The sequence below is a fragment of the Scyliorhinus torazame genome, chromosome 27 (genome assembly GCF_047496885.1).
Source record: "Scyliorhinus torazame isolate Kashiwa2021f chromosome 27, sScyTor2.1, whole genome shotgun sequence".
Taxonomy (NCBI): Eukaryota; Metazoa; Chordata; class Chondrichthyes; order Carcharhiniformes; family Scyliorhinidae; genus Scyliorhinus; species Scyliorhinus torazame.
The window spans coordinates 29,752,211-30,292,887 of NC_092733.1; the positions used below are offsets into that span (position 1 = coordinate 29,752,211).

The 540,677-nt window shown below is 49.7% G+C and overlaps 3 protein-coding genes across 12 annotated transcripts; all 3 read left to right on the forward strand.

Annotated features, from left to right (window-relative positions):
- Positions 1 to 49,004: 49,004 nt before the first annotated feature.
- Positions 49,005 to 77,706, forward strand: LOC140403325 (histone chaperone asf1b). The gene is made up of 4 exons (XM_072491189.1): positions 49,005 to 49,227; positions 49,523 to 49,638; positions 57,335 to 57,511; positions 76,564 to 77,706. The coding sequence occupies exons 1-4, from the start codon at positions 49,119 to 49,121 to the stop codon at positions 76,765 to 76,767; spliced, it is 606 nt and encodes a 201-aa protein (XP_072347290.1). The 5' UTR covers positions 49,005 to 49,118; the 3' UTR covers positions 76,768 to 77,706.
- An 11,557-nt stretch (positions 77,707 to 89,263) lies between these two features.
- LOC140403326 (cAMP-dependent protein kinase catalytic subunit alpha-like) lies at positions 89,264 to 354,802 on the forward strand. Of its 9 annotated transcripts, none has more exons than XM_072491191.1 (10): positions 89,264 to 89,477; positions 274,790 to 274,851; positions 309,927 to 310,055; positions 313,820 to 313,918; positions 331,841 to 331,923; positions 334,217 to 334,343; positions 336,038 to 336,133; positions 337,954 to 338,076; positions 352,138 to 352,302; positions 354,293 to 354,802. In XM_072491191.1, the coding sequence occupies exons 1-10, from the start codon at positions 89,297 to 89,299 to the stop codon at positions 354,416 to 354,418; spliced, it is 1,191 nt and encodes a 396-aa protein (XP_072347292.1). In that variant the 5' UTR covers positions 89,264 to 89,296; the 3' UTR covers positions 354,419 to 354,802. The 9 variants fall into 9 exon arrangements, with proteins under 9 accessions (XP_072347292.1, XP_072347299.1, XP_072347294.1 ...); XM_072491198.1 differs by lacking the exon at positions 89,264 to 89,477 and adding an exon at positions 95,177 to 95,252; XM_072491193.1 differs by lacking the exon at positions 89,264 to 89,477 and adding an exon at positions 95,535 to 95,716.
- A 74,066-nt stretch (positions 354,803 to 428,868) lies between these two features.
- On the forward strand, positions 428,869 to 532,358 carry LOC140403328 (sterile alpha motif domain-containing protein 1-like). Of its 2 annotated transcripts, XM_072491199.1 has the most exons (8): positions 428,869 to 429,315; positions 447,275 to 447,725; positions 472,041 to 472,126; positions 472,657 to 472,696; positions 502,431 to 502,580; positions 520,904 to 520,997; positions 523,425 to 523,536; positions 528,802 to 532,358. In XM_072491199.1, the coding sequence occupies exons 1-8, from the start codon at positions 428,905 to 428,907 to the stop codon at positions 528,949 to 528,951; spliced, it is 1,494 nt and encodes a 497-aa protein (XP_072347300.1). In that variant the 5' UTR covers positions 428,869 to 428,904; the 3' UTR covers positions 528,952 to 532,358. The 2 variants fall into 2 exon arrangements, with proteins under 2 accessions (XP_072347300.1, XP_072347301.1); XM_072491200.1 differs by lacking the exons at positions 472,041 to 472,126; positions 472,657 to 472,696.
- Positions 532,359 to 540,677: the final 8,319 nt, after the last annotated feature.

Sequence of the window (540,677 nt, forward strand, 5' to 3'; positions counted from 1 at the left end):
CTTTAACTTTCTGTCTAGCTCTCTGAGCTCCTGCTGCATGACCTCATGCCCCTTCTTGCCTATGTCGTTAGTACCAATATGTACAACGACCTCTGCCTGTTTGCCTTCCCCCTTCAGGATGCCTGCTACCCGTTCAGAGACATCCTGGACCCTGGCACCAGGGAGGCAACATACCATCCTGGAGTCTCTTTCACGTCCACAGAAGCGCCTATCTGTGCCCCTGACTATAGAGTCCCCTATGACTATTGCTCTTCTGTGCTTTGACCCTCCCTTCTGAGCATCAGAGCCAGCCGTGGTGCCACTGCTCTGGCTGCTGCTGTTTTCCCCTGGTAGGCTATCCCCCCCGACAGTATCCAAAGGGTTAAACCTGTTCGAGAGGGGGACAACCACAGGGGATTCCTGCACTGACTGCCTTCCCTTTCTGGTGGTCACCCATTTCTCTGCCTGCACCTTGGGTGTGACCACATTTATATAACTGCTATCTATGACGTTTCCGCCACCTGCATGCTCCTAAGTGCATCTAACTGCTGCTCCAACCGAACCATGCGGTCTGTGAGGAGCTCCAGTTGGGTGCACTTTCTGCAGATGAAGCCATCCGGGACGCTGGAAGCCTCCCGGACCTGCCACATCTCACAGTCAGAGCACTGCATCCCTCTAATTGACATTGTGTCAATTAATTAGTAAATTAAATTTAAAAGTTTTTTTAAAAGTTACTGTTAACTCTGTTTCCTAGCACTGGATTTCTATTATAAATGTGAAAGCTAAATACAGTACTCTCCGACCTCTGGCTGAGATACCCCTCTAAATTATAATTAAGTAATTATGTTTAATTAGTTTACCAATGCTTAATTTTTTAAATTTAGTGTAGATTCCCAACCAGCCAATCAGGTCACAGCTTTTCTGTGATGTCACTTCACACGAATAGGGGTCACACGGGGCGTTGCCAAACAGTTCAGCTGCATCTCAGTCTCAACTTCGGCCTCTTCTGGATCATCCAGGTGCAAGGCCCGGCCCCAGGGTTGACGTCGACCGGAGTGCCTGAAGCGCTGGCCTTCCTGCTCTCTGCGAGTATGCCGAGGCCAGCATCCACATGTCGCACACGAGCTGGAATCACCTTCAGCCGAGTCCGGTTACATCGCACGTCTCGGCGGCCAGCTCTTCGCCCAGAGGCCCGACGGTGGGGATACCACGTTGGGGATTAGGCACCAAAACACTCACCTCCACCCCTTGTATCTTTGGACGCTGCGTTTCGTGCTCTCCCGGGTCAAGGAGATCTGCAGCGCCCGCTGGAAGGTCAGGAAGAGTTTGCCCCAAAGCTTTTTCTATGTTTCCACATTATTTATACCGCAGACCAAACGATCATGGAGCATATCTGATTAAGCTGTTCCATACTCACAAAACGTGGCTATCTTCCATAGCCGCGATACAAACTTGGTGACGGTCTTACCAGGGAGACCTCTCTGCCGTATTAAACCGATAGCTTTCCATGATCACTGACAGGATCAGGTTCAAGCATTGCGCCACAAGTGCCGCGAGCTGATCATACGATTGTGCATGTGGCGCCGTCGGGCACGTGAGACTCCAGGTCACCTCAAACATGTGCGCTCCACAGTCCGTCAACAGTTACGGCCGTCTGTCGCTCGTTCTCCGTAATGTTATTGGCCTGGAACAAGTAATGTACCCTTTCTGCGTATTGCTTCCAGTCTTCAATACGGGCATCGAACCGCACAAACAGAGGCGCATTAAGTAAATCCAAACCTGGGTCCAGATAATCGGGGAGGTGACTCAGCCGAGTAGGCCGCAACGTCGACAGCAAACCAGTTTACTCCTCATCGCCAGTTTAATAAGGAAACGGGGAGTCCACATTGAGTAAAATAAAGAAACATGGTTTTATTTACAACACGATATATACACAGCCCGGTAGACCCATATCGGGTTCTCTTCTGGTCGGTGTCTTACAGGCCAACCGTTTATACAAAGATTAATAGAGATCCCCCGCCCCTAGCGAGAGAGTTTGTACTCCACAAGGATCAATTGGATCACTGGCGAGTGGGCTGCCAGATATCTATGGAGTAACCCTTTGCTGGGCTAATGTTGGCGAGGCAGTGTTATGGTGGCAGCAAAGGACGCAGGGGATGGTGAATAGATTTCCCCATGGGCTTGATGAAATATGAATTCCCCTACTGGTAACTCGCCCAATAGGAAATGGATAGCGGGAACTTAAAACGCACTGCTCCAACTCAGCGGAACCTTCAGAGTCGAAAATCAGCAGCTTTTCCGGTAAGGAAAAAAACAAAATTCCTCTCTTCAGTAGACTTGAGCTTCATTACATTAATGGAGAAGATGGGAGCTAGTATGCAGAGCGCATGTGTTACATTCCTCCAGGCTAATAATATTAAGGGAGACAAGAAGCAGAAAGTAATCCCGCTGACAGCATGCGGGTCCCCGACATTCAGCGTGATTAAAAAGCCTGACCTAGCCAAATGCTCGACTCCAAAACCTTTTACGAGCCAGTAGACTTAATGTGAAGTCACTATTACCCAAAGCCCTCTATAATCCTCAATAGATATCGCTTTAATATGGCGGGGAGAACCCAAGGGGAACCTGTCACTCATCTTTTGACCAAATTGCGGACACTGGCAGAACATTGCGAATTCGGCCCAACCCTGACCGAAACATTGCGAGACAGATTGGTACGCGGAATAAAAAATGTGATAACTCGAAAAAGGTTTGCTAGCAGAACCAGATTGGGATTTTTAAAAAGCCTCTGAAACATCTCCATCGCTGGAAAACGCAAAGACAGCGGCTCGGGGGTTACAAGGGGCATCAGACAGCAATGTCCTCTGGTTAGAGTGAGGGACCTCATTCAAAAGTCGCCATTATTCAACGGAAGGCGCCTGTGTAAAAGGTCCATTACCAAATCAGAGCTCAGCTCGTGTACCCGAGGCAGCCGAGGAAATATTATGACAGCCCTAAGGATAATCAGAGCCCCACTCCGGGTGGTTGCAGATGTCAGTCGATGGATTATTATAAGCATTGTAAAAGGGCACAGCTAAGGCAATGTTATAGAAAGGCAATAAGTCTGCTATTCAGGGAAGAAGCCAAGGCAATACAGGCCCATACCTTGCAGGTATACCCACTCCCAGAAGCAGAGACGATGCATAAAACGCATTGCTCCAACCCGGACTGGGGTCTCTTGTCCCCGAGCTTGGACGTGTGCACTGTGAGCCATGGCAGTGGTCTTTTCATTACTACAATAAAGGGATTCGGCATTGGAAGACTGATCTTCACAATATCACAGAATACTACAATGCAGAAGAGGCCCTTCGGCCCATCGAGTCTGCACCAACACATGAAAGACCCTGACCCGCCTACCTAATCCACATTTGCCAGCACTTGGCCCATAGCCTTGAATGTTGTGACGCGCCAGGTGCTCATCCAGGTACTTTTTAAAGGATGTGAGGCAACCCGCCTCTACCCCCCTCCCAGGCCGTGCGTTCCAGACCCGCCTCTACCCCCCTCCCAGGCAGCGCGTTCCAGACCCTCACCACCCTCTGGGTAAAAATGTTTTTCCTCAAATCCCCTCTAAACCTCCTGCCCCTCACCTTGAACTTGTGTTCCTCTCGTGACCGACCCTTCAACTCAGGGGAACAGCTGCTCCCTCGCCACCCTGTCCACGCCCCTCAGAATCTTGTCCACCTCGATCAGGCCGCCCCTCAGTCTTCTCTGCTCCAGCGAAAACAGCCCAAGCCTATCCAACCTCTCTTCATAACTTAAATATTCCGTCCCAGGCACCACCCTGGTGAATCTCCTCTGCACCCCCTCCAGTGCAATGACATCCTTCCTATAATGTGGCCACCAGAATTGTACACAGTGCTCCAGCTGTGGCCTCACCAAGGTTCGATACAATTCCAACATGACCTCCCTGCTTGTGTAATCTGTGCCCCGATTGTAAAGGCAAGTGTCCCATCTGTCTTTTTCACCACCCTATTAACCAGCCCTTCTGCCTTCAGAGATCTATGGACAAACACGCCAAGGTCCCTTTGTTCTTCAGAACTTCCCAGTATCAGACCTTTCATATTGTACTTCCTGGTCTCATTACTCCTTCCAAAGTTATCACCTCACACTTCTCAGGGTTGAACTGTCAAAGTTATCACGGGCAGAAACAGGCAACGATGGGAGGCCAAGGCGGACCCGGAGGAAGAGTTGCACTCTGTAGGACCACCAGTGCAGGTAAACTTAGAGGTGTTTCGAACAGGTTGTACAAGGTGAGCAGCAGCAATGGGCCGTTGCTACCAGAGGGCAGCTCCAGTTGATGGTCACCCGGCCGGACATGCTGATGTTCCAGGGTCATAAGTCGGGTGCTGGGGGCAGCGGAGGGGTGAGGTGGCAGCTGTTGGGTTACTTCTGTGCTCCCCGTTGTGGGGTTGCGCCCAGATGTCAGCAGGCAGCTCTTCAAAGGGTGTCCTTTGTCAACAAGGAGCCACCCGCAGAAGCTGTGTGGTGGCAGGACTGGCAACTGCATCTGGGACCGTCTGAGGATGAATGAATCAACACAGCCAAAAAAAAACCTGGCGTGCCCTTGTTGGAATCACTTGCAATGGTCGCACACCAACTGCATGTTGAATGCGCAGAACTCCTTTCTGTTGATATAAATACTGGGGTCCAGTTGATCACATGGGTGCAGTCAAATGCACCCTGCACCAAAAAGAGTCCTACCATGGAGGCAAACTACACAACCATCTGTGCTTGACTGGATTCAGCCGTGCCAAAAATAATGAAGTCCAATGATCTCTCATGTGCGACGTCCATTTTCTGAGTGTTGCTGCTGTAGGTAGCAGCCTACAATCGTTCCTTTATCGGTACACTAGCACCTTCTTGCCATCACCCACCCCTTCCATTCCCCGCCACCACCTCTCTTGACCAGTAGCTCTGCATCCCTATGCACCAGAGACCTTTGTAACTGGGGGGGGGGGGGGGGGGGGGGGGGGCTGCTCCTGCCCAATGCACTTGCCGACCTGTGGTTAGGTGGTTTCCAAGTCCTCAGACAGCCTCAATTACTGGGCAATTAGCTGCCAAATTTCCCTTCCACGTTACGGTGGCCCACAATGGACCCGACTCGAAAACCAACCCTTATCAGCACTGCCAATCCGAGAGCTCGGCTTCCACCATGGGACTGTTGCGAATTTAAGACTCTGTAAGGTGGTTATGTTTTGAACTATCTCCTTGTGGTAGTATGCATTAGGGGTCATGTGGGACTGTGAAGCCGTGATGCTATTGGCTGACAGATCCCGGGTCCTGGTTGGCTGTTGATCCCTAGCTCCGCCCTGAAGGCGGAGTATAAGAACCCGGGCTTCTCCCCGCAGCTCCAGTCTGTTGCTGAACTGCGGGGAACAAGTCACGCTTAATAAAGCCTCATCGACTTCATCTCTATTCGTCTCTCTCGTAAGTCATTGTGCGCTACAATTTATTAAGCGTGCTTAAAGGACTATGGAGCTCAGGATCGCCCCGGAATGCCTGCGGATCAGCCCCCACGCAGTGAACTCAGCAGCAGTTTTTAAACACTGGCAGGCTTGTTTCGAAGGCTACCTCCGAACGGCCCCCGGCCGGATCACAGAAGACCAGAAACTACAGGTCCTGCACTCAAGGGTAAGCCCGGAAATGTACCCTCTCATAGAAGACGCAGAGGATTTCCCGACGGCGCTCACAGCACTAAAGAGCGTCTACATTCGCCCAGTGAACCAGGTCTACGCACGCTACCAACTCGCAACGAGACGGCAAAGTCCCGGAGAATCGCTAGAGGAGTTCTACGCCGCGCTGCTAATTTTGGGACGGGGCTGCAGCTGCCCGCCGGTAAACGCGACTGAACACACGGACATGTTAATTCGCGATGCGTTTGTGGCAGGTATGAACTCTCCCCAAATCCGCCAAAGACTTTTAGAAAAAGAGTCGCTAGGACTCTCAGAGGCACGGGCCATCGCAGCTTCCCTAGATATGGCCTCGCAAAACGCCCGCGCCTACGGCCCCGACCGCGCGGCAGCCCCTTGGGCTCCATAGACCCCCGTCGCGACAAACCCCCCCCTCACAGGCTTGCGCGGTTAAGACGCCAGATCATCCCGGGGGGGCCCGCTGCTATTTCTGCGGGCAGGCGAAACACCCCCGGCAGCGCTGCCCGGCCCGCGCAGCGATTTGCAAGAGCTGCGGCAAAAAGGGCCATTTCGCGGCTGTGTGTCGGTCCCGGGGGGTCGCCGCTGTCCCCGGAGAAGAAAGAGTCCAGCGCATCCCAAACGCTCCCCAACCCCCCCAGCGCCCCAGGTGCGACCCGCGGGCGCTGCCATTTTGGGTCCCGGCCACCACGAGGGGAGGATGGGCGCCGCCATCTTGTGACCCCCCAGCCATGTGCGATGCATGGGGGCGGCCATTTTGTCCACCCCCGACCACGTGCGATCCGTGGGGGCGGCCATTTTGTCCACCCCCGGCCGCGTGCGATTCATAGACGCCGCCATCTTGGATGACAACAATGGACCCCAGCATCGACGGCTCCACGGGGTCCGAAGAAGACGCTGAGACACTACGACCACATCTGGCCTCGGTGACGCTGGATCAAGCACGGCCCCGGACGCTCCAGACGACGACAACAACGGTGCTGATCAACGGACACGAGACACCATGCCTGATCGACTCCGGGAGCACAGAAAGCTTCATCCATATACCCCGACACGGTAAGACGCTGTTTTTTGACCATCCGTCCCAGTACGCAAAAGATTTCCCTAGCTGCAGGATCCCACTCCGTAGAGATCAAAGGGTTCTGCATAGTGACCCTAACGGTGCAAGGAAGGGAGTTTAAAAACTACAGGCTCTACGTCCTTCCCCAACTCTGCGCGCCCACATTACTGGGATTAGATTTCCAGTGCAACCTGCAGAGCCTAACGTTTCAATTCGGCGGCCCAATACCCCCACTCACTATCTGCGGCCTCGCAACCCTCAAAGTTGAACCGCCATCCTTGTTTGCAAACCTCACCCCGGATTGCAAACCCGTCGCCACTAGGAGCAGACGGTACAGCGCCCAGGACCGGACATTTATCCGGTCCGAAGTCCAGCGGTTGCTGAAGGAAGGCATAATCCAGGCCAGCAATAGTCCCTGGAGAGCACAGGTGGTAGTAGTAAAGACAGGGGAGAAGCAAAGGATGGTCATAGACAATAGCCAGACCATCAACAGGTACACACAGCTAGATGCGTACCCTCTCCCCCGCATATCCGACATGGTAAATCGGATTGCCCAATATAAGGTCTTCTCCACCGTGGACCTCAGGTCCGCCTATCACCAGCTCCCCATCCGCCCAAGTGACCGCAAGTACACAGCCTTCGAGGCAGATGGGCGACTATACCACTTCCTAAGGGTCCCATTTGGCGTCACAAACGGGGTCTCGGTCTTCCAACGGGAGATGGACCGAATGGTTGATCAACACGGGTTTCAGGCCACGTTCCCGTATCTCGACAACGTAACCATCTGCGGCCACGATCAGCAGGACCACGACGCCAACCTCCAAACAAAGAACAAAGAACAAAGAAATGTACAGCACAGGAACAGGCCCTTCGGCCCTCCAAGCCCGTGCCGACCATACTGCCCGACTAAACTACAATCTTCTACACTTCCTGGGTCCATATCCTTCTATTCCCATCCTATTCATATATTTGTCAAGATGCCCCTTAAATGTCCCTATCGTCCCTGCCTCCACTACCTCCTCCGGTAGTGAGTTCCAGGCACCCACTACCCTCTGCGTAAAAAACTTGCCTCGTACATCTACTCTAAACTTTGCCCCTCTCACCTTAAACCTATGCCCCCTAGTAATTGACCCCTTTACCCTGGGGAAAAGCCTCTGACTATCCACTCTGTCTATGCCCCTCATAATTTTGTATACCTCTATCAGGTCGCCCCTCAACCTCCTTCGTTCCAGTGAGAACAAACCGAGTTTATTCAATCGCTCCTCATAGCTTATGCCCTCCATACCAGGCAACATTCTGGTAAATCTCTTCTGCACCCTCTCTAAAGCCTCCACATCCTTCTGGTAGTGTGGCGACCAGAATTGAACACTATACTCCAAGTGTGGCCTAACTAAGGTTCTATACAGCTGCAACATGACTTGCCAATTCTTATACTCAATGCCCCGGCCAATGAAGGCAAGCATGCCGTATGCCTTCTTGACTACCTTCTCCACCTGTGCAGCCCCTTTCAGTGATCTGTGGACCTGTACTCCTAGATCTCTTTGACTTTCAATACTCTTGAGGGTTCTACCATTCACTGTATATTCCCTACCTGCATTAGACCTTCCAAAATGCATTACCTCACATTTGTCCAGGTTAAACTCCATCTGCCATCTCTCCGCCCAAGTCTCCAGACAATCTAAATCCTGCTGTATCCTCAGACAGTCCTCATCGCTATCCGCAATTCCACCAACCTTTGTGTCGTCTGCAAACTTACTAATCAGACCAGTTACATTTTCCTCCAAATCATTTATATATACTACAAAGAGCAAAGGTCCCAGCACTGATCCCTGTGGAACACCACTGGTCACAGCCCTCCAATTAGAAAAGCATCCCTCCATTGCTACCCTCTGCCTTCTATGGCCTAGCCAGTTCTGTATCCACCTTGCCAGTTCACCCCTGATCCCGTGTGACTTCACCTTTTGTACTAGTCTACCATGAGGGACCTTGTCAAAGGCCTTACTGAAGTCCATATAGACAACATCTACTGCCCTACCTGCATCAATCATCTTAGTGACCTCCTCGAAAAACTCTATCAAATTAGTGAGACACGACCTCCCCTTCACAAAACCGTGCTGCCTCTCACTAATACGTCCATTTGCTTCCAAATGGGAGTAGATCCTGTCTCGAAGAATTCTCTCCAGTAATTTCCCTACCACTGAAGTAAGGCTCACCGGCCTGTAGTTCCCGGGATTATCCCTGCCACCCTTCTTAAACAGAGGAACAACATTCCTCCAGACCGCAAACGCCTTGAACCTCACATACAACGAGGACAAGTGCATGTTTAGCACAAACCGGCTGGCCATCCTGGGATACGTAGTGCGCAATGGGATAATAGGCCCCGACCCCGAACGCATGCGCCCCCTTATGGAATTTCCCCTCCCCCACTGCTCCAAAGCCCTGAAACGCTGCCTGGGGTTTTTTTCATATTACGCCCAGTGGGTCCCCCAGTATGCAGACAAGGCCCGCCCACTAATACAGACTACTACCTTCCCCCTGTCGACAGAGGCTCGCCAGGCCTTCAGCCGTATCAAAGCGGATATCGCAAAGGCCACGATGCGCGCCATCGACGAGTCCCTCCCCTTCCAGGTCAAGAGCGACGCCTCCGATGTAGCTCTAGCGGCCACCCTCAACCAAGCGGGCAGACCCGTGGCCTTTTTCTCCCGAACCCTCCGCGCCTTAGAAATCCGCCACTCCTCAGTGGAAAAGGAAGCCCAAGCCATAGTGGAAGCTGTGCGACATTGGAGGCATTACCTGGCCGGCAGGAGATTCACTCTCCTCACTGACCAACGGTCGGTAGCTTTCATGTTCGATAATGCACAGTGGGGCAAAATAAAAAATGACAAGATCTTAAGGTGGAGGATCGAGCTCTCCACCTTCAACTACGAGATCTTGTACCGTCCCGGAAAGCTGAACAAGCCATCCGATGCCCTATCCCGCGGCACATGTGCCAACGCACAAATAGACCGTCTCCAAACAATCCACGAGGACCTCTGCCACCCAGGGGTCTTTTCCTCTTACGAATATTGTAAATAGTTCACAAACCCTGTACATAGCCCAGTGTAGGGCAAAGTGTAGGGCATTGAAAGGACATGCCAAAACATTTTTTCCTCCCAGGACCAGCCTTGTAAACCCCTACCACCATGCGAAGCACCACCCCGCCGGGTTCATTTTTAACAAGGGGTGAATGTGGTAGTATGCATTAGGGGTCATGTGGGACTGTGAAGCCGTGATGCTATTGGCTGACAGATCCCGGGTCCTGGTTGGCTGTTGATCCCTAGCTCCGCCCTGAAGGCGGAGTATAAGAACCCGGGCTTCTCCCCGCAGCTCCAGTCTGTTGCTGAACTGCGGGGAACAAGTCACGCTTAATAAAGCCTCATCGACTTCATCTCTATTCGTCTCTCTCGTAAGTCATTGTGCGCTACACTCCTTTAATTCAAGCGTCCTGGAATGGGGGACGGTGAAAGCATGCCGAACACTGCCTGGACACAAGCCCATGTGACAGGGGCCCCAGGTTGAAATCCATGGTAACACTGACTCCAGTTTCCGCATCTTGAAACAAAAATCTTGCTACAGACTCTGAGACTCAAGCAGACAGAGAACATGGACATTGGGGCGGCCCAGCGCTGGAGTGGTTCACGCCACTCCATCCCGCCGGAACCCCCCGCCCCGCCGGGTAGGGGAGAATCCCGGCCACTGGGTGTGTGGTCATTCGGTCAATATAAGAAACAGCTTGTGGTTCACATAGAAATAAAGAAGTCAACACCACCTACCCTGCCCATATTTGGATTATGGGGGTGAAACTCACGCAGACATGGGGAGAATGTGCAAACTCTATACGGACAGTGACCCAGGGCTGATATCAAACCCGGGTCCTCAAAGGCGTAGGCAGCAGTGCTAACCACTGGGCCTCCATGCCAACCTCCAAAATCCCTGTTTGAAGAGATGGGACTTGAAGAGATTTGAAGACCAAGGAGTTGCCCGAGGCGTCTTGGTTTGGCGATACTCAAGGTGATTAAGGGCAGGATATTGGAAAACCTGCCTTGGTGTGACAGGGAAAAGAGAGCCGGTTGGATAGCTGGGAGAAGTTTGGGTCTTTGCTGAGAGTGTGGCATAATGTGGGGTTTTTGGTTGGATTAATTAGTTAATGGGTAATACCTTCTCTGTAGTTTTGTGTATTAGTTGGCGACTTAAGTAATATTTAGTCAATCTTGATTTGAGTTTGTTTGTTAAAGTAAAAGTTTTAAAACATGAAATCTTGTGCTATTCCTTCCGTCAGTTGCGATAAATTTCATGTCTCTTTTGAAAGGGATAGCGATCTCCTCAGGAATCATAACAGAAGCCAACGGCAGTGCAATGGATTTAATGGCTACTGCTTTAGTCAATGCTTCCACTATAAGTCAGCTCACCTGCTCAGACGACATGGCTCCGTGCACCTCTGACAAAATTGCAACGTGTGACAGAAGTCCTCTCGCTCGCTTGCTTATTGGCCCAATTGTTTGCCCGCCTCCATCGGATGAATGGCCGTCATTCCAGAGAAGCAACAGCATGTCAGGCAACAAGCACGCTGCCCTCGTGTCCAAATTTTCCGGCACGCGTCCGAATTTAGCCTCATCTCCCAGCAACCCCAACAATAGCTGGTTCCTCATGACACATTATTGCTTCCAGTTCTCCTGAAGAGCAGTGGAATTCTCCTCAGCTCTCTCGGCAATATTTATCCCACAGCACGAAAGCAGATGATCGGCTCATTCTCACCTTGCCATTTGTTGGTGCTTGCTGTGCGCAATTTGGCTCGTGTTTCACTACAATAGTGACTACATTTCATGGTTACTTTACTGGCCTCAAATTGTTCTGGGCCGTCCTGAGGTTGTGAAAGGCGCTAGGGAAATGCAAGTCTTTCTTTTCAAAGACTTGTCCAGCCCATTCTAAATGATGTCACAATCCCTGCTTCAAGACGGGCTGCACGGTAGCACAGCGGTTAGCACTGTTGCTTCACAGCTCCATTCAAAGCTACCGAATCCAGGCACGATGGACAAGACACAGGCTCCTCGTCACCTCAGGCCCACCGGTAATCTTAGTGCTAACTGGCATTCGTTTAAACAAAAATTCCAACTATATGTAGAAACAGCCGACTTGAACAGCGCGACCGATGTTCGGAAGATAGCTCTCCTACTGATCACTGTGGGTGACCAAGCGATAGAGATCGTCAACTCGTTTCAATACACAGAAGGGCAGGACAAAACAAAATACAAAACTATACTGGAAAAATTGATAGCCACTGCGAGGTTGACACAAACGGAATATTTGAGCGCTACATCTTTAAACAAAGGATGCAAGGTAAAGATGAATCCTTCAATAGTTATCTCATTAACCTTAGATTGCTAGCGCAATCCTGCAACTTCGGTGACATAACTGACTCCATGATCAGAGACCAAATCGTTTTTGGAATCCACTCTGATCCTCTGAGATAGCAATTGCTAAAACTTAAACATATGACTTTAAAGATCGCTATCGAAACGTGCACTGTCAATGAACATTCAAAAAATCGCTACTTACAATATAGAAACGCTGAGAGTGAAAACAAACCTCCCACGAGGTGGAGAGCGTTCAGGCCATCTCCCAGATGCAGCGCCTCCACATCTCCCATGGCAGCCATCTTGCACGCTCCTCCTTGGGCCCGGCGCATGCGCAGTACAACCGGAAACACGAATCGGCCGTGAACCGCACTGCGCATGCGCATTACGACCAAAGGAATGAAACGGCAGTGAACTGTGCCGCGCATGCGCAACGACGCACGGAGCGTCATGACACCGACATGTACAAACTGTGGAACCGCCCACTTTAGAAAAAAATGCCCTGTAAAAGGCGAACAAGAGACAATGTGGGAAACTCAACCACTAAGCAGCCCTGTGCAGATCTGCACCACAATTCAGGAGTCAGCGACCACAGTTCAAACAGAACCGCATCAGGAGTGTGCAACACCAAACGCATGACTCTGATCAAGGTAGTGCAACAGATCCAGACGATGACTACCAGGATAAAACATTACGAGTAGGCATCATCCCGAAGTGCAAAAACACCACACCGGACACCTCGCAAGTCCCATCAATCCTTGCCGTTGATTCCGAGGACGAATGGAACGCAGTGATGGATGTCAACCGATGCCCCATCCAGTTCAAACTGGACACAGGTGCCTCCGACAACCTGATCTCGAAGTTTGACTTCACGAAAATCAAGAAGGCTACCAAAATCCTTCCAGCTGCCTGCAAACTCCAGGACTACAATGGCAACGCAATCACAGCACTGGGGTCATGCTATCTGACAGTGTCCAATCCACACATAGAGACAAGCCTGAGATTCGAGATTGTCCAACCAGACAGGGCGTCCCTGCTAGGTGCGCAAGCCTGCAAACAACTGAACCTCATCCAAAGGGTCAACACCATGACGCAGTCTTATCAGGATCTTCAGGCCACATCGACTGACCCAATAACCAGATGTCTTCAGCGGAATGGGCACACTTCCATACAGGTACAAAATTCTACTGCGGCCTGATGCAAAACCAGTGGCCCACCCACCAAGGAGAGCTCCTGCTCCACTGAGGGATCGACTGAAAGCAGAATTCGCAAGCCTACAGAAGAAAGGCATCATCTCTAAGGTCACTGAACCAACCGACTGGGTCAGCTCGATGGTGTGTGTCAAGAAGCCTTCGGGGGACCTGTCATAATATACACACAGGTATATGATGGTGCACAGACAGGCAATGATTGACACACAGGATGACCAGTGAACACACAGAACACAGCAGCCAATCACCAGACAGGACATGACCACTATGAAGCCAGAGGGCACTAGTTTTCCCACTCTCTTGGGGTGCAGCCTCTGAGACAGTCAGAGCCTGTGAGCAGCAACTAGAACATGCACCATGTGGTAGTAAGATAGTCTGGTCAGGTTAGCTTCAGGTCTCCAGTCAAGTCAGCATAGTGTCAACCCACAGTTAAAGTATGTATGATAGTTAAGAGTTCAATAAAATCAAGTTGCATTTCTTCCAGTGTTGGAAGCCTGGCTCTCTCACTGCTGCAGTAAACGCAGTCCTCGCAGACCCGGCCTACCCAACACATCATGGTACCAGTGAGTTATGTTCGGGTTTGATGGAACTACCTTGAGCTAGTCTGCCTTTGACCAGCGATCAGCCATCCGGTAACATGGACAGCATCCGTCCTCCCCTCAGCTCCGCATCGCCGGCAACCTCGGTGCTAACTGGAAGATTTTCAAGCAGTATCTTGACGCCACCGACCTGGAAACCACATCGGATGCCAGGAAGATCGCTCTCTTCCTCTCTACAGCCGGGGACCACGCTATCCACATCTTCAACTCCCTCACCTTTGCTGAAGGCGAGGACAAGAAAAAGCTTAAAACAGTCCTGCTAAAGTTCGACAACCACTGTGACATCGAAGTCAACGAGAGTTTTGAACGCGATGTGTTCCAGCAGAGGCTGCAGGGTAAGGATGAACCTTTCCAGTCCTTCTTAACCCACCTCCGTATCCTCGCGCAATCCTGCAACTACGGCTCCACTTCCGACTCCATGATCCGCGACCAGATCGTTTTCAGGGTCCACTCCAATCCCCTTCACCAGCAGCTCCTTAAAGTTAAGCAGCTCACCCTTACCATCGCCATCGAAACCTGCATCCTATATAAGCACGCTAACAACCGGTACACCCATATCAAGGCAGCAGAGATGGCGCAGCAAGGCCCCCACGATGCGGTGCGGGTGCAGGCCCTAAAACAGCTCCAGGGCCTGAGTCTGGATGAGGGCAGCCATTTCGCGCGCTTTTCCCGGGCTCCTGCGCATGCGCGCCACGACCAAGGGGACGGCGAGGTCGACGACCGAACTGCACAGGTGCGCACATCGTTCGACCGCACCGCGCATGCACGGTGGCGCACGGAACGTCCTGACGCCGGCACCATGACGTGCAACAACTGTGGCTCCGCCCATTTAAAGCGGCAATGTCCCGCAAAATCTCGAAACGGTCTCCAGTGTGGCAAGCTTGGCCACTACGCAGCCCTGTGCAGATCTGCTCAACTGTTCAATACACAGCGATCCCAGCCGCAGCGCAGGAACGTCCAGTCAGTACAGCAACCCGTTGCAGACTCCGACTCTGACATGGTTCCAGATTCCGACACCGAGGGCCTCACATCCCCATTCCGGGTGGGCATCATCACCAAGCATATGATGCCTTCAGCGAAGAAGGTGAAACAACTCCCAGTGATGAGCATTGATCCGGACGACGAGTGGTGTGCCACCCTTACGGTCAACGAGGCTCGCATACGCTTCAGGCTGGACACCGGCGCTTCAGCGAACCTCATTTCAAAGTCTGACCTTGACACCATCCGCGTCAAGCCAAGCATTCTTCAACCGGCCTGCCAGCTCATCGACTACAATGGCAATGCCATTGCTGCCAGTGGCTCATGCCAGCTTGCGGTATCCCATCGTTCTTCAAAAGCAACCCTGCGTTTTGAAATTGTCGGAACCAACAGAGCTTCCCTGCTCGGTACTCGGGCCTGCAAAATCCTGAATCTTGTGCAACGGGTTCACACCATGTCGGCCGCAGAGGCAACGGCCTCGCCAGATGCAACTTTCAAGCCCAATTAGATGACATCATAGCACAATACCACGGCGTGTTCGAAGGTATGGGTACACTACCTTACCGATACAAGATACTGCTGAAGCAATGCCACACCTGTGGTTCATGCACCGCATCGGGTGCCGGCACCCTTCAAGGACCGCCTCAAGCAGCAGCTGCAAGACCTCCAGGACCAGGGCCTCATTTCTAAGGTCACTGAACCCACGGACTGGGTTAGTTCCATGGTCTGTGTCAAAAAACCATCAGGAGAACTTCACATTTGCATCGACCCCAAAGATTTGAACAGTAACATCATGAGGGAACGCTACCCTATACCTAAACGAGAAGAGCTCACCAGCGAAATGGCTCACGCCAAGCTTTTAACCTCGCGCTGTTAGCCTATCGGGCGACTCCTTTGTCCGCCGGCCTGTCCCCTGCACAGCTGCTGATGAACCGCACACTACAGACGACGGTGCCGGCTATCCACATCCCGGACCTTGACAATTTTCCGGTCCTGCAGAGGATGCAACAGTCTCGGAATCAATGCAAGTCGGCGTACGACGCCCACGCCACAGATCTCCCTGCTCTGGCTCCTGCTGACCGAGTTCGTGTTCAGCTACCTGACGGTGGCTGGTCTGCCACGGCTGTGGTGGTTAAGCAAGTGGCCCCGAGATCGTCCCTCGTTCGCATGCATGATGGCTCCTTTCTTCGGCGTAATAGGCGGGCACTGCGGCTACTTCCACGCCCGCTAGCTGAACGTGATGTCCCGCCTCGCATGCTGGTTCCTCAGGACGCGCCCTTCCACGAGGCCACCAATCTGCCAGTTCTTTTACCGACCTCTACATTGGGGCAGTTCCGCCCGTTCAAGTGCAGGCGGCCCCTGACCCACCTTTGAGGCGGTCAGCCAGAATTCATCGCCGCCACAGAGACTGAATTTATAGACTGAACGTTGCATTACCTTGTGATCCGTTTACACATCTGGACATATTGTTTCTTCCTAATTTGTTATCTGCCCTCTATCTGCACTAGATACCTTCCCATGTGAATACGTTAACATACTTTGTATATAGTCAGGCTCCTGTACACACACACACACAATTTATTGACCCACACACATTTTTATTCAGAAAAGAAAAGGGGGAGATGTCATAATATACACACAGGTATATGATGGTGCACAGACAGGCAGTGATTGACACACAGGATGACCAGTGAACAAAGAACACAGCAGCCAATCACCAGACAGGACACGACCACGATAAAGCCAGAGGGAACTAGTTTTCCCGCTCTCTTGGGATGCAGCCTCTGAGACAGTCAGAGCCTGTGAGCAGCAACTAGAACATACACCATATGGTAGTAAGATAGTCTGGTCAGGTTAGCCTCAGGTCTCCAGTCAAGTCAGCACAGTGTCAACCCACAGTTAAAGTATGTATAATAGTTAAGAGTTCAATAAAATCAAGTTGTATTTCTTCAAGTGTTGGAAGCCTGTCTCTCTCACTGCTGCAGCAGACGCAGTCCTCGCAGACCCGGCCTACCCAACACATCAGGACCTACGAATCTGCATCGACCCCAAGGATCTAAACAAAAACATTCTGCGGGAACATTACCCAATCCCAAAAAGGGAAGAAATCACAAGCGAAATGGCACACGCGTGCTTCTTCACAAAACTGGACGCTTCCCAAGGATTCTGGCAAATCCAACTCAAAGAATCCAGCAGAAAGCTCCGCACCTTCAACACGCCTTTTGTCAGATTCTGCTACAACCCTTTGGCATCATCTCGGCATCTGAAATATTCCACCACATCCATGGAACAGATGATGGAAGGAATAGACTGAGCTTGTGTCTACATTAACAATGTCATCATCTGGTCTTCAACTCCGGAGGAACATGTGTCGCGACTGAAGAGATTATTCTGACGCAGACATGAGCCTGGCCTCAATCTAAACAAATCGAAGTGCTGCTTTGGGACGTCCATGCTGAAGTTCCTGGGTGGTCAGATATCGAAACACGGTGTCCGCCCGGACACGGACAAAATAAAAGCCTTTGAGGCAATGAAAGTCCCCGAGGACAAGAAAGCAGTACTGCGCTTCCTTGGAGTGGTAAACATCCGAGGAAAATTCATCCCGAATTTGGTCACACACACAACGTCCCTCAGAAAACTGATAAAGAAATCAACCACCTTCGAGTGGACGGAACACCAGACAGAGTGGTTGGAGCTGAAGGCCAAACTCACCACTGCACCCGTCCTCGCGTTCTTTGACCCAGATCGCGAAACAAAAATCTCAACCGATACAAGTCAGGATGGCATTGGAGCGGCTGCTACAGAAAAACGACACATCATCCTGGGTCCCAGTAGCGTACGCGTCACGGGCGATGACACCGACTGAGGCCAGGTACGCGCAGATTCAAAAGGAGTGTTTAGGTCTTTTCACCGGCATCCTCAAATTCCATGACTACATCTACGGACTGCCAACATTTACCTTTGAGACGGATCACAGACCTCTGGTCCACATCATCCAAAAGAACCTGAACGACATGATGCCCCGATTGCAGAGAATTCTGCTCAAACTCTGGAGGTACGACTTCAATCTTGTGTACACACCTGGCAAGGAGCTCATCATTGCCGATGCATTGTCCCACTCCGTCACCTCACCGAGTGAGCCACTGGAGATCATCCAGCACATTGAATCGCAGGTACAAATGTGTACAAGCAACCTCCCTGCAACAGAGGAAAAACTCGTTCTCATCAGAGAAGAGACGGACAAGGACCCCCTGCTGCAGCGAATCGTCTACAACCTCAACAATGGGTGGCCGAAAGGGCAATGCCCTCAATTCTACAACGTCAAAGACGACCTAACGATGATCAACAGAATTCTGCTAAAAATGGACAGAATAGTGATCCCGCTGCGTCTCAAGCACATGGTACTGCATCAAATTCACGAGGGACACCTGGGCATAGAAAAATGCAGATGCAGGGCCCGACAAGCCGTCTACTGGCCCGGCATCACCCAGGACATCAACCAGGACATGGTCCTGGACTGCGGGACCTGTCAGAAGTTCCAACCAGCACAGGGCAAGGAGACGCTCCAACAACACGACTTGGAAACCTCTCCATGGTCCAAGGTCGGCAATGACCTATTCCACGCGAATGGTCGCGACTACATCCTACCCATTGATTACTTCTCAAACTATCCTGAGATGCTGAAGCTGTCCGACCTCACCTCAAATACCGTCATCAAAGAGACGTTCTGGCGGCATGGCATCCCAAATACTGTCATGAGCGACAATGACCCGTGTTTCCACAGTCGAGAATGGATCACGTTTGCTAAAGGCTACAACTTCAAGCACGTTACCTCCAGTCCACACTACCCGGCGTCCAATGGCAAAGTCGAAAACGGGGTGCACATCATCAAACAACTTATCCACAAAGCCTCGGACTCCGCGTCCGACATACACCTTACACTACTATCCTACCGGGCGACTCCCTTATCAACTGGCATGTCACCAGCTCAACTGCTGATGAACAGGGACCTCAGAACAACACTTCCAGCCCTACACCTGCCCAACCCAGATCACCTACCGGTACTAAAAAAGATGCAACAGCTTTGTGACAGTCAGAATCATCACTATGCCCCACACGCCACCGATCTGGATGCCCTATCCCCAGCAGACACCGCCAGGATCAAAACACCTGATGGCGGGCGGTCTACCCCAGCTGTCATCATTCGGCAGGCCGCGCCCAGATCCTACGTGACAAAAACGGCTGACGGCACTAGCATTCGACGAAATCGAAGGGCACTTCGGAAAATCATCCGCCCACGACCAACTCCCCCTCCACTGCCGTCTGTTGAAGCGTCACCTCAAGACACCACGAACCACGATTGCACCAGTCGTGACTCCCACACGGCTATCAAGACACCGGCATCCCCTCCGCCACCTCTCAGAAGGTTATCAAGGATGAGGCGGAGACCCCAAAGACTGGATTTATGAACATTTCCCTTCTCATGTTTACTGTATATCCAAGTCATGCATATCATGTTCTTATCTTTAGTACTGTCAACCATAGCTACCATCACCACATTAGGCAGGCACACAACAAAAAAAAAGGGGAGATGTAATGATATGCAGACATGTAACCATGGGTAATCAGAACAAGACACAACCAATGGGTAATCAGAATGCCCAGCAGTGGCATCACCACAAGAGGGCACCACACGACCACTATAAAAGGACAAGGCACACAGGCCCTGCCCCTTCCACCGACAGAAACCTAGAGAGCAAGACGTGTGTAGTAAGCAGCACCGTCACACCATAGCATGTGGTCTAGAGTAAGTTCATATAGTTAGCAGAGTGTACTGTGTTACTAGAGTCAGATTAGTAGAGTGTAGAACTCATTTAGGACCTTTGTTAATCGCTCAATAAATACGTTCAACTTACCTCGAGGTCTGGAGTATCCTTCAGCAACGCCTACACCAAGTAGCGGCTTCTGTTACTCAAAGTAACGTAACAACACAGTAAGTATAGGGCGCGAGCATAGGAGCAATGTAGGATGGTTGTAGGCCGATAGTGCAGATTGTATATCAGATAACAGTAAATGGTTTGTGTCGGGTGATAATAAAAGCCGAGTATATGGTAAGAGTGTAGGGTGGGGACAGTAGAGCACACGTGTAGGGTGACAGCGTAGGCTTGTAACGAACGACTTGGTTTTTTTTCACCTACATTAATGGGTATCGGGCATTGCTGGCAAGGCCGGCAGCATTTATTTCCCATCTCTAATTGCCCTTAGAAGGTGTAGGTGAGCCAGCTCTTGACAAATGAGGGCTCACTGGGCTATTTCCTCGTGTGGCTAAGAGCCAACCATGTTGCTGAGAGTCTGGAGTTGCAGACAGGCAAGACAGGGTAAAGGGCATCAGATTGCCTTCCCTGAAGTATGTTGGTGAACTAGTTTGATTTCAATTCTATCGACGGAATGAAATTCCGCCAGCTGCCGTGGTGGGATTTGAACCGGTGGCCCCAGTGCATTGACCTTGGCTTCTGGGTTACTAGTCCAGTGGTGTCATCACTAAGTCCTTGTCTCCCCATATAAAATATATTAAAATTAATAGAAATTAAATTATGGTGGTGGCACTTTGAACTCATGTCTCTGGAGCATTAATCCAGGCCTGTAGATTACTCATCGATGACCGTAACCACTCCGCGTACCCTATTATATGGGGTAGCAGAGGGTTTATGGAGGGTGTTAGTGTAAAGTGAGTGTAGGGTGTGTGTAAGGCGATTATGCAGAGAGATAGGCAGTGTATGTGCCAAGTGGCATGGCAGGTTGAACAGTATAACATTTGGCTGTGGAGGCCAAGTCACTGAGTGTCTTCAATACAGAGATAGATAGTGTTATAACCTGCCTGCTTACCATTGGCTGGGGACTAATGACAATCCCACAATCCTGTGGGAGTATGAGCTTCCCCAATGAGGGGGGGGCCGGAGAAACCATTAGTAAACTCCAAGTATAAATAAAGCTGGCCAGTTTGGAACCACAGGAAGGAGTGTGCAGCAGGGAAGTTGGTATGGCCTAATTCTGCTCCCACCTCTTTTGGCCTTAACATGGAAAAGGGTGAAAATGTAGGTGGTGTGTCGGACAGGAATTCCAAAAATGTGGAATGAATACGCCTGTCAGCACATGGGATAAACCATTTACAGGCGGACAATTTTGATTTATTGTTCATTATTTCATTTATTTACTACATTTTTATAACAGTCTACACAGGCAAAGCTTTAAAACTCTATGGGAATTTGGTATATAATTTACTTCAGGATGCACCAAGAGCAACAGGGATACACTGAGTCAATGCTGTATAGAGCCCTCACCCCCAATGTAAAGATTTAAACACCTGCTCATGGTCGCATTCCAAGCATTGTCTGGCATCTTTGAATTTGTCTATATATATGTTTCTGGAACATACCTCTGCATTCACCTGAGGAAGGAGCAGCGCTCCGAAAGCTAGTGACATCGAAACAAACCTGTTGGACTTTAACCTGGTGTTGTAAGACTTCTTACTGCGCTCACCCCAGTCCAACGCCGGCATCTCCACATCATGACTACTCACTAGAGCAGTGTTTTTCAAAAAAATTTTCCGGGGTCCTATTTTTACCAACCGGCTGACCTTAGGGACCGATGGCCGGCCGACCTTCAGGACCCATGCAGGCCGACCTTCGCGACCCACCATTTTCGCTTACCTTTAATGCGACAGGTGAACCGGCTTGGACCTCACGGTCTCACTTGCTTTGTCATTCAATGTCAGACTTCTGTATGGGTTGTTCATCAGAGGTCCTGGAGCTCACACCACCACTGCTTTGTCCTGCGGTGGACTCTCCTGGGAAGCTCTCTCCAGCAGATTCAGTTGTGAGATCCTGGCCTGTTTGTGTCTCTGGCCCTCTCTTCCCCAGTCCAAAAAGATCCATCTTCAGTTCTTCACAGTCTTGTTGCTTGCTTGCTGGCAGCTACAAAATGGAGGAAGCTCCCCTCAGAGTACGTGGGCTCTGCTGCCACTTCTGGCGGGAAGACTAATCGATTTTTTTTTAACCTGTTCTTGGAACAGCGCACTGACGTACGGCCTACCTCGCTGGGCTCCAGGCCTGCGCACTGCTACATCCGGCTGAGGGGGCACACATGGTTGGGACGGCCGGCATTTTTTTTAAAGCCGATCGCGACCGTTGGGCACTTCTTCCCGCGATTGGGAACGCCGCGACCCTCCGCACTAGAGCTCGGTTTTACTTGCCTAGCAAGTAAAAGCTTGTCAGGTACTGTTATAAAGAGCACCCAAAGTAACAGACTTGAGAAGGGAAGTAGTGAAATTTGTCTTGCCTGTACTAGCTCACCTGCTGAGCTGGCTGATGACTAAACGACCACTGGCTCAACATGTCAATCTCAGCATCTTCTGGCCCACATTGACGCCAGGCAGAGAAAGGAACTGTGTCCAAAGAGACGCAAACGTGACAAAAAGGGTTCAGAGAAAGGGGCCTCAGCTATACTGGAGCTGAGCGAGTGCAATGTGGCGACGGGCTGCCGAGTAACAGGCAGGCACTCAGAAATAAAACAAGAACACAAAGACAAACCACCGACATCAAGCAGACACGGGCATAGCTAATGGAGGTCGAGACAGTTTTGTGCACTCCTGCTGCTAACCACAGCAGTAAGGTCCTCATCCTTAGGAAAACCTCACACCATGGCAAAGGAAAGCTGCAGAGACTGCACTTAGCGAGGAGGCCCCAAAAAGCTGCAGAGACTGCACTTAGCGAGGAGGCCCAAGAATGAACTTGCCGCTAAGTTCATTCACTTAGCGGCAATATCAAGCAACGCAGTATCAATGGCATGGCCAGCGAAGTCCAAACTTGATTGTATGTGGTGAGCAGCCAGCATTGTGCCCTGCAGCTGGGCGAATTCTCAGACATGGCCATCTTGGCTCACCTGCTGGTGTACCAGAGGTATGTTTACAAAGTTGCAATACAGGAGGGCATTCTGCTTTACCAGCTACTGCATACCGGAACACCGGGGTGATTTTTCTGGTTGCTTGACCGTTGGCGTAAATCAATGTGGTCAAAACGTGTTGGCGGCATCTGCGTTGATAGAACAAGGTCAAAACCTGGCAGGACCAGCGACACGTGTATCGGAGCAGTGACTTCCAATGTGATGTTGCTGCATTTGCTGCCCACACAGGGAAGCACCGTCTGCCATAAGCGCGCCTACCAACTTGAAAGAGGTGCTGGACAAAGCTGTGAAGGTGGAATCCGCTCCGTGGAACAGGAGGAAATGTCCTTCTTCCAAAAGGTGCGCTCAGAGAGCACTGCGGTCATGTGATGAATGATATCTGTACACACATGTACTTTTAATGCGTAGGCCCCTTTAAGACCGGGTTTGGAACCCTGGGGGACTCCACCTCTGGCTCCGCCCCCAGGGAACTGTACGTAAGGTTACGTTCAGTGGGCAGTGTGCAGTGAGCACACTTCTCGGCAGCTGTCTGGTTCTCTGGTAATTAAAGCCTTTGAATTATCAATCTTCTCTCCTGAGTCGTAATTGTGGGTTTCTCAGGTCAGTAGCCTGAAGGAAGAAGATGGCTCAGTGAAGCCATCGCAGTCCGACATTTTGAGGATCAGCAAATTCTTTCATGCCGGGCTTGAAGCCCACTGACAGCAAGCCCTCCCAATCCTTCCTGTCTCAATCATGGAGGTCAGAGGGCAGTGGGCAGGCGAGGCTAGACATGCCGCTAGCCCTGGGTGAGTTGGCTAAGGGCCTACAGGCCTTCGAGGAGAGTTAAACTCCTGGAAACGGTCTCTGGGACTGGATTGGCCCAGACCTGCTGGAAGTATGCGAGAGTATGCTTCTATCCGGAAGCATGTCAGAATCCATGAGCAAATTCATCATTACCCTCGTCTACAAGCGGAACGGGGAAATGGAAGAAATTAGAAACTGGCAATCCAATTCACTCTTGAAAGTGTCCAAGGCCATAGCCAATCGGGTGAGGTCTTCTCTGGATTTGGTTATCCATCCTGACCAGACCTGCTCTGTACCCTGCAGGAAGATCTCCGATAGCCTCATGAGACTCAGCAATAGGTGTGGGGCAGGGGTGTGGATACCTGCCTCACCAGCCGAGACCAGGGGAAGGCCTTTGACAGAATATCGCACTTCTACATGATGCGTGATGTTGAGACTGAACATGAGTTGGGCGATGAAAATATGTCAGCCCTCGTCATGTTTAGTGCAACTTTGAGTTATGCTCTCTCATGCACTCCAAAATGCGGTTTGGGGAGGGAATCCGCAATTCTGTCCAACTGCTCTCCGCACAAACATCAGCAGAGCAGTTTCAATAAATGGGTGGAAATCGGAAAGCTTTCCGATTAAATCTGGAGTCAGACAGGGCTGCCCTCTCTCTCTCTCCTGTCCTGTTCATTGTTGTAATGAACCCTTTGCTGAGTCCATCAGGAAGGATTCAGACATCAGTGGCGATCCCAGGCAGTGAAGGCACTGAAGTGATAGATCCGTGTGTATGGACGATGTCACCATTTTCTGCTCAGGTCCACTGTCGGCGCACAGACTGATCAACATCCGTTACCGGTTCGAACTGGCCCCCCTGAACAGGCGCCGGAATGTGGCGACTAGGGGCTTTTCCCAGTAACTTCATTTGAAGCCTACTTGTGACAATAAGCGATTTTCATTCATTTCATTTTGGATGTCAAGTTGAATCATGGTGAATCATGGGAACTGGGCTGACTAATCCCTTGTCCTCTTCACCATCAGGCCTGGCGTGCTGGGGATATGGTTCGGAGGGACCTGCCCCGGTGTTGTGAAGGTTGGGTCGGTGTCATGCAAGAGTGCCTTTAAGAAATGGTTGTTTATAAATGGGTGTGTACATAGGTATCTGTAGTGAGAGCACCTTTAGGAAATGGGTGTTTATTACTGCAGTGATGTTAGAGAGTGGGTGGAGCTGGGCTGTCTGTCAGCTTTTTACTTTCGTTTTAGGCTGTTTGCTGCAGGGTGTGTTGTAGTTTCATTTTCAGAGCTGGATAGCTGCAGTCACAGCCAGAAGGTGTATGAATCTCTCCCTGTAATCTAAAGACTGTAAATCGATTCTGGTGATTTAAAACTAATAACAGTAGTGACTTTAACCTGATGTGCTTCTGGTAAAAGTTGTTTCTTCTGTTTTCTGGATGTTGTTTGGAAGTTAATAAGGATTACTTAGTGTTGTATTCTTTGAGGGTTGTATTTGATATGATGGTTGCCAAGATGTTCACTGTATGTTAAAAAGGTTAACTCGTAGAATAAACATTGTTTAGCTTTTTAAAAATACTTTTCCATTTCTGCTGTACCACACCTGTAGAGTGGGCCGTGTGCTCCCCATACCACAATCTAGTAAACGTTGTGGGTCAGGTGAACTTCATGATACACTTCGTGGTTCTCTAAACCGTGGCCCATAACAAATTGGGGGCTCGAGGGGGAAAGAAGTCTATCTATTGGATTGGCTTAGTGAACTTAAAGACAGTGAGGGGTGAGCATATTGTGGTTGCTTTTCAGGTGTGGTATTATAGTTTAAGTAGGGAGTGTGTTGTGGACAATGGCTCTTTCAGAGGCTCTGATGTTTTTGGGGGTGGAGACGGTCACACGCAGTACCTTATGGACAGAGACTAAAAGCAGACTGTTAGATTTGGCAAAAAAACATTGCAGTTAACATTACCTGACAAAATGCGAAAAGATGAGGTAATTATGGCGGTGGCTAAGCATTCAAAGTTGCCTGAGATACAGTTTGACCCTTTGGAAATGGGAAAAATTCAGTTACAACTTAAACAAATGGAACATGAGAAAGAATTAAAGCAGCTATGAAGAAAGGCTGAGTAGATTAGGATTGTTTTCGTTGGAAAGAAGGAGGTTGAGGGGGGGCCTGATTGAGGTCTACAAATTATGAGAGGTATGGACAGGGTGGATAGCAACAAACCTTTTCCAAGAGTGGGGGTGTCAATTACAAGGGGTCACGATTTCAAGGTGAGAGGGAGAAAGTTTAAGGGAGATGTGCGTGGAAAGTTTTTTACGCAGAGGATGGTGGGTGCCTGGAACGCTTTGCCAGCGGAGGTGGTAGAGGCGGGCACGATAGCATCATTCAATATGCATATAGACAGATATATGAACGGGCGGGGAACAGAGGGAAGTAGATCCTTGGAAAATAGGCGACAGCTTTAGATAAAGGATCTGGATTGGCGCAGGCTGGGAGGGACGAAGGCCTGTTATGTGCTGTAATTTTCTTTGATGTGGAGATGCCGGCGTTGGACTGGGGTGAGCACAGTACGAAGTCTTACAACACCAGGTTAAAGTCCAACAGGTTTGTTTCGATGTCACTAGCTTTCGGAGCGCTGCTCCTTCCTCAGGTGAATTTCACCTGAGGAAGGAGCAGCGCTCCAAAAGCTAGTGACATCGAAACAAACCTGTTGGACTTTAACCTGGTGTTATAAGACTTCATACTGTAATTTTCTTTGTTCTTGTTCTTCGTTCTTAAACAACGTCACAAAGTCACAGGTTAAGACAAGGGGAGAAATCAAGGAGTGAAGATGAAGTTGAAGTGCAATTATCAGATACGATTTTTGATCAGATGGTTGAAAAAGAACAAGAACAGATGGAGGATGAGATGGATATTTTTAGTTCAGGAAAATTGGCGGAGTCACAACAGAAAGATGTAGAAATAAAATGGATGTATCAGAAAGCATACACGGAAGAGGAATCTGAGTGTATACCAGAGTGTTAGTACCGCAAAAGTAATGGCTTGATGAGAAAATGGAGACCTTTACATATGCAGGCAGATGCAAAGTGGCCAGAAGTTCATTAAGTAGTATTGCCGGGAGGGTATAGAAAGGAGGTGTTGCAAGTTGCACATGAGGTACCAGTGGGAGGTCATTCTAACCCCACTTTACCTGGAGTCGCAACACAATTGAAATGAATAAATAACTGAGAAAACACCCAACGTCTTTGGATGCCCAATAACTACAGTCACCAGGTTTGTAAAGTTAAACATAATTAATTTTATTAATAACAATAACTATAATTAAATATGCAGCAAATACAACAAATTCCTAACCCACCCCTTAAACGCTCTCTCGCCCTCTATATACACACACACACACATACACAAGATGGACAAACAAACACAGAAGGGAAAAGAGGAGAGTAAAAATAATACGTAAACAGGATAAGAGTCTCCGTTTCAGATGGTTATCTTTTAGCATATCTTCCTTCAGTTTAGGCTTTCAGTTTGAAGTTTCTGCCTTTAGCCTGTAATGATTTTCATTGTAGATTCATTCAGGTCTCTGCAGTTTCGGAATTACAGCAGCTATACAGCTGTTCAGGAGAATATAAGACAGAGAGAGAGCAGCGCCTTTCCTTGAATGTCCAGGACCCGACTGTTGTCTGAAAAATCATCCCACTCAGGTTGGATCCAATCACCACCTGTTACCGGGCAGAATATGGCCTCTTGGCCAATTCATTGGCCACCAGTCAACCAATCGAACCGTGTCCCACCAATCTCTCGGGTGCCACAAAGTCTGAATTCTGCTGTCCGAAGGCTAGCACCATGTACTCTTTTGTAACTCCTGAGTTTCCCACTTCCTCTGTTAGGCGTAAAGACACATGTCCATTAAGCATCCATGGATCAAAATGATAACGTCAAAAATGAAGAAAGAGGAAATAAAGGAATCAACAGGAAGGTCCCTTACATGTTTCCATCCCCTAAAACATCTGGCACAGACATTTCATTATGAAGTAATAATAATAATATTTATCACGAATAGGCTTACATTAACACTGCAATGAAGTTACTGTGACAATCCCCTAGTCGCCACACTCCGGCGCCTGTTTGGGTACACTGAGGGAGAATTCACAATGTCCAGTTCACCTAACAAGCACGTCTTTCGGGACTTGTGGGAGGAAACCGGAGCACCCGGAGGAAATCCACGCAGACACGGGGAGAACGTGCAGACCCCGCACAGACAGTGACCCAAGATGGGAATCGAACCTGGGACCCTGGAGCTGTGAAGCAACAGTGCTAACCACTGTGCTACTGTGCATTCAAGACATAAATCATAAACATCTATGCTTTCATCCATCCGCATTATGTAAGTTCCCGTCCCAACCTCTACATTGCTAACTAGTCAGCTCTTAAACCCGTGACAAAGCATCCACTATCACAGTATCCTTTCCAGAGATGTGTACAATTTTAATATTAAACTGGTGCAATAATTAACACCAACAGAATAATCATGCGTTCAGAGTTTTAAACTTTTCTATAAATGCAAGCGGATTATGGTCCGTATAAACTAAGCTTTGTTTATTGTCATGTCAGGCACATACTTCAAAGTGCTGAAGGGCTAGTAGCAAGGCGAAGGCTTCCTTTTCAATGGTGGAATACTTTCTTTGACACGGACCTGGTTTACTTGAAAAATATCACACTGGCCTCTCCATTCCTACATCGTCGTCTGTTAGTAATACTGCCCCTACCCCCATTTTAAATGGCCTGGAAAGGCCTGAGCGGCCTGCACCGATTCGCCCACTAACATGACCCTCAATCTCCCAAACTCTATTCAGCCTTCTGTGGACCACATTGTTTTTTGCTTGTTTCCGCAACATTTCCAACCTGCACTGTATTTCAGTCTCTAACTGAGCCAGTCTCTGTGGTTTTTGTCAAGGCAGATATGGCTCTCTTGGTTCAGAGTTTCCTATGCCTACATCAGGACGGGTTAACGTAGTGCACCCTGTTTCCCTCCAAATCCTTTCAGCATCTTTATTAGATCTTCTTTCTGTTCTTCTTCTGCTGATAGTTTGTACATTTGGTTTTAGAACTCCTTCTAATATCTTCAAACAGTGCCTTGTTTTCACTATCTTCTTCAAAATCAAAGACCATATGCTTCCCTGTGTTCGGTTTCTGACTGTCCAAATTGGAGAGGCACTCCTGAATGAGTTTCTTCTACATTTCTGTCTCTTTCGGTCTCTCATGTAATGCAGCCAGTGTTTTCTGATTGTCCAATAAATATTGACCCAAATTTTGAGGATCTTCTACAGCCAAACTACAAGCAGTTTTGTCAATGCTGTGGGAGATATTGGGTTCATTTTTAATCAATAAACACTTTTCAACCCCTCCAGCTTTACATTCTCTCTTTTCCTTCACATGATTACTTTCAGTGACAAGCAAAACGGTGGGTTCAATCTTTGCAGTGTTGGGTGGCTTTATCTTCACCATTCTTTGCTTTTCAGCTTTTACCTCTTCATCGGAGTCTTCGTCATCACAGCTTTTATCTGCATTTAGTAATACGGACTTATACAATTTGTGCTTTCCAGATTTCAACTTTTCTTTACTTTCAGATATACCAAGATGAAGCCCATGGACGAGGAGAGTGCATGGTGGATGTGTTGAATTGAAGAGACATTGGGCACTCCGTTCCTGAGACTAAGTGTTGAAGCCAACGCATAATTCATGGACTTTCACGACAGCAAAACAGGCGCCGCACCTGGACTGATTCAGCAACCGTTGAGGGGCTAGCACCGGCGCCACGTGGAACGCACTCGATTCCAATGAGAAATGGTGCGGGATTCGCCGGGTCCATGGTTGACACTCGGGAGGCTGAAAAGCTGCAGGCCCACATACACATTACACTCCCCGCACACGCTCATCCCAGCCAACAAGGTGCCACTGATTGTGCTGAAGTGAGTCCATACAGCTGGTCGGCTGGGACCAGCGGATACCTATGGGGGGTGGCCTTGGGCGGGGAGGGGGGGGGGGGGGGGGATGTCTATACGACCCATGGCCCTAAATTTACATTGGGCTGTCAGCGGTGTGCGCAGCTGCACGGTTGGCTTTTCGGCTGCGGCAATGTTGTTCCGTGCCCATCCACCCCAACCCCACTGCCCACCTCCTGGCCACCCCCGCTACTCCCCGCGGCCCTGGCAGAAGCCCACCCCCCCCGGCCAGCAGCTCAACTGTCAGCAAACTATGGCGATGTTGGATAGCTTCCTACCCCCTCAGCAGCCACTACGCCGGTTTCATGATTTTAAAAGCACAAGGGAACCGCGCCGTCAGGAACTCGGCCCATCAGATGCGGAGTAATGCAGAGGCCCCGGAGAATACCGGGTCAGACCCGCTAATGATATGCAAACGGTGTTTACTATACCTGCGTTCTGGAATGCATTGACGCTGCAGTCGAGGTGATGGAGAACCGCGATTGGGCGTCAAATCGGCGCCCACCGCAGTTTTGGCATAGGAACCTATTCTCCGCTCAATCGCGTTTTGTGGTTTCGCCGTCAGCCGATGCAGAATCCCACCCATTGTTCCTTTCAGTGGTGGTGGGCTGTAACTACTTTTCGCATCATTATCAGAATTAGAGGATAGCACATTGTTGGTTCCATGAACTTTCTGTTTTTTGTTAACAGAATGAAGAACTGTGCAGTGGTTCTTCATCCACCTTGCTCTTCATTTTCAAAAGAATTTGATCACTAATTATTTCATCTGCTTTGCTGTTTGCCTCCTTTACCTCGAGGAGGCACTATGTGCCTTTAAAGGGAGATGTATTAATAAGCTGTTCACTTTTGTGTCATTTCAGTCATTGGTACCACATCCTGACTAGAATCACAGAGTAATACAGTAAAGAGGCCCTTCGGCCCATCGAGTCTGCAGCAATGCATGTGAAACACCTGCCCTGCCTTCCTAATCCCATTTACCAGCACTTGGCCCAAAGCCTTGAATGTTGTGACGTGCCAAGTACTCATCCAGGTACTTTTTAAAGGATGTGAGGCAACCCGCCTCTACCCCCCTCCCAGGCCGCGCGTTCCAGACCCGCCTCTACCCCCCTCCCAGGCCGCGCGTTCCAGACCCGCCTCTACCCCCCTCCCAGGTAGCGCGTTCCAGACCCTCACCACCCTCTGGGTAAGATCGTTTTCCTCAAATCCCCCCTAAACCTCCTGCCCCTCACCTTGAACTTGTGTTCCCCTCGTGACTGACCCTTCAACTCAGGGGAACAGCTGCTCCCTCGCCACCCTGTCCACGCCCCTCATAATCTTGTCCACTTCGATCAGGCCGCCCCTCAGTCTTCTCTGCTCCAGCAAAAACAGCCCAAGCCTATCCAACCTCTCTTCATAACTTAAATATTCCATCCCAGGCACCACCCTGGAGAATCTCCTCTGCACCCCCTCCAGTGCAATCACATCCTTCCTATAATGTGGCCACCAGAACTTATTTTTTTTTAAATATATTTTATTAAAATTTTTCAAACAAAATTTTTTCAGTTTTTACAACTCAACAAGGGATTATACATTAACTGGTAAATAACATTATTTAAATAATATAGTGAACTAACAACAACTAAAAATTTTTTTTAAAATAGCAAGAACACAAAATAGTGCTCCCCCCCCTCCCTCCCCCCTGGGTTGCTGCTGCTGTCATTTCTATCTTTTCATTATCGTTCCGCGAGATAGTCAAGGAACGGTTGCCACCGCCTGGAGAACCCCTGAGCCGATCCTCTCAACGCAAATTGTATTCGTTCCAATCTTATGAACCCTGCCATGTTGTTTATCCAGGCCTCCACGCCTGGGGGTTTCGCTTCCTTCCACATGAGTAGGATCCTACGCCGGGCTACTAGGGACGCAAAGGCCAAAATATCGGCCTCCTTCGCCTCCTGCACTCCCGGCTCTTCCGCAACCCCAAATATCGCTAACCCCCAGCCTGGCTTGACCCGGACCTTCACCACCTTTGAAATTACCCTTGCCACGCCCCCCCAGAACTCATGCAGTGCCGGACACAACCTGAACATGTGTGTGTGGTTCGCCGAGCTTCCCGAGCACCTCCCACACCTGTCCTCCACCCCGAAAAACCTGCTCAGTCTTGCTCCCGTCATATGTGCTCTATGTAGAACCTTAAATTGAATCAGGCTAAGCCTGGCACACGAGGACGAGGAATTTACCCTACTTAGGGCATCAGCCCATAGCCCCTACTCAATCTCTTCCACCAGCTCTTCTTCCCATTTTCCCTTCAGCTCCTCTATCATCGCCTCCTCCTCGTCCCTCATCTCCCAGTATATTTCGGACACTTTGCCCTCTCCGACCCATACCCCAGAGATCACTCTATCTTGGATCCCCTGCGTCGGGAGCTGCGGAAATTCCCTGTTGCCTCGCAAATGCCCTCACTTGCATAAACCGGAAGGCATTCCCCGGGGGCAACTTATATTTTTCTTCTAGCGCTCCCAGACTTGCAAATGTCCCGTCTATAAACAGGTCCCTCAGCTTCCTAATTCCTGCTCGTTGCCAACACTGGAACCCCCCATCCATCCTCCCTGGGACAAACCTGTGGTTATTCCTTATCGGGGACCACACCGAAGCACCCGTCACTCCCCTGTGTCGCCTCCACTGCCCCCAGATCCTCAAGGTTGCCACCACCACTGGGTTTGTGGTGTACATTTTCGGGGAGAACGGCAGCGGCACCGTCGTGGCCACCAGAATTGCACACAGTACTCCAGCTGTGGCCTCACCAAAGTTCTATACAACTCCAACATGACCTCCCTGCTTTTGTAGCCTATGCCTCTATTAATGCCCTATATGCCTTTTTTACCACACTTCTTCCTTCAGAGATCTATGGACAATAAATGCCGAAACATTTTGCCTATATGCCTCGGGAACCAATTCACATGCACCCAAAATAGCCATTTTTACCTCATCATAATCCTTAGACACCCCTCTCTGACAGGAAAGCATAAACTTCCTGTGCCCACCCAATCAATTTACCTCGCCTGGGTAATGTCCGGTTTACTTTCGGCCACTCCATTTTGTTGTACTTTCTTTTCCTCTGTCTTTTTCTATGTCTCTGTTCCAATTATGGCAATCCGTGGGTTTGCCCTTCTTTCTTTTGATGTCTATGTTCTAATGCTCAGAGTCGGCAGGTATCGAATGATACCACCACAAGGTTCAACGGCTGTCGATCAAAGAGCCAAACACCAGTTAGTTAGTTCAAGATTAAGGGTACTTTATTTACACACAATTAGTCATGCAACATAAACACTACTAGTTAACTACATCTATCGACTAAGACAACCTGTACGTAACTTCGGGCACCCGGCTTAGGTCAAAGGAACAGTGGCGGGTGTCAGATTCTGGATCTACCGAGTCCGAAGGAGTAACTGCTGCTCAGCTGGGCTCATCCGTCTGGTAGCGAGCGTTGAACTTGGACTTTATTCTGGGGGTGCTGCACTTGGAAATGGTCGTGGCCGGGGCGCCAGGTCCAAGAGAGGACGAACATATGGCGAACCCTTCTTCTTATACTTGGGGGTTTTCGCGCTCTTTTGGGCGGTCCTTCAGATTGGACCCCACTAATTGGGTGATCCCTGATCACTCTGTTCGATTCCTAACCAATAAATGGGCAGGGATCTGGATGGCTGGGCGTGTCCCAAGGGGTCACTGACCCCGTTGTTTACGCTTACCCTGAACAGGGAGTGGCGCCGAAATGTCTAGACTGTACTGGTCACTCGAGTACCAGCCCTTTGTTTTGGTGAAGATGCTAATCGGCCCCATCAAAATGCTAATTGGTCGGAGTTTCGACACCGTCTGGACTTCTTGCTTGCAAGTGTGCATTTCAGGCTCTGAGCCTGCCTGAGTCTTGCCTTGTCCATTTTACCCGCTAGGCTTTGCGAGTTTCTGTGTTCCTAGTTGTAAGTGGCCATTCCAGATGGCTACAATTTGGGGTGCTATTTTCTCAAATGCCCTAACGAATTCTTTTTCTTCAAATTTTGGGAGGGTCTGCATAAACTTCAGCACATCGCCACTGGGTTCCATTCTAGGACTAAGCTCCCCTCCAGCTCCCTTTTCATTTCCAGTGCCTTAAGCTGGAACTCTCTCTCTTACTTTTTCCTCTCTCTCTCTAATTCCAACCTCCTCGTTTCAATTTCCGTTTGAAAAGCTCTATAGAATAGAATTTACAGGGCAGAAGGAGGCCATTCGGCCCATCGAGTCTGCACCGGCTCTTGGAAAGAGCACCCTACCCGAGGTCAACACCTCCACCCTATCCCCATAACCCAGTAACCCCACACAACACTAAGGGCAATTTTGGACACTAAGGGCAATTGAGCGTGGCCAATCCACCTAACCTGCACATCTTTGGACTGTGGGAGGAAACCGGAGCACCCGGAGGAAACCCACGCACACACGGGGAGGATGTGCAGACTCCGCACAGACAGTGACCCAAGCCGGAATCGAACCTGGGACCCTGGAGCTGTGAAGCAATTGTGCTAACCACCGTGCTACCGTGCTGCCCTATTTTTTTCTCTTTTTTTGCCGCATTTCCAATTGTTTCATTTCTAACTGGATTTAGGGTTTATAACTTAGTTCTGCACAATACGTTACGATTAGTTTGTCCTCATAAACAAACCAAAGGCAAGTCGTCCACCTGAAGAAATCCCTCAGCAGCTTCCATGACCATCCTGTTACACCCTGTTTAGCACAGGGCTAAATCGCTGGCTTTCAAAGCAGACCAAGGCAGGCCAGCAGCACGGTTCAATTCCCGTAACAACCTCCCCGAACAGGCGCCGGAATGTGGCGACTAGGGGCTTTTCACGGTAACTTCATTTGAAGCCTACTGGTGACAATAAGCGACTTTCATTTCTTTTCATTATTACAAACCTGGTGTCTTTTTAACAGTCATACTGTAACCCAAATGTCGGCGTCTACCATTCCAAAGATTACGGACCCAAGCCCCCAAATTATGTTACGACCCCCTGGGCTAGTGCGTGGTCAATTCCAGCCCTACTTGACCCGGAGTTGCAACACACCTTAAGTCTTTGGCCCTTGGTTACCCAATAATTACAGTCACCAGGTTTGTAAATTTAAACACAATTAAGTTTATGAATAACAATAACTATAATTAAATAGTGAGGGACGCATGGTAGCACAAGTGGATTGCACTGTGGCTTACCCGCGCCAGGGTCCCAGGTTTGATTCCCTGCTGGGTCACTGTCTGTGCGGAGTTTGCACGTTCTCCTCGTGTCTGCGTGGGTTTCCTCCGGGTGCTCCGGTTTCCTCCCACAGTCCAAAGACGTGCAGGTTAGGTGGATTGGCCAGGATAAATTGCCCTTAGTGACCAAAGAGGGTTAGGAGGGGTTATTGGGTTACGGTAATAGGGTGGAAGTGAGGGCTTAAATGGGTCGGTGCGAACTCGATGGGCCGAATGGCCTCCTTCTGCACTGTATGTTCTATGTGATCTATATGAATATGCAGCAAATACAACAGGTTAACTATTATCTAATTCCTAAACCCCCCCCCCTTAACTCACCCCCATCCTCTACACACAGACACATACGCAAGACGGACAAACAAACACGGAAGGGAAAAGAGAGTGAAAATAATAAGTAAAAAGGATAAAAGTCTTTGTTTCAGATGGTTATCTTCGAGCACATTATCCTCCAATTTAGGCTTTTAGTTTGAAGTTTCCACCTTCAGTCTGTAATGATGTTCATTGTAGATTCATTCAGGTCTCTGCAGTTTCATAAATACAGCTATAAAGCTTTTATGGAGAAAACAGTAGAGACAGAGCAGCTCCTTTCCTTGAGTGTCCAGGACCTGACTGTTATTTCATTAGTTCTCTGTAAAATCATCCCACTGGGGTAGGATCCAATCATCGCCTGTTTGCACTGAGTGCTGAATTTGGTGCATTTGAGTGCGATAGTGAGAGTTTGGTGACCGAGGGAGTATAAGGCTTCATTTTTATCTAAAGTTTAGTCTTTCTTTTATTTAGTTAATTAAGATAAAAGTTGCTGTTTGGTTTAGAAGAAGGTGAATTTTCAATAAGCTTTAAACAGGCTTCTACTTCTAGGCACTTGCAGCTGGAGCTTGTTAATTAGTTAATTGGATTAGGCCAGTTTTCAGAGGCTAGATTCACAGTATAAAAGTGATCCCCTACAGTGCAGACTTTGTTTGCACTGAGTGCTGAATTTGGTGCATTTGAGTGCGATAGTGAGAGTTTGGTGACCGAGGGAGTATAAGGCTTCATTTTTATCTAAAGTTTAGTCTTTCTTTTATTTAGTTAATTAACTTAAAAGTTGCTGTTTGGTTTAGAAGAAGGTGAATTTTCAATAAGCTTTAAACAGGCTTCTACTTGTAGGCACTTGCAGCTGGAGCTTGTTAATTAGTTAATTGGATTAGGCCAGTTTTCAGAGGCTAGATTCACAGTATAAAAGTGATCCCCTACAGTGCAGACTTTGTTTGCACTGAGTGCTGAATTTGGTGCATTTGAGTGCGATAGTGAGAGTTTGGTGACCGAGGGAGTGCTGAATTTGGTGCATTTGAGTGCGATAGTGAGAGTTTGGTGACCGAGGAAGTGCTGAATTTGGTGCATTTGAGTGCGATAGTGAGAGTTTGGTGACCGAGGGAGTGCTGAATTTGGTGCATTTGAGTGCGATAGTGAGAGTTTGGTGACCGAGGGAGTTAGGTGAGGAGGGAGTAAGGTGCTCCTTTCATTTTGTTTCCGACAATTCCGCAAAGAGTGCGAAGAGAGCCAGGAGTTTACAGAAAGTGTAGCTGACTGGGAGCAGGGTCGGAGGGCGGAGATCTAGTTAGTCCACAGGGCAGCTATATTCTGTCAGGTAAGAGGGGATGGAGGCTAGGCCAGTTACATGCTCCTCCTGTAGGATGTGGGTGGTGAGGGATACCACCGGTGTCCCCACTGACTATACCTGCGGGAAGTGCACCCAACTTCAGCTCCTCAAAGACCGTGTTAGGGAACTGGAGCTGAAGCTGGATGAACTTCGGATCATCCGGGAGGCAGAGGGGGTGATTGAGAAGAGTTACAAGGAGGTAACCACACCCAAGGTACAGGACAAGAATAGCTGGGTTACAGTCAGGGGGAAAAAAACAAACAGGCAGACAGTGCAGGGATCCCTCGTGGCCGTTCCCCTTCAAAACAAGTATACCGTTTTGGATGCTGTTGGGGGGGATGACCTACTGGGGGAAGGCCCTAGCGGCCAGGTCTCTGGCACTGAGTCTGGCTCTGGGGCTCAGAAGGGATGGGGGGAGAATAGAAAAGCAATAGTTGTAGGCGATTCAATGGTTAGGGGAATAGATAGGAGATTCTGTGGTCGCGAGCGAGACTCCCGGAAGGTATGTTGCCTCCCGGGTGCCAGGGCCAGGGATGTCTCGGATCGTGTCTTCAGGATCCTTAAGGGGGAGGGTGAGCAGCCAGAAGTCGTGGTGCACATTGGTACCAACGACATAGGTAGGAAAAGGGGTGTGGAGGTAATAAACAAGTTTAGGGAGTTAGGCTGGAAGTTAAAAGCCAGGACAGACAAGAGTTGTCATCTCTGGTTTGTTGCCGGTGCCACGTGACAGCGAGGCTCGGAATAGGGAGAGAGTGCAGTTGAACACGTGGCTGCAGGAATGGTGTAGGAGGGAGGGCTTCAGGTATTTGGGTAATTGGAGCGCATTCTGGGGAAGGTGGGACCTGTACAAGCAGGACGGGTTGCATCTGAACCAGAGGGGCACCAATATCCTGGGAGGGAGGTTTTCTAGTACTCTTCGGGAGGGTTTAAACTAATTTGGCAGGGGAATGGGAACCGGATTTGTAGTCCAGCAACTAAGGTAGCCGATATTCAGGACGCCAAAGCGTGTAATGAGGCAGTGGGGAAGGGAACACTGACAAAGGAGAGTACTTGCAGGCACGGAAATGGGTTGAAGTGTGTATACTTCAACGCAAGAAGCATCAGGAATAAGGTGGGTGAACTTAAGGCATGGATCGGTACTTGGGACTACGATGTGGTGGCCATCACGGAAACTTGGATAGAAGAGGGGCAGAAATGGTTGTTGGAGGTCCCTGGTTATAGATGTTTCAATAAGATTAGGGAGGGTGGTAAAAGAGGTGGGGGGGTGGCATTATTAATTAGAGATAGTATAACAGCTGCAGAAAGGCAGTTCGAGGAGTATCACCCTATTGAGGTAGTATGGGTTGAAGTCAGAAATAGGAAAGGAGCAGTCACCTTGTTAGGAGTTTTCTATAGGCCCCCCAATAGTAGCAGAGATGTGGAGGAACAGATTGGGAAACAGATTTTGGAAAGGTGCAGAAGTCATAGGGTAGTAGGCATGGGCGACTTTAACTTCCCAAATATTGAGTGGAAACTCTTTAGATCAAATAGTTTGGATGGGGTGGTGTTTGCGCAGTGTGTCCAGGAAGCTTTTCTAACACAGTATGTAGATTGTCCGACCAGAGGAGGGGCAATATTGGATTTAGTACTGGGTAATGAACCAGGGCAAGTGATAGATTTGTTAGTGGGGGAGATAGTGACCACAATTCTGTGACTTTCACTTTAGTAATGGAGAGGGATAGGTACGTGCAACAGGGCAAGGTTTACAATTGGGGGAAGGATAAATACGATGTTGTCAGACAAGAATTGAAGTGCATAAGTTGGGAACATAGGCTGGCAGGGAAGGACACAAGTGAAATGTGGAACTTGTTCAAGGAACAGGTGCTACGTGTCCTTGATATGTATGTCCCTGTCAGGCAGGGAAGAGATGGTCGAGTGAGGGAACCATGGTTGACAAGAGAGGTTGAATGTCTTGTTAAGAGGAAAAAGGTGACTTATGTAAGGCTGAGGAAACAAGGTTCAGACAGGGCATTGGAGGGATACAAGATAGCCAGGAGGGAACTGAAGAAAGGGATTAGGAGAGCTAAGAGAGGGCATGAACAATCTTTGGCGGGTAGGATCAAGGAAAACCCCAAGGCCTTTTACACATATGTGAGAAATATGAGAATGACTAGAGCGAGGGTAGGTCCGATCAAGGACAGTAGCGGGAGATTGTGTATTGAGTCTGAAGAGATAGGAGAGGTCTTGAACGAGTACTTTTCTTCTGTATTTACAAATGAGAGGGGCGATATTGTTGGAGAGGACAGTGTGAAACAGATTGGTAAGCTCGAGGAAATACTTGTTAGGAAGGAAGATGTGTTGGGCATTTTGAAAAACTTGAGGATAGACAAGTCCCCGGGCCTGACGGGATATATCCAAGGATTCTATGGGAAGCAAGAGATGAAATTGCAGAGCCGTTGGCAATGATCTTTTCGTCCTCACTGTCAACAGGGGTGGTACCAGGGGATTGGAGAGTGGCGAATGTCGTGCCCCTGTTCAAAAAAGGGACTAGGGATAACCCTGGGAATTACAGGCCAGTTAGTCTTACTTCTGTGGTAGGCAAAGTAATGGAAAGGGTACTGAAGGATAGGATTTCTGAGCATCTGGAAAGACACTGCTTGATTAGGGATAGTCAGCACGGATTTGTGAGGGGTAGGTCTTGCCTTACAAGTCTTATTGAATTCTTTGAGGAGGTGACCAAGCATGTGGATGAAGGTAAAGCAGTGGATGTAGTGTACATGGATTTTAGTAAGGCATTTGATAAAGTTCCCCATGGTAGGCTTATGCAGAAAGTAAGGAGGCATGGGATAGTGGGAAATTTGGCCAGTTGGATAACGAACTGGCTAACCGATAGAAGTCAGAGAGTGGTGGTGGATGGCAAATATTCAGCCTGGATCCCAGTTACCAGTGGCGTACCGCAGGGATCAGTTCTGGGTCCTCTGCTGTTTGTGATTTTCATTAATGACTTGGATGAGGGAGTTGAAGGGTGGGTCAGTAAATTTGCAGACGATACGAAGATTGGTGGAGTTGTGGATAGTAAGGAGGGCTGTTGTCGGCTGCAAAGAGACATAGATAGGATGCAGAGCTGGGCTGAGAAGTGGCAGATGGAGTTGAACCCTGAAAAGTGTGAGGTTGTCCATTTTGGAAGGACAAATATGAATGCGGAATACAGGGTTAACGGTAGAGTTCTTGGCAATGTGGAGGAGCAGAGAGATCTTGGGGTCTATGTTCATACATCTTTGAAAGTTGCCACTCAAGTGGATAGAGCTGTGAAGAAGGCCTATGGTGTGCTCGCGTTCATTAACAGAGGGATTGAATTTAAGAGCCGTGAGGTGATGATGCAGCTGTACAAAACTTTGGTAAGGCCACATTTGGAGTACTGTGTACAGTTTTGGTCGCCTCATTTTAGGAAGGATGTGGAAGCTTTGGAAAAGGTGCAAAGAAGATTTACCAGGATGTTGCCTGGAATGGAGAGTAGGTCTTACGAGGAAAGGTTGAGGGTGCTAGGCCTTTTCTCATTAGAACGGAGAAGGATGAGGGGCGACTTGATAGAGGTTTATAAGATGATCAGGGGAATAGATAGAGTAGACAGTCAGAGACTTTTTCCCCGGGTGGAACAAACCATTACAAGGGGACATAAATTTAAGGTGAATGGTGGAAGATATAGGGGGGATGTCAGAGGTAGGTTATTTACCCAGAGAGTAGTGGGGGCATGGAATGCACTGCCTGTGGAAGTAGTTGAGTCGGAAACATTAGGGACCTTCAAGCAGCTATTGGATAGGTACATGGATTACGGTAAAATGATATAGTGTAGATTTATTTGTTCTCAAGGGCAGCACGGTAGCATTGTGGATAGCACAATTGCTTCACAGCTCCAGGGTCCCAGGTTCGATTCCGGCTTGGGTCACTGTCTGTGCGGAGTCTGCACGTCCTCCCCGTGTCTGCGTGGGTTTCCTCCGGGTGCTCCGGTTTCTTCCCACAGTCCAAAGATGTGCGGGTTGGATGAATTGGCCAATGATAAATTGCCCTTAATGTCCAAATTGCCCTTGGTGTTGGGTGGAGGTGTTGAGTTTGGGTGGGGTGCTCTTTCCAGGAGCCGGTGCAGACTCAAGGGGCCGAATGGCCTCCTTCTGCACTGTAAATTCAATGATAATCTATGATTAATCTAGGACAAAGGTTCGGCACAACATCGTGGGCCGAAGGGCCTGTTCTGTGCTGTATTTTCTATGTTCTATGTTACCGGGCAGAACACGGACTTTTGGTCAATTCATTGGCCACCAGCAAACCAATCGAACCGTGTCCCACCAATCTCTCAGGTGCCACAAAGTCTGAATTCTGCTGTCCGATGGCTAGCACAGTGTACTCTTTTGAGTTTCCCACTTTCACTGCGAGACTTAAAGATACGTGTCCATTAAGGATCCAAGGCTCAAAATGATAGCAGCAAAAATAAAGGGGAAATAAGGGAATCTACAGGAAGGGCCCTTACAGTAGACAACTCAAGTACCTGTGTACCATTTTGTAATGACCATTTTGAAACATCTGTAATGTTGCTTTGACTGTATTGAAACATCTCAGAGTGCGCCCTGCTGTATGTGGAGAAGCTAAATATTATTGCACGTTGTGTGATGGTCACTTTGACATGTTTGTAATGTACTTCCTGAAATTTTACAAATAAAGTATATTGTTGTAAAAAAAAGATGCTGTGAAGAAAGTAAACCTTGTAAAAAGTCATGATTGAGTCTTGAATTCTGTTATACAGATGAACGTCCATTTACCGAATTAGGCAGCAAAGACATTGTGACGATTTACCTGTGTTTTATTATGTTACGAGAGTTCAGCGTACACAAACTGGCTCCCACGCTACTCTTCTGGATCCTCACCCTGTCTGGAAACAACCTCTCCACTAGGGCAAAGCCCAGCTCTTAAAATACAAGCTTCAATGAGCTTGTATCGCTCCGAAGCCAGCCCTGGTTTACTCTTAAAGGGACCTAGGTTTCTAACCCAGGTGGGAATTGAATTGAATCCAATCAAATCGGTAAGGCAACTCCTTTTAAATTTCAGGAGTTTATTTCAGGAATGTAAATTAATCTAGAATTGTGCAGCGTAGGTTAACAAGTGCTGCCCCACCCACTCACATAACTGGTTGGCAGTTAAGTGTCAGTCAGAGTGAGGCACAGCCGGAGTGAGACAGCAAAGAATGAGTTTGGGAATTTGAATCTAGGTGGGAATTCAAAGCTTGGGGGGGGCGGGGAGGTGCCTTTTGTCCCTGGTAAGTAGTGTTTCTGTTTTCTTTTCATTGGTACATTTATTTATTTTTTCTTGGTTTTCTTTTTTTGGAAATTGTAGTTGTTGAAGTTAACCGAAGGTTTAAGACATGGCAGGAGATCTCAGACCCGTGTCATGCTCCTCGTGTGCGATGTGGGAGCTCAAGGACACGTCCACTGTCCCTGGCTCCTTCACGTGCAAGACGTGTGTCCAGTTGGAGCTCCTGTTAGACCGCTTGACGGCTCTGGAGTTGCGGATGGACTCACTTTGGAGCATCCGCGATGCTGAGGACGTCGTGGATATCACGTTTAGCGAGTTGGTCATACCGCAGGTGAAAGGTACTGAGGGAGATAGAAAATGGGTGACCAAAAGACAGAGCAAGAGTAGGAAGGCAGTGCAGGTGTCCCCTGCGGTCATCTCCCTGCAAAACAGATATACCGCTTTGGATACTGTTGAGGGAGATGGCTCACCAGGGGAAGGCAGCAGCAGCCAGGTTCATGGCACCGTGGCTGGCTCTGCTGCGCAGCTGGACAGGAAGAAGAATGGCAGGGCTATAGTGATAGAGGACTCGATCGTAAGGGGAATAGACAGGCGGTTCTGCAGGCGCAATCGAGACTCCAGGATGGTATGTTGCTTCCCTGGTGCAAGGGTCAAGGATGTCTCGGAGCGGCTGCAGGACATTCTGGGGGTGGAGGGGGAACAGCCAGCTGTCGTGGTGCACATAGGCACCAACGATATAGGTAAAAAAATGGGACGAGGTTCTACAAGCTGAATTCAGGGAGTTAGGAGTTAAACTAAAAATAGGACCTCAAAGGTAGTAATCTCAGGATTGCTACCAGTGCCACGAGCTAGTCAGAGTAGGAATGTCAGGATAGATAGGATGAATGCGTGGCTCGAGAGATGGTGCAAGAGGGAGGGAATCAAATTCCTGGGGCATTGGAACCGGTTCTGGGGGAGGTGGGACCAGTGCAAACCGGACGGTCTGCACCTGGGCAGGACTGGAACCGATGACCTAGGGAGGGTGTTTGCTAGAGCTGTTGGGGAGAGTTTAAACTAATGTGGCAGGGGTCTGGGAACCGATGCAGGAAGTTGGAAGGTAGTAAAACAGGGACAGAAACAAAAGGCAGTAAGGGGGAAAGTGTAAGGCAGAGAAGCCATAGTCAAAAATCAAAACGGGCAACAGTACAAGGTACAGTGACTGAGGGGAGCTCAGTGAATAGGACCAGGAATACGAAAAGGAATAAAATGGGAAGTAAAAACATTAATGGTAAGCAACGCGGCAGGTTGTTACATGAAGATATGGGTTCAACGACAAGGAAATTTAGGAGAAAAGTTAAGAGGAAATATAACTTAGGAGAGGTTACTGATCGAGGTGTTAAGATTCAGAACAGAGGTAAAAAAAAAAGCCAACATAAGTGTACTTTACCTGAATGCTCGTAGTATTCGGAATAAGGTAAATGAGTTGATGGCACAAATCATCGTGAATGACTATGATTTAGTGGCCATTACTGAAACATGGTTAAAGGATGGTCGCGACTGGGAGTTAAATATCCAAGGGTATCAAACTATTCGGAAGGACAGAGTGGATGGTAAGGGAGGTGGTGTAGTTCTGTTATTTAAGGATGACATCCGGGCAATAGTAAGGGATGACATTGGTGCTATGGAGGATAAGGTTTAATCCATTTGGATGGAAATCAGGAATAGTAAGGTGAAAAAGTCATTGATAGTAGTCTATAGGTCACCAAATAGTAACATTATGGTGGGGCAGGCAATAAACAAAGAAATAACGGATGCATGTCGAAATGGTACAGCAGTTATCATGGGGGATTTTAATCTACATGTCGATTGGTTTAACCAGGTCGGTCAAGGCAGCCTTGAGGAGGAGTTTTTAGAATGTATCCGCGATAGTTTCCGAGAACAGTATGTAATGGAACCTACGAGGGAACAAACGGTCCTCGATCTGGTCCTGTGTAATAAGACAGGATTGATTCAGGATCACGTAGTTAGGGATCCTCTCAGAAGGAGCGATCACAATATGGTGGAATTTAAAATACAGATGGAGGGTGAGAAGGTAAAATCAAACACTAGTGTTTTGTGCTTAAACAAAGGAGATTACAATGGGATGAGAGAAGAAGTAGCTAAGGTAGACTGGGAGCAAAGACTTTATGGTGAAACAGTTGAGGAACAGTGGAGAACCTTCCAAGCGATTTTTCACAGTGCTCAGCAAAGGTTTATACCAACAAAAAGGAAGGACGGTAGAAAGAGGGAAAATCGACCGTGGATATCTAAGGAAATAAGGGAGAGTATCAAATTGAAGGAAAAAGCATACAAAGTAGCAAAGATTAGTGGGAGACTAGAGGACTGGGAAATCTTTAGGGGGCAACAGAAAACTACTAAAAAAGCTATAAAGAAGAGTAAGATAGATTATGAGAGTAAACTTGCTCAGAATATAAAAACAGATAATAAAAGTTTATACAAATATATAAAACAAAAAAGAGTGGCTATGGTAAATATTGGTCCTTTAGAGATTGAGAAGGGAGATTTAATAATGGGAGATGAGGAAATGGCTGAGGAACTGAACAGGTTTTTTGGAAGGTCTTCACAGTGGTAGACACAAATAACATGCTAGTGACTGATGGAAATGAGGCTATGACAGGTGAGGACCTTGAGAGGGTTGTTATCACTAAGGAGGTAGTGGTGGGCAAGCTAATGGGGTTAAAGGTAGACAAGTCTCCTGGCTCTGATGGAATGCATCCCAGAGTGCTAAAATAGATGGCTAGGGAAATTGCAAATGCAGTAGTGATAATTTACCAAAATTAACTAGACTCTGGGGTGGTCCCGGCGGATTGGAAATTAGCAAACGTGACACCACTGTTTAAAAAAGGAGGTAGGCAGAAAGTGGGTAATTATAGGCCAGTGAGCTTAACTTCGGTAGTAGGGAAGATGCTGGAATCTATCATCAAGGAAGAAATAGCGGGCATCTGGATGGAAATTGTCCCATTGGGCAGACGCAGCATTGGTTCATAAAGGGCAGGTCGTGCCTAACTAATTTAGTGGAATTTTTTGAGGACATTACCAGTGCTGTAGTTAATGGGGAGCCAATGGATGTGGTATATCTGGATTTCCAGAAAGCCTTTGACAAGGTGCCACACAAAAGGTTGCTGCATAAGATAAAGATGTATGGCATTAAGGGGAAAGTAGTAGCATGGATAGAGGATTGGTTAATTAATAGAAAGCAAAGAATAGGGATTAATGGGTGTTTCTCTGGTTGGCAATCAGTAGCTAGTGGTGTCCCTCAGGGATCAGTGTTGGGCCCACAATTGTTCACAATTTACAGAGATGTTTTGGAGTTGGGGACCAAGGGCAATGTGTCCAAGTTTGCAGACGACATTAAGATGAGTGGTAAAGCAAAAAGTGCAGAGGATACTGGAAGTCTGCAGAGGGATATGGATAGGCTAAGTGAATGGGCTAGGGTCTGGCAGATGGACTACAATGTTGACAAATGTGAGGTTATCCATTTTGGTAGGAATAACAGCAAAAGGGATTATTATTTAAATGATAAAATATTAAAACATGCTGCTGTGCAGAGAGACCTGGGTGTGCTAGTGCATGAGTCGCAAAAAGTTGGTTTACAGGTGCAACAGGTGATTAAGAAGGCAAATGGAATTTTGTCCTTCATTGCTAGAGGGATGGAGTTTAAGACTAGGGAGGTTCTGCTGCAATTGGATGCGGTGTTAGTGAGGCCACACCTGGAGTATTGTGTTCAGTTTTGGTCTCCTTACTTGAGAAAGGACGTACTGGCACTGGAGGGTGTGCAGAGGAGATTCACTAGGTTAATCCCAGAGCTGAAGGGGTTGGATTACGAGGAGAGGTTGAGTAGACTGGGACTGTACTCGTTGGAATTTAGGGGCTGTTTAGCACAGGGCTAAATTGCTGGCTTTGAAAGCAGACCAAGGCAGGCCAGCAGCACGGTTCAATTCCCGTAACAGCCTCCCCGAACAGGCGCCGGACTGTGGCAACTAGGGGCTTTTCACAGTAACTTCATTTGAAGCCTACTTGTGACAATAAGCGATAAAAAAAAAAGAAGAAAAAATATTTTAGAAGGATGAGGGGGGATCTTACAGAAACATATAAAATTATGAAGGGAATAGATAGGATAGATGCGGGCAGGTTGTTTCCACTGGTGGGTGAAAGCAGAACTAGGGGGCATAGCCTCAAAATAAGGGGAAGTAGATTTAGGACTGAGTTTAGGAGGAACTTCTTCACCCAAAGTTGTTGTGAATCTATGGACTTCCTTGCCCAGTGAAGCAGTAGAGGCTCCTTCTTTAAACGTTTTTAAGGTAAAGATAGATAGTTTTTTGAAGAATAAAGGGATTAAGGGTTATGGTGTTCGGGCTGGAAAGCGGAGCTGAGTCCACAAAAGATCAGCCATGAACTCATTGAATGGCGGAGCAGGCTCGAGGGGCCAGGTGGCCTACTCCTGCTCCTAGTTCTTATGTTCTTAACCGTGACAAATTCCAGCGTGTTTTCTGCTCTCCCTCATGGAAAGAGAAGCGAGCAAGTCAACCTACGGTTCCGCTTGGAGGCTCGATATATGTCACGTGGCAAAGTCTTGCCATGTATCCTTGAACGACATTCTGAGGTAAACTCACTCTTGTCCAGACCGCCCATTCCCAATCTCTGACTGTGAGCACAACGTGACCTGCCTCTCAAGGCTACTTCTAGGCCTTTGTGGGTTGAATGCAACCAGTTTTTAATGTCCAGGACACAACTGAGTCAATAATAAAATTAGATGGGATTTTGGGTTCACTTTGAGAAGGAAAACAACACGTCAATTTTCTTAAACACACACCAGTTCCTGACAATCAATGAACTGCAGTTCCAGGACAGCGTTAAGATGGCTTTAAGCGACATCTCTGCAACAAAGCAATTGTTTTCCCCAAAAAGGAAACACAGAGACCTGAATAAACGGGGATGTCGACTGGAGGGTGAGGGTAGCTGCCGATTCTTTGGAGGGGGGGGGGGGATTTGGCTGACTAACGCAGTTGAATTTCAAAAGCTGTACGGCCACGTGGCTTGTCCATGCACCTTCCAGTGTCAATTTAGCCTCCCTCTTTACATTACACAGCAAACCTCCTGGAGTCTGGACTGATTTGGTGGATATTCCTTTCACGCAAGTGCAAGCCATGGCTCAGTAGGTAGAACTCTGGCCTTTGAGTCATGATAATGAAAATAATCTTTCATACTGTCACAAGTAGGCTTACATTAACACTGCAATGAATTTACTGTGAAAATCCCTTAGTCGCCACATTCCGGCGCCTGATCGGGTACACAGAGCGAGAATTCAGAATGTCCACTTCACTGAACAAGTATGTCTTTCGGGACTTGTGGGAGGAAACCGGAGCGCCCGGAGGAAACCGACGCAGACAAGGGGAGAACGTGCAGACTCTGCACAGACAGTGACCCAAGCGGGAATCGAACCCGGGACCCTGGTGGGTAACATTTTGGGTTCAAACCCCACTCCACAGAATTGAGCACTAAATCTGGCCAACTCTCCAGTACAGGCTGAACTGTCGGGAAGAGCTTAATCAGGGCCACGCCAGCCCTATCAAGAAAATGAAGGGAGCATCTCCCCTGCGTCCTGGGCAATAGCTAATCCAAAATCCAAAATCACGCAGCAGATTATGTGGACATTGTCATGCTGCAGTAAATGAGATATTGCTGTGTGGTTGACAGGTTTGCTACATTAGAGCAATTACTGCGCCTCAAAAGTACTTTGTTGGCTGTGATCAAAGTGTCCGCAACAGTGAGCAGAAGGAGATTATTGTTTCCTTGCAAAAGCGTTCGGAACACCCTGAAGTGGTGAAGGGCATTAATAATTGTACAGTCTTGCAACCAGGTAATAATTTTATAATTGGAATAACCAATTTGCTGTGTCTGCAAAATTTCCACCTGATTTATCTATGAAATCTCTGTATTATTCCACTTCCTAATGGTTATCGACAATCGATTTGACTTCCTCACTCATTGTCCTTTCGCCTCCGCCCATCATTACCCTCGCCATCCCTCCACTCCCTTTTCCCCTCTTATCCCCCGTCTTCCTCCCGTTCCTGCCAGTCCATCCCCTTTACACTTTCCTCTCCACTTTACCCTTCTCATCCCATACCCTTTACCCCTCCCCTTATCACATCACTGGTACCCCTTAGCCTTTGGTTTGGCCCCTTAACCAATCCCTCTTTGCCCCATCCCCTTTACCCCTCACATTATACGCCATCCCCTTTACTCCTTCCCTCCCTTGCCCAATCCCCTTTATCCTCCCTTTTGCCCCATCCTCTGTACTCCTTTACCCTCTTGTCTTCACCTCCTCCTTACCCCATTTCCTTTACTTCATCCCCCCTCACCCCGTCACTGTTACCCTGTCACCATCTTTACCCCTTTACTCCAACACCTTCACCCCCTCCTCCTTAACCCATCCCCTTTACCCCTCCCATTACCGATACATTTTACACCTCCCCGCACTACCTCTAAACCCACCTCCTTTACCTAATGCCCTCTAAACCACCACCACCCCCCCCCCAATCGCCTTTACCACCTCCCACTATATAATAATCTTTATTGTAACAACACTGCAAAGAAGTTGTTAGCCCCCAGCCCCCACACTCCGGCGCCTGTTTGGGTATACGGAGGGAGAATTCAGAATGACCAATTGACCTGACCGCACAAATTTCGGGACTTGGGGGAGGAAACCGGAGCGCCCGGAGGAAACCCACACAGACATGGGGGGGAACGTGCAGACTCCGCAGACAGTGGCCCAAGCCGGGAATCGAACCTGGGACCATGGAGTTGTGAAGCAACAGTGCTAACCACTGTGCTACCGTGCCGCCCATCCCCGTTACCCCGCCCCCCCAATTATGACATCACTGTTGCCCCTCCCCCCCCCCCCCCCCCAGTGTGTGAGGCGGTTTTGGCGCCGCCCGCCACCCGGCGCGCTGATTGGTGGGACGGCGAGTGCGCGGCCCATTGTTTATAAATAAAGTTGATCGAAGGGGGCGGGAAGCTCTCGCGAGAGCGGGGCGGCTATAAAGAGCGGGGGAGGGGCGGACGGCGCGTAGTGTGGGAGAGTGGCCGCCGAGCCGGATTCCACAGGGGCAGGGGGGGGTTCGGGAGGGAAAAAAAAAAAAAGAGGGGGGAGGAAGGACAAAAAAAAAAACCAGGCGCAGGGCGGCGGGAGTGAGCGAGTGGGCCGGTCCCCCTCCCCACACACACACACACTCACCTCCCCCTCTCCGGGCCACCATGGCTAAAGTGCAGGTGCTGAACGTGGTGGTGCTGGACAACCCGTCTCCCTTCAACAACCCCTTCCAGTTCGAGATCACCTTCGAGTGCATCGAGGATCTGCCGGACGGTGAGTGTGTGGTGGCGGTGGTGGTGGTGGGGGATGGGGGAGAGCGCGCGCGTGCGCAGGGAGAGGGGGGCCGCGAGCCCGGCCGTTTGGGACTCCTAACTGGCGGCGCGCGCGCTCTGATGGCGGGGTTTTTTTTTTTATCAATGGAGCTGTCAATCACCGGCCGTGGCGCGCGCTCCCCGGGAGGGCGGGCTGGCGCCTCTTTTTTTTAAACATGCGTAGAAAACATCTGCAATTTTCGCCGCTGTTTTTTTTTTTAATTATTATTAATTATTTTTTTTGTTGCTCTTTTCAGACCTGGAATGGAAAATAATCTACGTGGGATCGGCGGAGAGCGAGGAGCACGACCAGGTGCTGGACTCGGTGCTGGTGGGCCCCGTACCCGCTGGCCGCCACATGTTTGTATTCCAGGTAAAGGTGATGGGGGTCTGACCCACTCTGGGTGAAGTGAGCCGCCGTTTCCTTGGCACGGCACCCGAGAGCGGCAAACGCGGGAGGGCCCCACCTCCCGGGTGCGGGTTATTTTAGGCGCGCATTTGGGCAGCCCGGCTGGTTGCTCGGTCCTGCCTGTGGGCACTGAAGCCAGGGTTGACCAAAAGGGAGGGGGACTGCCACCCAGTGCTGCTGTCCATATTCCCAGATTGGACTCTTAAGATTTCCCCCCCCACACCACACACACACACACAGCTTGCCTGCCGTTCAGCCCATCCAGAATGAGCCCACGTCCCTTTTCTCCCCTCCCCGCCGGGGCGCGATTCGACACGGCCGGGCGGTCCGCCTAACCACTGCGTCTTTGGACTGTGGGAGGAAACCCAGGCGGACGCGGGGGGAGAACGTGCAGACTCCGCACGAGGCGGTCACCCGAGGCTGGAATCGAACCTGGGTCCCTGGTGCCGTGAGGCAGCGGCGCTCGTCACCGCCGCCGTGCCAGCTTGCGTCCCAGAACCTAGCGTTCAAGGAAGGATCTTCCACTGTATGCATCTAGCAGGTTGCCCAGCAGGGGCAACCTGCTAGATGCATACAGTGGAAGATCTTTCCTTGAACGCTAGGTTCTGGGACGCACTCTTTAATCTCTTCAGCACTGTGGATTTCTAAAACTGCCAACCTTTTGCAACCCCATTTCAATCATTGAAAGCTCAATGCATTTTTCAGCATTTGAACGTTTTGCTTTGAAGAGTGCCATGTTGTTCGGCACTGCTGCCTCAGCTCCAGAGACCCGGGTTCAACGCCGAACTTGGGTGACTGGAGTTTGCACTTTCTCCCTGTGTCTGTGTGGGTTTGCTCCGGTTTCCTCCCACTGTCCAAAGATTTGCAAGTTAGGTGGATGATTCTTAAAGAGGTATTTCATGAGTCCCAGGTGATTACTCTGCTGCAAATCCTGCTTTAGTTTTTCTTTGGATGCTTGTAGGTTTAATTCCCAATGTTTTGCGCTTGCCTCTATCCATTGGAGTTGGTGCTTTTGTATTTTTTTCGCAATAGCTTATGCACCACAAAGTGACGTGCAGTCGGGACTGGCAAAACTGCAGTTAATGGCCACATGGCTTTAGGTGGCTGCAACCGATGGATTGAAAGATGGCATAGCTACCTCCCAGGGAGGTTGACAGAACATGGTAGCACTGTTGCTTCAAAATTCCAGGGTCCCAGGTTTGATTCTCGGTTTGGGTCACTGTCTGCGGAGTCTCCCAGTGTCTGGGTTTCCTCCGCGTGCTCTGGTTTCCTCCCACAGTCCAAAGATGTGCAGGGCTTTAGTGGGGTGGCCTTCACTAAGTTTTCTGAAAGGCAGGGATGAGTCTCACCAGATTTAACGTGAACTCCTTCCACAGATGCTGCCAGACATGTTGAGTTTTTTCCATCATTTGCTGTTTTATTGCCTGTCATTCTCCATTAATTGCTTGAGACTGGCCTCCATCTTGCCTTCCTGTATCCATTAATCAAGCATAAGATCAGCTACACTAGCTTCTAATGTTTTTGTGTGGAATATTAAGTTAAATGGCGGAGTGGATTCACTGGTAATTCTACAGTTAAATGTATTATGTAGGTGGTTGTGCAATGATCTAAGATTTTGATGATTTTCATGCCTGTCTGGTTGATTATCTACATACTTGCGTTGCCTCAGTGACGCAATTGTCATTTACAGCACTTCCATAATCTGCAGTGAGCATGGTATGATGTACTTTGGAGGTAGGATAAATCAATCAAGAGAATAATGGAGTATTGTTCTCAAGACTGGTCACAGATCAGGGCTGGATTATAGGGCAATTGTAAGATGTGTGGCTAATATCTTGCCAGCTAGTGGCCCTTGTTCGTTGCATTTTCATTTCATATTTGTGTACCAGCTTGGTGTAGGCTAAGACAATATCTAATCTGGTGCTTCATGACCAAATTTCAACCTTGCTGTGCTGGCTGCTTTGAAATATCCAGTGGGGTGGACAGGGACTCAGGCAGTCCTTAATTTTTTTTTGTGATTTTTAAATAGAGTCTTGCCCCCTACATTTTTTTTGCAGATGATGCACAAGTTGATCATGAAGAAGAAAGTTGTAGGCTGCCGGAAGATGTCGACTGACACTGCGTTACAGGAAGGATTTGATCATATTAGTGAAGTTACGGGGGGGAATTTGAGGAAGTTACTTGAGTGGCAGCTTGGCTGTGAGGAAGATCGAATAGTCTGGGGTTGTTTATCTTTTGGTATTTTGAGGGACCCAGAGAGTGGGAAGGAAGGTCCTTTTTTATTTTCTGTTAGCAGAGCGGTCAATAGCCAGGTGTGATGTAGGTTTTAAAGTAACTGACCAAAATAGAAGGGAGCTCAGTGGTGGGATCTGAAACTCCCTCTCTGGGGGAGGGGAACCCTCATCTGTATCGAAGTCTAACATTCTGACTTGAGGCTCAAAGTAATTTGAGCCCTTGGGTTCCGATCTTGTATAAACATCTACCTATAGAATTTTCTCCAATGTGTCAAGAAAGGTGATGGCCCCAATAAAATAGAATTGTCAAAACTCCAGAATTGAATTTTCCCGGTCTAGCATTATGTGGATTGTTTCAGCAATTCTGCAAACCCTATTTAAAAACTGCTCTGGTTTGACCTTCATTTGGGCAGAAATTTTGTAGGAGGTATTTGTGCCGTGATGTATGCTGCTGTCCAGTAGTGCCATTAATATTCTCAAATTGAAATGCATGCTGCAGCTGCTGTGTAACTTGCTGCACAAACTAGATAGATGCAGAGACTGCAGCTGAAATGTGCCTTTTACACCAGGTTCTGAAGTACACCCAAGAACACTTGCAAGAGTGGATTTAAAAAAAAAAAACTAAACTTGGAAACTTATCGAAGGCTTGATGCATTTTGAGCGTTGCTCTCATGAGGGATGTATTTTTCTATGGTGTCGGACTGTAGCTCTGCTATATGTTTCATTGCAATAGTCTGTTCTGAAACAGATCTAATATCTTGCCCAGGGACTTCCTGGCACTTTCTGTTTTATGGAGGGAAAATCCCATATTTTCTAAAGTAGCTGTGGAAGACCTGGAACACTTATTGTACTCTTCCATCCAATGGCCCTGTACAGATTTAATTCCCTGCAAAGACTCCCATTCAAAGTATCATCTTGCATCGTTGGCTTTATCCACATATGCTGTGTTTGAGTAACTGACCCCTTCACTCACCTGATGGAAGGAGCTATGCTTTGAAAGCTCGTGATTCCAAATAAACCTGTTGGACTTTAACCTGGTGTTAGACCATAAGACTTAATAATCGCTTGTCACAAGTAGGCTTCAATGAAGTTGCTGTGAAAAGCACCTAGTCGCCACATTCCGGCGCCTGTTCGGGGAGGTAGGTAGGGGAATTGAACCCGCGCTGCTGCCTTGTTCTGCATTACGAACCAGCTATTTAGCCCAGTGTGCTAAACCAGCCCCTCGGAGCAGAATTGGGTCACTCGGCCCATCGAGTCTGCTCCACCATTCAATATTTTTCTCATGTCCATTACCCCTGATCCCCTTATAAATCAAGAACCTATCTCTCTGTCTTAAAGGCACTCAATGATTTGGCCTCCACAGCCTTCTGCGGCAAAGAGTTCCACAGATTCACCACCCTCTGGCTGAAGAAATTCCTCCTCATCCCTGTTTTAAAGGGATTTAGTCTGAGATTGTATCCTCTTGAGTCCCCAACCGTTCCTCATATGACAAGCTCTTCATTCCAGGGTTCATTCTTGTGAACCTCCTCTGGACCCTTTCCAAGGTCAGCACAACCTTGGATACGGGGCCCCAAAAAACTGCTCACAATACTCCAAATGGGGTCTGACCAGAGCTTTGTACAGCCTCAGAAGTACATCCCTTATCTTGTATTCTAGACCTCGCGACATGAATACGACCCTCATTATTCCTTTCCTCAAATTTATAATGAAACTGCCTTTTGTAAAATTGTCATCAATTCCTGTCTCCATGTCAGTGGTGCTTTTTTTTTCGCATCACCCAGATTCTCCCTGCACTGTCGTTCGTCTGCGGTTTCTCCCATATTACAATATATCTGTTTATCAAGTTTCTCCTGAAAGCTTTTGTTAAATTAATTCCAAGGCTTCTGAGGCCGTGCTACTTCTAAATACTTTTTTCATGTTGGCTCTGATTGTTTTGTCAATCGCCTTTAAATCTGCTTCCTCTGTTACCTTTACGCGTTGGTAGATGCAGCTTCTTGGATGTTAAAAGGCAGGCAGTTCAAATGTGAGTTGACTCTTCAATCTTCATTACTTACCACGGAGGCCTTTGAACACAGCAACTTCCTAGTATCAGAATCTTTACAGTGCAGGAGGGGGCCATTTGGCCCTTTGAGTCTGCACTGACTCTCTGAAAGAACAATATACCTAGTCCCACACCCCTGCCTTATCCCTTTTACCTCGCACATTCTCTCAGATAACAACCCTTTTGAATACCTCTATCAGACCTGCCTCCACATCCCTCTCTCAATGCTCATTCCAGGCACCAACCACCCTCTGGGTGAAATATTTTCCGCACAAAACTTCTAGTCCTTCAGTCTAGTATTTTGAATTTATATGCTATCTTGGGATAGAGCAGTTGCTCAGCCCCTCTAATCTGTCCTCATAGCTACAGTTCCTATCACTGAAATTATTCTTATGTACTCATACACCAAGATCTCTGTTCCTGGACTTCCTTTAGAGTTTTCCCTTTATTTTATATTGTCTTCCCATATTATTCTTGCCAAAATGAATCATCTCATTTCTCTGCATTGAACATCTTCTGCCACTTGTCTGTCCTTGTTAGATCGTCCTCTTAATTGACCAGCCTCTTAATTATGTCATTTAATATATATCGAGAAGAGCAAAAGTCCCAGTACTTGCCCCTGGGGAACTCCACTACATATCTGCTTTTATCGTTTACTGTCATTCAGCCAGTTTCTCATCAAGGGCCTATTTTCCCTTTGAGCTAGTTTTCCTCTAGTCTGTTCTGTGGCACCGAACATCCATATACACCACTTCAACAGTATTGCCCTTATCAAAATTCTCTAGCACTTCGTTGAACATAATTTTCCCTTGAATCCATGCTAACTTTCCTTGATTATTCTGCACTAAGGGTGGCATGGTAGTGCAGTGGTTCGCACTGTTGCCTCACAGCAGAGGACCCCTGTTCAATCCTGGTCCTGGATCACTGTCCGTGCGGAGTTTGGACATTCAACCCCGTGCTGCGTGGGTCTCACCCCAACAACCCAAAGATGTGCTGGTTAGGTGGATTGGCCACGCTAAATTGCCGCTTAATTGGGAGAAAAAAATCCTGCACTTAGAACTGACTATTGAATTTTGTCAAACTGACTGGTCTGTAGATGCTGGCTTTATCCTTGTCTCCCCTTTTTGAGCACAGGTGTAACGTTTGCAATCCTCTGGCAGACCCCCCTCCCCCGTGTCCAAACAAATAAAGATTATCACTGGTGTCTCTGCGACTTCCACTCTCCTCACTCATTACCCTTTGATGCATCTCGTCCTGGTACTTTATCTAGAAAAAATAGCCTTTCCACCACCACCTTCTCAATTGTAAATACTTCTAGTGTACCAATTGCTTTCGCCCTCATCTCAGCCTGGGTAGCATCCTCTTCTTTTGTACAGATGGGTGCAAAGTGCTTGTTTAATACCTCTTGTTATTTCTCCTCATCAGCCCTACTCTTTCTTTTACCATCCTGCTACGGTGTTGCAGGTCCCACCTGTCCCAGTGACTCAGAAATCTAAACTCCTCCCCCTTTCATTTCTCCAGCCACATGTTGAACTGCTGAATTTTCCTATTGTGCTCACTAACTTGTGACACTGGGAGTAATCTTAAGATTACTGCTTTTGAGGACCTACTGTTTAATTCCTTTCCTAATTCATGAAATACACTTCAGGCCCTGTCCCACCCATCCTGGAGTCGCGTCCTGTATTGGCCTATTTCCTTCCTGAATTGGGAGTCTGGGGCAGTGGTGGAATTGGAAACAAACTTCTAGAAGTGGATGTTGAAGCTTCAGCTGGAGATGTCTGTTTCATATCCTTAGTCTTCGATGTAGCTTATAACTAGCTACCATGGACATTTCTATTTGAGCATCAAATTGTTTTCAGGGTAGGCTAATGGTAGGCCATAAACCTGAAAAAGGTAAGAATTTGGACAACTGTGATTCTTGTGGAGGCTAGAGACGTCAAGAATTGAGATAATTCACTACTTGATTATTTGACAAGACGGTGAAGTATTGTGGCCTTCTGCCAAGGGGTTTGGGTTGTTTTTTAAATATATATTTTTATTCTCCTTTTTCACACTTTCTCCCAAATCTACACCCAAAAATAAACACCAATCGGTAACGAATGCAGTGTCAATCCCCATATCAATAACAACAATCCCATCCTCCTACCAACCCCCCAAACATTAGCCTGCATGTTTACATAAACAAATGGCAAAAAAGAAATCTGGAATCACCCATAGTCACTAAGACGTACAGTCCCCCTTCCCCAATTCTCCCAACCCCACCACCTCCCTAATGTTCGATGTAATCCAATTCTCAAAAGTGCATAATGAATAAAGCCCATGTTGTAGAACTCCACCATCTGTCCCCTCAGTTCAAATTTGACCTTCTCAAGAGTCAAGAATTCCAGCAGGTCCCCCCACCAGACCCGGGCACAGGGTGGAGAGGTTGATCTCCACCCTAACAGGATCTGCCTTTCAGTGATCAATGAAGTGAAGGCTATAACATCTGCCTCTGCACCCGTTTCCCGGGTCCAGTTTCATGTGCACCACTTTAGAGGTTACCACAAAAACCTCCTTCCAGTAATCCTCCAGCTTTGGACGCACACATCTTCTACCCCCTCAAAAGAGCTGACTCGTCTTTGTACGGTGTGCTCTATATACCACCTTCAGCTGTATCAACCTCTCACACGAGGTGGAGGCGTTCACCCTCCAGAGCACCTCACACCATAACCCGTGGGGCAGCACGGTAGCATAGTGGTTCGCACAATTGCTTCACAGCTCCAGGGTCCCAGTTCGATTCCCTGCTGCATCACTGTCTCGCGGAGTCTGTACGTTCTCCCCGTGTGTGCGTGGGTTTGCTCCGGTTTCCTCCCACAGTCCAAAGATGTGCAAGTTAGATGGATTGGCCATGCTAAATTGCCCTTGGTGTCCAAAATTGCCCTTAGTGTTGGTTGAGTGGGGTTACTGGGTTATGGGGATAGGGTGGAGGTGTGGACCTTGGGTCGGGTGCTCTTCCCAAGAGCTGGTGCAGACTTGATGGGCCGAATGGCCTCCTTCTGCAATGTAAATTCTATGATCCATATCTTCTCCCAACTCTTCCTCCCACTTTGCCTTGATCCCTTTCAGTGGTGCCCTCTCCTCTTCCAAAAAAAACCCGTAAACCGCCGATACTACCCCCCCTTCTCCAGTCCCCCTGTCGTCAGCACCTCCACCAGCAATGTGGAAGCCGGCTTTATTGGGAAGCTCTGTATCTCAGGGATTTGGGTTGTTGAAGACTGATCTTGGATGTATCGTGCGGGTTGTATTTGCATTATTTGCTTTTCTAATGGTGTTTGTGCTTGTGAGTTGTCTCGTATTTACATTGATTTCTGAACTAAATTGATGTGGTCCTATTTTAATATTCCAGGCTGATGCCCCAAATGCAAGTCTCATCCCAGATGCAGATGCAGTTGGTGTGACTGTGGTGCTGATCACCTGCACATACAGAGACCAGGAGTTCATTCGTGTGGGATATTATGTGAATAATGAATACACAGACCCTGAATTAAAAGAGAACCCACCAATGAAACCTGACTATGCCAAGGTAAGCTTTACACTAGGCTCGGGTGTCTTTTCTTGAAATAGGGAGGAAATTGGTATAGTAAAACACTCACCCCACGTATTGCAGTGGTTTAACTGCCTTGCAGAGCAGTCTCAACTATCCTGGTCATATTTGGTGTATTACAGCTAACTCTTGTCCCTTTATAATGCCAACATTGGAGGACTCCATGCTATACTTACATCTCTGATCAGTGCCCTGTGGTTCTTGACCCTTCTGGCAATGGGAACGATTGTCTCTTGTGTCTAATGACCCCAGATAGGAACTTGGGAACAGAAGTATGCAATTATAATCTTTATTGTGACAAGTAGGCATACATTAACACGGCAATGAAGTTACCGTGAAAATCCCCTAGTCGCCACATTCCGCCGCCTGTTTGGGTACACAGAGGGAGAATTCAATATCCAAATTACCTAACAGCACGTCTTTCGGGTCTTGTGGGAGGAGGAAACCCACGCAGACACTGAAGGTGCAGACTCTGCACAGACAGTAACCCAAGCCAGGAATGGAACCTGGGACCCTGGAGCTGTGAAGCAACAGTGCTACCGTGCCGTCCAATTCAACCCTTCGACTCTGTCCGCCATTCAATTAGATCCTGGCTGATCTCTTCCTGGTCTTAAATCCACCTGTTCCCCATATCTCTCTTAACCCATTTTTTAAAATCAGAAATACATCTATCTCCCTCTTAACCATTTAATGATTCTGATTCCACCCCACTATGGGGCAGTGAGTTCCACAAATTCACCACCTCTGCGAGAAGTAGTTACTCCTCTGTTCTAAATCTATCCCCTCAACCTATATCTGTGACCTCTCGTTCTAGATTGCCCCACAAGGGGGAACATTTGGTCTACTTTTACTTTTATCAATCATTTTATACCTCGCTGAGATCCCCCTCATCCTTCTAAACTCCAGCGAGTATAAGCCCAAACTGTTTCATCTCTTGTATGTCAACCCTTTCGTCCCTGGAATCAATCTGGTGAACCTCCCCTGAACTCCTTCCAATGCCACCACATCCTTCCTCAAATAAGGGGACCAAAACTGGACACACTACTCCAGATGTGGTCTCACCAACACCCTATACAATTGCAACAACACTTCTCTACTTTTCGACTCCAGTCCTTTTGCAATAAACGGTAACATTCCATTTGCTTTTTTAATGGTATGCTGTACCTGCATACTGACTCTGCGATTCATGAACAAATATTCCCAGATCCCTCTGCCCAGAATCTACTTTCCATTCAGATAATTTGCCTTTGGTTTTTTGGCCGAAATGGATCACCTCACACCTACAACAGTTGAGGTCCAAGGACTGACCCCTGTGGCACCCTGCTAGTTACAGTTCGCCAGCCAGAGAAGGATCCATTTATCCCGACCCTCTGCTTTGTCAGCAAGCCGATCCTCAATCCAATCTAGTACTCTATCCCCAATCCCTTGCAATCTCACCTTCTGGATCAATCTTTTATGCGACACCTTCTGGAAGTCTAGATATACCACATCCGCAGGTTCCCCATGATCTACCTTGCTGGTTACGTCCTCTAAGAACTCCTAAGTTTGCTAAGCATGACTTGCCCTTCATAAAACCATGCTGGCAATGGTGGATTGAGCTTTGTCTTTCCAACTGTTCAGTCATCTGACTTCCTCCTTTAGCCATGGAATGTTTTTCTCCTTTTTACAACTCTTTCTCTCAGCAATGTACTTAATATCTCCCTGAACATCTGCCACTGTTCATCAACTGTCCTACCCTCCATTATCTGTGCCCAGTCTACTTGGGCCAACTCTTTGTTCAGGCCTTTATAATTACCTCTGCCCAACGCTAAAACTCTAGTCTGGCACGGTTCTCTCAATCTGAATTTGAAATGCTGTGATCACTCCTTCGAAGAGGATTCTTAACGACGAGACTATTTATCAAACCTTCTTCGTTACATAATACAAAATCTAAAATAGTCTTCTCCTTGGTTGGTTCCATAACATATTGCTCTAAGAAACAATCCCTCATACACTATGAAATGTCCCTCAAGGCTACCCTTGCCAATTTGATCCAGTCGATATGAATATTTAAATCACCCATTATTACTGTTGTGCCCTTTCCAAACCCTCAATATTTGCTTGGGGGGCCTAAGTTAATCCTACCAAGGAGTTTTTCCTTGTTTTAAAAAAAATAAATTTAGAGTACCCAGTTCATCTTTTCCAATTAAGGGGCAATTTAGCGTGGCCAATCTATCTAGCCTGCACATCTTTGCGTTGTGGGGGCGAAACCCACGCAAACACAGGGAGAATGTGCAAACGCCACACGGACAGTGACCCAGAGCCGGAATTGAACTTGGGACCTCTGCGCCGTGAGGCAACATTCCCTTGTTTTTTCTTTATCCACCCAGATCGATTAACATTTTGGCCCTTACTGCCAATATCATTTCTTAATACAATCTTGATGTCATTTTTAACCAATAAAGCAACGCCACCTCCTGCTCCATCCTTTCGGAAACAGAGTACCCTTGGACATTCAACTCCCAGTCGTCCTGTGACCATGTTTCAGTAACCCCCACCAAATCATACCCATGTTGTCTCTATTTGTGCTGTCAGCCCATTGACCTTATTCCCAATACAGCATGCATTTAAGGTCAAGGTTTTTAAATGTCCTACTGATTTGTCTTTCCCTTGCAGGATTTTCTTGTGCACTGCTTTTCACAGATTCTGACCTCCTTTTATTAATCTCTGATGACACTCCACCTCATCCCCAACTTTCACTCCCGTCACTTTGCATTGATTTTCCCCTCTATAGTCATTACATTGGCCCTGCCTGCTCATCCTTTATACCTTCTCGCATACTGCATGCTGATCAACTGCTTGGTTTCTATTAACCATTATACTTGTAGCCTTTTGCTTTCTCTTTTTTTTTTCTCTCTCTCTTCTCCCCCCCCCCCCCCCCCCCCCCCCCCCAAAACCAAATTTGCTGGTTTAAAGTCCTTGTGACCAGCCTATGTATCCTTTCTGCTAGGACACTGTCCCAACGGTACAGATCCCTCCTGTCCCAATACAAAATGGCAATAAGCAGTATGATACCATTCAGTATATAAATTAGCTTTTATACTAACGTATGTCCCTCCCGCTCCTTTATTGCCATGACATTCCCAAGTAAATATCTGCATTATCAGCTCACCCAACTTGTTTGCCAAATTTTTAGTTTTACAGTGCATGCACTTAATGCAAAGGTGAGACCTTTGCATTCCCTTTTCTGATCCCATCTAATTTCTGCTACAGGCTAGGTATGTTCCAACATGAGGGAAAGACTAGGGAACCCAACCAGGTCTCCTTGGAGATGGGAGAATATGATGATGAAGCCGCGGGTGTATTGTGCATGTCGGGTGAATTCTTAGTGAGAGCCCGAGCAAACTGAATAAGTTCGAGGTGAAGGGAAAAGAGAATAGAATGATGGTCAATGCAAATCAAATCTAGCAGCATGTAAATATTAAAAGCCCCCCCACATACATACATACACACTAAATTCCACTGAGAAAGACTTCCAAAAACTCAACCTGGGATAAAAATATTATTTTCAGTCCTAAATGGGTGACCCTTAAACTAGCCCCTAATACTGTATTCTCCCACAAGAGGAAACATTCCCTCCACATGTCAAGACCCCTCAGGGTCATGTATGTTTCAATTTGCAATATTATAGGTAATGGATGGGGTGAAATGTGCAGTGGATAGGTGGATAACCAGCCCTAAATCTTCCAGATATGGAAGTGGTGCAAGGATTGGAAAGTGGCAAAGCAAATGTGCTAGCTTAAAGTGCAGGGAGATTCCTTGTAATTGTAGGTTGCTCTGTTTTATGTTGAGTGAGTGGGGCGAAACTATCTTTGGGGGAGGGAAAAAAAATCAGGCTTGTGCGCAGATTAATTTTTAAAAGTGGATAATGGCAAAAGGTTAATGACAATGCAGTGAGTTTTTTTTAATTGGTGTCCAATGTTTTTCCAGTTAAGAGGCAAATTAGCATGGCCAATCCACCTAGCCTGCACATCTTTGGGTTGTGGGGGTGAGACCCACACAAACGCGGCGAGACTGTGCAAACTCCACACTGACAGTGACCCGGGGCCAGGATCGAACCGGGGACCCCGGCGCCGTGAGGCAGCCGCGCCATGCTTTTTTAAAAAAAAAAAAAAAAATGTTTATTCAAAGTTTTTCCAACAACATTTTTTTCGCCCAATTAAACCCCCCCCCCCCCGTAACAGAAAAGAACAAAGCAAAACATAAACATATCAATCAAACACAATACCGAACTTATACAATGGGTTTCCCCCGCACATATTAACCCTCCCATATGCTTTTTACAAGTACCCCTGGGGAACCCCCCCCCGGGTTGCTGCTGCTGACCGACCTCATTCTAGCGCTCAGCGAGATAGTCTAGGAACGGTTGCCACCGCCTGAAGAACCCCTGTGCAGACCCTCTCAAGGCAAACTTCATCCTCCAGCTTAATGAACCCTGCCATGTCATTTATCCAGGCCTCCACACTGGGGGGCTTCACGTCTTTCCACATGAGCAAGATCCTCCGCCGGGCTACCAGGGACGCAAAGGCCAGAATCAGAATACCGGCCTCTTTCGCCTCCTGCACTCCCGGCTCGTCCGCCACCCCAAATAATGCCAGCCCCCTACTTTGGTTTGACCTGGGATTTCACCACCTTGGACATAGTCCTCGTGAAACCCAGTGCCGGGCACGACCAAAACATGTGGATGTGATTCGCTGGGCTTCCCGAGCACCTCCCACACCTGTCCTCCACCACACCTGTCCTCCACCCCAAAGAACCTACTCAGCCTCGCCCCTGTCATATGCGCTCTGTGAATAACCTTAAACTGTATCATGCTGAGCCTGGCACATGAGGAGGAATTAACCCTACTCAGGGCATCCGCCCACAGACCCTCTTCCAATCTCCTCCTCCCACTTGCCCTTCAGTTCCTCTACCAAAGCCTCCCCCTCTTTCATCTCCTGGTATATCGTCGAAACCTTGCCTTCTCCGACCCATACACCCAAAATCACCCTGTCCTGAATCCTCTGTGCCGGGAGCAACGGGAATTCCCTCACCTGCCGCCTCACAAACACCCTCACTTGCATATACCTGAACGCATTTCCTGGGGGTAACCTGAACCTCTCCTCCAGCGCCCCTAGGCTCGCAAACGTCCTGTCTATAAACAAGTCCCCCATTCTTTTGATCCCTGCCCGATGCCAGCTCCGAAATCCCCCATCCATCCTCCCTGGGACGAACCTATGGTTCTCCCGGATTGGGGACCACACCGAGGCTCCCATCTCGCCCCTATGTCGTCCCCTCTGCCCCCAGATCTTTAGCGTCGCCGCCACCACCGGACTCGTGGTGTACCTTGTCGGAGAGAGCGGCAGCGGTGCCGTCACCAGAGCCCTCAGGCTTGTTCCTTTGCAGGATGCCATCTCCAACCTCTTCCATGCCGCCCTCTCTCCCTCTATTACCCTTACCCACTTACGGATCATCGCTACGTTGGCTGCCCAATAATAGCCACCCAGATTCGGCAACGCCAGCCCTCCTCTGTCCCTACTACGCTCCAGAAACCCCCTCCTTACCCTCGGGGTCTTGTTTGCCCACACAAAACCCATGATGCTCCTACCTACCCGCTTAAAAAAGGCCTTGGTAATCATAATAGGAAGGCACTGGAACACAAAAAGAAACCTCGGGAGGACCATCATTTTAATCGACTGTACCCTGCCCGCTAGCGAGAGCGGCAACACATCCCATCTTTTGAAGTCCTGCTCCACCAGCCGCGTCAAATTAAGTTTGTGCAGGGCCCCCCAGCTCCAAGCTACCTGGATCCCCAAGTACCGAAAGCTCCTTTCCGCCCTCCTCCACGGTAGGTCGTCTATCCCTCTTCCCTGGTCCCCTGGATGCACCACAAAGAGCTCACTTTTCCCTACATTGAGCTTATAGCCTGAGAAGTCCCCAAACTCCCTTAGGATCCGCATGACCTCCACCATCCCCTCCACTGGATCTGCCACATACAGCAACAGGTCGTCCGCATACAGCGACACCTGATGCTCCTCGCCCCCTCTGACCACCCCCTCCAGTTCCTGGACTCCCTTAATGCCATGGCCAAAGGCTCAATTGCTAATGCAAACAGTGGGCACCCCTGCCTCGTCCCTCGATACAGCCGAAAATACTCCGACCTCTGCCGATTCGTAGCCACACTTGCCACCGGGGCTCTATATAGGAGCTTAACCCAACTAATAAACGCCTCCCCAACCTCCGCAGCACTTCAGGTCAAAGGCCTTCTCCGTGTCCATAGCTGCCACTATCTCTGCCTCTCCCTCCACCAATGGCATAATCATGTTTAGGAGCCTCCGTACATTGGTGTTTAGCTGCCTGCCCTTTACAAATCCCGTCTGGTCCTCATTAATCACCCCCGGGACACACTCCTCAATTCTCGTAGCCAGCACCTTTGCCAGCAACTTAGCAGGGTCCCCCCCTCCCTTGCCTCATTGAAAGTCCTCACTAGCAACGGGGCTAACAGGTCTGGATACTTCCTGTAAAACTCAACTGGGAACCCATCTGGCCCCGGGGCCTTCCCCACCTGCATGCTCCCCAGTCCTTTAACCAGCTCCTCCAGCCCAATTGGTGCCCCCAAACCAGCCACCTCCTGCTCCTCCACCCTCGGGAACCTCAGTTGATCTAGAAATCGTCGCATCCCCTCTTCCCCCGCTGGGGGCTGAGATCTATACAGCTCCTCATAAAAGTCCTTAAATGCCTCATTTACTTTCACCGCACTCCGCACTGTAGTTCCCCTGCTATCCTTGACTCCACCTATCTCCCTTGCTGCCATCCTCTTACGGAGCTGATGTGCCAGCATCCGGCTCGCCTTCTCCCCATACTCGTACGTCGCCCCCTGTGCTTTCCTCCATTGTGCCTCTGCCTTCCCTGTGGTCAACAGGTCGAATTCCGTCTGGAGACTTCGCCGCTCCCCAAGTAGTCCCTCCTCGGGGGCCTCTGCATATCTCCTGTCTACCCTTAGGATCTCCCCCACTAACCTCTCCCTTTCCCTGCCCTCTCTCTTCTCCCTGTGAGCCCTGATGGAGATCAACTCTCCCCTGACCACCGCCTTCAGTGCCTCCCATACTACCCCCACCTGCATCTCCCCGTTGTCGTTGGCCTCCAAATACCTTTCAATGCACTCCTGCACACCACCTCATCCGCTAGTAATCCCACATCCAGACGCCACAGTGGTCGTTGGTCCCACTCCTCTCCTAACTCCAGCTCCACCCAGTGCGGGGCGTGGTCTGAGATGGCTATGGCCGAGTACTCCATTCCCTCCACTTTCGGGATCAGCGCCCTACTCAAAATAAAAAAATCTATCCGGGAGTAGGCTCTGTGTACGTGAGGGAAAAAAAGAAAATTCCCTGGCCATGGGCCTAGCAAATCTCCACGGATCTACCCCCCACATCTGATCCATAAACCCCCTAAGCACCTTGGCCGCAGCCGGCCTCTTCCCCGTCCTAGATTGGAGCGATCTAATGCTGGGTCCAACACCGTGTTGAAATCCCCCCCATTATCAAGCTTCCTGCCTCCAGATCCGGAATCCGCCCCAACATACGCTTCATTAATCCGGCATCATCCCAGTTCGGGGCGTATATGTTTACCAATATCACCCACGCCCCCTGCAACCTACCGCTCACCATGTATCGACCTCCATTGTCCACTACAATATTCTTGGCCTCAAACGACACCTGCTTCCCCACCAGTATTGCCACCCCTTTGTTCTTTGCATCCAGCCCCGAATGGAATACCCATCCCTTTCATAACCTGACCTGGTCTGCCACCTTCAAATGTGTTTCCTGAAGCATGACCACGTCTGCCTTCAGTCCCTTTTTTAAAAAATATATTTTATTGAAATTTTTTTCCCTGAGCAACATTTTTCCCGCTTACAAAACAAGCGAAACGATAACAGTAACAAAACAGAAATTTTTAAACTTTTTAACAATAATAATAATAATAATAGTAGTAATAATATGCAAGTAACAAAACCTCGTACTCTATTGACCTATACTCAACTGCCTCCCCCCTGCCCCCCCTCCCCCCTGGGTTGCTGCTGCTGGTCATCCGTCTTCCCTCTAACGTTCCCCTAGGTAGTCGAGAAATGGCTGCCACCGCCTGGTGAACCCTTGAGCCGATCCTCTCAGGGCAAACTTTATCTGCTCCAGTTTAATAAACCCTGCCATATCGTTTACCCAGGCCTCCAGTCCGGGGTGTTTCGCCTCCTTCCACATGAGTAGGATCCTGCGCCGGGCTACGAAGGACGCAAAGGCCACGACATTGGCCTCTTTCGCCTCCTGCACTCCCGGCTCTTCCGCAACTCCAAATAGAGCTAACCCCCAGCCTGGTTTGACCTGGGCCTTCACCACCTGCGAAGTCACTCCCTTCCAATTCCCTTCCAGTGCCGGGCACGCCCAATACATATGTGTGTGGTTTGCCGGGCTCCTGCCACACCTCCCACATTTGTCCTCCACTCCAAAGAACCTGTTCAATCTTGCCCCCGTTATGTGTGCTCTATGTAGCACCTTAAATTGAATCAGGCTAAGCCTGGCGCATGAGGAAGAGGAATTTACCCTGCTTAGGGCATCAGCCCACATACCCTCCTCTATCTCCTCCCCTAATTCTTCTTCCCACTTTCTTTTTAGTTCGCCCACCGACTCCTCCCCCTCTTCCCTCATCTCTCTATAAATCTCTGACACCTTGCCCTCTCCGACCCACACCCCTGAAAGCACCCTGTCCTGTATCCCCTGTGTCGGGAGCCGTGGAAATTCCCTCACCTGTCTAGTAAACGCCCTCACCTGCATATATCTCAAGAAATTCCCCCGGGATAACTTATACTTTTCCTCCAGTGCTCCCAAGCTCGCAAAAGTCCCCTCTATGAATAAATCTCCCACCTTCCTAATTCCCAACTGGTACCAGCTCTGAAATCCTCCATCCATTCTTCCTGGGGCGAACCTATGGTTGTTCCTGATAGGGGACCCCACCAGGGCTCCCCGCACCCCTCTCTGTCGCCTCCACTGTCCCCATATGTTCAGTGTTGCCGCCACCACCGGGTTCGTGGTGTACTTTTTCGGTGAGAACGGTAGCGGCGCTGTCACCAGCACTTCTAGACTCGTCCCTTTACAGGACCTTCTCTCCAGCCTTTTCCATGCTGCTCCCTCATCATCCATCTACGTATCATTGCCACATTGGCGGCCCAATAATAATCTCCCAAATTCGGTAGTGCCAGTCCTCCTCTGTCCCTACTGCGCTGCAGGAACCCCCTCCTTACTCTCGGAACTTTCCCTGCCCACACAAAGCTCGTGATGCTCTTATCTATTTTATTAAAAAAGATCCTGGTGATTAAAATAGGGAGACATTGAAATACAAATAAGAACCTCGGGAGGACCATCATCTTAATTGCCTGCACCCTGCCTGCCAGCGATAAAGGCTGCATGTCCCACCTCTTAAAGTCCTCCATTTGTTCTACCAGCCGAGTCAGATTAAGTCTGTGCAAGGTTCCCCAGCTCCTAGCGATCTGAATCCCCAAGTATCGGAAGTTTCTTTCCACTTTCCTTAGCGGTAAGCCTTCTATCTCTCTACTCTGGTCCCCTGGATGTATCACATAATTCACTCTTCCCCATGTTTAACCTATACCCTGAAAATTCCCCGAACCCCCTCAAGATTCGCATAACCTCTAACTCCCCCCCCCCCCCCCCCCCCCCCCCCCCCCGGCTGGGTCCGACACGTATAGCAATAGGTCATCCGCGTATAACGAGACTCTGTTCTTCTCCCCCCTCTAGTCACCCCTCTCCATTTCCTGGAGTCTCTCAGCGCCATGGCCAGAGGTTCAATTGCCAGCGCAAACAACAATGGAGACAGCGGGCATCCCCGTCTTGTTCCCCTATATAATCGGAAATACTCCGATCTATGTCGACCTGTAACTACGCTTGCCGTTGGTGCCCCATAAAGTAGTCTAACCCAGCGAATAAATCCGTTCCCAACCCTCCTTAACACTTCCCATAAATACTCCCACTCCACCCTATCAAATGCCTTCTCTGCGTCCATTGCCGCCACTATCTCTGCCTCCCCCTCCACTGAGGGCATCATTATCACCCCTAATAGCCGTCGCACGTTAACATTCAATTGTCTCCCTTTTACGAACCCTGTCTGGTCTTCGTGCACCACCCCTGGGACACAGTCCTCTATCCTCGATGCCAGCACCTTTGCTAGCAGTTTGGCGTCCACGTTCAATAGTGAAATAGGTCTATAGGACCCACACTGCATCGGATCTTTGTCCCTCTTCAAAATTAGCGATATCGTCGCCTCCGACATTGTCGGGGGTAGTGTCCCCCCTTCCCTGGCCTCATTGAACGTCCTTGCCAACAACGGGGCCAACAAGTCCACATATTTTCTGTAGAATTCCACCGGGAACCCGTCTGGCCCCGGGGCCTTCCCTGCTTGCATGCTTCCCAGTCCCTTAATAACCTCGTCCACCTCAATCGGCGCCCCCAGGCCTGCCACCGCCTGCTCCTCCACTTTCGGGAACCTCAACTGGTCCAGGAACTGCCGCATCCCCTCCTCTCCTTCTGGGGGCTGAGACCTATACAGTTCTTCATAAAAGGTCTTAAACACCTCATTTATCTTTCCTGCCCTTCGCACGGTGTCTCCCCTTTCATCCCTAATTCCTCCTATCTCCCTTGCTGCTGCCCTCTTTTGCAGTTGGTGCGCCAACAGGCGACTAGCCTTTTCCCCATATTCATACCTCCTCCCCTGTGCCTTCCTCCACAGTACCTCCGCCTTTCTGGTGGTCAGAAGGTCAAACTCCGTCTGGAGTTGTCTCCTCTCCCTGTACAGCTCCTCCTCCGGGGTCTCTGCAAATTCCCTGTCCACCCTTAAAATCTCCCCCAGTAATCTATCCCTTTCCTTGGCCTCTGTTTTCCTTTTGTGGGCCCCAATAGAAATCAGCTCTCCTCTGACCACCGCTTTTAGTGCTTCCCAGACCACTCCCACAGGGACCTCGCCGTCGTCATTGACCTCCAGGTATCTCTCGATACACCCCCTCACTCTTGCACACACTCCCTCATCCGCCATCAGTCCCACATCTAATTGCCAGAGTGTTCTCTGCTCCCTGTCCTCTCCTAATTCCAGGTCCACCCAATGTGGGGCATGATCCGAAACCGCTATGGCTGAGTATTCAGCAGCTTCCACCCTAGAGATCAACGACCTTCCTAGAACAAAAAAATCTATCCGGGAGTACACTTTATGGACGTGGGAGAAGAAGGAATACTCCCTAGCCCTGGGTCTAAGAAATCGCCATGGATCCACTCGCCCCATTTGGTCCATAAACCCCTTCAGTACCTTGGCTGCTGCTGGCCTTCTTCCAGTCCTTGAGCTGGATCTATCTAGCCCCGGGTCCAGCACCGTATTGAAGTCCCCTCCTAAAATTAAATTTCCTGCCTCCAGGTCTGGAATACGCCCCAGCATCCGTCTCATGAACCCCGCATTGTCCCAATTTGGGGCATACACATTAACCAACACGACCTCCATTCCCTCCAGCCTACCACTCACCATTACATATCTACCTCCACTATCTGCTACGATGTTCTTTGCTTCAAATGCTACCCGTTTCCCCACCAAAATGGCCACCCCTCTGTTCTTTGCGTCCAGTCCTGAGTGGAACACCTGTCCCACCCATCCTTTCCTTAGCCTAACTTGGTCCGCCACCTTTAGGTGCGTCTCTTGGAGCATAACCACGTCTGCCCTTAGTCCTTTCAAATGCGCGAGCGCTCGGGCCCTTTTTATCGGCCCATTCAGGCCCCTCGCATTCCAAGTTATCAGCCATCTCCTTTTCCAGGCCAGTCCCGTGTCCGCGCCTCCCAGTCCCCCAGACAGGGGACCACTGTCCCGACCACCTTCTGTTTCCAGTTCCCCATCGGCCAATGCAGCAGCAACCCTATACCCCCCCCCCCGCTAGATCCGTGTCTCGCTCTTTTGCTCCTCCCATAACACTCCCATAAGTCTGCTGACCCCGGCCTCCCCCGCCATCCCATTGACCCCCCCCCCCCCCCCCCAATGTGGGAATCCCTCCTCCCCAACAGTCGGTGTGCGCTCCTCCACCCCGCCCCTCCGTCCTTCCAACACGGGAAAAAGCCCGTGCTTTCCTAAGCCGGCCCCGCCCCCTCTGACGCAGCTCCTTTTGCGGCCTTATCCCAATTCCCCCATCCCCGGGCCTCCCCTCCCTCCAGCACCGGCGCCCACATTCTCTCACAGTCTCCCCATCAGATCTCTTTCCCCATCCATCACCCAACCTGTGGAACATTCCCTACGCATAGTTAAAACCCTGTATACAACCGACATCTCTCCCTCTCTTCCCCCCCCCCCCCCCCCCCCCCCCCAACAACGACCACAGACCCTCAGTTTGAGTCCAACTTTTCAGTTTGTATAAAGGTCCAAGCCTCCTCGGGTGTTTCGAAGTAGTGGTGTTGATCCTGAAATGTGACCCACAATCGCGCTGGCTGCAGCATTCCGAACCTCACCCCCTTCTGATGGAGCACCGCCTTGATCCGATTAAAACCAGCTCTCTTCTTTGCCACCTCCGCACTCCAGTCCTGGTAGATTCGGATCTCTGTATTCTCCCATCTGCTGCTCCGCTCTTTCTTAGCCCATCTCAAAACACACTGTCTATCCACGAGACGGTGAAACCTCACCACTACCACCCGAGGCAGCTCGTTGGCCTCAGGTCTTCTTGCCAGGACACGATGAGCCCCATCTAGCTCCAGGGGACTGAGAGGCCTCCGCACACATCAGCGAGTTGAACATTGTGCTCACATATGCTCCAGCATCGGCCCCCTCCACTCCTTCAGGGAGACCCAGAATCCGAAGATTCTTCCTCCTCGGCCTGTTCTCCAGGTCTTCTAATCTTTCCGCCCACCTCTTTGTAGCGCCTCCACCTTCACCGCCAGGCCCAAGATCTCGTCCTCGTTCTCCGCGTTTTTTTCCCTCGCCTCCCGGATCGCCGCCCCTTGGGCCTTCTGGGTCTCCACTAACCCCTCGATCGCCGTCAGCATTGGCGCCAGCACCTCTTTCTTCAGCTCGTCAAAGCAGCGCCTGAGAAACTCCTGCTGCTCCTGCACCCATGCCGCTTGATCTACGCCCGCCGCCATCTTGTTTTTTCTCCCTCGCACATTTCACTGCTCCAAAAACGCTTTTTTGACCGCTCCACTCCTGGTCCGATCCATACACTATGGAGGGGGGACCTTGCTCACCTTCCCACACTGGAAGTTGTCGAAAAAATTACCGTTGGGGCTCCTCAGGAGAGCCCAAAAGTCTGTTTTAGCAGGAGCTGCCGAATGTGCGGCTTAGCTCTGCATAGCCGCAACCGGAAGTCTGAGGCAGCAATGCGAACCACTACGCCACCGTGCTACCCCCAAATGCGGTGGGTGTTTGTGAATTTTAAGAAAATGTCTGAAAGTACCCACAAGGTTGCTGGACCCAATGGGAGGTAGGATAAGGAAAGAAAGATTTGTAAAGGGTTATCTGAGATGAGAATTATAGGCAGTGATGTTCCCCAGATTGCTGTTTTTGTATAGCTATCATGGGTATTGGAATACAGTGAAATGTCAATTTGTTGGCAATTCCGAACTTGCAGATGTTATACCCACCACCTGCAACAGGACCTAGCTCTGCTTAGTCAGACAAGTGGTAGAGGTGAGTACAGTGATGCATTTTGGCAGGAGGCATTGAGACCAGCATTGTCGACTAAATCTCTCCTTTCACGCAGGCAGACACACCTGGGGGTTCATGTGCATAGATCTTTCAGCAAAAAGCCCTTGTTGGGCTTCAATGCGTGTTTTGTCTAGTTCTGGATGTGAGAGGTTGCAGATCCCCAAACTTCAGAAAGATGATTTCTATCTTTTTAACATTCAAATAAAGGAACGTATGAATTGACGGGTCCGACCAAAGCATTGTTCATTCATGGGATGTGGGTGTCACTGGCTAAGCCAGCATTGCCCTTGAAAAGGTGGGTGGTGAGCTGCTGTCTTGACACCCACTGTGCTGTTGGGAGTTCCAGGATTTTGGCCCAGAGACAGTGAAGGAATTGTGATATATTTGTAAGTCTGGGGGGGTGCTTTGTCATAGTGGCATTCCCACGATTGTGCTTTGACATTCTCAACAACCCAATAGACCTTTGTCAGAGTGAGCCAACGAGCCTTCTGAAACTCTGATGAGGCTTCCTAATCTCCACATTTGATAACTCCAAGTCACCCCCACTTGGACAGCTTCAAGAATTTCCTCCCCAGAGTTTCAGTCTTGCCTTCTGCGATTCCTTCTACTGGAGATCTGACTGCACTCGGCTCCAATTTCCAAACTCGCTTTCAGATCTTCAGCCGAGTCCATCAAAACCACTCCTCCAAATGGGTACACCTCTGCCCCAGTGGCCTGAAGTAGGGAGCCACCAAACTTTGGCCTCCCGGTCCTCTGGGCATCTCTCAACTTCACTTCATGTCTGCTCCCTGCAGCTCTCTAATTCAGATTTTATTTCCGTGCTCCTTGCAACTTTATTTACAAGATCCATTTGTAATCTCTGTTCTTTTACCTGGGGCCTCTCCTTGTTCCCTGGGACACCTTTAGCACAATGGTACTCCGGGTCAAGTCCCCTGACCTGATGTTTTGCACGTATTGAACAGTGGAGCAGGCTCGGGGGCGAAGTTGCCTATTCCTGCTCCTAGTTCTTGTATTCTAAGAATGAACTATTATCAAGTTCCACCGACAGCACTGAGCACAAATCTAGTGTTCTGGATTAATATGGGGAAAAGGCAGGAGAATCGGGATGAAGAACATTTCAGCCATGAACCAATGGCAGAGCAGACCCGATGGGCCAAATGGCCTAATTCTGCTTGTTGGCCTTATGGTTTCACTTTGCTGCTTTTTCTTCTGAGCAGGCGGTTGCTGTCCATGTGGTATAGATACACCCATAGTGCTGCTGGGGAGGACGTTCCAGGATTTTGACCCAGCGACAGTGAAGGAATGGAATATAGTTCCAAGTCAGGATGGTGAATGGCTTGGAGGAAAGCTTGCCGGTTGGTGTTCCCATGCATCTGCTGTCCTTGTTCTCCTGGGTGATGGGTTTAGACGGTGCTGTCAAAGGACCCTTGGTGAGTTGCTGTAGTGCATCGTATAGAAGGTGCACACTGCTGCCGCTGAGTGCCGATCCTGGGTTGCTTTGAGCTGGTTGGTATTTGAGCTTAGTCTGATGTCGGAGCTGCTCTTATCCAAGCAGGTAGAGTATTCCATCACACTCATGACCTTTGCCTTGTGGATAGGGGAGTCGGGAGGCGAGTTACTCGCTGCAGAATTCCCAGCCTATGACCTTCTCTTGTCACTGCAGTAGTTACATGACCGGTCCTGTTCTGTGTCTGGTCAATGATGACTCCGAGCATGTTGATAGTGGGGAATTCGGTGATATAGATGTCAAGGGGATATGGTTAGATTCTCTTGTTGGAGATGGTCATGTTACTTGCCACAAGATCTTGCTGGAAATGGGCGCAGACTGCTTCAGGATCTGAAGAGCCACGAATGGTGCCAAACATTGTGCAATCATCAGTGAACATCCCAATTTCTGATCTATTGATGATGAAGTAGCTGAAGCTGGCTGGACCTTGGACATTCGCCTGAGGAACTTCTGCAGTGAGTTCCTGGGACTAAGATGTTAACCTCCAGCAACCACTGCCATCTTGTTTTGTGCTAGGCATTGCTCCGATCACTGGCAAGTTCTCTTCTCTTTTCCCCCCCCCCCCGCCCGATTCCCATTTGACTCCTGTTACGGTTGTAGCTGATTGTTACTGGACAGTCCAGTCCCAGAATGGAACCTGACCTGACAGATTGTAACTTGTTGTTTAGAGACATGGATGAACAAAGTCACAGGACTGCCACATAAAACCTTTATTAAACAAGAGACTATAATGCACTAATCCGTCACCCCAGCCATACCTTTACAGGTCTATACAGCTTTATAAGGATTACACAAATTAGAAAATATATCTTGTATTCTCGTGTTCTCAGTAATGCACCATCCATTTAAACCAATAGAGGACTGCACTCTCGTGAAATCAAATGGCAAATGCTACCCATTACAACCGAATATCACAGTCAACTGGTCTCACTGGAACTCAGACTTTCACACAAGGGTTTCCAAACTCAAAAGAACACATTTGGAATCTTCTCTAAAACAGTGCTTACACTCTGATGCCTTTACCAAGCATCCACATCCAGGATTTCAACCCCTCCTTTTGGTATTCCTCTGCCCTGGAACACTGCGCTCAAGCTTCCACACAATCTCTCGGGTACCCAGCCAAGCTAACAGAACACTGTTGCACAGGCTGTATGAGGGTGTCACCAACCTTGGGATTGCTTCTGATGTCTGGCTTCTTGATAGCCAACTTCTCCAGGTCTGCACCTTTCAGCTCTGTCTTTAACTGGAAACCTCCCTCTACCCCCTCGCTTTAACGTCAGCGAACAGTACCTTGTTCAGATCCGGTTCATTGTCCTTTTTCCTCCGTCCTCCTGGGGCTCCAGCTTCTCGAGCTTACTTTATTGCCCTGCCTGTACTGGCAGTCTCTGAACGTCTTGTTTCTTCAGTTACCTGGGTCCAACTGAAAACAACTTGTTCAGCAGCATCTTTGTTTTTATCGTAAACCTTTAATTACTATGCAGGCAAGCTTAAATTGAAATGAAAACCCATAGACATGTAGGCACCTTTGTTTAACTTAACGCTAATGGAGGTTTTAACCCTTGGCACACAAACAAATCTTAAACCTGTAGTTCAATGCCCACAATACAAATATAAATTGTTTAAATTAGCTCTATTTCCTAACACCAGTTTTTTGTTCGTACTTTAGTGTCATAAATGGTCAAATGCTGCCTTGGTGTCGAGGGCAGTCATTCCCTCTGGTGTTCAGCTCTTTTGTTCATGTTTGGAGAGCAAGGCTGTAATAAAAAAAAATTAAAAATTAAAAAAAGTCAGACTGAGTGGCCCTGGCAGAACCCAGTCAAGTGAGTGAGAGCCTTTTCCAGACAGGTGCACTTTGCCATTGATATATATTATCAATGTTGGTAATATAGTACCCCACCCAATATAGCAGCTGTACAGTTTCTCCTTGACATCTCAAACATTGGTGGCTGATTTGCCTCGGCTTATTGCTATAGTCTGTTTAGGGATCATTGCCATTTTAATAATCCGCATGCCTCATTCAATGGGGATAGACTACAGTTTTGCTTTTTAAAACAAAAAAAATTAAAATTAGCGCTTTACTTGCCATACATGATGATGAACTCCAGTTTATTTCCATGTCTCTTTTTTCCCTCTCTCCAATTGACCTAGTTTAATTATCCCTTGTTTACAATTTCTTTATTTGATCTGATGAAGTAAATGGGTTTCACAACTGAATGCTTTTAAACTAATTTAATTTAGCTCGGCCTCCCAAAACATCCCTCCAGACTACCCTCACTGCAAGGATTGTAAACATCGTGGGTGGGATTCTCCGCTCCCGTGCCGGTTGGGAGAATCGCCTGGGTCTCAAATTTCCCGCGCCCGCGATTCTCCCAAGCAGCGAGAACGGCCCCATCGAGTTCCGCGCTGCGCCGGCCGGAGAATCGCCCGAGGCGCTCAAAATGGCGATTCTCCGGCACCCCTGCTATTCTCAGGCCCGGATGGGCCGAGCGTCCAGGCCAAAACGGCGGGTCCCCCCGGTGCCTCCTGGTCGCTGCCGGTGGGAACAGCGCAGCCTGCGGTGGGGGGGTGAGGGATCCTGTGCGGGGGGGGGGGGCTCAAATGGGGTCTGGCCCGCGATCGGTGCCCACCGATCGTCGGGCTGCCCTCTCTGCAGGAGGACCTCCTTTCTTCCGCAGCCCCGCAAGATCCGTCTGACATCTTCTTGCGGAGAGGACAGCAACCACGCATGCGCGGGTTGGTGCCGGCCACCCCGCGGGTGACTCCAGTTATGCGGTGCTGCCAGTGTCATTTATGCGGCGCCGCCTTTACGTGGCGACAAGGCCTGGCGTGTGTAAATGACGCGGCCCCGCTCCTAGCCCATTTTCGGGCCCTGTATCGGTCGGGATAGGGGCCATTTCGCGCCGTTGTGAACCTTGACGGAGTGGGCACTTCAGCACGGGAGCGGAGAATCGCGCCCCTTGTCTCCAGCTTTTCATTTAAAAACTGCAAGTGGATTTAGACTACAGGTTTGCTTTAGTTGCATTTATCCCATTTTTCTACACTTTTAGTATATAAAATTTTAGGCTTAGGAATTGAAGACATGAACTAGATATTCACAACATTATAAAATAGTGACTTCAGTGACGTAGGCCAGCTCTGGCAGGAACACTTATTCACAAAGTACAGCGCCTCATCCGGGATGATATCAGATCTGTTAGTGGTGTGTTTGAAAGCAGTTAACCAGGACACTCCTTCAGATTGATATGATGGTTAGATCCTATGCCAGCTCTCTGAATCTAGATTGTTACGCAGTCATTGAAAATTAGAAGAATACTTTCTCCACTGCCCCCCCATCTCCTAACCAGGTGCCTAAAGGTTTTCTCGTGTTGCTTTTTGGTTGCTTTCCCAATCACTTTAAATTGGTGTACTTCTAAGCTTTTGCATTGTGAAAGTGCAGTGTTCACAATTGCACTCTTCTGTACTAAATTTAACATTAAATGCTGGCCACCCTTTGTGGTACATTTTGTCCATTTTTAAAAAAAATCTGTTTCAAAAAGATACTCCACATGGAGTAAAGCACATATTTGGCATAGCTGAGAAAAATGTCGGCTTTGCTGGTGAGTCTTGTGTCTCAAAAGTTGTTAGATGTGAGCATTTTTTGGTGGGGTTTGAATCCAGGCCGCTACAATTTCCCCTCATCTGTCTGACCCACCCCCCAGCATGAATGTGACCTGGGTATATGTCTCATGATCATGTTGTAAGTAACTTGCAATTAATTGTGTCTGTTTCTCTCTCCTAGCTCCAACGAAATATTTTGGCCTCTAATCCAAGAGTTACCAGATTCCACATCAACTGGGAGGGCGCCAGTGAAAAAATGGAAGATATTGAGAACGTTGATCCAAGTTCAAATGCAATGCTTCCCCCCACTTGTACACCGCTGAAGGGACTTGGAGCTGGAGGTGCTTTGACTATAGTTCCAGAGAACTCTATGGACTGCATGTGAAATCTGCTGGTGAAATGGATTTAAAGTGGATCAAATATGTTATTTTGTATCAGGGTTTGCTAGCTTTTGGAGTTGTTAATTCGATGGAGTATTTGAGTCAAACTTCAATACCCCAGAAGATAGCATTAAGTCGGCAGGGGTTGGGGAGTGACGAGGGTAGGAGGCCATGATGTTGCCATTCATGACACTGGGCCACAGCAGTTGCAGTCTTGTGTGACTGCCAGACACATTGCGATCTACATTCAGCTGGATTGCTTTTGCCCAAATGGGAGCAATAATGCTTTTTACTGGTAAACATTCTGGAATTGCAAAGCCAGTTGGTGCCTATTGTAAATCAGCCAGAAGTGAGTGTTGAACTACAGAATGTATTTGTAGGAGTTTTTTTTCTATGTAGTAAGTCCAAGAACATTTTGGAAGTGGGAGGGAGGAAATGACAGTGGGTATGGATGGACAAGGCCGGTTTGTGTTGAATGTTTTTTTTGTTCACTGCCTCTTCAAAATAACCCCCAAGACCTGGTCACTTCCAGAACTTCAGTTGGCAGCTATGGCCAATAATATAAGCCCACTAACGTTGTGGCTTCAGCAGCAACTTTTGGTTCCTCTGCAAGGTTAACGCTCCAGAGTCGCCAGTTTAACATACCATATGTCCAGCGATGCTACCATATTATCCAAGCTGGAACTTTAATTCCTCTGTGAAACTCAGCTGCCCCGTATAATTGTCTTCAGAAGTTTATTGAAAAACATTTTTGTAACTTTTAATAGTACTTTGTAAATCGTGATCCAAACCCATGTGGAAGAGGTTGATTAAAAGGGTTAAAATCTCAATGAGCTTTATAAAGCAGCATTAGTGGTTTTGAAAACTGCAGCCATTTTTATAAATGTTAGCGATGTAGAGTTGTACTGTCTGGCGTTGTCTGAATAAAAGCACTTGTAAATGCAGCTGTCTTTTTTTTGGTTACCATTGTGACTGGGTGACTACAAGATGTGAAAGCTGGATCTCTAACTGCTTTTACTTTAATAGTGCTCCTTAACTTGGCAAAGGATGTTTCTATTCGGTCAGAGCAAATCCGACCTCTTAGTCCTAGAGGAAGAAGAACCCATAACAAAATCTCAGCAAATTTGAGCATGACAAACCTGAGGGGGAGGTTGATGTGGCTATTTTGCATCCTTTTCAACATTGGTATAGATTTATTCACTGGCTGTCCAATTGTAACAGGCCTACTGTCCGAGGGTAAATAGTATTGTGACATTTGAAAGCTGGAGACAAACACTTGGTACATAGAATTCCTGGGCATTGTGACCATTGCTTATCAGAAGACATTTGCAATACCTTTTTCCTTTTAGATCCTTTAGAATATTTGGAGAAAAAGTGCTCATTATGGGGCAATTCAGTGTGGCCAATCCACCTACCCTCCACACATTTGAGTTGTGGGGGTGAGACCCCTGCAGACACGGGAGAACTCTGACAGTGACCCAGGGCCAGGATTGAACCTGGTGCCTTGAGGCAGCAGTGCTAACCACTGTCCTGCCATAAACACTCAGTTAAACCATGGTAAGAGTGGATCTTTTTCCACTCTTGATGGAGCCTCGTGTCCCTCCACATGGATGACCTGGGGCCACGATTGAACCTGGGTCCTTGGTGCTGTGAGGCAGCAGTGCTAACCCCTACACCACTGGTCTGCCAGAGTGAATTTTTACTCATGTCCCTGTCAATAGCCTGCTATGATGCCTATAATTTTGTTTATCAGCAACCTCTTACATTTGCTCCATTTTGGTTCTCCCCACTGCTCTTGCTGTCCCGATGAAGCTAGTACCTAATGCAGCATTTTTTCCCCAGGCATTTAACCTATATTCTTGATATTGTATTGTGTAAATCTAGATCATTAACCTCTGCTCTACTTTTGTGATGGCAGCTGTTGGGTGATTCTGTTATTTCTATTTATACCATTTTTTTAAAGAACCACATGGAAAGAGACCATTTAGATCACCAACACTGCAGAAGCTCTTTCAAAGGCTGATCCAGTTATTCCATTTCTCCTTCACTATTTTATCTAGTTTCCTTTTGTAGGCTAATGGTCCTGTCCAGTGAAGATATGTCTTATTCATAGCTTCAAATGTGGCCTGTTCTGGCCATAATATTATCATGGACACGGTGGCTGCCAAGAGTCAGGTGACTGTTACAACTTAAACATGTGATCTTAGGCTTCCAGAAAGGTCATCAATTGACATCATCCTGGGTGGGGGAACTTTCTTTGGAACGGGTGTGCTCCGTATCTGGAATTTGCAGCTGCTAGTGTTCAACGTTTGCTGGAGACTCCATTTGCAATCAAGCTGAAAAGACCAGTTAAGTATGAATGACTGCTATCTATCTCCTATTGTATGTAATGATGTCTTTGGACTGTCAAACCATTGTGGTTAAACAGTACCAGTATCAGTCATGTGACAAACCTGGGACAACCTAGAAGAGACAGAAGCCAGAGGAACCTCTAACGTGGAGGCTGTATTTTACCCGAGGAAGGAGCTGTGCTCCGAAAGCTAGTGATTCGAAACAAACCTGTTGGACTTTAACCTGGTGTAAGACTTTTTAGTGTATAGCATTTGAGTGAGTGTGAATAAACTACCTTTATTTGTGAAGCTATGAAAATCTGATGGTTCGGTTCATGTGGGCTTAAAACATCTATCTTTCCAAAACAACCACAATGATTGCAGACAGTTATGAAGAGTATTAAGGGTTTCAGTTTATCTCTCCTGTTAGGAACATTATGTCCACCACTCTGATCAGGCAGTGATTGCAAATGTTGACAACCTGTGGGTGGGATTTTTTTCCCCTGCATTGCCCCCTGATTCTTAAGCAGATTCTTAAGCCAATCACCTGAAATCTATGACCAATGAGGCTGAAGCCACGGGACATAATTTCTCTAGCTGAACCTTTCAGGATTTTAAAAACTCTGAAATTTCTGTTGGCCTCTCAAGCTTGAAGGAGAACAGCCTCAGCTCCTCCAGTTTAATCAGGCTACAGAAGAGAGATAGGTCACTTGGTTGCATGGTGTACCGAAAACAACCTCTAAATGTCTGCAAAATCAAGGAACTGATCTTGAAAAGTCGATGAAGCGTAGCACGTCACCCACCCCCAGTCTACATCAATGGCTCCGAAGAGGAGATGGATGAGAGCTTTAAATTCCTGGGGAATCACCATCAGTCTGCCCTGGTCCACTCGCGTTGATGCAACATTCAAGAAAGCCCAATAATGTCTCTACTTCCTACGGAAACTAAAGAAATTCGGCATGTGCATCGACTCAGAAACTTCTACAGATGTGCCATAGAGAGCATCCTACCCGGCTGCATCACAGCCTGGTATGGCAACTGCTATGACCAAGATGGCAAGAACCTACAGTGTTGTGAACTCAACCTAACGCATCACACAGGCTTGCCACCCTCCCATTGATTCTGTCGACACCTCCCACTGCCTCAGGATGGCAGTCAGCATTGTCAGAGACCCCTCACACCCAGACCCTTCCATCAGGCAGATGATAGACGTCTGAAGACCCACACATCCAGACATAGGAACATCTTCTTTCCCACAGCTACTAGACTCCTCAATGATCGCCCCAACTCTTTGCCCCGAGACTTCTCCCGTCCCGTGTTTTAGATTCTTCAACCAGCAGAAACAATCTCAGTGTCTACTACATCGAGCCCCTTCAGACTTTTATAGATATCAGTGAGATCACCTCTCATTCTTCTAAACTCCAGAAAGCCCAATTTACTTAGCCTCAATGTTTCTGGAACAGACCTCTTCATTCACCTGAGGAAGGAGCAGCGCTCCGAAAGCTAGTGACATCGAAACAAACCTGTTGGACTTTAACCTGGTGTTGTAAGACTTCTTACTGTACTTAGCCTCTTGTCATAGGACAACACCCCCTCTCATCCCAGGGACCAAACCAGTGAATCCTTACTGAACCACCTCCAACGCTAATTCTGTTTTATTTACCCATAGTTCCTTTTTTCTGAAATGTAGCATTTTGTCTTGTGTTATTTCCAATCAGAAGCTGACAATCGCATCGGTCAAACCTATTTTGATTTACTAATCAGTGATTTTAAACCCCAATTGATAGAAAAACTACTTTGCCCAATATTAAAATATAGATACATAGAAAATGGAGGAGGCTATTCGAGCCTGCTCCGCTATTCATTGTGATCATGGCTCACCCAACTCAATAGCCTAATCCCGCTTTTCCCCCATATCCTTTGATCCTCTTCGCCCCAAGTACTATATCTAACTGCTTCTTGAAAACATACAGGGCTGAATTCTCCGCCGTGGGGATTCTCCGTTTTGTAGGCAGCCCGGGGGTTTCCCGACGGCGTGGGGCTGCCCCACAATGGGAAACCCCATTGACCAGCCAGCGAAACTGAGAATCCCGGCGGCGTACCGCACCAGACTGAGAAATCCGCCGACAATGTTTTGGCCTCAACTACTTCCTGTGTTAATGAATTCCACAGGCCGAACACTCCCTGGGTGAAGACATTTCTCATCTCTGTCCTAAGTAGTCTACCCCGTATCCTCAGACTGTGACCCCTGGTGCTGGACACCCCCACCATTGGGAACATCTTTCTTGCATCTGCCCTGTCTAGTCCTGTTAGAATTGAATCGGTTAACCAACTCAATCTCTCCTCAGCGCCAGGGTCCCAGGTTCGATTCCCCGATGGGTCACTGTCTGTGCGGAGTCTGCACGTTCTCCCCATGTGTACGTCGGTTTCCTCTGGGTGCACCGGTTTCCTCCCGCAGTCCAAAGATTAGGTGGATTAGCCATGCTAAATTGCCCTTAGTGTCCCCCAAAAAAAAGGTTAGGAGGGGTTATTGGGTTACGGGGATAAGGTGGAAGTGAGGGCTTAACTGGGTCGGTGCAGACTCGATGGGCCAAATGGCCTTCTTCTGCACTCTATGTTCTATGTACATCAGTTCCGCCATCCCAAGGATCAGTCTGGTAAACCTTCGCTGCACCCCCTCTACAGCAAGAAGATCAGCGGACCAAAACTGCACACAATATTCTAGGTGTGGCCTCACCAAGGCTCTGTACAATTGCAGCAACACATCCCTGCTTCTATACTCGAAACCTCTCGCAATGAAGGCCAACATACCATTTGCCTTGTTTACGGCTTGCTGTACCTGCATGCTTACCTTCAGTGACTGGCGTACACCCAGGTCTCATTGCACATTCCCCTCCTAATATATGGCCATTCAAATAATAGTCTGTCTTTTCGTTTTTGCTACCAAAGTGGATAACCTCGCATTTATCCAAATTATACTGCATTCATTTGCCCACTCACTCAACTTGCCCAAGTCACACAGTAGGATCTCTGCATCCTTCTCACAGTTCACCCTCCCACCCAACTTGGTGTCACCTGCAGATTTGGAGGTGATTACATTTTTGATCCCTAATCTAAATCATTAGAAATAATATAAGAAAAACACAGTCACATGGCCTTTGTCCACTTTGTGTGCATTTTTAGAAAGTGTCGAAACACTCAACTAAAATTGTACAATCTGCAATGATAAAGTTGTCCTCATATTTGATCTATTCCAAGTACTCCCGTTTCCTTACCTGTAGCATTAATGCAGGCTGTACTGCATGCTGTGCGAAAAGGTGATAAGAGACACTGGTTTCTAGCAAAAGGGAGAAGGGATGGAATTGCAATGAGCTGTGACCTTCAAGTGATCTTGTTTGGATGCCTGTGTTCTAGTCAAAACTACAACAAATGGTCTAATTTGACTTTCGGGGGTGTGTACAAAAACATTATCGCTGAGTTGACAATCTCCAATGTAAATCTCTTCCAGATTATTGCACTGAAGGGGTATCAGTGACGTTTTTTGGACTGATGGGTTGAACTTTATGATCTTGCTCCACCAGTCCTTGTAATTAAACCTACTCAGCTAGTTTAATCTTTATTGGCCTTTTGGACAAGATGGGAGAACTCAGTATTTTTTTTATTCGTTCTTGGGCTGTAGCTGTCGCCGGCTGGCCCAGCATTTGTTGCCCGTCCCTAATTGCCCTTGAACTGAGTGGCTTGCGTCGAGACCATTTTTCAGAGGGGGGCAGTTAAGAGTCAACCTCATCGCTGTGTGGGTCTGGAATCACATGTAGGCCAGACCGGGTAGCGACAGCAGAGTTCCTTCCCTCAAGGACATTAGCGAACCAGGTGTGGGTGGCACGGTAGCACAGTGGTTAGCACTGTTGTTTCACAGCGCCAGGAACCCGGGTTCGATTCCCAGCTTGGGTCACTGGCTGTGCGGAGTCTGCACGTTCTCCCCGTGTCTGCGTGGGTTTCCTCCGGGTGCTCCGGTTTCCTCCCACAAGTCCCGACAGACGTGCTTGTTAGGTGAATTGGACATTCTGAATTCTCCCTCTTGTGTACCCGAATAGACGCCGGAGTGTGGCGACTAGGGGCTTTTCACAGTAACTTCATTGAGGTGTTAATGTAACCCTACTTGTGACACTAATAAAGATTATCCCATAATCATTAGTCCTGTACGATCCAACTCGCATGCATGGAGGTCCAGGACATTTTTTTTCTAGGATCTTGATCTGTCTTTCAAGATTGCCTTTTGGGATTGAGTACTAGTTAAATAACGGAGGAAGCCTGAATTATAACAATCGTCTTGCCTTAATATCTTAAACGAGGCACGAAGTTGACCCCATGAGGGCATGCATTTTGGGTGGACACCAGAAAAAGACTTGAAGTTAAGGCAGGATGTCAATGGCCAGAAATGAATGGATTCAAAATTCTTTAAAAAAAGGATTTTATAATTACAAGTCAATCTTTTTCTTGAACAAATGAAGAGTGCCGAGGTGAAAGCTGCTGTGTGAATACACGTTTATTACTGCTGCTTCAGCACCCTGTTACGCCGTTAATGACCTTTTGTATAGACTATACTGTGAAATTTCACAAGGACGATATCAAGGGTGAGCAAGATGAAATTTACTTTTACGTCGTTCTTTCCACAATCCTGATGCCCCAAGGTGCATTACAGACAATTAAGCTCTTATGAAACCTGTTGTTATATCGGAAGCGTAGCAGGTAATATGCACACAGCAAGCTCCCACAAAAAGCAGCTGTGGTTTATTGAGGGATAAGTGGTCACTAGGCCACCTGGAGAACTCCAGTGATGTTCGACCAAGGGAATTGGATCTGTCTGCATCCACCAGAGCTGATCACACCTCTGCTGTACATACTGAGAGAGGTGCCTTCGACAGCGCAGCACTCCCTAAAATTGCTCATGTCACTCTGCTTTTTAAGGAGGGCGAAAAAGGAAAACCAGGGAATTACAGACTAGTTAGCCTAATATCTGTGGTGCGGAAATTGTTGGGAGTCTATAATCAAGGATGGGGTGACTACACCTTGAAAATGTTTAGTTAATCAGGTAGGGCCAGCGTGGATTCATGATATGAAGGCCATGCCTAACAAACCTCATTGAATTTTTTGAAGAAGTGACTCAGGTATGGACAAGGAAATGTCTATGGATGTTGCTTATATGGACTTCCAGCAGGCATTTGATAAATTCCCACACAAGAGACTAAGGTAGAAGCCCATGGAATTGAGGGCAAATTACTGACATGGCTGGGAAATTGGTTGAGTGGCAGGCGACAGAAAGTAAGGATAATAGGTAGATCCTCAAATTGGCAGGATGTGACTAATGGTGTCCCACGGGGATCTGTGTTAGGGCCTCAATTGTTCACATTCATTAATGGCTTGGATACTGGCATAGAATGTCATGTATTCAAATTTGCTGATGACACAAAGTTGGGTGACATTGTGGACCATGTAGATAACAGCATAAAATTACAAAGGGATATTGACAGACTCGGTGAATGGGGCAGGTGGATTTCAATGTATGCAGTGTGAGGTTACCCATTTTGGACCGAAAAAGGATAGAGCAGAGTATTTTTTAGATGGTATGAAACTAATTTCAGTGGATGTCCAAGGGGACTTGGGGGTTCAGGTGCATAGATCTTTAAAATGCCAGGAACAAGAGCAGAAAATAATCAAAGAGGCTAATGGAATGTTGGCCTTTATATCTGGAGGATTGGAATATAAAGACACAGGGGTTATGCTGCAGCTTTACAAAACCCTGGTTAGACCCCACTTGGAGTCAGTGAGCAGTTCTGGGCACCACACCATAGGAAGGATATTTTGACCTTGGAGGAGTGCAACATAGGTTTACAAAAATGATACCTGGACTTCAGGGGTTAAGTTATGAGGAGAGATTACGCAAATTAGGTCTGCTTTCTCTAGAATTTAGAAGGTTAAGGGGTGATGTGATCAAAATATTAACAGGAGAAGAGGGTGGGTAAAGATAAAATATTTCCACTGGTTGAGTGGCGCAGTGGTTAGCACTGCTACCTCACGGCGCCGAGGACCTGGGTTCGATCCCAGCCCCGGGTCACTGTCCGTGTGGCGTTTGCGCATTCTCCCAGTGTCTGCGTGGGTCTCACCCTCCACAATGCAAAAGGATACGCAGGGTAGGTGAATAGGCCATGCTAAATTGCCCCTTAGTTGGAAAAAAAGAATTGTGAACTCTAAATTTATATTTTTTTAAAACTATTTCCATTGGTTGGAGATTCTAGAACTGAGGGGCATACTCTAAAATTAGGGCCAGACTGTTCAGGAGAGATGTTAGGAAGCACTTCTACATGCAAAGGTGATAGAGATTTGGAACTCTCTCCCACAAACAACAATTGTTGCTAGATCAGTTGTCAATCTTAAATCTGAGATAGACAAATGTTTGTCACCCCTTAACCTTCTAAATTCTAGAGACAACAGACCTAATTTGCGTAATCTCTCCTCATAAAAGGGGCTATGGGCCAAAGGCAGGTGTATGGAGTTAGGTCACAGATCAGCCATGATCTCATTGAATGGCAGGACAGGTTAGAGGGGCTGAATGGCCCACTCCTGTTCCTATTGTCGTAATTTGGCAAGATAATCTTGTTTGTTACGTCCTCGCATGGTTTAAGCATATAGTTCTTCAGGGCAGAAGGTGGCCACTTGGCTCGCTGTGTTTGCTCCAGCAATCCAAGATTGCAATCGCGTGCCCTTAATCACAAACCTGCCTCTGCCTCAACTAATTCCTGTGGCAAAACATTCCTGTAACAACTGTGGAAAGAAATTTCTCCTAATTTTAAAAGTTTTAAATTGATGATTCTCCACTCACCCTACACATTATCAGTATATTCCATCCAGAGGAAAGTCATTAATAAACCAAGCAACATGCTTCGTGGTTGTAAAAACATGCATGCATAGAAACATAGAGAAAATAAGAGGAGGCCATTCATTATGATCCTGGCTGATCATCGAGTTCAATACCCTGATCCCGCCTTCCCCCCATATCGTTTGATCCTTTTAGCCCCAAGAGCTGTATCTAATTCCTTCTTGAAATTACTCAACGTTTTTGCCTCAAGTACTTTCTGTGGGAGCGAATTCCACAGATTCACCACTCTCTGGGTGAAGAAATTTCTCCTCACCTCAGTCCTAAAAGGTTTACTCCTTATCCTCAAACTATGACCCCCTAGTTCTGGTCTCCCCCCACCATCGGGAACATTCTTTCTGAATCAACCCTGTCTAATTCTGTTAGAATTTTACAAATTTCTATCAGATCCCCTCCCACTCTTCTAAACTCCAATGAATATAACCATAACCGACTTAGTGTCTCCTCATATAACAGACCCGCCATCCCAGGAATCAGCCGGGTAAACCTTCGCTGCCCTCCCTCCATAGCAAGAACATCCTTCGTCAGATGACACCAAAACGGCCCACAATCCTCCAGGTGTGGCCTCACCAATGCCCTATTGTAGTAAAACATTCCTATTCCTACACTCAGAGCCTCTCGTTATGATGTCCAACATACCATTTGCTTTCTTTTACTGCTGTACCTGCGTGCTTACTTTCAGCGACTGATGCACGAGGACACCAAGGTCCCGCTGACGTGAGGCTAATGGGTCTGTAATGCCATCTTTTCACCCTCCCTCCTTTTTTAAAGAGTGAGATTACATTTGCCACCCTCCAGTCTGAAGTCTCGCAACACCAGGTTTATTTGGAATCACAGGAGCCGGCCTGCTCCGAAATGGCGTCGTCGGAACGGGGTTGGCACGTCACCTGAAGGTCCTCCCCCGAAGCGCCGAATTCCCGACCGCGCGGTTGACATGTGGTCTGAGCGGTCGGGAACCCGGCGTGGCGGCTGCGGACGGTGTCCAGCGCTGCCACTGTCGGCCGGGAGCCGTGCTGCTGGCCGGGGGTGGCTTCCTCGAGGACTGGGGGGGACTGGTGCAGGGTGGCCAGGGGGACACGATTTGGCAGGTTGGGTCCGCGCGCAGCCGGCGCCATGTTGTAACCATTGCGATTCTGCTTTTTAGTTAGTGCCTAGCTCCTCATACTCTCTATGCAAGTTCCTTTCCAGCCCTGAGCAGCTGTCCCGAAACCTGGCGCCAAGCAGGCAACACAGCCGTCTGGACACTTGCTCTTTGTTGCAAAGAAGCGTCAATCCCTCTCAATATAATGTCCGCAATTACTACAACATTCTTTATTTGGTCCCCAAAACTTGAATAGCTTCTTGTACCACAAAGCCATGGTCAGTTTGCTCATCTACCCTGCAGCCCCGCTCCCATCAAAACAAGCTGAGAGAACCTCAGCTGGACAACCACACAGTCTGACACACCTGCCCAGTCGGTCCCTTTACTGCCTCACTCACAGTCACACTCCCCTGTCCCTGACCACTGACCAAATCAGAACACCAAGTGGTCTGACTGCCTCCTGGTACAAAGCATCCAGGTAACTTTCCCCCCTCCCTGATGTGTAGCAGCGTCTGCAGCTCAGCCTCCAGCTCAATGAAGTTGCGCCAAAGTTCCTCGATGCTGCAAACACTTACTGCAGGCGTGTTTGCCCTGGATCGCAACGTGACCAGGAGCTCCCACATGCTGCAGCCTTGACACATCACCTGTCCTACACCCGTAATGTGTTTTAAATAACTGTTTACTTATTTATGATGCCTTTTATACATTTTATGAACAATACCAGCAAGCCACGTACCAGTTAAAATCTTAGGGATACACTAGTGGGGCCGCACGGTAGCACAATGGGTAGCACTCTTGCTTCAGAGCGCCAGGGTCCCAGGTTCGATTCCGGCTTGGGTCACTGTCTGTGCGGAGTCTGCACGTTCTCCCAGAGTCTGCGTGGGTTTCCTCCGGGTGCTCCGGTTTCCTCCCACAGTCCAAAGACGTGCAGGTTAGGTGGATTGGCCGTGATAAATTACCCTTAGTGACCAAAAAAGGTTAGGAGGGGTTATTGGGTTACGGGGATAGGGTGGAAGTGAGGGCCTAAGTGGGTCGGTGCAGACTCGATGGGCCGAATGGCCTCCTTCTGCACTCTATGTTCTATGTACCCGAACAGGTGCCGGAATGTGGTGACGAGGGGATTTTCACAGTAACTTCATTGCAGTGTTAATGTAAACCTACTTGGGGCACCAATAAAGATTATTATGATTAGAACTTACCTACTTACCAGATACTCACCAAACCGCTAGCTGCTTTCCCTGTAGGAGAGTAAGAACCAATTCTAAAAGGTGAGAAAGATAGAAAAAGCAACGGGAAACAAAAACCTCCGGCCCCCAACTCCCCCACTTGCCAAACGGCAAGCTTGCACTCAGTTTCCTTGGAGCCAGGAGTTAAGACACAAAAAATAGGAGTAGGCCATTGAGCCTGCTCCACCATTCATTACGATCACGGCTGATCATTAAGTTCAATACCCTGATCCTGCCTTCCCCCCCCCCCCATGTCACTTGATCGCTTTAGCCCCAAGAGCGATATGCAATTCTTTCTTGAAATCGCACAACGTTTTGGCCGCAACTACTTTCTGTGGTAGCGAATGCCACAGATTCACCACTCTCTGGGTGAAGACATTTCCCCTCACCTCCTGGACAACGGAATTTTTGGCAAGGACTTCACTCCTCCCAATATTTAGCTGGCGAAAACCTCTGCTCACCCAGCACTGGATGCCAGGCAAGCCAGTTTGTCGATGAGAAATAGGGTGGAGCCATGGATGAATCCTTGGGGCGGGACACACACCAAAGCTAACGGTGCGGAATGGGAAGAGAACCCAACGCAAGGGATTCTTTTCGCGATGAATAAATAGAAGTAGATCGATTTTTTTTAAAAAACCTTTCCAGCCTCGGTATTTTTCTGCCGAAACAACACTGCATCTCTCCGAGGGCAACATAGCGTTCCAAAGGTGCGACGCCCAGACTGAACAGAATGGGTTCCACCCAGAGCTCTATATAACTGTAATGTAACTTCCGCCCCTTGGTATTCTAGCCCTTTCGAGATAATGGCCAACATTCCGTTAGCCTTTGATGATGTAACAGAAAGACAGTACGGTTAGGGTCGGTCTGACATACATGGAAACCAGCGCCATTTTCAAATCTCTAAATCAAGCTATGGAGAGATCGACACCCAATTGTAGGGTTTCTGTTTGGCCAATATAGAGTATGCACTCGCGCTCCATAGAGGTCAGAGAGCTTAATTACAGGTCGAGAGGGCCGAAACCAAGGGATCCCATCGAGGTCTCAGTGGCGCTGCGCCCACCGAAGAACCACAGCTTGCCCGTGCTTCTTTCCACTGCTGTTTCAGCCAGCACCAGCCCTCTGATGGACCGGGACTACTGGCCAGGTGAGACCAGGGTGCCCTGCTCAAGGGGGTGGGTTATCTTCGGAGGGGGCTCCAGGTGAGACCAGGGTGACCCGGCTCGAGGGGGTGGGCAATCTTTGGAGGGGGCTCCAGGTGAGACCAGGGTGGCCCGGCTCGAGGGGGTGGGCAATCTTTGGAGGGGGCTCCAGGTGAGACCAGGGTGGCCCAGCTCGAGGGGGTGGGCAATCTTTGGAGGGGGCTCCAGGTGAGACCAGGGTGGCCTGGCTCGAGGGGGTGGGTTATCTTCGGAGGGGGCTGCAGGTGAGACCAGGGTGGCCCGGCTCGAGGGGGGACCAGGGTGGCCCGGCTAGAGGGGCTGGGTTATCTTCAGAAGGGGCTCCAGGTGGAGCAGGGTTGAGTGGGCAGTCAGAAGGTGTGGGGCTGTGTGTGGTTTCTTCTCCCTGGACTCCATGTGAGACAGAGTGATGTACTTCATCAGGGTGGCCCGGCTCGAGGGGTGGGGGGTGGGGGGGGGGTTCTTCCCATGGACCATTCTTTTATCTGGACCACCCAACTTAGCCAAGGGGGTTTCTGAGATGGTGGAAGAACAAAGAAAAGTACAGCACAGGAACAGGCCCTTAGGCCCTCCGACCTGCACCGACCATGCTGCCCGTCTAAACTAAAATCTTCCGGGATCCGTATCCCTCTATTCCCATCCTATTCATGTATTTGTCAAGATGCCCCTTAAACGTCACTTTCGTCACTGCTTCCACCACCTCCTCTGGCAGCGAGTTCCAGGCACCCACTACCCTCTGCGTAAAAACCTTGCCCCTCGCACCTTAAACCTATGCCCCCTAGTAATTGACCCCTCTACCCTGCGAAAAAGTCTCTGACTATCCACTCTGTCTATGCCCCTCATAATTTTGTAGACCTCTATCAGGTCGCCCCTCAACCTTCTTTGTTCCAGTGAGAACAAACTAAGTTTATTCAACCGCTCCTCATAGCTAATGCCCTCCATACCAGGCAACATCCTGGTAAATCTCTTCTGCACCCTCTCTAAAGCCTCCACATCCTTCTGGTAGTGTAGCGACCAGAATTGAACCCTATACTCCACGTGTGGCCTAAGGTTCTATACAGCTGCAACATGACTTGCCAATTTTTGTACTGAATGCCCCAACCAATGAAGGCAAGCATGCCGTATGCCTTCTTGACTACCTTCTCCACCTGTGTTGCCCCTTTCGGTGACCTGTGGACCTGTACACCAAGATCTCTCTGACTGTCAGTACTCTTGAGGGTTCTACCATTCACCGTATATTCCCTACCTGTATTAGACCTTCCAAAATGCATCACCTCACATTTGTCCGGATTAAACTCCATCTGCCATCTCTCCGCCCAAGTCACCAAACAATCTAAATCCTGCTGTATCCTCTGACAGTCCTCATCGCTATCCGCAATTCCACCAACCTTTGTGTCGTCTGCAAACTTACTAATCAGACCAGTTACATTTTCCTCCAAATCATTTATATATACTACAAACAGCAAAGATCCCAGCACTGATCCCTGTGGATCACCACTAGTCACAGCCCTCCAATCAGGAAAGCACCCTTCCATTGCTACTCTCTGCCTTCTATGACTTACAGTACGAAGTCTTACAACACCAGGTTAAAGTCCAACAGGTTTGTTTCGATGTCACTAGCTTTCGGAGCGCTGCTCCTTCCTCAGGTGAATGAAGAGGTCTGTTCCAGAAACACATATATAGACAAATTCAAAGATGCCAGACAATGCTTGGAATGCGAGCATCAGCAGGTGATTAAATCTTTACAGATCCAGAGATGGGGTAACCCCAGGTTAAAGAGGTGTGAATTGTCTCAAGCCAGGACAGTTGGTAGGATTTCGCAGGCCAGATGGTGGGGGATGAATGTAATGTGACATGAATCCCAGGTCCCGGTTGAGGCCGCACTCATGTGTGCGGAACTTGGCTATAAGTTTCTGCTCGGCGATTCTGCGTTGTCGCGGGTCCTGAAGGCCGCCTTGGAGAACGCTTACCCGGAGATCACAGGCTGAATGCCCTTGACTGCTGAAGTGTTCCCCGACTGGAAGGGAACATTCCTGCCTGGTGATTGTTGCGCGATGTCCGTTCATTCGTTGTCGCAGCGTCTGCATGGTCTCGCCAATGTACCACGCTTCGGGACATCCTTTCCTGCAGCGTATGAGGTAGACAACGTTGGCCGAGTCGCACGAGTATGTACCGCGTACCTGGTGGGTGGTGTTCTCACGTGTAATAGTGGTATCCATGTCGATGATCTGGCACGTCTTGCAGAGATTACCATGACAGGGTTGTGTGGTGTCGTGGTCACTGTTCTGAAGACTGGGTAGTTTGCTGCAAACAATGGTTCGTTTGAGGTTGCGCGGTTGTTTGAAGGCAAGTAGTGGGGGTGTGGGGATGACCTTGGCAAGATGTTCATCGTCATCAATGACGTGTTGAAGGCTGTGAAGAAGATGACGTAGTTTCTCCGCTCCGGGGAAGTACTGGACGACGAAGGGTATTCTGTCGGTTGTGTCCCATGTTTGTCTTCTGAGGAGGTCGGTCCGGTTTTTCGCTGTGGCACGTTGGAACTGTCTATCGATGAGTCGAGTGCCATATCCCGTTCGTACGAGGGCATCTTTCAACGTCTGTAGATGTCTGTTACGCTCCTCCTCGTCTGAGCAGATCCTGTGTATACGGAGCGCTTGTCCATAGGGGATGGCTTCTTTAATGTGTTTAGGGTGGAAGCTGGAGAAGTGGAGCATCATGAGGTTATCCGTGGGTTTGCGGTAAAGCGAAGTGCTGAGGTGACCGTCCTTGATGGAGACGAGTGTGTCCAAGAATGCAACTGATTTTGGAGAGTAGTCCATGGTGAGTCTGATGGTTGGATGGAACTTATTAATGTCATTGTGTAGTCGTTTCAGTGATTCTTCGCCGTGGGTCCAAAGGAAAAAAATGTCATCGATGTATCTGGTGTAATCTCTGCAAGACGTGCCAGATCATCACTATTACACGTGAGAACACCACCCACCAGGTACGCGGTACATACTCGTGCGACTCGGCCAACGTTGTCTACCTCATATGCTGCAGGAAAGGATGTCCCGAAGCGTGGTACATTGGCGAGACCATGCAGACGCTGCGACAACGAATGAACGGACATCGCGCAACAATCACCAGGCAGGAATGTTCCCTTCCAGTCGGGGAACACTTCAGCATCTTTGAATTTGTCTATATATGTGTTTCTGGAACAGACCTCTTCATTCACCTGAGGAAGGAGCAGCGCTCCGAAAGCTAGTGACATCGAAACAAACCTGTTGGACTTTAACCTGGTGTTGTAAGACTTCGTACTGTGCTCACCCCAGTCCAACGCCGGCATCTCCACTTCTATGACTTAGCCAGAGCTGTATCCATCTTGCCAGCTCACCTCTGATCCTGTGTGACTTCACCTTTTGTACCAGTATGCCATGAGGGACCTTGTCAAAGGTCTTACTGAAGTCCATATAGACAACATCCACTGCCCTACCTGCATCAATCATCTTTGTGACTTCCTCAAAAAACTCTATCCAGTTAGTGAGACACGACCTCCCCTTCACAAAACCGTGCTGCCTCTCGCTAATACGACCACTTGCTTCCAAATGGGAGTAGATCCTGTCTCGAAGAATTCTCTCCAGTAATTTCCCTACCACTGAAGTAAGGCTCACCGGCCTGTAGTTCCCGGGATTATCCTTGCTACCCTTCTTAAACAGAGGAACAACATTGGCTATTCTCCAGTCCTCCGGGACATCACCTGAAGACAGTGAGGATCCAAAGATTTCTGTCAAGGCCTCAGTAAATTCCTTTCTAGCCTCCTTCAGTATTCTGGGGTAGATCCCATCAGGCCCTGGGGACTTATCTACCTTAATATTTTTCAAGACGCCCAACACCTCGTCTTTTTGGATCTCAATGTGGCCCAGATTATCTCTTCAGACTCAACATCCACCAATTCCTTCTTTTTGGTGAATACTGTTGCAAAGTATTCATTTAGTATCTCGCCCATTTACTCTGGCTCCCCTGTCCTTTAGTGGGCCAACCCTTTCCCTGGCTATCCTCTTGCTTTTTACGTACGGAATTTTCCTTTATAAATGACTTTTCGTGACCCCTTTTAGCCCTCCTGACTCCTTGCTTAAGTTCCTTTATACTTTCCTTATATTCCACATAGGCTTCTTCTGTTCCCAGTCTTCTAGCCCTGAAAAATGCCTCCTTTTTCTTTTTGACGATCCCTCGTTATCCAAGGATCGCGAAATTTGCCATATTATTCCTTCTACCTCACAGGAACATGCCGGTCCTGAATTCCTTTCAACTGACATTTGAAAGCCTCCCACATGTCCGATGTTGATTTACCCTCAAACATCCGCCCCCAATCTAGGTTCTTCAGTTCCCGCCTGATATTGTTATAATTAGCCTTCCCCCAATTCAGCACGTTCACCCCAGGACCACTCTTATCCTCGTCCACCAGCACTTTAAAACTTACTGAATTGTGGTCACTGTTCTCGAAATGCTCCCCTACTGAAACGTCTACCACCTGGCCGGGCTCATTCCCCAATACCAGGTCCCGTATAGCCCCTTCCCTAGTTGGACTGTCCACATATTGTTTTAAGAAGCCTCCTGGATGCTCCTTACAAACTCCGCCCCGTCTAAGCCCCTGGCACTAAGTGAGTCCCAGTCAATATTGGGGAAGTTGAAGTCTCCCATCACAACAACCCTGTTGTTTTTACCCTTTTCCAAAATCTGTCTACCTATCTGCTCCTCTATCTCCCGCTGGCTGTTGGGAGGCCTGTAGTAAACCCCCAACATTGTGACTGCACCCTTCTTATTCCTGATCTCTACCCATATAGCCTCACTGCCCTCTGAGGTGTCCTCTCGCAGTATAGCTGTGATATTCTCCCGAACCAGTAGCGCAACTCCGCCTCCCCTTTTACATCCCCCTCTATCCCGCCTGAAACATCTAAATCCTGGAACGTTTAGCTGCCAATCCTGCCCTTCCCTCAACCATCCCTGTCCGCTCTTCCTCAGAGCCATACTGGCCCTATTCCTAGTTCTCCCTCAATGTTTTCACCTTCTGACCTATTGCTCTGGGCCCACCCCCCCTGCCATACCAGTTCAATCTGGGGGGGGGGGGTGAAATTAGGGGTGGGGTGGGTGAGGGGAGATGGGTGACGTCACCGTGACGGTCGAAGCCTGGGAGGGGTGGCTTGGGCGTCAATGATGCGTCAGAGGCGCAGCCCCGGCCCGTCAATCACAGGCTAACCAATCAGCGGTGGCGACAGATGTCAATCAACCAGAGGGCGTGGCCTGGGCACGTCAATCGCCCGCGGGAGGGCGGGGCCTGTTCACGTCAATCGCCGGCGGGAGGGCGTGCCCTGGGCACGTCAATCACCGGCGGGCGACGGTCACCTCGCAGCCGGCCTGGGTCCCGCATCTCAGTGGGCGGCCACCAGAAGGCGTGGCCCCCACACGTCAATCACAGGCAGGTGGGCGTGGCCGGCAGACGCCATTCAGCCACGTGACGGTGTGGCCTCAGCTCGCCAATCAATGGCGAGTGGGTGTGGCCTCCCCACGTCAATCAACGATGGAAGGGCGTGGCGACCACACGTCAATCAGCGGCGGGAGGGCGTGGCCAGTTACGTCACCGGAGGGCGGCCAGCGAGGCCTCGTTGCCCGGGGAAACGGGCCGGTCGCGGACGGCCGGAGAGCGGGAGGAAGAAGAGGAGGAGGAGGCTGGGCCCAGGTGACAGGGACGTCTCCGCCAATCAGTGAGGAGCGCTTCCCAGCCAATCAGCGCGTCGGGGCTCGTCCGTCGGTCCGCCATTTGTCGGGGCTGTCCAGGTGATGGTGGTGGCGGTGAGGAGGCTGCCGGAGCTTTACAGGCCCGGAGGGAGGAGGCGCAAATGCGGCTCGCCGTCGAGCGGCGGGCAGCTCCACCAATCGGCGGGCGGCGTCGCCCGTCGGCCCCTCAGCTATAAGCCAATCGGCGAGGCCGGGAGGCGGGTCTTCCGCCGGTGGGGGCGGGGATGGTGAGCTTTCGGCCCCGCCCCCCCTGGCCGCGGGCCTGCGCAGCCCGAGGCCAAGCTAGAGCCGGGCTGCTGCTGGTCAGGGGGAGGCGGGGCTATGAAACTCTGGCGGCTAACCAGCCGCGAATGGCGCAAGGAAACCAGCAGCATCAATACCTCCGTCTACAGCAAAGAGTCTGCGTCCAAGGAGTCCGAACCTGAAACCGGTGCGTCCTCGCTGGCGGGCGTCACTGGGGAGTCAGTGGCGAGGGGCACAGGGGGTTATGATGGGGGTGAGGGACACGGGGTAATGATGGGGGTGAGGGACACGGGGTAATGATGGGGGTGAGGGGCACAGGGTAATGATGGGGGTGAGGGGCACAGGGGGTAATGATAGGGGTGAGGGGCACAGGGGGTAATGATAGGGGTGAGGGGCACGGGGTAATGATGGGGGTGAGGGGCACAGGGGGTAATGATAGGGGTGAGGGGCATGGGGTAATGATGGGGGTGAGGGGCACGGGGTAATGATGGGGGCGAGGGGCACAGGGGGTAATGATAGGGGTGAGGGGCACGGGGTAATGATGGGGGTGAGGGGCACAGGGGGTAATGATAGGGGTGAGGGGCATGGGGTAATGATGGGGGTGAGGGGCACGGGGTAATGATGGGGGCGAGGGGCACAGGGGGTAATGATGGGGGTGAGGGACACGGGGTAATGATGGGGGTGAGGGGCACGGGGTAATGATGGGGGTGAGGGACATGGGGTAATGATGGGGGTGAGGGGCACGGGGTAATGATGGGGGTGAGGGGCACAGGGGGTAATGATAGGGGTGAGGGGCACAGGGTAATGATGGGGGGGTGGGACACCGGCAGTAATGTTCGTGAGGGGCACAAGGTAATGGGGGCACGGGGTAATGGGGTGAGAGGCACCAGGGGTAATAGGGGTGAGGGGGATGGAGTAATGATGGGAGTGAAGGGGACAGGATAACGATGAGGGTGAGAGGCACAGGAGGTAATGATGGGGATGAGGGGCACAGGAGGTAATGATGGGTTGAAGGGCACGGGGTAATGATGGGTTGAAGGGGATGGGGGTGAGGGTGACGGCGTAATGATGGGGATGAAGCGCACAGGGGATAATGATGGGGGTGAGGGGCACAGGGGGTTATGATGGTGGTGAAGGGCACGGGGTAATGATGGGGGTGAGGGGCACAGGGGTAATGATGGGGGTGAGGGGCACAGGAGGTAATGATGGGGGTGAGGGGCACAGGGGGTAATGATGGGGGTGAGGGCAATGCGATAATGATGGGGATGAAGGGCATGGGGTAATGATGGGGCGAGGGGCACAGTGGGTAATCATACGGGTGAGGGGTTCTCCCGGGTGCAAGGGTAGTGGCTGCAGGACATTCTATAGGGGGAGGGTGAACAGCCAGCTGTCGTGGTGCATATAGGCACCAACGATCTAGGTAACAAAAAGGATGAGATCCTACATGTTGAATTTAGGGAGTTAGGAGCTAAACTAAAAAGTCGGACCTCAAAGGTAGTCGCCTCGGGATTGCTACCAGTATCATATGCTAGCCAGAGTAGGAATGTCAGGATAGGTAGGATGAATATGTGGCTTGAGAAATGGTGTAGGAGGGAGGGATTCAGATTTTTGGGACATTGGAACCGGTTCTGGGAGAGGTGGGACCATTAGAAATTGGACAGTCTACACCTGGGCAGGACTGGAACCAATGTCTTAGGGGGGTTGTTTGTCAGTGCTGTTGGGGATGGTTTAAACTAATGTGGCAGGGGGATGGGAACCAATGCAGGAAGTCGGAGGGTAGCAAAGAGAGGTTAGGAACAAAAGTCAGTAAGGAGAAAAGTGGAAGGCAGAGAAACAGATTGAACTGCATTTATTTCAATGCAAGAGGCCTAATGGGCAAGGCAGATGAACTCGGGGCATGGATGGGTACTTTGGACTGGGATATTATAGGTATTTCTGAAACATGGCTAAAGAAGGGACAGGACTGGCAGCTCAATGTTCCGGGGTACAGATGCTATAGGAAAGATAGACCAGGAGATAGGAGAGGAGGGGGAGTTGCATTTTTGATTAGGGGCAGTATCACGGCAGTACAGAGAGGATATAGCTGAGGGTTCACTCATTGAGTCTATATGGGTAGAACTGAAAAATAAGAAGCGTGAGATCACTTTGATAGGACTGTACTTTCGGCCTCCGAATAGTCAGTGGGATATTGAGGAGCAAATATGTCAAGAGATTACAGATAGCTGCCGTAAAAATAGGATGGTAATAGTCTGGGACTTTAACTTTACCAACATTAACTGGCACAGCCGTAGCACAAGGGGTTTGGATGGAGAGAAATTTGACGCATGTATTCATGAAGGATTCCTCACTCAATGTGTGGATGGCCCGACCAGAGAGGTGGCAAAACCTGACCTCCCCTTGGGGAATAAGGAAGGGCAGGTGATGGAAGTGTTAGTGAGGGATCACTTTGGGACCAGTGACCATAATTCCATTAGTTTTAAGATAACTATGGAGAATGAGTTAAAATTCTAAATTGGGGCAAGGCCAATTTTGAGGGTATTAGGCGGGAACTTTCAATAGGGTGCCTATTTGCAGGCAAGGGGACAGCTGGTAAGTTAAAATTCTCTTTCAAAAAGGTGTTAACTAGGTGAGCACATTCCTCTCAGAGTGAAGGGTAAGGCTGGTTGAAGGAGGGAACCCTGGATGACTCAAGATATTGAGGCCATGGTCAAAAGGAAGAAGGAGGCATATGACATGCATAGGCAGCTGGAATCAAGTGGATCCCTTGATGGGGGTGAGGGGCACGGGTAATGATGGGAGTGAGGGGCACGGGGTAATGATGGGGGTGAGGGGCACGGGGTAATGATGGGGGCGAGGGGCACGGGGGTAATGATGGGCGAGGGGCACGGGGGTAATGATGGGGGTGAGGGGCACAGAGGGTAATGATGGGGGTGAGGGGCACATAGGGTAATGATGGGGGTGAGGGGCACAGAGGGTAATGATGGGGGTGAGGGGCACAGAGGGTAATGATGGGGGTGAGGGACACATAGGGTAATGATTGGGGTGGGTGGCACGGGGTAATGATGGGGTGGGTGGCACGGGGTAATGATGGGGGTGCACAGGGGGTAATGATGGCAGTGAGTGGCACAGAGGGTAATGATGGGGTGAGGGGCACAGAGGGTAATGATGGGGGTGAGGGGCATAGGGGGTAATGGGGTGGGAGGCATGGGGTAATGAAGGGGTGAGGGGCACAGTCAGTAATGATGGGCGTGAGGGGCACACAGGCTCGGAGGTGGAGGGGGCAGGGGGCTAATGATGGGGGTAGGGGCATGGGGTAATGATGGGGATATGGGGCACAGGGTAATGGTGGGGTTGAGGGGCATATGGGGCTAATAACGGGGGTGAGGGGCACGGGAATAATGATGGGGGTGATGGGCACGGGGGGCTAATGATGGGGTGTGAGAGGCACATGGGGCTAATATTGGGGGTCTGGGTAATGATGGGAGTAAGCGGCACAAGGTGTTAATGATGAGGGAGAGGAGCACCAGGGGTTAATGATGGGGGTGAGGGGAGCAAGGGACCACAAATGGGGTGAGAGACTCAAGGGTTTAATGGGGTGTGTTAATGATGGGGGTGAGGGGCACAGGGGCTATCGATGGGGATTTGGGGCACGGGGGGTTAATGATGGGGTGAGGGCCGCAAGGGGTTAATGATGAGGGTGAAGGGTGCAAGGGCTTAAAGACGGTGTGAGGGGCGCAAGAGGTTAATGATGGAGGTGAGGACCGCAAGGGGTTAATGATGGAGGTGAGGGCCGCAAGGGGTTAATGATGGGGTGAGGGGCGCAAGGGGTTAATAATGGGGATGATAGGTACAGCGGTTAATGATGCGAGTGAGAGGCGCAAGGGGTTTATGATGGGGGTGCGGGGTGGAAGGGGTTTATGATGGGGGTGTGGGGTGGAAGGGGTTTATGATGGGGGTGCAGGGTGGAAGGGGTTTATGATGGGGGTACGGGGTGGAAGGGGTTTCTGATGGGGGTGCGGGGTCGAAGGGGTTTATGATGGGGGTGCGGGGTGGAAGGGGTTAATGATGGGGGTGCGGGGTGGAAGGGGTTTATGATGGGGGTGCGGGGTGGAAGGGGTTTATGATGGGGGTGCGGAGTGGAAGGGGTTTATGATGGGGGTGCAGGGTGGAAGGGGTTTATGATGGGGGTACGGGGTGGAAGGGGTTTATGATGGGGGTGCGGGGTGGAAGGGGTTTATGATGGGGGTGCGGAGTGGAAGGGGTTTATGATGGGGGTGAGGGGTGGAAGGGTTTATGATGGGGGTGTGGGGTGGAAGGGGTTTATGATGGGGGTGCGGGGTGGAAGGGGTTTATGATGGGGGTGCGTGGTGGAAGGGGTTAATGATGGGGGTGAGGGTTGTAAGGGGTTAATGATGGGGTGAGGGGTGGAAGGGGTTAATGATGGGGGTGAGGGGTGGAAGGGGTTAATGATGGGGGTGAGGGGTGGAAGGGGTAAATGATGGGGGTGAGGGGTGGAAGGGGTTAATGATGGGGGTGAGGGGTGGAAGGGGTTAATGATGGGGGTGAGGGGTGGAAGGGGTTAATGATGGGGGTGAGGGGTGGAATGGGTTTATGATTTGGATGAGGGACGCAAGAGGTTAATGATAGGGTTGAGGTGTGCAAGTGATTAATCCTGGAGCTGAGGAGCACAAAGGGTTCATGAGGGGTGCAAGGGGCAATGGTGGAGAGTGAGGGGTGCAAGAGTTTCATGATGGGGCAGGGTTTATCAGTGAGGGGACACAAGGGGCTCATGGTGGAGGGACGCAGGGAGTTAAAGACGAGGGGCACAGCTGTTTGATGGTGGGGGGGGGTGACAAAAGGCACAAGGGGTTAATTCTAGGTGAAGGGTGTAACGATGGAGCTTTAGAGGGCTGCTCAATCTGAGGACGGCCTTTTGGCACCTCACGTTCTCCCAGTCAGTGAATTACCCTGGAAAGTGCAGTCACCGCTGCAGTCTTGTTGAGGTAGCCCATGTGCATACAGTGCCGACCCTCTTGAGCAAATTTGTTTGTTATGGTGTCAGTTGAAGGGGTGGGGGAGACATTTTGGACTGAATGCCCCTAAACCTGCGATAGTGCCATGGGATCGTTGGCATTTACCTTAGAGGGAAAGACAGCACCTCCGACAATGCAGCACTCCCTCAGCGCTGCATTGAGAGTGTCAGTCATGGATTGTGTGGTCAAGTCTCTGGAGTGTAATTTGAAGTTACTATCTCCTGCGCCCGAGACAGAAATGCTACACAGGCTGGGCAATTAACAGCTGGTGGTTAAAAAGATAAGGCATCAAAGGAGCGAGTGTGCCTGGTAAAAGATGCTGGTTTTGATTTGCTTGTGTATGTGTGTGTCCCACGAGCAGTGAACAATCCTGTTATTTAACTTTTGAAGCTGTCTTTACAGTGAACAATAGATCTGGAAAATGTGAGAAATAGTTTATCTTAATTAGCTGAGTGGTTCAGGATAGACATGATTACACTAGTGCCTTGTTTTCTGCAGAGTTAGGAAGTTGGTGCCTGTCTGAGACTGCTGTGTCTCCAAGTAGCAGTGATGAAAATGATCGGAAAATGTAGTTGTCACCATCTATAACCCTTAAATAAAATTCCTATTCTGTGGAAATGAATCGGAGGATTTTAAAGAGCATTAGGCGTTTTAGTAACAGTCACTGATCATTAGGGCTCACCCTAACGTTCTTTTTCTGTGGTTCTAACTAACTGCTTCACCAAATCCATCGCAACCTTACAACAGAAATGCATCTGACTTGCTTCAATCCATTTATACCGTCTACTCCAGCAGCCTTCCTTGGTAACTTACTCTGCCACGGTACTATGCTAACTTAAACGAATGCTATCCAGTATTCGGAATAGACGTGGGGTGGGCAGAGGGAGCTCGTTCTGCAGTCATAGAATTTTACGGCACAGAAGGAGGCCATTCGGCCCATTGTGTCAGCACAGGCTCGCAAAAGAGCTACCCAGCTAGTCCCATTCCCCAGCCCTATCTCCGTAGCCCTCTAAATTCATCACTTTAGAATATATATCCAACTCTCTTTTGAAACCTGTGGAATCCGCCTCCACCACTCTCCCAGACAGCGCATTCCAAACCCCAACAACTCTCTGAGTAAAGAAATTTCTCCTCATCTCGCTCCTAGCTCTCTTGCTGATGTTGTGACCCCCTAGTCACTAACTTAACAACTAGTGGAAACGGAATATACTCCTTTACCCTGTCAAAATTGTTCATAATTTTGAAAACCTCAATAAGGTCGCCTCTTAATCTTCTCAACTCCTAGGAGAACAAGCCCAATTTCTCCAATCTTTCTTCGTATTTAAAATTCCTCGTTCCTGGTATCGTTGTAGTGAATCTCCTCTGCATTCTGTCCAGGGCTTTAACATCCTCGTGAATGAGCTAGTACCAAATTAGTTCGGCAGTATTTCCAGCAGGTCCATCACGGTATCTGAAAGGGCAGGTTCACATTTCAGGTGGGGCTCATTTTGTGCTGTGGTTTCGTGTCCTCCAGGTTGAACTGACCAATGTTTGACACAGGATCCTTAGAGACAGAGGAGATTGTCATCCTGTTTGCTGTGGGCTAGATCTAATCCGTGTTCTGGGGATGCAAAGGGCAGTGTGCTGACACATGCTCACTCAAGACGTTTACGAGGTGTTCTCCGAGCACGTCAAGAGGCCGCACATCAAACCAAAATCCGCCTTTTCAACCATCCGTTGAAATCTCACGTTGCCGATACTAACAGATCTCGGGTTCTGATTTAGGATTTATCTGCCAATAAGAGACATCAGCGCCACAAACAACCCTTCCTTTCCAAAGCTCCAGGCCCAAAGGTTTCACTCGGGGCGAACCAGCGATTGCGAATTTGCACGAACATGGCCGAGTTATCTGGGCTTTGCGGCCAGATGTGGCCCGCAGGCAGCAGTTTGCACACGCTGCACTGTCCATTTCTCCAAGGTGAGTTCTCTATGAGCTGAGAGTCAGCGGGGAGGGTGCGAGTGCTTTATGTACTTTGCATGGACATTTTGGCTATTGGTTCTGCATTAGGCTTTGTTTTGTAACTTCTATGCAGAACCTGTTTGGCTCGATAATCTCACTGCTGCTACCTTTTCACTGATTTCCTGGTTCTATTGTCATTGCATCTAATCTATTGTTTGAGATATCCTTCCATTGCTATGCTTCTGCTCTGGCTGGGAGGGTGTGCCAACTTTTGGGTTTTTTTTTCTTCCTTACTGCCTGCCGATCTTAAACTGCTAGCTTCCTGCTCTTCTAACTAAATGTAGCTGGCTTCAGCCGGCTTGTGGCCGTCTCCGAATGCTTCCCTCATCTTGCCTCCTCATTATCCCAGTGGTCGGCGCTTCTAAGCTTCTGCTAACTCGACACCTCCTTTGCATCCAGCTTTGTGGAAATCCCTCTCGCTTGCCTCCTGTGAAGGTGGGACGAAATGAAAGCTGTGGAGGGCTCTTGACCTGGAGCTTCCCGTCGTCCCGACTGAAGAAGCCACAGTAAAGTGGGTGATTCTCGTTTCCGCTGAAACTCTGGGGGTGCAAAGAAAGCCTACAGTGGGATGAAAATGCCCAAACGGGCTCCAGCAAAATCAAACGAGGGGGTAATGAGTGTTACTGCGAATTGTATTTTTTTTAAAAATCGAATAAAATTACCAACATCGCTGCAAAACATTGAACTACACTGGATTATTTAAACACACCAAAAGTTAAATTAAGTAACCTGCACCAGGTAAGCATTCTGAATGGTTTAATAAAGCACCTTGTGGTCACAAAGTGGGAGTCGGTGTCAATATTATTTTCCCAATTTCGTCAAAAAAGCTCACAGAGCAAAACTGTTTTGAACTTATTTGTACTGATCTTTGAAGTTCGGAATTGAGAAGTGATTTCCAACCCCTAAAAGCTTTATTTCGAAAGAATAAAACGTGGGGGCGGGGTGGAGGAATCTGCAAATGGGGACAGAAAGTTTTCTATTATGGAGGACTTTGATGATTTATGGACCTACGTCATCCTGCTATGTATAACTGTCCACCTTTCTTGATTCTGTTAGCAATTGCCATAATACAAGCAGAATGTGAGGCAATAGGGATGGAGCGAGGGCAGATTTTTTTTTTCCCGTTTTCCCCCCCCCCTCCCCTTCCATCCACTGACCTTTGGTACCACACTGAAGTGACCCTTCTCCATTTGTGTGAAGATAGACTTGAGCGGCAGTAAGCTACTCGACCAATGGGTAGTAGCTGCCTTAGCTTCACCTGAGCCTGTCCTCAGCCTCGACATCCACGTTTGTCGTTCCCGTGAGGGGACGGGAGCCACTCACTCTTTCTAATCAGAGGTTCGGGTCTGACTGTTCCTACTGCTCCCGTGAGTTCGGTAATCTCAGCACAGACTTGGAATTAAAGAGTGGGGTTTTCCTCATCTTGGTGGCTCGTCGTTGGCTGTCAGGAGCTGAGCCACCAGGTAAGCAGAGCGTTTTTTGGTTTGAACAAAGTCGTGGTGGTGAGCACTGCTGTTCGAGTCTCACGGCATCTCAAAATTAACAGCTGAAGCTGAGTGCTCAGCCTGTAATGTGGCATATGGAGGAATTTTAGGTACAGGGTGCAAGTGATTCTGTAACCCCATGATTAACTGTTACCACTTTGTATGTGCAAATGTGAATCTGGAAAGCTGCCCTTTCAATCTTTGTAGTTTTGCTGAGGCTGTAGTCATTTCTTGCGCCAAGGGACGCGCCAGAACACCTTCACCATGTTCACCAGACTGTTGAGCAGAGATCGATGATCATCTGTGGTAGTAGCTGTTGGACGCTCTCTGCTTTGTTATGTTGCTTGTTTGGATCAGATGAGCAGGAATTTATTTCCAGTTAAAGCAATCTCATTGGCGCCTGCTGCCGATTCTGTTTCCGAGCCACGGACTCCATCCTTCTCCTTGGCTGCTGCCCTAAAGGCTAAACCAGACCGCTTGTAACCTCTGCATCCGACTCTCTCTTTTTTTTAATGGGCATCGCCGGCTAGGCCAGCATTTATTGCCCGCCCCTCATTGCCCTTGAGAAGGTGGTGGCGAGCTGCCGCCTTGAACCATTGCAGGCCATGTAGTGTAGGTGTACACACGCTTTTAGGGAGGGATTTCAAGCTATGTACAGTTAACAAACACTCGTATATTTCCAATCAGGATGGTGTATGCCTTGGAGGGGAGCTTGTAGGTGGTAGTGTTCCCGTGGGTCTGCTGCCTTGCCCCTCCGAGATGGCATCGGTTGCAGGTCTGGAAATTGCTGCTGAAGGAACCGTGGTAATGTTTTGCAGTGCATTCTGTACACAAGGCTACCACTGTGTGTCGGTGGTGGAGAGAGTGAATGTTTATGAATGGGGCGCTAATCAAGGGGGCTGTTGTGTCCTGGACGGTGTCGAGCTTCTTGTGTTGGAGCTGCGCTCATCCAGGAAAGTGGAGAGTGTTCCTTGACACCCAACTTGTGCCTTGTAGATGAGGCTTGAGGCGAGTTCCTTGCCACTGGATTCCTAGCCGCTTACCTCTTAGTGACAATATTTATATGAGTAGTCCAATGGTAACACCCAGGTTGTTGAAGGTGGGGGATTCGGCGATGGTAATAACATTGTTTCCAAACTCAAATTCTCTCTTTCAACTTGGCATTTCTGCTTCATTCTACCTGCTGCTGAAACTGTGATCATTCCATTGGTCTCCAAACCGGCCCCCAATCTTCCACCCTCCATAAACAAGTCTTGGTTTCTCATCACGCTTTGTGTATGCTTATCTCCATTGGTGCTCTGTCCAGTAATGCCCCAGATTTAAAATTCTTATCCTTTGAACTTTCAAATTCCTTTGTGGTCTTCCCACTCGCAATTTCTGACCTCCTCCAACCTTCAGAAAACATTGCAATTGTCCAATTCTAGGCTGTTACACATGCCTGATTTCCTGTGCCTCTCTGATAGCAGCCGTGCCTCCAGCAGCCTGGCCTCGAAGAAAAGTACAGCACAGGAACAGACACTTCCTGGGTCCGTATCCCTCTATTCCCATCCTATTCATGTATTTGTCAAGATGTCTCTTAAACGTCACAATCGTTCCTGCTTCCACCACCTCCTCCGGCAGTGAGTTCCAGGCACCCACTACCCTCTGTGTAAAAAAAACTTGCCTCGTACATCTCCTCTAAACCTTGCCCCTCACACCTTAAACCTATGCCCCCTTGTAATTGACCCCTCTACCCTGGGAAAAAGCCTCTGACTATCCACTCTGTCTATGCCCCTCATAATTCTATCAGGTTGAAAATGAAATGAAAATGAAAATCGCTTGTCACAAGTAGGCTTCAAATGAAGTTACTGTGAAAAGCCCCTCGTCGCCATATTCCGCCGCCTGTTCGGGGAGGCTGGTACAGGAATTGAACCGTGCTGCTGGCCTGCCTTGTTCTGCTTTCAAAGCCAGCGATTTAGCCCTGTGCTAAACCAGCCCCTCAACCTCCGTCGTTCCAGTGAGAACAAACCGAGTTTATTCAACCTATCCTCATAGCTAATGCCCTCCATACCAGGCAACATCCTGGTGTGCAGTGGTAGCACTGCAGTCTCACGGTGCCGAGGTCCCAGGTTCGGTCCCGGCTCTGGGTCACTGTCCGTGTGGAGTTTGCACATTCTCCCGTGTTTGCGTGGGTTTCGACCCCACAACCCAAAGATGTGCAAAGTAGGTGGATTGAACACGCTAAATTGCCCCTTGGAAAAAATGAATTGGGTACTCAAAATTTATTTTTGAAAAACATCCTGGTAAATCTCTTCTGCACCCTCTCTCAAGTCTCCACATCCTTCTGGTAGTGTGGCGACCAGAATTGAACACTATACTCCAAGTGTGGCCTAACTAAGGTCCTATACAGCTGCAACATGACCTGCCAATTTTAATACTCAATGCCCCGAACAATGAAGGCAAGCATGCCGTATGCCTTCTTGATTATCTTCTCCACCTGTGTTGCCCCTTTCAGTGATCTGTGGACCTGTACACCTAGATCTCTCTGACTGTCAATACGCTTGAGGGTTCTACCATTCACTGTATATTCCCTACCTGCATTAGACCTTCCAAAATGCATTACCTCACATTTGTCCAAATTAAACTCCATCTGCGATCTCTCCGCCCAAGTCTCTAAACGATCTGAATCCTGCTGTATCCTCTGACAGTCCTCATCGCTATCCGCAATTCCACCAACCTTTGTGTCATCTGCAAACTTACTAATCAGACCAGTTACATTTTCCTCCAAATCATTTATATATACTACAAACAGCAAAGGTCCCAGCACTGATCCCTGCGGAACACCAGTCGTCACAGCCCTCCAATCAGAAAAGCATCCTTCCATTGCTACTCTCTGCCTTCTATGACCTAGCCAGTTCTGTATCCAACTTGCCAGCTCACCCCTGATCCTGTGTGACTTCACCTTTTGTACCAGCCTGCAATGAGGGACCTTGTCAAAGGCCTTACTGAAGTCCATATAGACAACATCCACTGCCCTACCTACATCAATCATCTTTGTGACCTCCTCGAAAAACAAGTTAATGAGACATGACCTCCCCTTCTCAAAACCGCCTCTCGTCAATACATCCATTTGCTTCCAAATGGGCGTAGATCCTGTCTCGAAGAACTCTCTCCAGTAATTCCCCTACCACTGACGTAAGGCTCACCGGCCTGTAGTTCCCTGGATTATCCTTGCTACTCTTCTTAAACAAAGGAACAACATTGGCTATTTTCCAGTCCTCCGGGGCACCACCCGAAGACAGTGAGGATCCAAAGATTTGTCAAGGCCTCAGCAATTTCCTCTCTAGCCTCCTTCAGTATTCTGGGGCAGATCCCATCAGGCCCTGGGGACTTATCTACCTTAATATTTTTCAAGACGCCCAACACCTTGTCTTTTTGGATCTCCATGTGATCCAGGCTATCAAGGTCCAGAATTCCTTCCCTAAACCTCCTCTTTCCTTTGAACACAACTTAACCTCTTTGACCAAGCTTTCATCCACTTGTCCCAATATTTTCATCTGTGGCTTGTAGTTGAATCAAGCACCTTGCGAAGCTGGGCTTCATTAAAGAGGTGCTGCATAAATGCAATTGCCCCCTCATTCTGCAAATTCGTGTTTTAATCTGCCTCGTTTTACTGGCACGCTGAAATATTTTCTCTCTCGCATGTCCTTTTCATGATCTTCCGACCAAGGAGGCTTTGGGATAGATCTTTGGTGGCTTCTCTTGGGTGTTTAAATAATTCCAGCTGCAAGCTAATGACCAGGAATAGCTTCTGCAAGGCAATGTTAGCTCTCTGGCTTTGCTATTTGTCTGCATGATCAGTTTGATATCCCACACCCCCGGCCACTCCATCAATATTGAGCAGATGCAGGGATCACTTTTGTTTTCCATCTCGCAGATTTGTAAAAGCTAAACTCACCACAGAAACTGGTTTGACCCAAATCTTGATAAATCCCGATATTCAGAAGATGAAACTTACCACTTCACGGAGGTCAGGTTAAAATCTGGTAAGCCCTTGTCTTTTTTTAAATAAATTTAGAGTGCCCAATTCATTTTTCCAATTAAGGGGCAATTTAGCGTGGCCAATCCACCTGACCTGCACATCTTTGGGTTGTGGGGGTGAAACCCACGCAGACACGGGGAGAATGTGCAAACCACACGGACAGTGACCCAGAGCTGGGATCGAACCTGGGACCTTGGCGCCGCGAGGCAACAATGCTAGCCACTGTGCTGCCCTATAAGCCATTGTCTTAATGAATGGCAGGGTGGCCCGCACTTGCTCCTAATTGGTATGCATGAATTCTCATGTTTTAATATCCATTCAATTACGCGAAGGTCTCCTTCACATTTGCCCTGAATTTTCATTTTGGCTTATGCACCCTTGAATTCTGACTCATTTAAAACACTGGCTTAACCTCACCTCTGCTGTTTGATATCGTGTATACGTCTCAGCTTTGAAGTCGAGAGAGTTGCTTTTCCTCATTGTGTAACTCTTAATCGGCCTCGTTCATTTTTGTGCACTTCTTTAAAGCTCTGCAGCACCTCTGGCAGGGCAGCCCACCCTCAGTACTGCACAGGAGTGTCAAACTGGATCATATGCTCCAGCCCTGAGTGGGACTTGAGCCCACCAGCTGCTGATTCTAAGGCCAAAGTGCTGCCAAGCTAGTCACAGGTGGAATATTACATTCTTTGGCTCATCTGTCAGCATCGCCAAGAAACTGTTGATGCTAGGAGTACCGGAATTTACTAAATGTGAATAAAAAGATCAGTATCGTTGGATGTAATAGGCTGGAATAAGGTGAGGGCTGACTGGTTGCCACTTCCACCTATTGTCCTGTAGGTGGTGTTCTTGTTCTGATCGAAGTTCCTCTGTTCTTTGTTTTAAAGCATCTTTAAAATTGTGAAAAGAGAGCACTTTTCTTTTAACAAGGCAATGTGGATTTTTTTAATAAACATTTTAATGAGGTATTTTTGGTTTTACAACAACAACAACAAAATAAACAATGTACATGAATTTATATCCATAGTGCAAAAGCCATCTCCCTCCCTTACAGGTCCCACCTTTACTAACCCCCTACACTAAACTAAGCTAACCCCCCCCCCCCTTCTGCTGACGATTAATTTTCAGCAAAGAAGTTGGCGAACGGTTGCCACCTTCGGGCGAACCCTAACATTGACCCTCTCAAGGCAAACTTGATTTTCTCCAAACACAGAAAGCTAGCCGTGTCAGATAGTGGGCCCGGTGAACAACCTTAAACTGTATCAGGCTAAGCCTGGCACATGTTGTGGACGCGTTGACTCTACTCAGCGTGTCCACCCAGAGACCATCCTCTATTTCTCCGCCCAACTCCTCTTCCCACTTGCGCTTCAGCTCCTCGGTCTGCGTTTCCTCTGACCCCATGAGTTCCCTGTAGATGTCGGAGACGCTCCCTTCTCCCACCCGCACTCTGGAAACTACCCTGTCCTGTATCCCCCTTGGTGGTAGGAGCAGGAAGGTTGAAACCTGCCTACGTAGGAAGTCCCGCACCTGCAGGTACTTAAACTTGTTTCCCCATGCCAATCCAAATTTCTCCTCCAGCTCCCTCAGGCTAGGAAAGTTCCCCTCTATAAACACATCTCCCATCCTCTCAATCCTTGCTCTCTGCCATCTCCGAAACCCCCCCATCCGGGCAAACCGGTGATTATTACAGATTGGAGACCAGACCGATGCTCCCTCCGCTCCCACATGGGAGCTGGTGGAGCTGGTCCACAACAGGGCTGGTGGAGTTCCGTGCCGGTGGGAACGGCAGAGGCGCTGTTATCAGTGCCCCCAAGCTGGTGCTCTTGCATGAAGCCACCTCCATACACTCCCATGCCGACACCCCCTCCCCCACCACCACCCACTTCCTGATCATGGCTATATTCGCCGCCCAGTAATAATTACTGAAGTTTGGCAGCGCCAGCCCGCCCTCTCCCCGGCTCCGCTCAAGCATCCCCTTTTTTACTCGCGGGGTCTTGCCCGCGCCCATACACAGCCAGTGATCACTTTGTTGACCTGTTTAAAAAAGGACCGCGGAATAAAGATGGGAAGATACTGAAAAACAAAGCGGAATCTCGGGAGGACCGTCACCTTCACCGTCTGGACTCTCCCAGCTAGTGACAACGGGAGCGCATCCCACCTCCGAAAATCGTCCTTCATTTGGTTGTCTAGTCGGGCCAGATTTAGTTTGTGCAGCCGTTCCCATTCTCTCGCCACTTGAATGCCTAGGTACCGAAAGCTTCCCCCTACCACTCTAAACGGCAGTTCCCCCATTCGCCTCTCCTGTCCCCTTGCCTGGACCGCAAACATCTCACTTTTTCCTATATTTAGTTTATACCCCGCTACTGGGTCCGATACACACAGGAGACTCTGTGTTCCACCCCCCCAGACCAGCCCCTTGAAGCCCTCAGTGCAATTGCCAGTGGCTCTATGGTTAACGCAAACAACAGTGGGGAGAGGGGGCATCCCTGTCTCCTCCCCGATGCAGCCTAAAGTAGTCCGATGTTGTCCTATTCGTCCGTGCACTCGCCACAGGAGCCTGATACAGCAACCTGACCCAGTCAATAAAGCCCCGCACAAATCCAAACCATCCCAGTACCTCCACAGATATTCCCATTCTACTCGATCAAAAGCCTTCTCTGCGTCTATTGTGACCACTACCTCTACCTCCCTACCTTCTGGGGGCATCATGATCACGTTTAACAACCTTCTTACATTGGCCACCAACTGCCTTCCCTTAACAAGCCCCGTCTGGTCCTCCCCAATAACGTCCGGCACACAGTCCTCAACAAGGCAATGTGTTTTTATGCAGCTTTTAAAACTGGTTTGCACTACCCCTTCATTGATTATTAGGGCCTTTTCTTCAATCAATCTTTCAGCTTTTAAACCACAAATTGACATCCACCCACAACATGCATTGGAGCTGCCCTATTTGGTGCATATCAACAGTATTATAATCATTCCCTTTGCAAAACGTGCGGTTTGTACAAGTCCATGGCATTGTATTCAGATAGTTTAGGACTTTGCAAGCTTTTGGTTTCTGTCCTCACGCTTGAGTTTGGGTTATAAGCATCTAATAATTTACCTCAGTGCGATTTTTGGTTTTTGTTCTGAGAATGGCTTTAATTTTAAGAAGCTTCTACAACTTAAAAGAGGAAAGTATCAGGACCCCAATATTTTATGCAGACTGAAGATTGTTCTGCTTTGTGACACAGTGTTAACTGGGAAACCTTTACGCTTCCAGATGGAGAAGGTGGTGGCAGATCAGGGGGGTAAATATGTGACTGTGACAGGGGCGCTGGAGGGGAGGTTCGTAAACGGTTTAAGTGTAAACGGTCCCAATTGGGATGATGTGGGATTCGCAAAGAAGGTGTTTGGGGCCATCCCCGTCTTAGACACACACAAACTGATAGTGGGGGGTGGGGGGGACTGGAACTTGGTGCAGGAGCCAAGGTTGGACAGGTCACGGCCGCTGGTGCCATCAGGGGGGGCGAAGGCGGTGGCTGGGCTAATGGTGGAAATAGGAGGGGTGGACCCTTGGAGGTTTCTGCACCCGAGGGAACGGGAGTACTCGTTTTTCACAGCAGTCCATAAGGTATACTCGAGGATCGTGGGGGAAGGCTTTGCTGGCTGGGGTTAAGGGGTCGGAATACTCTGCAATTGCAGTGTCAGATCACGCTCCGCATTGGGTGGATATGGTACTGGAGAAGGGGGTAGCACAGAGGCCGGGGTGGAAATTAGATGTGAGACTTTTGGGGGACCAAGTGTTCTGTGACAAAATTGAAAAGGTAATTGAGGAATATGTAGGTTTCAAATGTACGGATGAGGTGTCGAAGGCAGTTGTCTGGGAGGCTCTGAAGGCGGTGGTTAGGGGTGAGGTGATTTCGTTTTAAGGCCAGGGTGGACAAAGAGGAGAGGTTGGAGCGGCAGAGAGTAATAGATGAGATGTTGGAGGTAGATAGGAGTTATGCAGAAGATGGGGATCCAGCGAAGTTGGAAAAGAGGGAGGAACAGGCGAGCTTTGACCGACTATCTACCAGGAAGGCGGTGCGCCAACTGAGACGAGCAAGAGGTGCAGTTTACGAACATGGAGATAAGGCCCCACTGTATGTTAGCAGGTCAGCTCCGGAGGGAGGCAGGGGTAAGGAAAATTGTTCAGGTGAGCGATAGGGCAGGAAAGTTGTTGGTGGCTCCGGTTTTGATTAGCAAGGTCTTTGAGGAATTTTATGAGAGTTTGTACAGGTCAGAGCCACCTGGGGGAGATCCTGAGATGCAGGAATTTCTAGATGGGTTGGAAAACCCGAGGTTAGGGGAGGGGACAGGGCTACATTAGAATGTGCGATGGTGAAGTAGGAGATAAAGGATGCGATTGGGAGGATGCAGTCGGGGAAGGTGGCAGGGCCGGATGGGTTTCCGGTGGAAGATTATAAAAAATTCAAGGATAAGCTGGCACCCCTGATGGTGGGGATGTGTGAAGAGGCGATAGGGAATGGGGTGTTGCCACAAACTTTGGGGCAGGCGTCGATTTCCCTGTTGCTAAAAAAAAGATAAGGATCCGACGGTGTGGGTCGTATCGGCCCATATCGCTTCTGAATGTGGACGCAAAAGTGTTGGCGAAGGTACTGGCGGGTACGCTGGAGGAGTGCCTCCCAAAGGTGATAGGTGAAGATCAGACGGGGTTCGTGAGAGGGAGGCTGCTCTTTTCAAACGTTAGAAGGGTATTGAACGTCCTTATGGCACCAGCAAAGGGGAAGAGGTGGTTGTGGCATTGGACGCTGAGAATGCGTTTGAACGGGTAGAATGGGGGTACTTGATGGCAGTGCTGGAGCGATTTGGGATTGGACGAAGATTTGTGAACTGGGTAAAGCTATTATATAAGGAGCCGAGGGCGAGTGTCTGCACAAACAACATCGGCTCGAGATACTTTTCTCTCCACCTTGGGACGGCAGGGATGTCCTATGTCCCCCCTGCTGTTTGCACTCGCGATTGAGCCATTGGCCATCACATTAAGAAATTTTGGGGTATGGAAAGGAATAGTGCGGTGGGATAGAGCATAGGGTGTCCTTGTATGCCGATGACTTGCTGTCATACGTGTCGGAACCAAGTGTGTCGATGGGGGGATTTTTGGAGCTGCTTCAAGTGTTTAGGTCTTTCTTGGGGTACAAACTAAATCGAGACGAGTGAATATTTTGTGGTGTCTTGGCCGGGGGTGGGGGCTGCCATTCCGTAGGGCAGGGACTCGCTTTAGGTACCTGGGGGTGCAGGTTGTCTGGGAGTGGGGGGGAGGGGGGAGGGGGCGGGGCGGGCTCTAGTTTGGTGGGGTGAGTGAAAGCTGATCTGGCAAGGTGGGATGGTCTCTGTCACTGGCGGGTCGGGTACAGGCGGTTAAAATGAACGTGTTGCCGCGTTTTCTGTTTATTTTTCAATGCCTGCCGATTTTCCTGCCAAAGGCTTTTTTCAGAGAGATTGAGGGAAGGATTACTTTGTTCATATGGGGCGGGAAGGTGGCCAGAGTTAGAAAGGTGCTGCTACAGAGGGGAAGGCAGTCAGGGGATTTGAGTCTTCCGAACCTGATGTATTACTACTGGGCGGCGAATGTGGAGAAGGTGCGGAGCTGGGTCAGAGGGGTTGATTCCCAGTGGGTCAGAATGGAGGAGGGTTTGTGCAGGGGGTCGGGATTGAAAGCACTAGCAACAGTGCCGCTCCCGATGGCTCCGGGGAAATACTCAGGGAGTCTGGTAATAATAGCTTCATTGAGAATTTGGAGGCAGTTTCGCCAACATTTCGGGTTGGGGGCAGGGTCAAGGGAAATGCCGATTTGGGGGAACCACAGATTTGAGCCAGGGAAGTGGGATGGAAATTTTCGGAAATGGGAGGAGAATGGGATTAAGACACTAAAAGATTTGTTTCGAAGGGGTCAGTTTGCAGGACTAAAGGAGCTGGAAGCGAAGTATGGGCTGGAGCAGGGGGAAATGTTTAGATACATGCAGGTTCGAGATTTTGCCAGAAAGGAAATACAGAGCTTCACAGTGTAGCCGGCCTCCACATTGCTGGAGCAGGTGCTGGAGACAGGGGGACTGGAGAAGGGGGTACTGTCGGCGGTTTACGGAGCTATTTTGGAAGAGGAGAAGGCACCACTGGAAGGGATCAAAGCAAAGTGGGAGGAAGAGTTGGGAGAGGATCTGGAGGCGGGGTTCTGGTGTGAGGTGCTCCGGAGAGTGAATGCCTCCACCTCGTCTGCGAGGTTGGGGCTGATACAGCTGAAGGTGGTATACAGAGAACACCTCACGAGGGCGAGGATGAGCCAATTCTTTGAAGGAGTAGAAGATGGGTGTGAACATTGCGGGAGGGGAGGTGGGGGGGTGGGGGGGGGGGCGCTAATCACGTTCATATGTTTTGGTTCTGTCAAAAGCTAGAGGATAACTGGAAGGAGGTTTTTTTGGGTAATTTCTAAAGTGGTGCACGTGAAACTGGACCCAGGCCCCCGGGAGGCCATATTCGGGGTGTCGGACCAGCCAGGGTTGGAAATGGGTGTGTGGTAGTAGAGGTATTACAGTACCTGATATGCTGGAGCACCATTGGTGGAAACTGTATGCTTTCTATTGGTCAAGATGTATGGTAGCTCCGCCCTGTTAGGTGGGGTACAAGAGCCCGTGCCGCCCCAGCAGCCTTCATTCTGTACCTGAGCTGCTGGGGGAAACATCTAGCTTATTAAAGCTTTCAGTTGGACTACAACCTCGCTTTAGTGGTCATTGATCGTGCATCAGGGTGCAGAGGCAAATGTTGTAGCCTTCGCCTCGTTGATCGCCCGAAGGTGGATCCTGATGGGATGGAGGGCAGCCTCTCCACCCTGTGCCCTGGTGTGGCGGGGGAGACCTGTTGGAATTCTTGACTCTTGAGAAGGTGAAGTTTGAACTGAGGGGAAGGATGGAGGGGTTCTACAATTCATGGGCATTATTCATTATGCACTTTCAAGAACTGGATAACATCGACCATTAGTTGGGGCGGGTGGGTGGCAGGGTTGGGGGGAGGGGGGCGGTGTGTGTTAATGGCAAAAATGGGTGATCCCTAATTCCTTTTTGTCATTTGTTTGTGTGAACATGCGGGCTCATGTCTGGAGTTTGGCGGGAGGATGGGATCGTTGTTATTGATATGGGGATTGACATATTTGCTACTGATTATTGTTTGTTGTTGGTGGGTGTAAATTTGGGAGAAAATGTGAAAAAGGAGAATAAATTATTTTTTTTTTAAACTGGGAAACCTTGAGTGAAAATCCACCCTTTTAACTGCCTGGACATTGGAGTCTGACAGGTCACGGGATCAGTACAGGTGAGAGAGGACACTGGGCCCATCTTAACTCATTGAATCGGTGTTGCTGGCATTTGCATTATTGGCATGGGGGGCTGGGTTTCTGATATGGGCGTCCTCTTGATCTCATCTTTCTGCCTGCCAGTTGAGAGAGACGAGCCTTGCAGCTGCCAACATAGAATTGTGCCCGCTTGTGCCCCCTGCCAAACTGAGGAGAGATCTGCACATTAGCGAAGCTCAACAACATTGGTCTCCTGTGTGAGCGTCAAACGTTGATACAGCATTTGCTGAAGTAGTTGGAAAACTAGTTGCTTCATTGGCTGGAACAACAAAATATAAAGCCCACGTCGCCATTCAAAGCACAGCTTCATAGCAGATCTGAAAATTTGTTTTCCTTCCAAGAAGTTGGATATATATGTGCCGGAGCTGCTTGGTTTAGGCCTGCATATGTGTTCTTGAAGTAACAAGAGATTTCTCTGTTTAAGCCCCCCCTCCCATTCTGCGCTGTTCGCTGGTTTCTAATACTTGTTTGTTTACGCTGTCCTGCCTCTCAACTTATTAGCCCCAATTTTGCTCGAGCAGGATACTATTGGGCTTTCTTCCCCCATGCTGCAGCTCAAGATTGTGTCCAGTAAGTAGTTGGGAGAGCAAACTGGTGAGTGCAACAGGACATTGCTAAAAGACAGGACCAACAGTTTGACAACTCAAGACTGGACCAACAGTCGGTCTCCTTTGAGGCGGGACCAACAGTCGGTCTCCTTTGAGGCGGGACCAACAGTCGGTCTCCTTTGAGGCGGGACCAACAGTCGGTCTCCTTTGAGGCGGGACCAACAGTCGGTCTCCTTTGAGGCGGGACCAACAGTCGGTCTCCTTTGAGGCGGGACCAACAGTCGGTCTCCTTTGAGGCGGGACCAACAGTCGGCCTCCTTTGAGGCGGGACCAACAGTCGGTCTCCTTTGAGGCGGGACCAACAGTCGGTCTCCTTTGAGGCGGGACCAACAGTCGGTCTCCTTTGAGGCGGGACCAACAGTCGGTCTCCTTTGAGGCGGGACCAACAGTCGGTCTCCTTTGAGGCGGGACCAACAGTCTGTCTCCTTTGAGGCGGGACCAACAGTCTGTCTCCTTTGAGGCGGGACCAACAGTCGGTCTCCTTTGAGGCGGGACCAACAGTCGGTCTCCTTTGAGGCGGGACCAACAGTCGGTCTCCTTTGAGGCGGGACCAACAGTCGGTCTCCTTTGAGGCGGGACCAACAGTCGGTCTCCTTTGAGGCGGGGCCAACAGTCGGTCTCCTTTGAGGCGGGGCCAACAGTCGGTCTCCTTTGAGGCGGGACCAACAGTCGGTCTTTAAGGCGGGACCAACAGTCGGTCTCCTTTAAGGAGGGGCCAACAGTCGGTCTCCTTTAAGGAGGGACCAACAGTCGGTCTCCTTTGAGGCGGGACCAACAGTCGGTCTCCTTTGAGGCGGGACCAACAGTCGGTCTCCTTTGAGGCGGGACCAACAGTCAGTTTCCTTTGAGGCGGGACCAACAGTCGGTCTCCTTTGAGGCGGGACCAACAGTCGGTCTCCTTTGAGGCGGGACCAACAGTCGGTCTCCTTTGAGGCGGGACCAACAGTCCGTCTCCTTTGAGGCGGGACCAACAGTCGGTCTCCATTGAGGCGGGACCAACAGTTGGTCTCCTTTGAGGCGGGACCAACAGTCGGTCTCCTTTGAGGCGGGACCAACAGTCGGTCTCCTTTGAGGCGGGACCAACAGTCGGTCTTTAAGGCGGGACCAACAGTCGGTCTCCTTTAAGGCGGGACCAACAGTTTGGTCTCCTTTGAGGCGGGACCAACAGTCGGTCTCCTTTGAGGCGGGACCAACAGTCGGTCTCCTTTGAGGCGGGACCAACAGTCGGTCTCCTTTGAGGCGGGAACCAACAGTCGGTCTCCTTTGAGGCGGGACCAACAGTCGGTCTCCTTTGAGGCGGGACCAACAGTCGGTCTCCTTTGAGGCGGGGCCAACAGTCGGTCTCCTTTGAGGCGGGGCCAACAGTCGGTCTCCTTTGAGGCGGGACCAACAGTCGGTCTCCTTTGAGGCGGGACCAACAGTCTGTCTCCTTTGAGGCAGGACCAACAGTCGGTCTCCTTTGAGGCGGGACCAACAGTCGGTCTCCTTTGAGGCAGGACCAACAGTCGGTCTCCTTTGAGGCAGGACCAACAGTCGGTCACCTTTGAGGCGGGACCAACAGTCGGTCTCCTTTGAGGCGGGGCCAACAGTCGGTCTCCTTTGAGGCGGGACCAACAGTCGGTCTCCTTTGAGGCGGGACCAACAGTCGGTCTCCTTTGAGGCAGGACCAACAGTCGGTCACCTTTGAGGCGGGACCAACAGTCGGTCTCCTTTGAGGCGGGACCAACAGTCGGTCTCCTTTGAGGCAGGACCAACAGTCGGTCACCTTTGAGCGGGACCAACAGTCGGCCTCCACTTGGAATCTTACCTGGCACAAGGAAAATGGTTGTAGTTGCTGGAGGTCAGTCATTTCCGTCCCAGGACATGGCTGCAAGAGTTCCTCGGCGTAGTATCCTAACCATCTTCAGTTGCTTCATCAATGTCCTTTCTTCCACAATCAGGTCATAGAACAGTACTGCACAGTACAGGCCCTTCGGCCCACGATGTTGTGCCGACCATTTATCCTAATCAAAGATCAACCGAACCTACACCCCTTCAATTTACTGCTGTCCATGTGCCTGCCTAAGAGTCGCTTAAATGTCCCCAATGACTGACTCCACCACCTCTGCTGGCAGTGCATTCCATGCACCCACGACTCTCTGTGGAAAGAACCTATCTCTGACATCTCCCCTCTACCTTCCTCCAATCACCTTAAAGTTATGTCCCCTCATGACAGCCATTTCCACCCTGGGGAAAAGTCTCTGGCTAGCCACTCTATCCATGCCTCTCATCATCTGAAGAAGTCTTACAACACCAGGTTAAAGTCCACCAGGCTTGAAACAAACCTGTTGGACTTTAACCTGGTGTTGTAAGACTTCTTACTGTGCTCACCCCAGTCCAACGCCGGCATCTCCACATCATGGCTCTCATCATCTTGTACAACACCTCTATCAAGTCACCTCTCTGCCTTCTTCGCTACAGTGAGAAAAGCCCGAGCTCCCTCAACCTTTCTTCATAAGACATGCCTGGGTGGGAATGTTCGCTGATGATTGCACAACATTCAGCACCATTGGCAACTCCTCAAGACCTAAACCACATTCAGGTTTGGGCTCATAAATTGCAAGTAACATTCGTGCTACACAAGTGCCAGTTAATGAGCATCTCCAAACCCCCCCCTAAACCTCAACTATCACATCATGGAGCTTACCATTGACCAGAAATTTAACTGGACAAGAGCAGGTCAAAGACTGGGAATTCTATGGAGCATAACTCAGCTTCGACTCCCCTGAGCCTGTCCACCATCTTCAAGGCACAAGTCAGGAGTACAATGGAATACTCTCCACTTGCCTGGATGAGGGCAACTCCAACAATACTCAAGCAGCTCAACACCATCCAAGACACAGCAGCCCACTTGATTGCCACCCCGTCCAATACCTTCAACATCCACTCACTACCAGTGGCAGCAGTGTTTACCATCTGCAAGATGCACTGCAGCAACTCGCCAAGCCTTCTTCAACAGCATCTTCCAAACCCAGTACTACCACCTAGAAGTAAAAGGCGGCAGATTCATGGGAGCAACGCCACCTACAAGGTTTCCTCAAAGCCACACGCCATTCTGACTTGGGAACTGTATCGCTGTTCCTTCACTGTAACTGGATCAAAATTATGGAGCTCCCTCCCTAACAGAGGTACTCCTGTGAGAGTACCACATGGACTTTAGCAGTTCAAGAAGACAGTTCACCGCCACCTCAAGGACCATTAAGGATGGACGATAAAAATGCTTAACTAGCCCGCAAGAAAGACCTATTAAAAAGCGTTAACACAAATGCAGCAATTTAATGAAAATGTCAGGTAGGTTGACAGTGAAATGCTATGTTCATGGAGCCAGCAGCGAACTAAAGCAAGTTACCCAATAACTTGTGGCATTTTACAACTCGCAGGGTATCACCCACACGGGACAAGTTGCTGGATGATTTACACATTAGTTCTAGCAAGGGCTAGTAAACAGGCTGCTACGTTGGCAGCAAATTTAGGTTAATCTTGCACGTACTTTCCACAAAATGGCATCACCCCACTTCCTCTAGTTAAACCGAGGCCGTTAATAGCCGTCAAGGTGGGGCAATAAGTACATGTAAGCTTGGCCCTAGCATCATATGATGCTCCAGTTCTCCTGGTCACTTACTCATTTTTAATCGCATGCTATTATCATGGTTTTCTGACCTTTTTGTTTTGATAAATCTACAGAGGATGTGCATTTGTGTAATTCCTTGACACCTCTTTCCTGGATGTTCCAAAACCCTTCAAATCTAGTGAATTGCTGTGAAATGCTGTCTCTTATTGTCATGCTGGTGAAACAGCAACCATTTTGTATGGAATGGATTGGATTGGATTTGTTTATTGTCACATGGACCGAAGTACAGTGAAAAGTGTTTTTCTGCGAGCAGCTCAAACAGATCATTTAGTACATGAGAAGAAAAGAAAAAGTACATAATAGGGCAACACAAGGTACACAATGTAAATACGACACCGGCATCGGGTGAAACATACAGGAGTGTAGCATTAATCGGGTCAGTCCATAAGAGGGTCGTTTAGGAGTGAATCTGTGCGTGTTCTCAGACTTTTGTATCTCCTGCCCGAGGGAAGAATTTGGACGAGTGAGTAAGCTGAGTGGGAGGGGTCTTTGATTATGCTGCCCGCTTTCCCCAGGCAGCTGGAGGTGTAGATGGAGTCAATGGATGGGAGGCAGATTTGTGTGATGGACTGGGCTGTGTTCACGACTCTCTGAAGTTTCTTGTGATCTTGCCATACCAGGCTGTGATGCAGCCAGATAGGATGCTTTCTATGGTGCATCTGTAAAAGTTGGTAAGGGTTAATGTGGACTTGCCAAATTTCCTTAGTTTCCTGAGGAAGTATAGGCGCTGTTGTGCTTTCTTGGTGGTAGTATCGGCGTAGGTGGACCAGGACAGATTTTTGGTGATGTGCACCCCTAGGACTTTGAAGCGGTTAACCATCTCCACCTCGGCCTTATTGATGCAGATGGGCATGTACAGTACTTTGCTTCCTGAAGTCAATGACCAGCTCTTTAGTTTTGCTGACATTGAGGGAGAGATCGTTGTCGTTGCACCACTCTGCGAGGTTCTCTATCTCCCTCCTGTATTCTGACTCGTCGTTATTCGAGAACCGGCCCACTATGGTCGTGTCGTCAGCAAACTTGTCGATGGAGTTGGAACCAAGTTTTGCCACGCAGTCGTATGTGTACAGGGGCCTAAGTACGCAGCCTTGCGGGGCCCCAGTATTGAGGACTATTGTGGAGGGTGTGTTGTTTATGGGGAAATGTTCTCCAACTTTCAATGAACTGAGTGAGGGACCGTTTAATCCAGTTTCCAGGATATTGAGGCAGAAATGTTGACCAGCAAATCATGAATGTCCATCTGAATCACTGGAATAGGCTTGCATCCAAAGGAAGGTACCTCTGACAGTACTGCACATGAATAACTGCCTAGATTGTGTGTCCCAAGTCCTGGACTTTAATTCATAGTGCATGAATAGTGCATAGGACTGAGCCAGGCTAACACAAAAGCAGTTTTTCCTTTTATTGGTTTAAGTGCCAGGTTACGGCTACTGAGACAATCCCTAAGTAAACTTGCCATTAGTGCTAAGAGCAGTTGCTAAGAAGGTTAATTTTCCCTTGATCTTGCTTGGTAGCCGTCCTCAAAAGATCCGGGAGGCTTACTTTGGGGTTGGCCGCATTTTACAAATGCACTGTCCTTCAGGTATTGGCTGCATTTGCACAGTCATGTGCAGTGCAGTAGCAGTCTGCAGATGGTTTCAGAAATGTCTGTGGCAAATAAGGCTAATGTGACTAAGTCTCGTCTTCACTGGAGGCCATATCTGATGAAGCGTCAGCCGTATTCAAGCAGCAGCTGAGCAAGGTGATACCTTGAAATGTCTGAGGCTAGCAAGGCAGGATCATAATTCACGCAGCTACTGACTGAGTGCCACTCAGTCTAACCTCAGCTGCCTTACTGTAGAAAATTGTTTGTTGGTTCTTTGAGCTCACTGCTGTCCGGAGCAATAGGTGGCATTTGCTTTCCTGTGTTTGTTTTTTGTATTTGGAAGGCTTCAGGGTGTAACTCCATTCCAATCAGCTTACCCTTCATCAAACCATTATTCAGACACCCTTGCAATACATGGATTCAAGGTCTCTGCCTGGTTGGAAGGCGTGACCAAACCTAGAGAAATGCATGCTATACCTTTGCGTGGCTGGGTAGAAGTGCTCATATGCCATGGTGACCTGGCTGACTGGGGAATCAAAGTTGGAACCTGCCATATTTCAGTGCTCAGCTGTGAACTGGGTAAACTTGCCGAAGAATATGTGAAACGGCTGTAACAGTTTAGGTCGCAGAGATCAAGGTTGTGCTCTGTTTGCTGCAGTGATGTCTATGACTCCTGATGATTTTCTCACTCGAATTAGGAAACAATTTAAGTTGGATTGGATTGGATTGGATTTGTTTATTGTCACGTGTACCGAGGTACAGTGAAAAGTATTTTTCTGAGAGCAGCTCAACAGATCATTAAGTACATGAGAAGAAAAGGGAATAAAGAAAATGCGTAATAGGGCAACACAACATATACAATGTAACTACAAAAACACTGGCATTGGATGAAGCATACAGGGTGTAGCGTTAATGAAATCAGTCCATAAGAGGGTCATTTAGGAGTCTGGTGACAGTGGGGAAGAAGCTGTTTTTGAGTCTGTTCGTGCGTGTTCTAAGACTTCTGTATCTCCTGCCCGATGGAAGAAGTTGGAAGAGTGAGTAAGTCGGGTGGGAGGGATCTTTGATTATACTGCCTGCTTTCCCCAGGCAGCGGGAGGTGTAGATGGAGTCAATGGATGGGAGGCAGGTTCGTGTGATGGACTGGGCGGTGTTCACGACTCTCTGAAGTTTCTTGCGGTCCTGGGCCGAGCAGTTGCCATACCAGGCTGTGATGCAGCCCGATAGGATGCTTTCTATGGTGCATCTGTAAAAGTTGGTAAGAGTCAATGTGGACATGCCGAATTTCCTTAGTTTCCTGAGGAAGTATAGGCGCTGTTGTGCTTTCTTGGTGGTAGCGTCGACGTGGGTGGACCAGGACAGATTTTTGGAGAGGTGCACCCCTAGGAATTTGAAACTGCTAACCAACTCCACCTCGGCCCCGTTGATGCTGACAGGGGTGTGTACAGTACTTTGATTCCTGAAGTCAATTACCAGCTCTTTAGTTTTGCTGGCATTGAGGGAGAGATTGTTGTCGCTACACCACTCCACTAGGTTCTCTATCTCCCTCCTGTATTCGGACTCATCGTTATTCGAGATCCGGCCCACTCTGGTCGTATCGTCAGCAAACTTGTAGATGGAGTTGGAACCAAGTTTTGCCACGCAGTCGTGTGTGTACAGGGAGTAGAGTAGGGGGCTAAGTACGCAGCCTTGTGGGGCGCCGGTGTTGAGGACTATTGTGGAGGAGGTGTTGTTGTTCATTCTTACTGATTGTGGTCTGTTGGTCAGAAAATCGAGGATCCAGTTGCAGGGTGGGGAGCCAAGTCCTAGGTTTTGGAGCTTTGATATGAGCTTGGCTGGGATTATGGTGTTGAAGGCGGAGCTATAGTCAATAAATAGGAGTCTAATGTAGGAGTCCTTGTTTTCGAGATGCTCTAGGGATGAGTGTAGGGCCAGGGAAATGGTGTCTGATGTGGACCGGTTGCAGCGGTATGCGAATTGCAGTGGATCAAGGCGTTCTGGGAGTATGGAGGTGATGCGCTTCATGATCAACCTCTCGAAGCACTTCATTACGACTGAAGTCAGGGCCACTGGTATTTTACTTGCCTTTGTCTACACAAGTATTTTACTTGTCTTTGTGGCCGTTTGACAATGGCTGGTTTTCTTTAAAATCCTAGAATTTATTTGAAGTTCAGGTAACTGCAGTTTTCAGGAAACCTTCGCTTCAGAGCGAGAGATTCCTTACTGCTCTCCTTAGCAGTTTTTCCAGATGTCTTTGTTGACTTCCCTCTTTGACTGGATTGGCAAAACCAGTTCTTGAACCTCCTGTCTACATATTCCATGAAAGAAATTTGATTTACATGACTTGCAGTCATTGTTGCAGAACAGATAATCACATTCTTGACCTTTATCTCAGAAACCATTGACACATTTCTATATAGTGTAAACCAACAGGAGATGGTATTTTGTCCTGCAAGGCAGGTTTTGAGTGTCTGTTGTGTATATCTGGCTGGTACTTTGCAGGAAAGTGATCAGCTTACAATACCAGACATCAGTTGACTGGTGGTATAGCCATCACTCATCAGTTGTATTTGTATGAAAAAACAGTTCATTATGGTTTGGGCTAGCTGGTGAAGTTATAGATAGACCTCACTCGGTCACAATATCCCATAGTCGCTGCAACAGTTGTAACCTCGCTCGGTAAGGCAACTATTTTTTTTGTAAATACATTTTGAGTAGCCAATTCATTTTTTCCAATTAAGGGGCAATTTAGCCAAGCCACCTACCCTGCACATCTTTGGGTTGTGGGGGCAAAATGGACAACTATTTCTTGTCCGGAAGTGGCTTTGCGACCGTAATCCTGATGAAATGATATTTGCTGGTTTTGTTCATAGTGTTGATTAATTAAAACACGTAACACTGACTCTAACACTTAGCCCATCAAACCACACAGTGGTGATACAGAGCTGCGGTTAAAGCAGTCTTTGAATAAAAATGCCTGGAAATATTTACCAGGCTTTCAAAGCTTTTATAGACAATGAAAATATGCACTTGACAGATGCTTATTACAGTATTGCTGGATTGAGCAAGGTATCTGATCATTACCCCAGCATGGTGGCAGTTCTGTAAAGATAGTTCTCTCAAAACACTTGGAATCCATATTTAATATATTTTAGCATAAAGTTTAAAAACAATTTCAGGCCTTTGTCTCTTTTCTGCCCCTTTTTTTCCTTCTGGCAGGATATCGAAGGGGGTTATGTTTGCCTGTTAATTCTGCAATCTGTTCAAGAGGTAAGAACAGAGGAAGTAGGAGCAAGAGTAGGCTACACAGCTCCTCGAGCTTACTCTGTCGTCCAGTAAGATTGTAGCTGATCCAATCTTGATCTTGCGTTCCTTTACTATTTGTTCCCCATCACCCCTTGACTCCCCTATAGTTCAAGGGTCTGTCTATCTCTACCTTGAATATATTCAAGACCCAGCTCTCTGGGGTAGAGAGTACAAAAGATTTACAACTCTGAGAGAAGAAATTCCTTCTTATCTTCTTATCTCCAACTTAAATGGACAACCACTTTTTCTGACTGCCCCCCCCCCCCCCCCCCCCCCCCCAGTTCTAGTTTCTCTCGTGAGCATCTACCCTGTCGAGCTCCCTCAAGACATATTTTTCAATAAGATCACCTCTCATTCTCCTTGTACTTTTTCCCAGGGCAGAGGGGGCAATTACTAGGGGGCATAGGTTTAAGGTGCGAGGGGCAAGGTTTAGAGTAGATGTACGAGGCAAGTTTTTTTGCACAGAGGGTAGTGGGTGCCTGGAACTCGCTGCCGGAGGAGGTGGTAGAAGCAGGGATGATAGTGACGTTTAAGGGGCATCTTGACAAATACATGAATAGGATGGGAATAGAGGGATACGGACCCCGGAAGTGTAGAAGACTTTTGTTGAGACGGGCAGCCTGGGCAGCGCAGGCTTGGAGGGCCGAAGGGCCTGTTCCTGTGTTGTACATTTCTTTGTTCTTTTTCACTAGTTATTGTTTGAGGTCTTTCCTTTTGCCCTCTGATTTTCTATCATTGGGATGCTTCTAATAACTTCTAACACGAAGACAAGATACAAAATATTTGTTCAATGTCTCTCTCATTTCCTTGTGTCCCATTATTAATTTCCCAAAGTTTCCTTGAGCTGTTCCCTTTTTATATACTTGTGGAAGCTAGATTTTGTGCCAGTTTCCCCTCGATCTACTTTCTTCCTCTTCTTTTGTTTTAGTATTGCACTGCTGTTTTCTAAAATGTTCCCAATTACGTGGCTTATTGCTCATCTTTTCAAAGGTGTATGCCTTTTCTTTCAATTTGATGCCATCCTTAACATCCATAGCTGAGGATAGTTCATCGTTAGTTTTTCTTTCTTTCTGAATGGAATATACCTTTGTTGAGAATTATGTAATGCCTCCTTAAGTACCTGCCACTGCTTGTCTTCCCTTTTGATCTATTTTCCAAGTCCACTTTTCCAACTTTGTCTTCATATCTTTTTAATCCCCTTTATTTAAGTTCAAGACACTATTTTCAGACCTAGGTTTCTCACTCTGAAACTGAATTTGAAATTAATTGTGTTATGATCACTCTTCCCTAGAGGATCCTTTACTATGAGATCATTAATTAATCCTGTCTCATTACACATAACCAGATCATAAATAGCCTATTCCTTGGCTGGTTGTATAATATTTTGTTCTAAGAAACTGTCCTTGGTACATTCTGAACTCTTCCTCAATTTTACCTTTGCCAATTTGATGTGTTCAATCCAAATGAAGATTAAAGTCACCCCCATTTATTCCAATGCTTCTGTTTCAAGGCCCCCATTATTTCTTGATTTATTCTTTGTCCTACATGTAGCTATAGTTAGAACATCTATACACTGCTTCCAACACTTCTTTCCACCCAAACCTTTTCTGCATCTCGATCTTCCAAGCCACTACTGGGGGTACTTAGCTCAGTGTTCATTAACAGAGCGACACCATCTCCTTTTCCTTTCTGCCTACCTTCCAAAATATCAGGGACCCCTGCATATTCAGTGCCCAGTCTTGGTCACCTTGCAACCACACGTCTGAAATTGATGTGATTCTCACATTGCAGCTGACTATTTTTGTGTTTGTTGTGCAGGAGAGATTTTCAAGCCTGCATCCTTGCTGTGCCATTCTAAACGTTGATCTGCTTTAAAATATGTATCTTATAAATGGAAAAATACTTTCTCATCTCCTTATACCACACGTTTGGTGTCATCCCAGTTGCTTCAGCACTTAGGTGGCCCAGGAAGGGGGAAAGTACAGGGAAACTAGGATATTTATGAAAATTGGGAGAGGGAGAGGAAAAGCAGGATGTACCTCTGCTTTTTCTGAAGGATTCATTGAGACATTCTTCTGTTTTTTATAAATTTAGAGTACCCAATTAATTTTTTCCAATTAAGGGGCAATTTAGCGTGGCCAATCCACCTTCCCTGCACATCTTTGGGTTGTGGGGGCGAAACCCACGCAAGCACGGGGAGAATGTGCAAACTCCACACGAACAGTGACCCAGAGCCGGGATCGAACCTGGGACCTCGGCGCCGTGAGGTAGCAGGGCTAACCCACTGCGCCAACGTGCTGCCCTCATTGAGACATTCTTTGGTGCCTCTAAGAGCAACAACCCCCAATAGCCCATCTTCTGTTAATTGACTTTCGTGTCCAAATGCATCTACTCAACACTGACCTCATCAACTCCTTTGTTCTACTACCAGTGTATCAAACATTATTGTCCCTTTCTCCTTTTCCCTCCAGGATTTCCACTCAGACAATCACCCAAGGCCGGAATCGAACCTGTGTCCCTGGCTGTGTGAGGCAGCAGCGCTAACCACTGTGTCAGCCACCTTGCAGTGAATGATATCTTTGCTTTGACTGAAATATGGCTCCGTGGTGGCAGCATTTTTGCCCTTGTATGTGCCGATACCTTCAATACCTGCCCTGCCCAAACTTGCAATTTGGCAATGTGATCCTCAGAACCAACTTGCGCTGTAGTCTCTGCACTCTATTTTCTTAGTGTCCTTTCCTTCATGCGCCATACCCTGTTCCATCCTCTCGCTTCACCTTTACTAACCCATTTAAGAATAAGAGGCCTCCCCTTTACAATGGAGACGGAAAGGTATTTTCTCAAGAGGGTCGTCAGCCTGTGGAGTTTTCTTTTCCAGAGAGCAGTGGGTGCTGGTTTATTAAATTTATTTAAGGCTGAGTTAAATAAATGTTTCATAGACCAGGGAATCGAGAATTATGGGATGGGTATAAGCGTGGAGATGAGCCCACACGCAACCAAATCGGCCATGATCTTATTTAATGGCGGGGCAGTCTTAAAGGGCTGAATGGTTAATTCACACTCCTATTTCTTACGCCACGTCACAAAATGCCTTCTCCCTCTCCACCAAGCATCTCCTCGTACTCAATGATTTCTGTCTCTACCTCAACTCCCTTTGCACTGATTTCCACTGAACGCACTAACATTTGACCTGCTTTGAAGTATTTATCTGAGGACTGGAAAAATACTTTCTCATCTCCATATACCAAATGTTTGGTGTCACTCTGTGTTGGGGATTGGGACCATGACGCACAAATTACGTTCAGAAGTGCAATGTTTTGCATGCGCCACATTCATACACTCTTCAGAGGGAAAAGCATGATAGATCGAGAAATCTCAGCTTTCTGATGCACATGCCTCTAAAGGTACAAGAACATTGTCATGAATCGATAGCTGGAAAGAATAGGATGTTGGGGACAATCAAATACAAGTTCTTAATAAAAGAAATAATCGTTTTATTGTCACAAGTAGGCTTACATTTACACTGCAATGAAGTTACTGTGAAAAGCCTCTGGTCGCCACATTCCGGCGCCTGTTTGGGTACACAGAGGGAGAATTCCGAATTCTCAGCTGGTACGGGAATTGAACCCGCGCTGCTGGCCTTGTTCTGCATCGCAAACCAGTTGTCTGGCCCACTGAGCTGAACCAGCATATACAAGACCATGGTCTAGTCTCTGTTAGAAAACTGAGTGCCAACTTTGGTTTCCACTCATAATGTAGATGAAGTTGAGGGCCACAAAATTAATTACCCCTTGATGGGCTGCACCGCAGCGTACAGGTTAGCACTGTTGCTTCACAGCATCAGGGTCGCAGCTTCGATTCCCAGGTTGGGTCACAGTCTGTGCGGAGTCTGCACGTTCTCCCTGTGTCAGCTTGGGTTTCCTCTGGGTGTTCCGGTTTCCTCCCATAAGTCCCGAAAGACGTGCTTTTGGGTGAATTGGTCATTCTGAATTCTCCCTCTGTGTACCCGAACAGGAGCCGGAATGTGGCGACTAGGGGATCTTCACAGTAACTCTGTTGCAGTGTTAATGTAAGCCTACTTGTGATAATTTAAAAAAAAGAAAGATGTATCTTCGTTATCGAGATAGCTAGTAGAGTTAGGACTCTGCACTCGAGAGAAGTTCTAAAACGTTAGAACCCGGTTAGATGTCAGGCTGTGTTTTCCCAGAGAATAGGCCTGTGGACCACATTCTTGGCTCGTGAGGAGTTGGCACTGATTTACCAAATTCTTAAAAACAAGAGCTGGTCCTGTTTCTGGGTGGGGTGGCGATCACCTTGTACAAAATTTAGAAAGGGTGTAGAATTATCCAGCCAGGTGTGATATCCCAAATTAGTTTTGATTGCCTAGAAAGATGGGGGGGGGGGGGGGGGGGGAAGAGGAATTTCCCAGATATATTTTCCCCAATTTGGCCCTGGCTTATATTTTGTCTTCATCTTCCACCGATCACGTGCCTTTGGGTGGGGTGGGAAGTGTATATATTGTGATGCACAAGGCATTACAATTGTGTGGAACAGGATGTAATAAAGTCTTCTTTTCTGTTCGTATATTTGTACCTCCCACAGTCCTGATCACTAACCAGCTATCTGTACCACTTCCTTGTCTGCGGTATCGCACACGGCCTCTTTCAGCCCTATTTCCTTTTGCAGCTATCCTTAGAAAATACTCTCAAGTCAATTGCAATTTTAGATTCACAACTGCCTGCCTTTCATTCACTACGTCACTTCTTGATTAATACTTGACTTCTACCTTTGCTGCCTTTGACAAACCTTTGCTATCTCCCAGCACAGCCATTGCCCCATAGTTGCTCCCTCAAGGGGTAGAAGCATGTGTATATCTTGATCAGTCCCACCGGTGGTCAGTTTGAGGATCGGCTCGAGGTGGGCAGCACAGTGGTTAGCATTGTTGCTTCACAGCCTCAGGGACCCGGATTCGATTCCCGGCTTGGATCACCGTCTGTGCGGAGACTGCACGTTCTCCCCGTGTCTGCGTGGGTTTCCTCCGGGTGCTCCAGTTTCCTCCCACAAGTCCCGAAAGACGTGCTTGTTAGGTGAATTGGACATTCTGAATTCTCCGTGTCCCCGAACAGGCGCCGGAGTGTGGCGACCAGGGGATTTTCACAGTAATTTCATTGCAGTGTTAGTGTAAGCCTACGTGCGACGCTAATAAAAAGATGAAGATTATTAAAAGGCACCAGAAAAACTTCCAGAGGATGCCTGGCAAACACACGAGCACCCATTTGTGACTGCCTTTGGTAATCGGGCAATTTGCCTGGCTTCTGTCTTCGTCAACAATCCTTGCTGATCCGTTTTGTTACGGTGTATATATAGCTGCCATTGTTTCCCCACAGGCTTATAGAGGGCTGAAGTGTTGGACGTCCCTTGGATGTTTGAATGAGAGGCGCATTGGAAATCGAGCTGTTTGTCCGTCCTTGGATGCCATCACTGATAATTTTCTTTTTTCTGGGCCTGCTTGAAATTTCTAGCTTTACGTGACTTTCCAAAGAGTCCATGACCTTTCTTAACCTACACTTTTGGAGTTGGCCAGTTTCATGCCCTGCTGAATGAGGATACTTCAATTCTGGCCTCTTGCTCATCCCCAAATTCTATTGCCCCACCATAGGTGGCTGTACCTTCAGCTATCTAGGTCCTAATCTCTTCCCTCTTTAAGACGCTTCTTAAAATCCATCACCTTGACTCAAGCTTTTGGACACATTATATAGTTGTATCTCCTTACGTGGCTCAGTGTTGAATCTTGTTGGATAATGCTACTGTGAAGTGCCTTGGGATGCTTTCCTCTGTTAAAGGTGCTAAATGCAGATTGTTGTAACGATATTACTGACGCAAGTCGTTCCTGAAACAGCCTCCAGCCATGAAGTGGTCTCCCATCACAGACAGTTCAGCAGAATGCCAAGAACAGATGATGCTGGACAACAGGCCAGACAACAACTACGGAGGGAGAGCAGCGCTTAACGTTTAGATTCTGGGTGACTTTTTAAATAAATTTAAGAGTACCTTATTCTTTTTTCCAATTAAGGGATAATTTAGCGTGGCCAATCCACCTACCCTGCACATCTTTGGGTTGGGGTGAGATCCACACACACTGGGAGAATGTGAAAACTCCACACGGACAGTGACCCGGGGCCGGGATCGAACCCAGGTTCTCAGCGCCGTGAGGCAGCAGTGCTAACCACTGCGCCACCGTACCGCCCGAGTCCGGATGACTCTTTATCAATTGAAGGTTCACCGGGTGGCTGGTGAGCTCAGATGGTTAGAGTGTGGTGCTAATAATACCACGGTTGTAGGTTCGATCCTTGCACTCGCCAACATGCTTGTTCTGAAAGAAAATGTATAAAGAGGCGGTGAGGCTCCCTACAAACAGCAACGTTATAATGAGCTGATGATCTCGAGAGTTTTTAAAATAGATTTACATGACCCAATTTTGTTTTTCCAATCGAGGGCAATTTAGTGTGGCCAATCCACCTACCCTGCACATCTTTGGGTTGTGGGGGATGGAACCCGGGTCCTCAGCGGTGTGAGGCAGCAGTGCTAACTACTGTGCCGCCCACTGCTGATCTCAAGATGACCAGCCTGGAACATTGGTGGCAAAAACAAATGTTGAAGTGAACATCCCGCAGTACCTCAAACGTGCATAGTGACAGTGCAATATATTAGAAAGCCACTATGAAGCAAGCTATTTTGCTAGAAAGCTGTCAATGGAGAATGAAGGCAATGGTGCCCATTGGAATGTTATTTTCACCTATCAGTCAATAAGCGGCACTATTTGACATCTCTGCCCCGTACTAACTTTAACATCTCATTCCCAAATACTGTGTGCGTCTTGCCTGTTGTTATTTTTAGGATATCTACTGATTCACACTCTTTGTTCATGTTGCCCTGAGTGATTATCTGAGGAAGCCTCAGTAAACCACCTGGGACAGGTGCAGTTGCTGATCTCAGTAGCTAGCTCACACTCGCTCTGCACCTGTCAAGCCAACAGCTTGAAAATACACTGACACTGCGAGGACTGGGACTGGGACTGCTTAGTCAGCTTGCCTGTTCCCAAGAAATGTGCTTCTCTCCCTCCAGCAACTGCAGAAAGTGCCCAAGGTGCATTGCTGCTTCACTGTCTTCACAGCAACAAAATGGAATCCGCATGCAGCTCCGGGGCCACGTGTTGCGTCGGTACTGCTGTAATCGGTTTGTTCCGGGAGAGATGAGCAGGGTTTGAACCCTGGTTAAAAGTTAAATACTGATGCTTTATGTCCACTGACACATACACCAAGACACTATGCTATGCGAGTAATCACTCTGCAGTGGGTAATTGTGTTGGCACTGCTATTTATAATCTTTATTAGTGTCACAAGGAGGCTTACATTAACACTGCAATGAAGTTACTGTGAAAATCCCCTAGTCGCCACATTCCGGCGCCTGTTCGGCGACACTGAGGGAGAATTCAGAATGTCCAATTCACCTAACAAGCACGTCTTTCGGGACTTGTGGGAGGAAACCGGAGCATCCGGAGGAAACCCACGCAGACCCGGGGAGAACGTGCAACCTCCGCGCAGACAGTGACCCAGTGGGGAATCGAACCCGGTGAAGCGGCAGTGCTAACCACTGCTACCGTGCCTTCCGGCGATATATGTAAAATACACATATACACAAATGTATATGTAAATATAGTTGACTAGTGATGCTAAGAGTGACTGTGCCCTTGAGGTTTCTGTTGTTAATGAGTGTGTTGGGAATTTTTGTCACACATTTTTCTTAGGACTATTCTGGTCTCAAAATACAAAGATTTTTTTATGTGATAAGAATCCACTTACTTCAAAGTCAAACTTTGAAGTGAGGATTGACATTGGCGTTTGACGATAGCATTGTTGGATTGAAGGCAAGAGAGTTGTAGGATTGCCAGAGTGGACCGTTGGTACCTTGGCATGGAAAGAGATAATTGGAGAGGTGCCCCTGCTCCTACGTCTGTGACCACCCCCACTGTCCTGTATTGTGTGCGTTGGACTCAGAATGAGTATGGGTATGGAATTATACTGGTTGTGTTTCCTCAGTTCTGGATTAGTGAGTTAACATCTCGCTATAGCAACTGAGTTAAAATTCAGTTAATTAAATAAACGGGGACTGAAAGTTCCTGGTGACCATGGAACTGCAGAATTGTCATTCAAAGTCCGTCTGGTTCGCTGACGTCCTTTGTGAAAGGAGGTCTGGCTTTTATACCTGCTTTGACTCCTAACTGCCTTCCGAAATGGCTTAGCAAGTTACCCAGTTGTTGTCACCGCTACCTTCTCCAGGACAGTTGGGCATGGGCAATAAATGTGGCCAATGTCAGCACCACCACCCGTGTCCTGTTATTTACAGAGCAAGGGTTTGGCTGCGGTGCCCATGACATTTGAGCGCTTTTATCCAATCGATAACGCCACACTCCTACAAAGAACAAAGAACAAAGAAATGTACAGCACAGGAACAGGCCCTTCGGCCCTCCAAGCCCGTGCCGACCATACTGCCCGACTAAACTACAATCTTCTACACTTCCTGGGTCCGTATTCTTCTATTCCCATCCTATTCATATATTTGTCAAGATGCCCCTTAAATGTCCCTATCGTCCCTGCTTCCACTACCTCCTCCGGTAGTGAGTTCCAGGCACCCACTACCCTCTGCGTAAAAAACTTGCCTCGTACATCTACTCTAAACTTTGCCCCTCTCACCTTAAACCTATGCCCCCTAGTAATTGACCCCTCTACCCTGGGGAAAAGCCTCTGACTATCCACTCTGTCTATGCCCCTCATAATTTTGTATACCTCTATCAGGTCGCCCCTCAACCTCCTTCGTTCCAGTGAGAACAAACCGAGTTTATTCAATCGCTCCTCATAGCTTATGCCCTCCATACCAGGCAACATTCTGGTAAATCTCTTCTGCACCCTCTCTAAAGCCTCCACATCCTTCTGGTAGTGTGGTGACCAGAATTGAACACTATACTCCAAGTGTGGCCTAACTATGGTTCTATACAGCTGCAACATGACTTGCCAATTCTTATACTCAATGCCCCGGCCAATGAAGGCAAGCATGCCGTATGCCTTCTTGACTACCTTCTCCACCTGTGTTGCCCCTTTCAATGACCTGTGGACCTGTACTCCTAGATCTCTTTGACTTTCAATACTCTTGAGGGTTCTACCATTCACTGTATATTCCCTACCTGCATTAGCCCTTCCAAAATGCATTACCTCACATTTGTCCGGATTAAACTCCATCTGCCATCTCTCCGCCCAAGTCTCCAGACAATCTAAATCCTGCTGTATCCTCAGACAGTCCTCATCGCTATCCGCAATTCCACCAACCTTTGTGTCGTCTGCAAACTTACTAATCAGACCAGTTACATTTTCCTCCAAATCATTTATATATATTACAAAGAGCAAAGGTCCCAGCACTGATCCCTGTGGAACACCACTGGTCACAGCCCTCCAATGAGAAAAGCATCCCTCCATTGCTACCCTCTGCCTTCTATGGCCTAGCCAGTTCTGTATCCACCTTGCCAGTTCACCCCTGATCCCGTGTGACTTCACCTTTTGTACTAGTCTACCATGAGGGACCTTGTCAAAGGCCTTACTGAAGTCCATATAGACAACATCTACTGCCCTACCTGCATCAATCATCTTAGTGACCTCCTCGAAAAACTCTATCAAGTTAGTGAGACACGACCTTCCCTTCACAAAACCGTGCTGCCTCTCACTAATACGTCCATTTGCTTCCAAATGGGAGTAGATCCTGTCTCGAAGAATTCTCTCCAGTAATTTCCCTACCACTGAAGTAAGGCTCACCGGCCTGTAGTTCCCGGGATTATCCTTGCTACCCTTCTTAAACAGAGGAACAACATTGGCTATTCTCCAGTCCTCCGGGACATCCCCTGAAGACAGCGAGGATCCAAAGATTTCTGTCAAGGCCTCAGCAATTTCCTCTCCAGCCTCCTTCAGTATTCTGGGGTAGATCCCATCCGGCCCTGGGGACTTATCTACCTTAATATTTTTTAAGACACCCAACACCTCGTCTTTTTGGATCACAATGTGACCCAGGCTATCTACACCCCCTTCTCCAGACTCAACATCTACCAATTCCTTCTCTTTGGTGAATACTGATGCAAAGTATTCATTTAGTACCTCGCCCATTTCCTCTGGCTCCACACATAGATTCCCTTGCCTATCCTTCAGTGGGCCAACCCTTTCCCTGGCTACCCTCTTGCTTTTTATGTACGTGTAAAAAGCCTTGGGATTTTCCTTAACCCTATTAGCCAATGAGTTTTCGTGACCCCTTCTAGCCCTCCTGACTCCTTGCTTAAGTTCCTTCCTACTTTCCTTATATGCCACACAGGCTTCGTCTGTTCCCAGCCTTTTAGCCCTGACAAATGCCTCCTTTTTCTTTTTGACGAGGCCTACAATATCACTCGTCATCCAAGGTTCCCGAAAATTGCCGTATTTATCTTTCTTCCTCACAGGAACATGCCTGTCCTGTATTCCTTTCAACTGACACTTGAAAGCCTCCCACATGTCAGATGTTGATTTGCCCTCAAACATCCGCCCCCAATCTATGTTCTTCAGTTCCCGCCTAATATTGTTATACTCCTGGCAAGGAAGGTGGTCCGCCGGCAGTGTGCACCTGTGAAGGTCATCCTATGTTGTGTCTTTATCTGCAGGTGACTGGTGCAGGACTGGGGATACATTTGCAGGAGTCTAATGGGCAATGGGTTGCAGTCCCAGTAAAGCTGGAAGACATTGGGTATATGATCAGGCACTAGAGAGAAATGTTCACTTGGAGATTGCAAAATGGTTTGTGCTGAACGGAGTGGAACCTGACCTCTAAACATAGAAAATAGGAGCAGGAGGAGGCCATTCGGCCCTTCGAGCCTGCTCACTCATGGCTGATCATCCAACTCTAACCAAATCCCACCTTCCCTCTTTCTCCCTCCCCCCACATATCCTTTGATCCCCTTCGCCCCAAGTGCTCTATCAATCTAACTGCTCTTGAAAACACAATGTTTTGGCCTCAACTCCCTGGGGTAACGAATTCCACAGGCTCACCACTCTCTGGGTGAAGAAATTTCTCCTAATTTCTGTCATAAATGGTCTACCCATTGGGCAGCACGGTAGCATAGTGGTTAGCATAATTGCTTCACAGCTCCAGGGTCCCAGGTTCAATTCCCGGCTTGGGTCACTGTCTGTGCGGAGTCTGCACGTTCTCCCCGTGCTGCATGGGTTTCCTCTGGGTGCTCCGGTTTCCTCCCACAGTCCAAAGATGTGCAGGTTAGGTGGATTGGCCATGATAAATTGCCCTTGGTGTCCAAAATTGCCCTTAGTGTTGGGTGCGGTTACTGGGTTATGGGGATAGGGTGGGGATGTGGACTTGGGTAGGGTGCTCTTTCAAAGAGCCGTTGCAGACTCGATGGGCCGAATGGCCTCCTTTTGCACTGTAAATTCTATACCCTGTATCCTCAGACTGACACCTGGTTCTGGACACCCCCACCATCGGGAACATCCTTCCTGCATCTACCCTGTCCAGTCCTGTTAGAATTTCTTAGGTTTCTATTGAGATCTCCCTCATTCTTCTGAATTTCAGAGAATAAAATCCTAACCGACTCAATCTCTCCTCATCCGTCCTTCCTGCCATCCCAGGAATCAGTCTGGTAAACCTTCGTTACACTCCCTCTATCGCAAGAACAACCTCCCTCAGATAAGGAGACCAAAACTGCGCACAATATGCCAGGTGTGGTCTCACCAAGTCTCTGTATAATTGCACCAAGACACCCCTGCTGTAATCCTCAACGAAGGCCAACATACCATTTGCCTTCTTTACTGCCTGCTGTGCCTGCATGCTTATCTTCAGCGACTGGTGTACAACGACACCCAAGTCTCGATGCACATTTCCCTCTCCCAATTTATGGCCATTCAGATAATAGTCTACCTTCCCGTTTTGCTACCAAATTGGATAACCTCACATTTATCCAAATTATACTGCATCTGCCATTCATTTTCCCACTCTCAACTTGTCCAAATCACACTGAAGGATCTCTGCATCCTCCTCACAGCTCACCCTCCCATCCAACTTGGTGTCATTTTCAAATTTGGAGTTATGCCATTTTGTTCCCTCATCTAAATCATTTATTTGTATTGTGAATAGCTGGGGTCCCAACACTGATACCTGCAGTACCCCACTCATCATTGCTTACCAATTTGAAAAAGACCCATTAATTCCTACTCTTTGTTTCCTGTCTGCCAACCAGTTTTCTATCCATCTCAATACACTACACCTAACCCATGCGCTTTAATTTTACACGCTAATCTCTTATGCAGGACTTTGTCAAAAGCCTTCTGAAAGTCCAAATAAACCACATCCACTGGCTCCCCCTGGTCAGCTCTACTAGTTATATCCTTGAAGAATTCCAGTAGATTTGTCAAGTACGATTTCCCCATCATAAATCCACGCTGACTCTGTCCAATCCTGCCACTGTTTTCTAAGCGCTCCGCTACAAGATCTTTGATAATGGATTCTGACATTTTCCCCACAACCGATGTCGGGCTTACTGGTCTATAGTTCCCTGGTCTAAAGTTCTTGAGGGGTCTGTCAAGAACAAGCGATTCTTTACCTGTACCAGCTTCAGAGCGCGCCCGTAGTTCATGTGACCTGCAAGTTTCACATTTCAGAAGGTTGGCAAAGGGGTCAATAAGTCCTGAGCATTTCTTCAGGAGAGATATACCCCTTCTTAAGCTGCCAATTTAGTTGTTAATACAGGGCAGGGGAGTAGAAGGAAACAAAGTACAGTTTAAGCAGGGATAATGAGAGAGGGGCTAGTGGGTATGTTAGCAGAGTGTTTATGTTACTGGAAAGCAATCCAGAAGCCAAGGCTAAGACTCTAAACAGTTCATATCATATCTAAGTGAGAATGAAGCTATTGGATTGACAGAAAAACCCATTGTTTTTGACTCATGTTCTTTATGGTTTAGATCTGACTCCAGTGCTGCGTTGGCTCTGAAGTGATCTCACGGACCACTCCAGGAGAAGGCCGACCATCATCTTCTCAGAGCAATCCGGGATGGACAATATGTTCTAACCTTCGCAAAATAGACATAGAACATATAGTGCAGCAGGAGGCCATTCGGCCCATTGAGCCTGCACCGACCCACTTAAGCCCTCACTTCCACCTATCCCCATAACCCAATAACCCCTCCGAACCACTAAGGGCAATTTGCCATGGCCAGTCCACCTAACTTGCACGTCTTTGGACTGTGGGAGGAAACCGGAGCACCCGGAGGAAACACAGGCAGACACGGGGAGAACGTGCAGACTCCACACCGACAGTGGCCCAAGCTGGGAATCGAACCTGGGACCCTGGCGCTGTGAAGCAACGACTGCCACACCCTGCAATAATTGTTTAAAAAGCATTGGCTTTTCAAGCCATTTGCAGGAGAGAGAGGTACAGGGCAGAGTTTTCAAGGCATTGACGTTGAAAGAATTGTGACAGGGTATGGAAGGGAAGCAGAGATTGCAAGTCCCGGCATGTGTGAAGTTGTATGACTAACAATCGCTGTTATGTTCATTTATATTGATTTTCCCTGTTTACTTTACCAAACGTTTCTGTTTCCTGCTGTTTAGATTTTTTAAACTTTCAAAACTCCTAAAAGGGCAGCACAGTAGCACAGCTGCTTCACAGCTCCAGGGTCCCAGGTTCGATTCCTGGCTTGGGTCACTGTCTGTGCGGATTCTGCACGTTCTCCCCGTGTCTGCGTGGGTTTCCTCCGGGTGCTCCGGTTTCCTCCCACAGTCCAAAGATATGCAGGTAGGTGGATTGGCCATGATAAACTACCCTTAAGTGTTCAAAAAAGGTTAGCTGGGGTTAATGGGTTATGGGAATAGGGTGGAGGTGTGGGTTTAAGTTGGGTGCTCTTTCCAAGTGCTGAGGCCGAATGGCCTCCTTCTGCACTGTAAATTCTATGAATAATTTCTGTCTTTTTCTGCGTGCATGTTTTAAATTCAGAATTGGCACACTTTGTTTTGCTGTTAATCATGAAAAAGGTAATTCTGGGAATTACTCACGCGTGTTCAGTCAGTCAGTAGTAGCACTACGCTGGGGAGGGCCAGTATTTGGGAGTGGTGGGGGGGTGCGGTGGTGCTGCTATCTCAATGGACCTCAGCAGTCCTCATAAACGCAAGTCCGGATTCTCTGGCACAAGTGCCTGGCGGAACGTTGGTTGGAGGAAATTTGAAGACAGAAACACTGTGTTGGTAAGTGTAATCATCTTGTTCATTTGTACTTTCTTAAGCCTTTTATTATGTTAAATTTTATTTTTAGTGGTAAGGTTTCAATTTCGTAGAGAAGTCATAATTTCTTTTAAAAAGAAAATCGAGAACACTTTCAATGATTTGTCATCTTTTGCCAACTGATTAATTTCAGTGAAAATCTAACAATCTCTCTAATTGGTACATTTGTGACTTATTGTCATTCTGGGTGTCAGGAGGCGAAGACCTCAAACTGTGTATTTTTAATATCTTTGTGGCTAATTTCTAAACTGTTAATAACTGGACAATGACTTTTTAAAATGGCTAAAGCGATGCCTGTAACCCTGAACAAAAGGGGTTGTTTGGAAGTATTGAAGAAATTTGCAACTCGTTATCTCCGAAGACACCCCAATGACCGTGGCCGCGTAGACCAAATTCATTCGGAATTATACAGAGGGTTTCTACATTCCATAAGCCAGGCCTGGCTAATCAGAGCTAGGACAAAGGACCACACAGCCTCCCTTAATGGTTGAAAAATTAACTACTCCAGAGACCCAGACAAAGGGATTAACACCCTTTGTCAAAGCCAAGGTGGGAAGATTGGAGTCATGTGACATGACCTCTTAGCTGGTGGAACCAATAATATTGCCTTGTGGATCTCCATCGTGCAGTCTGCCACCTTTCCATTGACCTAGGAGCAGGACAGAAAAGGGACTCTGTCCAGGTTTGAATGCCTGACCGCATCTACACTGTTTTAACCAGAACAAGTCCAATTCATATCTCATTGCGGAAGTCATCTCTACTGAAGAATTCAATTAATCAGCATCCGTTTTCAACCTACCAACTATTGTGAAGGAATACATCATTGGACTAGAATTTTGGACTGAAATGAAAACATTTTCTCTGTGATCTTTCCCCTGCAAATGTTTCTTTCTCTATCCCTCTTTTAGTGTGAGTGGAAACAAAACAATGTAACTAACCTTCTCCCGAATTTGTTTGTGTGCAAATAAACTAACCCTCTAAGTTCATCCTATCACGGGTTTGCTGTGGGGTTATGAATAGAAACGGAGGGGATGGAAAGTACACCACTGCTTATAAGTTGAGAATCAAAATCAAAACATCTTTCTATTTATGTGTGGGTAGTAGGAAGGGAAACCAGGGCTATTTAAATTTTAACCCCGTCCTGTCCATAATGAGTATGAAACTTCAACTAGCCTAATCAAGTTTGACACAGCACTAGGATGTTGGAAAATGTAATACTCAAGCCAGATGCCTGAAGTATCCGCTAAATGTACAATAGATCTATTTTCTGTGATATTGCACAATGTTCTTTACAGAACGAGTGGGAATATCCCATTTGCAGAACAGAATTGTTCATTAATTCATTAATTTACCGTGTTCCCACTACCCATTAGGTATCGGAGGGTAAACTCCCATTGCCCTGTGAGCCCATGGGAATGGTGTTCACCTCGCTGAGTGTGTGTCGGGGGGGGGGGGGGGGGGGGGCGGTGGTGGAACAATAGTGTAGTGCTCCCTTGTGCAGTGAGGGGCGGCGGATATTACTCCCATTATCCAATGGGTGTCTGGGAGGATAGTGCTCCCCATTGCCCAGTGAGAGTCTGGGGGGGATAGTGCCCCCATTGACCAGTGAGTGTCTGGAGGGGATACTGCCCCCCATTGCCCAGTGAGTGTCTGGGGGGGATAGTGCTCCCATTGCCCAGTGAGTGTCTGGGGGGGATATAGCTCCCATTGCCCAGTGAGTGTATGGGGAGGATTGTGCCCCCATTGCCCAGTCAGTGTCTGGGGGGTATAGTGCTCCCATTGCCCAGTGAGTGTCTGGGGGAGGATAGTGCGCCCATTGCCCAGTGAGTGTCTGGAGGGTGGATAGTGCTCCGATTGCCCAGTCAGTGTCTTGGGGGGGATAGTGCCCCCATTGCCCACTGAGTGTCTGGGGGGGATTGTGCCCCGGTTGCCCATTGAGTGTCTGGGGGGAATAGTGCCCACATTGCCCAGTGAGTGTATGGGGGGGATAGTGCCCCCATTGCCCAGTGAGTGTCTGGGGGTGGATAGTGCCCCCGTTGCCCAGTGAGTGTCTGGGGGAGGATAGTGCTCCCATTGCCCAGTGAGTGTCTCGGGGGGGATAGTGCTCCCATTGCCCAGTGAGTGGCTGGGGGGGATAGTCCTCCCATTGCCCAGTGAGTGTCTGTGGGGGTTAGTGCTCCCATTGCCCAGTGAGTGTCTCGGGAGGATAGTGCTCTCATTGCCCTGTGAGTGCCTGGGGGCGATAGTGCTCACATTGCCCAGTGAGTGTCTCGGGAGGATAGTGCTCTCATTGCCCGGTCAGTGTCTCGGGAGGATAGTGCTCCCATTGCCCTGTGAGTGTTTCGGGAGGATAGTCCTCCGATTGTCCAGTGAGAGTCTCGGGAGGATGGCGCTCCCATTGCCCAGTGAGTGTCTTGGGGGAGATAGTGCTCCCATTGCCCAGTGAGTGTCTCGGGAGGATAGTGCTCTCATTGCCCAGTGAATGTCTCGGGAGGATAGTCCTCCGATTGTCCAGTGAGTGTCTGGGGGAGGATAGTGCTCCCATTGCCCAGTGAGTGTCTCGGGGGGGGGGGTTAGTGCTCCCATTGTCCAGTGAGTGTCTGGTGGGACAGTGCACCCATTGCCCAGTGAGTGTCTGGGGAGGATAGTGCTCCCATTGCCCAGTGAGTGTCTGGGGGTAAGGATCCCATTACCCAGTGAGTGTCTGGAGGGGATAGTGCTCCCATTGCCCAGTGAGTGTCTGGGGGTAAGGTTCCCATTGCCCAGTGAGTGTCTGGGGGGATAGTGCCCCCTTTGCCCGGTGAGTGTCTGTGGGGATAGTGCACCCATTACCCAGTGAGTGTCTGGGGGGATAGTGCTCCCATTGCCCAGTGAGTGACCGGGGGGGGGGATAGTGCTCCGATTTTCCAGTAAGTGTCTAGGGGGGGATAGTGCTCCCATTGCCCAGTGAGTGTCTGGGGGTGGATAGTGCTCCCATTGCCCGGTCAGTGACTGGGGGGGTAGTGCTCCCATTGCCCAGTGAGTGTCTGGGGGGGATAGTGCTCCCATTGCCCAGTGATTGTCTCAGGAGAATAGTGCTCCCATTGCCCAGTGAGTGTCTCGGGAGGATAGTGCTGCCATTGCCCAGTGAGTGTCTGCGGGAGGATAGTGCTCCCATTGCCCAGTGCGTGTCTGGGTGAGGATAGTGCTCCCATTGCCCAGTGAGTGTCTGGGGGGGATAGTGCCCCCATTGCCCAGTGGGTGTCTGGGGGGAATAGTGCTCCCATTGCCCAGTGAGTGTATGGGGAGGATAGTGCCCCCATTGCCCAGTGAGTGTCTGGGGAGGATAGTGCTCCCATTGCCCAGTGAGTGTCTGGGGGTATAGTGCTCCCATTGCCCAGTGAGTGACCGGGGGAGGGGGGTGGGGGGATAGTGCTCCGATTGCCCAGTGAGTGTCTGGGGGAGGATAGTGCACCCATTGCCCAGTGAGTGCCTGGGGGGGGGGGGGGGGGGGGGGTAAGGATCCCATTGTCCAGTGCGTGTCTGGAGGGGATAGTGCTCCCATTGCCCAGTGAGTGTCTGTGGGCGCAAGTGCTCCCATTGCCCAGTGATTGACTCAGGAGAATAGTGCTCCCATTGCCCAGTGAGTGTCTCGGAAGGATAGTGCTGCCATTGCCCAGTGAGTGTCTGGGGGAGGATAGTGCTCCCCTTGCCCAGTGCGTGTCTGGGGGAGGATAGTGCGCCCATTGCCCAGTGAGTGTCTGGGGGGGATAGTGCTCCCATTGCCCAGTGAGTGTCTGCGGGGGATTGTGCTCCCATTGCCCAGTGAGTGTCCGGGGGGATAGTGCCCCCATTGCCCAGTGGGTGTCTGGGGAGATTAGTGCTCCCATTGCCCAATGAGTGTCTGGGGGAGGATAGTGCCCCCATTGCCCACTGAGTGTCTGGGGGGGATTGTGCCCCGGTTGCCCATTGAGTGTCTGGGGGGAATAGTGCCCACATTGCCCAGTGAGTGTATGGGGAGGATAGTGCTCCCATTGCCCAGTGAGTGTCTGGGGGGGATAGTGCCCACATCGCCCAGTGAGTGTCTGGGGGTGATAGTGCTCCCATTGCCCGGTGAGTGTCTGTGGGCATAGTGCACCCATTGCCCAGTGAGTGTCTGGGGAAGGATAGTGCCTCCATTGCCCAGTGAGTGTGGGGGATAGTGCTCCCATTGCCCAGTGAGTGTCTGGGGAAGATAGTGCTCCCATTGCCTAGTGAGTGTCTGGGGCGAAAGTGCTCCCATTGCCCAGTGAGTGACCTGGGGGGGGATAGTGCTCCGATTGCCCAGTGAGTGTCTGGGGGGGGGGTAGTGCTCCCATTGCGCAGTGGGTGTCTGGGGGGGATAGTGCTCCCATTGCCCAGTGATTGTCTCAGGAGGATAGTGCTCCCATTGCCCAGTGAGTGTATGGGGAGGATTGTGCCCCCATTGCCCAGTCGGTGTCTGGGGGGGATAGTACTCACATAGCCCAGTCAGTGTCTGGGGGGGATAGTGCTCCCATTGCCCAGTGAGTGTCTGGGGAGGATAGTGCCCCCATTGCCCAGTGAGTGTCTTGGGAGGATAGTGCTCCCATTGCCCAGTGAGTGTCTGGGGGGGATAGTACTCACATAGCCCAGTCAGTGTCTGGGGGGGATAGTGCTCCCATTGCCCAGTGAGTGTCTGGGGAGGATAGTGCCCCCATTGCCCAGTGAGTGTCTTGGGAGGATAGTGCTCCCATTGTCCAGTGAGTTTCTGGGGGTATCGTGCACCCATTGCCCAGTGAGTGTCTGGGGGGGATAGTGCTCCCATTGCCCAGTGTATGTCTGGGGGTAAGGATCCCATTGCCCAGTGAGTGTCTGGAGGGAATAGTGCTCCCATTGCCCAGTGAGTGTGTGGGGGTAAGGAGTCCATTGCCCAGTGAGTGTCTGTGGGGATTGTGCACCCATTGCCCAGTGAGTGTCTGGGGAAGGATAGTGCCTCCATTGCCCAGTGAGTGCGGAGGATAGTGCTCCCATTGCCCAGTGAGTTACTGGGGGGGGATAGTGCTCCCATTGCCCAGTGAGTGTCTGGGGAGGATAGTGCTCCCATTGCCCAGTGAGTGTCTGAAATGAAATGAAAATCGCTTATTGTCACAAGTAGGCTTCAAATGAAGTTACTGTGAATACCCCCTAGTCGCCACTTTCCGGCGCCTGTTCGGAGAGGCTGTTACGGGAATTGAACCGTGCTGCTGGCTTGCCTTGGTCTGCTTTCAAAGCCAGCGATTTAGCCCTGTGCTAAACAGTCTGGGGGAGTATAGTACTCCCATTGCCCAGTGAATTCCCGCAACGTGGGCCAATGAGGTTCCCCATTGTGCCCACCCCATGCCGTCGGGAAAGCCACGGGCTTGGGTGCGCTGCTGCCGCACCGCAGGGTCCCACAGATGGAGAATTCCGATGAATGTCTTGCTGCTTATTCTGATGCCTATTTGCTTTTACTGGTCTGTGATTGCAAAGCCGTTGTGTAATAATTCATTGCATGTCCTCTTGGGATGATATTGAAAAAAAAGCATACAGCTGTACATGGTTTATGTAAGATGTGATGCAGGGTTTAATCCTTCCACCTGTCTTTGAGTTTCTGTCAGTCAAATTTGTATCAAAAATATAATTAGCTTCATGTAAGTAACTGGAGTATAACATCCCGATTTATGCCCTGTTGAAGATGGAATTCTATTTAAGGAATGTATTTTAGCCAAAAACCAGGACGAAACTGTGCAGAAATAGGTGAGGGTGGGAGGGATGTCAATCACTCACCGTGGGATTTGGAAGGTACTTTTTCATTGCTCCTGATTCAGGTGTTTGAAAGTTCCGAGAAAAGTCACATGGTGCTTCCATCCATTATCCTGTTGTCAGGGTCCTTCTTGATTCCCTGTTAATTCCCTTATTTACCCTTTTTATTTTTGCCGTTGCTTTTTTGATGACGTGTCTTTAAGGCTGCCTGTGGCTTTAATTCAAACAGAAGGATCCGGAAGGCTGTGCTGATTTAAATTTGTGATTGCAGACGGGCCAGCACCAAGTCACTGGCCGGCATTAGTGACGATTCGGTTTGATCGATTTGGCTGGTGGCCAATGAATTGGCTCAAAAGACTGTGCTCAGCCCGGTAACAGGTATTGATTGGATTGATCCCGCTGGAATATTTTGGAGCTTCAAGGGTGAGTTTTTGGTGAGTTTGACTCCTGGCTGCTCAGAGGAAGGACCATTGTCCCCTCCCCTGCCGTTTTTCTCCAGAAAGGCTGTGTTTCTGAACTGGCAGGGAGCCTGGATGAACAGGGGAGCCATTACAGGCTGTGCCAGCAGAGTCCAGAACTGACCAACACTGTCTGCAGAAAAGGCTGATGTAAACTGACCAACTCTCTCTCTCTCCAGAGAAGACAGAGGCCTGGAAATAAACCACAAAATGAGGGCAATGTTTGATGTGAAACAAAGTGGCCTCTCCAGTAAAATCTGTGAGTAATACATTTCCAAACGACAAAAAATCAGCACAGGCTGCAAACCAACGACTTTAATCAACCAGTGTACTGTGGGGAAAGCCTGCTACAGGACCACCATCGGAAGCAAAGACTCTTATCATTTGACCTTCATCCTTATTATTTTCACCCCCCCTTCCCGTCTGTGTTTGTCTGTCTTGTGTGCGTGGGATAGTAAAAGGGGGTAGTACATTAACTTGTTATCCAGCTGTATTTACTGCGTATTTCATCATTATTCTTATTATAAATAAACAGTAATTGTGTTTCAATTTACAAACCTGGTGACTGTAATTATTGGACAGCCGAGGGTCAAAGATTTCATTTTTTAAATAAGAATATTTGGTTAATTCACTAGTGTTGTGGCTCCAGGTCGAGTGCGGCTAGAATTGACCATGCACTTGCAAAGGGTGTCGTAACACGATTTGGTTGCTGTAATCCATGTTTTTTTTTTAAAAGAGGTCAAGGAGTATGCAGCCTTTCATTTCCTTTGCCAGCACCCAGAAGCAATACGGTACCATGTTTAGACATCTTTTATACAGTTCGTTATTTGGCTTGGAAATAAGTTCAAGGGGTTTTAGATTCCATTACAACTACTTAAATGAGCAAGTTGGCAAGGTTGGTTCCTTGGAGACCATGTACAGCAGCTGCGGCTCATTATACGTCCAAGTGATTCCCGATGGTAGTCGAGCGCAGCTATTAAAGGCACATGCTGAGTAAGGGCAGTGAGTGAATAGTCCTTTGGCCTCCAGAAACGTGCTTCAAACGTTTAACTCGCTGAGGCTTTGTAGTGTGGTCCTTGGAGGGTTTTGTGAAACTTATTGTGGAGTTTGGCACACCAAAGGTCAGTCTATGGTTATGCACAGCAGAGCAGTCCTTGCAGCAAGATTGGTGAGTGGCTCACACGCTCAATTTTTTTTTAAAAAGCAGAAGGGGAGAGCCTCTGTGAAAGATTCATATCATAGAACATAGAACATAGAACAATACAGCGCAGTACAGGCCCTTCGGCCCACGATGTTGCACCGAAACAAAAGCCATCTAACCTACACTATGCCATTATCATCCATATGTTTATCCAATAAACTTTTAAATGCCCTCAATGTTGGCGAGTTCACTACTGTAGCAGGTAGGGCATTCCACGGCCTCACTACTCTTTGCGTAAAGAACCTACCTCTGACCTCTGTCCTATATCTACTACCCCTCAGTTTAAAGTTATGTCCCCTCGTGCTAGCCATATCCATCCGCGGGAGAAGGCTCTCACTGTCCACCCTATCCAACCCCCTGATCATTTTGTATGCCTCTATTAAGTCTCCTCTTAACCTTCTTCTCTCCAACGAAAACAACCTCAAGTCCGTCAGCCTTTCCTCATAAGATTTTCCCTCCATACCAGGCAACATCCTGGTAAATCTCCTCTGCACCCGCTCCAAAGCCTCCACGTCCTTCCTATAATGCGGTGACCAGAACTGTACGCAATACTCCAAATGCGGCCGGACCAGAGTTCTGTACAGCTGCAACATGACCTCCCGACTCCGGAACTCAATCCCTCTACCAATAAAGGCCAACACTCCATAGGCCTTCTTCACAACCCTATCAACCTGGGTGGCAACTTTCAGGGATCTATGTACATGGACACCTAGATCCCTCTGCTCATCCACACTTTCAAGAACTTTACCATTAGCCAAATATTCCGCATTCCTGTTATTCCTTCCAAAGTGAATCACCTCACACTTCTCTACATTAAACTCCATTTGCCACCTCTCAGCCCAGCTCTGCAGCTTATCTATATCCCTCTGTAACCTGCTACATCCTTCCACACTATCGACAACACCACCGACTTTAGTATCGTCTGCAAATTTACTCACCCACCCTTCTGCGCCTTCCTCTAGGTCATTGATAAAAATGACAAACAGCAACGGCCCCAGAACAGATCCTTGTGGTACTCCACTTGTGACTGTACTCCATTCTGAACATTTCCCATCAACCACCACCCTCTGTCTTCTTTCAGCTAGCCAATTTCTGATCCACATCTCTAAATCACCCTCAATCCCCAGCCTCCGTATTTTTTGCAATAGCCTACCGTGGGGAACCTTATCAAACGCTTTGCTGAAATCCATATACACCACATCAACTGCTCTACCCTCGTCTACCTGTTCAGTCACCTTCTCAAAGAACTCAATAAGGTTTGTGAGGCATGACCTACCCTTCACAAAGCCATGCTGACTATCCCTGATCATATTATTCCTATCTAGATGATTATAAATCTTGTCCCTTATAATCCCCTCCAAGACTTTACCCACTACAGACGTGAGGCTCACCGGTCTATAGTTGCCGGGGTTGTCTCTGCTCCCCTTTTTGAACAAAGGGACCACATTTGCTGTCCTCCAGTCCTCTGGCACTATTCCTGTAGCCAATGATGACATAAAAATCAAAGCCAAAGGTCCAGCAATCTCTTCCCTGGCCTCCCATAGAATCCTAGGATAAATCCCATCAGGTCCCGGGGACTTATCTATTTTCAGCCTGTCCAGAATTGCCAACACCTCTTCCCTACGTACCTCAATGCCATCTATTCTATTAGCCTGGGGCTCAGCATTCTCCTCCACAACATTATCTTTTTCCTGAGTGAATACTGACGAAAAATATTCATTTAGTATCTCGCCTATCTCTTCAGACTCCACACACAATTTCCCATCCCTGTCCTTGACTGGTCCTACTCTTTCCCTAGTCATTCGCTTATTCCTGACATACCTATAGAAAGCTTTTGGGTTTTCCTTGATCCTTCCTGCCAAATACTTCTCATGTCCCCTCCTTGCTCGTCTTAGCTCTCTCTTTAGATCCTTCCTCGCTACCTTGTAACTATCCATCGCCCCAACCGAAACTTCACACTTCATCTTCACATAGGCCTTCTTCTTCCTCTTAACAAGAGATTCCACTTCCTTGGTAAACCACGGTTCCCTCGCTCGAAGCCTTCCTCCCTGTCTGACCGGTACATACTTATCAAGAACACGCAGTAGCTGATCCTTGAACAAGCCCCACTTATCCAGTGTGCCCAACACTTGCAGCCTACTTCTCCACCTTATCCCCCCCAAGTCACGTCTAATGGCATCATAATTGCCCTTCCCCCAGCTATAACTCTTGCCCTGCGGTGTATACTTATCCCTTTCCATCATTAACGTAAACGTCACCGAATTGTGGTCACTGTCCCCAAAGTGCTCTCCTACCTCCAAATCCAACACCTGGCCTGGTTCATTACCCAAAACCAAATCCAACGTGGCCTCGCCTCTTGTTGGCCTGTCAACATATTGTTTCAGGAAACCCTCCTGCACACACTGTACAAAAAACGACCCATCTATTGTACTCGAACTATATATTTTCCAGTCAATATTTGGAAAGTTAAAGTCTCCCATAATAACTACCCTGTTACTTTCGCTCATATCCAGAATCATCTTCGCCATCCTTTCCTCTACATCCCTAGAACTATTAGGAGGCCTATAAAAAACTCCCAACAGGGTGACCTCTCCTTTCCTGTTTCTAACTTCAGCCAATACTACCTTGGAAGAAGAGTCCCCATCTAGCATCCTCTCCGCCACCGTAATACTGCTCTTGACTAGCAGCGCCACACCTCCCCCTCTTTTGCCTCCTTCTCTGAGCTTACTAAAACACCTAAACCCCGGAACCTGCAACATCCATTCCTGTCCCTGCTCTATCCATGTCTCCGAAATGGCCACAACATCGAAGTCCCAGGTACCAACCCACGCTGCCAGTTCCCCTACCTTGTTTCGTATACTCCTGGCATTGAAGTAGACACACTTCAAACCACCTACCTGAACGCTGGCCCCCTCCTGCGACGTCAAATCTGTGCTCCTGACCTCTATACTCTCATTCTCCCTTACCCTAAAACTACAATCCAGGTTCCCATATCATCGGCCTTCTAGTCACCATGGCCCCATTTAACCTTCTAACCTGAGGTTGCATTGCTGTTATTTGTCTTGAAGATGATTATATGAAAACAATTTGCACGTTGCATATTTATAGTCCTGCATTTGTTTCACGTAGAGAAATGCTCCAGGGCCCTTCACAGAGATCTAATGTCCTCTTCCCAACATCGCCCGTGCACCCACACTCTGTGAGGCAGAACTCTATCTTGTGTTCTGGTAGCTCAGCTTTCTAGAGAGAGAGAGAGAGAGATGCGTTGAACAGATATTTTGTGCGTGTCTTCACTGTTGATAACATCCCAGAAGTACTTGTAAATCAAGAAGTGAAAGGGGGAGTGGAACTCAGCACAATTATAATCACGGGGATCGGGTACTGAGAAAAGTATTAGAACTAAAGTCTGGGTTTGATAGCTTGCCCGAGGGTCTTGAAAGAAGTGTCTGCGGAGACGATGGGTGCATTGGTTGCAAATTTCCAAAATCCCCTCGATTCTGGAATGGTCCCATCAGATTTTAAAATAGCATATGTAACTCCTCTACTCAAGAACAGGAGGGAGGCAGAAAGTGGGGAACGTCAGGCCAGGTTAGCCTAGCATCCGTCATAGGGCATGCTGGAATTTGTTATTAAGGAGGTCACTTGGAATAATGCAGTCATGCAGACTCAACTTGGTTTTGTGCAAGGAAAATTGTGTTTGGCCAATTTATTATTCTTTGAGGAAGTAATAAGCAACATGAATAAAGAGGAACCTGCAGAACTGGTCTATTTGGATTTACAAAAGGCATTTGATAAGGTGCAGCATGAACGATTACCACGCACAATATAAGTGCATGGATAAAGATTATCCAGCGAGCATAGAGTAGGGATAAATGTTTTTTTTTGTGTTGGCAAGCTGTAAGTAGTGATGTGCCACAGAGATCACTTATGATCTCTCAATTACATGGATGAAGGGCTGGATTTGCTAGTGACACGAAGGATAAGTAGGAGAGTAGGTTGTGGAGAGAAGGCAGACAAAGTCTGCAAAGGTAGGCATAAGTTTGGCAGATGGAGTAAAATGTGGGCGATTGTGAACTTATCCACGTTGGCAGGAAGAATAGAAAAGCAGCATTTAAATAAGGAGAGGTTGCAGAACTCTACGATACAGAGGGATCTGACTGTCCTAGTATATGAATCACAAGTCAGTGCAAATGATTAGGAGGGCAAATAGAATGTGGCCATTTATTGCAAGGGAACTTGAGGATAAAAGTAGGAAAGCTTTGCTGCAGCTTTTGGTGAGACCACATCTGGAGCACTTATGAGGAAAACTTGGACCTCCATCCATCACAGTTTAGAAGAATGGGAGGTGATCTTACTGAAACATGCAAGATCCTGAGGGCACTTGACAAGGTGGATGCTGAGAGGATGTTTCCCCTGATAGACATGGGGTCACAGGATTATAGGTAAGCAGCCTCCCATATAAGACTCCGATACGGAGATTCTCTTTCTCTCTGAGGACCTTTCGTCTGTGGAATCATGTTGCCCAGAGAACAGTGGAGCAGGGTCATTGGATAGTTTGAGGGCTCAGTTGATTAACAAGGGGAGTCAAGGGGGAAACACAAGGACTTCCGGGTGCGGCGATGACCAGCTAAGTTGCACGTTTCGGCAGCTCCCGTTGGAACGGACTTTTGGGCTCTTAATAGGAGCCCCAATGGCAATTTAAACGGCCAAAAACACTGTGCGGTAAACCAGAAGGGAATCCCCCCCGGACACGCATGGATAAGGGAGAGGATAGCGGCCGGATTGCGGAGGATCCTCTGGAGCAGCGGCAAGGAAGAGAAGCTCAAAGCAAGATGGCGTCGGAAGGTGGCCGCTTGTTATGGGGCCCGGACCAACAAGAGTTCTTGCGGTGCTGTGTGGAAGAGCTGAAAAAGGAGTTGAAGAAGGAGCTGTTGGCCCCGATATTACAGGCGATTGAAGGGCTAAAGGAGGAGCAGAGGACCCAAGAGCTGGAGCTTCGGGTCGTGAAGGCAAAGGCTGCTGAAAACAAAGACGAAATACAGGGCCTGGTGGTGAAGGCAGAGACGCACGAGGCACAGCACAAAAGGTGTGTTGAAAGGTTGGAAGTACTGGAGAATAACTCGAGGAGGAAGAATCTAAGAGTTCTGGGTCTTCCCGAAGGCGCAGAAGGGGCGGACGTCGGGACATATGTGAGCACGATGCTTCACTCGCTAATGGGAATGGAGGCCCCGACGGGCCCTTTGGAGGTGGAGGGAGCATATTGAGTTCTGGCACGAAGACCGAAGGCTGGAGAAATACCCCGAGCTATAGTGGTGAGGTTTCTCCGCTATAATGACAGAGAGACGGTCCTCAGATGGGCGAAGAAAACTCGGAGCTGTAGGTGGGAGAACGCGGTGATCCACGTATACCAGGATTGGAGTGTGGAGGTGGCGAGAAGGAGGGCAAGTTTTAATCGGGCTAAGGCGGTGCTTCACAAAAAGAAGGTCCAGTTTGGAATGTTGCAACCGGCGAGATTGTGGGTCACACACCAAGGGAAGCACCACTACTTTGAGACGGCAGAAGAGGCGTGGACATTCATTGTGGACGAGAAGCTGGAATAGTCTGGCGAGAGAAAGAACTTTTGGGACAAAGTGGTGGGGTGATTATGTGGGGCGAGAAAAAGAGGGGGGGGGGTGGTTTTTTTCAATTTGTTAGTTTTGCGATCCTGTAACTTTTCTCTCTTCCCCATGTTGGGGGGGGGGGGGGGAGTATGAGGAACTGTGGGTGCCGGCCATTAGGGGCGGAGCCGAGTGGGAAATGCGGGCTTTGCTCCCGCGCTATGGTAATTATGGCGGGAACAGGGACACAGGAAGGAGGGGGCCTCGCACAGTGGGGGCCGAGGACAAGGGGGGGAAACTGAGGTCAGCCAAAGTTCGCTGACTTCTGGGAGCAACATGGGGGGTGCAACTACGCTAGAGGGGGATCTAGCAGGGGGGGGGAGGGGGGGTTAACTGGGTTGCTGCTGCTAAGGAGAAGGGGGAGCTGTTATGGGATGGGGTGGTCGAGGCGGGAGGGTGTCGTTGGGGGGATATACGGGTACGTGGGAACCGGGTGAGGAGCTGGGTTAAAAAAGGGGATGGCTAGTCGATAAGGGGGGGGGGGGTAAAGAGCCCCCCAACCCGGCTGATCACGTGGAACATGAGAGGGCTGAACGGGCCGATTAAAAGGGCACGGGTACTCGCACACCTAACTAAAGAAATTAAACCTTTACAGATCCAGAGATGGGGTAACCCCAGGTTAAAGAGGTGTGAATTGCATCAAGCCAGGACAGTTGGTAGGATTTCGCAGGCCAGATGGTGGGGGATGAATGTAATGTGACATGAATCCCAGGTCCCAGTTGAGGCCGCACTCATGTGTGCGGAACTTGGCTATAAGTTTCTGCTCGGCGATTCTGCGTTGTTGCGCGTCCTGAAGGCCGCCTTGGAGAACGCTTACCCGGAGATCAGAGGCTGAATGCCCTTGACTGCTGAAGTGTTCCCCGACTGGAAGGCGGATACCCACGGATAACCTCATGATGCTCCACTTCTCCAGCTTCCACCCTAAACACATTAAAGAAGCCATCCCCTATGGACAAGCGCTCCGTATACACAGGATCTGCTCAGACGAGGAGGAGCGTAACAGACATCTACAGACGTTGAAAGATGCCCTCGTACGAACGGGATATGGCACTCGACTCATCGATCGACAGTTCCAACGCGCCACAGCGAAAAACCGCACCGACCTCCTCAGAAGACAAACATGGGACACAACCGACAGAATACCCTTCGTCGTCCAGTACTTCCCCAGAGCGGAGAAACTACGTCATCTTCTTCACAGCCTTCAACACGTCATTGATGACGATGAACATCTTGCCAAGGTCATCCCTACACCCCCACTACTTGCCTTCAAACAACCGCGCAACCTCAAACGAACCATTGTTTGCAGCAAACTACCCAGTCTTCAGAACAGTGACCACGACACCACACAACCCTGCCATGGCAATCTCTGCAAGACGTGCCAGATCATTGACATGGATACCACTATTACACGCGAGAACACCACCCACCAGGTACGTGGTACGTACTCGTGCGACTCGGCCAATGTTGTCTACCTCATACGCTGCAGGAAAGGATGTCCCGAAGCGTGGTACATTGGCGAGACCATGCAGACGCTGCGACAACGAATGAACGGACATCGCGCAACAATCACCAGGCAGGAATGTTCCCTTCCAGTCGGGGAACACTTCAGCAGTCAAGGGCATTCAGCCTCTGATCTCCGGGTAAGCGTTCTCCAAGGCGGCCTTCAGGACGCGCAACAACGCAGAATCGCCGAGCAGAGACTTATAGCCAAGTTCCGCACACATGAGTGTGGCCTCAACCGGGACCTGGGATTCATGTCACATTACATCCATCCCCCACCATCTGGCCTGCGAAATCCTACCAACTGTCCTGGCTTGATGCAATTCACACCTCTTTAACCTGGGGTTACCCCATCTCTGGATCTGTAAAGATTTAATCACCTGCTAATGGTCGCATTCCAAGCATTGTTTGGCATCTTTGAATTTGTCTATATATGTGTTTCTGGAACATACCTCTTCATTCACCTGAGGAAGGAGCAGCGCTCCGAAAGCTAGTGACATCGAAACAAACCTGTTGGACTTTAACCTGGTGTTGTAAGACTTCGTACTGTGCTCACCCCAGTCCAACGCCGGCATCTCCACATCAAAGAAATTAAAGGCAGATGTGGTTATGTTGCAGGAGTCGCATCTGAAACTGATAGACCAGGTCAGACTACGTAAAGGATGGGTGGGGCAGGTGTTTCATTCGGGTTTAGATGCGAAGAACAGGGGGGTGGCTATTTTAGTGGGGAAACGGGTACTGTTTGAGGCAAAGACCATAGTGGCGGATAGTGGGGGTAGATATGTGATGGTGAGTGGCAGATTGCAAGGGGAGGCGGTGGTTCTGGTGAACGTATATGCCCCGAACTGGGATGATGCAAATTTTATGAGGCGTATGTTGGGACGTATCCCGGACCTGGAGGCGGGAAAGTTGGTAATGGGGGGAGACTTCAATACGGTGCTTGATCCAGGGCTGGACCGGTCGAGGTCCAGGACCGGGAGGAGGCCGGCAGCGGCCAGGGTACTCGAGGACTTCATGGAGCAGATGGGAGGGGTAGACCCCTGGAGATTTATTAGGCCTAGGAGTAAGGAGTTCTCATTCTTCTCCCATGTTCATAAAGTATACTCACGGATAGACTTTTTTGTCTTCGGAAGGGCACTGATTCCGAAAGTGACAGGGACGGAATATGCGGCCATAGCCATTTCGGACCACGCTCCACATTGGGTAGACCTGGAGTTAGGAGAGGAAAAAGAACAGCACCCACTCTGGAGAATGGATATGGGCTTATTGGCGGATGAGGGGGTATGTTTAAGGGTGAGGGGGTGCATCGAAAGGTACTTGGAGCTTAATGACAATGGAGCGGTTCAGGTGGGAGTGGTCTGGGAGGCGTTGAAGGCAGTGGTTAGAGGGGAACTGATATCCATAAGGGCACATAAAGGGAAGCAAGAGGGTAAAGAAAGGGATCGATTGCTGAAAGAACTTTTGAGGGTGGACAGGCAATATGCGGAGGCACCGCAGGAGGGACTGTACAGGGAAAGACAAAGGCTACATGTGGAATTTGACCTGCTGACTACGGGTAAGGCAGAGGCACAGTGGAGGAGGGCACAGGGTGTACAGTATGAGTATGGAGAGAAGGCGAGTCGGCTACTGGCTCACCAATTGAGGAAGAGGGGAGCAGCGAGGGAGATAGGTGGGGTGAGAGATGAGGAGGGAGAGATGGAACGGGGAGCGGAGAGAGTGAACGGGGTGTTCAAGGCATTTTATGAGAGGTTATATAAGGCTCAGCCCCCAGAAGGGAAGGAGGGAATGATGCATTTCCTGGATCAGCTGGAATTCCCTAAGGTGGAGGAGCAGGAGAGGGCGGGAATGGGAGCACAGATTGAGATGGAGGAGGTGATAAAAGGGATTGGGAGCATGCAGGAGGGGAAGGGCCCCGGGACCGGACGGATTCCCGGTGGAATTTTATAGGAAGTATATGGACCTACTGGCCCCGCTTTTGACGAGAACCTTTAATGAGGCCAGGGAAAGGGGGCAGCTGCCCCCGACTATGTCGGAGGCAACGATATCGCTCCTTTTGAAGAAGGAAAAAGACCCGCTGCAGTGTGGGTCCTAAAGGCCCATTTCCCTTTTAAATGTAGATGCTCAGCTCCTGGCTAAGGTGATGGCGACGAGGATAGAGGACTGTGTCCCGGGGGTGGTCCATGAGGATCAAACTGGGTTCGTTAAGGGGAGACAGCTGAACACGAACATACGGAGGTTGCTAGGGGTAATGATGATGCCCCCACCAGAGGGGGAGGCGGAGATAGTGGTGGCGATGGACGCCGAGAAAGCATTCGACAGAGTGGAGTGGGATTATTTGTGGGAGGTGCTGAGGAGATTTGGTTTTGGAGAAGGGTATATCGGATGGGTACAGCTGCTGTGTAGGGCCCCGGTGGCGAGCGTGGTCACGAACAGACAGAGGTCTGACTACTTCCGTCTTCATAGAGGGACGAGGCAGGGGTGTCCCCTGTCTCCGTTACTGTTTGCATTGGCGATTGAGCCCCTGGCTATAGCACTGAGGGGCTCCAGGAAGTGGAGGGGAGTACTCGGGAGGAGAGGAGCACCGGGTATCCTTGTATGCAGATGATTTATTGCTGTATGTTGCGGACCCGGTGGAGGGGATGCCTGAGATAATGCAGACACTCCGGGAGTTTGGGGAATTTTCGGGGTACAAATTGAATATGGGGAAGAGTGAGTTGTTTGTGGTGCATCCGGGGGAGCAGAGCAGGGGAATAGATGACTTACCGCTGAGGAAGGTAACAAGAGATTTCCGGTACTTAGGGATTCAGATAGCCAGGAGTTGGGGAACCTTACATAGGCTTAATTTAACAAGATTGGTGGAACAGATGGAGGAGGATTTCAAGAGATGGGACATGGTGCCCCTGTCACTGGTGGGTAGGGTGCAGGCGGTCAAAATGGTAGTCCTCCCGAGATTCCTTTTTGTGTTTCAGTGCCTTCCGGTGATGGTCACGAAGGCTTTTTTCAAGAGAATTGAGAAAAGTGTCATGAGTTTTGTGTGGGCCGGGAAGACCCCGAGAGTAAGGAGGGGGTTCTTGCAGCGTAGCAGGGATAGGGGGGGGCTGGCACTACCGAGCCTAAGTGAATACTACTGGGCCGCCAATATCTCAATGGTGTGTAAGTGGATGGGAGAAGGGGAGGGAGCGGCGTGGAAGAGATTGGAGATGGCGTCCTGCAAAGGAACCAGCCTACAAGCAATGGTGACGGCGCCGTTCCTGTTCTCCCCGAAGAAATACACCATAAGTCCAGTGATGGTGGCAACACTAAAAAATTTGGGGGCAGTGGAGACGACATAGGGGAAGGACGGGAGCCTCGGTGCGGTTCCCGATAAGAAATAACCATAGGTTTGTCCCGGGGAGAATGGATGGGGGATTTGGAGCATGGCAGAGAGCTGGGGTTGTGCAGCTGAGAGATCTGTTCGTAGACGGGACGTTTGCGAGTCTGGGAGCGCTGACGGAAAAATATGCGTTGCCCCAAGGGAATGAATTTCGATACATGCAACTGAGGGCTTTTGCGAGGCAGCAGGTGAGGGAATTCCCGCAGCTCCCGATGCAGGAGATTCAAGATAGAGTGATCTCAGGGACATGGGTGGGGGATGGTAGGGTGTCGGATATATACAGGGAAATGGGGGACGAGGGGGAAATCATGGTGGATGAGCTGAAGGGGAAATGGGAAGAAGAGCTGGGGGAAGAGATTGAGGAGGGGCTGTGGGCTGATGCCCTACGTAGGGTAAACTCGTCGTCCTCGTGCACCAGGCTTAGCCTGATACAATTCAAGGTTTTGCACAGGGCGCATATGACCGGAGCAAGGCTCAGTAAATTCTTCGGGGTAGAGGATAGGTGTGGGAGATGCTCGAGAAGCCCAGCAAACCACACCCACATGTTTTGGTCATGTCCGGCACTACAGGGGTTCTGGGTGGGGGTGGCAAAGGTGCTTTCGAAGGTGGTGGGGGTCCGGGTCGAGCCAGGCTGGGGGTTGGCTATATTCGGGGTTGCAGAAGAGCCGGGAGTGCAGGAGGCGAAAGAGGCTGATGTCTTGGCCTTTGCGTCCCTCGTAGCCCGGCGAAGGATATTGCTTATGTGGAAGGAAGCCAAACCCCCGGGCGTGGAGACCTGGATAAATGACATGGCAGGGTTTATAAAACTAGAACGGATAACGTTCGCACTAAGGGGTTCGGCTCAAGGGTTCACCAGGCGGTGGCAACCGTTCATTACATACCTCGCAGAACGATAAAGGAAATGGGAAGGTAACAGCAGCAACCCAGGGGGGAGGGGGGGGCCCGGGCAGGTCCTCAGGGGGGGTTTTGTATAGATATTTGTATTAGGCTATGTATATTGGATTGTTTGATTTTATTTTTGGAGAGTTATTATTTTTGATATGGCAGTTGCCATTTAGTTTATATATTATTTATTTATTTGTTAAAAATGGCCACTGTTATTTATACTGTTTTATTGTTGAAAAAAGGAAAACCTTTGTATTGTTTTGTTTGGCCAAAAAAATTTGAATAAAATATATTTTTTTTAAAAAGGGGGGGAAACACAAATCAGCCAGGACCTTATCAAACTTATCAGCACGCGTGACGGATCAAATGGGCCATTCCTGCTCCTAGTTTGTGTGTATGTTTGTCTGTTGCTGCTCATCAGTACTTTGATGCAGCAAGTGCCAACTTTACTGACATTTGTTCATCATTTCAGCTTCGTCTCTCATTCGTTCAACCCTATTCATTGCGTCAAGTATTCTCCCCATGCTTTTCTGACGTTTAATATCTCACACTCATGTATGTTGTTTTTTTCCCCCTCTATCATAGTCCTCCCCAATTATGAAGCCCAGCTTGATCCAAATCTTGCTATAGGTCTGAGGCTGCTTCAGCAGACTTGACTAATTGCTCAATTATGTGACAAACATGTATTGGCCTTTCCCATTCAGGCCATTTTTTCTGTAGCTCGGAATTTGTAGGAGTTCTGGAATGCTGGGACACCCATTTTGGGACATAATTTCCATTTTAAAAGGATCGGGGAGGTTGGTGACTCGGGATCTGCCCCCCTATTAAACAATGCCGCCAGTCCTCTACTAGGTTGTTTTCATTCCGATAACAATCAAGTTTGTTCTCAATGATTACTTCCTTTTATTTGGTCTACTGTTGACGCAAGACTAATGGGTTTGTAGTGACAGAATCTGTTTTTTTCACCTTGTTGATAGTAAGTGACCCGACCCAGTTCTGCACTCTAATGGGTCTCCTTCTTTATCTCCCCCTCTTCCCCGCCCGCCCCCCCCCCCCCCCCCCACCTCACACCCAGATCGACCTGGGACCTCGGCGCCATGAGGCAGCAATGCTAACCATTGTGCCACCGTACTGCCCCCTTCTTCGAGTAGTGTTGAGGCAGAAAGTGGTGCTTTCAGCTCTTGTCTACAAGAGATATAGTGGACACATTTGCAGGAAGATTTCTTGCTTACCTTTTCAGTTTTGCTTGGGTCAGATGTCTTCCTTGCTTCCATTGCAAACATTTCCAGCTTATATCACCTCCCCTAGCACATTTAGTTCAGTAATGCATTCATATAGCTCCTTTAACATGAAGTATTAGAAGCTTCTGTTATGTTATTAAGTACAATTTTATCCACCCATGTATGGAGGGAGATATGAGGACACAAAAGGGGTTAATTTTTAATCAGTGTCTTAAATGAGTTTTCGAGGCGAGAGAGATGAAGGGAGGAAATTCTGGAGCTCGGGGCCTGGGCACCCGAAGGCACGGTTGCCAAAGGTGGAGAGACTAAAAACGAGGTTGTATTATGGCAGAACTGGAGGAGTGTAGAGATCCTGGAGGGTTGTGAGACTGGAAGAAGTTAGAGATGGAGAGGAGAGTGGGTGGCACAGTGGTGCAGTGGTGAGCACTGCCGCCTCATGGCGCCGAGGACGCGGGTTCGATCCCAGCCCCGGATCACTGTCCGTGTGGAGTTTGCACATTCTCCCCGTGTCTGTGTGGGCCTCACCCCCACAACCCAAAGATGTGCAGGGTAGGTGGATTGGCCACGCTAAATTGCCCCTTAATTGGGGAAAGAAAAATAATTGGATATTCTAAATTTAAAAAAACGAGATGGAAAGGATTTTTTACTGGGGGGTAAATAAATAGAAACTTTGGAAACCAGTGCCAGCCAGCGAACACAGGGCATGATGGGAAAGTGGAACTTGGGTGAATGTTAAGATATGGACAATAAAGTTTTGGATGAGCTCACGTTTACCATAGAAAGGTTATAGTAAAGAAGGAGACTAACAGGCCTGTCTTGTCCATACCATCTAACTGGAAGAGCAGCTCACCTAGTACACCTTTATGGATGATGCTTGTCTGCCCATTGCTCCTGTACAGTCTATAAGTCAATGTGCTCTGACCATCAAACTGCAGCGTAGAACAGTGTTTTCAAACTTTTTTTTAAACCCGGGACTCACTTTTACCAGCCGGCCAACCTTCGGGACCCACCATTTCTGCTTGCGTTTTGCGACAGGTGAACCTGCTTGGTCCACACGATTTCACTCCAATCTGGTTCACAGGAGAAAACAATGTGCATATCAGGTGCTGAGCCGGTTCCTTTGTGCTGTCTTCATCTTTGTGAGGACGGAAAATCCAACCTCACATGTAGGTCGTTGCGAAGGGAAATGGTGACACACTGCTTCTTTTACTCAGCACTGGATATTCCTCGGAGACGCTACTCCAGAATGCTGACAGCCTCATGGACCTGAGACGTGTTTTTAATGTGCTGTCACAAGTGAGGCGCAGAAGTTCAGTCTCTTCATTTGGAATCAGCTGTAAATTAATAATTGACTCTGGCGTCTCAGATACAAAAGGATTTTGCACCCACCTCTTTTTCAAAATCTAAAACGTAACTACAAAAACTGTTGACCAGCGCAGCCAGATGCGACTGAATAAGGCTTGCCATCTATGGACAGTTCCCTTACTTAATAACAATATTTTCTTCGATGTGTCGTAGCAGTGTGAGGAATATGTAGCAGTTTTAGGCTTTGTACTTGCACTTGTAAAACTTTCAATGCCTTTTGGACAGCATCCATTTCCTCACCGTGCCGAAAACAGTCATCATTCTTCCCTTGTAATTTGATGTTCAGTCTGCAAGGTAAGACCATAAGCAGGATCAAACGGCCATGCTGCGCCCGAAAAGCAGCATGCTGCTGCGGTGCAAAGTGACCCAGGATCTATCTGGCTCGCAACACCTCGCGAGATCGAATGTGATCTCGCAAGACGTTGCAATGAGAATCCTGCCCATTGTGGGCGGGATCACGCTTTGGCAAATCTGCATATTAGAGCGAGACAGCTAGTCTCACTCTAGTAAGCAGTATCACGAGGCGTTGGGATCTATCCCTGTCACTTTAGATACCTCGGGCGAGCGCCGTTTAATACTGGTCTCCACAAACGGTGACCAGAAGGAATGGCACTCATGGGGATCTCCCAGGGGAGTGGAGGTCTCCAGGTGCATGCCCTTTGGGCAGGGTGGTACCCTGGCAGTGCCACCTGGGTGCCAGCCTGGCACTGCCAGGGTGCCCGGTTGACACTGCCAAGCTGGCATTTTTGAATGGCGGCGATCAGTCTGAGGGTGCCCTTGCGGGGGGTGCAGGGGGGTGGTCCCTGGGAACCCCTCATTGTGAGTTGGGGGGGTGGTGTCATAGGTTCCAGAGATCGGAACGGCATTTAAAAATGGCGTCCCGATCTCTTGCTACACTGCAGAAAACAGGGCTACGTGAAGCGTCGGCCGTGTGTTCCCCGCTGAGGCCCCCTATCTAACCCGAGTGATAATTCATTGGGTTGTGTTTCTCAGCGCTCTGAGTGCTTGGATACACACGGCTAAGCACACTCGTTATGGAACTTTGTTCTCATTGAGTTAAATTGCGCCCATAGTTAGCATCCAATTATTGTTTGCCAGTACTTCCCTGCATATAACACACATGAGCATTGCATCTTGATTTACATTGGCACAATTAACAATGCCATACCTTAAGAAATCATGCTTTGTCCCCGATTTCAGTTTCTTTTAGTAGGCTGTTAACTAGAGACTCTGGAGCTCTGTTTACAGCTCAGACAAGCACTTCTTTGTCCTGCCCGTGGACTCTGCTGAGCAGCTCACACTAGCATTGCTTTGTCCTACCATTGGACTCTCCTGAGAAGCTCTCTCCAGCAGATTCAGTTTTGAGATCCTGGTGTCTCTGTTTGTGTCTCTGGCCCTCTCTTCCTTGTAACAAAACGATCCATCTTCAGTTCTTCACAGTTGCCTTTTTTGCTCGCAGCTAGAAAATGGAGGAATCTCTCCTTTGTAATTTCACAGCAAAAGCACAGATGTGCAGAACACGTTACGTCAGTGTACGTGCCGGACGCGTGACCTATTCTATGCCACCGCTTCTGATGGGAAGACTGCATCATTCGCATTCAAAGGCCGGTCACGGCTGGTATTCCTAAAAGCTGGCCGCAGCCTTTGGGTGCTTCTCCGCGATCGGGAACGCCACAACCTTGCCCACCCCCCCCCCTCCCCCTTGCGAAAACCCTGGCCTGGGGGTTTTTTTGCTGGCGCAGTTCCCCATGGTGACTCTTCTGTTCCATTATGGCTGAATTTCGTTATTGTGTTGTGTGGTAATACCAGCTACTGCGGTACCTGAGAGGTGGATGACCATTGGCTAGACCCAGGAGTCTACCATTGGCTGATGTACATAGCTCCGCCCAGAGAGGCGGAGTATAAGAACCGATGCTGTCCCAGCAGCCTTCACTTTCTGTATCGAAGGTGCTGGGGAACAGTTCCAGCAGATTAAAGCCTTATTAGTTATGACTCACCTTGTCTTGAGAATAATTGATTGCGCATCATGTTGTGAATTTTAAAAGCCTTTTCAGGTTGTTAACGAGTATGATTAGATGGGGTATGAAAAAGAAAATTCTAGAACAGCCCAGCAGGTCTAGCAGCACCTGTGGAAAGAGGGGGTGCTTCGAGCTCTGAAGAAATCATACGGACTTGTAACATTAACTCCATTTCTCCCTCCACAGATGCTGCCAGGCTTGCTTTGTTTTCCCAGCAATTTCTGTTTCTATTCCCAATTTCCAGCAATCGCAGCATTTTGCCTTGATGATCAGAAAAGGGGGTTCTGAATAATTCATCCACCGTGCATGCAGTAAAACAAAGTCTATTTCATAAATCCTTGTGCTGAAAGTTGTCTTATTCCCAGAGGCCTTTAAGAAGCAATTAACATGCATTCAACGTGAGGGGTGAGTGAGGGGGGCGGGGGGGGTGGGGAGAGCGAAGACATTTTGAATCCTGTGCATTGGTGTTAAAGTTGCCACATTCTGTACACTGGCTGCAGCTCCTCGCTCATTTTCTAAATTTGCTTCCTAATTTAATGCAACTTGAAGTTGAGACAGCATTTAGTGTGAAATGACAGCTCGAGTTCTTCCAGCTAGTTCTGAGAAAGGAAACAACAGAACCTGCTATCTTACTTCCCTTGTCTGGGCGATTGTAAATGTGTGAAAGTCCCCTCTTTTGCTGCTGGAGATTTTCTCGTGAACCAGTTTTTTTGAAGCAGGAAACCCAAAATTTACCCCCTCATGCTGGACTTTTTTTATTTCAGTTTCCTAAGGTTTATGTTTTGGAAAGGTCATAGTAAATGGAGAGCTTGAAACTCGATGGGCCAAATGGCCTCCTTCTGCACTGTAAATTCAATGAAAAACCTATGGTTTAACCCACACATAGTCCCGCTTCCCGATCATCCCTATGCTTGCTGCCCGACATTGGCTCCTGACGAGGCAAAGTCTTGATTTTAAAATTCCAATTCTTGTTTTCAAATCCTTCCATGCCCCCCCCCCCCCCCCCCCCCCCCCCCCCCAACCTATCTCTATCATCTCCTCCAGCCCCACAACCGTTCAAGATATTTGTGCTCCTCTAATCTTGGCACTTTCTGCATCCCCGATTTAATTGCTTCACCGTTCATGGAATCATAGAATTTACTGTGCAGCAGGAGCCATTCGGCCCATCGAGTCTGCACCGGCCGTTGGAACGAGCACCCCACCCAAGCCCACACCTCCACCCTAACCCAGTAACCCCATCTAATCATTTTTGGACACTAAGGGGCAATTTAGCACGGCCAATCCACCTAACCTGCACATCTTTGGACTGTGGGAGGAAACCGGAGCACCCGGAGGAAAGCCACGCAGACACGGGGAGAACGTGCAAACTCCGCACAGATGGTGACCCAAGCCAGGAATCGAACCTGGGACCCTGGGGCTGTGAAGCAACTGTGCTAACCACCAGGCTACCGTTGTTGGCCGTGTCTTCAGGTGACTGGGCCCCAGGCTCTGGAATTCCCTCCCTACACCTCTCCGCCTCCCTCCCTCTCTACACCTCTCCGCCTCCCTCCCTCTCTACACCTCTCCGCCTCCCTCCCTCTCTACACCTTTCCACCTCCCTCCCTCTCTACACCTCTCCGCCTCCCTCCCTCTCTACACCTCTCCGCCTCCCTCCCTCTCTACACCTCTCCACCTCCCTCCCTCTCTTCCTTCAAGACACTACTTAAAACCCACCAGACAATTACCATCTCCAACAAGAGATTCAACCACTTCACCTTAACCTTCAATGTTGTTCGCATTTCTGAATTCATTGATCAAGAACTTAGCTGGAGCAGCTAATTAAATGCTGTGGTTACAAACACAGGTCAATGTCAACCTTTGTTTCATAATGCTACTGGGACCTCTTAGAATGTATCGTAGAATTCTTACAGTGCAGAAGGAGGCCATTCGGCCCATCAAATCTGCACCAATCCTCTAAAAGAGCACCCTACCTAGGGCCAATCCCCTGCCCTAACCCCACCTAAATTTTGCACACCAAGGGGCAACTTATCATGGTCAATCCACCCAACCTGTACTACTTTGGACTGTGGGAGGAATCTGGAGCACCCGGAGGAAACTCACGCAGAGACGGGGAGAAAGTGCAAACCCCACACAGAGCGTGACACGAGGCTGGAATCAAACCCGGGTCCCTGGCGTGGTGAGGCAACAGTGCTGTATGTTAACGGTGCTATATAGATACAAGTTGTTGCTGTAGTATGGATAAAAACACATTTGTCATTGTTCACTTTTTTTTTCAAGATCACCTTCCTGCCATGTATTTGCTTAAATATAAAAGCAATAATTTGGGAATAGAATCCCGTAATCCTTTATTTGCTGTGGCAGAATTATTGCTAAATGACTTAAAATGAATTACTCTCCCAGTTTAAAATCTAAAATAAGGCAGTAATTGTAATGAGGGATGAGCGCAGACGGACGCAAATGAAGGTGCCTGTGATTATTAGCAGTTTCAGCATTCAGGCTAAAAATAATCACATGACTGAGTCACATGAGGTAGTGTGCATATCAGCTGTGCCTCATGTAAAAGCTGAGTTCCAATTTATTGGAAAATGCTCCAATCTGATGTGGCAAATCAGTTTATTTTCCTGGAGCAACCACAGAATATAAATGCCAGCAATTTTAATTCCCAACAAGCACATTATACCTTTCCCTTTTATTGTGTTTCCCTTTCCTCATTGCTTCCCATAGCCTAACTCTTGCCTCCTGCTCCACTTGATGTTAAACCCCCTTTATCTGGCTCCCATTGCCCACGGCTCGATTTTGGTTCCGCTGTCTGTTGCTTTGCTCGGATCCAGTGGTTCTGGGATACGGTCAAAGATTGCAAACGTCCTCCTTGGCTGACTCGATTTTACCCCGTGAATTGAAAGCAGCGCTTACAACTCCGCTGCCCTCCTGAAAACAGAATTTCCATTTGAAGAGTGGTCATCGTCATCGTTACATTCTGAATCCCTGCTCTGGCTGTTCGTGGGCTGCAAAGTAGCTCGTGTCCTGGTGACTGATTCAGTACATGTGTCGGTGAAGTGGTGAAAAAGGCCCAAACTGATCCTGCTTCATAGGAGCAGAATTAGGCCACTCGGCCCATCGAGTCTGCTCTGCCATTCAACCATGGCTGATCCCGTTCTCCTGCCTTCTCCCCGTAACCCCTGATCCCCTTATTACTCAAGAACGTACCTATCTCTGACTTAAAGACACTCAGTGATTTGGCTTCCACAGCCTTCTGCGGCAAAAGAGTTTCACAGATCATAGAATTTACAGTGCAGAAGGAGGTCATCCGGCCCATCAAGTCTGCACCGGCTCTTTTTGTTTTATAAACTTAAGAGTGCCCAATCAATTTTTTCCAATTAAGGGGCAATTTAGCGTGGCCAATCCCCCTAGCCTGCACATCTTTGGGTTGTAGAGGTGAAACCCACGCAGACACGGGGAGAATGTGCAAACTCCACACGGACAGTGACCCAGAGCCGGGATCAAACCTGGGACCTCGGCGCCATGAGGCAACAGGGCTAACCCACTGAGCCACCGTGCTGCCAGAGCACCCTACTTAAGCCGACGCCTCCACCCTAACCCAGTAACCCCAGTGACCCAAGCCGGGAATCGAACCTGTGCCCCTGGAGTTGTGAAGCAACAGTGCTAACCCACTGTGCCGCCGAGCTGCCCTACCCTCTGGCTGAAGAAATTCCTCCTCGTCTCTGTAGAGTTGAACAGCTTGCTGGCATCGAGCAAGTGTTGTCGGTGTTTGTTTTTGTGGCGATTACAGTGGTCTGGGTCCCAGTGGCCCAGGTCCCCTGCCCTTATGTACCCTCTCTCACTGGGCTGTCTCTGGCTGGTATCCTGATCTGAAATACTGGTGGGGGTGGGCGGAGGAGATGCTTTGGAGTGCAGTATGTACGACTGGATATATTTGAAAGGTGTGCACTGAATGCAGATTGACATGCTTTCTAATCTCTGCAAAGTGTGCCTTCAGAGTCACATTACATGCGTTTTTACTCTTTGGTGCCTCCGTGCTGCCTGTCTCGGCGATTGTGTAAACCAGGCAGCAGGAACGCTGCACTGAACGTGTTTTGCCTGAATTTCCAAAGGTTTACTGTCAGAACGACATGCCTGAAACTATCGAATCACTGGCCTGCAGCCAGAAGTAAGTTGTTTTTATTCTGTTCTTGCTTTCGCTAAGTAACCAGCTGGAAGCAGCGTGTATCAGTACCAGTATCAGTGCTGTTGTGGGCTGCTGCTCTTTAATGTGTATGATAGGAAGGTGTGCGGTTTACTGCAGACTGCTCAGCCAGCCTGTGCATTAGTTGCCTCGCTGAGTGAAGCCAGGATGTTGTTCGACTCTCGCTGGTAAAATTAGCTCCCCTCGTTCCTCTGCCGTACAACTGTTGATGCCAAAAGGGAGAGGAATCCTACGGATCTATGTTTTAAAATCATGAATCAGTGTTCAGAGGTGATCTGTCAACAAGCTGCTGATCACAAAGGGTCGAAGATGTCCTCTGCCTTGCAAAAACTTGAGAACTTGGCCATCCGACTCTTTAACAGGAGTACAAGGGGCTCTCCGCAGGACTTTGAGACAGGCTCAGAAAGTGATAGCCGACAGGAGTCGGAGCATTGTTTAGCCTGGAACTTGCACAGTGAGTGTCTATTTATGTATTAAAAGCCTTTCCTTTTTTTAGATCAATTTAATGCTTGACTGAATTCCCCAGCTCCTGTTAATTAAATGCTCAATGTGGTATCATTACTTAATTGCAGTGTACCTGAATATTTGCTCATAGCTTGAAGGGCTTTGAGCCATAATGAAATGACTGAATTAAGAACGCTGTGAAAAGCTGTTTGCTTACTCTACTGTGCAGTACTTTGATGGCAAGCCCACAGGCAGTCTTGTACTTTAGGACCAAGGGCAGCTCTTTGTGTGTCGAACCGGACCGGCTCATCGCACACCATGTTCTCACGATGTGTGTCAGGACTAGCTCTCTCTCTCTCTCTCTCTCTCTCTCTCTCTCTCTAAAGCCCCGTTTTTATGTTTCGGTGATGCCACCGAGGCGGCGTTTGAATATTCAAAGCAGCAGTAGCTGCCCCGGTTTGCTTGACTGCTTCCTGTTGAATTAAGGAGCACGCTGTAGTTTGTTGCCTCAGTTTCTCTTTGAAGAAGGTGTGGGGGTAGTGGGCCTGTTGACCCTGAGACTTGGGTTCGAATCCAGCTGGCAATAACGGAGTTTAAGCCTCCGCTCCTTGTCTTCTTAGTTACGTGGATCCTGCACAAAAATGACTGGCGATTCCCTGCTCAGTTTGTCATCTGGGCCCAGAGCATACAACTGCTCTTAGTGCAATAGGTGGTGATGTTCCCCTGAGGCACAGGAGATTTACTCTGCGTAAATATTCCTGACCTTGGGAGTGTCTGATGCTGACATTGAGTGCCTGCACTGAAAAATATTATCAGAAGGCACAGATGGGCAGCACGGTGGCACTGTGGTTAGCACTGCTACCTCCCAGCGTCGGGGACCCGGGTTCAATTCAGCCCTTGGATGGCTGTCATCGTGCACTTTGACCCCGCGTCTACGTGGGTTTCCTCCGGGTCCTCCGTTTTCCGCTCACAATTCAAAAGAAGTTGGGTGGATTGGTCATGCTAAATTTCCCCTTTGTGTCCAACAATTTGTAGGTTAGGTGGGGTTATGGGATAGGGCGGGAAGGTGGGCCTGGGTTGGGTGCTCTTTCTGAGAGCTGGCGCAGACTTGATGTGCGAGTCTGCACTGGCCCAGTTAAGCCCTCACTTCCACCCTATCCCGAAACCCAATAGCCCCTCCTAACCTTTTTGGTCACTAAGGGCAATTTATCATGGCCAATCCACCTAACCTGCACATCTTTGGACTGTGGGAGGAAACCGGAGCACCCGGTGGAAACCCACGCAGACACGGGGAGAGCGCGCAGACTCCGCACAGACAGTGACCCAAGCCGGGAATCGAACCTGGGACCCTGGCGCTGTGAAGTAACAGTGCTAGCCACTTGTGCTGCCATGTTTTCTCTCTCTCTAATAATTTAACTCCCATGTTTTGCAAACGAGACATTTTCTCAAATGCCTTCGGGAAGACTGTACTGCCTTCACCCAACACTCTTGTTTTTCTCATCAGAAAAAAACTTGAGGAAAATTATTACAGTTGTCGGCACTGATGCCCCCCGCCGTAACGTGTACCCAAGTCGCGCACAAAAGGACTTTTGCTTGCCCTCTGCGGACTCGAGGAGGATAGAGTCACCGAGGGCGCGCTGCCCTCCCTGAGGAAGATTCGGTATTCATTGACTGGTTATTCCTTTCTCAGGCTGTAGTTAGAACCTAGGTGGGCCATGTTTGGAATGCTGTGAACAGAGCTGGGAATGGTGTGTGTGTGTGTGTGTGTGGCGGGGGGGTGAGTGTCTGAACTGAGAGGGTGCAGCTTTTCATTGAAGACTGAACAGGCTGGGGTTAATTTCTTATGAACACAAAAAGTAATGAAGTAGTTCAGTCGGGCGAGACGTGGAAAAGAGGATTCCGTCTTGTGGCGGAATCCAAAACCAGGGACCATAAAATGCAGTACGGATTTCAGGAGGAACGTCTTTACCTGGAGGTTGATGAGAATGTGAACTTCCTCTAAAGAGTAGTTGCAGTGAGCAGTATAACAGTGTACCTGTATCTGAAAGCAAGCTCAGTTAACACAACAGGATATGCTGATAGGATGGAATTAAGTAATACGGTTGGAGAATGTTTTTGTGGAACATAAAGGGCGGCACAGTGGCTAGCACCGCTGCCTCACAGCGCCAGGGACTCGGGCTCGATTCCGACCTTGGGTCACTGTCTGTGCGGAGTCTGCACATCCTCCCCGTGTGTGCGTGGGTTTCCTCCGGGTGCTCCGGTTTCCTCCCACAGTCCAAAGATGTTCAGGTTAGGTGGATTTGCCATGCTAAATTGCCCTTAGTGTCCAACATTGCCCTTAGAGTTGGTTGAGTGGGGTTACTGGGTTATGGGGATAGGGTGGAGGTGTGGACCTTGGGTCGGGTGCTCTTTCCAAGAGCCGGTGCAGACTCGATGGGCCAAATGGCCTCCTTCTGCCCTGTAGGAATCCTATGATAAATAAGACAGGCTAGACTAGTTGGGTCAAATGGCCTTGTTTCCGTGCTGTACAAATTCTACACAATTAATTCTATATAAGTTAAATTCTCAATTGTGCTGGCTTCAATTATTTCATGGTTAAGTTCAGCTTCAGTATGGATTTGAAGCCCACACCCTTGTCTCGTTCTTCTGAAGAGTTCTGGATTTAAATGATGTCTGTAGACATTGAGCCAAACGGTTCAAAATTCAGGCGATGAGAAGGGCTGCAGGTTTATGAGATGTGCGTGGGAGCTGGCCTTGTATTCCACCAAAGGTATCTTTTTTGCTGCCACTGAGGGTACCCCTGTCCTGAGCAATCAACTGTTGTGGCCAGCGAATGAACAAGTATCTGGCCATTTTGTTGAGCAATCTGCAGAGTATCATTCTTGGGCAGTAACAGTACACGCACTCGTGCGACTTGCGCTCGCAAAACACTTGGTGTGGTTCACTTTGAATGAGCACTTGGTGAGGTCAGGACGCGTTGCTGTATCTGTGACTCCATACCTTATCAGGAGCTGAACAGTAGCACTAAGAGCAGCCTTGTGCTTTATCTTGCTGTGCCTGGTTCACCGGGAGCGTTTCCAGTCGCTGCGAATATTTCAAAGAGGATTGTTTACTTTTGCGGCAAGCTGTGGAAATGAGTGGAGTGGAACTGAATTCAAGGGCGGTTGAAGCTGTGGGAAATGTTAGCCATTTTAAGTGTTCTGTCAAAATTGATGATGAAAAGATGCTTGGCTCCTTTTTGAGGAGCTGGGACTTTATGGCATTACATTGTGAAACTTTCACTTTTCTTTCAAGTTGGGGGGGGGCGGTGGTGCAGGAACAAATGCAGCGTCAATAGGGGCCAGAATATGCAGGGGGATTGATACTGTGCTGAGCAGTGAAGAGCGAGAATCCAGAAGGCTGTGTTACCTGCCCAGTTGCCAAGCGAGACATGTGCTCAGGGCTTGAGAGACACTTGCAATAGGGGAGGAAAGATCCAGTTGTGGTCTGCGTAGGTACCGATGGCATAGGGAGAATTAGGAAAGAGGTTCAGCATGGTTGGTATAATGGGCAGCACGGTAGCTCAGTGGTTAGCACTGTTGCTTCACCGAGCCAGGGTTCCAGGTTCGATTCCCGGCTTGGATCGCTGTCTGTGCAGAGTCTGCACGTTCTTCCCGTGTCTGCGTGGGTTTCCTCCCACAAGTCGCGAAAGATGTGCTTGTTAGGTAATTTGGACATTCTGAATTCTCCCTCTGTGGACCCGAACAGACACCGGAATGTGGCGACGAGGAGATTTTCACAGTAACTTCATTGCAGTGTTAATGGAAGCCTACTTGTGACACTAATAAAGATTATTATAGGAGCTAGGCATTGCATTAAAAAGCAGAACCTCAAAGGTAATAATCTCTGGGTTATTACTTGAACCATGTGCAAATTGGCATAGGGAAAATCAGATTAAGGAAATTAATGCATGGCTCAAAGACTGGTCTGGGGAAAGTGGGATCTGAGCAGTACTGTGGCTGATGTTCTAGCAAGCCACATAACTAGGAAGTAGAGAAATATTTAAACTAAATAGTGGGGACAGGGGATCAAATCTGGGAAAATGTGGAAAACCAAAGGTAAAGCAAGAGAGAAAGATAATAATATGGGAAATGATAAACAAAACATGACAGGAAAGGATAAGAGTACAAATCTCAGAGCAGAACATTATCCAAAGTGAATTAAAAAAAATAATAGAAGGACAAAACTAAAGGCTCTGTATCTGCACACGCGTAACATTCCAAACAAACAAGATATAGAATTTACAGTGCAGAAGGAGGCCATTCGGCCCATCGAGTCGGCACCAGCTCTTGGAAAGAGCACCCCACCCAAGGTCCACACCTCCACCCTATCTCCATAACCCAGTAACCCCACCCAACACTAAGGGCAATTTTGGACACTAAGGGCAATTTATCATGGCCAATCCACCTAACCTGCACATATTTGGACTTTGGGAGGAAACCGGAGCACCCGGAGGAAACCCACGCGCACACGGGGAGGATGTGCAGACTCCGCACAGACAGTGACCCAAGCCGGAATCGAACTTGGGACCCTGGAGCTGTGAAGCAATTGTGCTATCCACAATGCTACCGTGCTGCCCTAAATGAACTGATAAAGCAAATAGAAATTAGTAATTAAGATCTGATGGCCATTACAGAAGCATGGCTACAAAATGACATAGATTGGGACCTGAATATTGAAGGGTAGATGTCCTTTAGGAAGGACTGGAAGCTGGGAAAAGGGAGGGATGGCTCTGCTAATTGATGACTGTATTAGCGCAGTAGAGAACGATGACCTAAGATCAGGAAACCAGGATGTAGAAGTGCCGTGGGTCAAGATGGCAAATGATAAAGGCAGGAAGTCTTGTGTGAGTGGTGTGCAGGCCTCCCAATTGTAACAACAAAGTAGGACAGAGTATAACGGAAGAGATCATGGGAGATTGTCAAAAAGGTACGGCGATAATCATGGGAGATTTTAATCTAAATATAGACTTGAAAAAATCAGCTAGGCATAGGTTGCCTGGAAATGAGGCTCATCGAATGTTTTCGGGATAGTTTCTTCGAACAGCATGTTTGGAGCCCACCAGAGATCAGGCTACACTAGACCAGTCAATGTGCAACAGGATAGGATTAATTTTTTTTTAATGTATTTTATCGCAAACTTGTATCAAAGCTGGTTACAACCAATAAATGAATGGCTTAGATAGGGTGGACGTAGGGAAGTTGTTTCCATTAGTAGGGGAGACTAGACCCCGGGGACACAGCCTTAGAATAAAAGGGAGTCACTTTAGAACAGAGATGAGGAGAAATTTCTTCAGCCAGAGAGTGGTGGGGAGGCCGGGACGTTGAGTGTCTTTAAGACAGAAGTTGATAAATTCTTGATTGCGCAAGGAATTAAGGGCTATGGAGAGAGAACGGGTAAATGGAGTTGAAATCAGCCATGATTGAATGGTGGAGTGGAATCGATGGGCCGAATGGCTTATGGTCTAATAAACACCCGGGAAACATACTTCCCAACAATCAACTATATAGTCTGTACAGATTTTCGCCCCCCCCCCCCCCCCCCCCCCCCCCGCGACGAACAGCTCTTCAAACACTGCCACAAACATCCCCCACCTTTTCTCAAACTCCCCTGCTGAGCCCCTTAACTCATACTTTATCTTCTCCAACCGCAGGAAGTTGTACAGATCACTCAACCATGTTACTACCCCCGGTGGCGATGCCGACCGCCACTCCAGCAAAATCCGCCGCATTGCAATCGGAGAGGCGAAGGCCACGACATCGGCCTTCCTCCGGATAGGATTAATTGATAACCTGGTAGTGAAGACATTCCTCGGTAGCAGTGATCATAATATGCTTGAAATTACATACGGTTTGATGGAGAGTCCCAAGGCTAGTATTTTAAACTTAAATAAGGGCAGTTATGTGAGAATGAAAGCAGAGCTAGCTAAAGTGAACAGGGAAATGAGGTTAAGAGTTAGGCCAATAGAGATGCAGTGGCAGACAGTTAAAGGAATGTTTTCGGATGCACAGAATCGATTTGTTCCAACGGGAAATAAAAATTCCATGTGCGATTATGTTGCCTGCAACCTAAAAAAAAAAATCTACAGGCAATCCATCAATAATTGTACTTCTCAAGCTACCTTAACCAGTACACACCTGAGTTTCTGTAATTCCAGGCAATAGTCAGCAACAACCTGCTTTGTCTATGTTGCCTTTCATGCAGTAAAACATCTCGGGGCCCTTCACGGGAGTGATATCGAACAAAATCGTACACTGAGGCAGTAGGCAATATGACCAAGAGCTTGGTTTTAAAGTGGTGTTTTTTTAATGGATCGTCTTAAGGGGGCAGAAAATAGAGTGACAGGGAAAGTTAAGGAGGCAGTTCCAGTCTCCTGACTGCTGAAGGCCAATGCCGAGGTGGTTAAAATCTGGGATGCTCAATGGGCCAAGATTGAAGGAGCGCAAGTATCTGAAGATATGTTGAGTTGGCGGAGGTTTCGGAGCTGCAGGAGGTCAGGCCATGGAGGTATTTGAAAGCAAGGATGCTTAACCGGGTGCCAGTGAAAGGTAACAAGTACAGGGACTTTTTCAGAGTAAGGAAGGTAGATGCTGGCAGTAATGTGTTGGAACAGTTGAGTACTGTTCGACAGGTCACTGAAAGTGGCAACAGGTGGAGAAGGTAGTCAAGAAGGCATACGGCATGCTTGCCTTCATTGGCCGGGGCATTGAGTTTAAAAATTGGCAAGTCATGTTGCAGCTGTATAGAACCTTAGTTAGGCTGCACTTGGAATATAGTGTTCAATTCTGGTCGGCACACTACCAGAAGGATGTGGAGGCTTTGGAGAGGGTACAGAAGCGGTTTACCAGCAACTTGCCTGGCATGGAGGGCATTAGCTATGAGGAGCGGTTGGAGAAACTCGGTTTGTTCTCACTGGAACGACGGAGGTTGAGGGGGCAACCTGATAGAAGTCTACGAGATTATGAGGGACACGGACAGAGTGGATAGTCTGAAGCTTTTTCCCAGGGTGGAAGAGTCAATTGCTAGGGGCCATAGATTTAAGGTGCGAGGGGCAAAGTTTAGAGGAGATGTGTGAGGTACGTTTTTTGTACAGGTGGGAGCCTGGAACTCGCTGCCGGAGGAGGTGGTGGAAGCAGTTACGATAGTGACTTTTAAGGGGCGTCTTGCCAAATACATGAATAGGATGGGAATAGAGGGATACGGACCCCGGAATGGTAGGGGTGATGCGCAATCAATTGCACAAAGGCGCAGATTGGGTACAACTGTGGCTTTATTACAGTCCGATGTGTGGCCTCCTGCTGCAGCTGGCGAAATGGCAGGGCACTGGAGGTCATGCATATTTATACAGTTCTTCGTGGGCAGAGCCAGTCGGCAGGGGCTACCGGCGAACCTGTAGTGCAGGTCCTATCTTACATCCCCTAATACAGTGATTCACCACATCCCCCCCCTATTAAAAATGAGTCCGGCGGGGGTGATGTACAGTGGTAAGAAGAAAAGAAAAAGTCCATGTTGACGGTCCGGAGTCCGTCAAAGGTTCAGCCGGTCCAGTGCTTTGGTGCTTTGTTGGGAGCGGCGTAATGGTGGCGGCGAGGCCGGTGCTGGCGGTGGTGGAGGTGGCACCGGTGGGGGCGGTGCTGATGCTGGCCAGTCATCGGGGAACTCCGGGAGCGTGCCAAAGTCCTCTTCGTTCTCTTGTGCGTAAAAGGGGGGGGGGGGTCCTGGTGGGGTCAATGTTGGCGGCGCGGTTTGAGGGGGGGGGGGGGGGGTGTTGGGGGGTGGAACCTGATGGTGCCAGGTCCCTGAGTGAGACAGTATCTTGGTGGCTGTCGGGAACCCAACGTAGGCATATTGAGGGTTGGCGTGGAGCAGGTGAACCCTGTCCACCAAGGGGTCTGCCTTCTGGATTCGGACGTGCCTATGGAGAAGGACCGGTCCTGGAGCAGCGAGCCAAGTCGGGAGCGACACCCCGGATGTGGACTCCCTGGGGAAGGTAGAAACACGTTCATGGGGTGTGCTATTAGTGGCGGTGCACAATAGTGACCGGATGGAGTGTAGAGCGTCAGGGAGCATCTCCTGTCAGCGAGAGGCTGGGAGGTTCCTGGACCGTAGGGCCAGCTGGACGGCCCTCCAAACCATCCCATTCTCCCGTTCTACTTGCCCGTTTCCCCGGGGGTTGTAGCTGGTCGTCCTGCTGGAGGCTATACCCCTGCTGAGCAGGAACTGACGCAGCTCATCGCTCATGAATGAGGATCCCCTGTCACTGTGGATGTAGGCGGGGAAACCAAACAGGGCGAAGGTGGTGCTGAGGGCCTTGATGACGGTGGCAGATGTCATATGGGATGGCGAAGGGGAATCTGGAGTACTCATCGACCACACTGAGAATATACGTGTTACGGTCGGTGGAGGGGACAGGCACTTTGAAATCCACACTGAGGCGTTCAAAGGGGTGGGAAGCCTTCACCAGGCGCGCACGGTCTGGCCGGTAGAAGTGTGGCTTGCACTCCGCACAGACCTGGCAGTCCCCGGTGACTGTCCTTACTTCCTCGACGGAGTAGGGCAGATTGCGAGCTTTGACCAGATGGTATAATCGAGTGACTCCCGGGTGACAAAGGCTGTCGTGTAGGCCTGGAGTTGGTCCACTTGTGCTCTGGCACATGTACCTCGGGAGAGGGCGTCTGGGGGCTCGTTGAATTTACCGGGGCGATACAAAATCTCGTAATTATAGGTGGAGAGCTCGATTCTCCACCGCAAGATTTTATCATTTTTGATCTTGCCCCGCTGTGTGTTATTGAACAGGAAGGCTACCGACCGTTGGTCCGTGAGGAGAGTGAATATCTTACCGGCCAGGTAATGCCTCCAATGCCGCACAGCTTCAACGATAGCTTGGGCCTCCTTTTCGACGGATGAGTGTCGAATTTCAGAGGCATGAAGGGTGCGGGAAAAGAATGCCACGGGTCTGTCTGCCTGGTTTAGAGTGGCGGCAAGGGCGACGTCTGAAGCGTCACTTTCTACTTGGAAAGGCAGTGACTCGTCCACTGCGCGCATCCCGGCCTTGGCGATGTCTGCTCTGATGCCGGTGAAAGCGTGTTGTGCCTCGGCCGCGAGGGGGAATAGGGTGGACTGAATGAGTGGGCGGGCCTTGTCCGCATAGTTTGGGACCCACTGGGCGTAGTAGGAAAAGCACCCCAGGCAGCGTTTGAGGGCCTTGGGGCAATGGGGTAGGGGAAGTTCCATGAGGGGGTTCATGCAGTCGGGGTCGGGAATGAGAAGTCCATTTTGGACTACATAGCCGAAAATGGCTAACCGGGTCGTGCTGAACACACACTTCTCTTTGTTATATGTCAGGTTGAGAAGAGTGGCAGTGCGGAGGAATTTATCGAGGTTGGCATCATGGTCCTGCTGGTCATGGCCGCAGATGGTGACATTATCTAAGTATGGAAAGGTGGCCCACAAACCGTACTGGTCGACCATTCGGTCCATTTCCCTTTGGAAGATCGAGACCCCATTTGTGACGCAGAAATGGACCCTAAGGAAGTGGTAGAGGCGACCGTCCGCCTCGAAGGCCGTGTATGGCCGGTCCGACTTCCGGATGGGGAGCTGGTGGTCGGTGGATTTCAGGTCAATTGTTGAGAAGACCCGGTACTACGCTCTCTGATTGACCATATCAGATATGCGTGGGAGGGGGTACGCATCGAGCTGTGTGTACCGATTGATGGTCTGGCTGTAGTCCACAACCATCCTGTGTTTCTCCCCAGTTTTAACCACTATCACTTGAGCTCTCCAGGGGCTGTTGCTGGCCTCGATAATACCCTCCTTAAGCAGCCACTGGACTTCGGACCTGATGAAGGTCTTGTCCTGGATGCTGTACCGTCTGCTCCTGGTGGCAACGAGCTTGCAATCCGCAGTTAGATTGGCAAAAAGGGAGGGGGATCGACCTTGAGGGTCGCAAGGCCGCAAACGGTAAGGGCGGGGGGGGGCCGCAAACGGTAAGGGCCTGCCAAATTTGAGGGTGAGGCTCTGGAGATTGCACTGGAAGTCCAGGCCCAACAGGAGTACAGCGCAGAGATTAGGAAGGACATAGAGGCGGAAGTTACTAAATTCTACCCCTGGACAGTGAGGGTGACTGTACAGAAGCCTCGGATCGGGATGGAGTGGGATCTGGAGGCTAGGGAGATCCTTTGATTGGCAGGATGGATCGCGAGGGAGCAGCGCCTTACCGTATCTGGGTGTACAAAGCTTTCGTTGCTCCCGGAGACCAGTAGGCACGAGGTCGCGTGGCCGTTGATTTTCACCGTCGTCGCGCGGTGGCCAGGTTGTGCGGGCGAGATTGGTCCAGCGTCATCGCAGCGAGCTGCGGGTAGCCGTCGGATGCTTCGAGTGGCGAGCATGTGCGGTTCCGATCTCGGGATGTCCGGAGACCCTGTGGGGGACAAGATGGCGGCGCCCATGGTGCGCACATTGCAGGGTCGGGACAAGATGGCGACGGGGTCCAGGAGGGGTAGGAAGGGGTAGAAGGTTGGGCAGCGCGGCGGGAGGGGTAAGATTGCACATTACGGGATGCGACCGTCATGGAAAGCGCCAAGGTTTTCGTCTCCGCCAGTTCGAGTGTGGGCCCTTCCAGTAATCATTCTCGGATGCGGTCCGACGCAATCCCCGTCACGAAAGCATCGCGCATGAGGAGGTTTGAGTGTTCGGCGGCCTTAGCTGCCTGACAGTCACAGTCCCGGATGAGTGGAATCAGGGCGCGCCAGAAGTCTTCGATGGACTCACCAGGTAGTTGCGAGCGGGTGGCGAGTACATGCCTGGCGAAGAGCGTGTTCGCTCTTGAGTCCGATTACAGGAGGGAGATAGAGAACCTAGTGGAGTGGTGTAGCGACAACAATCTCTCCCTCAATGCCAGCAAAACTAAAGAGCTGGTAATTGACTTCAGGAAGCAAAGTACTGTACACACCGCTGTCAGCATCAACGGGGCCGAGGTGGAGATGGTTAGCAGTTTCAAATTCCTAGGAGTGCACATCTCCAAAAATCTATCCTGGTCCACCCACGTCGACGCTACCACCAAGAAAGCACAACAGCGCCTATACTTCCTCAGGAAACAAAGGAAATTCGGCATGTCCACATTGACTGTTACCAACTTTGACAGATGCACCATAGAAAGCATCCTATCTGGCTGCATCACAGCCTGGTATGGCAACTGCTTGGCCCAGGACCGCAAGAAACTTCAGAGAGTCGTGAACACCGCCCAGTCCATCACACAAACCTGCCTCCCATTGACTCCATCTACACCTCCCGCTGCCTGGGGAAAGCGGGCACTATAATCAAAGATCCCTCCCACCCGGCTTACTCACTCTTCCAACTTGTTCCATCGGGCAGGAGATACAGAAGTCTGAGAACACGCACGAACAGACTCAAAAACAGCTTCTTCCCCACGGTCACCAGACTCCTAAATGACCCTCTTATGGACTGACTTCATTAACACTACACCCTGTATGCTTCATCCGATGCCAGTGCTTATGTAGTTACATTGTATATGTTGTGTTGCCCTATTATGTATTTTCTTTTATTCCCTTTCTTCTCATGTACTTAATGATCTGTTGAGCTGCTCGCAGAAAAATACTTTTCACCATACCTCGGTACACGTGACAATAAACAAATCTAATCCATAGTATTCTTTAAGGAGTTCCATTGCTTTCGTGTAATTCGTGGCGTCTTGGATCAACAGGAACACGCTGGAGCTCAGTCTGGAGTACAGGACGTTTATCTTCTGAGCCTCCGTTGGCGCGGGGTCCGCCGCGTTGATGTAGGTCTCAAAACATGCTAGCCAGTGAGTAAAGTCTTTTCTGGCGTCGGGCGAGTGCGGATCCAGCTGCAGGCAATCGGATTTGATTCTGATATCGATTCTGTGGAAAAATCTGACTAATAAATTGATGCGCAATCAATTGCACAAAGACGCAGATTGGGTACAACTGTGGCTTTATTACAGTCAGATGCGTGGCCTCCTGCTGCAGCTGGCGAAATGGCAGGGCACTGGAGGTCATGCATATTTATACTGTTCTCCGTGGGCGGAGCCAGCCGGCAGGAGCTACTGGCGAACCTGTAGTGCAGGTCCTACCTTACATCCCCTAATACAGTGGTTCACCACAAGGGGGTTTTAGTCCAGAGGGGCAGCATGGTCTGTGCAGGCTTGGAGGGCCAAAGGGCCTGTACCTGTGCAGTAATTTTCTTTGTTCATTAGAGGTAACAAAAACATGGGTAAGTTTCAGCACCCGACGAACTGTAGTAAGAGCGGAGTTGGGCAATGCTCTGGAGGTGGAAATAGGCACTTTTCGTGGTGGTACCATTATGTGGTCGGAAACGCATCACTGGGTCAAATAGAACAGCCAGGTTATATGGATATTATAATTTACTTCATTGTGAAGTACTTTGATACACTGCTGAGAGATGTGATGAGTCACCATAATGAATGCAAATTCTTTCTTAATCCAGCTGGGTGGATTGTGCCATTGTGCTAGAAAATGGTTGTGAAAACAAAGAGCACCTCATTTTAGCAACAGCGGGGCAAGTCCTTGTGAACTCTAATGGAAGGTTGGGAGGAAGGGTTTTGATTGGAGAGAGTTGCTACCAAATGGACAACGGCAGTGGTAAGTGTGAGAGCCCTGTGCTTATTGCCAGGAGCACCAGGATTGCAGTGGGTAAACGGTTACGTGACTATTGCTTTAGGCAAATTCTCCGTCAGCCTATTCCTAAACTATTGCACACACTAAGGCTGGGATTTTCCGGGCCGGATCACAGCAGGCCGGACTGGAAAATCCCAGCCGTAGTACGTCCCAAGTGGTATTTGTGCTCTGCGTAGTGCAGTGCACATAAAGCATGTGGCCCCAGCGTTTCATTCAGCATGAGAAATATCCGTGTGCTGAGCCATTTTATTTGTTCTTCGTATATGGGCAAATTGGCAGAGCAGCCTTTATTATCCTGACTGCATTAAGAACTAGCCATGTTGTGTCAGACTGAAGTCATGTGTAGGCAAGGCTAGGAAAAGGCATCTCGGCTTCTCTCCCTAGAGGGCATCAATTGGATTTTTAATAACAGTCCAGCAGCTCTTGTAATTTTTTCCCTGCTGTTAGATTTATTGGATTCAATTTAACAATATACATTTCATTGCAGGTTTTAAAAAGTCTTTGGGCTGCTAGTTCGGCACCAAAGCCCACACTTTCTACCTTTTTTAAGAAATCATTTCCAGTATGTTCCGTCCCTCTAAAATGTAAGTTTAGTGCAGGTACTATCTGCCCATCATCACAAAGCAGAGCTGTGTCTCAGGTGCATTGCATTTTATGACTAGCTGTCCAGTTCCCACACAAGCCTAACTGTTTGGTGCCGATGTCAAGTAGAAATAAGTAGCAGTTCCACAATGCACGGAATAATCAAAATCTGCTGAATTCTCTTTCTCCTATTTCTAAATGTCTCTTATTGGTCGTCTTGGGGGCCGAGCTTCAGAAGGCCAAGTTATGAAGCAGTACAATCCTCTGACTATTTGGAGATGTAATAATAATAATCCTTATTAGTGTCACAAGGAGGCTTACATTAACACTGCAATGAAGTTACTGTGAAAACCCCCTAGTCGCCACATTCCGGCGCCTGTTCGGGTACACCGAGGGAGAATTCAGAATGTCCAATTCACCGAACAAGCACCTCTTTCGGGACATGTGGGAGGAAACCGGAGGAAACCCTCGCAGATACTGGGAGAACGTGCAGATTCCACACAGACAGTGACCCAAGCCAGGTACCAAACCCCGGTCCCTGGTGCAGTGAGGCAGCAGTGCTAACCGCTGTGCTACCGTGTCGCCCATAAGTGTTACTCTGAACTGTAGCAGAGTATAGTCTTAACAGTGTTCTACTGCTGGAGTGTTTGTAGCTGTCAAGGCAGTGTGCTAGAATTGAGCCATTGATGGTACGTTGTTAGCAAAAGGTGAGAAAACGGAGAGACACACAGTGGACGGAAAAAAACTACAGTTGAAAGATGGTAGAGCCGTAAAGAGGTTAAATTCACTTCTCACTCGGCCACCCCATGAGTGCACTGTCCTTGGCTGTCAAGTCCTGGGGTGCAATTCTAAACCACAGCTTCTGGCTCAGAAGTAGGGCTGCTCGCTACCCTGCGTCACAAGACCTGCACAGGCCAAACGCTATGGAGCAGAGGAGAGGCATTAAGTTGGCATTTTGAAGCCAGGCGCTGATGCAGTGGCTAAGCAAAACATAAGATCACGTGGAGAGGTGAGAAGAAACAAACCGGCCGGACTGAGGACTGGCCGATAAAGGATGGCTCATAATTATGTTCAGTTCTACCAGCAACCTTGAGAGCACAATCTAGCAGTCTATGCTATTGGGAGAAACGGCAGATACATAACTTTAGGAGGACATAGATTTGGGTTAATTTGAAAGTTGTTCTGCGGTTTAGGAAGGATAAAATGAGCGGAATGTGGCTTTTTACTTGCGAAACGTGGTAACTGAGATAAATCTAGATTGAATAGAGAGGCTGCAAAGATGGGAGGTAGATGTAAATGACATCAAGGGGAAAAAGGCCATATATTGGAATGTGTTATGGGTGCCTGGTGTAGAGAGATTGAACCTGGAATAATTTACTTAAATGAGTGGCACGAGGTTCAAACTGGATTGCTTCAGTTTATGAGGTTACTTCAACTGACAGTAAAAGGGTAACGTCTAAACATGATGCATGTCAAAAAAGGGTAAGGAATCTCCAACCAGAGAGGGAGATGATGTGACGCAATGAGTGTTACAATGGCGAGCATCCGGAAAGAGAGACCACAATGTGATTGGCAAAGAGTGGAGTACCATCCAGACTTGAGGGGGAATTTAAGGAGGTGAGGAGGAAACCTGAGAGCAAAACAGTGACACATTGGAAAGGAGGCGTGCACAGGATAGACAGAATACTCCGGAGACATTACGCAGCAATCGTAATCCACTGGGAAGCAAGTGGGGCAGAAGAATAAGAAACCACTTAGAGAATAGTGAAATATGTGGAAAGTGTGGCGAAGGGACGGCAAACGTAAGTTGATGAGAGGGTAGACAATGTAGGATGGTGAAGGGGCCGATCAGGAAATGTACAATTGAAATATGATAACTGCGAGCATAATCTGAAAGGCTTTTATTCAAAGCAAACAGACAGTTAAGGTAGCAGTTGCTACCTTTACAGATGCCACGGGTGAGATAATGAGTGAATATAGTTCCTTTTTATGCTGGCTTTGCGGACGTGGCACTGTTTGTTTTATGGGATGTTCCTAGTGATTTATCTTCGTGAACCCAAGAACTTTGCTTTGAGGTTACTGCCAGGTGAGCTGAGCCAATTGTAAAAGTACTCTTCCCCCAGGCAAATGCAAAAGCAACAGTAGACATGGGCACCTTCACAAAGGGTGCCAAGAGTTCATTTTACTACAGAGAAGTAAAACTTTCCAAGCTAAAATGAGAAAATATATTAAAGAAAAGATTTTCAGATGTAAACAGGTGATGGACAGATACTAGAAGAGGATGGGGCATCTAGCCAGGAAGTGATGTACACCATGGAAGGAACAAGTGAAATGTGTGTGAAGGCTACACATTCGGTGCAAATTAACAGGCCTGAACTAAATTGGGTGGATTAGCTCAAGTGGCAAATGTCATTGAATATGGATAAATGCAGCATCATGTACTTGCTGTTAGGAGATTTCAAATGTATTTTGTAGCCATCTGGGATGGCCACGTCCTGATTACAAAATGGACACCCGCAAAGAATGCAGGGAAAATTGGACAATGCTAAGAAACAAGCAGGTGCAAGCTGTTTGTTGATTAGAACCTTAAACTCTCAGACAGGACAGAAACTACCAAACAATCTACATAGTAATGAGCCATCTCCGGGGACAAAAGGGAAACGTTTAGATACACAATGTTAAGGCAGACTCCCCGGCGCCAGAAGAAGCTAAGACAAAGCAGATTGACAGTCACCAGGAGACGCCCAGCGATCAGGGGACCACCCCTCTATTGGAGGAAAATCGATGCAGATGATTGGGAAAGACTCAATTAGTTGAGGCCAAGTTCAAGGCCCGGCCAAAAGCGCGCAAAGCCCTTTTCCGTATAAAAGGCATCCCTCAAGGGAGAAACGCTCTCCTTTGACTTTGGCTCTCACCGAAGAGAGAGACCTGCCTTGCAGCTGCATCAGACCAAGTAAGTCCCAAGTCGACGCACGCTACGAGATAGACGCTCCTAGTTGCTACCCTGTAAACAGCTCAACCCAGCAGCCTCAGAACCGAGCAACGGCCATTGTTCCTCTGATTGAGTGGGCGCCCAAAGCTAAGTATAGGCTTTAGTAATAATGGTAGTTTAGTTTGTAGAGTTTATGCATGAGTAGATTTGACTGTGTGTAAATAAATGAGCATTGCTTTTGAAGTTACTAACTGGTGTATCAAGTCATTGATCAGTATTCGGTTCTGAACCTTGTGGCGGTGTCGAAAGATACCTGGCGACTCTTGAGCAAAACAGAACCAAATTAAGAGCCAACCAAAAGTTAGTAACAATTTGTACCATGTAAGTGTACCTGTTCAAATTAATCAAGGTAGAGACCTGTGGCCGAAGAGTGAAATAATTAGTCTGCATAAGGCTATGGGGAATACAAAGAACAATACAGCACAGGAACAGGCCCTTCGGCCCTCTAAGCATGTACCGGTCTATCCAGTTTTTGTTGGCACTCTGGGTGAAAGATATTGTGATTTATGAAGAAGGTGCAGAGAGAGAGGGCGGGGGGGGGGGGGGGGTGCAAGAGGATATCAAATTTTGAGAGTAAGCTGCAAGAATAAGAATTATTTACTTTGGAGAAGTGTTGCTTTAAAGCCAAATGGTTGAGGTTTTTAAAATGATGAAGGGATGGATATAGTTCTGCTGGCACCTTTGAGGAATCATTGGAGAGGTGTGGTGCCTCGACGGGAGACTGACAAATATAATAACAGTTTATGAAGTGCAAATGAAAGGCCAGGGAGCCTAAGAAATATGTGAGAGAGGGTCTAATGAAACACCTAATGAGATATGCAGATTAATGAGAGGAAAGTCATGCAAAGTAGTTGAAGGGTATAAGGAATGTATAATATGGATGATGCACATTTCGATCACATTTTAATGCAGTGTCCCGCAGCCAGTGGTGTCGCAGATGGACACAGAACGAGGACAGCTTCTGAAGTGGCTCTAAAATTGGTCAAAGTCAGATTAGAGCAAATGATTGTCATGGAAGGGGGTGCCTCAGGTTTCACCTTTTTGGTTCATGGAATCATAGAATTTACAGTGCAGAAGGAGGCCATTTGGTCCATCGAGTCTGCACCGACCCACTTAAGCCCTCACTTCCACCCTATCCCCGTAACCCAATAACCCCTCCTAACCTTTTTGGACACTAAGGGCAATTTAGCACGGTCAATCCACCGAACCTGCACATCTTTGGACTGTGGGAGGAAACCGGAGCACCCGGAGGAAACCCACGCAGACACGGGGAGAACGTGCAGACTCCGCACAGACAGTGACCCAGCGGGGAATCGAACCTGGGACCCTGGAGCTGTGAAGCCACAGTGCTAGCCACTTGTGCTACCGTGCTGCCCAAAATCTGGGACCCTGGAGCTGTGAAGCAACTGTGTTGTTACTGTTCATGATTTCTGGTAGTCAACATATTGTTCTGTTGACGTCCTGGAGCTGGGGAGGGCGCAACATTGCCAGCTCAATTGATGAGTGAAATTAGGAGCTGGGCTAGGGAATAGCCTTTGCTAAAGACTGCCGAGGAGAGCTTTTAAGATTCATGCGGTGTTTACGCAAATCGAACCCTGGTGATATGTTTGTTTGGTATGATCGCAATCTCTACGACAAAGTGGCACAAACTTAAGCCGAAGGGAAGTGTGAACAGATGTAATAAATTTCACATTTCACAACCTTGTACAGGCAACGGTGTGAATGTATGCAACAAACTGCTGGGGTGGCAGATAGTGTCGGTGGTTTCAAGGGGACCTTGATAGATCTTTGGCTGAAAAAAGGATAGGGGAGATACAGCCGTATACGGCATTTTTCTGTGAACTTGGAGAACGGCCAGATGTACTGCAATGATCTTCCCCCTTCCAACTGCAGAGAGCCATAGAAATGACAGAATAGGAGAAGGCCTTTCAGCCCATTGTGACTTTGTCAGCCCGGGTAAAATAGAGCTATCTTAATCAATTCTCCATCCTTTTTGCTCTTCATACTCGTCCAGTTTCTTTTTAAGTGATGCAATCTATTCCTCAATAGCTACTTGTGATAAAGCCCAGTTCCCCATCTTATTAACCTTCTATGGAGGGAAAAGCATTTCTTATTACTCATCCTATGATAATCCTGAGTCTGTGCTAACAATCCTACATTGTCTTATAATGCTCGTGTGAAGTAGCTCTGGATGTTTTATTACGTCGAAGGTGCTATATAAATACAACTCATCGTACTTTTCGTTACGGTGAAAGCAGCCTTGCAGCATTCAACTTAAAATCTCTTAATTGTGTAAACCGCTTAGTTTTACCCCCTGCAAGCCATGCCCCCTCCCCACCCCCCAAATAAAATCCCACCACCTTCCCCCAACATTCACAACATTCCCTGTTCCTCTGAAAATAGTCTTAAGGCTTTTGAGTCAGTGGGCCCTATCCATAGCCCTATCCTTTTCTGAAGGTAACGCATCTATCTATATTCGTAATCTGTTTTATCTCTTTCACAAATGCTCCAGTTCACTTTTTTTCCTATCTGCCCAGTCCACTGGCTTGTTTGCACCCTCCTGAGGTCTTTTGCATTCTCCCTCGCTGTTTACCATGCCCCCAATTTGTTGTCGGCAAGCTTCAATGCCACTCCTCCATGCACCTATGTCGAATCACTTGTATAAATGATAGTTCCTACTTGATAATGTTAGGAGAAACTGTGTGTGAAAACAGATAGTACGTTAGTCTTGAATGTCTGGGGCAAGATTCTCCAGCCTCCTCGCCAAGTGCAGATTAGGTTATAGGTTTGCAGAGATAGGTAGGGTGGATACTTGTAAATGGGCAGAGTGCTCATTCAAAGGGCCGATGCAGACTCAATGGGCCTTCTGCACTTGATTCTCTGATTTAAGAATGAAATAGATTTCTAGACTCTAAAGGTGTCAAAGGATATGGGGAGAGCATGGGAGTATGGCATTGAGATAAGATGCCATGATCATATTGAATGGTGGAGTTCAACAACCTCCGACTGTGAACTCTCTCCTCCACCTTCACCCCATTTTTATTTCGATCAATTTATTTTCATTTCTTCCATTGATCTGTGGAAGGATGTGCTGGCCTTGGAAAGGGTCCAGAGGAGGTTCACAAGAATGATCCCTGGAATGAAGAGCTTGTCTTATGGGGAACGGTTGAGGACTCTGGGTCTGTTGGAGTTTAGAAGGATGAGGGGGGATCTCATTGGAACTTACAGGATACTGCGAGGCCTGGATAGAATGGACGTAGAGAGGATGTTTCCACTTGCAGGAAAAAACTAGAACCAGAGGACACAATCTCAGACTTGATCCTTTAAAACTTAGATGAGGAAGAATTTCTTCAGCCAGAGGGTGGTGAATCTGTGGAGCTCTTTGCCGCAGAAGGCTGTGGAGGCCAAATCACTGAGTGTCTTTAAGACAGAGGTGGATAGGTTCTTGATTCATAGGGGGATCAGGGGTTATGGGGAGAAGGCAGGAGAATGGGGATGAGAAAATATCAACCATAATTGAAAGGCAGAGCAGACCCAATGGGCCGAGTGGCCTAATTCTGCTCCTATGTCTTATGGTCTTCCCCCACCCCACTTGGGCCATCTGTTCCTAGTTGCCCTTTGACACACTGCTCACCTTTGTTCTGCCATTCATATATTCTAATCTTTTCATGTGCCACTCTCAGCTCTCCTTAATCACCCCCATTTACATTCCTTTTGTCTTTCTGTCCACAACACCTTTGTCAATCTCCACCTATCGCTGGCCCCCTATCCAGCCCCACCGCACCCCCCTCCCAACAGTATAAATCTGACCCCATTTCCAGTTTTCTCCAGCTTTGACGAAGAGTCATCCAGACTCAAAAACCTTAGCTTCTTTCTCTCTCTCTCTCCACAGATGCTGCTGAGATTGCCCAGCATTTTCTGTTTCTGTTTCCGATTCCAGCGCCCACAGTAATTTGCTTTTACATTATCATGGCCATCGGTCTGATCTGGTTTAGAGGGCAGCTTTGTGCGTCTGAAGATCAAGGTTGTAGCTGGTGGCACCACCCGTAATCTTGGTGTCTTTCATTTTGCTCCTGTAATGAACCTGTGCTTAATTTAGTTACCGCATCAGTCCCAAAACATTTCTGAGTAATTATAGGCCCCAATTTACTGCTGCTCATTGTTGCAATCCTAGGCCACAAATGAATCCGCACTTCATTTTAACAATCTCATTCCTATCATTGTTAAGGTTTAGCTTTTTTTCGAATTTATTGGTAGTCGGTTCCCCACCAGTTTCGTCGCATCTTTTAGCTGCCTTTAGGCGAAGCCACTGGCCCAATCTTGTGCTTGCTGGGTGCCTCCGAGTAACGTGTGAAACCTGCTGACCCACTGACTCACCATCTGAGGCTTCAGAACAAATTTGCTGCCAGCCTGATTTATTTTCAGCGAATTTCTTTTTCAACTATCTTTTTCCTTATTTTGTCCCCCCCCCCCCCCCGTCCCCCCCCCCACCCCCCCCAATATCTTCTTTGTGCCAATGTGCATCCAATTGCGAAATGCAGACAATGAGCGAATTTCGCCGCCTGGCGACGCCACGAACCGCGATTGGGCGTCCGGCCAAATTCGAGGTCTGCACCCGGTGCCGATTCAGGCGGCATGGCTCTGCTCCCTCGCTGGTGGCGCTAATGAGGTTTGTGCCCCATGCCAGCGTAGGCATGCAAAACTGGCATTTGCATGCATTTAAATGTGGTTAGCGGGTTCGAGACAGCATGCTCTGCCCTTCCCCAATGCTCCCCTCCCCTCAGGCGGAAGTGTGGCGGGCGTGAATTACTACATGTTTAGAAACGTGGACTGGGCGCCATGGCTGCAGAGGAGGGAACAAGTGGCTAGAAAACATTGAAAAACAGTCGAAAACTGTCAGGCTTGTTAGGGGATGGCTGCCGGGGGGGGGGGGGGGCACAATAGCAGGTAGTCATTTGGTGCTGTGGACTGGGGATGTACCCCTCAGAATTGCAATAGCCTGGCTTAGACCGCCATTGCTGCAGTCTGTCTTTTAAATGCACCCCTTTTAATGCTACTTGCAGGCTCCTGGCTGCTCACACTGCTGTGCAGCCTGAGACCTTTGACTGCTCAGAAGGCCTCTGATCATCAGGGTCCCCACACCCAGACCGCCCCTCGGGACACCCTCATACCCCAGCTGTATCATCGAGGGCTAAGCTCAATCAGGAGCCCACCAAGTGTTGGCACTCTTCAGAAGCGCTGCCCCATTGCAGAGGAAGCAGGGGATCAGCAGATCTCGCCCCAACCAGAGGGCACCTGTACCACAGCGTTTGGAACCCATTCTGGTTCTGTGCCCATCTCCGAGCAGAGGACCCAACAGTGAGCCCCACCCCCTGGATCACCAGCTGTCTCCTGGTGAGATTGGCAGTGCTGACTGCCTCTGCCACCACCTCCCAGGTGGTGTTCAGGAGGGCAGGTTTGAGTCTGCGGCCCATGCTGGGGAAGCAGATATTCCCTCCGCTCCTCGCTGGCTTGGAGCTGTGGGTCCACCTGGGACTCCACTCCCGATCTCCGGTGGGGGAGGGGGGTGCAGGTCTTCTCTGAGCCATCTTGGTGGCTGCAGTGACTGTGTGGTAAGTGGAGCACTAAAAACAGCTCCAGCTGCCTGGCTCCTTGGCGCTAACTCTGGCCGCTTAGCACGCCTGGAATTGCTCCACAAGTAGCGCCCCCAACGGGCACGCAAACTAGGCGCAATTCAGTCCCGGCGTCAAAAGGTAATCTCCCAAACGGAGAATTTTGCCCAATGAGTGTCTTAGGCTGCACTGAACATGGTTGAAAATATTGCTTGTGATGGAAGTTCAGGTGATTTGTAACAGCCCTACGTTTCTTTCCATAGAGTTCAGTTTTCTTTTTTTTTTAATTTAGAGTACTCAATTCATTTTTTTCCAATTAAGGGACAATTTAGCGTGGCCAATCCACCTACCCTGCACATCTTTTGGGTTTTGGGCTGAAACCCACGCAAACACGGGGAGAATGTGCAAACTCCACACGGACAGTGACCCAGAGCCGGGATCGAACCTGGGACCTCGGCGCCGTGATGAGTTCAGTTTTCTATTGTGATGTGTGCAGGGTTTTAGTTGATGGTACTCTGGCTTCCCATTGGTCTTTTGAGTTGAGCATCTCACATCCGAAATTCTGAAAACCGGAAAATTCCGAAATCCGCCCCTTTCTTCGAGTGCCAATGTGATGTCACAAATGGGAAATCCCACAATGCTCCTCGGCGATGCGTCATTCCCAAAGCAGGCCACACAAAGAATCATAGAATTTACAGTGCAGAAGGAGGCCAATGCGAGTCTGCACCGGCCCTTGGAAAGAGCACCCTACTTAAGCCCCCCCCCCCCCCCTATTCCCGTAACCCCAGCTAACATTTTTGGACACTTAAGGGCAATTTATCAAGGCCAATCCACCTAACCTGTACATCTTTGGTCTGTGGGAGAAAATCGGAGCACCCGGAGAAAACGCCCGCAGACACGGGGAGAACGTGCAGACTCCGCACAGACTGTGTTCCAAGCCGGGAATCTAACCTGGGAACCTGGAGCTGTGTTACCGTGCCGCCCCTAAGCGCAGTCCCCAACACGCGCCGCACCTGCACAATATATTCGGAAATCTGAAATACACTCGGCCCCAAGCATTTCGGAAAAGGGATTTTCAACCTGTATTTGACTCCCTCCCCAGTCCTCTGGGCAATTTCCAGTTCCTGTAGGTGGCTCTGCAGCCTTAACTGGGTACCACTGAACCCTATCGCTTGGCAACTTAATTTGTAGTCAATAGCTTTGCAGCCTCTCTTGAACCGACTTGTTAGTGACCATATCAGGCCTCTGAATGCCTTGTGAGCTGCATGGGAGGGGAGGATTGAAAAGAAAAGCCAGTAACAAGTGCAAATCAAGCAAGGCGTCTAAGGCAGTTTGAAGATGAATAGAGATATTAAAGGGTTTGTCGAGTATTCTCAAACTGAGCCAGAGCAAGGAAGAATGAGCAAACCCCAAGTGCCAGAGAGAGAGAGAAATGCAAAGAGACTGAGCGCATATAGGAAATCCTCAGTAAGAGAGAATTGTTGTGTGCAGCCAGAGAAGGTGCAAAGAAAGCGAGTGACAGTGTGCGCATTCAGATCACAGGGAGGGAGAGAAATGATGACTACACCGAGGGGCAGTGCAGAGAAAGTGGAAGGCTGAGTGCATTTGGATGCACAGAGGGAGTGAGATGATGAGTGCTTCCAGCAAGGATTGGGGGGTGGGTGGGTGGAAGAGCGGTGGAGAGAGAGAGATAACAGAAGTTCCCTATGACTGCACCCAGGGGAGAATCAATCAAAATACCAAGGGATGAGAGAACCTGAATAAAGATAGAAATATTTATAGAGTATCGACAAAGAGAGAGCGAGAATGAAATCAAATAGGGAGGTGCAATGAGGCACAAACAGCCACTGATTCAGCCAGAACAGCCCTGAGCTCCCTACCTCTCACAACTTGAACATTTTGCTCTCAACTCTTTCTTTGTCCCTGCCTTATCTCACAGGGAAATGTCAATGGATGTTATTTATATGGACTTCCAGAAGGCATTTGATAAAGTCCCACACAAGAGACTGCTAACTAAGGTGGAAGCTCACAGAGTCGAGGGCAAATTATTGACATGGTTAGGAAATTGGTTAAGTGGCAGGCGACAGAGAGTGGGGATAATGGGTGACTACTCTAATTAGCAGGAGATGACTAGTGGTGTACCACAGGGATCTGTGTTGGGGCCTCAATTATTCACATTTTTAGCAATCCTAAACGGGATATGGGCATTGCTGGCTAGGCCAGCATTTATTGCCCATCCCCAGTTGCTCTTCAGAAGGGCAGCTAGTTACAGGAAGGATGTTGCTGCACCGTTCATCCATGGTCAATCCTTCATGCCCTAAGTTATGGAATTCCCTTCCAAAACCACCTCACCATTCTTTCTTCCTTGAAGATCATAGAATCCCTACAGTACAGAAGGAGGCCATTTGGCCCATCAAGTCAGCACTGACCCTCTGAAAGGGCACTCTACCTAGGGTCAGGCCCCCACCCTATCCCCGTAATCTCAACAAACCTTTTAGACACTGGCAATTTAGTCAGGTCAATCCACCTAACCTGCCCATCTTTGGACTGTGGGAGGAAGCCGGTGCACCCGGAGGAAACTCACGCAGGCACAGGGAGAAAGTGCAAACTCCACACCGACAGCCACTCGAGGCCGGAATTGAACCCCGGTCCCTGGTGCTGTGAGGCAGCAGTGCTAACCACTGTGCCACCGAGCCGCCCTCAAAACCAAGCTTTTGGACACTTGTGACTCATTGCGTCGAGAGACCTCTTCTAGAGGGGAGAGCAGAAAGAGGTGTGGACCGAGGCATAGTTGGATGCTGGATGTCATTTGCAGATGGGCAGTGGCTGTGTGAGGACGGTGCACGACAAACGAGCATGACATACCATGTTAGCAGATCTGGTAGAAGCAATTACAAGCAGGACAAGACGGGCTCTGTCTAATTTTATTTTACAATGCTCCTATAAAGTGACATGGGACATTTTATTACATTAAAAGCACTATAAATACAAGGTGCATGGCTGCAGTTGTCGTTCCCAAGACATCTCCTGCAGTAATTGATTGATTGATATTTATTGTCACGTACCGAAGTACAGTGAAAAGTATTTTTCTGCAGCCAAGGGAACGTACACAGTTCGTACATAGTAGACAAAAGAATAATCGGCAGAGAACATTGACAAATGGTACATCGACAAACAGTGATTGGTTACAGTGCGGAACAAGGGCCAGACAAGAGCAGCACAGGGCTTGCCCATCACTACCTCCTTAGTGATAATCCTCTCAAGGTCCTCACCTGTCATAGCCTCATTTCTATCAGTCACTGGCATGTTATTTGTGTCTTCCACTGTGAAGACCGACCCAAAAAACCTGTTCAGTTCCTCAGCCATTTCCTCATCTACCATTATTAAATCTCCCTTCTCATCCTCTAAAGGACCAATATTTACCTTCGCCACTCTTTTTTGTTTTATATATTTGTAGAAACTTTTACTATCTGTTTTTATATTTTGAGCAAGTTTACTCTCAATCTATCTTACTATCATAATCTATTTTACAACTCTCATAATCTATCTTATACTGCAATGAAGTTACTGTGAAAATTCCCTAGTCGCCACATTCTGGCACCTGTTCAGGTACGCAAAGGGAGAATTCAGAATGTCCAATTCACCCTAACAAGCACGCCTTTCGGGACTTGTGGGAGGAAACCGGAGCACCCGGAGGAAACCCACGCAGACACGGGGAGAAGGTGCAGATCCGCACAGTGACCAAGTGGGAATCGAACCCAGGTCCCTGGCGCTGTGAAGCAACTGTGCTCCCATGCTGCCTGTTTCTTATGGATAATGACCACCTTTGCCTTGTGTGTAAAAAAAAAAAACAATTTTTTTAAATGATTGCATAGACACGGCCAACAAACAGCCTTTTGCATTCCACCCTTGAAACAAATTTCAGTAATCATAGATTATCATAGAATTTACTGTGCAGAAGGAGGCCATTTGGCCCATCGAGTCTGCACCGGCTCTTGGAAAGAGCACCCTACCCAAGGTCAACACCTCCACCCTGTCCCAATAACCCAGTAACCCCACCCAACCAACACCAAGGGTAATTTTGAACACTAAGGGCAATTTATCATGGCCAAACCACCTAACCTGCACATCTTTGGACTGTGGGAGGAAACCGGAGCACCCGGAGGAAACCCACGCACACACGGGGAGGATGTGCAGACTCCGCACAGACAGTGCCCCAAGCCGGAATCGAACCTGGGACCCTGGAGCTGTGATGCAATTGTGCTATCCACAATGCTACCGTGCTACCCTAGGGCGTGAAACGTTTGTTTGGCACCGTAAAACCTGGTTCCTTTAACTCTGTTACCATGGCGTTTCATTATATTGTGAGTATGACAGATTATTCCAAACGTTTTGCATCCACGTTCTCTGATTCCATTTTGCTGTATTTTAGAGGGATATTTGTTCTCTAGAGGGATACGGCACACGGAAGTGCTGAGGGTTTTGGCCAAGGGTGTGTATCATGACCGGTACAGGCTTGGAGGGCCGAAGGGCCTGTTCCTGTGCTGCATTATTCTTTGTTCTTGTTCTTTATTTCCTTCGTCGTGGTAAAACACTGCTTGCATTTAGAGCATCTTCTCACTTTGAAATGGCTCCAGACATTTCACTCAATGAATTACTTATGAACTTCTGTTGCTGGTTATGACGATAAACTCGAAGGTGACCCGATCTATGAGATGGGTAGCACAGTGGTTAGCACTATGGCTTCACAGCGCCAGGGTCCCAGGTTTGATTCCCGTTTGGGTGACTGTCTGTGTGGAGTTTGCACTTTCTCCCCGTGTGTGCGTGGGTTTCCTCCGGGTGCTCCGGTTTCCTCCCACAGTCCAAAGATGTGCAGGTTAGATGGATTGGCCATGCTAAATTGCACTTAGCTTGGATGGGGTTGCAGGGTTACGGGGTTAGGGTGGAGGTGTGGGCTTAAGTAGGGTGCTCTTTCCAAGAGCTGGTGCAGACTTGATGGGCCGAATGGCCTCCTTCTCCACTGTAAAATCTATGATTCTATGTTTTATGTATTCGGACGGACCTCATCATTTGTTCTGGGTTATTTGCATTTCTCAGTTTGTTTCTCTGGAACCTCTCGGCTTTGGAAGTGCTTGTCGTGTGTTGCAGTTTAAATTCTCCTGTGGTATTGCCCCGTTCAGTAGCCCACCGGTTTCTGAGTGGATCTCGGCCCTCGTGTCTCCTGTAAGCAATTTTTTGCCTTTGGAGTGGGAGGAGTCTCGGGTGGAGCAGCAACGCCTGCATAGACACGCTGGTCCAAATGGCCACCTTCTTGGCTTTAACGTCTGTGCAATAGTGACAAGAATTACTGTCAGACCGCTGCTGAATCAAGCACTGTTTTGTGCTTTTTGGGGCAACACGGTAGCACAAGTGGATAGCATTGTGGCTTCACAGCGCCAGGGTCCCAGGTTCGATTCCCCGCTGGATCTCTGTCTGTGTGGAGTCTGCACGTCCTCCCCGTGTCTGCGTGTGTTTCCTCCGAGTGCTCCGGTTTCCTCCCACAGTCTAAAGACGTGCAGACTCGATGGGCCGAATGGCCTCCTTCTGCCCTGTATCATCTTTGCTTATTAAATCACTCCATGTAGATGGACAGTATTAATCAAGACCGAAGATTCCACAGGTTAAAACAACTCACCGGGTTTATTTGCAGTATAAAATAGCTATAAAGTGAAGAGAATGGAATTAATACAAAGTATTTGTAGTCTAAAGTTCATAAGAACCCTCACCGGACCATCTTCAGTTTTGAGAAAAGTATATTTGCTTGTTACAAAGAAAAGTGCTGAGAATCAACAGTGTTTTGTTCCCTTGGTAACAGAACGTTATTCCCTTAGGTTAGGAATCTGTTAGTCAAATGTGCCTGACACTGTCACGGAGCCTGTCTTTAGAATCAGTATGAACTAGAGGTGCTTTTCTCCATTTATTTGAAGAAAACAGAGGGGGACTTTATATTACCAGACACAAGAACAATTACCAGATAAAATTGCAATGAAGTAACTTTGCAGTCACCAGAGAATCCATAATCCCTTTCACGCGTAGCAGGCAACTTTAGAGCATAAAACATAGCTGTGTTTAAGTTTCACATTGCTCAACAATAAAATTTGCCTGAGCAATTTCTGCTTCAGAAGGAAAGGGCTGGTGCCAACTTTGTAACCCCACTGCACTAACAGGAGCAAAACAGCGAATCTGACATGGGTGACCTAATTAGCAAACTTACTAAGAACCTTTTTGTTGACCTGTTGTTTATTGTTTAAATGAATGCGCTGGGATTTTTTACTGGCAAAAGAATTGAGCCGCACATATCTCTTAACCACATCTGCACAAAATCGAATTTAAAACAAAGTGCTTGGAATTCATTTTAACAACATTTCTTCTTAGGGTGGCGCAGTGGTTTGCACTGCTGCCTCACGGCGCGAGGACCCGGGGTCGATCCCGGCCCTGGGACACTGTCCGTGTGGAGTTTGCACATTCTCCCCGTAGTCTGCGTGGGCCTCACCCCCACAACCCAAAGATGAACAGGATATGTGGATTGGTCACCCTAAATTGTCCCTTAATTGGGGGAAAAAAAGAATTGGGGACTCTAAAATTAAAAAAAAAAACATTTCTTTACATCTAACCATTAGTTATCATTGATTGTAGGTATTGATTACATTCTGCCCATGTGGGGGAAATCCCACATCTTTATTTCAGTAATTGCCTCCACAAAACACAGTTTCCTCTTTTAAGCCAAATACTTGAATTCTCTAGAAAGCCTCTGTCCAATACTTTCACGTTTGGAAAGCATTTATAGGTGAGACACTAAAATCTAATCTTGGGTCAATAATCTCCCCTTTCTCCTTTTCGTTCTTTCATATAGCCTTATTGGTCAAATCAAACCTATTTGCACCTGTTCCTAAACTGAGTTCTTTTTGATCATGATCTGCCAACGATGGCACTATGAAGAAAGCACATCAACGCCTCTACTTCCTCAGGAAACTAAGGAAATTCGGCATGTCCACACTGACTCTTACCAACTTTTACAGATGCACCATAGAAAGCATCCTATCAGGCTGCATCACAGCCTGGTATGGCAACTGCTCGGCCCAAGACCGCAAGAAACTTCAGAGAGCCATGAACACCGCCCAGTCCATCACACAAACCTGCCTCCCATCCACTGACTCCATCTACACCTCCTGCTGCCTGGGGAAAGCAGGCAGTATAATCAAAGATCCCTCCCACCCGGCTTACTCACTTTTCAAACTTCTTCCATCACAGGAGATACAGAAGTCTGAGAACACGCACGAACAGACTCAAAAACAGCTTCTTCCCCACTGTTACCAGACTCCTAAACGACCCTCTTATGGACTGATTTGATCTCTTCACACATCTTCACCCGATGTCTGTGTCTATGTATTTACATTGTGTATTTTATGTTTGCCCTATTATGTATTTTCTTTTCCTGTACGGAATGATCTGTTTGAGCTGCATGCAGAACAACAGTTTTCACTGTACCTCGGTACACGTGACAATAATCCAATCTTTCTTTCTCCAAACCTTTAAAAATCCACACATTGGGTTATATAGCCACTGACATTGTTAACCACCGACGATTTTAACTTCATCTTTGGCCTTGGCTCTTGATTTGGGGTTGTTCTTTTTTCTGGAGGTTCTAACAATGGAGAGGAGCTCAGATACAGATATGGTCTATAAATAGTGCTTCTGTGGGGTGTTCCTAACCGCAGTAATGTTCCGACTTTATCTTAACACTGGTGAAAGCCACCCACCATGGGCCAGCCAGATTACCTAACAAGTAGCAGAGCTATACAGGCACTCTAAACAGCAGAGCTGGTTTGGGATTGCCTTTGAATTGAGGTTGAATGCCGAGTGATGCAGTTGAGCAGTGCAATACTCTTCACCAATTCAGATCATGTTGGATAATAGGATTCTGCTGCATCCTAGCGCAAAACATCTGGCAATCTAAAGGCCAGATTCTGTGTTAGTGCTAGCTGTGACTCAATTGCTCACCACTTCCGCCGCCAATTCAGGAGGCCGTGGATTCAAGTTCCACTCCAGGACTAGAAGGCAAATTTTATTTTTTTAAAAGACTGGCGCTCCTGTCCAGTACTGAAGAAGTGCTGCACTGTCAAGGTGCTGTTGCCATCTTTCAGATGAAAGGGTTGAGCTGAGGTCCAATCCAGTTCCTCGGGTGAGTGTGTGAAAGATCCTGGGGGACTGTTTCGAAGCAGATCGGGGGAGCTAACCCCGGTGGCCTGGCCAGCGTTTGTCCTTCCAGTCAGGTTCCCAGAAGTAGATTACCCGCTCGGCTACCACATTGCCGTTTGCCTGAGCTTGTTCTGCGCCAATTGGTCGCCATGTTCCCCACATTGTAAGAGTTCACAAGTACTTCATTGACTGTAAAGTACTTTGGAATGTGCAATGGCCATTAAAGTTGCTATATAAATGCAAGTCTGTCTGTCTTGGTACCCAGTGTCGAGGGTGACGAGTTACAAGCCGGGTCTGTGCTCCTTTTGTTAAAGTTCCCTCCCTCTCTTAAAGGCACCGATTCATGTTGGTATAAAGCTCCATGGTCACCGGCAACATTCTTTCCCATGTGTCAATTCTTCATGAATGAGCCAGCCACCCACAGCAGAAGTCGTTGAATATGCATGGACGCAGGCGCCCTGGTGTATCTCTTTCCCTCCCCCACCCGCCACACTTCCTACCCCCCACTCAAGCGTGCTGATATTGATTGTGGTGCCTCATTCATAATTCTGGCTATGATTAGCTAACTTGGTGTTTTTAAAAAAAAAATATATTTATTAAAGTTTTTAAACACAATTTTTCTCCCTTACAAACAATAACCCCCCCACCCCCCTCGTAACAAACAAAACAAAAAAAACGAGAAATCGCGCAGAGCAAGATATATACATGGCAAAATGATATATTTACACAGCTTTGTACACTGGCCCTCACCCGTACGTGCCAGTTTCCCCAACCCTTCATGTTATCTCTTGCTCATCCACCCTCCCAGGCAGTCCCCCCTTTCCCCGCCCCCTCCCCCCCCAGGACGTCCCGTCCCCCCCCGCGGTCCCCCCCCCCCCCCCCCCCCCCCCAAGGTTGCTGCTGCTGCTGACCGACCTTCCTCTAACGCTCCGCGAGATAGTCTAGGAACGGTTGCCACCGCCTGAGAACCCCTGCGCAGACCCTCTCAAGGCGAACTTAATCCTCTCCAACTTTATGAACCCAGCCATATAATTTTTCCAGGCCTCCAGGCTGGGGGGCTTCGCCTCCTTCCACATTAGCAAGATCCTTCGCCGGGCTACTAGGGACGCAAAGGCCAGAATGCCGGCCTCTTTCGCCTCCTGCACTCCCGGTTCGTCCACTACTCCAAATATTGCTAGCCCCCAGCTTGGCTTGACCCGGACTTTCACCACCTGAGATATTGCTCCCGCCACTCCTCTCCAGAACCCCTCCAGTGCCGGGCATGACCAAAACATATGGACATGGTTCGCTGGGCTCCCTGAGCAACTTCCACATCTGTCCTCTACCCCAAAGAACCTACTCAACCTCGCCCCCATCAAGTGCGCTCTGTGGACCACCTTAAATTGTAACAGGCTGAGCCTGGCACACGAGGAGGAGGAATTAACCCTACCTAGGGCATCAGCCCACAGACCTTCTTGATCTCCTCCCCCAGCTCCCCCTCCCATTTACCCTTCAACTCTTCTACCAGCGCTTCCCCATCTTCTTTCAACTCCTGGTGTATTTCCGACACCTTGCCCTCCCCGACCCATACACCCGAGATCACCCTATCTTGAACTTCTTGTGCCGGGAGCAACGGAATTCCCTCACCTGTCGCCTCACAAAAGCCCTCACCTGCATATATCTAAAGGCATTTCCCGGGGGTAACTCGAACTTCTCCTCCAGTGCCCCTAGGCTTGCAAACGTCCCGTCGATGAACAGGTCCCCCATTCTTCCAATCCCCGCCCTATGCCAGCTCTGGAAGCTAACTTGGTGTTGAACGGTAGCACAGTGGTTAGCACAGTTGCTTCATAGCTCCAGAGTCACGGGTTCGATTCCCGGCTTGGATCACTGTCTGTGCGGAGTCTGTCCATTCTCCTCGTGTCTGCGTGGGTTTCTTCCGGGTGCTCCGGTTTCCTCCCACAGTCCAAAGATGTGCAGGTTAGGTGGATTGGCCATGATAAATTGTCCTTGTGACCAAGAGGGTTAAAGTGGGGTTACAGGGATTGGGTGGAGTTGTGGTCTTGAGTAGGGTGCTCTTTCCAAGAGCTGGTGCAGACTCAATGGGCCGAATGGCCTCCTTCCGCACTGTAAATTCTATGATTCCATGGACCTGTGATATTCTCAGTTTGCCTCTGTCCCACACTTGATGGTGGTGCAATTGGCAACTGAGGCACCGTGGAAACCGTCAGGTGATTTGGCATGACCGTTCAGCTTTCAGTTATTGAAACGCAGTCATAGTTCCGCAGTAAGATACAATTTTGCTGAATGCTTCATTAGTTAATTAAAACTGTATTTGTGTGTGTAATTTTACTTGAAGCGGCAGGACGTCTGCATCAGATAGCTGCACAGTGATGGCGAAACTATAGATTGGCAATGGCACTGCTTGTAGATTGTACCACAGTTTGTCACCTTGCCCTTCACTGTCTGACTTGGCACTGTCCGCTTATTTGCCTTGAGTCAGCAGATTACATGAGACGCAAGGACACAATCTAGGCTGACACAGTGCTGACAGAGTACAAGACGTGAGTTGCTGTTAGAATGAGACATATCAGAGGCGGCACGGTGGCGCAGTGGTTAGCACTGCTGCCTCACGCCGCTGAGGAGCCGGGTTCGGTCCCGGCCCCAGGTCATTGTCCATGTGAAGTTCGCACATTCTCCCCTTGCCTGCGTGAGGGCCTTGACGTGTTGGGTGCTCTGGATCCGTGGAACACATACAGGCCACGAGCACTTAAAATAGTGCAACACTATTTTATTAAGTTAAAAACTGTTGAACATACTTTCACTGTGGGTTAACACGATGTTAGATTAAACTAAAGACCTACGCCTGTCCGAACCAGCCTATGCACTCAGCACATGGTGAGGATCTGTGCTGTAAGCTGTAAGCTCTGTCCTTGTAGGAGGCTGCATCCCGAATGAGCAGGAACTCTGCTGCCCCCTGTCTTTATAGTGAGTGTGCTCTAACTGGTGATTGGCTGCGGTGTTGTGTGTGTTGATTGGTCTTGCTGTGTGTCCATCAGTGTGTGTCTGCACCATGATATACTTGTGTATATTATGACAGACTCACCCCCGAAACCCCAAAAGATGGGCACGGTAGGTGGATTGGCCACGCTAAATTGCCCCTTAATTGGAAAAAAAGAATTACATCTAAGATGGAGACCAATAGATTCTGGGGTACAAAGGGATTGAGGGATAGAGCAGGAAGGTGAGGTCGGGGCAGAAGGTCAGACATATTTATTGAGCGGCAGAGGAGGCTGGAGGGGGTAAATGACACACTCATCCTATTTCTTGTCTTTGGAAATCTGGACAGCGCTTTCCTTTCGACCACTGACGCTGAAACAAATGAACTAGCCACTCGTCCAATTGTTGTTTGGACTTTACTTTGGACAAATTGGTTGCAAAACAGCAGTGACTGCACTTCAGAGCTAATTGTCGTTTTCGGGGACAGATGTAGTCATCTGAGATGGCCACGTGCAAAGGACCATGGGAATTATGGCCAACCCAGGACTCAGACAGATATAGAGCCTATGTGTATCTGAAACACAGGTAACCAGACCTGATCGAAACCCCCGCTCGTTTGCATTTCAATGGCCCATTCCCCAGAACAATAGAACTCCAATCAAGAAACCGGTACACCCACAGACTGATCGGCGCCACTCCCCTTACTCAGAGAGCCCAACCGCCAAGGTCAATGACCGCTGAGGACCCCCCAGCTACCAAGGCACCCGCCCCCTTATTGGCCGAAATCGAAGGCAGTGATCGAATCCTGTCGAACTATTGGATCCAAGATCAAGGACTGCTCCAAAGAGCGCAAAATCCCAGAGGGATAAAAGGGGGTCACAGCCATGTGTTCTGCCTCTTTTGGACCCGGCCTGGTGCCAGCCTCCTTTGAATCTGGCCTGTGCTAGCCAACTGTAGCAGGAACAGCCAGCCAAGTTCAAGACCAACGATCGCTACCTGACAGATGAGCTCAGCAGAGACAGAGCCACTTCTTCAAACCAGCCATGTGAGATCAAGATAAAGGCCTTATCCACTTGCAAAGTGCTGGTCATCCTGAAGTTAAGTAATGGTTATTGTAGCTGATAGGTGTAGTTTAACTTGTCGTATATTGTGCTTGCATGTCGAAGTAACCCTTGTGTGTAAATAAACCATCTTTGAACTTGAACTGACAAATTGGTTGTGTGATCATTTGACCGATATACGGGAAAGCCTTGTGGTTCAGTAAGAGAAATAGAAACACCCACAGCATTGGCGACGCTGTTGGGATATAATATCATAAAGAGCAACACAATGCAGTAGAAATCGCGCCACTTTGAACCACAAAACCCAATTGTAGCAGAGGCCAGTGAGTGATTTTTTTCTCCCCCCCCCCCCCCCATATTAAAAGGAAGAGGAATATGTGAAAGGGCGGCGAGATGTTGATACCAGTAACTCTTGCCAATAGTTAAGTTGCAAGATTAGTTCCGCAACGCTACCGTGTTCCGTTTCTTTCTCAAGTGGAGGCAAGGTCACATTTACCCTTGATCACATTTATCATGTTACTGGAGATAAATCATTTGGTTCTGTGGACAGGGAGACCTGCTGCTGATGTGTATTGGAGAGTGTTTATTAAAGTCAGTAAATTCAGAGTGCCTGAGGAGTGCTCATCCTATTCTTCATGGCTTTCAGCTTACCAACGGTGCTTAATTACTGTGGATTCTAAATCTTTTGTTGGGTACCGCTTCCGCTGGGCTGCTTTTGTGCAAAGGCACGGAGTGGTTTGAGACGTGTCAGAGTGACGGGTTGGTGCCATTGGGGTACTGTTTGTAGCAGGGCGCGTGACTTTATTTTTCAGAATGATGCAAAACTGGAAGAGCTGTACCATGGACTAAGTTGGTCAGCAATTGCCCTGCAGGGTGGCCCTCCTTTCTCTTTCGCAAACCTCCGCCTTCGCAAATTAACAGTCAGCCGGGTTTGAAGCGAAAAGGATCGAAATGTATGGACAGCCAAAACACAGTGAATTTTTTCACCCCAGGCTTGCAGTGAGCTTTGATAGATAGCCAGCTAGCTGTACTTCAATATCACATTCATGCAAGATCATCGGGCCTCAACATGTGTGAAACCACCGCGATGTCTGGCACCAGTAACACAATATGTACCGAGCTGCATTTACGGGAATTTGCAACTCTATTTTTGTAAGGATGTAGGTCAATCTGATTTAATTTGAAGTTGAAGTTTTCATTTGCGAGCTTGACTTGAGGATTTTGTAATCTTCTCCCAAGATCAATTCAGGTGTCCCTGAGTCGGTAATACTAAACTTGGGCCAATCACTGTGATGCACGATCAATCATTACTGAAGCAAGATTGTAGTCCAATTGAAGGCTTTAATGAACAAGTAGTTATCCCAGCAGCTCCGGTACAGAATGACTGCTGTGGGTGAAACAGACTCTTATGCTCCGCCTACTGGGCGGAACCAGCAAGCAGGTTCCACCACTCATACTACAGTATAAGGTACATCCCACCTAGGTACCTCGATACCCCTAATATAGCCTACCACATTCACCCCCTCTTTTAAAAAGAGTCCGGCGGGGGTGGTGACCTTGTTTTTACAGTGGTAGAGGTTATAGCGGTACCCTTCGGTGCCTTTACATGCAATACACCTATTTACAGACAATTATTTACAAGTTCATTTTACAATGAATCTATCAGCTGGTCGGGGGCCCTGGTCGTCCTCCAGGGTCAGCTCGGGCATCCGTGGCTCTGGGAGCGTGTCGTCTTCAGCTTCATCGCATCCAGATGAGGCCAGTGGGAGGACGGATCCTCCTGGGAAGGGGGCTGCGGTGGTGTGCGCCGGTGAAAAAATTGTTGTGTTTGGTGAGGGGGGGGATCCAGCGGGGGCCAGATCCCGGAGGGAGACTGTCTTGTCGGCTGTCAGGGTGCGCCACATAGGCATACTGGGGGTTAGCATGGAGGTGATGTATCCTCTCGACCAGTGGGTCCGGCTTGTGGGCCCGTACGTGTTTGCAGAGTAGGACGTGTCCGGGGGCTGCCAGCCATGTTGGGAGCGAGGTCCCCGAGGAGGACTTCCTAGGGAAGGCAAGGAGACGTTCATGAGATGTTTCGTTGGTAGTAGTGCACAGTAGTGATCGGATGGAGTGAATTGCATCGGGGAGGACCTCTTGCCATCGGGACACTGGGAGATTCTTGGACCATAGGGGCCAGAAGGATGGCCTTCCAGACCGTCCCGTTCTCCCTCTCTACCTGCCCGTTTCCCCGGGGGTTGTAACTGGTCGTCCTGCTGGAGGCAATGCCGTTGCTGAGCAGGAGTTGACGCAGCTCGTCACTCATGAAGGAGGACCCCCTATCACTATGGACGTAGGCGGGGAAACCGAACAGGGTAAAGATGCTGTGGAGGGCTTTAATGACGGTGGTAGCCGTCATGTCGGGACAGGGATGACAAAAGGGAACCGGGAGTACTCCTCAATCACGTTTAAGAAATACGTGTTGCAGTCGGTGGAGGGAAGGGGCCCGTTAAAATCTACGCTGAGGCGTTCAAAGGGGAGGAAAGCTTTCACCAGGTGCGCTTTCTCTGGCCTGTAGAAGTGCGGCTTGCACTCCGCACAGATTTGGCAGTTTCTGGTTACGGCCCTGACCTCCTCGATGGAGTAGGGCAGATTGCGGGTTTTAACAAAGTGGAAGAACTGGGTGACCCCGGGTGGCAGAGGTTGTCGTGGAGGGTCCGGAGTCGGTCTACTTGTACAGTGGCACAAGTGCCACGGGACAGGGCATCAGGGGGCTCGTTGAGCTTCCCGGGACGATACAAGATCTCGTAATTATAGGTGGAGAGCTCGATCCTCCACCGTAAGATCTGATCATTCTTAATTTTGCCCCGCTGTGCATTGTCAAACATGAAGGCTACCGACCGTTGGTCAGTGGGGAGAGTGAATCTCCTGCCGGCCAGGTAATGCCTCCAATGAAGGCACAGCTTTCACGGTGGCCTGGGCCTCCTTGCCGACGGAGGAATGGTGGATTTCAGAGGCGTGGAGGGTGCGTGAAAAGAAGGCCACGGGTCTGCCCGCCTGATTGAGCGTGGCAGCCAGAGCTACGTCTGATGCGTCGCTCTCGACCTGGAAGGGGAGGGATTCATTGATTGCGTGCATCGTCGCCCTGGCGATGTCTGCTTTGATGCGACTGAAAGCCTGGCAGCTCTCTGCCGATAGGGGAAAAACCGTGGACTGGATTAGTGGGTGGGCCTTGTCCACATAATTGGGGACCCACTGGGCGTAATAAGAAAAGAAGCCCAGGCAACGTTTCAGGGCCTTGGGGCAGTGAGGGAGGGGGAACTCCATAAGGGGGCGCATGCGTTCAGGGTCGGGGCCTATAACTCCATTTCGCACTACATAGCCATGGATGGCTAGGCGATCAGTGCTAAACACGCATTTGTCCTTGTTATAGGGTAAGTTAAGGATTTTTGCGGTATGGAGGAATTTGCGGAGGTTGGTGTCGTGGTCCTGCTGGTCGTGGCCACAGATGGTGACATTGTCGAGGTACGGGAACGTGGCCCGCAAGCCGTACCGGTCAACCATTCGATCCATCTCCCGTTGGAAGACCGAGGCCCCATTTGTGACACCAAAGGGAACCCTTAGAAAGTGGTAGAGCCGCCCATCTGCTTCGAATGCAGTGTACTTGCGGTCATCCGGGCGAATGGGGAGCTGGTGGTAGGCTGATTTAAGGTCGACTGTGGAGAAAACCTTGTATTGCGCTATCTGGTTGACCATTTCAGATATGCAGCGGAGAGGGTCTCTGCGTATACCTGTTGATGGTCTGACTGTAGTCCATGACCATCCTATGTTTCTCCCCGGTCTTTACAACCACCACTTGAGCTCTCCAGGGGCTGTTGCTGGCCTCGATAATGCCTTCCTAGTAACCGTTGGACTTCCGACCTAATGAAGGTCCGGTCTTGGGCACTGTACTATCTGCTCCTGGTGGCAATGGGTTTGCAATCGGGGGTAAGGTTTGCAAACAGGGAAGGCGGGTCGACCTTGAGGGTCGCGAGGCCGCAGACAGTGAGGGGGGTATGGGGCCGCCGAACCTGAATGTTAAACTTTGCAGGTTACACTGGAAGTCCAGTCCCAGGAGTGTGGCAGTGCAGAGATGGGGGAGGACGTAGAGTCGGGAGTTATTGAACTCCACGCCCTGGACCGTGAGGTTGGCTATGCAGTACCCCTGGATCTCCACAGAGTGGGACCCAGAGGCCAGGGAGATCTTTTGTTTAATCGGTTGTACAGCGAGGGAGCAGTGTCTTACCGTATTGGGATGGATGAGGCTCTCCGTGCTCCCAGAGTCGATCAAGCAGGATGTCTTGTGCCCATTGATGAGTACCGACGTCGTAGCGGTTGAAAGCGTTCGGGCCGAGACTGGTCCAGTGTCACTGAGGCAAGTTGTGGCAGAAGCTGAGAGATCTCATCGGGCGATACACGGCCACCCGAGCCGGGGTCTTGAGACGTCATCCAAGATGGCTCCCCCATGAATCGCACATGGCCGGCTGGGAGATCTCATCAGGCGATAGATGGCCAACCGAGCGGGCCCGGTTCGCCTGTGGAGACAGCGGCAGCCGACCGGGCCTGGCATACTGCCACGAGGTGCCCTTCTTCCCGCAGCCCTTGCAGATTGTGGATCGGGCCGGGCAGCGTTGCCGGGGGTGTTTGTTTTGCCCGCAAAAATAGCATCGCCCCCCCACCCCACCCCACACACACACCAGGGTTTCATGGCTGCTGCACTGCACAAGCTTGTGGGGAATTTAGGGGTGCTTTGGAATCAGCCGCGCGTGCGGTCGGGAACGTAGGCCTGGGCGTTGCGGGAGGCTACATCTAGGGAGTGCGCAAGTTTCCGTGCCTCTTTAAGCCCTAGCGTGTCGTTTTCCAGCAGTCGCTGGCGGATTTTAGAGGTCAGCATGCCCGCAACAAAAGCATCCCGTATTAAGAGTTCGGTGTGGTCATTGGCTAAGACTTGTGGACAGTTACAGTTTCTACCTAACACTAACAATGCGCGGTAAAAATCGTCCAGTGATTCTCCTGGGATCTGCCTTCTGCTAGCTAAAAGATGCCGAGCGTATACCCGATTCACAGTGCGGACGTAGTGCTCTTTTAACAAAGTCATTGCGTCATCGATAAGTGTGTAAATATCTGGGCTCACCCTTGAGTGGAGGATTTGCATTTTCTGTTCCTCCGTGGGGGTAGTCGGGGCCGTCCTGATGTACCCGTTGAAACATGCCAGCCAATGTTTAAAAGTTGCTGCTGCATTTGCCGCGTGGGGGTTGATTTGTAGACACTCTGGCTTGATGTTTAGCACAGGGCTAAATCACTGGCTTTGAAAGCAGGCCAAGGCAAGCCACCAGCACGGTTCAATTCCCATAACAGCCTCCCCGAACAGGCGCCGGAATAGGGGCTTTTCACAGTAACTTCATTGAAGCCTACTTGTGACAATAAGTGATTTTCATTTCATTTCATGCGGAGAGCAGCCATTCTTCAATTTTGTTCATTAAATTGATGCACGATCAATCACTACTGAAGCGAGATTGTAGTCCAATTGAAGGCTTTAATGAACAAGTAGTTACCCCAGCAGCTCCGGTACAGAATGACTGTTGTGGGTGAAACACAGACTCTTATGCTCCGCCTGCTGGGCGGAACCAGCAAGCAGGTTCCACCACTCATACTACAGTATAAGGTACATCCCACTGAGGTACCGCGATACCCTTAATATAGCCTACCACACACTGTTATAGATTTGAAGTTGTAAACCTCACCACCCCGTGCCTGCCGTTGCTACTTTAAGACCATTCTTAAAACCTACACCTTTTATCCTCCCCAACATCGCCTCCTCTGGTTTGACATCTATTTTTGTCTCAATAAACCATTTTGGGAAAATGGAAATTGTTGAACGTTTACAATGTGCTTCATTGGTCCTGTAGAGTTTCTATAACGTGCATGCCTGCCGCCATTTAGCTGGATGTACTTTTACACTGGGGAGTTTCCCCTTTTTGGGGAGATGAGGATTTTGTGCATATTTTGGTATTGACGCACACAAATATAGTGAACCTGGATCCCAGAAAGTTTATCAGCTCCTTTAAATCTGGGAGCTGGCATTCTTTTTCCCAAATGTTGCGACAAACCGGTTTGTATAATATTGTGGAAAGTCAGGAATAGATCGTCTCACTGGCCCATCATTTCAGTCGGGGTCATTTAAAAGCAGGTGGGAAAAACACAGTCCAAACTTCCAGGATTGGGATACGTATTTCCCGTTTTATAGGAAGACATGGGATTTTCCTGGTTGTTTGGCGTGAAGTAAAGCTGGTCTGTCCCCATCTATTGAAGCAATTTAAAATGTTTAATTCATGTAATAACGTACTGGCTCACGATAGATAGATATCAGGAATTTCCTCAAAGTGGGAGCTGACCACTGACTTTGGCTATTTTATGTCTGTGCTTTCACCAGTTAGCTAATGTTTCGCTAAAGTTGTGGGCAACTAAATAAGAGCTTCCCCAAGGAGGCAGGAGAGTAGTCACTAGGGTATGTTTTTACTTGTACTTTAGCACCACCTCATTGTGCCTCCATGATGGTTGTGTGCTATTTAACGTACAATCTCTGTGTTTAGAGCAATGATGGGCAACCTGGGCCAATGAGTGGGGCCTTATGAGTGTCCCTCCTTCATCTCAGTGGGCCGTAGGATTGAAATCGGGGTTGTTCACTAACCATGACCCTTGAATAAGATGAAATGCATACCGAATATTTCATAAGCTCTAGAAAATACTTAATCGTTCGTACATTCATAGAACTGTCATCAACTTCAAGTGGTTAAAAACAAAAGAAATATTTACACTTTGGACGCAGAGGGAGTGCACACAGGCCTCTCTCAGTCAATGTTCTGAGCAAACAGCACGCACCTCCCTTCGCTGGCCCCTTGTGTTGCGAGCATAACACTTCAACCAGACCGGTCGGGGAAAAAAGTCAAGCGGATGGAAACCAGTGGAATGTGGCAACCCTGCACGTGGGCAACAAATCAACAAAATGTCTCACGGGCCACACTCAGAACCCTGGGCTACATGTGGGCCCCAAGTTGCCCACCACTGGTTTAGAGAGATAGTGTATGAATGTGATGTTGGACTGTAGCTGACTGTCCGTTGAAGCTCTCTGCAAGCCTGGGGTGAAAATAGTCACCCTCCTTTTAGACGCTCATACATCTAAATGCTCTTAACTTCAAACCAAACTGACTCTTAATTTCTTGGATCCAAATTAATAGCATTTGACGGCCATTATCCCTCTCTCTATTGTGCTGATTGTGGTCTCTGACAAGGCACTTGGAACCCCTGTGTAAGTGATGTACTTCATCGCATGATAACAGAGAAACTCATTAAGCATGCTGCTCGCACACAGATGATGGTTGATCTGTTTGCATTGCTTTCAGATTAAGCCAAGAGTAACTAGAAACTTGATGCTACAGCGATAAGTGTTGTGCACTTAATTATCAGAGATGTGTTTAAGGTTCTTCGATGATTCAGTGATGAATGTTGGTGTAAAAGTAAAATCTTTTTCTGCATTTTTCCACCCAGTGTCAATATCACACAGCCAAGGGCAGTGCCATTGGTTTGATGTAGAGTAGAGCTCCCTCAAACTCTCCCAAGGCAGGTACTGCATGGGTTAATAATCTTTCTTGTCACAAGTCGGCTTACGTTAACTGCAATGAAGTTACTGTGAAAAGCCCCTAGTCGTCACACTCCAGCGCCTGTTCGGGTACACAGGAGAATTCAGAATGTCCAATTCACCTAACAGCACGTCTTTCAGGACTCGTGGGAGGAAACCGGAGCACCCGGAGGAAACCCACGGGGAGAACGTGTCGACTCTGCAGACAGTGACCCGAGCCGGGAATCGAACCTGGGACCCTGGTGCTGTGAAGCAACAGTGCTACCCATTGTGCTACGGTGCCGGTAGCACAATACAACAACTTGAATTATACAGCGCTTTTAATGTGGCGAAATGTGCTTTCGCAGGGGTGTTATAAATCTAGATTTGCATCCAAGCCTCATAAGGAGATAATAAGACAGGTGACTAAAAGCTTAATCGAAAAGGAAAGCTGAAAGAAGCATCTTTCAAGAGGGAGGAAGTGGTTTAAGGAAGGGAGTGCCGCCACTTGGGGGGCTAGGCAATTGAAGGTGTGAAAAACCATTAATTGGGGGGGGGGGGGGGGGGGGGGGGGGGGAGAAGGATGGCATTGGGAGAGCGGAGTTCTCTGAAGGTGGTTCGGCTGGAGTAGGTTACAGAGACCGAGAAGGGTAGGGTCATGGAGGGATTTGAAACCAAAGAGAGTTTTAAAGTTAAGACGTTGCCAGGGAGGGAGTCTATATAGGTGACAGAGCACGTTAGTGGTTGAATGGAACAATAGTGCAAGTTCGGATAGAGAACAACAGAACTTTGGATCTCAACTTAATGAAGGGTGCAAGTACAGAGTAAAGCGTACTCTAAATTGTCCCATCAAACACTCCGGGACAGCTACTGCACAGGCTAAATACAGAGTAAAACTTACTGTCCTGGTGCAAAGTGTTATGGTATGAGTTGATAGTCTTGGCGTCTTAGAATTCCGAGATTTCAGTCCTGCAACAGGGATTGCAAAGATATTCTAGTTTGAGAGAATGTTCGGTTATAAGGATGTTTTTGTTGGGTTCTGCTTCCTATCATGTGGGTTGAATGAGTACCCTCGTGATGAGAGGTTCAACAGAGTTGGCTGTTACAAGGCCACCCTCGCTCTTCCTTTTCGTTGCTTCACACAGCCTGCAGTGGCCGTGCAAAGCCAGGAAGTCCAGTATAAATATAGTAACTCTATCAGTGTTGCCATGTCAATATCCAGCGCAGCTTGTGGAGTGTAGAAGCTTGACGTCCTTGGGTGACTGTCACGTGAGCTGGTTTGTGCCGCCCTGACTGCTTCAGGGGCCCCCAGCGTTGTGACAGCTCCTTGTTGCCTTTGCCGAGTATGTTCGATTGGCCCTGATGCAGCCTCTCAGTGTATTCTTAAGCGATCGTGCAAAAACTATTTGCTGAAGTGCTGTTAACTGCTTGCCGGCTCTCCCTTTCACGACCCGACTGGCTGGCTTTGGCAAAGTTTGAAGTGGCTGGCCTCAAGGGAAACTCCGATTGTGACTGGACGGCACCGACTTCCAGGTGTGACTTGTGGAGTGGGTGCTCGAGCTGTGTACTAAATAATGTTTACACTATTGCGCAGTAAACTCTCCCAGCTCAGCTTTTGAGCCAGCAGCAGAGCAGTCAGCCGGACACCATAGAGGAGCTGGACAGTTAGGGTCACCGCTCCTTAAAGGCAAGACAGAAATGCAGGATGGCTGAAGACAGTTGGGATGGTAAGCAAGAATGCAGCTGAGCAATCTGTCACACTGTTTTCCAATTGTTCACCCTTTGGCATTTGGAGTTGATGTAACAGCACTCTCTCGGATCCTCACGCTAACAAGAGTTTTTGTATTTGTGGAAAGAAACTTCTGCAAACAAAAGTTGTAGAGGGTTTGTCGATCAATCTTTCCCCAAGTCGGTGTTTCCTCAGCCTGCATCATTGTATTTACGAGTGTCTCCTAGTTAAAATCGCCGCACTCGATCGTGACTGAACCACCCTGTGTGGAGACAGTGTCCTTCTGTTCAAGTGTTGAAATGGACCAGATCTGAGGGGCCAGTTATGACTCTAATCCCTCCGAGTGCTTTTGTGCGTAAGTTTGTGAAGTAGGGAAGGATAATGAGCAGTGTTTTGTGGAAGAGGCTTCGCAAACTTGTGGTGTTCTGTGCCAGTTCCTCCTTGTACTGAAGGATCCAAACAAAAGCGGGACGTAATTTATAATCTCAAAATTATTCTCGTGTGCTGACGTATCCAGGTTACTTCTTTTTTTTAAATTACTTTTTTTGTTTTTGAATTGAATTCGGTGAGTACTGAATTAGGTGAGGCATTGCCAGATGTTCAGTGGGTGTAGCATCTGAGTTTGTTTCCCTTGTCTGAGTGTGGATTAGTGTTGTAGCACTTGCTGGAAATGTCTCCTGTCTTCCATCAATGCATTGAAGGGTTAACATGTTTTTATAATTCCAATCTCAGGACCTGTAAAGCCAAGCATCTTCTTTGAATTGTAAGCATTTCAGGTGAATTTGAAGGTTTATTTACTGTTTGTAACTGAAATCGTAGGACCTGGTCTTGCCAATGATCAGTGCTTGGTGTGTCTTCGTTTTAGTGTGAGCGCTTAGCAGTGATGTTGCAGATGAAGGATTTTCATGGCAGCCATTTAGCTCCGGATCAGCTGTTAGTTTAAAAAACTCATAAGACCATAAGACATAGGAGCGGAAGTAAGGCCATTCGGCCCATCGAGTCCACTCCACCATTCAATCATGGCTGATTTCAACTCCATTTACCCGCTCTCTCTCCATAGCCCTTAATTCCTCGAGAAATCAAGAATTTATCAACTTCTGTCTTAATGACACTCAACATCCCGGCCTCCACTGCCCTCTGTGGCAATGAATTCCACAGACCCACCACTCTCTGGCTGAAGAAATTTCTCCTCAGCTCTGTTCCATAGTGACTCCCTTTTATTCTAAGGCTGTGCCCCCGGGTCCTAGTCTCCCCTGTTAATGAAAACAACTTCCCTACATCCACCCTATCTAAGCCATTCATTATCTTAAAAGTTTCTATTAGATCTCCCCTCAACCTCCTAAACTCCAATGAATATAATCCCAGGATCCTCCGATGTTCATCGTATGTTAGGCCTACCATTCCTGGGATCATCCGTGTGAATCTCCACTGGACCCGCTCCAGTGCCAGTATGTCCTTCCTGAGGTGTGGGGCCCAAAATTGCTCACAGTATTCTAAATGGGGCCTAACTAGTGCTTTGTGAAAAGCTGACAAGTTACCTAGTTTTGGTGGCATAGAGTTGGAAGCGCACAGAAGGAGGCCATTCAGCCTATTGAGTCTCTGTACAGCAGCCCCATTGCTCTGCTGGTTCACTTCATTCAAGTGGACGTCAAATTTCCTTTGGAAACCATTGATCCTCTTTGCTTCCACCACCTTTTATAGGCAGAGAGTTCCAGGTCATTACCACCTGCTGCGTGACAACATACTGCCTCGCATTCACCCTCTATCTCTTGTGCAAAACTATAAATCTGCAGCCCCTGGGCCTTGTAGAATCAGCTAATGGGACAAGCCTTTCTTTTATCTACCTTTATCTAAACCTGTCAATCTTGTACACCCTCGGCAATCTCTTTTGCTCCAAGTAGAACAACTGCAGCTTCTCCAGCCTAATCTTGTGGCTTAAAATCCCCCATCCCTGGAGTCATCCCACAATCCTAGAACATCTACAGTGCAGAAGGAGGCCATTCGGCCCACAAGGTCTGCACCGACCCTCCGAAAGAGCACCCCAGCCAGGCCCACTTGCCCTCCCCATCCCTGCAACCCCAACCCCACCCAATCTTGAGACACTAAAGGGCAATTTAGCATGGCCAATTCACCTAAACTACACATTGTGGAGTGTGGCACAGTGGTTAGCACTGCACTGTAGGGAATCTGTGACCTGTGGGAGGAGACCCTAGCACCTGGGGAAAACCCGCGTAGCATTTAGGCCTTGTGCAGCATTCGGGCCCACACTCTCACTCATGCATGCACACACACTCATGCATACACACACACATGCACATGCATGCGCACATCTGCGTCCACTCACACACACACATGCACGTGCACATGCATATGGTGACACACATGCATATGAGTCGCTCACGCATGCATGCACATGTTCACACTGCGAGGGACACACGCAAGTATCAGGAGTAAGGGGAGTTACGAATCCAATTAGGAATAAAAAGATCAAGGAAGCACAGTAGCACAATGGATAGCACTATGGCTTCACAGCGCCAGGGTCCCAGGTTCAATTCCCCACTGGATCACTGTCTGTGTGGAGTCTGCATGTTCTCCCCGTGTCTGCATGGGTTTCCTCCGGGTGCTCCGGTTTCCTCCCACAGACCAAAGATGTGCAGGTTAGGTGGATTGGCCATGCTAAGTTGCCCTTAGTGTCCAAAAGGTTAGGAGGGATTATTGGGTTACAGGGATAGGGTGGAAGTGAGGGCTTAAGTGGGTCGGTGCAGACTCGATGGGCCGAATGGCCTCCTTCTGCACTGTATGTTCTATACAGTTCAGTGCCCTTGAGGCATTGATTCAAAACTTGCCGCAAATTTAGGTTAGCTGGTTTCTTGAATTCAGTCAGAGCAAAGGATAGTACAGCACAGGAACCTCTTTGGCCCTCCAAGCCTGCGCCAACCACGCTGCCCGTCGAACCTGAAACCTTCTACACTTCCGGGGTCCTTATCCCTCTATTCCCATCTTATTCATGTATTTGTCAAGGCCCCCTTAAACGTCACTATCGCTTCAGGTGATGTCCCGGAGGACTGGAGAATAGCCAGTGTTGTTCCTCTGTTTGAGAAGGGTAGCAAGGATAATCCAGGGAACTACAGGCCGGTGAGCCTTACTTCAGTGGTAGGGAAATTACTGGAGAGAATTCTTCGAGACAGGATCTACTCCCATTTGGAATCAAATGGACGTATTAGCGAGAGGCAGCATGGTTTTGTGATGGGGAGGTCGGGTCTCACTAACTTGATAGAGTTTTTCGAGGAGGTCACAAAGATGATTGATGCAGGTAGGGCAGTGGATGTTGTCTATATGGACTTCAGTAAGGCCTTTGACAAGGTCCCTCATGGTAGACTAGTACAAAAGGTGAAGTCACACGGGATCAGGGGTGAGCTGGCAAGGTGGATACAGAACTGGCTAGACCATAGAAGGCAGAGAGTAGCAATGGAAGGATGCTTTTCTAATTGGAGGGCTGTGACTAGTGGTGTTCCGCAGGGCTCAGTGCTGGGACCTTTGCTGTTTGTAGTATATATAAATGATTTGGAGGAAAATGTAACTGGTCTGATTAGTAAGTTTGCAGATGACACAAAGGTTAGTGGAATTGCGGATAGTGATGAGGACTGTCAGAGAATACAGCAGGATTTAGATTGTCTGGAGACTTGGGCAGAGAGATGGCAGATGGAGTTTAATCCGGACAAATGTGAGGTAATGCATTTTGGAAGGTCTAATGCAGGTAGGGAATATACAGTGAATGGTAGAACCCTCAAGAGTATTGAAAGTCAAAGAGATCTAGGAGTACAGGTCCACAGGTCACTGAAAGCGGCAACACAGGTGGAGAAGGTAGTCAAGAAGGCATACGGCATGCTTGCCTTCATTGGCCGGGGCATTGAGTATAAGAATTGGCAAGTCATGTTGCAGCTGTATAGAACCTTAGTTAGGCCACACTTGGAGTGTAGTGTTCAATTTTAGTCGCCACACTACCAGAAGGATGTGGAGACTTTAGAGAGGGTGCAGAAGAGATTTACCAGAATGTTGCCTGGTATGGAGAGCATTAGCCAAGAGGAGCGGTTGAATACACTCGGTTTGTTCTCACTGGAACGACGGAGGTTGAGGGGCGACCTGATAGAGATCTACAAAATTATGAGGGGCATAGACAGAGTGGATAGTCAGAGGCTTTTCCCCAGGGTAGAGGGGTCAATTACTAGGGGGCATAGGTTTAAGGTGCGAGGGGCAAGGTTTAGAGTAGATGCACGAGGCAAGTTTTTTACACAGAGGGTAGTGGGTGCCTGGAACTCGCTACCGGAGGAGGTGGTGGAAGCAGGGACGATAGTGACATTTAAGGGGCATCTTGACAAATACATGAATAGGATGGGAATCGAGGGATACGGACCCAGGAAGTGTAGAAGATTGTAGTTTTGTCGGGCAGCATGGTCGGCACGGGCTTGGAGGGCCGAAGGGCCTGTTCCTGTGCTGTACATTTCTTTGTTCTTTGTTTGTCCCTGCTTCCACCACCTCCCCCGGCTACGAGTTCCAGGCACCCACTATCCTCTGTGTTTAAAAAAAAAAAAACATCCCTCGTACATCTCCTCTAAACTTTGCCCCTCGCACCTTAAACCTAGCAATTGCCTCGTCCACCCTGGGAAAAAGCCTCTGACTATCCACTCTGTCAATGCCCCTCATAATTTTGTAGACTTCTATCAAGTTGTCACTCAACCTCCGTCGTCCAGTGAGTACAAACCGAGTTTATCCAACCTCTCTTCTTAGCTAATGCCCTCCATACCAGGCAACATCCTGGTAAACCTCTTCTGTACCCTCTCCAAAGCCTCCACGTTCTACTGGTAGCGTGGCGACCAGAATTGCGCACAATATTCCAAGTGTCAGGTGTAGACGCTGTTGCAATTATTACAAGATCTCTGTTTGCTGTTACGTTTCCCGAACCTTGGCCAGCTTCACTAGACCTAGATGGTAGGAATGTTGCCTTATGGGAGGGCCTCTCCCACATGCACATCATAAAGATCTAAAGTGGTACAACCTGGTCTGTCTCTACAAATGCTCTTAAACGCAGTGAACAGCTTTGTCAGGTCTCCTCACCGTTCTGCATTTAAGTGAGTGAACACGGTGCCCTGTCTTTGCTAGCTGAACAGTAGGACCAATGTGTGATATTGTTTCATCATGATGACACAACACAGCCTTTGCTTTTCCTGCAGCCCGCCATGTCCGTTAGTTGGTTTACCTCCGCCAGCTTCTTTGTTACTCGCTAGTCTGTATGGGCCACTGAGCTAGGTCTGCGGGGGCTCACCCAGTATTGGTAGGAGCGCTGGCGTGTGTTTGCCTGTTTCACAGGCTCTTGAGTCGCACACGAATATAGTTACGTAGTCTATAATATGGGGTGTCTGTGAACCAATTCAAACAGAGTAAAAGCAGTGGACTGATTGGGTGAGTCTCTATGGTTCTCAGGGGAACAGCCTCTAGGAAGTGGGTAGCCACATCCATGGTGTTGAGCAAATGCTGGTGGTTCCATTTGTTTTTGGGCAGGGGTCCCACACCGTCTATTAACACCCCCCTGAATGGTTCCCCTAAATCTGGCACGGGACTCATGGGTGCAGGTTTGATTGTATGCCTGGGTTATCACACATCCTGGCAAGTGTGCCAGGTTTTGCAAAACCGTAATCCATCCATTCGGAGGGGTGGCCAGCAGAAATGCTGGCTGATGAGGGCTTGCAGTTTCCATATAGCGACATGGGTTACCTTAGTATTTCCCCATGGTACCTTAGCGGCACTACTACCTGGTGGAACAACTGTCTACTCTTCGTTGGAAGGTCAGTGAGGAGGGGGTGGGGGGTGGTCAGAACCTCATTTTTATTGTAGTAGCATTCAGGGATTTCTTCTGCCCCAGCTTGTTTGGGAGGCTTGAGCTGCAACCAAGGACTATCTACTTATTACCTCCTTAGGGCCCTCTGGACTCCCGAGAGTGGTCTCAAATAACCAGATAGAAGGGTCATCGTCTACAGTGCCTCTTCATCCTCCTTTGATGGCATTTTACTGGTCTCAGACCGGGTTACCACACGGTCAGGGATATCTCTCTCCCCTCGGTTCGTTTCTCTGACACTACTGGGGATGCTACCAGTTTTGATCCCACCACATCATTCCCAAGGAACAGGGTGATCTTGTCCACCGGGAATGACTCCTGCGGCCACCAGTCCTGACACAAGATTGCACTTCAGGTGCACTCAATATAAGTGCCAGCACCTTGACACTTACTGCATTCTTTGGTAGAGGGTTCAAGCCTTTTCCCAGCAGTAGAGTTTGGCTGGCCCATCTATCCCTCAGTGTCACTACAGACTTGCACGCCTTGCTCTGGGGAAATGTGGCCACTCTTCCTTCTGATACAAAATTCTTTTAACTCGAGTCTTTTTAAAGAAAAAACTCACCTGCACTCTCAGCTTTGGGTCTACAGTGATTTGCTGCCACAGTCAGAGCCACAGCCTGGTCTGTGATACTGTCTGTTTGACTTCCATTTTCTGCATGTGGTTGTGTGCCCCAACAAATTCCAAGGGATTTCCAGTAACCTCCAGCAATCAGCACAACGTGTCCTATCTTGTTGCAATTAAAACATAAAGGCTTCTTGGCCTCGCTGCTCTTCTTAGTACCATTTTTCTGGCCAAAGGAGGGCCTCTGTGTTTCCGTCCATCCTCTCCCGTGGATGCTCAGTTTCCTATCACACTCCCGTTCTATCCTTCTCGGATGGTTGGGAAAGGTTTCCTTTTGGGATAAGGTTTTGCGGCCAAGTTCATGATCATCGGCCAGGGTTGCTGTCTGTCTGGTGGCCCCTGTTAACTCTCTGCTCCTCTCTCAGCCTTATTTGGGAAGGGTATTGAGATTTTGAACTCCTCGGAGAATTAATTCACAAAAGGTTTTCTTGGGTGATCTCAATTTTAAGTGCCGGTACCCACTGGTCAAAGGTAAGCTGCTTAAGCCGTTCAAATTGCATGTATGCCTGATCAAGCCATTGCCTGAGGGTATGGCATTTCTGACAGTATATCTCCAGCACTAACTGGTACATGAGGTTTTGCTGCCTCACAGCATGTTGCACTTCCCTCCGGTAAGAGCGAGGTAACCTCTTGGAATGTTTCCTGTCAGCTTACTCTGCCACTTTAACCAGTGTGTGATGTGTTGGGTGCTCTGCTACACAGACGAACCAACATGGTTGCGAATGGTACAACTCAGTTTTATTACTAACATTTATTTACAATGGTAGACTGGTTACTGAGGTTCGATCATAACCCTTGAATCTGTGGACCTATTCCTAATACTAGCTTGGAGTGGCACTCAGCACATGGTGGATGTCTGAGTGGCTTGCTGTGAGCTCTGTGCCCTGAGCTGTCTCCTGCTGGAATGCCCGGGAAGTGTCGTGTTCCCTGTTTTGTAGTGTGTATGCTCTTGCCTGTGATTGGCTGTGGTGTTGTGTGTGTGTTGATTGGTTCGTTCGTTGATCTGTCCATCAGTATGTATGTATGTACCATGATGTTTACCTGAATGTCATGACAGTGTGCTAACCTTTCAGAAGAAATAAAGAAGACGTCACTTCTTTTTCATCAAGCTTAGCAATTAAATGGGAAAACTTGAATTCCTCAACCCCTTAGTCTGAGCTTAGTCAGGAGGCACCGTGGGATTCTTCCTTCTTGGCTCGAACCGTTTTAATGAAACTCTTTCCTGGAATTCTGCCTCCTCCTCGTGTTCCTACCTCCCTTTCTCTTAAGTTCCAGTTTCCGCTGCTCCAATCATAATTTCTCTGTCGCTAGTTTATCTTGTTTCGGTGACCTCAATTTCCACCTCTAGATGTTTTGCCATCCATTTTAAAATTTCCATTTGAAATTTCAGTTTTTCTGGCTTTTGGTCGGAACTCCACCTCTGAGTGCCTAGCTACACCTTTTAATTCTTCCAAGGACAATACCCTTCTCGTCAGTGATCACCGACTGTTCGATGAAAGCATTGAAATTGAATGTGGACATTTTAGCACTTTGGTATTGCAGCCCCAAGGAAACCTTTATGGACCTTCCGAACCCATGATCACTCTCATCTAGAAGGGCAAAGGCAGCAGACACACGGGGAACACCACCAACTGGAGGTTCCCCTCCCAAGTCACTCAACCATCCCCTGTCTTGAAAATATATTGGCCGTTCCTTCACTATCGCTGGGTCAAAATCCTGGAATTCCCTCCCTAACAGCACTGTGGGTGTCCCTACACCTCCGGGACTGTAGCGGTTCAAGAAGGCAGCTCATCGCCACCACATTCTTCTCAAGGGCAACTAGGGATGGGCAATAAATGCTGAACCAGCCAGCTGAATCAACCGTCCCGTAAATGATTTTTTTTTTTTAACGTTTGTTTAAGGTGAACTGGTTCCCCTCTAATCAACCCCCTTGGTTGGTCACAACAAAGTTTTAAAGTTTCTGCAATTGTATAGAGCCTTGGTGAGACCTCACCTGGAGAATTGTGTACAGTTTTGGCTCCCTTATCTAAGGATGGGTATACTTGCCACAGAGGGCGTGCGTTGCAAGTTCACCAGATTAATCCCTGTTGTGGCATGATTGTCTTATGAGGGGAGACTGGGGTGTGTATTCCCTTGAGTTTCGAAGAATGAGGGGTCACCTCATGAAGCTTACAAAATTATTATAGGGTAGATGTAAATAAGATGCCTCCCTTGGCTGGTGAATCTAAAACCAAGGGACTGTAATCAGAGGACTAAAGGGCAGGCCATTTAAGGCTGTGATGAGGAGAAATGTCATCGCTCAGAGGGTGGTGAAACTTTGGGATTCTCTACTCCAGGGAGCTGTGCAAGTTCAATCATTGAGTATTATATCCAAAACAAATCAATAGATTTCTGGAGATCCATAGAAGAATAGCTCCATAGAATCCTTACAGTGCAGAAGGAGACCATTCAGCCCATCGAGTTGGCACTGACCCTCCGAAAGAGCACACTATCCAGGCGCACTCCCCTGCCCTATCCCCATAACCCTACCTAGCCTTTGGACACCAAGTGGCAATTTAAATGGCCAATCCACCTAACCTGCACATCTTTGGACTGTGGGAGGAAACCTGAGCACCCAGAGGAAACCCACGCAGACACGGGGAGAACGTGCAGACTCCGCACAGTCACCCAAGGGCGGGATTGAACCCAGTTCCCTGGTGCTGTGAGGCAGCAGTGCTAACCACTGTGCCACCCTTAATGATTAATGACATCAGATATGGAGATGGTGTGGGAAAATGATGTTGAGGTATTTGTTCAGCCATGAACTAACTGAATGGCGGAGCAGGCTCGACTGACTGAAAGGCCTACTCCTGTTCCTATGTTATGGAAATATGCCTCTTCCAGGTCAGAATGCATTTAATGTATGTTCATCTATTTTTAAGGCAGAGATGGGTTGAGGTCGGAATTCTCTGGCTGCTCACTGGCGGTGGCAGGATTCTCTGGTCCCACCGGCAGCGCACTCCCGCCCGCGGGTTTCCTGGTGGCGTGGGGTGTCTTCTTTGGGAGCTCCCTTTGGCAAAGGCGGGAACAGAGAATCCTGCCAGCAGCGAAGGTCGCGCCGTCCTCCGCCGCCAAGAAACACGCAGCTGGGAGTCTGGAAAATCCCGCTCAGAGTCTTGTGAGGCAAAGAAGTCAAAGGTTATTGGGGGCAGATGGGAATGTAGAACGTGACCATGATCTTATTGAATGGTGGAACAGGCTCGAAGGGCCAAGTGGCCAACGTCTCCTGTTTTGTGCGTTCGTGACCAATTAGGCTGTGACCAATAAGGAGAAAATCAAATAAGGTTTTATTTACTAATGGAACAAACTTATTAACAGACATTAACCAAATGTATTGTCCAAAATAATAACGCAATGTCGAGCATTCAGTCCTCATGCAGTCAATAGGATACATACGTACAGGCACACGCACGGTTGTGTGTCTGTTGATTGCTCCTGAGGCTTGGATTTTAAAGGTTACCACTGACTTGGGTTAGCTGGTTTCGAGGATGCAGATGTAGAAGATTAGAAGATCTCCGTTCACTTGTAGGTTTCTGGTACACTTGGCTGCTCAAATCGGGTGACTGTCCAAAAGAGAGCAAGGGAGAGAGAGAGCAGTCCTCAGCCTGTGTCCTCTGCTGAAGACTTTCTTGACACCGCCTGTGCCTCTCGACTACTGGTTGGCAACCTTGTCTTGAAATACCTCACCCATTGTGTAGTCTGTTGAAAGCTGAAAATCATTTTCAATAACAAAACGGCAACGCTTCGTAACACCGATGGCTGCTGCGCCTGTCCTCAACCCTCTTTAATATTAGCCTATGACACTTGGTTCTGCTTTGCTAAGGTGTTGGATACAATCAAGTTAATTGATGGTCGAGAATCTTGGTTTTGTAATGTTCAAGCTTGATAGAGCCTGCCACAGTGAAATCTCAGTGAGCAGTAGCCAAAGCATCTCCAGAAAGAACTTCTGTACAGATTTGCTTCCAGTGGATATACCTTTTGATCACCAAGGCATTGTAATTTCCAGAAACATGATGGGGGTTGAACAGCCTAGGTTTTTGAGTCCTGGAAGCCTCCAGCTAAAGGAAATATTGAGCGCAGTGTCGTAGGAGCAAACGTAGGACATTCAAACCCTTAAACCTGTTCTGCCATGGTAGTTAGATTATGACTGATCTGCAGTTACCGACCCATATACTCCATTTCCCTTCATACTCCATCAATATTTGTCTTGAAAATTTCAATTGAGCCAGGGCACATAGCCACCTTGGGGGACAGGGGAGATGCCAACTTTTGCACCACTCTGTGTGGGAAAAGTGCTTCCTGGTTTCAGTCCTATGTGACCTAACCTTAATTTTACGGTTATGTCTTTCGTTCTGGATTCCATCACCAGAAAAATAGCTTCCTTGTATCGATCCAGATGGTTATCCACCCACATATCTCCAGGCATCATAACATCAAGCCGTAGATGAGTCACAGCTTGCTTCAGCTGAACATCAGAAAAATTGAAGCCATCGGTACCAGCTCCCGTCAAAGACCCTGCCACTTGATGCTGAAGCTTAGTTCTAAACTATATTGCCTTCCCGATCAAGTAATCCATTGCCCTCTTTTCCTTATCCAACCACGCACTGTAGGATGTCCACAGTGTAGCTGCCTCTGTCCCTGGGCCCTGTTCTCTGGAACTCCCTGCCTGAATCTTTCCACCTTTCCAAATTCTCACTTCTAAAAGCTCATCCTTGCCCTCTCCCGCCATGCCATCCCTCTAAATTCTCCTCTGGTGTTTCCAATCTTCCACTACTCCATAAAGTGCCTTTGTAAGTCTGCCAGCTTCAAAGCTATGGACTCCGCTTTTTCTCTGATTGTGTATACTGGTCAGGCAATGAAGAGGAGTGATCGTGCCATCCAAGCTGTGCCAATGGTGAGAGGCCAGAACTGTCTTGATGCTTGGGCCTTATTTGAATCTGCTCCCTGAGCTGCGAGCGCTCAAAAGGTGCCAACAGACAGCTGGCCAATGCGGAGTTCGGAGGTCAGTAAATCCAGCAGCACCTCACAGTGTCTAGCTGAAGGTTGAACCATGATGATGATGGGGGTGAGGATAAGAATCTGAGGGCTTGGCCCATTGAGTGGCTGGCAGCATGTGAAACCACTTTTGCTCCTGACTTGCACTAAATTGTCAGAGACCCCTCACACCCAGGCGTTGCCCTCTTCCAGACCCTTCCATCAGGCAGAAGATTCAGAAGTATGAAGATCCGCACACCCAGACATAGGAACAGCTTCTTCCCCACAGCTACAAGACTCCTCAATGACTCCCCCTCGGACTCATCTGTTCCCTATAAGAAGACTATTCATGACGCCCAATACTGCTCTTGTTTGGCCTTGTTCCGCACTGTAACTAATCACTATTTGTTGATGTACCACTGTCAATGTACTCTGTCGATTATTCTTTTGTCAGACTGTGTACATTCTCTTGGCTGCAGAAAAATACTCTTCACTGTACCTCGGTACATGTGACAATAAATATCTATCAATCAATCAAAAGCAGCGGGACCTATATCAGAGCAAGCTGTCCTTTCTAGGACTGTTGGATTAGCTACAGTATGACTGGAGGGAGCATGTGCACCACACTTCAAGATTAGGTGAAAACTACATCTGGAAAAACTGGGGCTGGCTTAGCACAGGGCTAAGGTAGGCCAGCAGCACGGTTCAATTCCCGTACCAGCCTCCCCGAACAGGCGCCGGAATGTGGCGACTAGGGGCTTTTCACAGTAACTTCATTTGAAGCCTACTTGTGACAATAAGCGATTTTCATTTCATTTCATTTCATCTTGAGCCCGACGGCCAATGTAGAACCCCCAATTTAAACAAGTCACCAGTCCAGTCCCCGCTGAAACTCTGCCCACTTATTCCAAACTCTGTTCTGAATTTTAGTTCATAACCAGTGGGTACTAGAATTTTTAAAATTTTGCCTGCCTACCTTTCCACACTCAAATGGTCGGGAGATGAATATCCACCCCTCTGATAAGGAATGTGCTGGGGAATTAGAATGGATTTGGCATGGGTTCTGTGAGTTACCATGTAAAATAACAGTGAAACCCGACACCCAGGCACTGCCATTTGGTGAAGGTGAAGATCGATATCAGTGGTGCAGTATGGAAAGCAGGGCAGAGGTCAGTCCCTTCATGTACCATAGATATTTGCTGGCTGTCGACAGAATTTATTGGAACTGCCACCCAGCACATCCCAGCTTTCAGGATGATCAAAGCCCAGCCTCCTGGATACAGGCCCCACTTGGAAGCTGTCAGTGACTGAATGTGGGTCGACCTGGGCTTTGGTGCCAAAGTACAGGAAACCGGCTCTTCTCCAGGTTTCACTGTGAGAGTATCACCTCTGGAAAATCTGTCAGTCTACTGGTTGAAGACATTGTTGCACAGTTTCCCTCTAATTATCCTAACATAAATGGGCTTTGGTTTATGGCTCCCTCCGGTTTTATTTTTCAGCGCATTGGAGCAGACAGGTGTAGGAGCTTGCGGGTTGCACCCAGCCTGCCATTGCTCAGCCCTGACCCACTGGAGAAGGATTTCAATCCAGGGCAATCATCAAATTCTGGCTATTGTTCACAAAGGCGTATGTGCGTGTGTTCATGTGCACACGTGTGTGTATACGTGCGCACGTGTGTGTATGTGTGCACGTGTGTAATAATATTCATTGTCACAAATAGGCTTACATTAACACAGCAATGAATTTACTGTGAAAATCCCCTAGTCACCACGAGCGGGATTCTCCGACCCCCCCCCCCCCCCCCCCCCCCCCCCGCCGGGCCGGAGGATCGGCGGCGGGCGACGTGAATCCCGCCCCGACGCCGGCTGCCAAATTCTCCTGCGCCGGTTTTTTGGCGGGGTTGGGAATCGTGTTGCGCCGGTCGGGGGCCGTTGGCAGTGGTCCCCCCCCCCCCCCCCGCTGATTCTCCGCTCCGCAATGGGCGAGCGGCCGCCTGTTTATGGCCTGTCCCGCTGGCGTAATTTACACAAGGTTCTTACCGGTGGAACCTGGCTCTGTGGACGGCCTGCGGAGTCTTCGGGGAGGCGCGGGGGGATCTGGCCCCGGGGGGGGGGGGGGGGAGACGACAACGGTGGCCTGTTCGGCGATCGGGGCCCACCGATCTGCGGGCGGGCCTGTGCTGTGGGGGCACTCTTTCCCTCCACACCGGCCTGTGTAAAGCTCCGCCACGGCCGGCGCAGAGAAGAAACCCACTGCACATGCGCAGGAATTACGGCAGCGGTTCTGCGCATGCGCCAACTCGCGCCAGCCGGCAGAGACCCTTCGGCGCCATTTGGCGCGGCGCCAATCACTCTCAACGCCGGCCTAGCCCCCGAAGGTGCGGAGGATTCCGCACCTTCCGGGCGGCCCGACGCTAGAGTGGTTCACGCCGGTACGGCCCGCCCGCCGGATACCGGAGAATCCACCCCACACTCCGGCGCCTGTTCGGGCACACAGAGGGAGAATTCAGAATGGCCAATCCACCTAACAAGCACGTCTTTCGGGACTTGTGGGAGGAAACCGGAGCACCCGGAGGAAACCCACGCAGACACGGGGAGAACATGCAGACTCCACTCAGACAGTGACCCAAGCCGGGATCGAACCTGGGACCCTGGTGCTGTGACACAACAGTGCTAACCACTGTGTTACCGGGTGTGTATGTCCTCGCGTGTATGTATGTATGTGTGTGGTGTGTATGTCCGGGAATGTGTTTGTATGAGAATCTGCCATGCACAAGGATAAGTTTGCTAAATTTTATTTGCTCCAAATACAGGGGTTTATGAAATATCACGGGACCCTGTATGTGAAACTCCTATTTAAAGTGATGTCGGTAATTGTGCCAGTTCTCACTGGGAGTACAGTGCTCAGCAGGTTTTTGGATTTGACTGCAGCACTGAGGTGTCCTAATTTCTTCCCCCCCCCCCCCCCCTTGTGAAATACCTCAGGACTCTTCAGCAGCGACCAGCATTTATACAAGTGGCCACTTACATGGTAAAATGTTGAAGGGCACTTCACAGGAGTGTCATCATTTGACATCCAGCTGGAAAGGAGATAATAGACCAGGTGATCAAAGGTAATCAGAGGTAGCTTTTAAAGAGCGACTTAAAGGAGGAGAGAGAGGCGGAGACCATTTGAGAGATGATTCCAAACATTCGGCCTAGACAGCTGAAGAAACAACCAATGGTGGAGTGTAACTGGGGATGTGCAGAAGGCCAAAACTGGAGCAATGCAGAGATTTGTTGGCAGCACAAGTGGATAGCACTGTGGCTTCACAGCGCCAGGATCCCAGGTTCGATTCCCCCGCTGGGTCACTGTCTGTGCGGAGTCTGCACGTTCTCCCCGTGTCTGCGTGGGTTTCCTCCGGGTGCTCCGGTTTGCTCCCACAGTTCAAAGACGTGCAGGTTAGATGGATTGGCCATGCTAAATTGCCCTTGGTATCCAAAAAGGTTAGGAGGGGTTATTGGGTTACGGGAATAGAGTGGAAGTGAGGACTTAAGTGGGCCGGTGCAGACTCAATGGGCCGAATAGCCTCCTTCTGCACTGTGAGTTCTATGTCCTATTTCGCATGGTTGTCGGGAAAGCAATTTTAAAGATCTAGGCATTACTGGAGGGGGATCAATATAGGTCAGTGAGAGAGCTAGGATGTTCACCATGTTAAAACCATTAAATATGTACAAGTAGTTATTTGTTATGAATAGTTTGTAGTTTTGCCGTAACCTATTCACTGGACCAGCCTGCTGCATCTTGTGATCAGGACTAACGTACAGTGCAGGAAATGGAACAGAACCAGAGGCCATACAGATTTCAGAGTTCTTGGGAAGTGAAAAGCTACAAATAATTATAATTTTATTTCTTTATATAGTATCATCCAGACACCATAGGGTACCAGCCCTAATTATGTCAGGGAAACTGAGATCTAGTGTTCTGATAAATATGATTTTTGCATTATCGAAGATGATTGGCACTACACTTTATCCTACAAACTTCCACAGCCTTTTTCTTTATTCATTCATGGGGTATGGCATCGCTGGCTAGTCTGGCATTTGTTACTCATCCCTAATTGCCCATGAGAAGTCGGTGGTGAGCTGTGTCCTTGAACCGCTGCATTCCAAGTGGTGCAGGTACTCCCACAGTGCTGTAAGAGGATTTTTACTCCGTGACAGTGAAGGAATGGCAATATGTTTTGAAGTCAGGATGGTGAATGGCTTGGTGGGTAACATCCAGATGGTCTTTCCATGCATCTGCTGCCCTTGTCCTTCTAGGTGGTAGCGGTCATGGGTTGGGAATGGGGCCTTTGGTGAGTTCCTGCAGTGCATTTTGTAGATGGTGCATACTGCTACCATTTGATGTCAGTGATGGAGGGAGTGAGTGTTTGTGGATGAAGTGCCAAACAGACGTGCTGCCTTAGCACCAGACAGTTACCATTTCCAACAAGAGAATTCAACCTCTTCACCTTAACCTTCAATGTTGTTAACATTTCTGAATTCACTCATCATTGATCAGGGACTTAGCTGGAGCAGCTACATAAACACTGTGGTTCCAAGCACAGGTCAGAGGCTAGGAATTCTGCAGCGAGTAACTCTCCTGACTCCACCACCTACAAGCCAGCAGTGTACGAAGAATACTCTCCACTTAACTGAATGGATGCAGCTCCAGTAACATTCAAGAAAGTCAACACCATCCTTGGCAAATAATCCATTTGATTGACATCCTCTCTACCAGTTTGAACATTCACTCCAACCATACGAGCGCACGGTGACTGAAGCATGGACCATCTACGAGATGCACTGCAGCTACTCTTGAAGGCTTCCTCATCGCACCCTCTATTGCTCTTTTTAGCCTTAGTCTATTGGCTCTGATTACGGCACCTTTGCTCACGGGTCGCCAGGTATCTTTATGATACCGCCACGTGGTTCAAGTGCAGGTTATGATTAATAATACAGCACACCGCTTAGTAAGGATTAAAACAACGGTCATTTATTATATACAACAAGCAATATTAATACACTAATACTACTATCTATATAATAAACCTATCACTACTGGCCAATACTTAACTTAGGAAGAGCCCACCAGGTCAGGGAAACGAATGGCTTGTCCAATCAGATCTGGCCCGCGGGATTCAAAAGGCTGCTACAGGTCGATGGCTAGGTGTCTCTACCAGATAGCGATCGCTGGATTCAAACTTACTGTTGCCGGTTGCTGTTCTTGCAAAGGTCTCGAGCAGGCGAAGAGGAGAGAGAAAGAGATATGAACTTGGCCCCTCACTTTTATAGGGCCCAGGGGCTTCCCGCCTCCCGGGGCGGCCCTTGACCCTGAGTCCCAAGTGATTGGATTTGTCCCCAATCCCTGGGGTTGATGTGTCCAATGGTGAGGCGATTCCTCGATCGGGGGGTGGTCGTTCACCTGTCTTTGTTTCGGCCACTGCAGGCGCCGACAGGTCTGGCCCGGTATTCAATTGCTAATATGTTGCAATTGTTCCCGGGGATAGCCGATTAAACTGCGGCTGTCTGGATAGATGGGCTGCAAACAGTCCTGAATGTAACTGCAAATACCTGGGTTGATGGGCTGTTGATAGCCCTGAGTATCGATCTGGGCTAACTTCCCCAGAGCCGATTATGCAATACTGTCTGCAGCTGCCTGCTTGTGTCTTGTTAGCTGCTTTTCCCAGCAGTCTTTCGGGTTAGCCGTTTCAAACTGGGTTTTGGCCAGATTAATCGGAACGCAGCCATTTTACGTGGCTACACCTCCCAAACGTACAACCTCTACTGTCTGGAAGGACACGGGCTGCATGGAAACACCGCCACCTTCAAGTTCCCCGTCCAAGTCACGCACCAACCTGACTTGGAAATGTAACCCCACTCCTTCATTGGCACTGCATGGATCACTTGGAATTCTCTTCCTGACAGCCTTGTAGGTGGAACATCAGCTGGGCTGCAGCAGCTCACCGCCACCAGCTCGAGAGCAATTACAGATGGGCAACAAATGCTCTCCTGAGCAGCGACCACGCAACCCAATAATAAATCTTTAAAAATCACATTGCCGATCCAGAACCGTTCCATTGTTGTCCTTATTGGAACTCTCAGCATCAAATTGCACAAAGTGGGGACCAACCAATATAGTCGGGAAAATAAAATCTTCGCTCGTGCTAAACTGAACCAAATAATAGCCATGGCGGTTCACGAGAACGTTAAGGAATAGGAGTGAGGGGCAGCACAGTGGCGCAGTGGTTAGCACTGCAGCCTCATGGCGCTGAGGTCCCAGGCTCGGTCCCGGCTCTGGGTCACTGTCCGTGTGGAGTTTGCACATTCTCCCCGTGTTTGCCTGGGTTTCGCCCCCACAACCCAAAAAGATGTGCAGGGTAGGCGGATTGGCCACGCTAAATTGCCCCTTAATTGGAGAAAATGAATTGGGTACTCTAAATTTAAAAAAAAAAGAAGAAATAGGAGTGGGAACTGGCCATTTTATCATCGATCATAGAATTTATCTTAGAATTTACAGTGCAGAAGGAGGCCATTCGGCCCATCGAGTCTGCACCAGTTCTTGGAAAGAGCACCCTACCCAAGGTCAACACCTCCACCCTATCCCCATAACCCAGTAACCCCACCCAACACAAAGGGCAATTTTGGACACTAAGGGCAATTTATCATGGCCAATCCACCTAACCTGCACATCTTTGGACTGTGGGAGGAAACCGGAGCACCCGGAGGAAACCCACGCACACACGTAGAGGATGTGCAGACTCCGCACAGACAGTGACCCAAGCCGGAATCGAACCTGGGACCCTGGAGCTGTGAAGCAATTGTGCTATCCACAATGCTACCGTACTGCCCACCTCAAGTGGGCACCTCACCTCAATTTTGCCCCTCAAGTGTGATCTGCCTTTCAATAAGATCATGGATGATTTGCCAACGCCCCCCCCCGATAACCCTTGACCCTGTTTTAGGTCAAAACTCTATCGCAGCCTTGAATATATTCAATGACCCAGCCTCCGTAAGGGGAAACATTATCTGGGCATCTAGCCTCAGAATCTCCCCTCTCGCTCTCCACAGATGCTGTCAGACCTGCTGAGATTGTCCAGTATTTTCTGTTTTCGATTCCGGCATCCACAGCAATTTGCCTTAATCCCCTCAAAATCTTATCTGCTTCAGTAAAATCACCCCTCATTCTCCTAAACTCCAATTAGCATATACCCAACCTGCTCAACCTTTCGTCACAGGGCAACCTCTTTATCCCAGGAATCAGCCTGGTGAACCTAGTCTAAAATGCCTCCAATGCAAACCTATCCTCCCCCCCCCCCCCCTCCCAACTCAAGTAAGGAGTCCAAAACTGTACGCTAGATCCCATTTCATGAACGACCAAGTAAGATTTTGAAACCCTAGTTTTATACTCCATCCTCCTTGCATTCCAAGTCAAAATTCTACTTCCCTCTCTTGCTTAGCCCACACCGCCTCTGGAAAATGTGGTTCACAAAGTGACCAGTGGCGCCTTGGCCCATGGCCCTTCTTGCCCTTGGCCCATACAAATGGACCAAGGGCAAGAAGAACCAGGGACACAATTTAAGCATGTGAGGGCTACCGTTTAGGACAGAGGTGGAAGACTCTTTATTCTCAAACGGGATGTTAATATGTGGGCTTCTCTTTCCCAGAAGGTGGACCATTGAATTTATCCGCGGCAGAGTTGGATAGTTTTTTGATCGATTAGGGAGTCGATGGTCATGGAGGGGGGGGGGGGGGGGGGGAGCAGATAGCCAGATCAACCACAATCTTATTGAATGGCAGAGCAGGCAATAAGGGCTGAATGGCCTCCTCCTGTTCCCACAGCCTAAGCCTCTTGAAGACACACAACACAGCAATGCTGCCTATCAATTACACCCAGCTTGCAAGTACTTTACAAGCAGTCCCTGAGGCTATTTATTTCCGATTAGTGTAAACAGTGATTCAGATATTCTCTCCCCACAGTTGGCCGCTGAAGGGATGTCAAAATTACCCTTGTACCCGACAGGAGGTCTTTACCACAAAGCCATGGCAGGTAAATAAAGGAACCTGAGCTTGGGACCAGATAACCCCGGGAGACCAATTACATTTGAATTCTCCCCATTGGCATCCTAAATTTTGGTACAGCCAGCAGCCATAACCATGTAGAAAGAGCCCATTTACTGCAATTCTTGCAGAGCAATTGTCACTTGAAATGTGTTGATTGTGAAACCAATAAACACTTGCAAAGAATAATCAGTGTTGCACTTCAGACTGCTTCCCAACGTTTTAAATTGGTTGGAAAGATTGCTGCCAAAGGGCAGTTTCTATGAGTAGATCACGTCGCATGTAAAAGCAAAACCTCAACCAATGTATGCCCCTTGAGCAGAGTTAGCATGCTCGCGTATAACAGTTGATCCCTAAGCACTGTATATCATTCACTGAACAATGCATGGGATGTTCATCGTTTTCCTCCCAAAAGTTGGTTCATACAGCAGCTTTAACGTCATAACATATCTCGAGGTGCTCACTGGAACCTTTATGAAACAAAATTTGACCTTGAGCCACACAAGGAGATATCAATAATCTTTACTGTTGTCACACGTAGGCTTACATTAACACTGCAATGAAGTAACTGTCAATATCCCCTAGTCGCCATATTCTGTGCCTGTTGGGGTACATTGAGGGAGAATTCAGAATGTCCAATTCACCTAACAAGCACGTCTTTCGGGACTTGTGGGTGGAAACCGGAGCACCCGTAGGAAGCCCACGCAGACACGGGGAGAATGTGCAGACTCCGCACAGACAGTGACCCAAGCCGCAAATCGAACCTGGGACCCTGGCGCTGTGAAGCAATATTGCTAACCACTGTGCTACCCTGCCGACAGATGACTAGAAGCTTGTGTCAAAGAAGAAGGCTTCAAGGCGCACCCTAAAGGATGTAAGTGGCGTACAAGGTTTATAACTTGGTAACATGGCTGTCTATGGTGGCGGATTGAAAGTTGGGCCAGCTGAAAAGACCAGAACTGGAGGAGCGCATATTTTTTATGAGGGCTGGAAGAGATTGAAGATGGGAAGGGGCAAGGTGTAGAGGAATTTGAAATCCAAGATGAGAATATGAAATTCAAGGCGTTGTTTAACAGCGAGCCAATGTAGGTCTGCAAGTACAGCGGTGATACGCGGACCGCCAAGAGTGTACTTGTATAGTAAAGTCTAGAGGTAATAAAGGCATGGGTGATGGCTTCGACAGCAGATGAGCTGGAGCAGGGGTAGAGTCGAACAATGTTACGGAGGTGAAAATAGGCAGTCTTAGTTGCTAATCTCCAGAAAGCCAGTTGGTGAAGGATAGAACTGGAGACAATCTTTGCACACTTTTATATTTATTTATAGAGTTACACATTGCAAGCATTCACTCTCAACAACCATAGTTTCAAGCTGCCTATTAATAGGGATTCAGGTGGATCACCGGTTAATCATCGTCATGCATACAATCGAACACAATTAATACACAAATGACTAACATGATCAAGTCAATATGTGGTCGGTAGCTCCTCTCGGTGAAGCAGTTTGGTTCAGCCACACAGTTGCTCAGGAGCACGATAAAGTTGGCTGGGTACTGGAGACAATGACTTCAATCTTCCCGATATTTAACACCCAGTACAGGGTGCCAGACAGGTAACATGACTATTTGGAGAATAATATTTAAAAATTTGAATTAAAAAAAATTTTTTTAAAAAATTTAAGAGTGTCCAATTAATTTTTTCCAATTAAGGGGCAATTTAGCGTGGCCAATCCAGCTACCCTGCACAATCTTTGGGTTGTGGGGGCAAAACCCACACAAACACGGGGAGAATGTGCAAACTCCACACGGACAGTGACCCAGAGCCGGGATCGAACCTGGGACCTCGGCGCCGTGAGGAGGCAGTGCTAACCACTGCGCCACCGTGCTGCCCCGAGAATAATATTTCTTGAGGCTATTGAGTGGAGGTTAAAACGGCCTGTTTGGATTTACTTGCATATTGAGTAACAATAGAAGTAATAATAATAATCTTTTATTGTCACAAGTAGGCTTCAATGAAGTTACTGTGAAAAGCCCCTATCAAACAGTCAGATAATACTGTGACAGCACAAAACCTGGCAATGAAGACCTGTACATTGATTCTGGTACCTGGGAGTCGCTAGCTGACGACAGAGTGAAATGGTGACCGCCTCTGTGGCGAGCGTATACCACCACATTGACTAGTGGCTACAGCGGTTTGGCAGAGACGCTCATTAGCTTCATGTGCGGCACTTCTGGCAGGAGCTGCCTCTCAAGGATTGGCCTCTTCAGCCATCAACTAAGGTGTATCACCCGAAGACACCCCTCCTGAAATGGATTTCCCTGTTAGTCCTATTATTTTTCATAGATGGAAGGATGTCGACGATAATTTAATCTGTATCAAGCTCTTCATAATTTAAAACATTCCTATTGATTCTTTTACCTTTTCGCTATGATCGGAATCGTTCTCATGTCTCAAATATAGTATTCCAACTTTGACACCATCCTGGCGAATCTTTATATGTCCTTTCTATAATGGTCGTCTAACTACTGTTTTTTTCATTCTTCCATGGGATGTGGGCTTCTCTGACTTGGCCATTTCAGAGGGCAGCTAAGAGTTGAGCACGTTACAGAGGGTCTTGAGCAATGGTGGGCAACCTGTGACCCGGGGGCCAAGCGTAGCCCACAAGACATTTTATTGACCTTTGCCCATGTGCAGGGTTGCCACATTCCCCTGATTTCTGTCCACAATTTTCTTTCCTATGGGTCTGACTGAAGTGAAACACACATTTTCTATAACTCGTTATGAAATATTTGTTGTGTATTAAATGTATTTAATCTTGTTCATGGGGTCACGGTTAGTGAAGAAGCCTGATTTTAACCCTGGAGCTCACTGGGATGAAGGAGTCCAGTCATGCGGCCCACTTACTAGCCTAGGTTGCCCCATTACTGGCTTGAAGTTCCATGTAGGCCAGACCGGGTATAATTTCTTCCCGAAGAGACATTAGTGAACCAGGTGGGTTCTTACTACAATCGCTGATAGATTCGTGGTCACCATATACTGAGATTAGTTTGTTCAATTCCATGTTTTTTATTTCTTGAACTTGAATTCCTCCAGCTGCTATGGTGGGATTTGAAACCATGTCCCCAGAACTTCTGATCTATCCTCTGGATTACTAACCCAGTGGCATCATTGCTATGCCATCTGTGGAGGCCAAATCACTGAGTGCCTTTAAGACAGCGATAGATAGGTTCTTGATTAATAGGGGGATCAGGGATTATGGGGAGAAGGCAGGAGAATGGGGATGAGAAATACATCAGCCATGTTTGAATGACAGAGCAGGCTCAATGTGCCGAGTCAGAATTTACAGTGCAGAAGGAGGCCATTCGGCCCATCGAGTCTGCACTGGCTCTTGGAAAGAGCACCCTACCCAAGGTCCACACCTCCACCCTATCCCCATAACCCCACCCAACACTAAGGGCAATTTTGGACACTAAGGGCAATTTATCATGGTCAATCCGCCTAACCTTCACATCTTTGGAATGTGGGAGGAAACCGGAGCACCCGGAGGAAACCCACGCACACACGGGGAGGATGTGCAGACTCCGCACAGACAGTGACCCAAGCCGGAATCGAACCTGGGAACCTGGAGCTGTGAAGCAATTGTGCTATCCACAATGCCACTGTGCTGCCCCGAGTTAAAATCTAGTTTAATCCAGACAAATGTGAGGTAATGCATTTTGGAAGGTCCAATGCAGGTATAGAATATACAGTGAATGATAGAACCCTCAAGAGTATTGACAGTCAGAGAGATCTCGGTGTACAGGTCCACAGGTCACTGAGAGTGGCAACACAGGTGTAGAAGGTAGTCAAGAAGGCATACGGCATGCTTGCCTTCATTGGCCGAGGCATTGAGTATAAAAATTGGCAAGTCATGTTGCAGCTGTATAGGACCTTAGTTAGGCCACACTTGGAATATAGTGTTCAATTCTGGTCGTCACACTACCAGAAGGATGTGGAGGCTTTAGAGAGGGTGCAGAAGAGATTTACCAGGATGTCGCCTGGTGTGGAGGGCATTAGCTATGAGGAGCGGTTGAATAAACTCGGTTTGTTCTCACTGGAACGACGGAGGTTGAGGGGTGACCTGATAGAGGTCTACAAAATTATGAGGGGCATAGACAGAGTGGATAGTCAGAGGTTTTTTCCCAGGGTAGCGGGGTCAATTACTAGGGGGCATAGGTTTAATGTGCGAGGGGCAAGATTTAGAGGAGATGTACGAAGCAGGTTTTTTTACACAGAGGGCAGTGGGTGCCTGGAACTCGCTGCCGGAGGAGGTGGTGGAAGCAGGGATGATAGTGACATTTAAGGAGCATCTTGACAAATACATGAATAGGATGGGAATAGAGAGATACGGACCCAGGAAGTGTAGAAGATTTTAGTTTAGACGGGCGCATGGTCGGCACAGGCTTGGAGGGCCGAAGGGCCTGTTGCTGTGCTGTACCTTTCTTTGTTCTTTGTTCAATACTTTTGCGTCCACATTCAGAAGCGATATGGGCCTATACGACCCACACTCTGTCGGATCCTTATCTTTTTTTAGCAACAGTAAAATCGACGCCTGCCCCAAAGTTTGTGGCAACACCCCATTCCCTATCGCCTCTTCAAACATCCCCACCATCAGGGGTGCCAGCTTATCCTTGAATTTTTTATAATATTCCACCGGAAACCCATCCGGCCCTGCCACCTTCCCCGACTGCATCCTCCCAATCGCATCCTTTATCTCTTGCTCCACTATCGCTCCTTCTAATGTGGCCCTGTCCCCCTCCCCTAACCTCGGGTTCTCCAACCCATCTAGAAATTCCTGCATCTCCTGGTCTCCCCCAAGTGGCTCTGACCTGTACAATCTCTCATAAAATTCCTCAAAAACCTTGTTAATCCGACCTGGAGCCACCACCAACTTCCCTGCCCTACCCCTCACCTGAACAATTTCCCTTGCCGCTGCTTTGGCTGGCGGAATTTTAACCTGAGGATTACCATAATCCGGGTCAGATTGAGACGGCAGGGCTTTCATGCATAACTTCAGCTGTCACGGGAGTCAACTAACTGTTCAGCCAACTGAGCTAACCGACTTCCACTTAGATGACTTGCAAATTGGAATGCAAATTAAACATTTGAAATTTGCATTTGATACCAAACTCTTGAGGTGTGGCAAACGGTGAGGATGATACCAATCAACAACAGCAGGTCATAGGTCAACAGAGTGGGCAGACAGGTGGCAGATGGAATTTAATATTGCTAAGTGTGAGATTATGAATTTTGGTCGGAGAGGAAATATATACTTAATGGCGCGGTTCTAAAAAAATGTGCAAGGATAGAGGGACTTGGGATCAATTTACATGTGAGAGAGTGATTAGCAAAGCATATGATTCTTTGGCATTCATAAATAGAGGTATTGAGTACAAAAGCAGGGAGGTTTCGCTGAACCTTTCATAAAGCTCTGGTTAAGCCACATCTAGAGTATTGTATCTAGTTATGGATACAACATACTTTCGGAACAATGTAAATGTCCTTGAGGCAGTGCAGAGGGGATTTACTAGAATGGTTCAAGAATGAGGGCTTTTGGATGCAAGGTTAGGTTAGAGAAGCTGGGGTTGATCTAAGGAGTTGAAGGAAACCTGATAGAAAAATCTCCTGAGCTTACTATAGGGACTCTTGCCCCACTCTGCCCTTTGCACTGTCACTATCCCAGTCTATATTTTCTAATTAAAATCCCTATTACAAGTTGTTTCTAATTTTTGCAACTCTCTGCGATTTCCTTGCAAATTTGTTCCTCTATATTTCCACAGGTCGTTGACCCATGGACCATACTGAACAATGTAACTGCATCCTTTTTTGTTCCTTAGCTCTAACCAAATTGTTTGTCCTTGACTCCTCTGGGACATCCTTTTTCTCCAGCAATGAAATTCTCTCCTTAATCAATAACACCACTCACTTCCCTTTTTCTTCCTTTCCTATCTTCCCTGAGCAGCTTCTATCCAAGGATATTTAACACTCAGCCCTACACTTGATCAGGTCTCTGTTATAGCCGCCACACGGTAGCACAGTGGTTAGCAATGTTGCTTCACAGCGCCAGGGTCCCGGGTTCAATTCCTGGCTTGGGTCACTGTCTGTGCGGAGTCTGCACGTTCTCCCCATGTCTGCGTGGGTTTCCTCCCACAAGTCCCGAAAGACATGCTGTTCGGTAATTTAGACATTCTGAATTCTGACTGGTTCCGATAAGATAGACAAAGAAAAACGGTTGCAGTTAGCCGATTGTACAAGGACCAGAGCACACACATTTAAGGTTTGGGGACAATGTGAGGAAGAGCTTTTATGTGGAGCGATAATGATGTGGAATACTGTTTGCGAGAGTGGTGGAAATACAGACAATCAATGATTTCTAAGGGAAATTGGATGGACGCCTGAAGGAAATTGACTTGCAGGAGTACAGGGATGGGTGGGGGAGTGGTTGGGACTGACTGGATTGATCGCCTGAGAGCTGGCATGGGCTCGATTGGCCGAATGCCCCCCTTCTGTGCCGTAATAACTCTATTAAATCACCGTGTATCAAGTTTGCCCCAGAGGAATGTGATCAAGTTGACATAGCTCCATAAATTTTTTTTTTTAAAAAGAAAGCAGAGTTATGCAAATTATCTGAAGCCACATAAATCAAAACCTGATTATTTATGGGATGGTAGCAGAAAAATCCTTGAAAACTAGAGAGGATAGGTCTTTTAATAATTAGTCAATTGTGACAGGCAGGAGGAATTTAACCAACTTCGGATCTGAAGCTGTTAATTTAATTCTTCAGTCGAGAATTATGAATATAACATTGCCTTAGGTCGTTCAGATGGTACATCCACTACTGGATTGGCTATAACACTTAAAAGATGCATGCAGCCAAACCGCCATGAGTTCCTCAGATTAAACTTCAAAGGGCAAATCCATCACTACAAAGTATTTCCGAGTACCTATGTACGTCGCTGGATGAGCTCTTTTCAAATCCGCCTGTATTTGAATTATTGGTTCTTCAATTGTCTGCTTTTAAGTTACTCACACTATTGTTGTGTCATGTTTTTGTCTGTTTGCACATTTTTTTTTTTTGTGTTCAGCTCCGAGATTCCTCTGGAGGCTAATAGAGCTGTTTTTAAGAGCTTCACTTGAGCCAAGCAATTGTCCTTCGTTCTACCGCCACACTGGTGCGATGTGGCGCTCCATTTCAGAATTCCCTTGTTGCTGATATTCATTGTCAAAAGTACTGGTTAATCAGTCGTGAGAGGAGCGGTGTTTCGAATGGCCCGGCAAAGAATCTCTCTCGTGCTTGAGAAATCGATGCTGTTTCTGCAGGAGCCCTGTGTTCCCACTGACCATTGTTTTCAGATACTCGAGACAGCAGCTATCAAACTATCCGTTTATTTGGTCACTTAAATGAACCTGGTTAATCAGTGGTCTTGCAAATCTCCCATTTCTCTGGATCTGCATAGTGGGGACAATTGGACAGAGTTCCGCAACAAATCCCTTTGTGTAGTTTTGTCTTCAGTCAGTGCAAACTCGATGGTCCGAGTGGCCTCCTTCTGCACTGTAAATTTATATAGAGGAGAGAGAGGCAGAGGGGTTTAGAGAGCTTAGAGCCTAAGCAGCTAAGATGTTTTAAATGACGGAATGCATGATGTGTGTAGGTGTGGTGGTGGGCCTGTTGTAAGCCCACCTTGGTTCTTCAACACAGCAGCCCAGCATCATTTAAAAGCCCCCCTTAAACAATTGTCTAAAACCACACCCACGCCCGCTCAGATTACCTGTGCCCCCCCTCAAATCACCCATGCCACCTCCTGCTCCCATATATCCTTCATAGTCACTCACTCAAGATGCACAGTCTCTGAAAGATTTCAATCATTCTTGCATCAATGCACTCACTGCTAGGCCAAGACCATCAGTAGCTGCCATGACAAAAGCTTCCAGCCATGGTGCCTGAAACTGTCTGAACAAATATATTAACGTGAGCATTAATCTCAGAAACTCCTTGGGAGACTCTTCAAGGTGTTCATTTCAGGAATTATTCCCTTGTTTTCACATCACACCAGTTGGAATCAGGCTACCACATTTATTATGTTCATAGAACATAGAAGAGTACAGCACAGTACAGGCCCTTCGGCCCACGATGTTGTGCCGACCACTCATCCTAGTCTAAGATCAACCTAACCTACACCCCTTCAGTAGATAAACACAGACTAATAAATTGCTACATCTCCCACGCTGACCATCATCATAACTGTAGGTAGTTTGTTTCATATTTATTGACCAAGCCAGATAGTTATCTGAATGACTGTACCTCTGTCATATTCAGGGAGGCAACCCAAGAGTCAGTTTTTTCAGTGGCTTCTTGAGAGTCCCTGATTAAAAGTAATCTGCAAATTAGTTACCTGAAGTAAACAGGTTCCCCAAGCATTATTTATCGACTTTGACAGGCTTTGGCAAACCCTTCATGTCAGCTAATGTCTTGGGTCTTTCAAAGTGACCCCCCCCCCCCCCATGATGTATGGAACATGATGGTTAATAAAAGTTACATCACCTGTATGGTCCTCAGTGTTTGAACAACATGCTTTGGTGTACCAAGCCTGTAATGTTTGGCATATTTTAGTTGTTTAGCTTCAGGTCGATATACAGATTCTGGGTTTTGAAGGGAGCTAGGGGTAGTAAACACCGTTGTGGTATTATCAGGTATTGCTGTACCTAAGAGGCTGATGACCATTGGTTAAACCTAGGAGTTTACCATTGGCTGTTGATACGTAGCTCCGCCCTGACAGGCAGAGTATAAGAACTGGTGCCGTCCCAGCAGCCTTCATTTCTGTACCGAAGCTGCTGGGGAACAGTTCTAGTCGATTAAAGCCTTCAGTTATGAAATCACTTTGTCTCGAGTGTAATTGATCGTGCATCAACCGTGAAAATCTGGCACCTTTTGAAAGTGCAAAATTGCCATGATTTTCTTTCCCTGAAACATAGGGGTCGAGATTCTCCACTCCCCCGCCGGTTGGGGGAATCGCCTGGGCCGCCAAAATTTCCCGGGACACCGGTCCGACGCCCTCCCGCGATTCTCCCAAGCGGCGGGAACGGCCCCGTCGAGTTCCGCAGGCCGGAGAATCGCCGGAGACACCCAAAATGGCGATTCTCCGGCACCCCTGCTATTCTCAGGCCCTGATGGACCGAGCGGCCAGGCCAAAACGGCGGGTTCCCCCCGGCGCCGTCCACACCTGGTCGCTGCCATCGGGAACAGCGCGGGAACGCTGGGGGGGGCGGCCTGTGGGGGGGGGGAGGGGGGATCCTGCACCGGGGGGTACCTCAAATGTGGCATGGCCCGCGATTGGTGCCCTCCGATCGTCGGGCCGTCCTCTCTGAAGGAGGACCTCCTTCCTTCTGCGGCCCCGCAAGATCCGTCCGCCATCTTCTTGCGGGGCGGACTCAGAGAGGACGACAACCACGCATGCGCGGATGACGCCAGTTATGCGGCGCCAGCCTCGTCATCTATGCGGCAAGGCCTGGCACGTGTAGATGACGCGGCCCCGATCCTAACCCATTGTCGGGGCCTGAATCGGTCGGGATAGGGGTCGTTTCGTGCCATCGTGAACCTCGACGGTGTTCACGACGGCGTGGGCACTTTGGCGTGGGAGTGGAGAATCCCGCCCAGCTTTTTTCCTACACTGTACAAAGACGCAGGAGGAATGAACAGCCTGGAAAAATATCTTTCTGCTCCAACCTGGGTATAGGAATGCTGCATAATGCTCTGGGGTTAATTTCCTCGTTCCAGGAGATTACAGGTCAAGATGTCAGCATTTATCAATATGCAGCTCTGATGGAATTCATTAAACAGCACTTGTGGAATTTCTAAATGCTGCGGTAATAGCTACGAAGCAAGAAGGAGTTCTGCAGGAGCTCCGACATTGGCATATGTTGGAAAAAAAAGACCTGCCATTGCACAATTATCACATCACCAGAATATCATTAACTGCTTTGCGTAGAGTGCAGTCACGTAGTCCAATAGTGTTGTCATTTTGGACACAGCATTTTAGCTGCCTATGATCTAAGCTCTGGAATTTTCTCTCTAAACCCCTCTGCCTCTCTAACTCTCTCTCCTCTATAGAATCCCTTCAGTGCAGAAGGAGGCCATTCGGACCATTGAGTCTGCACCGACCCTCTGAAAGAGAGACCTACCTAGGCACACTCACCCGCCCTATCCCCGTAACCTCGACACATTGTTCATGGCCAATTCACCTAGCCTGCACATTGTTTCGACACTAAAGGGCAATTTAGCATGGCCAATCTACCTGACCTGCTCCTCTTTTAGTTTAAGATGGTCTTTAAAACCAACCTTCTTGACTAAGCACGGTAGCATTGTGGATAGCACAATTGCTTTACAGCTCCAGGGTCCCAGGTTCGATTCCGGCTTGGGTCACTGTCTGTGCGGAGTCTGCACATCATCCCCGTGTGTGCGTGGGTTTCCTCCGGGTGCTCCGGTTTCCTCCCACAGTCCAAAGATGTGCAGGTTAGGTGGTTTGGCCATGATAAATTGCCCTTAGTGTTCAAAATTGCCCTTAGTGTTAGGTGGGGTTACTGGGTTATGGGGATAGGGTGGAGGTATTGACCTTGGGTAGGGTGCTCTTTCCAAGAGCCGGTGCAGACTCGATGGGCCGAATGGCCTCCTTCTGCACTGTAAATTCTATGTCTATGTCATCTGCTCTATTATCCCCGTTAAGCGGCTGTGTGTCAAATTTTGCTTTCTGATCCTCCTGTGAAATGCCTTGGGATGTTTCATGACCTTAGTTACTGTTTAAATACATGTTGTTGTTAAGCACAAGGCACAAATCAGGTGGGTTCGGTCACTCAACGGCAATGCAGATACAAGGTGGAAAACTTTAATACATTGATTCAACTGTGAACTCGGATGCACAAACTGCTAACAAATTCCGGACACGAGACTGCCCTTAGCACGTGGCCACCCATAAAAATGAGGCTCAAAACACTGGCGTGGCTGAAATACCTACCGTCAGCTGAGCAAAGCATAGGAGAACTACCAGTGCCGATAGAACTGTTTGAGTCAGCTTCATTATACTTCAGAACTATTAAAATCTAGGAGAGGATTTAAACATCATTGAGGAGTTCAGACAAAATAATGAAAGGAAATTATTTCCAATGGCTTAAGGATTGACAATCGGAGGTTACAGATTTAAGGCATTTGGCAAAAAACAGAAGGGACATTGGATTGGATTGGGTTTGTTTATTGTCACGTGTACCGAGGTACAGTGAAAAGTATTTTTCTGCGAGCAGCTCAACAGATCATTCAGTACATGGGAAGAAAAGGGAATAGAAGAAAATACATAATAGGGCAACACAACATATACAATGTAACTACATAAGCACTGGCATCGGATGAAGCATACAGGGTGTAGTGTTAATGAAGTCAGTCCATAAGAGGGTCATTTAGGAGTCTGGTAACAGTGGGGAAGAAGCTGTTTTTGAGTCTGTTTGTGTGTGTTCTCAGACTTCTGTATCTCCTGCCCGCTGGAAGAAGTTGGAAGAGTGAGTAAGCCGGGTGGGAGGAAAAAGCTTTTCTTTGATGGTTAGGATTTGGAATGCACTCTGTTTCAGTAACTTTTAGAAAGGAATTGGACAAATACGTGAGGAAAATTGGTAGCGGTGAGGGGGAAGATCAAAGAATTGGGACTAACTAGATTGCTGTTCGAAAGAACCAGCCCAGAGTCCGTGAGCCAAATGGGGTCCTGTGCTGCACTATCCGATGGTTCTATCGGGTTTAGTTAATGCACAGATTTTGTTTTTGTCCTCAAGAAAGTGAAATTAATGCTACTTAAATTATTAACCGTATTTTAATGCTACCCTTTAGGAATTACGGGGAGAAAATTGAAAGGGATGAGGGCCAAGTTGAATCAAAGGTTTGCCATCACCACCTTAAGATTTGAATTGCTGTGGTTTTGCGTGGATAAAATTTACACTTATCTTTTATTGTCACAAGTAGGCTTACATTAACACTGCAATGAAGTTACTGTGAAAATCCCCTAGTCGCCACATTCCGGCGCCTGTTCGGGTACACGGAGGAAGAATTCAGAATATCCAATTCACCTAACCTGCACATCGTCCGGGACTTGTGGGAGGAAACCGGAGCACCCGGAGGAAACCCACACAGACACTGGGAGAACATGCAGACTCCGCACAGACAGTGACCCAAGCCGGGAATCGAACCTGGGACCCTGGAGCTGTAAAGCAACTGTGCTAACCCACTGTGCTACGTGCCGCCAATTGTAGTTCTGCAGACACAGTTGCAATAACAAGATTTAATAGAATTTGGATCGCGCTTATAATTGTTTTCCCTGATCGATGGGGAATGTAAACATTTCTCAGGAAGATGTTGCTAATGTGCTTGGGGACGTTTTCACTTGGTCTAGTAGCGACTTGAGTTTGTTTTCAGGTCTGTGGGAATAAATCGTTATATTCAAATATGGAATTCGTCTCCTGGGTGTCCTTGTACACCAGCCGCTGAAATTAAGCAAGCAGGCGGTAAAGAAGGCAAATGATATGTTGGCCTTCATGGCGGGAGGATTCGAGTACAGGAGCAGGTATGTCTTGCTGCAGTTATACAGGGCCTTGGTGAGGCCATACCTGGAGTATTGTGTGCAGCTTTGGTCTGCTTATCTGAGGAAGAATGTTCCTGCTCTCGAGGGAGCGCAGACTGATTCCTGGGATCGGGGGGTGACTGACTTGTCAGGAGAGATCGAATCGGTTAGGATTATATTCGTTGGAGTTTAGAAGAATGAGAGGGGCTCTCGTAGAAACCTATAAAATTCGAACAGGACTGGACAGGGTAGATGCAGGAAGGGTGTTCCTGATGGCTGGGGAGTCCAGAATAGGGCTCACGGTCTAAGAATACAGTGTAAACCATCTAGGACCATTTCTTCATCCAGATGTTAGGAAAACAAAAGGTAGTTTCAAGGGATTTATATTTGTATTGGTAAATATTAGAAATAAGGTAAAGTTTTAAAGTGTTTTTAATACTGTGCTTGGAAGGGTGAAACCTATAGTTATATTCAAGCTGGATGAAAGTGTTTATCTGTGTGGGGGTTGAAGTTCCAACTCTGTTTCTATTGTGCTCAGAGGGGACTACGGCGTGAAGAATAAATAAAAGGCAAAAGCATCTGGACGTTGCTTAAGAACTTGGGCCTTGTAAGGTAGAAAAGCATTTTACATTTTAGTTGAGCTAATTTGATTGATTTTAACATAAGATAGTGAGAGAAGGCAGCTCTTGCAGCTCTGCTAGAAGCAGTTAGTTTTAGAAGGCGAAAGAGGGAACATCTAGTAGAAACGCCATACTATGAAGGAATTGGTTAAGGAACAGAAGCATTGTTTAAAAATGTCATTTGGAAAACCTGGTCTGGATTTCAGAATGCAAACACTCAGGGAAAGCATTATTATGAGAGAAGATTTTGAAGCGTGTTTTAAAGTGATTTTAAAGCGAATTTGGAAACTCTCATGCGACAACCTCTGGGAGGATCCTGCGGAGAAATCCACAGACACTAACTTGGGGTTCAAAATGGAGAGTGTATTTACCCAGAGTCATCTTGTGTGCTCAAGAGGGACTTTGTATTAATGAGACCATTGTAGATTAAAATGTATTTTGTAATCCATGTTAAACCTAAAGCCTGTGTGCCATTATTTATTTATTTATTTTTTTTTTTTTAAATTTAGTGTACCCAATTCATTTTTTCCAATTAAGGGCAATTTAGCGTGGCCAATCCACCAAGCCTGCACATCTTTGGGTTGTGGGGGCGAAACCCACGCAAACACGGGGAGAATGTGCAAACTCCACACGGACAGTGACCCAGAGCCGGGATCGAACCTGGGACCTCAGCGCCATGAGGCTGCAGGGCTAACCCACCGTGCTGCCCCTGTGTGCCATTATTAAGATAGGGGGGGAGTATTGTATCATAATCCAATTTTTTCATGATTAATGTTACTTCCTTGTTGAAACTAATTAGCGGGCATCGCTTGATGTGAGCACAAGAGCGACTGCGTTTTTGTGAGCTCTGGCCCCATTCATAATTTAATCTTTTTTTAAAAATCCTGTGCCTGGTCTCCAGAGGGAAACTGGGGACGAATTCCCAGCCAAATCTGAGACCTGGCTGCCATGCTTTCACAACCTCGTTTTGAAGGACGGGTGTCTCGAGTGCGACAGAGCACATTGCATCTGGTTTTCGAGGCCACAATGCTTATTTTGCCTTCTCCTCACTGCGCCGAGAAGGGTTGGAGGTGGCTGGGCCCAACGTCATCACCCGTCGAGGCCTAGGGCCTAGCCCCTACTGGGGCTCAAGGACAACGACATGGCAGATGTGCAGGGGCCTCTGGACACTCCTTGAGGTTTGGTGCCCCTGGGAAAGTAGTATCCGATTGGTTGTGCCTGAGTTCTCCTGTTCAGCTTTCTTCATTATTGACTCTTACCAACTTTTACACATGCACAGTAAGAAGTCTTGCAACACCAGGTTAAAGTCCAACAGGTTTCTTTCAAACACTAGCTTTCGGAGCACAAGGAGCAGTGCTCCGAAAGCTAGTGTTTGAAAGAAACCTGTTGGACTTTAACCTGGTGTTGTAAGACTTCTTACTGTGCTCACCCCAGTCCAACGCCGGCATCTCCACATCATTTTACAAATGCACCATAGAAAGCATCCTATCTGGCTGCATCACAGCCTGGTATGGTAACTGCTTGGCCCAAGGCCGTAAGAAACTACAGAGAGTATTGAACACCGCCCAGTCCATCACGCAAATCCGCCTCCCATCCATTGACTCCCGTCTGTGGGCAGCACGGTAGCACAGTGGGTAGCACAGTTGCTTCACAGCTCCAGGGTCCAGGTTCGATTCCCAGCTTAGGTCACTGTCTGTGCGGAGTCTGCATGAGATAGAACAGTTGGGAATGGTCAGGAAATTTCATGTGAGATCAAAAAGGAAGGTGCTGAGAGTGCAGGTGACATTCAGAGGCCTCAGTGTTTCCATCGTCACGCTTTGTTACAATGGGGATACACTTGGGCAGATAAGCAATTGAAGGAAAAGCTGACTAACGCAGAAAGGCAACTTCCACGTCTAAAGAGGAGTTTGTGAATGAAAAAAGAGAACTGATTAGAACAGTTAAGAATCAGTCAGGAAAAATGGAACATTTGACTGAGGACTTGAACTGTCCAAAGGATAAACTTGAAAAGGCAAACTTGGCTTAGATTGATCTTCAGTTAGAACTTTGTGAACTTCAGGCATCAGAAGTATTTATGGGGTATTGTGAAAAATACCTTGCACAAGGAAAGGAGGTCTCGGTAAATCAGAATAATTGGTCGAATGCAAAATTAAAAAGCGAAACGAACAAACTATTCAAAGAAAAGAAAAGTTGTGAAAAGAACAATGAGATTCTTGAACGTCAAAGCAAAATGGAGAAAATTAAGAAGGTGGATGGTTTTCTAAACATAAAAGTTACGGTCTTTTGTGCTAGGATTTCAGTGTGGGATCTTCTCATCCTGTTATAAAGTCAACTGGGATTGTAACGCAGAGTGGTGAGCCTGTGGAATTCGCTACCCACAGAAAGCACTTGGGACCAAAACATTGTTTGTTTTCCAGAAGAAGTTAGATATAGCTCTTGGGGATAAAGGGATCAAACGATATGGAGGAGAAAGTGGGAACCGGTTACTGAGTTGGATGATCAGCCATGATCATAATGAATGGTGGAGCAGGCTCAAAGGGCTGAATGGCCTCCTCCTGATCCTATTTTCTATGTACCCTCCCCAAAACACAGTCAATATTTTGACCATCAACCACTGCAAAATGAATTAGACCAGCAGCATTGCTGTTGTTTTTCCCTGTGACACGTTTAACTCAGAGAATAGTGCGCTGCAAAAGAGGCTTTACAATCTTTTGGGGGAAATCTTGAAGTCAAATGCCACACTTAAATGAGTTATTGAACAGTGCATCAGCAGAAAAAATAGAAGTATTTTGTTCTGCAAGCAAACTTGAAGCATACTGTAATTTAGAAAAAAGGGGCACAGGTAGAACATGCAACGCAGAACAGGAAAAAGAGTGGAAAAAAGTTTGCAACCTCTGCAGAAGGTGAAGGAAATTCCTGAAACTCAAGAGGTCCAAGCGATACTGAGCAAACCATATTACTTGCAACGCAGACGCCGATCATTTGCTCCAACTGGTCCATGTTGGCAATTATGCTCTTACTGCCTCTCTTTATCTAATCCTATCATATCATATGTGGGCGGCACGGTAGCACAGAGGGTCCCAGGTTCGATTCCCGGCTTGGGCCACTGTCTGTGCGGAGTCTGCACGTTCTCCCCGTGTCTGCGTGGGTTTCCTCCGGGTGCTGCGGTTTCCTCCCACAAGTCCAGAAAGACGTGCTTGTTTGGTGAATTGGACATTCTGAATTCTCCCTCTGTGTACCCGAACAGGAGCCGAAGTGTGGCGACTAGGGGATTTTCACAGTAACTTCATTGCCTACTTGTGATACAAATAAAGATTACTATCTTTTTATTACTCTCTCACTTGTATTTATCCAGGTTCCCTTTAGATGCATCTGTGCTATTTACTCAATTTGTGGTGGCAAGTTCCACACTCTAACCACCGGGTCAAAAGGTTTCTCCTGAATTCTTCTTTGGATTTCCCGGTGGATGATCCGTAATTACAACGCCCAAGTTTCGGACACCCCACAAGTGGAAACATTTACCCTCCCATCGAACCTCTTCAGAATTTGAAAGGTGTCTAATCGATCACCCCTGAGCCTTTTCTGGATGGAAGAATCCCACCCTTTCAAGTTTTCACGATGAGTATAACCTCTCAGTTCTATTATCAGCCTTATTACTAGGCATTGTTATCCCTCCCACACTTGTGCAGTGCCTATGGTCTTGTCAGTTTGCTGAATGCTCCTGTTGAGTGGGCACACTGTACACCACCTGAATACAGATATTTTTTAACATGTATTCTAATGTTAAAGCATTCTCGTTGAATGCTGTTGTTTCTGAAATGCCTTCCTCTGCTGAATTAAACTGGAATTGATGCATTTCAGGAAACGGACAATACCATTAACTGTCAGATTATATCCCCTAAAAGCTTTGCTTTGAAGAAACGCTCTCTGTCAAAGCATATTTGTTAAATCCCTGTGCTGTGTGTTGATTTAACTACGTAATTCATATTGAAACACGATGCAAAGGTATGAGATTATGTGGCGATACCACATTTTGTTTCCCTTCCCAAACAGAAACCAATTCTGGCACCCCAATGTTTTTCCCTTTAACTGATCCGTAATGGAAAATGGAAAGAAAAAATCTCCTGGCAATAAGCATTGCAAGATATCCGCCGTGAGGCTATTGTGGGGGACCCCTGCCGTGGCAAGAGTCAGCCGTCACTTTGGTATTAAAAGTGCAAAGTCGATAATAGTTTTAAAATTATAACCTGGAGCCAAGGTCCTGGTTTATAAGTTGGGCAACTGTGCTGACCTGAAATGATGACGAAGAAAGGAATGACATGTGCAGCATCTTAGCACATCTCCCAGGTTGTCTCCAAGCGCTGCACATACAATGAATCACTTTGAAGTGCTGGCAGTGCTGTTACACGGGCAAGACCCAGTTTATTTCACAAAGTTCCCCTTGCAACAGCAACTTGTATTTTTACATGGCGCCTTCAATGTCATAAAATGCTTCCAAGATACTTCACAAGAGCATTGCCAAACCACACTTATCCCTGAATCAGACGAGAAGATATTAGGGCAGGTGATTTTGGCTCGGGAGGGCTAGAAAGTGGAATCACTGAGAGCGGAGGTGAGAAATAACAAGCGTCAGAAAACACTGCTGGGAGTAGTGTATAGACCCATTATCATTAGCCAAACTGTTTGCCAGAGTATTCATCTTGGTGCTTCAGTGCAATAAGCTTGGGGGGGACTTGATCTTCTTATAGACTGGACAATTCAAATTGGCAAAAGTAATTGAGTGAACAATTTCATGGAATGCAATTTAGCAATTTCCTGGAACCAGTCACGGAGTCAGCCTGGGAAGAGGCTAATCTGAGTCTGGCCTTGTATAATGAGATAGGATTTATTAGTCATCCCATGGTAAAGCATCTATCTTTGTTTTTATTATTGCCACAAGTAGGCTTACATTAACACTGCAATGAAGTTACTGTGAAAAGCCCCCAGTCGCCACACTCCGGCGCCTGTTCGGGCACACTGAGGGAGAATTCAGAATGCCCAATTCACCTAACAAGCACGTCTTTCGGGACTTGTGGGAGAAAACCGGAGCACCCGGAGGAAACCCACACAGACACGGGGATAACGTGCAGATTCCATACAGACAGTGACCCAAGCCGGGAATCGAACCTGGGACCCGGGCGCTGTGAAGCCACAGTGCTAACCACAGGGCTATGGGACAAACTAAAATAATATGATAGAATATAATAGAGAGAGAGACGTACATAAGTCCACAAGTAGAGTCTTGAACTTAGTAAAGTTGATTGCATAGGTATGAGGAGGTGAGGTGATTGGGGAAATTAGATTACATTGGATGGTAGATGAAATGTGGCAAGTGTTTAAAGAAATATTTCATAATTCTCAATGAGTTGTATTCCATTGAAAGTAAACACTCAATGGGAAAAGAGATACGCTGCGGCTAACTAAAGAGATTACAGATAGTATTAGATTAAAATAGGTTGGACGGCAGGGTTGCAGAGTGGTTAGCACTGCTGCCTCACGGCGCTGAGGACCTGGGTTCGATCCCGGCTCCGTCCGGGTCACTGTCCGTGTGGAGTTTGCACATTCTCCTCGTGTCTGCGTGGGTCTCACCCCGACAACCCAAAGATTTGTGGGCAGCACGGGAGCACAAGTGGATAGCACTGTGGCTTCACAGCGCCAGGGTCCCAGGTTCAATTCCCAGCTGAGTCACTGTCTGTGCGGTGTCTGCACGTTCTCACCGTGTCGGCGTGGGTTTCCACTGGGTGCTCTGGTTTCCTCCCACAATCCAAAGACGTGCAGGTTAGGTGGATTGGCCATGATAAATTGTCCTTAGTGACCAAAAAAAGTTAGGAGGGGTTATTGGATTAAGGGGATAGGGTGGAAGTGAGGGCTTAAGTGGGTCGGTGCAGACTGGATGGGCCGAATGGCCTCCTTCTGCACTGTATGTTCTATGTTCTATCGGCAGGGTAGGTGAATCGACCACGCTACATTGGCCCTTAATTGGAAATTTAAAAAAATATATTAAAACAAGTTGATTATGATATTGCCAAGAATAGTAACCCTTGAGGATTTGGGGCGTTTTGGCGACCAGTAAAGAATGACTGAGAAATTGAGAAGAGGTTGAAAGAATATGAGAGTAGCCTACCAGAAATATGAAAACCGATTGCAAGATAAGTATGTATAAATGAAGAGAACAGGGTCCTTCGGAAGCTGAGACAGGGGGATTTATAATGGTGAATAAGCAAATCACGATATTTTGTCTGCCTTAACAAAAGACACAAAGCCCATACCAGATATATGAAATGAATGAAAATGAAAATCCCTTATTGTCACAAGTAGGCTTCAAATGAAGTTACTGTGAAAAGGCCCGAGTCGCCACATTCCGGCGCCTGTTCGGGGAGGCTGGTACGGGAATTGAACCGTGCTGCTGGCCTGCCTTGGTCTGCTTTAAAAGCCAGCGATTTAGCCCAGTGTGCTAAACCAGCCCCTATAGTGGGGAATTAAGGTTCTAATGAGTGATAACTTTAATCTAGTTAATGAAAAGTACTGGAGACAATAATGGGACTGAAAATTGGCATTGCCTGGATCTGATTGGCTACATCCGTGGGTTCTGCAGACAGTGGACATACCGGTTGTGATTTTCTAAACATTTCCTAAATCCTAGAAAGGTCCCTATGGATCGGAATTGAGCAACTGTAATACTGCTTTTCAAGAAAGGAAGGAATGAAAACGGGGAACCTGCAGGCTAGTTAGCCTGACTTTTTTTACCTGGAACTCGGTATCTTACAGGATGGTGGAATCAGAGACCATCAGAAACTTTTGTACTGCTCCCCACAACTGGAACGGCACTCGTCAGGGTCTCCAAGGGGATCGGAGGTCTCCAGCTGCATGCCCTTTGGGCAGGGTGGTGCCCTGGCACTGCTGGTGCCACCTGGGTACCTTGGAAGTGCCAGCCAGACACCTGGCACTATCAACCTGGCGCCCTGGAAGTGCCAAGCTGGCATTTTTGCACGTGCGTGATCGGGCCGGAGTTACCCGCCGAGTCATCCGATGTCTCGCTACAACGGGAACATCCGGCGAGCAGTACTTCCCATTGTAAAAATCGGGGCCATGTGCAGCCTCGGCCCCACGTTCCCCGTTTAGGCCCCTTATTCAAAGCAAGCCGCGTTGAATAGCCATGTGTTTCTCGGCATTGCGAGTGCCGGGAAGCATGTGGCTAAACGCCCTCACCCGGAGACTTTGTTCCCCTTTGGGAAGATTGCGCCCTCTGCGATGGCTTCACAGGGTAGATCCTAAAAGGCTGTTTCTCCTGCTGGAGAGTCTAGAAAAACAAGGGCACAATCTCCAAAGAAGAGAACAGCCATTTCAGGCCGAGTCAAGGAGAGGTTTCTTCACTCAGTTGTGAATCTTAGGCGTGTTGTATCCCAGTTGGCCGTGGAGGCTCAGCCATTGAGTATATTCAAGGACATCAATAGATTTCTGTGCTCTGGGAATTGAGGGAAAATGTGGATCAGGTGAAAAAGTGAGGTTGAGGTTGCGGATCGGACCAGTAAGTATAGAGATGGTTTTCGGGGCCTGGTGGCCTATTCCTACTATTTCCCATGAGCAGGAGCTGGGCCAAAGAGGTAGAGGTAGCTTTTATGGAGAAGGAGAGAGATGGAAAGGTTTACGGAGGAAGTTCCAGAGCTTGGGGCCTGGAAAGAAGAAAACAAAGGCACCAATGGTGGTTGAAGGAAATCAGGGATGCTGAAGAGGCCAGAATTGGCAGAGTTCTGAGAGGTTTGTAGGGCTGGAGGAAGCTACAAAAATGAGATGAATTCTCTGATTTAGGTTGAAGAGTGGATGTTGGCCTGGCTTTTCTTTATGTGGTTCCATAGAACCTGTGCCTTGGAGCAGGAAGACGGGCCTTTTCTTCAGTGTCTCAACGGGAAGTATGTCTGTGGCAATCCACCTCCTCAATGCAGCTCTAAAGCGTGGACCTAGGTTACAGTCTAAAACACAGACCTGAGCCCCCCACCCTTCAGAGAGTGTGTTCCTAATGGGCATGAGCTGACATATGGTAATGGACTCCGATTACACATGTTAAAGAGTGGCTCTTGTAATTTGATCTTCCAGAACACTATAGAGCGTTCCAACGGGTCCCGAGCTCCAAATATTACCGAGGACACGGAAGTATAAGCATTCAGCATTTTCCTGTTTAGAGACCAAAGGTGAATGAGATCGCAAGAGGACAGAATTCATGCTGTGTTACCTCCTTTGTTTCACTCACTGTCTAGCCTTGCGTATGCAGAGTTTGGTGTTTGTGTGTTGTATCAGAGTTAGACCCTTAGGAGAGAATGATTTTAGGGTAGCACGGTGGCACAGTGGGTTAGCACTGTGCGCCGAGGTCCCAGGTTCGATCCCGGCTCTGGGTCACTGTCCATGTGGAGTTTGCACATTCTCCCCGTGTCTGCGTGGGTTTCACCCCCACAACCCAAAGATGTGCAGGGTAGGTGGATTGGCCACGCTAAATTGCCCCTTAATTGGAAAAAAAGAATTGGGTACTCTAAATTTATTTTAAAAAGAGGAGAGAATGATTTGGAGGAAAAACAACAATTTACATTTCAATAGCACTTATTACATCCGAAGGGATATCTGGGGTGGGATTCTCAGTTGCCCGACGATAATCGACGATCGGGCGGAGAATCCCTTCCGATGCCCAAATCGGGGCGGCGCCGGCTTGACGGCGGTTTTCTATTCTCCGCCCCCTCCGAAATGGCATCATCGCATCACATGCCGTTGGAACGTCGTTGGCGTGTCATCGGAAGGCCCTCCCCCTCGATGCTCCGCCCCTCCCCCCCCGATAGCCCGAGTTCCTGACCGCGCGGTTAACATGTGGTCTCAGCGGTCGGGAACCCAGCGTGGCAGCCACGGACTGTGTCCAGCACCGCCCCAGTCGGCCGGGAGCCGTGCTGCTGGCCGGGGGTGCTTCCACGAGGGCTGGGGGGGCTGGTGGGGGGTGGCCAGGTGTTGCCTTGCGGGGCAGTATTTGGCAGGTCGTGTCCGCGCATGGGCCGGCGCTAAGTTTTATGGCGCGGCCACTACAAATCAACGCCGTGCGCAAGCGTGGCCATTCTCCAGCCGGGAGTTTTACCCAGCGAGGCTGCTGGCCCCTCACCGTTCCCAGGATCGTTGAGGGTTCGGCGCCGATTGTGGCATCGTAAAATGCCACAGTTCCCACGCCGGCGTCGGCAAAATCAGGGAATCCAGCCACTGAGCCTTACAGAGTAATGGAAAGTCGGAGACTGGAGAAAGCACAGCCGAAGAGAAAGGTCTTAGCATCAAGGGAGGAGGACTTTGAGAGGGTGGGTGCAATTTGGCTGAAAGACTGTTGACGGTGGAGCTGGGATCAAGAGGTTGGACGATACTACTGGGCTGGAGGCTGTGCACAAAGACATAGGGCTGAAAGAGACGAGAGAGGTGGGGGAAGGACAAGATAACAGAATTGAGGGTGAGACTCTTATGTCTCTTAACAAGGAGTTTGCACTTAGAGCCTAGCAAGGAATGGCGATGTGGGCATCAGTACAGGTGGGCTTGGACATTCTGAATGAACTTGTAGTTAATGGATGGTCAGATTAGGGAGGCCTGGAAGAAAAGCAATGGATAAATCCAGCTCTTGTCATCATCGAGGCACAGATAAGGATGTTGGCAATAGCTGTGGGGTGGAGAAGGGGGATAACTGTAGAGGCAAAACCTGGTTTCTAGCAAACGTCACTGCGTAACAATCAAAAATGAGAACCGTCCTCAGCTGTCCTTTGCCCCATTGTAGCACAGGGACATGGAATCCAGTTGTAGCATCTTCATCAAGCACTAGACTAAATTAACTAAGTAGAGTTTAGGAATTTTATCTGAGACCACCCAGGTGTTTATGGCACAGTGTTGCATTACTCCACAAGGCAAATGTTGGTCAAATATATACTGCAAAATATAATACCCTCGCACGTATCTATATTGCAATTCATTTGCTGATTATGTGCTCGTTCTGCAAGTTTATTAATGGCTTGCATTGTGATATATTTGTGATCAGAGAAATTAGGACTGTACGCAGTAGAAATTGTGGGTTGTTCAAAATTCAAAATGGACCTTTGTTCAAAATTACACCAGGCTTTGATCTGCCGAAGGTAATTTCTGAACATGAACTTTACAGAACAGACTTGTCTTAAAACAGAGGTTTGTTGGATCTTGCTTGTTGTTGTGCACTTGCTAGCTGCTGGGCCCTGTGTGTCGAACTTTCACATGACATCCAACAGCCAATTTTTTAGACTTGTTACTATCACATCCCATGGCCAGCTAAAACCGGTTGGTTATTTTTGGAGAGCTCATTATTGTACAGTCTGTTCAGAATGCACTTGTGAAAGAGAGAGAGAGATTGCTTTCGTCTTCACCACTGACCATGAAGTCTCTTGCATGTTTGTGTGAAGGCGTGCTCGAGAGTAGTTGCTAGCTTTAACACCATGAGCACCCGATGTAATGATTCTCGCATTGTGCCTCTCCCCCTCTTGGGTCAACAGTCTTAAATATAGGCTTCCGAGAAGAGGGTGCTCAACCTGTCTCTTCACCACTCCCTTTTCCAGTGATCTCTTTCAAACATGTTTGTCTTAGTTTCCAAGAATGTTTCATTATACTGTGATTGATTAGTGCCATCAAGAAACATGTAGTGATTATCAGTAACACCCGTGTGATGTGGAGGTTCCTTGTTGAAGGACATAGCCTCCAACCCTGTAATTGGTGACTGCTCTGAGGCACTGCTGGAGGGGCAGGACTTTGCGTGGAACTCTCAGGATTCAGGCACTTGCTAAAGGAAGGGATGGGCAGGTATTAATTATGAAACACTCATCAACTGCAACCCGTGTCTTGTCCGAAGCTTAGGGGGATTCTGGACCTCGATCTTTGAGACATTGTCAGAGATCGTGGGGGTGAGGGTGGCACCGTGCCCATTGGTGGCGATCTTCAGGGTTTCGGAGCTGCCAGAGGGGAGGGGGGCCAATGGCGTGGCCTTTGCCATTGTGATTGCCCGGCGGCGAATCCTATTAGGGTGGAGGTCGGCAGCCCCACCGCCGAGGGTGTCTCCATGATTGGAGGATATGGCGGAGTTCCTACAATTGGGAAAAATTAAGTTCACTCTTAATCTTAAGGGTCAGAGCAGGGTTTTTATGGAAGATGGAAACTGTTCTGGTCTCTATTCAACGATCTGTTTGTTGCCAGCGGGTGAGGGGGGGGGGGGTGGATTTTGGGGTTAGTTAGTTAGTTAAGGGGGAAAAAAACAACAAACTCTTCGTAATTCGGTTCTGTCTTTGCATGAATGTGTGATTCATTGATTGTGTTTGGAATAAAATATATTCTAAACTATAAAAAGTGGAATTCAAGATTCAACAGGGAAGTTTACCTACATCGTTCAATGACAAGTAAAGCGGTTGGATTGAAAGGCATGGACTCCAGCTTGTCCTTAATTATAGGAGCTTGCAGTGAGACCGTGACGTTTGATCATTTGTGATTTGCGCTGTGAGTATTCTGTTTTGCTTTCGTTTTCAATCTGCAAGATTTGATTGGAAAGTTGATTTTAAAAAGAAATGAATCTAGTTCCTCCATTCTCTGCATGTCCCACTCTGCATATTGTTCGTAATGCACTTCATAATGTGATCATTAGTTTGAATGATCACACAATTCATCTTGCACTTTGGCATTTATGAATTGTGTGTCGTTCATCTGGAATCTAAATTCCACATGTGCTTCGGAGACTGCGACAACCTATAGCAGGGCAGGCACCTAAAAGCAATGAAGAAGCACCAATAACAGTGCCTACTGTTATGGGCGAGGTGTTTTCAGAACCCCAAAATGTATCATGGAGTTCAACCAACCTCCCCCTTTAATGGATTGTTGTTTTTGAAGCACACGGCTTGTTCCCCAGGTATGATATTACAATTATGGACACGTGGGTTTTTAAACAACACAATGTTTATTCCATGAACTCAAATTAACCTTTTAAATAAACATTGGATCCCTTAACACCCCTTACTTCAAAGATAACCCTGAAAATAATACAACACTACCCAATCCTTCAAACTGTCCCTTTAAACATCCACAAGACTTCACCTTCACAAAAACAGTAACACACCAGGTCACAGTTAATATATATTTTCTGTTGGATGGCAGAGATATATCAGCTTAGTTGACTTCAGCTCCAGCACCTTGCTTTTCTTCCTGCAGCTCTCTGGAAACACACAGACACACCCAAGCTGCTTTCTCAAACTGAAACAAAAGCAGAAGTGAGCTCAGCTCCCCCCCCCCCCCCCCCCCAATGACAACACTTCAGTAATATGATCAGTTTCATCTGTTAAAGGTACATTTCTTCAGCATCCAATTCTTAAAGGCACTCTCACATGACACTGCACAAAATCCTCCAAATCCCATGGCAGGAAAGATGAATCAACAGCAATGTTCTCTCCCAAGCCAACATGCCAAGTATTGAGGTGTCAATCACTAAGAAGCGGCTCCGTTAGGTGGGACATCGCGTTGATATGCCTGACACCAGGCTCCTGAAAGCAACTGACAATAAAAGCACGATACTGCGGGTGATGGAAATCTGGAATTAAAAGCAGAAAGTACAGGAAAATTCTCATCTGGCAGCATCTGTGGAGAGAGAAATGGAGTTAATGTTTCAAGTCCTTTATCAGCGGCCAGACCTGCTGGGTTTGTTCAGCATTTTCTGTTATTATTCTCAAAGCAACTGCTACTTGGAACTCACTCGTGGCAGGAGACACCCATAAGTGCTTTCGGGATGTCCTCAAGGCATCACTGAATAGATTAAATATCAAAACGTCAACCCCACCCCAGCTTGGAGAAGATTCAGAAGACACCACAGAAATTGAGAGACTTGGCCGGGAAAATGCAGCGGCAAAGTCGAGGGATTGCAGAGAGCGCGCACTCACCTCCAAGAAATGAATCCACCCCACCCTCCAAGCATCAACTGTTGGACGTGTGACAGAGTCGGCAGATCATGCATTGGGCTCATCAGACATTTCCTAACCCCTCGACCTGGATGGAAGCAAGTCATCCTCGATCCTGAGAAACTCTAAGGAGATGATTTTACATATTGACTGGTGTAACAAAAGGGTGCAAGGAAATTCAACTGCATCGAGGGTAATTGTTTATGTGTTCCTATAAGTGTTAAATCACAACTTATTCATGCATTCTCCACTAAACCTACTCCTTCATTGGGCTTCTGCGTACAAAGGGGAGAGTTCCCATACCACGCTGCCTAGGAGAGCATTCTACAAGCAGGAGACGCAGCATGTGAAGCTTTCCACTCTGGTATCTCTTGCAGATGTATCTTGGACTACTTAGAACCTTACCGTGCAGCTGTAGCAGGTCTCATTCCTGGTAACATCGACGTGGCCTGGGCTAAGCACGAGTAATTCTGGCGCTGCATCTGCTGTGGCAGTCTGACCGTACTATTTGGTCGACTGGTGCATTGTGCCTCTGGTGTGGGCCAGACATACTCGCCCAGTGTGGGGATTATACTGAACCCGAGAGTCGAATGTGGATTTTCTCTTCAGTTACAAACAGTGCGAGAGTGTTCCGTCGCCAGTCTTCGTGAAATAGTGAAGGTGACGAAGAATAGCGATAAACATTCCCATTTTACTCCCAAAATGGGCCCCACGTATTATCACAAATTTTCTGTCTCAGCAGAGCCCAGACATGGCAACGGACTGAAGACAGTGTGCAATTCTTTCGGGTAGGGTGGGTCGCATCACAATCACTCATTCTTGAACGTGCAGACTCCGCACAGACAGCGACCCAAGCCGGAATCGAACCTGGGACCTTGGAGCTGTGAAGCAATTGTGCTATCCACAATGCTACCGTGCTGCCCAGAGTAGAGTAATGAGCAGCATCTTGGTGTCTGATGATGCTGTGTTGTCGATCGGAGCAATTACAAAGCATTTATTGTAAGAAGTCTTAGAACACTAGGTTAAAGTCCGAACGGGTTTGTTTCGAATCACTAGCTTTCGGAGCACTGCTCCTTCCTCAGGTGAATGACCTGAGGAAGGAGCTGTGCTCCGAAAGCTAGTGATTTGAAACAAACACGGACTTTAATCTGGTGTTGTAAGACTTCTTACTGTGCTCACCCGAGTCCAACACTGGCATCTCCACATCAAAGTATTTATTGGAAGGGAATTATTGGCAAGGCCACAGATTAATGAATTAACAAGGATTCATAGAATTTACAGTGCAGAAGGAGGCCATTCGGCCCATCAAATCTGCACCGGCCCTTGGAAAGAGCACCCCACTTAAGCCCACACCTCCACCCCAACCCAGTAACCCGACTTAACCTTTGTGGACACTAAGGGGTAATTTAGCATGGCCCAATCCACCTAACCTGCACATCTTTGGACTGTGGGAGGAAACCGGAGCACCCGGAGGAAACCCACGCAGACACGGGGAGGACGTGCAGACTCCGCACAGGCAGTGACCCAAGCCAGGAATCGAACCCTTGGAAGCTGACGCTGTGAAGCAACAGTGCTACCCACTGTGTTACCACGCCGTCCCACCACATGGATGGAATTGTGGGATGCGATTCGCCCAGAGCATTGCTGTTACTCCCATGTTAAAATTGATGATATTCGATCACCATAAGCAAATAAATAAATCGACAGAATGGTGGAACGTGATCCATCCAACCTCCAGTAGAAATCCTGGAATCCTTCACAATAAAAACAGGATTTGATTAGTTCAACCATAGTGAAGCTGTAGCTCAGGTTATGCCTGGCTTTCCCCAGAGTAGCATGAATCACAGAAATATGTTTTGGATCATTTATCTACTCTTGCAAGCTGTTAGGTGGAACGCTGCCTGAGAGAGAAGGGTTGTGCTTGCTGCACACAAACCATCCTTCCCTGGTTGCCACGTAGTTACACGGCACTGTTTCGCTTTGTTTAGAGTTTAGGAAGGAGGAAATTGGAATGTAATGAGTCACGTAACTCTAAGTGAAACATGTGGATGATCTGATAAATAAAAGGGTGTTGTCACTAGCTAATTGTGTCCCTCTGCATAACTGCAAAGCCTCGAGGGGGATGGATCTCCAGTTATTATCACCCACAGACCATCACGCTAACCCCTGACTAATATTAGAAGCAAGGCTTCCAAAGATTCCCAATGCAGGCTTTTACCATGTTGAGAGGAATGAATAATAGAGGCAAAGCAGGTTATTAAAGTTTAATCTACCACTTCAGGCGTCCTGTGCTTAATGGGTCAGAGGCTTTGCAAAAAGTGATGCCAGCTGAGATATCTGGGCTTTGATATCTCTGTCAAGATATCAAAATAAAGCTGAGAGTTGTCTCGAGACCGACTTGAACCTCGATAAGGAGAAGTTGAGTATTTTTACCACCACACTCACCATAGCTGCTGTTCCTTGCAACACTTCATAGCTCTATGTCTCTGCTTTGAGACTTAACAAATTAATGGAAGATAAATTTTGCACCGTTGCAGAGCAGAAGACTTCTGCTGTATCATAACTTCACTTTGCCCTGAGTGGTTGCACAGTAAAAGCATCAGGTTCATTTTTGAGCAATATACTCAAAGTAGGGGAGGTGGGGGAGATGTGCCATGTGGGAAAAGCTAATCAACCAAAATAACAATGAAATGAGACAAATCTTCTGGAAATAAACTGGGCAACACAGGACTATGCTCACCTGCTGATTCATCGACTGTGTTTATGTAGACAACTTGCTTCAATGTTGTTAATGAGGGAGGACCAAGGATCACAATCTCACAGTAGCCAAGGCCAGAACTAGGATCGATGTTAGGCAGTTCTTGCCCCAGAGAATAGTGGACGGGTGGAACAGACTGTCAGCTTGTGCAATGACTACTGATTCGCTGAATTTCAAGCTGGGTAGAACTCTATAAAGGTATGACGTCAATCAGGACCAGAGTGGTCTCCTGGACTTGTTTTACCTCAGGGGGGTCTGAGAGGAATATCCAGAATTTTTTCCTCATTAGCATAGGGTTTTCATCTCTTTCTCGCCTCCCCAAGGATCTCTCTTGACTTTAGGTTGGATGGTGTGTGTATGTGTGTACGTGATGATGGACAAGGCAATGCAGTTGTGTGGCATTGCTTGAATAGACCAAGTCTTTTCCTGTTCTTTATTGTTTGTATCTTCTTCGATGATAACCTGATTTAGTAAGTAGTAATCCTGGGGAATTGGCAGCAATATGGAATGGGGACCCAAGCAGTGGAAGATGCTGATTAGACACTTAGCGACTCCAAACTGGATGAATTATCCCAGAAGCTAAATTTTGGGTGTGAATCTCGCAGACCTGGGTCTTGTGCGACCATTTCTCTTGACGTATCAGCAAGTTCCCGCTTTCTGGCAAACCCCGAATGCTTTTTGATCGCAAGAAGCAGAACTTCACCCTCACCCTAACCTTTTCAATCCACTGGTTCCTAATCTCTCTCATTCAGGCTCACTGAGTCTGCTTTATTTAACAACAAACTATTCTGTCTCTGACCATCCTCAAATTCCAACTACCTGTCTCTACACTTTGGCTTTGATCTTTAAGTCATCTTTGTCTACAGGAATAGTGCCAGAAGATTGGAGGATAGCAAATGTTGTCCACTTGTTCAAGAAGGGAAGTAGAGACAACCCCGGTAACTATAGACTAGTGAGCCTTACTTCTGTTGTGGGCAAAATCTTGGAAAGGTTTATAAGCGATAGGATGTATAATCTGGGCAGCACGGTAGCATAGTGGTTGGCATAATTGCTTCACAGCTCCAGGGTCCCAGGTTCGATTCCCGGCTTGGGTCACTGTCTGTGCGGGGTCTGCACGTTCTCCCCGTGTGTGCGTGGGTTTCCTCCGGGTGCTCCGGTTTCCTCCCACAGTCCAAAGATGTGCAGGTTAGGTGGATTGGCCATGTTAAATTGCCCTTAGTGTCCAAAATTGGCCTTGGGGTTGGTTGAATGGGGTTACTGGGTTATGGGGATTGGGTGGTGTGGGCCTCGGTGGGGTGCTCTTTCCAAGAGCCGGTGCAGACTCGATGGGCTGAATGGCCTCCTTCTGCACTGTAAATTCTATAATAGTCATCTGGAAAGGAATAATTTGATTAGAGATAGTCAACACGGTTTTGTGAAGGGTAGGTCGTGCCTCACAAACCTTATTGAGTTCTTTGAGAAGGTGACCAAACAGGTGGATGAGGGTAAAGCAGTTGATGTGGTGTATATGGATTTCAGTAAAGCGTTTTATAAGGTTCCCCAGGGTAGGCTACTGCAGAAAATACGAAGGCATGGGATTCAGGGTGCTTTAGCAGTTTGGATCAGAAATTGGCTAGCTGGAAGAAGACAAAGGGTGGTGGTTGATGGGAAATGTTCAGACTGGAGTCCAGTTACTAGTGGTGGACCACAAGGATCTGTTTTGGGGCCACTGCTGTTTGTCATTTTTATAAATGACCTGGAGGAGGGCGTAGAAGGATGGGTGAGTAAATTTGCAGATGACACTAAAGTCGGTGGAGTTGTGGACAGTGCGGAAGGATGTTACAAGTTACACAGGGACATAGATAAGCTGCAGCACTGGGCTGAGAGGTGTCAAATGGAGTTTCATGCAGAAAAGTGTGAGGTGATTCATTTTGGAAGGAATAACAGGAAGACAGAGTACTGGGCTAATGGTAAGATTCTTGGCAGTGTGGATGAGCAGAGAGATCTCGGTGTCCATGTACATAGATCCCTGTAAGTTGCCACCCAGGTTGAGAGGGTTGTTAAGAAGGCGTACGGTATGTTAGCTTTTATTGATAGAGGGATTGAGTTTTGGAGCCATGAGGTCATGTTGCAGCTGTACAAAACTCTGGTGCGGCCGCATTTGGAGTATTGCGTGCAGTTCTGGTCGCCGCATTATAGGAAGGATGTGGAAGCATTGGAAAGGGTGCAGAGGAGATTTACCAGGATGTTGCCTGGTATGGAGGGAAGATCTTATGAGGAAAGGCTGAGGGACTTGAGGCTGTTTTCACTAGAGAGAAGGTTAAGAGGTGACTTAATTGAGGCATACAAGATGATCAGAGGATTGGATAGGGGGGACAGTGAGAGCCTTTTTCATCGGATGGTGATGTCTAGCACGAGGGGACATAGCTTTAAATTGAGGGGAGATAGATAGAGGACAGATGTCAGAGGTAGGTTCTTTACTCAGAGAGTAGTAAGGGCGTGGAATGCCCTGCCTGCAACAGTAGTGGACTCGCCAACACTAAGGACATTCAAATGGTCATTGGATTGACATATGGACGATAAGGGAAGTGTAGATGGGCTTTAGAGTGGCTTCACAAGTCGGCGCAACATCGAGGGCCGAAGGGCCTGTACTGCGCTGTAATGTTCTATGTTCTATGAAACAGGCAACCTGAGCAGATGATATATTTACTCTACCTGTGCGCCATTGCAGGTGTTCAATGACTACTGAGCAATTCTGTTTGTCACCCCGTCTCCCAGCCCCAATTTTTTTCCTTGTTCCCTATCCTTCACCTCCCTTGTTCCCTTTAACTGGTCACTCACTCAGCCACAGTTCTGCCCTCTGGAACTGTCGACACCGTTCCCTCCATCTTCCCTTGACACCCTTCTGTGGAGGGAGAAAAAGAGTCAATATTTTGAGTCCTGTGTGACTCTTCCACGAAACCGTAGAGGGTTCTGAGGAAGAGTCATATCGGATTCAAAACGTTAACTCTTGTTTCTCTCTCCACTTTTTATTTTCATTTCAGACCTCCAGCACCCACAGTATTTTGCTTTTGTTAAAAACCTTCCTCTTTAATTGGCTTTCCATTCCTCTTAATGCAAAGTACCCATAAACAGCACTCGAAACATGGAAATTAAATGCAAATGTTGTTGTAAGCACAGTCCACAGTGTAAGAGTGTGCCTGTTCATCGCCCAGGAGCACCCTTGTTACCTGATTTGAAGGAGTGCATCATGGGGCATTGAGTTTGCTTGCCTCCAGTTTTGTGACTGGATTTCATAGAATCCTAACAGTGCGATTTGGCCCATCCAGAATGCACCGGCCCTTGGAAAGAGCACCCTACTTAGCCCAAGCCTCCACCCTATCCCAGTGACTCCACCTAACCATTTGGGACACCAAGGGGCAATTTATCACGGCCAATCCACCTAACCTGCACATCTTTGGACTGTGGAAGGAAACCGGAGCACCCGGAGGAAACCCACACAGACACGGGAAGAACGTGCAGACCCCACGCAGACTCATCCGAGGCCGGAATTGAACCCGGGTCCCTGGCACCGTGAGGCAGCAGCGCCAACCGCCGTGCTGCCCATTTCTGTGCAGGAGAATGGGAGTTGGTGTGGCACAGAGTTGAATGTACCCCAAGTGTAAGCTCCCTGTTTATCCGGAGGAGCCCCATAAATCTCTAAACCACTTGTTTTCACCATGCAAGTACATGATTTGCCTATTTAATGAACTCAATGCAGCTTGGAATTAGTGTGGTGGCTGCTTTCCCAGGTTTGTGTTAATTCCCAAGTGGGCGGTGTGAGATCTGTAGAGTTTTAATATCTTCTGTCGCTGTGCGCTGGGAACTGTTTATCGAGTCAAAGCCTTTGGATGGATTTCAGTTCAAATGTTCTAATTTTAGACGCCCAATGACCTCTCCAGTGATTTGCTGTGGTTGTCACTGTGATCCCTGCTGTTTTACTGAATAAACATTGCACACTGCTCAAAGGTGGCTGCAGCGGGAGGGCCACATGCAGTGGAGGAAAGAAACAATTCCCTTCTCATCCTTTGCTTGCATATTCAATCCTACTTATTCCACAGCACAGCTTTGCATCTGCGATTGTGCGTAAGGCAGGGCGTGGGTGTTACTTGCGTGTCTCTGTGTACAGGGATGTTTAAACCTTAAACGTACGAAATGAATGAAGGTCATTCTGTTTTCTCGGTTTGATTTATGTGAGGGACAATGATGAAGGATGATGATTCATTTTTCCTCTATTGGGTTGATGCTAAAGAGGACACCATTGGGAGAGAATTTATTAATGAGCAATTGGGCTGCAATACAATGCCTCGCTCAGCAGTGGTGCTTCCTCATGTTTTACGTGCTGAGAGTTTCTGATTTTTTTTTTTGTTTGATTTGGTACTTGTTCTATCTCTACTGAAAACCAAAGTTTGCGGTGGCAGGCAGCAAGTGTCTCTTGGGGCTGTTGATGGCAAACCCGGTTAGATATTGTGAGCCTGTATTCAAAGAGCGATGTGATTGCTTTACTGGTGACTCCGTTTGCCCCCATCGCTGTGAAAAGTTAAGTGGCTTGACAGTTCATTTGGGTCTCGGATAGGCACTTAATGCAGCAGTCCTTAGGTTCCTTAGGCAACACCTTCCAAACCCACGACCACTACCATCTAGAAGGACAAGAGCAGCAGATACCCGGGAACTCCACCACCTGGAGGATCCCCTTCAAGTCACTCACCACCCTGACTTGGAAATAAATTGTCGCTCCTTATTGTCGCTCATATATTGACGTTCCAGGATTTAGATGTTTCAGGCGGGATACAGGGGGATGTAAAAGGGGTGGTAGAGTTGCGCTACTGGTTAGGGAGAATATCACAGCTGTACTACGGGAGGACGCCTCAGAGGGCAGTGAGGCTATATGGGTAGAGATCAGGAATAAGAAGGGTGCAGTCACAATGTTGGGGGTTTACTACAGGCCTCCCAATAGCCAGCGGGAGGTAGAGGAGCAGATAGGTAGACCGATTTTGGAAAGGAGTAAAAGCAACAGGGTTGTTGTGATGGGAGACTTCAACTTCCCCAACATTGACTGGGACTCACTTAGTGCTAGGGGCTTGGACGGGGCAGAGTTTGTAAGGAGCATCCAGGAGGGCTTCTTAAAACAATATGTAGATAGTAAGAAGTCTTACAACACCAGGTTAAAGTCCAACAGGTTTGTTTCGATGTCACTAGCTTTCGGAGCGCTGCTCCTTCCTCAGGTGAATACCACTTTTCTATACACTACAACTAGGCCTGACCACACTAGCAGCCCTGAGCTAAAACTCTGCCTTTGTTCTCCTCACAGTCTGATCAGCCAAAGAGGCTTGAGGGCTGCTTGCTTCCTCCTTTATACCCGCCAGTGCTGCCCCCTAGTGGTCTTTCCATGTCCCATCAGTCCCTTCTGTACATGCCCATGTAAAGATCAGTACATCCCCCTTTTTGTTTAGTTGCACAGCTGTAACTACAATGGAACAAACAGTTAGTTTTATGCACAAATACAGAACAGAGAGCAATGATTGTATCAGTCCCATGTTCAAAAGTTCAGACGGTTGGATGCACGTCTGATTCGGGTAGACCTCCTGAGTGGGCATGGAGACCCTGAGGTTTTTACGTCCAGCTGGGCACCAGCTGTTGGTGTCCCTGGATGTTGCATGACACCGTCCTGCAGATCCAACGTTGGAAATACAGGTTGATGAGGTGGAACCTTCAGCAGGTCTCGTCGATTGCGTCGAAACAGCATACCATCATCAGACTTCACAATGTACGATCGTGGCGATACTTGTCGGAGCACCATTGCCATGTTAGACCATCCTCCACCAGGGTGTCGCAGTCGAAAAATGTCGTTGATCGCTAACGGATGCAGCACTTTTGCATGTCGGTCATAGTGCTGCTTTTGTATGTGACGTTGGTGACACAACTTGTCCAGCACTTGCGAGTGATCTGGATCGGTGAAGTGTAACGTCGGTAACGTTGTCCTCACATCTCGATTGAAGAGCATTTGAGCCGGTTACACCTGAGCTCAATGGTGATGAACGATATGATAATAGAGCCAAGTGTATGTCGGAATTCGAGTCAGTGGCCTTGCTGAGCAGTTGTTTAATAATGTGTACACCTTTCTCCACCCTGCCGTTCGATTGAGGAAAGTGTGGACTCGATGTCACATGCCTGAAGTTATATTTTTTTGAGAATTCCACCCACTCCCCGCTTGCAAAGCAAGGACCATTGTCGGACATGACCGTTTGTGGGATGCCATGCCTCAAGAAGGTTTCCTTGCAGGCTTTGATAACTGAATGTCTTGTCAAGAGGAAAAAGTAAGCATATGTAAGGTTGAGAAAACAAGGTTCAGTTGGGTCGCTTGAGGGTTACAAGGTAGCAAGGAATGAGCTAAAAGAAAAGGGCTTAGGGGAGCTAGGAGGGGGCATGAGAAGTCCTTGGCAGGTCGGATCAAGGAAAACCCCAAGGCTTTTTACTCTTATGTGAGAAATAAAAGAATGACCAGGGTGAGGTTAGGACCGGTGAAGGACAGTAGTGGGGACTTGTGCATGGAGTCAGAAGAGATAGGAGAGGCGTTGAATGAATACTTTTCTTCAGTGTTCACCGAGGAGAGGGGCTATGTTTTTGAGGATGAGAGTGTGATGCAGGCGGGTAGGCTGGAGGAGGTAGATGTTCTGAGGGAAGATGTATTAGCAATTTTGAAAAACCTGAGGGTCGACAAGTCTCCTGGGCCAGATGGGATATATCCTAGGATTCTTTGGGAGGCAAGGGATGAGATTGCAGAGCCTTTAGCTTTGATCTTTGGGTCCTCACAGTCCACAGGGATAGTGCCAGAGGACTGGAGAGTGGCGAATGTTGTTTCTCTGTTCAAGAAAGGGAAAAGGAATGACCCTAGCAATTATAGGCCGGTTAGTCTTACTTCGGTGGTCAGTAAGTTAATGCAAAGGGTCCTGAGGGATAGGATAAGTGACCATTTGGAAAGATGCAGCTTAATCCGGGATAGTCAACACGGATTCGTGAAGGGTAAGTCTTGCCTCACAAATTTGATTGAATTCTTTGACGAGGTAACTAAGTGTCGATGAAGGTAGAGCAGTTGATGTCGTATACATGGATTTCAGTAAGGCGTTTGATAAGGTTCCCCAATGTCGGCTCATGAAGAAAGTAAGGAGGTGTGGAATAGAGGGAAATTTGGCCAATTGGATAAGTAACTGGCTATCACATAGAAGACAGAGGGTGGTGGTGGATGGAAAATTTTCAGACTGGAGACCAGTTACCTGCCGTGTACCACAGGGAGCAGTGCTGGGTCCTCTGCTATTTGTGATTTTTAGCAATGACTTGGAGGAGGGGGCTGAAAGGTGGGTCAGTAAATTTGCTGATGACACCAAGATTGGTGGAGTAGTGGATGAGGTGGAGGGCTGTTGTAGGCTGCAAAGAGACATTGATAGGATGCAGAGCTGGGCTGAAAAATGGCAGATGGAGTTTAACCCTGATAAGTGCGAGCTGATTCATTTTGGTAGGACAACTTTGAATGCGGATTACAGGGTCAACGGCAGGGTTCTGAGGAATGTGGAGGAACAGAGAGATCTTGGGGTTCATGTCCACTGATCTCTGAAGGTTGCCACTGAAGTGGATAGAGCCGTGAAGAAGGCCTATAGTGTGTTAGCGTTTATTAACAGGGGGCTTGAGTTTAAGAGCCATGGGGTTATGCTGCAACTGTGCAGGACCCTGGTGAGACCACATTTGGAGTATTGTGTGCAGTTCTGGTCATTCATTATAGGAAGGATGTGGAAGCATTGGAAAGGGTGCAAAGGAGATTTACCAGGATGCTGCCTGGATTGGAGGGCAGGTCTTATGAGGAAAGGTTGAGGGAGCTAGGGCTTTTCTCTTTGGAGCGGAGGAGGATGAGAGGCGACTTAAGAGAGGTTTATAAGATGATGAGGGGGATGTATAGAGGGGACGTTCAGAGACTATTTCCTCGGGTGGATGTAACTGTTACAAGGGGGCATAACTATAAGGTTCGGGGTGGGAGATATAGGAGGGATGTCCGAGATAGGTTCTTTACTCAGAGAGTGGTTAGGGTGTGGAATGGACTGCCTGCTGTGATAGTGGAGTCGGGCACTTTAGGAACTTTCAAGCGGTTAGTGGATAGGCACATGGAGCACACCAGAATGACATTGTGGCAACGCCCACTTAAAAGGGAAATGTCCTGCACTAGGGAAAAGATGTCTCAAGTGCTCCAAGATGAAGCATTTTGCCTCCCAATGTCAGTCCACAGCAAAATATTACTCTCCAACGCAAAGACATGGAAACTTCAAGGTGCGCACAGTAGATGCAATGGACAGTCAGACACGCGAAGGAAATTTTTCCGACCACGAAGAGTTCCACTCCTGGGAGAACACGTACGGCGTTGGAATCATAAATGCCACAGAGGAACCGCACGAGCTGACCACACAGCCTCAATACGTGCAGACCATTGACTCCACAAGCGAATGGAGTGCCATGGTGCAAGTGAACAACTCCCCAATTACGTTCAAGCTTGACACGGGAGCATCCGCGAACTTGATGGCAAGCAGAGATCTCACATCCATCCCAGGGACACACGAGATGATATCTGCTGCATGCAAGTTAACAGACTACAATGGCAACCAGATCACCTCGAGGGGATCATGCCACCTACAAGTAGTCAATAAGAAAGTCACGAAAGGACTACGCTTTAAGATCGTGGATGACAAACGAACGTCGCTGTTAGGTGCTCAAGCCTGCAAGGATTTGCGGCTGATACAGAGGATTTTCATGAACGCGATTGATTCATCACGACTGGCTGATGCCAACCAGCTGCTTCTCAGTGAGTATCCTGACGTCTTTTGTGGCATGGGTTCGTTACCCTACAAGTACAAAATCCTGCTCAAAGACGATGCGACACCGGTCATTGCGGGACAGGCTAAAAGCAGAACTCCAATGCCTCCAATCTCAAGGCAACATATCACAGGTCACACAGCCAACTGACTGGGTCCGCTCGTTGGTGTGTGTCAAGAAGCCGTCCGGTGAACTCAGATTCTGTTTAGATCCCAAAGATTTGAACAAAAAGATTTGCAGGGAAAACTACCCCATCCCCAAGCGAGAGTAGATAACGAGTGAAATGGCGAAGGCTCACATATTCACCAAACCTGATGCCTCACAAGGCTTCTGGCAGATGCAGCTCGATGATTCCAGCCGACTGTTGTGTACCTGCAACACACCGTTTGGACAATACTGCTATAATCGTATGCCTTTCGGGATTACCTCTGCGTCCGAAATATTTCACAGAATTATGGAGCAGATGACGGAGGGCATTGACGGCAAACGAGTATATGTTGATGATGACATAATATGGTCAACGACAGAGGAAGACCACATTGCTCGGCTAAAGCAAGCCTTCAAAGGAATCCACCAATTTGGGCTGAAACTCAACCGACCCAAGTGCACCTTCGTACGTTCATCTCTGACCTTCCTGGGTGACACAATATCAGAGCACGGGGTGACGCCAGACACTGAGAAGATCGCGGCAATTCAGAACATGCAGCGGGCACGTGACAAGAAAGCAGTGCTCGGGTTTCTTGGATTCATCAACTTCCTAGGCAAGTTCATATCGAACCTAGCAGCACGGACGACAGCATTCCGAAATGTGATAAGGAAGGACACGGAGTTTGACTGGACTGCATGCCACCAAGACGATTGGGTGGATCTGAAGCACCAATTGATGGCAGCTCCAACGCTGGCATTCTTCGACCCTACAAAACCCACAAAGATCTCCACCGACGCCAGTCAACATGGAATTGGTGCGGGCTGTTTATACATTTTCCAGTTACTATTTAAATTACCGGTAGTTTTTAGCAGCTCTGGAAGTGGCGTGTGGTCCATCGCTTCGGTTGGTTGTCTGGAATCCAAATGCTGCGAAGTCTTCCACAGTCGAGTGGCCGGCCGGTTCCTTTTTCTGCTTATTTTGGTTCTTTGTGGTCTCTAACCTAATCTATCTAGTACTGTTCGATTAAAGCCAACCTGGTACCATGTTTTGTTACCTGTATGGCAGGTAACATGTGCTACTCAATTCAGTTGCAGCAAAGACTTTTGGGAGAAGGCTCGAAGTCGTCCAGAAGTTTTACATAAAGTTTATTGAGTAACACAACTTAAATAACTGCATGAGCTCTTACTTTGAGAACTGTACTAGTAGAAAGGTTACAACTTTTCTATACACTGCAACCAGGCCTGACCACACTAGCAGCCCTGAGCTAAATCTCTGCCTTTGTTCTCCTCACAGTCTAATCTATCTAGTACTGTTCGATGGGATACGGTGGGATAGTGGTTAGCACTGCTGCCTCACAGCGCCGGGGCTCCGGGTTCAATCCCGGCCTCGGGTGACTCTCTGTGTGGCGTTTGCACTTTCCCCTGCGTCTGCTCCGGTTTCCTCCCGCAGTCCAAAGATGTGCAGATTAGGTGGATTGGCCCTGCTAAATTGCCCTTAGTGTCCAAAAGATTAGGCCAGGTTACTGGGTTAAGGCTGGAGATGTGGGCTTAAGTATGGTGCTCTTTCCAGGGGGAGGTGCAGACTTGATGGGCCGAATGGCCTCTTTCTACACTGTAAATTCTATGACGGTCTCTTCCCCACTGCAGCCACTTCAAGGGCAAGATGCAATCGTGAAAAGACTTCAGGTTGAAGGATCTGGTGGGGAGAAGCTACATCTTGATCTTTGCTCGAAAGATCTGACGATGAGGCATTAGCCAAATGACTGCTACTGATACTTCACACTTCCTCCTGATACACTGAGTATGATGTGTAAACATGTTTTAGTTAGGCGAATGGTAGCAATATACTCATACACCTGATGTATGTACGTATTGTCCTTCATGTTGTTTTTGAGGTACTCCTGGTGACTATCAAGGGGGCACTCAAAACTACATTTGTCTGTTGTCTAATGACTAACCAACCGATCGTAGAATGGCAACAGCACAGGAGGCCGTTCGAGCTTTCATGCCCATGCTAGCTCTCTGCAAGAGCAAATTCGTGATTGTCCTGTTTGTGTGGGTAGATAAGATAAGCAGGTTTATTTGAAGCTTGGCGTGCCTCCACCTCATAGGAGATTGAACTTCTGCGGCAGGCTCAGTAATCCAATTCCTGAGTCCTTGGCCCCTCTGGCTACCAATGATGATTGGCTGCCCAGTCTGTAAACATGGGAGTCTGTGTACTGTGCTTAGAATAGCCTTGCACGCCAGAGCTGCGGGTAAGGTGGTCCTAATTCGAGGAGTAAGCTTGCTCATGCTGATGATTATGGGTATGTTAATACCACCATCTTCCCAGGAGATTGAAATCTGGGACAGAATGGTCACGTGACGCAGAGAAAAACTCTGTACCCGTGTGGCTTTTACAGCAGGCTAGATCGGAGACTCTGGAAAATGGGCATGAATTTCCAGATTGTGCCAACTGGTTAACTAACAAAAATTGTGCAAGCCTACACATTGGGTGTGGGTACTCCATCCCAGCACGAAGCATCACTGTCAGGCCTAACCATATCCTTGTAACATGGCCTTTAGACTTTTTGAAGCAGACATCATTGGATGGCTTTCAGGACAGGGAACTCTGGCTTGTTTTCTTCACCCTTATCAGAAGAGAATTGTTTTCTCATCACTTTTGTCAATCTAAGATCAGTTCACTCATCGCAGACCACATCTTTCCTGACCTAGATACACCCGCTCAACTATCTGAGACATCAGAGCAGCTCAGCTTTATTCGAATCAACCATACCCCCCAATTGTTTCTTTACAAGCTGTAACTGAAGCTTTGATTCTCTTACTGAAAACAATGTGGCATGGTTCTCACAGACTTTCTGATTCCAGTTGCTTTATACTCCCAGTGCCAGTTAATACCTCTGGCTATTAACTTTTTCTTTAGCTGTCTTGTAGATTAATGAAGACGTCCAAGTTCTCCTTTCCAATTTCACGACTTTAATGTTACAGATTTCTTGCTGTCTTTGCACGATGCAGCGCTTTATTAATCTTGTTCAGCATGAGTGAATGTTGATGGTGCCATATGCAGCCAGCAGAATCCGCTCAACATCAGTAACCCGGCGGGCGGCACGGTAGCACAGTGGTTAGCACTGTTGCTTCACAGCGCCAGGGTCCCGGGTTCGATTCCCGGCTTGGGTCACTGTCTGTGCGGAGTCTGCACGTTCTCCCCGTGTCTGCGTGGGTTTCGTCCGGGTGCTCCGGTTTCCTCCCACAAGTCCCAAAAGATGTGCTGTTAGGTGTATTGGACATTCTGAATTCTCCCTCTGTGCACCCGAACAGGCGCCGGAATGTGGTGACTAGGGGATTTTCATAGTAACTTCATTGCAGTGTTAATGTAAGCCTACTTGTGACAATAAATATTATTATTGTTAATAACCCACCATGATCTGAAGGGAACTGTATGGACTGCATAGGAAGGTAATCATCCTGCTATTAATGCCAGAAATGGAGCATTGAATGTCTGAGTTCCGAATGCATCTATTTAATATTTATTTGCCTTTAAAACCGGTTATCTATTTGTTTATCTCACCGTTGGTTGTGGGACTTTGCTGAATGCAAATTTGCTGCAGCGCCTCCCGTGCCAACAGCGACTACCCTTTTTAATTTCTAACGTACATCATTGGCTGTAAATTTCAATGTCCAGAAGTCCCGAAAGATGGCATACAATTGCATGTCTTTTGTGAGAATGGGCGCGATTCTGTGGCCTCCCCCCGCGCCGTGTTTCTTGGCGGCAGGAGACGGCCGCCGTTGGTCGGCGGCAGGATCACCTGGTCCTGCCTCTGTCGATGGGATTTCCCCCCACGTCGCCGGGAAACCCGTGGCGGGGGTGCGCCGTCGGCAGGGTCTTCAACAGTCGGAAGCTGTCGCCCGTAGTGTCCCAAAGCCCCCTCAGTGCTATATGACAAGTCAACCAGGAATAAAATCTCAGAAAAGCTGCCATGTGCCAATACAAGAATGCCCAATCTATCCAGGGACCTCCCTGCAAATCAACATGAGATATTTTGGCCGAGCAACTTGCTTTAAAGACTGTGGCACTCGTTGATAGAAGATATACGGAAATCAGGTGCTGTGAATGTTTTTGGTCAGAGGATTGATTGGATTGTTATTGTCTCCAGGTGCCCGCTCATCGCAGTTAGTCGACTTTTGTGCTCTGTAATGTAGTGGTTATTAGTTTTGCTTGCAAAAGGCCATCAGTTCGAAACCGGGCGGGAACATAGGAATAATAATAATCTTTGTTATTGTCACAAGTAGGCTTACATTAACACTACAAAAACATCACTGTGAAAACCCCCTCGTCGCCACATTCCAGCACCTGTTCGGGTACACAGAGGGAGAATTCAGAATGTCCACTTCACCTAACAGCACGTCTTACGGGACTAGTAGGAGGAAACCAAACCACCCGGAGGAAACCCACGCAGACACACGGAGAACGTGCAGACACCGCACAGACAGTGACCCAAACCGGGAATCGAACCCGGGACCCTGGCGCTGTGAAGCAACAGTTAGGAGCAGATGCAGGCAATTCAGCCCTTCGAGCCTGCGCCGCCATTCAATCAGATCATGGCCGATCTCCTCCTGGTCTCAAATTCACCTCCCTACCTGTTCACCATATCCCTTTAACACATATTTTATCAGAAATATATCTATCTTCCTCTTGAAACCATTTAATGACTCAGATTCCACTGCACTATGGGGCAGCGAGTTCCACAAATTCACCATATCTCAACCTATATCCGTGACCTCTCATTGTAGATTGCCCCATGAGCGGAAACATTTGGTCTACATTTACTTTATCCCTTTTCGTATTTTATATATCTCGATCAGATCCCCTCTCATCCTTCTAAACTCCAGTGAGTACAAGCCGAAAGAGTTTAATCTCTCCTCATACATCATCATCAAAAGCTATTCGTTTAAGTGTGAAGAAAAGTTACACCGTGTTCGAGTGTCCAGCTAGCACGGAAAGGCAGCAACATTGCTACGCAGCTTTTGCAATTAGAAGTCTCAGTCCAGAGATTTCTGGCACCCTGCTCTGAAACATTAAAAACTTGCAGCACAGAAGAGGGAGTCATTTGGGCCATCGTGTCTATGCTGGGACAGTACCTCTATCCACCAATAACCCCACATCCCAGGGTTGGGTCTACATCTTCAACGCCACTAGTAGGGCCCTTTTCCAACGGGCTTTGGAGCATGAGTGTACCCTCGGTTAGATTTTCCGTTGCTGTATGATTAATAATTAATTAATAATCGCTTATTGTCACAAGTAGGCTTCAATGAAGTTACTGTGAAAAGCCTCTTGTCACCACATTCTGGCACCTGTTCGGGGAGGCCGGTACGGGAATTGAACCCGCACTGTGAATTGAACCCGAATTGAACCTTGTTCTGCATTACAAGCCAGCTGTTTAGCCCACTGTGCTAAACCATGCCGTGGCTGAATTAGGTTTGGGATGATGCTCATGCATCGAGCTTTGAATGACGTTTTGTCAGTAATGAGCACGGCGCAAGTCATCTCCAGGAGCCAAACCCGGGGGGTGGGGTTCTATGCCTTTTGCGATATTGCCTTTCGCTTGATGACTTCTGGAAATGTCCTAAACCCTCTTCATATCTGCATGATTTCAAAAGCTAACTTGTGCAAGTTAACTTTGAGCTTTGTGTTGCCCTGGGTTGCTTCTTTGTGAGACTCTGGGTTAATTAGTGTCGCCTTCTATTTTTTTTAAAATTTAGAGTAGCCAATTAATTTTTTCCAATTAAGGGGCAATTTAGCGTGGCCAATCCACCTACCCTGCACATCTTTGGGTTGTGGGGGCGAAACCCACACAGACACGGGGAGAATGTACAAACTCCACACGGACAGTGACCCAGAGCCGGATCGAACCTGGGACCTCGGCGCCGTGAGACAGCAGGGCTAACCCACTGCGCCACCGTGCTGCCCGTGTCGCCTTCCCTATGACTGTGCATGAGCTGCAGTTCACTATGGAGTGCGGCAAGAGCAGCTTGCCCTGAAATGGGGTTCTAACTCTGGTTTGCCAATGGAATTGGTTGAGTATTCTGCAGATCTCCAGGTTCGCATGCTGCTCTGCGTTACAGCGTGGCATAAAGGACAGGATGATTTCAACCTCTAAGCTTCTGCTTTAATTCCTTGGCCCAACACACATTGGAAATTGTTATTATCAGTCAGTCACACCAACCCACTGAAACATCACCATAATCTAGCACTTTGTTGGTCTCTGTAACTATGACAATCTTGGCTTAACAGCAAAGCAATCTGCATTTGGTGTTTTGTGTCATTCTTCTTGGCCCGAGACGCATGGTGACGTTAAGGGCTGAGACTATTTGTCAGTTTTAAAATGCAACAAACAGCCAGCCATTCCTCAAGTCATTTCATTTTGACTGATTTAGAACCCGCACTAAAGATTGCTGGGCCCCGAGGGCTTTGTGAATTGAGATAGTTGTCCAAATGTTGGAAGTAAAATATTTCTGTTCTTTTATTGCAGTGAAAGATTTCTTAGAGAAAGCGAGAGAGGAGTTCTTAGAGAAATGGGAGTCCCCACCACAGGTAGGTCACAGATGTCTGTCAAGAGAGCCCGAGGTAGGTAGGCCACATGCTCCGCAGTAACCCAGCCATTCACTGCTGCTCAGTAGCCAAATTAAATTGGAGTCAAATGTTTTCCGTAGTGGTGCAGCATAGATTAGGGGAGCTGTGGCAATGTGTTTACTTGCTGTATGTGGCATCTCACCCGATTTCTCGCTTGCTATAACTGCTTATTGGCCTGTGCTACTATCAGCCTCTCCTGGCAGTATTTTAAGGGATATTGCCCTCGAGAATGTGTATCGCAGAAAGACAGCAGCATTTCTGTGTAATTTGTATGCTTTTTAAAGATGTCGGCCTGGAGGTCCTTTGCACCCCTGCTCTGCTGCTCGAAGTGCACCAGGGTGGACCTTCCTCCACCCCCCCCCCCCCCCTCCTACATCCCCCCCCCCCCCCCCCCCCCCCCCCCACCTCCCCTACATGGCCAGACTGACGACATGTCCCTGGGACAGGGCCGTTTGCACAATAGGGGAGAATCTTTAATGCTAAGACACTTGCCTTGTGGGATGCCGGGACCTTGGAGTGGTGCTATGTCCCTCTACCAGGGAAGAACACAGGCCGGTTTGGCTTAAGTGCCCAAAGGGGAGGGGGGAAAAAAAAATCAAAGTGCTTGCTACTCCTGGAACATTTTGCTGTTCCCACAAAGACAGTCGAATCTTTGAGATGGATTGCTGTTAGGATGTGTCAGTGGGCGCTTTTTGCAGCAGTTAAAGGACATTTGCACTTACATTGACCCACCCAGGCAGTGCAGTCACTGTGGTAATGTCAGGAAACTCGGCGAGCAGTTCACACACAACAATGATAGACATGACTGGATCTGCTTTTTTTTTGTGGTGGTGTTGGTTGTTGTTTTAATATTGGCCGGGAAACCAGGAGAGTTTCCCTTCTTTGGACATCGCATTGGGATCTTGACAGGATTCCCTGAGGAGCTCGACGTGCCATCAGTCTAACCCCTATTTGCGATCTTTTTTTGGGGAAAAAAACACCTCCCAGTCTCTGGAAAGGGGCACAAACTTGTTTCATCCTGAATTTCACCCCCCGCCCCTCTTATCCAGATTAAACCATGGTGGGACTGGTTTAGCACAGTGGGCTAAATAGCTGGCTTGTAATGCAGAACAAGGCCAGCAGCGCGGGTTCAATTCCCATATCGGCCTCCCTGAACAGGCGCCGGAATGTGGCGACTAGGGGCTTTTTCACAGTAACTTCAATTGAAGCCTACTTGTGACAATAAGCGATTATTATTATTGTTACTTGTGTTTTGAAGATGGTCCGTAGTTCCAGGGCTCCTGGCTATAGTATATCTGTCACGCTGAAAGTGACTAATAACTACAACTTGTCACTTTTCCAAAATGCATTAAATCATGACTGTATCACATAACCACCTCTCTTTATTAATCAAATATCAAAGGAATGCCAGTAAAGAACAAGTTACAATTGGGAAGACTAAACAATCAAATGTCCTAATTATTTTCCCATTCACCAATCAAATCATTCCCCATTTTCTTTTTCACACCCAAGTCAGGAGAACAACTTGCATTTATGTAGCACCTTTTAACATAAAGTGTCCTAACCGTGCCTCTCCGTGCCATACCTGGAGTACTTTGTGCAGTTTTGATCGCCACGTTTTAAGGAAGGATATACTTGCACTGGAGGTGACACAGTGGAGGATCACTAAATTGATCCCTGGGATAACAGGGTTATCCTATGATGAGAGGCTGAGTATATCCTCTGCAGTTTAGAAGATAACAGACGATCTCGATAAAACCGACAAGATTCTGAAGGGGCTTGATGAGCTAGACGCTGAGGCATTGTTTCCACTGAAAATCTAGAAGGCGGGACACAGTTTCAGGATAAGGGGGCATCATTTAGGACTGAGGTGAGGAGAAATTACTTCTCTTAAAGGATTCTGAATCTTTGGAATTCTCCACCCCAGTGGGTTGCGGATGCTCCTTTGTTTAATATATTTAAGTCTGGGACACACAGATTGTTGGTGTCTCGGGGAATTAAGGAATTTTGGGAGCAAGTGGAAAAATGGAGTTTAAGCCCAAGAATAGCATTAATCGTATTGAATGGTGGAGCAGGCTCGATGGGCCATCCAATCTACTCATGTTTCTTGTGTTCTTGTGCCATTTAAGGTGATATTAGGACAAACAATTGGTCAACGAAGCTGTTTTTATGATTTAAATATATTAATAATTCCAATTAAGGGGCAATTTAGCGTGGCCAGTCCACCTACCCTGCACATCTTTGGGTTGTGGGGCTGAGGCCCACGCAGGCACTGGGAGAATGTGCAAACTTCACACGGACAGTAGCGGCAGAGGGCAATAGATGAGATGTTGGAGGTAGATAGGAGTTATGCAGAGGATGGAGACCCAGCAAAGCTGGAAAAGAGGAAGGAACTACAGGCAAGCTTTGACCGACTATCTACCAGGAAGGCGGTGCGCCAACTGAGACGAGCAAGGGGTGCAGTTTACGAACATGGAGATGAGGTATGTTAGCAGGTCAGCTCTGGAGGGAAGCAGCAGCAAGGGAAATTGTGCAGGTGAGGGATAGGGCAGGGAAGTTGGTGGTGGCTCCGGATCTGATTAACAAGGCTTTTGAGGAACTTTATGAGAGTTTGTACAGGTCAGAGCCACCTAGGGGAGACCGTGAGATGCAGGAATTTCTAGATGGGTTGGAGTACCCATTCTAGGGGAGGGGGACAGGGCTACATTAGAAGGAGCGATAGTGGAGCAGGAGATAAAGGATGCGATTGGGAGGATGCAGTCGGGGAAGGTGGCAGGGCCGGATGGGTTTCCGGTGGAATATTATAAAAAATTCAAGGATAAGCTGGCACCCCTGATGGTGGGGATGTTTGAAGAGGCGATAGGGAAGGGGGTGTTGTCACAAACTTTGGGGCAGGCATCGATTTCCCTGTTGCTAAAAAAAGATAAGGATCCGACGGAGTGTGGGTCGTATAGGCCCATATCACTTCTGAATGTGGGCGCAAAAGTATTGGCGAAGGTACTGGCGGGTAGGTTGGAGGAGTGCCTCCCGAGGTGATAGGTGAAGATCAGATGGGGTTCGTGAAAGGGAGGCAGCTCTTTTCAAACATTAGAATGTTATTGAACGTCGTTATGGCACCGGCAGAGGGGAAGGAAACAGAGGTGGTTGTGGCATTGGACGCTGAGAAGGTGTTTGACCGGGTAGAATGGGAGTACTTGATGGCAGTTCTGGAGCTGTTTGGGATTGGACCAAAATTTGTGAACTGGGTAAAGCTATTATATAAGGAGCCGAGGGCGAGTGTCTGCACAAACAACATCGGCTCGAGATACTTTTCTCTCCACCGTGGGACTAGGCAGGGATATCCTATGTCCCCCCCTGCTGTTTGCACTCGCGATTGAGCCATTGGCCATCGCATTAAGAAGTTCGGGGGTATGGAAAGGAATAGTGCGGGGGGAGATAGAGCATAGGGTGTCCTTATATGCCGATGACTTGCTGTTATACATGTTGGAATAGAGTGTGTCGATAGGGGGAATATTGGAGCTGCTTCGAGTATTTGGGTCTTTCTCGGAGTACAAACTAAATCTCGACAAGAGTGAATATTTTTTGGTGTCTGGGGCAGGGGTGGGGAGGCTGCCATTCCGTAGTGTCAGTGGTTTATAGAGCTATTTTGGAAGAGGAGAAGGCACCACTGGAAGGGATCAAAGCAAAGTGGGAGGAAGAGTTGGGAGAGGATATGGAGGAGGGGTTCTGGTGTGAGGTGCTCCGGAGACTGAATGCCTCCACCTCGTGTGCAAGGTTGGGGCTGATACAGCTGAAGGTGGTATACAGAGCACACCTCATGAGGGCAAGGATGAACCGATTCTTTGAAGGAGCAGAAGATGTGTGTGAACATTGCGGGGGGGGGGGTGTGGGGGGGGGGGGGTGCGCTAATCAAGTTCATATGTTTTGGTCCTGTCCAAAGCTAGAGGATTACTGGAAGGAGGTTTTTAGGGTAATTTCTAAAGTGGTGCACATGAAACTGGAGCCGTGCCCCTGGGTGGCCATATTCGGGGTGTCGGACCAGCCAGGCTTGGAAACGGGTGCGGAGGCAGATGTTGTAGCCTTCGCCTCATTAATCGCCCGAAGCCGGATCCTGATGGGATGGAGAGCAGCCTCTCCACCCTGTGCCCTGGCGTGTGGGGGGGGACCTGTTGGAATTCTTGACTCTTGAGAAGGTTAAGTTTGAACTGAAGCGAAGGATGGAGGGGTTCTACAATTCGTGGGAATTATTCATCATGCACTTTCAAGAACTGGATAACATCGAACATTAGTTGGGGGGGGGTGTAGGTGGGAGGGTTGGGGGGAGGGGGGCGGTGTGTGTTAATGGTGACTATGGGTGATTCCTGATTCCTTTTTGTCATTTGTTTATGTGAACATGCGGGCTAATGTTTGGGGTTTGGTGGGAGGATGGGATCGTTGTTATTGATATGGGGGTTGACATATTTGTTACTGATTATTGTTTATTGTTGGTGGGTGTAAATTTGGGAGAAAATGTGAAAAAGGAGGAGAATAAAGAAATATTTAAGAAAAAAACAACAACTCCACATGGACAGTGACCCGGGCCGAGAGCGAACCCGGGTCCTCGGCGCCGTGAGGCAACAGCGCTAACCATGGCGCCACTGTGCTGCTCTAAAGAAGCAGGTTTTAAGGAGCATCTTAAAGGAGGAAAGGAATGGGGGAGAGGTTTGGAGGAGGAATTCCACAGATTGGGGGCCCAGGCAACTGAAGGCATCAAAGAGTGAAGTGATTGAAATTGGGAATGCTCAAGAGTCCAGAGTAAGATGAGCGCCGATATCTTAGAGGAAGGGAATTACAGAGCTAGGGGAGGGGCGAGGCCAGGGAAGGACTTGGTGGGGGGGGGGGGGGGGGGGGGGAGGATGAGAATTTTAAACTTGAGGTGTTGCTTGACTAGGAACCAACATCCAGTCAGCAACACCGGCGCTGAAGGTTATGGACAGCAGAGTCTTGGATGACCTCAAGTCTCCAGGGGATAGCATGTGGGAGATTGGCCTGTAATGCTTTGGAGCAGTCAAGCCTGGGGGTGACAAAGGGATAGATAAGGGTTTCAGATGCGGTTGGACGCTAATTTCATGGTCAAGTATAACCCCAAGGTTTGGCCTCAGACAGTTGCCGGGCAGTGGGATGGAATCAGTAGATCAGGAAAAAGATCTGTGGATGGAACCGAAGACGGTTTCAAGTCTTCACATAGTTTAATGAATGAAAATTTCTCATCATCCAGTATTAACCTTTGGACAAAAGTTGCGATACTTTGACACAGTGAAATCAAGAGAGATGTGTTAATGGTCGAGCTGGATGTTGTCAGTGTACAGTTTAAAAACAATGCTGCGTTTTTCAGATGAACACCGATGGAACCACGCTTTAAGTCAGTCGGACAGGTCCCAGTCAAATGCTGCTCATTAGAGATTTCACTGTGGCAAAAGCTCCCTGAGCAGTCCTACGCTAACAACGTCCTCATTAATAAGCACGGTAGCATTGTGGATAGCACAATTGCTTCACAGCTCCAGGGTCCCAGATTCGATTCCCGGCTTGGGTCACTGTCTGTGCGGAGTCTGCACATCCTCCCCGTGTGTGCGTGGGTTTCCTCCGGGTGTTCCGGTTTCCTCCCACAGTCCAAAGATGTGCAGGTTAGGTGGATTGGCCATGCTAAAATTGCCCTTAGTGTCCAAAAATTGCCCTTAAGTGTTGGGTGGGGTTACTGGGTTATGGGGATAGGGTGGAGGTGTGGACCTTGGGTAGGATGCTCTTTCCAAGAGCCGGTGCAGACTCGATGGGCCGAATGGCCTCCTTCTGCACTGTAAATTCTATGATAAACTATGAATAACCACAAATCCCTTCAAGGATAAGGGGAGAAGATTATACTTTTTGGTTTTATTCCTGCGTGGGATGTGGGTGTCACCGTCCAGGCCAGCATTTGTTGCCCATTCCTGATTGCTCTTGAGAAGATGGTGGTGAGCCATCACCTTCAGCCGCTGCAGCCCAGGTGGTGTAGGTACACCCACAGTGCTGTTAGGGAGGAAGCGCCAGGATTTTGACCCAGCGACAGGCGAGCAACGACGGTATAGTCCCAAGGGAGGATGGCGAGTGACTTGGAGGGAAACTTGTGGGTGGCCATGTTCCCATGTGTCTGGTGCTAGAGGCCATGGATTTGGAAAATTTGCTTAAGTAAGGAGGGCGAGTTTTGAGAAGAATCAGCAAATATCGTCATTGCACTTCAAACAAATACTACAAATCTAGTGTGGAAGATGGACAATTTTGATTAAATGTGGTTTTTGCTATCTAATGTAGTAAGAAAATACACTGAGCACAGTTCCTACCCTTTACACGTCACATGCCACAGTTCAAATTTCTGTTTCCCAAGGTCAGACAAGGTGGTTATCTAGAATGTGTAGAGAAACACTGTAGTCAAAAAATGGAGCCTTAATGTCTGCAGCCTCGAGTGACCAATCAGACCTTAAATGAGAAAAGTGCAAGTTGTGAACTGTAGTCTGAAAGGAAATTAAACCACGAGTTCACCCAGTGTTTACTTTACAGCAAATACAGTTTTCAGTGCTGCAGAGCTGGAGAAATATATTGTATATATTGATGTATAAAAGAGCGTGTTAACTCTTAGAGATGCTGCAGGCGATTCATCAGTGTATCTGGAAATTCAAAAATAACGTGCGTTCGTTACATACAGCCTGGATGTCGCACTTTGTTCCCCAAACACGTGTTTACTGGATCTGCGGAAATTGCAAGCAGAAATTACAGCCACTGCCCAGATTTCCATCGGGACCACTTGGACAGTAGACCTAGCAGGGGCAACCCAGATTAGCCACTGGCTAACACAAGAAGACTCCACCTTACTTACGGAGCAACTTCAAGAGACCTGCTGATATTTTACGATGTGGATGATGGTTGTTGCGGTGGGGAGGAAAGGTTTTTGAGCGGGGAGAACAAGACTGGTAAAGCAGTAAGCGAATAGTTCCGCAGATATTATCACACAGATCTTGTTGCACCTCAGACCTGAGGATGTAGAATACTTTTATCCCCCTTATCCTTACATTCTATGGGATGTGGCATCACTGGCATGGCCGTGCTTATTGCCCTTGCACTGAGTGGATTGCTAGGTCATTTACGGGGGCAGTTAAGAGTCAACCACGTTGCTATGGATCTGGAGTCAGAGGTAGGCCAGACCAGGTAAGGATGGCAGATTTCCTTCCCTAAAGGACATTAATGAACCAGATGGGTTTTTACGACAAATTGATAGTTTCATGGTTACCCTTGCTGAGACTCGTTTTCAATTCCAGATTTTATTGGCAGAATTTAAATTCCACCAGCTGCTGTGGTGGGATTTGATAAAATGTTCCCAAAGCATTAGCCTGCCCCCTCTGAAGCACTAGTTCAGTGACACTACCACCTCGTCACCATCTCCCCTTATGATTATGTTCCAGACTCCCCCCATCACCGTCCCTGGGTATGTTGTGCCTCACTGACAAAACAGAGCTGCCAGAGGTGGTGACAGTGTGGTATCTAGTTGGGAGGGAGTTGTCCTGGGAGTCTTAACATTGACTTTTGACATCACAAAGTCTCATGGCATCTGGTCAAATATGGTCAAGGGAACCTCTTGTTGATTACCACCTACTGCCCTTCCTCAGCTGATCAATCAATGCTCCTCCAGTTGAACACCACTTGGAAGAAGCACTGAGGGTGGCAAGGTTGTGGGAATAGTGTGCAGCGGTGGTGAACTGGGAAGGCCAAGTCAGTTTGTAGCGTTGGAAGGATGGGAAGAATATACTCTGCATGGGAGACTTTAAAGCCACAGTAGCACAGTGGTTAGCTCTGTTGCATCACAGCTCCAGGGTCCCAGGTTCGATTCCCAGCTTGGGTCACTGTCTGTACGGAATCTGCACGTTCTCCCCGTGTCTGCGTGGGTTTCCTCCGGGCGCTCCGGTTTCTTCCCACAAGTCCCGAAAGACGTGCTGTTAGGTAATTTGGACATTCTGAATTCTCCCTCTGTGTACCCGAACAGGCGCCGGAATCTGGCGACTAGGGGCTTTTCACCGTAACTTCATTGCAGTGTTAATGTAAGCCTGCTTGTGACAATAATAAAGATTATTATAATTATTAGGAGTGTGTTATTGTAGGGGAGCCTGCCCAATTTTCTGGCCAGCATGAGCTCCTCCTGCCCGATCTTTCAGTGTTTGCTTCCTCAATCTCTCTGTTTCAGTAAACCACACTGCGTATTTACCGACCAGCCATGTGCCTCAGTAAACGTGCAGTGCTACCACTGCAACAAGGCTCCAGTAAACATCAAAGTCCACACTTCAGATTCCGCACTGCAAGTAATCAATAACCACGGACAGCCATAGACGTGGATTGGAAGTGCCTAGCAGTCAGTAGCAATGTGCAGCATGGCATTGGAAGTGTGCTGTGTGTCAGTGACCTAATGTGAGGAGCGTGAAGCAGTCAAATTGCTTAGTAAATAGGAGGTAACCACTAAAGCGCATTCCACTCCTTGAACAGCAAATCTTAAAATGCTGATAGCAAACAAAAAAGCATTCATTTGCTTGAAGTGTTGGTCGGTTTCCATTGACACATGGAATGAGGGATAAAAAAATTGGGTGAAAGTGCAGAGCATTGAGGCAGTAATGGGCGTGATTTATTATTTAATCTTTCTGTAGAAGAACAAAGAAACTGATGGACACCAAGCCCCATTCTTGCCGGTTGGGCAGAGAGATAAACATTTGTACACTTATTGTCTTGGTATTTAAGTGAAAGGTTGCTGTGATTGTCGGCGTGTTTTTGTTTATCAAGCTGGGAGTTGCTATGAATAGAGATTGCGTTGAGCAAATCGGCCACAGAATTGTTTGTGATCCGGGTGGGTTGATCGGCCAGGAGGAAGTTTATTTGAAGTAGGAAAGATCAAATATGTTCGAATTCCTCCCCCACCATCTGGAAAGGAAGTGCACAGATCATTGTGGCTTTGAAGCAACAGGGCGCAAAAAGAAAACACTCAGACAGTCAGGTTGGGAGGGCGACTGCCCCGGGGGCTCAGTGGCAACATGAGATTTGGGTGTAAACTTTTCTCTTCCAGCGTTAAGTCAGGTGGCGAGTTGCCATCTGCCGACTGTTAATCTGCTCATCCATCTGATTTTGCAGGGTTGGCTTAACTAACATAGTAAGCGGCAGGTTTTGTCAGTTCACCAGAGATTAGTCATTGGTAGCTGCAGGCGTCAGCCATCGGGGTTGGGATGCTCCACCCAGGCTGCAGAATGTCGCTGCACCCTAACCATTGGGATTTAACATTCCGGATGTAGAAAGGACAGATCGGGGAAAGCAGAAGGGGGGGGGGGTGGGGGGAGTGACGGGAAAACCAGTTTGTTGAGGTAGTTGAGCAGAGCTGGATCGGTATGATAGTGGCAGCGAGGGAGAATCCCCATCGGGAAACCCATTGTCGTACCTAAAATTTGCATTCCCAAAACACTTGGAACAAAGGCTCCTGACCAACTAAATGGGAAAAAGGAGAAAGGAACTGAATGGTAGCCCCAAGATTTGGCCAGACGCTATTATATACCGACAGGCTTATCGCTGCATTGGCGTAAAATAACATCTAAATTACGCCAGTGGAGCCCGACGTAACGATTTGCAACCTTGTGCCAGTGGAATATTCAGCTGCAAATTGGAGACGCTAAAACGTTGGAAATCTGGTACAACTGTTCACCTGTTTTCCACATTTGATACACCCACTTTGCAGCCATTGATTGTCTAACCAATTGGAAAGTCTCCCCTTTGTGTGACACTTGCATTTATTTCAGGAGGGTTTAAACTAGTTTGGCAGGGGGATGGGAACCATGGCCGAGATTCTCCGAAATCCCGGCCAAGTGTTGACGCCAGCACCAAAACCGGCGCGAGCGACGCCGGCGTCAACAGGCCCCCAGGCCCAGCCATTCACCCCTTTCTGGTGGCTAGAATGGCACCGGACTGCTGTGTGCTGCTCCGGCGCCGAAAGCCGGCCTGCCACGGCTGGCACGGGTCCGAGGATGGGCGCGCCACGGCCGGCGCTTGTCCGCGCATGCGTGCCATGGGTGTCTCCGCGACGGCCCGCAGGCAACATGGCGGAGCCCTACAGGGGCCCGGCGCGGAGGGACATAGGCCCCGCCCCGGAATGATCCCGCCTGCCGATCGGTTGCCTCCGATCGTGGACCTGGCCATCGTGGAGGCTCCCCCCCCCCCGGAGTCGGCTCCCCACGCTCTGCCACCAGGAAGGCCCCCGCATCCAGAAGGCAGAGGTCCCGCCGGGTAGGGCCATGTGTAAACGACGCCGGTGGGACTTGGCGGGCACTCGGCCCATCGAGCGTGGAGAATCGCCGGGGGGGGGCTTTCAACGGCGACCGCGCCGGCGCAATTGCCGACTGGAGAATCAGCAGCCTGGCGTCAGAGTGGCATGGCGGGATTCGCGCGCCCCGGCGATTCTCCGACCCGGCGTGGGATTGGAGAATCCCAGCCATAAGCTACGGATCAGAGGATAGGGTAGTTGTTGAATCGGCAGAAAAAGTCTGCAGCGAGTTCGTGAGGAAGGATAGACAGTTGATGGGGCAAAGTTGCACTCAGTGGAATGGGTTAAAGTGTGTCTGTTTCAATGCAAGGAGAGTCAGGAATAAGAGAGATGGATCATGGATCAGTACTTGGAATTACGATGTTGTGGCCATTACAGAGACATTGATTTCACAGGGGCAGGAATGGTTGTTAGATGTTCCTGGGTTTAGATGTTTTAAGAAGAATAGGGAGGGAGATAAAAGAGAAGGGGGAGTGGCACTGTTAATTAGGGAGTGCATCACAGCTGCAGAAAAGGAGGTAGTTGAGGAAGGTTTGTCTACTGAGTCAATATGAGTGGAAGTCAGAAACAAGAAAGGAGCAGTCACTTTATTGGAAGTTTTCTATAGACCCCCCCCTCCCTCCCCCCAATAGCAGCAGCAGATTTTGTCAGTTGTGTACAGGAAGGATTCCTGAGTCAATATGTGATAGGCCGACTGGGGGGAGGCCATATTGGATTTGGTGCTTGGCAACGAACCAGGCCAGGTGTCAGATGCCTCGGTGGGAGAGCATTTCGGTAACAGTGACCACAACTTCTTGACCTTTACTATAGTCATGGAGAGTGATAGGAACAGACCTATGGGAAGGTATTTAATTAGGGGAGGGGAAATTATACTGCCATTAGACAGGAGCTGAGGAGCATAAATTGGGAACAGATGTTCTCAGGGAAATGCACAACAGTAATGTGGGGGTTGTTTAAGGAGCACTTGCTGCGTGTGCTGGATAGTTTTGTCCCACTGAGACAAGGAAGGAATGGTTAGGTGAAGGAGCCTTGGATGACCAGAGAAGTGGACCTTCCAGTCAAGAGGAAGAAGGAAGCTTACGTAAGGTTGAGGAAGCAAGGATCTGGCACGGCTCTAGAGGGTTACAAGGTAGCCAGGAAGGAACTCAAAAATGGACTTCGGAGAGCTAGAAGGGGGCATGAGAAAGCCCAGGTGGAAAGGATTAGGGAAAATCCCAATGCGTTCTACACTTATATGAGAAATAAGAGGATGATCAGAGTGAGATTGGGGCGATCAGGGATAGTGGAGGGAACCTGTGCCGAGAGTCTGAGGAGGTAGGGGAGGCCCTAAATGAATATTTTGCTTCAGTATTCACGAGGGGACCTGGTTGCTCGTGAGAACAGCGTGAACCAGGTTAATAGGTTCGAACAACTTGTTATTAAGAAGGAGGATGTGCTGGAAATTTTGAAAAGCATCAGGATAGATAGTCCCCTGGGCCAGACGGGATATACCCAAGGTTACTACGGGAAGCGAGGGAGGAGATTGCTGCGCCGTTGGCGATGATCTTTGCGTTCTCCACTGGAGTAGTACCGGATGATTGGAGGGAGGCAAATGTTGTTCCCCTTTTCAAGAAAGGGAATAGGAAAATCCCTGGGAATTACAGACCAGTCAGTCTTACGTCTGTGGTGAGCAAAATACTGGAAAGGATTCTGAGAGATAAGATTTGTGATTATTTAGAAAAACATAATTTGCTTAAAGATAGTCAGCATGGCTTTGTGAGGGGCATGTCATGCCCCTCACAAGCCTCATTGAATTCTTTGAGGATGTGACGAGCCACATTGATGAAGGTAGGGCAGTGGATGTGATGTATATGGATTTCAGTAAGGCATTTGATAAGTTTCCCCATTGGAGGCTCATTCAGAAAGTCAGAGGGACATTTGGCTGTCTGGACACAGAATTGGCTGGCCGAAAGAAGAGAGCGAGTGGTAGTGGATGGAAAGTATTCCGCCTGGAGGTCGGTGACCAGTGGTGTCTCGCAGTGATCTGTTCTGGGACCTCTGCTCTTTGTGGTTTTTATAAATGACTTGGATGAGGAAGTGGAAGGGTGGGTTAGTCAGTTTGCTGATGACACAAAGGTTGGTGGAGTTGTAGATAATGTTGAGGGCTGTTGCAGGTTACAACAGGACATTGACAGGATACAGAGCTGGACTGAGAAGTGGCAGATGGAGTTCAACCTTGATAAACGTGAAGTGATTCATTTTGGAAGGTCGAATTTGAATGCTGAATACAGGGTTAAAGGCAAGATTCTTGGAAGTGTGGAGGAACATAGGGATCTTGGGGTCCACGTACATAGATCCCTCAAAGTTGCCACCCAGGTTGATAGGGTTGTTAAGAAAGCGTATGGTGTGTTGGCTTTCATTAACAGGGGGATTGAGTTTAAGAGCCACGAGATTTTGCTGCAGCTTTATAAGACCCTGGTTAGACCACACTTGGAATATTGTGTCCAGTTCTGGTCGCCTCATTATAGGAAAGATGTGGATGCTTTGGAGAGAGCGCAGAGGAGATTTTCCAGGATGCTGCCTGGACTGGAGGGCATGTCTTGTGAAGAAAGATTGAGGGAGCTAGGGCATTTCTCACTGGAGCGAAGCAGGAAGAGAGGTGACTTGATAGAGGTGGACAAGGTGATGAGAGGCATGGATAGAGTGGATAGCCAGAGACTTTTCCCCAGGGCGACGAGGGAACATAATTTTAAGGTGATTGGAGGAAGGTATAGGGGAGATGTCAGAGGTAGGTTCTTTACTCAGAGAGTGGTGGGTGCGTGGAATGCACTGCCTGCGGAGGTGGTGGAGTCCGAGTCATTCGGGACATTTAAGCGACTCTTAGACAGGCACATGGACAGCAGTAAATTGTAGGAGTGTAGGTTAGGTTGATCTTAGATTAGGATAAATGATCAGCACAGCATTGTGGGCTGAAGGGCCTGTACTGTGCTGTTCTATGTTCTATATTTAGCATATTATTACATTCAAACATATTAAAGTGCCTTGCACAATCAACTGCTTTAGCAATAATGGCATTCCACAAACCTCAACAAAAATGAATCATCAGTTTGTCTTTTTGGTTGTGGCAGGAGTGTTTGCCAGGATGCATGCAACCCACTGCTCCTTCTCCCATTGTGGGATGGTTCCTTCAGCATTCATGCAAATCCATGAAACCAACTTCTCAAATGAAGCTTTCGCTCGGCACTGAGCTGGATCATCAGTCTAGATTATTGCCTCAAACACGAGCACTGGCCTTGGAACACACAACCCCTTACCCCAAAGCTTTCCCCTGGAGAAGCATATCGCCTTGCATTAATCGTATTTTTGTTCTTAACAAGCATAGCTGTTTTGACTTTCCGCCATAGTGAAGGGTGTGCAGATCCCATGCTCACATGGACCTTTACCTGAGAAGGACGCCATCTTTGAATCTCAGTTACGTCAGAAATGGGAGAGGGCTTGGCACATTTTGAGTGGGAGGATTCATTCCCTCACCATGCCTTTGCTCCACGTGTCCAAGGGATGGTTTTGGCTACATTCACAGAAGAGCAGGAGAAAAATGCATGTCTGTTCTAAATAATGCTGCGGTTGCTACCCCATCAGCTTCTGGTATCATCCCAAGAATAAAGCCTGGAATTTCTGATCAATATTTTCACAGCACCTTTTGTACAGGTGAGGGAAACCGTTCACAGTACTTCATCTTTCCACAGAAACCAATGCCTCCCACTCACATCACTCTTAAATAGCTGCAGAACTTTCGTCTCCTTTTCCTACCTGGTATTGGTCGCTCTGTGTGTGTGAAAGATCACTTCCTGACATCAGTCCCGAGCTTGTCTTTCACCAGTTTGTACCTGTGTGCCATTGTCTTGCAATTATTTGATTTGAAACCCTGCTCACAATGAAGCTTTCCCATTCCATTTGATATCTTATAAACCTCTCAATGGTTCTCTCACGGCCACCTCCTTTGAAAACTGAGGTGTTTCCCCCAACATGTTCCTCACTACTGAGTTCTCTGGCACTCGGCCCTTCCTTGCACCATTCCTGGTGCTTGGGTGCTTCCTTGGTACCTTGCTGCTGGACCGCCTTTTCCAGTGTGATCCCCCCATGTCTCCATTCCCTCGAGTAGGGATAGACCAGATATCGGCACTGGTTTTAGGAGCAAGATATCCAGTGTGTTCAGTCACAGCTACCACTATGTAAATTGTTGTTGACCATGGATGGAATGGAGATGCAACTTAGACTGGTTGTCCATGGATGGAATGGAGATGCAACTTAGACTGGTTGACCATGGACGGAATGGAAATGTGACTTAGACTGGGTGACCATGGATAGAATGGAGATGCGACTTAGACTGGTTGAGTTGTTCCAAGACCAAGGGTCAACATTCCCTTTTCAAGTCTTAGAATTCCCTTTCCTCTTGATGCTTCAACTGCCTCAAGCTCTTAGATGTATGGATATCTCTGATAGTCTTGAGCTCTAGTTCATAAAGTACACATGCAGCTAGGGAGAATGTTCATATTGTTAGCATCTTAGAAACGTGATAGATAGCTGTGTATAATTATGAGCTGAAACTTAGAAGGAAGAAGGTAGACATATAACAAGGTAGTGTTACGGACGCCTGGTCAGTTCTCAACAGTGGCTAAGAGACTGAACCAGAACAAGACCTATTTTAAGTTTTGCGGTGGTGCGGAAAGATCGATTCGTTCCAGGAGTGATAATGTAAGAAATAGGGCTTGGTTATTTTTATAAACAAGCTTTATTAAAAGAAATTAAAACCATATTTAAACTTTTAAACTTCAACTCTGAAACTAACAAATTACATGTCATTTCTTAACCTTAGCACACTAGTTACCATTAAACAGCACTTTAACATAACATGCAGTTCTTATGCCACTTGCACAGGCAGACAAAGGCATTACTTGCATTTATGAAGCATTTTTCTTCTGTTAGGGATATTCATTCAGAAATCTTCCAAAGCCTGCTTCGTGGCAACTTTCGTGACCTCTCACGGTCGATTTCCAAAGCCTTCCCCTGTTCCTGTTCGAAACAGGATTCTTTCTCTCTCTCTCTCTCTCAGCTCCACCCAGCCCTCAACGAAAGGTTTTTTGCTGGGGTTTCCAGACTTGAAGCCATTATTGTTATCTAGGCTGTTTGATTGCCCACTCCCATTTATATAAAAGAACTGAGCCATGCTATTGATATGCAACTAACCTATCATTGACGGACAAAGAGGACATCAGACTCGATAATGAGCTAATAGTTGGTCAGACAGGAATATCCCAAAATACAATGGATCTGGAGGCATCCTGTGTATTCCCACTAACGAGTTTAAGTCTGACTGGGACAATGTAACTCGGCCAGGTGTGAACGTATCCCTCTGACTCCATGCTAGCAGTATTTTCCCTCAGTTGGTTTAATTCTTAAATTGCCTGCTACATCCGCGATCTCATTTCTCGACCTAATTTCCTAATATCTCCCACGTATAGCAGTAAAGTTCTGATATGGAACCGCTACAGAAAGGGTGTATATAGCAACTGAAGGGGATATGGTTATATTAATATAGATAGCGTTGAATATTATTGAGGTCAGTCAATGATTAATTGTTAACAATAATAGACTCACAGCACAATATGATCAGGATAGGGAACGTTGGCCAAATTATTATGCACTGAACCTTGGGATTTAACAGCCCGGATGCTGAAAGGATGGATTTGGGAAAATCAAAAGATAAGGTGACCGACAAACAAATGAATTGAGACATTTATTTATTCATACAGAGTGTCAGGCAAGCTACTTGAGCAGATGCTGTGCTGGATTTTGAGATTAGCAATTGATCGGAATTGTTATTAATATGGACATTTCAGCTTGGTTCAGTGGTCGCCTCTTGCCACATGAGTCAGCAAGCTGTGGATCCAAACGCCACCCCAGGAAATGTGCGCATGCACTTCGGCTAAGACATCATTATGTCACCGAGGGAGCGTTGCACGGTCAGAATGAGACATTAAACCGAGGCCAGGTAAGCATGCCCCTGTGGATACAGGTGATCCCGTGGTACAATTCAAAATTACTCTGGTGTCCCACCCAATGTCTATCCCTCACCCTACACCACGGAAACCGATTAATCGGCATTTTATTCGATTCGCTTTCTGTGCAACTTTGTCGTGCTTGTTTTGCTTACAGAACAACTGAGGCTTTACATCAATACAAAATCCTTTTATTTCTTTCTGATGTGAAGTGTGAGATGGTGGAGTAGTGTGGTATAGTCACTTGACTAGCACTCCAGAGGCCCAAGCTAATCTTCTGGGAACAGGGGTTCAAATCCCACCACCACCAGGTGGATTTTAAAACTTAGCGGCGGGGTCAATAACCAGGGGGCTTGGATTTGAGGTTTAGAGGTGTTTTGAGGAAAAACCTTTTCGCCCAGAGGATGGTGAGACTCTGGAACCCGCTGCCTGAAAGGGTGTTAGAGGCGGGAACTCTCACCGCATTTAAGAAGCATTTACATGAGCACTTGAAATGCCATACAAGACAAGGCTACGTACGGGTCAAGTGCTGGAAAATGAGACGAGAGTATGTAGCCGCTTGATGGCCGGCACGGACGCGGTGGGCCGAAGAGACTCTTTCCGCGCTGAACCGACTCTCTGACCTTCCATGACATCTGGATTGTTGTACGTTTGGACCCCCTATGTTATCCCGACATTAGCAGAACAGATTTCAAAGGTATGAGGGGAGCATTAAGGAAAATGAATTTAATTTTAAGACATAAACATTCCATTGTAAGGTTATTGTATAGGGTAAGAATAGAAAGTATAATCAGTCAGAGAAGCACAGCAGGATGTGGAGTGCGCGCAAGTTAATAAGCGGGTTAGAAGCAACCTAAAAAAGTAGGAATAGTTTCAAATATAAGGAAACAAAAATTAGAGAAGATTGAATTCACAGAAAAGGCAACTAAAAATAGCTAAAGAAGCTATTAGCAAACGTCAGCAAGAAATAGACCTGTCACAGAGGGCATGAAGAGGGCACGAGAAGAGTTTTGTAACTGCTGATGAATCTCCATGGTGTTCCATATCGTCAGTGACTGTGAAATTATTGTGTACGACAGCCATTTACAAATTCCGGGTCACGACCCACGGTTGGGTCACGGGCGGGTGTGGAGAGGGTCATGGAGTGATCGGTCGCAACGTTCCCGATCGCGGGTAGAAGTGCCCATCGGCCGCAACCGGCTTTGAAAAATGCCGGCCGCGACAGACCTTCAAGAATGCCGGCTGTCCCGCGCATGCCTGCCCCCTCAGCTGGGTGTAGCAGTGCGCAGGCACGGAGCCCAGTGGGGCGGGCCACCTCCTCCTGACGTCAGCGCACTGTCCCAGGACCAGATTTTTTTTTTTTTTTAATCGATGGGCGTCCTCCCGCCAGAAGTGGTAGCAGAGAGCAGGTCTCGCACCCCTGTATACTGAACGCCACGCTCTCTGACCCTAAAATCACAAACAGTTTCCTAAATTTTGTAGCTCCCGGCAAGCAAGCAACAGGACTGTGTGAAGAAAAGAAGTTGGATAATTTGGATAATGTAATAAAGGAAAAGAGGGCCAGAGACACAAACAGGCCAGGATCTCGCAATTAAACCTGCTGGAGAGAGCTTCTCAGGAGAATCCACAGCAGGGCAAAAGCAGTGCTGGTGTGAGCTATATCCAGAGCTCCAGGGTCTCTGGTGAACAAACAATTAAGAAGAAACTGAAATCAGGAACAAAGCAGTAAAAAGGTGATTTCTTGAGGTACAGCATTGTTAATTTTGCCAATGCAAATCAGGATGCAAAGCCCATGAGTGTTATATGCAGGGAAGCACTGGCAAATGAAAGTTTAAAACCGTCAAAGCTTCAAAGGCATTTGAAGACTGCGCATGGCGAGTTCGAGGACAAACCTCTTGACATTTTTCAAAGGGTGCAACAGGAACTTAAATCAGCAGCTGAAGTCCTGAGCAGAAATGTAACATTGGATGACAAAGCAAGTGAGATCGTGAGGAGCAAGCAGGCTCACCCGTCGTATTAGAGGTAAGCAATAATGGTGTGTCGCGAAGGTCGGCCAGCATGGGTCGTGAAGGTCAACATGGGTCCCGAAGGTCAGCAGCTTGGTAAAAGTGGGTCCTGGGCAAAAAGCTTGAAAAATAGTAGTGAGTGAATTGGGGAAAGAGTTCAGAAATCTGTCCCATAATACCACCTAGTGGCCATGGCTTATAACTATTTGCATAACAAATTGAATGTGAAATGTGTCATAATATGCACCCATGCACATCATGAGGTAAAAACAGGCAGTGAAAGACACCCAGGTTAGCCAATCAACATACAGGACAGAACACAACCAATCACCAAACAGAACACCAGAGGGGGGCTTCCAACTATAAAACACACGAGGCATCAGCACTCCACTTCTTTCCACTGGTGACAATTGTAGTGACAGTCAGGGTGTATATATCAGTCAGCACCTTCTACACGTGGATCAGAGCTAGCCTGGTCTAGTAAGTTAGAGTTAGTACACTTAGAGTAGTGGAGTGTATACCCACAGCCAGCTGTGTGCATTGTTACAGAAGTTCAATAAATCGTATTGAACCAACGCCTACGTTTGGTGTCTGCTTTACCGTTCAGCTGCATCCTGTTGCAGTCCGTGTTACCCCGGGGTGAATAACACGACATGATACCAGGAGTCTACTTCATCTAAGTAATTTACCTTGAATAATTCAGTGACGACCAGCAAGTGCCTTCCAGCGGCATGGAGACGATCGAGGCCCCTCCACAGCTCCGGATCTTCGGAAATCTCGGCGCCAACTGGCGGGTCTTCAAGCAGGAATTCAGTCACATTGAGGCCTCGGGCCTCGAGGATGCGTCCGATGCCAGAAAAATCGCGCTGCTCCTATCGACTGTGGGGGACCAAGCCATCTCCAAATCTTCAATTCGCTCACTTTTGCCGACGGCAAGGACAAAACCAAGTTCCAGATCGTGTTAGCCAAATTCGACAGTCACTGAAGTCGAAACGAACGAGAGCTTTGAGCGCTACGTCTTCCAGCGATGCCTTCAGGGTAAGGATGAACCTTTCCAATCCTTTCTAACTCATCTCCACATATTAACGCAGTCCTGCAACTACGGTGACACCGCTGATTCCCTCATCAGGGATCAGATCGTGTTCGTGGTCCACTCCGACGCCCTGCGGGAGCAGCTCCTAAAAATAAAAAACATGATCCTGCCAGTAGCCATCGAGATGTGTAAAGTGCATGAAGAGGCGAAAAGTCGCTACTCCAGCCTTAAATCAGCAGAACAGGACCAACCCACGAGGCAGAGAGCGTACAGGCTATCGCACGAATGCGACGCCTTAGCATCGATGAAGGCGGCCATTTCGAGCGTTTTTCCCGGGATCCCACGCATGCGCACCACGGATGGGAGAACGAAGCGACCGAAGATCACACTGCGCAGGTGCGAGTGGCGGCTGACCGCACTGCGCATGTGCGACGACGCATGGAGCGTTACAACGTCAACGTCATGACGTGCCCCAACTGCAGCACCGCCCACTTAAAGCAGCAATGCCCTGCAAGAGGCAGGCGATGTTTAAATTGCAGGAAGCCTGGCCATTATGCAGCCTTGTGCAGGTCTGCACCTCCGATCGTGGGCCAGCGATCCCAGTTCCAACACAAACGAGTTCGAAGTGTGCAGCAAGAGCTGCTGGATTCGGAACCTGGTGACACCACGGATCCAGAGGACGACTGCCTGGAGTCCCCATATCGTGTGGGCATCATTACCACGTATGACAAGGCCTCCTCAAATTCAGCAACACGCCTACCCTTCCTCAACGTGGATTCTGCGGACGAATGGCGTGCTGTCGTACAAGTCAACCATTGCAGCATCCGGTTCAAGCTGGACCTCAATCTCATATCTCAAGCAGATCTTGCTCGCATCCAAAGGCAGCCAAAAATTCTTCCGCCGGCCTGCCAACTGCTTGATTATATTGGCAATGCCATTACTGCGTTAGGGTCTTATCACCTGCATGTCTCCAACAAGGCCATCAAAGCCACACTGCGATTCGAAATCGTCAAGCCTGACAAGGCTTCCCTGCTTGGTGCCCATGCATGCAAGCTACTCAATCGCGTCCAGCGCGTACATGCCATGTCCTCTGCCAATGTGAATCTTCAGGCTGACATTGACGAAATCCTGTCACAATGCCCGGATGTGTTCAGTGGGATGGGCACGCTGCCGTACCGCTACAAAATCTTACTCAGGCCTGATGCAACGCCTGTGATCCATGCACCACGCCGGGTGCCGGCTCCTCTGAAGGACCGTTTAAAGGCGCAGGACTCCCAAGACCAGGGTATAATCTCTAAAGTGACGGAACTGACTGACTGGGTCAGGTCGATAGTCTGTGTGAAGAAGCCCTCTGGAGGACTGCCCATATGTATGGATCCCAAGAATCTTAACTGAAACATAATGCAGGAACACTACCCGATCCCGAAGCGGGAGGAGCTAACCAGTGAGAAGACACGTGCCAAATTCTTCACGAAGCTAGATGCATCGCGTGGCTTCTGGCAGATACAACTAGACGAGTCCAGCAGGAAGCTCTGCACGTTTAATACACCTTTCGGAAGGTACTGTTACAACCGCATGCTGTTTGGTATTGTTTCAGCCTCTGAAATCTTTCACAGGATCATGGAACGGGTGCTGGAGGGCATTGAGGGTGTGCGGGTTTATGTTGATGACATCATTATATGGTCCACGACCCCAGAGGGACACATATCTCGTCTCCAACAAATCTTTAGACGCATACATGCCAACAGCCTCAAGTTGAACAAGGCCAAATGCTCCTTTGGCATGTCATCAATCACGTTTTTGGGTGATCAATAATCCCAGCAGGGCGTGCAACCGGACTCGGACAAAGTCAAGGCCATCAACACCATGAAGACCCCGAAGACAAAAAGACGGTACTCCGCTTCCTGGGTATGGTTAACGTCTTGGGAAAGTTCATTCCCAACCTCGCATCACACAACCCGGCTCTCAGGCATCTGGTGAAGAAGTCCATTGTCTTTCAGTGGCTACCCACACATCAAGCAGAGTGGCACGAGTTAAAGGCAAAGCTCACCACTGCTCCGGTACTAGCGTTCTTTGACCCAGAGCGGGAGACAAAAATCTCCACGGACGCCAGCCAGGACGGCACTGGTGCGGGGCTCTTCCAGAAGGATGACTCCTCGTCCTGGGCTCCAGTGGCCTATGCGTCCAGGGCCATGACTCTCACTGAGCAGAGGTATGCTCAGATAGAGAAAGAGTGCGTGGGCCTCCTCACCGGTATTGTAAAGTTCCATGATTACGTCTACGGTCTACCACCCTTCACAGTAGAGACTGACCACAGACCGCTCGTCCATATCATTCACAAGGACTTGAATGACATGACGCCCAGGCTTCAGCGCATTCTCCTTCGACTCCGCAGTTTGGAATTGGTTTACATACCGGGCAAGGAGCTAATCATTGCGGATGCCCTGTCACGCACCATCACCTCGCCCTGTGAACAGGTCGACTTCATCCGCCAAATTGAGGCACAGGTGCAACTGTGTGCCAGCAACCTCACGGCCTCAGACGAACGAGTCGTCAACATTCGAGAAGAGACTGCCAAGGACCCTCTTCTGCAGCGGGTCATACATCACCTTGCAAATGGTTGGCAGAAAGGGCAATGCCCCCAGTTCTTTAATGTCAAGGATGACCTAACAATTGTCATGGGGATCCTCCTCAAGCTGGATCGTATCGTTATTCCTCGCAGCCTCCAGAGCTTAGTGAGGGACACCTCGGTATCGAGAAATGCAGGCGCAGGGCCCGGCAGGCTGTCTATTGGCCTGGCATCAACGAGGACAGATCCAACATGGTCCTCAATTGTGCGACTTGCCAGCGTTTCCAGCCTGCTCAGCCCAAAGAAACACTCCAGCAACACGAGATTGTGACCTCTCCGTGGTCTAATGTGGGAATCAACCTTTGTCACGCCAGTGGGCGTGACTATGTGCTTATAATTGACTACTTCTCGAGTTACCCCGAAGTGGTGAAACTGTCCAACCTCACATCAAGGACTGTCATCAAGGCCTGCAAGGAGACATTTGCCAGGCATGGTATTCCGCTCACTGTCATGAGCGACAACGGTCCCTGCTTCTACAGCCAAGAGTGGTCCAACTTCGCAAAGCTGTATCAGTTCAAGCACATTACCTCGAGCCCGCATTACCCGCAATCTAACGGGAAGGTCGAGAAAGGGTCCATATTGTGATCCAACTGCTCTGCAAGGCTGCGGACTCAGCTTCTGACTTCAACCTTACACTCCTGGCCTACAGGGCAACCCCTCTGTCCACCGGTATGTCTCCGGCACAACTCCTTATGAATCGTGACCTGCGGATGACTGTTCCGGCCATACACTTACCTGACCTGGATCACCTCCCAGTGCTGCAAAAGGTGCAGCAACTCAGGAACCGGCAAAAGCTGACGTACGATGCTCATGCTACTGATTTGCCTGTGCTCTCTCCGGAAGATGCTGTTCGCATCAAGTTGCCTGATGGAGGCTGGTCAGCTCCAGCTGTTGTTGTTCGACAGGCTGCTCCCAGGTCGTTCGTGGTTCACATGGCTGATAGCTCCATTGTCAGGCGCAACAGAAGGGCACTATGCAAACTTGCCTGCCCACCACCGGATCTCACGTTGTGGTATGCCTTTTCGTATGCCTTTTCCGGACACCTCGCTCCACGAGGCCACCAATCTGGCTGCAATCCCGCCTGTCAAGGCGCCGTCGTCCCCACCCCTCAGGTGGTCGACAAGGATCCGACGCCAGCCCCAGAGATTGGACTTACAAATATTTCCTTTGTACATATTGTTCTGTATCTGCACGCTGGACACCTTACATGTACATATGCATTCACTCGCCATTTGCTGTAAATAGTTATATCTGTAAATATGTTGTATATGCTCTAAGCAACCGACAATTTTTTTTTAAAAAGGGGGATGTCATAATATGCATCCATGCACATCATGAGGTAAAAACAGGCAGTGACAGACACCCAGGTTAGCCAATCAACATACAGGACAGAACACAACCAATCACCAGACAGAACACCAGAGGGGGGCTTCCAACTATAAAACACACGAGGCATCAGCACTCCGCCTCTTTCCACTGGTGACAACTGTAGTGACAGGGTGTATATATCAGTCAGTACCTTCTACACGTGGATCAGAGCTAGCCTGGTCTAGTAAGTTAGAGTTAGTACACTTAGAGTAGTAGAGTGTCAACCCACAGCCAGCTGTGTGCATTGTTACAGAAGTTCAATAAATCGTATTGAACCAACGCCTAAGTTTGGTGTATGCTTTACCATTCACCTGCATCCTGTTGCAGTCCGTGTTACCCCAGGGTGAATAATACAACAAAATGTGAGCATGGTAATCTAAAATGGTAGATTAAAGGAAAAGCATGGCCAAAAATCGTGGACTGGAAGTGCGCGCACACTATTCAAGATTCTTATTGCCGTTCCTCCATCGATGCTGCACAGAGAGCACCTGATGTTAACCTTGCTTTTGCCCGCGATCAACCCATATTATTTTTCTTAAAAGCTTCACAAACTGTACTACTGCAAGAATCTCCTCTACTGGCCCCTGCAAAGCTGGCGGAAGACTTTTATTCCTCGTCTTGGTGGTCCTGAGGATGATCTTGGCTGCTGACTTCAGGATGCTGGCGACTGAGGGAGACGTCTGCCGTACCGAGGCTGCTGCCGGGCCAGACTGGACCGGCACTATCGACCGAATCATGCGGGTACTGATTTGAGAGAGTGGTGAGGGAACAGACACACTAACATTCTGATAGAGGGCAACACTTGCCATTCCTCTCACATCACTGCCACGTGCTTGGGGCTGCTGAGGTTCATTTATCAGCACGGAAGTAGGCCATGTCGCTTTTTGCCCGCACTTTCAAAGGGCTTAACTAACTAATCAGATGCCCCTCCTCTTTCCGTGTAGCCCTGAAAATCTCCCCTTTCAGGCATTCACCCAAGCCCCTTTCAGAAGTAAATATTGAATCTGTTTCCATGAACCTTTTGGGTAGTGCATCCCACTGATCTCTGGGAGAGCAAACTTGCGACGGAGACTGAGGGGAGGCATCGTGGAGGTCTTTGAAATAACCAGAGAGAGATGACATTGAACTTTAATTTAGTCAAGCGTGTAAGACTAAAGATGCAAGTGTAAAGCTCACAAGGCTCGAATAGATGCAGCACGGTAGCATTGTGGATAGCACAATTGCTTCACAGCTCCAGGGTCCCAGGTTCGATTCCTGGCTTGGGTCACTGTCTGTGCGGAGTCTGCACGTTCTCCCCGTGTCTGCCTGGGTTTCCTCCGGGTGCTCCGGTTTCCTCCCACAGTCCAAAGATGTGCAGGTTAGATGGATTGGCCATGCTAAATTGCCCTCAGTGTTCAAAGTTGCCCTTAGTGTTGGGTGAGGTTACTGGGTTATAGGGATAGGGTGGAGGTGTGGGCTTGGGTAGGGTGCTCTTTCAAAGAGCCGGTGCAGACTCGATGGGCCGAATGGCCTCCTTCTGCACTGTAAATTCTATGAAAATTCTATAAAGCTGCACAAGGTAAATCCAGGCCTGTGCTCACTGGGGACATCTACACTCTGGCACAAGACCTGTGGAACACTCCCTTCCCACCGCTTGCCTTCCGCTGGCAGCCACTGGAGGAACCAAATCTTCATCGCCCACCTTTCAGCCACTTACCCATCTCTACCCGCAATAGGCGCACAGCGAACTGGGAGTTTTCAAATGCAGTCTGGCCCTCCTCAACCTCTCGAGAAGGAATGCCATCCGCTCCTGCAGATTTTCTGGAGGAGATGGGAGATTGAAGTGACGAAGAATGGGTTTGAACAAAAGCGTGAGAATTTGAAATCCAGGACATTGGTAAAATGGGTGAGCAAGGACATGGACACCGAGAGACTGGGACTTGGCAGTAATAGGACATCAACAACACAAGTAATGGAAGTCATTAGTTAGCATTGGAATGGCCAAGGTGTGGATGAGGGTTTCAGCAGCAACTGAGGTGGAGTGGAGGCAGGCAATGTTCTGGAGGAGAAATTTGTGATAGAGAGAATTTGGGGTTTAAAAAAATATATTTTTATTCAGGAAATGTTTAATTTTACAACATGCAGAAAAAACAATCAACTTTGTGCAGCTTTTGTAACAATGCTCCCGCCAACCAATCCCATATTTCCCTCATTTATCCAGCCCCCCCCCCTTATTTGCTGACGACTGCCAGATCCTTGAAGAAGGAAATGAACGGTATACACCTCAAATAGAACCCTCCCCCGGCCCGCTGGTGGCATATTAGATATTTCCCAGGTGCAAAAGCTCCGATAGGTCCCCCAGCCATGCCGTCGCCCTAGGCTGCTCCAATGCTGTCCACCCAAGCAGAACCCATCTCCGGTCTATCAGAGAGATAAAGGCCAGGACATCAGCCAATAGCCTCCTGTAGCCCCGGCTCGTCCGATACCCCTAGGATTGCCACCCATGCGCATGGCTCCACTGTAACCCCTAAAATCTCCGACATAGTCTCAAAGAAGGAAGCCCAGACCTCACCCAACTTAAGGCAAGCCCAGAACATATGCGAGTGATTCACCAGCCCCTTGAGCAATGCTCGAATCTATCCTCCACCCCCGAAAAGAACCCACTTATCCGGGCCCTAGTCATGTGTGCCCAATGTATCACTTTAAACTGAATTAAACACAGTTTTGCGCACAAAGAGGTAGAATCAATCCTAACTAAAACCTCGCTCCACATCCCCCCCGGCCCTCAAAAGCACAACCCAACCCTTCCTCCCATTTTCCCTTTGCTTCCTCCAGCGAAGCCTTTTCATCAACTGCCCATAAATATCAGAAATCCTACCTTCCTGCATCTCATCCAAAGGCACTACCTTATCCATCGGAGAAGGAGATGCTTTAACCTCACTACCCCCTCCCCCTCCCAGATGAGCCCATTCCCGCCAGAATAAATCTATGGTTCCTACAGATCGGCGTCATTAACGACATAGATTCCAGCTTAAAATGCTGTCTAAATTGGTTCCATATTCTCAGAGAAGCTGAGCTCAGAGTACGGCTGCGAACACAACATGCCCACATAAGAAGTCGAGGTCAGCTTGTTAATCCTACCTAAAAATACATCTTAGGCTGGAAAATTGACGGCTCTGAAATGCAAATGCCTTGGAAGGACATTCATTTTAACCGTCCGGACCCTTCCCGCCAATGTTAACAAGAGGATATCCCATCTTTTTAAATCCACCGTCTCCCCCTCTACCAGGTCAGGTTCAACTTGTACAACAAGGCCAAATCATGAGCCACCCGTATCCCCAGGCACCTAAAAGGCATCCTGACCAGTCGAAACGGCAGTCTCCCCAGATCAGCTCCCCTCCCCAAAAGGTTCACCGGAAAAAACTCACTCTTGTCCATGTTCAATCTATATCCTGAAAAGGAACCAAACCTTCATAGCCCCTCCATTATCTTTCTTACATTAGGGAGAGGATTCATAATGTACAACAGTAAATCGTCCCCATAAAGGGACACCCAATGCTCCCTACCACCTCTCTCTCTACCCTTCCAGTCAGTCGACGTTCGAAGTGCGATAGCCAATGGCCCAATCGCGGAAGCAAAAGTAACGGGGAAAGTGGACATCCCTGTCTTGTGCCCCTATGCAACGGAAAGTACCCCAAACTTAATGCATTGTTGCGAACGCTCGCAATGGGGGCCCTAAATAGCAATCTAATCCATGAATGAACCTAGGCCCAAAGCCAAACCGCCCCAGTACCTCAGGTAACCCCACCCCACTCAGTCGAACAGTTTCTCTGCGTCCATGCAGATGATTATTCCGGCTCGACCCCCGACTAGGGCGACAGCACCACATTAAAGAGTCTCCTGATGTTGGCCAACAATTGCCAGCCCTTGAAATTACCCCCGGCAGACATCCTTATCGCATAGTCCGTGGCATTCGTGCCTCCTATGCCCTCCGGCAGCCTGGCCACCCTCAAATTTTGGCGCCTGGAGCGATTCTCTCGGAGCGACGTCAACCTTTGGCCTTCAATGCTTTCTGACCCTCTGCCAACAGCGCCACCTCTGCTTCCAAGGAGGCAATATGGTCATCATGATCCGAGACCGTCTCCACCACCTTCTGGATCGCTGAGCCCTGAATCAGCTCAGTCACCATTGTCAAATCATCTGTGACCACCTGCCTCTGCTTTCAAAACTCCTCCACCAAAAATTCCACCAGCCTCTCAGTTATCCACTGAGAGGACAACGCCAACGCACTGACCTCCGCCATTTCCTCCCCTCCTGCGACACGTGGGCTCTCTGAGTCTGAAGAGGAGCCCTTACTCGGCTTATTCCCCGTGCTGTAGCCTGCAGACATCCTGTGCCAGAGGAGGGCCCCAAACTCCTTCAACGACCCACTTTATAACCTGAACGGCACCCGTTAAACGGGTTAAAAAGGGGCAAAAACTCAATCCCCCAAGCAGGAGCCACCTTATGTGCAACCTCTCACTCCGTGGCAGTCACCGAAAGTTGAGAATTTGGGCTTTTAAACTCCGCTCAGGGTCAAATAAGGCACAGCTTTTGCCACTGTCTGGTTTAGCCTGCATGATTGTCTGGTTGATTTTCATTTGTTCATTGGATGTGGGCGTCACTGGAAAGGCCAGCATTTATTGACCATCCCTTGAGACGGTGTTGGTGAGATACTCGCTGCTGCAGTCCGTATGGCGGAGGTACTGTCTGGGAAGGAGTTCTCACGTGCTTGGGGAACTACCGGCTATCCAGCCACATCGGTTTTGTCTGTTTCCATTTTGACTGTTATCTCTTCCTCCTAGTGGATTATCGAAGTTCCCACCCTCTTGTCCACTGTTCATCTTGTTTGGGCCGCCCACCCGCAGCTGTGGGAACGTCACAGAAACGTCACAGCAGTTTTCCAAGAGAACGCTACTGTACTCAGTCCAAAAGGGGAACTCTGCTGCATTCGCTGATATTAACCTCTTCACAGGGTGTTGATTCAGCAATTCTGAAGAACGGCGAAGTTTTTCCCAGTCAGAACGTTAGGGTGGCGGTGTTCCCATGCAGCGGCTGCCCTTGGCCTGCTAGGTAATGGGTTTGGAAGGTGCTGTCAAAGGGAGTTAGTGCTAGACTCGCAGAGTTTTGAGTCATTGGGGACTGCTGGATGAACAAAGGCGATGACTTTGGCCTTCTCAACATTGGCTTTGTCTGACTGCACGTCGGACAAACAATCTGATAGGATAAAGGCCGGTGGAACCGAGGGAGTGCTGAAGGTGTCGAAGTGGGTGTCACCACCAGTGTGTGAAAAGCTGAACTGACGTCTGCAGAGCTGCAACTGTGCAGCATGTGGATAGATAGATCCTTGAGGGACTTGAGCGGTAAAGCATTAGATCAGGAAAAGAAAACGCTGAAGGAGATACCCCAGCAATAATCTGACAGGCCACAGTGAAACCAGGTGGTTCAGTGTCGAAAAACAGGAGAGGCGTGGGGGTTAAAGTTCAAAGGCTACATAAGGGTCATTGAAGGCACCATGGTTGCAGTCAGGTGAAACTTTTGACTATTTTGGCCATTTCCGGGCAGTAGCAGGGAAGTTAACTGATTAGAGATATTCAGAGATGGAGTTGCAGGAATTATTTGGAAGGTGGCAACTTATAGAATCATAGAATTTGCAGTGCAGCAGGAGGCCATTCGGTCCATTGAGTCTGCACTGGCCCTTGGAAAGAGCAGCCTATTTAAGCCCACACCTCCACCCTATCCCCGTAATCCCACCTAACCTTTTGGACACTAAGGGGCAATTTATCAAGGCCAGTCCACCTAACCTGTTCATCTTTGGACTGTGGGAGGAAACCGGAGCACCCGGAGGAAACCCACGCAGACACGGGGAGAACGTACAAACTTCACACAGACCGCCACCTGAGGTCGGAATCGAACCCGGGTCCCTCGAACTGTGAGGCAGCAGTGCTAACCATTGTGCCACCTGTAGTGTTGGGTGTTCTGATGTACAGATGAACCAACACGGTTGTATTTGGTACAACGCTGTTTTATTTCAACTTGTTATTTACAGCTCTGTCTTGATACTCTGCACGTGGTGACTCCCTGTGTGTGATGTTAATCAGGTCCTGTCCTTGTCCTGGTCTCCAGATCTTACTGCCCACCAGGTGTTGTGTTTCTTCTCTTATACTATCTCTGTCCTTGTCTGTGATTGGCTGTCGTGTTGTGTGTGCTGATTTGTCTGTTGGTGTGTCTATCATGATGTGTGTGTTTGAATATCATGACATCCCCCCTTTTTTACAAAATTATGTGCCTACGTAGTTATAAATACGAATGTGCCGTGAGTGTATCTAAAAGTGTGTGTGCGTGATATTTACAGCAGGTGCATGTGGCGTAACTATATACATAGGGCGATGTCGGGTGTGTCATGCTAACGAGGTTGTACCATAACAAAACAGGAAGACAAAAAACTTTGAAGTGTGGTCCGGTCAAACGATATCTGGAATGATAAAACAGTAACATGTTACAATACAATAGTGTTTCAACTTTAACGTGTGAACAGTCTCATAAGTCCAATCTAGTAGGTGTGCGACGAATTCAGGTTGACCGTCAGGGTGGCAATCCATTCATCGGCCGGATTGATGGTGTTGACCCTGTTCACATCAATGTCTGAAATCCGGAAGGCATCTTGGTCATCTGTGTCATTTGGCTGGATGTCCTGATGTACGGGCTGGACGGTCCTGACGTGTCTGCGAGGTTGTCGGAGATGTGTAGGATCCATCGGTTGAACCGCTCGACAGTAGGCAGCGTAGTGGCCCATCTTGCCACATCGTAGGCATTGTCGGTTTTTAGCAGAACATTGCCCTTTTAAATGTACAGCTCCACAGTTGCCGCACGTCATGACGTCACGGCGTTCGTTACGCCACTGCGCATGCGCAGTTCGGTCTTGCATCGGGCGCGCCTGCGCAGTGCGTCCCTCGATGTTGCCGTTGGTTTTGGCGTGCACGGCCGCCCGTGATAAACAATTGCCTGGATGCGTTCGGCCTCGTGGGCGGCCTGGCTTGCCGATTCGACGGCTAGGGACCCCCTCCGTGCCGATTCGGTCGCCTGAAATTGGGCAAAACGGCTGGTTGCATTTTCATGGAGGACACAAGCTTCCACCGCAGACGCTAAGGTCAGGCCTTTAATTTTAAGAAGCTGCTGACGTAGGCCACTGGAGGCAACGCCAAAAACAATCTGGTCCCGGATCATGGACTCTGAGGTGTTGCCGTAACCGCAGGACTGCGTGAGTATGCGGAGGTGCGTCAGAAAGGGTTGAAAGAGTTCATCCTTACCTTGCAGGCGTTGCTGAAAGATATACCTTTCAAAACTTTCATTCACTTCAACGTTAAAGTGCTGGTCTAGCTTGAGGAGGACCGTGTCATACTTGGATTGGTTCTCGCCTTCCGCGAACACTAGTGAGTTGAATACATCCCTCGCTCGACGCCTTCCTCCCTGCCTGACCGGTACAAACTTATCAAGAACACGCAGTAGCTGATCCTTGAACAAGCTCCACTTATCCAGTGTGCCCAACACTTGCAGCCTACTTCTCCACCTTATCCCCCCCAAGTCACGTCTAATGGCATCATAATTGCCCTTCCCCCAGCTATAACTCTTGCCTTGCGGTGTATACTTATCCCTTTCAATCATTAACGTAAACGTCACCGAATTGTGGTCACTGTCCCCAAAGTGCTCTCCTACCTCCAAATCCAACACCTGGCCTGGTTCATTACCCAAAACCAAATCCAACGTGGCCTCGCCTCTTGTTGGCCTGTCAACATATTGTGTCAGGAAACCCTCCTGCACACACTGTACAAAAAACGACCCATCTAATGTACTCGAACTATATCTTTTCCAGTCAATATTTGGAAAGTTAAAGTCTCCCATAATAACTACCCTGTTACTTTCGCTCTTATCCAGGATCATCCTCGCCATCCTTTCCTCTACATCCCTAGAACTATTTGGAGGCCTATAGAAGACTCCCAACAGGGTGACCTCTCCTTTCATGTTTCTAACCTCAGCCCATACTACCTCGGAAGATGAGTCCCCATCTAGCATCCTCTCCGCCACCGTAATACTGCTCTTGACTAGCAGCGCCACACCTCCCCCTCTTTTGCCTCCTTCTCTGAGCTTACTAAAACACCTAAACCCCGGAACCTGCAGCATCCATTCCTGTCCCTGCTCTATCCATGTCTCCGAAATGGCCACAACATCGAAGTCCCAGCTGCCAGTTCCCTTACCTTATTTCGTATACTCCTGGCATTGAAGTAGACACACTTCAAACCACCTACCTGAACACTGGCCCCCTCCTGCGACGTCAAATCTGTGCTCCTGACCTCTATACTCTCATTCTCCCTTACCCTAAAACTACAATCCAGGTTCCCATGCCCCTGCTGCATTAGTTTAAACCCCCCCCCCCCCCCCAAAGAGCACTAACAAATCTCCCCCCCAGGATATTTATGCCCCTCAGGTTCAGATGTAGACCATCTTGTCTGTAGAGGTCCCACCTTCCCCAGAAAGAGCCCCAGTTATCCAGAAATCTGAATCCCTCCCGCCTGCATCATCCCTGTAGCCACGTGTTTAATTGCTCTCTCTCCCTATTCCTCATCTCACTATCACGTGGCACGGGCAACAACCCAGAGATGATAACTCTGTTTGTTCTAGTTCTGAGCTTCCATCTTAGCTCCCTGAAAGCCTGCCTGACATCCTTGTCCCCTTTCCTACCTATGTCGTTAGTGCCAATGTGGACCACGACTTGGGGCTGCTCCCCCTCCACCCTAAGGACCCGGAAAACACATCAGATATACTCTAATCTGTGTCCTGTGGATTTGTCGGAACAAAGATAGGGTTCATACCCATGAAACCAACCCGGATGGGAGTGGAGTTTTTCTTGAGAAATGTAACTGAGTGGTTGAATAAATTAACAGCTGCAGAAAGGTTGTAACAAATGGAGGACCAGTTGGATGTTTGAGAATGCAATTGTAATTGATTTGGGTAAAATAATCTTTCCTTGGAAAGAATCGCAAGTGGGTTTAGCAGGGGTTAGGATATGGATGGGTGAAACTCTTAAGGAAGTGGATCTTGTCAGTGATTTGAGAGAATGGGGGTATAGGGACTACGGTCAAGGTAAAGGCGAGAGTTTACGTGGAGGGTGGTGAATTCAGGTGAGTAGGCAAGGGGAGCTGAGATGGACAGAGACCAAGGAGGCAGTGCAGAGTGAGGGAGGACAGACGGGTGCAATCCTTGTGAAGAAATTTGGGAGTGGGCATGTTAAAGGAGAGGTGATTGGGTAGCCCCTGTGCTGAGAAGTATAGCAGCTAGATTTCGGTCTTGAGAAACCTTTCAATCAAAGTCAAAATGTCAAAGCAGTCATTCGGTCATGGATTGCGAGGACCATGTTGACAAGTGAACGGGCATTATGAAGGGAAATGTGGGTTAGGAAGGGACTGAGGAGAGCATTAGTGGTGGGTAAGGTATAGGAGAAGGGAAGGAGGTTGCCATGGTTAGAATCCAGTGGACATGCTGATCAGGCACTTGGTAATTGGGGCATTTGGGGTTGCTGTCCATAAGGCGGCAGTAGCAAGCACCTCAATGGGGCCTTCGGAGGATGGTCAAGAGGAAGACCAGAGGCTAACTCCGCTCACTCGAGGGAATTCAAGTCTGGGACAGCAACAGGATAGTCGGCAGAGAAGAGAACTGTAGGGGGTCTGTATTTATGGAAATGGGCACGGTGGCCCAAAAGGGAATAGTGAAAAGCAGAATGGCTTTCATATCTCCCCTATCTTTGAGCAGAGGAAATGGGCGAGAAGTTTCTGAGGGGCCTTCTGAGGAGCAAGGGAATGCAAAGACAGAAAAAGAAAATAAAAGCAATGGGCTTTAGTCAGAATGGCAGCCAAATGCCATTACTGCCTTAATTACGTGGTAAATACAGATTGGCATGCTCCTACTATTAGTTGCAGTCCCTCCTTCCCTCAGGGGAATCCCAGGGCAGGGCGCACTTCCTTTTGTACCTGGGTGTTGTGTATACCCCTAGACGCACCAGAAAGGGATATCGGTGCCTGGGCATTGTTAATTTTGTACAGTACCACAGAACTGTTTAACCCTATTTTTTCCTGATGTTATTAAAGTAAGATTAAAAATTTTGTGCAGACGAGAAAACAGTGAAGTGAAAGCAATGGCCCAATGGATTGGTGTGCAGCAACACCGGCTGGTATAGCAAGAGAATGACACTATTCAATCAACAGGAGGCAACAGAACCAATTCAGGACGGAAACTTAGACTTTAATATTTTAAAAAAGGACAAAGGAACTAAGACAAAAGTAAAAGGCAGGAGACGAATTTTGCTGTTGCAGGGTATCATTTAACTCTTTCACTGTTACTGCCTGTACTGATTAGCAATCTGCTGAGCCATCAGCACAGCCTTGTGAAGTGCGAGACGACAAAAGACCAAGCTTATTCGAGAGAGCCAAACAAAACCTTGCATAATTTATATAGAATTAGCCTGAAGCATGAATATTAACTTTTAATATAAAAGTGCAATAGTTTTTAACCACCCTTTGTGTTGTAACTGGACTTTTACCAAGCTAACACTAGCCCAAAATATGATATTTATGTTGTCGTGCGGAGCAGAAAACGCTGTGACCCAGGGGTAATGTGGCAGATTGGCTCTGTTAATGGATAGCACTGCGACATGAGTCAAGGGTGGTGGACTCGAAGCTCCTCTCCTGGACCTAGGTGTAAAAATCGAGGCTAACTCTGCAGTACTGAGGGAGGAGTGCCACATTGTGCAATGTGCCACCTTTCGAATAAAACCAAAGTCTGCATTACAATCCCCGACCAGACCCCAACAGTGGCTAGAATACCGGAGCGAAACTCCAATATTTCAGTTTATTTGTACGACACTGCAGAAAGAATGATTCACTCCACAAGTGGTTGCACAAAGAAATAGGGATTTGATATTTTTAAGACAAAGCTTTTATTAGGGATACAGTATGAAACGTTTCTAACTTCACACCCGACAAGAACAGTTTACAATTACACCTTAAACACTACTACTCAATTTCCCATTAAACAGCAAGAAAAGAAACATACAGCTCTTAATTTATTATGACAACTGGAAGACTTTAAGAATATTGCATTCTAAGTGTTGCGCAATTTAAGGGTGACAAGCCTGGGGTTAAAGTGCATTTGACTGCAGTGGTCATGTTTTTCTAAAGCATTCTGTTTTCAGGGCCTGGGTATTTTTCGCAGCTGGAAGGTGAAGTTGACAAAGAATGTGTTTTTCAGTCTAGGCTAATGGACTGTGGTTTGACTGGAGAAATCCCTGGGGAGTTTGCAGCCTAGCAATAATTTATTTTTGAGCTTGGGGCGATGAGGCTATTGTTGGGCGGAGTCAAGGGAGGCTGAGAGACATTTTGAAAGCATTAGACAGGCAGTTGGTGGAGAAACTTTGGGGAGAGGAGTTGAATCTGCCTGATGCTGAGTCCATAATTCTCCCACTGATGCTGAAAAGTAACATGCATGCTTGGCCGTCGCACTTCTGAACTCTCGCTGACCGACTTCCCTTCTCTTGCAGAACACGGCGTGTCTGGATGACTTTGAGCGCACAAAAACGCTGGGTACCGGGTCCTTTGGTCGAGTGATGTTGGTGAAGCACAAAGTTACAAAGGAACACTATGCGATGAAGATATTGGACAAACAGAAGGTGAATGGATTTAATTTACCCTGCTTCACCCACTTCTCAGAAAATCCAAGCATCACAGCCAGAGCCCAGTAGCCCAATAAGCTTTGGGAAGTCTCCAGTTGGATGGTCACTAGTCCATGCTAATAATACAAACCTAAATATTCCTGTTAAGTACTCACTACATAGGTGCAGTTCATATCCAGGATACTAAGCTGTGGAGTTTACACTGAAACATTAATCTTTTGTAAATGTCAGGCATTATTAAGGAGTGATATACAAGTTCCTGATAGGCAAATTCTATTGTATAGAAACATGCAGTATGGAATGGGGCCATTGAGCACTGAAATCAGTCACTACACGCCTTGCTTAATGCATCAGGTTAAAGCCACTTGTATACGCAGGTGCGGTATTTTGCGAAGAAGGTTTCTCGACTTTTTCCCGACAGCATCGCCCTCCTCATTGTTAGAATGGCTGCTGTCCATGATGGGGGAGGGCATCTTGGTGATTTACGGGAGGATTTTGGAGGAGGATATGGCGGTGTTGGAGGGGTTTACGGCCAAGTCAGAGAAGGGGATGGCGCTGGAGGACGGGTATTGGCAGGGGTTGCTGCGGAGGGTGAATGCCTCAATCTCGCATGCGAGGCCGGGGTTGATACAGCTAAATGTGGTACACAGAACGCATCTGACAAAGTCGAGGGTGAGCCGGTTTGAGGGGGTAGAGGATATCTGTGAACGGTGTGGGAGGGACCCAGCCAATCATGTGCGTATGTTCTGGTCCTGCCCAAAGTTGGAGAAATTCTGGAGGTCGTTTTTCAGCACCATGTCGACAATCCTGCACCTGGATTTGGAGCCCAGTCCCATGGGGACCATATTTGGGGTGTCGAACTTGCCGGAGCTGCAGACGGGAGCAGGGGGCAGATGTTTTCGCCTTCGCCTCGCTAATCGCTCGCAAGCGGGTGCTGTTGGGGTGGAGGTCAGCCTCTCCGCCCAGTGCCTCAGTGTGACTGGGGGACTTGGTTAAGTTAATTTTGTGGGGGGGGCGAGTGAGGGGTTCCAAAGAGATGGGGGTCTGTTCATATTACACTTTAAAGAGCTGGTTGCCGTCAGCTGCTGAGCGGTGGGTGGGTGGGTGGGGTGTTTGCTCTGAGTGACTGGGGTGTTGAAGGATGTGGGGGGGAGGGGGGGATTTATTTTCTTTTTGTTCTTTTACTTTGTTGTGTTAAAATGTTAAAAATCAAAAAAATATATATTTTTTAAAAAGTCGAGCCAATCCTCAACAACACTTCCTATCTGTCAGAACTGCAAGCTATCAATACAAACACAGGGCTATAGTCTCAGAGCTCAGGTGCTTAAAGATCAAGTGATTCTTATCATTCAACCGTGACCTGCAGCTCATTCACAAGTGTCAAAGTATTGTACAATGTGCGTCATTTGATTGGAGATTTCCATCCAGCTCAATACTGATTGCCCATTGTCATCTTGTATGGCCCGTGTATTAACCAAGATTATTACGCAAACAAAGTGCTCGGCGGCAAAGGCCGTGTCAGTCATGTCCCGCTATTAAGTTGTGTTATTAATGAGGGGACTTGTGTGAAATAGAAGACAATTTTGAATCATAGTGTTTTACAGTGCAAAGAAGTCCTGTGGCCCATCATGTCTCCATCGGCCACCAGGTAACTCTCTATTCTAATCCTGTTTTCCAGCACTAGATCCCTAGCCATGTCTGCTTTGGCCTTTCAAATGCTCATCTAAATGCTGCTTAAACGTTGTGACAGTTTCCACCTCGACCACCCTTTCGGGCAGTGTTCCAGATTCCCACCACCCTCGGGGCGAAAACGTCTTTCCTCAAATCCCCTCGAATTCTCCTGCCCTCTACCTTAAATCTGTGGCCCCTGGTGACTCCCCTATTAAGGGGAAAAGTTCCTTCCTATCTATGCCCCTCATAATTTTGTACACCTCGATCAGGTCTCCCCTCAGCCTTTTCTGCTTGAAGGAAAACAACCCCAGCCTAACCAGCCTCTCTTCATAGCTGAAACGCTCCAGCCCAGGCAACATCCCGGTGAATCTCCTTGACTTGTTGAATACACTGGTTTTCCCCCTCGTGCTGCCCAGAATCATGACTCTTGATCCATCCTCAACTCATCTTACCCCCTACCTCAGAGGCCCCTTGTTCCAAGTTGCTGTGTTAAGCACCCTGACCAACTTCGTATGGTTGTAGAGAAGGTGATAGTTTCTGATCCCACTGCATTCCTTCGCTTGCTGCAAAATAAATCGCCACTGTTGATCGAATGGGCGGCACGGTAGCACAATTGGATAGCATTGTGGCTTCACAGAGACAGGGTCCTGGGTTCGATCCCCGCTGGGTCACTATCTGTGCGGAGTCTGCACGTTCTCCCCGTGTCTGCGTGAGTTTTCTCCGGGTGCCCTCCCGCAGTCCAAAGATGTGCAAGTTAGGCGGATTGGCCATGATAAATTGCCCTTAGTGACCAAAAATGTTATGAGGGGTTATGGGGATAGGGTGGAAGTGAGGGTTTAAGTGGGTCGGTGCAGACTCGATGGGCCGAATGGCCTCCTTCTGCACTGTATGTTCTATGTTTCTATGAATGCAGATGTAGCGAACGGAGGCGGGAGAAACAAGTATCCCGAGGTTGGAGCAAGGAGGACAACAGGAGGAAACTCTTGCTCTGTAAGCCCTTGGTATTGTTGCGATTGTACTCTTTATATTAAGGCTCTTGGTCTGATTGAATATAGCCAGTCAGTCTGTGAAATTGCCCATTCTATACTGCATGTCTGTATATAAATGGAAAAAAAAGCACAAGTGGAAAGACCCATAGACTATTTTCAAATCACACGCACATCTTGATCTCTGTCATTGGGGTTCACCTCACATGCCATTGCCCAGGGACATTTTGAGGGCTTGTCCGTGGGGATTTCCATAAATTCAGCATCTGTTTCATAGAAGAATCATAGAATGTCTACTGTGCTGAAAGAGCACCCTATCTAGGCCCACTCCCCTGCGCCATCCCCGTAACCCCCTCCTAACTTGGACAACCCTGGACTCTAAGAGTCAATTTAGCGCGGCCAATCCACCTAACCTGCACACCTTTGGACTGTGGGAGGACGCCGGAGCACCCGGAGGAAACCTACGCAGACATGGGGAAAACGTGCAGACTCCAGACAGTCACCCGAGGCTGGAATTGAACCCATATCCCTGGTGCTGTGGGGAGGCAGTGTGCCACCGTGCCGCCCCCACCGTGCCATTAAATTGAGGAGGTCTGAGGCCTGTATGAACCGGGCAAGTAAATGGCAAGGCCCTCCTATCAGATTGTAGTAACCTCACTTAGATAAGCAGACCAAAGAACTGCAGAAGAGGTAGTTGCTTCAGTAATGGAAAACTCTCTGAGAGGAAGGAAGTCGCTTATCGGAGAACAGCATGTTGATGGCTGTGTAATTGGAGTACATGAATTCAACAATGTTTGTCGTGGCAGGAGTTCAGTGTTTAATAGGACCAGAATAAATTAAGCTCACAAAATAAGTTGACCTGCCAAATTCATGGGCTGTATAGTAACAAATATAAGGCTTTGTGGCATTTATAAGCAACCCCCCCCCCCAATCCTTCCCTTCACTCATGGTTGGCTCTTGATTGATGGCCAATGAAGTGTAACAAATTGACGGGAGGCACACGTTTTCTTTCATGAACGCGATACATTAATCTAGTTGCGGTGAGAATAATTGTGGGTTTTAGCTGATACATTGCTGGCATTTCTTTCCTGCTTTCCTGCCCAGGTAGTGAAGCTGAAACAGATCGAGCACACACTCAATGAAAAAAAGATCCTTCAGGCGGTCAGGTTCCCCTTTCTGGTCCGGCTAGTATTCTCATTCAAGGTGAGTGTCCACTGCTGCCCGTGAGGTTGTGTTGGATTGCTAGTTTGATTTTGGTTGGGAAGCATGTGCGGAGGCAGGGTGGGGAGAGAAATAACCTGTAACAAACAGAACTGAAGGATGCCTGTCGCCTTCTGTAATTCCTGTATATCTTTCAAGATGAAGGCTCATTATCTGCGGTGTTTGGTAAGATTCGGGTGGGTACATCGGTGACAGCTCAGGCCAATCTGTGCCGCAAAGTTGTTACAGCAAATAGGGAGAGAATGCTACAGACGATTGAGTTTCGGTTGAGTTGCTGGCTCAATATTTCCCCTGCTTGCCTTTTCTCCCTGCCTCCAATGTGCACTTGCTTTCGAAGGAGGCCACACCATTTCTTATTTGGCTGTAGGTGCAGTGATCCTGGCCAAGTTCCTCCCAAGATTCGGAAGTAGATATCAAAACTCCAAAGTGGACTTACGGTCGCGGCGATGACCAGCTAAGCCGCATAAGAGCCCCAACGGGAAATTTTTTGCGACAAAACCCGGTGTGGGGTGAAGCAACAGGGAGTTCCCCCCCCCCCAGTGGGAAAGGAAAAGATCGGCGGCGGCGGCCAGATCACGGAGGATCCTCGAGGGCAGCGGCAGAGGAAAGAAAGGAACAAGATGGCGTCGGAGGGAGCCCAGGCGACATGGGGACCGGACCAGGATGAATTTTTAAGACTGTGTGGAGCTGCTAAAAAAGGAGGTGCTGGCCCCGATGCTACAGGCAATCGAGAGGCTTAAAGAGACACAAAAGGCCCAGGAGATAGAGCTCCGTGTGGTGGAGCAGAAGGTAACTGATAACGAGACCGGGATCCTGGGCCTAGCGGTCAAAATGCAGACGCACGAGGTGCTTCATAAGAAGTGTATCGAATGAATTGAAGTCCTGGAAAATAGATCAAGGAGAAAGAACCTCCGGATCCTGGGTCTCCAAAGGCTGGAGAACCACCTAGGGAGATGGTTTGCGATTTCACCGCTTCAATGACAGAGAGGTTGTTCTGAGATGGGCCAAGAAGGTATGAAGTAGCAGATGGGAGAATGCGGTGATACGAGTGTATCAGGACTGGAGTGCGGAGGTGGCGAGAAGGAGGGCGAGTTTCAATCGAGCCAAGGAGGTGCTGCATAAGAAGAAAGTAAAGTTTGGGATGTTGCAGCCGGCGCGATTATGGGTCACGCACCAGGATAGACATTACTATTTTGAAACGTCGGAAGAAGTATGGACCTTCATTCAAAAAGAGAAACTGGACCAGAACTGAGGGACTGATGTTGGAGGGGAAATGACAATGCTGATGTATAGAGGTGTAAATTGGGGAGGGGGGGGGGACACTGAGAAATGTGGGCGCCGGTGGGGGGGAAAAAGAGACACAGGCGGGGGATGGGGAATGGGAATGGGGCTGTAGGGGGAGCTGCGCCATGGGGGGCGGGATGGTTCTAGAAAGCGCGGGGTTTCTTTTTCTATTTCCGCGCCAGAGAGATGATGGCGGGAAGATAGGCGCAAGGAGGATGGGAGTTCCTCACACGGGGGGGTCAAGGAGAGAGCGGGAGAAGCCGGGGTCAGTTGAAGTCAGCTGACTTTCGGAAGCAATATGGGGGGAGTAACCATGCTAGATGGGGATCTAGCGGGGGGGGGGACAACTGGGTTGCTGCTGTTGAGATCGAAAGGGAGCTGGTAAGAGAAAAGGTGGTCGAGGCGGGAATGCGCCGTCTGGGGGACGGGTGGGTGCGCGGGACCGGGACGTGGGACTGGCCCAGAGAGGGTGATGGCTAGTCGACAGGGGAGGGGGGCGGGCAGCCCCCCAGTCCGGCTGATCACGTGGAACGTGAGAGGCCTGAATGGGCCGATTAAGAGAGTCCGAAGGCAGACGTGGCCATGCTTCAAGAGACGCATCTGGAGGTGGCGGACCAGGTTAGGTTAAGGAAAGGATGGGTGGGACAGGTGTTCCACTCAGGGCTCGACGCAAAGAATAGAGGGGTGGCCATATTGGTGGGGAAACGGGTGTCGTTCAAGGCTAGGAACATTGTAGCGGACAGCGGGGGCAGGTATGTGATGGTGAGTGGCAAACTGCAGGGAATGGAGGTCGTGCTGGTCAACATATATGCCCCGAACTGGGATGATGCGGGATTTATGAAGCGGATGCTGGGACGTATCCCGGACCTGGAGGTAGGAAACATGGTAATGGGGGGGGACTTCAACACCGTGCTAGACCCAGGGTTAGATAGATCTAGATCCAGGACCGGAAGAAGGCCGGCAGCGGCCAAGGTGCTTAGGGGGTTTCTGGACCAAATGGGGGGAGTGGATCCGTGGAGATTTGCCAGGCCGCTGGCCAAAGAGTTCTCCTTTTTCTCCCATGTCCATAAGGTATACTCCCGGATAGATTTCTTCGTTCTGGGGAGGTCACTGATTTTGAGGGTGGAAGGAACGGAGTACTCGGCCATAGCTGTTTCAGACCATGCCCCACATTGGGTGGATCTGGAACTAGGAGAGGAGAGGGAACAGTGCCCACTCTGGCGACTGGATGTGGGATTATTGGCGGATGAGGGAGTCTGTGGAAGGGTGCGGGGATGTATCGAAAGGTACCTGGAGGCCAATGATGATGGGGAGGTCCGAGTGGGGGTAGTATGGGAAGCGCTGAAGGCGGTGGTCAGGGGAGAGTTGATCTCCATCAGGGCTCACAAGGGGGAAACAGAGGCCACAGAGAGGAAAAGATTACTGGGGGAGATCTTGAGTGTGGATAAAAGATATGCGGAGGCCCCGGACGAAGGACTATATAGGGAGAGGCGAAGACTCCAGACGGAGTTTGACCTGCTGACCACAGGGAAGGCAGAGCCACAGTGGAGGAAGGCACAGGGGATGAGATATGAATATGGGGAAAAGGCGAGTCGCCTGTTGGCCCACCAGCTTCGTTAAGAGGACAGCGGCGAGGGAAATAGGGGGAGTTAGGGATGAAACGGGAACTACGGTGCGGAGAGCAGGGAAGGTGAATGAGGTGTTTAAGACCTTTTATGAGAGGTTATATAGGTCCCAACCCCCGGAGGGAAAAGAGGGGATGCAACAGTTTCTGGACCAACTAAGGTTCCCGAGGGTGGAGGAGCAGGAGGTGGCAGGTCTGGGGGCGCCAATTGGGGTGGACAAGGTGACCAAAGGGCTGGGGAACATGCAGGCAGGGAAGGCCCCGGGACCTGACGAGTTCCCGGTGGAATTTTACAGGAAATACGTGGACTTGTTGGCCCCGCTGCTGGTAAGAACCTTTAATGAGGCCAGAGAAGGGGGGACTCTACCCCCAACAATGTCGGAGGCGACGATATCACTAATCCTGAAGCGAGATAAAGACCCGCTACAATGCGGGTCTTATAGGCCTATCTCGCTTCTGAATGTGGACGCCAAGTTGTTGGCAAAAGTGCTGGCAATGAGGATAGAGGATTGTGTCCCGGGGGTGGTGCACGAAGGTCAGACAGGGTTCGTAAAGGGGAGACAACTGAATGTCAACGTGCGACGGCTATTGGGGGTGATAATGATGCCCCCATCAGAGGGGGAGGCAGAGATAGTGGCAGCGATGGATGCAGAGAAGGCATTTGATAGGGTAGAGTGGAAGTATCTATGGGAGGTGCTGAGGAGGTTCGGGTTCGAGGAGGGGTTTGTCAGCTGGGTTAAACTCCTCTATGGGGCCCCAATGGCAAGTGTAGTCACAAATTGGCAAAGGTCGGAGTATTTTCGACCACATAGGGGAACAAGACAGAGATGCCCGCTGTCCCCATTGCTGTTCGCGCTGGCAATTGAACCACTGGCCATAGCGCTGAGACACTCCAGGAAATGGAGAGGGGTGGTTAGGGGGGGAGAGGAACACAGAGTGTCACTCGACGCAGATGATCTACTGCTGTATGTGGCGGATCCAGTGGGGGGAGATGACAGAGGTTATGCAGATAATAACATGGGAAAGAGTGAGCTTTTCGTGATACACCCTGGGGACCAGAGTAGATAGATGGCCTGCCGCTAAGGAGAGTGGAAAGAAACTTCCGATACCTGGGGATTCAGATAGCCAGGAGCTGGGGAACCTTACACAGACTCAATCTGACTCGGCTGGTGGAGCAAATGGAAGAGGATTTCAAAAGGTGGGATATGCAGCCGCTGTCACTGGCGGGCAGAGTGCAGGCGATTAAGATGATGATCCTCCCGAGGTTCCTATTTGTGTTTCAATGTCTCCCTATATTGATCACTAAGGCCTTTTTCAAGAAAATAGATAGGAGCATCATGAGCTTCGTGTGGGCAGGGAAGGCCCCGAGGGTAAGGAGGGGGTTCCTGCAACGTAGCAGGGACAGAGGGGGACTGGCGTTGCCGAATTTGGGCGACTATCACTGGGCCGCTAATGTGGCGATGATCCGTAAGTGGATGATAGAGGGAGAGGGGGCGGCGTGGAAAAGGCTGGAGATGGCGTCCTGTAAAGGAACAAACTTAAAAGCGCTGGTGACGGCACCACTTCCGCTCTCCCCGAAAAGGTTTACCACGAACCCAGTGATGGCGGCAACATTAAGTATCTGGGGGCAATGGTGGATGGTGGCGACAGAGGGGTGTGCTGGGAGCCTCGGTGTGGTCCCCGATCAGGAACAACCATAGGTTTGCCCCAGGGAGGTTGGACGGAGGGTTCCAGAGCTGGCACCGGGCAGGAATTAGGAGAGTGGGAGACTTATTTATAGATGGGACGTTTGCGAGCTTGGGAGCACTAGAGGAAAAGTATGAGCTGCCTCCGGGGAATATCTTTAGGTATATGCAGGTGAGGGCGTTCACGAGACAACAGGTGAGGGAATTTCCGCTGCTCCCGACACAGGGGATCCAGGATAGAGTGCTTTCGGGGGTGTGGGTCGGGGAGGGCAAAGTGTCCGAAATATACCGGGAGATGAGAGAAGAGGGGGAGGAGCTGGTAGAAGAACTGAAAGGAAAATGGGAAGAAGAGCTCGGGGAGGAGATTGAGGAGGGTTTGTGGGCTGATGCCCTAAGTAGGGTAAATTCCTCTTCCTCATGTGCCAGGCTTAGCCTGGTCCAATTTAAGGTGCTACATAGAGCACACATAACGGGAGCGAGGTTGAGCAGGTTCTTCGGAGTGGAGGACAAGGAGGAACATAGAACATAGAAAAATACAGCACAGAACAGGCCCTTCGGCCCATGATGTTGTGCCGAACCTTTGTCCTAGATTAATCATAGATTATCATTGAATTTACAGTGCAGAAGGAGGCCATTCGGCCCTTTGAGTCTGCACCGGCTCTTGTAAAGAGCACCCTACCCAAACTCAACACCTCCACCCAACACCAAGGGCAATTTGGACATTAAGGGCAATTTATCATTGGCCAATTCACCTAACCCGCACATCTTTGGACTGTGGGAGGAAACCGGAGCACCCGGAGGAAACCCACGCAGACACGGGGAGGACGTGCAGACTCCGCACAGACAGTGACCCAAGCCGGAATCGAACCTGGGACCCTGGAGCTGTGATGCAATTGTGCTATCCACAATGCTACCGTGCTGCCCTTGAGAACAAATAAATCTACACTATATCATTTTACCGTAATCCATGTACCTATCCAATAGCTGCTTGAAGGTCCCTAATGTTCCCGACTCAACTACTTCCACAGGCAGTGCATTCCATGCCCCCACTACTCTCTGGGTAAAGGACCTACCTCTGATATCCCTCCTATATCTTCCACCTTTCACCTTAAATTTATGTCCCCTTGTAATGGTTTGTTCCACCCGGGGAAAAAGTCTCTGACTGTCTACTCTATCTATTCCCCTGATCATCTTATAAACCTCTATCAAGTCGCCCCTCATCCTTCTCCGTTCTAATGAGAAAAGGCCTAGCACCCTCAACCTTTCCTCGTAAGACCTACTCTCCATTCCAGGCAACATCCTGGTAAATCTTCTTTGCACCTTTTCCAAAGCTTCCACATCCTTCCTAAAATGAGGCGACCAAAACTGTACACAATGCTCCAAATGAGGCCTTACCAAAGGACTTGGAACTATGATGTTGTTGCCATTACAGAGACCTGGTTGAGGGAAGGGCAGGATTGGCAGCTAAATGTTCCAGGATTTAGATGTTTCAGGCGGGATAGAGGGGGATGTAAAAGGGGAGGCGGAGTTACGCTACTTGTTCGGGAGAATATCACAGCGGTACTGCGAGAGGACACCTCAGAGGGCAGTGAGGCTATATGGGTAGAGATCAGGAATAAGAAGGGTGCAGTCACAATGTTGGGGGTATACTACAGGCCTCCCAACAGCCAGCGGGAGATAGAGGAGCAGATAGGTAGACAGATTTTGGAAAAGAGTAAAAACAACAGGGTTGTGGTGATGGGAGACTTCAACTTCCCCAATATTGACTGGGACTCACTTAGTGCCAGGAGCTTAGACGGGGCGGAGTTTGTAAGGAGCATCCAGGAGGGCTTCTTAAAACAATATGTAGACAGTCCAACTAGGGAAGGGGCGGTACTGGACCTGGTATTGGGGAATGAGCCCGGCCAGGTGGTAGATGTTTCAGTAGGGGAGCATTTCGGTAACAGTGACCACAATTCAGTAAGTTTTAAAGTACTGGTGGACAAGGATAAGAGTGGTCCGAGGATGAATGTGCTAAATTGGGGGAAGGCTAATTATAACAATATTAGGCGGGAACTGAAGAACATAGATTGGGGGCGGATGTTTGAGGGCAAATCAACATCTGACATGTGGGAGGCTTTCAAGTGGCAGTTGAAAGGAATACAGGACCGGCATGTTCCTGTGAGGAAGAAAGCTAAATACTGCAATTTTCGGGAACCTTGGATGACGAGTGATATTGTAGGCCTCGTCAAAAAGAAAAAGGAGGCATTTGTCAGGGCTAAAAGGCTGGGAACAGACGAAGCCTGCGTGGAATATAAGGAAAGTAGGAAGGAACTTAAGCAAGGAGTCAGGAGGGCTAGAAGGGGTCACGAAAAGTCATTGGCAAATAGGGTTAAGGAAAATCCCAAGGCTTTTTACACGTACATAAAAAGCAAGAGGGTAGCCAGGGAAAGGGTTGGCCCACTGAAGGATAGGCAAGGGAATCTATGTGTGGAGCCAGAGGAAATGGGCGAGGTACTAAATGAATACTTTGCCTCAGTATTCACCAAAGAGAAGGAATTGGTAGATGTTGAGTCTGGAGAAGGGGGTGTAGATAGCCTGGGTCACATTGTGATCCAAAAAGACGAGGTGTTGGGTGTCTTAAAAAATATTAAGGTAGATAAGTCCCCAGGGCCTGATGGGATCTACCCCAGAATACTGAAGGAGGCTGGAGAGGAAATTGCTGAGGCCTTGACAGAAATCTTTGGATCCTCGCTGTCTTCAGGGGATGTCCCGGAGGACTGGAGAATAGCCAATGTTGTTCCTCTGTTTAAGAAGGGTAGCAGGGATAATCCCGGGAACTACAGGCCGGTGAGCCTTACTTCAGTGGTAGGGAAATTACTGGAGAGAATTCTTCGAGACAGGATCTACTTCCATTTGGAAGCAAATGGACGTATTGGTGAGAGGCGGCACGGTTTTGTGAAGGGGAGGTCGTGTCTCACTAACTTGATAGAGTTTTTCGAGGAGGTCGCTAAGATGATTGATGCAGGTAGGGCAGTAGATGTTGTCTATATGGACTTCAGTAAGGCCTTTGACAAGGTCACTCATGGTAGACTAGTACAAAAGGTGAAGTCACACGGGATCAGGGGTGAGCTGGCAAGGTGGATACAGAACTGGCTAGGCCATAGAAGGCAGAGAGTAGCAATGGAGGGATGCTTTTCTAATTGGAGGGCTGTGACCAGTGGTGTTCCACAGGGATCAGTGCTGGGACCTTTGCTCTTTGTAGTATATATAAATGATTTGGAGGAAAATGTAACTGGTCTGATTAGTAAGTTTGCAGACGACACGAAGGTTGGTGGAATTGCGGATAGCGATGAGGACTGTCGGAGGATACAGCAGGATTTAGATTGTCTGGAGACTTGGGCGGAGAGATGGCAGATGGAGTTTAATCCGGACAAATGTGAGGTAATGCATTTTGGAAGGTCTAATGCAGGTAGGGAATATACAGTGAATGGTAGAACCCTCAAGAGTATTGAAAGTCAAAGAGATCTAGGAGTACAGGTCCACAGGTCATTGAAAGGGGCAACACAGGTGGAGAAGGTAGTCAAGAAGGCATACGGCATGCTTGCCTTCATTGGCCGGGGCATTGAGTATAAGAATTGGCAAGTCATGTTGCAGCTGTATCGAACCTTAGTTAGGCCACACTTGGAGTATAGTGTTCAATTCTGGTCGCCACACTACCAGAAGGATGTGGAGGCTTTAGAGAGGGTGCAGAAGAGATTTACCAGAATGTTGCCTGGTATGGAGGGCATTAGCTATGAGGAGCGGTTGAATAAACTCGGTTTGTTCTCACTGGAACGAAGGAGGTTGAGGGGAGACCTGATAGAGGTATACAAAATTATGAGGGGCATAGACAGAGTGGATAGTCCGAGGCTTTTCCCCAGGGTAGAGGGGTCAATTACTAGGGGGCACAGGTTTAAGGTGAGAGGGGCAAGGTTTAGAGTAGATGTACGAGGCAAGTTTTTTACGCAGAGGGTAGTGGGTGCCTGGAACTCGCTACCGGAGGAGGTAGTGGAAGCAGGGACGATAGGGACATTTAAGGGGCATCTTGACAAATATATGAATAGGATGGGAATAGAAGGATACGGACCCAGGAAGTGTAGAAGATTGTAGTTTAGTCGGGCAGCATGGTCAGCACGGGCTTGGAGGGCCGAAGGGCCTATTCCTGTGCTGTACATTTCTTTGTTCTTTGTTTGTTTGCGGGAGGTGCGGGGGAAGCCCGGCGAACCACACACACATGTTTTGGTCGTGTCCGGCACTGGAGGGGTATTGGAGGGGAGTGGCGGGAGTGATCTCGAAGGTGGTGAAGGTCCGGGTCAAGCCAAGCTGGGGGTTAGCTATATTTGGGGTAGCGGATGAGCCGGGAGTGCAGGAGGCGAAAGAGGCCGATATTGTGGCCTTTGCGTCCCTAGTAGCCCGGCGAAGGATTTTACTCATGTGGAAGGAAGCGAAACCCCCCGGCGTGGAGGCCTGGATAAACGACATGGCAGGGTTCATAAAACTGGAGCGGATGAAGTTTGCGCTGAGAGGATCGGCTCAGGGGTTCTCCAGGCGGTGGCAACCGTTCCTCGACCATCTAGCGGAACGTTAGGGGGAAAATAGATAGCCAGCAGCAGCCCAGAGGGGGGGTGGGGGGGGGGGGTAAATTGTTTCTGTTCTCGAGGGGGTGAAGGGGTGGGGGGGAACACTATTTTGTGTTCTGTTGTTAGTTCACTATTTTATTTATACCATGTTATCTATCAGTTATCATGTTACCGTTTTTGTTGATTTGTAAGGGGGAAAAAATTTGTTTGAAAACTTTAATAAAATATATATTTTTTTTAAAACTCCAAAGTGAAGACGTAAGTGTCCTTGTCACGCTTCCCTGGACCGACGAGAGCCTCCCCCAGACCCGGGCTCTCCATGGAGGATTCACTTTGGTAGCTGAGTGTTAACCAGCCCAACTCAGTTGGCCTGAATGCCACTGGGGTGACCACCTTAGTGCCGGGCATTTTGTTATGCCTTCTGATCTTCTAAAGCTTCCAAAAGCAGCATGACACTGGTGTTGAGTTCAAGTTTCACGTGTCGAGGGACTTCCGGTGGCGGCTATGAGGAAGTAAGTCGCACACTTGGTGGCTCCCGCTCTGGTCGGGGTTTTGGACCTTTTTCCCCGACTTTTTCGTGGCTTTGAGTTTTGGTTTTGAAAGTGTGGACATTTAGGCACTGGATCCACACAGTGGTGCATGGAACGGAGAACCCCAAGGGACCGCAAGGGAAGAAATAGAAAGATAAGCAAGGGCTGGGTCGAAGTGGCTGCTGAAGATAACATGGCCGGTGTTCGGACCCCTGCTGCGACGGCCCAGCCATCGATGGAGGGGCTGATGCAGATCATCCAAGAGGGCTTCGCCAGACAGAAACGAGATTGTCTCGACTCAATAAAGGAGTCGATCGATCGGCTGGAACACAGGCTGGATGCCCTGGATCGGACGATCCAGAAGTTGGAGAAAACGCTGGCGGACCAGGAGGAGCACCGAACGGTGGTTGAGCTGGAGGTGGGGATGCTGAAGGATCAGCAGAAAAGGCTGTTAGAAAAGGTGGAAGATCTGGAGAACAAAGCACGCCGACAGAATCCCTGAGGGGGCTGATGCTGGCGCTTTTGTAGTAAATATGTTCCAGAAGCTTCTGGGGGAGGAGGCTTTTCCCCGACTGTTGGAGGTGGACAGGGCGTACAGGGCGATGGCGAGGAAGCCACGGCCGGAGGACCCCCCAAGGGCGATGGTGGTTCGGTTCCACAGATTTTCAGATAAAGAGTGTGTCCTCCAGTGGGCCAAACGTACCAGGAGCTGCAAGTGGGGCAATAGCATATTGCGTGTCTATCAGGACCTGAGCGTGGAGGTGGCCAGAAGGAGGGCAGGCTTCAGGCAAGTGAAGGAGATCCTGTTTAAGAAGAAGGTGAAATTCGGGCTCCTCTACCCGGCGTGCCTTTGGGTCACACACAAGGACCAGCACCACTATTTTGAGTCGCCCAAAGAGGCGATGGACTTTGCCAAGAAGAAGGGTCTGGCGCAAAACTGAGACCTTTTCGAATTTAAGTGTCTTTCTCTTTTCTTGAACGATGTCTATATGGTTTGATGGTTGCCTTTTTTCTGTTTGTGAAGGTGGGGGAGTTAAAGTTATTCGGTTTTTTTTGTGTTTTGATGGGGGTGGTTGGTGGGGGCTTTGTATTTTGTATTACTTTAATTTGCACTATTGAGGGGGCTCTTTGTGGGTGCTCTGTCTGTTTTGGGCTGTCTCCTATGGTAATTAGGAGATTGTTCGGTTTTGGTTTGATGAGGGAAGTGGTTTCGATGGGCGGGGCGGGGGGCTGGGGGGCGGGGGGGGGGAGTAGGGAACAATAGGTGGGAGACTTTTTGGCGCCGGAGGCGAGGGACACCAGGCTAGCTGGGTGAGCTAGTCTACGGAAGCACAATGGGGGGGGGGGTTGTATTGGTTCAATACAGGGCAGGGGTTGTGTTATGGGGTGATGTTGCTAGGGGGGTGCTCGAAAACAGGGAGGGTGCCAGCGATGGCAAAGGAGCTGATAGGGTTCATGGAGCATATGGGAGGGGTCGACCCATGGAGGTTTAGGCAGCTGGCGGTTAGGGTGTTCTCTTTCTACTCGCATGTACACAGAGTGTATTCCCGGATTGACTTTTTCATTTTGAGTAGGGATGTGCTGGCGGGGGTGGTGGACACTGGGTACTTGGCCATCACTATTTTGGATCATGCCCCACATTGGGTAGAACTGCAGGTTAGTGAGGAGAGCTTCCAGCGCCTGCAGTGGCAATTGGGCATGGGCTTGTTGGCGGACAAGGCGGCGTGCGAGAGAGTAAGGAAGTGCATGCAGAATTACCTGCAGGTCAACGACACGGGGGAAGTCTCAGCAGCGGTGGTCTGGGAGGCGCTGAAGGCAGTGGTGAGAGGGGAGCTGATCTCAATCCGAGCTCATAGGGACAGGACGGATAGGGCAGAGACGGACCGACTGATCAAGGAGATCTTACGGATAGATAGGAGGTATGCGGTGACCCCGGGGGTGGAACTGTTAAGGGAACGCCGGAGGTTGCAGGCTGAGTTTGGGGTGCTGTCCATGGGCAAGGCAGTGGAGCAGCTTAGAAAGGCGAGGGGGACGTTGTATGAACATGGGGAGAAGGCCAGCAGAATGCTGGCACAGCAGTTGAGGAAGAGGGAGGTGGCCAGGGGAATTGATAAGATGGTCAACGGAGATGGAAACCTGGTAGGGGATTCGGCTGGGCTAAACAGGGTGTTCAGGGACTTTTACAGCAGACTCTATCGCTCGGAACCCCCCACGGGGCCGGAAGGGATGAGACGCTTTCTGGACGGGCTGACTTTCCCAAGGGTGGGCAAGGAGCTGGTGGATGGGTTGGGGGCTCCGATCAGGGCCGAAGAAATATCTGAGGGCTTGACGGCAATGCAGTCGGGTAAAGCCCCGGGACCGGACGGGTTCCCGATGGAATTTTACAAGAAATTTTCGGGGATATTAGGGCCGTTGCTGGTCAAGGTTCTTAACCAGGCGAGGGATAGAGGCGTGCTGCCCCCGACGATGTCACGGGCAGCATTTTGTTAATATTGAAGTGGGACAAGAACCCGGAGCTATGTGGGTCCTATAGGCCGATCTTGTTGCATAATGTGGACGCTAAGCTGCTGGCCAAATGCTTGGCCTCCAGGATTGAAGATTGTGTGCCGGAGGTGATTATGGAGGACCAAACCGGATTTGTCAAGGGTAGGCAGTTGGTGGCCAACATAGAACATAGAACAGCACAGAACAGGCCCTACGGCCCTCGATGTTGTGCCGAGCTTTGTCCAAATCCAAGATAAAGCTATCCCACTCCCTGTCAGTCTGGTGTGCTCCATGTGCCTATCCACTAACCGCTTGAAAGTTCCTAAAGTGTCCGACTCCACTATCACAGCAGGCAGTCCATTCCACACTCTAACCACTCTCCGAGTAAAGAACCTACCTCGGACAGCCCTCCTATATCTCCCATCCCGAACCTTATAGTTATGCCCCCTTGTAACAGCTACATCACCCAAGAAGGCTGCTTAATGTGATTATGATGCCCCCGGAGAGAAGGGAAGTTGAGGTAGTTGTGGCCATGGATGCGGAGAAGGCGTTCGTCTGGGTAGAGTGGGACTATCCAAGGGAGGTGCTGGGACGGTTTGGGTTTGGTAGGGGCTTTATCGACTGGGTCGGGTTGTTGTACCAGGCCCCGGAGGCTAGTGTAAGGATGAACAGGACGTCCTCGGACTATTTTAGGCTGCACCGGGGGACAAGACCGGGATGTCCCGTTTCCCCACTGCTGTTTGCGTTAGCCATAGAGCTGCTGGCAATTGCTCTGAGAGCTTCAAGGGGTTGGAAAGGGCTGGTTAGGGGGGTGCTGGAGCATAGGGTATCGCTGTACACGGATGACCTACTCCTATATGTAGCAGATCCAGGGGCAGGAATGGGGGAGATTATGGCGATTCTGGGGGAATTTGGCCGGTTTTCGAGATGCAAACTGAATATGACGAAAAGTGAGATGTTTGTAGTCCAGGCAAGAGGTCAGTAGGGTCGGCTAGGGGAGTTATCGTTCAGGTTGGTGGAGGACAATTTAGATATCTGGGGATACAAGTGGTGCGCGACTGGGGCCGGTTACACAAGTTTAACTTGTCCCGGTTGGTTGAGCAGATGAGGGGCGAGTTTCGGAGATGGGATGCGCTTCCGCTGTCACTGGCGGGGAGGGTGCAGACGGTTAAGATGGCGGTATTGCCGAGATTTTTATTTGTGTTCCAATGCCTCCCGATTTTCATCCCGCGGTCCTTTTTTAAGAGGATCAACAAAATCATTTTGAGCTTTGTTTGGGCGGGTAAGTCCCCACGGGTGAAAAAGGTGATGCTCGAGAGGCATCAGGGGGAGGGGGAGCTGGCCCTGCCAAATTTTAGTAATTATTACTGGGCGGCCAATATTGCGATGGTAAGAAAGTGGGTGGTGTGGACGGGGGCGGTTTGGGAGCGGATGGAGGCAGCTTCATGCAGGGGCACCAGCTTGGGGGGCGCTGATAACGGCACCTTTGCCGTTCCCGCCGGCGAGATATTCCACCAGTCCCGTGGTGGTGGCGGCCCTGAGGATCTGGGATCAGTGGAGGAGGTACGTTGGTGCAGTGGGTGCATCGGTTTGGTCCCCAATATGGGACAACCATCGGTTTACTCCGGGGAGCTTAGATGGGGGGTTTCGGGAATTGAGAAGATGGGGGACCTGTTTCTGGAAGGGAGCTTCCCTAGCTTGAGGGCGCTGGATGCTGGAGGAGAAGTTCGGGCTGGCAGCAGGGAATGACTTTAGATATCTACAGGTGCGGGACTTTCTGCGCAGGCAGGTATCATCCTTCCCACTCCTACCACTAAGAGGGATTCAGGATAGGGTAGTGTCTAGGGGCTGGGTGGGAGAGGGGAGCGTCTCGGACAACTACAAAGGATTAATGGGGGCGGAGGAGATGCATATAGAGGAGCTGAAGCGTAAGTGGGAGGAGGAGCTGGGGGGTGAGATGGAGGACAGCCTATGGGTGGAGGTATTGAGCAGGGTGTGACCGCTACATGCGCAAGGTTTAGCTTGATCCAATTTAAGGTGGTGCACCAGATGCACATGACAGTGGCCCAGATGAGCAGATTTTTTGGGGTGGAAGACAAGTGTGTCAGATGTGCAGGTGGACCAGCGAACCATGTCCACATGTTCTGGGCATGCCCAAAACTTAGGGGTGGCTGGCAGGGGTTTGCGGATGTCATGTCCAGAGTATTGAAGACAAGGGGGGAAAGGAGTTCAGGGGTAACTATTTTTGGGGTGTTGGAAGACCCGGGTGTCCAGGAGGAGAAAGAGGGAGATGTTCTTGAGAGGGTCGGTGTCCGAGTTCGCCTGGAGGTGGCAATCATTCATTGACTTCTTTGCGGAGAATTAATCGTCAGCAGGGGGTTTTGGGGGGCGGGGGGCGGGGGGGGGGGGAGAGAGAGAGAGAGAGGGGGATGGGAGGGGCGTTAGGGTAGCATAGAGTAGGGGGTTAAATAGGTGGGCCTTGGAGGGACGGATGTCGGCGGCTGCATTATGACTATTGTTCGTTGTACTGTGGTTGTTTGTAATGCCAAAAATACCTCATTAAAATTGTTTGTTTAAAAAAAAAAAGTTTCACGTGTCGAGCAGAGTGGGCAGGACTATTGCTCTAAAGATATTCAGCTCGTCGGCAGACTCCTCTTCATTCCAAGACTGATGTTCGAAGTCTGCACTTGCTTTGGCGATTCTTGCATGTGTCTCGTCGTCAATATAGACCGCTCAATGAAGTGTGTAGCTGAAGTAAGTGGAATTATCCTATTGCTGACAGGTTCACACTGACACCATGGGCTCTAGATGGGGCTTTCCTGGGACAGGCTGGTACATTACTTCAGTTTTCTTCTTGCTGATCAGAAGGCCAAAGTTGTCGCATGCATTGAAGAACAGGTCCGCTCTGCCTTTCATCGCCGGCTCTGAACTGGGAGCCAGCGCAGGGTGGTTGGCAAACAGGAAACCGTAAAGTACATCCTTGGAGAACTTGGTCTTTATCTGGAGTCATCTCAGATTGAGCAGCATTCTGCCTGCCTGATATCAGATTTTACTGCCGGGATCACCATTGCGGAGGGCATCAGAGAGCCCAGTAAGGAATAGCTTTGCTGAAAAGGGTTGGAGCCAGCACACAGCCCTGTTCAAACTCCATTTGTGACTGTGATGAATGGTCATCCGGGACATGTGTGAGGAGGCCTTCGTGGAACTGTCAGACTATTGTAATGAGTTTCTTAGGGCAGCTGAATATCTCCATTCCCTTTCAAAGGCCCTCACGACTGACTGTGTCAACGTCCTTGGTTTGGTCAATCAATGAGGTGATGAGATTGGTGTTCTGTTCTGGACATTTCTCCTGGAGTTGACTAAACACCGCAGTGGTTCCTCCACCTGTTCTGAAACCACACCGTTCTGAAACCACACCGTTCTGAAACCACACCGTTCTGCTTTAACTAGGTGAGTAATGAACTGCAGGCACTGCGATGTGGGACAATGGCCACGTGACCATGGGAATGAAGTCCAACATACGTTGATCTCAAACCTTTAGTTTTGGCAATAAATTGATACGCTCACTTTTACCTTCTCTCCATAAAATTGAGCACGGATACCAATATGTCAGTGTTGAGAGCTTAATTGGATTATATTAATACAGCAATAACCTGCATTTGTTGTGGGGAGCGGTCTTTAATGTTGGAAGCTGCAAGGTACTTCACTGAGACGTGATCAATCACGAATTGCCAAAGGAAGGAGATGGCTGACTAAAAGACTGGTCAAGGAGACCAGCTTTTAACAAAGCCTATTGACTCTTGGACATATTGTTAAACAAGCTTGCATTACTGCCATACTCAATGATCACAACAGCTGATCTAATGTACTCATATTGCCACTTACGTTATGGGCTTGGACCAGAACCCCAATTTTGGTTGAAATCCTGGATTAGAATCCAACTATTTGCATTTAGTAAAACTGTGAGGAAATGTTACTGCACCACAGGGGTGATAACACTGACCAGTAGACAGTTTTTAATTAAGCACATTAGCAACAAATAAATAGCTTTACAGTTAACAGGTACAACATCTTAACTTGCTTCATGAAACCTGCCTCTACATTCCAATTAAGCAACCCATATATTTCAAATACCACTTGGGTATAATGTTAACTACCAGGTTTTACTTTCTTATCTTGGTGCAGAGTCCTTGGAGAGAGAAACTTTTTTTAGGACTGAGATGAAAACCTGCTCAGCCCTGGACGCAACTCCCTTTGTCCAGGCAGACCTGGCCCCTCCCATTGGCAACTCCAGATGCACTCAAAGCACACAGCATTCTTTTGTCTCTTCTTGCAAAATGTGCCTTGATTCAAGCAGCCAGGCTCGATTACTTCACTTTTAATCACAGCTCTAGCAGATAGACTGTAAGCATTTTAACCCAGGTTTCTAATAACATACTGAAAAAAACCCAAATTATAAAATATGACAATTTCTCACATTCATCGCACTTAGCAGATAGTGAACACTCAAATGATGTGGAAATGGGGTATGCTATTAGATCCACATGGCCATGGACCAAAGATGACTTTATCACCCTCTTTATTTTATTAACCTGATAATAAACATACTTGACTGACAACCTTATGCAATAAAGTCCTAATTGCCAGTTTTTATATGCCTCTTGTGCACCCCCAATTTCTGTCACTCCCTCATTAGTGGCTATGCCTCCAGCTATCTAGCCTGAAACTCTGACGTTTCGTCCCAATTTCCACGTCTCTACCCCTCTGTCTTCCATTACAACACTCCTGATAACTTATTAGTCGCCCGTCCTAATGTCTCCTATGTAGCTCAATGTCAAATTGTGCCTGATGATACTCCCTTGAAGCACCTTGCATATGAATACAAGTGTTGTGTGCGTAAATGGAGTTTCTAAAAAAACCTACGGCAGCAAAATGGGAGAAGCTCTGAGGAAACGGCCTGATGTTAAAAACTTCCCACTTCTTGCATCTGTGTGCAAACACAACGCTTGAAGACCAGCAAAACACCATTGAGCTCATCCACCTTGTGCAAACAGCCCTGTTCAACCCTTGTCCAGATTTCCTCTCCAGGGAGCACTTTTGCAATCCATAATTTGGTAGTAACTGTGGTGTTCTTCCTGATTCTTGTTGTCAGGATGGATGTTGTAGTGTTCACAAAGACCACAGAAGCCAAGTTCATTAAAAAGCTAACATTTATTCACACTATTTATTAAAGCTCAACCACTTACTCCTATAGTAAATAATAATCTAGTAATCCCCACTCAACTAACACTAGTCACTACACTCGATCTATAACTGTACTCTGATCTCTCTCACTGCTCCTATGCTCCCCCCTCTCCAGCCTTCTCACAGACATCTGTGAGTCAGCGCTTTATATAGTTTGTATCTAGCCCCATCTAGTGGTCAATTATGATATGATATTAACCCTTTGTATTCTGAACATTTCCCATAATGTCACAGCTACACCTCGCTTCCCCCAGTGTGAGACTATACCCGACAGCTGGCGTTTTTGAGACTTCTGTTTTGTGACCCCTTTACCCTGTTTAACGTTAGTATGGAGCTGGTAACCATTGTGGTGATTTGCCAGCTTGTTGTAGTTGGATGATGAGGGTAAGAATCCCTCTGCTGTTTTTGTGCCATGAGCTTGCTTTATCTGCATTCTCTCCCTTTTTTTTCAGGATAACACTAATTTGTATATGGTGATGGAATATATTCAAGGTGGAGAGATGTTTTCACATTTAAGGAGAAGTGGAAGATTCAGGTTAGTCTCATAAAGCTAATAGAAATGACGCAATCGCCTGAGTCTGCCTGTTAATACATCTAATTCACATTGTGACTGCATAAGCAGTCTTGGCGATGTGACCAAACACGTAGCTGGAAGACGGCAACACAATATTTCACCCTCTATTAGCTATGTTGTTCTGTCTTTGTTTTGCCCCATTCGAGTGATTGAGGGTTGGAAAGTTTCCGATGTTCGTTCGTATTAATCTCGGCACCTTTTGTTCGACACCTCACTTTGCAGGTTGAAGCATGTGTCACAAATTGCTGAAGCCAGTACAGGCCCAGAGCTGTGAGATCTATTCACTGGTGTATCGGCGGGGGCAAGGCAGGTTACTTTTTGTCTCCAACCCTTCATGGGATGTGGGTGTTTCTGGCACGGTCAACATTTATTTTCCATCCCTAATTGCTCACGAGAAGGTGATGGTGGGCCGCCTTCTTGAACCGCTGCAGTCCGTGTGGTGTAGGGAATGGGAGGGAGTTCCAGGATTTTGATTCAGCGACCGTGAAGGAATGGCTGATACATTTCCAAGTCAGGATGGTGGAGGGGAACCACCAGGTGGTGGTGTTCCCATGTCTGCTGCCCTTGTCCTTCTAGTTGATAGAGGTCATGGGTTTGGAAGGTGTCGGGGAAGCCTTGGTGAGTTGCTGCAGCACATCTTGCAGATGGTACACACGGCTGCCGCTGTGAGTCAGTGATAGAGGGAGTTGTTGTTCACGGTAGCACAGTGGTTAGCACTGTTTCTTCACAGCTCCAGGGTCCCAGGTTCGATTCCCGGCTTGGTTCACTGTCAATGTGGAATCTGCACGCTCTCCCCGTGTCTGTGTGGGTTTCCTCCGGGTGCTCCGGTTTCCTCCCACGAGTCCCGAAAGCCGTGCTTGTTAGGTGAATTGAACATTCTGAATTCTCCCTGTGTGTACCCGAACAGGCGCCGGAGTGTGGTGACTGGGGGCTTTTCACAGTAACTTCATTGCAGTGTTAATGTAGGCCTAATTGTGACAATAAAGATTATTTAAAATATTATTAGGTTTGGGGAGAGAGACTTTAAAAAATCTGGTGATGCTGTTTGAAGAAATGCATGGAATTCTCCCCTACATCTCACTATCATTTGCAGCGCTTTGCTGGCACAGAAAACGTCCCACATTTGCCCACTTAACTTTTATAGCTCACTTACTATTGTTAATGCATTATGTAAAGCACTTTGAGAAGCATTTTGAGGCTCTTTAACTACACTTGGGTATTTTATTACATTAAAGGTGCTATATAAATGCACAGTTGTTGTCTAACACGATACAGTTTGATATAAATGTAATTTTGTCTGCCTTGAAGTGTTTCTGTGCTTTCTTCCCACTTTAATTCCCGCTGCCTCGTACCTTTGAATCTTCTCTTTCCATCCCCCTCTCCATTTCTTTGGATGGCCACCACACTTTTCCTGTTGTGCTGTTTGTATTCCATTCTTTTTCTCACAATCATTCCTTTCTCTCCCACTCGGATGCCTCGCTCTGCCTCAGTACAACTGCTTTTCCTTTATTAATGTATCCAATTTCTGAGTTATCCCTGCCAGATATCCAAGGTATGCAGCAAGCTGGGAGTTCACAGATAGTGGGGATGGAAGTAGATGTGACAGACCTAGGTGGGGAATGTTCCTTCGTGGTTTTCAATGCAGTTGGCTCCTTCAGCTGGTGCAATGCTGCAACTGCGAAAGCCAGACAGGATTGTTGATCACAAGTTCCTTTGATAGGCAGCACGATTAGATGTACAAGAATAGTATGGTCTCGTTGAAATGCAGCAAGGGGGCAGGAAAGGTCACTGTTGATGATCGTTATCCTCTTGAAGTTGGAACGGGCATATCGTTGAGCAATTTGATGTGTTTGAGCTGCTCTGAGGTTGATCATTCTCTCCGTAATGTTGCCATATGGGGAGGCTGTCGACGTTCAATAGGGATGGGCTGCTTTATCAATAGGGATCTTGTTTAAGTGATGGCCCTTCTATAAATACACCATATTATTATATAGTTAGTTCAACTGCAAAGAATGTGCTCCTGGCCAAAATAAAACCCCTATTCCTGCAGCTGCTCTCGCTACTTTGCCACGCTTCTGTTGTATTGTTGCACCCTCCACCATTGTCCTCCAGCCCTTTTCTTTCAGGCAGTGTTGCTTGGGCACCGGTCTGCAACCAATTTTCATTTCATTCTGAAACTCTGCCGCACGGAGAAAGCTGCCTGTTGCCTAGCTGACCTCGCCGCTGAATTTAATCGCAGTCCTCTTGTTTCCAGCGAACCTCACTCGCGATTTTATGCAGCACAGATTGTCCTTGCGTTCGAATACCTCCATTCACTAGACCTCGTCTACAGAGACCTGAAGCCTGAAAACATACTGATTGACCAGCATGGCTACATCCAGGTATGGCGATGGGGATGGTGGGGGGGGGGGGGGGGGGGGGGGGGGTAGGTGTGTGGAGGAGGGAATGCCCCAGGAATGGCCTATATACTGCTCTGTGCATCAGGCACTGGCTTGCAGGCTACACCCTGAGAATGGGGTGTCTGCCATACTCCAAGGGTTTCCCAGCTTTATGGGATGAAATGACTCCGAGATGGGGTTGGCACCACAATATTAGGATGAAGGAAGAGCCATTTCAGAGGTACCACCGATGCGGACTGAACGCAAGTAGGTGCAATGCCTCGAGCAAAAGCATATTTCACATTGCTTGGGGGGGGGGGGGGGCAGGGGAAGGTGGAATGCTCTGTGCGCATGGTGTGACAGCGAAAAGAGGTGATGTTGTAGTACTGTACAAGCAAAAATAGTATGGGATCCACTGGCACAATGTTGGGGGTGATTGAGGGATGATATAGCAACCCACAATATGCGCTTTGGATCAATAATAGTAACAATGGAAGGGCTGCATGATTTTCTCTCTAATCTAGATCTGCTTTGACTGCACAATTAGAGGGTGGGTCAGTCTCATCACCGAGCAGCAAATATATCCCACTGCAGATTGAGGCAAGAGTTATAAACGTTTCTCTGTTTGGGAGACTACGGCGGAGCTGAATTGCACCAGTATTACAATCCCCTTGGGGTCGTAAAGCGGGATGCAATTCCGCACCCTTGCCATGCAACTGTATGCACGACGTGGAATACGAGGAATTCCCGAGGCAATCCCGCTATCGAGCTGCCATTTTGAGCAGGTGGCTCGATCTGGAGGTCCCGGGGCTGCCCCCCCCCCGCACTGCAAATCAGCCCCCCCGCCCCCGGATTGCCTGGGTACCCCCCTCCTTCCCCTATGTACGGGGATGACCCGACCCACCCCCTCCGCCGCCGCCCGCCCCCCCTCCCCCCCCCCCGGACTCCCTTCCCCCTCCCAGAATCCCCTGTAATAGGGAGGCCCCCGGGACCCCTGTAATAGGCAGGCCCCTCCCCTAGGACCCCTGTAATAGGGACCCCCCACCCACAGGGACCCTTAAATATATTTAAGGTAATTCTGCTGCAGAGGACAACTGCTGAATGTTGATTTTACCATTGTCTCGTACTTCTGTGTGCAGACCAGTCTCCCATTCCTATAAATTGCACTTGCAGTTAATGTCACAGAATCCCTACAGTGCAGCCGGAGACCATTCGGCCCATCAAGTCTGCACCACCCCTCTGAAAGAACACCCTACCTAGACCCACTCCCCTTCCCCATTATCTCACCTAACCATTGGACACTAAGGAGCAATTTAGTATGGTCAATCCACTTAACCTGCACAGTTTTGGATTGTGGGAGGAGAGCTGTGCTAACAGCATTAGCTTTTGCCTAAAATACGACGCATTAATACTAGACATGCTAGCTCCCACTCTACATCATCATTTCCAGCACGCAGGTTGGAATGCCGAAAGGTCACTGCTCCCATCAAGACGCAGGCCTGCTGCGTTTTCCCAGCGCCGCTTGTCATTATTTTCATCGAAGACACCAGAGGTTCTAGCCTGTACAAACTGATTTGTAAAGCAATTATAAAAATTAGGTGAAGGTGGTCAAATACGAGAGTAATAACAAGCAAGCACATACAACTGCTCCCCAGCATTTCATCTTGTGATTGATTCAAAACCTGATTGATCCCTAGGTGACAGATTTTGGCTTTGCCAAGAGAGTGAAGGGGAGAACCTGGACACTGTGTGGGACTCCGGAATACCTGGCTCCAGAGATCATCCTCAGTAAGGTAAGGAGCATCCATTTTCTCTCTACTAACAGCAGCACCTTCCAGCTCATCGGAAGCTTAACCCTGTGACATCCTGTAAACCCAGTGTTAAAAGTTTCTCTCTCCACTGTTTTTATTTCTTGGATATTCAGTGTTTTTAATATGTCACCAACATATCACAAGTAAATCCCAAAATGTTCTCTGAAAACCAGTGATGTACCATCAATTCACTACAAGACGATGAGAATGAGTGAACATAGGCTTTATTATCCAAGAACTTGCCTGCCTGTGACTGCTGTAACAATGACTGCCGCCCACAGGCGGCAGGTCTATGTACCGCCCCGGGGGCGGAGCCAGAGGCGGAGCCCACCAGGGTTCCTGTACAATACATGAAAGGAGATCACATTACCATTCCCTGGCCATAGGCCACAGTACTATACAGACAACTTATATTATGGTGAATACATTCACCACAACCAGTGAAGTCAATAATGTGCTGACATGTTCGACATTTAATAGCTATGTCATAAGGAACCCAATTAGGTTATAATTGCAATCTCATTGTTTACAAATCCGTAGAATCCCGACAGGGATTCGGCCCATCGAGTCTGCATCGACCCTCTGAAAGAGAACCCTACCTCGGACCCCCCCCACCCTATCTCTGTAACCCCACCTAGCCTGCACATCTTTGGACACTATGGGGCAATTTAGAGTGGCCAATCCCCCTAACCCCCACATCTTTGGACAGTGGGAGGAAACCGGAGCACCCGGAGAAAACCCACGCACACACGGGGAGAAGGTGCAAACTCCACACAGACAGTCATCCGAGGCCGGAATTGAACCCGGGTTCCTGACCACTGTGCCACCAGGCTGCCCTGTCTAGAGATCCAATTGTTTCTTCACTGTAGACCGGTATCTCCAATAGCAGTTCTACAGATGATTTGTGACTTTGTTGAATATATTGGGAGGAGAGGAGGGGGGATAATTATAAAATTCTGGTTCTGTTGTTTTTTAATTTGGCGTCATGTAAACATTGAACCCAATGGACAAGTTTTCTAACAAAGATCTGTGTGGATATCGGATGAAGACACATGCCTTGGGGACCCGTAATGTCTAAAAATTCATTTTAGACACTTGAGGTTTAATTAATTAGTTGTTCCACTCTGATTGTTGACGTAGCTAAATTGAATGAGAAATATTGACATCAATTTCAAGGGACAAAAGCTGATGAGGAACATGACAATTCGGACAACGGGAACTGCATACCCATTGCAGGAATTACTGAATGCTTGTTAATCTCCCTCTGCATTTCACATGGGAGTCAATAACAAGGGTCATCTTCAGATGTTACGGGGTTAAAGATCGGAGTTATGGGACCAAGGTGTGCAAAAATAATTTGGTCCTTTTGTCTTTATTATATATTTCTTTCATAAATTCCTGTGTAAACATCGATAAATGATACTGTGTGGATTAGTCACTCTGTCATTACACGTCCAGTAGTGTGCTACAGTGCCTCCACTTAAGTTGCCATTTTTCTTGACTCCCCAGAAGAGTTGACTTGTTGCTTGGGAAATGCACAGGTATTAGCCTCCCTCATGTGCTACTTATTCGTTTGTGCAAATGAGCAACAGCGAGATATCCTCATTAGAGGTCATCGTGAGTCCACTCCTATACTCAATTGATGTCCACGCCTGTATTTCCCCAACAGAGATTGTCGGCCAGCAGCGGTTCCGCCCCAAGCTCACCCATCAAAGACAATTACTGCCCTAGCTGAGATCAGCTAGCTCAGGGGGGACGGGGGTTGAATCCATTTTACTGATCCATGTCTTCTCTTCCTTCAGGGCTATAACAAAGCTGTGGATTGGTGGGCGTTAGGGGTCCTAATCTATGAAATGTCTGCTGGGTATCCTCCATTTTTTGCAGACCAGCCTATTCAGATTTATGAAAAAATTGTCTCTGGGAAGGTAAGCAGCCTTTCTGGAAATGTGGTTGTGCAATGAAAATAAGGAATGATTTAAATTGATACAGCACCTCATCACATGACCATCTCGATCGTCAAGAGGTTACCTTGCAATATTAGTCACTGTTCTGTGAGCAAATGTACAGGATCCACATGATCTTAGAGCAATAAGCTGACAGAGTAATCTGTTTTCGTGGAGGAATGTTGGCCAGAACTCCCTGTGCTTTTTTGTTTGAGTAGTACCTTGTTTTGTGCTCCTTAACATCCACATAAACCACTGGGGCATGAAGAGAAGTACTTGGTTTAATATCTCGGAGGTGCCTCGTTCGATTCATTCAGCACCACAGTGGAGTGTCAACCTGGACAATGTACTTGAGCCCTGCAATGAAGCTTCTATCTGGAGAAAGCTACCATCTGAAACACATTGGCATTTTTTTTGACAAGGACTCAACTAGAGGCTTTGACTAACCAACAATCACACCCTAATTATAGATGAAAGGAGGGAGGATTCTTGTATGTGTTATGGAATGCGATTCTATGCTACAACTAATGTAATCATTAGTTCAGTTAAAGTGTTTGTTTTAATGTCTACTGTTTTTGCATGTATCAGATTCTTTTGTTTTTATGTTGTATTGTCTTGCTAGAATAATGGAAAATTGAATTATGCTGTTTTGTAAGCTGTATGTTTTGAGATGACCTGAAGTTATGAGAGTGTGGAAATCCTTAATTTAAAATGGGTAAAACTGGGGCTTAATATTTATCCTAAATAGCTATCTTTTACCTATCAGGTGTATTAGGAAATAGTTGACTTCTACAGTCCCCGCTTTTGATAAATCGAAAGATTAAGTGAGATATATCAGAATAAGATAAAATACACCATTAATGCAATAGGATGAGTAAAAGCGCAAAGAATAACTCATTCATATTGTCATTGCAGTTTTAAACAATAGAGTGGGCAAGCATTGCATTGCAAGCATTTCAGCAAAAATTATGATAATTCTTAAATCATCATTATTATAAAAGAACAATTAATCAAATTTGATTCTACTGATTCAGTATTAATACATTATCAATATGTTAACCATACAGTCAAAAGACTTCCGGGTGCGGCGATGACCAGCTAGGTCGCACGTTTCGGCAGCTCCCGGTGGAACGGACTTTTGGGCTCTTAATAGGAGCCCCAACGGCAATTTAAACGGCCAAAAACACTGTGCGGTAATCCAGAAGGGAATCCCCCCGGACACGCATGGATAAGGGAGAGGATAGCGGCCGGATTGCAGAGGATCCTCTGGAGCAGCGGCAAGGAAGGCAAGCTCAAAGCAAGATGGCGTCGGAAGGTGGCCGTTTGTTATGGGGCCCGGACCAACAAGAGTTCCTGCGGCGCTGTGTGGAAGAACTGAAAAAGGAGTTGAAGAGGGAGCTGTTGGCCCCGATATTACAGGCGATTGAAGGGCTAAAGGAGGAGCAGAAGACCCAAGAGCAGGAGCTTTGGGTCGTGAAGGCAAAGACTGCTGAAAATGAAGACGAAATACAGGGCCTGGTGGTGAAGACAGAGATGCACGAGGCACAGCACAAAAGGTGTGTGGAAAGGCTGGAAGTACTGGAGAATAATTCGAGGAGGAAGAATTTAAGGGTTCTGGGTCTTCCAGAAGGGGCAGACGTCGGGACATATGTGAGCACGATGCTTCACTCGCTAATGGGATCGGAGGCCACGACTGCCCTTTGGAGGTGGAGGGAGCTTATCGAGTTTTGGTGCGAAGACCGAGGGCTGGAGAAATACCTCGAGCTATAGTGGTGAGGTTTCTCCGCTATAATGACAGAGAGACGGTCCTCAGATGGACGAAGAAAACTCGGAGCTGTAGGTGGGAGAACGCGGTGATCCGCGTATACCAGGATTGGAGTGCGGAGGTGGCGAGAAGGAGGGCAAGTTTTAATCGGGCTAAGGCGGTGCTTCACAAAAAGAAGATCCAGTTTGGAATGTTACAACCGGCGAGACTGTGGGTCACACACCAAGGGAAGCACCACTACTTTGAGACGGTAGAAGAGGCGTGGACATTCATTGTGGACGAGAAGCTGGAATAGTCTGGCGAGAGAAAGAACTTTTGGGACAAAGTGGTGGGGTGATTATGAGGGGCGAGGAAAAGGGGGGGGGGGGGATGATTTTTCAATTTGTTAATCTTGCGATCTTGTAACTTTTCTCTCTTCCCCATGTTGGGGGGGGGGGGGGGTGGGGGGGGAGTATGAGGAACTGTGGGCGCCGGTCATTAGGGGTGGGGCCGAGTGGGAAACGCGTGCTTTGTTCCCGCGCTATGGTAATTCTGGCGGGAACAGGGACGCAGGAAGGAGGGGGTCTCGCACAGTGGGGGTCGAGGACAAGGGGGGGAAGCCGAGGTCAGCCAGAGTTCGCTGACTCCTGGGAGCAACATGGGGGGTGCAACTACGCTAGAAAGGGATCTGGGGGAGGGGGGGTTAACTGGGTTGCTGCTGCTAAGGAGAAGGGAGAGCTGTTATGGGGTGGGGTGGTCGAGGCGGGAGGGCGCCGTCGGGGGGCTACACGGGTACGTGGGAACCGGGTGAGGAGCTGGGTTTAAAAAAAAGGGGATGGCTAGTCGACAAGGGGGGGGGGGTAAAGAGCCCCCCAACCCGGCTGATCACGTGGAACGTGAGAGGGCTGAACGGGCCGATTAAAAGGGCACGGGTACTCGCACACCTAAAGAAACTGAAGGCAGATGTGGTTATGTTGCAGGAGATGCATCTGAAACTGATAGACCAGGTCAGACTATGTAAAGGATGGGTGGGGCAGGTGTTTCATTCGGGTTTGGATGCGAAGAACAGGGGGGTGGCTATCTTAGTGGGGAAACCGGTACTGTTTGAGGCAAAGACCATAGTGGCGGATAGTGGGGGTAGATATGTGATGGTGAGTGGCAGATTGCAAGGGGAGGCGGTGGTCCTGGTGAACGTATATGCCCCGAACTGGGATGATGCAAATTTTATGAGGCGTATGTTGGGACGTATCCCGGACCTGGAGGCGGGAAAGTTGGTAATGGGGGGAGACTTCAATATGGTGCTTGATCCAGGGCTGGACAGATCGAGGTCCAGGACCGGGAGGAGGCCGGCAGCGGCCAGGGTGCTCAAGGACTTCATGGAGCAGATGGGAGGGGTAGATCCCTGGAGATTTAGTAGACCTAGGAGTAAGGAGTTCTCATTTTTCTCCCATGTCCACAAAGTATACTCACGGATAGACTTTTTTGTCTTGGGAAGGGCGCTGATCCCGAAGGTGACAGGGACGGAATATACGGCCATAGCTATTTCGGACCACGCTCCACATTGGGTAGACCTGGAGGTAGGAGAGGAAAAAGAACAGCACCCACACTGGAGAATGGATATGGGCCTATTGGCGGATGAGGGGGTATGTTTAAGGGTGAGGGGGTGCATCGAAAGGTACTTGGAGCTCAATGACAATGGAGAGGTTCAGGTGGGAGTGGTCTGGGAGGCGTTGAAGGCAGTGGTTAGAGGGGAACTGATATCCATAAGGGCACATAAAGGGAAGCAAGAGGGTAAAGAAAGGGAGCGATTGCTGAAAGAACTTTTGAGGGTGGACAGGCAATATGCGGAGGCACCGGAGGAGGGACTGTACAGGGAAAGACAAAGGCTACATGTAGAATTTGACCTGCTGACCACGGGTAAGGCAGAGGCACAGTGGAGGAGGGCACAGGGTGTATAGTATGAGTATGGAGAGAAGGCGAGTCGGCTACTGGCCCACCAATTGAGGAAGAGGGGAGCGGCGAGGGAGATAGGTGGGGTGAGAGATGAGGAGGGAGAGATGGAACGGGGAGCGGAGAGAGTGAACGGGGTGTTCAAGGCATTTTATGAGAGGTTATATAAGGCTCAGCCCCCGGAAGGGAAGGAGGGAATGATGTGTTTCTTGGATCAGCTGGAATTCCCTAAGGTGGAGGAGCAGGAGAGGGTGGGACTGGGAGCACAGATTGAGATGGAGGAGGTGGTAAAAGGGATTGGGAGCATGCAGGCGGGGAAGGCCCCGGGACCGGACGGATTCCCGGTGGAATTTTATAGGAAGTATATGGACTTACTGGTGGTCCCCCTTTTGACGAGAACCTTTAATGAGGCTAGGGAAAGGGGGCAGCTGCCCCCGACTATGTCGGAGGCAACGATATCGCTCCTTTTGAAGAAGGAAAAAGACCCGCTGCAGTGTGGGTCCTACAGGCCCATTTCCCTTTTAAATGTAGATGCTAAGCTCCTGGCCAAGGTGATGGCGACGAGGATAGAGGACTGTGTCCCGGGGGTGGTCCACGAGGATCAAACTGGGTTCGTTAAGGGGAGACAGTTGAACACGAACATACGGAGGTTGCTAGGGGTAATGATGATGCCCCCACCAGAGGGGGAGGCCGAGATAGTGGTGGCGATGGACGCCGAGAAAGCATTCAACAGAGTGGAGTGGGATTATCTGTGGGAGGTGCTGAGGAGATTTGGTTTTGGAGAAGGGTATATCGGACGGGTACAGCTGCTGTATAGGGCCCCGGTGGCGAGCGTGGTCACGAACAGACAGAGGTCTGATTACTTCCGTTTTCATAGAGGGACGAGCAGGGGTGTCCCCTGTCTCCGTTACTGTTTGCATTGGCGATTGAGCCCCTGGCCATAGCACTGAGGGGCTCCAGGAAGTGGAGGGGAGTGCTCAGGGGAGGAGAAGAACACCGGGTATCCTTGTATGCAGATGATTTATTGCTGTATGTTGCGGACCCAGTGGAGGGGATGCCTGAGATAATGCAGACACTCAGGGAGTTTGGGGAATTTTCGGGGTACAAATTGAATATGGGTAAAAGTGAGTTGTTTGTGGTGCATCCGGGGGAGCAGAGCAGGGGAATAGATGACTTACCGCTGAGGAAGGTAACAAGAGATTTCCGGTACTTAGGGATTCAGATAGCCAGGAGTTGGGGAACCTTACATAGGCTTAATTTAACAAGATTGGTGGAACAGATGGAGGAGGATTTTAAGAGATGGGACATGGTGCCCCTGTCACTGGTGGGTAGGGTGCAGGCGGTCAAAATGGTAGTCCTCCCGAGATTCCTCTTTGTGTTTCAGTGCCTTCCGGTGATGGTCACGAAGGCTTTTTTCAAGAGAATTGAGAAAAGTGTCATGAGTTTTGTGTGGGCCGGGAAGACCCCGAGAGTGAGGAAGGGGTTCTTGCAGCGTAGCAGGGATAGGGGGGGGGCTGGCACTACCGAGCCTAAGTGAATACTACTGGGCCGCCAATATCTCAATGGTGTGTAAGTGGATGGGAGAAGGGGAGGGTGCGGCGTGGAAGAGATTGGAGATGGCGTCCTGCAAGGGAACCAGCCTACAAGCAATGGTGACGGCGCCGTTGCCGTTCTCCCCGAAGAAATACACCACAAGTCCAGTGGTGGTGCAACACTAAAAATTTGGGGGCAGTGGAGACGACATAGGGGAAGGACGGGAGCCTCGGTGCGGTCCCCGATAAGAAATAACCATAGGTTTGTCCCGGGGAGTATAGATGGGGGATTTGGAGCATGGCAGAGAGCTGGGATTGTGCAACTGAGAGATCTGTTCGTAGACGTGACGTTTGCGAGTCTGGGAGCGCTGACGGAAAAATATGGGTTGCTCCAAGGGAATGCATTTCGGTACATGCAACTGAGGGCTTTTGCGAGGCAACAGATGAGGGAATTCCCGCAGCTCCCGACGCAGGAGGTTCAGGATAGAGTGATCTCAGGGACATGGGTGGGGGATGGTAGGGTGTCGGATATATATAGGGAAATGAGGGACGAGGGGGAGATCATGGTGGATGAGCTGAAGGGGAAATGGGAAGAAGAGCTGGGGGAAGAGATTGCGGAGGGGCTGTGGGCTGATGCCCTACGTAGGGTAAACTCGTCGTCCTCGTGCGCCAGGCTAAGCCTGATACAATTCAAGGTTTTACACGGCGCATATGACCGGAGCACGGCTCAGGAAATATTTCGGGGTAGAGGATAGGTGTGCGAGATGCTCGAGAAGCCCAGCGAACCACACCCACATGTTTTGGTCATGCCCGGCACTGCAGGGGTTCTGGGTGGGGGTGGCAAAGGTGCTTTCGAAGGTGGTGGGGGTCCGGGTCGAGCCAGGCTGGGGGTTGGCTATATTCGGGGTTGCAGAAGAGCCGGGAGTGCAGGAGGCGAAAGAGGCTGATGTTTTGGCCTTTGCGTCCCTAGTAGCCCGGCGAAGGATATTGCTTATGTGGAAGGAAGCCAAACCCCCGGGCGTGGAGACCTGGATAAATGACATGGCAGGGTTTATAAAACTAGAACGGATAAAGTTCGCACTAAGGGGTTCGGCTCAAGGGTTCACCAGGCGGTGGCAACCGTTCATTGACTACCTCGCAGAACGATAAAGGAAATGGGAAGGTAACAGCAGCAACCCAGTGGGGAGGTGGGGGGGGGGGGGACCTGGGTGGGTCCTCAGGGGCGTTTTTGTATAGATATTTGTAATAGGCTATGCATACAGTCAAATAATTGATTGATCAGTAACATTTCAACAATAATACTTCATTTCTACTGCATCTAATGGTGGTGCAGTTGGGTTAGTGTGGACCATTCTGACAGTTGGTGCCTTGCGATCAGTGAATCGTTCTTTGATGCACTTGATACATTGGCATGTTATGTAAATGATGAATCCAGCTACACAGGAGAATAAGATTATTCTTACTGTGGGCATTCCAGTGTGTTCCAACCACCCGCAAAGTTTATCCCAGAGAGAGATAACTGGGGGTGGATCAAGTTTCTTGATTTCTTTTTGGATATGTGATGCCAGATCTTTAACTTCTTTTGAGTTATTTGGAATGAAAGTGCAACACTCTGCACCAATCAGGGCGCAGGTGCCATTCAGTTGTTGTGGACGAGCTTGGAGCAGCATTGCTGCAGCCTGTCAGTCAGCCATGCTGCTGCGCACGCCGCTGCCTGCCCACTGAACCTAGTCCTATGGGCGCCCCCCACCCCAGGCCATCCTTCTCAGGTACCCTCTGGCCCCAGCCGACCCACCAACGGGAAGGGTGCACTCCATCTTGCTGGCTGGGATGTGTGTGGGGAATGGAGTGCTAATATGCAGCTGCAGTTTGTCAGTCTCGCCAGTGTCCGTCCCGACCCTGGCGAATCCGACACCCTTTCCATTGGAATCGATTGTGTTCCACGTGGCGACAGTGTTGGCCGCTCTGCAGCCGGTGAATTGGTCCAGATGCGGCGCCAGTTTTGCTGTCGTACAACTCCATGAATCCTGCCCCAGAGTCAACACTGAGTCTCAGGAACGGAGAATCCAGCTGAGTATATTTAGATTCCCCCGAGGCCTTGGATAAGGCATCTCACAGTCAATTCATGACTTAACGTGAGAAACGTGGAATCAGGGGACAAGTAACAAAATGGATAGCAACCCAGCCAGAAAACAGGGAATCAGACTGCTGAAGCTGGGAAATAATGTTCCATAGGGATTGGTGCTCGAGCCACAGCTATAAATGATTCAGACTTCAGAATTGGAAGCACAATTTCAAAATTTGTGGATGACACCAAAGTGGGGGGTGGCATTGGGCCAATTTGGAAAAGAACCACAAGAGAAGATGGGCCGGTTAGGTGGATTGACCATGTTAAATTGCCCCAGGGGCAGCAAGGTGGCACAATGGTTAGCACTGCTGCCTCACGGCACCGAGAACCCGGGTTCAATCCCAACCCCGGGTCACTGTCCATGTGGAGTTTGCATATTCTCCCCGTGTCTGCGTGGGTCTCACCCCCTCAAACCCAAAGATAAGCAGGATAGGTGGATTGGCCACCCCTTAATTGGAGGAATGTGCAGGTTAGGTAGCGTTACGGGGTTGTCGGGATAAGGTGGGAGCCTGGATAGGGTGCTCTTTCAGAGGGTCGGTGCAGATCAATGGGCCGAGTGGCCTCTTTCTGCACTGTAGGGATTCTATGATTCTTTAATATAGGAAGGCATTAAGAAACGTCTGTGTCTTTTGCAAATGAATATCAATGTGGATAAGTGTGGGGTGGTATATTATAGTACTCCTTTATACACTTTACTCCTTTATTTAAAAAATCCTTTGTCACATCATTATGACACCGAAATAGGCTGTTCAGCCCACCAGGCCTCTGCTTTATATCTCCTAATCTGGGTGCCCTACCCCGACAGAGGCCGTGACATTGGATTATAACCCTCCTACAAATTATAAATGACAGTCTGGTTGGAAAATGAATGCCCACACCTGTTACTCTTGTTACTATAAATGCCCACACTTGTTACAGGCAGCACAGTGGTTAGCACTGTTGCTTCACAGCTCTAGTGACCCAGGTTCGATCCCCGGCTTGGATTACTATCTGTGCGGAGTCTGCACGTTCTCCCCCGTGCCTGCGTGGGTTTCCTCCGGGTGCTCCGGTTTCCTCCCACAAGTCCCGAAAGACGTGCTTGTTAGGTGAATTGGACATTCTGAATTCTCCCTCCGTGTACCCGAACAGGCGCCGGAGTGTGGCGACTGGGGGCTTTTCGCAGTAACTTCATTGCAGTGTTAATGTAAGCCCACTTGTGACAATAAAGATTATTGTTATTATTACTCTTGTGCGCACTGCCTCAGGACCTTCAAGGTGCAGTATGGAGCTGCGCCGCTCTGAAGAAGCACCGAGCAGGTAGAGTTTAATGCTCACACCAAAGATTATAATGTGAACGCACAATGAGGTTTCCCCACCCCCCAACACCACCCGTCCACCATAAGTAACAATCAGAGTCACTGCCTCGGTGCACATGATTGTTTTATCCATTGAACGCAGTGTATCGCTGCGTGTGCCAAATCAGAAAACCGCGACTTCCAGTGGCAGCCACAGAGTGAGTGGTCGCACATTTGGTGGCTCCCGCTCGGGGTGGTATTTTTTTGGTCCTTCCCCACCCGATCTGAGGGGTGTTGGATGGCAAAAGGTGCATGAACGCTGAGGGAATGTAATACTCCTCTGGTGGGACTGGTCTATGGCTTATCGGACGAGGAGTGCAACGATGAAGAGGCAGCAGCCTGATCTAGAGGGGAATACAGGTGCGACACAGGAAAAGATGTCGGAGAGTGGCGGGACAGCACTGCCCACCCCATGGTCTGGCGAGCAGCTGGTGAACTTTCTCAACAGCAAGTTCCCGCAGCAAATGAAGGAGGCCTCCGAGGACCTGGTGTTTATGGAGCCGCTTCGGGTGGCTATTGAGCGTGTGGAACAGAGGCTGTAGGCTGAGGGCCTGGCAATCCAGAAGATGGAGGAATCGATGAAGGAGCATGAGGCTCGATTGACCTCGCTGGAGGCGGAGATGGGGGATGGTGTCAAGCAGCCAAAAATGACTGAGGGGGAAGATGGAGGATCTTGAAAACCGCTCCAGGAGGCAATATCGCTTGAACGTGGGGATGCTGAGGGGATTGAAGGAGCGCAGGCAGCTGAGTATGTGGTGAACATGGAGAAGCTGATGAGGGATGGGGTCTTTCACCCCCCTCTCGAGGTGGATCAGACGCACAGCGCACTGAGGAAGAGGCCACAAGCGGGGGAACCCCCAAAGTTGATGGTGGTGAGGCTGCACCGTTTCCTCGACAAAGAGAAGGATAGGAGGTGGACGAGGCAGACAAAGAAACGCATCCGGGATGAGAACGAGCTATCAGGACCTAGGAACCGAGCTGACCAAGTAGAGGGCTGGTTACAACCGGATCAAGGCTGCCCTCTACAAGAAGGGGATGAGGTTTGGGGTTCTGTACCCGCTCATGTGGGTCACACACCAGAACCAAGAGTTCTATTTTGACTCGCCGGAGTAGGCAAACGACTTTGAGCGACTATGGACTGGGAGGAGTGTGAGGACATTGAACTTTGGTGTGGTGTTATGTGCAGAATGTGGGCACAGAGGGTGGGTGGAGTGCTGAAGGTTATGGTGATGGGAGTGGAGAGGCTAAGTTGGCCTTTTGCTTGTATGGTTGTTGTTTGGGGGGATTGGAGGGGTGAAGGGTAACCAGAGGCCCCAGATGGGGGCCACCTTGCTAGCTGGTTGGGCTAGTTAACAGGAGCGAAGTGGGGGGTTGTCAGGAGGAGGGTGTGGGGCAGCGGGAAATGGGCTGGTTCTTTGGTTATGGGGAGGGGGTGGTTGGTGTGCCGCAGTTGGTTCGGGATGGACAGCGGTGGACATCCGGGGGGGGTGCACAGAGGTTTGCGGAGAGGGGGGGGCTGGCTAAAGAAGGGTTATGGCTGACTGGAAGGGAAGGGGGTGCAGGGAGCTCCCTGATCCAGTTGATTACATGGATCGTGCAGGGGTTGAATGGGCCAGTTAAACGCTCGCATGTTTTCGCACACTTGAGCAGTTTGAAGGCAGATATCATCATGTTTCTTCAGGAGATGCACCTGAAGCTGGGAGATCGGACAAGGCTGAGGAAGGTATGGAGCAAGTGTTCCACGCATAGCTGGATGTGAAGGCGAGGGGGGGGGGGGGGGGTGGTGGTGGTGCTGGTCAATAAGGAAGTGACCTTCGAGGTTGGCAGTATTGTAGCTGACCCTGAGGGCAGATACGTTATGGTTAACGGGAAGCTGGAGGAGACGCCTGTGGTTCTGGTGAACGTTTATGCCCCAAATTGGGATCATGCGGATTTCTTGAGGCGGGTATGAGGGAGGATTCCGACCTGGACACACATTGGCTGATACTAGGGGCTGATTTTAACACGTTTCTGGATCCGATGCTGGACTGATTGTGCCCAGGTCTTTGAAGGTTTCGGCTATGGCAAGGGAGTTGAGGAGGTTCATGGATCGTACCAGGGCTGCGGGTGGTGCAGGAAGAGGTTCAGCGGCCGCAGTGGAAGTTGAATGTGGGATTGTTGGCAGATAAGGGTGTGTGTGAGAGGGTGAGGGCGGCCATCCGAAGCTATGTAGAGGTCACGGCCTCCACGCTGTGGGAGGCACTTAAGGCCGTAGTAAGGGGTGAGTTAATTTCAATTCAGGCGCACAGGGAGAGGGGGGGAAACGAGAGGAGAGACTTTGAGGGTGGACCGGAGGTACTTGGTTGGGCCAAAGGAGGCGCTATTAAAGGAGCAACGAGGCTCCGGTTGGAGTGTTGTCCACAGGGAAGGCGGTGGGGCATTGTGGAAGGTCAGAGGGGCAGTGTATGAGTATGAGGGAAAAGCGAGCACGATGTTGGCGTACCAACTGAGGAAGCAAGCAGCAACAAGGGAGATCGGAAATGTGGGGGATGAGAGAGGCAAGGTGGTGTCGCCCCGGAAGGGTGCGAATGGGGTATTTGAGGCCTTTTACAGAAGAGTGTATGAGTCGGAGCCTCCCTCTGGGGAGGAAGGTATGAGGCGGATCCTGGATGGGCTGGAGTTCCCCTGGGTGGATGAGGAGAAGATGCAGGGATTAGGGGCCCCGATTGGGCTAAGGGAGGCGGTGGACTGCCCCGTTTGGATGCAGGCGGGGAATGCTTCGGGGCCGGATGGGATTTCAGCTGAGCTCTGTAAGAGCTTCGCTGCGGAACTGGGGCCCCTAATTGTGGGGATGTAGGGGAAGGGGGGTGCTCCCCCCACATTGTTGCAGGCGTCCATTTCATTATTTCAAAAGAAGGAGAAGGGTCCAGAGCAGTGTGGGTCGTACCGCCCAATTTCGCTGTAGATGCAAAGTTGTTGCCGAAGGTTTTAGCGTCGCGGACAGAGGACTGTGTGCCGGGTTTGTTTGGTGAGGACCAGACAAGGCTTGTGAAGGGGCAGCAACTGTCGACAAACGTGTGCAGGATGCTCGATGTTATTATGATGCCCTCGAAGGAGCAGGAGGTGGAGGTGGTGGTGGCAATGGACACGGAGAAGGCCTTTGGTCGGTTCGAATGGCCGTATTTGTTGGAGGTGCTGGGCCGGCCCGGGTTTGGGCAGGGCTCCATGGACTGAATTCGGCGCTGGTGGCTAGTGTCCAACGAACAGCACGAGTTCAGAATACTTTGGTTTGAACGGGGGACAAGGCAGGGGTGCCCACTCTCCCGGCTGCATTTTGCGTTGGCGATAGAGACATTGGCAATGGATGTCGAGGGGTTGGAGAGGGATTGAGCGGGGAGGGGTTAAGCAGAGGGTTTCGTTGTTTACAGATGATCTTCTGTGGCAGATATTTACTGATTCACAGAATACTACAGTGCAGAAGAGGCCCTTTGGCCCTCGAGTCTGCACATGATGTGAGGCTACCCCCCTCTACCCCCCTCCCAGGCCGTGCGTTCCAGACCACCCTCTACCCCCCTCCCAGGCCGTGCGTTCCAGACCCCCCTCTACCCCCCTCCCAGGCAGCGCGTTCCAGACCCGCCTCTACCACCCTCCCAGGCAGCGCGTTCCAGACCCGCCTCTACCCCCCTCCCAGGCAGTGCATTCCACACCCCCCTCTACGCCTCTCCCAGGCTGTGCGTTCCAGACCCGCCTCTACCCCCCTCCCAGGCAGAGCGTTCCAGACCCGCCTCTACCCCCCTCCCAGGCAGCACGTTCCAGACCCGCCTCTACCCCCCTCCCAGGCAGCACGTTCCAGACCCGCCTCTACCCCCCTCCCAGGCCGTGCGTTCCAGACCCCCCTCTACCACCCTCCCAGGCAGTGCGTTCCAGACCCGCCTCTACCCCCTCCCAGGCCGTGCGTTCCAGACCCCCTTCTACCCCCCTCCCAGGCAGTGCGTTCCAGACCCGCCTCTACCCGCCTCCCAGGCAGCGCGTTTCAGACCCGCCTCTACCCCCCTCCCAGGCAGCGCGTTCCAGACCCCCCTCTACCCCCCTCCCAGGCCGTGCGTTCCCGACCCTCACCACCCTCTGGGTAAAAATGTTTTTCCTCAAATCCCCCCTAAACCTCCTGCCCTTCAACTTGAACTTATGTCCCCTCGTAACCGACCCTTCAACTAAGGGGAACAGCTGCACCCTGTCCACGCCCCTCATAATCTTGTCCACCTCGATCAGGTCGTCCCTCAGTCTTCTCTGCTCCAGCCAAAACAGCCCAAGCCTATCCAACCTCTCTTCACAACTTAAATGTTCCATCCCAGGCACCACCCTGGTAAATCGCCTCTGCACCCCCTCCAGTGCAATCACATCCTTCCTAAATTGTGGCGACCAGAATTGCACACAGTACTCCAGCTGTGGAGAGCTGATGAAGAGTGAGGGTGAGGAGGTTAGGCACAAATGGGAAAAGGGTTTGGGGAGGAGGGTTTGGCGGGGGGGGGGGGGGGGGGGGGGGGGGGGGGGGGGGAGTTGAGGGTCGGGTTGCGAGAGAAAGCCCTGCAGAGTATAAACTGTGCCTCACCATGCGTGGGGTTAAGCCTCATCCAATTTAAGGTGGTGCATTGAGCCCACACAACGGTTGCGAGGATGAGCCAATTCTTTGCTGGGGTAGGGGATAGGTGTGTGCAGGGGGGGGGGGTGTCCATGGTCAGGGCGTGTCCAGAGCTGAGGGGGTTCTGGCAGAGTTTCCCGGATGTCATGCCCGAGACTTTGGACGTAGGGGTGGCCCCAAGTCCGGCGGTGGCGATATTTGGAGTGTCGGAAGAGCCGGGAATCCAGGTGGGGAGAGGGGCTGATATTTTGGCCTTTGCCTCCCTGATAGCCCGGAGACGGATTTTGTTGGGGTGGCGAAACTAACTCTGAGCCGCCAAGGGCGGGGGTGTGGGTGAGCGACCTTGGAAAAGATTAAGTTTGCCATACGCGGAGCGAGGGAGGGATGACCCTGAGGTGGAAGACGTTTATCGACTTCTTTAAGGTGAATTATGGTGTCCGCGGAGCGGAGGGGGTTTAGGGGCTTCATGTTCTTTCTTGTTTCAGGGAGGGAGGGGAGGTGGGAAGATAAGGGGGGGGGAATAATGTGGCGGGATGAGTTGCAGACCGTTTGGCTTGTGATTTTGTATCTAGTTTAGTTTTTCTGATATTTCTATGTACGCAAAATGCCTTTAATAAAATGTAAATCTCAAATCAATATAACTTTTCCTCCCCTCTCTGCTTTTTGCTGAGTACATGATTTCACCTGAATTTTAAGTCTCGCCCACGTGAACAGATCAACGTTTCTTATTTTTTCAGGTGCGGTTTCCGTCTCACTTCAGTTCAGACCTAAAAGACCTGCTCCGGAACCTGTTGCAGGTCGATCTGACCAAACGGTTTGGTAATCTTAGAAACGGTGTCAATGACATCAAGAACCATAAGTGGTTTTCCAACACAGACTGGATCTCCATCTACAAACGAAAGGTACTGTGACGCTCGCTAATTCGGGGTCTGTTTCACAGGGAGGTGGGTTCCCTGGGGGTAGTACTTTGTGCCGCCGTTTACTGCAGACAGGGTGGTAATGCATCTAATGCACGTTGGATGCCTGCTCCCATGATTCCAAAATGGTCGGGAGTTTCTATTTCATCTGACAGAATGGGCATACAGACCCACTCCGTTTGCCTAACTCAGCCTGCCCTGGGCCTTTGCTTCAGTGAATTAAGTGCCACGCAAAATGCAGGGATGCATGGTTACTACTGGAGATTCCCATTGTCACGTTTACCCGACAGGTTAGTTTCAATTAGCCAGAGGCATCCAACGTCACATTTAGACTGTATGACTGAAGGACTAATGTTTTATTTGACACAATGCTGCACAAGCTAAGGACGAGGGTGCTACAATATGGTTTTGTATTAAAAGGGAACAACAGATGATGTCTACGTCCAGGGCCGTTATGCTGGAGCTCTTATGGTGAAGAGTGTGTGATATGTAGGCTTTGGGGTGCATCTGGTGGCCATATTAATACTGTGGTTACCAGGGGAGGGCAAAGGGTCGGAATCCTACAGCGGGTAACTCACCTCCTGATCCCCCCCCCCCCCAAAAGCCTGTCCACCATCTACAAGTCAGAAGTGTGATGGAATACTCTCCGCTTGCCTGGATGAGTGCAGCTCCAATAACACTCAAGAAGCCCGATACAATCCAGGACAAAGCAGCCCCGCTTGATTGCTCCCCCTTCCACAAACATTCACTCTCTCCACCACTGACGCACAGTAGCAGCCCACATGTACCATCTACAAGATGCACTACAGTAATTCACCAAGACAGCACCTTCCAAACCCACGACCACTAGAAGGACAAGAGCAGCAGATACCTGGAGGCTCCCCTCCAGTCACTCCCCATCCTAACTTGGAAATATATCAGCCGTTCCTTCTCTGTTGCTGGGTCAAAATCTTGGAACTCCCTCCCTAACAGCACAGTGGGTGTACCTACACCTCAAGGACTGCAGCGGCTCAAGAAGGCAGCTCACCATCACCTTCTGAAGGGCAACTAAGGATGGGCAATAAATGCTGGGCCTAACCAGCGACGCCAACATCCCGTAAATTAATAAAAGAAAAAGTGGAGTAGTCAAGTTGAGGCAGCTCGTGTACGATGTCAGAGCATTAGGACAATGGCCATATAGTATTTTAGCATTGTACTGACTGGTTTGTTTTGGGGGTGGGGTGGGGGGGACGGTATGCTCTGTTCAACGCACATATTTGAGGGTCATTATCTGTGGTATATCACTGTAAGTGATGTGCCGCAGAGTCGTGGGGCTTGATTCTCCCAAAATGGGACTATGTCCCCACGCCGGCGTAAGAACGCTGGCATTTCACACTCATGATTTCTTGGAAAAAGATGAGCCGATCCTCTGACCTGCAGGCTAGAAGGGACCCAGAGTAGTTCACGCAGCTTTAGCTGCAGATACGGGCCCCGCACTTGCGGTTTTGAGTCCGCGCATGTGCACGGAGTCGGCTTCCAGCGGCCGCGCCGAGCGCCATGGCGGACTCGGACCACGGAGGCAGATGAAGACTGTAGGCCCCCCCCCGATCCGCCGCGCGCCCGAAGATCCCACTGGCCCGTTCTGTCCCCCGGCCGCCTATAAGCCCCCCCCCCCCCCCCCCCCCCCCCCCCCCCACCAGGGCGGCCACGGACCACCCGAGCTTCCCGAACGGCGATAGGTGGTTAGAACCGCGCCGTCGGGAACTCGGCCGGTTGGGAGCGGAGGATTGCTGGGCGGGCAATGTACTAGCCGCGCGGAGTACTTCGCGAGCACGCCAATTCCCGGGCCCCGGAGAATCTCCGGATCGGCGCCGGGCCCGATTCCCGCGTGAAATTGGATTCTCCGTCCCCGCGCCAAACGCGATTTCGGCCATGCGTGCCATAATAACTCCTTGACTCGAAAACTACTGAAATTGGTTTCTGCTCCTTTCCTCAGGAGGAACCTCCTTTCAAACCCAAGATGAGAGGTCCCGGGGACACCAGTAACTTCGATGAGTATGAAGAGGAGCCAATCCGCGTATCACTCACCGAGAAATACTCCAAGGAATTTGCTGAATTCTAGAGAGCCAAGTGAGAGGAAGCTGTAAATTGACTGGGAAACTTGACACTCGGCCAGAAAGGAAAGGAGGCACTGTTTGGATGGCAGCCCAACCTGTTGTATTTACTGAAAACTTGTGTTAAGTCTGTGCATTCCACCAGGTGGAGTCCTATCTTGCCGTGACTTAGAAGGGCCTGGCCCTCTTCTTCCCTTACACAGACTGCTCCTGCGAATCCTGAGGTTTTCCAGATAGTCACCATTCCCAATGACACACTAAAATTCTCTTTTTTTGCCGCCTTCCAGTAAGCGTTTGTATCTCATTGTGTCTGAATGTTATATATGTTCTGTGTTTTAAAAGATATTTTACTTATACATTAAAGCCCTTTAGTTTTTCTTTTTTTAAATGTATTTCCGAGTGAAGGGACTACTTTTCCATATCTGCTCTGACCGAAGACGCCCAAGCTTCTTGCAAACCGGTTTCACTCACTTCAGGAAGCTTCAGGACTGACGTGTCCAGAAATGTATCATCAAGTGTGCACCGTCGCTGGAGTTTGAATCCTCTGCACACTCCCTCGGGTCCGGTAAATGAATGGTTTCTGTATTTAAGGGTCTCGCATTTGAGCAAAAGATAATTGGGTGGCTGATGTTGTATTAGCCACGGGGGGGTGGCTTATCAGGCTAATAACGTGGCTTTCCTATTCTATCAATAACCATGAGTGCTTGATTTATTGTAGGTTCTGTAAGTTGGATACAAAAGCTCCCATGACACTATTTTAACATAGGGCAGAGGAGTTCTCCTCGATGTCCTGGCCAATGTTTATTCTTCAGCCAGTATTACTGCATGCGTTATCTGGTCATTGACACATTGCTGTTTTGTGGGAGCTTGCTTTGGGCAAATTGGATGCTGTATCATAATAATAATCTTTATTGTCACAAGTAGGCTTACTTACTGCAATGAAGTTACTGTGAAAAGCCCCTAGTCGCCACACTCCGGCGCCTGTTCGGGTACACAGAGGGAGAATTCAGAATGTCCAATTCACCTAACAGCACGTCTTTCGGGACTTGTGGGAGGAAACCGGAGCACCCGGAGGAAACCCACGCAGACACGGGGAGAACGCGCAGACTCCACACAGACAGTGACCCAAGCCGGAAATCGAACCTGGGACCCTGACGCTGTGAAGCAACAGTTCTAACCACTATGCTACCATGCCGCCCAATGGTTGCTGTGTTTCCGACACAGCAACCATTGACTGCATCGGATCTAAAGCACTTTGGGACTTCCTGAAGTTGTGAAAGTCGCTATTGAAATGCACGCCTATTCTTTGTAAGAGGATAGAATGAGCGAATTTGCAGCAAAGTCCCGGGCCCTTTTAACATCTAGACCCAAGCAACAAAAAGCCATTTGGCTCATCACAACCCACTCCTTCCTTCTCCCTCCTATCTCAGTGCCAAGACAGTACTTCTGTCTGTTTTCGGGATGGCGGACCCAAGTATCTGAGTCTCTTTTGGCCATCTCAAACAAATCTCCCCTTCAGTAGAGTAATGTACTGATGAGAAATGGGCAGCTACGAAAATGCAATCTGCCAGGAACAGTTGAACAGGAGAAACCTCTGTATCTGAAGCTCAGGTCATGAACTCCACGTACAAATCGGATGATGGGGTGATTGGCATTCCTACAGGATGCTGATGTCCCCTTCCATCATCCAATGCTGTTTGAGCCTCGTCCTGTGGCGTACCACTCGAGAGCATCATTCGTTTTACATTAAAAGTAAAATTACCAAACTGTAACAAAACTCTCGAGTTCGGCAGCAGACAAAAGAAACGGTTAAAGTTTGGATTAAACACACAGTTTTAAACGCTTTGGAAAGTCAGACTTTTACAGAAGTCCACGTGCTTCAATCTGCTGCCTGTTTTGTTACCTGAGCTGGGACCTCACCTGAGGAAGGAGCTGTGCTCCGAAAGCTAGTGATTCGAAACCAACCTGTTGGGACTTTAACCTGGTGTTGTAAGACTTCGTACTGTTTCGTTACGGGCAGCTCATGTTAGCCTCTGCTTTGTGTTTACTCCAAGATACTAGGGGCTTTTCACAGTAACTTCATTTGAAGCCTACTTGTGACAATAAGCGATTTTCATTTTCATTCATTTTCATTTCAGATACGTGGACCCTTCCCTGTGAAAGATGCTCACAACATCTGGCACACTGTCTTCATGGTATCTTAGATAAGCGCCATCAGATCATGCTTTGGGAGACTCGTATTACTTCCAAAGGTGTGTCATTTGTTTGAACTCCTAGGGAAAGCCGGATATGACTGTTTGCACCTTAAAGGCAAGTCACAGGTGTATGGAGTGACACGATAAAGGAACATTTTTCCAATTCTGAAACGGGGAGAGCTCACTGGTGTGAATATAGGAAATAACCACGCAGACACGGGGAGAACGTGCAGACTCCGCACAGACAGTGACCCAGCAGGGAATCGAATCTGGGACCCTGGCGCTGTGAAGCCACAGTGCTATCCACTTGTGCTACCGTGCTGCCTTTTACGTGAGATACCTTTTTCGTCCTGTCTCTCGGGCAGCACAGGAATCGGCAACTAATGGAGAGCATTGGATGTGCACCTATTGCGAGTGTTGTCAATATTCTCAAACGTTACTGAAATAAGATAAAGCTGACAAAATACAAAAAGGTAGATTTTATGGCTTCTTGCTTCATTCTCACATGCCCGTATGCGAGGTGTTGTGAGAACAGACCTACAGAGAGAGAGGTGGGGAAGTCATTGACAAGGATTGATTTAGCAGCTCCAATAAATGGCGGCAGCAAATGGACTAAACATTAAGAATAAAACCGAGTGAGAAGGAGTGAAGTACTCAAGAGCAATAATGGATACAGAAAGGCCTCTTGGACCAACCAGCCTGTCCCTCACCTGTACCCTCCACACCTCACAAAACAACGAAAATCCAACTGAACACTCTAGCCAATTGGGGAGAATAAACTGGAATATTCCTTTCAACTCCATTGGGCTGTCAAAATTAATCCAGGAGTCCATCCAGTCACTGGAGTATTGTGAGCAGTTTTGGGTCCCGTAGCTAAGGAAAGATGTGCTGGCCTTGGAAAGGATCCAGAGGAGGTTCACAAGAAGGATCCCTGGAATGAAGAGCTTGTCGTATGGGGAACGGTTGAGGACTCTGGGTCTGTACTCGTTGGAGTTTAGAAGGATGAGGGGGGATCTTATTGAAACTTACAAGATACGGCGAGGTCTGGATAGGGTGGACGTGGAGAGGATGTTTCCACTTGCAGGAAAACTAGAAGCAGTGGACACCATCTCAGACTAAAGGGACGATCCTTTAAAACAGAGATGAGGAATTTCTTCAGCCAGAGGGTGGCGAATTTGTGGAACTCTTTGCCGCAGAAGGCTGTGGAGGCCAAATCATTGAGTGTCTTTAAGACAGAGATAGATAGGTTCTTGATCAATAAGGGGTTATGGGGAGAAGGCAGGAAACCGGATTAGAAAAATATCAGCCATGATTGAATGGCAGAGCAGACTCGATGGGCCGAGTGGCCTAATTCTGCTCCTATGTCTTATGGTCTTATAATTTTGTGCCGCGCATATGGTTGACAAGAAGTGATCTCCACTCCAACCAGAAGCAGATCCATCTGTGGCTTGAAGGAATTTGATTTATCAATGTTCACTACATGTGCTGTGAATCTGCGCCACAGGTCCATTATTCTCCGGGAAAAGGACCACCTCCTGACATCTGACCTAGTTCGGCCTTCAGTTATCCTTCCCACGCAATTGTGGTTGAAAGGGGGCCATCTACGCAAACATGATTTGTTCCCCATATCATCTTGAAAACCCTTAATCAGATCACCCCCCACCAAGCAGAGATTCTGATGAACGGCCCTCAACCTGAACAGGTAACCCTCCCAGACCTGCCGAGTATTCAGATTTCCAGCATCTGTAATATTTTGGTTTTGTACCCCTAAGTCTGTGCTTCTCTGAGCTCCCAGCTCTTTTAGCCAATGTTTGACGGCTGAAATGTTTCAATCCATTGGCTGTCCTCTGAACCCTTTCCAAAGCCTCAGTATCGCTCGCTTTGGAAGAAGGCTAAAACTGGACAGGGCATTCTAACACACCAAAACTAGGCCCTGTACGAGAAACAAATAGTGTGCGTTGTCATTTGTTGGGCACCCTTGTACCTTACTCACCCTAGCTATCATCTCATGGCATTGCTCATGTACCTTTAGAAATCCGTGTACTGCTCGCTCAGATCTATCTCTCACCATGGGCCTTGGCACATTTCCCTGAAGGCAAAGCAGGTTGGTAACAATAATTAGTTTGGTGTCTATGATGGGAGTCAATTCGGTAGTCGCTCTGCCCACGTGTCTTTGGGTTAAACATCATTCACCAATCGGGAGCCCAATTTCCCCAGGGTATCTAGGTCGGCTTATAGTCGTCAGACATCCTCCACACTGTTGACTTTCTCATATCTTTGTATCATGCTTAAGTTTGTAAATTCTACCCCCAACACCTATATCTAAATAATTGGTTAAAATACGACAGAGCGACAGTTCCAGCACCGATCCCTGCGGGTAACCAGTGACGGCCAATTTGTGTAAGTCCAAGTCCATATCCAACTACTTTCCGCCTACAATCTTCAACCATTTCTCAATCCAGTTCAAGTTATCATTAATACCAGTATAGAATCCCTCCATGCAGAAGGAGGCCATTCGGCCCATTGAGTCTGCACGACCCTCTGGAAGCGCACCCTACCTAGGCCCAATCCTCCACCCTATCCCCATAACCCCAGCTAACCTTTTGGACACTTAAGGGGCAATTTAGCCTGGCCAATCCACCTAAGCTGCACATCTTTGGACTGTGGGAGGAAACCGGAGGAAGCCCACGCAGGCATGGAGAGTGTGCAGATTCCGCACTCCATCACCTGAGGTGAGAATTGAACCCGGGAACCTGGCGCTGTGAGGCAGCAGTGTGGACCATCGTGCCGCCCCATCTGATCGTGCAGCGAAACCTCTCGGGCGGTACCTGGTCCAAGTACCTCTGGAAGTCTTAAGTAGATAGTACTACTATCTTCAATACTATGTTTTAAGGCAAGACCTCCTCTTGAAGTTACGTAGGGTCTCGCTGATACATCCATTTCCACCCAAAACCTAATCATACATTATTTCCAAAGGATGCTTTCAAGCGTCTTCCTATCATTGACATCAAACCAAAGGTCGAGATCGTCCTGCCTCCTTTGATTGATACTGCTACTGTACTTACAATCTAAAGGAACATAAGCCATTGAAGGTACAGGCATGAATTTCTACCAGCACCTGCCTCATCTCCCTGAAGATGGAGATTATCTAAATCAGCCATTCTATTCTAAGCTAATTGTATCAAAGGCAATATGTTCATCTATTAGTTTTATTAAGATCGTTAATAATGACAAATCTGGTGGATTAAACTCGTCTGGTAAAGTAAAAGATAAAGCCGCCCATAGTCCCAGACGGCCATCGGCTGCTTTCCCCTTGGAGGGGGAGAGCTGACTGGTGGTGATTTAACCTGAGGATCACCACACCTCAGGTGAGGAGAACGGTTGAGAAGGCGGAGACTCCATCAGTAACCTGGCCGATATGGGATTTGAATCCATGCTGCTGGCCTTGCTCTGCATCATGAACCAGTTATCCAGCCAACTGAGCTAAACTGGCTGGGCTCGGCTGGTATCTGTCGCGTTGGGTGTTCCGATACACAAACGAACCAACACGGTTGAAGATGGTACAACTCTGTTTTATTATTCTGTACAATAATAACTATTAACTTCTGGCTGTGGTTCGTACTTCACCAGCTATCCTGTGGACCCAGCCCTAGCACTATCTTAGTGAGGCACTCAGCACATGGTGTATGTCTGAGTGGCACGCTGTGAGCTCTGTGCTCTGAGCTATCTCCTGCTGGAATGAGCGGGAACTGTGGTGTTCCCTGTTTTATAGTGCGTGTGCTCTCACTGTGATTGGCTGTGATGTGTGTGTGTTGGTTGGTCCATCTACCTGTCCATCAGTGTGTGTGTGTGATTGCACCATGATATGTTAATATGGATATCATGACATCCCCCCTTTTCACAAGGATATGTGCCTACATGGTAATAAATATTGGTGTGTATTGAGTGCATCTGAGTATGTGTGTGCAATATTTACAACATGTACATGAGGCTAAACTATATACATAGGAAGGTGTCAGGTGCAACAGAGCAACGAGGTTGTACCACAAACAAAACAAGTGCACTCATCAAATATCGAAAGAGAACTCCTGGAACGACAAGAAAGAAACACGTTAACATTATTGCACAACAATTCAGTGAGTCCAATGTGCAAACAGGATCATAAGTCCAGTCTATTAGGTGGGCGACGAATTTGGGTTGACCGCCTCAAGGGTGGGTCAGGATCCACCGGCGGAGGAATGGGCCTGGCCACGGGCGAGAGAGGAATAGGCAGAGTGGCAGGAAGCTTCACGAAGTCGACATCAGGGACAACAGGAGGGCGTGGCACCGGTGCATGATCACGTAGCGAGCGCGGAAGCAGCCGAAGGGCCAGTCGATTAAGCCGGCGAATGGAGCCATCAGGCATGCGAACCAGGAACAAACGGGGAGCCACGCGTCAGAGAACTTCGGCGGTTGCCGACCAGCCACCCTCCGGTAGGGTATGCGGACGTTGTCTCCAGGCGCCAGGGCAGGAAGATCAGTTGCCCGAGCGTCATGTGCCACCTTCTGCTGAGCACGCTGCTGTCGCATCCTTTGCAGTACTGGAGCATGGTCGGGTTTAGGAACATGAATGGATGGCACAGTGGTCCTGAGGGTGCGACCCATCAAAAGCTGGGCTGGCGAGAGGCCTGTGGACAGTGGGGCCGAGCGATAGGCCAGCAGGGCTAAACAAGTCAGATCCGGCATCAGCAGCCTTGCAGAGGAGCCGCTTAACGATATGGACGCCCTTTTCCGCCTTGCTATTGGACTGGGGATAGAAAGGGCTGAACGTCACGTGTGTGAAGCCATATGAAGTGGCAAAAGAAGACCATTCTTGGATCGCAAAACAGGGCCCGTTGTCAGACATGACGGTGAGCGGAATTCCACGGCGAGCGAAGGTTTCTTTGCATGCTCTGATGACAGCTGATGATGTCAAGTCGTGCAGGCGTATGACCTCCGGATAATTGGAAAAATAGTCAATTATAATGACGTAGTCCCTGCCGAGCGCATGAAAGAGGTCCACACCCACCTTTGCCCAGGGGGACGTCACCAACTCATGGGGCTGAAGTGTCTCGGGGTTGCGCCGGCTGTAACCTTTGGCCGGTGGGGCAGTTGAGCACCATGTTGGCGATGTCGTCGCTGATGCCCGGCCAGTACACAGCTTCTCGGGCCCTCCGCCTGCACTTTTCAACCCCGAGATGGCCTTTGTGCAATTGTTCGAGGACATGCTGTGTGGGATCACAATCCGGTCCAACTTGAGGAGGACACCATCAATGACGGCCAAGTCGTCCCGGACATTGTAGAATTGTGGGCACTGCCCCTTGAGCCACCCTTCCGTCATGTGGCGCATCACACGTTGTAGAAGGGGGTCAGCCGCAGTCTCATGGCGAATGTGGGCCGGACGTGCATCAGTAGCCGGCAGATTGGCCGATGTGAAGGCTACTTGTGCGTCAACCTGACAAACGAACCCCTCCGATTTGGGCGGTGTGCTCACTGCTCTGGACAGGGCATCCGCGATGATGAGGTCCTTTCCCGGGGTGTAGACAAGGTGGAAGTCATACCTCGGAGCTTGAGCAGAATGCGCTGGAGGCGAGGGGTCATCTCGTTGAGGTCCTTCTGAATGATGCCGACAAGGGGGCGATGGTCGGTCTCCACAGTGAACTGCGGAAGACCATACACATAGTCGTGGAATTTGTCGATGCCGGTCAACAAACCCAGGCACTCTTTTTCAATCTGCGCATAGCGCTGTTCTGTGGAGGCCATAGCCCGCGAGGCATAGGCGACCGAGGCCCATGATGCAGTGTCGTCCCGTTGCAGGAGTACCGCCCCAATGCCGGACTGGCTGGCATCAGTCGAGATCTTTGTGGTGTCGAAGAACGCCAGTACCGGGGCGGTGGTGAGCTTGATCTTGAGCTCCTCCCATTTCTTCTGGTGTGCGGGCAGCCACTGGAATTCCATTGTCTTCTTGACCAGGTGGCGAAGAGCCGTTGTGTGCGAGGCAAGGTTGGGAATAAACTTCCCCAGGAAGTTGACCATCCCGAGAAAGCGGAGCACTGCCTTCTTGTCTGCCGGCTGCGGCATGGCTGCAATAGCTGCCACTTTGTCGGCATCCGGATGTACCCCTGACCGGGATATGTGGTCCCCCAGAAACTTTAGCTCAGTTTGGCCAAAAGAGCACTTGGCTCGGTTGAGGCGCAGGCCTTGATCTCGTATCCGTGCAAAGACACGCTGGAGATGACTGATGTGCTCCTGTGGTGTGGTGGACCAGATGATGACGTCGTCAACATAGACGCGCACCCCTTCGATGCCCTCCACCATCTGTTCCATGATGCGATGAAACGCCTCAGATGCCGAGATAATGCCAAACGGCATCCTATTGTAGCAGTATCTGCCAAAGGGAGTGTTGAAAGTGCACAGCTTCCTGCTGTACTGATCCAGTTGAATCTGCCAAAAACCCTTTGAGGCATCAAGCTTGGTGAAAATTTTAGCCCGGGCCATTTCGCTCGTGATTTCTTCCCGTTTGGGTATGGGGTAGTGTTCCCTCATGATGTTATTGTTCAGGTCTTTCGCGTCGATGCAGATCCGGATTCGCCGGAGGGCATTTTTTACGCACACCGTGGAGCTGACCCATGGCGTTGGCTCCGTGACCCGGGAAAACACTCCTTGGTCCTGCAGATCCTGCAACTGCTGCTTGAGGCGGTCCTTGAGTGGTGCTGGGTCTCTACGAGGTGCGTGAATGACCGGGGTGGCGTCCGGTTTGAGCCGTATTCTGTAAGTGTAGGGCAGTGTGCCCGTGCCCTCGAAAACCTCCTGGTTGTGGGCGAGGAGCGAGTGGAGCTGCGCCCTAAAGTCTGCATCCAGGAAATCGGACGTGCCTTCTGGAGACAGAATGTGTATCCGCTGAACGAGGTGGAGGATCTTGCACACCTGTGCGCCTAGCAGAGAGTCCTTCGAGGATCCAACTATCTCAAAAGACAGTGTGGCTATGTATGAATTGTGTACAACCTCGAGCTGGCAAGACCCCATGGCCGGGATGACATTACCGTTGTAATCAACCAGCTGACAGCGGGGTGGCCGAATCTGTGGTTTGACCTTCAAGGTGTGGAAGGCTGACCATGCAATGACATTGGCGGAGGCACCCGTGTCTAAGCGGAATGTGATTGGTGATCGGTTGACCGTTAGGGTGGCACACCATTCATCACCCGGATTAACGCTGTGCACTGGCATCGGCTGGTGGGTCCTACTTGGGGACATCCGGTTCCTGTCTATTACCGCAATGCGAAAGGGTTCCCGATCGTCGGTATCACCGGTCCGCACGTCGTCAGGGTATGACTCTGTGTATGGGGGCTGAATGGCCCGCACGTCCCTGCGAGGCTGGCGGAATTGCGGAGAGTTGGCAGGTTGAGCTGCTTGACAGCAGGCAGCGTAGTGGCCCATCCTGCCACAGCGGAGGCATTGTCGCGTTTTGGCCAGACATTGCCGCTTTAAGTGTACGGATCCACAGTTGCCGCACGTCGTGACGTCATGGCGTTCGTTGCGTCACCGCGCATGCGCGGTGCGGTCCTGCATAGAGCAGGCCTGCGCATCACGTCCCTCTGCATCGACGTCCCCTCTTTTGGCGCGTACAACCGCGGGAGGCTTCAGAAAGCGCGCAAAATGGCTGCCCTCGTCCGGGCCGTGGGCCATGAGGAACGTGATCAACTGGACCCGCTCGGCCTCGTAGGACCCCTGCCGTGCCGATTCGGCCGCCTGGAATTGGGAGTACCGGCTGGTCGCGTTTTCGTGGAGGACGCAGGTTTCAATGGCGGTGGCTAGGGTGAGGCTCTTGATTTTGAGGAGCTGATGGCGTAGGGTGCCCGAGGTGACCCCAAAAACTATCTGATCCCAAATCATGGAATCGGAGGTGGCCTCACAGCCGTAGGACTGCGCGAGGATACGGAGGTGTGTCAGAAAAGATTGAAAAGGCCCATCCTTACCCTGCAGGCGCTGCTGGACGAGGTACGTCTCGAAGCTCTCATTCACCTCGACGCTGAAGTGTTGCTCAGGTTTTAGAAGGACCGTCTTGTACTTGAAGGACGTCTCACCTTCCGCGAATACCAGGGAGTTGTAGATGTCGATGGCGTGTTGCCCTGCCGTGGAGAGGAGGAGGACGATCTTCCTGGTGTCCGATGCATTCCCCCTGTCTGTGGCTTCTAGGAAGAGCTGGAAGCGCTGTTTAAACAGCTTCCAGTTGACGCCGAGATTTCCAGCGATTTGGAGCGGCTGCGGCGGGCTGATGGTGTCCATGGCGCAGGATGGCGGTCCTCTGAAGAGGTGCAGGTAGGTCTCACAGTCGCTGACGAGTTTCCAGTCCTGATATCATGTCGTGTTGGGTGTTCCGATACACAAACGAACCAACACGGTTGAAGATGGTACAACTCTGTTTTATTATTCTGTACAATAATAACGATTAACTTCTGGCTGTGGTTCGTGCTTCACCAGCTAGCCTGTGGACCCAGCCCCAGCACTATCTTAGTGAGGCACTCAGCACATGGTGTATGTCTGAGTGGCACGCTGTGAGCTCTGTGCTCTGAGCTATCTCCTGGTAGAATGAGCGGGAACTGTGGTGTTCCCTGTTTTATAGTGCGTGTGCTCTCACTGGTGATTGGCTGTGATGTTGTGTGTGTGTGATTGCACCGTGATATGTTAATATGGGTATCATGACAGTATCAACAGCTGCGATGGCGGGTGAAGGCTGCAGCAGTAGAGAGATCCTCAGTCGTTGAGGTTTCCTTGCCACTCGAACTGGACCTACCCTCTGTCAAGGACCATGGGCGAAATTCTCCGGAAATGGCGCGATGTCCGCCGACTGGCGCCCAAAACGGCGCAAATCAGACGGGCATCGCGCCGCCCCAAAGGTGCGGAATGTTCCGCATCTTTGGGGGCCGAGCCCCAACCTTAAGGGGCTAGGTCGGCGGCGGACGAATTTCCGCCCCGCCAGCTGGCGGAAAAGGCCTTTGGTGCCCCGCCAGCTGGCGCGGAAATGACATCTCCGGGCGGCGCATGCGCGGGAGCGTCAGCGGCCGCTGACGGCATTCCCGCGGATGCGCAGTGGAGGGAGTCTCTTCTGCCTCCGCCATGGTGGAGACCGTGGCGGAAGGGAAAGAGTGCCCCCACGGCCCAGGCTCGCCCGCGGATCGGTGGGCCCCCAGGACCCCAGAGCCCGCCCACGCCGCCTGGTCCCGCCGGTAAGGTAGGTGGTTTAATTTACGCCGGCGGGACAGGCATTTTAGCGGCGGGACTTTGGCCCATCCGGGCCGGAGAATCGCGCGGGGGGCCCGCCAGCCGGCGCGGCGCGATTCCCGCCCCCGCCGAATCTCCGGTGCCGGAGACTTCGGCAACCGGCGGGGGCGGGATTCACGCCAGCCCCCGGCGATTCTCCGACCCGGCGGAGGGTCGGAGAATTTCGCCCCATGTGTCTGCTGATGTGCAATGCCATTCCCAAGTCCCACATGGGGTGGAATTCTCTGTTAATGGGGCTATGTCCCCACGCCCGTGAGAAAACGGGCGCAAATCACTCTGGGCATTTCTGGAGAAAGTCCAGAGTGATTCTCCATTTTGAAGGGGGCTTACAGGGCCCCGGAGTGCTCCATCCAGGTCCGGCTGCCGATACGGGTCCTGCACTTCCGGCCACGGGTCCGCGCATGGGCACGGATCGGGGGGCACATGCGATCTTGGGGGGGCCATATTGTCAGGGCCGGCCCGCTTTATGGGTCCGTCATGTTGCGCAGGGCCGCTGCCGCGTGCGCAATGTGGAACCATGAGTGAACCACGCCGGCGGGAACTCGGCCTGTTGCTGGCGGAGGATCGCTGTGGGGGCCTCTTTCAATGGCCCCCGATGGGCGCCGCGTCGACCGAGCACGTGCGATTGGCAGCAATTCTCCGGTCTCCGGAGAATCGCGCGAAGGCCTCGGGCCTGACGCGCTATTCTCCGTCCCCCCGCCGAACAAGGTGCCGACCTAGAAGGGACCGACACACCAATCTCAACCCCCCACCCCGAGCAGCCCCCTTCAGGTCCACTCTGCTCACTCCACATGGGGAAAGGGTGCCCTATTCCCTCCCCAAACTGGCTGGAAAATGACATTCAATGAACTCACCTACCTGCATTCAGAAAACCAAAGTTAAACTCAATTTTTGAACCTAGAATGGAGAACAGCCCTTGCGGCCGTGAACTCGGGCACTTCAACATGACCTCGTCCTGAAAGAGACCCAAAGAGCAGGCGACGGGCAGCTGAGGGAAGATGGCATGGTTCCACCTTCTTCTGGAGAGGAAAACCCGAGAATCGCCAATGGTCGTGAATGCCTACGCCCCAAACCTTGATGCCAAAGATAGAGTCCAAAGAAGGTTTCTACTCCACCCTGGACACCATACTCTCCAACTTTCCTGACCATCCTCCTTGGGGACTTCAGTCCCAGGGTTGGAAAGGACTGCCAACTCTGGAAAGTAACCATCGGAAAGAAAGGAGTTGGGAGTTGTAACTCCAAAAGAACATAAGAACTAGGAACAGGAGTAGGCCACCTGGCCCCTCGAGCCTGCTCCGCCATTCAATGAGATCATGGCTGATCTTTGTGGACTCAGCTCCACTCTCTGGCCCGTACACCATATCCCCGAATCCCTTTATTCTTTAGAAAGGTATCTATCTTTTTCTTAAAAACGTTTAAAGAAGGAGCATCAACTGCTTCACTGGGCAAGGAATTCCAGAGATTCACAACCCTTTGGGTGAAGAAGTTCCTCCTAAATTCGGTCCTAAATCTACTTCCCCTTATTCTGCTTTCCTAGTTCTGCTTTTCCCGACCAGTGGAAACAACCTGCCCGCATCTATCCTATCTATTCCCTTCATAATTTTATATGTTTCAATAAGATCCCCCCGCATCCTTCTAAACTCCAATGAGTACAGTCCCAGTCTACTCAACCTCTCGTCATAATCTAATCCTCTCAACTCTGGGATCAACCTAGTGAATCTCCTCTGCACTCCCTCCAGTGCCAATATGTCCTTTCTCAGGTAAGGAGACCAAAACTGAACACAATACTCCAGATGTGGCCTCACCAACACCTTATACAATTGCAGCATAACCACCCTAGTCTTGAACTCCATCCCTCTAGCAATGAAAGACAAAACTCGATTAGCCTTCTTAATCACCTTTGCACCTGCACACCAACTTTTTGCGACTCGTGCACCAGCACACCCAGGTCCCTCTGCACAGCAGCATGTTTTAACATCTTACCGTTTAAATAATAATCCATTCTGCTGTTATTCCTCCCAAAATGGATAGCCTCACACTTGGCAACATTGAATTCCATCTGCCAGACCCTAGCCCATTCACCTAACCTATCCAAATCCTTCTGCAGACTTCCGGTATCCTCTGCACTTTTTGCTTTACCACTCATCTTAGTGTCGTCTGCAAACTTTGCCACATTGCACTTGGTCCCCAACTCCAAATCATCTATGTAAATTGTGAACAATTGCGGGCTCAACACTGATCCTTGAGGGACCCCACTAGTTACAGGTTGCCAACCAGAGAAACACCCATTTATCCCCACTCTCTGCTTTCCGTTAGTTAACCAATCCTCTACCCATGCTACCACTTTACCCTCAATGCCATGCATCTTTAGTTTATGTAGCAACCTTTTGTGTGGCACCTTGTCAAAAACTTTCTGGAAATCCAGATATACCACATCCATTGGCTCCCCGTTATCTACTGCACTGGTAACGTCGTCAAAATATTCTACCAAATTAGTCAGACGCGACCTACCCTTTATGAACCCATGCTGCGCCTGCCCAATGGGGCAATTTCCCTCCAGGTGCCCCGCTAATTCCTCCTTAATGATAGATTCCAGCATTTTCCCAACAACCGAAGTTAAGCTTACCGGACTACAATTACCCGCTTTCTGCCTTTTTTTAAAGTGGTGTCACGTTTGCTACTTTCTAATCCTCTGGGACCACCCCAGAGTCTAGTGAATTTTGATAAATTATCACTGGTGCGTTTACAATTTCCCTAGCCATCTCTTTTAACACTCTGAGATGCATCCCATCAGGGCCAGGAGACTTGTCAACCTTTAGCCCCATTAGCTTGCCCAATACTGCCTCCTTAGTGATTACAATCATCTCAAGGTCCTCACCTGTCATATCCTTATTTCCATCAGTCACTGGCATGTTATTTGTGTCTTCCACTGTGAAGACTGACCCCAAAAACCCTGTTCAGCTCCTCAGCCATTTCCCCGTCTCCTATTATTAAATCTCCCTTCTCATCTTCCTCCTGCTCACCAAATGCGCGGAACACCAGCTTATCATCGCCCCCCCTCGTGGTCAGCCCCCCCGCACCCCCCCCCCCCCCCCAAACCCCGTAACAAAAAAAAGAAACGAGAAATCGCGCGGAGCAAGATATATACATGGCAAAATAGTATATTTACATAGCTTTGTACACTGGCTCTCTCCCGTACGTGCCAGTTTCCCCGACTCTTCATGTTATCTCTTGCTCATCCACCCCCCCCCCCCCCAGGTTGCCGCTGCTGCTGACCGACCTTCCTCTTAACGCTCCGCGAGATAGTCTAGGAACGGTTGCCACCGCCTGTAGAACCCCTGCGCAGACCCTCTCAAGGCGAACTTAATCCTCTCCAACTTTATGAACCCAGCCATATCGTTTATCCAGGCCTCCACGCTGGGGGGCTTCGCCTCCTTCCACATTAGCAAGATCCTTCGCCGGGCTACTAGGGACGCAAAGGCCAGAATACCAGCCTCTTTTGCCTCCTGCACTCCCGGTTCGTCCACTACTCCGAATATTGCTAACCCCCAGCTTGGCTTGACCCGGTCTTTCACCACCTGAGATATTGCTCCCGCCACTCCTCTCCAGAACCCCTCCACTGCCGGGCATGACCAAAACATATAGACATGATTCACCGGGCTCCCTGAGCACCTTCCACATCTGTCCTCTACCCCAAAGAACCTGCTCAACCTCGCCCCCGTCAAGTGAGCTCTGTGAACCACCTTAAATTGTGTCAGGCTGAGCCTGGCACACGAGGAGGAGGAATTAACCCTATCCAGGGCATCAGCCCACAAACCTTCCTTGATCTCCTCCCCCAGCTCCTCCTCCCATTTACCCTTCAACTCTTCTACCAGCGCTTCCCCCTCTTCTTTCAACTCCTGGTGTATTTCCGACACCTTGCCCTCCCCGACCCATACACCCGAGATCACCCTATCTTGAATTTCTTGTGCCGGGAGCAACGGGAATTCCCTCACCTGTCGCCTCACAAAAGCCCTCACCTGCATATATCTAAAGGCATTTCCCGGGGGTAACTCGAACTTCTCCAGTGCCCCTAAGCTCGCAAACGTCCCGTCAATGAACAGGTCCCCCAATCTTCTAATCCCCGCCCGATGCCAGCTCTGGAACCCCCCGTCCATCTTCCCCGGAACAAACCGGTGGTTACCTCTGATCGGGGACCATACCGATGCTCCCATTGCGCCCCGGTGCCGTCTCCACTGGCCCCAGATCCTTAACGTTGCCGCCACCACCGGGCTCGTGGTATACTTGTCGGCGAGAGCGGCAGCGGTGCCGTCACCAACGCCCCCAGGCTCGTTCCTTTCCAGGCCGCCATCTCCATCCTCTTCCATGCCGCCCCCTCTCCCTCCATAACCCACTTGCAGATCATCGCCACATTTGCTGCCCAGTAGTAGCTCCCTAGATTTGGCAGCGCCAACCCTCCTCGGTCCCTACTGCGTTCCAGGAACCCTCTCCTTACCCTCAGGGCCTTATTCGCCCACACAAACCCCATAATACTCCTACCTACTCTATTAAAAAAGGCCTTGATGATCACGATGGGGAGGCACTGAAACACAAACAGAAACCTCGGAAGGACCACCATTTTGACCGACTGCACTCTACCCGCCAGCGAGAGCAGTAACATGTCCCATCTTTTGAAGTCCCCCTCCATTTGCTCCACCAATCTCGTCAGGTTCAGTTTATGTAGGGCCCCCCAACTCCTGGCTATCTGGATCCCCAGATACCGAAAGCTCCCCTCCGCCCTCCTCAGCGGTAGGTCCCCTATCCCTCTTTCCTGGTCCCCTGCCTGTAATACGAAGAGCTCACTCTTCCCTACATTGAGCTTACAGCCCGAAATCTCCCCAAACTCCCTTAGAGTCTGCATGACCTCCACCATCCCCTCCATTGGGTCCGCCACATACAGCAACAGGTCATCCGCATATAGCGACACCCGATGCTCTTCTCCCCCTCGGACCACCCCCCTCCATTTATTAGACTCCCTCAATGACATGGCCAATGGTTCGATCGCCAATGCGAACAACAGGGGGGACAGGGGGCACCCCTGTCTCGTCCCTCGGTACTGTCGAAGGTACTCCGACCTCCGCCAGTTCGTCACTACGCTCGCCACCGGGGCTCTGTAAAGGAGCTTAACCCAACTAATAAACCCTCCCCCGAACCCAAACCTATGCAGCGCCTCCCAGAGTTATTCCCACTCTACTCGGTCAAAGGCCTTCTCCGCGTCCATAGCTGCCACTATCTCCGCCTCTCCCTCCTCCGATGGCATCATCATCATGTTTAAAAGCCGCCGCACGTTTGTGTTTAATTGCCTGCCCTTTACAAATCCCATCTGGTCTTCATGGATCACGCCCGGGACACAGTCCTCGATCCTCGTGGCCAGCACTTTTGCCAGCAACTTTGCATCCACATTGAGGAGCGAGATCGGCCTGTACGATCCACATTGCAGTGGGTCCTTGTCCCGCTTTAAGATCAAAGAAGTTGTCGCTTCCGACATTGTCGGGGGCAGGGTCCCCTCCTCTCTTGCCTCGTTAAAGGTCCTCACTAGTAACGGGGCCAACAGGTCTACATACTTCCTGTAGAACTCCACCGGGAACCCGTCCGGTCCCGGGGCATTCCCCGCCTGCATACTCCCCAAACCCTTGCTCAGCTCCTCCAGCCCAATTGGTGCCCCCAAGCCAGCCACCTTCTGCTCTTTCACCCTCGGGAGTCTCAGTTGGTCTAGGAATCGTCTCATCCCCTCTTCCCCCGCTGGGGGCTGGGATCTGTACAGCTCTTCATAGAAGGCCTTAAATACATCGTTTATTTTCGTCGCACTCCGAACCATGGCTCCCCTTCCATCCTTGACTCCCCCTATTTCCCTCACTGCCATCCTCTTACGGAGCTGGTGTGCCAGCATCCGACTAGCCTTTTCCCCATACTCATAGGTCGCCCACTGTGCTTTCCTCCACTGTGCCTCCGCCTTCCCTGTGGTCAACAGGTCAAACTCCGTCTGGAGCCGTCATCTTTCCCCAAGTAATCTTTCCTCCGGGGCCTCTGCGTATCTCCTGTCCACTCTCAAAATCTCCCCCACTAACCTCTCCCTTTCCATGCCCTCTGTCTTCTCCCTATGAGCGCTAATGGAGATTAGCTCTCCCCTGATCACCGCCTTCAACGCCTCCCATACCACCCCCACCCGCACCTCCCCGTTGTCGTTGGCCTCCAAGTACCTTTCGATACACCCTCTCACCTTCCCACACACCACCTCATCCGCCAGCAGTCCCACAGCCAGCCGCCACAGCGGGCGTTGGTCCCTCTCCTCTCCCAGCGCTAGTTCCACCCAGTGCGGGGCATGGAGCTCCCTACATTACTGAGAAAAACTTTCCCCGTCACTTCAAAACTGTCTCCAATCCTCTTTTCCATTTGCCTTTCAGCTGATTCCTTCAGTTCCCTTTTGTTTTTAACCTGCATTTCTATCGCACTCTGCACAGGGTCAGAGCATTCCAAGTGCTTTTCGGGCAATGGAGTACTGTTGGAAGTGCAGTCGCCTGTTGTAATGTAGGAAATGTGGGAACCAATTGGCACACAGCAAGGTCCCACAAACTGCAATGAAATATTCTTTTTTAATGTCGCAAGTATGCTTACATTAACACTGCTCCCCGCAAATTTGTCCCCCTTAACTAATAATCGCTTATTGTCACAAGTAGGCTTAAACGAAGTTACTGTGAAAAGCCCCTAGTCGCCACATTCCGGCGCCTGTTCGGGTACACTGAGGGAGAATTCAGAATGTCCAATTCGCCTAACAAGCACGCCTTTTGGGACTTGTGGGAGGAAACCGGAGCACCCGGAGGAAACCCAAGCAGACACTGGGAGAACGTGCAGACTCCGCACAGGCAGTGACCCAAGGCGGGAATCGACCCCGGGTCCCTGGTGCTGAGGAGCAACAGTACTAACCACGTTAATGGGTTAGGTAAAGTGTTGTTTCATCCAAAATCTGGCACCTCCAACAACGCAGCTCTCCCTCAGTACTGTTCTGAATTGCCAGCCGGCTGACATCTTTTGGACTGGAACTTCAAACCGCAACTTTCTAATTCAAAGATGAGAGTGCGATCACTGTGCTAATACCTAAGGATATGTTGAATCGATCCTTCAGAGTGTAGACAAATCTCAGTTGTGTGATACGGGACATATAGAAATTAATAAAGACTATTTTACAGAAACTAAAGGATTAAATACAAAATATACGGGCTAGAAGAGATACCATAAATATTTCAGGATTTCCAATGAGGCAAGATGCTTATGTAAGTGAGTTTCATACCTCAAAAGAATTGAGGACAGCAAATATTAGCCTAATGTCCAAATGGAGTGATACAAACCTCAGGGGAGTCGACAGAACGTTGTAAATTAATATGTAACGAGGACAAGTATTGCAGGGAGCAGCTAGCATGTTTTGTTAACTGTAATGTCATCCCCCAACAAACCTACAGGAATTCATTCAAGAGATGGCTGAACTTGTGTGTACTTCGATGTGATTCACTTTTGTATTGTAAAAATACAGAAGGAGGTCGTGAGGCCCACCGTGCCTATATAATTAGCCACACATTCCTCCCTGCTCCCCGCAAATTTGCCCTCCTCAACTAATAATCGCTTATTGTCACAAGTAGGCTTAAATGAAGTTACTGTGAAAAACCCCCAGTCGCCACATTCCAGCGCCTGTTCGGGGAGGTACGGGAATTGAACCCGCGCTGCTGGCCTTGTTCTGTATTACAAGCCAGCTGTTTAGCCCACTGTGCTAAATCAGCCCAAACTTAACAAACCATAAAAATCTTGTTATCCAATTCCTTTTCGAATGTTACTCCTGACTCCGCTCCGACCACTCTCAGGCAGGCAGATCAGGAAATTAGATTAACGGAATGCCAGAAATGCAACGGCATGATTTAAGGAAATACTTCCTAATTCTTAAGGAATATGCATTCCATTGAATAAAAGCTCCACGGGAACATTGTTCTGTGATAAAAGATTCAGGATAGTGTAAGACCATAAGACATAGGAGCAGAATTAAGCCACTCGGTCCATCAAGTCTGCTCCGCCATTCAAACATGGCTGATATTTTTCTCATCCCCATTCTCCTGCCTTCTCCTCATAACCCCTGATCCCCTTATTAATCAAGAACCTATCTATTTCTGTCTTAAAGACACTCAGTGATTTGGCCTCCACAGCCTTCTGTGGCAAAGAGTTCCACAGATTCACCACCCTCAGGCTGAAGGAATTCCTCCTCATCTCTGTTTTAAAGGATCATCCCTATAGTCTAAGGCTGTGCCCTCGGGTTCTAGTTTTTCCTACTAGTGGAAACATCCTCTCCACGTCCATTCTATCCAGGCCTCTCAGTATCCTGCACGTTTCAAAAGATCCCCCTCTCATCCTTCTAAACTTCAAAGAGTACAGACCCAGAGTCCTCAACCGCTCCTCATATGGCAACCTCTTCATTCCGGGGATAATTCTTGTGAACCTCCTCTGCAGTATGAGAATAAAAGGTAAGGCTTAAAATATAATATTGGACCTGAAGGCCTACGTACTAAGGTTCTAAAAGCGTTGGCTGCAGAAATAGTGGACGTACTGGCCCGTGATCTTCTTCAATTTCCTAGACTCTAATGGCTTCAGTGAATTCAAAGGTAGCAAATGTCTTGCCAGTACTCCAGGAAGGAGAGAGAAAAAAGGAAGCCAAAGGCTAGATAGCCGGAACGTTGTCAGGAAAATGTTGGAATATGTTATTAAGGATTTCTTATTCTTAGATATCAGCGTCGACATGCTTTATGAAGAGGAACCCTCGTTTTCAGATTTTTGAGGATACAGTTAACCCAGGTATGTGAAAGGAAACCAATGGATGTGGTGGATAAGGTGCCACACAAAAAGGTTTGTTACACAAGATGTGTTAGCGTGGATAGAAGATCTATTAAAGCAGCGTTTTCATACTTTTTTTCCGGGGACCCATTTTTACCAACCAGCTAACCTTTGCGATTCACACCGGCCGACCTTCGCGACCCACCATTTTCTCTTACTTTTAAAAATATATATTTTTATTGAAATATTTGTAAAATTTTATAACAAAAACAGAAAAAGAACCTAACACTGATCCTCTTGAGGCAAACTTTATTTTCTCAAGCCTGGGAAACCCAGCCATGTCACTGATCCAGGTCTCTATACTTGGGGGCTTCGAGTCCCTCCACAATAACAGGATCCGTATCCGGGCTACCAGGGAGGCAAAGGCCAGAACTTCGGCCTCTTTTACTCTCTCAACTCCCGGGTCTTCTGCCACTCCAAAGATCGCCGCCTCTGGACTCGGTACTACCAGTGTTGCAGCACGGTAGCATAGTGGTTAGCACAATTGCTTCACAGCTCCAGGGTCCCAGGTTCGATTCCGGCTTGGGTCACTGCCTGTGCAAAGTCTGCACGTCCTCCCCGTGTGTGCGTGGGTTTCCTCCGTGTTATAACCTGCCTGCTTACCATTGGCTGGGGACTAATGACAATCCCACAATCCTGTGGGAGTATGAGCTTCCCCAATGAGGGGGGGGGCGGAGAAACCATTAGTAAACTCCAAGTATAAATAAAGCTGGCCAGTTTGGAAACAGGAGGAAGGAGTGTGCAGCAAGGGAAGTTGCTGCTGTTATATATATATATGTTATTGTAAATAAATGTTATTACTTTTTATCCTTAAAACCTGTGCTGGATTCTTCGTGGCCCTCACAAAACTGGTGACGAGGGTTAAAGTGAATAGCTGTCTACACAGCTGAAGCCACCTCCCTGGATTTTTGTTGGATATAGGTTGGAAGTTGTTTTCTATTATACCATGCCTCTGTACGGACGTTTGGATGTTTTTGATGCTGCTCTGGAAAGCTGGAACCAGTACACACAACGGATGCGTTACTATTTCCGGGCAAACAATATCACCGAAAACGAGCGCCAGGTGGTCATATTGCTCACCGCCTGCGGCCCGCATACGTTTAGGGTGATTAGGAGCCTTACATACCCAGCTGCGCCGGACACCAAAATGTTTGATGAACTTGTGAATATAGTGGGGCAACATTTTAACCCAACCCCGTCCACGATAGTCCAGCGTTACCGGTTTAATACCGCTGAGAGGACCCCTGGAGAATCCCTTGCCGATTTTCTATCCAGGCTACGCAGGATTGCAGAGTACTGTGACTATGATGAGACCTTGTCAGAAATGTTACGCGACCGTTTGGTTTGCGGTATTAACAATGCGGCCACCCAGAGAAAGCTGTTAGCTGAGCCAACATTGACTTTTCAACAGGCCATTCAAATAGTATTGCCCCAAGAGAGCGCAGAACGAGGAGTGCAGGAGCTACAGGGAATAGAAGTGCATGCCTTGGGGCGCAACCCCTTCCGTCCAAAATCCGCCAGTGGCCGTCGGACATTCCTCCCCGAAGGGAGCCTTCTCCAGAGCCAATGGATGAGGAGCCATGTCCGTGTCAGACTTGTAGGCGCCGACCCCGTCGCGGACGGCGGTCCTGGGGGCGCCAGTGGCGCCGTCGTCCCGACCGAAACTGGGACCAGCCCAGGGCCCGTAACTGGGACCAGCCCAGGGGCCGTACCTTCCATGTGGATGAACCTGCGGCAACTACTTCTGAGGACGTGGAGACGGAGGACGACTGCCTGCAGCTGCATTGTGTGGCAGCTCCCCGTGTGGGCCCCATTAAGGTAACAGTACGGGTCAGTGGCCACCCGCTTGAGATGGAGTTGGACACTGGCGCAGCGGTCTCCGTGATCGCCCAGAGGACATTCGACCGCATCAAGCAGGGTATACAGACCCTTACATTAACCGACTCACAGGCCAGGTTGGCCACCTACACGGGGGAACCACTGGACATTGCAGGAACTACAATGACCCCTGTTGTTTATGGATCCCAGGAGGGGCGTTTCCCACTTATCGTGGTGCGCGGCCATGGGCCCAGCCTGTTAGGTCGCGACTGGTTGCGCCATTTGCGGTTGCAATGGCAGCACATCCTCCAAACAGTTTCTGAAGGGTTGACTGAGGTGCTAGGACGATACCCAGATGTATTCCAGCCTGGTTTGGGGAAAATAAAAGGGGCCGTAGCCCGTATCCAAGTCGAACCAGGAGCCACGCCGCGCTATTTACGGGCGCGCCCGGTGTCTTACGCCTTGCTCGAGAAGGTAGAAGGGGAGCTCACTCGTTTGGAGAGTTTGGGTATTATCAGGCCCGTCCGTTTTGCTGACTGGGCAGCACCAATTGTACCTGTAATGAAGCCAGATGCCACAGTTCGCTTGTGTGGCGACTGTAAACTTACAGTGAATACGGCTTCCCGTCTCGACCGATATCCAATGCCTCGCATAGAGGATCTCTACGCGAAGCTTGCAGGTGGACTCTCGTTCACAAAATTAGATATGAGTCACGCCTACCTGCAGTTAGAGCTGGACCCTGCCTCCCGACCATATGCAACGATTAATACACACCGAGGCCTGTATGAATATACACGGTTGCCCTTTGGAGTATCCTCTGCCTGCGCAATTTTTCAACGTGTTATGGAGGGCATTTTGAGAGGTTTACCACGTGTTGCTGTCTACTTAGATGACGTTTTGATTACAGGGACGTCGGAGCAGGAACATTTGGAAAATCTGGAGGCTGTCCTTAGACGCTTTTCGGAGGCTGGAGTCCGTTGACGTCACACAAAGTGCGTATTTCAGGCAAAGGAAGTAGTCTACCTAGGTTATCGGGTGGACCGCGAAGGTTTGCACCCCGTCGCAGAGAACATAGAACATAGAACAATACAGCGCAGTACAGGCCCTTCGGCCCACGATGTTGCACCGAAACAAAAGCCATCTAACCTACACTATACCATTATCATCCATATGTTTATCCAATAAACTTTTAAATGCCCTTAATGTTGGCGAGTTCACTACTGTAGCAGGTAGGGCATTCCACGGCCTCACTACTCTTTGCGTAAAGAACCTACCCCTGACCTCTGTCCTATATCTATTACCCCTCAGTTTAAGGCTATGTCCCCTCGTGCTAGCCATTTCCATCCGCGGGAGAAGGCTCTCACTGTCCACCCTATCTAACCCTCTGATCATTTTGTATGCCTCTATCAAGTCTCCTCTTAACCTTCTTCTCTCTAACGAAAACAACCTCAAGTCCATCAGCCTTTCCTCATAAGATTTTCCCTCCATTCCAGGCAACATCCAGGTAAATCTCCTCTGCACCCGTTCCAAAGCCTCCACGTCCTTCCTATAATGCGGTGACCAGAACTGTACGCAATACTCCAAATGCGGCCGTACCAGAGTTCTGTACAGCTGCAACATGACCTCCTGACTCCGGAACTCAATCCCTCTACCAATAAAGGCCAACACTCCATAGGCCTTCTTCACCACCCTATCAACCTGGGTGGCAACTTTCAGGGATCTATGTACATGGACACCTAGATCCCTCTGCTCATCCACACTTTCAAGAACTTTTCCATTAGCCACATATTCCACATTCCTGTTTTTCCTTCCAAAGTGAATCACCTCACACTTCTCTACATTAAACTCCATTTGCCACCTCTCAGCCCAGCACTGCAGCTTATCTATATCCCTCTGTAACCTGCTACTTCCTTCCTCACTGCGTGCAATTCAACAGGCCCCCGCCCCGACTGATACTTCACATCTTTGTTCTTTTCTCGGTCTCGTAAACTATTACGGGAAGTTCCTCCCCAATCTGGCAACTACGCTGGCCCCTTTGCACCTTCTGCTAAAGAAAAATCACACCTGGGTTTGGGGTCAGCCTCAAGAAACCGCTTTCCGGCGGGTAAAGCAACAATTGTCGTCATCTGGGTTACTAACCCACTATGATCCTGGAAAGCCTTTGCTCGTCACATGTGATGCATCCCCGTATGGTATTGGGGCCGTCCTGTCCCACAAGATGGAGAACGGGGCCGAGCGACCGATAGCTTTCGCCTCCCGCACATTGAGTGCAGCGGAGAAAAAGTACGCGCAGATCGAGAAGGAGGGCCTGGCAGTGGTTTTTGCGGTGAAACGCTTCCACCAGTACGTGTATGGCCGCCATTTCACTATCGTGACTGATCATAAGCCTCTGCTGGGACTTTTCAGAGAGGATAAGCCAATACCGTCCATTGCTTCCGCACGGATCCAGCGCTGGGCTTTGTTGCTTGCTGCATACGAATATTCTCTGGAGCACAAACCAGGAACGCAGGTAGCAAATGCCGACGCACTGAGCCGATTGCCTTTATCGACCGGCCCCATGTCGACCCCCACGACTGGTGAGGTGGTTGCAACCCTAAATTTTATGGACACCTTGCCTGTCACGGCATCACAGATCCGTGAGTGGACCCAGACAGAGCCAGTCCTGTCAAAGGTTCGGCACATAGTCCAGTATGGTGGGCAGCATAGACCGCTCCCAGGCGAGTTGCGGGCATTTTCCTCCAGGCTGTCAAAATTCAGCGTGGAAGACGGCATCCTCTTGTGGGGGACGCGTGTGATTGTCCCGGAAAAAGGCCAGGAGCTGATACGAACAGACTTGCACAATGGGCATCCAGGTGTGACCAAAATGAAAATGTTGGGCCGGAGTTATGTCTGGTGGCCAGGCCTCGACACCGACATTGAGAAGGTGGCCCAAAACTGCTCCATTTGCCAGGAGCATCAGAAGCTTCCGCCGGCCGCGCCCCTACATCACTGGGAATGGCCAGGGCGGCCTTGGGCACGCTTGCATGCAGATTTCACAGGCCCTTTTCAAGGATCCATGTTCCTTCTATTAATTGACGCCCAGCCTAAATGGCTAGAGGTGCATAAGATGCAGGGGACAACGTCCTTCGCAACAATTGAAAAGATGCGTTTGTCCTTTAGTACGCATGGCCTCCTCGAGGTGCTGGTCACGGATAATGGCACTCCATTCACGAGTGAGGAGTTTGTGAGGTTCATGAAGATGAACGGCATACGCCATATCCGCACTGCCCCTTACCACCCGGCTTCAAATGGGTTGGCAGAGCGCGCAGTGCAGACATTCAAAAGAGGCCTAAAGAAGCAGTCTTCCGGATCAATGGACACGAGACTGGCTCACTTTTTGTTTACGTATAGGACCACCCCCCATGCAGTGACTGGGGTAGCTCCCGCAGAACTCCTAATGGGCCGGAGACTTCGCACCCGCCTCAGTATGGTTTTCCCAGACATTGGCGCAAAAGTACGCCGCACACAAGAATGGCAGGGACAGGGATTTTCTCGGCATCGGCCGATTCCGCAGTTTGCGCCCGGTGACCCAGTGTTCGTTTGGAATTTTGCTGGTGGTGCCCAGTGGATTCCTGGCGTAATCTTTTGCCAAACGGGCCCTATATCTTACCAAGTGCAAGCCCAGAGTCGTCTCCAGCGCCAACATGTAGACTACGTTGGGTCCAGAAGACTATCCCCTCAAAAGATTCCCCGCCCCCGGAGCTCATTTCTACAGCCGCAGAGACCAGAGACAAGGGAAGGTAGTCCTCACAATCTTCCACTGGTGCCTCACTCGAAGCCTGCGCAGGTCGTTACAGAACCGAATGGAGATAGAGACGCTGACATGACAGAGGCCGCAGACTCTGACTCCGGGAAGATGGAGACACAGGATGCATCAGAGGGGGAATCCTCGGGTCCACGGGCCGTGGATGTACAACCGTTGCGCCGTTCATCACGGAAGTACCGGTCTCCGTCTCGTTACACGCCGCCTGATCCAGCGCCGCAAATGGTGTCTGGCCTGCGGCAAAACGAATCCGACGCCCTACTTCCCCAGGGTCTTCGGCGGATTCCTTGGACTTTGGGGGGGAGGGATGTTATAACCTGCCTACTTACCATTGGCTGGGGACTAATGACAATCCCACAATCCTGTGGGAGTATGAGCTTCCCCAATGAGGGGGGGGGGGCGGAGAAACCATTAGTAAACTCCAAGTATAAATAAAGCTGGCCAGTTTGGAACCAGCAGGAAGGAGTGTGCAGCAAGGGAAGTTACTGCTGCTGTGATATATATATATGTTATTGGACATTAAATGTTATTACTTTGTATCCTTAAAACTCGTGCTGGATTCTTCGTGGCCCTCACAAAAATACCGATACATTTGCCTCCAGAGGTAGCATAATGAAGGTTTGCTAACTTGGATCGTGGAATCGTGAATCCAGTTGTGACTCCTCACATACTTAAACAGTTCATGCGTAAATGCAGCAAGATCTGGACATCATCCAGGCTTAGGCTGACAAGTGGCAAGTTACATTCATGGCACACAAGTACTAGGCAATGACCATCTCCAACAAGAGAGAATCTAATTTTGCCCCTTGACATTCAATGGCATTACCATCACTGAATCCCCCACAATCAACATCCTGGGGTTACCATTGACCAGAAACTGAACTGAACTGGACTAGCCATATAAATAGTGTGGCTACGAGAGCAGGTCAGAGGCTAGGAATCCTGTGACAATGAACTTACCTCCTAACTCCCCAAAGCCTGTCCAACATCTCCAAGGCGCAAGTCAGAAGTGTGATGGAATACTCTCCACTTGCCTGGATGAGTGCAGTTCCAGTAACACTCAAGCTCAACACCATCCAGGACAAAACCTTGTACAATTATTCCTTCCCTCCACCACTGATGAACAGTGGCAGCCGTGTATACCACCTACAAGATGCACTGTAGTTACTGCTACTTCGGCATCAGCTTTCAAACCCCTTCTACCTCTACCATCTAGAAGGACAAGGCAGCAGGTACCTGGGAACCCCACCACCTGGAAGTTCCCCTCCAAGTCACCCACGATCCTAACTTGGAAATAGATCGGCCGTTCCTTCCTGGGTTAAAATTCTGGCGCTGAGACAGACAGATGGCTGGAGGAAAGAACCAAAGCGAAGGGACAGCGAGACGCAAGCAGCAGCAGCGAGGGAAAGGCGCAGGAGCGGCAGAGGCAGGTGGCCCCACAAGACGAGATGGAGGTACAGGTGAGCCTGAAAGGGAAAACATGGCGGACCAAGCAGCGGAGCGTGAGCAGGACGCAGCGACCAGCATAAAGGAGGCGCTCTGGTCCGAGCTCCAAGCAATGATGAAGGAGATGACACACAAAATGCAGCAGACCATCGAAGGCCTAGAAAGGGAAGTGAAGGAGCAGACAAAAACGATTCTGGAGTTGGAGGGGGCCGCCTCGGACCAGAGCGACAGGGTGATAACCCTAGAAGCCGAGGTCAAAAGGTTAGTAACGGCCCAGGGGGAGCCTAAGAGGGAACGTGGAGGACCAGGAAAATAGGTCCAGGCGGCAGAACATTAAAATAGTGGGTCTGCCAGAGGGGATAAAGGGCAGAGACTCAACAGGCTACATCACCCAAATGATGGGCAAGCTAGTGGGAAAGGAGGTACTCCCAAACCCACCAGAAATAGACAGGATGCACCGGTCGCTCCGACCCAAGCTCAGGGGAGGGGGAGCGCCTGGCACAAGGAGGGGAGGGGGGGCAGATGGGGGGGGGGGGACAAAGGGACAGGGGCTGGGGGGGAGAGGAGTCTGGGGGAGAACGCAGAACAAAAGAGAAGCAAAGAGAAGGGTAAGATAGTGAAGCAGTACAGACATAGGCCTCGGCGGGCATGGAGCAGGGCGAGGAACCAAGAGGGCACTGCAAACAGCCACTCGAGAGGACATCCAGGTGGAGGGAGACCCCGGAGCGTAGGGGTTCACCCGCGTGGCGTACACACAGCTGATGGCCACATTGGGTGCCCCCTGGGCAAAGGGAAACCCCTGAGCACTGGGGCCCGACCCCACGATGAGAGCGGCAACCCTGGCCATTTTGGCTGGCCCCTAGCAAAGGGAAACCCCGGAGTGTAGGGGCGCATCCACCAGGTAAGTATGGGTGATCCCACAGGACCGGGAGGTCAGAGACCCCCCCCAACAGGATTGTTACCTGGAACGTAAGGGGACTCAACGGCCCAGTGAAAAGATCCAGAGTGTTCGTCTACCTAAGAAGCCTAAAGGCAGACATAATCTATCTACAAGAGACGCACCTGAGGGAGAAGGAACGACTGCTGGTAAGGAAGGGCTGGGTGGGACAGACGTACCACTCATGCTATGGGACAAGGGCGAGGGGGTTAGCAATATTAATCAGTGATGCACTATCAATTACAACGAGACGAGAGTAGAGAGTAATCGAGGCTTTATTACGCAGAGATGTGTGGCCTCCTACAGCTGCTGCCGAAATGGCTGCAGCTCAGTGAGCACACACATTTATACTCCACCTACTGGGCGGAGCCAGCAGGCAGGGATCTACCCCCGTACCAGGGGCCTTACTGTATTACATCTCATACGTGCACTATATACAACAGTGGTGACTACCACATTCACCCCCTGTTAAAAAAAGAGTCCGGCGGGGATGGTGGAAAACTATTTACATGTAATGAACATTTTTCTTAAGTGTACAGTTCTGGAAAAGTTCACAAATGCAGCCGGTCGGGTGCCTTGATCCTCCATTGCGAGCATCACAGTCCCGGTGGCGATGCAGGCGCCGGTGTGGTCACCGGTGACTCTGGGAGCGTGTAGTCCTCATCTTCATCCCCGGGTGGAACCAATGGGAGGACGGATCGTCCTGGAGCGGGGGCTGTGGTGAGGTGCGCTGGGGGAAGCATGGGTGGCGCCAGGGCAGTTGGGGGGGGGGATGGGGACCCAGCTGGTGCCAGGTCCCTGAGGGAGACTGTGTCTTGGCAGCCGTCGGGGTATGCCATGTAAGCGTACTGCGGGTTTGCATGGAGTAGCTGTACCCTCTCGACCAACGGGTCCGCCTTGTGGAGCCGCACGTGTCTGCGGAGGAGAACGGGTCCTGGAGCTGCCAGCCTCGTTGGGTGCGAAACCCCGGAGGTGGACTTCCTGGGGAAGGCAAGGTCACGTTCATGGGGGTTGCATTAGTCGCAGTGCAAAGTGTCGATCGGATGGAGTGGAGGGCGTCGGGGAGGTCCTGCCAGCAGGAGACCGGGAGATTTTTAGACCGCAGAGCCAGCAGGATGGCCTTCCAGACTGACCCGTTCTCCCGCTCCACCTGCCCGTTTCCCCAGGGGTTGTAGCTGGTCGTCCTGCTCGAGGCAGTGCCCTTGCTGAGCAGGAATTGACGCAGCTCATCACTCATAAAAGAGGATCCCCGGTCGCTGTGGACGTAAGCGGGGAATCTGAACAGAGTGAAGATGGTATTGAGGGCCTTGATAACTGTGGCAGATGTCATATCGGGGAATGGAATGGCAAAGGGGAATCTGGAGTATTTGTCAACCACGTTAGGGAAGTACGTGTTTCAGTCGGACGAGGGGCGGGGCCTTCACCAGGTGCGCTCGGTCTGGCCGGTAGAAGCGTGGTTTGCACTCCGCGCAGACCTGGTGTCTTTGGTGACCGTCCTGACTTCCGCAATGGAGTAGGGTAGGTTGCGGGCCTTTATGAAGTGAAAGAATCGAGTGACCCCTGGGTGACAGAGACCATGGTGTAGGGCCCGGAGTTGGTCCACTTGTGCGCTGGCACATGTACCTCAGGATAGGGCATCGGGGGGCTCGTTGAGCTTACCGGGGCGAAATAAAATATCGTAATTGTAGGTGGAGAGCTCGATCTTCCACCTCAAGATTTTATCATTTTTGATCTTGCCCCGCTGTGTGTTATTGAACATGAAGGCAACCGACCGTTGGTCAGTGGGGAGAGTGAATCTCCTGCCGGCCAGGTAATGCCTCCAATGCCGCACAGCTTCAACGATGGCTTGGGCCTCCTTTTCGACAGAGGAGTGCCGGATTTCAGAGACATGGAGGGTGCGGGAAAAGAATGCCACGGGCCTGCCTGCCTGGTTGAGGGTGGCGGCTAGAGCGACGTCTGATGCATCGCTCTCAACTTGAAAGGGGAGCGTCTCGTCGACCGCGTGCATCGCGGCCTTGGCGATGTCGGCCTTGATACGGTTGAAGGCCTGGTGAGCCTCGGCCATCAGGGGGAAAACTGTGGAGTGAATGAGTGGGCGGGCCTTGTCCGCATAGTTAGGTATAGTATGGGAAGAACCCCAGGCATCGTTTGAGGGCCTTGGGGGAGTTCCATGAGGGGGCGCATGCGATCGAGGTTGGGCCCTAGGACTCCATTTTGCACCACATAGCCAAGGATGGCTAAGCGGTTGGTGCTGAACATGCGCTTCTCCTGATTATACATTAGGTTCAGGAGTTTGGCGGTGTGGAGAAATTTGAAAAGGTTAGCGTTGTGGTCCTGCTGATCGTGGCCGCAGATGGTGACGTTATCCAGGTACGGCCCGCAGTCCATACCGGTCAACCATTCGGTCCATCTCCCGTTGGAAGACCGAGACCACATTAGTGACGCCGAAGGGAACCCTAAGGAGGTGGTAAAGGCAGCCGTCAACTTCGAACGCCGTATATTGGCGGTCCGCCTTGCGGCTGGGGAGCTGGTGGTAGGCAGATTTTAGGTCCACTGTACAGAAGACCCGGTACTGTGCAATCTGATTGACCATATCAGGTATGTGTGGGAGGGGGTACGCGTCGAGCTGCGTGTACCGATTGATGGTCTGACTGTAGTCAATGACCATCCTGTGATTCTCCCCAGTCTTTACAACTACCACTTGGGCTCTCCAGGGGCTGTTGCTGGCCTCGATGATGCCTTCCCGCAGTAGCCACTGGACCTCCGACCTGATGAAGGTCCTGTCCTGGGCACTGTACCGTCTGCTCCTGGTGGCGACGGGTTTGCAATCCGGGGTGAGGTTCACAAACAGGGAAGGTGGGTCGACCTTAAAGGTCGTGAGGCTGCAAACAGTAAGGGGTGGTAGGGGGTCAGACTTTGGAGGTTGTACTGGAAGTCCAGGCCGAATAGCAAGACAGCGCAGAGGTTGGGGAGGACGTAGAGCCGGAGGTTGCTGAACTCTACGCCCTGGACGGTGAGGGTGGTGGTGCAGTACCCCCAGATCTCCACGGAGTGGGATCCGGAGGCCAGGGAGATTTGTTGGGTAATGGGGTGTACCGCGAGGGAGCAGCACCTTACCGTATCAGGGTGGATGAAGCTCTCCGTGCTCCCGGAGTTGAGAAGGCAAGGTGCCTTGTGGCCATCGACTTTCACTGTCGTTGTCGCGGTTGCGAGGTTGTGTGGCCGGGACTGGTCGAGCGTGATGGAGGTGAGCTGCAGCTGGTGTTGGTGGGCCCTAGGCTGGTCGGCGGCGGTTGCGGGCGATGAGTGGCTCGATGAGGTGCCTGACGAGCAGGGGTCCTGAGGCACGTCTAAAATGGCGTCGAAGATGGTGGCGTTAAAAATGGGGGCGCCCACGGGCCGCACGAGGTCTGATAGGGGGGAAGATGGCGGCGCCCACGGGCCATACGAGGTCTGATGAGGGGAAGATGGCAGCGCCCACAGGCCGCACATGTTCTGATGTGAGGAAGATGGCGGCGCCCACGGGCCGCACATGGGCTGCGGGGACGAAAATGGCGGCGCTCATGGGTCGCACCTGGGGGGTGCAGGAACAATGGGGCTGGTTACAGCGGCGATTGACCGGGCCTGGCACACTGCAGCAAAATGTACTTTCTTCCCGCAGGCCTTGCAGAGTGAGCTCCGCGCCAGGCAGCGCTGGCGGGGTGTTTTGTCTGCCCGCAGAAGCAGCACTTGGGACCCCCCGGGGTTGGCTGGCTGCCGCGCAGCGCAGGCTTGGGGCTGGCTGGGGGCAGTCGCTGGTGGGGCCACGATGTCCAGGAGGGGGTCGCTGTGCGGTAGGGGGCGTACGCTTGCACATTACGGGAGGCGACCGTTAGCGAGGTCACGAGTTTCTTGATTGCCGCAAGGTCGAGCGTACCCCCTTCTAAGAGGCGCTGGCGGATGTACGCTGACCCTATGCCCGTAACGAAAGCGCCCCTGATTAAGAGTTCAGAATGCTGAATGGCCTAAACTGCCTGTCAATCGCAGTTCCTCGCCAGGGCGTGCAGGACACGCCCAAAATCTTCCAATGACTCACCGGGGAGTTGTTGCTGCATGGACAGGAGGTGCCTGGTGTAGAGCTTGTTGATCGGCCGGGTGTAGTTCTCCTTCAGAAGCGCAATGGCCTCAGTGTAGTTGGGTGCGTCCCGGATAAGAGGAAAGATATCGGAGCTCAACCGTGTGTACAGGATCTGGAGTTTCTGTGCATCTGAGGGTGGTTCTGCGGCTGATCCAATGTAGGCTTTGTGATGAACGGTTACTGCCTTATCATCATGTAAGGTGATGTCCCCTTTAAGACCAGGCTTGGAACCCTGGGGACTCCGCCTCTGGCTCCGCCCATCTGGGAGCCATACATAAAGGCCTGACTCATGGTCTGTATAGCAGTCAGCTCTCGTCCAAATCTGTAGCATAGTTATTAGCCTAATAAAGCCTTCTTTACAGTTTAATCTCTGACATCATTATTGAGGGTACCTCAATTTATTAGGCTAAACTAAATTCAGGATGGACGCAGGCCTAAAACCAGAGAAGCTCAATCTGGAAGCACGAACGCCGGAGGCAAAGGAAATTTTTAAATACTGGCTGCGGTGCTTCGAGGCCTACCTGGACTCCGCAGAGACTCCCATCCTGGGGCCACGCAAGCTGCGTCTACTCCACGCCCGGGTGAGTCACAGAATCTCCGCCACGCTCGAAAAGGCGACGATTTATGAGGAAGCGATTGAGTTGCTCCGCAAGCGGTTTGTCAAATCCGTCAATGAGGTGCATGCCCGGCATCTGCTCTCTACCTGCCGGCAGCGCTCGGGGGAATCGCTCGACGAGTTTGTTGAGAAACTCACCGCGCTGGCCAGGGACTGTGACCATCAGGATGCGACAGGGGAAGTCCATATGAACCTGCACATCAGAGATTCTTTCGTGTCCGGCATCCGCTCGACCTACATCCGGCAGCGACTGCTCGAAAACGGGGCAAAAGACCTCCAGGAGACGCTAACGCTCGCCTCCTCGCTGGAGGTGGCCCGACATAACTTGGGTACGTACCCCGCGGACTCTGCCAGCCCCCCCCGGACTTCCTCAGACTCGCCCGTATTACAGGCCTGCGCCACGCGGCGACCCGCTCACCATGGGGGCACACCTTGCTACTTCTGCGGGCAGGGCCAGCACCCACGCCCACGCTGCCCAGCCCGCTCCGCGATCTGCAGCGACTGCGGGAAGAAAGGGCACTTTGCGAGGGTCTGCCTGGCCAGACCCAGGGGCCAGAAAAACAAAGAACAGCCGGCCCGAAAATCAGGCTCTCAGGCCCGTAGGCCTCGCAATGCTGCTGCGCACCGACCCGACACGTCCTCTTCTGATGCGTCATCAGCCTCGTGCGAATCATGGGAGCGGCCATCTGGTCGGCGGCCATCTTCTCGACCCGACACGTGCGACCAACGGCAGCGGCCATTTTACGACTCCGACTACCCGCGACTGGGTGCGATCACCCTCGATCAAACTCGGCCAAAACACCTGCAGAACTCCATGATGCAGGTCCAGGTCAACGGGCACGACACTGCATGCCTCTTCGACTCCGGGATCACGGAGAGCTTTATCCACCCTGAAACGGTAAGGCGCTGCTCCCTACGCACCCATCCCACATCCCAAACCATAGCCCTCGCATCTGGGTCCCACTCGGTACAAATCACGGGGTACTGTATTGCGGATCTCTCGATCCAGGGTGCCAAATACACCCGTTTCAAATTTTATATCCTCCCTCACCTCTGTGCCCCCCTGCTCCTCGGACTGGATTTCCAGTGCAGCCACCGAAGCCTGACACTGAAGTTCGGCGGACCCTTGCCCCCCCTCACGGTGTGCTGCCTTGCGACACTGAAAGTCGCACCCCCCTCGCTATTCGCTCACCTCACTCCCGACTGTAAGCCCGTCGCCACCAGGAGCCGGCGCTACAGTGCCCAAGATATGGCTTTTATCAAGTCAGAGGTCCAGCGTTTACTGGGAGAGGGGGTCATCGAGGCTAGCAACAGCCCTTGGAGAGCGCAAGTGGTGGTAGTCCGGTCCGGGGAGAAGAAACGGATGGTCGTGGATTATAGCCAGACCATAAACCGATTCACGCAGCTTGATGCGTACCCCCTTCCTCGCATCGCAGAAATGGTAAATCGGATCGCCCAATACCGAGTCTTTTCCACGGTCGACCTCAAATCTGCCGACCACCAGCTCCCCATCCGACCAAAAGACCGCCTCTATACTGCCTTCGAAGCAGCCGGCCGGCTCTTCCACTTCCTCAGGGTCCCCTTTGGTGTCACAAATGGGGTCTCCGTCTTTCAAAGGGCGATGGACCAAATGGTGGACCAGTACGGTTTGCGGGCTACATACCCGTACTTGGACAATGTCACCATCTGCGGCCATGATCAACAAACCATGACGCTAACCTCAAAAAGTTCCTCCAGACCGCCCGAGCCCTTAACCTGACCTATAACGAGGGCAAATGCGTTTTCCACGCCACCCGGCTGGCCATCCTCGGCTATGTCGTGGAAGACGGGGTCCTAGGTCCCGACCCCGACCGCATGCGCCCCCTTAAGGAACTCCCTCTCCCCCGCAGCCTCAAGGCCCTCAAACGGTGCTTGGGGCTTTTCTCCTATTACGCCCAGTGGGTCCCCAAGTATGCGGACAAAGCCCGCCCACTCCTAAAGACAACCACTTTTCCCCTCTCGGCTGAGGCTCAATTGGCCTTCAACCGCATCAAGGCCGACATCATCAAGGCCGCCATGCACGCGGTGGACGAAACCATCCCTTTCCAGGTAGAGAGCGATGCATCAGACATCGCCCTGGCTGCTACCCTCAATCAAGGAGGCAGACCAGTAGCGTTCTTCTCCCGAACCCTCACCGCCTCCGAGATTCGACACTCTGCAGTCGAAAAGGAGGCACAAGCCATTGTGGAGGCTGTGCGGTGCTGGAGACACTACCTCGCCGGTAGGAGGTTTACCCTCGTCACCGACCATCGGTCGGTCGCCTATATGTTCGATAACACGCAACGGTGCAAAATAAAAATACGATAAAATTTTGAGGTGGAGGATCGAACTCTCCACCTACTCGTACGATATCAAGTATCGTCCAGGGGAGCTCAACGAGCCCCCAGATGCCCTGTCCCGCGGCACATGCGCCAACACGCAGGAGGACCGCCTGCAAGCCATCCACAATGACCTCTGCCACCCAGGGGTTACCCGGCTCGTCCATTTCATCAAGTCCCGCAACCTACCTTACTCAACCAAGGAGGTCAAGGCCATGGTCAGGGCCTGCCAGGTCTGTGCGGAGTGCAAACCGCACTTCTATCGGCCAGACAAGGTTCGGCTCGTGAAGGCCTCGGGCCCCTTTGAGCGACTGAGCGTGGACTTCAAGGGGCCCCTCCCGTCCACCAACCGTTATGCCTATTTCCTCACCGTGATCGATGAGTTCTCCCGTTTCCCATTCGCCATTCCCTGCACCGACATGACCTCAGCCACGGTGATTAAGGCACTGCACAGCATCTTCACCCTGTTCGGTTTCCCTGCTTATATCCACAGCGACCGGGGTACATCGTTCATGAGCGATGAACTGCGTCAGTATCTGCTCAGCAAAGGCATCGCCTCGAGCAGAACGACCAGCTATAACCCACGGGGAAACGGGCAGGTGGAGAGGGAGAACGCGACCGTGTGGAAGGCTGTCCTTCTGGCCCTGCGGTCGAGAAATCTCCCAACCACCCGCTGGCAGGAGGTCCTACCCGATGCCCTACACTCCATTAGGTCACTCCTCTGCACGGCCACAAATGAGACCCCTCATGAGCGATTGTTTCTCTTCCCCAGGAAATCTACCTCCGGGGTCTCGCTTCCACCTTGGCTGATGGCTCCGGGACCTGTTCTTCTCCGGAGGCACGCGAGGAGCCATAAAACGGACCCCCTAGTTGAAAAGGTCCGACTGCTCCACGCCAACCCCAGTTACGCCTACGTGGAGTACTCCGACGGCAGGCAAGATACGGTTTCCCTCCGGGATCTGGCGCCCGCTGGATCCTCCACCACAGACGCCTCTCCCCGCGCCGCTCCCCTGCAGGACCCGTCGCCCCCTACAACACACCCCCTTCCGGCCCTACCACCCGTTGGTGAGCTCCTACCGTGCGCCCCCCCCTTTACACACCCCGCCGGCGCTGGCTCCGCTACCCCCGGCCCTGCCTAGTTCCTCTGCCCCGACCCGGACCGAAGCTCCGACCGCTGTGCTGGATGTGCCCTCAACCGTCCGCGGGACGTCCGTGCCCGCCGCACCACCACCCGAACTGAGGAGATCGAGGAGGACGATCCGGCCGCCGAGACGGATGGACCTATGATGGCACTTCACCCCCGCCGGACTCCTTTTTAAACAGGGGGTGAATGTGATGAACGGTTACTGCCTTATCATCATGTAAGGTGATGTCCCCTTTAAGACCAGGCTTGGAACCCTGGGGACTCTGCCTCTGGCTCCGCCCATCTGGGAGCCATACATAAAGGCCTGCCTCATGGTCTGTATAGCAGTCAGCTCTCGTCCAAATCTGTAGCATAGTTATTAGCCTTATAAAGCCTTCTTTACAGTTTAATCTCTAAGCATCATTATTGAGGGTACCTCAGGCTTCAAAGCAAGCTAGTCAGTGGTCGCAGGCCGACGTGGCCTTGTCTGCTTGAGGGTGTAGCTGTAGGCGATCTGGCTTGATGCAAAGGTCCATCGCTGTAAAATCTCTGTGTAATAAATTGATGCAATATCAATTAAGACGAGACGAGAGTAATCGAGGCTTTATTACGCAGAGATGTGTGGCCTCCTACAGCTGCTGCCGAAATGGCTGCAGCTCGGTGAGCACACACATTTATACTCCGCCTACTGGACGGAGCCAGCAGACAGGGATCTACCCCTGTACCTGTAGTACAGGTGCCTTACCGTATTACATCTCATACGTGCACTACATACAACAGTGGTGACTACCACAATTAGCAAAAGGACGAGGTTTACGGGAACCAAGACAGTTATGGACCCAGGGGGAAGGTATGTCATGGGTCAGCGGTGTCCTGGAAGTACTGGTAAATGTGTACGCTCCCAACTGGGACGACTCAGAATTCATAAAGAAGACCATGGCGGAAATCCCTGACCTCGACACACACTGACTGATTATGGGGGGGTGACTTTAACTGCATGCTGGACCCACTGACCGACCGATCAAACCCCAGAACAGGGAAAAAGTCTGGCATGGCTCGGGAGCTAGGGGCCTTCATGGAACAGATGGGGGCGGTGGACCCATGGAGGTTCCTGCACCCGGGAGAAAAGGAGTTCTCGTTCTTTTCGCAGGTGCACAAGGTATACACCCGCATCGACTTCTTTGCAGCGGGGAAATCGGTGCTTCCAGGGATCATGGGAATGGATGACTCGGCAATCGTTATCTCCGACCACGCTCCACATTATATGGATGCGAGATTGGAGACAGGCCGGGCCCAGCGCCCCACATAGAGGCTGGACACGGACCTCCTGGTCGACAAGGCTTTCTGCCAATAAATATCGCAGGCCATAGGCAACTACGTGAGTAACAACCAGAATGGGAGATCTAACCCTCCACGTTCTGGGAGGCATTGAAGGCCGCGATCAGAGGAGAGATCATAGCGTACAAGGCAAGTAGAGACAGGGAAGAGAGGGCAGCCAGGCAACAACTGGTGGACTCCATCCTGGAAGTCGATAAAAAATACTCCAAGACCCCGACCGTAGGGCTGCTGGCGGAGAGGAAAAAGCTGCAAATGGACTTTAACCTGCTATCCACTAGGAAAGCAGTGTACCGACTCTGCCAGACACGGGGAACTTCTATGAGCACGGAGACAAGGCTGGCTGCCTATTGGCTCACCAGCTGAGAAAGCAGGCAGCCACGAGGAAAATAGGGCAGGTTAAGGATAGCAGAGGCAGACTGGTAACAGAACCAGAAGGAGGTCATTCGGGCATTTGAGACCTTCTCCTGGGGACTGTACACCTCCGAGCCTCCCGACGGGGATGCGGGAATGAAACAGTTCCTAGACAGACTGGAACTACCAGTGGTGGGGGAGGACAGACGGGGGGAGCTGGAAGCACCAATCGACCTGGGAGAAATCATGGAGAGCATCAGCTCCATGCAGGCGGGGAAGGCACCGGGACCCAACAGGTTCCCGGCGGACTTCTACAAAATATTTGCACCAGTCCTGGCCCCACACCTAAGGGACATGTTCGTGGACTCACTGGCAAGGGGCACCCTGCCCCCAACGCTAGCGCAGCCCACAATCTCATTGATATCCAAAAAAGATAAAGACCTGATGGAATGTGGATCATACAGACCCATTTCACAGAGATGATCGTCTCCCTGGACGCAGAAAAGGCCTTTGACAGAGTCGAATGGAGCTACCTCCTCGAGATACTGGAACGGTATTCACCGCCTGGGTGAGGCTCCTGTGCAACGCTCCTAAAGCAAGTGTCCAAACTAACACCACCAGCTCTGAATACTTCCAGCTACAGAGAGGAACAAGACAGGGCTGACCCCTGTCCCCACTCTTGTTCGCGCTAGCGATCGAACCCCTGCCGATAGCAAAATGCTGGAAGGGAATCCGGAGAGGAGTCAGAGAGCACAGAGTCTCACTCTATGCAGGTGACCTGCTCCTCTATGTCTCGAAGCCACAGGAGGGACTGAAGGCAATACTGCAAATACTGAAAGAGTTTGGAACCTTCTCGGGCTACAAACGTAACCTGGGCAAAAGCGAGACATTACCAGTGAACCCAAAAGGAGGAGAGATAGAGCTGAAGGGGCTCCCGTTCAAAACAGCCCAGAACAGATTCCGCTACCTGGGGATCCAGATAGCCAGAGACTGGACACAGATCCGCAAGTGGAACCTGACCAGCCTGGTGAAGGAAGTAAGAAGAGACCTTCAAAGGTGGGGCTCACTCCCACTCTCCCTGGCGGGGAGAATGCAGACGATCAAGATGAACGTACTGCCAAGGTCCCTCTTCCTGTTTAGATACATCCCGATCTTCATCCCCAAGGCCTTTTTCCAAAACGTAGACAGGCTAATCATGGCGTTTATGTGTGTGTGTGTGTGGGGGGGGGGGGGGGGGGGGGGGGGGAAGTACCCGGGAATTCCCAAACCGACACTGCAAAGAGGGAAAATCAGAGGGGGCTTGGCTTTACTAAGCCTACAATACTACCACTGGGCTGCAACGGCAGAAAGAGTGAGGGGATGGGTACAAGAACCCGACACAGATTGGGTACAAATGGAGGAGGCATCCTGTAAAGGAACGACCCTCTGGGCCCTGGCTACAGCAGCACTCCCATCCCACTCAACAAGATACACAACGAGCCCAGTGGTAGCGGCCACGCTGAGAACATGGACCCAGCTCAGACAACACTTCGGGATAACTAAAATGTCCCCCATGGCCCCCATCTGCGGCAATCACAGATTCCCCCCAGCCATGCTAGATACCACCTTCAAAAGGTGGAGGCAGGACGGGGGCACACTGACGGTCGGGGACTTCTACGTAGGGCGCAGACCGGCAACAGTGGATGAACTGACGAGGAAGTGTAAACTAGCAAAAGGACAGGAATTGAGACACCTCCAAAGAAAGCACTTCCTCCGCAAAGAGACAGTAGGGTACTAGAGGACCTGATAGGCACAAGCAGCGAGAAGGGGGGGGCTATGTGGAAAAATATACAGACAGCTACTGGACAGAGCCCGGACTCCAATGGACGGGACCAGACACAAATGGGAGGACGAACTGGGGACAGAGTTAGGATGGGGACTCTGGAGCGAAGCACTGAGCAGGGTGAACTCCACATCCTCCTGCGCAAGGCTAAGCCTAATGCAGCTCAAAGTGGTGCACAGAGCGCACCTGACCAGAACCCGAATGAGCAGGTTCCTCCTGGAGGTGGAGGACAAATGTGAGCGGTGCCAGAGGGGCCCGGCCAACCACACCCACATGTTTTGGGCTTGCCCCAAGCTTGCCGGGTTCTGGACAGCCTTCTCCGAGGCAATGTCCAAAGTTGTGGGGGTGAGAGTGAAGCCATGCCCAATAGTGGCAATCGTTGGGGTATCGGAGCAGCCAGAATTACACATGGGGAAGGGGGCCAACGCCCTCACTTTCGCTTCCCTAATCGCACGTCGGAGAATCCTGCTCGGCTGGCGATCGGCAGCACCGCCCAAAGCTGCAGACTGGCTCGCTGACCTCTCGGAATTTCTCCACCTGGAGAAGATTAAGTACGCCACCCGAGGGTCAGAGGAAGGCGTCCTGGATACTTGGGGACAGTTCGTCGGTCTGTTCCAAAATCTGTTTGAGGCCAGCAACGAGGAGTAAGCCAGGAAAAAAAAAAGAAGAACCAAAAGACTGTGCAACCCCGGGGGGTGGGGAGGAAAATGGGTAAATCACAAGAGAAGAGGAAGGGTGCTAAAACCAATGGGGGTGGTGAGGTGGAAGGGGGGATATCATAGACCGATCCAGAGGGCAGCAAAATGTACGTAGAGTTAGTTAAATGAAGGTCAAAACAAACCTCTCTGTAAAATAAAGCAAATTACTGCGGGCTAAAAAAAATGTAATGTATATAAGTAACAACTGTTTATAAATATGAGAAAAGCCAATAAAAAGATTTTTTTTAAAAATAAATTCTGGAGCTGCCTCCCTAACAGCATTGTGGGTGTACCTACACCACAGGGTGTGCAGCAGTTCAAAAAGGCAGCTCACCAACACCTTCTCAAGGGGCAACTAGGGATGGGCAATAAATGCTGGCCTCGCCAGTGACACAACATCCCATAAATGAATTTTTTTAAATGTGAAGGCTGACCTATGCAAAGAAATTGAGTAGATTGGGCCTAAGGAGTTTAGAAGAATGAGAGTGTTCTCATTGAGGAGTCACCCGTAACTCCTGCCGCTAAACAGGAACTGAGCTCCCACTCTCTGCCAAGGGCATGTGCAATTTCTCCCATCGCTGCATTGCTCTTGTGCGGCAGCTCCCCTCCATCCGCTCTGCTGCTCACTTCGCCATTCCCTCCACCCCTACTCACCGCGCCCCCCGCCATTCACTGCCCCCAACCCACGACCTCCCCACAATCCACTCCGCCGCTCCCTCCCATTCCCCACTTCCCCGGCTCCCACTTGAGCTTCTCTGGAGTTCAGAGGAATGAGCGGCGATCTCATCGTAACCTACAAAATTCTGAAGGGGCTTGACAGGATAGGAGATTGTTCATTGGCCAGGGAGTTTAAATCACGCGGGCACAATCTCAGGACAATAAGATAATTATTTAAATCTGTGATGGGGAGAAATCTCTTTGTCCTGAAGGTTGGCAATCTTTAGAATTCTCTCCCCGAGATGCTACGTTGTGGAGTATACTCAAAGCAGACAGCGATAGGTCTTTGAGCTCTGAAGGAACAAGGGGATGCTGGAATCATCTGGGGCAGTGGAGTTGAGGGTGAGATCAACCATGATGTTACTGAGTAGCAGGGCAGGCTCTTACTTCTCCTGTTCTTATGTGCATTCAGGATCATAATTCCTAAAAATAAACTCCCCTCATTCAACAAAGTGCTACGTGTGATTAATGGTGGAGCATATGTGCTGTAGCAAATGTGATGTTGTCTATGTGGATTAAGAATTGGCTTAGGAATTAAGAGTTCCAGATGCCTTAATCCCTTTATATGGTTCCATGCTGAGGTGTTGCTCAAAATATCTAATTGCGTTCTGTCAACTCTCTTAGGCCCTAAGGTTTAAGTGGAATTTATTTGCATATGGACCACCAGGGAGGAGCCTGTGTACATCCAACATCTGCCAAGGTTACAACCCTGAGCTGCACAATAGGGTTGCAGCAGTCGCGCCACATTGGACACTAGTGCAGACATGGATTATTGGGTATAACTCCGGTTTCTGAGTCGGGAGGCTGTGGATTCGAACCCTCACGACAGAGACACAAAATCTAGGCTGATGTCCAACTACAATATTGAGGGTGCGCCACACTGTCAAGAGACAGGCTCTGTAATGCGAGATGTTAAACTGAGGGCCAATGTTTGTCCACCTACCATCCCCAATAAAACAACTGACCTGGCCACAAACCTAATGCTGTTTGTGACCCGCCATGTTTCCTCCACCGCATCAGTGCCAACACTTACAAAGTATTTAATTGGTTGTCGCACACTTTGGGACATAATAATCTTTATTGTCACAAGTAGGCTTACATTAACACTGCAATGAAGTTACTGTGAAAAGCCCCTAGTCGCCACACTCCGGCGCCTGTTCGGATACACAGAGGGAGAATTCAGAATGCCCAATTCACCTAACAGCACGTCATTCACACTCTTGGGAGGAAACCGGAGCACCCGGAGGAAACCCAAGCAGACACAGGGAGAACGTGCAGACTCCGCACAGACAGTGACCCAAGCCGGGTATCACACCGGGACCCTGGAGCTGTGAAGCAACAGTGCTAACCACTGTGCTACCGCTGAAAAGGGCATTCTAATAATGAAAGTACTGCATAAAATGAGTATTTCTGGATTTTCATCTGAATCGCAGCAGTCCTTCCTTTTTACAGAGCAAAATGTTTTTGGGGAAATGGCTTACACACACAGAGTCTCGCCTACTAGAGGAAACAGCGAAAGTTATAATGAAACTGCAAGTGATTCCTATAGCCCAACGCAGGCTTTTCCACAAATTAATGGTTCAGTCAGAGGACAGATTGTTGACCGGGCGACAGGTGAAAGAAAGCAACCACCTGTCTCTCCGTTGTCACCTGCCTCTCTCTGTTTTCATTCTAATCCATCACAGTGAATCAAATAAACAAAACAGTCCAGATAAAGGAAGCTCGATTGTACTCTGCTTTGTTCAAGTGGAGGAACACCTGGCCTCACCAACTTTACCTACGTGACGGTGTTGCTTTGCAAGTGTTACATTGGGAGTATGGCATGCAAAAATGAACATTGGGCAGCTTAGCACAGGTATAGTCTTACAAGGACTTCCTATCTCTTGAATCTCCTACCCACTCAATTCAAAATGCTGGGACATGACGCTCAAGCGAACAGCATCTTGTTAGTACACAGATATTTCCTACCCGCAGTTAGAAAGGGCTGCAGGTGTGTTCCAGATGTGCAACTGAATGGTAATTGGCCAAAAGACATGGCCTAGGATTTAAAACAACTGTATACCCTTGGTGCCTCTCCCTTGGGCGTAATATATTTCTGTGCAGACATTGTGCTGACAGGAGAGGACTATTGAAGCACGATCAATTGGACAAAGATGAGAGTTGAATACAACTGAGGCTTTATTACTCTAAGATGTGTAGCCTCCCACAGCAGCTGGCGAAATGGCTGCTGCAAGGAGGACACACATATTTTTCTCCACCTATTGGGCGGAGCCAGCAAGCAGGGACTACCGCTGTACCTGTAGTACAGGGTCTTACCGTACAACTCCTAATATATGTACAACAGTGGTTTACCACAACTATAACCTGTACTGAAATTTTGCTTCAATCTTACTTTCAAAGTAAGGATTGTAAGTCTTGTGGCAGATCTAATGTCATAGCCTCTCAGGAGGGACACAGAGGAATATGCAAACAAGGTGGAGGGAACAAATTCCAAGATGGCAGCTCGTAAGCTTATGACATTTACGACAAATGTGAAATGAAGGAATACTCCCCCCTGGGTTCAGAAAGGTCCATGGACTACCATACCCTTCCACTCCATAACCCCCCCCCCCCACACAGCTCCCTTGCCATTCATACCCAACCCATCGACTTGGAGCCTGACCTACCATCCTCTGCTCGAGGATACAGTTACAATCTCCACCCATGATCAACTGGCGCGTGGCTAAATCAGGGATCAATTTGGGGCATACACATTTACCAACACCACCGGTGTCCCTTCCAATACCTCATTCACAATCACATATCTCCCACCCAGGTCCCTCACCTCATTCACACTCACAAATCCCATTTTTTTGCTCATTAAAATCACCACTCCCCTTGATTTTGAATCAAACCCCGAATGGAAAACCTGCCCAATCCACCCCTTCCTTAACCTAACCTGGTCCTTCACACGGAGCTCCTGAGGCGCACGAACACCAGCGACCTCTTAACCGGCCCATTCAGTCCCTGGACGTTCCACGTTACCAGGCTTACCGGAGGCTTGCGCCTCCAATCCCCTCTACCGTCCGTCATCTTCCCCACTGAACCACCACCCCCCTTAATTCCACCCTATACCTAGCCCATCCCAGAAGGCCCCCTTCTCCACCCCTAACCATGTCAACTCTCACCTCCTGCCACATCGCAACAACCTCCCCCCCCCCCCCCCCCAACTCTCGGCCGCCTTCTCCTCCACCATCTCACTTCCGTTCACCAGCATTATTTATGACAAATATAAGCCTTGAAGCTTTTAAACCAGAACTGAGGTCTGGGGGACCCACTGAGGCCTCAAGCTACAGTTCTGCTTCGTGCCAGAGAGAATCTTGTGTGCATTGGTTAGGACCACGGCTGGTTGTTTAGGAGAGGGCTCTAAACTTTGCTGGTTGCTCTTTCCCAACCGGTACAATTGTTAAATGTACAGAGATTGGGAAGGCAAAAGCCTCTGTTCAGTTGAGTGAAGGTATAAGTAGTACCTCCACTCTCTCCCCACCCACCCCCAGTACTTTGTAAGCCAAATTTACTAAAGCACTAGATTTTGACACCTTGCCATGTGAAACCCCATGTTAACATTATGGGTTTGATGCTGATGTGAACTGAGTTATGTATGACATAGGAATACGAGCTGGTAGAGATGGGGCTTGATCTGTTTCTCATACCTTTCATAGAACATACAGTGCAGAAGGAGGCCATTCGGCCCATCGAGTCTGCACCGACCCACTTAAGCCCTCACTTCAACCCTATCCCCTTAACCCAATAACCCCTCCGAACATTTTTTGGACACTAAGGGCAATTTAGCATGGCCAATCCACCTAACCTGCACGTCTTTGTGGGAGGAAACTGGAGCACCCGGAGGAAACCCACCCAGATACGGGGAGAACGTGCAGACCCCGCACAGACAGTGACCCAGCGGGGAATCGAACCTGGGACCCTGGTGCTGTGAAGCCACAATGCTAACCACTGTGCTACCATGCTGCCCTTAATGCTGCCCTTTCGCAAGAGCCAAGTGAGAGATGTTGCACGTTCCTCCCTCTTGTTCTGCAAGAGACACACACGGTGGTGTTAAGAACAGGAGGAATTGGGAGCAGCAATAGACCCCTCGAGCCTGCTCTGCTATTCGATCAAGTTTTCAGCTCTGCCTTTGTGCACTTTCCCTGTATTTCCTCATCACTCACAGTCTTGAATATACTCGATCGTTGAGCATCCACAGCCCTCTAGGATGGAGAATTCTACAGCTCACTGAGTGAAAAGATTCTCCTCACCTCAGTCCTAAAAGGCCAAGACTGGATGAATGATATGAGCTCACAAAGCTTTGACTTACACGGGTACGAGGCAGGGGTGCCCTCTTTCGCCGTTGCTGTTTGCGCTGGCCATAGAGCCATTGGCGATGGCTCTTAGGGGGTTGGCGGAGTGGCGGGGGATTATGAGGGGCCTGCTGGGGAGGTTTGGAGGGTTCTCGGGGTACAAACTGAAAGTCGGGAAAAGCGAGGCTTTCACAGTGAATGAGCTGGGAAAGCTCAATTTAGGGGGGTGCCATTTACGGAAGCGAGGGATAGGTTTAGGTATTTGGGGAGTCAGGGAGTCAGGGAATGGACGGGACTCCATAAGTGGAACTTAACGAAGCTGGTGGAGGAGGCCAGCAAAGATCATAAGAGGTGGGATACACAGCACTTAATGTTGGCGGGGTGGGTCCAAGTGGTGAAAATGAATATTCTGCCGCGGTTCTTGTTTATTTTTCAGGCTCTCCCGATCTTTATACCAAAGGCCTTTATCGGAAAGTGAACAAGATTAATTTGGATCTTCGTATGGGCGGGGAAGGTGCCGAGGGTGGGGAGGACCCTGCTACAGAGGCAGAGGCAGCACGGGGGGGGTGGCGTTGCCGAACTTGCTTCATTATTATTGGGCGGCGTACGTGGACAAGGTGGTGGGAAGGAGAAGGAGTAGAATGGATTAGGATGGAGGAGGAATCTTGTAAGGGGCCTAATTTGAGGGTGATGGTGACGGCAGCGTTGCCAGTAGCTCCGAGTAGATATTCAGGGAGCTCGGTGGTCGAGTCCACGGCGAAGATATGGAATCAATTGAGGAGGCATTTTAGGGTGGAAGGTGATGTAGGAGCGGTTTCAAGACCTGTGTATTGAGTCAGCTTCCACGTGGGGTTATTCCCTGTGGCTCAGCTCCGTACAGAGAGGAACAAAACACCACAACATGGACAAGATGGCTTATATAATCAAGCTTGTTACGTGTACACTATTGGGGGAGGGGGACGATCCCTCCCGATATGAACTGGATCGGGCTCACGGTCGTGGAGGCTTATACCAAAGGCGACTGAGCCGCCAAGAGTAGTAACTCTGTGTTTCCGTAGGTATAGCATGAAGGAGAAAGTCCTGTGCTGGGCAAAGCAGAAGCGGGTGGTGCAGTGGGCTGGAGCTGGTATACGCATATACCAGGACTTTACGGTGGAGCTGGCGAGGAGGCGGGCTTAATTCAGCCGGGTGAAGAAGGTGCAGTGCGGCATAGTATATCCAGCTAAGTTGAGGGTGACCTACAAATCTAAGGACTTTTATTTTGGGATGGCGGAAGCAGCGGAGGAGTTTGTGAAGGCAAAAGGACTGTGGCTGAATTGAGAAATGGTCGTGTACCGATGTAGCCTCATGTAACTTTATTTTTTCACTGCGTGTTGGTGTATGTACTGTGGTATTATCAGGTATTGCAGTACCCGAGAGGCTGAAGACTATTGGTTAAACCTTGGAGTTTACCATTGGCTGTTTTGGATGTAGCTCCGCCCTCACAGGCGGGGTATAAGAACCAGTGCCGTCCCAGCAGCCCTAATTCTGTACCGAAGCTGCTGGGGAACAGTTCTAGTCTATTAAAGCCTTCAGTTATGTTACTATCTTGTTTTAATAGTAACTGATCGTGCATCATGTACTAAATGAGCCGAAGCTGTATATATTTGGACGAGGGAAGAGTTGGGACTTTCATTTGCAATGATGGTTCTTTGGGGCTTGGGTGTGTATGCAGGGGTTGTGTGCTAAAGGGGATTTCTTGGTTTTCCTGGAACTGGGCAAGGGGGAAAGAGACCCAGGCCAAGGCCTCCACGCTGGTCGGTTTAAGCCGGCCAGTGAACGGCAGTGAGGTGGGGGGAGGGGCTGCGGCCGTCGGAGCCTGGCAGAACAGGGTCCGAGTGGTCTCGCCGGGGTGGAAAGTTGGGGGAAGGAACCGAGGTTGGGGGGAAGGAGTCTACAGGAGGAAGTGGGGGGGGTGGAGTCTGGAAGGAGGGGTGGGGGGGGGGGGTGTCTTACAATTCATGGGTGTCATTCACGGTACTCCTTCAGGGATTGGATGGTATTGAATATTGGGGGGGGGGGGGGGGGGGGGGGTTGGGGGGTGGACTGTATATGTCAATGGTGACCATAGGCGATTCCTGATTCCATTTTGCTTTTTCCTTCTTTTCCACCTTGGGAGGGATTGTTTTATTTGATGCTTATATTGTCAGGTGGGTCGTTGTTTGGGGGTTGGTGGGAGGATGGGATCATTGTTGTTGATAAGGGATTGACATTGTATTCGTTACCGTTTACTGTTTGTCGGTGGGGTGTAACTTCTAAAGAAAATGTGAAAATGGAGAATAAAAATATTTTTTTTAAAAATAAAAATGACAGAGACCCCTACCTCTGTAAATCCCATCATGTCGCTGTCGATTTGTAAATACTGCCTTCAATCCAGGTGTTGGGCAGGATGCAGAACCTCCCGAGGTCCTTCATTGTGTAAGGGGTGTTGGTCATTGATTGCAAACGTTGTGATATAACCAAGAGCATGTTTATTAATCACGGGACTGGAGATGGTCCTCCCTTTGAACATGACTCGCTTGCCCGGTGCTTGGGCTTACATTAATGAATTGGTTTAGAGATTGGATTGGATTGGATTTGTTTATTGTCACGTGTACCGAGGTACAGTGAAAAGTATTTTTCTGCGAGCAGCTCAACAGATCATTAAATACATGGGAAGAAAAGGGAAGAAAAGAAAATACATAATAGGGCAACACAACATATACAATGTAACTACATAAGCACCGGCATCGGGTGAAGCATACAGGGTGTAGTGTTAATGAGGTTAGTCCATAAGAGGGTCATTTAGGAGTCTGGTAACAGCGGGGAAGAAGCTGTTTTGAGTCTGTTCGTGCGTGTTCTCAGACTTCTGTATCTCCTGCCCGATGGAAGAAGTTGGAAGAGTGAGTAAGCCGGGTGGGAGGGATCTTTGATTATGCTGCCCACTTTCCCCAGGCAGCGGGAGGTGTAGGTGGAGTCAATGGATGGGAGGCAGGTTCGTGTGATGGACTGGGCGGTGTTCACGACTCTCTGAAGTTTCTTGCGAACCTGGGCCGAGCAGTTGCCATACCAGGCCGTGATGCAGCCCAATAGGAGGCTTTCTATGGTGCATCTGTAAAAGTTGGTAAGGGTTAATGTGGACATGCCGAATTTCCTTAGTTTCCTGAGGAAGTATAGGCGCTGTTGTGCTTTCTTGGTGGTAGCGTCGACGTGGGTGGACCAGGACAGATTTTTGGAGATGTGCACCCCTAGGAATTTGAAACTGCTAACCATCTCCACCTCGGCCCCGTTGATGCTGACAGGGGTGTGTACAGTACTTTGCTTCCTGAAGTCAATGACCAGCTCTTTAGTTTTGCTGGCATTGAGGGAGAGATTGTTGTCGCTACACCACTCCACTAGGTTCTCTATCTCCCTCCTGTATTCGGACTCGTCGTTATTTGAGATCCGGCCCACTATGGTCGTATCGTCAGCAAACTTGTAGATGGAGTTGGAACCAAGTTTTGCCATGCAGTCGTGTGTGTACAGGGAGTAGAGTAGGGGGCTAAGTACGGAGCCTTTCGGGGCCCCGGTGTTGAGGACTATTGTGGAGGAGGTGTTGTTGTTCATTCTTACTGATTGTGGTCTGTTGGTCAGAAAATCGAGGATCCAGTTGCAGAGTGGGGAGCCAAGTCCTAGGTTTTGGAACTTTGATATGAGCTTGGCTGGGATTATGGTGTTGAAGGCGGAGCTGTAGTCAATAAATAGGAGTCTAATGTAGGAGTCCTTGTTTTCGAGATGCTCTAGGGATGAATGTAGGGCCAGGGAAATGGCGTCTGATGTGGACCGGTTGCAGCGGTATGCGAATTGCAGTGGATCAAGGCATTCTGGGAGTATGGAGGTGATGCGCTTCATGATCAACCTCTCGAAGCACTTCATTACGACTGATGTCAGGGCCACCGGACGGTAGTTATTGAGGCACGTTGCCTGGTTCTTCTTTGGTACCGGTATGATGGTGGTCTTCTTGAAGCAGGTGGGGACCTCGGAGTGGAGTAGGGACAGGTTAAAGATGTCCGCAAATACCTCTGTAGCTGGTCCGCGCAGGCTCTGAGTGCACGACCAGGGATCCCGTCTGGGTCCGTCGCCTTTCGAGGGTTCACTTTCAGGAAGGCCAATCTGACTTCGGAAGCTGTGATGGTGGGTATAGGTGAATTATGGGCTGCTGGGGCACTCGCCAGCGGATTGTTGGTTACCTGCTCGAACCGAGCATAGAATGCATTGAGTTCATCGGGGAGTGGTGCGCTGCTGCCAGAGATACTGTTCGACTTTGCTTTGTAGCCCGTTATGTTGTTTAGTCCTTGCCACAACCGCCGAGAGTCTGTCTGTGACTCTAGCTTGGTTTGATATTCTCTCTTGGCATCTCGGATGGCTTTGCGGAGGTCGTACCTGGATTTCTTGTATAGGTCAGGATCGTCTGTCTTGAACGCCTCAGATCTGTCCTTCAGTAGGGAGTCAATCTCGCGATTGAGCCATGGTTTCCGGTTGGGGAGCGTACGTACTGCTTTCTTTGGCACGCAGTCGTCCACACGTTTGCTGATAAAGTCTGTGACGGTGGTGGCATGCTCATTTAAGTTGGTCGCTGAGTTCTTAAATATGGACCAGTCCACTGTCTCTAAGCAGTCACATAAGAGCTCTTCTGTCTCCTCGGACCAGCACTGCACAACCTTCTTAGCTGGATTCTCCCGCTTGAGTTTCTGCTTGTATGCTGGGAGAAGGAGCACCGTCTTATGGTCTGATTTCCCAAAGTGCGGTCGGGGGATGGAACGGTAGGCGCCCTTGATTTTTGAGTAGCAGTGGTCAAGAGTGTTGTTGCCCCTGGTTGGACAGGAGATGTGCTGGTGGAATTTTGGCAGTACACTCTTGAGGTTGGCCTTGTTGGAGTCTCCGGCCACGATGAACAAGGCCTCTGGGTGTTCTGTTTCGTAGTTGTTTATAACTGTGTATAGTTCGTCCAGCGCCTTCTTCACTTCTGCCTGGGGTGGGATGTAGACTGCTGTGAAAATGGCTGAAGTGAACTCACGTGGAAGATAATATGGGCGGCACTTCATGGTCAGATATTCCAGGTCTGGGGAGCAGTAGGTCGCCAGGGTCGCCACATCCAAGCACCAGGAGGAGTTGATGAGGAGGCACACCCCTCCACCCTTCGCTTTGCCTGATGATGCCATGCGGTCTGCCAAAGTGCCCCAAAAGTGCCCCAAAAGAACCCCAAAGTGTACCATGGAGTTCACCTGACCCACAACGTTTAATAGATTGTGATATGGGGAGCACACGGCCCACTCTACAGGCGTAGTACAGCAGAAATGGAAAAGTATTTTTTGAAGCAAAACAATGTTTATTCTATGAACTCAAGTTAACATTTTTAAAACATACAGTGGACATCTTAGCAACCATTAATTCAAATATAACCCCCAAAGAACACAATACTAAGTAATCCTTTAAGCTTTCCTTTTAACATCCATGCGACTTAAAACACCTTTTACCAGAAGCACTTCAGGGTAAAGTCACTACTGTTATTAGTTTTAAATCACCAGGATCGATTTACAGTCTTTAGGTTACAGAGAGAGATTCATACACCTTCTGGCTGTGACTGCAGCTATCCAGCTCTGAAAACGAAACTAAAACACACCCTCAGCCCGCTCAAAAACGAAAGTAAAAAGCTGACAGACAGCCCAGCTCCACCCACTCTCTGACATCACTGCAGTAATAAACACCCATTTCTTAAAGGTACTCTCACTACAGATATTTACATACATACCCATTTATAAACACCCATTTCTTAAAGGTACACCCACTACAGATATTTTTATACATACCCATTTATAAACACCCATTTCTTAAAGGTACTCTCACATGTCAAAACAAGAATCAGTCTTTTGATGCCCTTTAAGGGCATCGCCAAAATATTCACCAGACAACCGTCTAGTGGCATCAAACTAAAACTGAAAATAAGCAACCAAGTCTCAACAAAGCTGAAAGGAACTTTATCAGCTAAAATGTGATACTAAGGGGCAGCACAGTGGCGCAGTGGTTAGCCCTGCTGCCTCACGGCGCCGAGGTCCCAGGTTCAAACCCGGCTCTGGGTCACTGCCTGTGTGGAGTTTGCACATTCTCCCCGTGTTTGCGTGGGTTTCACCCTCACAACCCAAAGATGTGCAGGGTAGGTGGATTGGTCACGCTAAATTGCCCCTTAATTGAAAAAAATGAATTGGGTACTCTAAATTTAAAGAATATAATGAGACTACCCAAGGGCCTCAAAGTAGCACTTTTTTTCTTTGTTTACGAGATTTGGCGTCACTGGCTATGCCCAGCATTTATTGCCCATCCCTAATTGCCCTCGAGAAGGTGGTGGTGAGGTACCTTCTTGAACCGCTGCAGTCCATGCAACGTAGGTACACCCACAGTGCTGTTAGGGAGGGAGTTCCATACTCCAGGGAAACGGAGACTGTAGCGGAAAAAAGACATGTGTTCCGAGTGGTGACATATCCCCACTCCACCCTGGGTGGGGGTGGTTTTGGGTGCTGGGAGGGGGACACACACGCCCATCCTCGACCTCTAAACCACCACCTTGGCCAAAACAAGCTCTACTTAGCTTTCAAAGTCAAACGGGACCAGGTGCTTTCAGACAGTAACACGGAATCCGTGTTAGACACACCAAGATCGGTTCACATTTTAAAAGAATATAAACAGAAACTGCTGGAAACGCTGAGCAGGTCTGGTGGTGTCTGCGGAGAGAGGAGGAGAGATGACGTTCTGAGTCAAAGAATACTTTTCATGTTCATATTCGACTCGCAATGGATCTGTCTCCACAGGGGCTGCCGGACCTGCTGAGTATTTACACCCCTTTCTGTTTGTGTTGTAGATTTTCCAGCGTCTGCACCGTCTTGCCAACCCCCCCTCCCACCCCCACCCCCCGCCCTTGCACCTTAGTTTATGCAACATGCACGATCGGAACTTGCTGTGGTGCATGATGGGAAGTCATGTGCATTCTTGAACCTTGAGCATTCAGGTGACTTTTCCATCGCTCTATTGTGCCAAAGGCCTCATTGTAGAATGTGCTCCTGAGGCATTCCCTCCTGTCAGAGACCTCTCTGCTGACTGGAAACCAGGAAACCTGGAAGCATTTCTGGTCGCTATCAGTCGATCTTCATCTCCTCTTGGATGTTGTATTCTCTATTTTGCTTTACCTGGATGGCTTGGATGCGTAGTGTTGAGTAAAGAACAGAAAGCTTTGTTAGCAAACAAAACTATAAATTTATTACAGTACTAACTGAGATTTGGGCAGCACGGTAGCATTGTGGATAGCACAATTGCTTCACAGCTCCAGGGTCCCAGGTTCGATTCCCGGCTTGGGTCACTGTCTGTGCGGAGTCTGCACATCCTCCCCGTGCGTGCGTGGGTTTCCTCCGGGTGCTCCGGTTTCCTCCCACAGTCCAAAGATGTGCAGGTTAGGTGGATTGGCCATGATAAATTGCCCGTAGTGTCCAAAATTGCCCTGAGTGTTGGGTGGGGTTACTGGGTAATGGGGATAGGGTATAGGTGTGGGCGTTGGTAGGGTGCTCTTTCCAAGAGCCGCTGCAGACTCGATGGGCCGAATGGCCTCCTTCTGCACTGTAATTTCTATGATTCTATGATTTGTTCACATTCCTAAAGTAGAAGGATATTATGTAAAACTATCTCTAACTATCTAGCAATCTCTAACTTACAGAACTCTCAAGTATACAACTGCTCTCTATGCCTGACTATCTTATCCAGCTCTCCTTACTCTCAACTCCTAATCTTCTAATTCTAGAATCCCCCTAGTCACATGATATTTATATGACTGTTTTGTTGTTCCCTCTAGTGGTAAAAAGCATTATCATTAACTTGTTAACTCTTTACATCCCAGTCAATATACATATCATGACATTGAAGACACCCAGTCAGTGTCCTAAATCAAGTTTTATTTCTGCCACCTTAAAAATATGAGTCAATGGCGGAGATCGCTTTTCTTATTTCACCACTATTTTATTACATCGAACAGAGCGCTTACACGATTCAGTACGTTACGCATTGGCACAGTCAAGGCCCAACTTTGGCAAGGATGTTGGTTCTGGGAGATGAGGCCGTTCGGGACTCATTGGCCACCCGTGGGAGTTGAGAAAGCTGTCAGGTGCTGGATCCTCTCCCACCGAACCCTGGGGTCCCAGGCCACCACGAGCGGAATGTGTCACCATGATGTCTCCCGCGCAAACCCGCAGATTGACAAAAGTATCACCGCTGCACATTGCCTCCTCCTCCAGGAGACTGAAGATGGAAGGCACCACAGAGAAGAGATTCACGAGGATGGAGGGATGTGCAAGATTAGAAGCAGTCAAACGGACAGAGGTAGCAGGGGCAGGTGGCTTGTGTCTTACACAGAATTAAATCAGGAATGAAGGGGGGGGTTCAGCGATGATACCTCGTAAAACTGAATAGCATGCCACTAGATAAGTTTTACATAAGTTATTTTATTAAGGATTGAGATGAATTATAGGACTGAGTAATCATTATTAACCATTAAACATGTAGTTTTAGGACATTGCAGTAATAAGTAATCGAATGGGATTTAGCATAGTGAACTTGACCAAAAGGACATTACTTCTGACATCCTGTCTTTGTGAAACAATTCAAGGTGCTGGTTCTGTTGTTCTGTTTCTCACAGTCAGCACAGGCTGCTGGGATTGTACACAGCTGTCAGGATGAGGATCAGTCACGCGCTGCTTGCGATTCTCGGGTGAAGTTTAAACACTGCTTGCAATTCTATTGGATAAGTTTAAAAGTAGCAGCTTCATGGATTGGATCGCGTCCAACTGGGGTGGGCTATTGATTTTTGAACGTTGTGTAAGTGCTGTGTTCTGGTCTTTGTTCAGCAGAACAGGTCTTGGCAGATATCCAGTCTGTTCTCCGTGTACACGTAACAAGTTTGATTAAATAAGCCATCTTTGTCCAGGTTGTCGTGTTTGCTCCTCTCTGTACTGAGCTGAGCCACAGGGAACAGCCCCTCGTGGAAGCTGACTCAATACACATGTCTTGAAACCGCTCCTCCATCAAGGAACCTATTGATAGAGAATGGGCTGACACTGAGGGCACAGAGGGACCTTTCCCCAGAGGAGTGCATGGAAACTTAATAAGACTTAATAAAGTGCTGTTAGATTGAGCTTACACTGGATTCAGGGAGAGGGCAAGGTCCTGAAAACCTGAAATGCAAACAGAAAATGCTAGAAATATTCAGCAGCAACTTTCTGAGGCCTCATTGGCAGTCCTCCCAACTCTGCAATATCCATTGCCTGGAAGGTGAAAGGCTGTAAGTACAGGGGAACCCCCAGCACAAAGGCACAGAGTGTGCTGACTTGGACATACCTCCCCGTACCTTCAAGATCACTGGGTCAAAATCCAAAAAGACCTGGATCCATATAACTTCTTTCACATCCCCAGAATGCTCCCAAACTCTTCTCAGCCAATGTGGTACTTTCGAAGTGCAGTCACTGTTAGAATGTAGAAATAGTGACAGATTACTTGAGCACAGGAAGCTCCCCTCGAGAGCAGTGAGCTAACCGGATAATCTGTTATGGTCTATTTGTCGCGCCAAGACTTCAGAGATAAATAGTTTCATAGGATCTTTTGTGTCCATTTGAGATTCTCATCTGGTCAACAACACTAGTTAAGCCACCCCTGGAATACTGTGAACAGTTTTGGTCCCCTTATCTAAGGAAAGATATACTGGCATTGGAGGCAGCCCAGAGGAGGTTCACTAGGTTGATCCCAGATATGGAGGAATTTTCTTCTGAGGAGAGGTTGAATAATTTGGGCCGGTAACTCATTGTGGTTTAGAAGAATTAGAGGTGACCTAATTGAGACAGAGCGGGGTGTGATGGGATACTCTCCACTTGCCTGGATGAGTGCAGCTCCAACAACACTCAAGAGGCTCAACACCATTCAGGACAAAGCAGCCCCGCTTGATTGCTCCCTCCACAAACATTCACTCCCTCCACCACCGACGCACAGTGGCAGCCGTGTGCACCGTCTACAAGATGCACTGCATGAACTCATCAAGCCTCCTTAGGCAGCACATTTCAAACCCACCACCTCTACCATCTAGAAGGACAAGGGCAGCAGACACATGGGAACCCCACCACCTGGAGGTTCCCCTCCAAGCCACACCCCCCCCTGACTTGGAAATATAGTGGCCGTTCCTTCACTGTCGCTGAGTCAAAATCCTGGAACTCCCTCCCTAACAGACTGTGGGTGTACCTACACCACATAGACGGCAGCGGCTCAAGATGGCGACTCACCACCACCTTCTCAAGGGCAATTTGGGATGGGTAACAAATGCTGGTCTAGCCAACGACGTCCACATCCCGTAAAAATGAATAAACAAAAAAACAACATTCTCAGGGGGTTTGACAGGGTCGATGCTGAGAGGTTGTTTCCCCTTGTGGGAGAGTCTCGGACCAGAGGGCAGAATCTCAGAGTAAGGGGGTCGCCCATTTCAGACAGGGATGAGAAGGAATTTCTTCTCTCAGAGGGGAGTGAATCTGTGGAATTCTTTGCCACAGAGAGCTGTAGAGGCTGGACCGTTAAGTATGTTCAAGGCTGAGAGAGACAGATTTTTAATCAGTGAGGGTTATGGGGATAAGGGGGGAAAGTAGAGTTGAGGATCAGTCATGATCTTGTTGACTGGCGGAACAGAGTCGATGGGCCGAATGGCCTACCTCTGCTCCTACATCTTTTGGTCTTATGCTCCCTCAGTACTGCACTGTAGTGTCAGCCAGGAATTCAGTCACTGAAGCGGAACTATGATTCAGTGGCAAGAATGGGTCCATTCATTCACTGCTACCAACACAGCAGTCCTGATCTTGAATATTCCTTCATCCTTCTTCAGTACAGGAGCATTGTTTGTTGTGTTACTGCACGAGTAAGCCTGGGGCCTAATGATCCAGAGACGGGAGTTCATATCCCACCAGATAATCTGGTTAACTCTGCACGTCTGCGTGGGTTTCCTCCGGGTGCTCCGGCATCCTCCCACAGTCCAAAGATGTGCAGGTTAGGTTCAGTTATAGGAATGGGGCGGGGGAGTGCTCTTCTAGTCAGCACAGACTCGATGGGCTGAATCGCCCCCTTCTGCACAATAGGAAACTTATGGTTCTATGGTAATCGGAAATAAAAAAATACATTAGTAATGGCAGCCGTGGACTGGGAGATTGCTAAAAATCCATCTGGTTCACTGATGTTGTTTTGGGGAATTAAATCTCCCGTCCTTACCCGTTCTGGTCCACAAGTACCCCATCTGCGCCTGGCCTGGCAACCGATGGCATGCAGGCCCGACCTCAAATCCAGCAGAAACTGCGGGACCGTGGTCTCCAAGGCAACCACCACCCTTCCCACATTAAGTACAGTGGCTGGCCAAAGAGATTTGGGGGTTCAGGTGCACAGATCCTCAAAATGCCAGAAACAAGTGCAGAAAATAATGAAAAAGTTTAATGGAATGCTCGCCTTGATATCTAGGGGATTGGAGTGTAAAAACATCGTGGTTCGGCTGTCGCCCTCTTGTGAAGAGATAGTTTTTTTCTTCAAATTGACCCAGGCACAGTGTTTCTTGTAGTCAAGGTATCAGATTCCAGGGGAGCACGTTAGAAATGAGGAAATCACAGACAGAATGAATATTAGATGGAATCTTTTCATCCAGAAGACTTCACATTGTGGAATCAGTTACTGGGTGATGATGTCGAAGCTGACAGCGCTCTCTCCACACCTGAGTGTTTCCAGAACTTTCTGCGGCAACTGCAGGCGTTGGAATCTGACCATAAAGAACAGGATTATTGGACTTGCGATTTATTCCTGTTTCTAATTCTGTTCCAAACTGGTGAGCCAGAATGAAGTGTTATATAACGCTGTTGTATAAGCGAGGCCATTAAACAATGTGATTTAAGTGAGTATTCGGTCACAACGTCTGGCCGAAGGTGTCACTCGAGTGTGTTTCAACAGCCCTTAGTTAGCAAAGTGCCATCAGGCGGCATGGGGGCACAGTGGTTAGCACTGCTGCCTCTCAGCGCCCGGGTTCGAGTCCGGCCTCGGGTGACTGTCTGTGCCGAGTCTGCAGGTTTTCCCCCCATGAGTGCGTGGGTTTCCTCCCACAGTCCAAAGGTGTGCAGGTGAGGTGGATTGGCCACGATCAGTGTATGGGGGTGCAGGGATAGGGCAGGGTAATGGGCCGGTGCTCTTTCAGAGGGCCGAATGGTCTCCTACTGCCCTGGAGGGATTCGATGATTCTGTGTGAGTTTCTGGGACCGGTACATTGAGAACAGAAGGATACGTGCCCCTCAAGCCAGCTCCCCCACTCAATAAGAATCACAGATGGCTGTCAGCCTCGGCTACATTTTTCCCATCCAATTTCTACATTGGAATTTCTTGGACGTGGATCGAAAAATCATGATTTAGAAATGATGCTGAGGGGGGAGATCAAAGGTAAAGGAGATCGAGGCAGATATATACAAACCTATAAATTAGGAGTATGCCTCTCCGCCCTTCGATCTTCCTCTGCCAGTCAGTATAAACATGATGGATCTGGCTGTAGCCTCCCGGCTATCCTTCGTAACCTTTCACCCCCCGAAGAGCAATCTTTCTAAAGAGCCTCGCAAACCGGGTGAACGTGCCAGCGAAGTTGACCTTGTGAGCAAGGTTAAACGCGTAGGTCCAGGGTCGCCAATGCCCTCTTGGGATGTGGAATCTGAAGGGAGAGAGGTTCACTCAATCCTCGATTCCCCGACAGTTCAAAAATCTCCCAATCTCACCCGTGAATTGACTCAACAACTGGACATCCAGAACCAGCTGGGGTAGATAATTCCGAAGAGTTACAACGCTCCGAGTGACCCTCAAGGGTCATTTCGATCTGAAAGCTCGGACTGGATTCTCCGATTTGCGGACTAAGTGCTGACACCGGCGTGGGAATAGCGGTGTTTTACGCCAGAAAAAAACGGCGCAATAGCTGCACCGATCCTCCGTCTGGTGAGGGGCTAGCAGGCAGGTAGGCAGCGCCCGGCTTTACCCGCGGATAGGGCCGGAGAATTGCCAGGTCCGTGGCCGCGTGCGGCGTCTGCCTGCGGTGGCCACGCCGCCCAACATGGCACCGGCCGCGGGCGGACCCCTGTAATCAGCCTCGCCACCCCCACCAATCCCCCCAGCCCCCACCGAAGCCCCCCAGCCAGCGGCACGGCTCCCCCCCCCCGCCCCCCCCCCCCTCCCAACTGCGGACGCAGTCCGCAGCCGCCACGCGGGGCCCACGGAAAAAAAATACCGTCGGAGTTCCGTGCCGCCGGGAACTCGGCCCACCAGGAGCGGCACATCGGGGGAGGGCCTTAGGTGTCGTCCCGAGGCCGCCCAATGGCGTGCGGGGTACTCCCCGAGAACGCTGTATTTGAGGGCGTGAAGCATCGTTAAAGCGGCGCCGCCCTCAATTTCGGCATATCGCGGTTTCGGCGACAGCGACCGGGGAATCAAGCCGATTAACTCTGTCTCTCTCCACAGATGCTGCCAGGCCAGCTATCCAGCGTTATCTATTTTTTATTCCACTTCAAAACCTCTCCTGTTGTTGTCTTATATAATTTTCTTTGTAAGTATTTTTATTCCACAAATCTTCAACACTTTTACACTACAAAACAAGGCCAAAGAAAACCCCAGCCCATCCAAACTGCCCCACCTCCCTCAACAGTCAACGGTATTCAACTCCCAAAAATTGGATGATGAACAAACCCCAATAATTGTAGAACCCATCACCCACCCCCACTCCCACCCCACTCAGAGCAAACCACCCCCACCCCCAACCCGCCCACTCAGAGCAAACCACCCCCACCCCCAACCTGCCCACTCAGAGCAAGCCACCCCCACCCCCAACCCGCCCACTCAGAGCAAACCACCCCCACCCCCAACCCGCCCACTCAGAGCAAACCACCTTCTCCACCCCCCCCCACTCAGAGCAAACCACCTTCTCCACCCCCCCCACTCAGAACAAACCACCTACTCCACCCCCCCCCACTCAGAGCAAACCGCCTTCTCCACCCACCCCCCCCCACTCAGAGCAAACCACCTTCTCCACCCCCCCCCGCTCAGAGCAAACCACCTACTCCACCCCCCCCCCCCCACTCAGAGCAAACCACCTACTCCACCCACCCCCCGCTCAGAGCAAACCACCTTCTCCACCCCCCCCACTCAGAGCAAACCACCTTCTCCACCCCCCCCCACTCAGAGCAAACCACCTACTCCACCCACCCCCCGCTCAGAGCAAACCACCTACTCCACACCCCCCCCCCACTCAGAGCAAACCACCTTCTCCACACACCCCCCCCCACTCAGAGCAAACCACCTTCTCCACACCCCCCCCCCACTCAGAGCAAACCACCTTCTCCACCCCCCCCCCCACTCAGAGCAAACCACCTTCTCCACCCACCCCCCGCTCAGAGCAAACCACCTTCTCCACACCCCCCGCTCAGAGCAAACCACCTTCTCCACACACCCCCACTCAGAGCAAACCACCTACTCCACCCACCCCCCGCTCAGAGCAAACCACCTACTCCACACCCCCCCCCCACTCAGAGCAAACCACCTTCTCCACACCCCCCCCCCACTCAGAGCAAACCACCTTCTCCACCCCCCCCCCCCCCCACTCAGAGCAAACCACCTTCTCCACCCACCCCCCGCTCAGAGCAAACCACCTTCTCCACACCCCCCCCCCCACTCAGAGCAAACCACCTTCTCCACCCCCCCCACTCAGAGCAAACCACCTTCTCCACCCACCCCCCACTCAGAGCAAACCACCTTCTCCACACCCCCCCCCCCCCCCCCCACTCAGAGCAAACCACCTTCTCCAGGGTCAAAAGCACCAGGACGTGCCCCCGCCGAGCTGAGGCACAGGCTGACCTCAACCCCAACAAGACCCGCCTGCGAGCAATCAGCGAGGTAAGGTTAAAACATCTGCCCCCGCTCCCGCCTGCAGCTCTGGTCGGTCCCACGCCCCGAATATGGCCTCCAGGGGACCGGGCTCCCCATCAACATGTAAAACCCCCGAGATAGTGCCGAACACCGTCCTCCAAAACATTTCCAGCTTTGGCAGGACCAAAACATATGTACATGGTTCGCAATGCCCCTCCCACATCCCTCACAAGCATCCTCCACCCCTTGAACAGCCGGCTCATCCGGACTTTGTAAGGTGCACCCTGTACATCACCTTCGGCTGTATCAGACCCAGCCTCGCCCCAAAGTCCCTCCTCGAGCACCACCCCCAACTCCTCCTCCCACTTCGCCTGAACCCCCTCCATGGGCACCCCATCCAAGATCCTCCCATCCATTGCCACCCCCCCGCGCTGACAGCAACGCCTCGAACAGTCGAACAGCGAGGAGGCAGGCTCTATCGGGAAGGTTGGAAAGACCTTCCTCGCAAAGTCCCGCTTTAAATCTTCATTGTCACAAGTAGACTTACATTGCACTGAAGTTACTGTGAAAAGCGCCTCGTCGCCACATTCGACGTCTGCTCTGGTACACAGAGGGAGAATTTAGAATGCCCTGCATATACCTGAGACCTTCACCCCGCGTCAGCCCAAACTTCTCGCCCAACTCCTCCAAACTCACAAATCGTCCTCCCAGAAACACATCCTTCATTTCCTTAATCCCCCCTTTTCCCATCCCTGAAATATTGCATCCAACCTCCCCGGCTCGAACCCCTGATCGACGCCCGCCCCCCCCAACCTAAAATGCTGTCAAAACTGCTTCCAGATCTTTATATAAATTATTATTGAAGTTCCTCTTAGTTCATTTATGCATCAAAGTCACTCCTTCCTATCGGGTTCGACCATTGCAACCAGTCTTGTTTCTTCTTCCATTATCACAATCGCAACTCCCCATCAGCCTACTTTCCAGTACACAAGATACAATATTACCAAAAGGAAAATGTTAACATTTCTTTATTTCTTGACACCTGGCACTTGTTTGGCATGAATGTTATTTTCCACTTATCAGCCCAGACCTGAATATTGCCCAGGTCTTGCTGCATATGGGCACAGGCTGCTTCAGAGTCTGAGGAGTTGCGAATGGGGCTGAGCACTGTGTAATTATCTGCAAACATTTCCACTTCTGACCTGATGATGGAAGGGAGGTCGTTGTTGAAGCAGCTGGAGATGGTTGGGGCCGAGGCCACTACCCTGAGGAACTCCTGCAGGGATGTCCTGGAGCTGAGATGATTGACCTCCAACCATCACAACCATCTTCCGTTGTGCCGGGTATGACTCCAACCAGCGGAGAGTTTCCCCCCTGATTCCCACTGACTCCAGTTTGGCTCAGGCTCCTTGATGACACACTCGGTCAAATGCTGCCTTGACGGCAAGGGGCAGTCACTCCCACCACACTTCTGGCATTCAGCCCCTCTTCGCTGTGTTAGGAACAATGCTGCCATGGGGTCAGGAGTTGAGTATCCCTGGTAACAACCAACAGGTTACTGCTGAGTAACCGCCTGACAGGGCTGTTGATGATCACTTCACCACCTGATGAGTCGGTAACCGGCTGGGTTCAGTTGGTCCTGCATTTTGTGGGCACAACATACCTGGGCAGTTTTCCCGATTGTCGGGTAGATGCCAGCGTTGTGGTTGTACTGCAGGAGCTTAGCCAGGGGTGTGTGGCTGGTTCTGGGGAACAGGGGTGGGGTTTTCCGCTCGCCGGTGCCGAAATCCCGTTCGCCGATCGGCAGGGGTAGGAGCCGTTCCACGGACAGGGGCTGCTTTGGTGGGCGATGGGGGCACTGATGGCGGGTGGTCCGGGGGTGGTGAGGGGGACTCTGGAGCGAAGTGCCACGCAGGGTCCGTGGCCGCGCAATTCTCCGGCCCTATCCGCAGGTAAAGCCGGGGGGGCTTTACGCTGCGTGCCTGCTAGCCCCCCACCAGACGGCGGATCGATGCAGTTTCTGCGCCTTTTTTTTGTGGTGTAAAACGCAGTGTTCCCACGCCGTCGTCAACACTTAGACTGGAGATCGGAGAATCCAGGTCTTCAGTACTATTTGTAAGATTTTTGATAAGAGTATTATATTTCTCGGGGTTTTGTAGAGGGCTGACTAATGTTTCGGAAAGTCCACGGGGAGAATGTGCATACTCCACATGGACAGTGACCCGGGGCCGGGATCGAACCTGGGACCTCGGCGCCGTGAGGCAGCAGTGCTAACCGTGTCTTTTGTTATATACAATGGTTACAGATTCTTGCTTTGATTTCTCCCATGGGGTTCAGTCCGAGCTGAGTCTCCAGTCACCTTCTCCCCCTATTTGTCCTGTCACCCCCCCTCCCCTCTGGTCTTCTGGCGTGCCTCAGTTTTTCTGTCCTGTTTCTGTTTGGTTGGTGTGATGCCGTGTGGCGTGTTATTTGCTGGTCATGTTTGGGTTCCACGTCTCTTTATTCCCCCCCCACCCCCCCACTTTTGTTTGTTGTTGTACCGTGGTTTCTCTTTCCCTTTCTCTGCCTCTTATTGGCTGTTGGTTACAAAGAGGTCTTGGAACAGTGAATGGCTCCCGCGTTTTGTGGAGGTTCCGACCCCCGGATGGCGAATTTGATTTTCTCCATCTGGAGAGATTCCGAGAGGTCGGACAGCCAGTCTGCAGCTTTGGGTGGTGCTGCTGACCGCCCGCCAAACAGGACTCTCCGGCGGGCGATCAGGGAGGCAAAGGCAAGGGCGTCCGCCCTCCTCCCCGTGAAGAGATCTGGCTGGTCTGATACCCCGAAGACCGCCACTTTCAGGCATGGCACCACCATCATCCCCGCCACCTTGGACATTGCCTCGAAGAAGGCTGTCCAGTACCCCGCACGTCTGGGGCAGGACCAGAACATGTGGGTGTGGTTGGCCGGGCCTCCTTGGCACCGTTCACATCTGTCCTCCACCTCCGGGAAGAACCTACTCATACGGGTTCTGGTTAAGTGGGCTCTGAGCACCACTTTCAGCTGCGTCAGGCTGAGCCTTGCGCACGTGGAGGTGGAGTTGACCCTGTGCAGTGCTTCGCTCCAGAGTCCCCACCCTATTTCAAACCCCAAGTCCTCCTCTCACTTTTCCCTTGTCTTGTCCAGTGGTGTGCCTGCCCTACCTATTAGTTGCCCATACAGGTTGCCGCAGTTTCCCCTCCCTTGGATGTCCGCATCCTCGAACAACGATTGTTGTGGTGGTCGTGGGTACGTTTTTGTTTGCCTACGTAAGAAGCTTTTGACTTGCATGTATCTTAGCTCACTTCCTCCGTCAGCGGGAACTTCTCTGTTAGTTCCTCTCGCGTTGCCAGTGTGGAAGTCCCGAACTGTCAACATCCTCCCGTCCCGCCTCCACCTTCGCGAGCCTGTGGTTGTTGCAGATGGGGACATTACCGGAAATTTTGGTTAATCCGCGGTTGGTTCCACGACCGGAGTGTTGCTATCATCACTGGGCCCGTTGAGTGTTGGTTTGGTCGGGACGGGGGGGCAGGTCCCCGTGGACGAGCCCTCCTCCACCCACACCCACTGGGTTTCTGGCTTCTTTCTCCACCCCTTAAACCTTTTGGCAGTTCCTGCCCAGCGGTAATATTGCAGGTTTGGGAGGGAGCCCCCCCCCCCACCCCCATGATGTAGATTGGTATGGATCTGAGCAGGAAGAGGAACCTGGGAGGTTTGTTCTTCTTTATCGTCTGCACTCTCCCTGACAGTGAGAGTGGGCGTGTGTGTCATCTCTGCCGGTCCTTTTCAACTTCCTCCACCAGGCTGGTCAGGTTCCACTTGTGGATCCGTGTCCAGTCGTGGGCGGAACTCCAGCTCTGCCCCTCCCCCAAGCGGGTTCACCGGGAAGATCTCACTTTTGCTCAGGTTGAGTTTGTAGCCTGAAAAAGCACCGAACTCTTTCAGGAGTGTTATGTTTCCCTCCATGTTGCGTTGTGTGAGTCCGGGATGTAGAGGAGCAGGTCATCTGCGTAGAGCGAGACTCTGTGTTCTCTGTCTCCCCTCCAGATCCCCTTCCAGTTCTTCGCCACCCTGAGTGTGATCGTTAGTGGTTCGATCGCTCGGGTGAACAGTAGCGGGGACAACGGGCATCCCTGCCTGGTGACCCTGTGCAGCTGGAAGTACTTAGAGCTGGTCGTGTTTGTACGTACCCTCGCCATAGGGGTGTTAAGAGTTTCGCCCAGGCGGTGAATACTGTTCCGAGCCCGAACCACTCCAGTACCTCTATGAGGAACTTCCATTCAACTCAGTCGAAGGTCTTTTCTGCGTCCAGGGAGACGATCACCTCTGGTGTTCTCTCCCCAGATGGGGTTATGATCACGTTCAGCAGGAGCCTGATGTTCGATGTTCACTGTTTACCTTTGACAAAGCCCGCCCGGTCCTCTGCAACCATCTCTGGTACGCAGTCCTCCAGCCTTTTGGCTAGGATGTTGGACAGTATTTTCCCTCCACATTTAGCAGCGAGATGGGTCTGTAAGACCTGCATTCCATTGGGTCTTTGTCTTTCTTGGGTATCGGTGAGATTGAGGCTTGTGCTAGCGTAGGCGGGCGGGTGCCCCTCGCCAGTGAGTCTATGAACACCAAGGCTTGTGACTTCAGGGTAGTTGGAGAAATAGTCAATAATCAACGCCTAGTCACGACCATTCGCACAAAAGAGGTCGATGCCAACCTTGGACCATGGGGAGGTCTCGATTTCATGCTGCTGGAGCGTCTCCTTGCTCTGCGCTGGCTGGAAGCATTGACAGGTCGCACAGTTGAGGACCATGTTCGAGATGTCCTGGCTGATCCCGGGCCAGTGGACAGCCTGCCTGGCTCTGCATCTGCACTCCTCGATGCCCAGGTGTCCCTCATGGATTTGGCGGAGCACCAAGCTCTGGAGACTGAGTGGAATTACAATCCGGTCCAGCTTGAGGAGGATACCATCAATCACCGTCAGGTCGTCCTTTACATTGTAAAATTGAGGGCACTGCCCTTTCTGCCAGCCATTGGCGAGGTGGTGCATGACACGCTGCAAGAGGGGGTCTTTGTCTGTCTCCTCGCGGATACGAACCACCTCTCATCAGGCGCCGGGAGGGTGCTAGCACACAGCTGCACCTGTGATTCAATCTGGCGGATGATTTCCAGCGGTTCACTAGGCAATGTGATGGAGCGGACAATGCATCAGCGATGATGAGCTCCTTGCCAGGCGTGTACACTAAGTCAAAGTCGTACCGTCTGAGTTTGAGGAGGATGCGCTGCAACCGAGGCGTCATGTCGTTCAGGTCCTTGTGGATAATGTGGACCAGGGGCCTGTGATCTGTCTCGACAGTGAATGTCGGCAGGCCGTAGACACAGTCGTGAAACTTGAGAATGCCAGTGAGAAGACCCAGACATTCCTTCTCTATTTGTGTATATCGTGTTTCGGTGGGCATCATGGCCCTCGATGCATAGGCTACCGGTGCCCAGGATGAAGTGTCATCGTGTTGAAGCAGCACCGCACCGATGCCATCCTGGCTCGCATCTGTCGAGATCTTCGTCTCCCTGTCTGGGTTGAAAAATGCCATGACGGGTGCAGTGGTGAGCTTGGCTTTCAGCTCCAACCACTCTGCTTGATGAGCTGCCTTCCACTCAAAGGCAGTGGACCTTTTCACCAGGTTTCGTAGGGCCGTGGTGTGTGAGGCCATGTTTGGGATGAACTTGCCCAGAAAATTGACCATGCTCAGGAAGCGCAACACCACCTGCTTATCTTCAGGGACCTTCATGGCTTCGATGGCCTTGACCTTGTCTGTGTCCGGGCGCACGCCCTGCTGAGAGATCTGGTAACCTAGGAACTTGAGTGCCAACATGCTAAAGCAACATTTCGACCGGTTCAGCTTCAGGCCATTGGCGTGGACACGGCGGAATACCTGCTGGAGACGGGAAACATGCTCTTCAGGGGTCGTGGGCCATATGATGATGTCGTCCACGTACACACGAACCCCTTCAATGCCCTCCCATCTGCTCCATGATGCGATGGAAGATCTCCGATGCCGAGACAATGCCAAACGGCATGCGATTGTAGCAGTACCTGCCAAACGGTGTGTTGAAGGTGCAGAGCCTTCTGCTGGGCTCATCCAGCTGGATTTGCCAAAATCCATGTGACGCATCTAACTTGGTGAAAAAACGTGCGTGTGCCATCTCACTGGTGAGTTCCTCCCGCTTCGGGATGGAGTAGTGTTCACGCATTATATTCTTATTGAGATCCTTGGGATCAATGCAGATGCGCAGGTCTCCCGAAGGCTTTCTAACACATACCGTCGAGCTGACCCAGTCAGTCGGTTCGGTTACCTTGGAAATGTTGCCCTGTTGCTGAAGATCTTTGAGCTGTGCCTTCAGGCGCTCCCTCAGCGGAGCCGGGACCCGGTGTGGTGCGTGGACCAACAAACAAACAAAGAACAAAGAAATGTACAGCACAGGAACAGGCCCTTCGGCCCTCCAAGCCCGTGCCGACCATACTGCCCGACTAAACTACAATCTTCTACACTTCCTGGGTCCGTATCCTTCTATTCCCATCCTATTCATATATTTGTCAAGATGCCCCTTAAATGTCCCTATCGTCCCTGCTTCCACTACCTCCTCCGGTAGTGAGTTCCAGGCACCCACTACCCTCTGCGTAAAAAACTTGCCTCGTACATCTACTCTAAACTTTGCCCCTCTCACCTTAAACCTATGCCCCCTAGTAATTAACCCCTCTACCGTGGGGAAAAGCCTCTGACTATCCACTCTGTCTATGCCCCTCATAATTTTGTATACCTCTATCAGGTCGCCCCTCAACCTCCTTCGTTCCAGTGAGAACAAACCGAGTTTATTCAATCGCTCCTCATAGCTTATGCCCTCCATACCAGGCAACATTCTGGTAAATCTCTTCTGCACCCTCTCTAAAGCCTCCACATCCTTCTGGTAGTGTGGCGACCAGAATTGAACACTATACTCCAAGTGTGGCCTAACTAAGGTTCTATACAGCTGCAACATGACTTGCCAATTCTTATACTCAATGCCCCGGCCAATGAAGGCAAGCATGCCGTATGCCTTCTTGACTACCTTCTCCACCTGTGTTGCCCCTTTCAATGACCTGTGGACCTGTACTCCTAGATCTCTTTGACTTTCAATACTCTTGAGGGTTCTACCATTCACTGTATATTCCCTACCTGCATTAGCCCTTCCAAAATGCATTACCTCACATTTGTCCGGATTAAACTCCATCTGCCATCTCTCCGCCCAAGTCTCCAGACAATCTAAATCCTGCTGTATCCTCAGACAGTCCTCATCGCTATCCGCAATTCCACCAACCTTTGTGTCGTCTGCAAACTTACTAATCAGACCAGTTACATTTTCCTCCAAATCATTTATATATATTACAAAGAGCAAAGGTCCCAGCACTGATCCCTGTGGAACACCACTGGTCACAGCCCTCCAATGAGAAAAGCATCCCTCCATTGCTACCCTCTGCCTTCTATGGCCTAGCCAGTTCTGTATCCACCTTGCCAGTTCACCCCTGATCCCGTGTGACTTCACCCACTGGCTTGGCATCAGGTTGTAGCAGAATCTTGTATCGTTATGGCAGCGTGCCCATCCCGTCGAACACATCCGGATACTGAGCGAGGATGTCGTCAATGCCGGCCTGAAGATCCACATTGTAGGATGTTGTTGTGTAAACCCGCTGCACGAGGTTCAGCTGCTGGCAGGCCTGCGCGCCAAGTAGGGATGCCCTGTCTGGCTTGACAACTTCAAAACGTAACCGTGCATGGGTGCTCCGGTTGGAGACGAGCAGCTGGCAGGATCCCAGTGCCGTGATGGCATTTCCGTTGTAGTCCAAACTGAAGGACCGCCCGAAAGAGCGCGAAAACCCCCAAGTGTAAGAAGAGAGTTTGCCATATGTTCGTCCTCTCTTGGTCCTGGTACCCCGGTCACGACCATCTCCAATCGCAGCAACACCAGAAGCAAGTCCAAGTTCAACGCCCGCTACCAGACGGATGAGCCCAGCTGAGCAGCAGTTACTCCTTCGAACTCAATTGATCCAGAATCGAACGGCGGCCACTGTTTCTCTGACCTAAGCCAGGTGCCCGAAGTTAAGTACAGGTTGTCTTAGTCGATAGGTGTAGTTAACTAGTAGTGTTTATGTTGCATGACTAATTGTGTGTAAATAAAGTACCCTTAATCTTGAACTAACTAACTGGTGTTTGGCTCTTTGATCGATAGCCGGTTGAACCTTGTGGCGGTATCATTTGATACCTGGCGACTCTGAGCATTAGAACATAGACATCAAAAGAAAAGAAGGGCAAACCCACTGATGGCCATAATTGGAACAGAGACATAGGAAAAGACAGAGGAAAAGAAACTCGCAACAATATTCCCCCTGTTTGGGATTCATGTCCCCCCTTGTTTGGGATTCCTGTTCCCCTGTTTGGGATTCATGTTCCCCCTGTTTGGGATTCGTGTTCCCCTGTTTGGGATTCATATTCCCCTGTTTGGGATTCATGTCCCCCTGTTTGGGATTCATGTTCCCCTGTTTGGGATTCATGTCCCCCCTGTTTGGGATTCATGTTCCCCTGTTTGGGATTCATGTTCCCCCTTGTTTGGAATTCATTTTTCCCTATTTGGGATTCATGTTCCCCTGTTTGGGATTCGTGTCTCCCCTGTTTGGGATTCATGTTCCCCTGTTTGGGATTCATGTTCCCCTGTTTGGGATTCATGTCCCCTTGTTTGGGATTCATGTTCCCCCTGTTTGGAATTCGTGTCCCCCTGTTTGGGATTCATGTTCCCCCCTGTTTGGGATTCACGTTCCCCTGTTTGGGATTCATGTTCCCCCCTGTTTGGGATTCATATTCTCCCTGTTTGGGATTCATGTTTCCCTGTTTGGGATTCGTGTCTCCCCTGTTTGGGATTCATATTCTCCCTGTTTGGGATTCATGTTCCCCTGTTTGGGATTCATGTTCCCCCTGTTTGGAATTCATTTTTCCCTATTTGGGATTCACGTTCCCCTGTTTGGGATTCGTGTCTCCCCTGTTTGGGATTCATCTTCCCCCTGTTTGGGATTCATTTTTCCCTGTTTGGGATTCATGCCTCCCCCCTGTTTGGGAGAGAGAAGAAAGAAACAAAGAAAGAGATAGAGACAAAAGGGAAAAAGAGAGTGAGTTCGAACTTCATAAAATGGCCATGAAACATGAAAATCAGTTAAAATTGGCAGACGCAAAGGGAAACATACAGTTGGATAAGATTGATGAGGATAGTGAGACAGAGCGTCATAGTGGAAGACGTGGTGGGGATCTATTTAAATATGTCCAAGCATTGCCAAGGTTTGGCGAGAAGGACGTAGAAGCCTTTTTCATTTCATTTGAGAAGGTAGCTAAACAAATGAAATGGCCACAGGACATGTGAGTATTACTGATTCAAACAAAGCTGGTAGGTAGAGCTAGTGAAGTGTTTGCATCACTACCGGAGGAGGTATCTGGAACGTATGAGGAGGAGAAAAAATCCATTTTAGATGCAGTTGAGCTAGTGCCTGAAGCTTACAGACAAAGGTTTAGAAATTTAAGGAAATAATTTGGTCAAGCATACATGGAATTTGAAAGGCTCAAACAGAGTAATTTTGATAGGTGGATAAGGGCTTTGAAAATAGACCAAACGTATGAAGTTCTCAGAGAAATTATACTTTTGGAGGGGTTTAAAAATTCAATTCCTGATATAGTGAGAACTCATGTGGAAGAGCAGAGGGTTAAAACTGCGAGACTAGCAGCAGAAATGGCAGATGATTATGAATTAGTTCATAAATAAAAGCTTGGTTTCCAACATCAGTTTCAGCCGGTGAGGGATAGGAACTGGGGACATGAGAAATACTCAAGTGGTAAAGGTAAAGGTGATCTGATGGGAGATAATAAAGAGAGTGTACCTCAGATTAAAAAAGAAATCCAGGAGGGTGGAAGAGAAATGAAAAGTTTCAAATGTTTTCACTGTAATAAACTAGGCCATGTAAAGTCACAGTGTTGGTGCTTGAAGAAAAGCACTGGGAAGGCTGATGTGGTAAAACAGGATAAGACAGTGAGGTTTGTTAGAGTGGTAAAGGAAAGCCCAAGGGAAGCGAAGGAGGTGCAAACGATTGTACAGCGTGATCAAGAGGTGATTGATAAGAAGGTGCCAGATGTCTTTAAAGAATTTACTTGTGTGGGTAAAGTTTACTCATGTGTATCAGGAGGAGCAGGTAAAGAAGTCACAATTTTAAGAGATACAGGGGCTAGTCAATCTTTAATGGTAAGAGATGAGGAGTTATGTAGTTTGGGAAGAATGTTGCCAGAAAAGGTGGTGATATGTGGAATTCATGGCGAGAGGAGTAGCGTTCCATTATATAAGGTAAGGTTGGAAAGTCCAGTGAAGAGTGGTGAAGTGGTAGTAGGAGTAATAGATAAACTATCCTGTCCAGGAATACAGGCGGATGAAAAGTGGGCAGAAGTTCATCAAGTAGTATTGCAGGTAGGGTATAGAAAGGAGGTGTTGCGAGTGGCACATGAGGTACCAGTGGGAGGTCATTTAGGGATAAGGAAAACTCAAGATAAAATCCAGAAACATTTTTAATGGCCTGGACTACATAAAGATGTAGTTAAATTATTGTCAAGATTATCCAGAAGATTGGGATAAAGGAATCCCATTCGTATTGTTTGCAATTAGGGATGCACCTAATGAGTCTACCAAATTTTGTCCTTTTGAACTAATTTTTGGTCATGAGGTAAGAGGACCACTTAAATTGTTCAAGGAAAAATTGGTGGGTGAGAAATCGGAAATTACACTGTTGGATTACGTGTCAAATTTTAGGGAACAATTAAATAGAGCAGGTGAATTGGCTCGACAACATTTGAAAGTTGCACAAAATGTGATGAAACGGGTAGCAGACAAAAAATCCAAAGTTCGTAGTTTTGCCAGTGGGGATAAAGTTTTAGTGTTGTTACCAGTGGTAGGTGAACCTTTAAAAGCTAGGTTTTGTGGACCGTATCAGATTGAAAGGAAATTAAGTGAGGTGAATTATGTGGTAAAAACACCAGATAGAAGGAAGACTCACCGAGTGTGTCATGTGAATATGCTTAAAAGGTACTTTGAAAGGGAAGGAGAGAAAAAGGAGGTTTTAATGATTCTAACTCAAAGTGACAAACCAAATCCAGATGACTGTGAATTTGACACACCTCAAATTACATTGGAAAATGAGGATGTTCTTAAAAATTGGGATGAATTGTTAAGTTACCTTCCAGAGGAAAAACAAACTGATCTGAAAGAGTTATTGATATCACATGGGCAAGTTGGTAGAGATAAATTGGGAAGTACTAAAATGGCTATACATGATATAGATGTGGGAAATGCTGTTCCTATCAAACAACATCCATATAGACTTAATCCTTTAAAATTGGCATAGGTTAACAGAGAGATTGAGAGTATGTTGAAGATTGGCATAATTGAAGTAGGTTGCAGCCAATGGAGCTCAGTCATAGTGATGGTACCTAAACCAGACGGTACCCAACGGTTGTGTGTGGACTATCAAAAGGTTAATGCAGTCACAAGAACGGACTCTTATCCTGTCCCACCATTGAAGGACTGCATTGAGAAAGTGGGACAATCTGCTTTTATTTCCAACTTCCAGACATGGAAAGAGCATTTAAAACATCGTATGGAGTTCTTAGATCGACTTCAGGAGGCGGGTTTGGTGATGAACCTAGCCGAAAGTGAATTTGGAGAAACCCGAATCACTTTCCTTGTGGAGTTTCTGATACCCTCAAGGTGAAGGGAAATAATGCGATTTCTTAACATGAATGAATTTGACCGAACCTTTGTGCAAACGTTTTGTGACGTGATTGCTCCACTGATGGACTTGCTAAAGAAACATAAAAAATTTCAATGGACAGCGGTCTTTCAACAGGCATTTGACTGCCTGAAAGCTGTGATCACCAATGCTCCTGTATTGGAGAATTGCAAGGGACTCTGTGGTCAGATTGAACTAAATTATCTGATTCTAAAGAGAAATGCCGAGGAGTAGAGGAATGGATGGATCGTGCAGAGACTTTGTTCAAAGAGACTGTCAATAGAGAAGGATTTCAGTTGGAGGAAGGAGAACAAAGAAAAATGGATTATATTATTATACCTGTTTGCATGTGTGTTTTTTTTAAAAACGAAAAGGTATATTTACTGTGTACATTTCTTAGTGGATGGTGCAAAAGTGAAAAATGAAACCATCTTGAAGTTGATGGTTTATTTTTTTTTCTTGGGGGGAGGTGTCATGTGAGAGTACCTTTAAGACGTGGATGTTTAAGCAATGTACCTTTAAGAAAACAGTGATGTCAGAGAGTGGGTGGGGCTGAGTTCAGGTCAGCCATTTTGCAGTTTAGTTTTGCAGTTTGGAAAAGCAGCTTGTGTGTGTCTGTGTGTTTCCAGAGAGCTGCAGTTTTGCAGTTTGAAAAGGGCTTGGGGTGTCTGTGTGTGCAGTGAGCTGGGTCTCTGCCATGAAAGACTATCTCTGGATCATTTGGGTGATTTAAACTCGTAATAGTAAAGCCTTTAACCTGATGTGATTTTGTTTAAAGGTGTTAAGCCTCTTGGAAGTTTGAAGGAACATTTTAAGGAATTATTTACTGTTGCAATATTTTCTGAATTATCTTTGAAGTAAGGGGTGTTAAGAGATCCAATGTTTATTTAAGATGTTAAGTTGAGTTCATGGAATAAACATTGTTTTGTGTTTAAAAACCCACGTGTCCATAATTGTAATCCCACACCTAGGGAACAAGCCGTGTGCTAGGAAAAGCAACAAATCCATTAAAGGGAGAGGTTGGTTGAACTCCATGATACATTTTGGGGTTCTGAAAACGCCTCGCCCATAACAATGTTTAAAGGAACAGTTTGAAGGATTATTTTGTCTTTTGGGGTTATCTTTGAAGTAATGGGTGTTAAGATATTCAATGTTTGTTTTAAAAGGGTTAACTTGAGTTCATAGAATAAACATTGTTTTGTTTTAAAAACCAATTCTCCATTTCTGCTGTATCACACCTGGAGAGTACGCCAGTGCTTCCTACGCCACAATCTATTAACAGTTGTGGGTCGGCTGAACTCCATGAAACACTTTGGGGTACTGTAAACCCGGACCCATAACAGATTCATTTTTCCCCTGTTTGGGATTCAAGTCCCCCCTGTTTGGATTCATGTTCCCCTGTTTGGGATTCATGTCCCCCCTGTTTGGATTCATCTTCCCCGTTTGGGATTCATGTCCCCCCTGTTTGGATTCATCTTCCCCGTTTGGGATTCATGTCCCCCCTGTTTGGATTCATGTCCCGGTGGTTGGGGGTCTATCAGCCAGCAGGTAGCTGGGGGATTGGTTTCCAGTTCAGACTGCAGGATGGTGTTTGCCCACTGCCATGTGTGGGAGCTGGCTGCTACCCGATGCGGGAGCTCCGCCCGCCCGGAGGTGGAGCGGGGAGCGGCGCTTCCGCCTTGGGCAGAGGGAGAGTGGGGCGCTGGGGGGGGGAGGGAGACAGGACGCGGAGAGCGGGGGCAGCGCCGGCTGCGGGATGTCGGAGGCCGAGTGCAAGCAGTGGATCCTGGACACCATCGAGTCGCTGCGGTGCCGGAAGGCTCGGCCGGACCTGGAGCGGATCTGCAAGATGGTGCAGCGGAGGCACGGGCTGGCCCCCAGCCGCACCCGGCGCCAGCTGGAGCGGCTGCTGCGCTCCCGCACCGTGCTGCGGGTCAGCTACAAGGGCTCGCACTCGTACCGCAACGCCGAGCGGGCGGCGCCGGCGGCGGGGGCAGCGGAGCGGGGGCAGCCCCAGCTCCACGCCGTGCTGACCCGAGCCCGCCTCAGGGGGGTCCGCGAACAGCAGGTGGACCCGGCCGGCGGCAGGAGGCAGCGGCCGGCGGAGCGGAGCCGCACCGGGAGCAGGAGGAGGATCCCCGATCCCGGAGCCGGCACTGAGCGCAAGGCGAGTGACAGCTAGTTAGTGAGGGTGTGTCTGGTTAGTGAGGGAGTGAGAGCTGGTTAGTGAGGGAGTGACAGCTAGTTAGTGAGGGAGTGTCTGGTTAGTGAGGGAGTGAGAGCTGGTTAGTGAAGGAGTGTCTGGTTAGTGAGGGAGTGACAGCTAGTTAGTGAGGGAGTGTCTGGTTAGTGAGAGAGTGACAGCTGGTTAGTGAGGGAGTGACTGGTTAGTGAGGGAGTGACTGGTTAGTGAGGGAGTGAGAGCTGGTTAGTGAGGGAGTGTGGTTAGTGAGGGAGTGAGAGCTGGTTAGTGAGGGAGTGTCTGGTTAGTGAGGGAGTGAGAGCTGGTTAGTGAGGGAGTGACTGGTTAGTGAGGGAGTGACAGCTAGTTAGTGAGGGAGTGTCTGGTTAGTGAGAGAGTGACAGCTGGTTAGTGAGGGAGTGACTGGTTAGTGAGGGAGTGACAGCTAGTTAGTGAGGGAGTGTCTGGTTAGTGAGGGAGTGACAGCTGGTTAGTGAGGGAGTGTCTGGCTAGTGAGGGAGAGAGAGCCGGTTAGTGAGGGAGTGACTGGTTAGTGAGGGAGTGACAGCTAGTTAGTGAGGGAGTGTCTGGTTAGTGAGGGAGTGACAGCTGGTTAGTGAGGGATTGACTGGTTAGTGAGGGAGTGACAGCTAGTTAGTGAGTGAGTGTCTGGTTTGTGAGGGAGAGAGCTGGTTAGTGAGGGAGTGACTGGTTAGTGAAGGAGTGACAGCCGGTTAGTGAGGGAGTGACTGGTTAGTAAGGGAGTGTCTGGTTAGTGAGGAAGTGACAGCTAGTTAGTGGGGGAGTGACTGGTTAATGAGGGAGTGACAGCTGGTTTGTGAGGGAGTGACTGGTTAGTGAGGGGGTGACAGCTGGTTAGTGAGGGAGTGACTGGTTAGTGAGGGAGTGGCAGCTAGTTGGTGAGGGAGTGACAAGTTAGTGAGGGAGTGACAGCTGGTTAGTGAGGGAGTGACAGCTGGTTAGTGAGGGAGTGACAGCTGGTTAGTGAGGGAGTGACTGGTTAGTGAGGGTGTGACAGCTGGTTAGTGAGGGAGTGACAGCAGTGTTGGTGAGGGAGTGACTGGTTAGTGAGGGGCTGACAGCTGCTGAGTGAGGGAGTGTCTGGTTACTGAGGGAGTGACAGCTAGTTAATGAGGGAGTGACTGGTTAGTGAGGGAGTGACAGCTGGTTAGTGAGGGAGTGACTGGTTAGTGAGGGAGTGACAGCTGGTTAGTGAGGGAGTGACTGGTTAGTGAGGGGTGACAGCTGGTTAGTGAGTGAGTGTCTGGTTAGTGAGGGAGTGACAGCTGGTTAGTGAGGGAGTGACTGGTTAGTGAGGGGTGACAGCAGGCTAGTGAGGGAGTGACAGCTAGTTAGTGAGGGAGTGACTGGTTAGTGAGGGAGTGAATGGCTCGTGAAGGAGTGACAGCTAGTTAGTGAGGGAGTGTCTGGTTAGTGAGGGAGTGTCTGGTTAGTGAGGGAGTGACAGCTGGTTAGTGAGGGAGTGACTGGTTAGTGAGGGAGTGTCATGTTAGTGAGGGAGTGACAGCTGGTTAGTGAGGGAGTGACTGGTTAGTGAGGTAGTGACTGGTTAGTGAGGGGGTGACAGCAGTTTAGTGAGGGAGTGACTGGTTAGTGAGGGAGTGACTGGCTCGTGAGGGAGTGACAGCTAGTTAGTGAGGGAGTGTCTGGTTAGTGAGGGAGTGACTAGTTAGTGAGGGAGTGACAGCTGGTTAGTGAGGGAGTGACAGCTGGTTAGTGAGGGAGTGACTGGTTAGTGAGGGAGTGACAGCTGGTTAGTGAGGGAGTGACTTGTTAGTGAGGGAGTGACAGCCGGTTAGTGAGGGAATGACAGCTAGTTAGTGAGGGAATGACTGGTTAGTGAGGGATTGACTGGTTAGTGAGGGGGTGACAGCTGGTTAGTGAGGGAGTGACTGGTTAGTGAGGGGGTGACAGCTGGTTAGTGAGGGAGTGTCTGGTTAGTGAGGGAGTGACAGCTAGTTAGTGAGGGAGTGGCAGCTAGTTAGTGAGGGAATGACTGGTTAGTGAGGGAGTGACAGCTGGTTAGTGAGGGAGTGACTGGTTAGTGAGGGGGAGACAGCTGGTTAGTGAGGGAGTGATTGGTTAGTGAGGGGGTGACAGCTGGTTAGTGAGGGAGTGACAGCTGTTTAGTGAGGGAGTGTCTGGTTAGTGAGGGAGTGACAGCTGGTTAGTGAGGGAGTGACTTGTTAGTGAGGGAGTGACTAGTTAGTGAGGGGTGACAGCAGGCTAATGAGGGAGTGACAGCTAGTTAGTGAGGGAGTGACTGGTTAGTGAGGGAGTGACAGCTAGTTAGTGAGGGAGTGACTGGTTAGTGAGGGAGTGACCGCTAGTTAGCGAGGGAGTGACTTGTTAGTGAGGGAATGACAGCCGGTTAGTGAGGGAATGACAGCTAGTTAGTGAGGGAGTGACAGCTAGTTAATGAGGGAATGACTGGTTAGTGAGGGAGTGACAGCTGGTTAGTGAGTGAGTGACTGGTTAGTGACTGAGTGACTGGTTAGTGAGGGGGAGACAGCTGGTTAGTGAGGGAGTGACTGGTTAGTGAGGGGGTGACAGCTGGTTAGTGAGGGAGTGTCTGGTTAGAGAGGGAGTGACAGCTAGTTAGTGAGGGAGTGACAGCTAGTTAATGAGGGAATGACTGGTTAGTGAGGGAGTGACAGCTGGTTAGTGAGTGAGTGACTGGTTAGTGACTGAGTGACTGGTTAGTGAGGGGGAGACAGCTGGTTAGTGAGGGAGTGATTGGTTAGTGAGGGGGTGACAGCTGGTTGGTGAGGGAGTGACAGTTGTTTAGTGAGGGAGTGTCTGGTTAGTGAGGGAGTGACAGCTGGTTAGTGAGGGAGTGACTGGTTAGTGAGGGAGTGACTAGTTAGTGAGGGGTGACAGCAGGCTAGTGAGGGAGTGACAGCTAGTTAGTGAGGGAGTGACTGGTTAGTGAGGGTGTGACAGCTAGTTAGTGAGGGAGTGACTGGTTAGTGAGGGAGTGACTGCTAGTTAGTGAGGGAGAGACTTGTTAGTGAGGGAGTGACAGCTGGTTAGTGAGGGAGTGACTGGTTAGTAAGGGAATGACTGGCTAGTGAGGGGGTGACAGCTGGTTAGTTAGGGAGTGACTGGTTAGTGAGGGAGTGACAGCTGGATAGTGATGGAGTGATTGGTTAGTGAGGGAGTGTCTGGTTAGTGAGGGATTGACAGCTAGTTAGTGGGGGAGTGTCTGGTTAGTGAGGATGTGACAGTAGGTTAGTGAGGGAGTGACTGGTTATTGAGGGAGTGACTGGCTAGTGAGGGAGTGACAGCTAGTTAGTGAGGGAGTGTCTGGTTAGTGAGGGAGTGACTAGTTAGTGAGGGACTGACTGGTTAGTGAGGGAGAGACAGCTGGTTAGTGAGGGATTGTCTGGTTAGTGAGGGAGTGACTGGTTAGTGAGGGAGTGACTGGTTAGTGAGGTGTGACTGGTTAGTGAGGGAGTGACCGCTAGTTAGTGAGGGAGAGACTTGTTAGTGAGGGAGTGACAGCTGGTTAGTGAGGGAGTGACTGGTTAGTAAGGGAGTGACTGGCTAGTGAGGGGGTGACAGCTGGTTAGTGAGGGAGTGACAGCTGGTTAGTGAGGGAGTGACTAGTTAGTGAGGGAGTGAGAGCTGGTTAGTGAGGGAGTGTCTGGTTAGTGAGGGAGTGACAGCTAGTTAGTGGGGGAGTGACAGGTTAGTGAGGGAGTGAGAGCTGGTTAGTGAAGGAATGACTGGTTAGTGAGGGAGTGTCTGGTTAGTGAGGGAGTGACAGCTAGTTAGTGGGGGAGTGACTGGTTAGTGAGGGAGTGACAGCTGGTTAGTGAGGGAGTGACTGGTTAATGAGGGGGTGACAGCTGGTTTGTGAGAGAGTGACTGGTTAGTGAGGGGGTGACAGCTGGTTAGTGAGGGAGTGACTGGTTAGTGAGGGAGTGACTTGTTAATGAGAGTGACAGCTGGTTACTGAGGGAGTGACAGCTGGTTAGTGTGGGAGTTACAGCCGGTTAGTGAGGGAATGACAGCTAGTTAGTGAGGGAGTGACTGGTTAGTGAGAGAGTGTCTGTTTAGTGAGAGTGACAGCCGGTTAGTGAGGGAGTGACAGTTAGTGAGGGAGTGACTGGCTAATGAGGGAGTGACAGTTGGTTAGTGAGGGAGTGCCTGGGTAGTGCGGGATTGACTGGTTAGTGAGGGAGTGACTGGTTAGTGAGGGAGTGACAGCCAGTTAGTGAGGGAGTGACAGTTAGTTAGTGAGGGAGTGACTGGCTAGTGAGGGAGTGACAGTTGGTTAGTGAGGGAGTGCCTGGGTAGTGCAGGATTGACTGGTTAGTGAGGGAGTGACTGGTTAGTGAGGGAGTGACAGCCGGTTAGTGAGGGAGTGGCAGTTAGTTAGTGAGGGAGTGACTGGCTAGTGAGGGAGTGACAGCTGGTTAGTGAGGGAGTGCCTGGGTAGTGAGGGATTGACTGGTTAGTGAGGGAGTGACTGGCTAATGAGGGAGTGACTGGTTAGTGATGGAGTGACTGGTTTGTGAGGGAGTAGCTGGTTAGTGAGGGAGTGTCAGCTGGTTGGTGAGGGAATAACAGCTAGTTAGTGAGGGAGTGACTGGTTAGTGAGGGAGTGACAGCTGGTTAGTGAGGAAGTGACTGGCTAGTGAGGGAATGACAGCTGGTTAGTGAGGGAGTGACTGGTTAGTGAGGGAATGTCTGGTTTGAGGGAGTGACTCGTTAGTAAGGGAGTGACATTTGGTTAGTGAGGGATTGACAGCTGGTTAGTGAGGGAGTGACTGGTTAGTGAAAGTGACAGCTAGTTTGTGAGGGATTGATTGGTTAGTGACGGTGTGACAGCTGGTTAGTGAGGGAGTGACTGGGTAGTGAGGGAGTGACTTGTTAATGAGAGTGACAGCTGGTTAGTGAGGGAGTGACAGCTGGTTAGTGTGGGAGTGACTGGCTAGTGAGGGAGTGACAGCTGGTGAGTGAGGGAGTGACTGGGTAGTGATGGAGTGACTTGTTAATGAGAGTGACAACTGGTTAGTGAGGGAGTGGCAGCTGGTTAGTGTGGGAGTGACTGGTTAGTGAGGGAGTGACAGCTGGTTCGTGAGGGAATGTCTGGTTAGTGAGGGAATGTCTGGTTAATGAGTGAGTGAGTGATTGGTTAGCAAGGAAGTGACAGTTGGTTAGTGAGGGATTGACAGCTGGTTAGTGAGGGAGTGACTGGTTAGTGAAAGTGACAGCTAGTTTGTGAGGGATTGATTGGTTAGTGACGGTGTGACAGCTGGTTAGTGAGGGAGTGACTGGGTAGTGAGGGAGTGACAGCTAGTTAGGGAGGGAGTGACAGCTGGCTAGTGAAGGAGTGACAGGCTAGTGAGGGAGTGACAGCTGGTTAGTGAGGGAGTGACTGGTTAGTGAAGGAATGTCTGGTTAGAGAGGGGGTGACAGCTGGTTAGTGAAGTGACTGCTAGTTAGTGAGGGAGAGACTGGTTAGTGAGGGAGTGACAGCTGTTTAGTGAGGGAGTGACTGGTTAGTAAGGGAGTGACTGGCTAGTGAGGGAGTGACAGCTAGTTAGTGAGGGAGTGACTGGTTAGTGAGGGAGTGACAGCTGTTTAGTGAGGGAGTGACTGGTTAGTAAGGGTGTGACTGGTTTGTGAGGGAGTGACTGGCTAGGGCGGGAGTGACAGCTAGTTAATGAGGGAGTGACTGGTTAGTGAGAGAGTGACTGCTAGTTAGTGAAGGAGTGGCTGGTTAGTTAGGGAGATGCAGCTAGTTAGCGAGGGAGTGACTGCTAGTTAGTGAGGGAGTGGCTGCTAGTTATTGAATAAGTGACTGGTTAGTTAGGGTGTGGCAGCTAGATAGTGAGGGAGTGTCAGCTCGTTAGTGAATGAGTGACTCGATAGTTAAGGAATGACAGCTAGTTAGTGAAGGAGCATCTGGTTAGTGAGGGAGTGACTGGCTAGTGAGGGAGTGACAGCTAGTTAGTGAGGGAGTGACTGGTTAGTGAGAGAGCGACTGGTTAGTGATGGGGTGACTGGTTAGTCAAAGAGTGACTGGTTAGTGAGGGAGTGACAGCTAGTTAGTGAGGGTGTGACATGTTAGTGAGGGTGTGACAGCTAGTTAGTGAGGGAATGGCTCATTAGTGAGGGAGTGACAGCTAGTTAGTGAGGGAGTGACTGGTTAGTGAGGGAGTGACAGCTAGTTAGTGAGGGAGTGACTGGTTAGTGATAGCTGGTTAGTGAGGGAGTGACTACTGATTACTGAGGGAGTCAGACTTCTTGGAGGGGGAGTTAGTGCAGTAGTAATAACTGGTTAGTGAGTGAGTGACAGCTGGTCTGTGAGGAAGTAATACATGGTTAGTGAAGGAGTACAACTGATTAGTGAGGAAGCCACAGCTAGTTAAGTGATAGCTTGTTAGTGAGGGAGTGACCGCTAGTTAGTGTAGAAGCAATAAATGGTTACTGTGGGTCTCACAACCAGCTGGTCAAGGAATAATAACCAGTTAGTGAGGTAGTGACAGCAATCAGTCCAGGAATTAAAAAAACTAGTCAATGAGGGAGTAATAACTAGTTACTGTGGTGGGTGTTGGACTGTGTTCACTATTGGTTAGTATTGGAGTGGCATGTCCACTGGTTACGTTTGGACCGTCTCTAATGAAAATAAAATGAAAATCGCTTATTGTCACAAGTAGGCTTCAAATGAAGTTACTGTGAAAAGCCCCTAGTCGCCACATTCCGGCGCCTGTTCGGGGAGGCTGGTACGGGAATTGAACCCGCGCTGCTGGCCTTGTTCTGCATTACAAGCCAGCTGTTTAGCCCACTTTGGTAAACCAGCCCCTGTAGACTAGAAAGAACCTACACCGAAAAAGGTGCCTTTGCTAATCATAGCTGCTCAGCCTCACAGGCAACAATCGAGTCCCGACCATCTCAAGGAGAGGAAATTAATCAGAATTCCCACTCTTGACTGCGATCCCAGCACAAAGTATCTGTGCGGATAATGGGTGAGAGCAAGTCTCGGCTCGACTGTGATGCTTTCCATAGCTGAAAAGCAGCTCAGACTAATTTATAAAAGATTGGCGATGCCATCAACACACCATAGAGATTGGTTATGAAATTCTTTGATTAGACTGAGAGAGATCTAACTGCAGGCTATTGTCAAGACTGTGGACCTGCCCACTGGGTCGTTTCTGACTGTGCTTGCCTCGTAGTTAGTGCAGGACATTTCCTATTTTTTATAAATGTTTTATTGAAATTTTTTTCCCAAACAACAATTTTTCCCCTCTTACAAAGCAAACGCAACAATAACAATACAGAAATTTTAAACAATACACAAGTAACAAAAACCCCTTTATCTTTGACCTAAACTAAAAAAAACCCTCCCCCCCCACCCCCCCCCCCCCTCCCCCTGGGTTGCTGCTGCTGGTCATCTGTCTTCCCTCTAACGTTCCCCTAGGTAGTCGAGAAATGGCTGCCACCGCCTGGTGAACCCTTGAGCCGATCCTCTCAGGGCAAACTTTATCTGCTCCAGTTTAATGAACCCCGCCATATCATTTACCCAGGCCTCCAGTCCGGGGGGTTTCGCCTCCTTCCACATGAGTAGGATCCTGCGCCGGGCTACTAGGGACGCAAAGGCCACAGCGTCGGCCTCTTTCGCCTGTGCAGGACATTTCCTAACCAATGAAACTGTTGTCCAATTAATTTTGGTCTTGAAGTTGCTGTGAGACAGGAGTTAGTGTTGACCGTTTGTAATTAACTGTTATTGTGGAACCCTACCTAACTAACAATAGGTGTTGACTGTGGCTAATGATTGGTGTCAGATTGCATCTAACAGTTAATGACTCACCGTGGCCATGAATTAATGTTGATTGCGCCTAACTAATGGTTAGGGTCGATCTGTACCCCTGATGCTGCTGGGTTGTGCTCAGTTATATTTGGGTTAGTACTCTGTCTAACAATAGTTGTTATTAAACTGTGCTCACTAGCTTGTGTTGGTTTGTGTCCACTGTAGAATGTGCCTACCATTTCATATTGCCTGTGCCAACCGAATGGTTACTATAGGACACGTGGCAAGACATGAACATGGCAAGTCAATAAGATACAGAACTTTGGACATTGGATTCTTCCCGTACATGTCAGTTTCCGGATCATTCATGTGCTTTCCTGCTCAAATGCCCCCCCAGAGAAACACCCCTTTCCCCCCACCCCCTCCATCCTCTCTCCGCCCCCCCCCCCCCTACGAACGATCTCCCCCCCCCCCTCGGGTTGCTGTTGCTGCTGTCCGACCTTCATCTAACGCTCCGTGAGATGGTCTACTAGGAACGGTTGCCACTGCCTGTAGAACCCCTGCGCAGTCCCTCTCCAGGCAAACTTTATCCTCTCCAACTTGATAAACCCTGCCATATCATTTATCCAGGCCTCCACGCTGGATTGGGGGGGGGCTTCGCCTCCTTCCACATTAGCAAGATCCTTCGCCGGGCTACTAGGGACGCAAAGGCCAGAATGCCGGCCTCTTTCGCCTCCTGCACTCCCGGCTCGTCCACTACTCCAAATAGTGCTAGCCCCCAGCTTGGCTTGACCCGGACTTTAACCACCTTAGATACTGTTCCCGCAACTCCCCTCCAGAACCCCTCCAGTGCCGGGCATGACCAAAACATATGGACATGGTTCGCCGGACTTCCTGAGCACCTCCCACATCTGTCCTCTACCCCAAAGAACCTACTCAGCCTCGCTCCCGTCATATGCGCTCTATGAACCACCTTAAATTGTATCAGGCTAAGCCTGGCACACGAGGAAGAGGAATTAACCCTACTTAGGGCATCAGCCCATAGCCCCTCCTCAATCTCCTCCCCCAACTCCTCCTCCCATTTACCCTTCAGCTCCTCTACCAAAGCCTCCCCCTCTTCTTTCATCTCCTGGTATATCGCCGACACCTTGCCCTCTCTGACCCATACGCCCGAAATCACCCTGTCTTGAATCCCCTGTGCCGGGAGTAGCGGAAATTCCCTCACCTGCCGCCTCACAAACGCCCTCACTTGCATGTACCTGAAAGCGTTTCCCGGGGGTAGCCCAAACTTCTCCTCCAGCGCCCCTAAGCTCGCAAACGCCCCGTCAATGAACAGGTCCCCCATTCTTCTTATCCCTGCCCGATGCCAGCTCTGAAACCCCCCGTCCATCCTTCCTGGGACAAACCGATGGTTGTCTCTGATCGGGGACCACACCGAGGCTCCCGTCACACCCCTGTGCCTTCTCCACTGCCCCCAGATCTTTAACGTTGCCGCCACCACCTGGCTCGTGGTGTATCTTGTCGGCGAGAGTGGCAGCGGTGCCGTCACCAGCACCCCCAGGCTCATTCCTTTGCAGGACGCCATCTCCAACCTCTTCCACGCCGCCCCCTCTCCCTCCATCACCCACTTACGGATCATTGCCACGTTGGCTGCCCAATAGCAACCACCCAAATTCGGCAACGCCAACCCTCCTCTATCTCTGCTACGCTCCAAGAACCCCCTCCTTACCCACGTGGTCTTGCTCGCCCACACAAATCCCATAATGCTCCTGCTTACCCTCTTAAAGAAGGCCTTAGTGATCACAATTGGGAGGCATTGGAATACAAAAAGAAACCTCGGGAGGACCACCATTTTAATCGACTGTACCCTACCCGCCAGCGAGAGTGGCAACATGTCCCACCTTTTAAAATCCTCCTCCATCTGCTCTACCAGCTGCGTCAAATTAAGTTTGTGCAGTGCCCCCCAGCTCCCAGCTACCTGAATCCCCAAGAATCGAAAGCTCCTTTCCGCCCTCCTCAACGGTAGGTCGTCTATCCCTCTTCCCTGGTCCCCCGGATGGATCACAAAGAGCTCACTCTTTCCCACATTGAGCTTATAGCCCGAAAAGTCTCCAAACTCCCGTAGGATCTGCATTACCTCCACCATCCCCTCCACTGGATCCGTCACATACAGCAACAGGTCGTCTGCGTACAGCGACACTCGATGTTCCTCGAACCACCCCCTTCCATTTCCCCGACTCCCTTAACGCCATGGCCAAAGGTTCAATTGCTAATGCGAACAGCAGAGGGGACAGGGGGCACCCCTGCCTCATCCCTCGATACAGCTGGAAATACTCCGACCTCCGCCGGTTCGTGACCACACTCGCCACCGGGGCTCTATACAGGAGCTTAACCCAACTGATAAACCCTCCCCCGAACCCAAACCTCCTCAACGCTTCCCAGAGATACTCCCACTCTACCCGATCAAAGGCCTTCTCCGCGTCCATGGCTGTCACTATCTCCGCTTCTCCCTCCACCGATGGCATCATTATCACATTTAGGAGCCTTCGCACATTAGTATTTAACTGCCTACCCTTTACGAATCCCGTCTGGTCCTCGTGAATCACCCCCGGGACACAGTCCTCAATCCTCATTGCCAGCAACTTAGCATCTACATTAAGGAGCGAGATCGGTCCATACGGCCCACGTTGCAGTGGGTCCTTATCCCGCTTCAAGATCAAAGAGATCGTCGCCTCCGACATTGTCGGGGGCAGGGTCCCCCCTCCCTTGCTTCATTGAAGGTCCTTACCAGCAACGGGACTAACAGGTCCACATACTTCCTATAAAACTCCACCGGGAACCCATCCGGCCCCGGGGCCTTCCCTGCCTGCATGCTCTCCAGTCCTTTAACCAGCTCCTCCACCCCAATTGGCGCCCCCAAACCAGCCACCTCCTGCTCCTCCACCCTTGGGAACCTCAATTGGTCCAAGAATCGCCGCATCCCCTCTTTTCCCCCTGGGGGCTGGGACCTATACGGCTCCTCGTAAAAGGCCCTAAAAGCCTCATTCACTTTCCCCGCACTCCGCACCATAGTTCCCCTGCCATCTTTGACTCCGCCTATTTCCCTCGCTGCCATCCTCTTACGGAGCTGATGTGCCAGCATCCGGCTCGCCTTCTCCCCATATTCATATATCGCCCCCTGTGCCTTCCTCCACTGTGCCTCTGCCTTCCCTGTGGTCAACAGGTCAAACTCCGTCTGGAACTTCGTCTCTCCCTGAGTAGTCCCTCATCAGGAGCCTCTGCATAGCTCCTGTCCACCCTTAAAATCTCCCCCACTAACCTCTCCCTTTCCCTGCCCTCTCTCTTCACCCTATAAACCCTGATGGAGATTAACTCTCCCCTGACCATCGCCTTCAGCGCCTCCCATACTACCCCCACCTGCACCTCCCCGTTGTCGTTGGCCTCCAAATACCTTGCAATACACCCCCGCACCCTCCCTCGTCTGCCAGCAGTCCCACATCCAACCTCCACAGCGGACGTTGGTCCCTCTCCTCCCCCAGCTCTAGCTCCACCCAATGCGGGGCAATGTCTGAAATGGCTATGGCCGAATACTCCGTTCCCTCCACTTTCGGGATCAATGCCCTGCCCAGAACAAAAAAATCTATCCAGGAGTAGGCCTTATGTACATGGGAGAAAAAAGAAATTTCTCTGGCCAAAGGCCTGGCAAATCTCCACTCCCCCCATCTGGCCCATAAACCCCCTAAGCACCTTGGCCGCAGCCGGCCTCTTCCCCGTCCTAGATCTGGAGCGATCTAATGCTGGGTCCAGCACCGTGTTAAAATCCCCACCCATTATCAAACTCCCTACCTCCAGGTCCGGAATACGCCCCAACATCCGTTTCATGAATCCAGCATCGTCCCAGTTCGGGGCATATACATTCCCCAGTACCACCTCTGTCCCCGGCAACCTACCACTCACCATCACGTATCGGCCTCCTTTGTCCGCTACTATGTTCTTGGCCTCAAACGACACCCGCTTTCCCACCAGTATTGCCACCCCTCTATTCTTCGCATCCAGCCCCGAATGGAACGCCTGTCCCACCCATCCCTTCCTTAACCTGACCTGGTCTGCCACCTTCAGATGTGTCTCCTGAAGCATGACCACGTCGACCACTAGCCATCTCCTATCTTAGGCCAGTCCCGTGCTCACGCCTCCCGCACCCTCCAGTCCCCCGCCCCGACCACCTCTTCCCTTTTCAGTTCCCCCTCGGACAGTGCAGCAGCAACCCTAGAATCCCCCCCCCCCCCCCCCCCCCCCCGGCTAGATCCACATCTAGCTCTTTTGCTCCCCCCATATTCCGTGAGTCAGCTGACTTCTGCTGACCCTGGCTTCCCCCGCCTTCCCATTGATCTCCCCGTGTGGGAGTCTCTCCTCCTCCTTGCCTTCCTCCATCCCCCCCCCTTTTGGCGCAGGAAAAAGCCCGCGCTTTCCTGAACCAGCCCCGCCCCCTGTGGCGCAGCTCCTGTTGCAGCCATTATCCCAGCTCCATCATCCCCGAGTCTCACCTCCCTCCAGCACTGACGCCCACATTCCCCATCATCATCATTTTGTCTACAGAAAAGAAAAAAGGGAATTTTAGGAATTTTAACCAGAACTCTCCCCACATCCCCATCCATCATCCCACCCATGAATTATTCTTTACCCATATTTACAACCCCATATACAACCAACATCTCCCCCCACAACCACATCCCCTCAGTTCGAGTCCAGTTTTTCCGCCTGAATAAAGGTCCAAGCCTCTTCTGGCGTTTCAAAATAATGGTGTCGGTCCTGATAAGTGACCCACAGTCGCGCAGGCTGCAGCATGCCGAACCTGACTCTTTTATTATGCAGCACCGCCTTGGCCCGGTTGAAGCCAGCTCTCCTCCCTGCCACCTCCGCGCTCCAATCCTGGTAAACTCGGATCACCGCGTTCTCCCATCTACTGCTCCGCACCTTCTTGGCCCATCTCAGCACACTTTCTTTGTCAGCGAAGCGATGGAACCTTGCCACTATCGCCCTTGGCGGCTCATCAGCCTTGGGTCTCCTCGCCAGGACCCGGTGAGCCCCTTCCAGCTCCAGGGGGGTCGGAGAGGCCTCCGCTCCCATCAGCGAATGGAGCATCGTACTCGCGTACGCCCCAGCATCAGCCCCCTCCACTCCTTCGGGAAGACCCAGAATCCGGAGGTTCTTCCTCCTCGACCTGTTCTCCAGGACCTCAATTCTCTCGGCCCACCTCCTGTGCACCGCCTCGTGCGCCTCCACTTTTACCGCCAGGCCCAGGATCTCGTCCTTGTTGGTATTCACTTTATCATTCACCTCACGAAGCTCCACCGCCTGGGTCTCCTTCAGCCCCTCAATCGCCAACAGCATTTGCGCCATACCTCCTTTTTCAGCTCCTCCACACATCGCTTAAGGAACTCCTGCTGGTCTGGCCCCCACGCTGCTCGCTCTTCGCCCTCCGCCATCTTGCTTTTTCCCCCTCGTTTTTGTCGCTGCTCCAAGGCCTCTTATCTCGCCGCTCCACCGCTGATCTCGGACATATATCGTAAGGGGGGACCTTACTGCACCTTCCCACACGGGATCAATTCAAAAATGTTCCGTTGGGGCTCCTCTGGAGAGCCCGAAAGTCTGTTGTCGCGGGAGCTGCCGAAAGGTGCGGCTTAGCTCCGCATCGCCGCGACCGGAAGTCGGGATGTGTCTACCTAACAGATAACCCTGTTCCATGTCCAACTGATGGATTATGTTTCATGGTTAATGTTCGACCGACCAATTCATTAGTTTTCGACTGCGTCCATCAGTTAGTGTGGGACTGTGTCCAATTAACTATTAGTGAGAAGTCAAACAAATGGTGTGGCCAATGTCATTGTGTCGAAGTAATGATTAGTTTTGGATATTGCCCATTAGTTAGTGTCACATTCCGCTTGTCTAACAGTTGACGTGTCTAAAGGTTAGTCTCCGACTGTTCCCACTAGTTAATGTCAGACTGTCCAACTCATGTCAGAAAGTGCCAATTAGTTGACCATGTCTAACTAATGGTTGGTGTTGGACTCTGCTTGGCGGTTAGTGCTTGACTGTGTATAATGGATGATAATGTCAGACTCTGCCCATTTGTTGGTACTGGATCAGCTAACTCAGGGTTAGTTTCAGACTCTGCCCAGACAATGGTTGGGGTTAGACTGTGACCACTAGTTAATGTTGAGCTGTGTCTGTTTAGTGGCTGGTGTCGGACTATGCCTTGCTAATGATTAATATCAGTCTATGGTACGTCAAACTAAAGATTAGTGTCGGACTGTCGCCCCCGGGTTAATGAAGGACTGTGTCTTAACTAGTGGCTCGAACCAATCTTGACCATGAAAGGGCTAGGCGGTGTGACTCTGAGAGTGGCTTGGTGATTCTAGTTAATGTTGGACTCGAGATTAGGGTTGCCACCAGCTGATGCTGGACTGCTTCAAACTGCAGCGCTGGGCTGAGAGGTGGCAAATGGAGTTTAATACAGAAAAGTGTGAGGTGATTCATTTTGGAAGGAATAACAGGAAGACCGAGTACTGGGCTAATGGTAAGATTCATGGCAGTGTGGATGAGCAGAGAGATCTCGGTGTCCATGTACATAGATCCCTGAAAGTTGCCACCCAGGTTGAGAGGGTTGTTAAGAAGGCGGACGGTGTGTTAGCTTTTATTGGTAGAGGGATTGAGTTTCGGAGCCATGAGGTCATGTTGCAGCTGTACAAAACTCTGGTGCGGCCGCATTTGGAGTATTGCGTGCAATTCTGGTCGCCGCATTATAGGAAGGATGTGGAAGCATTGGAAAGGGTGCAGAGGAGATTTACCAGAATGTTGCCTGGTATGGAAGGAAGATCTTATGAGGAAAGGCTGAGGGACTTGAGGCTGTTTTCGTTAGAGAGAAGAAGGTTAAGAGGTGACTTAATTGAGGCATACAAGATGATTAGAGGATTGGATAGGGTGGACAGTGAGAGCCCTTTTCCTCGGATGGTGATGTCTAGCACGAGGGGACATAGCTTTAAATTGAGGGGAGATAGATATAGGACAGATGTCAGAGGTAGGTTCTTTACTCAGAGAGTAGTAAGGGCGTGGAATGCCCTGCCTGCAACAGTAGTGGACTCGCCAACACTAAGGGCATTCAAATGGTCATTGGATAGACATATGGACGATAAGGGAATAGTGCAGATGGCTTTAGAGTGGTTTCACAGGTCGGCGCAACATCGAGGGCCGAAGGGCCTGTACTGCGCTGTAATGTTCTATGTTCTATGTTCTAATCATTGCCTCACACGACACAGAATGTGGCCATTTGGCCCATCATTCCTTTACTGGGGCTGAAAGAGCTCTCCATATCGTCCTGCTCCCTGTGGCAGTGCAGTCGAGATCGCTGCTGCATTAAAGTAAATTCTCCTCACCGTCCGTTGTTTGCTTGTCAATTTCTCAAATCTGCGTCCTCCAGTGGAATTATTATCTCCTTATTTACCGACGCAAGCTAACAGTTAGTCCAGACCGCATTTAACTAATGTTAATATCAGACTGTATTGCACTAATTTAAGATGGCCTTGCACCTATTAGGTAACTAATGGCTCGGATTGACGAGACTCACTGGATGATCATAGAATCATGAAATCCCGACAGTGCAGAAGGAGGCAATTCAGCCCATCGTGTCTGCACGAACCCAAGGGATAGCACGGTGGAGCACTGGATAGCACTGCTGCCTCACGGCGCCGAGGTCTCGGGTTCGATCCCGGCTCTGGGTCACTGTCCGTGTGGAGTTTGCACATTCTCCCCGTGTTTGCGTGGGTTTCGCCCCCACAACCCAAAGATGTGCAGGGTAGGCGGATTGAACACGCTAAATTGCCCCTAAATTGGAAAAAAATGAATTGGGTACTCTAAATTTATTTAATAAAAAAAGAGTCTGCACCGACTCTCCGAAAGAGCCCCCTACCCAGTGTGCACAGACCCACTCCCCCGCCCTATCCCCATTACCCTATCTAACCTGACATTCACCAACTTTAGTGGTTGTACCGTCAAAGGTGCTTGAGTCATTGGTGCGTTATAGCAACAATACAGGGGGGTCGGTTAGCTCAGTTGTAAATCCTGATGGCAGAACAGCCTGGAGTAATGGACAATTCGCAATGGAACAGGGGGGTTACCATGAAGGTAATGTTACTGTAAATGTGGCCACAGTTCCAGAGGATGCTTTTCCCCTTTGAGGGGGAGAGCACACTGGTGGTGGTTTAACCTGAGGGTCACCACACCTCAGGCGAGGTTGAGAAGGCAGGGCCTTCATGGATAACCTCAGCCGGTGCAGGAATTGAACCCGTGCTGTTGGCCTCGCCCCGCATCCTGAACCAGCCGTCCAGCCCACTGAGCTAAACCAATCCCATTGTTTGGACCCTCTGCTGCCAGGGAACCCAGGCCGGGGTGTCAGCGTTGTCGGGATGCGCTGGAACAATACAGCCCAATGTTTCAAGTCCGACGTGACTCCTTCGGAACTCGGTTCCTGAATTTGTTTAACCGGTGTTGGTTGGGCAGGGAGGGAAACCATCCCCCCTCCTCTTCAAAATCGTGCCACGGGATCTTTTACGTTCACCGTTATCCCTCCGCCCTGTCCCCGGAATTGCAGTGCAGGATAGCGATCGGAATGCGATGGGCAGCACGGTAACAGAAGTGGCTAGCACTGTTGCTTCACAGTGCCAGGGTCACAGGTTCGATTCCCCGCTGGGTGACTGTCGGTGCGGAGTCTGCACGCTCTCCCCGTGTGCACGCGGGTTTCCTCCGGGTGCTCCGGTTTCCTCCTACAGTCCAAAGACGTGCAGGTTAGGTGGATTGGCCAAGATACATTGCCCTAAGTGACCAAAAGGTTAGGTGGGGTTATTGGGTTACGGGGATAGGGTGGAAGTGAGGGCTTAAGTGGGTCGGTGCAGACTCAATGGGCCGAATGGCCTCCTTCGGCACTGTATGTTCTATGTTCTAATGTGAGACTTTCGAATGGTGCGAAAGAAGAATCAGATTGGTGAATCCCAACAAGCGAGGGGGGACAAAACTGAAGTTGAATCTCTGCTCCGTTATAATCCTCATACGTGAAATATCTCCAGCTCATTGGTCCAGAGGTGATCTTCATCGATTGGCTTTCGCCCTCCAGCTTCTGATGTGATTGGTTGGAAGTTATGTACAAAGTTGCGTTACTGAGGTGATATCATTTTGGTTCCTTGTGGGGTCCTTGAGTTTTCTAGACTTTTAGGTGGGCAACGATAGTCGCAAGAGCAGATTTTCTTAGTCCCTGGAGCCTGTTCTGCCATTGTTTTTACCTCAATACTGACTCGTACCCCACTTCCGTCTGCTCAGCTTGGTTCCTCAGTACCCTTATTCAAGACAAAATCCATCGCTCTCAATTTATGAAGTTTCAGTTGAAGCCCCAACCTCGGCACATTTTTCGGGAAGAGAGTCCTCACATTTGCCCCGATCGGCCTAGCCCCAATTTTAACATTAATCCCCCTTGTTCTGGACTGCCCTCACCAGGGGAAACAGTTTCTCCCCGTCTAACCTCTCAAATCCTTTAATCATCTTCAATACTTCAGTCGGGCCCCTCCTCAATCTTCAGTAGTGTCTCTAGTTGGGTAACTGATGAACCGCTGTGGTTCCCGTTACCAACGCCATTCGTCTGTGCTGGCTGAGGAAAGCACTGCCACTCCTGAATGGGCAGCCGCAACTGTCCAGTCTAGAAGTGCAGTAAGAAGTCTTCCAACACCAGGTTCAAGTCCAACAGGTTTGTTTCGAACACTGGCTTTCGGAGCGCAGCTCCTTCCTCAGGTGAGGAAAGTGAGGCTCCTTCCTTCACCTGAGGAAGGAGCAGCGCTCCGAAAGCTCGTGTTCAAAACAAACCTGTTGGACTTTAACCTGGTGTTGGAAGACTTCTTACAGTGCCCACCCCAGTCCAACGCCGGCATCTCCACATCAGTCTAGAAGTAGCATACACCCCGGGCGCAGTCCATCATCTGCCGAGACAGGCAGGTGCCAATAGCCAAACCTAGGCGTATTTCCTGTGTCAGGTTCACCGCGTCGAAGGTGTCTGTAGCACATCCCGTGTCTGAGCACTGTTGCTTTGTCTCTCTGCAGAAGGCCAGGAGATCGAAAGAAGCTGACCCATCAGATGGTGAAGGAAGTGAAGAAGGGGCCCCGCAGCAGGAGCAGGACTCCGTCAGCCAAACCTTTAGTGAGGCGCAGAACGGCCCGGAGCCTGTCACTGACTGGGCCGGTGAGGAACATGACACTGAAGAGGGCGCCACCAAGCCGCCGACCCCCGAAGAGCGCCCACCTGGAGATGTCATCGAGGAACTGCCCACGGACCAGCCGGTCCAAGCATCTTCGGCCGTGGAGCGCAGCCCCTCACGCTGTCCAGGCGGCGGGAGCAAGGATCCCGTTGGTGCCGAGGTGAAGCTCGACGTTGAGGCCGTGCAAGAGCGACTCTCTCCGGACGAATCAGGCAAGGTTGGCTCGTCTGAAGAATCGCTCCCTGTGGCGGAGGGCTGCGGTGAGGAATGCTCCCAGGAGCCCTGCACCAATCAAGGTAACTTGGATTCAAAGCTGGTGGAGGGCAATATAATGGTAGCACGACCGGGCACAAAATTCCACTGTCGGTGATTTACACAGAATGGCGCTGTGAGGCAGCAGTGCTAACCACTGTGCCACCGTGCCGTGAAGCTTCATAACATAAAGTTTTAATGACAGAAATAAAGTTTTAATGACAGAAGCTTTAGCAGAATACTCCCTATTGTTAAATCGGTGTTTTTTTTCATAGAATTTACAGTGCAGAAGGAGGCCATTCAGCCCATCGAGTCTGCACCGGCTCTTGGAAAGAGCACCCGACCTAAGGTCCACACCTCCACCCTATCCCCATAACCCAGCAACCCCACCCAACACTAAGGGCAATTTTGGACACTAAGGGCAATTTATCGTGGCCAATCCACCTAACCTGCACATCTTTGGACTGTGGGAGGAAACCGGAGCACCCGGAGGAAACCCACGCACGCACGGGGAGGATGTGCAGACTCCGCACAGGCAGTGACCCAAGCCGGGAATCGAACCTGAGACCCTGGAGCTGTGAAGCAATTGTGCTAACCACTGTGCTACCGTGCTGCCCTAAAGTTTGGCTTCCATTCCCCTAAATCTGTATTTCATGTAAAACTATTCACAAGAACATGGAATGAGTGGGTTAACCGAAGGTGGGACGATTTATCACCATTGCAATGTTGTGTTGACTGCAACACTCGATGTTTCAACCCCAGAAACATATTTGCAGTGATGTTAAATCATTAAGGAATATACATAGTCGTGTTCTGGGGTAGCCTTTTGAGTTTTAAGGTAGCCCTTAATCCTCTTTTTTCACTCTCGTACAGCTTGCTGTGACTATCCATAGAAATCAATGGACATGGGGGTGGGATAGGGCAGCAAAGTGGGATAGGAGATCAGCCATCTGATATTGAGGCAGAGTGAGATCAAGGAGCTGTGTATCGCCCATCGGAGTTCTCCCCAGTGACCTGGCCAGCACGTATCCCTCGAGGAACACCAAACCCGACTCGCCATTACAACTTGCTGCTTAGAGACATAGAAAATAGGAGCAGGAGGAGGCCATTCGGCCCTTCGAGCCATTCATTATGATCATGGCTGATCATCCAACTCAATAGCCTAGTCCCTCTTTCCCCCCATAGCCTTTGATCCCCTTCACTTCGACTGCTTCTTGTAAACATACAAAATTTTGGACTCAATTATTTCCTGTGGTAGCGAATTCCACAGGCCTATCACTCTTTGGGTGAAGAAATTGTTCCTCACCTCTGTCCTAAATGTCAACCTTGTCCTCAGACTGTGACCCCCTGGTTCTGGACCCGCCCACCATCGGGAACATCCTTCCAGCATCCACCCTGTCCAGTCCTCCTCGAATTTTATAGGTTTCTATGAGATCCCCCCTCATTATTCTGAACTCCAACGAATACAATCCTAACCGACTCAATCTCTCCTCATACGTCAGTCCCTGGAATCAGTCTGGTAAACCTTCGCTGCTCTCCCTCGAGAGCAAGAACATCCTTCCTCAGAGAAGGAGACCAAAACTGCCCACAATACTCCCGGTGTGGCCTCACCAAGGCCCTGTACAATTGCAGCAACACATCCCTGCTTCTATACTCGAAATCCCTGCTCCTGTGCTCGAGGGGATCTTGCTGTGTGAGTTGGCATTTTGCAAAGATTTATACAGAATTGTACGGAGGGACAGTGTGTCAAACAGTACTGTACTGAACAATGCAGTGTAACGTTATACAGGAACAGAGCTGGGGGGGGATAGAAGAGCGTGAGAAAGAGCGAGACTGAGCGGAGCTGGGAGAGAAAAGATTGCGAGAAAGAACGAGACCGAGAGCGGAGCTGGGGGTTAAAAGAGCGCGAGAATGGGGGGGGGGGGGGGATAAAAGAGCGTGAAAAAGAGCGAGAGAGAGTGGAGCCGGGGAGGTAAAAAAGCGAGAAAGAGTGAGACTGAGAGCAGAGCCGGTTGGATAACAGAGAGTGAGAAAGAGCGAGACTGAGAGCGGAGCCGGGAGGATAACAGAGAGTGAGAAAGAGTGAGACTGAGAGCGGAGACAGGAGGATAAGAGAGTGAGAAAGAGTGAGACAGAGAGCGGAGCCGGGGCGATAACAGAGAGTGAGAAAGAACGAGACTGAGAGAGGAGACAGGAGGATAAGAGAGTGAGAAAGAGTGAGACTGAGAGTGGAGCCGGGAGGATAACAGAGAGTGAGAAAGAGCGAGACTGAGAGCGGAGCCGGGAGGATAACAGAGAGTGAGAAAGAGCGAGACTGAGAGCGGAGCCGGTTGGATAACAGAGAGTGAGAAAGAGCGAGACTGAGAGAGGAGACAGGAGGATAACAGAGAGTGAGAAAGAGCGAGACTGAGAGCGGAGCCGGTTGGATAACAGAGTGAGAAAGAGCGAGACTGAGAGCGGAGCCGGGAGGATAACAGAGAGTGAGAAAGAGTGAGACTGAGAGCGGAGCCGGGAGGATAACACAGAGTGAGAAAGAGTGAGACTGAGAGCGGAGCCGGGAGGATAACAGAGAGTGAGAAAGAGCGAGACTGAGAGCGGAGCCGGTTGGATAACAGAGAGTGAGAAAGAGCGAGACTGAGAGCGGAGACAGGAGGATAACAGAGAGTGAGAAAGAGCGAGACTGAGAGCGGAGCCGGGAGGATAACAGAGCGTGAGAAAGAGCGAGACTGAGAGCGAAGCCGGTTGGATAACAGAGAGTGAGAAAGAGTGAGACTGAGAGAGGAGACAGGAGGATAACAGAGAGTGAGAAAGAGCGAGACTGAGAGCGGAGCCGGTTGGATAACAGAGAGTGAGAAAGAGTGAGACTGAGAGCGGAGCCGGTTGGATAACAGAGAGTGAGAAAGAGTGAGACTGAGAGAGGAGACAGGAGGATAACAGAGAGTGAGAAAGAGCGAGACTGAGAGCGGAGCCGGGAGGATAACAGAGCGTGAGAAAGAGCGAGACTGAGAGCGAAGCCGGGGAGATAACACAGAGTGAGAAAGAGTGAGACTGAGAGCGGAGCCGGTTGGATAACAGAGTGAGAAAGAGTGAGACTGAGAGCGGAGCCGGGAGGATAACAGAGAGTGAGAAAGAGAGAGACTGAGAGCGGAGCCGGGAGGATAACAGAGAGTGAGAAAGAGTGAGACTGAGAGCGGAGCCGGGAGGATAACAGAGTGAGAAAGAGCGAGACTGAGAGTGAGAAAGAGTGAGACTGAGGGCGGAGACAGGAGGATAACAGAGTGAGAAAGAGTGAGACTGAGAGCGTAGACAGGAGGATAACAGAGAGTGAGAAAGAGTGAGACTGAGAGCGGAGCCAGGGGGATAACAGAGTGAGAAAGAGCGAGACTGAGAGTGAGAAAGAGTGAGACTGAGGGCGGAGCCAGGGGGATAACAGAGTGAGAAAGAGTGAGACTGAGAGCGGAGACAGGAGGATAACAGAGAGTGAGAAAGAGAGAGACTGAGAGCGGAGCCGGGAGGATAACAGAGAGTGAGAAAGAGTGAGACTGAGAGCGGAGCTGGTTGGATAACAGAGTGAGAAAGAGTGAGACTGAGAGCGGAGCCGGGAGGATAACAGAGTGAGAAAGAGCGAGACTGAGAGTGAGAAAGAGTGAGACTGAGAGCGGAGCCGGGGCGATAACAGAGATGAGAAAGAGCGAGACTGAGAGCGGAGCCGGGAGGATAACAGAGAGTGAGAAAGAGTGAGACTGAGAGCGGAGACAGGAGGATAACAGAGAGTGAGAAAGAGCGAGACTGAGAGCGGAGACAGGAGGATAACAGAGAGTGAGAAAGAGTGAGACTGAGAGCGGAGCCGGTTGGATAACAGAGTGAGAAAGAACGAGACTGAGAGAGGAGACAGGAGGATAACAGAGCGTGAGAAAGAGTGAGACTGAGAGCGGAGCCAGGGGGATAACAGAGTGAGAAAGAGCGAGACTGAGAGCGGAGCCGGGAGGATAACAGAGAGTGAGAAAGAGTGAGACTGAGAGCGGAGCCGGTTGGATAACAGAGTGAGAAAGAGCGAGACTGAGAGTGAGAAAGAATGAGACTGAGAGCGGAGCTGGTTGGATAACAGAGTGAGAAAGAGTGAGACTGAGAGCGGAGACAGGAGGATAACAGAGTGAGAAAGAGTGAGATTGAGAGCGGAGACAAGAGGATAACAGAGAGTGAGAAAGAGTGAGACTGAGAGCGGAGCCGGTTGGATAACAGAGAGTGAGAAAGAGTGAGACTGAGAGCGGAGCCGGTTGGATAACAGAGGGTGAGAAAGAGCGAGACTGAGAGCGGAGGCAGGAGGATAACAGAGAGTGAGAAAGAGCGAGACTGAGAGCGGAGCCGGTTGGATAACAGAGAGTGAGAAAGAGCGAGACTGAGAGCGGAGCCGGTTGGATAACAGAGAGTGAGAAAGAGCGAGACTGAGAGCGGAGCCGGGAGTATAACAGAGAGTGAGAAAGAATGAGACTGAGAGTGGAGCCAGGAGGATAACAGAGAGTGAGAAAGAGCGAGACTGAGAGCGGAGGCAGGAGGATAACAGAGAGTGAGAAAGAGCGAGACTGAGAGCGGAGGCAGGAGGATAACAGAGAGTGAGAAAGAGTGAGACTGAGAGCGGAGCCAGGGGGATAACAGAGGGTGAGAAAGAGTGAGACTGAGAGCGGAGACAGGAGGATAACAGAGAGTGAGAAAGAGTGAGACTGGGAGCGGAGACAGGAGGATAACAGAGAGTGAGAAAGAGCGAGACTGAGAGCGGAGCCGGTTGGATAACAGAGAGTGAGAAAGAGCGAGACTGAGAGCGGAGCCGGGAGGATAACAGAGAGCGAGAAAGAGTGAGACTGAGAGCGGAGCCGGGGCGGTAACTGAGAGTGAGAAAGAGTGAGACTGAGAGCGGAGCCGGGGAGATAACAGAGTGTGAGAAAGAGCGAGACTGAGAGCGGAGCCGGGAGGATAACAGAGAGTGAGAAAGAGCGAGACTGAGAGCGGAGACAGGAGGATAACAGAGAGTGAGAAAGAGCGAGACTGAGAGCGGAGCCGGGAGGATAACAGAGAGTGAGAAAGAGTGAGACTGAGAGAGGAGCCGGAGGATAACAGAGTGAGAAAGAGTGAGACTGAGAGCGGAGACAGGAGGATAACAGAGAGTGAGAAAGAGTGAGACTGAGAGCGGAGCCGGGAGGATAACAGAGAGTGAGAAAGAATGAGACTGAGAGCGGAGACAGGAGGATAACAGAGAGTGAGAAAGAGCGAGACTGAGAGCGGAGCCGGGAGGATAACACAGAGTGAGAAAGAATGAGACTGAGAGCGGAGCCGGGAGGATAACAGAGAGTGAGAAAGAGTGAGACTGAGAGCGGAGCTGGGAGGATAACACAGAGTGAGAAAGAATGAGACTGAGAGCGGAGCCGGGAGGATAACAGAGAGTGAGGAAGAGCGAGACTGAGAGCGGAGCCGGGAGGATAACAGAGAGTGAGAAAGAGCGAGACTGAGAGCGGAGACAGGAGGATAACAGAGTGAGAAAGAGCGAGACTGAGAGCGAAGCCGGGGAGATAACACAGAGTGAGAAGGAGCGAGACTGAGAGCGGAGCCGGGAGGATAACAGCGTGAGAAAGAGTGAGACTGAGAGCGGAGCCGGGGTGATAACACAGAGTGAGACTGAGAGCGGAGCCAGGAGGATAACAGAGAGTGAGAAAGAGCGAGACTGAGAGCGGAGCCGGTTGGATAACAGAGAGTGAGAAAGAGTGAGATTGAGAGCGGAGACAAGAGGATAACAGAGAGTGAGAAAGAGTGAGACTGAGAGCGGAGCCGGTTGGATAACAGAGTGAGAAAGAGCGAGACTGAGAGCGGAGACAGGAGGATAACAGAGAGTGAGAAAGAGCGAGACTGAGAACGGAGCCGGTTGGATAACAGAGAGTGAGAAAGAGCGAGACTGAGAGCGAAGCCGGGGAGATAACACAGAGTGAGAAAGAGTGAGACTGAGAGTGGAGACAGGAGGATAACAGAGAGTGAGAAAGAGTGAGACTGAGAGCGGAGTTGGGAGGATAACACAGAGTGAGAAAGAGCGAGACTGAGAGCGGAGGCAGGAGGATAACAGAGAGTGAGAAAGAGCAAGACTGAGAGCGGAGACAGGAGGATAACAGAGAGTGAGAAAGAGTGAGACTGAGAGCGGAGCCGGGGCAGTAACAGAGAGTGAGAAAGAGCTAGACTGAGAGCGGAGCCGGGAGGATAACAGAGAGTGAGAAAGAGTGAGACTGAGAGCGGAGACAGTAGGATAACAGAGAGTGAGAAAGAGTGAGACTGAGAGCGGAGCCGGTTGGATAACAGAGTGAGAAAGAACGAGACTGAGAGAGGAGACAGGAGGATAACAGAGAGTGAGAAAGAGCGAGACTGAGAGCGGAGCCGGTTGGATAACAGAGTGAGAAAGAGCGAGACTGAGAGCGGAGCCGGGAGGATAACAGAGCGTGAGAAAGAGTGAGACTGAGAGCGGAGCCAGGGGGATAACAGAGTGAGAAAGAGTGAGACTGAGAGCGGAGACAGGAGGATAACAGAGAGTGAGAAAGAATGAGACTGAGAGCGGAGACAGGAGGATAAGAGAGAGTGAGAAAGAGCGAGACTGAGAGCGGAGACAGGAGGATAACAGAGAGTGAGAAAGAGCGAGACTGAGAGTGGAGCCGGGAGGATAACAGAGAGTGAGAAAGAGTGAGACTGAGAGCGGAGCCGGTTGGATAACAGAGTGAGAAAGAGCGAGACTGAGAGTGAGAAAGAGTGAGACTGAGAGCGGAGCCGGGGCGATAACAGAGAGTGAGAAAGAGCGAGACTGAGAGCGGAACCGGGAGGATAACAGAGAGTGAGAAAGAGAGACTGAGAGCGGAGCCGGTTGGATAACAGAGAGTGAGAAAGAGTGAGACTGAGAGAGGAGACAGGAGGATAACAGAGTGAGAAAGAGTGAGATTGAGAGCGGAGACAAGAGGATAAAAGAGAGTGAGAAAGAGTGAGACTGAGAGCGGAGCCGGTTGGATAACAGAGAGTGAGAAAGAGCGAGACTGAGAGCGGAGCCGGGAGGATAACAGAGTGAGAAAGAGTGAGATTGAGAGCGGAGACAAGAGGATAACAGAGAGTGAGAAAGAGCGAGACTGAGAGCGGAGACAAGAGGATAACAGAGAGTGAGAAAGAGCGAGACTGAGAGCGGAGACAGGAGGATAACAGAGAGTGAGAAAGAGCGAGACTGAGAGCGGAGCCGGTTGGATAACAGAGTGAGAAAGAGTGAGATTGAGAGCGGAGACAAGAGGATAACAGAGAGTGAGAAAGAGTGAGACTGAGAGCGGAGCCGGTTGGATAACAGAGTGAGAAAGAGCGAGACTGAGAGCGGAGACAGGAGGATAACAGAGAGTGAGAAAGAGCGAGACTGAGAACGGAGCCGGTTGGATAACAGAGAATGAAAAAGAGTGAGACTGAGAGCGAAGCCGGGGAGATAACACAGAGTGAGAAAGAGTGAGACTGAGAGTGGAGACAGGAGGATAACAGAGAGTGAGAAAGAGTGAGACTGAGAGCGGAGATGGGAGGATAACACAGAGTGAGAAAGAGCGAGACTGAGAGCGGAGGCAGGAGGATAACAGAGAGTGAGAAAGAGCGAGACTGAGAGCGGAGACAGGAGGATAACAGAGAGTGAGAAAGAGTGAGACTGAGAGCGGAGCCAGGGGGATAACAGAGAGTGAGAAAGAGTGAGACTGAGAGCGGAGACAGGGGGATAACAGAGAGTGAGAAAGAGCGAGACTGAGAGCGGAGCTGGTTGGATAACAGAGAGTGAGAAAGAGCGAGACTGAGAGCGGAGCCGGGGCAGTAACAGAGAGTGAGAAAGAGTGAGACTGAGAGCGGAGACAGGAGGATAACAGAGAGTGAGAAAGAGTGAGACTGGGAGCGGAGACAGGAGGATAACAGAGAGTGAGAAAGAGCGAGACTGAGAGCGGAGCCGGTTGGATAACAGAGAGTGAGAAAGAGCGAGACTGAGAGCGGAGCCGGTTGGACAACAGAGAGTGAGAAAGAGCGAGACTGAGAGCGGAGCCGGTTGGACAACAGAGAGTGAGAAAGAGCGAGACTGAGAGCGGAGCCGGGAGGATAACAGAGAGCGAGAAAGAGTGAGACTGAGAGCGGAGCCGGGGCGGTAACTGAGAGTGAGAAAGAGTGAGACTGAGAGCGGAGCCGGGGAGATAACAGAGAGTGAGAAAGAGCAAGACTGAGAGCGGAGCCGGTTGGATAACAGAGAGTGAGAAAGAGCGAGACTGAGAGCGGAGCCGGGGGAGATAACAGAGAGTGAGAAAGAGCGAGACTGAGAGCGGAGCCGAGAGGATAACAGAGAGTGAGAAAGAGCGAGACTGAGAGCGGAGCCGGGAGGATAACAGAGAGTGAGAAAGAGTGAGACTGAGAGCGGAGCCGGAGGATAACAGAGTGAGAAAGAGCGAGACTGAGAGCGGAGCCAGGAGGATAACAGAGAGTGAGAAAGACCGAGACTGAGAGCGGAGCCGGGAGGATAACAGAGAGTGAGAAAGAGCGAGACTGAGAGCGGAGCCGGGAGGATAACAGAGAGTGAGAAAGAGTGAGACTGAGAGCGGAGACAGGAGGATAACAGAGAGTGAGAAAGAGTGAGACTGGGAGCGGAGACAGGAGGATAACAGAGAGTGAGAAAGAGTGAGACTGAGAGCGGAGCCGGGAGGATAACAGAGAGTGAGAAAGAATGAGACTGAGAGCGGAGCCGGGAGGATAACAGAGTGAGAAAGAGTGAGACTGAGAGCGGAGCTGGGAGGATAACAGAGAGTGAGAAAGAGTGAGACTGAGAGCGGAGCCGGGAGGATAACAGAGAGTGAGACTGAGAGCGGAGACAGGAGGATAACAGAGAGTGAGAAAGAGTGAGACTGAGAGCGGAGCCGGTTGGATAACAGAGTGAGAAAGAGTGAGACTGAGAGCGGAGCCGGGGTGATAACACAGAGTGAGACTGAGAGCGGAGACAGGAGGATAACAGAGAGTGAGAAAGAGTGAGACTGAGAGCGGAGCCAGGAGGATAACAGAGAGTGAGAAAGAGCGAGACTGAGAGCGGAGCCGGGAGGATAACAGAGAGTGAGAAAGAATGAGACTGAGAGCGGAGACAGGAGGATAACAGAGAGTGAGAAAGAGCGAGACTGAGAGCGGAGCCAGGAGGATAACAGAGGGTGAGAAAGAGCGAGACTGAGAGCGGAGCCGGGAGGATAACAGAGAGTGAGAAAGAGCGAGACTGAGAGCGGAGCCGGGAGGATAACAGAGAGTGAGAAAGAGCGAGACTGAGAGAGGAGCCGGAGGATAACAGAGTGAGAAAGAGTGAGACTGAGAGCGGAGCCGGGAGGATAACAGAGAGTGAGACTGAGAGCGGAGACAGGAGGATAACAGAGAGTGAGAAAGAGTGAGACTGAGAGCGGAGCCGGTTGGATAACAGAGTGAGAAAGAGTGAGACTGAGAGCGGAGCCGGGGTGATAACACAGAGTGAGACTGAGAGCGGAGACAGGAGGATAACAGAGAGTGAGAAAGAGTGAGACTGAGAGCGGAGACAGGAGGATAACAGAGAGTGAGAAAGAGCGAGACTGAGAGCGGAGCCAGGAGGATAACAGAGAGTGAGAAAGAGCGAGACTGAGAGCGGAGCCGGGAGGATAACAGAGAGTGAGAAAGAGCGAGACTGAGAGCGGAGCCAGGAGGATAACAGAGAGTGAGAAAGAGCGAGACTGAGAGCGGAGCCGGGAGGATAACAGAGAGTGAGAAAGAGCGAGACTGAGAGAGGAGCCGGAGGATAACAGAGTGAGAAAGAGTGAGACTGAGAGCGGAGCCGGGAGGATAACAGAGAGTGAGAAAGAGTGAGACTGAGAGCGGAGACAGGAGGATAACAGAGAGTGAGAAAGAGTGAGACTGAGAGCGGAGCCGGTTGGATAACAGAGTGAGAAAGAGTGAGACTGAGAGCGGAGCCGGGGTGATAACACAGAGTGAGACTGAGAGCGGAGACAGGAGGATAACAGAGAGTGAGAAAGAGTGAGACTGAGAGCGGAGCCAGGAGGATAACAGAGAGTGAGAAAGAGCGAGACTGAGAGCGGAGCCGGGAGGATAACAGAGAGTGAGAAAGAACGAGACTGAGAGCGGAGACAGGAGGATAACAGAGAGTAAGAAAGAGCGAGACTGAGAGCGGAGCCAGGAGGATAACAGAGAGTGAGAAAGAGCGAGACTGAGAGCGGAGCCGGGAGGATAACAGAGAGTGAGAAAGAGCGAGACTGAGAGCGGAGCCAGGAGGATAACAGAGAGTGAGAAAGAGCGAGACTGAGAGCGGAGCCGGGAGGATAACAGAGAGTGAGAAAGAGCGAGACTGAGAGAGGAGCCGGAGGATAACAGAGTGAGAAAGAGTGAGACTGAGAGCGGAGCCGGGAGGATAACAGAGAGTGAGAAAGAGTGAGACTGAGAGCGGAGCCGGAGGATAACAGAGAGTGAGAAAGAGTGAGACTGAGAGAGGAGCCGGTTGGATAACAGAGTGAGAAAGAGTGAGACTGAGAGCGGAGACAGGAGGATAACAGAGAGTGAGAAAGAGTGAGACTGAGAGCGGAGCCGGAGGATAACAGAGAGTGAGAAAGAGTGAGACTGAGAGCGGAGCCGGAGGATAACAGAGAGTGAGAAAGAGTGAGACTGAGAGCGGAGCCGGTTGGATAACAGAGTGAGAAAGAATGAGACTGAGGGCGGAGCCGGTTGGATAACAGAGTGAGAAAGAGCGAGACTGAGAGAGGAGCTGGGAGGATAACAGAGTGAGAAAGTGTGAGACTGGGAGCAGAGCTGGGAAGATTAAAGAACGTGAGAAAGAGCGAGACTGAGAGCAGAGCCGGTGGGGACAAAAGAGCGACATTAAGATTGGAGCTGGAGGAAAATAGAGTGAGAAAAATAGCGAGAGCCGGGGGGGGGGGGGGGGCGGGGAGATAAAAGAGCGCGGGACAGAGTGAGACTGAGAGCGGAGCTGGGGGATAAAAGAGTGCGGGACAGAGTGAGACTGAGAGCGGAGCTGGGGGATAAAAGAGCACGAGAAAGAGTGAGACTGAGAGCGGAGCCCGGGGGGGGGAGAGAGCGCGAGAAAGAGTGAGACTGAGAGCGGAGCCGGGGGATAAAAGAGCACGAGAAAGAGTGCGACTGAGAGCGGAGCTGGGGGATAAAAGAGCGTGAGAAAGAGTGAGACTGAGAGCGGAGCTGGGGGATAAAAGAGCGCGGGAAAGAGTGAGACTGAGAGCGGAGCTGGGGGATAAAAGAGCGCGAGAGAAAGAGTGAGACTGAGAGCGGAGCCGGGGGATAAAAGAGCACGAGAAAGAGCGAGACTGAGAGCGGAGCTGGGGGATAAAAGAGCGCGAGAAAGAGTGAGACTGAGAGCGGAGCTGGGGGATAAAAGAGCACGAGAAAGAGTGAGACTGAGAGCGGAGCTGGGGGATAAAAGAGCGCGAGAAAGAGCGAGACTGAGAGCGGAGCAGGGGGATAAAAGAGGGCGAGAAAGAGTGAGACTGAGAGCGGAGCTGGGGAATAAAAGAGCGCGAGAAAGAGTGAGACTGAGAGCGGAGCCGGGGCAGTAACAGAGAGTGAGAAAGAGCTAGACTGAGAGCGGAGCCGGGAGGATAACAGAGAGTGAGAAAGAGTGAGACTGAGAGCGGAGACAGTAGGATAACAGAGAGTGAGAAAGAGTGAGACTGAGAGCGGAGCCGGTTGGATAACAGAGTGAGAAAGAACGAGACTGAGAGAGGAGACAGGAGGATAACAGAGAGTGAGAAAGAGCGAGACTGAGAGCGGAGCCGGTTGGATAACAGAGTGAGAAAGAGCGAGACTGAGAGCGGAGCCGGGAGGATAACAGAGCGTGAGAAAGAGTGAGACTGAGAGCGGAGCCAGGGGGATAACAGAGTGAGAAAGAGTGAGACTGAGAGCGGAGACAGGAGGATAACAGAGAGTGAGAAAGAGCGAGACTGAGAGCGGAGCCGGGAGGATAACAGAGAGTGAGAAAGAGTGAGACTGAGAGCGGAGACAGGAGGATAACAGAGAGTGAGAAAGAATGAGACTGAGAGCGGAGACAGGAGGATAAGAGAGAGTGAGAAAGAGCGAGACTGAGAGCGGAGACAGGAGGATAACAGAGAGTGAGAAAGAGCGAGACTGAGAGTGGAGCCGGGAGGATAACAGAGAGTGAGAAAGAGTGAGACTGAGAGCGGAGCCGGTTGGATAACAGAGTGAGAAAGAGCGAGACTGAGAGTGAGAAAGAGTGAGACTGAGAGCGGAGCCGGGGCGATAACAGAGAGTGAGAAAGAGCGAGACTGAGAGCGGAACCGGGAGGATAACAGAGAGTGAGAAAGAGAGACTGAGAGCGGAGCCGGTTGGATAACAGAGAGTGAGAAAGAGTGAGACTGAGAGAGGAGACAGGAGGATAACAGAGTGAGAAAGAGTGAGATTGAGAGCGGAGACAAGAGGATAACAGAGAGTGAGAAAGAGTGAGACTGAGAGCGGAGCCGGTTGGATAACAGAGAGTGAGAAAGAGCGAGACTGAGAGCGGAGCCGGGAGGATAACAGAGTGAGAAAGAGTGAGATTGAGAGCGGAGACAAGAGGATAACAGAGAGTGAGAAAGAGCGAGACTGAGAGCGGAGACAAGAGGATAACAGAGAGTGAGAAAGAGCGAGACTGAGAGCGGAGACAGGAGGATAACAGAGAGTGAGAAAGAGCGAGACTGAGAGCGGAGCCGGTTGGATAACAGAGTGAGAAAGAGTGAGATTGAGAGCGGAGACAAGAGGATAACAGAGAGTGAGAAAGAGTGAGACTGAGAGCGGAGCCGGTTGGATAACAGAGTGAGAAAGAGCGAGACTGAGAGCGGAGACAGGAGGATAACAGAGAGTGAGAAAGAGCGAGACTGAGAACGGAGCCGGTTGGATAACAGAGAATGAAAAAGAGTGAGACTGAGAGCGAAGCCGGGGAGATAACACAGAGTGAGAAAGAGTGAGACTGAGAGTGGAGACAGGAGGATAACAGAGAGTGAGAAAGAGTGAGACTGAGAGCGGAGATGGGAGGATAACACAGAGTGAGATAGAGCGAGACTGAGAGCGGAGGCAGGAGGATAACAGAGAGTGAGAAAGAGCGAGACTGAGAGCGGAGCCGGTTGGATAACAGAGAGTGAGAAAGAGCGAGACTGAGAGCGGAGCCGGGAGGATAACAGAGAGCGAGAAAGAGTGAGACTGAGAGCGGAGCCGGGGCGGTAACTGTGAGTGAGAAAGAGTGAGACTGAGAGCGGAGCCGGGGAGATAACAGAGAGTGAGAAAGAGCAAGACTGAGAGCGGAGCCGGTTGGATAACAGAGAGTGAGAAAGAGCGAGACTGAGAGCGGAGCCGGTTGGATAACAGAGAGTGAGAAAGTGTGAGACTGAGAGCGGAGCCGGTTGGATAACAGAGAGTGAGAAAGAGCGAGACTGAGAGCGGAGCCGGGGGAGATAACAGAGAGTGAGAAAGAGCGAGACTGAGAGCGGAGCCGAGAGGATAACAGAGAGTGAGAAAGAGCGAGACTGAGAGCGGAGCCGGGAGGATAACAGAGAGTGAGAAAGAGTGAGACTGAGAGCGGAGCCGGAGGATAACAGAGAGTGAGAAAGAGCGAGACTGAGAGCGGAGCCAGGAGGATAACAGAGTGAGAAAGAGCGAGACTGAGAGCGGAGCCGGGAGGATAACAGAGAGTGAGAAAGAGTGAGACTGAGAGCGGAGCCGGGAGGATAACAGAGAGTGAGAAAGAGTGAGACTGAGAGCGGAGACAGGAGGATAACAGAGAGTGAGAAAGAGTGAGACTGGGAGCGGAGACAGGAGGATAACAGAGAGTGAGAAAGAGTGAGACTGAGAGCGGAGCCGGGAGGATAACAGAGAGTGAGAAAGAATGAGACTGAGAGCAGAGCCGGGAGGATAACAGAGAGTGAGAAAGAGTGAGACTGAGAGCGGAGCTGGGAGGATAACAGAGAGTGAGAAAGAGTGAGACTGAGAGCGGAGCCGGGGAGATAACACAGAGTGAGAAGGAGCGAGACTGAGAGCGGAGCCGGGAGGATAACAGAGAGTGAGACTGAGAGCGGAGACAGGAGGATAACAGAGAGTGAGAAAGAGTGAGACTGAGAGCGGAGCCGGTTGGATAACAGAGTGAGAAAGAGTGAGACTGAGAGCGGAGCCGGGGTGATAACACAGAGTGAGACTGAGAGCGGAGACAGGAGGATAACAGAGAGTGAGAAAGAGTGAGACTGAGAGCGGAGCCAGGAGGATAACAGAGAGTGAGAAAGAGCGAGACTGAGAGCGGAGCCGGGAGGATAACAGAGAGTGAGAAAGAATGAGACTGAGAGCGGAGACAGGAGGATAACAGAGAGTGAGAAAGAGCGAGACTGAGAGCGGAGCCGGGAGGGTAACAGAGAGTGAGAAAGAGCGAGACTGAGAGCGGAGCCGGGAGGATAACAGAGAGTGAGAAAGAGCGAGACTGAGAGAGGAGCCGGAGGATAACAGAGTGAGAAAGAGTGAGACTGAGAGCGGAGCCGGGAGGATAACAGAGAGTGAGACTGAGAGCGGAGACAGGAGGATAACAGAGAGTGAGAAAGAGTGAGACTGAGAGCGGAGCCGGTTGGATAACAGAGTGAGAAAGAGTGAGACTGAGAGCGGAGCCGGGGTGATAACACAGAGTGAGACTGAGAGCGGAGACAGGAGGATAACAGAGAGTGAGAAAGAGTGAGACTGAGAGCGGAGCCAGGAGGATAACAGAGAGTGAGAAAGAGCGAGACTGAGAGCGGAGCCGGGAGGATAACAGAGAGTGAGAAAGAATGAGACTGAGAGCGGAGACAGGAGGATAACAGAGAGTGAGAAAGAGCGAGACTGAGAGCGGAGCCAGGAGGATAACAGAGAGTGAGAAAGAGCGAGACTGAGAGCGGAGCCGGGAGGATAACAGAGAGTGAGAAAGAGCGAGACTGAGAGCGGAGCCAGGAGGATAACAGAGAGTGAGAAAGAGCGAGACTGAGAGCGGAGCCGGGAGGATAACAGAGAGTGAGAAAGAGCGAGACTGAGAGAGGAGCCGGAGGATAACAGAGTGAGAAAGAGTGAGACTGAGAGCGGAGCCGGGAGGATAACAGAGAGTGAGAAAGAGTGAGACTGAGAGCGGAGACAGGAGGATAACAGAGAGTGAGAAAGAGTGAGACTGAGAGCGAAGCCGGGGAGATAACACAGAGTGAGAAGGAGCGAGACTGAGAGCGGAGCCGGGAGGATAACAGAGAGTGAGACTGAGAGCGGAGACAGGAGGATAACAGAGAGTGAGAAAGAGTGAGACTGAGAGCGGAGCCGGTTGGATAACAGAGTGAGAAAGAGTGAGACTGAGAGCGGAGCCGGGGTGATAACACAGAGTGAGACTGAGAGCGGAGACAGGAGGATAACAGAGAGTGAGAAAGAGTGAGACTGAGAGCGGAGCCAGGAGGATAACAGATTGTGAGAAAGAGCGAGACTGAGAGCGGAGCCGGGAGGATAACAGAGAGTGAGAAAGAATGAGACTGAGAGCGGAGACAGGAGGATAACAGAGAGTGAGAAAGAGCGAGACTGAGAGCGGAGCCAGGAGGATAACAGAGAGTGAGAAAGAGCGAGACTGAGAGCGGAGCCGGGAGGATAACAGAGAGTGAGAAAGAGCGAGACTGAGAGCGGAGCCAGGAGGATAACAGAGAGTGAGAAAGAGCGAGACTGAGAGCGGAGCCGGGAGGATAACAGAGAGTGAGAAAGAGCGAGACTGAGAGAGGAGCCGGAGGATAACAGAGTGAGAAAGAGTGAGACTGAGAGCGGAGCCGGGAGGATAACAGAGAGTGAGACTGAGAGCGGAGACAGGAGGATAACAGAGAGTGAGAAAGAGTGAGACTGAGAGCGGAGCCGGTTGGATAACAGAGTGAGAAAGAGTGAGACTGAGAGCGGAGCCGGGGTGATAACACGGAGTGAGACTGAGAGCGGAGACAGGAGGATAACAGAGAGTGAGAAAGAGTGAGACTGAGAGCGGAGCCAGGAGGATAACAGAGAGTGAGAAAGAGCGAGACTGAGAGCGGAGCCGGGAGGATAACAGAGAGTGAGAAAGAATGAGACTGAGAGCGGAGACAGGAGGATAACAGAGAGTGAGAAAGAGCGAGACTGAGAGCGGAGCCAGGAGGATAACAGAGAGTGAGAAAGAGCGAGACTGAGAGCGGAGCCGGGAGGATAACAGAGAGTGAGAAAGAGCGAGACTGAGAGCGGAGCCAGGAGGATAACAGAGAGTGAGAAAGAGCGAGACTGAGAGCGGAGCCGGGAGGATAACAGAGAGTGAGAAAGAGCGAGACTGAGAGAGGAGCCGGAGGATAACAGAGTGAGAAAGAGTGAGACTGAGAGCGGAGCCGGGAGGATAACAGAGAGTGAGAAAGAGTGAGACTGAGAGCGGAGACAGGAGGATAACAGAGAGTGAGAAATAGTGAGACTGAGAGCGGAGCCGGGAGGATAACAGAGAGTGAGAAAGAGTGAGACTGAGAGCGGAGCCGGAGGATAACAGAGAGTGAGAAAGAGCGAGACTGAGAGAGGAGCCGGTTGGATAACAGAGTGAGAAAGAGTGAGACTGAGAGCGGAGACAGGAGGATAACAGAGAGTGAGAAAGAGTGAGACTGAGAGCGGAGCCGGAGGATAACAGAGAGTGAGAAAGAGTGAGACTGAGAGAGGAGCCGGTTGGATAACAGAGTGAGAAAGAGTGAGACTGAGAGCGGAGACAGGAGGATAACAGAGAGTGAGAAAGAGTGAGACTGAGAGCGGAGCCGGAGGATAACAGAGAGTGAGAAAGAGTGAGACTGAGAGCGGAGCCGGAGGATAACAGAGAGTGAGAAAGAGTGAGACTGAGAGCGGAGCCGGTTGGATAACAGAGTGAGAAAGAATGAGACTGAGAGCGGAGCCGGTTGGATAACAGAGTGAGAAAGAGCGAGACTGAGAGAGGAGCTGGGAGGATAACAGAGTGAGAAAGTGTGAGACTGGGAGCAGAGCTGGGAGGATTAAAGAACGTGAGAAAGAGCGAGACTGAGAGCAGAGCCGGTGGGGACAAAAGAGCGACATTAAGATTGGAGCGGGAGGAAAATAGAGTGAGAAAAATAGCGAGAGCCGGGGGGGGGGGGGGGGGGGGGGGAGATAAAAGAGCGCGGGACAGAGTGAGACTGAGAGCGGAGCTGGGGGATAAAAGAGTGCGGGAAAGAGTGAGACTGAGAGCGGAGCTGGGGGATAAAAGAGCACGAGAAAGAGTGAGACTGAGAGCGGAGCTGGGGGATAAAAGAGCACGAGAAAGAGTGAGACTGAGAGCGGACCTGGGGGATAAAAGAGCACGAGAAAGAGTGAGACTGAGAGCGGACCTGGGGGATAAAAGAGCGCAGGAAAGAGTGAGACTGAGAGCGGAGCTGGGGAAAAAAGAGCACGAGAAAGAGTGAGACTGAGAGCGGAGCTGGGGGATAAAAGAGCACGAGAAAGAGCGAGACTGAGAGCGGAGCTTGGGGATAAAAGAGCACGAGAAAGAGCGAGACTGAGAGCGGAGCCCGGGGGGGGGAGAGAGCGCGAGAAAGAGTGAGACTGAGAGCGGAGCCGGGGGATAAAAGAGCACGAGAAAGAGTGCGACTGAGAGCGGAGCTGGGGGATAAAAGAGCGCGAGAAAGAGTGAGACTGAGAGCGGAGCTGGGGGATAAAAGAGCGCGAGAGAAAGAGTGAGACTGAGAGCGGAGCCGGGGGATAAAAGAGCACGAGAAAGAGCGAGACTGAGAGCGGAGCTGGGGGATAAAAGAGCACGAGAAAGAGCGAGACTGAGAGCGGAGCAGGGGGATAAAAGAGGGCGAGAAAGAGTGAGACTGAGAGCGGAGCTGGGGAATAAAAGAGCGCGAGAAAGAGTGAGACTGAGAGCGGAGCCCGGGGGATAAAAGAGCACGAGAAAGAGTGAGACTGAGAGCGGAGCTGGGGGATAAAAGAGCGCGAGAAAGAGCGAGACTGAGAGCGGAGCTGGGGGATAAAATAGCGCGAGAAAGAGCGAGACATCTAGCGGAGCCGGGGGATAAAAGAGCGCGAGAAAGAGTGAGACTGAGAGCGGAGCTGGGGGATAAAAGAGCGCGAGAAAGAGTGAGACTGAGAGCGGAGCTGGGGGATAAAAGAGCGCGAGAAAGAGCGAGACTGAGAGCGGAGCAGGGGGATAAAAGAGGGCGAGAAAGAGTGAGACTGAGAGCGGAGCTGGGGGATAAAAGAGCGCGAGAAAGAGCGAGACTGAGAGCGGAGCTGGGGGATAAAAGAGCGCGAGAAAGAGCGAGACTGAGAGCGGAGCTGGGGGATAAAAGAGCACGAGAAAGAGCGAGACTGAGAGCGGAGCTGGGGGATAAAAGAGCGCGAGAAAGTGTGAGACTGAGAGCGGAGCCCCGGGGGGGGGGGGGAGAGAGCGCGAGACAGAGCGAGACATCTAGCGGAGCCAGTAGGATAAAAGAGCACGAGAAAGAGTAAGAATGAGCGAGGAGCACAAGTTTGGAAATCCTGAAGTGGCATCAGGATTCAAAGCTGACGCGGGGCAAGTGGAAGCAGCTGATTGGGAGAGTACAATTGGGTCGGGATTTACCACTATTATCGCTTATAGTTTGTAAAGTCCATACTTTGTAGTCTATAGTTTTTAAGGGCTATGTTGTGTACTGACGAGGAGCAGGGAAGGATGCCATGAGATATGTTTTGATTTTAATTATCTTCCAAAATGTTTAATTTAAAGGGGCATATAACGGCAGGAGAGCCCAAAGCCGTGGTGTGTTCCTCCTGCTCTGTGTGGGAAGCCAGGAATATTTCCAGTGCCCAGGCCAGCATATGTGCAGGAAGTGTCTCCAGCTGCAGTTCCTGGAAACCCAGGTTTCGGTGCTGGAGTGGCGACTGGGGTCACTGAGGAGCATCCGTGAGGTGGAGAGTATTGTGGACGGCACACCAGAGGCAGGAAGGGAATGGGTGACCACCAGGCAGAGCAAGAGGACTAGGCAGGCGGTGCAGGAATCTCCTGTGGCCATTTCACTACAAACTTTGGATACTGTGGGGGGGATGGCCTCGCTGGGGAAAGCAGCAACCGCCAAATTTGTTGCACCAATAGGGGAGCAGAGTGACGCAGTGAAAGTGTGCAGGGCCTATAACCCAGAGATCAATGGATCGAAACCATCCTCTGGTATTTACCGTCTCCGTTACAGCAAAAAGAAATATTCAGCTGCTCCTCACAAATAAATCTGATATTTCTTGGGCGGCGCAGAGGTTAGCACTGCTGCCTCGCGGCGCCGAGGACCCGGGTTCGGTCCTGGCCCCGGGTCACTGTCGGTGTGGAGTTTGCACATTCTCCCCATGTCTGCGTGGGTCTCACCCCCCCCACAACCCAAAGTTCTATGCTCTATGTGCAGGGTAGGTAGATTGGCCACGCTAAACTGCCCCTTAATTGAGAAAACAAAATTGGGTACTTTAAATTTATTTATAAAAATTAGTTGCACCATGGTTGACTGCTGCACAAGGGAGGAGTAAAAGGCGTGGGGATCAATAATTATCAGGGATTCAGTTGTACGGGGAATAGATTGATGTTTCTGTGGCCGCAAACGCGACTCCAGGATGGGATGTTGCCTTCCTGGGTTCTCGGGTCAAGGATGTCTTGGAGTGGCTACAGGAGATTCTAGAGGGGGAGGTTAAACAGCCAGTGGTTGTGGTATATATTGCCACAAACGATAACGGTTAAAAAATGGGTTGTGGTACTAAAAGCAGTATATAGGAACTTAGGAAGTTGAAATGTGGGACCTCAAAGTTAGTGATCTCAGGATTACTACCAGTGCCACGTGCTAGTCAGAGTATAAACAGTAGGATGTATCGGATGAATATATAGCTGAAGGGGAGGGTTTCAGATTCCTGGGACTTTGGGACTGGTTCTGGGTGAGGTGGGACCAGTACAAACTGGGAGCAGGACCGATTCTTAGGGGGAGTATTTGCCACAGTGGTTGGCGAGGGTTTAAACTAAAATGGCAGGGGGATGGGGACCTATGCACAGTCATCCCTTTAAGTAACATTTCCCAATCGATCATAGCCAACTCGTCCCTCGTGTCATCGTAGTTTCCTTCATTACGTTTCGGGACCCTAGCCTCAGAATCAACTACGTCACACTCCATCTTGATCAAACATGGATTGGGGACGTTACTTAAAGTTGGATAGGCAATGGCAAACATTCAAAGAGCACAGGAGTGAACTTCAACAATTGTTCATTCCCGTCTGGCACAGAAATAAAACAGGAAAGGTGGCCAAACCGTGTCTTACAAGGGAAATTGTATTAGATCCAAGGAAGAGTGATACACATTGGCCAAGAAAAAAACAGCAGAGCTGAGGATTGGGAGCAGTTTAAAATTCAGCAAAGGTGGACAAAGGGATTGACTGAGAAGGAAAAAATAGAGTCCGAGAGTAGGCTAGTGGGGAAGATAAAAACAGACTGTAAAAGTTTCTACAGGTATGTGAAGAATGGTAGGCAGTAACGAGTGGTGTATGCAGGGATCGGTGCTAGGACACCATCTATTCCCAATATAAATGATTTCGATGAGAGAAAGGAATGTGCAACGAGACCTGGCTGTCCTTGTACTCCAGTCGCTGCGAGTAAACTGTTGGTGCAGGAGGGGGAATACCCAAGTCCATATCCAACTACTTTCTGCACACAATCCCCTCTTTCATCTAAATCATTAATGTATATACAATCTGCAACAACTCCTCAAGCCACTCCCTCTGCCCCGCCCCTTTGCCCAGCCCCAAAGCCCCCTCTGCCCCGCCCCGGCGTCCACCCCCCCCCCCGGTGCCCCCTCTGCCCCGCCCCTCTGCCCAGCCACAACGTCCCCTCTGCCCCGCCCCGGAATCCACCCCCCCTCCCCCCAGTGGCCCCTCTGCCCCTCCCCGGCATCCACCCCCCCTCCCCGGTGCCCCCTCTGCCCCACCCCTCTGCCCAGCCCCAACGTCCCCTCTGCCCCTCCCCAGCATCCCCCCCCCCCACCCCGGAGCCCCCCTCTGCCCTGCTCTGGCGTCCACCCCCCCCGGTGCCCCCTCTGCCCCGCCCCGGAATCCACCCCCCCGCCCCCCCCCCGGTGCCCCCTCTGCCCCGCCCCGGAATCCACCCCCCCGCCCCCCCCGGTGCCCCCGCTGCCCCACCCTCTGCCCAGCCCCAACGTCCCCTCTGCCCCTCCCCAGCATCCACACCCCCCCCCACCCCGGTGCCCCCCTCTGCCCGCCCTTCTGCCCAGCCCCGACACACCCTCTGCCCCACCCCCGGAAACCACCCCCCCCCAACGTCCCCTCTGCCCGTCCCCGGCATCCACCCCCCCCCCTGTGCCCCCTCTGCCCAGCCCCAACGTCCCCTCTGCCCGTCCCCAGCATCCACCCCCCCCCGGTGCCCCCCTCTGCCAGCCCCCAACGTCCCCTCTGGCCCAGCCCCGACACCCCCCTCTGCCCCGCCCCGGCATCCAACCCCCCCCCTCCCCCGGTGCCCCCGCTGCCCCCACCCTCTGCCCAGCCCAACGTCCCCTCTGCCCCTCCCCAGCATCCACCCCCCCCCGGTGCCCCCTCTGCCCCGCCCCTCTGCCCAGCCCCAACATCCCCCTCTGCCCCTCCCCAGCATCCACACACACCCCCTGGTTCCCCCTCTGCCCCGCCCCTCTGCCCCCTCTGCTCCGCCCCAGCACCACCCTCTGCCCCTCCCGATGCCCCCTCTGCCCGGCCCCCCCCGGCATGCCCTCGCTCCCCCCCCCCCCCCCCCCCCCCCCCCCCCGCCCGCGCTCTCACAGCCCCGCCCACCGCCCAGGCACACCCTCCTGGAGTGGGATTTGAACCCACAATCGGGGGCCCAGGAACCGTTTTCTCACCCCTCCTGCTGCCTGTTCAGAGGTGCCTCTGAAAAGTGTGTTTATACGGTTCTATACAACGTTATACAAGTGTTGTTCCGTACTGCATTGTCTGTATCGCCACACTAATTGTGTCCTAACACGACCTTCTTTTCTCCTCAGTCCTCTATTTAATTGGGTGAGGTTACTTTACGGTGTGTTCAGATCTCAGCAACAGAAGTTGTCAGATGATATTTCCTCTCGCAGGAGAAGGCAGGCCTTGTTTATCTCTCTGCTCAACACGTATTGCAAAACGTTGATTGTACTGAGACAGGGGGTCAGGAATTGGTGTTTTGGGCCATTTAATAAAGACCTATTCATTGGGAAATCATATTCTTAATGGGGTGAGAAGGAGACAGATCTGGGGGGGGGGGGGGGGGTAGAGGTCAAAATAACCACAACCCATTTCGTAAGGCCCCAAAAATGCCAGTAAAACTTTGGGCTGTGTAAGGATGAGAATTAAGAAGAAGTGATGTTTAAAACGTGTGTACGTGTGTCAAACCTTGGCAGGGCTTCATCTGGGAGTGCTGTGCTCCGTTCTGATCTCTGTACGACACACCAAAGCCTATAAAATACTGGAGAAAGTGAAAATAAGATGTACAAGAATGATACCAGAAGTGAGAGGTTAAAACCATCTGACAGGACGGAACTGAATGAGCCTCTTTCCTCTGGAAGAGAGAAGGCCGAGGACCGAGTAGCGGTCTTTACAATGATGACGGGTTCATTAGGATCGACGTAGGGAAGTTACTTCAACTTGTGAGGAGATCAAGACTCGGGGCCCTATATAGTCACAAATAAATCCAGCAGGGAATTCTGGAGAAACAACTTTACCCAGACAGGGGTAAGAACGGGGAGCTTGTTACCAAAATGAACGATTGAAGTAAATCCTCTCAAGGCCTTCAAGGGGAAACAAGGGGCGCGATTCTCCCCTGCCGCGTCGTATGGGAGAATCGCCGTTCGCCGCCATTTTTTACTGCGGCTCCGGTCCGAGGGAGGGCCGGAGAATCGGCACCATTTGCGCGGCGCCGGTCGCGGGCCGCCGGTTCCCCGGCCCGGATGGGCCGAGCGGCCGCACGGAAACGACAGGGTCCCGCCGGCGCCGTTCACCCCTGGTCGCTGCCGGCGGGAACTCTTCGCGGAGGGTCGGGGGGCGGCCCGTGGGGCGGGGGGAAAGCGCTCCTTCACCGGGGTGGGGGTGGGGGGGGGGGGGGGCTCCAATGGGGTCTGGCCCGCGATCGGGGCTCGCCGATCGGCGGGCCGGCCTCTCCCCGCCCCGGGCCTACTTTGTTCCGCTTCCGGCCCCAGAAGCCCCCGCGCCATGTTGCGTCGGGGCCGGAGCGTTCCGCGAGTCTACCGCGCATGCGTCGGTTGCCGCTTCGCCGCTGCACATGGGGGCCAGAAACCCGACTGCCCGCGCCCGTTTTGCGCCATCGTGAAATGCGAAGGCGTTCACGTCGGCCCGGACACTTAGTCCCGCGATCGGGTGAACCGCGCCCCCGGTAAGGACACTCGGTAGGGTTGATGGGCCGAATGGCCTCCTTCTGCACTGTAGAGATTCTATGATTCTATTCTAAGACACAGCTGGCTTGATCAGCACTCCTAACACCAACTCCAACATTCACTCCCTCCACCAACTTCAACATTCACTCCCTCCACCATCGACGCACTGTAGCAGCCGTGTGTACTATCTACAAGATGCACTGCAGTAACTCGCCAAAAGCTCCCTCGACACTTTCCAAACCCACACCCGCTACCATCTAGAAGAACAAGGGCAGCAGGCGCATGGGAACAGCACAAACTGCAAGAGCCCCTACCAGCCATTCACCGTCCCGACTTGGAAATATATCACCGCTCCTTTCGTGTCGAACCGGCCTCCACCTCGCGTTCCAGGCAGCGCGTTCCAGACCCCCAACCCACTCGCTGTGTGAAAACAATTCCTGGCACTCCCTCCCTCACAGCACTGTGGGTGGACCTACAGCACACTCTCTGCAGCGGCTCAAGAAGGCAGCTGCCCACCATCTCCTCGGGGGGCAACTAGAGATGGGCAATAAATGCTGGGCCCAGCCGGCAAATGGCCACGTCCCCTGAAAGAATGTTTTTTAAAAAAGTATGGGAAGGAGAACCGATTAGGATATGCTGATGGGATTCGACAAAGTCAGGTGGGAGGAGGTTCGTGCGGAACGTGAAGAGGCAGCATGGACAAGCTGCCCCCCCCCCAAGTGGGCTTGAGTAGCTAGGATTGGATCAATCAGAGTGTTCCTGATTGAACTCTCTTGTTCCTGGATTCGGAATCCTGCTCGCTCTCAGTGCGACTCGATCATTGCGCTCACGTTTGAATCTAAATTCTGGTCAGTGTTTTGCACGTTTTATTTATTTTCCTTCACGTTACAGGGGAGACAGAACCTGAACTGGGGCTAAATGCTCACGAGAAAGCCGAGCCCTGTGATTCCAGTGAGGTGTCCCACGATATGCCGGATGTGAGTATTGCGGCATTTTACTCCTTTTGACATCTTAACCACGGCTCAGGGGTCTCCTTTCCCCACCGATTCCTGTGATTCTGTTCGTTCCGCCCCCCCGCGGGGAGGTTAACCAGCCGAGCTTCCCATTTGGAAAAAGTGCGGGATGGGACAGAGGGGGAGGGACATGGGAAGGGAATTGGTACGGGAGGGACAATGGGGCACAGATGGGGAAACGGTTCAAGTGGATGGGAGAGGGGGAAGGACATAAGTTGGGGGGCACCAGAACGAGATGGGGAGGGGGGGCGGCGACGGCTGGGGGTACTGGTAACTTCTTCCCCGACCACGAGATCAGTTCCTTCCTCTGAAACCTTGGTGGTTCCCTCCGTGATATCCCTGCAGCCACCTTCTACTTTTTCAAACTCCCCGGCGGGGAGAGGCCTTCTGAGGGGGCGTTCCAACCTGCAGACAGAGCGTCTGGGTGGGCGGGTGGGTGAAGGGATGGAGGAGCGATGGTACCAGGTTGACACACACACATTTCTCCTTTTCAGAAACCCCACGAAGAACAGCCGGAATCCAATGTTACTGAAGGTAAAGAATGTTTAGCCCCGTCACCCATTACCGGTCCCTTCATGAAACTCTCGGCCCTTTCGTTTTGCCCTGGTTGAGGTGACACTCTACAGACCCCCCCCCCCCCCCCAACCACCACCGACGCACAGTGGCGGCCGCGTGCCCCATCGCCAAGATGCACTGCAGGAACTCACCAAGGCTCCTTCGACAGCACCGTACAGACCTGCAATCTCGACCCACTCCAAGGACAAGAGATAGATGGGAACCCCGCCAGCTGGAGGTCCCCCTCTAACCACCCTGACGTGGAAATGTATCGGCCGTTCCTGCACTGTCGCTGGGTCGAAATCCTGGAACCCCCACCCTAACAGCACTGCGGGTGTACCTGTATAGAACCTTAGTTAGGCCACACTTGGAGTATAGTCTTCAATTCTGGTCGCCACACTACCAGAAGGATGTGGAGGCTTTAGAGAGGGTGCAGAAGAGATTTACCAGAATGTTGCCTGGAATGGAGAGCATTAGCTATGAGGAGCGGTTGAATAAACTCGGTTTGTTCTCACTGGAACGAAGGAGGTTGAGGGGAGACCTGATAGAGGTCTACAAAATTATGAGGGGCATAGACAGAGTGGATAGTCAGAGGCTTTTCCCCAGGGTAGAGGGGTCAATTACTAGGGGGCATAGGTTTAAGGTGAGAGGGGCAAGGTTTAGAGTAGATGTACGAGGCAAGTTTTTTACGCAGAGGGTAGTGGGTGCCTGGAACTCGCTACCGGAGGAGGTAGTGGAAGCAGGGACGATAGGGACATTTAAGGGGCATCTTGACAAATATATGAATAGGATGGGAATAGAAGGATACGGACCCAGGAAGTGTAGAAGATTGTAGTTTAGTCGGGCAGCATGGTCGGCACGGGCTTGGAGGGCCGAAGGGCCTGTTCCTGTGCTGTACATTTCTTTGTTCTTTGTTCTTTGTACACCTCACGGGACGGCTGCGGCTCAAGACGGCGGCTCACCGCCACCTTCTCAAGGGCAATTAGGGATGGGCAATAAATGTTGTTGTAAACTCCATGAAAGAATTCAAAAAAATCATAACTTCCCATTTGCAACACCTCAAGTTTAAAAAAAATTATTTTGTGGGATGTATTTGTGACATAGACTTTGGCATAGACTAATATCTGCTGAAATCAGAGATGTCCCAATATTAATATACCCAGGCCATCAACTTCATACCATTCTGAAATAGTTGATCTTCACACAGTGATGTACTTCGCTCACTGATGTATTCAATCTGATCATAGTTGCTGAGGCAACACGTAACCATGACAACTTGTTCAGCTGCCACTCAAACAAGACTATTCCTATCAATTTCCACAGAATTTGGATGTGGGTGTCGCTGGCAAGATCAGCATCCTTAACTGCCCTTGATCTGAGTGTGGTTTTTTTGGGCCATTTCAGATGGCAGTTCAAGAGTCAACCACACTTCCAAGGGTCTGGAGTCACATGCAGGCCAGGCCTGGTAAGGACGGCAGATTTCCTTCCCTTCCTTCATTCAACAAGTTGAGCCAAAGTGCAGTTTTTAAAAATTCGTCCTGAGGACATGGGTATCGCTGGAATTGCCCCTCCTTGAGGAGGTGGTGGTGTGCCGCCACTTTGAACCGCCGCAGTCCATGTGGTGTAGGTACACCCCCCCCCGTGCTGTTGGGAGGGAGTCCCGGGATTTTGACCCAGCGTCGGTGAAGGAGCCGCCGATATATTTCAAGGTCGGGATGATGTGCACTTGGAGAGGAACTCGCAGGTGCTGCTGCAGGATTATTTTCTGCTGCAGTAATTGTGCTGGGTTTGACGGTGCCCCAACATCTCATCCTCTGACAAGCCTTAGGTCCCTTTCCAACAGACCTGGAACGCGTGTAAAAACTGCCAGTGGGCACTGAAGTCTCTGCTTGAAAACAGGATGAGTGGACTCGAGATGTGGGCACGAGCTGTGGCCGATTCTACATTTCAAGTTCCCGATCGCACTCCGGTCGCTTCCTACTACCCCCTGCCAACTTCACGTTCTCACCATTCCCTGCCGATAAGACGTTGCTCCAGAAGGCCTCGCTCTGACTTATGAATGGTCTTCATTCTTACGAAAGGTCGTGTGGCGCAGTGGGTATTGCCCCTACCCCTGGGCCAGACGCTCCGGGTTCAGCCATGGAAAGGTGCCTTCGTGTCGTGGCCGAACCGGTTGATTGTCCATCAATCCTTCCCACAAGCCCGATGGGCGGACTTTGAGAGCGAGAGAGTTTCCTGGTCAGCCATATTGCAGAAGGGGCGGGCAGGCCGCCATGTTGCTTTGCCAAGCATAATGGTGCACCAATCCAATGGACTTCTATGGTCGCCTGTGCCTGAAGGTAGAGGAAGGTCCCCCTTAAAGCTGTACCATCGGTTAGGGCCAAGACAGCTCCAGCATTAAGTGTTATGTTATGTACTCTGGGATAACACAGGCTGCAACTCGATGCAGCTTTGACCAAAAGATACTCCAGCCGTTGAAGTTAGTTCAATGTGATTTATTGAACCATTGCACAGTTCTCTATGAGTTCGTCTCTCCTGCTGATCTTGCTATAGTAACTCAGTCTAACTAACCAGTCTGCTCTAAGCCACGTGGTGGGTGTGATGCTTCTGATCTGCCCCTGTCCTTCTCTCTAAGTGTCGCCTGTGGAAAGAGACAGAGCATGTGTGCCCTATCCTTATATATCAGCTGTGTAATGCCCCCTTGTGGTAGTGTCACCTCTGGGTGTCTTGACTGCCCATTGGTCGTGTCCTATTCTATGTGTTCATTAGCTGTATGTCTGCATGTCATGACGTCTCCGGTGCTCCCTCTAGTCTTTACTTAGTCGTAGTGTATTTGCATTAACCCCTTGTGTATTTACAGTGATGCATATCAGCACAATACACCACAATAAACCTCGAGGCTAGGGTGCCACAAGGCATCCTTGGCTTCGTTAAATACTTCTTTTTCTATTCATCCATTGGATGTGGCAAGGACATCCTTAACTGTCCTTGAGGATTAGCTCTGCACTAATTGGCAATGGGGTGGGGAAACCGATTGTCAATAAGCAGCACTCGATTCCAGTTTGAATTCGGCTCATTTCAATCCTGTTGGGAAAGGAGTGATCAAAAAGGGGGGACAAAAAGACCTGCGATTGACCAGCAACGGTTTATACATACATAGATACATAGATACATAGATACATAGATACATAGAAGGTAGGAGCAGGAGGAGGCCACTCGGCCCTTCGAGCCTGCTCCGCCATTCATCACCATCATGGCTGATCATCCAACTCAATAGCCTAAACCTGCTTTCTCCCCATAGCCTTTGATCCCGTTCTCCCCAAGTGCGATATCCAGCCGCCTCTTGAATATATTCAAAGTTTTAGCGTCAACTACTTCCTGTGGTAATGAATTCCACAGGCTCCCCACTCTTTGGGTGAAGAAGTGTCTCCTTATCTCTGTCCGAAATGGTTTACCCTGAATCCTCAGGCTGTGTCCCCTGGTTCTGGACACACGCATCATTGGTAACATCTTCCCTGCATCTTCCCTGTCTAGTCCTGTTAGAATTTTATACGTCTCTGTGAGCCCCCCCCCCCCCCCCCCCCCCTCATTCTCCTGAACTCCAGCGAGAACAATCCCAACCTAGTCAATCTCTCCTCGTACGACAGTCCCGCCATCCCTGGAATCAGTCTGGTAAACCTTCGCTGCACTCCCTCGAGAGCAGGAACGTCCGTCCTCAGAAAACGAGACCAAACTGCACCCAATATTCTAGGTGTGGACTTCCGGTTGCGGCTATGCGGAGCTAAGTCGCACATTCGGCAGCTCCCGCTAAAAACAGACTTTTGGGCTCTTCTCAGGGCCCCCAACGGCACTTTTCCGACGTTTTCCGGTGTGGGAAGGAGATTGCAATAGTTCCCCGACGGTGTATGGCTTGGACCCAGGAGCGGGGAGACTAAAAAAGTGGTGGTGGACCCAAAGAAGGTGCGAGGGAAGAAGAGTAAAATGGCGGCGGGCGGGGACCAGGCAGCGTGGATGCAGTGGGCACAGGAGCAGCAGGAGGGTATCCAGCACTGCTTCAGAGAGATTAAAGCGGACCTGCTGCAGCCGATGAAGGCTTCTATCGACAAGCTGCTGGAGACCCAGCCGACGCAGGGGATGGCGATCCGCGAGGTCCGACAAAAGGTCTCCGACAACGAGGACGAGATCTTAGGCCTGGCGGTAAAGGTGGAGGCGCACGAGGCGCTCCACAAGAAATGGCAGGAGCGGTTCGAGGAGATGGAGAATCGGTCGAGGCGGAAGGATCTGCGGATTCTGGGCCTCCCGGAGGGGCTGGAGGGGGCGGACGTGGGGGCCTATGTGGTCACCATGTTAAACTCGCTGATGGGAGCGGGGTCCTTCCAGGGGCCCCTGAAGCTGGAAGGGGCCCATAGAGTGCTGGCGAGGAGGCCCAAGGCTAACGAGCCGCCGCGGGCGGTGCTGGTGCGGTTTCATCGGTTCGCTGATCGGGAGTGTGTGCTCAGGTGGGCCAAGAAGGAGAGGAGCAGCAGGTGGGAGAACGCGGAGGTTCGGATATACCAGGACTGGAGTGCGGAGGTGGCGAAGAGGAGGCCGGGTACAATCGGGCGAAGGCGGTGCTGCACAGGAAGGGGGTGAAGTTTGGCATGTTGCAGCCGGCGCGACTGTGGGTCACCTACAAGGACCGGCACCATTACTTCGAGTCTCCGGAGGAGGCGTGGGCCTTTGTTCAGGCCGAGAAGTTGGACACAGATTGAGGGTCGGGATGGGTGGTCGGGGATTGCTGTTGGGGTGTTACACTTTGAGGGGAGGGTTCTTTGCCCTTATTTCCGTTTGGTTCGATGAGGGCGGTTAGGGTGGGTTGGGCACTGTTTTGGTTGGGTCTGTCGGGAGGGCTCTTGGAGGGGTAAATGGAGTAGGGGCGGATGCCTGGTAGGGGGGATGGGGCCCCACGGGGGAGGGGGAGGCCCGAGTTTGGGGTGAGGGGACTGGGCCTGTAAAAGGAGCGGCGACAGAGGTGGCGGGGCCGGGCAGGTGGAAAGCGCGGGCTTTTCCCAGGCTGAAGGCTGGAGGGGGCGGGGCCGGGGCAGGGAAGCGAGGGTTGTTTCCCACGCTTGGGATGGAAGGGGGAGGCGGAGAGCCTACTGGTGGGTAATGGAGGAGGAGGGTATGTCCCACAATGGGAGGAGTCGAAGGAGAGGCGGGAGCGGCCGGGGTCAGCAGGAGCCAGCTGACTTGCGGGAGTGCAATGGGGGAGTAAAGCAGCTAGGAGACCGTGTTGCTGCTGCTATGGTCAAGGGGGAGCTGGAGCGAGTAGAGGGGGTTGGGACGGGGGTCTGCCGCCGTGGGGAACGGGCCAGGTGTGGGGTGCGGGCACGTGGCTGGCCAAGGAGGGGTTATGGCTAGTCGGCAGGGGAGGGGGGCGGGTAGCCCCCCGATCCAGCTGATGACCTGGAATGTAAGGGGACTGAACGGGCCGATCAAGCGGACCCGGGTGTTCGTGCACCTGAAGGGGCTGAAGGCGGATGTGGTTATGCTCCAGGAGACACACCTGAAGGTGGCAGACCAGGTAAGATTGAGGAAGGGGTGGGTAGGTCAGGTGTTTCACTCAGGGTTGGATGCCAAAAATCGGGGGTGGCGATCTTGGTGGGAAAGAGAGTGTCGTTCGAGGTGTCGAGCATTGTGACAGACAATGGCGGCAGGTACGTAATGGTAAGTGGTAAGCTGCAGGGGGAGAGGGTGGTGCTGGTCAACGTGTACGCCTCGAACTGGGACGATGCGGGTTTTATGCGGCGCATGTTGGGTCGGATCCCGGACTTGGAAGTGGGGGGCCTGATAATGGGGGCGGGGGGGGGACTTTAACACGGTGTTGGATCCGGCACTGGGTCGCTCCAGGTCTAGGACGGGTAGGAAGCCGGCAGCGGCTAAGGTGCTGAGGGGGTTTATAGACCAGATGGGAGGGGTGGGCCCTTGGAGATTTGCAAGGCTGGGGCTAGGGAATTTTCATTTTTCTCGCATGTCGATAAGGCTTATTCTCGAATCGACTTTTTTATTATGAGCAGGGCGCTGATAGCGAGAGTAGAGGATACCGAGTACTCGGCGATAGCCATTTCGGATCACGTCCCGCATTGGGTAGACCTAGAGCTGGGGGAGGAGAGGGACCAGCGCCCGTTGTGGCACTTGGAGGTGGGGTTGTTGGCGGACGAGGAGGTGAGTCAGCGGGACCAAGGAAGCATAGAGAGATACCTGGAGGCCAAGGATAACGGGGAGGTCTAAGTGGGGATGGTATGGGAGGCGCTGAAGGCGGTGGTTAGGGGAGAGCTGATTTCCATTAGGGCCCACAAGGACAGGAGAGAGCAGAGGCAGAGGCTGGTGGGGGAGATGGTGAGGGTAGACAGGAGGTATGCGGAGGTGCCGGAGGAGGGACTGCTGAGGAAGAGGCATAGCCTCCAGGCCGAATTCGACCTGTTGACCTCCAGGAAGGCGGAGGTGCAGTGGAGGAAGGCCATGGGGGCGGTTTATGAATATGGGGAAAAGGCAAGCCAGATGCTGGCGTATCAGCTTCGGAAGCGGGACGCAGCTAGGGAGATCGGGGGAGTTAAGGACAGGGGAGGGAGTGTGGTACGGAGTGGGGTTGACATCAATGGGGTATTCAGGGACTTTTATGAGGAATTGTATCAGTCCGAGCCCCCACGGGAGGAGGGAGGGATGGGCCGCTTTCTGGACCAAGTGAGGTTTCCGAAGGTGGAGGAGGGACTGGTAGCGGGATTGGCGGCCCCGATTGGGCTGGAGGAGCTGGCCAAAGGGATAGGGAGCATGCAGGCGGGGAAGGCACCGGGGCCGGACGGTTTCCCGGTCGAATTCTACAAGAAATATGTGGACCTGTTGGGCCCATTGCTAGTTAGGACCTTCAATGAGGTAAAGGAGGGGGGGCTTTGCCCCGACGATGTCCCGGGCACTGATCTCCTTGATCCTGAAGCGGGACAAGGATCCCCTTCAGTGTGGGGCTTACAGACCAATTTTGCTGTTAAATGTAGATGCCAAGGTGCTGGCGAAGGTCTTAGCCACGAGAATTGAGGATTGTGTGCCGCAGGTGATCCACGAAGACCAGACGGGATTCGTGAAGGGGAGGCAGTTGAACGCAAATGTGCAGAGGCTCCTGAACGTGATTATGATGCCGTCGAGGGAGGGGGAGGCGGAGATAGTGGTGGCGATGGACGCTGAGAAGGCCTTCGATAGGGTAGAGTGGGGATACTTGTGGGAGGTGCTGAAGAGGTTCGGGTTTGGGGAGGGGTTTGTTAGGTGGGTTAGGTTGTCCCGATGGCGAGTGTGTCCACGAACAAGAGGAGGTCTGAATACTTTCGGTTGCATTGAGGGACGAGGCAGGGGTGTCCCCTGCCCCCCCCCCCCCCCCCCCCCCCCCACCCCCGCTCTTCGCACTGGCAATTGAACCCATGGCTATGGAACTGAGGGAGTTGAGGAACTGGAGTGGGATGGTGCGGGGGCGGGGAGGAGCATAGGGTGTCGCTCTATGCGGACGACTTGCTGCTATATGTGGCGGACCCGGTGGGGGGAATGCCGGAGGTAATGAGGATCCTCAGGGAGTTCGGGGAAGTCCACCCAGAGTACCAGGAGAGGGGGATTGGCGAGCTCCCACCGAAAAGGGCGGAGAGGAGCTTTAGGTACTTGGGGGTTCAGGTGGCCAGGAGCTGGGGGGCCCTGCATAGACTCAATTTCTCGAGGCTAGTGGAGCAAATGGAGGAGGAGTTCAAGAGGTGGGACGCGCTGCCGCTGTCCCTGGCGGGTAGGGTGCCGTCAGTTAAGATGACGGTGTTCCCAAGATTTTTGTTCCTGTTCCAGTGCCTCCCCATTTTTATCCCGAGGGCCTTCTTTGGGCGGGTTAACAGGAGTATAACGGGGTTTGTGTGGGCGCGAGGGACTCCGAGGGTGAGAAGGGTGTTCCTGGAGCAGAGTAGGGATGGGGGGGCTTGGCGCTGCCCAACCTCTGTGGGTACTACTGGGCCGCCAATGCGGCGATGGAGCTTAAGTGGGTGATGGAGGGGGAGGGGGCTGCATGGAAGAGGCTGGAGGCGGCGTCTTGTGAGGGTACGAGTCTGGAGGTGCTGGCAACGGCGCCGCTGCCGCTCCCTCCAATGAGGTATACCACGAGCCCGGTGGTGGCGGCTACCCTCAAAATCTGGGGGCAGTGGAGGCGGCACAGGGGGGAAATTAGGGCCTCGGCGTGGACCCCAATACGGGGGAACCACCGGTTTGTCCCAGGGAGAATAGATGGAGGGTTTTCGGGGTGGCACAGGGCAGGGATAAGAAGGTTGGGGGACCTGTTTGTGGACGGGAAGTTCGCGAGCCTGGGTGAACTGGAGGAGAAGTACGGGCTTCCCCCGGGGAACACCTTCAGATATTTACAGGTAAGGGCGTTTGCCAGGCGGCAAGTGGTGGAATTCCCGCGGCTGCTGCCACGCACAGTACAGGACAGGGTGCTCCCGGGGGGGTGGGCGGGAGTGGGGAAGATCTCGGCAACATATCAGGTGATGCAGGAGGAGGAGGCGGCCTCGGTGGTGGAGTTGAAAGGTAAGTGGGAGGAGGAGTTGGGAGAGGAGATCGAAGAGGGGACGTGGGCAGATGCCCTCGGGAGGGTGAACTCTTCCTCTTCGTGCATGAGGCTCAGCGTCATACAGTTTAAGGTGCTGCACAGGGCACACATGACCGGGACAAGGATGAGTCGGTTCTTTGGGGGTGAGGACAGGTGTGTTAGGTGCTCAGGGAGCCCAGCAAATCACACCCATATGTTCTGGGCGTGCCCAGCGCTGGAGGAATTTTGGAAGGGCGTAGCGAGGGCGGTGTCGAGGGTGGTAGGATCCAGGGTCAAGCCGGGCTGGGGGCTCGCAATATTTGGGGTTGCAAGGGGTGGAGGAGGCGAAAGAGGCCGGTATTCTGGCCTTTGCGTCCCTGGTAGCCCGGCGAAGGATTCTTCTTCAGTGGAAGGATGCGAGGCCCCCAAGTGTGGAATCTGGATCAACGATATGGCGGGGTTCATTAAATTGGAGAGGGTGAAATTCGCCTTGAGAGGGATCGGTACAAGGGTTCTTCAGGCGGTGGCAACCGTTCTTGGACTTTCTGGCAGAACGGTAGACATTGGTCAGCAGAAGCAGCAACCCGGGGTGGGGGGGGGGGGGGGGGGGGGGGGGGTTCAACTTTATTTTTGTATATTTACCCTGGGGGATCGGAGGGGTGTGTATATATTTGCTATGTTTGCTTTGTGTTAACTCGGGGTGTTAATTTATTATTTATGTATAGGGGGGAGGGGGGCACGGGGGTTGTTTTAATTTGTTCTGTATTTAATTTTATTGGGTTTCTTTTCTATTCTGTTGTTGATATTTTGAGAAAACCTTCATAAAAATTATTTTAAAAAATATATATATATTCTAGGTGTGGCCTCACCAAGGGCCCTGTACAATTGCAGCAACACATCCCTGCTTCTATACTCGAAACCTCTCGCAATAAAGGCCAACATACCATTCGCCTTCTGTACCGCCTGCTGCACCTGCACGCTTACCTTCAGCGAATGGTGCACAAGGACACCCAGGTCCCGCTGCTCACTCCCCTCTCCCAATTTACAACCATTCAGGTAGTAATCTGCCTGTTTTTGCTTCCAAAGTGCATAACCTCGCACTTATCCAAATTATACTGCATCTGCCATTGATTTGCCCACTTGCCCAACCTGTCCGGATCATGCTGTAGGATTTTTGCATCCTCGTCACAGTTCGTCCTCCCACCCAACTTGGTATCGTCTGCAAACTTTGATATTTTACATTTTGTTCCCTCATTCAAATCATTTATATTGTGAATAAGGGCAGCACGGTGGCGCAGTGGTTAGCACTGGGACTGCGGCGCCGAGGACCCGGGTTCGATCCAGGCCCTGGGTCACTGTCTGTGTGGAGTTTGCACATTCTCCCTGTGTCTGCGTAGGTTTCACCCCCACAACCCAAAAAGATGTGCAGAGTAGGTGGATTGGCCACGCTAAATTGCCCCTTAATTGGAAAAAAATAATAATTAGGTACTCAAAACTTTTTTTTAAAGAATATATATATTGTGAATAGCTGGGGTCCCAGCACCGATCCCTGTGGTACCCCACTGGTTACTGCCTGCCAATTTGAAAAGGACCCATTAATCCCTACTCTTTGTTTCCTCTCTGCCAACCAGTTTTCTATCCACCTCAATACATTTCCCCCAATCCCATGCGCCTCAATTTTGCATATTGGGGCAATTGCTTTGGGGCAGGATGGTAGCACAAGTGGATAGCACTGTGGCTTCACAGCGCCAGGGTCCCAGGTTCGATTCCCCGCTGGGTCACTATCTGTGCGGAGTCTGCACGTTCCCCCCGTGTCTGCGTGGGTTTCCTCCGGGTGCTCCGGTTTCCTCCCACAGTCCAAAGACGTGCAGGTTAGGTGGATTGGCCATGATAAATTGCCCTTAGTGACCAAAAAGGTTAGGAGGGGTTATTGGGTTATGGGGATAGGGTGGAAGTGAGGGCTTAAGTGGGTCGGTGCAGACTTGATGGGCCGAATGGCCTCCTTCTGCACTGTATGTTCTATGTTCATAATAATCTCTTATGCGGGGCTTTGTCAAATGCCCTTCTGAACGTCCAAATATACCACATTGACTGGCTCCCCCTTGTCGACTGTACTGGTTACATCTTCAAAGAATGGCAACAGATTTATCAAGCATGATTCCCCTTCATAAATCCATACTGACTCTGACTGATCCTGCCACTGCTTTCAAAATGTTCCGCGATAAAGTCCTTAATAATGGATTCAAGAATTTTCCCCACTACCGATGTTAGGCTTACTGGTCTATAATTCCCTGTTTTCTCCCTACCTCCCTTTTTGAATATCGGAGTGACGTGAGCTACCCTCCAATCTGCAGGGACTGTTCGAGTCTATAGAATCCCGGAAGATGACCACCAATGCATCCACTATTTCCAGAGCCAAACTTTGTATTCAATTGCTCAGCCATTTATTTGTCCCTTATTATGCAGTCCCCTGTTTCTGTCTGTAGGGGGCCTACATTTCTCTTTACCAATCTCTTTCTCTTCACATATCTGTAGAAACTCTTAGTGTCAGTCTTTATGTTCCCTGCAAGCTTCCTTTCGTACTTGTATTTTCCCTTCTTAATCAATCCCTTCTTCCTTCTTTGCTGAATTCCAAACTGCCCCCAATCCTCAGACCTATTATTTTTCTTGGCCAATATGTATGCTTCTTCCTTGTATCGGATACTATTTCTAATTTCCTTTGTAAGCCATGGATTGGCCCTCTTACCCCCTTTGCTTTTGTGCCAGACAGGAATGAACAGTTGCTGTAGTTCCTCCATGCATTCCTTGAATGTTTGCCATTGTCTATCCGCTGTCATCCCTTTAAGTAACTCTCCCCAATCTATCAAGGCCAACTCACACCACAGATCCTCATAGTTCCCTTTATTAAGATTCAGCACCCTAATCTCCGAATCAACTATTTCACTCTCCATCTTGATAAAAAATTCTATCATGTTATGGCCGCTCATCCCCAAGGGGTCTCGTACAGCCAGATTGGCAATGATTCCCTTCTCATTGCACAATACCCAGTCTAAGATGGCCTGCTCTCTAGTTGGTTCCTCCACATATTGGTCAACACTCCAGAAATTCCTCCTCTACGACATTGTAGCTAACTTGCTTGCCCAATCTACGTGAAGATTAAAATCACCGATATTCCCTTATTACATGCATCTCTAATTTCTTGTTTAATGCCATTCCCAACCTCCCCAGTGCAGTTTGGGGGTCTATATATGACACCCACTAATGTTTTGTCCCTTGGTATTTCTCAACTCTGCCCATATAGATTCCACATTGTCAGAGCTAATATCCTTTCTCACTAAACATTAAAACATTGTTCTGCTATAAAGGGTTTGTGGGAGCTTAATGTGCACAAATTAGCTGCCAGCAGTGACCACACTGCATTGGCTGTAAAAAAAAACAGTACCTGGAGGAGGAAGAGGAGGATGTCACCTGTAACATAAAGACTGACACTAAGAGTTTTGATAGATATGTGAAGAGAAAGAGATTGGTTAAGAGAAATGTAGGCCCCCTACAGGCAGACACAGGGGACTGCACAATAAGGGACAAAGAAATGGCTGAGCAATTGAATACATACTTTGGTTCTGTTGAATACGTACAAAAGAGGACACAAATCAGATCCCAGAAATGTTGGAGAATGAAAGGTTTAGTGAGAGGGAAGAACTGAGGGAGATCAACATTAGCAGAGAAATGGTGCTGGGAAAACTGATGGGATTGAAGGCGGATAAATCCCCAGGGCCTGAGAATCTGCAGCCCAGAGTGCTTAAGGAGGTGGCTCTGGAAATAGTGGCTGCATTGGTGGTCATCTTCTGGGATTCTATAGACTCTGGAACTGTCCCTGCAGATTGGAGGGGAGCTCATGTCACTCTGATATTCAAAAAGGGAGGTAGAGACAAAGCGGGGAATTATAGACCAGTAAGCCTAACATCGGTAGAGGGGAAAATGCTTGAATCCATTATCAAGGACTTTATAGCGGAACATTTGTAAAGCAGTGGCAGGATCAGTCAAAGTCAGCATGAATTTATGAAGGGAAAATCATGCTTGACAAATCTGTTGCCATTCTTTGAAGAGGTAACCAGTACAGTCGGCAAGGGGGAGCCAGTCGATGTGGTATATTTGGACTTTCAGAAGGCCTTTGACAAAGTCCCGCATAAGAGATTATTGTGCAAAATTAAAGCACATGGGATTGGGGGAAATGTACTGAGGTGGATAGAAAACTGGTTGGCAGAGAGGAAACAAAGAGTAGGGATTAATGGGTGCTTTTCAAATTGGCAGGCAGTAACCAGTGGGGTACCACAGGGATCGGTGCTGGGACCCCAGCTATTCACAATATATATTAATGATTTGGATGAGGGAACAAAATCTAACATATATCAAAGTTTGCAGATGATACCAAATTAGGTGGGAGGGTGAATTGTGACAAGGACACAGGGATCCGACAGCAAGATCTGGACAGGTTGGGCAAGTGGGCAAACCAATGGCAGATGCAGACTAATTTGGATAAGTGTGAGGTTATTCATTTTGGAAGCAAAAACAGGAAGGCAGATTACTACCTGAATGGTTGTAAAATACAAACACGTGGCTAAACAGCTGGTGTAGGAGGGAGGGTTTCCGTTATCTGGACCACTGGGAGCTCTTCCGGGGCAGGTGTGACCTGTATAAGATGGACGGGTTGCATCTAAACCGGAGAGGCATAAATATCCTGGCCGCGAGGTTTGCTAGTGTCACACGGGAGGGTTTAAACTAGTATGGCAGGGGGGTGGGCACGGGAGCAATAGGTCAGAAGGTGAGAGCATTGAGGGAGAACTAGGGAATAGGGACAGTGTGGCTCTGAGGCAGAGCAGACGGGGAGAAGTTGCTGAACACAGCGGGTCTGGTGGCCTGAAGTGCATATGTTTTAATGCAAGGAGCATTACGGGTAAGGCAGATGAACTTAGAGCTTGGATTACTACTTGGAACTATGATGTTGTTGCCATTACAGAGACCTGGTTGAGGGAAGGGCAGGATTGGCAGCTAAACGTTCCAGGATTTAGATGTTTCAGGCGGGATAGAGGGGGATGTAAAAGGGGAGGCGGAGTTGCGCTACTTGTTCGGGAGAATATCACAGCTGTACTGCGAGAGGACACCTCAGAGGGCAGTGAGGCTATATGGGTAGAGATCAGGAATAAGAAGGGTGCAGTCACAATGTTGGGGGTATACTACAGGCCTCCCAACAGCCAGCGGGAGATAAAGGAGCAGATAGGTAGACAGGTTTTGGAAAAGAGTAAAAACAACAGGGTTGTGGTGATGGGAGACTTCAACTTCCCCAATATTGACTGGGACTCATTTAGTGCCAGGGGCTTAGACGGGGCGGAGTTTGTAAGGAGCATCCAGGAGGCTTCTTAAAACAATATGTAAACAGTCCAACTAGGGAAGGGGCGGTACTTGACCTGGTATTGGGGAATGAGCCCGGCCAAGTGGTAGATGTTTCAGTAGGGGAGCATTTCGGTAACAGTGACCACAATTCAGTAAGTTTTAAAGTACTGGTGGACAAGGATAAGAGTGGTCCGAGGATGAATGTGCTAAATTGGGGGAAGGCTAATTATAACAATATTAGGCGGGAACTGAAGAACATAGATTGGGGGCGGATGTTTGAGGGCAAATCAACATCTGATATGTGGGAGGCTTTCAAGTGTCAGTTGAAAGGAATACAGGACCGGCATGTTCCTGTGAGGAAGAAAGATAAATACGGCAATTTTCGGGAACCTTGGATGACGAGTGATATTGTAGGCCTCGTCAAAAAGAAAAAGGAGGCATTTGTCAGGGCTAAAAGGCTGGGAACAGACGAAGCCTGTGTGGCATATAAGGAAAGTAGGAAGGAACTTAAGCAAGGAGTCAGGAGGGCTAGAAGGGGTCATGAAAAGTCATTGGCAAATAGGGTTAAGGAAAATCCCAAGGCTTTTTACACGTACATAAAAAGCAAGAGGGTAGCCAGGGAAAGGGTTGGCCCACTGAAGGATAGGCAAGGGAATCTATGTGTGGAGCCAGAGGAAATGGGCGAGGTACTAAATGAATACTTTGCATCAGTATTCACCAAAGAGAAGGAATTGGTAGATGTTGAGTCTGGAGAAGGGGGTGTAGATAGCCTGGGTCACATTGTGATCCAAAAAGACGAGGTGTTGGGTGTCTTAAAAAATATTAAGGTAGATAAGTCCCCAGGGCCGGATGGGATCTACCCCAGAATACTGAAGGAGGCTGGAGAGGAAATTGCTGAGGCCTTGACAGAAATCTTTGGATCCTCGCTGTCTTCAGGGGATGTCCCGGAGGACTGGAGAATAGCCAATGTTGTTCCTCTGTTTAAGAAGGGTAGCAAGGATAATCCCGGGAACTACAGGCCGGTGAGCCTTACTTCAGTGGTAGGGAAATTACTGGAGAAAATTCTTCGAGACAGGATCTACTCCCATTTGGAAGCAAATGGACGTATTAGTGAGAGGCAGCACGGTTTTGTGAAGGGGAGGTCGTGTCTCACTAACTTGATAGAGTTTTTCTAGGAGGTCACTAAGATGATTGATGCAGGTAGGGCAGTAGATGTTGTCTATATGGACTTCAGTAAGGCCTTTGACAAGGTCCCTCATGGTAGACTAGTACAAAAGGTGAAGTCACACGGGATCAGGGGTGAACTGGCAAGGTGGATACAGAACTGGCTAGGCCATAGAAGGCAGAGGGTAGCAATGGAGGGATGCTTTTCTAATTGGAGGGCTGTGACCAGAGGTGTTCCACAGGGATCAGTGCTGGGACCTTTGCTCTTTGTAGTATATATAAATGATTTGGAGGAAAATGTAACTGGTCTGATTAGTAAGTTTGCAGACGACACAAAGGTTGGTGGAATTGCGGATAGCGATGAGGACTGTCTGAGGATACAGCAGGATTTAGATTGTCTGGAGACTTGGGCGGAGAGATGGCAGATGGAGTTTAATCTGGACAAATGTGAGGTAATGCACTTTGGAAGGGCTAATGCAGGTAGGGAATATACAGTGAATGGTAGAACCCTCAAGAGTATTGAAAGTCAAAGAGATCTAGGAGTACAGGTCCACAGGTCATTGAAAGGGGCAACACAGGTGGAGAAGGTAGTCAAGAAGGCATACGGCATGCTTGCCTTCATTGGCCGGGGCATTGAGTATAAGAATTGGCAAGTCATGTTGCAGCTGTATAGAACCTTAGTTAGGCCACACTTGGAGTATAGTGTTCAATTCTGGTCGCCACACTACCAGAAGGATGTGGAGGCTTTAGAGAGGGTGCAGAAGAGATTTACCAGAATGTTGCCTGGTATGGAGGGCATAAGCTATGAGGAGCGATTGAATAAACTCGGTTTGTTCTTACTGGAACGAAGGAGGTTGAGGGGCGACCTGATAGAGGTATACAAAATTATGAGGGGCATAGACAGAGTGGATAGTCAGAGGCTTTTCCCCAGGGTAGAGGGGTCAATTACTAGGGGGCATAGGTTTAAGGTGAGAGGGGCAAAGTTTAGAGTAGATGTACGAGGCAAGTTTTTTACGCAGAGGGTAGTGGGTGCCTGGAACTCACTACCGGAGGAGGTAGTGGAAGCAGGGACGATAGGGACATTTAAGGGGCATCTTGACAAATACATGAATAGGATGGGAATAGAAGGATACGGACCCAGGAAGTGTAGAAGATTGTAGTTTAGTCGGGCAGCATGGTCGGCACGGGCTTGGAGGGCCGAAGGGCCTGTTCCTGTGCTGTACATTTCTTTGTTCTTTGTTCTTTGTTTAAAATGGGAGAGGGGAGTGAGCAGCGGGACCTGGGTGTCCTTGTGCACCATTCGCTGAAGGTAAGCATGCAGGTGCAGCAGGCGGTAAAGAAGGCTAATGGTATGTTGGCCTTCATTGCAAGAGGTTTCGAGTATAGAAGCAGGGATGTGTTGCTGCAATTATACAGGGCCTTGGTGAGGCCACACTTGGAGTATTGTGGGCAGTTTTGGTCTCCTTCTCTGAGGAAGGACGTTCTTGCTCTCGAGGGGGTGCAGCGAAGGTTTACCAGACTGATTCCAGGGTTGGCGGGACTGTCATATGAGGAGAGATTGACTAGGTTGGGATTATTCTCACTGGAGTTCAGGAGAATGAGAGGGAATCGCATAGAGACGTATAAAATTCTAACAGGACTAGACAGGGTGGATGCAGGGAAGATGTTACCAATGATGGGTGTGTCCAGAACCAGGGTCACAGTCTGAGGATTCAGGGTAAACCATTATTTTGGACAGAGATAAGGAGACACTTCTTCACACAAAGAGTGGGGAGCCTGTGGAATTCATTATCACAGGAAGTAGTTGATGCTAAAACTTTGAATATATTCAAGAGGCGGCTGGATATCGCACTTGGGGAGAACGGGATCAAAGGCTATGGGGAGAAAGCAGGTTTAGGCTGTTGAGTTGGATGATCAGCCATGATCGTGATAAAGGCGGAGCAGGCTCGAAGGGCCAACAGGCCGCCTCCTGCTCCTACCTTCTATGTATCTATGTAATCGCTTTTTGTGATGTTGTTCGAGACATACATATTGACCCAGACACTGGGATTAACTCCCCTGCCCATCTTCAAAGTATTGGCTTGGGATCTTTTACATCGAACCGAAAAGGAAGACAAGGGCCTTGGTTCAATGGCTGAGAACTCCCAACAGTGCCGCGCTCCCTCAGCCCGGCCCTGGGGTGTCAGCCTTGGGTTCATGCCCTGGAGGAGTGGAACTTGAAGCGATCGTTGTGATGTTGAGGTGAGAGAGCTGCCAACTGAGCCACGGTTCGTCCCCAAAACCAGAACGGTGGCACGGCGGTTAGCACTGCTGCCTCACAGCGCAAGGGAGCCGAGTTTGATTCCGGCCTTGGGCGAATGTGTGGAGTCTGCACGTTCTCCCCGTGTCCGCGTGGGTTTCCTCCGGGCGCTCCGGTTTCCTCCCACAGTCCAACGGTGTGTAGATTAGGTGGATTGGCCGTGATAAATTGCCCTTAGTGTCCAAAGATGTGCAGGTTAGGTGGGGTTACGGGACGGGCTGGGGGAGTGGGCCTAGGCAGGGTGCCCTTTCAGAGGGCCGGTGTGGACTCGATGGGCCGAATGGCCTCCTTTCTGCACTGCAGGATTCTATGGATAACGGGCGGCATTCTCCCAGGCCGCACCGTACCGGAGAATCGATGTTTGCACCATTTTTCCGCGCGACGCCGTCCGCACCATTCTCCCAACCGGCGGGAACGGCTGAATCGCGGTCTGTGCCGCGCACGTCGGAGAAACTGCAGAGAAGGCAATCGATGCGCTTCACACTGGCCCCTGATTCTCCGGCCCGGACGGGCCGAAGTCCCGACGGCGTGACCCCGTGGGGCCACTGGCGTTGTCGCACGGAGGACAGGGCATGTTTGGTGTCAGGGTGGGTTCCACTCCCGGCCTCACCCTTCCGATGATCCTCGGCCAGAACCCCCCCTAACCCCCCCCACACCGCCGCCCCCGCTTCCCCCCCTAACCCCCCCCTACACCGCCGCCCCCGCTTCCCCCCCTAACCCCCCCCCCCACACCGCCACCCCCGCTTCCCCCCCCCACACTGCCATCCCACCCCCAGAAAAAGGGCAGACGCATGGAGGTTTGGAGTAGCAACATTTATTGTGACAATGCAACACACGTGCCCGAGCCCCTATAACTAATCTGTGCCCTGCACCCGTGCCAACTTTCTACGTGCCTAACCTTTTTGCCTTACGGGCCCTACCACTACGTCTAGGTGGTGTACCCAGACGGTACAGCAGGAGTGGTTGTGGACTGCTGAGAGTCCTGCCCTACGACTTGGCTTCCCGTCGGCGCGCAGTTCCCGGGGGGGCTCGGCCTGGATGGGCCAGGATGCTCGGCGGGCGTGCAGGATGGCGGGGTGGTGAGGGTGTGGACTGTGGGGGTGGTGCAGTGACAGGCGGTGGGGTGTGAGGGTGTGGACTGTGGGGTGGTGCAGTGACAGGCAGTGGGGTGTGAGGGGGGGGTGGGGACAGAGATGGGATGAGGGACTGCATGCATACAGTGGATTCTCACTTGGAGCTTCGCCTCCGACCTGGCTCCCTCCCGGCTGGCGGCTCCCCCGGCAAGGTCCAGTGCCCTCTGCTCGTATGGGGTCAGCGGGTGCAGCTGGGGAGATCCACCTCCAGTTCTTGCACGGTCCCGGAAACTATGCGCTGTCTTGCCCTTGGGGGGCGTGGGGGGTGGAGCACATGGTTAGACGCACATTTGCAGGACGCACGTATGAACGCAGCTTTATCACACGCCGGGGACACGCCGACCCACGCCATGGGCACCTGCCCACGGGGGGGGGGGATTCCACATGTGTCCCGCGTGCAATCAGCCCCCCCCCCCGACCCCCTGCCCCCCCCGCTCCCCCGCCCCCGGCGCACCCCCAGGCGCCCCCCTCTAGCGTGGGCAATGAGGGGGGCATTGCCCGGGGCGCGGCTCGGGGAACTTACCCTCGCTGCCCTCATGAGGTCATGCAGCTTCTTCCTGCACTGTTCCCCCGTGCGGGGGACGTGCCCCACAGCGCTGTCTGCGGCCCCCACCTCTCGCCACCCACGCCTCACGGTGCTGCTTGACTGCCGTTGTCCTCGTTGGGGGTGGAGGATGGCCCTGCGCTCCTCCACTGCAGGTCACTGTCCCTGAAGCGGGGTGCGGCGCGACGGGGCTCCTCCGTGTCGTCCCCCGGTGTTTCTCTGCGCCCTGCGCACTTCCTTACACGTGGCGCGGCGTCGCGCGATGACGGCGCCGCTCCAGCGCTCTGCACACCGCGTTCCTCGCAGCGCCGCTGCTGGCTCCCTCTCAGGCAGTGAACTGGCCGCGGCGTAGGCCCGTTCGCGCCGTCGTGGAACGCGATGGCGTTCACGACGGCGAGGGCACTTGTTCTCCATGTCGGAGAATCACCCCCCAACATCTTAAGAACAGGAGGTGGCTATATAACCCGTTGCGCCAACTCGGCGATCCAGTGGCTGGTCTGTGAGTTAATTCCAAAGACCTGCTTTTGCTCCATAAACTGGGGTAAATCTCCGAATTCAAATTTGCAATTGATCAAGTATCAATTTCCACTCGCAGAAAGAGAGTTCCAAATTTCCGTCCATTCTTTGTGTGTAGAATTGTTTCCCAGTTTCATGTCTGAATGGTTTCTTTTGAAACGATACCCGCTCATCCTCGACTCCCAACCAGCATAAATAATTCCCCCACCCTACCACATGGGATGTCTGGCTCCCACCAGTCCTAATTTTTCAAACCATTTTTTGATTACTGAATTAAATGGTCATTTTGCTTAAGTGGCATCCAGCTCTTAGACAAAGATGCATTTCAAATGTTACTTAAGTGTGTCGTGCCTCTTGATTTCCATTCAAGGTTGATGGCTCCATTTCAAGGCCGGCTGATGCAGTGGGTTCGCATCCCTACCTCTGGGCCAGTAACTCTGGGTTCCAGTCCCACTTCAGGACTTGACGACCACGGAATACGCCAAACAGCCTGTACAACCCTCCAATACGCCTGACAGCAGGCAGTAAGAGCGGCAGAGCTCCCTGATTAGCCATACTGCGGAACGCAATGGCAAACCACTGCCGATTTCTGCCAGTGGAATCCCATGTCGCCAATGTCTACTTAGGGTACAGTACCTGGAGGAGGAGGAGGCTGTCATCTCTAACATCTTGGGCATATTACAGGGCGGCACGGTGGTTAGCACTCCCGCCTCGCAGTGGGGTTCAATTCCGACCTTGGGTGACTGTGTGGAGTTTGCACGTTCTCCCCACGTCTGCGTGGGTTTCCTCCGGATGCTCCGGTTACCTCCCCCAGTCCAAAGATGTGCAGGTTAGTTGGATTGGCCATGGAAAATTGCCCCTTAGTTGGTTTCCTCCCACAAGTGCCGAAAGACGTGTTTGTTAGGATAAATGGACATTCTGAATTCTCCCCCAGTGTGCCCGAACAGGTGCCGGAATGTGGCGACTAGGGGCTTTTCACAGTAACTTCGTTGCAGTGTTAACGTAAGCCTACTTGTGGCAATAATAAAGATTATTGTAAAGGTGTGCAGGATAGGGCGAGGGAGTGGGCCTAGGTAGGGTGCTCTTTCAGGGGGTAGGTGCAGACTCGATGGGCTGAATGGCCTCCTTCTGCACTGGAGGGATTCCAAGATTCCTTGGTCATCAGCAGCTGCAGGCCAGTCAGTTTAACCCAGCCACTGCAGAGCTTAAGGAATAAAAGGGACAGTAGCAACAAGGATCTAAAATTGGCTGAGTGACAGTTTTGTGGCCAATGGATGTTATTCAGACTGGAGGAAGATTTATAATGGAGTTCCCCAGGGTCGGTGTTAGGACCCCTGCTCTTCCTGATAATATATTAATGACTTTGAGCACATACCTAGGCCACTCCCCCACACTGTCCCCGTAACCCCACCCAACCTTTTGGACGGTAAGGGGTAATGGATCATGAGCAATCCACCCAACCTGCACATCTTTGGACTGTGGGAGGAACCCCACGCAGACAACGTGCAAACGCCACAGTCATAGAATCATAGAATCATAGAATTTACAGTGCAGAAGGAGGCCATTCGGCCCATCGAGTCTGCACCGGCTCTTGGAAAGAGCACCCTACCCAAGGTCCACACGTCCACCCTATCCCCATAATCCAGTAACCCCACCCACCACTAAGGGCAATTTTGGACACTATGGGCAATTTAGCATGGCCAATCCACCTAACCCGCACATCTTTGGACTGTGGGAGGAAACCGGAGCACCCGGAGGAAACCCACGAACACACGGGGAGGATGTGCAGACTCCGCACAGACAGTGACCCAAGCCGGAATCGAACCTGGGACCCTGGAGCTGTGAAGCATTTGTGCTATCCACAATGCTACCGTGCTGCCCCCTTAATAAGGTTAAGCTCATCCTTTGCATTGGAACATTACATCGAAGTCACCCATCTTCTTGAACTTGAAAGTATCTTGATGTGCCTGAACCCCAAGCAAAACCCTGGAACTTTTTGTTCAACAATAGTGCGGGCAGGACCTTTGCCACTTATACAGCATAGCGCCTATTCTCAATTCCATAGTGCGGTCAAGCTCGGACCAAGGTAGCTGTGCTGAGCGGGCACCCAAATTGGGTGAAAGTCTCCTCGACGAAGGCGGGGCCTTTAAGAGCACTTGGGTTGGGGGGTGAGGAAGTTTCCGATTTCGAGCTAAGTATCCTCTAGTGGTCCGGAAGGAAAGAAATGTCATCTTAAGAGTCATTGTTTGGCTTTGCGTTGCCTGCAGTCTACAGAAGGAGCCTGGGTTCCGTGAAAGGTAGGAAATAGGAGCAGGAGGAGGACACCAAGCCCCTCGTGCCTGCTGCACCAGTTGGCCACATTATGGCTGATCTACCTCCATGCCATTTCCCCCCCGCAATATCCCCATCCTTTTATTTTAATTAATTATTACAACAGCTATAATTCCAATGGTGGTGACTATAATTCTGGAAAAGGCCTCTCTTTGGGCCTCATGCTTGGGATCTTTCTGGTCCCTCAGGGTGAGGCTGTAGTACCTTCCCCTTCCTCTAGGGGGTAGCGAGGGAAGGATGGCGCGCGCTCAGTCTGCGTCGCCGCACGTTCCCGTCGTGTGCGTGCGTCGTGACGCACGCGCGCTCGCCTTCAGGGCCACGCATGCGCAAATGGCGCGCGCCGGATAGCGGGGCAACGGGCGGCGGCTCCTCCCGCCGGAGGGTGCTCGGCGCCACTCAGGTAAACAGGGAAAGGCGCTGGCCGAGCGGCCGCCATCCCGGCCGGCCTTGGCGCGGTGGGCGTTTGCCGCGCCTTCTTCCCCGCCCCGGCGGCGAGCGCGGCGCCTGATTGGGCGAGGGCCCGGTTGAGTGATAACCCCGCCAGCCAATCGGACGGACGTCCGAGCGCTGGGCCGATCCAAGGGGCGGGGCGTGTCAATGGGCGGGGCTACATTGGAGCATTTGCGTTCAGAGCGTCGTGTGGCTATTGTTTGGCTAGGGGATGACGATGGTAATGGTGTGTAATACTAGCCTCAGTGAGGGAGACCGTGGCAACGATCATCCATTATTGTAAAATCCCATCTGATTCACTAAGGTCCGATTGGGAAGGAAATTTTCCGCCCTTACCCGCTCTGGCCTACAGACCCATAGAAAATGTGATTCACTCTTAACTGCCCTCTGAAATATTTAGTTTGAGAGCAATTAGGGATGGGCAGCAGACTCTGGCTTGGCCAGTAACACTCACATTCGGTGAAAGAATGAAGAAAAAAAATCTCTATGGTGCAGAAGGAGACCATTTGACTCATCGAGTCTGTACCAACCCTCAAAGAGCACCCTACCCTACCCTATCCTATCCTGTCCCTGCAACTATACCTAACCTTTGGACACAAAGAGAAAATTTTAGCATGGCCAATTCATCTAACGTGCACATCTTTGGACTGTGGGAGGAACCCGGAGCACTCGGAGGAAACACACGCAGACATGGGGAGAACGTACAAACTCCACAGTGTCACCAGAGGTCGGAATTGAACCCGCGTCCCTGGTGCTGTGAGGCAGAAGTGCTAACCACTGTGCCACCTTGCAAAGTGGAGAATGTTGGCATTGATCCCACCTCGTAGGCTGAGCGAGCGCTCTACCACTTGAGCTCATTCCCCCTATGTACTTGCATTTATTCAACACTTTGCACTATCTTAGCCTGTCCCAGAGCCAGCAAAGTTCTTTGAAAGTGCAGCGGGCCTGGCAGCCAATTTGCACACAGCAAGCTCCCCCACCACCGCCCCCCCCCCCCCCCACTCCCCAAAAAGGCAATGTGATCAAGACCAGATGAGCCGATTTCAGTCCAAGGACGAATATTGGACAGCCTGTCTTGTGTCAGTGGGCAGCACGCTCATTGCTGAGGCAGAAGGTTGTGGATTTGCTCCTGGGACAAGTGCATAACCCAGGCTGGCAATACTGCACCCACGCCAGCGGTTCGCTTTAATGCTCGGCGAGTAAGTCAACCCGTTTTTGTTTTTTTTCGGCTTCTGAGGCTAACATATTACACACCTTCGTTGAACACCAGAGGTTTCCGGGGTTTGACATCACAGCCAATTTTCTGCAATCTGACCCGGAACATCGAATCCTCAATGCATGGGCAACGTTCTACTTATGTCGTATTTCTGTTCCAATTCTGAACAGTTAAATTGTGATCTGTTCTTGTTGTCCTTCCCACCAAATCATTTTGCCTACGTTTTTATTGGTAATGGTGCCATTGTCTGGATTTAAATTCCATTTTAAATCTGTTCCGAGGTTGTGCTATTGTGTTATCTCCCAATATGAAATGGGTCTGCGGCTTGCTGGGTGACACTCTAGGACGTGGAACTATCTGGGCTTTCAAATCTAACAGCGTTCAGACAATCCCCGCTGACCCCTAGCAAAAAGAGTCCTTGTTGAGACAATCATTTCTAAAGAAAGCAAACCTGTAAAAGAGGCCTAGTGAAGCCATTCCTACGAGGCTTGGGGACGCGAGAGTTAATTGCGACAGGTGCTTCAGTAAACATTTCCAGAATTCGCTGGGTCCCAAAGGCACAGTTTTGTCGGAAGCTGTATTACTTCAACACCAAAGGATCCAAGGATTTTGATGTCTGTCTGAGGGGGAGGGAATAGCGGACTGGGGCTGGTTGGTGCTGAAGTGTCCCAAGCTAACAAGGGGCACTGTGCCCAGGTGAAACACCAAGGGCGGGATTCTCCGTCCCGCCAGCCGGCCAATGGGGTTTCCCATTCTGGGCAGTCCCACGCCATCAGGAAATCCGCAGGCGTGAGTGAGCTGCCGGCACTACGGAGAATCCTGCCAACGGAGAATCCAGCTGCCAAGATCCAGAACCTGACTGGACTTTGAAACCTTGCCCACCAATGCTCTGGCCGCAGGACATCCATTAGGCAATAAAGAGGGTTTCGGAAGACCACTTCACAACCTTGGCACTCCGTACTCTTCACAACCTTATCATCCCCCTCGCCCTCGACCATTAGGGATCAAGCATTTTACCCTCGTGAGATCCACAATTTTTTTTAGTAGTTGCAATCATTTGAACTGAGAAACTCGATATCGAAGGGGATTGTCCGTACGGACATACGAATTAGCCTCCCCTCGAGGCTGTTCCATTCAATAAGGTCATGGCTGAACCAACCCCGATAAAATTTCATCCCCTTGTTAATCAGTTACCTATCTTTTGGTATATAATGGAATTGGCCGTCCTAAACTGGTCAGGCCTCCCATGTGATACCGTGCCCACAGCAATGTGCTGGACCGTTAACTGCCCTCCGAAATGACCGAGCAAGCCACTCGGTTATCAGCGCCACCTTCTGGAGGGCAATTAGGGGTGTGCAGAAATACGAACCTCGCCAGTTGTGCCCCATGTGCCGTGAAAGAACAAACCAATTAATTAAAAACTGAGGCAGTGCTCTTCGCACACCCCCCCCCCCCCCCCCCCCCCCCAAATGCAAACAGGACAACCCAGCATGCGAGAAATCTAAAAACTAACAAGGAGTGAATGCCCTGGGGCCTGAAGGTTCAGAGCGCACAATGACATTGTTTGCAGATTGAACAATAAACATTATAGTTGCATTTGAACTGGGGGTGGTTGGTAACATTGGATTGCAAAATCTGAAAAATGTTTGCATTGAGAATCAAGAACAATGGTTTTCTTTATGCTTTAACCTGGATTTTATTTTAGTACTTCTTTCTAATCTTTGGATCACTTTGTCTGGCTTTTGCTCTCTACCTCTTGTGTCATCCACAGCTCAGGGAGCACTCCCACTTCTGAGTTTCTTGTCTCTTCCATGTGATGTAGGCATCGTTGGCTGGGCCAGTATTTATTATCCATCCTAACTGCCCTTGAGAAGCCGTCTTCTTGAACCGCTCCAGTCATTGTGGTGTAGGTACAACCACAGCACTGTTAGGAATGAAATGAAATGAAAATCGCTTATTGTCACAAGTAGGCTTCAAATGAAGTTACTGTGAAAAGCCCCTGGTCGCCACATTTCGGCCCCTGTTCAGGGAGGCTGGTAGGGGAATTGAACCCGCGCTGCTGGCCTTGGTCTGCTTTACAAGCCAGCTATTTAGCCCACTGTGCTGAACCAGCCCCTGAGGGGTGGGCAATAAATACGGGAGAGAATTCCAGGATTTTGATCCAGCGGTAGTGAAGGAATGGCCAATATATTTCCAAGTCGAATGGGCAGTACGGTGGCGCAGTGGTTAGCACTGCTGCCTCACGACGCCGAGGTCCCAGGTTCAATCCCGGCTCTGGGTCATAGTCCGTGTGACGTTTGCACATTCTCCCCGTGTTTGCGTGCGTTTCGCCCCCACAACCCAAAAGATGTGCTGGGTAGGTGGATTGGCCACACTAAATTGCCCCTTAATTGGAAAAAAATGAATTGGGTACTCTAAATTTAAAAATATATATATATTTCCAAGTCGGGATGGTGAGTGGCTCGGAGGGGAACCTGCAGGTGGTGGTGTTCCCACGTGCCTGCTGCCCTTGCCCTCCTAGGTGGCGGAGGTCGCAGGTTTCGAAGTTGCTGCAAAGTCAGATGGTTGTGGGTTGGAGACTCGCTGCAGAGAGCTTGGCACACAATAAGCCCGTCTTTCCACTCCAGTCCTGAATGGGCGAGTGTTGCACCATTGGCGGCGCTTGCTTTCAGGCGAGATGTTAAACCGAGGCCACATCTTGCCCCTCAGGTGGAGAATGTGAAAAGACCCCGTGACACTGTTCCAAAGAGGAGCGAGAGAGCTCCCCCATGCCCTGAGCAGTATTTATCCCACAATCAACATCACAAAAATAGATTCATCTGTTCATTGCTGTTCGTGGGTGTGTGTGCAAATTGGCTGCCTCTCTTACATCACCATACATCACTTCAAAACGTACTTCAGTACGGTAGCACAGTGGTTAGCTCAATTATTTCACAGCTCCAGGGTCCCAGGTTCGATTCCCGGCTTGAGTCACTGTTGTGCAGAGTCTGCACGTTCTCCCCGTGTGTGCGTGGAGTTCCTCCGGGTGCTCCGGTTTCCTCCCACAGTCCAAAGATGTGCGGGTTAGGTGGATTGGCCATGCTAATTTGCCCTTAGTGTCCAAAATTGCCCTTAGTGTTGGGTGGGGTTACTGGGTTATGGGGATAGGGTGGAGGTGTGGGCTTGGGAGGGTGCTCTTTCCAAGAGCCGGTGAAGACTCGATGGGCCGAATGGCCTCCTTCTGCACTGTAAATTCTATGATTCAGTCGCTGTAGAATACTTTGGGCCATGCCAAGGTTGTGAAAGGCACTAGTTATAAGTGAAAATAGTTCTTTCTTTCTCTTATAATTTGCCAACTTAAAATCTTTCTTCCCTTTGATGTATTTTCAGTATTGAAGATGCATTGTAAGATGTAACTGCAAACACCCATACTGTATTCCTTTTTTCTCTCCTGTGATCTGTCTTCTGCGCCTGACTCTGTATCTTGTGCTTTGAACTTACCCGTCTCTGCTGCTTGTTTCTGTGCAATATGGTGGGGGCGTAATATATTTTTTTAACATTTCCAGTTTCGCGTCTTGTCAATACTGCACTAGCTACTTCATGTTAGTGAACTGGTGAAGTGAAGTCATCAAGCAAAAGCAATAAAACAGAATAAAAGATCCCTTGAGGAAAAGGTGACAATTGAAATGCAAATTAGGTTTGAGAACGACATGTCCAGATTAAGAATCTTAAACTTAAGTACAGGCAACAGGGGTCTGAGGGGACAGCTGGCAACGGTTGAATGGGTAAACAGTGTGGGAGACAACACCCATTGGGAACACTTATAATGATTCTCGATGTTTAACAAAATACATTCTCTGTTAGATTAAAAGGAAGAGGGTTAGAATGTTGCAAAGAATAGTAGTGACTTGGGAGATCTGGAGAGCTTTAGAAACCAGCAAAGTTATTAAAAGGAGAAACGGTTGAATGAGAGTAAACTAGCCAGGAATATCAAAACAGATTGTCAGAACTTTTGCAACTACATAAAAAGGAGGAGAGTAGCTAAAGTAAACATGATTCCTTAGCGGCAAGGACTGGAGAATTATCATGGGGAGTGAGGACGTTGGATAAATATTTTTGTGCCTCTCGTCACAGTTGAAGACTGAAATTACATACCACAAATAGAGAGCAACCAGGGAGCAATCAATATCAGCAGAGCAAAAAGGGGGCACTTCAGAGACTAAAAACCGACAAAGCCCCAGGACCTGATGGCCACAATGCAGAGGCCGAGCATTCTCCGCTGAGGTCCCCGATCTCACCCGAGTGCCGTTCGATAACATTGTGTTTCTCTGCACTGTGAGCACCGAGAAACACGCAGCAAAATGCGCTCGCTATGGGACTTTGTTCCCATTTTGTTAAATCGCACCCGTAGTGATTAACACTGATTAACACTTTTCAAAATCCCCTAGATTCTAGAACAGTCCCAGTGAGTTAGAAGTTAGCAGATGTAATACCGCTATTCAAGAAAAGAGGGAGATTGAAAACAGAAGGGTAACTGGGGAAAATACTGGAATCTATTATTAAGGAAATCATAATGATGCTCTTCAAAACCATAGTATGATCAGGCAAACTCAACATGGTTTTACAAATGGCAAATTGCGTTTCACAAATTTGTTAAAAGTTTTTTTAAGGACACAACTAGTAGGGTAGATAAAGGGGAGTCAGTATATTTAGCATACTTGGATTTCCAAAAGTCATTCGATAAGATACCACACAAAAAGGTTAATATGCAAGATAAGGGCTCATGGAGTTGAGGGTAATAGATTAATCCAGGTGGAGGATTGATTAAAAGACAGGAAGCAGACAGTAGGGATAAATGGGCCATTTTGAAGTTGTCGGGCTGTAATTAAAGAGCAAAATACAAAAGAACAAAGTACAGGTCATTCGGCCCTCCAAGCCTGTACCGGTCATGATACCAACCTCAGCACTTCCTTGTGCCATATTCCTCTATACCCATCCTATCTATGTATTTGTCAAGATGCCTTTTGAATGCCGTTAATGTATCTGCTTCCATAACCTTCCCTGGCAGCACGTTCCAGGCACTCACCACCTTCTGTGTAAAAAACCTGCCTTGCACATCTCCTCTAAACTTTGCCCCACGGACCTTAAACCTATGCCTCCTGGTGACTGACCGCTCCACCTTGGGAAAGAGTGCTTGCCCATCTACTCTATCCATGGCCCTCATAATCTTGCAGACCTGAATCAGTACATGGACTTCAGCTGTTTATACTATTAGTGAGGTTATTCTACATATTATAGAAAATTAGAATACATTTTAAAGGCATGAAACTTTTAAATGTTGATATTCAGAGAGGCTTGAGTGTGCTCGTGCAAAGAAAGTTAACATCAAGATATAACAATCAATTAGACAAATGACATATTGGTCTTTGTTGCAAGAGAATTGGAGTACAAGAATAAGGAAGTCTTGCTTTAATTGTGCAGATCTTTGGTGAGATCACATCTGTAGTAGTGTGCAGATTTGGCCTCCGTATGGAAGAAATAATACACTTGAATTGCATATGGTACAGTGAAGGCTCACTCGATTCATTTCAGGGAAGAGAGGGTGGTCCGATGATGAGAGGTTGAGTGGAAAGGGCCTCTACGCCCAGAGTTCAGAAGAATGAGAGGTGATCTCATTCAAACTTCCAAGGTTCTGAAGGGGCTTGACAGAGTAGACATTGAGAGGTTGTTCACTGCTGGCTGGAGAACTAAGAACACAGTGACATAGCCTCAACATCAGGAATTGATCATTTAGGTCTGACGTTCGGAGAAACCTCCTCAGGCGGTGGGTTTTAAACCTTCGCAGTTTTCCAGCCCAGAAGGTGGTGCTTGTCCCGGCATGGAATATACTCAAGGCTGGGTCTTTAGATTTTCAATCACCCAGGAAATCATGGGATATGGGTTGCTGGCAGGAAAGCGGAGTTGAGGCAGAAGAACGGCCATGGTTATATGGAATGTGGAGCAGGCTGGAGGATCCCGAGAGTCATCAGCTTAGTGGGGCCCGGGTCACTTCCTGGGAGCTGAATTTCATGTTGACTGATGCATGATGTATTTTCTTTGTGTGCAGATACGCCGCTGTCCAAAGACTGCAGCCCCTACAACCCGGACGGCCCCTTGGACACTATGCTGCTAGGCCAGATCCCTGCAGCCAATCCGAGCCCAAAACCTGAAGCCGTAGCGTCTGCAGCAGGGTTGAGCCCTGACCCCAGAGACTTGGGTAGGTTTAAAACTCCGCACCCGATAAACAAACCAGCAGCTTTTTCTGTGTGTCTGTGACTTCCATTTTCAGGACAGTGATTACAGCGAATTTTGGCAGCCAGCAGCGCGTCACAGTAAACGATGGGCAACTCCCTTGACCTGAATAAATAATGCAGGGCTGCTAAACAAACAATAGGAATTGTATACGTGAGAAATCGGAAATAAATTCAGGAAATACTGCAAATGCACAGCGGGGCTACAGTATCTATGAAGAGGAAAAAACGCTCTACATTCTTCTATGATATACTTTTGAGATTGATAGCATTTAGTGAAATTAATTTGTCCCCTACAAGTCAGAAGCTGCATATTCTCAGTTGCTGGCCTCGAGGAATAACCATGATCCTGCTTTTAACCTTTGGGTCACTGGACTAGACGTATCTTGGTGTGACATTACACTTTTGTGTTTGTTTCACACTGGCGGTTCATTAACATTAGATATATGTGGCCCTAAAGAGGAACGTTAAGATTATACATAGTTTCCCTTTAGTAATAGGATAGTCCATTATGCTTTGCAAAGTGAATGTTCATCACCATGAAACAGCCTATCCACTGTTTTACTGTAAGTGATAATATGAGGGAGAGCATAATGGGGTCCAGTATCATTGGATAAAAGCAAATTACTGCGGATGCTGGAATCTGAAACCAAAAGAGAAAATGCTGGAAAATCTCAGCAGGTCTGGCAGCATCTGTAAGGAGAGAAAAGAGCTAAAGTTTTGAGTCCTGGTGACCCTTTGTCAAAGGTAACCTCGACTCGAAACGTTAGCTCTTTTCTCTCCTTACAGATGCTGCCAGACCTGCTGAGATTTTCCAGCATTTTTTCTTTGGGTCCAGTATCGTAGTGGTTATGTTACAGAGCTAGTAATCCAGGCATTTGGACAAGTGATTCGCAGACATGAGTTCATATCCCACCTTTCTAAAGGGGGAATTTAAATGCAATTAATTACTGCACATGAATCTGGAATAAAAACCCTTCTGGTTCATAAATGTGCTTCAGGGAAGAAAATCTGCCGCCCTTACCTTATCTGGCCTACATCTAACTCCAGAACCACAGCTATGTGATTGACTCTTAACTGCCCCTGAACCAACCTTGCAAGCCACTCTTTAAACAGGGCTGGGCATTAAATGCTGCTCTTACATCCCTTGAATGAACAACAAAAACATTCTAGGTTCAAACTTCATTACAGTGCAGAGGGGATGTTGTATAATTGGCAGTGAAATTATTTGGATGAACCTGGAACTGATGCTTAATGTGCCTGTTGGGATGCCTATGAAAAATTCTCAGTGGCACTAAAAGAAGAAAAGAGAGTTTTCCAAGATGCCTGGCCAACATTCCTCCCTCATTCACTCCCGGCAAAAGGCCCGGGTCCATTGGTCCCACACCTCTTGTTGTTTGTACAGCAAGGAGTCCTGAAGCACTGATAAGGCCCTACCTATATAATGGCATGACCCTTCTTCTTCAAGCAAATTTTGTTTGATTAGACTCTGTGAAGTGCATTTTACTGTGTGAATTATATTGTTGTTGCAGCAAGTTAAAAATAAATCTTCTGGCCGATCTATCAAAGGGTTCAGCCAGAATTGCGATGTTGTTTCAGAAAGCTGCAGTTCTTTTGGAGTGAGGGATTTACAGGAACGCAACAATCATTGCATTCATTATTCATTTGGTAAATGATATGTGTTGAAATATCTGAATGACTACTGATAAGATCCCAGCCCAGACCCCAACATGTGCTAGGATATCAGACAGAACCCTAAGCACTTTTTGTAAATTTATAAAACTGTGAGAAAAGGATACTTTGCTCCAGAAATCCACTGACAAATAATGATATGTTATATTGAAAAAGCTTTATCATGAACACAGAAAATAGCTTACAATTAACAGTTAAACAATTCTTAATAATAAAATGAAACCACTTTAATTTCTAACTGATACCATCTCTATCTCCAATCAAGCAAAACCCATCACAGGTCAAAGGCCACTTGTAAAATCAGTTAGCAAACACAGGGATTCTTGCTGCATACTTGAATCGATATTTCTTGGAAATACTGCTTGAAGAGAGAGAGGGATCCTGTAAGGAGGCTGCCTGCGGATCCTTGACTGTGTCAGACTACTGCTTACCGTGATGGCCTCTTTCAAAACCTGCTGCTCAGCTCAAAGCTCCCAGCAAAACTAAAAAAAATAAACTGTCTGCTACAGACCCAGTTCCTCCCATTTATTACATCATCTTTATCCCATTTAGATCCCCTGACCTGCGTATCCAAGTCTAAACGCAATGTCTCAAATTATCTGCTCCCAAGGGAATCTCCAACAATCATAACAAAATTCCATTCATCCTCTTTGCAAACGCATATATGGTTGGGATGAATGATGATCTCACTTTTATGACATCTTGATTACACCTTCTGCAGCCACAGTATTTGGAAACCTTAACCTGGATTCTTTAATAATACTACTGCAACAGATTTATATACATGGGGCGAAATTCTCCGGAAACGGCGCGATGTCAACCGACTGGCGCCCAAAACGGCGCAAATCAGTCGGGCATCGCGCCGCCCCAAAGGTGCGGAATGCTCCGCATCTTTGAGGGCCGAGCCCCAACCTTAAGGGGCTAGGCCGGCGCCGGCCGAATTTCCGCCCCGCCAGCTGGCGGAAAAGGTCTTTGGTGCCCTGCCAGCTGGCGGCATTCCCGCGCATGCGCAGTGGAGGGAGTCTCTTCCGCCTCCGCCATGGTGGAGACCGTGGCGAAGGCGGAAGGAAAAGAGTGCCCCCACGGCACAGGCCCGTCCGCGGATCGGTGGGCCCCGATCGCAGGCCAGGCCACCGTGGGGGCACCCCCCGGGGCCAGATCACCCCGCGCGCCCCCCAGGACCCCGGAGCCCGCCCGCGCCACCTTGTCCCGCCGGTAAGGTAGGTGGTTTAATCTACGCCGGAGGGACAGGCATTTTAGCGGCGGGACTTCGGTCCATCCGGGCCGGAGAATCGCGCAGGGGGGCCCGCCAACCGGCGCGGCCCGATTCCCGCCCCCGCCGAATATCCGGTGCCGGAGAATTCGGCAACCGGCGGGGGCGGGATTCACGCCAACCCCCGGCGATTCTCCGACCCGGCGGGGGGTCGGAGAATCTCGCCCCTGAACTCCGGCATCAAAAAATATTACTGCAACAGATATAAAATAAAATATATATACCAATTTCTTACATTCATCACACTAATTTGTGTAACTCTAGATTTCAACGTGCAGGCAATAGGCGAATCCTACTTTTCTCTTCCATGAGTTCATTTGCGCACTGTTCTTTGGACAAGTAGATCTGTGAGCTAATTTTTAACCAGCCATTCGCACTGGACAAAAGGCAACTCCAATTGCATTCAAGTGAGCATCAGCACTTTAAATGAATCAGTCCAATCTAGGATCTAAAGACACCAGCTGCTCTTTAATTACAAACGAAACAAAGTAAATTCCAGTCTCTATTTGATAGGAGAATCCAGAGTTTGCTTTTTAACCTGACTTTGGCTACCAGCTAGAGTAGCTCTGATCACAGGTCAGTGTTTCAGGAGCGATGCACGTTGCCGGGGGACTGCTCTTACCACTCTCGGTGTGAAGTTTAGGACTTCGGTTGAGATGTTAGACCGAGGCTCCACCTGTCGTTAGGGCTGATGTCAAAGATGCCACAGCACGTTTTGAAGAAGGGCAGGTGTGTTCGCCCCAGTGCCCTGGCCCACATTTACCTCTCGGCCAACTTCACTACGACAGATTGCCCAGTCAGTTATCTCAGTGCTGTTTGCCGAATCTTGCTGTGTGTAAATTGACTGTCACGCTTCCTACGTTGCCGCAGTGACTCCAATTCAGAAATATTTAATTGGTTTTAAACCTTTTTGGGGGATCCTGTGGTCGTGAAAGGTGCAATAGAAATGCAGCTGCTTTCTTTAAAGCTCGTGGGCGGGGGAGTGGGGTTGGGTTCTGACTTTGGCTGATTCTTTCCACAGCTGCGTTGTCACATAATAAACCAATTTGTGGTCAACCGTTAACTTTCAGCTGCAGGACAGAGTGTACACTCATCATATTTGGCAAGGGCAGTGAGAAACTCTGTTCGGACCTTTTGCACAGCTGCCTGGGGTTTTAGTCGGGGGCTGGGAGTAGTCTAGGATCGCCATTCGAGTCAGGTTTTTCTTGGAAGTTCTGACTCTGCATACCATTGGTAAAGCATGTTTCAAGGAGCATATATATGTGCTGTAGCTGTAGCAAATTGGCCACTGCGCACATGCTTGATATAATTGCATCATGACTCTGTCAGCTAGGTGCGTCAAAATTCTGCCGCCATCTTGGTTGGCGTGCTTGGGTACGCTTGCATGTCAATCATTGCTGTCACCTGGTGGCGTTTTAGATGTCAGTTCTTTTCTCCTGTAAACCCGCTGTTTGATTGCATTGGGGGCAGGTATGCGAATGACGTATGGTCTCAGCAGCAGGCAGATTTATGAGTCATCCAAACTCGAGGCGTTGGCTCCGTTCACTCCCTCTCCACAGACGCTGTCGGACGTGCTGAGATCGCCCAGCATTTTCTGTTTCTGTTTGAGGCAGTTTTAAATTCAACGAAGGTTGAGTTGCCACTACCGCAGTACCTTTACTACCCAGAGTCTGAGTGTTGGCAGATGCTTGTCAGGAAATCCTGGAGAATTGTGTCCATTTCTGGGCAGCGCACTTGAGATAGGGTGTGTCAGGAATTAGTCTGTACAGGAGAAGTTTGGTGAGAGTGGCCCAGGAATGAAGAACCTCAGTTGCTTGGATAAATCAGAGAAGCAGCGAGCAGTTGGGATGTGGAATGCGCTGCTTAGGAATGGTGGAGACGGGTTCAATTGTGGCTTTTGGATAATTGTCTGAAGAGAAAAGAAATCGCAGGGCTATGGGGAATAGGCGAGGGAGTGGGGCGTAGCTGAGTTGTTGCAGAGAGCAGGCGTGGACCAAATGGCCTCCTGTGTCATAATCATTATAATATTCTCTCTGCCCCACTACAGAGACTTGTTTGCAATATTGGCTGATATTCACTTGAGTAATAAAGGTGTGTTACACAATTGAAGGTGTAGTCTTTCGGCTGAGACCTTATGTCGTCAGTCTGCCTGTTAGATTTTAAAGATTTGAAGAGAAGGTGTCCTGGCCAAAACTCAACCCTCAATCAGCAACAAAATAAAAACTGACCATTCTCACGTTGATGTTGGTGTGGCTTTCCTCTGCGCACATTGGCTGCCGTATTTACCTGAAAAAGCAGAAGTAACACTTTTGGACATCCTAGGAATGTGAAAGGCACGGTGGCACAGTGGTTAGCACTGCTGCCTCACAGCGTTAGAGCCCCGGGTTCAATTCCGGCCTTGGGGGACTGTCTGTGCGGAGTCTGCACGCTCTCCCCGTGTCTTTGTGGGTTTTCTCCGGGTGCTCCGGTTTCCTCCCACAGTCCAACAGTGTGCATTGGCCCTGCTAAATTGCCCCTTAGTGTCCATGGATGTGGTTTACGGGGTTGCAGGGGCTAGAGCGGGGTAGTGGGCCTATTGTACGGTACTCTTTTCAGAGGATCAGTGCAGACTCGATGGGCCGAATGGCCTCCTTCTACACAGTTGGGATTCTATGATTCTGCAAAATGTACTGTTGCGGAGTGCCGTTTTGAGTAAAGAGTGTTTGTATAAGTGTTTTTGCAATGTAATTGTTTTACTGGCATCTGTTGAGGTTTCTCAGCACGTACGAGCTTTGGCTGGGCTTTTTCAGTCTGCAAGAGGTCATAGATTATCATAGAATGTGACTTGTAAGCAAGACCTGCTTTACAGGAGCTCTTGTTTTCATAGTTATTACTGTACCTACTGCTCTGCTCAGTTACTGTTATTGTTAAACTTCATTATTTATTCATATTAAGTTCCCCTTTTAAACAACGCACCCAACTATCTCCTTTGTGGTCTCAAGTTACCACATGTACGTTTGTTCAAAATGGATGCCTTTCTTCCTTAACACGTAAGAAGGGACTTCTGAAATAAAAGCACTGATCTGGTTGGCCTATTTCTGTGCTGCAATTGTCTATGATTGTAAAGTCCGATGGATGCTCTCATAATAGATAGGTATACCCACAGGGCTGTTAGGACGGGCATTCCACTACCACAGGGAAACGGGGAGTGTAGCAGAATGAAGACATGGGGCCCGATTGAAACCCCTGCGTGGTGACACCCATCCTCGACCTCGAACCCACCATCTTGGCCAAAACAAGCTCTGCATCGCTTTCGAAATCAGACGGGGCCAGGTGCTTTCAGACAGTAACACGGAATCCGTGTTAGACACACCAAGATCGGTTAACATTTTTAGGAATATAAACTGCTGGAAATGCTCAGCAGGGCTGGTGGTGTCTGTGGAGAGGGGAGGAGAGATTTTGAGTCAAATATTACTTATCCCGTTCTGAAGAAATCATATTCGACTCGCAACAGATCTGTTTCTATCCCCACAGACGCTGCCAGATGTGCTGAGTATTTCCAGCACTGTCGCTTTTTATTACGGATTTCACACATCTGCTCATCATTTGGGTTGATTGTTCAATTTGGCCGTGCAAAAAAGTCGCTGGCAGAGAGCAAAGGTGCAGCTTTCAGCTCCTAAAAAGACTTGATTCTGCTTGCGTAAACTGTAGCCTTGCAAGGTCATCGCTGGAGTGACAAAGATTGAAATGTAACACCAAAGGAGGATGCTGTCCCAAGACCAAGGAAATACATAAGAGACAGTGTCCCTTCGGGACGTTTAACATTACAATGTTGGCAAGAGCGGCGCTTGTAGTTTTTCTCACCCTGGTTCCTTAAAGTAGAAAAGGCACATTGTGTGCCTTCAGTTTGTGTTTTGTTTCAAAGACAAATGTTCTGGGTTCTGCCACGTTCAAATTGTCTTCACGTAACGTATTGGGATTGGTTGGAAAGGATATGCAAGGCTTTGGGGATAAGGCAGGGGGGTGTTACAATTCTGTTTCAAAGAGCCAGTGCACACCTGATGGGCTCAGTGGTCTCTTTTTGCACTATATAAAGATTCTGTGGTCCTAATCAGTCCCAGGATTCACTCAAACTGGAAATGAGTTGAACAGAAGTAACGTATAAAGTTCCGGTGTACTTTTACTGTCCCTGGACGTGACTTCTGGTGCCAGGACTGCCTCTGTTCATATTTCCCTTTCTACAATGGCAGCAGAGCCCAGGTCAATGTTTTGGAATTGGGACTTCATGCCACACACACATTTAACCAACTGATGCCACCCATGGGCCCAAAAGGACTGATGGTGTTAGCTCAGAGATGTCATTGACCAATTTCACTCGAGGGCCGTCTCAGTCACCACCTAATTATGATTCACAACTGATTGATTTGCTGATACCCTCTCACCATTATCTGTTGACCCCAATACTCAATGGAGGAAACCGAATGGGAGAGAGATTGCCAAGAACTGAGCCCAGGGGAGTGGAAACGAATGGCTAGGTACTTTTAATACAAGTGCTTTGGTGCAGTACCAAGGGGGTACTTGCACTGTCAAACGTGTTGCCTTTCAGGTGCGACACTGCACCAAGACCCTATAAGTTCTCTCAGGCAGACCTAAAAGATCCCTGGGTGCACTGTGCCTAGGCTTGCCTACCTGTTGCTCACTTTAATGGTAGTGAAAATTGTGCAATCCAGTCCTAGCAAGGCTATCGGCCAGGACAGAACTCCTGCCACTATCCCTCTGCACCCCTAACCCAGCCCATCGGCCAGATAGACAAATGCATGGGACAGGTGACTCTTTACATAGTGTTGATCCCGGGCGTGGTTAGCATGGAACTGGTCTTTCCCACAAGCGGGTGTTCCAACTTCAGGCTATGGATTGGGCTGTGCAGAAACACCGAGAGAAACTTATCATATTACAGTTCGACAACCTTGTGAAGGCAGCCTCGCCCAGTGATAGGCGGGGACACACCTGATGTAAGAAGGTCACTGAATCCAGCTACTGGCTCAGTATTAAAGGTAAAAGAGAGGCAAAAATAGACATTGGACCACTAGAAAATGTGGCTGGAGAAGTAATAATAGGAAACAAAGAAATGGCAGAGGAACTGAATAGTTACTTTGCATCAGTCCTGACGGTGGAGGACACCAGTGGGATGCCAGAGCTCCAGGAGAACCAGAGGGCAGAGGTTACTGAGGAGAAGGTTCTGGGGAAACTGAAAGGTCTGAAGGTGGATAAGTCACCTGGACCGGATGGACTACACCCCAGGGTCCTAAAAGAGATAGCTGAGGAAATTGTGGAGGCATTAGTGATGATCTTTCAGGAATCACTGGAGGCAGGAAGGGTCCCAGAGGACTGGAAGGTGGCTAATGTAACACCACTGTTTAAGAAGAGAGGGAGGCAGAAGACAGGAAATTATAGGCCAATTAGCCTGACTTCGGTCATTGGCAAGATTTTAGAGTCTGTTATTAAAGATGAGATCGCGAAGCACTTGGAAGTGCATGGTAAAATAGGACTGAGTCAGCACGGCTTTGTCAAAGGGAGGTCGTGTCTGACAAATCTGTTAGAGTTCTTTGAGGAGTTAACAAGCAAGTTAGACAAAGGAGAATCAGTGGACATGATTTATTTAGATTTCCAGAAGGCCTTTGACAAGGTGCTGCATTGGAGACTGTTAAATAAGTTAAAAGCCCATGATGTTAAGGGTAAGATCCTGGCATGGATAGAGGATTGGCTGACTGGCAGAAGGCAGAGAGTGGGGATAAAGGGGTCTTTTTCAGGATGGCAGCCGGTGACTAGTGGTGTGCCTCAGGGTTCTGTGCTGGGACCACAACTTTTTACAATATACATTAATGATCTGGAAGAAGGTACTGAAGGCACTGTTGCTAAGTTTGCAGATGATACAAAGATCTGTAGAGGGACAGGTATTATTGAGGAAGCAAGGGGGCTGCAGAAGGACTTGGACAAGCTCGGAGAGTGGACAATGAAGTGGCAAATGAAATACAATGTGGAAAAGTGTGAGGTTATGTACTTTGGAAGGAGGAATCTAGGAATAGACTATTTTCTAAATGGGGAAATGCTTTGGAAAGCAGAAGCACAAAGGGACTTGGGAATCCTTGTTCACGATTCTCTTTTAAAAAAAATAATTTTTATTAAAATTTTCACAAAATATCAACAACAAAATACAAAAAGAAAAGAACAAACCCCCCACCCACCCCACCCCCGTATACACAAGTAATAAATTAACAGCCATCATCAACACAAAAGCAAATATACACGCCCAATCAGGAAAAACGAACCAGCCCCCCCCCACCGCCTGAAGAACCTTTGCACCGATCCCCTTAAGGCAAATTTCACCCTCTCCAATTTAATAAACCCCGCCATATCGTTGATCCAGGATTCCACGCTTGGGGCCCTCGCATCCTTCCACAGAAGAAGAATCCTTCGCCGGGCTACCAGGGACGCAAAGGCCAGAATACCGGCCTCTTTCACCTCCTGCACTCCCGGCTCCTCTGCCACCCCAAATATTGCGAGCCCACAGCCCGGCTCAACCCTGGAACCTACTACCCTCGACTCCGTCCTCGCTACACCCTTCCAAAAGTCTTCCAGCGCTGGGCATGCCCAGAACATGTGGGTGTGGTTTGCTGGGCTCCCTGAGCACCTAACACACCTGTCCTCGCACCCAAAGAACCGGCTCATACTTGCCCTGGTCATGTCTGCCCTGTGCAGCACCTTAAATTGTATGAGGCTGAGCCTCGCACAAGAGGAGGAAGAGTTCACCCTCCCCAGGGCATCCGCTCACGTCCCCTCGTCGATCTCCTCACCCAACTCCTCCTCCCACTTACCCTATAGCTCCTCCACCGAGGCCTCCTCCTCCTCTTGCATCACCTGATACGTTGCCGAGATCCTCCCCTCTCCAACCCACACCCCCACAGCACCCTGTCCTGGACCCTGCGTGGCGGCAGCAGTGGGAACTCCACCTAACAAATGCCCTTACCTGCATATATCTGAAGGTGTTCCCCGGGGGGAGTCCAAATTTCTCCTCCAGCTCACCCTGGCACGCGAACTTCCCGTCCACAAACAAGTCCCCCATTCTTCTAATACCTGCCCTGTGCCAACTCAGGAACCCTTCGTCCATCCTCCCCGGGACAAACCGATGGTTCCCCCGAATCGGGGACCACACCAAGGCGCCCACCTCCCCCCTGTGACGTCTCCATTGCCCCCAAACTTTATGGGTAGCCGCCACCACCGGGCTCGTGGAGGAAGCGGCAGCGGCGCCGTCACCAGCGCCTCCAGGCTCGTGCCCACACAGGATGCCATCTCCAGCCTCTTCCATGCCACCCCCTCCCCTTCCATCACCCACTTACGCACCATCACCATGTTGGCGGCCCAATAATACCCACAGAGGTTAAGCAACGCCAACCCCCCCTATCCCTGCACCGCTCCAGGAACACCCTTCTCACCCTCGGACTCTTCTGCGCCCACACAAACCCCATAACGCTCCTGTTAACCCGCCTGAAGAAGGCCTTAGGGATCAGGATGGGGAGGCACTGGAACAAGAACAAAAACCTCGGGAGCACCGTCATTTTAACTGACTGCACCCTACCCACCAGGGAGAGTGGCAGCACATCCCACCTTTTAAACTCCTCCTCCATTTGCTCCACCAGTATCGTGAAGTTAAGCTTATGCAGGGCTCCCCAACTCCTAGCCACCTGGACCCCCACATACCTGAAACTCCTCTCCGCCCTTTTTAGCGGGAGCTCGCTAATCCCCCTCTCCTGGTCCCCGGGGTGCACTACGAACAACTCGCTCTTCCCCATATTAAGTTTGTACCCGGAGAAATCCCCAAACTCCCTGAGAATCCTCATCACCTCCGGCATTCCCCCCACCGGGTCCGCCACATATAACAACAAATCGTCCGCATAGAGCGACACCCGATGTTCCTCCCCACCCCGCACCAGCCCCCTCCAGTTCCTCGACTCCCTCAACGCCATGGCCAGGGGCTCAATCGCCAGCGCAAAGAGCAGGGGGGACAGGGGACACCCCTGCCTCGTCCCCCGGTGTAGCCGGAAATACTCTGACTTCCTTCTGTTTGTGGCCACATTCGCCACCGGGGCCTCATACAGCAACTTAACCCACCTGACGAACCCCTCCCCAAACCTGAACCTTGTCAGCACCTCCCACAAGTACCCCCACTCTACCCTATCAAAGGCCTCCTCCTCATCCATGGCCACCACTATCTCCGCCTCCCCTTCCACCACCGGCATCATCATAACATTCAAGAACCTCCATACATTAGTATTCCTCCCTTTCACGAACCCCGTCTGATCCTCGTGAATGACCTGCGGCACACAGTCCTATCCTCGTGGCTAAAATCTTTGCCAACAACTTTGCATCTACATTTAGGAGTGAATCGGCCTGTAAACCCACATGGTAGGGGATCCTTGTCTGCTTCAGGATCAAGGAGATCAGCGCCCGAGACATCATCGGGGGCAAAGCCCCTCCTTCCCTTGCCTCGTTGAAGGTCCTTACCAACAGAAGGCCCAGCAGGTCCGCATACTTCTCATAAAATTTGGCCGGGAACCCATCCGGCCCCAGTGCCTTCCCTGCCTGCATGCTTCCTTTTCCTTTGACCAACTCCTCCAACCCAACCAACGCCCCCAGCCCCGCCACCTGCCCCTCCTCCACCCTCGGGAATCTCAACCGGTCCAGAAAGCGACCCATCCCTCCCTCCTCCAGTGGGGGCTCGGACCGATACAGATCCTCGTAGAAGTCCCTGAAGACCCCATTGATACCCACCCCACTTCGCACCATGCTCCCTCCCCCATCCTTAACTCCCCCGATCTCCCTAGCTGCCTCTCGCTTCCGAAGCTGGTGGGCCAGCATCCGGCTCGCCTTTTCTCCATATTCATATACCGCCCCCTGCGCCTTCCTCCACTGCGCCTCCGCCTTCCTGGTGGTCAACAGATCGAATTCGGCCTGGAGGCTACGCCGCTCCCTAAGCAATCCATCCTCCGGGACCTACGCGTACCTCCTGTCCACCCTCACCATCTCCCCCACCAGCCTCTCCCTCTCTTTTCCCTCCTCTCCTTATGGGCCCTAATGGAGATCAGCTCTCCCCTGACCACCGCCTTCAGCGCCTCCCAGACCACCCCCACTTGGACCTCCCCATTGTCCAGGTACCTCTCTATACACCCTCGTACCCGCCCGCTCACCTCCTCGTCCGTCAACAACCCCACCTCTAAGCGCCACAGCGGGCGCTGGTCCCTCTCTTCCCCCAGCTCGAGGTCTACACAATGCGGAGCGTGATCGGAGATGGCTATCGCCGAGTACTCCGTATGTTCCACCCTCGGAATCAGCGCCCTACTCATGACAAAGAAGTCAATCCGGGAATAGGCCTTGTGGACATGGGAGAAGAATGAGAATTCCCTGGCCCCCGGCCTCGCAAACCTCCATGGGTCCACCCCTCCCATCTGGTCCATGAACCCCCTCAGCACCTTGGCCGCCGCCGGCCTCCTACCCGTCCTAGACCTGGAGCGATCCAGTGCCGGGTCCAGCACCGTATTGAAATCTCCCCCCATTATCAGGCCCCCTGTCACCAGGTCCGGAATCCGGCCCAGCATACGCCGCATGAACCCCGTATCGTCCCAGTTCGGGGCGTATACATTGACCAACACCACCCGCTCTCCCTGCAGCTTGCCACTTACCATCACATACCTACCGCCATTGTCTGCCACAATGCTCGACTCCTCGAACGACACTCTCTTCCCCACCAAGATCGCCACCCCCTGATTTTTTGCATCCAACTCTGAATGAAACACCTGCCCTACCCACCTCTTTCTCAACCTTACCTGATCCGCCACCCTCAGGTGCGTCTCCTGAAGCATGGCCACATCTGCCTTCAGCCCCTTCAGGTACACGAACACCCGGGCCCATTTGACTGGCCCGTTCAGCCCCCTTACGTTCCAGGTTATCAGCCGGATCGGGGGCTGCCTGCCCCCCTCCCCCGCCGACTAGCCATATCCCTTCCTAGGCCAGCCACGTGCCCGCGCCCTCCCCCCGCACGACCCGTTCCCCACAGCGGCAGACCCCCGCCCCGACCCCCTCTACCGGCTCCAGCTCCCCCTTGGCCATTCCAGCAGCAACCTGCCCCCCCCCCCCCAGCTAGATCCCCCCCTAGCTGCATTGCTTCCCCCATTGCACTCCCGTAAGTCAGCCGACTCCTGCTGACTCCCGCCACTCCCTCGACCCCCCCCCCCCCCCGCAGTGTGGAACTTCCCCTCCCCCCCCCCCCCATTGTCCACCAGCAGGCTCTCCTCCCCCTTCCACTCCCAGCGTGGGAAAGAGCCCGTGCTTCCCAGCTCCGGCCCCGCCCCCTTCAGCCCTTAGCACGGGAAAAAGCGCGCGCTTTCCACTCGCCCGGCCCCGCCTCCCCTGGCGCAGCTCCCTTTTCAGGCTCGGTCCCCTTACCCCCAACTTACCCCTGGCCTCACCTCCCCCCCCCCCCCCGCGGGGCCCCATCCACCCTGCCGCCCATCAACCCCCCAAGCCGTTTACCCACCCCACTCCACAAGCCCACCCGGTGCACCCAACCAAGACATTGCCCAACCAACCCCCGAAAAACAAAGAACAAAGAATCCCCCCTCAACATACAACACAACAACCCCCAACCATCCCTCCACTGCGACCCCCCGTGCCTGACCCTCAGTCCGAGTCCAATTTTTCAGCCTGAACAAAGGCCCACGCCTCCTCCGGGGACTCAAAATAATGATGTCGGTCCTTATGGGTGACCCACAGACGCATCGGCTGCAGCATGCCGAACTTCACCCCCCTCCTGTGCAGCACCGCCTTCGCCCAGTTGTAACCGGCCCTCCTCTTTGCCACCTCCGTGCTCCAATCTTGGTAGATCCGGACCTCCGCGTTCTCCCACCTGGTGCTCCGCTCCTTCTTGGCCCACCTTAGCACGCATTCCCGATCAGCAAACCGGTGGAACCGCACCAGCACCGCCCGTGGCGGCTTGCTGGCCATGGGCCTCCTCGCCAGCACTCGGTGGGCCCCCTCCAGCTCCAGGGGCCCCTGGAAGGCCCCCGCTCCCATCAGCGAATTCAGCATGGTGACCACATAGGCCCCCACGTCCGATCCCTCCAGCCCCTCCGGGAGACCCAGGATCCGCAGGTTTTTCCGCCTCGACCGGGTCTCCATCTTCTCAAACCTCTCCTATTTTTTATGGAGCGCCTCGTGTGCCTCCACCTTCACCGCTAGGCCTAGGATCTCATCTTCGTTCTCAGAGACCTTTTGCCGGACCTCCCGGATTGCCGCCCCTTGGGCCGTCTGGGTCTCCAGCAGCTTATCGATTGAAGCCTTCATCGGCTCCAGCAGATCCGCTTTCAGCTCCCTGAAGCAGCGCTTGAGAAACTCCTGCTGCTCCTGCGCCCACTGCATCCACGCTGCCTGGTCCCCGCCCGCCGCCATCTTGGTATTCCTCCCTCGCACCTTTTTTTGCTTCACTGCCACTTTTTTGGTCGCCCCACTCCTGGTCCAAGCCATACACTATTGGGGGAATGTTGCTGTCCCCTTCCCACACCGGGAAACGTCGAGTAAGCGCCATTATGGGCTCTAAAAAGAGCCCAAAAGTCCGTTTCTAGCGGGAGCTGCCGAGCGTCCGACTTAGCTCCACATAGCCGCAACCGGAAGTCCTGTTCACGATTCTCTTAAGGATAATGTGCAGGTTCAGTCGGCAGTTAAGAAGGCAAATGCAATGTTAGCATTCATGCCAAGAGGGCTAGAATACAAGACCAGGGATGTACTTCTGAGGCTGTATAAGGCTCTGGTTAGACCCCATTTGGAGTATTGTGAGCTGGTTTGGGCCCCATATCTAAGGAAGGATGTGCTGGCCTTGGAAAGGGTCCAGAGGAGGTTCACAAGAATGATCCCTGGAATTAAGAACTTGTCGTAATAGGAACGTTTGAGGACTCTGGGTCTGTACTCGTTGGAGTTTAGAAGGATGAGAGGGGATCTTATTGAAACATACATGTTATAACCTGCCTGCTTACCATTGGCTGGGGACTAATGACAATCCCACAATCCTGTGGGAGTATGAGCTTCCCCAATGAGGGGGGCGGAGAAACCATTAGTAAACTCCAAGTATAAATAAAGCTGGCCAGTTTGGAACCAGCAAGAAGGAATGTGCAGCAAGGGAAGTTGCTGCTGCTGTTATATATATATATATGTTATTGTAAATAAATGTTATTACTTTGTATCCTTAAAACTCGTGCTGGATTCTTCGTGGCCCTCACAAAAGTACAAGACACTGCAAGGCCTGGATAGAGTGGACGTGGAGAGGATGTTTCCACTTGTAGGAAAAACTAGAACCAGAGGACACAATCTCAGATTGAAAATGAAAATGAAATGAAAATTGCTTATTGTCACAAGTAGGCTTCAAATGAAGTTACTGTAAAACGCCCCTAGTCGCCACATTCCGGCGCCTGTTTGGGGAGGCACATATGGGTATTGAACCGTGCTGCTGGCCTACCTTGGCCTGCTTTCAAAGCCAGCGATTTAGCCCTGTGTTAAACTAGCCCCTAACCAAATGAAAGGGACGATCCTTTAAAACAGAAATTAGGATTTTTTTCAGCCAGAGGGTGGTGATTCTGTGGAACTCTTTGCCGCAGAAGGCTGTGGAGGCCAATTCACTGAGTATCTTTAAGGCAGAGATAGATAGGTTCTTGATTAATAAGGAGATCAGGGGTAATGGGGAGAAGGCAGAAGAATGGGCATGAGAAAAATATCAGCCATGATTGAATGGCGGAGCAGACTCGATGGGCCGAGTGGCCTAATTCTGCTCCTATATCTTATGGTCTTATAGTACACTCACAGCTATGGACCCCAAAATCAAAACATTGGTGGGGGTGGAACGGGCACCTCCGTTTATGGATTCTGAAATCTCCTCCCTATCTCTGTAACCTCCTCCAGCCCAACAATACTCCCAGGATCACTGCACTCTTTCAATGTTGGTCTCTTGCGCATTCCCATTGGCTGCCGTGCCTTCAGCTACCAAGACCCGCAGCTCTGATATCCTCTCCCTACAGCTCTCCGCCTCTCTACCCCCCTTTCCTCTTTGACCAAGCTTTTTGTCTCCTGTCCGAATATGCAATGTGGCTCGCCGTCAAATTGTGTTCGATAATGCTCTCCTGTGAAACGCCCTGGGGATGTAGCGCTGCATTAGGGGCACCGTATAAGTGCAGGTTGTTGTACATTCTGCAGTTTATCCTCCTCTTGTCCCTTTCACCTCAGCTGAGGTAGCTTCCTGTTCCCAGTATTGACGCTAATTGAATTTGATATATCACCAGCTGCACACAAAGCCTCCCCCTCTCTCTGAGCTATTATTAGAAGCTTCTGAATGGGTGCTGGTGTTTGATGTTTTCTTCTGCGTCTGTAGTGCTGGAGCAGGAGTGTTCACCTCCGATTAATAATGACAGCTTTATAGCAGATTAAATAAAGCTGTGTTTCTGTGGCAGGCCCTGTAAGTGACAAACATTTCTCCTCCGTACTTTACTTGCTAGTCTTGGATGTGGTCCAATTGACCTGTCATCCACAGTAATTGCCAAAAGTGGCATGTTTATTCCAGTGGTGTTCGGGAGCCGGTTAGAGGAGAACTGGGAGGTGATATTCAGCAGAAAGTGGATCTTGCTTCGAATGGACGTGGCGTGAAGTTTTTAAGCCGATCTATAGGTTTCAAAATCAAATTGTGACTTCACCATCTGTGCAGGTTAGCTGTTTAAAAAGTACCTGGATGAGCACTTGACACGTCACAACATTCAAGGCTATGGGCCAAGTGCTGGCAGATGGGATTAAGTAGGCAGGTCAGGTGTTTTTCATGGGTCAGTGCCGACTCGATGGGCCGAAGGGTCTCTTCTGCACTGTATTGTTCTGTGATTCTGTGGTGTGAAAGCGAGTCTCTGTAATGGTGAGCACGAGAGTACTGAATTGTCCGAAAAACCTATCTGGTTCGCTCGTGCCCTTGAGGGAAATAAATCTGCTATGCTTACCGGTCAGGCTTGTATGTGACTGCGGACCCACAGTGGTGTGGCTGACCCGTTGCAGATAATTAGGGATGGACAATAAATGCCATTTGCCCCCTCAGGTGAGGGGAAAAGACCCCATGACACTATTTGAAGAAGAGGTGAATAGAGTTTTCTCTGGCTATTAAACTATCATCGTTTGTTGTATAAAACAGGGAAGGAAATCTGCCGTCCTTACCCGGTCTGGCCGACACGTGACTCCAGACCCACAGCAGTGCGGCCCTCTGAAAGGGCCGAGCAAGCCGCTCGGTTATGCCAGAGCAGTTGGGGACGGGCAACAACAATTGGCCTCGCCATATCCCAGGAAAACAAAAATTAAAGGCACCAGGAACCGTCTAACCTGGTTTATTAAAATGAAAAACCTTTTTTCAGGTTTGTTTCTTCCGAGTTATGGAACAATACAGCACGGAAGGAGGCTGTGCCGGCTGTTTGAAAGAGCTGTACCATCAGTCCCACCCCCCCACATGGCTCTGCAAAGTTTTCCTTTTCCGGTATTTATCCCACTCCCCATTGAATGTTATTTTGGAATCAGCTCCCGCCACCCTTTCAGCCAGTGCGTTCCACGTCATAAATTGCTGCATCAGAGAGAATGTCTCCTCATCTTCTCCCCCCCCCCCCCCCCCCCCCCCCCGCCCCCAGCTCTTCTGTCAATTATTATAAACTGCACTCCAGTTACTGACCCTCTTTTCTTTTAATTTATTCATTCAGGGGATGGGGGGGTCGCTGGCCGGGCCCAGAATTTATTGCCCATCCCTAATTGCCCTCGAGAAGGTGGCGGTGAGCTGCCTTCCTGAGCCGCTGCAGTCCCACCGTGCTGGTAGGGAGGGAGTGCTAGGAAGGAACGGACAATATGTTTCCACGTCAGATGAACTTGGAGGGGAACTTGCAGGAGACGGTGTTCCCATGCATCTGCAACCCTTGTCCTTCTAGACGGTAGCATTCGTGGGTTTGGGAGGTGGAAGCACCTTCAGCCTTACCAGTTGAAGCACCTTCTCCCTACCTATGGTACCAAAATACATGATAAATTTGAACACCTCTATTCAGTCTTCACCTTCGCAATTTTGAGGGACACAGCTCCAGCTTCTCTGGGTGCTCCATTAGTGTGTCAGCACTTCAACAATTGGTTACATTTAAATTTGTTGCAGCAAGTTGTGTAAGTTTTTGTGTTTTTATAATTTATTTTTACGGTAACCAGAGTGTCTGAATATTTGTATTTTTACTCTTTGCTGGACAGCTCCTGAGGTTGCTGGAGCCTCCTGTCTCCTTACACCATCAGCATCCCCAATAGACATGGTCCCTGAAGAAAATGGCCCCACCGACAGACACCTGTAAGTACTTGACTCGGCTCGTCCACAGTGTCCGTTCCGGTGCCTGCTCTCCCACATTCCGATCAGAACTTTCCTGCGTATTTCACGTTTTGCCCTGTCTTCCCTTTCAGCGCGACAGTTACATGCAACATCGGTAAATGCTCAAAGCAACTTTCGACTGTGACCTTTCTCCTCCCATCTTTCCCTCTTTTTAATCTTTCCCAAAACCTTTCTCCTCCCATCTTTCCCTCTTTTTAATCTTTCCTAAAGATGTTTTTGGGCCTACGCAAGAAAACCCTTCCTCCCCCAGTGGGCCATCTGTCACTTGTTCGTCAGTTTTGCTGGTCACGCCCCATTGTTCCACCCCCTCTCACACCTCTCCCTCTCTTTAGCTCTGAAGAAGTGCCGTACAGACTCAAAATGCTTTCCCCTCCTACGGATGCCGCCAAACCTGCTGAGCATTTCCAGCTTGCTGTGTTCCTGTATCAATAAATGTACAGTGGTCACCTGCAGAATCCTCCAGCTACAACTGTAATTCACATCCGTATCCTGTGGCCATCATGATGGTTATCATTCACTTTGGTAGCAAAAGCGGGAAGGCAGATTATTATCTGAATAACAGATTGAGGGAGGGGAACGTGCAACAAGACCTGGGTGTCCTCGTACACCAGTCGCTGAAGATAGGCATGCAGGTGCAGCAGGCAGTAAAGAAGGCAAATGGCATGTTGACCAATATAGCGAGAGGATTCGAGTGCAGGAGCAGGGGTGTCCTGCTGCAATTATGATGAGGCCACTCCTGGGAATATTGTGTGCAGTTTTGGTCACCTCATCTGCGGAAGGATATCCTTGCTACTGTACAGAGAAGGTTTACCAGACTGATTCCTGGGATGGCGGGACTGATGTATGAGGAGAGGTTGAGTCTGTTAGGATTATATTCGCGGGAGTTCAGAAGAATGAGGGGGGAATCTCATTGAAACCCAGATAATTGTAACAGGACTAGGCATGATAAATGCAAGCAGGATATTCCCGATGTCAGGGGGTGTCCAGCACCAGGGGCCACAGTCTGAGCATACGGGGTAGATCATTTAGGATAGGGATGAGGAGAAATTTCTCTACCGAGAAAGTGGTCGGCCTGTGGAATTCGTTACCACCGGAAGTAGTTGAGGCCAAAACATTGTCTGTTTTCATTGTATGCAGTTAGATATAGCACTTGAGGGTGATAGGCTGAGAGGATATGGGGGGGGGGACGCGGGATCAAACTATTGAGTTGGATAATCAGTCATGATCATAATGAATGGCGAAGCAGTCTCGAAGGGCCGAATGGCCTCCTCATAGATGATTATCATAGATTATCATAGAATTTACAGTGCAGAAGGAGGCCATTCGGCCCATCGAGTCCGCACCGGCTCTTGGAAAGAGCACCCTACCCAAGGTCAACATCGCCACCCCATCCCCATAACCCAGTAACCCCACCCAACACCAAGGGCAATTCTGGACACTAAGGGCAATTTATCATGGCCAATCCACCTAACCAGCACATCTTTGGACTGTGGGAGGAAACCGGAGCACCCGGAGGAAACCCACACACACACGGGGAGGATGTGCAGACTCCGCACAGACAGTGACCCAAGCTGGAATCGAACCTGGGACCCTGGAGCTGTGAAGCAATTGTGCTATCCACAAGGCTACCGTGCTGCCCCAATACCCTCCTGCTCCTATTTTCTGTTGCTTCTGACCTTGAGCCCATATTTTACAAGCACTTCATTCATCAATGCCAATCAACGTCTAAAATTATTCCTAAAGGGATATTTCACATAAACACAACTGCACTGTGATAGCACATAAATATTCAGCATCACAAACTCGTACTAATTCACCTACTGTGCACAACAGCATGAGATACATTCATTTCAATTCAAATTAACATACTAATTCACATCTGTCCTCCAATTGATGTTTTTCTCTTCATGTTTTTCTTCGATTATTCTCATGTTCTTCTGGTTTCTGAGCTTTCTATTTGCTGACCCATGGAAATGCCCCCCCGCTCCCGATGGCTTTTCCCAGTAAACTCAGTGACAACAAAGGAGCTCTTCATTTTGAGGCAGACGTCAGGAGTCTGATGCTGAGTCAGATGGGGATGGTATCCCAGCGTCTGATGGTGATCCAGGCGGGGACTGTGACTAAACATCCGAGACTGAATCTTTCTTCCTGTCCCGAATGGAGGACCGCCATCAGATGGTTGCGGGACTGTTTTTCTGTTCCTCCCTCATCGTGTCTCATTCGTCATCTCACTTTCTTCCACCCAATTATCACTGCTCCTTTACCCCCGGCCCTCTCACATTTCAACTGGCTGAGAAGCAGTGGGCTGCCTGGGTGAACTGGAATCCTGGCCCAGTATATTTCAACAGCCTTGGGGGGGAAATGTAATAATGGTGTCTTTGTTAACAGCTTGGAAGAGAATGGCAAGTCTGTCGACCCAATTGAATGGAGCATCGCTGATGTGGTGAATTATTTTAAGGAGGCAGGATTCCCAGACCAGGCTAGTGCTTTTGAGGATCAGGTGAGTGTGGGACCTTTCTGGTGCTGGGATTCCTCCAAGTGAGTTTGAATTTAGGAACGCTACCATTGGTATGAGACTATTTTCTGAATGCACGCTGCAAAATATTGAAGAGTGCATGTTTAAAATAGCTTTAACAAGAAATAACACACCCCACACTTGTCATTAACTCTGGTCGAATTCTCTTTGCGAAGGATGGAATAGTGTATCCCCTTGTCACAGCAGGGGATAAAGCGATGTCCGGGACAGTGACTTCCTGCTCACTGCAGTCAGTTGAGGCTCTGGAGTGTCAAGGTTCAAGATGTCAATGGTCTATATCCATTGGGTTTTGTGCCAATAGCTCCCAAAGTGTGGGTCCTGAATCTCAATGAAGGAAACAATGATGATGTGAGGCGTGAGTTGGCTATGATGGATTGGGTAATGTTACTCAAAGGGATGACGATGGATAGGCAAAGGGAACCATTCAAAGAACGCAAAGGGGAGCTGCAACTGCAATTGTTCATTCCTGTCCGGCGCAAAAATAAAATGCGAGAGGGGCCAAACCACACAGTGGGTAGCACTGTTGCTTCACAGCGCCAGGGTCCCAGGTTCGATTCCCGGCTTGGGTCACTGTCTGTGCGGAGTCTGCACGTTCTCCCTGTGTCTGAGTGGGTTTCCTCCGGGTGCTCTGGTTTCCTCCCACAAGTCCCGAAAGACGTGCTTGTTAGGTGAATTGGACATTCTGGGGCAGCACGGTGGCGCAGTGGGTTAGCCCTGCTGCCTCATGGCGCCGAGGTTCCAGGTTCGATCCCAGCTCTGGGTCACTGTCCGTGTGGAGTTTGCACATTCTCCCCGTGTTTGCGTGGGTTTTGCCCCCACAAACCAAAGATGTGCAGGTTGGGTGGATTGGCCACGCTAAATTGCCCCTTAATTGGAAAAAATGAATTTGGTACTCTAAATTTATATTTAAAAAAAAGAATTGGACATTCTGAATTCTCCCTCTGTGTACCCAAACAGGCAGCGGAATGTGGCGACTAGGGGAATTTCACAGTAACTTCATTGCAGTGTCAATGTAAGCCTAATAGTGACAATAAAGATTATTATTATTAGAATTAGAGGTAGTATTAGATGCAAGGAAGGGTCATTCAAATTGGCCAAAAGAAGCAACAGAGCTGGAGATTGGGAGCAGTATAGAATTCAGCAAAGGAAGACAAAGGGATAGATTAAGAAGGTGAAACTAGAGTAAGAAAGTAAGCTTGCAAGAAACAGACGAACTGACTGTAAGAGCTTCTAGAGGTATGTGAAGAGAAAAAGATTGGTGAAGACAAATTTAGGACTCTTACAGTCAAAAATAGGGGAATTTATATATTTTTTAAAAATTCATTTTTTAAGGAATGTGGGCATCACTGGCAAGGCCAGCATTTGTTGCCCATCTTAATTGCCCATCAGAAGGTGGTGGTGAGCTGCCTTCTTGCACAGCTACAATCCACGTGGTGTAGGTGCACCCACAGTGCTGTTAGAGAAGGGGTTCCAGGAGTTTGACCCAGCGACAGTGAAGGAACGGCAACATTTTTCCAAGTCAGGATGGTGAGTGACTTGGAACTTCCCAGTGCTGGGGAACAAAGAAATGGCTGACCAACTAAATACATGCTTTGGTTCTGTCTTCACAAAGGAGGATTGGGATTGGATTGGATTTGGGTTTATTGTCACGTGTGCTGAGGTACAGTGAAAAGTATTGTTCTGCGCGCAGTCCAGACAGGTCGTTCCGTACATGAAAAAATAACATAAATACACAACGTAAATATATAGACACAGGCATCGGGTGAAGCATACAGAGTGTAGTACTCCTCAGTGGAGAAGATGCGTGAAGTGATCAGTTCAGTCCATAAGAGGGTCATTCAGGAGTCTGGTAACAGCTGGGAAGAAGCTGTTTTTGAATCTGTTAGTGCGTGTTCTTGCATAAATAACATACCAGAAATGCTGGGGAACACAAGAGTTTAGTGAGCGGGAAGAATTGAATGAAATCAGTATCAGTCAGGAAATGTTGTTGGGGAGATTGATGGGATTGAACGCCGATAAATCTGCAGGGCTTGATAATCTATATCCCAGAGTATTTGAGGAAGTGGTGCTAAAAATAGTGGATGCATTGGTGGTCATCTCCCAGAATTCTATAGACTCTGGAACAATTCCAACAGATAATTTTATTAGTATAATCATTTTTATTAGTGGCACAAGTAGGCTTACATTAATACTGCAGTATTGGAGGGTAGCTAATGTAACCCCACTATTTGGAAGGGGAGATTGAGAGAAAACAGGGAATTATAGACCAGTCAGCCTGACGTCAGTAGTAGGGAAAATGCTAGAGTCCATTATGAAAGGTTTAGTCGCAGTGCACTTGGGAAAACAGTTGCAAGGTCGGACAGAGTCAACGTGGATTTATGATGGGGAAATCATGCTTGACAAATCTACTGGAATTCTTCGAGAATGTAACTAGCAGAGTTGATGAGGGCGAGCCAGTGGATATGGTTTATTTGGACTTTCAGAAGGCTTTCGACAAAGCCCCACACAAGAGATTAGCGTGTAAAATTAAAGCGCATGGGATTGGGGTTAGTGTATTGAGATGGATGGAAAACTGGTTGGCAGACAGGAAACAAAGAGTAGGAATAAACAGGTCTTTTTCCAAAAGGTAGGCAGTAACGAGTGGGGTACCGCAGGGATCAGGGACCTAGCTATTCATAATATATATTAATGATTAAGATGAAGGGACTAAATATAGCATCTCCAAATTTGCAGATGGTACAAAGCTGGGTGGGAGTGTGGAGAGTGAGTTGTGAAGAGTGATTTGGAAAAGTTGAGTGATTGGGCAAATGCATGACAGATGCAGTATATGTGGATAAATGTGAGGTTATCCACTTTGGTAGCAAAATCAGTGAGGCAGATTATTATCCTTGGGATGGCGAGACTGACCTCGGTGGAGAGTTGCATTGGTTAGGATTGTATTCGCTGGAGTTTAGAAGAATGAGGGGGGGGGGGGGCTCATAGAAACCTAAGGATACGGGGCAAACTATTTGGATTTGGATTTTGTTTATTGTCACGTGTACAGAGGTACAGTGAAAACTATTTTTCTGCGAGCAGCTAAAATAGACCATTAAGTACATGAAAAGAAAAGAAAATACATAATAGGGCAACACAAGGTACACAATGTGAACACATAACACTGGCATCGGGTGAAGCATATAGGGGTGTAGTATTAATCAGGTCAGTCCATAAGAGGGTCGTTTAGGACTGAGATGAGGAAAAATGTCTTCGCCCAGTGAGTGGTCAGTCTGTGGAATTCGCTACCACAGAAAGCAGTTCAGGCCAAAATATTGTATGTGTCCAAGAAGGAGTTAGACATAGTACTTGGGGCTAAAGGGATCAAAGGATATGGGGGGAAAGTGGGAACAGTTACATAGAACATACAGTGCCGAAGGAGGCCATTCGGCCCATCGAGCCTGCACCGACCCATTTAAGTCCTCACTTCCACCCTATCCCCGTAACGCAATAACTCCTCCTTACCTTTTTGGACACTAAGGGCAATTCAGCATGGCCAATCCACCTAACCTGCATGTCTTTGGACTGTGGGAGGAAACCAGAACATCCGGGTTACTGAGTTGGATGATCAGTCATGACCATAATGAGCTGGCTCGGGGGGCCGAGTGGGCCCCTCCTGCTCTTATATTCTATGTTTCTATGGGTCAGCTGACTAGCAACCCAAAAGCCGTCCGGCTGCATTCTCCTTAAGGACAGCCCCTATGAAGGTCCGGATAACATAATGGCTCTTCTTGGTGGCTGTCTCTTAATACGTTTATGCTGGGACTCCCTCAGGCTTCCGGTATTTCCACTGACTGTCTAAACTTGCCCACCTTTTTAAGTTGGTTATCAGCCTCTTGCCTCAGCAGTGCCGTCCTTGGTGAAGAGAGCACTCATCAGAAACGTACCATCATTTGCAGTAAATGCCACTTGTTGGTTGAATCAGAAACAGAACACTGTACACGCTGGAATCTACTTCGCGACAGCTGGCAGGACCATAAATGGACCGGAACTACCGTCTGGCCTCAAGGCATGGTAGTGGCTATCGGACTCCCGTTCCGGGGGACCTGATGCACCTCATTTCTGAAGGGATCTAATTGAAAATTAGGGAATCCACACTGAAACCGTATAGAACCTTGGTTGGACTGCACATGGAGTGCTCCGTGCGGTTCTGACACCATGTTATAAAGAAAAGAGTGTTGGGGACATTGGAGAGGCTGCAGAGAAGATTTGCCAGGATGATGTTGGAAATTCCTGGGTGTACGTATCAGGAAAGGATCGATAAGCTGGGGTCTCTTTTTTTTCTTGAAAAAAGAAGGCTGAGGGGTGAGCGGTCTCAAAGGAAAGGTAGCTTTTGATAAGAGTAGATACGGAGAAAATGTTTCTGCTTGTGGGGTAGAGCTTGTACTGGAGGTCATCAGTGTAAGATGGTCATCGAGGAACCCAAAAAGGAAATTCGGAAGAATCCTTTTCACCCAGAGAAAGTGGTGAGAATGTGGAACTCGCGGCCACAGGGAACGATTGAAGCAAATGGCATTGAGGCAGTTTAAGTGAAAACGGGCAAGCGCATGAAGGCAAAAGGAATAGAGGGTTACAATGGTAGATTTAGATGATGTGGCACAGCGGTTAGCACGGCGGCCTCGCAGCGCCAGGGACACGGGTTGACTGTGGAGTTTGCACGTTCTCCCCGTGTGTGCGTGGGTTTCCTCCGGGTGCTCCCGTTTCCTCCCACAGTCCAAAGATGTGCAGGTTAGGTGGATTAGCTGTGCTGAATAGCTCCTTGGTGTCCAACGGTTAGGTGGGATTAAGGGGATTGGGCCTAGGTAGGGTGTTCCTTCGGAGGGTCGGTGCAGACCTGATGGGCCGAATGGCCTCCTCGGGATTCTATGGTGGGAGGAGGCTCAAGTGAAGTGTAAACACTGGCATGGACTGAATTGCCTATTTCTGTGCCTTATATCCTCTGTATGTAATAATGTTCCTCTATATGTATGAATGTAGGCTTCCCGAATCCAGCGGGATCTGGTATCCCAAGCAGTGATTGCCGGATGTCCACCCAGAGCGTCTCCTATCCCTGTGTGTACATAGATTCCAAGTGCGCGAGTTCGATTTTGTAGTTGAGGCTTAACGGGGTCTGTGCCTGGCACAGTGAGTGCACACCTCATTCCAGTGAAGTAATGATGTTATTGAGTTAAAGATTCCTATTCTTCCTTATTGCAGGAGATTGATGGCAAGTCCCTGCTCCTAATGAAGAGGAACGATGTTCTGACGGGACTGGCAATTAAACTGGGCCCCGCACTGAAGATATACGAGTATCATATCAAGGTGCTGCAGTTACACCATTTTAACAATGAGGCGCCCTCATGCTGATGGATGCCTGCCATTGGCAGCAGATTATGTGCCCTGTCCACCCAGCTTCTACCTGCACGCGCTCCACTGCAGCCTCACTTTAATGTATTCCCAAATTAAATTTGTCTGATTTTTAAAGGGAAAGGAGGAACGCCGGCAGGAATAAGACATTTATTTAAGAAGAAGTGCTGGGTTTGTACAAAGCAGGGTTTGGGGAGTGTTAAAACCTCTCTCGTCACGGTATGACCCACACTGCACTGGAATCCCCCCCCCCCACCTTTCTGTGGCCTAGCTGAGTGCCCCATGCGGGGCTTTTTCCCGGATCTCGTCATCTGGCTGGCGCCAAGAAAATAGCCGTGCTGACTTGGCTGCGATTGTGAGTGTGCCGGTCTGCAATGGGGGAGGTGGCGGAGGGGAAGATAGAGCAATAAGTACTGAACAGAATGAGCATCTTCCTACAGTCGGGTGGGGGCTGGCAGCTCGATTGTATCTCCCCAATAAAGGAAATCCCCTTCAAAATGGACACACAATCTTTTCGCGGGGCCCCTAGGTTGCGGAGCAGTTGGATTGTTATTTCCATGCTCTCTATCTTTTCACAATTACGCCCTCGTTGCGTTAATTACTTTTGGAGTCTTGCTTCAAGCGAGTACAGTTGTCACTGGTGCTGGAAGTGTGTCTCATCTATTTTGAACGTTTTTGTTATACTAGATGTTACCTGTGTGCTTCGAAATGCAACAAGCCTTAAATTGAAATCTTGCGAGCTGGGGGTTGTGACTGTTTACTCACACTTGCAGGATTTTGTGTGTTGCCGAATGAGTCTGCAGAATTTTTTAAAAATGTATTTAAACTTGGCCTCTGTCCGCAATTCCTCTTAATTGTTTTCTTCCTTTGTCTATACCTGTATGGAATTCTGGTGTGTCAACTTGCCATGTAACTGCGCCTCCCCTGGCAGGAGGATGTAACTGCAATGTGACGTGTTTACATGGGCAGTTTGTATTAGAAATATGGAATTTATATGGGGAAATATCAAAATTAGTACAGGATGTATTCCTTTGTAATGGAAGCATAATTACTTCTGTGTGCTCTAGTCTGGTTATTCCCCGCTCAGTCTGAAACTATGCTTGACCTGACTCTTCATCTGCAACCCCAGGGAAGGTTGTTTCGTCGTTATAACCAGCCTCTTGGGGTGTCAAGTGGATAGAACTTTAATGCGGTGTCGCTCAGTGAAGGTGACAGATTTAGCCAATCCCTTGCTTTCGGGTATTCGTTTCCTGTAAATTTTTTGTGGCATTTGCCTTCAGAAGATTTAAGTGCAAAATTGGCTTGTGTTCACGTGCAGGATTCTGGAAGTTTCTCCCCGTGTGTGTCCAGATGCTGGGTTAAAAACGTGGCCTTTTTTTTTTAGGCTTTCTGCTTGGCAAACCTTTGAGTTAAACCTTTCTTCCTGTGACCTCCCCTGGTTTTCCCCTTGAGTTTTTATTTCCACCAGTTTCAGCTTATAGTTCCACTCACAGTCTGGTTGAATCACCTCGATGGGTTACCTTGGGCGCATCTACGCGCCTGAGGCCCCGGTTTGAAAATGACTAAAGCGGAGGTGCCTTTGTTGGCCAGCTCTTGCACAAGCTGAGGAATCAATGGGCATGCGGTCCCGCTCATTTTAAACATTCATCGTCTGGGCCACGTGAGGAACCCTTCTTTGGAGAAATCGAAATCGGGCGTTGGTGCCACCACAAGTTACCCCACAATTCAGTTCAGTTGCAGAAGTGATTCAATAAAAGTTGGGATGGGGAAGAACTCGACTTGGGAGTATTTGGATTGGTTTCAGGAAGACATCACTAAGCATCACTGCAGCTCTGCACGGTAGATACAGATCGAATGCCGTGCCTTGTGCATAGTGAAAACATAACGTACGTTAAATTCACCACATAGCCAACCCACCGACATAGAATAGTGTTCTGTTCTATTATAATAGTATTCTGTTCTATGATGGTGGGTTTATTTGACTACGTGGCGCATTTAACATTTCGTAGAATATTCATAGAATTTTACAGTGCAGAAGGAGGCCATTTGGCCCATCGAATCTGCACCGGCCCTTGGAAAGAGCACCCCACTCAAGCCCCCGCCTCCACCCTATCCCAGTAACCCCACCTCACATTTGTTTCGACACTAAGGGCAATTTAGATGGCCAATCCACCTAACCCGCACATATTCGGACCGTGGGAGGAAACCGGAGCACCCGGAGGAAACCCACGGGGAGGACGTGCAGACAGTGACCCAAGCCGGGAAACGACCCTGGGACCCTGAAGCTGTGAAGCAACAGTGCGAACCCCACTGTGCTACCGTGCTGCCCATTTCTCAAGCCTATTGTGGTCCCAAACTGACTTTGGAACAGGAGGAGGCCGTTCAATTAGATCAGGGCTACTCTGTATCCGAGCCTCATCGCCCACCACCAGCCCCGGACCCCTGAACAACCTTAACCAACTTAATCTTATAAATCTCCGTTTTGAAATCTTCAGTTGAGCCTCCAGCAGCTTTTTGGGGGAAGGGAGTTCCAGATTTCCACCAGCCTTTTGAAAGATTGCCTCTGAACAACAATGCTGTGCGGCCTAGCCCTAATGTGAGCAACATCCTTTATTCGGGATCTTATAATTTCAGGAGTGGTCGTGTACGCTACCAGTGAGGACAGTGTGACCCTAAGTTAGGGATCAGGCGAGGGACGGTGGGATTGTAGGTGAGGGGGGGGGCTTTATAAACAGAAACAGGGGGCTTTATAAAAAGCAATGAGGATAATTTGAAAAATCTCGCACATGTGTTAGGAATTGCTGAAAAGGGAATGAAAATTTAAAGTTCTGTCCACCGGGTTTACGGCAGCTTTTCCTGTGCATTTACGTCCTTGCCCAGCTGGAGAATGATCAGCTTTCCTTTTGCACTCCACGTGTGCTGTGCTGTTTTCAGAGTTGTCTCTCTCAGTCAGCCGTTGTACTTGTATTCCCGTGGTGGCAGGGGGCACCATCCCAGGTGCCGAGGCAGGTGTGCCTTTTCCTGCCGAGCCTCGCCGCTCAAGAGCGCTGCGGACTGTGGCAGTAAGACGCACGCCTGTGCACTGGGCCTCCCGTGTGGTGCAAAACATTGGCACAACCTCAGCCGCTGCCCTTTCCCTTTGAGTGAGGTGGGGGTCCCAAGCTGGTGCTGAGAGATTGAGCCCTGCAAACAACAGCCGTCAATGCGCTTTACCGATTCTTTTGTGTGTTTAAATTGTGAGATTTTATAATAAAGGAGTAACAAAAAGCCATGTGTTTTGAATGGAATGCACAAAATGGATAGTGTGAGTTTTTAAGAGGTTATTCTTGCTAACTGAGATGCTGTTAAGCAATAAAAGCAACAGTGTTCAAATGAAAAGTGTTTAATAAACTTGTTGATTCAAAATGGTTCTTGTTGGTTTGTGGAATTTCTCAGGCGTGTTCATTTTGTAGCAACAACCTGCCTTTGGATAGTGACTTACACATTACTTGGGAGTAAAATGTACCACGGTGCTTTAGAGACGCATTATCAAACTTCAATACTGAGCTATGTGAGATCATAGAATTTTACGGTGCAGAAGGGGGCCATTCGGCCCATCGAGGAGGCCATTCGGCCCATCGAGATAGGACATGTGACCAAAAGCTTGGTGAAAGAGGTAGATTTTAAGGAATTCCTTTTGAGGCGATTCCTGAGCTTGTGCACAGCAGGCTGGAGTCACATTGGACCTGGAGCCGCACGTAGGCCAGACAAGGTAAGGACGGCGGATTTACTTCCCCAACGGACATTAAGTGAACCAGATGGGTTGTCATGGCAATCAATAGTATTTTCACGGTCATCGTTATCGAGACTAGCTTTCAATTCCAGATTGATTCAATTAAATTTAAATTGCACCCACTGCCACAGTGGGATTTGAACCCACGTCCCAGTAGCTTTAGCCTGGACCTCCACATTATTAGTCCAGTGAGATTGCCACCACTCCACCGTCTCCCCTAACGCCATGTGACATGCACATTTAAGTACAACTGATCCCCCCAATTACACAATGACCCCCTTCTCCCCCGACTGCCTCCTCGTTCCGACTTGCCACCCAACTGTCCTCCAACCTGACCTCGCCACCTTACTAACCACACCACCCAGGTGTCACCCTACACGTGCCTGCTGCTGGAACTTTGACTGTGGGGTCTGTTTGCCTCTCCACTGTCGCCTCTGGCACTGCAGGGACTAGAGAGCTGCCAACCAACCAGATTACCCAGCAGCAGGTCTCTGAAGGCGGTTCTCCCTCCTGAAGGAAGGAAACCCATCGTCCTTACTCGGTCTGGCCTACATGTGACTCCAGACCCACAGCGACGTGGTCGACCCTTAACTGTCCCTCTCTGAAATGGTCTCGCCTGCCACTCCGTATGAGGACAATTAGGGATGGGCAACAAATGTTGGACCCTGCCAGCGATGCCCACATCCCATTGAAATATAAAGACAAAAAAATGGCATGTACTGCACTCCCTTCATCGGCCCTCTCCGCCATTTCGCCAAACAATGTTTATCAATCAAGATTAGTCTCGCAACAAATCCATCCCTTATTAACCCTTGTTATTGGGGCGGCATGGTGGCACAGTGGTTAGCACTGTTGCCTCACAGCGCCAGGGACCCGGGTTCAATTCTGGCCTCAGGTGACTGCCTGTGTGGAGTTTGCGTGGGTTTCCTCCGGGTGCTCCGGTTTCCTCCCACAGTCCAAAGATGTGCAGATTTGGTGAATTGGCCATGCTAAATTGCCCAAACGTTAGTTGGGGTTATGGGGCTCGGGCCTAGGTAGGGTGTTCTATCGGAGCAAGGGCCAGTGCAGACTCGATGGGCTGTATGGCCTACATCTGCATTGTTGGGGTTCTATGAACCCTGGCTTCTCGAACTGAGAATTCATGCGTACCCAAGCTACCTCAAAAGGCCGCGTGTTTACTATTTTCCTGGCCAATTTGCGCTTGCAGTCCGTCAGTGAAAGATCCTTTTTCTTTTTTTATGTAAAACATTTTATTGAGGCATTTGTGATTTTGTAACAATAACAGAAGAAACTGTACATACAAATATAAACATAGTGCAAAGGACGTCTTCCTCCGTCACAGGTCCCTCCTTTGCAAAATTCCTTTTCAAATCATTGAACTTGGCTGTCTGCCAGGTGGACATTTTCACTTTTGATTTTTCTCTGCTCTTTTACGTAACTACTTTGCATCTAATTATATTTAATCTGACACTGCTCCCTTCCTCGTTGGACGAGAAACAAACTTGATTAAGCGTGTTCTCCTGCACACATTTTCCTCACCCATTATTCTCAATTATTACCCAGTCCATATTAGGGTCATTGAAATCCCTTTCTGTTCCTACTCCTATTATTTGTGTATGGCATGTGAATTTGCTGAAGGATGGGCTGATCTATCCCCTCCTCAATATGTCCCTGACAGTATTAATGCAATAAGTCAGGGATAGGGTGGAGGTGTGGGCTCAGGTAGGGTTGCTCTTTCCAAGGGCCGGTGCAGACCCGATGGGCCAAATGGCCTCCTTCTGTACTGTAAATTCTATGAAGCCCTTTTCAATCCCGAACTGTAACCATATAGATTTGGTCGAGTACACCATCCTCCTGTTGATCTGTAATATTATCGCTAATTTGTATTGTCACTTCCCACCCGTGTCTTTTCCCCTCCCTATCGAACCAGGAATGTTGAGTTCCCTTCCTTAAACCAGGTCTCTTTTACAGCCGCTTTATCGTAATCCCACCTGGCAAATTGTACCTCCACTTGATTTGTAACACTCCTCAGATTAACATGCCTGCATTCCAGGGAGTCGGGTGATGTGAGAGCAAGAGTGACTGCGTTTTCACAAGCTCTGACTCCTCTCGTCTTTTATAGATCATAACTCACAGAATTTACAGTGCAGAAGGAGGCCATTCGGCCCATCGAGTCTGCACCGGCTCTTGGAAAGAGCACCCAAGGCCCACACCTCCACCCTATCCCCATAACCCAGTAACCCCACCCAACACCTAAGGGCAATTTTTGGACACTAAGGGCAATATTTTAGCATGGCCAATCCACCTAACCTGCACATCTTTGGACTGTGGGAGGAAACCGGAGCACCCGGAGGAAACCCGCGCCGACACGGGGAGGATGTGCAGACTCCGCACAGACAGTGACCCAAGCCGTAATCGAACCTGGGTCCCTGGAGCTGTGAAGCAATTGTGCTAACCACTTTAATCCTTTATTTTATCCTCCTGCACATTTTGTAATTATCTTTTGGGGGGAATCTATGATGCCTATGTACTATGGGATTGTAGCTAGAACAAACTATGTACTAAGGACTAAACTTTGTAAAGAGAAGGACATTGAGATTTCAGCAGCGATGACCCTGGGATCAACATTCGGAAAACAGGATCCCAGGGTTTGGAAACTCTGAGCAGCGCCCCCCCCCCCCCCCCCCTCCCCCCCCCAGCGTGGCCTGGCCAGTTCACTATAGGCTAGTGTTTTGAGTTCAAGTTGTGTGTCTTGAAACTTATGTAACATAAGCACATAACTGAAATCTGAGTGCGATAAATAAAGCTGTATTAAATCAAGCTTGTATTGAGCACTGATTTGTCTCTTGAAACCAGTAGAGGGCAGCAACAGTTGGTTACAGTATATGTTTTCTGGTCCAGTGGGTCACTTTCCTTGGGGGCCCCGGAGATTCCTTCATTTTCAACCGGTTATCGGGCTCTACGGGACATATTCCACAGAATGAACGGATCCTCTGTCAAGGACGTACGACGTCTGGCCCATTTCAGATGAACAGCATCACGGCTGCTTTGGTACGGTGAGAATTAAGGTTTGACTGTGCAGGAGGAGGCCATTCAGCCCCTTGAATGTGTTCCACTAATCTGTCCATCTCGGTCATCAACATTTGAATTGTCCGAACATGAAACTTTCTTTTAGGGAAGTTGGCTCCAGATCACAACGATAATTTCTGTGAAAAACTGCTTCCTGTCTCGCACTAAATTTAAGATTCCTGCCACTCCTTCTGGTCAGCCCCAACAGAGGACATTGTTGCACATTTTTGGGTTGTGGAGGGTGAAACCCACGCAAACACGGGGAAAACGTGCAAATTCCACACGGACAGTGACTCGGATCAATCCTGGGACCTTGGCGCCGTGAGGCAGGAATGCTAACCGACTGCCTCACCGTGCTGCCCCATCTGGCTCACTATTGACCTTCAGAGAAGGAAATCTGCCATCCTTATCCGGTCTGGCCTACCTGTGACCCACAGCGAATGTGGTTGACTGAAATGGCCTCAGTTCTCGGGCAATTAGGGATGGGCAATAAATGCTGGGCGACGCCCACGTACCTGGAACAAATAAAAAAAGATTGCTCAAAAAAATGCAATGATTACCCAATATCACTGGCACCCACATAACTCTTATTTTTTTTAATACATTTTTTGCTGGATGTGAACCTTGCGGTCCAGCATTTGTTGCCCATCCCTAGTTGCCCTTGAGATGGTAGTGCTGAGCTGCCTGCTTGAGTCCTTGTGGTGTACGTACATTCACAGTGCTGTTAGGGAGACAGTTCCAGGATTTTGACCCAGCGACAGTGAAGAACTCCACAGATTCACTCCCCTCTGAGAGAAGAAATTCCTCCTCATCTCTGTCTGAAATGGGCGACCCTCTTACTCTGAGATTCTTCCCTCTGGTCCTAGACTCTCCCACAAAGGGAAACAACCTCTGAGCATCTACCCTGTCGAGCCCCCTGTGCATTCGATATGTCTCAATAAGGTCACCTCTCATTCTTCTAAACTCCAATGAGCACAGGCCCAACCGACTCAACCTCTCCTCATAGGAAAATACTTCCATACTCGGATATGATCTAGTCAACCTTCCCGGGACTGACTCCAATGCCAGTGCATCTATCTTTCGATAATGGGGCAAAACTATCCTGGGAGGTTCAAGGCGTCGTATCAATACAAATTGTTCTCACATTCAAAAATAGCCAGAGGTTATCCATGCACAATGAGCAACTTGATGCAAAGCATTACCAAACTTGCATTAGGTCTGGACCCAGGCCAGCGTTCAAATGACGATCCACGCCTCACTATTGTGGGGTCCTGAAAATAGTTTGGAGCTAATGGGGTTAAACTGAGAGCGACCAAATAAGATGCATTCTGTTGCTGTTACAAAGAGGTGGGGTTTTGTCCTGGTGCTTTGGGCGATCACAGGCCCAGAACTGTGTTTATAGTGCCTGAGCTGAATGCGTGTAGGGCAATTGAAACCTGACTATCGCTGTAGTCACACTCAGGCGAGGCGAATGCAAACCAACAACATTCCACAAGCAGGTGTACCCGTCGATTCCTGGAGCTTGCCAGATATGAATCCCACTTTGTTTCATTGCACTGGGCAGCACAGTTGTTAGCACTGTTGCTTCACAGCTCCAGGGTCCCAGGTTCGATTCCCGGCTTGGGTCACTGTGCGGTGTCTGCACGTTCTCCCCGTGTCTGCGTGGGTTTCCTCCGGGTGCTCCGGTTTCCTCCACAAGACGTGCTTGTTAGGTGAACTGGACATTCTGAATTCTCCCTGTGTGTACGCGAACAGGCGCCAGAGTGTGGCGACTAGGGGCCTTTCACAGTAATTTCATTGCAGTGTTAATGTTAGCCTACTTGTGACAATAATACAATAATAAAGATATTTATTGTTACTTGGGGTCCATTCCTGGGGTCATGGCTCTGTTAAGCTTGGCGACTGCCCACTGGGAAATTCCCAGTCGCTGTGATTGATGTTACAAGCCAGGCTTCCTCTTTGTGGACTGTCTGTCACGTTTTGCAAAGTAAGAAGTCTTACAACACCAGGTTAAAGTCCAACAGGTTTGTTTCAAACACTAGCTTTCGGAGCACTGCTCCTTCCTCAGGTGAATGAAGAGGTATGTTCCAGAAACATATATATAGACAAATTCAAAGATGCAAGACAATGCTTTGAATGTGAGCATTTGCAGTTAATTAAGTGTTTACAGATCCAGAGATAGGGGTAACCACAGGTTAAAGAGATGTGAATTGTCTCAAGCCAGGACAGTTGGTAGGATTTCGCAAGCCCAGGCCAGATGGTGGGGGATGAATGTAATGCGACATGAATCCCAGGTCCCGGTTGAGGCCGCACCCATGTGTGCGGGACTTGGCTATAAGCTTCTGCTCGGCAATTCTGCGTTGTCGCGCATCCTGAAGGCCGCCTTGGAGAACGCTTACCCGGAGATCAGAGGCTGAATGCCCTTGACTGCTGAAGTGTTCCCCGACTGGAAGGGAACATTCCTGCCTGGTGATTGTCGCGCGATGTCCGTTCATTCGTTGTCGCAGCGTCTGCATGGTCTCGCCAATGTACCACGCTTCGGGACATCCTTTCCTGCAGCGTATGAGGTAGACAACATTGGCCGAGTCACACGAGTATGTACCACGTACCTGGTGGGTGGTGTTCTCACGTGTAATGGTGGTATCCATGTCGATGATCTGGCATGTCTTGCAGAGATTGCCATGGCAGGGTTGTGTGGTGTCGTGGTCGCTGTTCTGAAGGCTGGGTAGTTTGCTGCAAACAATGGTTTGTTTGAGGTTGCGCGGTTGTTTGAAGGCAAGTAGTGGGGATGACCTTGGCAAGATGTTCATCTTCATCGATGACGTGTTGAATGCTGCGAAGAAGATGTCGTAGTTTCTCCGCTCCGGAAAAGTACTGGACGACGAAGGGTACTCTGTCGGTTGTGTCCTGTGTTTGTCTTCTGAGGAGGTCGGGGCGTTTTTTTGCTGTGGCGCGTTGGAACTGTCGATCGATGAGTCGAGCGCCATATCCCGTTTGTATGAGGGCATCTTTCAGCGTCTGTAGATGTCTGTTACGCTCCTCCTCATCTGAGCAGATCCTGTGTATACGGAGGGCTTATCCATAGGGGATGGCTTCTTTAATGTGTTTAGGGTGGAAGCTGGAGAAGTGGAGCATCGTGAGGTTATCCGTGGGTTTGCGGTAAAGCGAAATGCTGAGGTGACCGTCCATGGAGACGAATGTGTCCAAAAATGCAACTGATTTTGGAGAGTAGTCCATGGTGAGTCTGATGGTGGGATGGAACTTATTGATGTCATTTGTGTAGTCGTTTCAGTGATTCTTCACCATGGGTCCAAAGGAAAAAAATGTCATCAATGTATCTGGTGTATAACGTCGGTTGAAGGTCCTGTGCGGTGAGGAGGTCTTGTTCAAATTTGTGCATGAACATGTTGGCATATTGAGGTGCAAATTTAGTCCCCATGGCTGTTCCATGCGTCTGGATGAAGAACTTGTTGTCGAAGGTGAAGACGTTGTGATCCAGAATGAAGCAGATGAGTTGCAGAATTGCGTCTGGAGATTGGCAGTTGTCGGTGTTGAATACTGAGGCTGTTGCAGCAATGTCGTCATTATAGGGGATGCTGGTGTAGAGTGCCGAGACGTCCATTGTGGCGGGGAATGTTCCTGGTTCAACTGGTCCATGAGTGCTGAGTTTCTGTAGGAAGTCCGTCATGTCGCGGCAGGAGCTGGGCGTACCTTGTACGATGGGTTTCAAGATGCCCTCGATGTAGCCAGAGAGGTTCTCACACAGGGTCCCATTGCCTGAAACGATAGGACGGCCTGGTGTGTTGGCCTTGTGTATTTTCGGGAGTCAGTAGAGATTTCCAATGGGGAGAGTACGTGGGATGAGAGCACGTAGGGTGCTCTGAAGGTCTGGATCCAAGGTCTTGATCAGTCTGTTAAGTTGGCGGATGTGTTCCTTGGTCGGATCAGCGGGTAACTGTCTGTAGTGTTCCTGGTTGTTGAGTTGTCGGTATACTTCTTTGCAGTAGTCCGTTCTGTTCAGTTAAACAAACCATTGTTTGCAGCAAACTACCCAGTCTTCAGAACAGTGACCACAACACCACACAACCCTGTCATGGCAATCTCTGCAAGACGTGCCAGATCATCGACATGGGTATCACCATTACACGTGAGAACACCACCCAACAGGTACGCGGTACATACTCGTGCGACTCGGCCAACGTTGTCTACCTCATACGCTGCAGGAAAGGATGTCCCGAAGCGTAGTACATTGGCAAGACCATACAGACGCTGCGACAACGAATGAACGGACATCACGCGACAATCACCAGGCAGGAATGTTCCCTTCCAGTCGGGGAACACTTCAGCAGTCAAGGGCATTCAGCCTCTGATCCCCGGGTAAGCGTTCTCCAAGGCGGCCTTCAGGATGAGCGACGGCGCAGAATCGCCGAGCAGAAACTTATAGCCAAGTTCCGCACACATGAGTGCGGCCTCAACCGGGACCTGGGATTCATGTCGCATTACATCCATCCCCCGCCATCTGGCCTGCGAAATCCTACCAGCTGTCCTGGCTTGAGACAATTCGCACCTCTTTAACCTGGGGTTACCCCATCTCTGGATCTGTAAACACTTAATTAACTGCAAATGCTCGCATTCAACGCATTGTGCATGTTCGAATTTGTCTATATATATCATATGTTTCTGGAACATACCTCTTCATTCACCTGAGGAAGGAGCAGCGCTCCGAAAGCTAGTGATTCGAAAGGAACCTGTTGGACTTTAACCTGGTGTTGCAAGACTTCTTACTGTGCCCACCCTAGTCCAACGCCGGCATCTCCACATCACGTCTTGCAAAGACAGTGCGAGCACTTCATTGCAAAGGGCTGCTGAGAGGGGCGGGGGACAT

What these genes read in the sequence shown, in the direction of transcription:
- LOC140403326 (XM_072491190.1), top strand. Translation starts at nt 166,886, where the DNA reads ATGAATCAGTGTTCAGAGGTGATCTGTCAACAAGCTGCTGATCACAAA. An exon ending in AGGAGAAGTGGAAGATTCAG is followed by an intron (nt 331,924 to 334,216) that starts GTTAGTCTCATA and finishes TCTTGTTTCCAG; the next exon opens with CGAACCTCACTCGCGATTTT. An exon ending in TCTCCATCTACAAACGAAAG is followed by an intron (nt 352,303 to 354,292) that starts GTACTGTGACGC and finishes TCCTTTCCTCAG; the next exon opens with GAGGAACCTCCTTTCAAACC.
- LOC140403325 (XM_072491189.1), top strand. Translation starts at nt 49,119, where the DNA reads ATGGCTAAAGTGCAGGTGCTGAACGTGGTGGTGCTGGACAACCCGTCT. An exon ending in CATCGAGGATCTGCCGGACG is followed by an intron (nt 49,228 to 49,522) that starts GTGAGTGTGTGG and finishes TGCTCTTTTCAG; the next exon opens with ACCTGGAATGGAAAATAATC. An exon ending in GCCACATGTTTGTATTCCAG is followed by an intron (nt 49,639 to 57,334) that starts GTAAAGGTGATG and finishes TTAATATTCCAG; the next exon opens with GCTGATGCCCCAAATGCAAG.
- LOC140403328 (XM_072491199.1), top strand. Translation starts at nt 428,905, where the DNA reads ATGTCGGAGGCCGAGTGCAAGCAGTGGATCCTGGACACCATCGAGTCG. An exon ending in GGAATCCAATGTTACTGAAG is followed by an intron (nt 472,697 to 502,430) that starts GTAAAGAATGTT and finishes CTTTGTGTGCAG; the next exon opens with ATACGCCGCTGTCCAAAGAC. An exon ending in CTAGTGCTTTTGAGGATCAG is followed by an intron (nt 523,537 to 528,801) that starts GTGAGTGTGGGA and finishes TCCTTATTGCAG; the next exon opens with GAGATTGATGGCAAGTCCCT.